The following is a 486,070-nucleotide window of genomic DNA, read 5'->3' as shown; positions in this document are numbered from 1 at the left end:
ACAATCAGAGATTTTGTTTCTGTTCCTCATTAAATCATGAGCTTTTGTGCTCAGACTATGAACGACTGTTCTTTAAGAAATTAACAGAATGGGAAGTTTTAAACTATGCACCAACCTTTTCATGACCTACACAGCAGCAATGCTGCTGCACTTAGACAAACACCGCGGGGAAGGCTGTTCTGTTTATTTAAAATTGTAAATAGAAAACAGTTGTTTTTTAGTTTCATTTCTCACTGCCTCCATGGCTTTTCACGTATGGAGCCACAGTGCTTTATTCCTCCCCTTTCCTCGCTTAGTGTGTTTCCCGTCCGTCTCCGAGCGGCGATTTCACTTATTTCGGGTTATTTTTGGTTTAATTAAGGGGAGAGGAAAAGAGGGGAGGAAGAACCCCACCATCCGGCCCGCGTGCAAGCAGTGAGGAAAGGGAGAGCGGGGGCGGCGGGAGCGCCTCTCCGCGGCTCCCCCTGGAACGGCGGAGACACGGCGGGGCCCGGCCCGGGAGCGGCCAAGGAGCGGGGCAGGGGGCAGGGGGCGGCCCCCCGGAGACGGCGGGGACGCGGCGGGGCCCGGCGCAGGGAGCGGGAGAGCCGCTCACCTCCGTCCTTCTCCGCCGGGGCGGCTCCGAGACCGCGGGGCGGGCGGGGGCGGGCGGGGGCCGGCGGCAGAGCCCCCCCGCATCCCCTCCGCGGAGTTTGGGGATGAGCAGCGAGGGCCGACCCCCCTCTCTCCCCCTCCGCCACCCGGGTCCCGTCCGAGGCGCTGCGCCGGGGGATCCCTGACAGCGCGGGGACCTCCGGGCTAATCTGATTAATTAAAGACTACCTGCTTATATTGCAGCTCCCCCTCATCCCCGCGCGTTTCAGGACACCCTCCGTTATTAATTCCAGGCTGACTAAATTATGGGCAGCACTATTAAAACATTATCAGAACTAATGAGAAACAATTACTTAGGAGATGAGCTGGGACGAGCCGTAGCCGGGCACGCGTGTCTCTCTCCCCGCAGATTGCGTTAATAAATCATCAGGTGCACGGCAAGGCGGCGGCGAGGCCTGGCGCGGGGCACGGAGAATAAGATATATGAGATAAGGGTTGTTTGGGGTTGTTTTTTTGTTGTGGCCTGGGAGTTTTTTTCTCTTTTTTTGGCATAATTTTTACATTAATCTCAATAGGACGCGTGTGGTGTAGATGGTTTTATTCCCTTAATACAGCACAGGAAGAGGGAGCGGGGGGGCGAGGGGGGGGGGGGGAGGAGTAGGATGAGGACGATTTCAAAAACTAATGTCTTCATTGTTTTACTGAAGTCTTAATGGCCAGGCGTGACAAGCCCGCGGGAGCTGCGGAAGGCAGCGCGGGGGGCGGAGGGGGCGCCCCCGAACCCGCACCCACAGCTCGCCCGGGCTCGGCGCCTCCCCTCCCTCGGCAAACTGAAGGGATGGGAATACACTCTCCTGAGGTGTTTACGCGCCCCCTCCCTTCTCCGCAGCTGACTGCTGAAGGAACTTCGTGACCCGTACGCGAATAAATCGAATATGCAAATAAAATGCTGGATATATTTCGATTTTTCCTTAAATTTCCCTGACACCTACCCCTCCAGCGGAAAATCCTGCTTCCTTTTAACAGCCTTAACGATTTTTGCTTTATCAAAAATAAAATCCGATTTATTTGGCTTTTCCGTTTACTTTCCGAAGCTTTCCGTGATTTTCCGGCTTTATTCTTCTCCTCTTTCTTTCTTTTTCTTTCTCTCTTTTTCTTTCCCGCCTGGTGCTAGGCAAGCAATTGATGAAACAAAACAGATTATAAGATTAGCAGCAGGATTTTGTGCATATTAATGATAGGGAAGGGCACCGAATGGGTTTGTAATTGCAGATCTTGCGCTTGGGATTGGGAACTGTAGCCCTGCTACAGCAAAGACCCCCCTGTGAGGTTTTCACATTGGAACTTAGGGGAAAAGTGAAAAAGTAATTACCAGAGCACAACACTGAAATGTTAAAGCACTTATTCTTTCTTTCAGCGTTCTGTTTTAAAGGGGGAAAACGGGCAAAATGGAAAATAAATTGCTTTCAAATAAGTAGGTTAGCACCTGAATGCTGGTGCGCATTTTCCCGTTTTTTTTTTTTTTTTCCCTTTTTTTTTTCGAATTCTAGCAATTATTTAGCCGGGCATTGCCGACCATCCAAGCAGCAGAAAAGGGGGAAGGGAGGGCAGGGAGACCTCGGGAACACAGGGGTACTGCGCCTGTGAGGTTTGAAGCAAATATCTCCAGGAAAACTGTTCAAAGCTGCGGTTGGAAATTTAGTCGGATTTTTCTGAGGTGTTTTTTTTTTCTTTTGTTTGGTTTTTGGAGGTTTTTTTGGTTTGTTTTTTTTTGTTTGTTTGTTGGGTTTTTTGAAATCGGGATTTAAGAGGAAAAAAGATTGGTTTGGTTTTCTTTTCGACACGAACATCAAACGGTATTTTAGCAAGGGATGCATTTCACAACCACAAATCCCTTACAGGAACGGCATATTCTTCGCAATATCGACAAGTAACTTGACACTGAATTTTAACTCTTATTAAAGGTTTCTCCTTGTTTCTTAAGCTGATTCAGCCCCCTCTGAGCTTACTTCTCCTAAACTCCGGATTTTTGCGTTTCAAACCCAGTGCTCCTTCACTGACTTTTCTAATCCTTCTCTCCCGTGATTAACAGCCAGGGATGGTTTAGCTTTAATGGCACCTACTCGCGCTTATTGTTTTAATTCTGTTTTCAACGGAAAATCAATGTATCTGGTGGAAATTAGGCTTTGAAAACTTTTTTTTTTTTTTTTTTTTTTTTTACGAGCCAATAAAACGGAGTATCTGCTCCTCAGGCAGTAATTCCTGATTTTGAATTGGAAGAGGAGGGGGAGGTCGGGGGGGAAACCAACTTTGCATTTCATCCATCCCATCCCTCCAACCCTCTTCTCCCACTTTCACCTCCCTCGGGTTCAGAGCATGGCAGAGTCCCGAGGCAGGGCTAGTTTATAACAACTGTTATAAAGATTAAAAAGTGGGAAGAAGGGAATAAAAGCTCGTGCGGCCAAGTCCATGATCTTGTGTTTTTCTCCATTGCTGCGGCTGGGGAGCCGCGCACTCCGCGGAGGGGAGCCCCAGGGAGCAGCAGCCGGCGGGGCGGGGGGAGCACTGCGGGTGGCTTTGGGGTGCTGGTACTTGCACGAGGTGCCCCGCAGACGGGAGGGGTGTCCTTCCCACCGGGAGCTGAGAAGCGGTGCCCGGGCGGCGGCAGGAAAGTCCCAGAGCACTCCGCACTGCCGCGAGACCGCTGGGCTGCAGCCGCGAGACCGAGCGTGGGATGAATGGACGGACGGACGGACGGACGGATGGATGGATGGATGGATGGATGGATGGATGGATGGATGGATGGATGGCAGCTCCTGGCCTCGCAGGGACTGAGACTGTCCCAAGACTTCCTGGGCTGCTGCCAGGAGCCCTGGACACGCAGGAGAAAGGGAATGGGGGAAAGGAAAGGGGAAGGAAGGCAGAAGGAGGAAGAGGTGATTTAATCACATTCATTACCCTGTAAAAAAAACAGTCTCCTCTAGCCACCTTCAGGCCCACAGTATCCCTTCAGTCGGGGCCAGAGTGCCCATGGAAAGGCTACCTGCAGAGTGGTACACACACACACTCCTGCAAGGGACAGCACAGAAATCAGAAATTCATGCTCTCTATTTCCATCACACCTTCCCTACCCCTCACCATCCCCATGTGGTCTTGTCCTCGTGGTGCTCCTCAAACCTCCCTTTGCCTCCCAGCACTGGGGGTCCCTCCGTGGGAACAGAATGGGGACTTTCCTGCTCACACTGAGGTGCAGGGAATGGGATGCACAGTGGAAATGTCCTGCATGTGCCTCCACAGCAAGCAGGGGAGAGATCACTTTGTTTAGGGTTATTGCTTCTCCAATTAATTCTGAAGCTCCCAATATGTGATATCAAAGCCAGTACCATAAGGTGATGCTCAGAATGATGTCTTCAGAAGCGCAAGAGACCCTGTTTCTAAAGCTGTTGTAGGTGCCCACTGCCTGCTGGCATCATTTGAAACTGATCATTCTGATGAGAATGAGAAGTAATAAATGCCTATGCTACCTCCTTGGGCCTCTGTAATTTACAGTGTGACTCCATGTAGCTTTGGATCTCATGTTTAGAATTTTATTCCTACTTCTTCTAGTGCTGCTAATGTTATTAAAGCTGTGCTATCAAGCACAAACACCAGTTAAGAATTTTCTGAACTGAAGCTTCCTGAAGGTAAAAGCCTTGTCTCTGTGTGACACATGCCTGCAATAACCTAGAATTTGTGGCAGGTGTTCATGCTGCTGGGAAGACCTAGTCTAGGCTTCTAGATACCTGACTTCCTTCCTGGCCTGCTTTTGCAGTAGTCCCTAATATATTAAGTAGTGTTTGTGCTTGTCTGTTACTCTATGGGATGCCACTGGAAGTGCTTTATGTTAACTCTTCATATCCTGCTCTTCCTCAAAATGTAGCTCAGATACAGTCAGTAGTGCAAGTATCTCTGCACAAATCTGACCATCACTGACAGTCCTGCCTCCAGACTGGTCACCAAGAGGCCTCTGCTTGTACAATACAGAATTAAATACTTGCAAAATGAGAGAGAAGCCAGTGGCAGTGGACATGAAAGGGCTGTCTGATTACATCTTTGATATTACTGAGTGAGAGCGCAGGCCAGGGAAAAAAATAATTTCCACCCTCTTCAATCATCAGCATGGGTCACCAGCAAAGAGTTTGTGTTTTACTGTAAACTACTGGAGGAAGGTCCCCCTTCCCCCCAAGGTACTTGGTGGGAGTGCAGGGAAAAGCCGAGGTCTCTGCCCATGAGATGCCTCAAGAGGAGCTTGCCCTGCAGAGGCTGCCCATTCCTGCCTGCCCTGTGTGACTTCTGGGGCACTTGGAAAAGCCACCTGCTCATTTGAAAGCATTCAGGCACTTTCAACTCTACATCATGACTCTGCTCAGAGACCACTTAAAATATGTAGTAGGGAGAGACATCTGTTGCTTTCTTTTCAATCAGTTTTGCAAGAAACAGTTCCTCCTGAAAGAAAAGGCCAGTCCTGTACTAATGGCAAACCCTCTATTGGTGCACTTCTAAGGTTTTGCAAAGAGTTGCAAAATCCAGAGGGAAGCTGGGTTAACTTATTTCACCTTATGGACTAGTTGGTGTCTAACACTTTGTTGAATATTAAGAATGTGCCATAATTTACAGAAAAAAAAAAGGGCACAGTAAGTTCAGTAATAAAAGGTAAATATGTCTCTACATTGTGGCTATATTAGGAATTCTTTCTTTAATGTTTAACAAGCATTTTTTAAGTGGGTATGTGAGGGCGATGTGTACAGAATGCATTTACTGACAAAGCCTAAGGAAATAAGTGTGTCTTTGTGCCTAGGTTTTCCTAAAGCATGCACATTCCTGAGTATAGGCAGACAGAGAAAATTGGAAGGCTGTCCCATTTCATGTGGAGGGAAGATGTAAAGACCTGTGCTTGGTTCCTGGCCCTGCTCCCCCGTCACAGACATCAGTTTGTGTCGAGTTTACCAAAAACCCTGCTGCTGTAACATTCCATTTGAGAGGCAGGGGGGAGAGGATAATAAACTTTTTTTTTTAATTGCTTCCCTGGCTATAAATTAGCATGCATTGGGATAATTTTTTTTTCAGTGAACAAAAGCACAATTGACTACAATTGCCTAAGCCTTGCTTAGGCAAAAGTAGGGAGTTCTGAGCCTCGAGGCTCCCCTGTGTATTGAACCTGAGCAGGGGGAGGTCTTGTCTGTGCCCAGAAGTTGAAGGGCACCAAGAGCTACAACAAAACAATAGGGATTTTTATGTTTCACTGACTGTTTTTGCAGCTGCATCTTCCCCCCTCCTCCTCTCCCCACATGATTTCATATGAGAACCAAGTATGGAAATAAAAGCCACGGCTTTCCCTCCGGATACAGTCAATATGCATAAAACCAGTCAGACATCAGCAGAGAGCTAAGGTTAGTTATAATTCAGCGTTATGGACAAAAGCTGTTTTTTGCTTCTACACCATATTTCATGTCTGTTACCACAGAAGTAAACGCAGGGCTGAAGCCCAACTGCATTGTGAGTTCAATGTGATCCTCTTTGCATCACTGGGGTTCCTGATGACATTTGAAGAGGAGCTGGCAGAACCCAATGAGTTCTGCCTTTACAGGTCCCCTTCCATGCTTGCCTCCCATTCAGTCCTAGAATATCTGGCAAACCGTCTTTTCCATGGCAAAAGCTCATCTGAGGTGATTTTTGTCCAGAGCTGTCTGTGGAAGCCCTTATGCTGCTTCTCCTCTGGTGCATCCAGTTAGCAGCCTAAACAAAAACCAATTCCAAGTAAAAAGTAGATGGGCATGTAAAACAACTTGCAAAGCAGATGTTAACAGAGATGTGGCCAAAGAGGTGGGGGAATTGCTGGTAGAGAGTGGCTGAGAAAGGGCAGAGGAATGGGGGTGGAGAGGACATAGGCATGCCTATTCCCTCATACCCTGGAGCAGAGTCACTTCTCGGCATCCATGAGCATCTTCACTATTTGTAAAACAAGAAAGAATCCAATTGAAGACCAATTGCACAATAAGGTGAGTTGCTAAAGAAAAGGGATGAAGTTTCTCTAGGAAAAGCAGGTAAGGTAGGCATTTGCCACAGGGTCTTCATGAGGGGGTAGACTAGATGCCTACCTGAGGTCTTTTCTAGGAATTTTTTATAATGTAGCAAATCTTTGATGCTATAAAATGTACTGGGATGGAACAAAAACAGGAGGATAAAGAGGAATCTTTTAAAATGAACAAGGGAGGAATAGGAAATTTACTTTCTCACCCTATATTTTTCAAGCTGTTCTTGCAACTTAGTTTGTTGCCTAGATAGCTTCACTAGTGAAGAGCTTCTCCCTTTGAAAAAAATGTCTTTCTTTCTTTCTTTCTTTCTTTCTTTTTCTTTCTTTCTTTCTTTCTTTCTTTCTTTCTTTCTTTCTTTCTTTCTTTCTTTCTTTCTTTCTTTCTTCTTTCTTTCTTTCTTTCTTTCTTTCTTTCTTTCTTTCTTTCTTTCTTTCTTTCTTTCTTTCTTTCTTTTTTCTTTCTTTCTTTCTTTCTTTCTTTCTTTCTTTCTTTCTTTCTTTCTTTCTTTCTTTCTTTCTTTCTTTCTTTCTTTCTTTCTTTCTTTCTTTCTTTCTTTCTTTCTTTCTTTCTTTCTTCTTTCTTTCTTTCTTTCTTTCTTCTTTCTTTTTCTTTTTCTTTCCCTTCCTTTTCTTTCTTTCTTTTCCTTCCCTCCTTCCGCAACTTCCGCAACTTCCGCAACTTCCTTCCACAACTTCTTTCCGCAACTTCCTTCCTTCCGCAACTTCCGCAACTTCCTTCCTTCCGCAACTTCCACACCTTCCGCAGCTTCCTTCCACACTACTATTTAGTGAAATAAAGAAGTCTCTGTATTTTTGCATGGGCCCTCCCTGATTTATCCTATGTTCTTCTTAACTGAGAGCACCTTTGCTTCAGGGCAAAGTGGTGGTGGGCTGGAAAACCCAGATTATGGTCTTCTGAAGGGCAGGTACCCTGCCTCATCCGCTATGCATTCACTTACGGAGATATCTGTCTCCTGAGGTAACTTCCCATTTCATTTATAAGGAGCCATGTGTGAAGGCCATTCTCACATGAGTGAGTCAAGCCTCCCACCACCCAGAAATCCAAGTAGATGCTGAAGGTGTGACCAGGCAGTTGTGACTTCCAGGGTGGGTTTTCTGTCAGGTATTGACTGCATTTCATGTATCAGTGGCACAGCAGTGACTCCAGAGCACCAAACCTTTCAAGTTAAAGTGCATTCCTACTGCTGGTCAGGTTCTGAAGATGTCTACGTGCTTTAAAATATGAGTTTTTTTTAGTTTGCATCTTATTTTAAAACAAATTTACCCCAGAGGTAAATAATTTTTCCTTTTTGTGTTATATAATGGAACATTTGCAAAAATCATTACAACCCTCATATTTGAATCAATTTCAGACTAATGTCCTGTTATCCAAAGTTGCCAGGGTTTTTTTTGGGGGGGGGGGGTTTTTTTTGTTTTGTTTTGTTTTGGTTTGGTTTTTTTGGCATTATTTTGGGTGATTTTAAAGTTGATGTGTTCTTCACTGTTGCCATTAGAATTATATAAAGCATGTTGTTTACAGAGCTGTGAAAATGCTTTAGAAGTTGCAATCGTCCAAATTGAAATTTATTTCATCCGAGAAATGTCCTGAACATCCGGGTGGTAATAAACATTTTTCAACTGCATACAAACTGTGAATTGTATTTGAAATTAAACCTCCCCATTAAAATCTGCATTCCTGAACCTCCCGCTGGCAGCCACTGTTCTTCCGAAAAGTGACATCTTCCCTGGCACTGGTGAGGCAGGAGCTCTCACACAGATGTTGCTGAATGGCTGCTTATCACTCTTCCCATTCTGGGACTTTACAGCTACATATGCTAAAAAAGTACAAAGGATGCAAGGTGTGTGAGGAATACAGGAGGGGGCCACCTCAGATTTAGTAGCTATAGATGTTTTTGTCCTAACACACAAGGGTGGGAACTGCTTTATAAACCCCTATTAAAGCAGCATATTGCTGATGTCACAAATTATGTCATTTTTCAGCAAGCTGTTAGGTAGCAGCAGGATACTTAGAGGTCCCAATCTGAGTGCACAGCTTGAAGCCTCATCATCCATTGAAGTCAAGGAAATACTCCAGTCCCCTGGCCCTCTGTTTACAAAAAATATATCAAGAATCAGGATGCCCACAAATAAACTTTCAGGCACTGAGCTAAAGGAAATATGTTTGTGAGTGTCTATTTCTAGACATATATACATCCATACTATATATTAGTCTATTTGTGTATGTGCATGTGTGCATTTGTGAGTAATGCAACTGAAGTCTGCAGTCTGATATGAGATTTTCCTTAAACCATCATTTTTCTTTATTCCTTGATGTATAGAGTGGATTCTTCATGACCAATTTTGCGCACGGAATCCCCACCAAAGTTAGAGTTATCGACATCAAAAAGAGGTATACCAAGTACTCCCATTATTTCTCCTCTTTAAAACAGTGAGAGTATAAAAGACCTCTGATTTAACAAAACTGCATAGGAAGAGATTTATCTATAATGGAGTTGTGCAAAATAAAATAACAGAAATGTTTGTACACTTACTCATTAGTACAGCAGAACAGCTTGTTGGAGGCTCTCCTCATCTCTTGGATAAATCATATTTACTCAAATACATGCTTCCCCCCCCCACTAGAATGGAATACATCATTGTGTTTTTCCAACAATTCACATGCACTTGGGAGAAAACAGCCTACATTAGAAGACGTGAAATACGTAGTATGTGGCCTGAGGTTGCAAAGCAGATGAAGAGAAGGAATTAAATCCAAATCTAGCTGTGCCAAACTCACCAGTGGATGCTTTAACCCTCCTCCCCATGTATTAGTGGAAGCTAAAGAAGCAGTGTCAAGGCACAGATTTGAATTGCCTGATTTTTGCCAGTGTGTTAACATCACTCCCCTGGCAGAATGAGGGTCCTGGCAGGGAGATGGATTAGATGGCCAAACATGGCATTTGAATCCCCACAACCTCTCCCTACACGGATTCCAGTATTTTGCTGCTTATTTACTGACGTAGTTGGCGGTAATTTCCTCTACTGGAAATATTACAGGGCTGGATTAGCTTTTCCTCTACGGCTATCCCTGATTTAATTACCACTGCAGCTATCCCCCACTATCTGCACCATAAATACTGTTGCTTACAGAAACATGATTACAGGATTAGAGTTATTGGGCCCCCGCCCAGACAAATGCAGTGACACAGCATAGCACTGGCACCTCTGAAAGCTACACTGACCTCAGGCATCTCTACATCAAAGGCCATGGCCACAATCTGAGCTTCATTAGCTTTCAAGGCTGAAGTTACAGGAGCACTACTTCCTCAGCCACTAATGGGAAACATTCTCCTCCATTTGCTGTTGAGGTGTTAAAAGTTTCTCTTAACATCAGTTACTGAGCTACAGCTTCACCGGTATCCCAGTAAAATAAAAATGAGTTGTGGAGTGGGAGCTGAGTTCAAATTGAAAAGCTATGTTGAACATCCCTTACTCAAGCAAATGGCAGTCACCAGCACAGGGATGCTTCGTGAGGGAGGACTACAGGGGGAGGTGCACCCCAAATCCCAGACTGGGAGCCACAGGGAAATTCCCACAGCTCCTGAAGGGTTTCATGTGGTTGTAACCAACTGTTTAATGATGGCAGTATGTGGAGGATGCTCTGGTTTTCATTTGTAGGATGTGAGGAGGGTGATTATGCAGCTAGCTGCAGCTCAGAGCATCATCGGGTCCATATCCACCCGAGAAATCTGTGATCTGTGGTGATAACTCCTCCAGCCCCCCCGGGTGGATATGAACCTGTGAAGAGCAAACCTGGGAGGTAACATTTAATTCCAGAGAGAAAAGCTACTCAGAGAGAGAACCACAAGGTGATGAAGCACTAAGTTGGACCAAACTGATTTTTTTTTCCTAGCATACATTCCCTATGTGGAAATTTCTCTGAAATTTCAGTGTACATCAGTTCCTCTTTGCACAGCTGGAACATTAGTGTTTCCTTTGTCTTGTCTATTTAGATGATGCATTCTGGCATACAGGTCACCTCTTACTGTGTTTGCACAGCTCTAGCAAAGTAGTTTGGGACTTGCAGTCTTTGCCATAATTGAAGAAACCAGGTAAGCGTCTAGATGATATGAAAGAAACCCCAAGATTTCATGACTCTCTATCCAGAAGGGGGACAAGGTATTTGTTCCATGAAAATATTTGAGAATGGTAGGACATAGTCCACCACAGTGAGCACAGAAAAGCAGGAACTGGATTTGTACAATAATTAAGAGGTTGAAATACATAATTTGCATTAAAATACCTCAATAAGAATATTTTTTTAAAATATCAAAAAAAAAAAAAAAAGTAAAGAAAAAGAAAAAGAAAAAAAGGAGAGTAGAATAGAACTAGAGGATTTACACTGAAGGGCCTGCTTTTCTTTCTTCAGTCCAGCTAACCTTCTCTGGTGCTCTACCTATGGGATTCTAATTTCTACTTTTTGAGCTGGTGCTGAATAAAGTGGCTTGCCCATGAGCCTCCCAGCTGGGCCAGCTGGATAAGGTGGGCTGGTTAGGTGCTGCCAGGGATAAGGCTCTGGAATTACAGGCTGGCCTCTGGAGCTAAGCTGCTCCTTCTCCTCAGGAGGCAGGAGACTTTCCCAGGCCTGAGAAGCTTCTTATGGCTGGAAGATTTCGTGGAAGATATTAGCAGGCTCTCATGCCGCCTTCAGAGTTTTCTCCAGCTTGTATGTTTGATAAAGCTTAGAAGCTTTCTTCAGCTGGCAATTTAACTTAATCTCTTGTGTTTGTTCTGCCCTAAGCGTTCTGTTTGTGTTATCAGAGCTCATTTCTCTTTTCCAATCTTAAGGCTGGGTTAGGAACTGAGGCATGTTTAGAAACCAGAGCAAGAAGAATTCTGCTGATTTTCAGCTAAGCAATTTTCACCACAGAGATTTACAAAAAGGCATTTATTTCCTAGGAAGTCGTCACTGGATTTCTTCTTAAATTAAATTATTATCATTCAAAGAAATAGGAAATTCCTTCTTATGTGTACATTTTTCATGAATTACTGATTCTTTCCAGGCTTTCCCTTTTCAGGGCAGTGACCTCCAGCTCAAACATTGCAACAGCTCTCTGACCAGTGACGGCGTAAGTATTGCAGCAGCAGCCACTGCTGTTACAGCAGAAATCCAAGCCCTTTGCTTTGCAAACCTGACAAGTATGTGATGTTAATTAGAAGCACTTGCTTTACTGAGTAAGATCAGGGGTGAAGTGAAGGCATAGGTTGACCCAGGGAGAGTAAAGAGAGCTCTTCTCCCTGTCATCACCAGGACCTGCAGCCCTTACTATCATTGCACAGGACACACATACAGCTCTGCAGTAATTTTCATTTTCATTATTTCAATTGCTTTCATTCATCATTTTTAAAATTTTCACTATTTACATTATTTTCTCACTTCGGTACAAGGCAGAGTGTGGAGTGTGGTATAGTTAAATGAACACAAAAAGGCTTAACAGTGGTAATGGGGTCCAAGTGAGAGAGTGGCTCTTTAGAGCTGGCACGTTCTTTAGAGGTGATGTATACCAGTTTTTGGTGTGTCACTAATGATTCTTGCTGTAATGATTTTAAGGTGCTCAAGGCTCCATGGAAGGGTCTAATCCAAAGCCTAGAAATGTGGATAGGAGTTTTGTATTGAGAGGAGCCAAAAAAAAGCAAAGTTTTAAAGATCCAGAAAAAATATTTCTAAGATTGTCTTTATATAAAAATTGGGGGAAGAAAACAGTTTCTGTCTTCCTCTGGCTTGCCAGCATGCTTTGATGGAAAACAGAGAGGTGATTTCAAGAACACTTGCTCCAGCCTCCTGTTCATAAGTAGCAGGAAGGCCTGTCAAACCTGTCAAACTCCTTGAGCTCCTGGGGTTTACAGACTTCTCTAAGCTACCCCAAGCTAAACCACAATCCCATAAAGAAGCCTTTTCAGTAAAACCTTCTACCATTTGCCTGAAGCCAACATATCACTCATTAAAAAAAAATTCTCATTTGGAAACATCCCTTCCCCCTGTGCTCGCTGTCTCCTGGTGAAGCCCTGAGCAATGCCCTTGCACCATCAGTTTTTTGCAGAAACCTGCCACCACAGGGTATGTCAGAGCCCAGAATCTGCAGTCCATACAGAGACCAAAACTTTGCTGGTCCAAGGAGAGTCTGATTTAGGTAAGGACTGCAGAAATGACCAGACTTCAATCAGAGTTCAACGTCAGGGTCAGATGGCTTGCATTCATTTCTGTGCCTTGCCTCTTGATGGACTTCTCTGAGCTCCATGACTCCAGCTAGCAGACAAGGTACATGGCCTACACTCTTTGCTAGAGATCTAGAATAAACCTCCTGGCAGCTTGGCCTTTGCCCTTCCTTTCACTCTGTATATTGCCTCATCCTTTCCCTTTTTTGTTGTGAATTTGTTGTGAAAACAAAAGCTCTCAGATAACCGCCACGAGTACCAGCCTTCATCTTCATGCTACACCCAATGGCTGCTAGTCTCCAAACTCTGCTCTCTAGCTGCCCTGCCAACATATGGAAACCTTCAGTGCCACAGATCCAAGACTTCAGCTGGCCATGGAACAAATCTCTGCAATTCTCAGGACCACTGCTCTGTTATGGTGTCTAATCCAGTGACAGAAATAAATAGTAGTCCCAAAAGAAGAGGGCAGACATAAAGCAACAGTCATTCTGGAGACATTTATGGATTTATTTGAAAGGAATTGCTGGGGCATATTCTGCCATGAGTGACCATGAGTTTGTCAGTTATTTTCCAAAATTATTTTGGGCTTGTCCCACCTGGCATATGTCTTTGGCAATTATCTGACTAGTTATATGTCAAATCATATTCTTTGATTCATAGGTGGCAGATCAAAGGACAAGACGCCATATTTTTTTTCATGTAGTTTTTTCATGAGAGCAACAGAATCACACTCAAAGTCCATCATGGCAGAACCATAGCAACACGATAATGAATAAAGCAATGATTCCTTAATTGGGAGTAAAATGTGGCAACTTCAAGCTGTAATTTATTCACAATATGGGAGACACGCTCTGGCAAGAGTTAAACACTCATCAATACATGTATCATAAGGGCAGAGGTAGAGCAGAAGTAAATCTGTTGACAACACAGTAAACAATGATACCATTAAACTAAAGCAAAACTTAAAACATACTCCAAGATACAGGTTTTGAAACCTGGCACTTAGTCTGTGCTATGAGCTGAAATCTTCTTTCATTTTACATCTGCTCTTACTTAGCAAACAGCTAAAAACTCTTCAGCAGAGGCTGCAATGTTCATATTGTGTGAAAAAGGATCAGTACATGGACAATATGGCAATTGTTGTTGTCCAGAATGCAAAATATGAAAACAAAGTTAAAAGGAGAGAGAACCAGCCTAACATACTTCCTTAGGACCTAGAGCTACTGACTCCATAATTAAGCCCCTTAATAGACACAACCAGACATATGACATAAAGCATTAATTAATCTCCAGTTCATTACCCAAGTTCCCATGGACTGGGACTTCTCCATGGCAAAGGGACACATGCATGTTTCATGGTAATACTCATCCATAACCATGAATTTTATCCAGAAGTGGTGCGTAGCCCTATTTATTAACAAACACATACAACTACTGTTGATGATAGCTGTTGATTTTATAAATGTACTTGCAGGAAAGAATACAAATGTAGCAAGAACAATGGACAGAAATCCTTAAGATACACTGACAAAAAACTCCTGCCTTGTCTTGAAGCTCTTTTCCCTTATGCTTCATGCTTTTGTTACTTAGGTGTAACCACTGTAGTTTAGGATGAATAATGGCCAGCAAGCCAGGAATCCCATCTCCAAGGGTGTGTGCTAGGTTCCCAATGAAAAGGGTGAGTGTATGCACAGACATTTCCAGTGCACTTCCACAGCCCACTCACCTCCTCCATCTGTAAAGGACAGCGAGAAACCCCAGCTCATTGCACTGCCTCAGACCCTGCACCAACACTGATCTGTGCTTTGTTAGGACTGGAGTCCTCCTTACAAAAAGTTCACATAATGAGCAACCAGAACAAACTATCTATTTATCTGGGACTTGAGCAACTAAGATGAGTAGTCACTCAGACCCAATCCTGTGGCAGTCTATGCATTGGGTGTTAGGTCACATTATTTAGTATAGCCAAGCTTGGAAAGGTATGGGGGAAAGTTGGAAAAAGTTTCATAGTTCTGATAAAACAAACAATGTCCTCAAAATTGTATTTACAAGAAAAGAAAGTAGCCAGTACTTTGCCTCAGTTTTATGCATGATGTGCTAAAACTGGGGACTGTCACACCAGTGGGCTAGCGGGAGGCAGAACAGATCTCAAGACTGTTTACTTTGTCTAGGAAAGAGTTGACAGGATACACAAAACCAATGCATGCTCAAGACAGCCATGTTGGCTTCTGCTCCACTGTAAAGAAAAATGTTTGCCACATGGAATCAGAAAACACTGGCAGAAAAATAACTTTAATTTCCAAACCTGAAAAAGAGTGTTGCAAGCATTAAAAAAAAAAAAATTTAAATGTTTAAAAGCAAGGAAGGAGGGGAATAACATTCGCCTGGACTCTCTGATCTCATCTTCAGATTCTGACCCTATGATGGGCATTTTTGAAAGAAATTAGTTTGTGAAAGAGATCTTAAAGGTGACTTCTGAATGCAAGATGGAGAAAAGCATGTGTACCCATCACCTGTGGGCTAGGACAAGGATGAACAAATACTTTTTGGAGGAAGGCAATGCAGCTCTCCCATACCGGTTACCAGCACAGAGACGTGGCTGGCGTTACAGATGTGTACATGTAGTTCTATACACACATACTGGAAAAGGCAGTGGAAGAAGTCCCAGCTATAACATGCACTCTGCAAACATCCAACCTTCAACATGTCTCCTAATTTCCACCTTGAATCAGCTTAGGACTCAGAAGAAAGATAGAAAGGCATATTTATTCTAGCCAGTGTCATCAGAGAGTGACAAAAACCTTATGAGACATTTTGTCTCATCTACAGCCTTCCATGTCTGTTGTCATCTGCCTCCTGAGCTTAATGGAAACCTGCCCTGGATGGTCTGTTCTTTGTTATTCTTTCAATTTCCTTGTCTTTTATTTATTTCCCTTGCCTCTCAAGAGTCGTTCAGAGGTCCCATTACTTCCTGCTGGCCAGGGAAGGCTATGAGAACAAATAGTTACATTGGATTAAAATACACACACTGTCACAAGAAAAACAGAGGGAAGGGGGCAAGGGACTTGCTTAGCAAAGGGTGGTGGAAGTCGTGGGACAGAGAGCTGCCAGAAATATTAAAGCAGGGGTTTATGTCAAGACTTGTTTCAGACATGATCTCTGCAAGGAACAGAGCATCTGAATTCTTACTGTGGCGGTGCTGCAATTTGAACCTGCATATATTGAATTAGTTCAATATTTCCTTTGAATTTTAAATGAAAGTGTGTTTGAAATAATGCAAATTACAGGTTCTGGCAGTGTGGATTCTCCTGGTACTGGAGGAGCAAGTCGCTGCTACAGCAGGAAGAAGAGAGCTCATGCACAGTGTGCTTCCCTTCTGCAGCAAAGAATTCACAGAAAGGTGCTACACCGACCATCATCCTAGAGGAACACAACATAATTGCCAGAACCATGGACATCATTAGCCCCCCATCTCCAGGGCAAATGAGCCCTGTGGTCCATGGTTGACCCAGGCAACAGCAGACTGTATCTGCTGCATTTGGAAGCTTTCTTTTCTATCATCTGTTTAAAAAAAATGTTAGCAGGTGCTGAAAATTGTGGCCTCCAACCTAGAGACCAAGAGCCAAAATACCAGAGGGGAAAAAGTCAGTTCTTGACAACCACCTGACTCCAGGGTTGGATGAGCCAGGGAGACAATCTGCTGCTATGGGAGATGCCACATCAGAGAAGGGAAGTAGTGGTAGCACCTCCTCCTGCAATTAGGTTTTTTGCGGGGGGTTGGGGTTTTTTTGTGGTGGTGGTGGTGGGTTTTTTTTTTTTTTTTGGGTTTTTTTGTTTGGTTGGTTGGTTGGATGGTTGGTTTGGTTTGGTTTTTTTGTTTGTTTGTTTGTTTGTTTGTTTGTTTTTTTAAGCTACAAGTGGCAAGGGCCAATTCCTTGCCTCTGTGAAGTTTAAGCCTGGTGATCCTTTCTGGTGCCATAAAAAAGTTAGACCAGCTTGCATCTGATCAAAAAAGTTTAGGCTACCTGTGCACACCCCAGAATAACAAACTAACATTAGCTGTGTAAATGGAACACTGCTATGTATGCATATCCCCGTGAACACAGGAGAATAAAATTCTTATGTGCCATGTAATCATACACACTGACACACTGACGTAAAAATGGGCTGATATAAAATAAATATGTATATAGCTATGCCTTTGCCTATTTCAGCCTCTGGGTTATAACATTGCCAATGTGTTGACATAAAAAATGCAGTTTTATGGATCACATCTCAATAGGAATGTGTGAAAAGGGATTTTGTTTTGGCTACAGCTCAGTCTCTTAATATAATTATAATTACAATTTTTACTACTACTACCACTACCACAGTGAATTGGGAGCCCCCTTGGTTCTATGTATGGTACAAATAACAAGAACAAGCCTGACGTAAAAAATAGGACAGCTGAAAGAGGGACACAACACAATTATCTCCAAGATGGAGTACAAGGACAGGATGTGGATGTAGGATTTGGCTCTCTTAAATTCCAGTCCCTGGTGTGGCCTGAGCTGTCTCTGCCACAACTTCATACATGGCTTTCTCAGGGAAGAAAAGGGGGGAAAATTACTTTATTGGTGCAATGGGGGGAGTGGCTTTTGTTACAGCTGCTGTGGCCTTGCTCGGCGCTCCTGGCGTTTTTGCAGCAGAGATGGAGTTAACCATTGGTAAGGGTTCTACCGTGTGTCCAGGGCTGGTGGCTGGTGGCCTTGGCCACGCCTGGCCAGTTTCCTTGTGATACTGTGGGCCACCATAGTGGCAGATGAGGGGCAGAGGTAGCAGCTTGCCCAGGTCACAGACACACTGACAAATATGTGGGGGCAAGAGTCAAGCAAGCGTTTCTTTCCTCCTTTCTTGTTTTACCTGCCTGCCTTTATTAAGGCCATAGTGCGAATCATTGTGCTTTGTTTCAGCCTGAAAACCAGAAATATCTCTCCTTGACAGTTTGTCAATATAGAAGAGTTTTTTAAAAATCTCTCCGAGGACAAAAAAATTCACTCTGAGTGCCATTTTGGCATTTACCAGATCTCTTGTTGCTCCATGCTGTGTTCTGCTGGGTGCTTTATGAAAAACCCTCTAAAAGTGCTGCTTTCTTTCTGACAGTGATCTTAATCATGGGCGCACAGCCCGTGCAGCCGGGAAGCATCCCCACCACAGCCACTGCTCTCTTTCTGCCAGCTCTGGGGCTCAAAAAATGAAATAAAAGAGAATAAGAGCACGCCCTCCCCTCCTCCCCTCCCCAAAAGGAACATTTCAGAAGAAAGGGGCAGAAAATGCAACATGAGCCTCTTCAGTAAACCGCAGTGGGCTCACGAGGATCAGAAAATCTGTCTGCCAGGAGGCCAAATGGTTTGCCTGCAGCTCCAGAAAAAAGAGATGTTATTTGGTTAAAATCATTTAAAGAAAACAAAGGATGATTGCTACATGCCTGCCCGTGATCGTCTGGAGCACTGTGCTGTTGTGGGGTATTTATGCCAACCAAATGGCAACAAAATGCCAGTGTGTGGAGCAGGGCTGTACACAGGCATGCCCACGGGAGCAGCCCCTGACAGCTCCGCACACGGCAGCTAACACACCGAACCCCAAGGAAGGCAGGATGTCCTGCTCATTATCTCCATTTTACAGGTGTTGAAAGGGAAGCTGGGGAGATTTGCCACCAAGAGGGTCTGTCAGAGCTGGGATTAGTGGTTGCGGGTCCCAGCTCCCAGCCCTTTGCACAGACTGTGCCTCTTGGAGCAGAACTGGGGGAAGATATTTATTTCTCTCACACAAGAGAGAAAAGAAACACCTTCCAGCTTCCACTAAGGGAATTCTTTTTTCCTGCCAATGCCGTGTTGATTTGTCTTAAGGGTAATGCTCATATTAGCTGAGTTAGAAATCCATATTTTCAATTAAAACTTTACATCATGCCAGAGAGACCCTAAAGAAGACAGGCTTTCAGAAGCAAGAATAATGATAATAATGCATAATGATGATCAACAAGAACCATCATTTAGGAAAACTTGTAAATGATCCTGCTCTGCTAGCTGTCGAAGTAGTCACAAATATCAAATTATTTGCATGCATGCCACTAAAAAAACCCTACACTACTCCAAAATACTTTCCTGTTTTGGCCTTTCTCTTTCCTTTTCCACTGCATCAGTCCTTCTCTGAAACTCTTCAATGCTAAAAAGAGTGTGAAGATTTCCTACCTCATTACTACTTTCAAAGGCAGCCACAACCACAAAAAATAGACCTCAGGGAAGTGAGAGAAAATCCCTGCATGCTCAAACAGAGCCCCACCTGCCAGTTATCCCCTCTCCTTTGTGCTTTGAAGAAGTATCTCACCTCTTACAAGGGCAACAAGTTTGTCATGGAGGGAGATGTGGTTAGCAATTCTGTCTGTGCTTCCCTCACCTCCTCTGAGCTGATGGTGCCGTGGGCCCAGCACTCCCTCCCGTGCTAAAAAAGAAAGAGTCAGTCTTGAACTAGACTGATTCCTTGGCACCCCAGATTCCTCCCATGTCATGTATTTCCCAAACTGTCCTTTAAAAATACAATGCTGGTGGCTGAAGAAATGGTTAGCTAGCAGCAACTGGACCATGACAGAAATGTGAGTTTATAACCTGGCAACACAATTTTGGCTCTGAAATATAATTGATCCCATTATGATCTCTGCACTCAAAGACTTGAGTTTTAAATAATCTTTCATTGAAAGAAAATGTCCTGAGTATATTTCAGCTTGAGTGAAGTTTAGTTTATTATCTGTTCCTGGCCCTTCTCAGCTATCAGTGATATTTTCCCAATGCCCCTCTTGCTCCTTTAATGCTGCCTCAGTTAATAATACCTGCTGGAGAGGCAACAGCATCTCTTGGCAAACTGAATGTGCACAGTCTCAGGAGTCAAAATCTGAATATGTATAGAGAACGTAAGTAATCATTAATGCATAGCACATCCCCTCTGGTCATTGAAATAAATTATTGACATCAGTATCAACAAGAAATAAACCAGGTGCCACCCCAATGGTTGAGACCCCATAGGTAAGCATAAATTATCAGAGTGCTTCAAAATTCCTAAACCTTCTGAAAATGAAATAATAATCAGGCAATGCTGATTGTAAAGATATGTGTGCGCACATACATGTATGTCTGTGTTAGTATATGAGCATGTATCACAGATGAATGTGTGCACACCATCATGTTGAAGCCTTAATTATTTAAAATTATTCAATTCTTAAATGGCTGGCAAGGGATCCCCATAGCATCTATATGTGCACAGCCAAGATTTACTTGCCATGCCAATTCTTATTGCCACACAGGCTACAAATTGCTTTGGAAAAGTGTAATCCTGGTTTTACCTCTACATTTTAAAAATCATTTCCCCACCTATTATCTCTTCACAGCTCTGTACATTTATGCTTTTACTCTCCAAATACCTTGACTAGAATGCTATATCCCTGAACAGAAATATATTTGCCCCTGCTATTTTTCTGCAGGAGCCTAGTTCATTCAGAAACAAGGGAAAAAATACGAATTATTGTTTTTAAATTCCCCAACATGCGGAGCTCAGACAAGCCACAGATGCAAATGTGGAAAGCAAATGTAGTGCTGGCATTAGGAAATGGCTGGGTTCACTGCGCTTGTAAGAAAGCACCTTTATTATTTAGGCATGGTTGTAAGCTGCCATTTTGATATAATCCCTGGGTTTCTGGACTGGGTACACAGAAGCTGGCACGACACATCTACTGTAGCCCCACAATACCCAGCCATCAATCAAGCACCTTCTGCCAGCGCTGAGCTACACTCATTCCCAGAGCTGGCAGCCACAGACAAGCCTGCATATCCATGTCACCAGCAACTCACGTATTGTCATGCTGCTCCCTTTTATCACTGGGGAGCACCAGGGCCTGTGCTAGCACAGCAAATGGTACTGCTGCCCTCCATGAGTCAGAAGTCCAGTGTTGCCATGGGGAATCCTGAGCTGGAAGGTGTCCTGCCATGTCAGAGCATGGGAGCCCCATGCAAGGGTAGAGGTGGGGTCCTTCCGTGGGAGCTGAAGGATTCCCTCCTCAAAGCAGTGGGCAGAGGCAGCCAACAAAATGTGCACGGCCCTCTCTCCTCGGGACCAGCTTGGGCTGTCTGCACATTCATTTCAGCAGTACCCTTTCCAGTCCCATATCTGGGCTGCCCAGCCAGAGAATGGGATACATGTTCCTCCCTACCCCTGTCCCTGCTGGCTTGTCAGACCCCCAGGTTCTTTGGGGAGAGGGGAAGCTGCAAGTGATGCTTCTGGTAGGTCAGCAGGTAAGATGGACTTGACAATGATTTGGCCCCATGTTTCCTGGCAGTCAGAACAATTTTTTTCAAATAAAATCCTCCACCCTGAGATTTTTAATTTGCTTTGGATACAATAAATGGGCTTTGTAAAATTCTTAGTTCTTCAACAGATAGGCAGCTGAGAAAGGGAGGGAGCAATACCATAATCCCTAGGAAAGATGAGACTCTGCTTCTTAAGTGGCAAAGTAATAAAATAAAAGAAAACACTACAAAACAGGCCATTAATATAAGGCCATATCTGCCATTAAAGGGGACCTTGCTGTCACTCTGTGCCCCATGCTCTTTGCGGTGGCAAGGTGTTGGTGGTGTCCTTGGAGAGCTCAGGGGAGAAGTGGATGCCAGCAGCATCATCTTCCTTTCAAGGTTGTTTTTGTTTCCCTTATAGTATGGGAAAATCCCTGTGGAATTTATTCTTCTAATGAACATGATCTGAGGATATTCGGGTGAGACTGGTGCCTGTGTGGAGGGGAGGGCTGGGAATCAGGTGTAGGTACGTGCACGTGTTATCTGTGTCTAGAGGGGTTTTAGCTGCAATTGCAGACATTGTTTCTTTTTGGGTAAAACAAAAAGCAGAATTGGAGAAGCCAAGAGGCAGAGAGATTTATGCTTTATGGTACCTTACAAAACACTGAACATAGCTCCATTTATATGGCTATAAAATGTTGCTAAATCCTTATCTTGCCAGCTCATTACCATCTTGGACAACCAGGACTATTGACCTCCCTGCTTCTCTACCTCACTGGAAGAGCTCAGTGCCCACAGTTCATTTTTGTATTTGAGCTTAAGTTCTTCCTATTTTCTCTACTTTTTACTTAAGAGCCACCTGGGGCAGAATTACATGCACCCAGCTCAAAAGTTACCTCTCCAAGGACTGCCTGACAGGTGTATACCCTTGAAAAGATCCCAGGTACCAGCTGCAAGCATCAAACCCCACAGGTATGCTCCCAGGTTAATCCCTTTCCTGAATTATATTTCTCTAACCCTGGCAGGATGCACTAAAAGGCAAATGCATCTGGCATATGAACATTGCCAACTAGAGAATAGAAATCTAAGTACTGATGAAGTAAATGTTGATAAAATCCTGGGCAGATTGCCCTGGGGCGGGTGATGGCATAAAGTAATTCAAGGTTTTCAGGCATTGCATGATGAACAGTTTCAAGGGAGAGTTTTTGGGGTTTTTTCTGTGCTAGAGAACAGGGGGAAAAAAATCCAAGGGCTGTCCCCAACAGTTAGGCACACTTGGGCACTTGGGCACGGCTGTTGAAGCCAGCGTCTGGTGCTGCCCTGGCTCGCCACCAGCAAACTTGGAATCTAAAAATCTGCTCTGGGCCAAGCCTGTTTCCCTGTCCTGCAAGAAATGAGAACAAAAAAGTCAAAGGAGGCCTCCCACAATGAGGGTATCTGAGCTGGGGTAGAATCAAAGCAGCAGGCCCCTGTCTTTGGCCTGCCCTGGCCCTTGGCCTGTGGGATCGAGACCCTTATGCCTAAGCTTGGTCTAAGCTGGGCTGGTTTGTATTTGGCTACAGTTTTAAAAGCAAAGTCTTATGCCACTGTGGAGAGTCTGCATTTTTGTGGAATTCAAATATTCCTTAATTAGATGTTGTCTTTTAGTAGAATGAAAGAAGAGTTTTTAATTTCGCTTTACTTTGCCATTTTAATTTACTCCCATTTGTGTTTAATAACTGGGTAGGAGACTATTAAACAGCTGCTGTAAAATATTTGGTACCTTGGCCCCAACTTTCAAACACGATCTGCCATCCGGGTTGGTGATGGCGGATGTCTGGGAAGCTGCTTCCAGGTTTGGGACAGGGGAGAGCTGACTGCCTTTGTCTTGTTGACCCTTCTCTCCTCACCCATTTCCCACAGGAAGCAGTTCTGTCCTCCTTAGCGCAGATGAAAGGGATGTACCCTGCAAGAGTGCACAGCCCCCCAGCAAATGTCCTTGAGCTCCCTGCCAGTGATGAAGAGCACCAGGGGCAGAGGCTGAGGGCTGCTGTTCCAGGCAACGCGGGCTGGGCAGGCAAGGACAGGCAGGATCCAACAGGACAGGCAGGGAGGATGGCACGGGCAGGACAAAAGTGGGACCGGCAGGCACGAGCAGGAACACTCGTGGCCAGGAAGGAGAGGCCGTGGGGAAGAAGGCACCGGAGCCAGAGGCCGGGGAGTGCTGAGCTGCCCCACACGGACACTGCCCGCGACTCCCCGAGGCTCCACCCGTGACATCCCTCCGGGGTGGGGGTCTCGGGACGGCACAGCGGCAGCGCCGCCACCCACCCAAACGGGGTTTAGTCTATAAAACACGTCTGGGCTGGGAATGTGTTCCCAGTTCCATAAAACTCAGGGGCAAGGGCAGGAGCCGCTCCTGGTCACGGCAGGTGTCTGTGCCGCAGGCCGCCTCCGCTCCTTGGAGCCGCGCACAGCGAGAGCACGCACCGCGACGGCTGTCCGGCAGATTCAGCCTCTGGGCTGGACGGGGAGGATGGATGGCCGGAGGTCGTTCTTTCCTTCTCCCTCCTCCCATGAGCAACTCGAGTCACCCACGGCTGACGCGCTGACTCGTCCGGCTGCAGCCAGCGCTGCCTTCCCCATCTACAGCTCTCTTGCTTTGCAAAGCCTAGGATTATCCTTCCATTTCCAGCCCTCTGCCCTAAAAATAGCACCCTTCAACATGAACCCGTTCCCGCGAATCTGCGTGAGCATTCCCCGTGGACTAAGTTGCGGGATTTGTAGATTTGGGAGGAGGAGAGGATGGCACTGGTTTTCTCCCCCACAGGAAACACTTTTTTCTTTTCAACGTTTAGGGTTTCGGGTCTGTCCCGGGCTCGGTCTCCTGCCCGGCAAGAAGAGAGCTTGCCACACTGGGATGCTCTCGGCCGCCGCGCAACCTCCGCGTCCGCGCAGTCTCTCTCGCCGCTTCCCCGCTGCCATCGCGGGGGAACTCCCATTTATCCCAATCCCGGCGACAAACGCGCCCCGCTCGGCTTCTCGGACGGTCGTTTTCGGACAGAAGAGATTGGATATGTTCGGTGTTTAAGCGATTTAATATTAAAAATACGTAGCAATTAAAATCACGTTCACGTCTCTGTTGCTCTGCTCAAATAAAGCCCCTCTCTCCTCTCCGACTCCCAGATTATATTTACGGGGCTTTTCCCTTCTATTTCCTTGAATTTGGGAACCTCTGGCCCTTGCACTAACGTCGAGTGGTGTATTCGGGGCAGAGGGGAGAGAGGGTTCGCCCCCCGCCCCCCGGCGTGTTTTATCACCCGTATCCAAACGGCCTCACAGCCGCCACGGCAGCCCTGCACAGCGACCTCTGCCCTGCCAGCACCACCGGCCTCCCACTTCGGCCCCTGCAGCTGGGGGCTCCCCTACGGCCCGGGCCAGGGGCCATGGAGACCCACCACCCTCGACGAGATGACCGACGGCACAGTGAAGGGCGGCTCCCTCACGGGTGACATCTGCACCCTCCCCTGCACTTGTCTTGCCTCGGACCCAGTCACTTGCCACGTCGAGGATGGAAATTAAGGATCGCCCCATCCCCTCAGCGGGTAGGATCTGACCCAGGCAAGTACCGGCGGGGCCGTTCGTCCCGTTCACCTCGACGGGTTTCCGTGGGAAAGGACCGGGCCGGCAGCGGGGCGAGAGAGCCCCTCTGCAGGTGAACTGCCAAAACGTGGGTAGCGCCTGAGTACCAAGAGTGGGGGTGTCGTCAGAGTTGAACACGGTACTACTCCCATACAGGGGTACATACAGCCCGACCCGCCCCCTTTTTCTTTTTCCCTTGGGTCGCTGCCTCGGTGCCTACCCGCGACTGGCTACGCGTGGGGTGCATAAGCCGAAGAGGTTGCGGGTGTGGGGCAGCCTCCAACGGGACATGAGCTCCCCTCCCTCCCTCGCGCTGAGAGGGAGTGAGGGAAGTGAGGGGGCGGCAGGCAGACAGCCCAAAAGAGCCCCCACTCCCCAAACCCCTTTCTGCCTGGAGAGCGTCTTTCTGGGAGCCCGTACAGCCCGAGGAGGGAAGGGGCTGCAAAGCCCTCCTCACCCCGGGGCGGCCCGGGATCCCTGCCCCTCACCGCGCCGGCGGGCCCGGCACAGGGCCCGAACCGGGGTACGCAGAGACGCGGCCGCGGCAGCTTCTGCGGTGGGAGAAAGGGGCTGGGGCTGTCGCCTGGGGGCAGCCGTGGGGCGGCCCACGCGTGGAACCGCCTCCCCGTGGGAAGCCGCGATGGCAATGCGCTGGCTGCGAGGAGAAGCAGAGGAGGACTGGCTGGTTATGTGGGGGAGTTTTTGCTCTTTTCCTCCTGCCCCAACACAGTCACGTCCACCCCATATCTGATGCGGCTTTCCCTGCCCCTACCCGTCCCCTTTCCTGCCCCGAAGCCCCCCAAACGAAAGCTTTCTTACTGCCCCCCCAGCGCTGAGCCCCGCTGGTTTCCCCTCAACACGCACACCGAGGGCCATGGGCAGCCGATTCGCAGCATTTTTTCATGCCCTTCAAGGCACCGAGCCTCTCTCTTTTGTCCTGGCTGCGGATGACCCATTTCCTCCCTTTTCCCCCCCTTCGGCCCCGGCGTCCGTCCCACCCTCCCGTCCCTCCGCCCTCCTCCCCGCCGCAAGGCCCGGGAGCCGCACCGCGCCCGGCTGCGCGCAGCGGGGCCGGCGGCCCGAGAAGGGGGGCACACGGAGACGGGGAACCGGTGCCTCGTCCGCTCCGTGTTTGTTTTCCTTTCCTCCCTGAACGCTAGATTAAGACGTGAAGATTACACTTTTATTGTGGCGGCCGAATAATACCACGAGTCAACACACAGAGCAAACAAAAGTGCTTGTAGTACATGGCCAACCCCGCTGGGAACCGGGCTGCGGGCTGCTGCAAAAATCAAGCTCTTCAGTGCTAATTACAAATAAATGATGATGTGCTCACTAAGTAATTGATTTAATGAAGTTCCTATGAAACTATTAAAACCGGGTAGAGGTCAGGCTGGAGACGCCCCAGAGCGCCCATTGTGGGATGTTTAACTCCGCCAGTCTCCTCGGAAAGACATCGGGGCTAATAGGTGAAGTCACAGCTGGGTCGGGCTGACTTTTGCAGCACCGGCACTGGCCTCCCCAGTTTCGCCTAGCGGCCCGCACCGCAAGTTCGGGGAAGCGAGTCCCCCTGGCACACCCCCGGCCCGCTATTCCCACCCTCATCCTTCCCTCCCACATCTCTCTCCGGGGTGCGGCTGCTCGCCTCCTCCCCCCTCAGCTCGGAGCCCCCCGGCGCGGCTCCCCCGGGGTGCCCATCCCCGTCCCGTCGGGGCCGCGTTGGGTACTCACTCGCTCGGCCCGGCCGCCTCGCTCGCGCCTCAACCAGGCGCCTCCGCGGCTCTCCCCAGCCTAATTAAAGAGGGGAGAAGTGGAGCTCTGAACTTGTGTCTACCACTACAGGACGGCTGTAATTCCACCCCCCCTCAGGCCGAACCCCCCCCACCCCCCCACCCCCCCGCATACTCAGACACACACATACTTCTTGAAGAAACTTAAGCTAGGATGCCAGGTAGGGTGCTTGGGAGATTTTGGCAAGGTGCCTGGAAGGGGATGTGTGCCCATTTTTCCTTGAAGGGTTTTCTTGTTTGAAAGGCCATTTGGAGCGCTTTAGACGGGCTTGCCGAGTGAAAGGAAGAGGAGGAGGAGAGGGGGAACATCGAGATTGAAAAAAAAAAAAAGTAGAAGAAGACGAACAGAATCTGGCTATTGGGTTTCCCAGCCTCACGCTCGGCTTTTCCCTCGTCACCACTCGGGCAGGACAGAACTGAAGTGAACCATTCTCCCCCCCAGCCCCATCCAATTAAGGGGTCCCCTAACCCGACCTCAGCTCTGAGTGCACTTTGGGGCAGTGGGTCCCCCCTGACCCCGGGGGAACGGGGCACACACCCCCACACACCTGCAAAGGATTCCTCTGCGCCCCCTTGCTTTCAACACCCGGTGCCTTTGGCAGATTGAAAAGGAGTCGTAAAGAAAAGAGGAGCCGCCCCCCAGTTTGCACCCCCACTGTTGTATTTGCTGAGCGCGTAGACGATGCCCCCCAGGGGCAAAGCCCCTCTCGGCTTCCAGCACTTTTAGGGAGGGAGGGACGAGGCGCCCCATTGGGGTTCGAGGAGCCCCCCAGGGCGGGGGCGCGGGGATGGGGCCTGGGAAGGGCTTCTCTCCGAAATGCGGGGTGCTTCGGTGCTCCCCGCAGAGGGGAGAGCAGCGAGTCCCTAAACACGAGAAGGTGAATGCAGGGCGAGGCGTCCCGCCGGATGTCCCCAAGACTGTGTGTCCCCCCTGCTCTCGCTGCCGCCCTCGCCCACCCCGCTGCCTGGTGCACACTGGGGGCTGCCCTACACTGAGGGTCGGCCTCATTTACGGGGCCGGCAAAGGTCAGTGCCAGCAGCTGCCTGCATGCGGCCGGGGCACGGCCGGAAAGGGGCACAGGCACACGCCACGGCTCCCCACGCAGCCGCGCGTGGGCTCCCGCACGGGGCTGCTGCGGGACCTGAGGCAGTTCCTCCTGTTCCCTTGCAGGATTTTGGGGAGGGCTGTTTGACGCGTGTTTTTTTGGTTTTTTTTTTTTTTTTTTGGTTTTTTTTTTTTCCCTTTCTTTCTTCTTCTCGTGGAAAACGATTAATTTGAAACAAATTAAGCTCGCCAGCCTCTTGTTTGCCAAACAGGCTGTTGGCAGTGTGCAAACAGGCTTTCACCCCGGCGCCGTTCCCCCGCTCCGCTCCCTGCTGCCCTGCTCCAGCCTTGGCCGCGCACCCTCCTCCTCCTGTCCCTGCCCCGCCGCGCCACCCCCCGCCCCAGCCCTACAACACCGCTTGATTACTATCTCCCTGTTGCCCTTAATGCACGATCCCGGTTTCTCTTCAGCCTCAAAATAAGAAGTGACACATGCACCACTAAACCAACTTGTGGGTAAAGCCCGCGGTTGAGAGGGGCTATTGATGGGAGCGCTGCAAAGAGACAAAGCTGGGGGCTAGTGGAATCAGATGCAGCCCTTAATTAACACCATCTTAAATAGTCCAACAGGCACTGAAGACAAAGTTGAAGAAAGACTTTAAGGCTGAGTGCCCCTCGACAAGTTCTTTTTTTTTTCCTCGTGTCATTCAATATTTAATGCACTGCGCTTGTAATGCTACTACTGGTGCTCCTTTCTCAGCAAGTACATTATTTTTTCACGGTGCCCATGGCCAGGGAAAACCCTTTAGGCAAAGAAAATCAAAATGTTTGTTGTTTTGGATGACTTATAACTCTTGTTTAACACAAGCACTTTCAAGAAAGTATAACAGGCGCAGCCTCTAAAGCAAACAACGAAATCCTTGTGACAGAGTCGGACACAAAAAGCACATTGTGTTATGGACTATCCCTTTTCTCTCCTGCTAGATGGGTGCCTGTCTGAGGCTGAACACCACGATGCCATTTTACTTTTGAACTATTGTTTTTGAGTTATGCCATGTGGTCAAAAGGAGAAGAAGGGAGGTTGTTTCCAAGCTCATAAGACAAACGAGTTGCCTTTCATTGAACTACCCCAGAGCTCCTTTAAAACGAGGTTTAAATGTCACCTCCATGTTTTTAATGGACACGGGGCTTCAGGGGCGACCCTTCAAAGCGCCTTCGTAATAAACGACCCTTATTAAATATGTCTCTGCCTGGGAAAATCACTTGGCAGAAGAGAAAAAAGGGGGAGCAGGGGTGGGGGAAGGAGAGACACGGTGCTGCCGGAGGAGCTCCGCCACCCCCCTGCTCCCTCCGGGGCCGGGACGGAGCGGAGGACGGTCCCGCTCCGGGTCCCTGCCGCCGGGCGGGGCGGGCCGGGGGGGGCGGGGGCTGGGGACTGGGGGGGGGGGGTTGCTACACGGATACACTCGCCTCCCCCCCTCGTCCCAGACCCCCTTTTCTCCCTCCGCCCCCCTTCACCCCCCAAAATAAGAGGCTGAATGAAAGGTTGGGGTGTTTTCCTCCTGACTTCTTTTTGTCCTTAGAAGAGCGGCGTCTGCGAGTCTGAGCTGCGAAGTTACTGATTTGCAGGCTGCATGTTAAGGCAGCCCATGTAAGTAATTTCTGCGGGCATCCCGGCAAAGGAGAACAAATCGTTGACAAAGGCGAGCCCTTTCAATTCAGCAGCGTCGTTAGGGAAACCAAAAAGTATTCTTCCTATAATAAGTTCCACTTCAAAGGATTTCTCATTCAACGGTGACTGCTTCGCACTTTTATTAAGTCCGGGCTTTTTCACTTGGCGGAATCATCTGTTTGGTTATTTTTCATCGTGTTTATTTTTCACCATTCACACAGTACTTGTATTAAATAAACAAAGAACAATCGCTCTGCAAATAAAAGTACTTAGGTGGGAAAAAAAAAAAAAGGGAAGCAGAAGAGGGGAAGAGCGGGAGATGGATCTTCTTTCTCACTTATTTGTTTATCTGCTGAAGTTGGGAAGGGGGGGTCCTAAAAAAAGGGGAGGGGAAGGGTCGCTGGGAGAGAGGCCAAAAAATATGAGACGTTCTGATGAAGTGAAAATTGACTGCGCTAACACGGCATGAAACTAAAGGTCAATGCAACTGTATCTTAATAGAGTGTCTCGAATCGAGGTGGACTATTTTAAATGCAGCTTGCTTTTGCTGCGCTCATTGCCATAGCAATCCTAACGCTCCATGTTGATGTACCATAAAAGCAGTAGTTTGAATTTCAAAGAACCTGCCTTTGAACTTCTCCCTGCCTGATTAGGCACTTGCGTGGTGTGTGTGTGAATGCGGGAGCGTGGTTGTGTGTGCTGAGGGTACGCGGGATGCGGGGGGGAGCGGTGGCAGCGCCCCGCCGGCGTTTGGGTGTCCGAGCCAGGGGGGAGCGTGTGTGTCTGCGTGTGAGTGTGAGTGTGTATCCCAGCACACTCCCTGATCCGTCCTGGTCTGCTCTACCTGAAAATATTTTTCCGGGATGATGGAGGGGGAAGGGGCGGGGGGGGGGGGGGGGTAGAAATGTGTGACAATCCATCCTTGCCAGCACTTCACAACTCCCTGGCGACATCTCTAGAAGCACGAAACACGCGAAGAAAACCCCTGAAAATCCTTGGTTCTCCCCACCACCCATCCTTTGAAAGACAAAGAAGCAGCCTATCCCGGCTCCCCAGCGTCCCACACCCTGCCCGTAGCGGGTGCGTTGGGGGCGCAGCCCCGCGACTCTCCGCCGAGAACTTCCCGCTTATCCATATCCACAGCCCCCCTCCCCGCAATGCCATTTCCCACACTCCCGAAATTTCTTATTCCCTTCAAACTTCGCTACCGCCGCTCTCGCCTTTAAAGGGCCGAGCGCCAGCAATAGTGTGTGGCGAGATGTCTCCCAGCCGCGACTACAAAGGTAGATGATTTAAACAGTGTTTGCTAGTACCACGTTTCGCCTAGGAAAAGATGAAGTCTTTGATGATGGCCAACTCGGTGTCAATAAGTGGCTTTCTTTGAGCCATATTCAGATGGGAACGTCTTGCTTGCCAATTGCCATAGAAATCCTAACACACCATGAAGATTGTCCAAGCGCCAAGCCTTCCGTTCTGGGCTAAATTACTTTGAAGTGGGGCAGGACGTGCACTGGTCAATGTTAACTCTATAGGGCGGGCAGGGAACACTAGGAAAGGGAGGTTGGAGAGGGGGGAAGCAGAAAATAAGAAGGGGAAACTTGTTTTAGACACTCTATACAAGGTTCTGCTCATTGTCAGATATCTTTTATCTTTTATATTTCCCATGAATGATTCATGTCTCGGTGGCTTTGTGTCGCCCTCCTTTTCACAAGAAACTTCATTAGGGAGCTATAAGTTTTCCCATTGATTGGAGCCCTCATTTATGAGTGTTTTTCTGCTTCGTATGTTGGTTATTGTCATTCTGCTTGAAACAACTCTTTGCAACCTGTTTCACCTTTACCACATTTAACAAAACTGACTTAAAAAACACTCTAACCTTTTGGTGAAACTGTTCTTGACATTTTGACCAGTCATTTTCGAGCACTGATAAATTACGGGGCGGGGATGCAATCACTCTGGGCTAGTTTTATTTAATTTATTTTATTTTAAAAGAAAATTAAAAGAGAAAATAACCCTGAAGGATGCCGACACACGATTCTGTCCAGATTTTTTCACGGATTTTATTCAGTTTTCCCCTCTCGAAACAAGAAACCTGTCCTCACTCAGCTTCTGAAAACTTGGAGGTTTTTCTTCTCCTTTATTCCAGTGATTTCCTGGCGTTATTTCTTGTCTGACCTCACTCTGTGTTTCAGAATCATCTTCTGGCATACGGTTTCACTTATATGGCTACTACCGAAGAGTAATGCTATTTAACTCATGAGTATCCTCAAGAGAATACTGCCAGGAAAATGTCCCTCTTTTGTTGTTGTTGTTGTTGTTGTTGTTGTTTTGTATTTTCCCCATCAGAAATAAGCATTTTAATTTATTAGATTGTATATTCCAATTAGCTGTCCTTGAGAGATGAAGAATGTCATGTGTATAAATAACTGACCTATGCCTGTGTCGTATCTCTCTGCCTGTCCTTCCCTCTCTTCCCTCTGTGCACGGGATGCCAGCAGCAGAGCACCCAGCTGCTCCATCATGACCAGGCACCCCGAAATCCTCTGCCCGCCCCCGCCCTTAGCCCGGTTCACGGGCAAACACCTCCAGGAGCAAGGCCCGCAGCCTCGGGGGAGGCAGGGCTGGCTCTGCCGGGAGCATCCCTCCTCTGCCTGGCTGCAAACCCAGAGGTAAATCTGAAGGAGAACCCTATTTACTCACACGTTCCTCTGGGCAAAGCTGGAGCATCTCAGCCACTCCCAACAGCTCACGGTGCTGCTCCTGCCGAGCTGTGAGGCTAAGGCTCCTGAATCTACCTGCTGACCCTCGGGGGGAAAAGGGGGTGTTTGCTCTGGCTCTGCCCCTTGTCTGTTAGTAAGGCACATGCAATCCATAGGAATAATATTTTTATTCATTTGCATGATTTTTTTTTTCTTTTTATGGGGTTTACAGAGATGAAAAGTTTTAAATTAGCATTTTTTTATTATTATTTAGGAGGTATCATGTGTCATAAAACTGTTGGGCAAGTGTGTGACCCTACGTGTAGCAAATACATAAAAATAGTGATATATCCCCCCGAGCCATAGTTTATAAACCCTGACATGTCGTAATGTATAGTGCAATCTGTTGTTGAAAAAATGCATAAATTAAAAAGTTCGTTTATAAATCAGCACCAATATATCTCTAATAAGATTACATTACATAAATTATTTTTTAAAAAGTTCATACCTCACTTTATTATTTTCTATGTATTCAAATGGGCTTTGAAAAACGAATAAAAAGCAAATTGAATGAACTTTAAAAAATTATTTTCTATTCAAGTTTTTTGTTTGTTTTCAAAGTAACGCCTGCTTCTTTAGATCCAACACAACAATATGAAGACAACGTTTCAAGGCTTCCAGAGTGACAGCACCATGCACTGTACTAATAATATAATATCTCTATGAACTATACATATATTTATATATTATCAGCACCAACACACCGCACGGAGGACATGCAGGAAAAGTCTGTTTCACATTACATCGTTCATTCAAGTAAGCTGAAAAATATAATGATTTCTTTTTTTGTACAAACCACGTCATCATAAACAACAATCTATCACCAAAATTAATAAGATAATTCTTTGGTGTGCTCTGTACTGTTACAGGGGAGTAAAAAAAAAAAAAAAAAAAAAAAGGAAAAAAAAGGGTGATGTCAGAAAATAAATTAATTTGACTGTACAAAATAATCGCGTTCACATACACGTTATTAACAATGACAAGACGACATCCACCATTCACGGCACACAAAACACAGTTCCACAAGCCCTGGGGGAGGGGAAGGAGGCTGCCGCTTCTTCTCTCAGGGTCTCTGAGGAGGAATTAGTGCTCTTTACTTCATTTGCGCCCCGCTCCTGACTGAAGGGCTCTAGGCCGGGGTGTCCCCCGTGCCCCGCAGCCCTCGGCTGCAGAGCTGGGTTGTTGGGAGGTTGTTTGGGGAGGTTGGCACCCCGAGCACAGCCTGTGTCCCACCCCTGGCTTCCTTCCCAGCAGCTCTGGTCCCCACTTCCCAGGTGACTCTGCCGGGCCACTTCAGGGGGATGGTGAAAAGCACGCAGGCATCAGCTCGGTTGGAGAGATGAAATAATATACATAAAAATAATAATTAAAAGATAATCTCTCTATGCCTGCCCCCTACTTCGGGACTCGTCAGGCCCAGGGGGCTGCTCCCTCTCCCAGCCCCCCAGGGGGCTGGAGGGAGCATGAGGCAAAGTCTTGGTCTGAGAGACGAACTTTAAAAAATATAATAATCAGAGTAATAATAACACCAACCCCAAGGAAAGGAAAATTCGCAGAGTTTTCGTGTGGGTTTTTAGGGGGAAAAAATCAAAAACGTATCACAGTATCACAGTTGTCAAATAGCAGCGTGTTTCTTTTATTCTCTGGCTAGGTTCTAGGAGCCATACAAGTATAAATGATGGAGGAGTGAAAAAGGAGTCCTGCATCTTTTGTCTTTCCTTTCGTAAATCGTTTGCACAATGATACGGCTAAGGATGAAAGAAAGGCTGGAGAGAAAATGCCGGGTGCATGTGGGACCCCCCGACTTGGGAGAGAAAACATCAATTACAAAGGAGCTGAACTGCAAGAGGGGTGGGGAAATGCATTTATTTAATTTTATTTTAAGGGATGTGCAACCTGTCCTTGACTAGCCAGAGCTCTAGCAGGTGCTGCTTTACAGTCAAGAGGCTGCTGCTGACCTGGGGCTTTACCCAGGCCAAAGAGGAGGCGCTGGGGTGGCAGCTAAGGTACTTAAGAGCCATTCCAGAGATCTTCTGGGTTCTGCCTGTTTGCAGCCTTTGCCAGCTTAATGTTGTTAAGAGCAATGGGCATGGGCAGAGTGGAAGATGGGCATCTCCATTGGCACTGTCCCTCTGCAAAATTGTGCAGCTCGGGCGACTGGGATGGCCCAGCTTGGCGTTATTAATGCTTTTATTTACCAAAAAAACAAAAACCAAAAAAAACAAACAAAACAAAACAAAAAAAAAAAAAAAAAAAAAAAAAAAAAAAAGAAACAACCAAAACCCAAAAAAAAAAAAACAACCACAAGGAAAAAAACTAACAAACAAACAAAAAAACCTCCGAGTCTCTTTAATTAAATTAGTTACCATACAAACACCATAGGGTTTTGTACATGGAATAAATAGCACAAGTCAAACCTGATGGCACTTCCACAGCAGCCCCCCGTGCCAGGTGGCTGCCTCTGCGGCCTGGGCCAGTGCAGTGGGGCCCGGGCCACCGGCAGCTTGGCACGGCTCGGCACGGCCCTAGGGAGCAGTTCTGCCTCCCGAGGTCCTGTGGGGCTCATCCTCCTCGGATGCCGGGGAGGTGTCGCGGCTAGAGGGGCTGCGGGGCCGGCGGGGAGCCCCCCCGGCCTGGCAGACGTACCACTCGCTGAGGTTGGTGACCGGCGGGGAGAGCGCGGCGGCGCGGCCGCGGGGCGGCTCGGCGGCCGGGTCGGCCTCGGAGGGCAGCGGGCCGTCGGGGGGTCCCGCTGCCGCGTAGCCCTGGGAGCCCGGCGGCGGGGAGGGCGGCGGGGACTTGCAGTGGATCTTCATGTGCTTCCGCAGGGAGCTGGGGTGGGTGTAGGACTTGTCGCAGCCGCGGATCTTGCAGTAGTAGGGCTTGTCCGAGGTGTGGACGTGGGAATGCTTCTTGCGGTCGCTGCTGTTGGCGAACTTCCTCTCGCAGCCGTCGAACTCGCACTTGAAGGGCTTCTCCCCTGCGGGGACACAGGGGACACACGGCACCGTTACCGGCCCTGCCCGCAGCCCGCCCGCCGCACCGCAGCCCCTCCGCAGCGCGGCCTCCGAGGGCGAGCGGCAAGGGCAAACCTTCCCCTTCCCTTCTTTTCCTCCCCTTTCCCTTTTTTCCTCCCCCTTCGCGACAGTCGTGACATGCCCGAGGTTTCCGACTTTTTCCCCGTGTTTTGCTGCCCGTCACACGTCGCTGGCAGCCCTCAGGCCCCGAGTCCCGGGCTGGCGGCGGCAGGGCCCCCCCGGCCTTGTTTGCCCTCTGCGGCGCTCCCCTCGCACACGAGAAACCTTCATTACCGCTCTAATGACCGAGCCCAAACAAAACCTCTCAATGTCTTTGCCTGCGAGGGCTGGCGTTTGCCGGCAGCCTGGCTCGCCTGGCACATCTCCTGCGTAATCCTTTCCCAATGGGCACTGCGCTGGAGGAATAATTAGTTTGGGGGAAATAAAAGTAACACCTGTTTAAGCATCCCGGCACAAAGGAGGGAGCACCCCGCAGCCCGGATTGGGAACCTGCAAGTTGGAGGGACCAACCCAGACACCGGAGATGAGGGCAGCGTAGCTGGTTAGCCTGGGAAAATTTGGGTCTAAACGTGTGCGGATGATCTACTTTTAAGGTTTTTTTCACACTGCTTAACAGTTAAAGGGGTTGTGAAAATCAGCACGGGGCGGTTAGCCTGGCGTACCTTTCTCACACACGCTTTCTCCTGTAGCATACCCTGGAATCCATATGTTATGGTACTTATAGCCATGTCCTTTCCCATAGTTCCCGAGCCGACCCTTCCTTATAGCTCCCGAATAGGGCTGGGTAAATGCCTCTCGCTGAGACACCAGAGGAAAAAGAAAAAAGTGCCAGATCCCCGTACCGAAGCTTCTTACAGCGAGTTTTTCTCACTCTGCCATGCTACTCGTGAGTTCAACACAGATAGATCTGCACTGATAATCTTTGTCATTACTATCGCGACTCTTGAGTCGCTTTAGACGTGGCTGATGCGCATTTTCAGATGTGATTTGCTCTGAGGGCTCAGAAATAACAACCTAGCAGCTCTCTCGGTGGACATTTTCTCTTTACCAGCAAGGGATTTTTACTGCTTCTCCCCTCTGTAAGATCGTATCGCGTTTATTATTTATCGAAGTAATAATGGAAATGAGAAAAATATTTTTATTTTTAGAAGCAATTTCTAGGCTGCTACTATAGAAACATACACCTCCACAGCCTATTTATGCATCAATTTGTTCCATTAAAATTGACTCACCTAGCACCAATGTAGTAGCGCTAGAAAGTGCAAAGTTTATCTTGAAAAAAATAAAGGGAGAAAAAAAAATTTAATTGTGCCTCGTGGGTTTTACGCGTGCCTTGTGTGCATGAAAACCTCTGCACACCCCCGAGACAAGCTTCCAGTCACTTCGTTTGTTCATTAATTACTATTAATTTTTCTGGGAAAACAAAACAAATCTACGGGAGGTTTTGGACAGTTTCTGTCTGTGTTACCCCAAGGATGAAGGTTCATACATTCTGCTGCTGACCATGACCTGCAGAGCCCGAGGCGCAGCCCCCTGAGAAATGCTCCAACCAGCTGGACCAAACCGTGTCCACTCCGTCAGGGTTTTAGGGAAGTGTCTTTCCTCTTGGGTTCACGCGTGGGCACCCTCGCCAGACTCCAGATCGCAACGATCAAATTCTCCATAAGTCCAGGACTGGCGAAGGTCCCGGTGTGTCCCCGTTATGCTGACGAGGGCATCACGTCAGAGTTTAACCATTTGTAGGTGGTTTCAACCCACGGAAGGGGGCGAGATGCCGGGCGCCGTCCCCTAACTCCTCCTGGCAGTAGCAGTGCCGGCGGCGGGGAGGGGCACAGATGAGGCTTGGGATCACTTTTTTTGGAGGGTCTAGGAATCGTTGGAAGGAAACCTGACCATCCTGAGCATCGTCTTTGGCGAGGGAAAAGTAAAATTGCAGAAGGGACTAGGTCCCCATTCCCCCTAGAATGCACCGGGTTTGGGAACAGTGATTTGTTCCCAAAATAGAGCAGTAGCTGCAGAGCATGGCATGCAGCCCCCGAGGGGATGCTTCTGGGGGAAAAAAAAAAAAGAAAAAAAAAAGAAGAAAAAAAAGAAAATAAAAAGGCCCCAAACAACAAACGCTTCCTGAATTACGGAAATACTCTTCTTCTTCCTGAGGGATTACCAGAAACATTCAAAATCGCCCAATGATACGATTATGGTGTTATTATTCTCCCCCTCCCCCCCCCCCCGCCCCCTCCGGGCGCCAAATGCCCATAAAAAAACGAATAGTTTGTAAATCTCTCCTGCTCCCAGGCTGCACATGACAAAGTTAAAGCTGAAGTGGCAAAATGACAGTAATTAATCTGGTAGGAACGGACAGAAAGTTTAGGATCCCTTGTCCACTCGAAGGCGTGGGGAGAAATACGTTGAAAAACGTATTTGCCCTCCCATGGGCCGAGCTGTCATTCGAGGTGAGCTATTGCCCCCCACCCTGAGGGCTGCTTTGGTGCAACGACCCCTTCTGCGTGGATAGAGCCTTTCTTTGTGGGCTCATGCACAGACACCCTCCCGGAGACTACGAGTAGCCCCAAGCTAAAAACTTCTCCAAATTTTCATTGCAAGAAGCCACGTCCCACACATTGCCTCGGGACAATGCTCGACTTCATTAAGAGCTGCGAACTGTGCCTCGTACGTATTTGGGTTTTGGTGGGGGGATCTTTTTTTTGGCTGAATCTCTGCCTCCACGCAAGCCTCTCCGGACTTCTTCCCACCTCCCTCTCGCCTGCCCCTTGGAGCTGAGATGGGTAAGGAGTTTGAGGAGCCCAGAAGAGTCCGCGGTGAATTTTAGTTTTTCAAATAGATAACAAAACCGCGGGCCTCCAGCTAACTCATTCCACGGTGTCGTTAACAACAAAAAGTGTCAGACATTACCCCCTCCTCTCCCCCAGAGAAATGTCCCCCACACACACCATCCCTAGCTCGGGGTGTAGAGCACTAGGCACCCCCAGGGCTCCGCTGCTACATATGGGCTCGTGCCTGACATATACTGGAGATAAAAATCTATAATCCTTTCAGCCATGGGCCATTTGGTTTTACATCGGAACAACACGTTGTACGGTCGCCGCTTTTCTCTTCCCAAGCAGCAAACAATAAATCAAGAAAGCAATTACGGCAACTCCACTTCCTTAAGTATCCTCCAAGGAATAATATTTGTCTGCCACTATAAATCCCGGCTTCGTTCGTTTTGGGCAGTGTTTTACACCCAGATGGAAATGCGTATTTCGGGAGTAGCGAGGAATGAGGAGAAAGTGGGGGAAAAAACCCAAACCAAACCAAAAAAAACCACCAAAACCAAACCCAGAAAAATAAAACACTAAAAGGCTCAAAGACACCCCAAGCCCTTCCAGGGGCCCCCGCCTGCCCCCGAGGCATTCTCCGAGGGTGCCGCTCCCTCCTCCCGTACCCCGCCGAGCAGTCGGGGAGACTTTGAAGTTTGCTTCTCAGATCCTCAAAGGGAGGGAAGCGTCCTCCGGTGAGAGCCTTCCCCCGCCTCGCTCCCTGCTTCCCTACTCCGCGGGTACTGCCGCAGGCGGGAGCAACCCAGGCAGCACCAGAAGCCTCGGGACCGGAGTCAGTCCGGTAGCCCAGCGGCACGGGCAGCCCCGGCAGTGCCCTCAGCATCCCCGGTAGTTCCGCAATATCGGTAGCCCAGGCCGGGGGGTACACCCAGCAGCATCGTTGGTCCCGGTAGTAGGGACAGTCCCGGAACGAGGGTAGCCCCAGGAGCGCTGGTCACAGGGGCAGTCCGGTAGTCCCGGTAGTACCGGCAGACCCGAGCACCGCCACTGCCGCCCGCAGCGCAGGGGAACTGCGCCCCCAAGAGCCCCCGCAGCCCCATCTCCGCCGGGCCAAGCGTCACCCGCCCGGCTCCGTCCCCGCCGACAGAAGTGGCAGGAAGAGCAGAACCGCCGTCCTTCGGCGTGGCGGGGGGAAGTGGCAAAGCGCAGCGCTTTCCAGACGCGGGGTGAGCCCCGCAGGGTGCCCCGGACAAGGGCGGCGGGAGTAGGGACGGGCGAGTGCTCATCCTCTCCTAGCTCTTCCGCAGGGGCTGCTGCTCGTCTTCCCCCGGCTCTGCGTTATTTATTAATCAGTGTATTTATCCGGTGGTGCCGGGATGCGGGGAGGTGGGTAGCGGAGGGGGTGGGGAGGGAGCTGCCCAAGGTGAAGGGGGGGGTTGAAGGGGGGGGACGGGACACGTGTGTGCAGGGCAGAGGGGCCGGGTGCGTGTACGTAGCTGTGTGTGCGTGGCCCGTGTGCAGCCGAATTACTTATTCATGAAAAAGTCACATGTTCGGCGGTGCGTAGGAGAGGAGGAAAAGAGGAGGAAAAGGGAGAAAAAAAAAAAAAAAAAAGGAAGGAAACCCTTGCGGGTGTGTGTGTGTGTGTGTGTGTGTGAAGAACAACCCACCTGTATGAGTCCGCTTGTGGATCTTGAGGTTTTCGGAGCGAGCGAAGACCTTCCCGCAGCCGGGGAAGGGGCAAGGGAAGGGTTTCTCTCCCGTATGTACTCGGATGTGGTTGATGAGTTTGTATTTCGCTTTGAAGGGCTTGCCTTCACGGGGACACTCCTCCCAGTAGCACACGTGGCTGCTCTGCTCGGGCCCACCGACGTGCTCCACGGTGACATGGCTCACCAGCTCCTGCATCGTGCTAAAAGTTTTGGAGCAAGGCTTCCTACCGCCCGGTGGCGGCGGCGGAGGTGGAGGAGGCGGCTCCCGGTCGATCCACTTGCAAATCAGCTCTTGCTTGATGGGCTGTCGCATGTATCGCAGGAAGGCCCCAGCCGCTGCCGCCGCCGCCGCGGCCCCGACGTGGGCATGGTGGTGGTGGTGGTGGTGGTGGTGGTGGTGGTGGGGATGGGGGTGGTGCGGGTGCCCGTGGCCGGCCGCCGCCAGGTTGAGGTTGACGGAGCCGTAGCCTTGCAACGCCGAGGAGGTGGAGGCGGCGGCGGCGGCCCCGTAGTGCGCCTCGGCGCGCCCGTAGAGCTCCCCGCCGGCGGCCGCCAGCCCCAGACGCATCTGCCCGTTGAGCGGCGGGTGGCGGCCGGCGGGCGCGCCCTGCTCGCCGGGCGGCGGGAAGGCGGCGTGCGCCCCGTCGGTCGCGCCGTAGGTGCCGGCGGCCGAGATGAAGACGCCGTGCGGTGGCGGGTGCGGAAGGTGTGGGGAGCCGGCGGGCGGGTGCTGCTCGCCCAGCGTCCCGTGCACGGCGGCGGCGGCGGCGGGCAGCTCCCGCCGCAGGAGAAAGTCCCGGCCCGCCGCCTCCCCCGACGGGTATCCCGGGAGGGCGGCGGAGGGCGGCGCGTAGGCGGCGGCGGTGGTGGCGGCGGTGGCGGTGGCGGCGGCGGCGGTGGTAGTGGTGGCGGCGGGCGCGGCGAAGGCGGCGGCGGTGAGCGCCTCGGGCGTGAGCTTGAGGGCGGCGGGCTGCGCCATGTGCTCGGGTCCGAGCGGCGTGAGGGCGCCACCGGGGTCGCCGCCCGCGTCCCCGGGGTGGAGGTGGGCCGCGTGGTGGGGGTGGACGTGGTGGTTCCCCAGCCCCGGGAAGCCTGTCATGTTCTGGTGAGGATGGGGCTGAGCCGCTGCCAAATCCGCTAATCTCAGTGTCGGGTTCCTCTTGCTCAAAGGGGGCTCCATAACGACACAGCCAAGCCCATCTACGCTCGCTGTTGTTATTTTTTTCCCTTTACCCGCCTTCAAAAACATGTATATATTAAGCGGCTCTTTAACTTCTTTTGTCTGCGCTCCGAGCCCCGCGCATCCCTGGCCCCGCTCTGCCCGCCCGCGATTGGCAGAGCCCTCACCACACTTCGGCGGCGCGCTGGGGAATACGGCTCGGACACCGCGCCGGAGGGATTGGACGGATGGCGATGATTGGCAGCGGCCGGGGCCGCGCGATTGGCTCCCTTTCAGGCCGCCGGCGCAGCGGGGATCCGCCCCCGCCGCCCCCCCGGGCCCCCCCGCGCCGCCCCCCGAAGTTGCACTTGTAAAACTTCGCGCGGGGCCCGACGGGGCGCCCCGGCGCCTCCCCCGCCGCCCCCCGCCGGCAGCACCGGGCAGCACCGGGCAGCAGCTGCCTCTACTCCCCAGGCACCGGACGGGGCGCCCTGCTCAGGTGCTCCACCGTGTTTACGTTTGCGGGGCCGTGGGGTTTTTGTCCTCGCCTGGCGGCAGCCCACTCGCGCGTCTGATGCCCGGGTCTGTGCTCAGTTTCCTTTTTTTTTTTTTTTTTTCTTTCTTTCTTGAGGGCCACGTTCATTCATGGATGAGGCGGGAAAGCACTCCCTCATGCAACAATGTGTGCAACCCCACACCCACGCGAGGCCGAGCCTGTGTGTACTCATGCCCAAGGCACCACTAGGGGAAGGCGGCCAAAGTTTCCCTAAAAAGAAGACGGCGGGGGTTGGGATTCCTTTCCTTTAGAAAATAAACGAGCAAGCCGGGAGGGGAGGAGGAGGGGGGCAAGTGGCACATGTTAGAGCCAAGTTTTGGGAGCCTGCGCTTGCTGCCGCTTTAGGGCTTCCTCCTCCTGCAGCGGCTTCCCGGGGCATCCCGTGGGGAGAGCCACCCCACGCCCCTCGGCGGCCCGCCAGCCGTAGTCCAGGCAGCTGCATCCACTTCAGCCCTAATTCAGCAGCGGCGAAATAGAGATGAAACCCCCGCAGTGATACTAGCCCCGAGCATAAATGCTCCTCGACTCTTTAGGGTGTCGGAACGGTAGGTTGGGAAATGGGGGAGTCTCCGGCTGGTGGGTGTCGGCCCTGAGCTGTTGCCCCAGACGAAAAGGCAGGAAAAGTAGGAGCTCTTCTGAAAGGGGGCAGAGGTAGAGGACGGGCGGGGACAGCAATAGGACCGCCCCTGGGGTGCGGGGTGTGCTGGTCCTCGAAGGTGAAGCTCTTTGTGGAGCGACGAAACTGGCCCTTTGGTACAAAGGATGCTGCTCTTTGAGGGGGTTGACTAGGCAAGGCCGGGATTTCCCTGCGAGCCAAAAGGGGAAAGGAGCATTGTCGTGACTTTTCTGTGGGAGGAGAAGTAGCTTTGACTGATATGTCATCTGCTTTCTTTAGGCTGTTGGTCCCCCTGGGAATGCCTTGAGCTCCCGCGCTCCTGGAAATTGAGGCAAGCTGGCTGCCCTTCCCTGTCTGCGGGGCAGCCAGGGACTCTTCTCCGCCTCTCCAGGAGAGGAAACGGGGCGGGGGACGCCAGCGGACCCACACGCACCTCCGGCTCTCCCCGGCCACCTAATCCCCTTGACGAAACTACATCTGTGCGTCTTGGCCACTTCCCTGTGCCAAGCCACGTTCAAAGGAAGCCCCGTGCTGGTCCGGCATTTCCTGGGCCAGGCTCCAGGCTCCTCTTCCTCTGCCTCTCCTGCCGCTACTCGTGGAGGGAAAACTCGCAGGATTTGGCCCACGGCTGCCAAAAGCGAGGCGAGAGGCTCCAGGGGGAGCTCAAGGGGGAGAGAGACCCAGCAGTTCCCTCCCTTCCCTCCCCCCACTGGAGACGAGCCAATGCTCCCGGCTCGTGTGGCCGCCGTGGGGGTTTCAGTGATGCTGCAAGGCAAGGAATGGGAATAAATGATCCCCGGGTTTTAAAACCGGCTGCTCGATGGTTTTATTGCACAGTAAAAACTTCACGCAAAGTAGCCATACGTCTGTACAGGTATTTATATACATGTATTTTCTACACGTCCATCCAAATAGCGCCCTCCCTCCTCCCCAAATTCTGGGTGCCTTGATGGAGCAAGGTCCAGAGATGGAATGGTTTGATGAGAGATGCTGTGGAGGTGAACAGCAAGTATCACAGCTCCATGGAACCTTCTGCATGCCTCCTTGTCCCTCTCCTGTTAAATGCAGGTGATGTGTATCTGTCATCGATTTAATATGTCTTAATTCAAATATATACCCCGATCAATTTCTTTTTATGAGAGGCTATAAAAAATTGAATTATTTTATAGCTGGCTAATAGGCAGCTGACCTGTGACTGTGGGAAGGGAGGGGTTGATGGAGATTCACGTGGAAATTCGCTCATTTTTAGGACTGGCTGCAAACGCCAGAAAGAGAAGGTGGCTGCCCGCGCAGGGACGATTTTGGACGCTGACAGCTCCAAAAGAGCTATGAAGATTGTAAAGCCCATTAACTCACCGACACCAGCTCAGGCCCAGGCTGCCGCTGTCCTCGGGTTGCAGCAGAGGGGAGGCGTGCTGTGCTACCCCCACAGCCCCCTACAACCCCGACAGCACCCGTCGGGGGTCGGAACGCGCCCTGCTCCCGCGGCGGAGCCGGCTGCAGAGCCCTCCCGCAGTGCTCCGCTCGCCGGCAAACCTGCCAAGGGACATCGCGGGAGGCTGCAGAGGCGGGGTGAAAGCCTGGAAGCCTTCAAATTTATTTCGTAAAGCTTCCTCTATAAACTGAGCTCGGGCTATCGGCTTTAGGAGGTGTTTAACCGTAAAACGCTGTGCTGTGAGCTGCATTATGTAAATGTATGCTAATGATCATGAGCACCATTTACAAACAATCGTCTTTAATGCACGTCTTATTGATAGTTGGGGAGCAATATTTTATAAGGTGTAAAACATTCTTCTGGGGAGCCGTTAGAAAGGATTGCCGCTTTCTCCGGGAAGACTTGCAATACTCCTCAGATATGCTAGAAAAGCCTACCCTCCTCCCGACCCGTCGCGGGTGGCTTTCTACGCTCGTGGGGCCGCTCTGCGGCGCGGGGGAGCCTGTGGCGCGGTTCCCTCCCCAAACATGCGCCATCGGAGGTGGAGTTCCCCCGAGTTACAGCCCCGCGGAGACCTACACGGGCAGGACGTACCCACGGTACCCTGCTCACTGTCCCGTCAGGGGGACAGCACGGAGGCGCCGGGACCTCGGCCGAGAGCAGGAGGCTTCCCAGAGGCACGAAAGGGAAAGAGAGTAGCGAGCGATATGACAGTGAGACTCCCCACCCCTTCTTTACGGAGGGGCTCAGCGGATAGATAACTTATACTCTTAAAAATTTAACTTCTGTGCTAAATGTCGTCGCTCCGTGTGTCCAGGCGGGAACCTGAAGGTGACACCCGGGGCTAGGGGTTGTCGGAGCGGGGACCCGCCGCACCTTTGGGACCGGGATTTACGAGCATAAGTTTCGGAGCTATCGTGTTCAGTGCGCGCATCGCCAGGGAAAGAGGGGCCATCCCCTTTGGTGTTTGCTCAGTTAGGGACAAAATAAGGAAAAAAAAAATCTTTCTTTCTTTCTTTCTTTCTTTCTTTCTTTCTTTCTTTCTTTCTTTCTTTCTTTCTTTCTTTCTTTCTTTCTTTCTTTCTTTCTTTCTTTCTTTCTTTCTTTCTTTCTTTCTTTCTTTCTTTCTTTCTTTCTTTCTTTCTTTCTTTCTTTCTTTCTTTCTTTCTTTCTTTCTTTCTTTCTTTCTTTCTTTCTTTCTTTCTTTCTTTCTTTCTTTCTTTCTTTCTTTCTTTCTTTCTTTCTTTCTTTCTTTCTTTCTTTCTTTCTTTCTTTCTTTCTTTCTTTCTTTCTTTCTTTCTTTCTTTCTTTCTTTCTTTCTTTCTTTCTTTCTTTCTTTCTTTCTTTCTTTCATCTGTCTATCCATATATAGAAAGAAAGAGATAAAAGAGATAGGCAGTGTCAGGAAACACAGGCCAAATTTTGCTCTGCTCTCTCTCTCTTTCCCACTTCCCTTCTCTCTGAACGTCACCGTTGGAAGAAGCTGTTGAGATAAATCAAATAGTGACACTTTGACGGCTTTACTTGTATAAGCAATATGGTTACCATATGGCATTGTTATTTATGAATGACAGCATAAATTGTATTACAAAGTCCATCGCGCTTTATTGGGACGCTTCTCCCTTGCCTCTAACGTTTATATGGGCATCTCCAGATGGAAAAAGGTGCATCTAATAAAACCCGGCAGTGCTGCGGCAGACCCATTTTGGGGGGCGTTGCGCCGGGTCTGTGCTGGCTGCAGAATGAGCGGCGCAGTGGGGCAGGGCGCACAAAATACGCGGCGCTGCGCGTCCCTCAGCCGCAGCTGGGCAGTGCAGAGGCACCGGCTGCCGCTCGGCCGAGGTTCCCGTCCTGGAAAAAAGTGCTACACTGCTCCTGGCCCCCGCCGTCTCACGGCATTACCGCCGAGAGCAGGGTTCTATACATACATAAGTGCAACTGAAGGAACAATAAATATTAATGGCACGAAAGCGAGGTGATCCTTCCTTCTGTCCCTGTCCCTGCCCTGCCTAGTATATTTTTCTTTTTTTCCTTTTTCTTTCTTTCTTTCTTTTTTTTTTTTTTTTTAATTTAAAAAAAAAAGCGTTTAAAAGTTACAGCTTTGGCTGAGATTTTCATTATTTCCCGTATTTCTTTTACCTTACTCTGCCGGTAGAGCCTGACAAAGAACTTTTGTCTCGAAGTGTGTGTTTTACAGAGGGAGGCTAGAAGACAACACATGTGGTCTTCACGGGTCATAGGTCGAATGGCCTAGAAGTGGCTCGGATCGGCACCATCAAAGGTAACCTGCAACTTAATATCCTGTTGATGAGCTTGTTGAATTTATGAGTGTCTGTGATACAGACAACGGTGCAAGTGATGCCGCTCAACTAGCCTCTTCTCACCAGGCTACGGGCCGGCCACACTTGCCCTCCTCGCCCCGCACCTCGTCCCCTTACTGCGTTGGAAGGCTGAATTTTGGGGTAGGACACCCTCTTTCCCCTTTCCCCTCTCTCTCCCACATGCACACACAGCCGTCTCCGGTGGGTCCTTCCGCCTCTTTTTCCCGACGAGGCCGTCGCCAGCCGCATCCTCCCATAGGCAAAGCCCCCGGCCCCACCGCAGCCTGCACCCCCACTGCGGCACCCATGGCTGCCAGGGAGGGGGGGATGGAGAAAGGGGGCGCGGAGCCTCCCCAGAGGGCGGTGACATCTCTCGGGAAAAGGGTTAGAAGGACAAGGCGATATATACAGTTCAGGGGAAACAAGAAATTTCTCTCCCCTCGTCCCGCCTCCCCCCCTCCACACCCCTCTCCGGCTCCCTTCGCATCATCATCCCGTAAGAACAAGAGAAGAACAGTTTTAAAGCGAATTTTGGAAAACTTACGAAGACGGGAAAGCTTTCTCGGGGGAGCTGACGTTTGCTCTGTAGGTCTGGCACCTCCAGAAACCTGTTGAAAAACTTCTTTCAATAAAAGAGTTTACCACCGACTTCGGGTGACCGTTTGCTTTCCTCCCCGAAAGCTGCCGTGAGACGCAGGCTGTGCTCGTGGCGGTGGCCCGACGAGAGAGTGTGGGGCTGGCTGCCGGTGCCTCTGCCCCCCTCCCTTCTTCCCTTCCTCCCTCGCTCCCTTCCTATGTTACCCTGTGACATGGGGGAAAGGGGTTTTGCGGTTCAGAGGCAAATAAAGCGCTTCTTAGGAGGGACGGCGACGTGACTTTGAACTTGGATCAGCTCCTCTGTTTCCTGCAGAGAGAGTAGGGCTGGAGCCCTGAAATAATAGCAGAGAGCGGCCAGCCAGCGGGGGCTCCGGATGGAATTCACTGTGTCCCCCCGAAAGCGCCCCTATGCCGGCACCGCTGAACAGGCAGAGTGAGGGGCGAGGGGAGGGAAGGCAGGAAATGGAGAAAAATAAGGTAAGGAGAAGAAAGAAGAAGGAGACAAAATGGTAAAGGAAGGGAAAACATTTATAACAGAGAAAGGAAAAGAAGGAGAGGGAAGGAAGGAAGGAAGGAAGGAAGGAAGGAAGGAAGGAAGGAAGGAAGGAAGGAAGGAAGGAAGGAAGGAAGGAAGGAAGGAAGGAAGGAAGGAAGGAAGGAAGGAAGGAAGGAAGGAAGGAAAAGGAAAAGGAAAAGGAAAAGGAAAAGGAAAAGGAAAAGGAAAAGGAAAAGGAAAAGGAAAAGGAAAAGGAAAAGGAAAAGGAAAAGGAAAAGGAAAAGGAAAAGGAAAAGGAAAAGGAAAAGGAAAAGGAAAAGGAAAAGGAAAAGGAAAAGGAAAAGGAAAAGGAAAAGGAAAAGGAAAAAAGGAAAAGGAAAAGGAAAAGGAAAAGGAAAAGGAAAAGGAAAGTAGGGGGAAATCCAGAAGGTGTATGAATCTGTATGAATATTCACCTCTGTTGTTTTTTTGTTTTTTTTTTTAACTGTTTTGAACTGCCGATTTTCTTGCACATATTTGTTCTTTTTCTAATCTCAGATGTAGTAAATTCTTTTAAATTGGGGTTGCAGTGGTGGTTGGGGGAAGTGTATTCGAACGTCTAGTTTTCTGCGTGATTTTTTTCACTAATCTGGAGGCAGACGATGCGGGAGACCAAGCTTTCCTCTTCAGCTTGGGCTTTCGAAATCCCCAGCAACGGTGAAGGACTCCGCTCAGACCTCCGCCTCGAAATCTTTTCAGAGAAGGAAAATAGAATTTGTTCGCGGTCTGTTCCTGGGAGCCTGGCGGGTCAGGACAAGGACAGCATATGCTCCCAAGCTATAGCCTGGAAAGACAAGATCTGCGAAGCAGACACTCCTGCCTGCAAAGGCAGGACCAAATGACAGCGAGCAAAGAGAAAAAGGCTGTTGGTATCAGAGGTGCAGCTCTGCATTAATATTCGGTTTATCTTCTATTGCCCATTTCCGATTAGAAGGAATCTCACTTCTTCCCAATTTAAATCCTCGCCTTGTTCAAAGACTAATGTCCGGTACGGCACATTTCAAACACCTTCGGACAGTCTTGGAAATATTTTAACCATTTAGTGACAGTGATGGGAAAGACCTTAGTTGGAAGGCAGTGTTACCTTTGCCTTCCTTCCTTCCTTCCTTCCTTCCTTCCTGCTTTCCATCCTTTCATCCATCCATCCATCCATCCATCCATCCATCCATCCATCCATCCATCCATCCATCCATCCATCTCTCCTTGTAAAACGCCTGCTTGGACGCTGTGGGTCCAGATTTGAGCCTGCCTGTGTCTGATGTGAGATTTAATGCCATGAGGAGTCATAGGAGGAATGTCGAAGGGAGAATTTCAAAAAGACTCCCAGAAGCACACAAACCCTTATATTTTGGGTTGCTTCTCCGCCAAGCAGAGAACTGATGGGTATGGAGGTGCAAGGTTTCGTCCAGGGTGGTTAAGACGGCAAATGTTATGCCAGGCTTTGATTTTTACAAAGCCTTATTTATTGGTGAGCTGCTGGCCTCGAGATGATTATTTTTCAGCCACTACAAAACAAACCGAATCAGGGGCCAGACGTGTATTTACTGGAGGGGGAGGGGAGGGGGACTTGTTTGCTCTGTGTGTGTGCGGGTGCGTGTGTGTGTGCCGGCTTTACGCTTTTTATTCCTGCCATGTAAGAATCCGGTTTCCAAATAACAATGGCAGGGTGGGGTTTTCGGTAGGAATTTTTTTTCGGGTTTGTTTTTGTTTCTTTTTTCAAGAAAGAGAAAAGACAAGGAAAAGTCCAAAAGCATCTGCTCTTAGATACACATTCACAACACATGCAGATTGCAGATCGACTTCTCTGCTCCCACATAAGTGGTTTAAAAGCCCAAACAGCCAGGACGACCGTTCCGTCTTATATTTTCATTTTTATTTGATTTGAGTTTTTTAGTCCCAGCCACCCTCGCCCCGTCAACGTGACTTTTATTTGATTCCCTCCTCGCTCCCTTTATCGATCACGGGCTTCATCTGCTTTAGCCGAAATGGGGAAAGGGGCTGCGGGGGTTATATTTTAAGCCCCTCGCTTTGTTTGTTTGCCTCCCGAGGCAGGATCACATGCCAAAGCGTACATCGATATTTTCCGAGATCGGCGCGCCTCTCCCCGCGCCACCCCTTCCCCTCGCCGCGGGGGAGACGGGCGGGGGGGGGGGGAGGGGGTGACTCCCCCAAAAAATCAAGAAGCCACCGGCAGTGAGGGACTGAAGGCGGCCACCGGCGCCGAGCGGGCCCGTGCGGTGCGGGGCCGGGCGGCCGCGAGGCGATCGGCGGTGGCACGGCGGGGCGCGGGGCGGGCGGTGGGGCGGGCAGGGCTCGGGGCGGCCGCTCCGCCATTAGCCGGTGGCCGGGGGCGCCCGGATGGACGGGGCGGCTTGGGCCAATGAGCGGGAGCCGGGAGAGCGGCCGGGCGGCGGGTGAAGGCGGCGTTGGGAGAGGAGCCGCCAGTGCGGGCGGGGAGAAGGAGAGAGGCCGGGGGAGGGAGGGAAGAAAAAGAGGGGGAGGGGGGGAAATAAAAAGCCGCCGCCTCGGCAGCGCCCACCGAAATAAACAGAAGAGCGAAAGGCAGCGAGGGCCCGGGCGGAGCGGGGCTGCAACTCCGCCGCCGCGGCGCTCCGGCACTCCCCTGCCCCTTCCCGCCCCCAGCCTCCCCTCCCCACCCCCACCGCCGCCCTTATTGTTTTTAATCCGCCTCCGGCACCCCCCTCCTCGCCCCCCTCCGCCGCGGCGGGCGGGGGCTGCACGGCGCGGGGCACCCCCCGGGTCCCTTCGCTCCGTGGGAACCCGCGGCTGCAAGTTTTTCTCCGTGAGAGACACCGCTAATGCCCGGCGGAGGATAAAACGAGAAGCGGAGGCCCCCGGGTGCGGCGGGGTGCTCGGGGCGGCGGGGAGGGCCGCGGCCCACGCAGGGAGCGGCGCGGGGCCGGGCGGGCGGGGGTCGGCGGCGCTGACATCCCGGTGGCGGCGGAGGAAGCGGGGGGGCGGCGGCGGCGTGTGCGCGGGTCTGTGTGTGTGAGTGTGTGTGTGCGTGCGTGTGTGTCGCAGAGAACGGCGAGGCGAGCCTTGCCCCCCCCCCCCGCCCCCCCGTCCCCAGCCCCGTCCCTCCCCTGCTCCCCCTCCCCTCCCCTGCCCGCCCCCGCCTCAGCTCCTTTAATACACTTTGGTTCTCCGCTCGCCTTTGGACTCTGCTCTGCCTGGCTCCGGATACGACTCCGCCGGCGGCGGCAGCGGCGGCATCGGGCCGAAGCGGGCACGGGCGGCGGCGGGGGGACGCGGCGGCTACCGGGGGGAAGCGGAGCGGACCGGCGGCGGCCCCGCGCCCGGCCGGGCGGGCGGCGGCAGCCCGGAGGCGGAGGCTGTAGCGGGGAGGCGGCAGCGGCGGCAGCGGCTGCGTCCCCGGAGCGGCGCGGAACATGCTGCTGGACGCCGGCCCGCAGTTCCCGGCCCTCGGAGTGGGCACCTTCGCCCGGCACCACCACTCGGCCGCGGCGGAGATGCAGGACCGGGAGCTGAGCCTGGCGGCGCAGAACAGCTTCGTGGACTCGGCGGCGGCGCACATGGGCGCCTTCAAGCTCAACGCCGGCGCCCACGACCTCTCCCCCGGGCAGAGCTCGGCGTTCACCTCGCAGGCGCCCGGTTACCCTGCCGCCGCCCTGGGCCCCCACGCCGCTCATGTCGGTTCCTACTCCGGGGCGCCCTTCAACTCTACCCGGGACTTCTTGTTTCGCAGCCGGGGCTTCGGGGACTCTTCGCCGGCCGGCGGACAGCACGGTATCTTCGGCCCTGCGGCCGGCAGCCTGCACCACCCGCACACGGACGCTCAGAGCCACCTCCTCTTCCCGGGCATCCACGACCAGCACGGCCCCCACGCCTCTCAAAATGTTCTCAACGGGCAGATGCGACTGGGCTTGCCGGGGGAGGTATTTGCCCGGTCGGATCAGTACCGCCAGGTTTCCAGCCCCAGGACTGACCCCTACTCGGCGGCTCAGCTGCACAACCAGTACGGCCCCATGAATATGAATATGGGCATGAACATGGCAGCCCACCACCACCACCACCCAGGTGCCTTTTTCCGCTACATGCGGCAGCAGTGCATCAAGCAAGAGCTCATCTGCAAGTGGATCGATCCCGAACAGCTGAACAACCCCAAAAAAAGTTGCAATAAAACTTTCAGCACCATGCACGAGTTGGTCACCCATGTCTCGGTGGAGCACGTTGGGGGACCCGAGCAGAGCAACCATGTCTGCTACTGGGAGGAGTGTCCCCGCGAAGGCAAACCTTTCAAAGCGAAATACAAACTGGTCAATCACATCCGAGTGCACACGGGAGAAAAACCCTTCCCCTGCCCCTTCCCTGGCTGCGGAAAAGTTTTCGCCAGATCAGAAAATCTCAAAATTCACAAAAGGACGCACACAGGTAATTCGGGTTTCTTTCGCCAGATTTCCTCCTCCCTCTGCCCGTGCCTATATATATGTGTATATATATATGTAAACTGATAGATACTCAGACAGAGTGATGTTAAATTAGGAGGGTGATAAAATAAGCTTCCAGTTTATTTTTTTTAACCCTCTCCATCACATGGCTGCGTTTGTTTTGGTTTCTTCCCCAGCAGCATACACCCACCTCCATTCCAGATTTCGAAAGGATATTTTACTGATTTGTTTTAGTTTGGGAGTGAGAGCTGTAGATTCGTGCTGAGGTTCAGCGGAGTCTTTCCGCAGAAACGCGGACTACAGCGTGAACCAAATTTTGCCGTCTTGCTAAAATACGGGAAGACATCCGTCCGTCCATCCATCCATGCATCTGAAACGCCTTAGTCATTTGCTCTATGCAACATATTTGCATACAACTTCATCGCTTGTGAGCATGGCTTTTATTTATGGATACTGAGAGAACCTATATAAATAGGTGCAAAATCAATCATTAGTCCTAAATCCCGTTAGAAGTGGCAAAAAGTCCCTTTCTGGGAATGTTTTCCATTAAATTTAAATGGTGTGAGCAAGGCAATAAAATTTTCTCATTTAACAAAACCCTGTTTTTAAAGTCTCACTCGATGTGATTGAAGGTGTTTTTGCAACAGTTTATTAAATTATGTAATAGGGAGCAGAGGATTTGAAGTTCGGAAACTTCCACCCAAATCAGGTGGAAGAGGGTCGAGGGAGCTCAGGCTTTCCTGATGGAAAATCGCCTGAGCCGAAGGGTAACAAAAATAAACGCATCCTCCCGCCTCATCTATTATTCATTTACTACTCCTGCCGGCTCAAACCGTGCCAGACTATTTCATAAAAGACGGCCAAATATTTTAGCGACTTCCACTCCAAATATTTACCCGGAGAAAGGCTAAAAATCTCGAGGCCTATTGTTTTCTCAAGTGCTAAGCCCGATGCGAGGTGCGAGACGAGCTTTAACAAGGTTTAAAATTTGAGAAATGTATTTGCATGAGATGCCCGCGCTGAAGTCATTGTGTCTGAGCGGATGTCTTTAAGAAACAATTTAGGTGCTAATGGAATCTAATGTTAAATGCTTCCCCTTCCAAAGGCGGGGGAATGTGGAGTTCTCACCTCCAAAGTACTCCCCGGCATTTGGAGTCCTGGCAGCCGGGCGAGAGGAATCCCTATGAAAATTAAATGAAGTATTTTACAGACGTTTAGTTTTCCCAGCGGATGTGCGTTTATCTTGAATATCCATACATGAAACAATATACCCAGCCTTAAATCTGTCGGTAATGGTTTCCAGTTTAACAGGATAGCGGATTTGGCACCGAGGCGAAACGGCTCGGTGATGCTTACTTGCTTTTTTTTTTTTTTTTTTTTTTAATCGTCTTTCTTCTTCACTCTCTTTCGGGGCTGGCTATGTGTGTCGGCACCGGTTGAAATAAAATCAGGCAATATGCCGGGACGGGGATATCCCCGGGGTTTTAGTAGGAAAACCAGGTGGGGAACGGGGGTTGCCTCGCTTCAGGGCAACGCGTGAGCGACGCGGCCCTCCGGCATTGCGGGTACCGGGACACAGCCGCCCGGCCCCTTGTTTTGGGAAAGTGCTGTACTAAGCGACTGGGAGAGGAGGGCGAGGGCGGGGAAACTAGGCGCGGAGCTGTGCGAGGTTTGCGCGGGGGCGGCCGCGCTCACCCCGCTGCTGCGGCCGCTCTCTTGCAGGGGAGAAGCCCTTCCAGTGCGAGTTCGAAGGCTGCGACCGGCGCTTCGCCAACAGCAGCGACCGCAAGAAGCACATGCACGTCCACACCTCGGATAAGCCCTACCTGTGCAAGATGTGCGACAAGTCCTACACCCACCCCAGCTCCCTGCGGAAACACATGAAGGTACCCGGCCCCGCAGCCGGCGGCGGGAGGCGGGAGGGCGGCCGCCCCGCGCCGGGCGCCCCGCCGGGGCGGCGGGCGGCGGGCGCAGGGCCCAGGGGCGGCGGAGGGCCGGGCCGGCGGCGGGGGGCGCGCCCGGGGGGCGGCCGCGGCCTCGGCATCCCCCCTCCACCCGGCCGTGTTGCCTTTGCCCCCCAGGTGCACGAGTCGTCCCCGCAAGGCTCCGAATCCTCCCCGGCCGCCAGCTCCGGCTACGAGTCCTCCACCCCCCCGGGGCTGGTGTCCCCTAGCGCCGAGTCGCAGAGCACCAACAACCTCTCCCCTGCGGCGGCGGCGGCGGCGGCGGCAGCGGCGGCGGCCGTGTCCGCCGTGCACCGGGGCGGCGGCGGCGGCGGCAGTGGCGGCGGCGGCGGCGGCCACAGCGGCCTTTCCTCCAACTTCAACGAGTGGTACGTGTAGGGCCCCGCCGGACTGCTCTGTACGGCCCCGCCGCGCCCTCCCCGCCCCGGCGGCGGCGGTGGCGGTGGCGGCGGGCAGGAGGGACCGAGCGAGCCCGCCGGAGACGCGCCGGGAGATGCCGCCGCACCCGCCGTCAGCGAAATGACGGCCGAGCAGGATGGGGACAGGGGGCCTTCATCTCCCCACACCCTCCCGCCTTCGCGTCTTTTTTTCTTTTTATTTTTTTTTTTTTTTGGTTGGATTTTTTTCTTTTTGAAAACATTTTGAACCAGCAAAAAAAAATTTCGAAAAACTATGTGCTGAAAAAACATGAGAGAATGAGTAAATCAACGGAGGAACGGAAAGGGGAGAGAGAGAGAGAGAGAGAAACAACCCCATGCGCCACCAACACATCACCCAGCTAAAAGCTTCTCAAGCCGGTGGAAAGAAACTCTCCCTCCGGAGTCTTCAGACAAAAGATCAGAGACTCAAACTCCTCTGGTCCCCGCGCCTCCCCGCCCGGAGCAGCCTGCGCCCTCCCGTCCCACGAACTGTGTATATAGCGGCCTTCTCCTTCCTCCGGCGAGGTGGGGAACGAGGTTTTCCTGGATTGTCGGTGTATAGAAGATCGTCCCGTTTGTAAACCAAGGATTGGTCCCTTTCTTCTGCTTCTTTTTTTTTTTTTTTTTTTTTTTTTTTAATCTTTCTTCCCCCTCACCCTTTCTCCCTCCCCGAGAAAGTTACGGACTTGTTTTCTTTTCTCCTGCTCTCCCTCCCCACTTCCTTCTCTTCTCCTGTTTTAGTTCATCCCTTTAAAAAAAAAGTAACGTGGAAGAAAAAAAATGGTTTCTTTTGTAATTGTGATATCTTGAATATTGTGTTCCTTTTTAAGAAGCAACTTGATTGTAAACTGCATTTCAGCTATAGACTGGGGAAGAAATACCGTGCCAAAGTCTCCATTCTGTTACTCACAGACACACACACGAACAACAACGCTTGTGAATGTATTTTTCTGTTAGCTGGGTTTACATGTGATGTTTTAGTGCTTTTGCAAGTTCAATTTGTTAGTTCCTGTTCGGAAGATTGTGAGGAAAAATAAACGTCGTGCCGTTAGCTTTTCCGTAATAACGCCCTTCCTCCTGTAAATACCTGTTACCATATTTATCCATTTGTAATTAAATTATGGTATTAACTTGCTACAGAGGAAACAGTATTTATAAAGAATGTTTCTTAACTATAAATATGTACAATTGTGAGCATAAACTGTTTCAGATTTTTTATTTGAAGGTTTAAGTGGTTTCATCATTTCTTGTGATATGTTTTGAGAGTAATGCATACAGAAATATAATAAAACGTGTTGAAACTACACGAGCTGTTTCCTTTTTATGCCAAAGGTCTCTGAAACCTGCTATAAGGTATGTGATGAGCGGCGACTGCAAAACAAATGCTTTAAAACTTCCGCTGGTTACTGGAAGAGGAGGATTCCTTCCAGCTGGGCTCTCCCGACCAGAAGGAAAAAAAAGGAGAAAGAAAAAAAGGGGGAAAAAAGCCACAAAAGCCCCTAAAACTTTATGAAGCTTCTGAGCTGAAAGAAAATGGTGAGGGAGGGTATGCATATTCTCCAAATTACTTTCACGGCAAGATCTCCTTTAGTAAGATATTTAGCAGCGAGAGCGCATCTTCCTCCGGCTCCTGCCTTCCTCGGGCTCACCCCTCTCTCCCCGATGCTTGTCTGGCTGGGGAGATCATTGCCCCACAGGCTGAGAAAGGGGGGGGCGTTTCGGGACGGAGGTGGAGGGGCAATGACAAGGCTCTGAGCTCGACTGCTTTGAGCCGTAGATGGTCCTTGCCTCTCGTGTTGTCATATTTTTGGCAGCTTCCATACAGCCCGGGAGAGAAGAAAGTTGTGATGACCGAGAGCTCACATTTCCCTTTCGAGTTTTTTCTCTCTCTCTCTTTTTTTTTTTTTTTTTAATTATATTTATATATATATATATATTTTAATTTTAGCCCAGAGAGCGGTTTGGGTTGTCAGATGTGTTCAGGGAAGGACGGAGAGCAGCCGGGCGATGACTTTCCCTGGATGCTGGCCCGGCGTTTGGTTCCACGTGAGACGTCGGGGCCCGGCCGGTGGAGCAGCCCGTGCAGGGCAGCCGGACAGCAGCTCTCCGGGCACAGCCCGCCGCATCGGGACAGACAAGGCGAGCGTGACAGCGGCAGGGAAATCGTGGAAAAAGTTCGGCCTTGTCAAGCCACCGAAATACGCCCTGCGAAGAGGCAGTGCTGTGAGCCAGGCTCCGAGCGCCCTGCGGTGGCTGCGCTGCCTTCAGCGGCAGCTGGGAAAAGCCCTCTGCTCCTCGCACCCGGCCGAGCCCATCGCTCACGCCCCCCCCCCCGGGCCAGTCGTCGTTTTGGGTTTTTCGGGCTTTTTCCCGTGTGTTCAAATATCAATAGAGCTGTCTCCGGCCGGTGTGAGGGAGTTAGGTGAGGAGATGAGGGTACACGGGGTCCTGCTCACTTCTGGGGTGAGATGAGAGTTACCTACACCCAAGGCAAGGGGAGGAGGGAGGGAAAGACACCCCCTCCTCCCTGTCCCGCCGCTGACAAGGAAGTTTAGATGTGGAGCGGATCCGGAGCTTCCTCGGCGGCCGTGCTCCTCCCAGAGCGGCCATCCCCGCGAACCCGGCAGCTCCCCGGGTAATCAAACTGTTATTAAAACCTAATTTATGTTCGGTAATAATATTACGTAAAAAATATATTTATTAAAATCACTGGCATATGCCGCCTGCCCCTTGGAGACATCCGTGGGAAATGCAGCTGAGAGGATCCCTGCTTGTACTGCCGGCCTTCCCACGGATGAAAAACCATACGGGGGTCCCGCTTCAGAGCCAATCCCTGCCAAACACCATCTGCCCAAATCCCCTCCCGGGCCCAGGGGCACACGAGCAGCCCTGCCCAAGGGTCACCAACCCCGCTCCACCGTCCCCTGCCCCGGTGGGCTCCGCTCCGACCGGAGAGAAGCGCTCGGGAACTGGGCTCCCCTTGTCCCTCCCCTCGGATCGTTCTGTCTTCGGAGGAGCCCAGGGATGATCCTTGAGGGGGGTAAGCGGCCTCCCTCTGGCCAAAGCGCAGGTCGTGTGGCAGCAGGGACAGCCCCAGTCCCTCCGGCAGGGATGCCTCTCCTCCAGCAGGCCCAGGGATGCGGCCGTGGCGGCTGTGGCAGTGAGTAAGCTCCCCCTCCTTCCCTGTCCTACTCAGGCTGGCCTTGAACTTGACCCTCGCCTTGGCGCATCCCGCCCGCAGCCCCTCTCCACCCACCTCCCTCGTGCCTTGACCCTGGCCCGGCCCTGCCACGCTTAAAGGAGAGCGGGAAGTTATCAGGTTCAGGGCTTGGGGCTTTTCAGGGGGGTAGAGGAGCCAAGATCCCTCTCACAGCCTTGTGCGAGGGTGGCCCGCTGGCCCCGAAGTCCTCCTCTTCGCCCCTCTCCTTTGTCCACCTCGACACCGTCAACCCCAAACCCCTCCCTCTCCCCAGCTTTGTCTCCTACACTGAACCTGCGCTTGCCAAATCTCCTTGCCCTGGCCCTGAAGACAGCTTGGGAACCAATCTGGAGGGAGGCCTGAGGCTTCCCCAGCAGTCCCGAGCCTGCCCTGGCATTCCACAATCCCCTCATGCCCAGCCACAGCGAGCGGGTGTCCCGGCCGGTGGCCCGCACTCCCCGACGACTCTGCCCCGACGGCTCCCGGGTCGCCTCGGCCCCACGGCCCCCGCCGTCGGTGAGCAGCGGGAGGTACGACGCTGCCCCGCTGTCGGCATCCCGTGCCCAGCTGTGGCAGCCCCACTTGGCCGGCTGTCCTGCGGTGGTGTGATTCTTCCTTTATACCGGGAAAAGCAGCATGGAGGGGTGGGTTTAGTTTTTATCGTTATTATTAATAATGAAATCCTCTCCTAACTCTTCCTGTGGACGCCCTGAAAAGACAGGTTGATTTCCCTGGGAATTACTCTCTCTTCTCAAGCCAAAAAATTTGAGGGTCCGTCTATAAAACAGGCTGTGCTTTGTCCCTCACACCCGCAATTGGAGGGCAGTTCAGGGCTCTGCCTTCACCTGCCCCCGCTCTGCTTCACCTGGCTTGGCTCAGTGGCTTTGGGTTGCAGCCGGTAGCGGCAGAAAAAAACCCGAACCCAAACCCAAAGGTAAACCTACCTCCCAACGAGCAAACAGACATGACAACAGCACAGACCGAAATAGAATAAAATGCAGGAGCTCTAGCCCGAACCCGAGCGTGGAGCGGCTCCTGAGCCTGGCGGTGCCGCTGGCGCTGCCGGTGCCGGCGGGGCTCCGCGGCGGGCAAGGGGCTGCCCCTGCACGGCCAACCCCCGCCGCCGGTGCCGGGGGGCAGCAGCCCGGGCTGCAGCCGCTCCGTTTGGCTCTGGCCAGATCTCCTCAAACTCGTATGAGCCTTTTAAGTTTCCTCTTTGTTTTCAGAAACTCGTACACATTTCCTGCCCGCTATGAAGACATAGCAGGCTCCCCCAAACCTCTCCCCAGCCACAAGTCACGCTAAATGTGCTCCCGGGCACAGCGAGGTATGTATATTTTTCTATTTGTCATCTTCACGCATGGTTTTGAGGGTTGTTTTTTTTTATTGGTGTTTTTTAATTTCGTGGGTCGCTTTTATTTTCCTTCCTCTTTATTTCCTCCCCTCATTTTTTTTTTTTTTTTGATTCCTCTTAGGTTTTGGATTTTTAATCCCTATTGTTTTTGTCTTTTTTTTTTTTTTCCTCTTTTCCCTGAGCCAGACGACCAGGGATGGAGCTGCATATTAGCAGCAGAGCAAGCAAGAACTATTGTCCCACCCTGCAGGGCACGGTGCCCCCCTCTGTCCCAAAGTGCAAGTCTTCCCCAGTGCTTGGGGTTTCCTCATCTTTCTTTCTTTCTTTCTTTCTTTCTTTCTTTCTTTCTTTCTTTCTTTCTTTCTTTCTTTCTTTCTTAATTTATTTTCTGGGCAGTTTCTCTGTCTTTAATACTTTTGGGAGAGAGAAAAGAAAAAAGAAAAAGAGAAGAAGGACAAGACGACCGGGTGAGGGAAGACCTTCACTAGAGATTTCATGTCTTTAATAAACATTTCAAAGTGGCTGCCTAACTGCTGTCCCGAGAAAACGAAGCGCGGCACCAAACGGACCGCGTATCCCACTTCCTCACAGCGCGGGAAATATGAGCAGGATCCCCCGCGTCCCTCGCCCGTGGTCCCAAACGCGGGGATGAGGAGGTTTTCAATAAGGAGCTCCTCCTTTTCAGAGAGGAGCGCGGGGGAACTGGCAGGAACAAGCGGCTGGACCCGGAGTGGAGCGAGGACTCCTCCAGCGGCCCCCTCGCCGCACCGGAGCCCCACGCGCGGGATCAGCTCTTGCGTGCCGGAGGGAGAAGGACGCTCTTTTGGTGTTAAAAAGAAAATAATCGGCAACTAAAGCAGGGGAGGGGGGTGGGGAGTAATTCAAGCGCCAGTAAGTGATTGAGCGGGTGTTTTACACGCGCGGCATCGCACCTCGCAGGGGGCTGGGGGGGCCGTGGGGTCCGCGGGGGGCACCCGGCGTGACCCAGCCCGAGGCGGGCAGGGTTTGTCTCCGTGGGACGGGATCTCCCCGACACCTGTCCGCGGGGGTCCGCCGAGCGCGGATGTTGTGGGGCTCGGCACAGCGCCCCAGCCTCCGCAGGTCCGTGGGTGGCGGCGGCCGGGGCGTCCCGGGGGCAGCAGGGACGGGGCTTGGCCCGACCCGCCGCCCGGCCCGCGTTCCTGGCCGCGGAGCCCCCGCAGGAGACGGGGGTTGTGCGGGTGTGCTCGGGTTCGGGCTGGATCTCGGTGTACAGCAGTTTGCGGTGAAAAAAAAAAAAAAAAAAAAAAAAAAAAAAAAAAAAGAAAAGAAAAGAAAAAAAAAGAGCAATTTTCATTCCAACTTTTTTTTTTTTTTTTTTTTTTTTTTTTTTTCTTCTTCTTCTTCCTAGACTGCTAATTCCTCTGTGTGGGCAAACACCCCTTCTCCTTTGATTCTTAGCCACAGCGCCTAGATTAAATACCGGTTTTAATGAGAGCCGTGGCTGTGGCCGCATAAGGTGATGATAGTTATGAAGACGATCTGACCTGTTTTGATGAAGACGATGTGACCTGTAGGGAGAGAGGGAAAGGTCAGCCACATGCAGTGGCCAGATTTCTGCTTGTTCCCGGCACATGCTGCTACAATATTGATCCGCGGAGAAAGATAAACATAAAAGATAGATCGTATGTGCTGAATACTAATGAACGTGGCTTCCAGATTTTAATTGTTGTTGACTTTTTATTTCCACCGTAAACATTTGTTGACGTCCGTAGGGCATTTCCCCCATTTTTTTTAAATTTTATTTTGTCTTCTTTTTTCTTATTTTGCTTATTTTAATTTTTCCCCCATCTCTCAATGTGTCTGTTGATGGAAATCTTCCCAGCAAGTTATTTTCCCTATCAGCCGAGGTGCAACCACCCGAATGTCACGGCCAACATCTCCTTTCCAGCGAAGGAGACTGCTCCTGGAAACGGGGAAAGCTCCTCTGAAAGGCAGCATCTCGACTTGGGATACTCCTTTCGGATTTCTGCTACATTACTCGCTCCATTCCTTTGCAGCAAAACGCTGCAGATGACACTGGAGTTGAGTGTTAATTTTTTCCCCCCTTCTCTCCCTGACTGGAGTCCTGCAAACCCAGTTCTTACGCTAGAAGAGAGCTCTTCTTTCAAAGCCTCCCCAGTTTCCCAACTGTTACCAGACTAATACAACTACGCGAGGCAAGGAGATGGAAACACGCCGTGTCTCGGGGAGGGAGGCATGTCAGAGGCGCTTTCCCCTCGGCTGTGCAGAGCCAGTAGGCTCTTTTCCGAGGGTTTTTGCTACGATACAAAATTGTTAAGATCTTTCACTGCCCTGACTGTCTCTTTAATTTTTTTTTTCTCTTCGAGATGGTCAAAATTAGCTGTAAACCGTGTAAAGCAGTCAATGAAACAGCTATCCCTAAACACGCGTTTCAAGTTTCTGCTGCTTCGAGAACGACCGAGAGTAAGCACCATCGGCTATATAGTGGCAATTAACTATATCAGCCTCACATATAAGAAAATGAGGGAGATATTAAACTCTTAATTCCCATCATTACAAATAATTTTCATGAAGGGAACTTCTAAAAGATTTTTCCCCCTCCCTTACACTTTCCAGTCTATTTTTTAACTCCAGAGTGATTTACTACGTAAGTAATTTTAGAGGATACAGTTTACAGCTTGAGTTATTAGACTGAACACCTCTGGCTGACACCACAACACCTTTTTTTTCTGCCTGCAGCTGTGAGTCACAACCCCATTTTCATACCAAACTGCTGCACATTCCTTTACAATATAGGCTTCCTTCTTGCAAAGATCAAACACTCTGCAGCCAATGTGTTTATTTTAAAATACAGGAAAATTAAAACTAAACATGGACTTAAAAGAAAAAACCCAAATGCATCATTTCTTTCCCTGCTGTCTCTCCCACTAAAATAAATTAAAATAAAATTAGGAGGGAACAGCGTAGACTTCTCCAGTAAAATAATACACTGACACAGCCAAAACAGTTGTTTTCGACAGGAACGGTCCCTTCTGTTTGCTGTTATTTATTTATGCATTATTGTGGCTATGGTTTTAATTATATGTGGGAATATTAGGCCAAGATGCTGTAACCGTAGCCTCCCTTTAACACACTTTTCTTATTTGTTTAGTACCAGCGCTACAAGGCAAGAACAGGCACCATAAGGAAAATGTTTTCAATATTCTGTTTAAGAGCTTACAACAGGGAATCCCGGAATTACAGGAAAACCTGCAGGCCTGCTCCGTGGAGGTGCCCGGCAGGACCAGGCAGATTTCGTGCTCCTCGGCAGGTTTCGGGGTGTGCAGAGGGGGAGGAATTGCGGGAGAGGTGCCCGGAGTAATTTTTACCTAGCAAAGCGGCGTTTTGAAAGCCTCCTTGCTGTTCAGCAGCACAGACACTAGGATGCTTCTTAATTTTGAGCATGGTAAAGGTAGACTTAATCTCTGCTCCTTCCGGTAACCTACTGCCTACTCCTCCCCTGGGGCTTGAGAGGGGGGGCTTTGCTGCAAGTCCTTTTTCTTCCATCCCCTATTTATGGGTTTTGTTGTTCTGTTCTTTTTTCCGTAGAGGAGCGTACTCGATGGTGTTAGCGTTGCCCATAATTTCCTCCTGCTTCTTCGCAAGTCTTTCCCCACGTCACTGGAGTGATAGGTGAGGCGGGGGGAGCAGGGCGTACTTGCCCGCATTTATTTATCTTTGGTACTCATATCGAAAAAGAAATTACTTTAGAGAAGAAGAAAAAAAAAAAAAGGAAGGAAAAGGATCATTCGCTTTAGGAAACGGATAAAACTACTTCTCCTCTCATCCTTCCAAATTATCCCTGATCAAAGTAGCTCCCAAGAGCTGAGCGAAGCAAGCGACGAGCCCGCAGTGCGCTCTGGGCTGTCTTTGCGCAGGGAGGGGAAGCAGGACCGGCCCTTGCCAAGCGGGGCCACAGCACGTCCTCCACGACGCCAAGGTCGCTCCCGGGCCGAGAGCTCTCTGACCGCTCGCCGTCGCGGCCCGACGTCGCCCAACCGCAAAGAGGAGCGGCAGGGGCTTTTCCCGCTGGAAGCCCTCCTGTACCGCAGGCATCGTTGCTGCCGTTCCTGGGGCCTCGCCATTCGCGCTGTCCGCACCCGCCCAAGCGCTCTCCGACCCGCGCTCCCGTCGCCGCGGCCGCTTTCCTCTCGCTACCTGCGCGCTCGCTGCGCGCACCGCGGGGGCGGCAGCGCCGGGCAGCAGCGGGGCGCGGAGGCTTTCCCGTCTGGGACAAACGACACCTGCTAAGGCAGACGGCTGCGGCCACCAAGCCTCCTCCCCACACTCTCACCCCTCCCCCGCCACCCCCACAAAAAAAAAAAAAAAAAAAAAAGAGAATGAGAGAGAGAAAGGGAGGCGAGTTTCTCGATTCCAGCTCTTAAATTAAGTTCTGGGACTATCTACGGATGGCTCGTTCCGCCTGCGGAGGCTGCCGGAGTCTCACGGGGGCGTTTGGTAGCGCGGTTCCCCCCGCAGGGTATCCCCTCCACCCGCGCCCCTCAGCTCAGAGGGCGATGTCGTTGTGATTCCTGACGGGACATGCCTGGGGCAGCGGCCCACCTGGCCTCACACACCCCGGCCCCCCGTGAGCGCCTGCCCCGCTCTCCCGTCAGGGGTTGGCCCCTGCGCTCCTCTCTGCGCTTTCTGCCCAGCAGCCGCGCTGGTGCCCCGAGGTATTTGGGGTGTCTACAGCAGGTGGACTGTTGGTTCTGGAGAGGGGTCCACATCCTGCCTCCCGAGCCTTTCCTTTAATGGATTTGTAACAAACTGGCGCAGCAACCCCACGTCTCTCCCTGTCAAGGTACTTCGTGCATACAGAGCTGGCAGGGGTGCACTTAGCGACTGCCCCGCCCTGGTCGGAGAGTCCGATGCTCAGCAGCCAACACACGCCGTCTACCTCCCGAGAATTAGGAACCTAACCCTTCTCGGCGGGGTTTTAACAAAAAGGGGCAGTTACCTTTAATAAAGAGCATCGACTGAGGCCAGGGGAAGCCGGGTTCAGGAGGTGCTCTCGCGGCTGAGGGGGATTTGACTCGCAAGTCCTTCGGGGTGCTCTTGCCCTCTAGAAAGGTTCATGTTTCCGCGGCATTAGGGAGAATGAACTTGTAAAAGTCAATTTTGTAACGTGATAAAAAGTTTAATTTTGGTGGTTTTTTTTTTTTTTTTTTTGTTTGTCCTCCCCGAGGAAGCACCGAAAGGGGATCCCCTCGAAAGAATACAAAGGGGATGTGCGTCCTAGCGCTTCAGTCCCGCAGGCACGGGAACAGCTCCTCCAGAGAGCCCAGGCTCTACAGCGTCCTGTTCTCACTTCTCCCGCGGCGGTAATAGCGGGATGCCTCCGCCCCGCTGGGGCCGTGCATCCTGCTGCCCTGAATTTCACTGCCGGGAGAAACGCTGGGCTCCCACCCGCGGGGCCACCGAGTGATGGGTCCCTGAGTCCGCTCCGGTGCACCGGAGAGGCTTAGGGTTGCGTTTCCCCGTGCCCTTCATCTTGGCATTTCGGCATTTCGTGGTGACCTTTAGACGTCTGCCGCACTAGGCATGTAAGGTACTTTTGGGCTTTTGGGGAGGCGGTCCCCGCCTCCAGGGCGACTTGGGCAACGAGGGGCGAAGTCCTCGTGGAATGCCCCAGCGCCAGCCCTCGGGAGGTACACGCACACGCTGTGCCATCAGTTTGTGAAATGTGCCTGCCAGGTTCCCGAGCCTCCGAGTAACCTCCCACAGTTAATCCCAGCCCCTCGCCCCCTCTAGGCTCTTGCAGCAGGAGGGACGTGAACAAACAGGGCTGCGGCTCCCTCCCGGTTTCTGGCATCTCCCAGCTCCCCCTCTGCAGTGCCCCCGGTGCTGGGAGCTCCTGGGAGCGCCTGGTCCTCCCCGCACTGCCGGGCGGGACCGCGTACGCGCCTTCGGAATAAGCAGCGGACAAGAAATCTCGGGGAGGTTCGGGGCGGGTTCTGCGAGGCCGGCGCGGTGTCTCCCGCCTCGGGGTGTGTGTCTGTGTGTCCGTGTGTGTGTGTGTGTGTGTGTGTGTGTGTGTGTGTGTGTGTGTGTGTGTTTTGCGGCGTTTGCACACACCGCGCCGAGAAGCGGTGGCGGCGGCGGCTGTCGGGGCTCAGCTCCACTCCCGGGCACGGGCAGGTTGAGACGCCGTGGCAGTGCCTGGAGCCCGGTACCATTGGAAACTAGACAATTGATAGCATGCCTCTGAAGCAGCGGGAAAAGGGAAGGAGCAGTCTTTGCTACACTCGTTCTTATTTTCGTGGGATACACCCACATTCACGAGCCCTTTCACACTGATGCCCTTTATCTTACACTTTCAATGCTTTCTAAGGGTACCCACGTGGGCTCATCCCACACAGCGTGTGGGCTTCTCCACTGCCAGCCTGCCAACTCAGCAGATGCTGTGGCATCTCAGGCCCCCGGCTTGCTGGCCCTATCTGCACTCAAACACCCATGGAAACCCACACCTGCTTGGAGACACGAATAAGATAGAAAAAAGATGCTCCACGACACAGAAGGTAATGTAAAATGTAATGGTAACCTAGTACTGCAACAGTTACACGGGAAACACCCCTAATTTCCTTTGTCTATACAGCGGCAATGTGTTTTTTTTTTTTTTTTTTTTTTTTTTTTTTTTTTTTTTTTTTTTTTTTTTTTTTTTCCAGAAAGGAGAATAACAAGCAGAAGGCACACATGGAGGTGCAAAAAACCAGTTTTAGGGTTAGGTTCTTGCTTCCCAAGCAAAACCAACCAATCACCACTACCAGCCAAAAGAAATCTCATATGTTTTATTTGCCTTCCATGGACTTGTATATTTAGCACATCTTTTATTGCCCCACTGTGCTTCCAGAAAGTTGCCATACCTTCGCCGGAAATCACAGGCTATGGCATGAGCTTTTGGCAACAAAAAGCCCTCCTGCTACAGCTGTGAAAGGAGTTTGAGCCTCCAGCAGCACTCATTCATCTCACCACTCACGCCAGATATTAAGCAACTACATCAGCTATTGGGGTGGTTCGACGTGCAGCCAGAATTATTGGCTCCCACGTGCAGCACACTAGAGATATCACCACCTAATCCAGAATGACACTAACATACAAAACTCCCCCAGCCAATGGTTGGGTTTTAATAAACAGTGATTACATCATATACAGCTCATACCAGGTTTGCTATTATGAAAGAACAGCAGAAGATATGTGAGAGAATGTAGCAGCAAAAGTTCTCAGGTTAGCCCAAGTTAGGTACCTGAGCATTGAAATGAATGGGTATGTTAATCCTTCATCTTAATTTCTGCAGGAGATGAAGCAATAACAAATCACATAGGGATTTTTGTCTTTAAAATATGTTCCTTTAATACTCTCAAATAATAATCTCTAAATGCATGACTTCTTACCTTCATGGGGTTTAAGTGGATTTTAAATAATTCCTAGACCTTGCACAGTCCTTTTATAGATAAATACCTTTTATCCTCTGCATGTATTTTGCTAAGCAAGTATCATGGTGGGGTGTATCAGAAATATCCAGATGGGCAATGCCATCATCTGTGGTACTATCAGGAGTTGCTGAAGAGATAATTGAGGTGTCAAGAGGCTGCAGTGGGGATTGAGTAACAAGAACGTATGAACTTTAAGAGCAAACAGACCATTTTAATTCAATATTCTAGAATGGGAAAGACAAATAGAAACACCCCAGCAGAACTGTTTTCAAAGAATGTTTTCTATGAAATCTCAATGGTGTTATGGGCATATCCCATTTGCTTGAGAATATTTACTTTTCAGTTGGTTATTTGAGAGTCTTTGATGTTTACTCAGCTGACCCATCCTGGTTTCTTGCCCTCTGCTGCCCGTAGGCACCTTTTGTCACTGCATGCCTACATGCTTTATATTCAGTTCCCATACAGATCAGAGTTGTCTCTTGGGCAAGCCAGACAAAATGAACCCTCCAGGTTTATTTCAGCTGATTTGAACTGCTGCCAAGGCAAGGGCCATACTGTCTCGGGGACTGAGTTTTAAAAATCTAGTAAAGAACAGAACACTCAATTACTATTTATTTCCAGAAGGTATTTCTGTGTCTTCTTACAGTTGGATTTTATGAAGACTCACCCCATCAAATTCTAGCCCCAAGCTGTGGTTTGGTTTTACACATGTCAGTGAGCCAGTTTTCCTTCTACCAAAAAAAAAAAAAAAAAAAAAGCCCCTGATGGTTTTAAATCTAGCATGACTGAATGTTTGATTGTGATCATTGTGAAACCTGGAATTTAATAAATAAGTAGGCAATCAACTTTTTTTTTCTTTTCAGGATAGGTGTCAGTGAAATGGAAATATTTCTATAAAACAAGGACATTGCTACTCTACTTTAAAAATCAATATAAAAGACTGAACTTTTAAAAACTCTGTGCAAAATTATTCTTTGAGACATATCCTAATTCCTAGTGTGCTAAAGAAACTGAATTTTAGGCTTCTGCATCTATAGAATTAACAGATTAGCAAACAAAAAATTCTTCAACCAGATCCTCCACGTAGATGTCCAAACCACACTGCATACCCTGAGAAGTGGTCTTACTTGATAGTTTTGTGAGCAGTCTTCAGTGAAGAAGCCAGGTACCAGCAGGGGATGAAGAGTCACCATCTTTCTCTCCCCAGGAGGTGATTTCATCAGGTCAGGATTAAGGAAAATAGCAGGGTAGGTTGGAGTATCTTGCAGGACTGTCAATCTAACATCTTCCAAGAACAGTACATTCCAACAAAACTATAAATAAGAAAAAAATGTGTGCTAACTGCAGCATATGAGCAGAAAGCCTATTAGGAGCCTCTAGAAAAAGAAATCATCTATTTGGGAAAAGTAAAAAGCATATGCTTGAAGCTGTTATCCTATAAACACATGACTAGAACATGACCTTTTCCAGGATGCAAGTAAATTGACTAGTCACTCAACATAGTCTCTGAATACTGACATTTAAAGTAATTAGAGGAAAATTGCTGGGCTCCATTCACAAATATTTTATTTTAATAACAACTCAGGATATTTTCTGAATTTTCAGAGGTACTAGATTTCAGTTTGCTACAGTTAATGTAATAGAAAATTCTGTAGTCATTATTGACTGCAACTGCCAACATACAATTTGAGAATTAAAGTCCCATGTGGAAAACTGGTGATGGATATTGAAAGCAGTTTGTGCTCATACTCCACCTTATAACCAACAGTTAGAACGAGATGGTTTTTGAGGACATACAAGGGGATGTGGAATCTGATTTCAGGGAAAACCAAACACTTACAGACATAGCACTAAGTCTGTAATCAGTGGGTTGGTTTGTGAGTTCGGGCTGGTTTGGTCCGACAGGAACAGATAACTGGAACTGGAAGTTTATGACAGTGGATTTGACAGTATGTGATGATATTCAGTATATCCTCCTGCATTAGTGTGACTGCCCATTCCTCATTAGGGTCAGAATGTTCTCATTAGTAAATTGGTTGCACGATCCAAAGTGCTTTCCCTGTGGACTGAAATGAAGGGCTGCCCTGGGGAGAAGGAGCATGGGGGTTACTAAGTCCCAGCTCTCTCTGCTTAGTGCCCTTCAGCATTGTGCCAAGCACAGGCCAGTGAGATCTGAAGCACACCCCTGTCCCAGTGGCAGGCAGGAGTTTGGCCCTTCCACACAAAACAGCTTGGTGCTTTCTTTGCAGTTCAACATCCCTGTGATCTGTCTTTCTTTTCTTTTCTGCAAAGATACAGAGACTCAGTCTTACGACTCAAATTGTGGAGGATTCTAAAGAACCCTTGATGCAAGGGGAACCTGCCTGTTCCCATCACAGATGGTATCACCTGGTCATGGGGCTTAAAAGAGACCTAAACATCTGTGTTCCCAGTGACACTGTGACTAGATCCTTTTGTCCTTGATTAAATTTTACTTGAAATTGTAATTGGAAAAGCATTAAACTTTTTCTTGACAAGGAGATGGAGGCAGTGTCTGGCTGTATCCTGCTGGTAGCCAGAGCTTGGTACGTTCTCTGTCCACTTCCCAGGGACCTCTTGGTCCCTGGTTTGATTGTCCACTGACTAGCAGGATTTAATGAGGACTACTCCCCTGTCAACATTTCACTGTTCTGATCTCACATAAATTGCTGTGCTGTGACAGTTGATGGAAAAATTGTGAGGCTTTAGGAACAGAGTCAGGGTTCCCAAGCATGCAGTGCCATGAACCTGTTTTGCTGTGTGGGGCTTCCCTCTGGAAACCCAAAACCACCTGTACTGGAGAGGCACTCAGTCATCTCTCAAAAAGTGATCAGTCACTTACAAGATGGAGATCCCCTCTAATGAATTAATAGAGCCTTTCTCCTCTGACATCAGCAGATTATCCCTGTGAAGGCACTGGACCCATGGAGTTGGGTTAAATCTTCTGCTTTCAATGATACAGTTAACCTCAAAGGTATAATTTCTTTGGGAATATGAGCTTTTTTTTTTCTCCCAACATGTCTAAGGATTTTCGGTATTTCCTTCCTGTTATCTTTAAGGCAAACAGAATCCATTTTAATTTATAGAAATTCATTTAAAAATGAATGAAATGCTACCCTGCTACAGAACCAGCTATAGCTACACTCAGGGGTATGAGCAGAGAGCCAAAGCAGCAGCCAGGGACATAGGTTGCCTTTCTTGCTGCGCTTTAAGGCGTAAGCACTGCAGATAATCCAGACGCCCAATTCATGCAGAACAATTGTCAACCTTTGATAGAACTGACAAATAATACAATCCCCCTGATTTATTGCAGTGATATCTTCTCAGTCTGCTGCTTTGAGGTTGAATGAGAGACCCCAATATGGATTGCTGTATGACACTTCTCACAGGACATGAAATTATGAACAAGAGAGCAGCTGAACTGCTTTATTGATGAAATATTTAAGTTTTAAGGCCTGTAGTCTCAATCCTACAGTCTCCATATTCCACATGCTTTCAGGAACATTGTTGAGAAAACACACATTTCTGGGAATCATAAGGCAATGAACACATAACCTGGCTCACACCTGAAATCTGACATATTGTATATACTTAGTTTGTTCACGTGCAGCTTATACAGTAAACACATCAGCAAATGATTACTGGTGTCTATAATACTAAAGGTTGCCAAATATTTTCAATTTAATCATCTCCTTTCCTGTTTTCATGTGATCAGTTTTCCTAAAAAAAAAAAAATCTGTGGCTTTGAATTTCCTCTCTGTGGCTTTTGCCCCTAAATGATTTTCCTAAGTCTTTTTTTTTTACAGTGCTCTTTCATCCATTTATGAAGTGGTGACGGTTAAAAAAAAAAAAAAGAAAACAGAAAAAAAATGGTTTCCACATAGACTAAACCTCCCAGACTATGAGAGTCACAGCAAAGTTAATGTGGACATAACCTGCACTGAAGACCAGTGTCCTCCAGTCAGGTTTTGATTAATTTTCCACTAATTTTGACTGTATTGTAGTAGGAAACTTTCATTTTGGGAAATAAATTTAAGAGATTTGACTGGAAAGACAGATACTTCAATACTTCAACATAGGTTGTCCTCAGTCTGAAGCCTCCAGATATATTATGCTCATTAAGTGTCCCATTCCTTTGTCTGCATTTTTGTTTCTAAGAGGCAGAGCCTGTACCCTCTTTAGAATGAATAACTTGGAAAGAAAGAATTTACAAGCTCCACAAGTTTATTGGTTCCAGATTTCTTTCCTTTCCTTTTTTCCCCCTCCACACATAATTTGAGATGCCTTCTCCTTAAAAGTTTAGATAAATATGTTGAAAACATTAATACATCATAAAGGTCAAAAGATTAAGCATTCAAGAGTCAGCCAACCTCAAGAATTATTGTAGTGAGATTTACATGATCTACATCCATCTCAAAAGACATCATATCAAGGACAAAATTGTTCCAGCATTTCAATCTGTTTTCTGAGCTGCCTGTAAATTCATACCCTGTTTAATTCTTTGCTGAAACATAAACTAGAGAGAAAAGATATTACCACATTACCAAAAATTAACATGAAACTTCTCTGATCTTGGTAGGCAAGACGTGCATAACATTGAATAAACAGTGCATTGTCACTGCAACCCTTGCATTTTTCAAGTATGCTTTCAGCCATCTAGAGACTGAGTTCAGACAAAAAGTCTATTACTTTTTACAGTGGCATAAATAATTTCAGGAAAATAAATAGACTGCTCCATATACAGCAAACTAAATTCATTATGGTTCAGGGGAAAAAAAATCCAACCAAAACTTAACAAACCAATAATGATGCTACCTTATAACAGTGGCTGCTCAATATATATATCTAGCTAACATTGTGTCTACAGATTAGTTCTGTAAATCTGAAACTCTGCATCAGTTATATACACCAAGACAAGCTAGGAGGGAGTTTGTCATCTCTTTCAACTTACAAGGATGGCTACTCTGCATTCTTCTCCTTTTAGGGACTTCAGGACAGCAATGTTGGGCCAGTTGTGAGGAATTAATTACTTTTCCCTATTGCACTGCAACTGCAGAGTCAGGCTGTAATGTTGCTGTTTTAAAGTGCAATTAAGCTCAATCTTCTCTCTCTAATCCTTATTTTATAAGAAAGTCATGGTCAGGACTAATAAATGCTCAGTAGGGCTGTGGGTAAACCCTAAATCTAAACTAAACTTTGTTTTGGGATGAATCTGAAATTAAAATTGCTCCATGTTTTCCTCACCCCTAAACAGGACTAAATCCTGACTCCCAGTCTGCCTGAGAAAGCTCTGATGGAGAGCAGTAACAGCAGCAGGAGCCAGAAGCAGACCAAAAATCAGGAAGGCTGAAGAGTATTTATTTCCATGATAGACATCACCTGGCAGTTGTCATGGGTAGCACTATGAGAGATAGGTACTGGGATGTGATGGTAAAAACCTTCCTTTCCCTCTAAAAAAATAGCCTGAACTTATATTTTACAGCTTAGGGAAAAGCCTGTTTACTTTTTCCAAACACACCATGGAAGTTGATCTTACTGAACAAACTTGGCTCAGATCATTTATAGGCACATTGGCCTTGAAAACTTGCTTTAACCAACTCTGAGTATAAAAAATAGATTTTTGTCTTCTGTAGGACCTTTTGCTAGAATGTCCTGTTTTGAACAATGAGAAGCCAGTACAGCTTTTCAAGTTTTTGTATTTCCCAAATCCACAGCTGCAGTGCTAAGATAGTATTTAACTGCAGCTTTTTGCTTTTTCTAATGTCATCGTTTGGATCTTGCAAGAATCATCTAACACTTTTCCCATATCTATTAGGAAAACAATTGCAGACCAGGGAACATTGCAGTATTTGGGTGTATTTTCCAAGATACTCACATTACTCATGAGTAAGGGCTGAGAAAGGGGCATCTATCTCTTCCTCAACTCTGCTTATACCTGAATGGAAATACATTTCCTATCTGACTGTATGTTTTATTTCTAAATCGCTTTTCCTCCTTCTCAACAATTACAAAAAGACAAAGAAAAGGTGGAATAGCTTATGCAAAGCAAAAGCAGTGTAGCCTCTGTAGGAAAAAGACACACCTTTATATATAGCAGCTTTTAAAGAAAACTTAATGTAATGAAATAATTTACAAAATAATGAATGAAACATAATGCATAATGCAGCTTGGATGATATTACTGTTAGAGAGGTCAACTATTCTCCCTTACAAATTTTATCAACATCTTCATGCTACCTTAAGAGTGTTGAAACCCTTACATTCCATCTACAAAATCTACTGAAAGATGTAGTGAGGAAGTGAGGAAAACCAAAAAAAAAAAAAAAAAAAAAAGAGGTGAATAAAGAAAATCTATCCTTTGGGGCAATTTCTAAGGACGTAAGAGCTTCTTTCCTGCCAAGAACCAGTGTCTTCAAGGATCATGCAGCACTTGGTGCCAAATGTTTTATGGCACCACACTCCAGCTGGCAATGGGTTTTGGACCACAACTTTGGCAGTGGGAGCAGGGTGAGCTGACTGCTGTGTTTCTGAATGTAGCATGGTTCTGATTTGACAACCCTGGTGTGATACAGAAAGTCACCTTATTGCTTCCTAAGGAGGTTTCACAAGCAGATTAGGTGCCTGGCCACATGGGGTGAAATATCTAAAATTAAACACTTATATTCAAAAGACAACCTACCCAGCGCCCAATATTGGTCAGGGAGCTCCTCACAGCTGGGTGAGAAATTATGTGCTTTAGCCCTCACCCCTCGTTAGGCTTCAGCAGCCTGATTTGCCCTGGATTGGGAGATTGAGTTTGTTTTCAGAGACAGTCTGACTGATGAGGGAGAAGTTTTAAGTGAGGTGGGCTGAGAGCTGTTGAAGGGTCGAGAGGTACAGCATGACTTTCCTGGGGAGCCTTTTAAGTGGAGAGCAGCTGAGCGGGGGCCACATCCTCCACCCCTGGATTGTGGCAGAGACAGGAATGCAAGAGTTATGAGGCCAGGAGGAAGGCAGGCAAGAAGAAACATCAAATAAAAACCTATGGGGTAGGGCAGCCAGCCAGAAGAGAGAAGACACCTAGCCAAATATATAAATAATCCTGGGAAGCCAGAGTAGAAGTCAGTAATTGCCCAGTGCCTGAAAGCTTGTGGTTAAGGAGCTGAGACTGGATCTTCTGAGGCAAAGGAGTGCCTATAGCCATGCCCTGTAGAAGACAGCCCCCAGCCTCCCTGACCACCTTGCATAGGGACCTGGATGAAGAATAATTTTTTACTGAAATCACATTTCTGTGCGATTTTTATCCCCAGTGCAATGGCACAGTAAATAATTCCAGTCTGCCTTATTATACAGCCTACCTGACAAACAAAGGCAAACATATATTTGAAGAAGCAGAACCAAGAGAGTGAATTTAGTCTCCAATACTGAGAGTGTCCCAGGCTCAGCAAACTTGGTATTTTTAGTTTAACATGGTGTTATATACAGAACCTACTCAGTTAAGAACCTGGTGGATTAACATCTGAGGAGCTGTAAACCATTGATAGCATAGTTCTCAAAAAAGCCTTTTCATAGACACACTGACGTTTTTGGTAGGAATGCTAACATAACACAAAGTAATAATTCTGGAAATGAGGGTGAGGTTTATTCCTTCTTTTCTTAAAGTAATCTGGATAAATGCCAATTATTTCATATATACCTCTAATAAATGGGTGCACCTAAACAAAATTGTTCTTGGAAAGTTTGAAACCTCCACAGCCTGTAGCTCCAAAGAGTCAGTGGCTGTGGTCTTCATACCTTAGCCAGGTGTGTACTGAAAGACAACCAAATGTTTACTTTTGAGATATATTTCCACATATGCCAAGTTTCCTATCTCTTTTCTGTAATGACATTTTGTCACAAAACCCAAAGAATGTTCCTCTGAGAAAAAATGCTAAATGGCTGAAATGGCAATGAACTGATTCATCTGCTGCAAGAAGGTGATATATGTCTGAATATCTGTCCCAAAAAAGAAGTGGAGGCAAAATATTAAAATGGCAAGCCAATGCTCTGTAATTGGCAGGAATCTACTTTGTCACTGACTGTGACAGAGTTTGTAAAACATATTAAGACATCAGATGTGTAAAGAACTAAGAAAAACACATTGTAAGTGTATTTTATGGAACAAAGATCTTATTGCTGTAATACCTTCAAAAATTGCAATACTCTAAAAAGAAGAAATGTTGTAGATACACCTGTAAGTTTTGAAATAAATTCAGGGACTTAGGCAGACTACAAAAAAAAATCTGTGAAACAACAGAAATAAATGTACTGGAAAACAAAAAGCAAGCTGTAATTTTCCACAATAATCCACTGTTTCACGTGGGACACACTCTCTGAAGTTAATGGGAATTAAGGTGGATAAACAGAAGGATGTGGCCCAAATTTGATCTCCAGGGGGACCTACAAGAAGAAAAGGCCATTTGTAAAGGAATCAGGCTTGAGTCACACCCATGTAAAATGCTGCATAGTATACTTTTAAATTGATTTTTACGAAACAATAACGTATCGCAGCATAAAAGTCACGATCTAGTCCTGTGAGATGTCACAAAGAGATGTGGCCCTTCACTCACTTTCCAGCTGAGTCAGAGAGCTCAGTGGGGCAGGGCAGGTAACACAGCACTGCCCCACGGACGTGAGGACCTCATCAGTGTGGTCCTTAGGAGACACAGCCAGTCCCCACACAGGAGAGATCTGTGGCAGCCTGCCCTTTCTCAATGCAGATGAAGAACAACAATTCCCTCCTCTGCACAATTTTCAAGGATTGGCGGGTCAGTCATGCTACCCTTTTAACTTCCAGCCCTTTATTCCATAGAACAGGATAAAAAACTGTTTGCAATTTTTGTAGAGAGAAAAATGAGACTGTCTTGAGACTCAAAGATTTCTGCATTGTCTTGATGAAAAATCCCATAAAATTTCCTTTGAGGGGACTGCAAGAAAGCAGATCTTTGAGTGGAATAGATCAGGAAGCTGTATGGAATAAAAGATGGTGATAACATGGGCTACAGCTTTGCTACATCAGCTGTAATAACTAATTATTGACATTTGGTCTTTGAAAACATATTTTCTTCTCCACTGTAGGCTAGAAGAGTGGACTACAAACAAAGTTTAATCAAAACTGGAGACAGAATACTATTTCTAAGTAAAGCCAATAAGAACAGCTGAGGAAATAAAACATCCAGGTTTAGAGAAAAAGTGTGAACTCAATATTTTTTAAAATATGTTAAACTGATCTGTCAATTTCTCAGATTGAAGCCCTCAAGCCATCAGAATCCATATAAAATTTAGGGTTTAGGAATTGAAGTTAGGAGGTATGCAATTTTTGGCCCTTGTGAGGGTTTGATTCTCAGGTTATGAGCACCATGGCTTCAGATATAATGAAATGTGTATATCACACCAGTAGATGAAGTTTGGAGCAGAGAGTAAAAAAAAAGGTGGAAAAGAAAACAGACATCAAAGGAAACTTCAGTTCCATGTGGTAGAAAACTATTTGGACACACAGAAACTGTATAGCCATATCTGTGAATATAAAAACAGCAGTGAAAAGGACAAATTTTCCTTTTCTTTTTTTAACCCCCCCCTGACCAGAAGGTACAGTTTGCATGGGAAACTGCAGTTGTTCTGGGTTTGTTATGTTGAAGCGAGACTGATGCTTGCTATCGCTGCTCCTCATTCCAGGTTGTTGCCAAAACCAGGTGTTCTGGGCATGTCTGGTGGGGTGCAGCAGGAGTGGGGCTGTCCCATGGCTGGGGTGGGGTGCTGCACGGAGCCCAGGGCTGGCCATGACCCCTGATAGGTGCTGTCCCATGGGTGCCAAGAGCTCTTGACACTTTTGGGAACCAGTGAACCCAGGAGAAAAGCTCCCCATGGTGCTGGGCTGAAACAGTGCAGAGATGTGGCTGAGATGGGGCATGGCTGAGCCAGAAAAGAATCCTGTGCCTTGGGTGGAGGTGGTGTGCATGGAGGTCACTGGGAAGACTGTCAAGGAGAGTTGGGATTGAAGGTACCCTCAGGGAGCTGACACAGAAGTCACAAGCCAAACCAGAAGCATTAGTCTGCTCAGGAATTTGAAGCATCCTGGTAAAGACAATTTCATGGGAGGTTACTTGAGCAGAAATGTGCCATGCTGTTGTCCTCTCCACTCAAGCACTTGCTAGTGCAGCCCAGGAGATTATTTCTCATTATTTATTATTTCCCATGATTAGGAAAGCAGGACCTCTTACATCATCTCAAAGTAACAAATACACCACAGCACCATGGAAATAATGTAGGCAAATATTTCCTCACCAGCACAGCAATGCAGGCAAGCTCCAGTTTTTTGCCCGGTTGCTCCAGTTCCCGGTCAGAGGACAGTCCACTGCAGCTGTGCAACCCAACACCCAATTCTATGTGCAGATTCCCACTTTCCGCTTTTGAAAACTCAGTCCAGATTTCCTTTCACTCTGGCGCTTCATGAGCTGGGGATGTGTTTTCAAATACCAAACACACTGACTGCATTTTGGAAGGGTCTCACTGTAAACACTCAATGAGCTTTTCCTGCAAACTTCATTGTTACAAAATTACAAATGACATGGAAATGAAAACAGGTCAAACCAAATTACAAACATGCATTTTCTGTTAAGAATCCATTTCTCAATGTATGAACTCATTTTTTGGGAAGTATGCCAAAGCATTGTTTTGAATTTATGTCTATCTCTACCAACATGGGATTACAAATACGAAAAAGATGCCAGAACTTATTGTAGGCAGAAGAATGTGGAAATAAGGACAAACTTTTGCTTAAGTCTGCTATACAATATTTTGTATCTGTGTCTATTACTGGTTGTATGGGATACTCTGGACATTTTTAATTCAAATCCCTATGGGGTGTGATAAAATGGCTGGTATTATAAAATGCCAACAATCCAAGTAACACACATCCAACAGGTAAGAAAGATACCCTTCAATGGCACAGTCATTAGCAAGGAGCCCTCACTAGAGGCTGGTAATGTCCTGCTCCTTGTAGGCACACATTCATCATCTGATTCAGTGTTGCACCATATGTCTGTGAAGACCATGGCCTGATTACTTCCTTTCCTTCCTAGATTAAAAGTTTCTAATGTTCCATCTTCCAAACTGGACACTTAATGTTTGTTATGGAGCAGAACTCCCTCATTGGCTCTGGACTATTTGTGAGTTCTAAGTCCTTGTTATATATATACAGTCACTTATTCTAAAATGTCCCTAACTCCTAAAAAATATTTCACCTAAGTATTATATGTTGCCAGTAAAAGGACTAATATACTAAAAATATCTGCTTTCAGAAGCTGAAAACTACAAAAATACCTGCTGACACATTTTTCCTGGAGATGCCTTAAGCAACTCAAGAGCAAATTTAATTAGGGTATTGTAAATTGGAATGACTCTACTGATAACAGTGGAGTTCTTGTTTCAGTGTAATTGGTATAAAAACCTTTTTCTGCCTTCCAAATATTTTTTTTGAAAGTGGAACTATCATGACTACAAAAACTACCAGCAGAAGTAGAGAAGCAGGTGGAGTAATCAGACAGTCTAGACTATACATTATAAACTCCTGTGGAAGGAGAGGTTAGACTACAAGAGACTACTTGTGTGATGACATTATTTGCAGAAGGCTGGTGTTGACACCATAACATTAAGCATGGCTGAAGTAATCTTCCAAGTCTAATGTAAAAAGTTTCATTTCCCTTGAGATCTACTTCTAGAAGGGTGACACTGCAGGATGCCTTGGGGACAATATTACTATTACAGTATCAGTCTCACTAGCACCTTTCTCAGATAAAAAAATGCCTGCCCCTGTTGTTCAGAAAACTGATACTAGTAATCAATAAGTCACCAAATAGTAAATTTATTTAAGCAAAGCAACTGGTGCTGTGGTTTGAGACATAGAAGAGTTGTAAAACACATACCTGCCTCTTCCTACAGCTGTAAAAGGGCTCTGTGCTGGACAGAAATCTCTCAGAGGGTAATGGAGAGATGGATTTGAGCCATGCTGCAGCACGAAGGGATGGAGTGGCGGAGGGTGTGGTGGCTGGGCCATCATGACGCAGAGCTGTGTCCACTTCCAGGTGCATACCAAGGAGCTGTTCTGTCACCTGCCTCTGCAGTTTCCCTGCTGCTCAGGTCTTCAAGGTGTGTGGGATCCATCCTGCAGTCCTCAGTCCCAAGCAAGTCTGGGTGCAGGACTCACAGGATCACAGCATTTGGTCCTCTAAGTGGGGACATTTTAAGGAGGGAGGTGTTCTCTTGTGTTTATTGAAATACTGCTCTGCAGCATTTATTACACAGCTGCATGCACTATATCAAGCAAAATAATATAATAACTACTTTATGTTATACACAACAAGTAACAATTTGGTATTTCCTACAGCCTTTCTTGTCAAAACCTCTAGCTGATTTGTACTTTATACTCTCTGTTTGCAAAATAAAGCCACGGTACTGGCCTGAGCTGTTTCTTGTAAGGATAAAACAGCTAGCAATTATATTATATTTTTAAATGTTACATGCTGTTTTGGTTAATAAGTCATGATCTCTATTAAAGAGAGCATGACAAGAACTAGCCAATAGTCTACTGTACAAGAGTACTGCTCTGCACACCTGCTCAGCAAGCACCAATCATGTTTTATGTACTTCACAAAAGGATAATATTTTTCTTTTAGCAACATTTCTTGCTTTGGCCACAGTGAGTTTTACTTTATTATGCTGCTGGTATTTTGATACTCATAAACAAGTCTCAAAACAGTTTTAAAATCTGATTTAAAGGACTAGTTCAGCAGTAGAAAACAACAGAGCCTCTGTCTACATATATCTTCTGTAGCATTCAGCCTCTTCCCTGAGGTGTTGGACTTCAGACACATTTTATTAACATTCTGGAGTTGTACCCTCCTGACTAACCAGCCATTAGCTGGCTCACTGATCCTTAACTGCAGATCACTTTCTCTCTTATATAGGCTGCATTTCCCTTAGGTTCCAAAATAATTAGTCTCCCGGCTATGGATGTGATTTCTGTTTAAAGGAAAGCAGAAGAAGCACCTCAGCCACTGCTGGCAAGCATCTTTATTCATGCTAAGCTCCTTCTCTGGTTGATATTCACAGAGCACAAGATTCTAATTCTACTTAATAATTAGACTAATACCAGACATACTTACATTTGCCTTCCAGAGCAATTTTCGACACAGTAAGCATGCACAGAGCTCCCATAGCAACATGTTATTGTTAACCAAAGTTGTGTGCATAGCTCCATGTGCTAAAAATTCACCAAGGACCAATTCAGCTGTCAGATACACAGGGGCAACTCCCACGAGATGTCAGTGGAAGGCTCAGAGGGCAGAACAACCTTATAAAAATACAATATTGTGTTATGATAATAATCACCCAAAGCTCTGCTAGGTCAATAATGTGAGCTGACCTGTTCTGGATCACAGATATAAACCCCTGTGCTCTCTCTTTTGCCAGAGCTGAATATAAGGGTATTGTCATTATAAAATATTTGAATATCGTTTGTTAAAATATGCTCTAGGTGCGATACCTGTATGCTAAGGAAGTATTGGTGCATCCTGATGAATTGTGACTGCAAGCATCCCTTTGGAGAACTGAAATGGAAAAAAACTGCTCTTTATCTCAGACTACTGAAAAAATACTGGAAGTGATGTCAGAAGGAGACAAGATAAGCTCAATGCAAATATTCACCAAATAAAATAATAAAAATATTTTCTTGCACAGCATATATTGACCTCTTCCTTTAGGAAAGGGAAAAAAAAAACCAATAAAATTCCTGTGCCTGAGCAGTCACTTTTGCATAGAGCCACAAAAATCCAGTGGATTTTCCCTAAGCATTTAAGAGTCATTATTTGATTTGATTTGTTTTGATTACCTTTTAATCATATTATGCCTTCTGATTTGGCCTACTATTTTTGAATATGTCAAAAGCAATTGGAGTTGTAATAGACTAAAGAAATTTTACAAAAGAATAGATATCTAGTAAGTAACTTTTGCTTCTCATACTTCCCGCATTGCATAACTTTAGCGACTCCAGGAACATGTTTTAACTCAGGTCACTGGATATCATGAACCAATGAGAACAAACACAATAAGTGGTAGGTCCCCATAGAAAGTACTAAGAGAATTCAGCTCCCCTGCACCCGTACACAGAGGTATGAGAGCTATTCCTCTCCTCATGTTTGCATCTTCCTAAGGTAGGCAGGACTAGGCTCTCCCTGTCCCCCTGCCAAGACTCCTCTGACTGAGAGGCTCTGTGCTGCTGCAAGTCCAACTACCATTTCTAGCTGCCTTCTTGTATCACAGTCAATCATAACTGTAAATGCTAGACAGAGATGCAGATATCTTACCTTACTTGCAAATACAGCAATGTAATGCATAATAGCAGCCTGACTTTTGCAAAAGTAACCAGGAAAATAATATTTTCTTTTAGAGACAGACTCAGTCCTCTGTCTTTCTCTGTACATGCGCATATACCAAGTCTGACATATCTACTTCATAAAAAGATGACTGGTTTTTCAGTCAAGCACGTGAAGCCAAGGAGGGAGTCTTCTTAATTCCCTGGAAGGGGAATATTTGGGCAATCTGCATATTTACTTCCTTTCCCCCCTTGTTTTATTGGATTCCATCTTCCTTGATAAGTAATTTAAAAATGTACATTTCAGGCATTTACTTTGATCTGTTTTCCTGGTAATTAAATTGCCAGTCTTTAAGTTGACAATTAAAAATAATCTTAATTAAAACAACTTCCCCAAACTTCAAATACTGGTTTTGAATTCTAGTGTGAAGAGAATGAATAATGATTCTCTAAGTATTCACTTTAACACTGTCTACTTCTCCCACACAAGGAAATTGATTTTCTCACCTGTCATGTTAACTAAGGACACAATCCTGCAAATTCTTACTTCTTCAAGTGGGTCTTAGTCAGACAGCAATTCCCTGGAACTAATTATAAGATTTGCTCATGTGAATAAAGATGGCCTGGATAAGATCATTTGGATAAATGTGCAAGTGTGTAAGTGCACTGACTAAGCCTGTGCAATGAGCATTTCATACATACTGATGCTTAAGAAGCTCTCCCTTGTGAAACAGTAACTGCAGTTCAGATAGGAAGTGGAAATAAAGATTTTTACTGGTTGAAATAAAAATAATTATCATGGACACATAGATACATGCAGTGAATTGCTTTCAATCTGTATCTGAGTAATTTATGATTGGATGATCTGACTGTAAAACATATATAAAAACCTGCAGTACTTTATTTTAACTAACTATAAACATCATTGTGTATTGTGCTATTATGACACTTCCAATATTAAGACAGACAAGAGCTTATGAGCAACTATGACAGTCAGGAGAATATGAAAAATATGTAATTTGAATGCCCAACTACTAATAGTCTACAGAGGCTGTGAAACAATTTTACATTACTATGTTTACCTCAGCCTTTTATATTTACATATTGGAATGTATATTGGAGGGTTTAATTGTGAGGTTGTCAAAAGTAAAATCACTTTTAGAAAACCAAACCATGCCATATTACAGAGGGGAAAAAGATTTAAAAGTCTTTTGTTCAAATGGAAATACAGAAAGCAACATGTTGTTTAAGCAGAATTTTATTTTCTTCTACTCAAGTGATGAAGAGGCTATTGTAAAGAAAGGCTTTCATCTTATATATGCAGTACTCCATCACAACATAATTACCCTAATTTGTATTCCACTGTAGAAATGGGCTTTTTCAGCTTAAACAAATTAAGCAACAATCGCTAAGTGTACATGACTGGCATTCTTTCAAGTAACCTGTTATCAGCTCTGGCTACAGCTTCATCTTGATAAAATGGAAATCCTTTTTGATTTTCCTGCTTTCCCAGCACATCCCCCCCACCCCCCCAGGATTATGCCAGTCAGATTGCCTAGAGAGGCACCATGATTCACTAGCTGGAGAAGGGGATGGTGCATCCAGAGATTATTTCCTACAGCCTCACTAAATCATTATGTGATCTGGGTCAAATCCTGACTGCCTTTGGGCCCCTATTCAAGAGAGAGCCTAAGTACACACTTAACTCTGCACATGTCAATAACCTGGCCACCCTCAGAAGGTCTTTTAAACAGCTGCATGTGCTCCCTGCTGAATAGAGGCTGTTCTGCTGCTCTTTTCCTCTGGCTTTGGTTGATATTATGTGTCCTGAAGGATGACGGACAAGCTCCATCTGTATTTATATTGCTTGTCGTTTAGCTGTGTAACTATGGATATCTCTGCTGTTTGTACACATTCTTCTAAATATTAATCTCACTCTGACCCAGTGGATCACTTCAGTGAGACTTTGCCTTCATCACCTTCTCCTCCTCAGTTACTCCAGGGATGGCCAGGGTGTCTTCCCCACAGCTGGACATGGATGAGATAAAGGCTCACTGGTGCTTGCTTTACAAGGTATAGCTGTGGATATGGCATCTGGCTTCATGTGGGCTTGTTAAGATACTTTTATAAAAAAAAAAACCAAAAAACAACACCAAAAAAGAGGAGAAGTAAGGCCATTCCAGAGGTGGGGTAGGAGGATAGATGTACTTGTCTGCTCATGAGGCAGTAGTTACCAGAATTTGGACTTTTCCCCAGGGAATAAAATGATCTTCCGTCAGCCCTAAAGGAGGCTGATCTACCACACAGAGACCTTTTCAAAGTAGGTAGCTCTCAGCAGGAATGAGATGAATGGGAAGAGAATGTACCTAGCTCCAAAGAGTGGGAACTATCTCTGCTTCTCCTGAAGTGCTGGAGGAACAGCACATTCGTTGTGATCTTCTCTGACACAACTGAGATCAGCTGTCAGAAATACAAGAATTAGTGGTGGCAGCTAGGGAATGCTACCTTCCCCAGAGTTTTCCCATCTCCCTCTCTTTCCTAGCCATCCCTTGCAGACTTCCCTTCCTCCTGCAATCCCTACAGACTGTCAGAGCAATCTCAAGGCTGCTTCACAAGGGAAAGTGAGCTGAAGATGATCAGAGCACAGGCATGGCAGTGCCCTCACTGTTGGGTGAGCAGAGTAACAGTTTCAAAGGCAACAGGTCTCATCAGCAGTCCAGCAAGCTGAAATGGGGCTCGTGAACATGGGCAGAGGGTGTGGATTCATGAGGCTTCAGGGGAGGAGGCATGAAAAATGGGGTGAGTTTTCAGGGATCATGTCAACCAGGAGCTGAGGGCGGACACAGCCCAGGTGAGGCAGTCCCATAGCAGCCCAGTGGGGCCATGACAGCAATAGGTCCCACTGACAGTCATCATCAGGCAGAGACAAGGTCATGAGTTAGGTTCAAGGTCAACCCAGAAAATCTGAACAATAATTCAGAAACAGGCAGCTCAGAGCAGGCCTAATGAGTCAGACCTGAGCTAAAAAGAGGTAATTGAGCTGATGACATGGGTGCAGTGAGGCTGACCAGGACAATTAGGGCCACATCACAGCCTTACCCAGTCACCAGTCTGGACCATGGATTGAGTGGAGAAGGACCCTCTTTTTCTTAGAAAAGGCAGAGAGAGAGAGCAAGTAGTGGTTGTAGTGCTCCTGCCTCAGTGTTTAACAACTTATTTGTGCTCAGGAGTTCCTGAAATTAATACCTCAAAATCTGATCTTTGTTAACTCCACCACCCTTTGAACTACCAAAATCCAGCACTTCCTGTCCTCTAGTAACAACTTCCTAGCACCTTATGGTGAATGCATTGTCCTCCCTTGTCATCGGTGGATCCAAGGAGGAATATGAAACTGTGGTTATTGGGAAATTCATACCACAGAAAGTTGTAAAAACTTAGGGGGCTTAAACAGACTTCACAGGCAAAGTAAGGACCTGCCAGGAGTATCTTCATGCTTGACATTAGGATTATCACCCGTGTGTCATATGTTGTGCCATATACAGAAGATAGTACTCGTTCTGAGGAAAATGGGATGGGAAAATCCCACACAATAGAGACCCCTTTGTGTCAGAGAGCTGTGACTAAATGAATATGCTGTTTGACCTTGAGATTCAACCTTCTTGAACTCCTTTTTACAAGTCTGAAATTTCCAGTGCATCCACCAGAAATCGGAAGAGATGGGTAAGAACATATATCTTTGCTGCAATAGCAAGGCAAGTTGTAACCCACTGGAGATAGTTTCAATTGCCAGTTCTGGCTGCCACTATCAGGAACAGAGCTGAGCAAATACTTTCTCTCATGCCTGTTCCCCTTTCCTCCCTCAGTGTTTCATTTCCATCTCTGTAGTCAGGGGTATGGTTGCACTATGTACCTAAGAAGAAAGCTTATTTTCCCTTTGATCAAACCAACCTGCCTCTCTTGCTCCAAGCTTTCATGCCATGGCTGGAATCCAAATAAATGATGTAGCCCTGTTGAATTTATTCCCTCTTTTAAGGAATTCCATCATCTCCTTTAGCCTGTCCATGCCCATGAGTAGCAAATTATAAAAGCAATCTTAAATTTAAATGTACCATTCTGTTTACTGAGCAGTGAACCTTCAGGCAATAAATACTACAGCAGGAATTCACCAGGACTCTGTTAGGGCTTGACAGCCCCGACAGCCATTGCGCAAATCTTTGTTAGTACTGACAACATGTGTTTTTTTTCAACCAAATGAATTACAAATTTGTTTTTAATCTTTGGGGTTACTCCTAATGCCTTAGAAAGGATTCAAAGCTGTTTAAAACTGTATTCACATTACAAGCAAGCAGTAAATGTCAGACTACTAGGCTAGGCAAGCCCATTGTCACTCAATGTGAACAGAGAAGCACAGAGAACCACCAGACAAGCAACTCAGCAAAACTTTTGTCCATGAACTAGAGTTCTTTAATGCATTTCACACGCAACAAGTTCTCTGGATCTCTCTGGTTTTAAAAGTCACTTCCCTGGTTCCCAGACAGATGACCTGCCCATCCTGCAGAACCTCTAGAGGCATCAGGCAGGTGCTAAACAGCAATCCTAGCAATCATATGATTGTGTTAACTTTTCCTTGGTCCTACAAGTGTGACAGCTCCAGCAGTTGTTCAGCAAGGTTCCAAGCAAAAGCTAATTTCTATACAATGGAGTGAATAACTCTGAGCTCATATTTGCTCAGATTTGTAGAGCCATCATTGTTATCCTGGTTCTGTGACACCCTTGTCCCAAGGCTCCTGAAGAGGAAATAAGACCTTTACATTGGCACAGTCTGAGTTCTCCCCAGACTACGAGTCTCTTTCAGTATTTCATTACGATGGCATTTACTTCCAGGCCATACTGGAATACATTTTTTGGTTCTTTATGGCTTCTGTCGGTGAATTTCAGATTTTCATCCTTTTCCTCCTTAAAGAACTCTCTGGATCTCTGCTACTTTGATGCAGTCTTGCAGAGCCCTTCAGTCCACTAAATCAAAGGAAAAACACAATTCGCACGGAGACATCACTTCTCGGTGTCAAAGCAGTTGAGATTCCCGTGCTAATCTCGTAAGAAATTTCATTAAGTCTTATCACTTCATCACATCCAAGTGTGATGCCTTCCTGAAATGTGCCATTTAGGGCTGCACCTCACAATCTGCTTGGAATTATCTGATAGGTGCTCTGCTTCCCAGTCTTTGCCTGCCATCCCTGCTGCAGGCTCTGTGCAGACTCCAGCTAGGCATGAAGCTGGCGGAGCTTAACTCCTAGTTTTTACATCATGCTTCTGTCAATGGGCTTCTAAAATCCTGAGGATGTGAAAAAGTTAAAAGTTGTGTTTGATCCAAATCATTAGAGTGGAGCAAGCCAGACATGATCCCCAAGACAAAAGGACTCACTCTGCTAATGTGTGAGCTCCTTTCTGCATCTCTCCCCATCCAGCCCTGTGTTGCAGTGAGAAACTTTGAGAGGATGTTGGGGCACTGAATGAATGAATGACCTTTACGGTCCCTGACCAGCCTCACCTGGGGTGTTCATCCACATCCTGGGACATCCATTCCAGCTCAGGCCTGAGCTTTCAGCCTTGCTTCAAGCTATGTTGTTGGAGGTGTATTTGTCTCCAGTGTCTGTTCCTGTCTCCTGGCGGAACTTTGCTCTACTGTCACTGCTTTGTGTTCAGCCCTGCCTCTTGCTGCTCCACCTGACAGGAGTTCCAGGATAGACCTCCACCCAAGTCATCACCCTGCCTTCAGCAGTCTGGGACTGTTCATGGACCACGATACCAACTCCCAGGTCTGCCCACCCTGTTCAGATCCTACAGGACTGTGCCCTGAGTCACCCTTGCCTAGGCTTTGAGGCTCCTCTGGGGTGGCTGGGGTCGGTTCATGCTGCCCCCAAAGAGCTGTAGGGACTGAATGGCTGGTCTGGGTGGAATGGGTGTGGGGGTGTGTGACCAGCAGCAGGAAACTGGGATGCTGAAGCTGTCAGTGGGGTTGAGCAAGCGTTGGACAATCCAAATTTCCCTCTTAAACTGAACTCTCCTCTTAAGTTATGTGGTTGCAGAGGGTAAGGTTGTCCCTGGGGGCCAAGGGGATCACAGAACAAAGCAACCTGGCTTGGGGACGCCACCCCTGAAGCCAGGTAGAGGATGAGATCAAGGCCCTCTAAGAATGGACTAGTGGGGCTTGAATTGCCTCTGAGGAGCTTCTGAGGCCAGGGAGGTTCAGGACTTTCCTGAGGAGCCCTGAAGGCTGGGGAAGTTGAATGATGATGCCTAGGTGGTTTGTGCTCCTGGAGATAGAGAGACCACATGGCATTCAAAGCTTCAAGCTACCCCTGAGGCCAGGAGGCTAATTTAAGGATCAAGTCAGCTCTGAAGTGAGTGTTTATGTGGTAGGGTCAACCCTGAGGAGCCTTGGAAGGGGAAGGATGCTCCTGCCACCTCCAAAGAGCCACACCGTACTCCAAAGCCTGAGCAGCTGGGCATGAGGTTGAAATTAACGTGCCCTAGATTGGTAGGGAGCTCTTAGCTTGCACCCTCTCCTGACCTCCCCTGTCTGTGGCTGGGCTTTGGGGTTTCTCCGGGGTCCCTGAAAACCCTTCCAGCTCTTGACTCTCTTAGGTGAATCTGGCATGAGGGATCTTTCCTCCTAGTCAAGGATTTTCTGTAGGTACATAGCAGAGAGATGTAGGGAGATATTGACCACTCTGATTCTAAGGCTGAATTTCTGTCTCTTGCAGAGTGTTGAGCAGAATGCTGATAGAAGAAAAGGCTGTTTACAGAATATATAATAGATACTTCAAAGAGTTTTTCTAGCTTTGAGTTCTTCAGGCACAGGCTTTTGTGCATAAGGCATTTCATGTTCAGTAAACCTGATACAATATATTCCCTATTAGATGAAGGACTGCAATTGCTCCAGTTTTCTCCCTGGGCTGCAGCTTAAAATTTAGGCAATGATACAACAACTTATGATTTCTGTCTGAATTTGGGGTTATGTTAGAAGATGAAGGTAACTCTCTGCTCTAATGAAAGGATCAAAGAAATTCTCAGTACTTGAAGCTGCAGTTCTCTAGGACCCCCTCAAAATAATGAGATAAATTGCACAGCATTCCAGTGTCTTATAAACCTGCTTAACTTTCTGCATGTCAACAGCTTCACTAACTGAAACAGGAGTGTATATTGAGTTATGGCATTACAAATGTGCTTACAGGCATGCAGAACTAGGATCTTTGTTTTTATCCAGACTCATATACTCTTTAATTATTCTAGATATTTTAGTTTTGCAATTTAATTTCTACAATTTCTTTAGCAGTGATGATGTATGATAAATTCTCTTTTTTTTGAATGTTCAATAGTAATTGTGTATGATCTCGATCCATTACATATCTTCCTTTCCTACAGAAACTAAATTTTATATTTTGTGTGCACTACCCATTACAAAACAGAATAAACATAACACATAATACATAACAGAATAGTAGAAATATGTCAGTCAGAATCAAATCATACTGAAAGCAGAAAACTTCATGTGCAGAGAGATTAGCATTTTTTTTCTTTTTTGCCCCAGTCCCTTCAGCTCGTGAGGAGCCTTAGCTTCACTTGGAAACAGGCTTGCATTAGGCCATTTCTCATCAAGTTCTTTATGCACCCAGCTGGCGGTGTCTGTGTGTAATCCCAGACAGTTTCCCTTTGCAGCTGTGGGGGGCCTCCTTTGATGCGCCTCTGTAGGTGGCTGCCGATGATCCTTCAGCCGGGGCTGGCAAACAGAATCTCCTCTGTAGAGGAAAAGAAAACACCCTGGTGATGCCATGCGACTGTTTGCTTTATGTGTGCAGGAGGAACTGACGTCAGGTGCCTCAGGATATTGTTCTGAGGCAGCAACACCATGCTGTGGTGCGTATCTCTGTACATCTGATATACCTAATGTTGTGCCTCTGGTGAATGTGCTCAGTCCACCTCCCTTCTGCTCTTGGTCTCTTTTACTTTCAAGGCTTTTCATGTCTACTGAAAAAAAAAATCTGCAGGGTCTGCTTGTGACTATCAACTGAAAATACGGTGACCTGCTCTAGACATATTAAGAAGAGTTTTCTTGCATTGTTCCTACCTGTGTGGTTGTAGGCATTGTTAATGCAGCAGAGCAAATATGTAAGCATGCAACAGAGAGGAACAAATGCTGATTTCTTTTTTGCTACTTGCTTGGGAGGAAAGGGAGAGAAGTTATTTCACGAATCTTTGGTATGCAGCGGAGCTCACAGAATGGTTAAGGTTAGAAGGGACCACTGGATGTCTTCTAGTCCAAACTCCTTGCTAAGGCAGGGACCCCTACAGGATGTTATTCAGGATTGATTCCAGATGGATTTTGAGTAACTCCAGGGAAGGAGATTCTGCAGCCTCTCTGGGGATTCTCTTCCGAAGTTCAGTCACCCTCACAGTAAAGAAGGTCTTCTTCACGTTCAGGTGGAACTTTCTGTGTTTCAGCTTCTCCTTTTGCCTCTCATCTTATTGACCAGTACCACTGAGAAGATCCTAGCTTCATCCTCTTGACACTCTCCCTTCAGATACTAGTGTTCTCTTTTTTCTTTTCTTTTTTCTTTTTTTTTTCTTTTTGGTCACAACTTTCATATCGTTCAGTTTGAATGTAAATACTGACACAAGAGGTTTAAAAAGTGATGCCAAACAATAAAACTAGGCCAACATTTTCAATATTATGTATAAATGCAATCAGGGACTTGTGCTTTGCTGAGGGGGCCATGCAGCTAGTGTTCTATGAAAGTATCTATGTTTGGGTGAACCCAGTTGCCCAGGAGCTTCTACCCTCCTCTGGTGTCTCCTGCAGCATGGGAATATGCAGAATGTGATTGTACATATAGTATATATAGCCCGAGAGAATTTACTGAGGACTATAAAAGTAGAAAATGTAAGAGTTGTTATGTAATGATGTGTGAATTGAGGCAGTGACATAACCTGGTACAACTTGCACTTACATAATCATCTGGCTGTATGGGAAGCACCTTCTTGCCTGCCCAAGGACCTAGACTGTTCTAAAGTCTGAGGGGGTCATTCCTAATCTAAATGTGTTTATTGCTCATACACATTTTCCTTATGGATGTAATTTTTGTTTTTGCTGTCTTCTGACCCTGTCGGGAGGTGGTTGTAAAGCATGTCTTGGGTGAACTGCAAACTATGACCTACTCCCTTTTCTTAACTGAGAATAATTGTCTTTCAGCCTCAGAAAATATAGTCTTGATCTGCCACTGTCGTAAGGATGAAGAGGAAGTTCAGGTCTCTACCCTCATCTCTCACATCACCATTGTAGGGAAAAAAATCTTAGAAATAATGCTATTTAAAGGAAAAAAATCTCTTCTTCCTATGCTTTGTGAACACTCATTTGGGTATCTTGGATTGTCTTTTCTATGCTTCAGTGCTGTGGGCAGTTTATGCCTCTCTTGCATTTTAACAGAGGTCTGAGATGATAACAGTGGTACTTCTTAGGCACTCTCATAATGGTAAAACCTTTACAGCATTTCCTGGGATGACAATTTACTTGAGGCTCTGCACTGCTCTGTCGTGTCCATCAGCTGAGATCCAGCACACCCGCAGCAGAGAACCCAGACCCAGCTGCACAGGTCATTTCAGAAGGAGCTGACTCGGAGTTTCTCGCTTGCTAGGAAGCCAAGCAGCAAGTACTTCCCGCAGGTGATGTGAAGCAGAGGATGATCAGCATCTCTCTCATGCTTGTGCTTCTTAGGGCAGGTGCACAGGAGCAGGCAGCCCCATATGTTCAGGGTAACGGCACGAAGCTATGCCAGGGGAGGTTTAGGCTGGATATTAGGAAAAGGTTTTTCACCCAGAGGGTGGCTGGGCCCTGGAACAGGCTCCCCTGGGCAGAGGTCACGGCGCCAGGCTGAAAGGGTTCAAGAAGCGTTTGGACAACGCTCTCGGGCACATGGTGCGCCTCGGGGGCTGTCCTGTGCAGGGTCAGCAGCTGGCCTCGGATGACCCTCGCGGGTCCCTTCCAGCTGGGGATGTTTTGTGGCTCCGTGCGCGCTCACGGGGCGCGGTCCCGCCGCGGCCAGCCCCACGCGCCGGGCGCTCGCGGACGCAGCGCGAGCGCGGCGGGGGCGCGCGCGCAGCCGCCGCAGCCGCGCCCGGAGCGGCACGCGCAAGCGCGACCCCGAGGGGCACGTGCGGCGCGCGGCGGGCCCCTCGCGCCCCTCCCCGCCCCCGGCGGGCGGGCGCGCGCCGGGATTGGCTGCGCGCGGCCCGGCCCCGGCGGCGCGGGTGAAAGGGCGGCCGGGCAGCGGCGGCCGCGGACATGGCGGTGGCTCCGCTCCTGCGCTGCGGCGGCCGGCGGGCGCGGCTGCCGGGGGTGAGCGTCGCCTTCGGGGCCGGCACGAGAATGGCGGCAGCCTGGGGGCACCGAGCTGCGGGTGGTGGAGGAGGCTCCCCGGGGATGGAGTCGCCGGGAGGGGGCTGTTCTGTGTGCGGAAGGGCGGGGGCTGGTGGCGTCTCCCCCGAGGAGCTTCCCCGCGTGACCGGCGGGGACCCCCGGCTGGGCGAGCGGCTTCGGGGAGCTCTGTGTGTGCCGGGCCGCGGCCCCGGGTGGGCGCCGGGAGCGGCCGTGCGGCTGGGGGTGGTCGGCGAGTGCCGGCCGGGAGCGGGGGGCTGCGAAACCTGGCTCCTCGCTTCTGTGCCTGCGGGCTCCCAGCGTCCAAGAGGCCCTTCCTCGGTGTATCCCGTCGGCGTGTTGCCGGGAGACCGTGATTTTTTTTTTTTTTTTTAATTAATTTTCTGCTGATGAGCCGAGTTATGTGGTACTTCAGGATGGTGGAGTCAGCGTCCCCGGCGGCGTTCACTGAAAGACTGGACGTGTCGCTTAGTGCCGTGGTGTAGTTGATGTGATGGTGTTTGGTCATAGGTTTGACTCGATGATCTCAGTGGTGTTTTTTGACCTATTGATTCTGAGGTTCTGTGATGTCAGTTTCCTTCTGCCCTTTCCCTCTGCTAAACACAAGCTTATGAAAACTTTGGGATAGAGGGTAGTTTTTTTTGCTATTTTTAGTTGTAAAATGTTAGCTAGCAGAGAAAGGCGTTCTCTTCCCCTCCCATTCCCCCCACCTCCCCCTTTACCCCAGATACTTATAGTGTTTTCAGCTGTTACTTAAAGCTTCACTGTGATTTTCTCTTTTTCTTACTTTTCATGGAAAGGCAATAAAATCATTGCAGAACCATAGCAATGTTTTTGATGAAGACCTGAAATTATCTAGAGAACCTTATTCCATAGGCTGTAGATTAACTTTCCTGAGGCACCTGCTGTGTTTTCATCTCTGTTGCTTCTACAGATTATATTAAGAGAAAGATACAATTTTATATAAGAGCAAACAGGATTTGCACATTTTGTTGTGGAACAGTTGAATGACACTGAAGTTAGTTTCTTTATGGGAAAAGTAGTGCAAGGTACTTCTAATTGTTTACTGTAGAAAGAATTTACAGTTTTTTATTGTTTTCCTGAAAAGGAAAATTTGTATGGTGTTCCAGTGGAGAAGAGTGCAATGAATTATTACAGAAAATGTTTTGCCCAGTGCACCCCTGAGGGTGTGGGATGAGCTTCTCTCTAGAAATGTTGCCTCATATCAATACTTTAAGGAACTCCTCACCTGTTCCTAGGAATCATGTAAAAGAGGTGGTTTCTGTGGGCCGGGAATTATGAAAAGGGATTAAAGAGGAAAAGGGCATATGTTTTACCTAAGTATCTTTCCTTAGGAAATATATATATAGTAAACCTGTTTTCCTGTGAAGGTGTTTGTAAGAGAAGCTTTTTGAAAACTGAAGTTGTTTAACTGGAGATGACTTCACATTAACAGGGGGCCCCATCCTATTTGACATCTTTGTTTTTGGTAGCCACGAAGGTCTGTGTATAGATGGGGAAGGCTTCTGCTCTTCCTGCTAAGTAGTTCTAAGCTTGATATCAGTCCTTTGGAGACTGTAAAAGGCCTACTTTGTTTCCTTCTCTCTGGCATCTCAAGTGTCTTGTCTGACAGCACCAGTGCATGCAGTATTGAAAATGTTGTATTAGTGGGACCTCTGTAAAACAATCTTTTTATAGCTACTTAATAGCACTCATGAGTTATATCACTGAAGTGATTTCTAGCCCTGAAGGTCACCATCAAGACAACAATATATTGGGAAACTTCTAATAAAATGAATTTGCATGGAAATTGCTTTCATACATTCTTTTATGTTTTGCTAACATAGACAAATAATAAATTGACATCTTCAAACTTGACTATGCTTGGAACTCCAACAATTTTTGCAAGGGCTAGTAGCTACTGAGACATCCTTAACTTCTTGTGCTGCTTTCATGTGGGAATCAATAAAGGACCTGAGAAAGGTGCAGAAACACTAAGCTGGGGATTTGACTTTTCCCTCTGTTTCTAATGTAACCTATCACTTCTGTTTAGGTTTTATGCAGAATGGGTTCTGCTTAGAATATAACCAAAATTTCATTTTGAGTGCTTTGCACTTCTGGAGCTGTGAGAAAACCTCATGTTGGAAGAAGGTTGTAAATCAGAGAATGAGGGTGAGGCAAGGCTTTTGATATTTCAGTCTTGAAGCTCTTTTGAGAGAGTTGCTGGACTGTTTAAAATAATGTGAAATGAAGTGATAAATATTGTACATCATGACTTCAAGATTAAACTGCTGATATAGATTTTATCAGTGTAGGTAAGTTTTCTACTAATTGAATTAAATGTATGGAAAGTTTCTCTGCCATCCATGCACCCAACATTTTTAAGTCATGGAAGTTATCTGTATGGTGGGAGCTCCTTGCTCTCTTCTCTGATGTTATTTTTAGCATGCTGTTATTCCAGGGAAATATTTTTGCCCTTGTTCATAAGTGCAGAAGTATCAGGCTGATGGGATGGCAAGGTTGGATATCATTTGCCACTAGGGAAGAGAGTTCAAATGATTCAGTTTGTGGAGATGAATGTAAACTATGGATTTTAGTACTGGCAAGCACTCTTAAAGTGTAATTCAGGTAGAGATTTCTGGTTCCAGGAGTAGCTTTTTGGAATTTGTAGGGAAGGTATACTGTGCTATGTACTGTGGACAAAAAGTACAACAAAAAGTTTTGAAAGAAAAAAAAAATTGAAAGTCCATTAAAGTCTATGTTGGGTAAAAAATGTCACTCTTGTTCTGAAACACTCTTTGTGTTTTAATTTATTTTGTCTGTCCCCAGCTGGCATAGATTGTTACAGTACTGTGATCTATTTCATAAGTGCCAGCCAGCCTTACTGGACCTCTTAAGGCTGCTGCCATTAGAAGCTATTCCAACTTTCTGCAGCTGCTAGGTCTTGATCACAGGCTGCTCTTGCCTCCCTCCAACTTGTGCCAGCACTACTGCATGGATATCTTGGATAAGCCGAACTGAAATCTGGCTGAGAATATGCTTTTCCCACTCCTTGTGAGTAGCTGCTCAGCTGGTTGTATTCCCATGCCTGTTTCACTATACAGGCTTTAGGGACTGGCACAGAGGAGAAGCTACCTCGATATGGGAATGATTGAGCTTTAAAAAATAGCCTTAGGTGGATTAGGGTTTCCTTGTTTGTAGTTTGTATGCTATGTTGGCAAATATGAAAGATTTCCTGTTCTTAGGATCGTGGGTGTTTGTCAGTCTGGTCAGAGTGAAGGGACTGTGAAGTGCAGTGTGCATTACAGAACCTTGTACACAGTTGTGTTTGCAGATGGCTTCAGGAGAATCTGCTTGCAGTTACAGGGGCTTGGCTGTTCAGCACTCTGAAGGAAGGGAAAGTGCTTCCTTAGAGAAAAGAAATGTAGAAGTGTTATGTTTCCCTTCCTGTTTATGAGATTTATATAATACTGTATTATGAAGTGATGTTTTCAGCCTTACAGATTAAAAGTATTGCAGTCATGTGAAGGTGTCTCTTCCTATGTGCTTTATACCTGCTCCATCAGGTACTCTACACACAGGAAATTACATTGTCAAATGAGTTGAAATAAGGGTTTGGGAATCAAAACATGAAAAAAGAAATCATAATTTTAGTTAGTTTTATAACTGCTCAGGAATACTGATGACTAATACTAGATACACCACAAAGATAAAAGGGTTATTCTTATGGTATCTTGCATCCAAGTCTCTGGAAGTGTAGGGGCAGAAATCTTAGGAGAGGTAGAATTTGTCTGGTGAAAAGTGCTAGTCTGGCTGTTACTATTGGGTATTGCTTACTGTATTTTCTAGTAATGCTAAAATACACATTCCTTCCCATACTAGACTTCTTACAGCAAATATTGATATATGATGCTTTTTCTGCCAGAAATCTGGAACTCTGCATCTCTGTTTCAACACTGAGACCTTTTTCTGCCTGTAAAGCTCAGTATCAATAAGTTATTTACAAGCTGACCAGCATGGCAGGAAGATTTCCTTCCTCTATGAGGGCATGTAAACCCTTAAAAACACACATATAAGTCATATCTAAATAATAATTTTCTGTTTTGCTCTTGTATGCTGTGTCCTTAAAACACCTCAGGAGGTTTCCTAGGGTTGGGTGCCCAAGGGGAGGCAGTTTGTGAGGTCTCAAAGTGACAATGTGCAGTGGGCATACTACAAGGTACTCTGTAGTTTGATTTTTTTTATATGAAGTTATTTTATAACTGTTACAGCTGTTGTAGATCAGTTTGACTATTTTGCAATTAATAATAGACAAAGCAGGATGCTTTTCCAAAATACACCACTGATGCTATATGTTTTCAAAAAATTTGCTAGACATGGGAAACTCTAAGCCAAATGTAGAAGTCTGGAATTGAGTTCTCATAAATGAATAGCCTGCATTCTTGGGCTTTCAAGAGTTGAAAGCTTTATCAAATGGAAGTAGCAAATCTTGACAAAAGTCAGTTATACCAGATGACTCTACTGCCCTCTCCTAGTTTTACAAGGTACAAGAAGTCTTCAGGTCAAGCTGAGCTCTCTGGCTATGTTCTTAGAAGGTTCTGTGTAAGGTATAATAGCTGGGGCATGTGTGGTTTGGGGGAGGCAGCTGATTAAGAGTGTAGCTTGAGAGTTAGATTGGCTTTGCTGGGTTGTTGGTTTGAGAGGCCTTTAGGGGTTTGGTGTACCTGTTAAAGAAACTACCTATGGCAGGAGCTTGGGAGCCTAGGGGTTGATGATGATACCTGCATAGCTGTAGGGCTGGAGATGGCAATTTAGTAGCATGCCTTTGTGGCCTTAGATGTGCATTATTTACAAAATGCTTGTTTAAGTAATTATTCAATTGCTCATAGCTAGAAGCAGACCTCTAAAGAGATTTTTCTTAAGTAGATGCAAGCTCTTAAACATTAGTGTATATTGGTATAGATACATATAGAAACTCTTCTTTTAAAAGCTGTGAACTAGAGTTGAGATTTCACATCTGAGTTGAGCAGTATGCTTGATTTGTTTTAGGAAATTACCCCACAAGTACTCAATTCAGAGCTAAACCTGGCTTTCTCAGTGATTTGCTTGTGTGTATGAGAGGAGGCAGTTAAATTTTTAAACATAGGTACATAGTTAGGTTAGGCTATTACAAGATTTTTATATGGAATCTGTCCAATGCTGTAGTGTAAAACCAGAGCTGAGTGTGATTTAAAGTTTTTCCAAGTTTTTTTAGTTGCTTGGTAATTTTATTCTTTCTGCATAAAATGTTTTAACAGGGCTTTCCCCCCCCCCCCCCAAGATGACTAGTATTCTACAGCTTAATGCTAGCTAATTTTCCCCATCATAGCCTTTCTTCCCAGTCTCCTGGGCATAGCTCTTCTGGCTTCTCATAGGCATCCAAAACTAGTATTGTATCAAAGGCATTTACAAGAAAGTTCAGAAACTTTTTCTTCCTTGCCTGGTTGTTGCCTTTTCCCTGCTAACTGCAAGTATTTAGATTAACCCTACTGACCCTTAACAAGCACTTTCTCCAGTGAATAATATTAACTTGGTGGAGAGTTTTTGTGTGTCCTGTATGACCTTCTTTAGACTATTTGTGGTCTCTCAAGCACTTCTGTTAATAGTGTTTCTGAGGAGGAGGACTCAATCTGCTTAACCATGTGTATTCTGGGGCAGGAGACTGTACTCTGCTGCTTCTCTAGGTATCCTTCCTCTGCCCTCTGACAATATCTAGATCACAGTACAGTCACTGAAAGTGTAACAAGTGTGCTGTAAACTTGGGATACTGACCAGCTGGCAGGTGTGATTGCAGCTTGCAGAATTCTGTCCTTTGCTCCATCTCTTTAATGCCTGAAACAGATTGTACTGTTACACCCTCAGATGAATAATAATATACTCCTGCAAAAAAAAAAAAAAAAACAAAACAAAAACCCAAAAAAAAAACCCCAAAAACCACCAAAAACTAAAGAAACGTCTAGTGGATTTGATTCTGGCATGTGAAATGATTTGTGTTTCAGGCTGGTTTGGATTTTATCTTTGGGGAATGAAGTGAAAGAAATAAAAGAATCAAAACCCCCCACCAAAACAAACAAAACTGAATGGGAAACAACTTCATGAAACAAGGTGGAATGATTGCTTTCCACTAACCTTTTTTTAATTTCAGAAAAATTAAACATATGTGAATTGTTCAGAAGAATTAAGCATAGGGGGATTATCTCGGAATAGTGTATGCCATGTCTGCCACTAATGACTGGCAACTAAACAATTTGTGTAACTATAGTAGCTTTCTTCTCACAAAGCTTGGTTGGAGCTGGCAAGAGATGGTATGGCTCTAAGGCTTTCTTTACTTGTGTTGAAATATATTGTTTCTCCTTTATGACATTAAAGATCAACTGCATTTACGAATGTGATGGCCTTCTCAATCCTGGGCTGGTTTCTGCTTCCTGTGATGCAACATGAGACGTATTTTCAAACTTAATCAGGCTAGAGGGCTGTATAGGGAGTGTTCACATTCCAGTTACTGACAGCCACTGTTACTTCAAAATCAATGAGCTTACAGTACACTTTAAAATTTATCAATTTTTGAGCTGTCTTAAGTTCACTACTCTTGTGGAAGGTGAAACTGAATTCTCTAATTAAGCTCTTTATGTGAACATATGCTTCCTTATTTTTTGATCTTTTTTCTAGTGTAGTCCATATTTGTCCATATCTTTTTCCCCCAGTCTGTTCACAGGACAGCCTTTACTTTCTACTACTTCCTCAGATTTCTGCAACTTTTGAAAACTATTCTTTAAGACAGAATTGACAGATGGAGTTCTGGCAGTTCCTGTCACTGCTGTTTTGTGTTTCCTACTAGACAATGTCTATTATTAAGGCTTTTTATAGTCTTTTTGTTTCCAAGTGGGTGATTAAGTGTGACTTTGCCAGAGCTGTCTGTACTGATGCATCTTTGGTGTGGTATAATTTTATCTTTATGATTATTTTTTGTTTATGGCTAACTGCCATTACATTGTGAAATGACTTGCTTAAGTAATACCCATCTGAATCTCCTTTTTGATTCAGTTACAAATCTATGATATCATCTATTGTATTTTCTTTGAAATAGCACGTGTATACTGCTTTTTCCTGTGTTGTGCAAAAATTGTCTATGTAGAAGTTGGTTCAGAGCAGAAGTCTAAGGGAAAAAGACCTCTTTTCTTCAGACTGCTGTCAGGAGCCTGAGATAGGGAAGACTGAGAGCATCTAAAGTCTGCTCTACTTCTCCCTTCTGTATGGGCCCAGTTGACTGCCTGCTGTATACCCAACAGTTCCCCAGCATTGAAGGCCTCTCCCCATCACCACTGTATACAGACATATGCATGCATACTCTTTTGAGAGTTTCTTGTAGGTATTTCTTAGAACAAGAAGGAAAGCAGATGGTATAGTAGAGAGTATATTATAAAAAAAGTTATGCTTAAGCTAATGACCTCATATCTAGAGCTTCTGAATTTTTTCTGGTTACTCTTTGTGGGTCTTTGCTTGGAGAAGGGCAGTTCTCTATGAGCTTTATTCCACTTGGTGAGGGAATAAAAGGCTATGGAAGTTTTGTCAAGATGTCAGTGTATGAAATGTTTTTAATAGCATATTGTAACAGGCTTAACTCCCTGTTTCTTCTGTAGTGGGAAACACTGTATTCAAGATGGTGCCTTATAACTTCACATAAACTCTATTCGTCTGTGTATGATCCAAATGAAAAGGTAAGTAGTACATGTTTTCTTTTTGACATCTTACTGTAATACTGACATTTGGGTTTTTAAGCTGCCTTCATCTTTGTGCTGCTACTAGCAATGGTAGTTCTCTTGGTATAACCTATCACTATCACCAGTTTAATAGCTTGTTTTTCTTTCTGAACCAAAAAGGAAGTTGCTTTTGCAGGACACATGTCAAGCAAGATTGGAATACTACTTTGAGTGTATCCCAAAAGGCTTAATACGTGATAGCGAGCTTGGGAAAGCTACATACCAGCCTGAACATGTTATAATTATGAAACAACTGTTAATGTTTTTCATGGTGTGGGTGGTAATGGGCCTGTTAAAACATTTGGGAGCTAGACTAGCCAAAAGCTCTTTGTTGAAACAAAACTATGTAACAGTGGCAGCATGATTGTTAGGTGACCTGGCACGGGGGTGAGAACTTCAGACCTTGGAAAAAGGTGGCCCTTTAAGGCCTGCAGAGAATACCAAATCCTCATCTTGGGGATTGTGCAGTAGCAATCTCAATTTACAGCAATGAGCCAAGAAAAACTTTCCTTGTGGAAGATTGTCTTGGCATGGCCTCTGAAGTAACACACTTGGAAAAATAATGTGACTGAAGGTACTGTAATATTCAAGGGCAAGGATGCCAACAATTCAGGACACCAGTGTAGAAGCAATTAACTAGAAGTGAAACAATATTAGGAAATGGGGAAAACCAGTGTGTACCTAGAACTGTAGCTTTACAGTTTTTTTTCAGAAGCTTTCTTTTTCTTAAGGTTCTTGCTTAATTAAGATCCCCTTGCTTTTCTAAATACATAATTATATTTAGGCCATATAGTTGGGTATTTGGTTTCTCTCAAGTAGGAGCTGTCATTTCAATCAGTGACTACTACAGACAGCAGACGGGGCAGTGAAGAAAACAAACCAGAAAAGCACTTAAACTGTCTTTGTAATGAGAAGACATTCATGTGACACCTTTTCAGCCAATTAGTGGAAATGATATAAAAAAAACATTACTCTGAAGCAGTATGACTTTTTTTTTTTTTTGGTTGTGCTGGACTTGAGTCTAATCTGTATCTTTAGATAGAGACTAGAGTTAAAAAATTAAAATGTCAAATATTCTTATCTTGATATTGAAAGTCTTGTCTTGCACTGCAACCACAGCTGATTAATAAAACAGCTTTTATGTACCAAGAACCAGGTTGATGGTGAACTTGAGTCATGATGCTTTTCAGTACCAGGTATTTCAGAGTATTTTTAAAATTTCCCCTTCAAGTCTATATGCCTAAAAATCTTTAAGTACCTAGGATGCTGAAATTCAGACTCAGGAACAGTTTGTATGATTATGTTGATAACCTTTTCAGACCAGATCACCAGCTAAAAACTCTTCAAAAAAGTTGCTACCTCCTGTGGTGTTCTTAAAGTATTTGTACCTCTGAGCTTTTTTAAGATCTCTGAGTCAGGTGTGCCTGTGCACTGGGCAGTGGTATTCAGCAAATCTGGCTGAATTTACTGTAAAAACTTGCTGCAGCTCTCACCTGGATGGGTTTCTTATCACTTAATTTCCACATGGTGTTATCATGTGGTAGTATTTTTAAGCTGGTCATGTGATGCCAGCTCAGTCCTGACTTAGAAAAAGTAAATTTGGTCAAGGGTACCTTGAGTTTCTCTGGAGTGTAGAGCAAATAATATGTTCTAGTCTGTCACAGCAGGTCCTGTTGGCATTTTTCAGTGTTCCTTCCTCTCCTCTGGCACCTGTCTTCCTCTCCTCAAATTAGCTAATGAATGTGAGGCTAGTAAACTGTTTAGTTGTTGTGCAATACCTTCTCTTCCCCTAGTCCATATGAAAAGAAGCTGTTTGGTGAAGTGGAGGAAGAATAGCTGTCAAATGTCTTTGGGTATTGTTTGATAAACTTGATGTGGTATGACTGCAGACTGCCCTGAAGGAGACAGTCCTGCTGGCTCCCTATCCTAAGCTTTTCATTTGGAGCATGGGAGGCAGAGTAGGACTGTTCAATTACTGTTTTAAACTTGTGGTATGTCCTGGAGCTGCATCCCTGTGATCTGGGGTGTGGAAAGCAGTGGGGTAAGTGTGTCATTCAGGACGGTCCCTTTCAGTGGCAGTCTGTATTTATAACTGAGCAGGGGCAGTTCCAAAGTGCACCTGTGTGTTTAGTAGCAAGGCCCATGACAGCAATAACCCTCACTCCCAGCAATGAGATTATTATGCTGAGCAACTGTGCTGCTCTGCCACTCTTTTCTTAATGGGAAAGGGTGTAAGGCTTTTTGACTTACAGCAGCTTGTTATCCCTTCTTACAGGCGTGATTTAGAAGTGTTGAAGGTACATTTGCAGCATTAGTGCATTCCAGTGTGGAAGGTGACGGTGAATTTCAGGGAGTCTTAAGTTTGTTTTGCTATTCTGTTGCATTGCAGATGCTACTTAGTATTAAGTGTGTAACAATGTCCTGATGGCTGTGCAGCATTTTGCCAAGTTCCTCAGGTGAGGCTCAGACAGGAGAAGGGGCAAGGCTGGTACAACTCAGCAGGTATACCTGTTCAGGGTCAAACTGTTGGTCTTTTATCCTCCATGACCTAGGCATTGTGGAGCCTCTCTTCCTTATGTTTGGAATGCCTTTTAAAGGGCTCCTGTAATTGATGAGTATTGTGTTCCATGTCATCCATACTGATTATTAGCATTGACTACTGTACCTGTATAATACCAGCATGTATCTGTGCTGCTTCCAGGCAACATAAAACCTACTGCACTTCTTCCCTGGACTTGAGTGACTTCTAGAGCTGCTATAGGGCTCTAGTTGGCAAGGAGATCCAAGGAATGTTGGTGTAAATAGTCAAAGCCTTTTTCTTCTGGACCTGTGTGTGTGCTAGGTCATCATTTAAGTCAGGAGAACTCTTTTAATAAAGTAGATCTCAGAATTATAAGCTCATAGATTAACCATGGTTTTAATGGAAATGGAAGAGAAAAGAATGCATGTTTCTGGAGGGAGAAAAACTTGTATTCTGTTTGTCTCTCAAGACTCTTATTGTTCTTTTCCCTTCAGACTTTTGAAAAACTCCTTATTGCCAACAGAGGAGAGATTGCATGCCGAGTAAGTATGTAACATTTTAATTTTTTGATATTTAATTCTAAAACTACTGGTATTTAAATATTGGTAATTGTCACTTCTTATGTGGTAGGTCATCAAAACATGCAAGAAGATGGGGATTAAAACAGTTGCCATACACAGTGATGTCGACGCCAGTGCTGTGAGTACTACTTAATTCAAGTGGCAAATGAGGTTTTAGTAGTTCAGGAAGACTTGCAGCTGTTATGCAGGCTTGCTGGTTGTTGTAGTCATGCTGGCAATTCTGAAGAATCTTTGTATGTGTCCTTTTCCTCTATGTGCTTGAAGTGAATGGAGATAGCAAGGTAGAGGAAGGATTGGACAAGTATTTAGCATGTTTTTTCTGTGAACTCTTCTGTGTTCATAGTGAATGCTACCTTCCTCTTTGTGTGGGTTAAGCTAGATACATGTGCACATAGGTAGATGTGGGCAACAAGTGTGAGAGTAGCAGTGAAACCTAAATTTTGTTTTGCTAAAATGCACAAAAAGGCAATGAAGAGTGAATTCTAGAAGAAGGTATAGAGCTTAGTATAAATTTTTCCTGTGTCTGGTAAATCTTTTTCATTACTTCCCACTTTCCATAGAAATGTCCCCTTCTACCAGGTATGCTAAACAGGCTTAATGGAGCTGTTCCATTTGATGAGGATATAGATGTGCCTTCAATATTAAGCAGCATAGCAGGAAGGTGGTAAAATGGCTTTTTAGACAAGTAAGGTACCAGGATTGCCCATTTTCAGGTTTTGTAGTCTCTTCATTATCATTCATGACAACAATAACAGGATAATTTATTGTGTGGTGTAACAGCAAGTGTAGGCATACTTGCATATTCTTTCTGACTAGAGAGAACACTGTATTATTCCTTGCCTGCAAGAACTGCTACAGGAGAAATGACCAGGGGTACCTCCATGTCCCAGGAAAGTTTGTTGAAATCTGGAAGGGAGTTAAACCCCTGTATTATGATTTAATAAGAAGTCACTCAGACAAGCTACCAGAAAAAATTGTATTTTATGTAGGACAGGACTTGTGAAAATAAATGGCGAGTTACTCAATGTTAGAAAAACAGACATGGTTCATGGAATCTGAAAGTAGTTAGAGCTTAGTTTTAAAGGTTAAATGAAAGGTGGGAACTGTTGGGAGTTTTGGACTTTGACATAGCTTTTGTCTGAGTCCCTTTGTGGTTCTATTACTACATGACCAGCTCAGCTCATATGAATAGGCTGTAGATCGAGCAAGGGATTGAAGTGGAACTTTCTGAAATGATCTACTGATGGATTTTTATGCCAAGTATTTCTTTCTTTGAGGTGAATGGAAAGCTTGGTCTGGATTTCAACTGGTAGCCATAACTGGTAATGTAGTAGCTTGTGGGTGCTCAATGGGCTGTGAAATGAATTCTTAATGGGTGGATGTCAGACATCATGATAAATTCTAATTCTTTTGGAAGTCAAGGGTTATGTGAATATGAATACAAACTATTCTGTATGATCTGTGATTCCTCTTGTAAAACTGAAGCATGCTGATGGGTACTTGAATTCCATCTTATGTGTATAGTATCTGCTGTTAGGATAAATGGATTCACTGTTTAGCAGCACTGCATAGCCTTTTCACTGGCATGAATTCATCCTGAAAATAGACTTAAAAAGCTGTTTAGAAAACCCCACATGTTCTTTCACCAGTCCATAATAGACTTGAGAATATGAATTGGTCTTCTCTCCAGTGTGTCTGTTGATTGTGTGGATTCTGCTATGAACTGGAGACTGTGACAAGATCTGAAAGCAATAAGTAAAAACCAAGATTGTAGAACATAATAAGAGAGTAAGAATGGCATGAAAAAGTACAACTCATGACCTTAGGGGGAAGGGTGTACAAATAGTGCATTACAAAAAGGAAATTGAAAATATGTCTATGCTGCTTTGATCTACAGTGCTGTCTTAGCTTTAAAATACAAATAGGGTCTTTAATTTGTAATAGCTCCCAAGAGAAAGAAAATCCAAGCTGGTATCTCAGAAATGCATTTATATACTCATGGTAATTCATAAAGAAACCATTAAGTGTGTTAGAGGGGATGCTGCCATTTTGAGTTTGTGGACAAGAGATGAGGCTCTAACAAATGCTGTAAGGGTGATGTAGTGTCTGCTTAGCTCTTTGGAGCCTTACCTAAAGACTGACCAAGCTTATCTCTATGAGGTTAAGCATTAGCTGTGTGCATTGAAGAAGCTCCAGATATTTAAAGGAAAATGAGAGGAAGGCTACTTGAAAAACTATTCTGTGTACTCAAGGTAGCGGTATGAAGTCTAAGCTAGTTTTTTGGGTCTAATTATACATGTTGTTTATGTCTATCATAGATCCTTCAGTCACTACCCTGTGTGCTTGCACTGGGAAATAGTTTACTTAATGATGTCTGTTTTAATGACTTGGGTACTTCTAGTTATTCATAATGGGAATGACCTGGCCCATTGCAGTGATGTGTGATTGCCATTTTGGATGACCTTGATAGATGAGTCCACAGGCCAAATTCTTTGACTCTTCTGAAACTTACAATAAAGTCACCAACAATAGTTATCCATAATTCTGTCCAATGTTTCATCAGCAGCATCCTTCTTGGTTGTACCAGTCATAGCAAAATGTCAAATGTGCTGAAGTCATACTCAGGAGCTGATGCAACCTGCCAAAGGAACCTCTGTCCTCGTGGAGCTAGGAAAAATGTGTTTGCGTAGCGATGGGATGCTGCAAGAGAGTTGTTAGTGTTCTTTTGATTTTGTGCTTGACAGGATATGTCACTCCTTCATGACTTGTATTGCAGAAGCAATGTTAGGCAGCTACCCTGATCATGATGGTCATTGAACAAATGACAGAAATAGCTGTAAAGACATGCAGTTGAACTAGGTGCCCATCCCAACACTCTTTGTCTTTACTGGAAATAGTGGGACCTGGTTTTAAGTAACCAAAGTAGGTAGGGATATCTTACAAAAATAATTTATTTACATGTTTGGAAGTGGGTTGGAACTACAGTAGATAAAATTTATGCTTAGAACTAGGAGTAACCTTTGAGAAGTAGTTAGAGCCCCTTATTACATTACTTGTCATCTGTATAGCTACTTACTGAAAAGCAGGTACCCTGATACTCTTAATATGAATTAACTGTAACCAATATAACTGTAAAAGGAGGGCAGTCCAGTCAGTCTGTTACCGACTCTCTGGTTTTGTCATACTGTTTGAAAACACAATTGAAATTGCACAGAAGCAAAGTTCCTTCAGTGTGCTCACTAAAATATTTAAGGTGAGAAAGAAAACAGGTATCACAAGGTATTTAGCAATTCAGGCTCTTCAGTGATAGCTTCTAATTTATTCCTTCTCTAGTGATATGCATAACTGATTCAAGCAGGCATTTTCACTAATGTTTGTATAGGAATTGTATTCACAGTCTTAAAATAATGCTCTTTGAATAAAAGTACTGCAAGATTTCCAAGTGAGTTATCTTGTCCTAGAGCTTTATTTCTTTATTTTAGATTTCTTTTGGTTGAATATTCAACTTTTCTTTTTTTTTTGTGTTTTTTTTTTTTGTGGTTTTTTTTTTTTTTGTTTTTGTTTTGTTTTGTTTTTTTTTTGGGCTTTTTTTTTTTTTGGTTTTTTTTTTTGTTTTGTTTTCTGATTACTGAAATCCTTGTGGAATTTACAGTGCTGAATAGTGGTGGTGGGATTAGACAAAATGCATATAAGCTTTCCATGAAACAGCTTTTCCTTGTTCTTCATACTTAGTTTCTGTGGAGCACCATGACAAATGTCTTGAGTGTGCTGTTAAAGCAATATCAATCTGGACATACTTAACATTAATAGATAAAACTAGTAACTAGACTATAAGAGCACAAAGGAATTTTCATTGCAAGGAATTTAAACTTCCCTGTTACGAGGAGGAAGCAGCAGAGAGGACTGTTATAAACTGGGTATGTGGCAAAAATGGAACAACCTGGTGAGAACCAAATAAAGCTTATCTGAAGAGGGAAAATACAAAGAACAAAATATACTGTTTTGTGCTCTTAATTTTAAAGTTTACCTAAGATCTGAAAGATTTTTACAGGTGAAAATTTGTTATGGTGATAGGGAGGAGAATGTTAACAAAACTTAAAAGAAGATAGGTGACTTGAGAGACTTTTGGATGCTTCTGTGTTAATGCAAATTTACAGATAGCTGGAAATGGTGTTACATGGGATTGAATTAGGTGGGAGTCTGTGAACTGGAGGGAAAAACAGCCTGACAAAAAGGCTGCTGAGACCCCCATAAAGCATTACAGTTGCTCATGTGGTACTGAATAAAATAGATCATAATGGATGCTTTCAGGTTCTTGAAAATAGTGGCTAATACTCTTTGATTGCATCTGTTATTTTGGGGAAAGCAGAGAAAGAAGTTGTATACTGTTCAAAATGCTGAGTGTTGTTTTTTTTTAATTTCAGTGTTCAGCTTTCAAAACACTGATTCTTTAGACTTGAATGGCTAAAGTGGGGAAGAACCATTAAATTCAGATTTTTTTTTAATTAAAACATCTGGCAGAATTATTTTTGATATGAGAAAACAAGCTAAGAAGTTTCTTCTGAACAAGAGTAGTCATATGTACTTTTCTCCCTGAACTGATTGGAATAGAGGGTTAAGATGAAAGAGCCTCCTCAACCATAAATGTAACACTGATGGTGCAAACATTGTCAAGGAAAGCTAGAGAACTATTGTAATGCCTAACATAATCAGCTAAAAGTATGATAAATGAAGACAAGCTTTCACTAATTGGATCTGAACAAAAGAAGGTATAGCATAAAGCAGTGAATGAGATATAATTTTACTTGGCATTTTTTAACACAGCAGGGATTCTATAGCCATATGAAGCAATGAACTATAAATGACTGAAAAAATCCCATGGGAAAGTAATGTAAACTACTACAACTTATCAGAGTAGTGGGCAATGACTTAGACTTCTTTCATATAAGGTTTTTCCTATCAGTCACTTAAGACTGCAGGTGTTATATTAAACTGCCTGTTCTAAATCTTGTTCTGCCGCATAATATAAAATGAAAAATAATGCAAATGCTTTTAATGATGTAAAAGTAACTGCACAGAATTGAGCTGTTCTCCAGAAAGTGTAGTCTTTTGAGTGACAGAAAATAGAAAAAATAAATTAAGTAGAAATGGAAAATCTATATTCCTTTCCTAACTGTTTTTTTTTTTTAAGCTTGGAGTCTGAGACAGTATTTCAGAAGGAGGTTGAGGAAAAACCTGGTTTAGGGAAACTGCAAAGTTGGTAAGGGTTAGAAGTTTCTATACCATGTCTTTATTGAGCTGAATGAATTTGAGTGAGAGATTAATTTCTTTCCTGAAACGATGTAAACTTAGACTTTTGCTGAAGACTTCATTATAGCTTAATGGGATGCTGTAATTTTTTTTTCTTCAGAAATCTAGCTGGCAAAAAATAAGTATTGGAGGGCAATTTGGCATTTAAGTTTTAATGTAAAAAAAATTAGTTTGAAAAGTCAAAGTTTATCTAAAACTGAGGAGTTTTATTTACTTGTAACTAGCTTAGACGTTTTAACATTTGTCCAAACTCTCATTTACATTTTTTTTTCTGTTTTGTCTTTTAAAATGTGCAAAGCTTTCTTCCATCATCTGCTACAAAACTAGAAATTCAGTCATTTTGACAGCTTATTGTCTCCCAGTGGCATTTTAGGATTTGTACTCAGAAAACTCAGAGAGATCTGTTTTGAGTACCTATATGAAAATGAAACTAATATTTTAATGCCATTTTGAAATATGTGATTTTTGGGCTGTTGTCCAGAGTGTACAGAGTGGACTCTGCCTCCATGTACTGTCTGGAGAAATTCACTCTTCCTAAGTGGTGGTGTTTGCAAAGTGTGCAGAACAGGAGTGGGCCATAACAGTCACTGTTCTGCTCTTCCTTCAATGTATTTGCCTTTTGTTTCAAAAGCAAGACAGCATGTTGTTCATCTCTTCACGAGGGGGGATGGAGATGATGTTACTATCCTGTCCCTATGCTTTATTGAGTGAACTCCTGGACAGTTTTGTGAAGCATGAGAAATGCAGGTGGTGAGAATGCCATGAAGGGAAATAGCTCTGTGGAAGGAGTGTGCTTTTGTTCAGAATTGTAGCTTGCTTGCCAGTAACTTGCATTTTTTTAAAAAGTTTATCATTGCTTTGAAACTGAGTGGGTTGCTGGAGGAAGTAATTAAGTTTTCATTGGCTATAGTGAAAAATGCAAGCTTGATCTGCAATTTTAAAAGGTGGAGGGGCTCATCAGAGCTCTAGAATCCTAAAGTTTCAGTTTTTAGTGTGTTTTAATCAGTGATAAGATGATATGAAATGCATATATGACCTCTGAAACAAGTCAGACTCCTGTTGCATTGTTTGATGGTTAAGCTGAAATAAATTGAAATGTCAATTTTGTTGGATTCTTGTTGAAACTCTACCACTAAGAAGCAGAGGAAGGATGTAGGACAGGATGCTTTTAAGCATCACACTGCAGCCCAATTGGGGACATGGCCTTGGAAGTGGAAAGCATATGTTGTAAAGAAGCAATTGATACCAGATCTTTTGACCTTTTGGGGATGATTATTTAAATACCAAGCTGATTTATTTGAAGGATCAAATGGATTAAAAATAATCTGTCACAAAGCTCATTTAGAGAAAGTGACTGTTGTCAGAAGTACTGAACTACCCTTTGGAGAGGAAAATGTGGGAGCCCAGTCAGCAGAGTTAATTGCAGCTTAAAGGTGCAGGTACTCAGTGCTGTGGAGAGTCAAGTGGTTGTTCTGTGGTGCTATGACTGTCTATATCAGTAGGTAGTGGGGAGTAGCAGGAGAGTATCTGTGGAGTGAAATGGTTCATGCTGAAGACATAGTGTTCTTCCTTTCTGCCTTTCAGTATCTGTGTGCTTCAGTCTAGTCTGGTGCTGAGGGTTTGGTGTCTACTTGTGGTAGTTTGCTGTGCCCAGCAGGTATCTGGTTCATGTGCTTTGAGACAGCTGAGTGTTAGAGACAAATGCATTTTAAGTAGGGGTGACTGAGAGATTTACTTAGAAAAAAACCACAACCCAGTCCTGATTTGAGCTTGAGTACTGATGTGTACTGAAGTCACTCTAATTGCTTGCCTGGGACTGCCTTCCTGGTGCTCTAGCACTTCTCTAATCTTGTGCTGTGTTGTTTCTGTGCTCCGAACACACCAGACACCTTGATCAAGTTAGTTACAACTTTTTTCTACTGACCTTTTTATATTAAAATATGTCATTGGAATGTGTGACAGATGCTGTAGCCATTTATAGAAACAAACTGAGTTGCAGTAGGTCAGTAAAGTGACTTTTATTGCCTTGGCTGTCTGCAGGGCTCTGATGCTGTACCCAGAGGTATGGGGTTTGGAGAGATGTACAAGCATCTCTGTAATCAGGTTTTAAGCTTTAGGCTGAGCAGAGCTGAAGTCATTAAGCTTCACCTGTTCTAGAGATTTGCTGCTCTTGGGCAGCAGTGGCACACAGCAGGCAGTTCCTTCCTCTGAAGCCACAGGTGTGTGCTGAGGGCACTGCCATCAGCAGTTCTGATCAATGTCTCATGCTGCCATAATTCTGGCTCAAACTTGCTGTCCTTATTGTATTGGGTTTCCCCAAGAAACCAAGTTGGTGTACATCTATTATAGCCTGTTTGCTTTGTGCTGATCTCTAGACCTTTCTGGCAGTGGTGGAAAGTGCTGTGTGTAGTAATTTTAATGCAATTGAACATTGTCAATGTGATCAAAAGAAGATAGTTATACCATCTTCCTCTGTAAGAGAGGAGCTGCAGCAGCATGGTTTCCTGCTGCCTCACCTCCTTGGATACAGAACATAAGGTCCCTTGGATTCCTCTTTTGAGGCTTTGAGTGTCCTGTCTTTTTCCTGACTTCATCTGTCACCCATGTCCTCAGCAGCAGCTACTTCATTGTGCAGATTCATTCCTCCTGTGGTTCATATTGTCCCAGTTGTGCTATTTGCTATCAGCTGTGGTTGTAGTTATTCAAAGATGATCTGTTTTCAGGTACTGTAAGTGAACAATGCTATTTGGTAATACTATCTGTAGTTTCTTGTCTGTGTGGGTGTAAATACTGGTGAACAGGCCCTGGACTGGATTTCTTTTTAGTATTTGTATGAGCTCTAGACAGAGAGGGACTTAAGGCAGGTTTTCTATGAATAATGTTCACACGTACTTAGCACAGTCTTACATCAATTGTAAAAGTAATTTTCTGTCTACAAAGAGTAGTTCTCTTCCTTTCTCTCCTAAGAGTACTTCTCTTCCTTCCTGTGTTTTGTGTACCTGCCTACATGCGTAGCCTTTTGTTAAATGGATCCAAGCTGCTTATCTGTATGAGACCAGTGGGGGAAAGAAAAGAAAGAAATGTGGATCAGCAAGCTGATGTGGCTTTTTGCATAGGTTAATGAATACTAGAGCTGATGGCATCAGGACACATGGTTGGGGACAAGGAGAATAAATACCTGGTTAACCTTTTGAGAGGCAGTGTCTTGAGATATAGTGTCTTGAGTTAATGCCATCAGACATCCTAATAGTGGAGGATGTGGGGAAAAGAGCAGGGAAGAAATTATGTATCAGAAATGCAGCTTCACACTATGTGAAGAGCTGGATTGGTGAGCAGAGCCATCTTAACAGATCCTAGTAAGAAGCATTGTATTTAAAACCAGATACTTTCCTTGGTTCTTAGCTTTATTGCTCAACAAACAGTTGCCAGGCAGTTGTGGAGTCTGGGATTCCACAGATGAGGTCCTGGTACCATTTTTCTAGGGAAGAGTGTTAAACAAGGAACTGAATTGCATATGAGGTATCTGAAAGATTGAAAGATTGAAAAACTCAAGATGGGAGACAGGAAATGAAGACACAAGTTGTGAGGTATAAGGTATAGATGCATATGTCCTTTTATGGGTGTTGTGGTTTTAGGTTATATTCTTTTACCTTGTTCACAAAAAGCATCTATCACTTGTTTACTTTCATCAAGGAAACACTATATAAAGGATAACTATGAGATACTGTTTTACTTACTACTGCTGAGTTGTCTGTAGGCAGCAACTAGCATCCTTTGATAGCTCTTTGGAACCAATCACCCCCCCAACCCTTCATGTATCTTGCTTATTATATAGGAAGAATGGTAATCAGTGTTTATTAGCTTGCATCAACTAATCAGGTGTACTGAGTGGTGACTTGGATTTATAGAAATGCATGTGTTCTGTTTAGATACAGTACCTTCTGGTTTCTGCTTCTGTCTTGTTGTGCTAATTGGGCAGTGCTTCAAGTTTCATTCCTGGACTTTAATTTGATTTATAACATTGCATGAATTCTCACAGTTCCTTTGTAGCTGGTGTTTAATGTCAGCTCACCTGTTGACCTGTAATGTTACTGGCCTTGTAAAATAGGCTGCTGACAGTTCTGAAAGTGAAATTGTTTTTAATTGTTTTTAGCTGTTGACAAATTTGTGACAACGTATCCTCTCCCTTATCTGCTTTTTGTAGCAAAGGAGCATCCCTGTCCTGGAAGTGTATCTTCCTAGGCTGATCTCTTGTGATTTTATTTGTGTGGGGGCCTGCATCAAACTGGTATTCTATGCATTTAACAAGAAGCCAGGGCAGCTTAGTGCTTGTTTGTATAATGTGATTTCTTTCTTAAAACTTTTTAAATAGATATTTGTCAGTTCTTGGATGGTATCAACACAATTTTTCTAAAGTATGCTTTGAAAGTAACATGAGTCAAATATTGGGGTTTGGTATCTTACGATACTTCCTGCAAAAGTTTTCCCCTGACCTCATTAATTCCTATTGTACCATGTTGTAAGAGTAGAAGAAAAGCATCTTTGAGTAACTGAACATGTGTTAATCAGAAATCTCTCCAGCAGCCATAAGTTGGTATTAAAAAGTTTGTGGAAGGAGTAGGGCTGTGGTCTTTCATGACTTGGGCTGTAAAAATTGCCTGGTGCTTCCCTCTGAGAGTGAGAGTAGGAGCTAGGGGTCCTTATAAATGTGAATTGTGCTCTGGTTCAGGCACTGAACTGTAGGGGGAGGAGCTGCAGGGAGATGAGCTGACTTGCAGGATCAAGAAGGACAGACTGACAGGCACTTTCCAGAGAAGCTGCAGAGCCAACAAATTTGTGTGAGACAAATTTGAGTAAAGTGGAGGATAGAGAACTTCAGGGCAGGCTGCGATTCCTGCCATAGGCCAGGTGGTGTTGGATGCTGTAGACCTGATCATGAATAAGAAGCAGATAAAATCAGCTCTAGAAAACTGGAGGAAATGTCATCATTTCAAGACACTAGTACACATGTGGGACAGTGAAAACAACTGAGGAGTCTTCTTGAATGTGTGGAGAATGATTTCTTGACACAAGTGATTAAGTTAACTAGAGGAGGTGTTGTGCTGGACCTCTAACAAAAAGGGAAGAGGTAATCAGGGATGTGAAACCTGGGACTACTGTGAAATGTAAACCTAATGGTAGGCTTAAGTTTCCAAGAGGAGACAGACAAACAGCCGAATAGCAACCATGTATGTCAGAAATGCAACTATTTTTTTTCCCAAGCTAAGGATTTGCTTTCCTTAGCTGTCATGAAAGGCTATTTTGGAAGTCAAAGTGGCTCAGGAGAGCTTGTTTATACTCAATATAGTCTTCTCCAAGCAGAGGAACTTGGGCAGAGTTCAAATGTATAGAGCAAATGAAGGCAGGGGTAAGTTTCCTGGAGAGGCAGGGGCTTAATTAAGGAAACTAAAGCTCTGGTGGTGTTGACTATATATTGAAGGATGGGAAGGGATGGGAGGAAGTTTTTGTGTAGAAGCTGAATTTGTGAGGTAGTCAACTTAGGTAAACTACTATATGATTGAAAAAATTGATCAGCTCTGAGAGGTCCTGTCTCTTGCACATCCTGCTGTAATTGTTGTTCAGTTTTGTTCACTGTTTTTTTTAAAAAGCTCACATGGTGGGAGAAGAGCATGCAAAGCAGAACAGACTAAACTTTTTTCTAGTATGTTGACAAATGGGCAAATACATGATTAATCAATAGTCCTTGGTTATGCAATGTGAAAGAAAGATGCTATCTATTTGACCATTTATTGCATCATATTTGATGAGAAAAGGAAGCCTCTTCACAGATAATTTAAAAGCTTATTATGGAATTGTGACCTGTGGTGTTTATTTAGTTATTTATTTTTTTTACTTGGAGGATATTTTTTTAAATTGCTTATGTCCGGTAGCAGAAGTATCAGGTTCAGCTTTGGGGAAGCCTTTTTTCAGTGAAGATTTTCATTGGTATAATAAAATTACCAAAGTACTGAAGTGATTCTGAGAAGGTCTAAAAAGCTAATAATAAAAGTACATATAAAACCCCACTTGTATCTTAATTTTAATAAAAGTTGAGTGTAAAATTTCAAGAATAATATCCAGGGAAGTTTAATTATAGCTCGTGTTTATGGCAAACTTTCATTTATAATTTTGTTTATTTTGTGGTTAATGTTTTCCAATTTTGTATAAGGTGCTTTAGCAGTTTGAAAGCTCTTCAGTTCAACTTTTGGGGGATGGTTTCCTTCCAACATGCACAGCTATTGTGCTTAACTAGCACTTCTGGATGATGCTGCTGGTTTAAGTATTAGAACTGTCAGTCCCCTAGAAATGCTCCTGAACCCAAGAAAAAGTTAATTTGCTGACCCTGATTCAGATTTTTTTTTTTGTTGAAGGCCTTTCATGAATATAACAAAGGTAGTTATATTGCCTGACCAATATTTGTGCTCTGTGGTGGTGAGAAACCCTACTTGAAATGTGTTGGAGACTAACACAGGAAAAAAAAAGCAAGCTTAAAAGCCCAGAGAGGGAGTAGGCAGTAAAAAGAAGAAAGCTGTGAAAACAAGTTTTAGGTACTGTGACACTTGTGTAGCATTAGGGCTTTGGCAGGTCTGCCATGTGCTGCAGTGAAGGCTTGGTGCTGGAAGCCTGCCTGGCTTGGTGTGCCTATTGGCACTCTGAGGTCACTCACTTGTGCTGTGAGAAAGGATCCCCAGCGCCTTTGAGTGTGGATGACTTCGTACTGCTTGCTTGTATGCATCTAGCAGCTGCAAACCTTGTGTATGTGGGAGGGAAGGGACTGTGGTTGAGGGGCTGCCTTTGAGCGCCAGTGCCTGATAAAATCAGACCCTGGGTTTTGCGAACCTGTCTTTTTATAAAAGAGTGAAATGTAGAATGGTCGAGCTTGGGCAGCCTCACTGCCTGCCACAGTGAGTGGCTGTGAGGATTTGAAAACCCGTTGCTGTTCTTTTGTTTTTCTCTTATGCTTTCAGCTGGATCCTGCTTTGCTTGCTCTTAAATTTTAGGTAGACTAAACTATTTCTGTTTGCTTGTGTTATTTACCTCACTAACCATAGCAAAATTTTGAAGAACTGTGGAAACCACTGTTACATCTCTTGTAGTTTTAGTTTGAGAACTAAACTTTAGTTCTTTTGTGTTGGTTGTAATACTTGATGATAAATTCAGGAATTGGTGATTCTCTATGAAGTAATTAAATGATGAATTCAAAGCTTTGTTTTTGCAAGACTAGTACTAGTAAGGATTTTGCTCTTGGATTTTGTAATTTTAATGTTTTTACTTTTTTAGATGCTTTTATTTGATAAGAGTACGTAGAGGGTCTGTAGGTACTTAAAATAGATTACTGTTCTCTGTACATAAAATGTTATGACTAATGTAGGAGAGATTTTAGGTGCATGATTGATAGGGTTTTTTGATAATAACCTGAATTTGAATAGCAAGTGTAATTTTTGTTTTACTTGTTATAGTTAAAGTGTAATTTATATTTGATTTCTACTTGTTAAATGTTTAGAGGAGTTTTTAGTATCATTCTTGAATATTGGTTGAGCTGAGCCTGAAGTTTTGTTGCATGCTTCTTGTTCAGTATCTGTGGAGCTTAAAATTGGCAGATAAACTTAGACTGTGAACTCTGCAGTGCTGACACTTGTTGACAGCAGCTTCCCATTTACTCTTTTCTTTTTTCCTTTAGAGGAAGTACTGTAACTTGGCTGCAAGTTAACTTAATAACTTAAGAGAAAGGTGTAGGGATTTTTTATCGTAATGTGTCTAACTCAGTATTCATCTGATAATAAAGTTTGCTTCTCTACCATTTTTTTTCTTGTGCAGAGAATTTTCAATTTAACTGACAAAAACTATAATGATGTTTTCTGTCAATTAGTTCTGAAAGCTAATTTTTTTAATTAGGGAGCTGAGATTCAAGAAGTGGCATTGCTGTGTTAAGATTTTTTTTGTTTGTTTTTTGTAAAGCTCTAACATAAAGAAGCCTATCAACTGGACTAAAGCTTAGGATTATTATTACAATTTCCTGCCTTCAGATTTCTGTGAGTACAGCTAACATACTAACTTTGGTAAATTCACTTTGCAGGCATGCATGCCTGTATATTCTCTGCACCAATATTCTTTCTGCAGACGAAATTTCTGTTGTATGCCTTCAAGCAGTTAAGCACAAATAGATCATGTATTCTTTAAGAAACCAGAGCTGTGGAAAGTCTGGGATGAAGGTGGCTCTTTGCTTTTAAGTTAAGATGAAAATTCTACACATTCATAATCTAATGACACTTCTAAATTTTTTTTAACTTCCAAGCTTGTCTGGAGTGATACTTCCAATTTTGTAGCTATTATATTTATTCACAGCCCTTCTCTAAAGATAGGTAGGAAAGCACTGAAGTTGTGTTCAGTGGAAAAAGATTCTAGTTTTGCTCATAATTTTGCCTTGCTTCATATGCAAGACTGAAGAGGTTATATTTTATTTTCATGCTTTCTGGTTCTTTAGGGGAAAATGCTTTGAATTCCATTGTCCGAGCATGTGGTGGTTAACGTTTCTTGGACTAATTGCTGTAAAATCTGTTGTACTTACAGCATGGTTAGTAGGGTTGGTAAGGTATGTTTGCTAATCCAAAGAGGTGAGGGGTGTGGATCATAGTTTTGAGAGTGAGAAATGTGTGCATATGTGAACTAGAAACTTTTTAGGGAGAGTATTTTGATAGGAGGCTTGTGAAGAGCTCTTGGGTTTTGAACTTTGGTAGTGATCCACACTTGGTTTGAAAAGTACACTCTGAACAGTGTAACTCTCAGGTATGTGCATCCATACCTAAATGACTTCATTCAGGCTTTTTATGGAGCTTTGCTTTTGTGTTGTATTTGCATTTACATATATTTTAGAACACTTAGAACATTTGAAGGGGAAACCTCTGAGTTTCTCCTTGAAAATGTTATGTTAACATTATCTGAACAGGAGCCTGTAAGTTGCTGCCTGTCCTGTGTAGCCCCACAGGGGGAGAGTACTTTGAAATGGGACAAGGGTTTCATTGTGAGCCTGTGATCGTATTTCAAACAGTCTGGGGCAGCGGAGGTGCAAGGAAGTGTGTGTGAGGGTTCCTGCCAAGTTCAGGCACAGTGGTGTGGGCAGGCAGTCGCTGGATGCAGAACCAGTGTGCTGTAGCAGCAGTACCATCCACACCTGCAAGAGAGCGCCCTGCTGCTCTGGCTTCTATTGAGTGTTTAAAGTGTCTTCAGAATGTGCGTCTTTGTATTTTCTTCGTTCTTCTATTCTCTGCTCTTTGTTTTTTCTACAGCGTTCTCAATTTTTGGTCCTCAGTTTTGGCCATTTTTTTTGCTCCCTGACAATACTTAGCACAAGCAGGCATGGTTATGGAATTTCCTCACACTTTCCCTCATATTCTTTCAGTATTGTTTTCTTTTCTCCTTCTTCTGTTGCATGCATGATGCACCATAAAATTGAAGAATATGATCAGCCATTGTGCACGTTTAGTGATGGTGCATGATGATCTTGGGCAAGAAAATGGAGTGTATTACAGACATAGAAGATGGTGGTGTTTGTAGTTCTCTCTCTAGAACAACTTTTAGATTCTGTGCTAGATAGCAAGCTCTGGGCTTTACCATTAGAGGTTGCTAGAGGTTGCTTTAGTTATATATGTAATTGGACTGAGAGAAATGGAAGGATGATACTATTTTGGAAAAAGGGAAAGAAGTAATATTTTCTGAGAAAGCAGCTACTACTAAGTTCTTATTTTGCTTCTTGACTGATCACCCTACCCACCCCCATCAGCTATTTATTGACGCAAGAACATGAACTTGTATCTGCTTTCCATCATGGAAAGTGAACTTCGCACATGTCAATGAGTTTCACAGCTAGCATTTCTTCTTTCAGACCTCTGAATACATTTACATTGTTTCAGCAGGGAGGATGCTCAAATTGTGAAACTGACCTTTGAAACTTCAGGTTGGTTAATTTTCTTCTTAAATTAGGGAAATTTACCCGTCCTTCTCCTCCCCTTCGAAGAACCTAGATTTTTTTTTTCTCATTGAACCCTTGAGATGAATTGCCTTGCTTTCAGCATGTCCTTTTCTGCCAGCCTATATACACATGGTAAAATAGATGAATATTGGACATTTACCGTGTTAAAACAAAAAGCCAACAAAATTCATGAAAATCTCCAAGAGCTGCATCTTATCCAGGTGGCCTGCTGTTTGAAATATGACTCCTGGTGTGTATTGTACTCTTAGCCCTAGGATTCAGTAATGAGATTGAGTGGTATCTTGCGTGAGCACTTCTGGATGATTGACAGTGAGGTGATGTGAATCATCATTTATCAGGATATTATCATGCCTACCCTTGATAATTTCTCCCTGCTGTCTGGGGAGGTGGTGAAGACAGATAGGACTTTGTGATGTCAAAGTAATTAGTGTGTGTTGGTTTCCAGCTGAACAAACTGGAAACTAATGATCAGGTAAATGAAGATGAAGTGCATTAGTGTAAGGATAAAGGTGCAAGGACCTTGGGGAAGAGCTTATCAAAATTTCATGGGGGTTATTTGAATATCTTACAGTTTGTGCAGTTGCAAGCAATATTTTTAAACTGCTAAAGGATACTTCTGCAACAGTCTATTTACATGTCCTTTGTTGATAGCTCTTCTAGTGAGAGTGTCAGCACTAGGGTTAAGGACATTAGACTCTCTCCTGTAAGGACTGGGAACTCCTTATGATTTTCATAGAATCTAAATAGTCAATTTCCAGGTAATAGCAGCAATTTTGAGTTACATGTTAAGGAATTTCAGTGTATGCTGAAAAGGTTAGATTTTTCCAGTGACTCCACCCTTTTTCAAGTGGGGAGATTACTATTGTTTAGCGTTTTTGTTTTTAATTTGACTCATGATTAGATCTGTTGTATTATTCAAATATTTTACTGTTGCTTGGTCCATCTGTAAATATCTTTAAATATGCAGATTTCACTACATAATCTGTGCTACTGCAACAGGCTTTTAACAGGCATGGTAGTTTCTTGGTACAAGTTCTGAAAATTTTATGGATTTGTCATTAGTGAAATATTTTTATAGCCTGAAAAAACTTTGTATAGGTGTGTACAGCTATGCCAATGTTGCAAGTAATGCTTAATGCATGAGACTGGCTGAATATAATTGCTATACCAGCAGCAAGTGATGTGAGTTAATTTTATCTTATGTGATTAGATATTGCTAATTGTAATTAACTGATTGAAAAGTGATCTGTTTTACGTGCTGGCTTTTCAATTATTAAAATGGTAATTTACTCATTGCCATTTATCAGTAAACTTGTATTAATATGCCAGTTTCTCAGACATCTCCAAGAGTAACATACTTGTGACAGCAAAGTTTTGTAATTCAAGCACCATGGCAAAATTATTCTTTTGGCTAATTTTTATGCAAACAGCTTTTTTTCTTTTTGTTTCAGTTGCTTCTTTGGTGGAAGTGAGTGGGCTAGAATCTCTGGCAGGAATTTGTCTGTATTAATATGGCTCATCAGAGACATTATATTTAATTGGAGAGCCTGCGGTATAGTCGCAGGAGGCTGGAGGGAATTATTTAGCATTAGCAATGGCTCGTTTGGGAGTTGTGCACTAATCAAGGAGCTTGTGTGTTAACTGTAGGGATGAGGGGAGTTATGACGATTATGACATGTGAGCACATGTCTGAATGAGAACTGGACAGGCAATGAGTTAATCAAGAAATATATTAAATGGCTCCCACGATGCTTCATTATTACTCTGTACAGTGTCTGTCAGATTGTGTACTTTAACAAAAAATAAAATCCAACAAATGGATGTTTTTGCAGGTAAAGTTAATATCAAATTTTTAAACCAAGAACCTCTTTCCTCTCTCTGTTTTTGAAGCGAATGTGTGCTTTTAAGTGCTGTGTTGAAAAAGAGTGAGTGCTTGGCCTGCAAAATGTATTTAAACACTCCAATCTGTAAGCTTTTATATTTTGTCAAATGCTTTTTTTCAGTAAATATGAATTATTTCCCACTTTCAACTAGGCATCTTTAACATATTTAAGCTTTTACATAATTACTAGCTTGCTAAAATATAAAATTTATTGTTAGTAACTTACCTTCAAGGACATAGAAATGGTACTATTTTCAATTATCAGGATGCTCCAAACCTTGTAAAGTAAAGAAACCAAACACAGTACACTTCAACTTAATGCATGGGCTGTTTATATGCCAGGTAGACACATTCTGTGCTCAGCATGGTTAGAGGCATCCATTTCCTATCAGTCATGAAATTATCAGTTCTGCTGGAAAAATTCATGTTTAGAGGAAATGGAATTAATAAATTGAGTCCACTGTACCAAAAGTTAAACCAACTGAATTATATCAGTAGTCAAATTTATCCCAGAGCTGCTGGACAGGTGAACATGTGCATTTTTCCTGCTATTGTAAGCACTGCCAAATTTAATACAACTTTCTACCAAACTGTAACCTTCATGTATTAGCTTAATTAAAGCAGTATCATGGCTACTACCCAAAGTGTTAACCTGTAGGAGGTTGTTATTGAAATCCATTATCTGCAGAGTCAGTATTAGTGGTCAACAGCAGCAGAAGTAAAACTGCAAGTAAGACCCTCCCTTGGGTGCTGTGAGCTCAGCAGGTTAAACTGTCAAAGCTTCTTAAAGGATGGATAGTTAAACCCCCTGGAGTTCAAGGTAAACCAATCATTTGCTGTCAGTAGGAAATATGACTTTATTTAGCGGGTTGGAGGGGGAAAATACCCAAACCTAAATGCTAACAGTGAAGAGGATTTAGAAGGAACCATCTTGTAAGAGTGTGTGTTGCTGTGCTATGTAGATTCCATGCAACCTGGAAAGATTTTTTTTTTAAATTCCAGGCTTTTTTTTGAAATAGGAGTTTCTTTATATAGATATTTACTCCAATGGCTTACAAAACTATGGGTAAGGTTGGGTTAATTTACTAAACCTATGAATAATATCTATATGTTGTGAGGAATGCAAAATTTTGTGCCTCTTAAATGGAAACAGTTGTCAGTTTGCAGAAATAGGTTTTCTTTCCTTTGGTGTTGTGCAGGTGTTGCCTGTATTGCATGTAATTATCTCTTTAACCATATTAAATATATTTAGCATTGACCAAGTGTGCTATGTTCAAGAATTAAACATCTATTAATAGAATAGATGTATGTACAGGCCACATGTATTTATGATACTGTAACTAGGCTGATCCGATAGTGGTACCTCTCATTTTGTCTGGTTTTTACTTCATCTTCAAAGGTGAAGATCTGTAGCTTTTGTCTTAACACTTCTGAATTTCTTGACACAAGAAAGAGAATTTCAGAAGTGATAGCTTGTCATAGAAGGGTGGGAGCTAGGTGGTGAGAGAGCACTTTACTGTCATTCTGTTCATTGGAACAAGATCTGTGCTTGGGTGGGGAGTACTTTGTAGTGTCCAGCAAAGAATGCTCTTTTGTATATCAAGACCCATTTCCTCAATACATGCACTGTTTTTAGACTAAATCTGCTTGATGTGCTGAAATAATACTATCTAAGATTAATGGGATGCAATGGAGACTAAGATTCTGCTCACTATCCATGAGTTTACTTAAGTTAGGGAAGTGTGTATCATAGGAAATAAGCTAGGAGGTGGAAATGTTGTTAGGGAAAATACTCAATAAGCTAAAACCCTCCAAGCAAATAAAGGATTTTTCTAGAGTAACACTAAATTAATATTTTTACAATTTGAGTTGTAGCTATGGCAGAACTCTGAGGGCTATAAGGAAAAAAAAATGGTTGAAAATATTTTTGTCAGATTATCTGGAAAAGAATGGAACCACATAAAGTCTGTCATCTGCAACCATGAATGAATTGTCCAGTGTTGGTAGTAACTGTGTAAAGATTGTATCTGGACAGTGCAGGTTTGCTTGTCTATTCCTGCCTGTTTGTTAGACCATACACAGTCCTTACAGACTCGAGCTGGCTGCCTGTCTGTGCAGTCATTTTCGGGAGTGCTTGGTGCTTTTTCTCCATTGCACTATTTTTGTAGACTTTATCTTGATGTCTGCATCTTGAAATCTCAAAGCTGTGTTGTCATTCAAAAGAAGACTTTTGAGGGTAGAAAACTTTGAGGGTAGAGATGGTTTTTATAGAGAGAACTATCTTCTTCGAAGTTGTGCTATAACGAACAATTAGCATACACTGGCAGAGAAGTAATTTTCTTGCAAAACAATTTTATTTAAGAACTCAGCAAAGAATTTTTAAGAAATTGGAATGTTCACATTAGTGGAATTTTGAAGGAAAGCTGCTCTACTTTTGTAAATGTCATGTAATAACATAATAAGTATGAATATTTTGTAAGGCACTTTTAGGTATTTAATTCTCGTAAAAGCATAAGATTATGCTTGCCATGATGGTAATGTTCAGATTTTATGGTGTAATTTTTGTTAATTACATGTACTGCTTTAGTACTTAGCCTTAGTGGTAAAACCCCTCTCACTGGGTACCTAGAAGTGGTTAAGGGGTGTATGTATGCATGTATATACATACATACACGTGCATATATATTTTCTGTTGAGCATAAATGTATTGCACAGACATGAGGAAAATCTGTGTTTTAGGAAAACTGCTCTGGAATTTTGTCATCATTTAAGATATTTTGCATTCACTGACTACCTGTTTTTTCTGGTATTTTCTTTGGATTATTTGGCACTGTAGAATTTGCTTCATTTTATGTCTAAATTCCTCTAAGTCTGAACTACTTGTGAAAGGAGTGCTCTCCTGCCCCCTCTCATTCATTCACTGTATGGGATCTGATGGTCATGCAGCTGGGAGATGGTTTAACTTGCTGATCTGACAGAAGGTTAATTTCCCCTCCCCTCAGATTACTTTTCCACTGTGTCTGTTCAGTTCATTGATCTGTCTCAGCAGCACTGTAATTGCTGGAGCTGAGTGTGGAGGAGCATTTAGGGGTGGGATCATCCTTTGAGTGGCATTTTGTGTATGCCTAAACTGAGGCTTATTGTGAAACTTGATGTAACTCTCAATATATGGTTTATTTTGGGCCTGAAGATAGTCCACACTGGGAAGAACATAACTCAGTGTAGGTCTGCATCTTGTGTTTGATGTAGGTCTGCATCTTCCAGCTACTGATCCAGAATATGTTGCATTTAGTTGATATCCACATTTCCCTTTTCACCTTTCTGTTAAATACTGTTTTGTAGTTGAAATACCAGAACCTTGCTGTTGTTGTAAGCTATTCTCTCGACACTAGAACTGATTTTAGGAATCCCCGATCTTTGGATGCTGGAAGTAACTTCTGCAGTCCATCCATGTGTTGACATCTGAATGGCTGTGTACTGTGTTCATCTGTCTGAAAGGGGAACTCTATCCAAATTAGAGCTGAAAATGCTGAATAGGGGCATGTTACCAGTGCACATTGTGTTACTTTGTACTGTGGCTGAGTTTAACCCATTTTTTCTGAATCCCAAGTGTCTTTTGGAATACCTAGCTTAATTAAAAACTAAATCTCTACAACATGAGGTTCTGTAGTTGACTGCCCTTCCTACCATGTGATACTGTTTCCTAGACCTGCTTAACTACCAGTTTTCCCATTTCCTACATGTCTTAACCCCTTTAGAAGGCAAAACAAAGAAGCATGCATGAAATGCATTCCTTGGTGGGCTTGTTTTTGGGAGAGGCAGGAAAAAGAAAAACAGCATGAGAAAGATCTGTCCTATTGCTTTGCTAATGTGAGTAGAAGTTGAGATTCCATTAGGGAAAGGCTGACATGTGGGTGCAGATGTGTTTGAAATGCAGGGAGGCTACTAAAAGCACTGTAGGGCATCACTATTTTGTTAACATCACAAAAAACTTAATTCTTTTTCTAAAACACTGAAAGTGCAGAATCACATACACTGGAAAGATGAAACTCGAGCATCCTCACAGAGCATAGTGGACTGATCTAATAAATATGATGAATTGCTTAACTCACACAACAGATGGAGACTCTTTATTTGGTAAATACATTTATTGTCCTCCCAAATTGTTAGTGTATTCTCTGAACTAAAAATCTCCTGTTTATCCTGGAGACTTGCTGTAGATAATGTATTCCAAAGTAAAAATAGTCTGCAGACATATGAGTGCAGTTGCAAGCTTGCAGACTTTGTTCACAGGACTCCAGACATCAGCAAATGTTGTGTTGAGTGGCTGTGCTGCCTCCAATTTTCACTTGAGCAGAGGAACTTGGTAGCTCTTCCACCAAGGGAAACACCAGTGGAAGGAGGCAAGGGGAGTGCTTTTCCCTCAAGATCGTTAATGTGTTTTGCTACTGATGCAGTAGCTTGAAATTAAAGATTGGGATGTTCTGGTTTTCCCCTCCTGATTGCTCTACTTCTGTTAATTCAGTCTATCCAAAGGTAGATTAGTGAACAAGGTGACTATTGACCTACTTATTCAGTTATTCTACCAAAAAAATGTGTTTTTCCTGGTTGGTGTTGAATAAAACATGTTGGAGGTTGTGATACAAATTAACTATTTCATTCTGCTAAATTTTCAATAGCAAACTCTTGTGCTGGTTGGAGTGTTCAACACAGTAAACACTTGCAATAAAATTCTGATGGAGAAATCTTCTTTCTCACCTTTGTTCTAGAAGGTGCTTCACTGAAGCTGTGTATCAAACAATAAGCATATAGGAAAAGGTTTTTAGGAGCTAAGGCCATTTTGGAACTCCTCTCTAGAGTCTTATCTGTAATGTCTTCAGGACTCAGGAGGCATTTTCTTGCTTGTCCCACAAGCAGAACACAGTTCGAGAGTATCACTCCATGGCAGCTTTAGCATGGTCTGGTTTTCACAGTAGGAGTGATCAGGCTCTTAGGTACAATGGAGAGTCCTTTCCTCTTTATGATGCAAGTAAAATTGTGTGTCTTTTTAGCAGCAAACAATATCCCAGAGCTTCATCCATGGAAGAAAGAATAGAGATTCACTTTTTCTTTTTTTAAGGTTACAAAAATAAATTCACAAGTATAAGCAAGAATGCAACAGATGAAAATCTTGATGTGTTGAAATGTGCTTTCTCTTGGTGCTGGTTAAAAATGCAGTCTTCCTCACCTGATTCATGTTGCCTGTCTTTTAGTGATTGTTCAGTTCAACCTGGATCCATTAATCTTAATTTTAGTTGGAAAATGGATTTTTGAGGCCCTTGTTTACTGAGGTTGTTTACTGTCTTCATTTTTTGACCAGCTGGCAAACTTGAAGGGCAAGACTAGGAAGTAAAGGAAAGGGTGTTATATTTTAAAATTTTTCTCAGCTGGTGTCCATGAACCAGGGATCTAATCCTGCAGATGCTAATGGATGGGCTGTTTTGAGGGTCATTGTAGACTTGGAGGGGAATGTAAATAAATGCCCTTCACCAAAACTTATTCGGAGGCCACTGAATAATTGTTTTACAGGATCCTTGTATAACTATTTGTGGGCCATCAAATTAAAATAGTTTAAAATAGTCTTGCAGATAAATCTATTTATGTTGACTCTGCAGGTTGACCTGTTTATTTGCATGAACTTTTTTTAGGTTTTTGGAATGCTGAGTAAAATTAAATGTGGGAAATATAGGATAGTTATGGTATTTCTCTTTCACAGCTTTGTTTTTTGTGTGCTTTAGACATGTTTCCATTGTTTTGTTTTAGGGTCAAATGCTGTAATGGTGTGGCAGTATTTCTTTGCAGATAGCATTTTAAAGGCTATATGAATACTGCACACTGTGTGCTCATACTTACTGTATTACTGGTGTGTGTATTTTAATGTAAAGCTGCTAAAGACATTTAAGTCAGATGGAAGATGTGTTTTTTGGCAAAGCAGTGAATTTGAACCTCTTTTGCATCCGTTTGATTTTTTTTTTTTTAACTCAAGACTGTTCAATGCCACAGGCTTTTTGTTCTGTTTTGTCTGTCTCTTTTGGCGATGGTGCTGGCAAGATTTGAGGTGGTTGGTTTTTTTTAGCTAACTTACAAAGGATTTATTCATTAGCCCTATTTTATGGGTTGAGCTAATTGTGATTTGTCTTGCTGAGCGGTATTATGCAGTTTGGGCCAATTAAGTGAATCCACTTACACCAACGGATGTTGTTCCAATGTGTAATATTGATTTGAACTATAAAAGGAGAATGACTTGTTTGATTAGATTTCTTTGTCTGAACAATGCTCAATCTTATCTAGTGTACCAAACAAAAGTGTTCTCTTTGCTGAGGTTGTTTTAATTGCTTCTTAGGTTTGATTAGCACTGTATATGCAGCTATAACAGTTTCCCTATAAGTTCTGTAATAGCACAGAAGAATTAGGGGGAAAATGCAGCCTGCAACTCAGTATAACTGTCTCTGCTGTGTGAATATCAACTTGTGTTGAGACCTGGTGATGTGTAGGCTGACCTACTCTGAAAAACTGGGACACTGGGGAATCCCAGACATTTACCTCCTCAGAGATGGAGGAAAAGGGGAGTGTGTGTGTGTATGTGTTAATTAGACATTTACACTGAAGTAAATTACATCTGTCACATGATAAGCCTCAAACTGCTGAAGTATATGAAATCATCTGTGGAAACTATGCAGATGATATTAAACACTCCATTAGGAAATGCATGTAGATATATTTTTCTTTGTGGACAAAGTCAGTCTTTACTTTTTGGAGTTAGTAAATGAGAATGACTGATTGTGAAACAAACTGGGAAGAAAAGCACTTTTTGTCATGCACCAGATCCATAAGAAGGTAACAGACTTGAGCTACTGAATAATTATAATGCTAGAGATCTGTAAATTTTCTTGGTGTCTTTGGTTGTTTTATAGACTGTATATGCACTGAAAATGGTTTATTTCTTTGCCTTAAAATAATTTTTAATACATTCTACGTTCATACTGAGAACTTTTCTGTGTTTAAATGTTGAGAGAGGTGTATTTAAATGTAATTTGTTTAAAATGTAGATTCCAACTAGTGATCTGCAGTAGCTGATTGGCTCTGGAGGAGGTTACCTTGATACTGCTGTGTTAAACAGAATGCCTCTAGGAGACCTATGTATATTTTAGGCCTTTGATTTCTGGAAATTATTTGAGATACAGGTTTAGTTATGAGGATAATTCAGTAAATTCCGAGTATGGCTATGCAAGAGAGCATGCTACTCTCAAATGAACGTGTGTCACTCTCCAGGATAAAGGAGCGCTAACATAATTAAGGTAATTTGGGTATGTACTAGCTCTGATTCAGTGCAGTCCTTCTAAATTGGGTTGTCTGCAAGGAAGATACTATTTTTGTGGTGTTCATATCCAAAACTTCGGGTTATGGATGTATTTGTCTTCTGGAATATGATGCCAACCCCTGGCACCAAACCTGGCTTATAAATCCTCCTGAAATATTGAAATGTAGAAGGATCTCCAAACCCAGTTGCTGCTACTGTTATCACCTCTTACTGTACTCTGCACCCTGAGAGCTGCTGCAGCCTGGAGTGGTGCTTGAAACCAGTCCAGGCTGAGAATGACTGGCAAGTCATTCCCAAAGGACTCCTTGCTTTACTTGCCTATTTGCTGGAGAGGTGGTGAAGAAACATGAAGCTGTTCCTGTGTAAAGATGTGGCTCTATTTGCTGATATAGGTGCCTTGCCGTGAAGGTGGCTCCTGGACCTAAACTAATTTTGTAGCCAGAGATCATTTCTATGCTGTTTGCTTCTGAAAGAATAAGCTTGATGTTGTGTAATAAGATAATGGTTCTACTTCAGATTATTTCCAGTTGACTTTGTATCTTAATCCAAAAGTAGTTACACCATTTAATAGTATTCATTCTAATGTTGTTCTGCTCGGACTCCTTGTTAAATCTAGAGTTTTATTATTAGTAACTTATTTCTCATAGACACAGGAGTGTGATGCGCTGGTTGGCTGTTTGTGATTGGTTTGGATTTCCAAAGGTGACTGTATTTCGTCTTTGTTTTTGAATTAAATTGAGGTTCTATAAGATGATGATTCAGTAGAGTTTGGTTTTGTGGTTTTTGAAATATAATCAGCCTGAACTAGACTACTTAAAGTGTAAAACTTTTACAGAAATTAAACTTCTTTTACACACACGATGTCTTTCCATGATTTCCAGTTGTTTGTATTCTCTAACATAACAAGTCCTTGGTAGCTGCTTGAGACTTCTCTCTTGAGGCCCAGGTAGCCCAATATGATTAAAACCTGCAGTATAAACCATTAAGCACTTAGTTTTGACTGTTTTCCAGCCTTTGTTATCCATTGGTGCTTGAGATTGCAGGGTCAATTTAGATATTTATGAAGGAATTGCACTTTTTCAGGGACCTCCTGGGACTTGATTCTTTGTTTTTGTTGACATTGGTTTTTTTTTGTGAACTAAAACAGAAAAGGGATGAATTACACTTCTGAGATTTTAACTGTTAGGGACAGGTTTTGAATACCTAGGATTGTGTGATTTAAGTCAAGTACTTAAGCAATCCTTGAATTTGAAAATCAATATATTTGAAATTTGTGGTGGTTGAGGAAGGGGAGTTGCTGGATTCTTTGTACTGTCTAGGAAGATTGCATTATAAGTTAGCTTCTGCAGAGGTAAAGGTTTAGGGAATTACTGTGTGAAGTAGGCAGCACTTGGTAGTAGGCTGAAAGTTTCAGTTGTCATGTAGACTCAAATGATGCCTTTTGTTGTACTGTTTGCTAGTAAATGCATTTGTACTGTACTAAAAAATCTATGATATTTGTGTTGCAATATTTGTGATATTTTTAATGAACTACAGTGCAATGTCAAAGAAATCTAAATGCTAAGGGGAATTGTCATTATGAATTACTAAGTAGCAGATTTCCAGTTTGTGTGCTGGTTTACTCACAATAAAGTAGATATGAACTCATAATAAAAGTAGATATGAGAAGCCCCCTAAATGCGGCTGGATCCTGAAAATCTTCCCAGCTGTCATTGGATCCTGAAAACCTGGAGGTTTTAACTAGTGGAGGTGGAATGGAGACCTCTTTTTTTTGAGAGATTTGCCTGGTGCATTCAAGGCTGAACTGGCACTCAACTAGAGAAGGCATCAACAACATGCAGTGAGGTGAACAAGGAGAAATGGATTTACCAGGTTACAGGGTAATGTGGGAAAGGAAGAGTTGAAACTCCAGAGTTGAATAGCAATGAAACATTTCAGAAAGGAGTGGCAGAATACTGGGGAAAAGTGCACAAGACTGTTTATAAGTATAAAATCAATTGGTTTGCAGTATCTTCTATGGCTGCTTTTTGTGGGACTAGTGTTGGTTCTAGTGGGACTAGAGGGACTCTGTTGGTTTCTTAGTGCAGGAAGTGGGTGGGTGTGGGGTTTTCATCTTAATGCCTAGAAATAGCTTACAATATTTAGTTCTTTTCTTTAAGGAAGCTTTTGGTTTTGTAGAACATACATTCTTAATTAAGCTTAAGCTTGAATGACTTTGTTTAGAATGTGTTAAACCACATTGGGATTCAGAACAACTTTAAGCATATAAACTGATCATGGAGATAAAGGTGCTGTTTCTTCAACTTAGTGCTGCAGGAAGGATGACACAGGCTGATCTTGATAGCATTTGATCAAAATAGATTACTTAGTTGCTAAGGTGTGTGTACTAGAAAGCACAAAAACCTGCTGCATGATTGTCTGTGCTACTGCTCTAAGATTTTTTTTTTGTTTGCTCTGTTTATATTGTGAGACCAATGCTGTAGTGTTAAAACAAAACAGTTGTAACTTTACAGAAGCAGTATTTAAAATGTGAAATGTATGGTGATTCCAGGAGGTTGTGTGAACTCTCATATACTTGAGACTATAGCAAATTCAGAAGCTATTTGAGATGCCTCCAGAAAGAAACATGGAATTAGGTGGCAAGTTAATATGCTTCTTGTTGGTAGGTTTAACATTTCCCAAGTTCACAAAAGGTCAATAAAACTGAATAAAAAATGAAAATGCTTAGTAAGTTGTTCTTTTCCTTTTTATACATTTTTAATATTTACCTGCTATTTATTTCTCATTATATTGTTCAAAATATTATCTCACTGCTGCTTGTTTGTAGATTTTTTTTGTTTTTTTCTGGTCTTGTTTCTTCTGAATGAGCCAATAGCGTATCCAGACTATGTAACTTCTAACTTGACACACTTGACAGCCCTTATATTACTTGCAAATAAAATTCCTTTTCACAAGGAACAAAATTTCCTGATAATAAACCAAAAATATTGTGCAGAATCACAGAATATACCAAGTTGGAAGGGACCCACAAGGATTATTGGAGTCCAGCTCTTAAGTGAATGACCCATACAGGGACCAAAACCACAAGCTAGGTGTTATTTGCACCATGCTCTGGCCAGCTGAACTAATCTCAGGGTGTTATATTTCTCAAATGTTAATACTAATTTTCTAAAAGAGCACTGATTTTAGACAATATATTTTCAGTATCAATTAGTTTTAAAAATTGGTAAGCATTGGAAATGTCAAATTGTCATTCTAAATAAATCTTACTGACAGCTAACAATCTTACATAGTTTAAACAATGGCATGCTTTCTTAAATAAATACTGAAAGGGAGCTTACAAAAAGCAGAATGAGGAACAACTGGTTGTTTGGTTTCATGGTTATATGTGTATCTTACTTGAAAGAAAAGTATTCTGAACTCTGAAAACATGTTAAAGGCCAATCTAATGAAACTTTTTAAACTTAAAGATAAGCATTGTGAGATGTAAGAAGACTTCTAACTCCAAACCTAGCTATTTTAGTATTCTTGGTAAAATGTTGGAGATGTTTGTCCCTTTTTTGTTTGACTAAAAAATATTTGGCAAATGCATATAAATGAGGATACAATGGATTAGAAATCAAATGTGAGCCTGCTTAAATAATTCTCAAGATTTTCTGGTTCACGTGTAGTGATATTGAACTCTTTAGTCATAGGCTTTAATTTGTGCATGGTGCTGACCTGATGCTGTGCAGGGACACTCATTGCATCCCTTCATTCAATTCACTCTAATTATCCCCAACTTCCTGGGGAGCCTGCTTAGAACTGGTCATGAATGTTTGTTATTAAGTATTAAGATATTAGACTACCCTGGTTACAAGTAACAAAGTAGTTTTTAGTCTGAATTTACATATAGATCATCAGTATAGAAAGTTGAAACTATATTTGTCTTGATTTTATTTAATCAAATTCAAAATAATGTATTAGAACATTAGAATAAAACATTTTGACAGTGACTTAAGCTCAGAGTTAAATGAAATGAGATTTACTGTGCAAGTACTTGTATGCCAGTGTTGGTAATTTCAGTGTGTATTTTGGAGTGGCTATGGTATGTAAATGATCTTTGACACAATCAGATTTGTGTGCATGTAACTGGGTGATGTTAATTATTTTTGCTGGGAGCATCTGTTAATGCACAATATTGCCTCTTCAGGTTCACGTGAAAATGGCGGATGAAGCTGTCTGTGTTGGCCCAGCTCCCACCAGCAAAAGCTACCTCAACATGGATGCCATCATGGAAGTCATTAGGAAAACCAGGGCCCAAGCTGTGAGTCTGAATGTGTCTATCTGCTGCAGCTGTTTCATATATACAAAGCAGAAAAACCAGAGTTTGTATTTCTTTTTTTTTTTAAAGGTGTGTTGAGGGGGAGTGATTGAATATGCTGTTCCAGTTAGTTCATGTCACATGAGTTAAATGTGTCTGAAATCGCTACTGGAAATCAAAGGCTTTGTAGCATCTGGCAGCACTGGTCGCTGATCCTGCAGGTGGCTGCTGGATTCAGCTTTCACACCAGGGAGCAGCTTCAGTTCATTTCCAAATTTGTGGGGGGAAAAAAAAAAATTCCAATTAGTTTTGAGTGCTAACCCTTTATATGCCATAATGGCTTTTTTTGAATGCTTTACAAAGTGTGTCCAGAAGGGCTTTTGCTTAAACTTCACTTGAATCACTTCCTATATTCTGTAAATGTTACTTGCAGGAAGGTAAATGGTGCATCCCATAATTGCTTTTGTTTCAGAAGGTTTACAAAATGCACATTAGCTTATTTGTGTAAATGTGGGCATGTCTGCCTTTTTCCCCTCCAAGTTGGCCAGAGATTCAAAGCTTAATACAAATCAGTAAGAAAAACTAATATGTAGTCATGTTCACATTCCTAATGTTCTTTGTTCTGTCACTGAAGTAAATGTATTATTCAGAGCCACTGTACACGGAGCATTTATTAAAATGAAATTTGATGTGTATATATCAGCAACACTAACTACCCTTGAACAGTTGGATCAGCACTCTGATTTCTTTCTAACACGATGTTTTGGTACAGTGCCTTTAGGGGCCAGAAGCAAAACCAGTATTTTCTTCCCTTTGCGTTTCCTGAATATGAAACCCAGTTATTGGCTCTTTAAAAGAGGTGAATAAAATGGCTTATGCCTTATCTGTCAGAGTATATTAGATCAAGAATCTTGTGACTTGAAAAAGGAAAGTGGAAACTTTCTCATGCTCCTCTCAAGTCGTTAGGCTGAATGTATATTGGGGTGTGAGTAGCAAATGAGGCGCACAAGATACTTGACTTGGACTAATGAAGACAGTATATTGTGCTCTCTAACCAGGGTCACTACTGTGACTGTGAACCTGTGCATCATTGTTGTGGTTAGTGCTGGAAATACTTTGGGATACAGAGTACCTTACAGTGGTTACTGAGGAGAGTGTGGATGAGCATTTTTGAGGAAATCTGCAATGGGGCTGAAAAGAGCAAAAGGCAAATCACCAAAGGGAATGTCCATTTCCTCTGCAAACAGCTCCATTTGCTCTGCAAGCAACCCTGTTCTCCCTAGTTAAATAAGGAAAGTTTGTTTCAGAAATGAAAGCTCAACAACTTGAGTTAGGACAGAAAAATTGGTGTGTTAAGAGAGTTTAAGGTATTCAACCTATTTAAATGCTTAGTGATCTACTTCACCATCACCAGTATCTGAAAATATGCTAGTGACTTTGGTGTCTGGTTTCAGAACTTGATCAGCTTGAATTTTTTCTTTTGTCTTCCAAGGTACACCCAGGATATGGATTTCTTTCAGAAAATAAAGAATTTGCTAGACGTTTGGTAAGTTATTTTTATCTGTTTGTGACTGATGCACTAGATGGCACATATTCATTTCAAGGTATCTAAGGAATCAAGCTACCAACTCAAGGCAAATCCAGAAGATACTTGAATGTAGGGGATTTCAGTATGCTTTCTGTACATGTGAATTCCTTGCATTTTGAGGATGTAATTGCAGGCTGAGTTTTCTTTTGGGAGAAGTCTGTTCATAAGAACTTTACCCAGTATGTAAAAACCTTTCAGGATTTTTGCTTATGCCTGGACTATGAGGCAGTTTATGAGGCTGCTCTGTAAAACTGGGTCACTGAAATGATCTAGGTTAAAAGTATCTGGCTTTAAGTGATCATCTTGGTGATTCGTAGCACAGCTGGTGAACAGCTGTATCAGCAGCCCTGAGTAGGTGCTGAACTGCCCTTTGGGATGGGAATACGAAAGCTGTTTAAAAATTGGCTTCTCTGCTGGTGGTATTGTACTGTGGAGCTGCATTCTCTGAAAGGACCAAAGAGTCAAGAGGGTGCTGTTTTCACTTTGTCTGAATTTATAAAATTACTGCTCAAAACCTCTTTACTTCAGTAAGGTTTTTGTATATCATGGTCTGATGTTATTTTTTTTCCAAAAGCTTTCATGCAGCTGCTTAAAAGTGTGGGGAGTGCTAGGAGGAAGTTGCATGCACAAGGTTTGAACAAAGTCCTGGGTGAATGCTGTATGTGTAGTCCCTGCAGATCATGTGTTATTGTCTACTGGTTTTGCTCAGAATAAGGACAAGCACATACTACATTGAAGTTCAAAGTAAAAAGCCATTGTAGCTACCAACTTTGTTATGGGGTAAATGAACCATGTAGCTGAAGAAATACCTTGTTTTACAGGCAGCAAGAGGAAATTGTTTCTGCTTTTGAGAAAAATCTGCACCTTTTTGATTCAGGATAAAAAACTTAGATGAAGCATGTGATTCTTAAATGGTGCTTCTTTTTCCTTAGCATTTGTGGAACAGGTATTCCACATACCTTCCTTGACTCTGCTCCTTTAGGTTTAAGTTCTAGTTGTAATATAGACCCTTACTATTTAGTTGATTATTTGGTGTTAGAGAATGCCACCTGCTTATTAAGGAGACTATTTGAGAATGAAATCTAAAAATTTCATACTTGAGTTGCTGTGATTTCTTTTTTTTTTAAGCTCCCAGACGAAAACAAGTGCAGGTTCTGTGGGATGCTGAGTACACCCTGCTGGGTGCTGGTGATGTTAAAGTTGAAAGGAATTCTAAACACTTGGTGTTTGCCAGGATTTACCAAATCTGGGGTAATCTCTTACATGTTATTTTCATGCAGTTTAGCAGCTTTCTTTTATCACTGTTCTGCTTCGTGTACCAGAGGTTCTTTTTACAGGGAAGATTTCTGGCTTAATTTATAACAAACTCTGTTCTCAGTGGTTTAGACCAGCAGGATAACTGGCTTTAGTAGGCAGTTCCTGGTTTTTTAGTAACAAAAAAAAAAATTAATGAAATTGAAGTGTTCACTTATGCTATTTTGCTTTGTTTTGCTGCTGAGCTTGGAAATTTGGTAGCTATTACTCTGAACCAGACACATTCTGCAGTGGTGTGGTTGTTATTAACAATAAAACGTAAATAGTGTGGTAATGTTAGTTACAATGTTGGTAATGTGACAGGAACAATTTTTTTTTTGCAGGATTAAGCAGAAATGGAGAAAGTACAGACATTCTTGTAGATCCTCTCCACCCTCCTATTTCTCATCTTTTCACTCAGATCCTAGGAAAGTTTCTGAACAATTTCCTGAAATAATGTGGTGACTAAAAACATGTTTGAGTTTTTGGTTGGTGCTGCAGTCTCAGAATAGCTTTAATTATGTTTCAGAAACCTGGTGTGTTCAGTTCTCTAAAAATATAATAAAACAAGGTAATGTAATTTTGCTTTCTGAAATGCACTATTTAAAGGCTCAATTAAGACATAATCATGCTTCCCTTGATGTCAGTGGCTCTAGAAGATCAAACCCCTAGTGAGAACTGGTGAAATGATCTATCTTTTTATCCCTAGGGCAGCTTACATTTTTTTCAAGACACTGTGATTAATATAGTTAGGCGGAAAACTTGCCTGCTGTTTCTTTTCTTTATTGAAGACTGTAACTGTTATGTTGTTAAACTGTTATGAAGTTGCAGAAGACATTTTTCTTCTGTTTTTTTTCTTTCTATCCTGTTCTTTATATATACACACTATTTTGTTCTTTTGCACTGAAAGTAGTGATGGAACTTATGAAACTTGGGCTTATTTCCTAGTATGCATCTGTACTTTTAAAACAAACTTCTTAAATTGGGAACCTGAGAAGGACATTAAACTTTTTAAACTTGCCAGTCTATCTGTAAGAACAGTAATGAGTTCAAAGCAAAGCTTTGTCTTCAATTAACGCATGGAGGGTCAGTTCACATGTAATCTCACTGTGTGTGATTTGAACAAAAGCATGTCTTTTTGTTCATTATTGTCTGAATGACTCATGGAGTAGGATACAGCTGTAGACAGTACTTTTGAAGAATTTGGTAGATACTTAGAGTATTGAAAATTGCTGATCTTTATTTTTTTTCCAGAAACTTAATTTTGTTCTCCATTAAAATGGGCAAGGGAGACACAATAAATGATCCTTTGTTTCCAAAACAAAATTTCCAAAAAACAATCAGTGGGTGAATATCTGGCATATTGTTCATTGTGATTCAGTAAACAAATTGGTGCATTCAGTCCTGTCTTTGTGTATCTACTTGGTTGCTGTTGTTGGCTGATAGAAAAGAGATCCATAGCATTTATAGTGAGTGAGTCTGTCAAAGGTTTTATAAATATTAAGGTCTATTTCTTAAAGACTGGTATTTGAACATGGAATCTTTTGATGATTTTATGATAATGCTGATAATATTATGTAGAATAACAAAATATGGGTTTATGTAAGTGGATGTATTTCCTTAGAATCAGCAAATAAGTTGGTACTTTTAGTTTATGCATTTGAATATATTTTCAATATATTTTCAAAGAATAATTGCATAATATTCAGTATTGTCATAAATGTTAAGGTGAAGTTAAAATCTATTGCTGCATTAAAAAGAAAATTGCTAGTATCCTTTGCCAGATGCTGTGCAGAATTGCAAGAGCAGTTTGTTCCTGTCCTGCTTTAGAAGTTTGCTAGTGACCTCTGTGTTTAGGTTAGCTTGCTTAATGTTTCCTATTTTTTAAAATTAATACAGACCTTTTCTGAGAAGCTCTGTCACCTCTGTTACCTAAAGCAGGTCTTTGGACTTTGGGAAGGAGATAGGCCCGAGACTAAGATGAGCCTTTTGGTTGACCTGTAATTGAAAGATACACTTTTCTGAAATTGCCATTTTTCTTTCCTTGCTTGTAGACCTCCAGAGCAGCTGTTTTGGTGGGGGGATGGGAGCACTGAGTTGGGTCTCTTAATATGCTGAGTAGTTTGGGAGGATTGGCCCATGGTCCCAGTGACTCTGTTGTGGTTTTGGTTGTTTGGTTTTTTTTTTTTGGTGTGTGGTTTGTTTGTTTGTGTTTTTTTGGGGTCTGGATGAAAAAAAGAGTGAGAAGAAAGCAAGTGTGTGATTGGTTTGCACAGTCATTATTCCAGAGTCAGTGTGACTGCTTATCTATCTGATGTTAATAGCAAGTAGGAGTCTTACTCCTGCAGTTGAGGTTATGATCCTTTCCTGCTTCCTGGAAAGGAGCATAACCTTGATGCATGGTGACTCTGTGTTGCAGTTAGTCATAATGGGATCAATTTTCTTCTTAATTTAAAGAAACACAAATGAACTTCCACTGTACTGACTGCCATGAAAGTCCCTTGTGATGCTACTGTAAAAAACGAAATAAACAAAAAATCAGCCGAATTATTATTTTGCAAACCTAGTATGAAAAATATCAGTTTGCAAGATTATAAATTTTCAGTGTATTTTGATGTCTTGTATGTATGTGATAGAATTTGTGCTTTCATTAAAGGTTGTGGATTGTGGTGTATTTCCTCCAAGAAAATGATTTGATATGTGCATAAAATTATCTGAAAACGATAAAAGCAGCCTTTATCTGGAATATTCTTTTCTGAATGCAGCCTTGACAGTATTCTGATGCTCTGTTGACACAAAAATAGCCAGCCACTACCTTCTGCCAAAATCCACTCCTTGGGATAGAAGCCATAAACATGGTGAGAAAAAAGCATTCAATTTTGAAATAAGATATAAATCTTTTTGGAGTTTCTAGTGAAACCTGGTTGTATACATCTTTTGTGCCTTTTTAACAGCTACTGTTTGACGTGACTGGGGGAGAACAAAGCACCCAGTGCTATTTTTCTTTACCTTTGAAGCTAGATTAACATTCTTGGTGGAATTAAAAATCCCAACAATGTATTGTCTGAAATAAATGGGCAAACAATGTATATGGAAATGGTTGATCACATGTTTGTAAATGGCTCCTAAGTTTGAGAAGGAAAAGGTAAACCAAAGAACAGCTTGTCACCTTCTGTCTGACCTGTGAAGAGCTTTGTGCAGGTAGATCTACAGACCTATGCACAGCTAATTATTGGATTTTCACAATTTAAAATGTAAACTTACTGGCAGGAGTGTTTCTTTACCATTGTTGTGCATGGTTTATTACTTGTAAGCAAATTGTGAGGTTCCTTCATTGTGGTTCAGTGGATGTTAAATTTTTGAGAAACATTTGGTATGATTCTCATGCTGTTCCCACATGCATTAGCTTTTTACCTGACAACTCTTGTGACTGGTTAGCATTTGTGCTTCCCAAATAGTGAAAAGGTGGTCCAAAGAAGGCAGTGGAAGTTGGTATCAAGAAGCTGCTTATGGCAGAGATTGTATACTTCAAGGAGTGGGGAAAACAGAGCTTTTAATGTGTGTTCTGCACTCTGCAGGCCAGAGTTTCATTGCCTACCAAAGCCAGCAGTGTGTTTGCTACCAGTGCCTGTGGTGGCTTAAGGTGCTTTGTCTATTGGAGTCTGGAGGTTTTGTCTGTACAGGGTAATAAAGGTTAGGCAATGTACTGGCCTAAGTGAACAGGTCACCACTTTGCTGCCCAGAAGAGCTCTGCCTGTGAACCTATAATTTTGATGTTTATTTTATTTTGAGGCAGAATACTTGTGAGTGTTACTTTTATTCTTGTATTTAATTCTGAGCAAACCTTATTTCATAGAAAAAGAATCTAAATCCGCTGTATCTGGTTGGGTGAAATCCATGGGAGAAACAAATAGTGTGTGTATTAAATCATGGGCAGTGTTTGTCAGACATTACTAGTCCATATGAGCTAGAAAAATGAAATGGAGTCATCTGAACTGTCTGCTTAGCACTTACTAGGGTGGAAGTAGGAAGGCTGTGTTACTCTTTTACTGTAGAAAACTTCAAATACCTTTGCTAAAAGCCTTTGGTGGCTTATGGTACATCATCAGTGTCCTGTTTAAGATTGCTATGCAACAAAACAAATTGATGCCAGTTCTACCCTGTTGCAAATTTCAAATAAGTATCTTGAGAACTGCTGTATATAGCTAGAGCATTTCTTTCAAGGGCAGGTGTATGCCTAAACTTAAGTCTCAGGATGCATTTCTATGGGTCTTGTGGGTACATGTGTATAACCTATATGCATGTATTTAATAATGCAGGGTAGTGTTTTGTCAAAGGTTCATGTAATTTGACAAAAGTACTCTCCTCCCTTTTGATTCTTTTGTCTAGACTTCATAATATTAATACTTTTTCTCTTAATCTCTTTTGTGATTAGGCAGCTTCCTATGCCATGGCAGTCTTGACCTATTTTTTTTAACTTGTGTTTTTTAAAGCTATGTCTTTTCTTCAAGTGGCTTAGTTTGAAAGCTTTAACATGTGCAACTGTCCTTAGGAAAAATGCAAGCACAAAACCTTTTGATTTGAATAGTAGTGCCTAGCAACTTGAGACTCTTGGTGGATGAACTGTGGACTTGCATGGCTTCTGGACCAATGTTTTACTGCTGTGCATGTGATTAAAGAAGATATTAGAGATATTTTTGCCTATACGGGCTATTGTAAGTAATTTAATGTTTCTCATGAGATGCCTTTCAACAGCAGTACTTTGGCATGCTTATTTGGGTGTGTAGTTCTGCAGATGAATGGATATATGGACTCCTGATTTGTAAAAATTCATTATTTCCTGATGTGCAGTGTCACTGCAATAGTACTTAGTTCCAGACTTACAGGAATCCTTCCTGTTTTTCAAAAATACTTTGTTCTGTCCTCTTTTTTTCACTGTTGCTGTCTGGTTGTGAGAATGAAAATGTTTCCACAACTGCAATTATATTAACTGTGTGTACTTGTGTTTTTCCTCATTGCAATAATAGAAGACATGCAAATGAAATGCTATGTAATCTTCTTCTTACACAGGTAATATTATTTCCTTTCACTTTTCTGCCTCTTTACTATTGATTTGCAGTCATGCAGAAAAGCTTGTCTGGTTATGATAAATTCTGACCATTTTGATCTATGGTGATTTGTTAATTTGTCCTGCTCTGTAAAATTGATATAAGCTTGTGTGATAACCTTGAAAATGTGATGTCTTTCTCTGTTTCTAAAATCAGTTTTAAATGTCCCATTAATAACAGTGGAGTTGGATTTAACATGAATAATTAAGAGATATGTCTTTGAAATAAGAACGTCTGTTGCTCTGTGGATTCTAATTCACGTTTGTGGCAAGGCAGATGAAGCTTCAGCTTGGAATTCAACAATGTTTCCTTAATAATTGCTTCTGTTTTCTGCCTGCATTTTAAGAAGATATGTATTTTATAGTGATTGATGATCTGTGTTCAGTACATCTACATTACAGATTGAATACTTGAGTTTATATGTATTCTTCATAAAATATGCATATCAAGAAAATTAATTCTGACTTTAAAGAAGAATGCAACTTAGTAAAGGGTTTTTTTACATTGAAGCAATAATGTGTGTGGTAGAATAATTTTCTGTATCACAATATGACTTTTCTGTTCTCTACTGTTGCTGAAAACTAATTGCAATGGGACCAAAATCAGTCTACTGAACATATACTTTATAAGCTAAGATGTCTTACTGCAGGATGCTGTATTTTTGTACACAAGGGCTTTTGTTATTGACAGTGGTGTGTTACATGGGGAAAGATATGAACATGCTATGTCTGTTTCATCCCAAGGCTAGGAGGTGGTTACTTTTGTGGGGAGTTCTTAAATTTAATACTTGAAGCTTGTTTAGCTTGGGTTGACTGGCTGAAAAGTAGCTCTGAGAAGGAGGTCCTGGTGGACAGCAAGCTGTCTGAGCCAGCACTGCCCTTGCAGCCAAGAGGATCAATGGTATCCTGGGGTGCATCAGGAAGAGCATGGACAGCAGGATGAGGGAGGTGATCCTGCTCCTCTGCTCAGCCCTGGTGTGGTCACATCTGGAGTGCTGGGTCCAATTCTGGTCTCCTCAGCACAAGAGAGATAGGAAGTCCTGGAGAGGGTCCAGTGGAGAGTGACAAAGATGATCAAGGGACTGGAGCATCTCTCTGGGAGCTGTTCAGCCTTGGGAAGAGATGACTGAGAGAAGACCTCATCAATGCCTGTAATCCCATCAGAAGGGAGGGTGCCAAGAGAATGGAGCCAGGTTCTTGGTGGTACAAAAAGTAGGACAAGAGGAAATGGGCTGAAACTGATGGATGGGAAGTTTTATGTGAACATGAAGATGATCTTTACTGTCAGGGTGATTGAGTACTGGTGAAGGTTGCTGAGAGAAGTGGAGTCTTCTTCCCTGCAGATATTCAAAGACTGTGTGGAAGTAATCCTGAGTAATATGCTCTAGGAGTCCCTTCTTGAGCAAGGAGGTCGCACTAGTGTCGGGGTTTGCTTGCTTGCAATGACCCCGAAATCGTAAAAGTCCTTGTTCCCCTAGCCCGGCAGCCGAAGAGGAGGTCTGGAACGCGTGAAGTTGAGTTTTCAAGGTTGTTTATTTTTTCTTATCTAAAACTTTCTCTCTCTGACCTGCCGAGGTCCGCCTAGTACAGAAGCCGTAGCAGTTGCTCCTTCGCCTTGGGCGACTCCCACATTATATACTCAAAATTACGTGTTGCGTGTTTACAGATTTGTGCCAATGCCCACCACCTATGTTAGACAGTGAATCTCTACCTTAAACCAATAGAAAATTGTTACCATCACACCAAGACATGGAGGAAGAGAAGGAGGAGAAAAAGGCTAGGACATGCCCAGATTCCTCCCCTGAATCACATTCTAAAAACCCCAAAATTCTACTTTTCCACCTGGTGTCAATTCACCTATTACACTACTCAAACCCTTTTGGTTTGTAATTCCTCATATAGAGTTGGCAGCCTCTCCCACGGGCTAAAATTGAAGCCACAGGTGTTTTTGACTTCTTGCCAAGGTCCCCAAGCCCCCTGCCAGGGTCTCGAGACAGCCAGGACAGCCAGAGGAATGTCCTGGACTCCAGCACACTCAAGACCTCCAGTGGTCCCCTTCCTAGCTCAGTCTGTGTTTGTTGTGGTGGTAGAATGTGTTTGTGTCTTTTGGTTTAGTGACTTAAAAATGACAACACCCTGCTGAGTCTTCATTCCTAATTGACGCCCTATAGTTGGCTCTTCCTGATTTCAATTTTAGTGAATTCTGAAATTTTAGTGACTTCTACACTAGCTGTGGAAAAGGATGCTAGCTGAAAGGTTTTTAGTTAATGTGTTTCTAAAGATGACCTATTATCCTGGAGTGGGCAGATTTTTTTTGTGGGGGACTTGTTTTTCATAGTACATATTTGATTGTAATCTTCAGGAACTATTTTCTTGAAATTAGCGATTAACATCATGTTGAATGATTAGAACTTAGATTTATAAACATAATTTATTTTATACATCTGTTTGGTTTCTTTTATATTTTTGTATTTGTCTTGATTAAAACTTTTGTGCTTAATATCTGTACAGTATGTAATGTTGGTGCTGAACTGTAAAGTTTTCAAATATTTTGAATATTTTCTACAGCTATGAGACTTAACCTACTTCTTTGTTTAGTATACTATAGGATTCCCTTGTTCCAGTATTGCTTCCTGGGCAGGAGACTGTCATGTAACCTCTCTGGGCTGGTTATTCTCTGTGGTGTGAGACCTACTCCAGTTACCTCTGCATGTTGAGAGAATCACTGCTAATATGCCAGATGCAGTTGGTTGCTGAAAGTGAATTAAGACACTGTATTCAGGCATGTCAGTGTTAAATCAGGTTTTTCAGTCTTTAACCTGTTTAATGACACTTTAACTTCTTAGTCATTCAGTTACTATCCTCTAGATTGTTACAATATCTTCCAGCTGGTTGCACATTTTTATTGTATGGCTGTGGAATGCATAATTCAGTTGGACCTGGTTTCTACTTTAGCTATCAAATACAGTCTTTATTTCACAGAATGGTTGAGACTCTGGGGATCAGCTGGTTGAACCCCTCTGCTCAAGTAGGAATACTCAGAGCTGGTTGGCAGGACCATGTCTTGTGGGCTTTTGACTGTCCAAGGGTGGAGACTCTACAACTTCTCTGGGCAACCTGTGCCAGTGTTTGGCCACCCTCACAGTCAAAAAAAAAAATGTTTCCAGATAGTCAGAGGGAACTTCCAGTGTTTCAGCTTGTGCTTCTTGCCTCTGATTCTGTCACTGGACACCACTAAGCAGAGCCTGGCTCTGTTCTGTTGGCATTCTTCCTTCAGGCATTTATATACATTGAGCTCCCCTTTAGCCTCCTTCAGGATGAACAGTCCCACCTCCCTCAGCCTTTCCTCATAGGAGAGTTGCTTAAACAAAAAACCCTATGAATGTATCGACATAAGCGCTACTTTAATAGTAGCTTACCTCGTTTGTCAGATTTTGTCAATGAAAGCTTTTACTGAGTGCAGCAGGAATCATGACCCCCAGGTAAGAGTAAGAATTTAATAGATTGCTTGCAGCCACCTTATCATGTTTAGTGGTTCATTTTGCAAATATTTTAAAGAATTCCCTGGAATTCTTTAAAATTCCTTTAAAATACTTCCTGCTCATTCTTATGCATGTATCTGCCTTTTCACAGCCTTCAGGTTTGCTTACAAATAAGCTTTGTCCATTTTCACAGTATATTTCATTCATTTCTATTTCAGACTGAATGAAAGCCATCAATAACATTGGTAGCTTAAAGTACTGCATCCACTGCACAATTCCTGCTAGAGTTATGGGGAAAGTCGCTAAAATACTTAGCAGTTGGAATGCTCTAGCAATGAAGTTTTGAGTTAACACAAGTGTAAAAGTTAATTTCCTAAAGTTAGGCGATGTGTTTTGTGTAGAACATAGCAAGTGCTTCTTGTTCCATGAAGGCCAGCTGGTGTTCTGCTCCAAAGGATCAGGTTACTAAGCTGTGGTCAGACCTCAGTTCTGACTGTGACCAAGAGATGGCTGCTCCCAGTGTCTTGTTACTGCCTGTCCCTGTGAGGGGTTATTGCCTTCCTTGAATGTGCTGGGATGACAGTGACACCTAGTCACTTTGTAAACTTGTCCTGTTAAAATGATCTGTGTTTAAACAAATCATATATCCCCTGCTTCTAACTCCCCTATGAAAGTCTTTAGGCTAGTTCAGCTGATTCTAGCAGAAACAAGTTAACAAGTTTCTGCCTTACTCAGAATGAAGGCAGACTCAAAGGGATGGTAGCTTGGGATTGGGTAAAGGATATGAAAAAAAATAAGCAACCAAAATTGATAAACTTTTAACTTACTTATAGCTGAACTAGTATTAGACAGAAACCTTACTGAGAGGGATTTAGGTACTTAATTTAGGCTGATTCAGGTACCTAATTTAGCTTTTGAAAGTCAGTGCTGAGTGCGATCTGTTTGTGTGTCCCTATCAAAAATGTTATTTAGTAAAGCATTTGAAGAACTTGCTTAACCAAATAGTCTTTAAATAATTTCTTTCATACACAAAATTTGAAGATCCCCTTTGTATGGGTGTGGTTTTTCACAAAAAATTGTCTCCCCCTTCTCCATCATGTAAGTTTACAGTAGCTTCTTGCAACATTGATACTGTGAATTATTAAAAGCTTTGAAACTTGGAGTGAATATAGTTGGTAGGGCTTTTACTGCACTATGGAGTTGCATCACTGTTAGATGCTGTGGAGGCAAAGGTGTTTTTTTCTGTGACTCTGCAGGCCATTGCTGTTTGGACAAGATTATTTTCAGGGTCTTTACCTCCCTGTGTGCATAATAGGAAGGGAGAAGTTGCTACAAGTTGACTCCCTAACCTTGGGGCTTATTGGCAGCTAATCCTGTTCTATTTGATCACCTAAGATCTGACACTGCTAATATTGTAAACCTGGAAATTTATGTATGTTGTCAAGTTTATGATTTTTTTTTACTGATATCTTGAAAAGTTTAATGGAAGATTAAAAATAAGACTCTTATCAGTGTGCGCACATTTGTCCATCATCCTGATTTTTGTATCAGAACTGCGTAGGAAGCATACACCTGCTGAACAGTGTCTCACTGTTTAGAGATGAGTTTAATTGATACTCAGTTATGGCTCTCAGTACACACAGGGTTAAGTGAAAAGGTTGCAGTAATATCTAGTAAGCTTTTTTCCCTTTAATGTGCTCATTAGCAGTGGCAAGTGCAGGTTTTAGCACATGTCAGTAATTTACATTTCATTGCTGAGTGGCTGCTCTTGTTCAAGAGTTGTTTTTAAGCCTGATGAATATACTTGTGTTGGGAATTAACTGAGTAGAAGAATTGAAAGCCAAATACCCTGCCAGGCTTTTCAAATGGTGCTGAAGTTTCTAGTGGGCCACTGATTAGTAATGCATGAAGCAGCAGAAAAATGCAAAGATGATGTCTAGAAAGGTTACTTCAGGTAGATATACCCTCAAACTGCTCTTCTACAATAATTTTCCTCAATTTCTCCTTTAGCAGGCCTTATCTTAATACAAGGGTGTGGTACATTAGATGGATATCCCAACAAGGTTAGCTATTTAGAAGTGCTACAGAGAAGTAATGCTTGTGCGGTGAGTCCTAGAAAAAGATGATCTTACAGGCTGTGCAGGTTCCTGCTCTCAGGTCATGAGGACAGGGATCTCAGTGAATATATGCTCTTGTACTTTCTTCTTTCCTCTTCCTCTGCCTCATCTCCTACTGACTGGCTTGAAGATGTGTGTGGTTCACTGCAGTAACGGCAAATATATGTGTGTTAGGATGCAGTAACTTTGTGGTTGACAATTCAGATGCAAAATAAAGGTTGCTTTTGGAGGAAAATTGATGCTTTCATGTAGCAACAGCTTAGTTTGGTAATAAAACCATATGATTAGCTAAATGTATTCTTGATGGAGTGATATTCTTGCTATTTTCCAAGCTACTCTATTTTCAGAGCACTATGTGGAAACTTATACTGTGAAATTATACTTTTCTTTGTAGAGAGGCCTGCATATATTTTCTGTCTGAAAAGATAGATGTTGCTGAATTTACATATGTACATGGACAACGAAGCATTTTTATTCCAGATGCCTGTTAGGATCATACTGAGATGTTCTTCAGAGCTCTTGCAAAAGAGTACTGGTGCTTACTCTTTCCCACTGTCACTCTTAGGTATTGTGCACACTGTTTATATTCAAGTTACTTACAGTTTAGGGATGGGGAATGCATTAAACATTTAGAATGGGGGGAAAACCAGCACAAGATATTCCAGAACATTCTTGTGATTAAAATCTGCCAATTTATTATGTGTAATCTGTGAACACTTTTATTACTCTATCTGAACATTGGGTGCACATATTTAAATGAGAATGTTTGTAGAAAGTAGAGCCATTTGAATATTTTTCATATGCTGAAAGTATTTTCATAGCTGCCTTGGTCAGGTTTGGAATTCTTATTGATAATTTGCAAAGTAGCTCTTTGGGTTGTCTGGGAAGGCTGAGTCCTTTACCTTTCCTGTGTCAGCGTGGAGCTATCTACAGTGGTAATTCAATGATTGAAATCGTGATTAGACAACAAATACTAGTTTGAGTTAACAAGTAGTAAAGTATCTATGTATCTTACTGGAAGTACCTTTTTGGTTGTGAGCCACAATTTTTTTCATGGCTTGTTATAAAAAAACTTGAGGAAAATTGTGCTTTTTTTCTTGAAAAAAACTTGTGTGAGGTATTTTGCCTTGTGGTTAGGACACTTGTATGTTCTTTGCTGTCTAAGAAATCTGGAGATACTTGCCTGACAAAGTCATTGAGAATAGCAAACAGTTGAGGTTGCCTCAATAGAGCTTGCACTAAAGTGGGGACAACATTTTATCCTTTAAACTTAAAACGGTTTTAGTTTCTTTTTCAGTTACAACTGAAGTCATAAAGTATTTGCAGATGTCTTAGAACTGGACTGTGGTTCTGAATGGATCAAATGGAGGCAGGGCTAAGAGGTCTTTCAATGAAGGTTTCTTCTTGGAGGTTTATGGTAGGGCAGGCTTCTGGGCTGGGGGCTTAGTCTCTACTGGATAGGTCCTCTGGCTGTCACCTACTCCTGCCTGGCTGAATGTGCTTCCTGATGGCTAACAAAGCACATCCTGTGTCTCTTGTGGGTGCCACTGCCATCCCTAGGCATTCAAGTAACATGGAGTTGTGTCCTAAGGCATTGTTTATTATGTATATTTGTGTGCAGGTTTGTGCAGTTCTTAAAGGTAGGGGAACTGTTTGCTTTCTGGATCTTATAACTTTTTGGATTGATCCACATCTTGATTGAGCATCTTGTACCTTCCTATATGTGCTCTTGTAGGAATAGATTATAACTGTGAATGCTGGGGAAAAGCTATTACTACACGAAAGGTGATTCTGAGTAGATGAATGATGCTTTGGTCTTTGGAACAGGATCTGATCTTAAAATGTAGGATGTTCCTACAGGTTAGTCAATTAGCTATTTTTTGGGGGAGGGAGTAATTTGTTCTTAGTTTAAATTTAGAAATGGCTTTCTATGGAGCAAGAGGCAGATTCTGGTTGGCCAACTTGGTATAGTCCATAATCATGTTTGTCTTCAAGGACGTTTTTGGTAGAAGGCATCTAGGGAGTTCAACACCCACGCAGGTCATACTGCAATGTTCAAAGGATAATTTTCAAGTTGCTTGATTTAAGTAGTTCGTATTGTGACATATATCATACTTCAGGCATTAATTGTTGTATCCCAAACTGTGATTAGAAAATTTTAGTCTTTGGGAAGATAAGTATACATAAGTTAGGAATGAGTTTAGGAAGCCAGAGAATAATATATATATGGAATATGGCAATCTCTTATTCTCAGTGTATATTATTATTCTGCTTGCAGGAAGAACATGTTATTTTAAGGTGGTACCAAACTAAAACACATGAGTTTTGTAAGACTGGTACTTTTATTCATGGGTTCTGTTTTAATATTGTAGATAAATAATTCCCATAGCAGCCATATTATAAAGCTGTGACTTCTTTTGGTAAATGACTGTAGTGGACTATGCAAATACTGTGTGAGCTGTTGCATGTACAAAAGCTGAAAGTACATGATGTCTGTATATGGAGAACATGCCTCTTAGCACAAAAGGGCTGCTCAGGAATTCCATGTGTAAATTTGCTTTTCAAAGGCAGGCAGCAGGTGTGCTGCAGAGTGGTGCTTCTGCCTATCCCACCAAGAGAAGTTGTTTAATTTGCTCAGGCTGGAATTCAGAACAAATTCCCTGCCTGGACTTTTGCGCAAGGCATCTTGCTAGCAAGCTGTGCTTAATTTTAAATTCAAAGCTACCATACTAAAATAATATCAGGCTATTTATAAACAGGTTACTCAAAAGGTAAAAAATGCCTGAACGAAGACATTCATCTGAGTCTTGTGTGTGTGTGCAGGCATTGACACAGTTCTGTATTACATAGTTGCTTGCTTGTTTACATGGGACTCTCACCTTGCTTGGAGACTTGAGTGTTTCTTGTGTTTTTATTTTAGTGTTTGGCTTCAGACAGTATTGTAACCTTGCACTGGACGTGTGTATATTTAATTTATCTGGGAAACTTTGTCAATTTCTGTCATACAAATTTATACGTGTTAATGTATTTATTCTCAAAATACCTTGTTGCTCTCGAACTGAGCAGGAGAGGATCCTGTCCTGCTACTTCCTTGCATGTTTTTTTGTCTTTCTGTGTTCAAGAATGTCATGGCTTTTCATCTAGAAGGCACAATAAGCTCAGGAGATAAGTGGCCTTATTTGCAGTTATTTCCAGCTCCAAGGAGCAATTTTGGATAGTCTGGGCATCTCGTGGGGGAGTGTGCTCTGATTGTAATGAGTTTTCATATTATCTGGCAGATAGACTTTCTCTAGAAGATGGTGCAAATTGAGGTTTTCCATGGCTTATGAACTGAAATATGTTAACTTTTCTCATGAGAATAGTAATGGCTTCATTTATACTATACCATGCTTAGCATGGTACAGTGTGGCTTCCATTCTGCTTTCATAGCTGTTACCTGAAGCCTCCCAGCTGCTGTATGAAACTCCTTTTCACCTTATTGTGAATAACAGTTTAAACAGTATTACCACTGTTCTTTCTGAACTCTTCTTATTGAAAGGTCTAGCCTTTTGCAAATGCTGAGGGAAATTCTTGTGCAAGAAATCTTTGGAGTGGAAGACTTGAGTCCAGTGAGATTTAGAATTTGACAAATGCATATTCAAATAAGAGTTTCCAAAGAGTAAATAAAGGGCACTCTGGGTTCTGCTCTTGTATACACAGACAGTCTCTGTCTTTCTTCTGCACCTTATACCAAAATGTCTGCGTGATGAGAAATTAATAGTTTATCTACAAGATGTTGTGTCAGGTATGTTAGGTTGTGTAGTAGATTATAATTGTATCTTCTTTTGTTTTACAAAAGGTTTTTTTTTTAATTTAGTTGCTTCCAACTATACAAAACACTTTTCCAGTTATTTCAGTGCTTGATAACTTTAGGCTTCATTACCTCTGTACACTTTTCGAATTATTAGTTTCCTAATGCTTATGGCTTTAATTTACTCCCTACTGGTATCTATAAATGGATTTTCAGGATTTTGAAAGTGGGCTACTATAGTTGTATTTCAGTATTGGTCCTGACTGATACAGAATTTCTTAAGTAGCCTCCACGATTAAAGGGATGGGAGGTTCAGACAACTCCTAGAGCAAGAAGCCGAAGATTCTCTTAAATAAATTTGTATTTGGTTTCTTAGAATGTTTTTGCTTAGATTATTTATGGTAATTTGCCTGTTGCTTTTGCAAGTGCTTTTCTCTCCGATGTAACTTTAATATGTTAATTTCAGTATCTCTTCTTCTAATGCAATATACTTAATGTTGAAACATTTGCCTTATTTAAAAAATAAGACACAAATCTGACAGTGCATGCCTTACATCACCAAAATATCCATAAAGGATGACTTGAAGAACTGAGTACACACTGTATCTATGGATGAGTGTATTAATGCATGTTTGCACATTATGTTCCAAATATAATTCAGGCTATTGTTTTAGCTCCAAGTGCCAGAAAACTTCAGAACTGTTTTTCTTTGAATTTACAGTTTGAATTTTCCATTACAACCTAAAATTGAAGAAGCAGTGATAAAATATCTGCAGTATGTTCATGCATGGACTGTAGTCTATATAACTTTGAATCGTTTAGCATTGTGCCACATTTCTGTGGAAAAAGTATCATTCATGAGGACTGGCAAAATCAGGTATTCTTCTTGCAGTTAAACCCCAATGTTATCTGTCCCTCTCCCTCTTGAATCTGTTTTCTGGTAGGCTTTATTTTTTCAGTTTCTGACTACTGTATGATTTAGGGGAAATACACCAATCTGTTTTAATATTTCCACAGTACAGGAGACTAGGGAACTTGTGACCAAAGTTTAAAATCAATTAAAGAGCAGCAGAAGAAAGGGAGATGGAAAAACCCTACCAACCCAATCTCCCAGAAGTTCTTGTCTTTATATAAAGATTCCAGTTCAGCTAATAATCAAAAAGCCTGCATTATCATTCAGTGCTGGAATGGTTTCCTGAATCTGTGACTCTGAATGAAATACTTATATTGCCATGTATCCTCAGTGTCATGTAATGGCACATCGGTCTTGATAGACAGTAGTATAAAAGTGCAACTTTTAATTGCAACTGCCTTTGAAAAACAGTGAAAGAAAACAGAGCCTTTAGGAATAAGAAAATGTTATTCCCTTTTAAGGAGTTTCTGGTGTAGCATGTTTATATCTTGGTCTGGTGGAATGAAGTAAAATCTGATTATTGGATTCCATTCTAGCAATGACAAATCTTCCTAAAATATTTGGACTGAAAAGCTACTGCAGGAATAACTTAGAGCTGAAATGGAGATGGAGCTTGCCTGATGAAAAGCCTAGGTAATGATGAGTTTCATGATGGAAAAATAAAATTTTGTAGCCTGTGTTCCTGTGATAGTTGAATGCCAGTGATATGAGTGATGTAAAATAATTAATGTTACTATTAAGAGTTTAAATTTAACTTCTGGTTGCTTACTCTTACTTGAATATAAGACTCCTAGTTTGATCTTGCATTTCCCTATATAAGATATCTGGCGTTTGGCCTTTGTAACTGTCTTGCAACAAAATTATAAGCCTGAAGTTTCTCATTCACGTTGGACTATATTTTGAGGATTGCAGTGAAAGCTACAGGTATCATTATAATGTAGTAGCTTATGCTAATTATTCCAAAACAGAGATTGGTCAGGATGCTGTACTGTTGTAAAGTACAAAAACTTGAACCTCAGTCTTAAAATTGTCACAAAACAACCATAGAAAACAACTGTGATGCTTTGGTGGGCAGCAAAGGAAATGCGTCAAGAAGTTGGTATGTCTTGCAGCTTTTTTGAATTGTGTGTTTTAAAGGAATTTAGCATTCAGCTACATTATCTGCATTGTAATAGCTGGTAATGGAGATAGTTCCTTAAAAAAAGGATCCAATGTGATCTTCCAGGGATTTTGAAACTGCTCAGATGTCATGGTGATGTTTAAAAAAAACCCCAGTTGAACTTTTTATATATTATAACTTTCCTTTACTAAGGCAGCTGACATATACTGGATAATAATGTTTATGTATTATAGTGAAGGGTCTTAATTCTTCATGCCTTTCTAAAAATTAAACTGGCTATAAGACAATATGTGAGGTGATGTATAGATTCCTTTCTGGATTACAAAAGCATATCATAATATGAATAAATGGTATTTGTATTTGGATAGAGAGAAGAATGTTTAATATATTGAGCATTGTCAAAATAATTTTTCTTCAGAGATTAAAATAATGGGGTTCAGATTTGCTGTGGAATTGGAGCTCCATAGGAGTGAGTAAAACAGAAGCTTCCTTTCACCCATGTGTTCAGCCTTTTCATGAAAAGATAGGTTAATGGACCATGAGAGAATCATTATTAGATAGCAGAAGTGTAAAACACCTTTAAAATATGTAGGCTTACATAAACTAGTTGAGAGATAATACATTGAAAGTAGACCTTGAGATTATAGAGTGAATGTAGTTTTAATTTTGTGAATGTCAAGAACTCTTGCATGAACTGTTCATATATCTGCAATCAAGAGATTTGCTCCTTGCACAAATGACACTGTTTTCTGATCTAATGTTGAAGGATAAATAGCAGTGAAGATATAGTCCTGGAGTTGAAGAAAATTTGCTTGAAAGATCAAAGATAAAAACAACTTCAATCACATTTTTGACTGTTTAACACTTAAATGACTCAGTTTTTTAGGTGTAATGATGGATATTGCAAATTATAATAAATATAATTACCTTACAGTATCACTGTCTGTTGTTGACTTCATCTGTATTTCAGCAAAATCCAAAGAAACTAATTATGCTCACCACATCCCTGTTGTGCTCGATGTCATGTGCATATATGTAGTGAAAAGCTGGTTTATGCCTTTTCCCCTTCCTCCAATTCTGTTTGCATCTGAAGAAAGATAAAAAGGGGTAAGCTAAAAAAATAAACAGGGAAGAAAAACCTGGGGCTCCAAAAGCCTTAGTGCCTGCAACCACAAAAAGGTCTTAGTCCCCACCATTCTTTAAGAAATGGAGACAAGCAAGCAGTCCTTGTGGCTGGGGAAATGCCCATAATCAAATGACCATATTTAAAGGTGTGGGCATTTCTCTCCTCTTTCAGTTACCTTTCAAGCTTCTGTAGTGGGAATAGCTTTCCATTAATAGCAGCTTTTGAACATAAAACTTGTTTAAAATGTGACCAGCAAAGGCCAATAATTATGATGCAATAAAATGCAATATGATTCTTGTGATGCACTGTAAGCTTAAGAGACTACTTAATGTAACTTTTGTTTTATTTTCTTAAAGAATAAACTCTTTATATTAATTCATATAACCCTACAGGTTTAAGGACCTGGTATCTGTACTGTAGTCCTTAAAATTAGAAGGCATGGTTGCCTGGAAAAGTGACAATATTGGTCTTGGTTTCTATATTTTTGGAGCTTTCCCTTCCTATACATAATATTTTTGAATTCTTTTGGAATGTATATCTATTCAGAGTGGAAAACTTTATTTATTCCAGACATGAGTTAATGAGTTCCTTATTTTCCCATTTCTTTCCTGTATTGAAATCTTAGGAGCCAGGATCTTTGTTTGTTCTTCTAAAAGTCAGTCCCAACCACCAGCTCTAGTTCTAAGTACTTTTCTGTAGGTGAATATCTTCTGTCAAATTACCTCCTTTTTTTTTCCATGGCTAGCTCCATAGTCAGTTCTCATTTAGGTTTTTTTAAAATTTTTTTAATTTCCAATTTGTTGGAGAGATGAGCATAAATTTTACATGCAAGCTTCAGATTGTGTTTTTGTTCAAAAATATACACAGACTGAAACGTGGACGTAGAGAAGGAGTTAATTTGTCTCCAAGCAGTTAATGAAATCTTTTATTACAATAAACATAGATCATTGTGACACCATATTTAAAATAATGACTTATTTCTCACTGGAAGTGGTGCTTTTTAGTTATTTTAACACTTTGCCAGCCAATCCTTTTATGTTCACAGAATCATGCTTACTTTGTATCCACTTGAGATTGTTTGTGATGATTCAGGTAGAGCCTGAAGTATGAGACTTGGAGAAGGGTTTCTGCTGATGCAGAGCTGTTTTTCAGCAATAGCTCTGCAACTTGTTAAAATTTTTAATTTGGAGCAGATCTTTCCCATCTTTCAGCTGATTAAAGGCATACTTGCTTTAGAATTGAGAAAGATAGTTCTTTTAACAAGTGATTAATAGGCAGTGGTAATTTTTTTAGAAGTTCCAATGATGGGACAGTTACTGTTTAGGAAGATGCTATAGTGCTTGCATGGTAAATTCCTTTGTCTTGGCCTTTCCTTCTCCTGGGATTCCAGAGTGAATGTTTCAAGTCCTGCTCTAGCTCCTGCTGCTAATGGTAAAGCAAGGAATGGGAACCACAATACCACCTTACATCTTTTGCACATTTGTGCAAAGATGCATTTTAATAATCTCTGTAAATGATAGTTTTCCTGCTGTTGTAAGGAGGTGTTGGCTGTGGTCACATGTTCCTGCCATCTCCCTTGTGCTGGGACTACTATTTATGTAGTTATCTAGAGCAAACTTAAAAGTAATCTGGAAAGAGAAGTTATCAAAATGCAATGGCTGAGGTGTGAAAAATGAAAAGCCTAGAGGTCAGGACCCCATTTTTTTTTGTGGCAGAATGTCACTACATTCTGACTTTGTTACCATGGTAGAGCACTTCTCACTGTTGACAACTAAATTTCTTCTTGGGCTGAGCCCATCAGAACAAGCCTTTTGCTGCTACCTGGTATGTTGTTAGCAGGTGACCACAAGGATGATGAAGGAACTTTTAGACTGTAAAATCGGCCTTTCAAGGGTTAGAGCATGTTGGGGTTAGAGTTGCTCTGCCATGCTGTGCTTGCTTTCTGGATACATTTGTGCTGTGATGCAGTTGTGGTCTCTCCTTTGTCTCTTTGCCTCTCTTCTTTGGTGCAGGAGGTAAAATGTAGCCTTTTGTATATACTTACGGATGCTTTTTTACTGCTTATGTTTCAGAGTATGTTCTACCTTTAAGGATTTTTTTCTGTATCTTTGAGGAACATGTAGGTGCACACACATGTCAGCATTCAATTTGCAAGTGAAAACCCAGTTACTAAGAATTTTGAGATAATCCTAGCTCAACTCCTAGCAGATTTATCCTAAGAGATAAACTGTAGGTTGGACTTCTGGAACTTGTTGCATTTCACCATTTTTATGTAACTTAGCTGAATTATTAAATTAGAAAAATTTTCTAGGGTACTGTGGTCTTATTTACTATCTTATGCACTTCTGAGACATCTGTTTGCATCAAAATGAAATATATGAAAAATTTGATACTTTCCTAGTCTCTGCTTACCCTAGTTTCACTCCTCTCTTGCCTTTGAAAAGAAATAAATACCAACTTTTCCAGAAAGATTGGCTTAATTTAACAGGCTGATTCCCTCTACAGGCTAAAATTTTGAAATTTAGGGCCTGTAACTGTTTAAGCATGCTTAATTTCAAGCACATGCTTATTTACAGGATCCAGATTTGTTTGTCTAATTACTTTATAGCATGAGTGAAGCCAGACTGTCCAACTCTCAGGCCCATCTGTTGGGAAGGGGAAGGAGGAACTCGACTGTGTCTGTTCCAAAAAGCTGTTTCACTCATAGACACCAGATAAAATCTGTTTCAGATTCAGAATTGGTGGTATTCAGAATACATGGTAGATACTTTTGTCATAATATATTATCCTGAGCTCAGAATAGTTGTGGTTCATAGGAGCAGGACCACAAGGGCATCTCATGGATTGCTTCGAGTGCCTGTAAATTCTCTGGTGCTACATAGCAAAACAGTTTATTGACTTGTTTTATTTATGACACTGAGCTAGTGTTGTTCCAACGCTGTAGCATTCTGAGTGATGTAATATTGCCTGTCCATCAGGCTTTGTTCCACAGGTTTAAATGTGCCACATTCCATTGTTACTTCCTCATGCTAGCCAAGAAGTATAACGTACACATACGTTGAAAATAATTTGAAACTTTTATAATATTCAGTGGTGTTTATTATCACATGTAATTCTTTGCCTTCAGTGGAAAAATAAAATTGAATGGCCCAATCTGCAGTTTCATTCTTGTAAGAATATGTGTGAGTAAAAACAGAGCTTGGTGGAAAACTCCAAATTTGTATATATGACTATACAAGTACTATTCCTTAAAAGAAAAATACTATTCCTAATTTTATTATCTTTTACTTTAGCTACAAAAGCACCTGAATGTTTTTTCTTAATTTTATTTGAACATCCACATTTAAGAGGACAACATAATCACACACATCTCTGCCCATAATATCTAATGTAAACTTCATATAAGTAGAGCAAAAATACAACTGTAAAAAATTGACTGTTAGAACATACAGAAAAAGAAATATTTCTGGGAGTGATTTCCAAAGGGAAAAAAATAATTTTTCATTTACTTAAATGTAGTGTATCAGGCCTCTCTTGGTGGGCAGCTGTAAGAGCTAGTTATTTTTCATTACAGGCTAATTAATCCACAGTTTTCTCCAAGGAGCTGCGTGTAAGATTTAAATAAGAACATCTTCCATTAATAACACTACTACATGCATCTTTTTGCAAAGAAGCAGTGAAGGAGACAAGACAGGATTCCATGGAATGGAATCTTTGCTGTGACTGTGTTGCCTGATGTTATCCCATATGTGCACTAGTGCTTGCTCAGCTGATGAGAGGGCATCACACAAGTGCTCCTCTACCATCCTCTCTGACTGTAGCTGCTTCTCCCAACTTCTTCCATGCCTGTGCTGGTGTAGGGAGTTTCCTTTTGTCCCTGCTTGCCCCCCAGCTGTGTTTTCCTAACACTGTGCTGTATCCTGTGTTGACCTAAGACAATTGGTTAAGCTTGCCTTTCATAGATGGGAACCTTTAGTGGTTTTTTTTAACAATTGATCTAATGGTTATCACATGTCTGCAAAGCTAAAGGAACAGCATACTTTGGTACAGATGTAGAAATAAATGGCTAGAGACATCAGTACCAGCAGTTATTAGAGAAGAAAGATCAGTATGACAAGGCTCTGCTTTCTCTTAGGGAAATGGATGTTGTGAGATTCAGTAGGAAGATACATATCCCTTTATCTCAGACAAAATATGTGGGTCTTGTCTATTTTGTGACAAGAATTATGCCAGGCTCTCTCTACTTTCAGTTGCTGTCCCTGTCCAGAGATTATTATCTTCTTGATATTCTTCACCTAGCTCTGTGGAGTAAATAACTTTTAAAGGGAACTCCAGAGACTAGTCCCTTTCTTGAAGTGGCATCAGCTGGAATGGGTTGCTTAGGTTCATATCCAGTTGAGTTTGGAATATCTCTAAGGATGGCAACTCCACAGCCTCTCTCAGCTATGGATTCCTGTGTTTGAACAACATCTTGCAATATTCCTTGCCTTTCTAGATTGCAGCTATCTCACATGTGACTTGTCTCACTACCATTGCTATGACAGTACCTCTGTAACTCCCGGTTTTTCCCTGCTATTGACTGCCATAGACATCTTTGGTCACAATGTAGTTTTCAGTCAGCCTCCCTCTACCTTTCTTGCATGCTTTCGCCCATGTACCCTGTTAAATGTCTGGTGACAGTGTATTTGTCAGCAGTTGTCCCTTCTCCTCTTAACTCTTCTGGGGACTATCCCTCAATATCCTTGAAACACTCCCTGCCTCTTTAGCTATTTTTAGCTCATATGGTTCCCAAACTGATGACTGCACAGCTGCTGCGAGAGTCAGGAGGAATTGGGCCCTGGGGTGGAGGTACTGACTTTGTGGGTCACTGCTCTGTGACAGTTACTGTGACCTATGGGACAGCATCCCATCCTTGGGTTTTATAATGGCTTTATGCTTGAGCAGCTATTGCCCCAGTCCTATCCTTCCCTTACTTATGTGATGCTTTGTGTTTTTTTAGTAATTGCAGTGTCAGTATATTCTGGCTTTGGTGGAAGACAGTCTGTTGGTTCAGTGAATTAAACCTGGTTTGGTGTGGTGATGACAAATAAACAAAACTGCAAACAAATGTGTGCCCATGCACATTTTGTTACTGATATTTACTGCTTCTTTGGTTCTTAAATAATTATGATTAATGTAATTGACAAAGTGATAGTAATTTTTTTCATTAATGTGTCTGTTTATAATTTAATGTTGGTTTTTGAGTGTGAGAAATTTTAATTTAATGCTGTTTTATAGCTTTCTTCTTGTGGGAAAATAACTTCAGTTTACTAACAACACGTAGATGCTTCCACTTTTTTGAAGTGGACTTGATGGTTTGCTCTGCATCTTCCAATGTAGTTTAGGGAGTCTTAATAAACTCTCTGGAGGTCTTCAAAACAATCTTTATCAAATGTTTGATGATGACTATTTCTATGGAGACAGTAACACTTGTCTAAATATCAGCAATTGCAGCTATTTGGCAGGAAGTAAATTAGTAACCTTGTGAGGACAGTGGAGAGGATTTTTAAGTCCACTGGCCAGCTGAGAAAAGGGCACTGAGGGTCAGAATGGCATTATCCATGTTAGAATTTGGTTAGAACAGTGGGCTTTTAACAGTCTTGTTTTTATCCAGAATGTTGCTTATTCAATGTCTTTGTCTGTTTATAATGTTTGAGAAATGACTCTTTTTCATTGTAGTTATTAGAGAAGATAATTCTAGAGTCACTTACCTTCCTGACTGTCAACACCAGTGTTCCTTATGTTTAAATCATCAGTAAATTCAGGGTCACATGAGCTTGGACAGTCATCATGCGTTTTAATTTGGTTTCTGAATGTACAGTATAAATATAATTATAGTCACCTAACTTTGAAAGCATTTTAGAGTGTCTGGAAAAATACCAGACAGATTTTTTTCAATACACAGGCATACAATAAATACCCTTTGACTGCAAGCTCAATGTAACATCTCAGTAACACAGTGCTAATTTTTCATTACCCATTCACTTCTAAATATATTTTCATGTTTTGATTATTAATTTGGCCTCCCCTTTGAAAAACACAAGGTATGGTGTTGCAAAGTTCACTTAGTGATCAAGCTATATATTTGTGTTCTCTATTAATTTGCAAAGCTTCACGTGCAGCTTTAGGACAGGAGAAATAGTATGGCTGTATTAAGAGTATGCCTTGTGTCCATGCATACTCTTCATTTGCTCTAACATTGGAGTTTTTGAACTGTTTGTTATTGAACTTGTTTTCCCTACTGAACTTTCAGTTTGGTACAGAAAATTTTGTATTTGCTATAAACTTGGGTCCTTGGTAATGTGAGGTATTGCTTTGACTAGAATGATGCTCCTCTCATTTTTCCCTCTTATCATTGTCCTGTTTTATTCTCCATGAGTCCCTGGTTTTAATTTAGACTAATGTATATTTTTTGTTAAACATCTCATTGAATATTTTCTGCCAAGCTGAAAGCTTTTTCCAGACCAAAAGCCAAATGGCCTAGAAAATAAAGTTCTGCTAACTTTCTTTGCTGAATTCAGTACAGTAATTCCAAGTACTTTCCCCCCTTCAAAACAAAAATATGTAGCTTGAATCCTAATTTTCAAAAAAGTAAAGAGCTAATATGGTCCAAGAGTAAATAGTACTTGATTGTGTTTTGAAACAAAGTAGTTAATAGGTTTGGCTAGTTGTGGCTCAAATGTATTCTTTAATCAATAAGATGAAGTACTTACCAATCGATAAGCAAGGACACTTTCTTACCTTGCTAGCATATTCAGGCTGGCTTTGTGCAACACTGGCATATTACATTTTAAACTAAGTTTTAATTAATGATTAAGCAAATGCTGCTTTTACATCAGGCAAAATCTTGTGTGGTCATGCAACTGGTAGAACTATTTTGTATTGCATGAAAAATGAAATGATCTTCCTGAGGCTGGATGATCGGGAAGACTAAGATTACACTTGGGTTTGCCATTTCCTTTGTGCATACCTGATTTCTTCTCTTTATCTTCCCGTAATCAGCAGCTATATCCATTGCCAGGATCTAATTGAACTTAATGAAGAAAGAGGTTCTGCTGTTAAGCTTCTGCATTTTCTGCTCTTTGTGCTGCTCTCGGTGCTAAAAAGAGATGAGTTAACATAAACCTGAGTAGGCTGTTTAACCTTCTTTCTCTTCTGGAAATGTAGATGCAATAACATTTGCAGCTGAAAAGGCTCATTCGCAGTTTCTAATGTTTAAGGATGCAAATGAAGCATTTTGTCTTCTCTGTCGCCTGGAGGTGTTAAGCAAGGAAACAGAAAGAGGTTTCTAGGATTAGTTCCACAGATTTCTTTTATCATGTAAAAATCAAGGGTGGTTTCAATGCCATGAAGTGAAGAAAAGCAATATGGAAACCATCCAGGGAAAATTCTTAAGTTTAGTTTGTTTCTCCCTAAATTTTCTGGGCATTCCTTACTACTGATATAGGTGACTACTCAAAACTCTTTCTAGCATACCAGGGCTAAGTTCCTGTGCCTCGGGGGGTGTCTGTGTAGTGTTTCATATATGATGATGTCATTAATCACTTACAGTGGCATGTCATGCAAACTCCTGTATGTTCAAATTTTATAGTCTGTATGTGAGAAATGCTTTTGAACTCAGTTAATTGAATATTGCTTTTAGGTTCTGGACAAACATAATATATAGATCATCTAAATCCTTAAATAGTTTCAAAGTGAAATTACCAAGTAAGACTTCAGGTTGCTGATCAGATCCAAAGTGAAAACGTGTAAGTATAGAGCCACAGAGGTAGTACTTGTTCTCAGTGTCTTGTGCTTTGAACCCTTGGAAAAAGCTGACTACCTCTTTTCGCTTGGAAAGGTATGACTGGAAGCTATGTCTTCCACTTAGAAGTTACAATATACACTATGAACTTTTAGTAAAGGAGAGTTTTTAATTTCAAAATGCAGAATTACATAAATGTAAGCACACTTACCATTTGTGCGTATAATCTGTGATAATAATAGTTCACAACTTAGATGTTGTTAAGGTCGTTGTCTACAGATCAGTCTGGTTCTTAGTTTTGACTTTGTAAATTTACCACTTCTGTGGAATTAGAGGAGGTGACTTTAAAATTTTATTTTAAAAACGATTTTCCATGCAGCATTAGTGCTTAAGGTGGTGCTGACCATTTGGAGTTATTCTGGCCACTCCCTGGTGTTTATGCAGAAGGTTGTGTACCTTTTCTGTAGTGTACACCTTTTTTGAACACTGGAGTTTAGTTGCTTTAGATTGTTTATACTGGCTTGGCAACTGTGCCTTTTGTTTAAGCTGAGCTTTAGAGTGGTCTAACAAATTAAGTCCTCTCTTTCCACATCCAGTATTTGAATATACATATACTACATTTAAAAAAACATAATTATGCCTATCTCTCTATATATTATATATAGCTATATGCTGTCCCTGCATTCTTTTCCTAGCCTGCTTTAAAGAAGGCATGTTTGGGACCTGGATAAGACTTATTTTCATTTGGCCCTGCAGAAGTTTGTCTGGCCCTACTGGTAATTGATTAATGAATTTTCATGCCTCTGCATATTTAAAAATATGGAGACAGGCATTAACAGATTCATACCAGGGTTAAATAAATCAGTTAATATTTCTTAGAATGATAGTTTAAAGGGAGTATATAAACACGTTTCTTTCCCCGTGGTAAAGGTTAAACATGGAAACTGGCATCGATTAGCTTATTTTCAAGTAAATGAGTGTATTCTAGTTTTCTTTCTTTTTTTTTTTTTTTTTTTTTTTTTTTTTTTTTTTTTTTTTTTTTTTTTTGGGTACTGCTGCCCATTGATTTTCTTCTTTTCTTAAGGTGTGGTTGGAAAATACTTTAGTGTTCTTTAAATTCAGTTTTAATAAGTAAGACAAACTTCTTGCAGCTGTGTTCAATTTTAGGTAAAGTCTTTTTTTTCCTGCTAGCTTTTTCTTTGCAAAGGTAACACTTCAAATGTATGAATTTCTCTTACAGTATGTACTCTGGTTTGAGACAGTGAGTACAGATTTTTAAGGTGGCACAGTATAGTGTCACAGGTAGTGGCATACCTTGTCTGGGGATTTCTGACTTCTACATTGTAGTGTGTTTTGGAGCCAAGTAACAGTTCTGATTTTGAAGGAGAATTTGGAAGAAGCCATGAGGTCTGACAGGCTGGTCAGCACAGTTCCTTATTACCAACTTCCTCTGCAAGTTGCCTCAGGCACTGTTACTATTCCAACTGCCAATTTATATGTTGTCTTTGAGGCTACTTCTTGTCACAGTGTACCTGCCTTGTGCTTCGGCAGCTCAAGGTGATTGTAGTAATCCATCTCCTTCCAAAAACCTCTTACAATACACAAGACAAACCTCTGCAGAAATAACTCCAATAGTCAAAGGCAGGTGTAGTCAGAGAGCAGTAGGATGCTACAGCCCTTCCCTCTTGCATATCTATGCTTTTGTTTACATCACATACCGTCTTCACTCGGCCATAAGCCTGTACAGAAGGCTTTAATTTACTTCAGCATGGCTCATTTTGTAAAAATATTTGTTCTAATGAAGGATGCTACTTATATGTGTTGTCTTTTCTTTCATGTGTGTTTGTGTAAATGTGTGTGCATTGTAAAGATCCTTTGTCTTCAGAAGTTCTGCTTATTTCATTGTAAACAAGATTGGAAGAAACTTTTCTTCACTGAAGTGCTGAAGAGTTACTGCTCTTGGTAATCCATGACAATACCTAGGCTTTTTACTGATTCAGGCCCTTTGCAGCTTAAAATTGAACAGCAGAGGATGAAATTTTCTATTTTTTGGTACTGAATTTGCAGGTTGATGCCTGCACAAATCACTGGCCACTCCTGCGTATGCTCTTAATTCTGAGCCTTCAAGACAGCAGCACCAGGGCCCAAACATTTGAGCTGATAGGTCATTTCTGTGCATCTAGCAGAAAGCTTCAGCATGTTTTTTCCTGTCCACCACATTGTATTGTAGAGCATTTTACCAGTTCAGTATTTCTTAAATTATTGAATGTATGCTTCTTATTATATATTCTTATAGTAGATTTCATTGAGGAATTCCTTCCCAATGTTGAATGGACAGTTCCTGAATTCTGAAGTGTTTTATGTACCTGCCTTTTCCAGTTGATGTCAGTGTGTTGTGTTGGTGGTGGTGTTTGTGGGTTTCCCCCCTGCTTTTTCCTTGGTAGTACTCCTGAATCTTATCTGTCTTTGGATGTTTCATCTGGATTTTTCTGTTCTGCTTGGTTTCTTCCTTGGTTGTTTGTACCTCTGTTGAACCTTCCTTTTGCTGCCAGCTCAACTTTTCAGCCCTGCATTTAGCTCATGTGACTTAGAGGCTTTTTAGCCCAGCTGTCTATTCCAGTCATCTTTGAGGTGTGCTGCTTATCTGCTCTGCTTTGTATGTGTCTGCAGGCAGCTGCATGTTCAGGTTTGTGTCTTTCTGGTGATCTATGAACTGTACGTGGGAGGTTGTATTTGTTGATGACCCCAATTTTTCTGGAATGCTGTGGATACCTGACTACTTGTGCCTATTCCCTTCTCCCTTGGGCCTGCCTCCTTGACTGGTTGTGTAGCAAGAGGGAATACAATGATGAAAGAAGTAATCAGCTGCATGTAAGGATTTCATGGAAACCTTTTCTAGTTTCTCCTGTGAAGAAAACTTGAGGGTTAAAACAGAACTCCTTTGAAAACCAGACCTATGATAAAGTTTCTACAGAAGTTCTTGTCTGTGAACCCTCCTTCATAATCTTACCACACTTACTGAGGAATTTATTTGCGAGTAACTTGTGCTGCCCACACTACCTGATTTTGCTGTTACCTCACTGCCACAGAATCTTGTTTCTGTTTCTCTTCTGCCCTTAAGTTGTTGAAATACTTGAAACCAATATCAGAGTTGTTTTTAGCAGTGGCTTTGATGCTTCAAACTTCAACCATTCTGTGACTCAGTGTTCCTCAGAGAAGCAGCATGTTTGATTTTTAAAACAAACCTTAAAACAGTAATGCAGATTTGACAAGAGGAGCAGGTCAGTATGGCAGCATGCAGCCACCCTCTGGAGCACTTCGGAGTTTGAGGATGTGCCATCCTCCCAAAGAAAGTTCCTGTTCCCAGTTTCATGCACCAACAGCTTGTGGTCCTTCCTTTAGTGTCCATTAAGCTTCTCTGTTTAGCTCATTTTGTCTCATGAAAGTGATGGAAGACATTTCTTACACAAAAAAATAGCCATTGTCTGCCATGTTGATCAGCTAAGTCAGCTGAGGAGTGTTTAAGCGTGCCTTTAGAGAAGGGGGATAGATAGGATTGTGGGCAGGCATGTGTAGGAGGGGAAGGAGAGAAGATGAGGGAAGAGGAACTTGGTCAGTTGCCTGAGTCACTTGAGGGCTGTTACTATCTTCCCTAGGTGTCCCCTTGAGTTGAAAATGTCATATGTAAGTCTGAATTTGAGAACCTATGATTCAATGGCAGCATGCAATAGATTGTTTGGGTTCTCCTGTAAGTTTAATGAACTTGTTTAAAACCAGCTCTGTGTTTACATAGAAAAGCTTATTTTCAATAAAGCAGAACAGCTACAAATGCTTCTCAGATTGCTCTAGCCTTTCATCCATTTCTTCCTCAGAGATGGGAAATACTTCCTTAAAACTAGTCATTTCAGGTACTAGGGAATGAATACGCACAAAGCCTGCATTATTGTCACTGCTTTTGTGTGGTAAGATAAAAATGGGGCTCTTGCACCTGGAAGCAGCTGGGCACTTAGAGTATGTTTTCCCACATCAGCATGCTGTGAGTGGAGAAATCCCCTCATCAAATGATCCTGAAAGAGAAAACACAAGATTCTTGATAGGACTGTTTTTGTACATGGCATATCTCCTTATTGGTTGAAGCTGCTCCTCTTAAGGTGATACTACATGCAGATTCAAGTATCTTGGCTTAAATGAAGACACCAAAATCTGTGTTTAATTGTTCATAACTAACATAGTAAAAGGCAGAGAATAAGTTTTAGTATCACTTGTTTTGTCTAAAGCTGAGATGGAACTGTTCAATCATTTCCTGCAGCTCCAGGAGGCCTGGCAGTGAGTTGGCTGCTTTGCCACATATTCATAAGCCCACAGAAGTGTATATGTTGCCAAGTATATGTGTGTAAAAGTTGCTTATGCAGTTTTCCCTCCTTCATGCTTTCTATCTTTAGTTCTGCTTAGGCTGTCACTGAGACTTAATCCTCTACTGACTATATAATACAGTAATTGTGAATATCTACATTCATAATTTCCAGGAGGAGGTACAAAGGAAACTCCCCTTCTAGGCTGTCTCCTCAATTACTGCAGGTCCACAGGAGTTTGTCACATGGGCAGGTCATTTCCAGATGTTGAGGGTAGGATAACTTACACTAACATAGGTCGGTTTGGCCCACTCTGTTCCCAGAGCAGCCAGATGTTTGACAGACTGTGATGGTCACAAAATCAATCATGAATTTCTCAAAAGTATTTTCCAAATCTTGCTTTTGCTTGTTGTACTTTGACACTGTGTTTAGTTTTTGCTATATTAGCTGCATTCTCTGAGGGCAGATTAAGGCTTTTGTCTGGCTTAAAAAGAGCCAACCACCAAACCAAAAGGGAGGGAGAATAAACTGCTCACGGTTCTTATGGCATGACTGTTAGACCTGTTGTTACTGCTTTCAAAAATAGTGGGCTGTTGGGTAAAACTCTTCAATATCTGCTACTTAAGACAACTAAAAATTAACTTTATTGTTTGAATTTATTATGAACTTGTTCCTCTATAAAATATTCCTTATTATTTGCCTGTACCTTTGATTGTTCAAAGTAGAGCAGTGATACACAGATATCACAGGTATGTTTCTAAACAAAGTGCTGGTGCATGTTTATGGTGAAACTTTGGATGTATTTTTTGCAGCCAGATAATTAGTCTTCAAGGCTGAAATATGCTGCTGGATGTGTGGAGGAGTAACAAAAGTTTGGGAAGAACTTGTTTGATATGCAGTGTGTAAGCTTGTGTATGTACCACAGAGGTTTTGGTACTTGCTGCCGCACTGACAAATCTGTGTGTGAACAAACTGGTAAATCTTTGTGTGAGTTGAAGATGTTGCCACTGCATTCTTTTTTATGGTCTGTTTTTGGCATTTTCAGTATTGGGCAGTAGACTTTTGAACGGATTGTTTAATACATTTATGGGAGTGTGAGCAATGAAGAAGCTGGGGCACTTTTCTGGTGATGAGCAGAGGAGCTTTGGCAGAGGGCTTGAGCAAGTATCTTTGAGTGATGGGGTAGTAAATTACTGTAGCAAGACTTCCAAGACTTTATTTAGTAGCGCCTTAAGCTGACAAAGTCTTTTTTTTATGTGCTTAGCTAAAGTTAGTTGCGAGTCATGTCAGAGAATGCACACCTTTCCTGTGTAAGAGATCGTTAGACACACTGCCTGGAAACCAGCAGAACCTCTTAGGTTTGTTAACTTATTTTTAATTTATGGATGTTGTAGAATCACATGGTTTTAGGTGTCCTTTGATATCATATTGAGTTAAGCTATTTAGTTTCAGATTGTTGATGGGGAAATAATTGGCTGTGGTGACTGCCCCAGCTGACTGATGCTATCCGGGAATAGCTGGTTGTACTGTGCTGCTGCTTGTTCACCATGGAAGAGCTGATCTGTGTAAGGTACAAAGGTTTGAAGCAATTAAATCCAAAAGCTGCATATGTAGACAAGCACAGTTTGTAAATTCTGACCTATGAAAAGTATACATTAAAAAAAGACAGATATAGGTTGCAGCAGGTGGTATTTGCATAAGAGTAATGTGAATCTGCTGTACATCATCTGGTACTTAATTTTTAGTAAGTAGTATGGGCTGTATCCATGTGGAATATTACAGCTCTACAGGATTAATGTAAGAAACATATTGGATGCAGAGATTAATTTCTTGAAATGGCCTGCAGTGTTCCTTCTCAGGTGGTTCATGAATCTTTCCTGAATGGTACTGTTCTCTTCTTATCCAGCTATCTGGACAGGAGCAGGGAATGAACTGGGCACTATGGAAGTCCATGCCACAAATCAATGAGATGAGACAGTAGGTCAAGCATGATGTCCTCTATGGCATTTAGCTGGAAAGATGCATGCTTGCTGATGCCATCAACGTAATTTTTATCCTTCCCTGTGACCTCCAGTTTGAATGAAGATTTTTCATTTTCTGTCAGAACTATGAGGAGAGAAGAGAAATACTATGAGAGTATGGAAGTAGACTGCAAGCTACAAGTCTGGGAATATCTATTATGGCAGCAAAAGTTTTGAACCCACTATCTTGACCTCTGGAGATCTCATGTTTTTGATAGCAAACTCTGAGAAGAAAGTGAGGAGAAGAAGCAATACATGGTGAAATTTGAAATAGTGTTGGTCAGAATGCAAATGCCAGTATTGTGGCAGAAACTGTGGAAATAAGGTGTTTCCAGGTTAGAAGTGATACAAGTGGGACAGTGTCATCTCTGCTTGTCAAGTATGTAAGTGATCCTTTTGCACAAGGTTTTTTGAGACTAGGTTACAGTCTGATGAGAGAACTCTGCCCTGCCTCTAGGTGTACGCAGGTACCTATTTCTGCCATTATTAAGAGAGAAGTATGAGTTTTCAGGTTCTTTCTGAAACAGTCAGCCAAACTTTGTATCACTGTGGTTTCATGCATCAACTCCTTGCTTTGTTTCCCTTCTCCTTTAAAAAGTGAATTTCTTCAAGTACCAAAGGATCTGAGCAGTACATAATTATGGATCTGCACCCTTGTTCTGGTCTTCCCGTATCTTCCTTTGTATTACAGTCTTCCCAACTTTCTAACACAGCTATTAATCAAGTTGTTAATTCCTGAGTTGCTAAGCTAAGAAGCCCAATGCTGTAGAGAAGAGGTGGGCAGAGATAAACCCCCCAGATGGTTCATTGTGAGTCAAAGCTAACAATCCTTTGTAGTAGAACTGATGCTCTGCATTTGGTTTGGGTGTCCTTGCACTGAGCTTCCTCGTGTGTCTGTAATGCTCACCTGATCTTTTCTGGATGATCTCTAGCACCCTGTTAGCTAGGATGGTATGAAATAATCTACACAGAGCTGCTGCTGCTACGCTGGTCCTGCTGGAAGCTGCTGACAGTGCAAACACTGACTCCCCGAGTATGTTGAGGTCCCTTGACTCTTATAAGATCACAAATAGGAAGATGTTTCCCAATTTAAACATATTTTTCCTATGTTCTGGGATTGGCTCATGTAGTACCATCACATAAATACGCAAAGCTTCAACAAGTGACTTTTTATCATTAATGATGGTAACTATATGGTTTGTGTAGCATGTGTCAGAAAGACAAAATACTAAGGCATAAATTGTGATATAAGAAACTGCTGTTTGCCATTTTGTTAGTATTGGTATTAAGTTAGTTGCCCATTGGCTAGAAACAAGTTGTTTTTAGACATTTTAAAGATAGCTTAGAACTGAGGAGAAGAAAATAACTGTAACTTGGAAAAATCGTGCAAGGCTTGATTTTTAAAAAAAAATTAATTTTTTTTTCATCCTTACCCCTCTTTCATCTTCTCTTTCCCTGTCCAGTACAAAAGATATAAAGTCACCTGAAACACATGTGTACTTGCTATTGCATCAGTAACTTTCAGGGAACAGTTCTGATAGAATTGTCTTTAACTTAATGTAGTACTGACCTGAAGAAGTTTGAAAAAATGCCTCTATCTGAATAACCTCACTGAAGCCTATTGTTGGTACAGAGAAAAAGGAGGAAGAAACTTGCAGTTCAATGTTTTACCTACATATTGATGTTGAAGTATTAAAACATTTTATGTTAACCTCTTTCCACATTATTAGAGAAGAATTGCCTGAAAGAATCAGGAAATGTTATTTCACTTATTGCTTTATTTTCAAGGTCTTATATATGTTAAGTTAAAGACTGCATTTTCATTGTGATGTTTCATTGAGGTTTGGTTTTAGGAATGCCTACTGAATAGAATTTTAAACTGTTATCATTTGGCAAGTGCATCTTTGTAAATCACTTTTGGTTATTTCAATGGTGAATTAACAAGTGTCTGTTTTCTGAAGGGATATTTTTAACTTTCAGTCTGGAGTGCTTCCACTTGCAGCTATTTTTCTCTGGCCTGGCTTTTGATTTATACAAATGCTAATTATAGGGCTTTGAATCTGTGTGTATACATAGTTTCACAAGGTCATACACATTTTTAATGAACTGTCTGAAATATTTATATATTGCGCTGTTGTTATGTAAAGAGATCACTGCCTTATAAGTCTTGTTGCATTAGTCAGCTCAAAAAGAGAAAAAAGTTAATAGTAATATCTGTGTATGGAAAAGCTGATTTTTATTTTTGTCTCCTAAAGTTTTGTCTTCATTGTCTTTGCAGGCATCAGAAGGTGTCACCTTCATTGGACCTGACACACATGCTATTCAAGCTATGGGAGACAAGATTGAAAGCAAATTGTTAGCCAAGAATGCAAAGGTCAACACGATCCCTGGCTTTGATGGAGTAGTTAAGGTGAGAAATCATTTAATTACTGTCTGCCCACTGTAGGAACAGTGTCTAAATCAAAGTACACCTATTGAAGGTCTGATGCAGAATCTAATTATAACTTCATCTTCTTTTTCAGTAAAATGTAATTAAAAATGAAGTACAGATTTTTACTAACAAGAGAACTTTGGAGAAGAGGAGAAAGTCCTTGATAATAAATGATGTATTAGGAGTTCTTCAGTGGAGTTTCTAAAAATACTTTGCTTTAAATTTAACATGAAGGCAGGTAGATGTGTAAAATGTCAGGTGTGAATTTGACTTATTTGCACATCTTTACATTTCTCAGGTCTTCTTGTTGGCCAAGATCTTGACAGCTCTGAGTTAAGTGAAGTTTGTTAAACTGTGAAGTTTCCATTTTATGGTCTGGTCTGATGGTGCATATTTCCATGTTGCAAAATTCAGGAGGAGGATGGGATGGGGAGGAATTTGACGGCTCTTTATCAGAATCTACAGCTAATGCTCTTTGTGTGGTTTTAGAAGGACTGTCTTCCAACAGTTTCATAAAAAAACCTTATTTCTTTATAGTCTATAAGATTAAATAAGGTATATCTTAATTTTTGTTTATTTTCTGTGATAGTGATTGTGTTGGACTCCTACAAGCTTTCCTCTGTCTTAATATATTGTATATGTTAATGTAGTTAAGCTTTTCTCTTCTAAAACCTTCATTGGATAAAACTAAAATTTGTTATGTTATAAAATATTGACCTCCTGGGTTGAAAATTTTTATGCTTTACATGTTAAATCAGATTTTTTTCAAATGAAGTTTGAGTAAAATTTGAAGTTGCATGGAAAAGAGTGTATAGCTAAGCTGGATTTTAAACTCTGTTAAAGAGACAAATCACCCCCCAAAACCCGACTAAAAGTGAAAGGTAAATAGAGTACAAAGGGGCTCAGGCTCTGCAAAATGACCTGGTCCAGTGAGGCTGCCTGGAGGACTTGACTAGTGAGAGGGAATGATAAAATCACAAAATAGCTGAGGTCAAAATGCCCAAGAGAGTTTTTCAGTACTTTGTGATGGAAGTGCATGATGTTTGTAATGTCTGGTAGAGAATAATGCTGCAACAGGTAGAAGTGCAAAGACTCCTTTTTCTTCTGGAGGACTCCATATGAGTTTTGGACTGGCATTCATGGCCATGCTGAAGTCTGGAAGTGGCAAATTGGCAAGTTTCAGGTTTTTGTTGTATGTTCTAGCAGTCCGTTGTGTATGTGGTCCTTTAGCACTCGTAAGATTTAACAGCAGCCAAGCTATTGGGCATAACATTCTCTGTTCTGATATCCTGTATGTTCTTCTAGGAATCTTGAAAATAATTTCCAGAAAAGCATCTAGCTAGGATATAACTTTTGAATGAATTTTTGAACTTTTGAATAACTTTTGAACTCAAATGAATGAATCATTTGAACACCACAAAGCGTTCTCTAATGCAGAATTAAATACTCAAAATGCGGTTTTCTCATTGTATCAAGTTAAATTATGTAAGGGTCTGTTATTCTGCTAATAAAAAAACCAAATCTGACAAAGTACGATAATGGTTAATGAACAGACCTATAACCAGTGCAGCTAAGCTGCTTTCCTGTATGCGCTTGTTTTGTAGACCTTGAGTTGCACTGTTTTTGACAATTATCTGAAGTTCCTGATACAAAAAGGAAACCTAAGTGGTGTGGTTGGCAATGGGCTATATGCAACAATATCCTTAAAACCAAATGAACTGGAATGTAGGCCTGAGTTGACAACTCCAGTCCTCTGCTATTGAATGGAACTATATGGTAGTTGCTTAATCCCGAAGTGTCCGTGTCATACCAGTTTCACATACCTCAGCCCTGCACGAGTTCTGATTATCTGAAGAGTGTTGATGAAAAAGAGTACATATCTAAAAAAAAACCCCAAACCCAAACCTGCAATGTGCCCACCAAATAAGAAAAAAGAAAGTCCACAGACATTACCACATTGCAGTCTCCATCAAAAAGTGGAGTTGCAAATTCTAGGCTAACCAGTGCTTTGATTACCAATTACAGGAAATAAAGCTTCTGATAATTGATAGTGTCATTCTTGCTATGGATCTAAATATGTGCCTGTGTTTGTTCTCTGATTTCCTTCCTGTGACAATGTCTTTTGCTCAAATGAATACCCAAATAATTAGGTCATACAGGATGCCTGATCTTTGGTTAGAGCTTGATATACTACTTTGCAAATTCAGACTAAGATAGGAAGGGTAAAGCTACATGATACCAGCTCTAATCAGAACAGCAACACGCAAGGAACTGGAGACTGTTCAGATGTCTGCCATTCTGTGGGAGACCTATTTTAGTCACAGTTATAAAGCTTTCAAAATCATTGAGGGCTTCTTTTCCTAAGAAATAAAAAATTTAAAGGCCGTAGGAAGGAGCTGAGTGTCTGCTTGATGCTTAGGGTGGTTAGAGGTGGCTTCAACTTTAAAGTGGACTTCAGTAAAGCTAGAGGAAAACTACATTTATGCCTCTGACGATGCTAGAAATTAAGACAGATCCGTTGCATGTATTCTTTGTGGATGAATAGTTAAAGCAAACACAGAGCAACAACTTCTAGTACTTCATTATTCAACTCAGGACTGCACTGAAAATCTTTGTTACTAGAAGAGTTGTCTTTATCCTTGTTAAATAGTGCTGCAGATACTTAGGTCCTTCACGAATAAAGGATATTTTTCCTCTGTTATGTTGCTTAATACTTACACATAGGAGACACTGCTAAGGTTTTGTAATAACATCTTGGAGAAGTTGCATGCAGAAAAATTCCCAGTGAGTAGTAATTAAATTGAAAAGAAAATAAAGAAGCCCTTCAACAGTATACTTAAAGCTGGAAGGATTGAAGAGGAGGATGCTTGGCATCAGACACAGCTAACTGTTGTACTGGCAAATGCTCTAGCAAATATGAAACTGAGAGTGGAAAGATGGAATGGAGAGAGCAGTTTGACAAAGTGATTTTCTTCTCATCCCTGGTTCAGTTTCTCAATTGGCTGGGACAATTGAGAAATCCAGTTTGAACATATAAGGAACTGGAGTCTTGTGCTGTCAGCTAGAGAGCCAACAAAAGCATTAAAAAGTAATCAATTTCAAAATGTGTAATTAGAATTAGTTTTATAAAACCCAGTTGGGAGATGTAGTCGTAAACAGTTTTACTCAAAAGAATTAGCATTAATCCATGTGAGCGATGGCTATACTAAAGTTAGGGCTGAGATGATGTATAGACTGTAAACAACTAAAGGGGAGTAAGAGACTAGAAAATGGAGGCTTAGTAATGAGCATAAGAACATGCTGTGGTGAAAAACTGGCAAAGGAATGGCAAGGAATGTATTGTTTCACCATATACAGCCAGTTTGATTTTATGGCTGGTAGAACACAGCTGGACGTAGACACAGAAGAATAATGTCTGTGTCTACTTAGTTTCACTGATGTCAGTAAACACATTAGAGGTCTTCAGCAAGGCTCTGAATTTACTGTAGTTAAGTTTTGGGTAGCTGTTTTAGATGCATTTTTGCACTGAGATATTGACATTAGGATTGACTGATCACTGTTGGAGAAGTTGTTAGAGACTGGATATGAACTGGAGGTTCTTGAAGGTTAACACCCTCAGCCATGAAACCATCATGCAGTTCTTCATAATTAATACAATGTTTCACAGTTCTAGGAGTTACTTAATCTGTTTTACCCTGGCATTCCCCTACATCAAGACAGTTTTGTTTTTCTGTCTCCACCTGCTGGTACCTGGTTGAGAGGCATGTAAATGGAAGTAGGAGGTTAGGAATTCTTATGCTAAAGGAGTATTTTATGTCTCTTTAACTTAATGGAATCACCTATTTGTGAAAACACTGTGACATAATTTTATAACTCTTAGGACTTTTATTAACTTCTACCATTACTTGAACATTTTTATTTGTACAATAAAAGGTGGTGCTAAAATTATATATTTCTTTACAGTTTCCAGTTTATTTTGGGGAAAATAGTAGTGTAGCTAATGTGCTTTTGGAAGAAATAGCAGTAAATCATTGAGGACTTTTGCTTTTAAAAAATAATTTAGTGTTTTTAATACCAGTGTGGTTTTGTATATTTTGCACATATGGACATGTGTGTTAGGCAGTATCATAACATTCACTTTTTTTCCCCTCTTGTGCAAATATTGTGTATCTGTCATAAGTTTTATGTACCAAAAAGCTAAAATAACTGTCCTAACTTTTCTCGATTACTCAAACTGCTTCTGTATTTATGTAATCAGCAAGTGAAATTCACGATATTTTAAACTTATATTCAATAAACCTTCTTATGGAAAAAAATCGAAAGACTTACCAGAGATTGCAATATGTAAATTTCTTGGGTTTTTGTTAGTTTTCCTCTTTAAATCACAGCATATTTTTGTTTTCTGGTTCAGAAATGCTCTTTGAAAGCGAAAATTGGAGTATGCATGGATTTTAATTTTTTTTCTCATATCTTAGCGTTTGGGTTCTAATATGCTAGAACTGTAGAAGAAACAGATGTTGACACAGTCTAAATTAATAACTGTGCTGGGCAGATGACTAAAGTCTTTTCAAGCCAGAACTAAGACAATTAGTGCTGCTGATACCAGTCAGTTGTTACTTAAAGTTGTTGTATGCATGTGTAAAACTTCAGTGGCGGTGAAAAGTTCCTCTATAATGATTTGCAGCTTGTCTTCCTGTGGACTACACTGTATCAGCTAGCCACTTGTTTGCAGGTAACTAAGTGAAAAAAGATTACCCTGTTTGCTTCCCCCCCCTTAATTCTATTTTGCAAATATGTGGGGGAATTTGCAAGAGAAAAGAAATGTAAAAGTTTCCTTCTCAACTATAATCGTGGCTCTTCATCAGTCATCACTCTTCCTGCATTTTGTTCAAGAGGCTCTAATTGTCTGCATTTGGCAGGTTTAACACTTCCTGACAGAGAGGCTATTAAGGGGAAGTATTCTCGCATAACTGTCACAGGCAGGAACAAAGAACCTTCAAACTCAATGTGTGGAAACCACTAACATTCTTAAATGACCCTTTTCATGCATTTTATCCCTTTAAGCTAAAATTTGGAGGGTGCAGGGTCATGGAAAGCAGCAAGGTGTAATAAAACAGTAAACTCTTGAGGTTTTTTTTTTGGGGGGGTGTGAGGGGCAGGGTTTTTTTTTTTTTTTTGGCTAGATTTATCTCTTGAGTTAAAAACAATTGTTATTTGGAAAAATCTCATTAACAGATGTGACTGGAGTAAAAAGACTTAAAACTGATGTTGCTTTCAGGACTGCTTTGAACTTAACAAGCACCGATTTGTGGAGCAGACTAGCTAATGAAAGGAAATTAAATTTTCTGACAACTTCCCCTGCCAGCCCTCTTATTCTTCATGGGGCTGTTACTAGGTACTGAAGACTTTTAAAGAGGATTTTGTTTTATTATCGGACATAAATGAACCAGGTATGAACATTTCTTATGTATTTTTTTTAAAAGTTCTGACCTGGGTACTTTTAAAATGGATTGCCTTGAAAGCTTTAAAAATATCAGGTTTCAGTTTAATGTTCATAAGTTAGCCCCCATAGTTTCAGACACACTTAGCAGCTGGTGGTTTCCAGACATTACTGCCTTCTATACAAATTTTATAATGTATGTCATGGGATAGTATAAATATTAGCAAATTTGGATGGAATTTTCAAGCTTAACAGGTACGACTATATTTTAACCCTTTTTCTTTCTAATTTTGTATAATGGAAATATACTGCTATCAGTAGAAATAACAAGAATTAACTACTGCAGGAGAAGTGATTTGGTTATTGAAATGTAAGTAATTCAAGTATTCTGGTTTTTATTCTATGAGTTTCCCAGGACTTTTCTCTGTACCAGGCTACAGTAGTATGAGGCAGCTGAAGCAATAGGTGGCATCAACAAAAGGATTTGTAAAGTTGGCTTATGCAGCTCTTAAATGAAAACAATTATGGGAATCTTCCCCTTTCAGATACAGTTTAAAATGATGCTTTTAAGGTTTATTTTGTCTTCAGAATGCAGAACTTTCAAAACTGAAGTGCTTGTGTTCTTTCTTGAGTAAACAAAACTCATTTGTCTTTGAAGAAGTTCTACAAGGTTTTTTTTCCTGAACTTGAATTACTCGCAAACAATAGAGAATCAACTCCCCCTACTGACGGCAGTCAGGAAAACACAAGGAATACCTGTGAAGACAGAAACAAGCTGGTAGTGGACAAACTTTAACGATCTGATTTATGGTCCATTATTGATTGTAAACTTCTAAATTCTAGCATTAAATTCCTACAACTGCAGAAAATAATTTTGCGATCCTGGTTGTGTTTCCTGTCAGCTGATTCCTCATTGCTTTGAGTTTCTCAGTGCACTAATGATGAGGTAGAATTTACATTCCACTTATGGTATTAATTTTACATTCCTCTGGCTGAAAAGGGTCAGGAGGTTGTAAAATCAAACATTAAATGAATCGGAGGAGACAGTAGTGCAATATATGACTGCCCTCAGGACATAATGCAATGGCTGATGGGATTAACGTTGGGTCTCATTTCCTGCTTTTACAGGATGCAGATGAAGCTGTCAGAATTGCAAGGGAAATTGGTAAGTTCTTAAATTAGCTATGGTGGGATTTGTGTGCCTCTCAGCAGACATGGTTGACTAAATTGAATGTGTAATAAGTAATCCCTATAGAACAAATAATGTTTTAATAGTTTTTAAGTTCCCTGTTGCCCATGGGGTGGAGGAATCTAGGCATTAACGCCCTGTCTCTTAAATCATCACATTTGAGCTTTTCAAACTGGACTTTACAGAACAAGTGCAGCCATGATTTGTGGAATGAATATAATATGCGGTAATGAGTACTTCACTAAAGGAGTTACCTGAAAGTATATCTGCAATTGGACATGATAGTCAAAAGTTAGACGTGGTACGCTTCTCTTTATGTGCAGACTGACACCAGTGATGTTATGGTCTTCATTCTTCATCACTGTGTGGACTGCAGCTAGCTTGAATATGATCCAGAGCACCAGCCTTCTGTGCTTACTGGAATAAAGTCACTATTCAGCTTCTGAGTATCTTACAGAATGGTGAAAAGAGCAACCAGCAAATGAGTCTGGGACTAATTTTGATGAAGGTTAAGTGTAATATGTGTTTAATGAGTTTTGGCTTTTATTTACTAAAGCTTGATATTAGTGAAAATGCTAAACCATATGCTTGAAATAACACATGTTTTTAAATGCTTCTAGAAAAAGAATCTAATGCATTAAGATATATGACTTTTCTTGGGATTTTTCTTTAATTTTCCCTTTGAGACTGCAACCATGAGAAGCTATTAAGGTTCATCACAGGTAGATAAACAGCTTTTCACCTGTGTCAAGAGCTATTGCTGTGCCTTTATGTGCCAGATAGAAAGTGGGAGTTGCACTGCTACAGATAACTTCTAAGCAGTGTAAGATCCTTCCGCTTTCAGTTTAAGTTGGGGCTTTTAGCCTGCACTCGTTAACTGCCCTGAAACCCAACCTAGGCTTGTCTGACTTTTAGGCTGATACAATTGAAGTCAGCCTTTCTGTGAGTAGTCAGGCTTTGTGTCCTGTTGTGAAATCCAGTGATAACTGATCACTGTCATGGGAGCTTTACCAAAAGAAAGAGTCTATTAACAAACTGGAACATTCAGAAGAGAATGGTAAATAAAATTTGGTTTAGTCCTGCATAAAGACATAGTAATGTGACATTATTTCAGTTCACTTTCTCTTCAATAATCTTTCTTGTTCTTGTGTTTTAAAGATTTCCTGCAGGTATTTTCTTAAACACTTTTGATGAATGTAAGTTAGAAGGCATGCAGTGGCTTTCTAGACACCCTTTAAAATACATTCTTTTTTAATTTTCTTCTGAGTTCTTCTGGTGTTCTGTTGACTGGTTCCTGTCTTTGATATTAGTAGCACTTTGGAGGTCATTATATCAAGGCAGTCTTAAATCTATGATAATAAAGTCAATTACAGACAGCTGGGTGGTGCTTTATTTAGATGGAAAATTCTTAAACTGTTTTGATACAAGAAGGGTTTGTACTATGATGCCATGTAGTGAAAGAAAAATATCCCTTCTAGATTTTTCCCTACTCATGGTTTGACAAGTTGATCACTCTGTGGTTAATCTTCTAATTGTAACCACAGACCAGAATTAAACATAGTGTTTTTAATTTCAAAGGATCTAAGATAGAGTGAAATTATAGTCTCTTGTGTGTATATATATAATGTATTTGTCCTTGTATATAAAACACTTGATATGCAGTGAAATACTTTCAGATTGTTTCTAATTTCACTAATCTAGTGTTTCAGTCTTCTAAGAAAGCTTAAGTAATTCTTAAAAAAAATGTCTGTGGGTCAGCACGGAAAACAGTAGAACTGTGTGTGATGCTCTCTTGCTGCCTGTGTTTTTTTCTGCTTTTCCTGTTGTGTTTTGGCCAAAGATCCAGTAGTAGTGGACCATGGCACCTCAGGGTTGAGAACACAGCCTTTACCTGTTTCAGTGACTATTATCTATGGATACACATTTTCTAGGTGTGGGAGTGAAACCTTCTTTTTGCCCCTGATTTGAGATGTTTTCCTGTATTTTATAGAGAATGTGACAGGGAAACTAGGTTAAATCAGAAATTGGAAGAAGGTCAGGCACAAATTGCTGTATTGGCTCCTTTCTACTGTCTCCTCTATTTGTTGGTGTGGGCTGTTGTGCTCTTCTGATCCTTTCTGAATTACATTGGCCCTTTTCCCATGCTGCTTTTAGGTCTGTTTGTAGGATTGTACATGAAGAAGTGTTGGCTTCTTAATTCTGAAGCATCAGTGAAACTCCAGTAAGTTTGACTTCTCTATTTGAAAGGATTGAGCAGTTATGAAGTGCAGTCAGTTAAAACAAAATGAAAGTCTGTACAAAACTGAAGAGATGAACAAGATGTTTTTTTGTCATGTTTCATTTGATGTGGGTTTAGTTAGTGCTAGCATTTAATAATGGATATTGAAAAGAATCTTGTATCGCCACATGCAACATTGCTCAAACTGATATTGCACAATATGTTCTGTGATCTAGTACCTGCAACTTTATAAAAATGGTTAAATGACATCTAAAAACTGTGGTGGCAAAGGGTGGGAGCGAACAGTTGTGGAACATCAGAAGTTTACTCCTTTTATCATTCAGATTCTCAGAACAGTATCTGTCCTGGAAACAAAGCAGTTCTAATTTATGAGTACCTATTTAGCAGCAAAAGTAGGTGCAGTGATTTTCAAGTCTGACTGCTTTTTGCTTTCTTGCCTCCTAAGATCTTTAACTCTATCCTTAAGAGGCGTCACAAGATTGGAAAACTATAAAACAAGAGTAGTTTTTAATCTCACGTGCAATTTTAATTTCACATAAAGTGGCATCTAATTTGAGGGAGGGATTGAAAACATCTACTCAGAAATGTGTCTGCTTTGTGAGTCTTTCATTGCTTTTGTTGTGGGTAGTTACAAATGGTGTAAGAAATTGTTTGCATGCCTCTCCCCACAACTAATCCAACCAATCAATGTGAACATACTTTAGCAATTTTGATTGCTACAAAAGTGGAGAGTGTTGAGTAATGCATTCTGATTCCGGTATCCTATACCTAATATGTATGCAAAACTTAAATTTTACAAGGCCTTCCTTTCAATCTTGGTATTGGCTAAAGAGCTGTTCTATAGCTTAGTTCAGCTTAGGTCCCCAAGAGCGAGCAGTGTATAACCTTATGTTTGAGCAAAAGCTCCAGTACCCTGGCTAATTTACATGCTAACATGTAGAGGTCTGTTGCAATTTTTCCTTCTCAACCAGAAAAGCTGTATGTATTTTTTCAAAACAGACCTTACTTGTAGGTCTTTAACTGCCTTGCCTACAAGCATGGCTGACATATAATCACTATATATAAAAGGTGGGAGGGAGTGGAAGCAAAGTGGTGCTACACTTGGTGAATGATACTAGTGACCCATGTATACTGATAACTTAACCATGTGAGTTGTGATAGATGAATTACATTTTGAAGCATACAAAGACTTAAGAAGGCTCATTTTCGATATGCCTGTTTTGCTTTGGAAAGTAAAGAACAGTAAATTAGGACTAGATTCTGCTTACAGAATTAAAATCAGCAAACCATTCAAAAGATTGGTATTGTTAGACTGAAATTGGTAGCATAATTAATGATGATTTTTTCAAGTACATGTAACACTGAATAACATAGATTAAGTGATGGAAATTGCCTTAGTGCCTTTGCCATTGTAAGGCTTAAAACAATGCTTGTTTTAAAATTTCACTCCTGCAGCTTTTTGGGTTGGACAGGGTCTCCAGATGGTGATAGTATTGCCAGAGATTCACTGGTGTTGCCCAGTAAAATTTCATTTCTTGCATGGAAGTTATACAAGATGTACTTTTAGCTTTATTTGAAGATATTCAGTGACTTGTGTAGGAGCCTGGCAGCTGCCAGGGATCTGGAGATGCACCTACAGCATCAATAAAATGCTCTTGTCTAGGTGTTGCATATACTGCATTTCATGAAAATTCAACTTCACTGTTGCTGCATGTAATCTAGAATTATTTTGACTTTACCCTTTAATATCTGGGATTGTAGAGGCCTGGATCAGGGTCATTGTTACTCTGTGGCTTATTCTGTATCCTTCTATGGGCAGTATTCAATATTTCATAAGAAAACCTAAGAGAGACTCTAGAAAGGTTATTTGCATGTCTCTGTTTGGTTTTAACCTTATATGTTGTAACAAGAGACTACTTTAGACTCCAAGGCATGGAGATTTATAGCCTTTTGGTAATCCATGCCTATAGGAGCTTGGTTTGTGCTTTATGTATGCTTAACTATGACCTCTCTACAGCTTTCAGCCACGTGAATGCTTTACAGCCTGGGGTTTCACAGTCTAATAATGTGTTAAGTTGGAAACTATTTTATTGATTTTTTTTTTGTTTCCTGTCTCTTTGTTAATTTAATGTTCTTGTGTATTGTTGCTGCTTTTCTGCCTTCCAGTCAACACTACTGTTTCTTATGCTTGTCTCATGCCTTTTTTTTTTTTTTTTTTTGCTATCCATTTCAGACTTTTTAAGAAAACCAAGGTTTTCCAGATCTTGCTGGTTTTAATTTTCTTCTCCTGAACCTTCTTTCAGTTAGATCACTATGAGGAGGAGGTGGGAATATTGTATTGCTGTCACTTGACAGAGCAAGAGTAGATCTACATTCCAGAAAGAAACTGTAAATATCAATAACACATATGACAGTAGACTGGACCACTTCTAGGAACCATATTCAAATGTCTCTTTCTGTCCCTAGATCAAAGCTTTTTATAGAATATATCTTCAGTTCTCAAGGACTGATAGATGCTTCTTGGCAGATAATATCAGCTGGTCTCATATTTGCCTAATGTTGTGATTTTCATTAAACATCCTGGAGACCAAAGGCATTAAGAATTTTCTGTTATCCTAGAACTGTCAAAAGCCTTTTAATCAGATCATCGATTTTTAGTTTTCTGCATGTTCACGTAGAGAAAGGTGAAGTTCTCTGGTATGACAGAATTGTTTCAGGAAGTTGTTTTGAATGAAATGATTAGTATTAAAAGATAAACAATCATTACTAAATCTGCATTTAAACTGTGTTCTTTGTTACTGTAATTTTCTAGCTTTCAGAAAAGGAAGATCCTGCCTCATATACTTATTACAGTATCTTGCTCTATGAGTAAGATATTGCCGGTTATGTATAATGCTGACAGATTTATGCTCCTTGTTTTTTTTTTTTTTTTTTTTTTTTTTTTACTACATGTTGGTTTGGTAAGAATACTTTTTTTAAATTGTGAACAAAAGTAATCTGTGTTCTGATACTATTACATTTTATCTAAGCAGCACATTTTATCTTGAGCTGCTCTATTATTATTTAAAATGTGCTGTACTAGAAGTGTTGATATTATGCATATTTGTTTACTTAATCTTTAGACTTAATTTATGAATATCTACTAATTTTTGTTTTTAATTAAAAATATTATTTAAGCAGCAACAAAGGGAAAAAATTGTTCCTAAGGAAATGTGAGCTTAAGAAGGTCAAATGCCTTATTCATAAATCACTTCATTATTTGGGAATAATTCATTCAGTGGTTTTTTTTGGTATAAATGAATTGGGGAAGACAGCCTTTCTTGGCTGTAGAAATTACTGCACTGACAGCTAAGTTCTGAAAAGAAAAAATTCTCCTCTGTTCTCCCTGCAAACAAAGTGTTTTAATAAACGAAGTTATTGTCTACTGGCTTTATTGGACATGTGGTCAGTTGTCATGTTCCTCTGACCAACTGAACAAAGTTTGAACTTCTGTCTAATTGTTCCCTGCTGTTAGGCTACCCTGTCATGATCAAGGCCTCAGCAGGTGGTGGTGGGAAAGGCATGAGAATCGCTTGGGATGATGAAGAGACCAGGTGAGATGCTGTCCAAAAGCTTGCCTTGATGAATGCTGCAGTTACTGAAGTCCCATTAAACCATTGTAAGCTGACAGTTGAGCAGATATGAAATGTTAGACAGAGAAATTGGATATTATTTGGTTTTCTCCCTTTAGCATAGTGAGAAATATACTTTGGAAGTTTACAAGTGCCTATTTCTAATTAATTATTGCATAAATCTTACAGAACATCATCCATTAATTTAGGTAAAAAGCCAACATTTACAACTACTGTTAGTCCAATGTCAGACTGTAAATAACATTTTGCTGTATGCCTTTCAGAATGCTGATTTATTAATTCTCTGTGTTAGGTAGAATATTTATTGGCTCTGATTCACAAACATTAATGTATGCCATTAGTTCTGTTAAAGTTGATGAGATTGATAATTCATATGTGGGAGCACATACGGTGTTACCAGAATGTGCTCTAATAAATTGCATACTTCTGTGTTTAAAGTATTTGTATCAGCAAGCTATTGTACTTTTGTCTGTTTTGAAACAACACATGTTTCAACACAGAGATGTTTTTATGTCTCCTGTTGGTTGTCTGAATCCTGAACATTGCATGATGTTTTGTTATTGACTTGGAATTTTACAATCCATTCTCTGCTGATCTTCTGGCAGCGAGGGAGCCTGATCAGAGCTCCATGTGCTACTGATCTTATAGAAAAAAGTATTTTCTGATTTTTCTAAACTTGTAATGAAAAGCCTATTTTATCCAAAATAACCTGAATGTTTTCCTTTCTGCATGGAGGGAGCAGCACATGTGCTGGAGTAAACTCAAAGTACAACTGAAATTTTCATTAGTTTAATTTAGCCACCTGCAAGACTTCCCTGTCATTTTTCTGTCCCCTGTTAAATTTTTGTTTGTCAAAACCTAAATTGGGATGAAAGAATAATGAATGTCTAGCAGTTAAATTTTAGATTTAAAGAAAACATGGTGGGTTTATTTGTACCATTCTCTGTGTAGTCCATTTGTATTCAAATCTAAATAGGAAAATAATGTTCTGTGCATTAGAATGAAGATCTAGAATAACCTTCTTTTTTAAAAGGATACTTTGTTCCTACTGCTTTAGAATCCAAAATTACTACGTTGATCTTGTGCAGGCAGCAGTTCATCTGTTGGACTTGAAAGGAAGGTGTTCATTTCTTGTTTAATTCAGAAAGGAGCAAAGGAGCTTGATTAAAGTAACTGTTTTAAAGTAAAAGTAGATCTAAAATCATGATTGCTAACTTATTTTGGAGAAAGGCTGTGGTTATGGAAACCACAGCTAGTGCCCAACCACCTTCTGGGTGAAAAATCTTCTTGTTTGAAACATATTTTGGATTTTCAGGCTTGTTGAAAATTTTTCTTGTTTCAACTGGCTATGTGTATAATAAGAAGCCTAAAATGAATACGTAGCATAATGTAGAAATAGCCACTGGAAGTAGAAAAGACTGATCTGAGGAACTTAATTGCTACTGCAACAGAATTATTCTCTGTGGTAACTTACTGCTTCATCTTTCACATCCCTTAAATATGCCAAATGATGACAATTGTTTTAGATCCTCTGTAATTATTATGTTATTCCAGCTATAGCTAAGATTTCTATTAATTTTCAGCTAGTATTTCTTAAAGAAATACTGGTACAGTTTTGTCAATGTTACAGTTTGTTTTTTGAAATAGCTGTTCACATGCCTTTCACTGCGGAAAGCTTAAGTGTTGACCCCCTCTCTGGGTAGGGCTGCTGTTGTGTTTTTTAAGATCTGAGTCCCTCCCATTTCTCACTTCTATTGCTTTTTTCCAAATTTTGGTCAAGTTCTAGAGTTGAATTTTGTGTATATTTCAAGCCACTGACCCACTGAAATTAAAATAGTCCTGTGTTCACTCTAATGTAATCCCTAGCTACTTTTCTTGGTTTGGAGAAGTATAATTTAGCAGAAGTATAATTTAGAAATTTATGATTTCTTGACCTAATAGATGCACACTTGAAATTATATGGAAAATGAAGGACAGATTTCAGAAAAGCAGTTTATCTTTAGTTCAGGGTGGTAGATTTTTTTGCAGCCTGAGAAAGTTCTGCTGTGATCTGTAATTAAAAGTATTTTTAACGTAGTCACTGATCATCCCAGCTCTGGTTTTGTATATTAAGAGCCTCTGCGCTTGCACCCCAGCAAACTGAAATCTGAAAACTGATCTGAAAATGCTTTCGAGGTACAGGCAATGTGAAGTTCATGGTGCAGTACAGCAGAACATGACCAGGGCATGTGTCTGAGTATCTGCACCTCATCTGTATCATTCCCTCTTTGTGGAGAAACTGACAGAACTGCTTCCAGTATGCTCATAACAATTGATCATCTAATTAAATCTTTAGGCTTCATGGCTCCAAATGGTGGCCTGTCAGCTCTGAAAAGGAATTAAATTCAGGACTCTGTCTTTTCCAAAGAACAGATTGAAATTTTCTGGCAGAACTTGTGATGGATCTTTGCACTTGCTTGTAGGTTGAGTGTCAGAGGTCATCATACAGGAGCTATTGGCCCATGTTTTAACCTCTGTGGATTTGCACGAAATTAGTTTCTTTATCTAGTAGCTTCAGCTGCAGATGTGATACCCTCCAAGTTGGAAATTCGTACTAAGTTATTTTTTTAAGAGTTACCTTTGAAAAATTTTGAGCTTTATGTTAGTAATTCCCCCCTATTGTCTCACCTTCTGTAACTTTTTCTAGATATTGAAGTTTTGCATGCTTAATGGGTATCTGTTTTGAAAGTTTTACCAAGGCAGCTTCCAGCAACAGATGTTTAGAGATATTTTGTTTTTTAACATAATAATAGGAAAATGTAAATTGTCCTGTTTCTGAAATTCTTGGTGCTTATGCCAATTTTGTGAATGGAAATCAAACATCTGCTCTCAGATTCCAAGAACCCCTTGTAATTTCTCTTCTGTGGCCTTGTGCTTGGAATGAGCAATGGGACTGGAAGAAGTTAATGTGGAATAATAAGTAGCAAAATCATTCTGAATCCTCCACCTCCTAAAGCAAAGGATATATGAAGTGTGCAGTATAAGAGGACAAGGCTTTAAAAACAGAACAGCATTACCTGTTACGAGCCTGTGCATTAAGTTTATTATCTTCCCAAAGCATTGCATTTGGCCTTTCAAAGTACTATGCAAAACCAGGAGTGTATGGGCTTGACATCTTTGGTCTGTCCTGTACAGGTATGTGCTGTTCAGGTAAGGGGAAGGTATCTATTGGATGAGTAAAGAACAGTGTTTCCTAAACCCCTATTTTTAAAAAAACCCACACATTTGCATATTCATGCCATCTACATGTGTAAACATGTAAAATGCTGTGACTAGATAATTTTAATTGATTTTTAAAAAATTTGGAGTTAAGCTGAAGCAATTTATATTGGTTCTGTATGTGAAGTCAACAGCATTTGAATGTCTCTTGGCTACTTCTCAGGGTTTTAGAGGGCTTCTACTATACTAATGGCTATCAAACATCTACTTTTTAACTAGATGGCCCTTCTAATGCTGGCCTCAACAAGAAAAAAATATTCTTTTACTATTTCCTGTTTCTGAAAACTGAAGTTTTACATAATGAATACAGTCTTTTGTTAGTGTCTGACTGCCTCAAAAGAAAATTGTTTTAATTAAAGCAGCACTGCTGATCTCAGAGCAGGAGGCAGAAAGTTGGCATGGCTGTTTCACTTCAGACTACCACAGCAAGGCTTGTGGCAACATCAGTAATGCTTTTGTACAACTTAAACTTCAGTGTGAGTAAATGTACTGTAGGGAAAGAGGTGAACCTTAGAGAGATCCTGTTTTTCCTCTCTGTAACTGTGCATGTTTGAAGGGATCTAGAGACAGCATCTCATCCAGCTTCATCCTCTGAATAGCATCAGCTCTCAGTTTAAATTGATTGCTTAGAGCTTTGCCTGATTGGATTTTACACTGAGATTACACAGCCTTCCTAAAAAGCCTGCTCTGCTTTTATTTTAATTTTTTTTCCCTCACATCTATTTGGAAGTATTTTTTGTCACTGGCCAATTGCAACTGCACAGTGTTGTAAGATAAAACAAGGTCAGAATATCTGAGATAGTCATTCCTATTATATATAATTTAAAAAGATTTACAGATGTATGGATGAGATGATTAGGCACCTGTCCTTTTTTAACAAGTATTGCAGTTTAGATTTCTAATTAGCACTCTTCCTTCAGTGAAAGAAAAAGTCAATTGTGAATAATTGTGAATAAACTATGTGACACAAAAATGTTTACAAAACAAAACAGAGCCTTTGATATAGGAGTTAAAATAGCTGTAAATCAGTTTCAATAAGAAACACTATGTATGGCTGTTTGTTACAGCACTTCGTTTTATTTTTGGACACATCAGGTAGTGCACAGAATCACTAATTTTGATGTCCCTCTTTTATCTTTACTAGGTAATTAAATATATTGAAATTGAGTATGAATTTAGGAAAGTTGTACATTAGGTATAATCTCTCAAAACTACAACATGTATTATCCCACAGCGCTGAAAAAATGTGAAGATATACTTTTAAATATACACATTTCTCTACTGTAAATTTATCTATCTTGTGAATCTGTGGTCTGGGTTAACTACATCCAAGACATGGAAACCATGAAAACTTCAAGTCAATTGTATTGTAGTTCTTACTCTGGACACAAAAGTCAGGGATGCTGTTTCAGTAGTCAGTGACGCCGAAACTTAACCCAGCTTTCCATATGTATCACCATGAATGGCACTAATGTGTGACTTACAGAGCCTGTAGAAAATTTCAGTGAAGCCTTTGGGTTCCTGCCTTATGCTCTGTCTCACCCTGAGAAGGCTGTTCATGAACTTGTTTGTCAGAGCTTATGACCCAAGGAATATTCTTTCTGCAATTTAGGAAAAAAAACCGTTAATAAATAAAGTACCTTGCAAACTTTAATTTGTTTAGCTACATATCTAAGAGAAGAAACAGAGGGAAGCATACAGAGTGCTCTGTATAACACTCACTTGAACTTTAAGGCAGGAAAAATCTACTAGTACAGCTGGTGTGTTCTGTGAGGTCAAGTATTGCATCTTTAGGTTGTGTTTGGTGGTGGAATTTGCAATGACTGTAATATTATATTTGCAGTTTTTAATGCAGAATTAACCAGCCTCTGCTGTTCTTGAGTATTAAGAGGGCTGTGTGCTGTAAATAATGGTGAGCTTCACCTTTACTTCTGCATAGCAAGTACTTGGTAATCACTGGGTCTTAAATTTCAATTACTTTATTAGTTTTGCAGAAGAAAATGAATACATAATTGTAGTAAATTCTTCTTAATTGTAGTTAATTGTAGTTAACCATTTGAGAATGGTTTGGTTTGTGGTTGGTTGGGATTTTTTTTGACTTTGTAAAAAAGCATGAAAAAAAAGATTAATTGCAGAATCAACTGCAAATGGTATAACATGGTTTTCGGATGTGTGTGTTGATTAATGAAGATTGACTGTTTAGTGAAATCAGTAAGTGTTCTTTCTTGTATGCTTCAGGATTTCTTAAATACAGGCTATTCTTTTTGTTTTCTTTATTTAAGGGAAGGTTTTAGGTTTTCATCTCAAGAAGCTGCTTCAAGTTTTGGTGATGATCGCTTACTGATAGAAAAGTTCATTGATAACCCTCGTCACATAGAAATCCAGGTTTGTACTATTATTATTATTATTACTCCTATTATTGTGTATTTATTTAGTGAGGTTTGAACTCATAAATAAATCAAACTTCAAAATGTTTCAAACACTCCACTAGAAAAGGCCTAGAGTCTTGTGTTTTTCCGGTGTCTTGGGTCATTGCTCAAACTACATGGCTATCATGTACAATACAGCCTTCCTGTTTTTATTCCCTAGCCTTTCTTTAGCAGGAAGACTGTGAACTGTGCTCAGTTTGTTGGGGGAGAAAAAAAAAAGTTGTAGGCATCTGTCCTGAAGGCTGGAGGTTTGAACTCTGGATCCTGTTAGAGTGCTTGAGTGCAGCAGGGGATGTAAGGGTTCAGGAACTGCCATGCCAATGATTGGTTGCAAGGGCTGTGTGGTTTTGTCAGTATTTTGGAATTCTGTTCTGAAGTATCTAATTCTACTTGGGAACTCAGGACAGTTTGTGTCCCATTTTGGGCAGTTTGTGGTTCAAAATCAGGTGTATTCTCTTTAACTTCTGCATTATTTCCATTTCTGTCTTTTATTGGATTTAGAGTTCAGTCAGGTCTCCTGATGCAGAACAAAAGTTGTTTCTTTTAGGCACTTGTTCACAAAGTTATGATTTCAAAATTTGTGATAGCTGATCTTATGTAGGTAGCTGAATTGTGTTTTTGTCAATAGCCTTGAGGTATTTCCTGACAAGAAATCTATACGGAGCATCTTCATTTCCTCAACAGAAATTTCATTCTTTTACAAAGAAATGTCATTTCTTTTTGTGCAAAATCTAAACCTTTTCTGTGTTGTGGCACATGGTGTTTTGTTTTTTTTTTTTTTTTTTTTTTTTTTAAGTAGTGAGAGGCTGAAGTAGCTCAATAACTGAATGAAACAACAGTAAACTTGATAGTGTGGAATGATTTCTAAGAGAGAAATACTTAACGTTTTTCACTCTGCCAGATGTGTGCTCACAGCTTGATGCTTCCTATGGGGCTAACTTGCAGATCATAGAATCTTAGAATGGTTTGAGTTGGAAGGGACCTTGAAAGGCCATCTAGTCCAACCCCCTGCAATGAGCAAGGACATCTTCAACCAGATCAGGCTGCCCAGAGCTCTGTCCAACCTGATCTTGAACGTTTCTGGGGATGGGGCATCCACCACCTCTCTGGGCAACCTGTTCTGTTGTTTCACCACTCCCATAATGAAAAATTTCTCCCTTATATCTATTATTTTGTAGTTTAAAGTCATTTCCCCTTTTCCTGTCGCTATAGGCCCTGCCAAAAAGTTTGTCTCCATCTTTATCAGCCCCTCTCTAAGTACTGAAAAGCTGCAATTAGGTCTCCCCAGAGCCTTCTTTTGTCCAGGCTGAACTACCCCAAATCTCTCAGCCTTTCCTCACAGGAGAGGTGTTCAGACCCTCTGATCATTTTTGTGGCTCTACTCTGGACCTGTTCCAACAGACCCATGTCTTTCTTGTACTGAGAACTCCAGAGCTGGATCTTGTGCTCCTGGTATGGTCTCAGCAGAGAGGAGTAGAAGGGAGAAGGAAGAGTGAAATGAAGAAATGGTCTGTAAACAGTCAAACAGCAAAATGAAGAAACAGTGTAAAAATGAAACCTTATTCTCTATTGAAAAGTCATGGAAAGGTACATAGTGAACTTGATTTCAGCACTGATCTTAGGGTTCAAAGAGGTCAGATTGCTAGAGCATCTTTCTGTATTCTCTTGCTATGGCTAATAATTTTTGGCTATATATGTCTTTTTATTTCTTTTTGTCTGTGCAGATCAGTACACCTTAAAGATCTCTTTCAGTGCTTGCAGATTTGGGAGACTGACCAGGTTCCCACTGATTCTTCAATGACAAAAGTTAGATGAGACTGGTTCTTCCATATACTTCTATGAGTTTGGGGCAGTATTTACATTGTCTTGATTCCTTTGGGTTTAAAAAAAGGATTACCCCAAAAAAATAAGCAGTGCTGTATTTAGGAATGGTTGAATAAGTTCAATAAAACGGCTTTGCTATTAATAATTTATAGTTTTATTTATAATGGGTATACAGTAAATGTTGTTTTCCTTATACAAGCACTTTGATGGTAGCTTTTAACAATATCATAGCATTTCATTTTAACTTCATGTTCTAATCAGCTTTAGGACGTTGACCTTGGTTCATTTTCAAACTGCTGAATATACAAACAATTTGAGACCAGATGCCAAATATTTATTAATTTAGCAGTGACTTTTAAATAGAACTTTTTTTAGCTTTCTTATACTTCTCCAAAGCACTGGTACTTAAAATTGTTAAATAAGAAGTTTCCTGTGTCTAGCTATAAAACAATCACTTTGTAAAACATGAGAAAAAACTAAAACAATTAACAGGAAAATAGAGTCCAAATACACTTTATGCTTGAACTGATTTGAAGTCCTGTTCTCCTGAAGTATCTGATAAAAAGTTTAAAGGAAGAGTACGTGAACAGTCCTACAACTGGAAACAGAATTTAGCTGAATCATGTAGGAGGGATTCCACTACATAATATTTAATTATTTTTATTATTGCAAATGCATGTAGATGTGCATAGCATGTGCTAATGTCCTAATCATCTAATCCTGCAAAATGGGGCATTTTCTGTTATGAATGTTTAGGTAATAGAAACAAAAGCTGTAGCTGGGACATGCATTTTTTTAGTGAGATGTGTACTGGAATTTCACAACATCTCAGATATGATGATTTTGGAATGCTGCAAATGTCTTCTGAAATACAATTGTTTTATGGTTAGTTTCTTCTACTGGAAACAGTGGACACATAATAAAAAAAAGCCTAATGCTGGATTTTGTTGGCTTATTCTATTTGTAATTACTTTCTCATAGTAGATGTTTATCTGTGTCTCTTTTTTCCAGTAACTAAGAATAGAAACACATTTCTTTTAAGATCCAGGTTGCTGAAATTTACTAGGATATGAGAAAAGTCCAGAAGTGGAAAAAAGTTACTGCTTGGATTGAAAAAATGTATTATCCTCTTCTGAAAAATACAGAGAGAGAGAGGAGAAAAGCACAATGACCAATTTTTATTGTAATGTTCCAATATCTTTTGTTTTTTTTGTTTTGATGAGACAGAATTCTGTGGAAAGTTGTAGGCTTTCTAACAGTGAAGCAGAAGTGTTCACAAGGAATCATTCTGCTTACGGCACAGTGATTTTTTTCATCAAGTACCATGCTATGTTCTAGAGGTACTGCTTTAATACTAAAATAACCCTCACAAAAAATTAGTCCAAAAATCTTTGGACCTTCCAAATGATTTCTTTTAGGGCCCCATTAATTTATAGAGCTCCACTACAAATTCTGGATTGGATGGGTGAGCACTTAGGTAGGAAGTACCTGTTTTTATTCCCCTCTCTCCTCTCCCTTCTCCTCTCTCCCCTCTTTGTGTTGAGTCCCTTGCTAGGAGAGCTAGCAGTTGGCTGGAGCATCTTGGTGCTACTACTGCTGCTAAACCTCCCCCTGGACAGGAAGGAAGATTCTGGGAGATGCTGTAGTTTAAAAAATCCTTAAATTGTCAGTCTTCTAGACCCCTTTTTCCACTAGAGAGCTCCATAAATTTGTGGGAGCACAACAGAACTTTTTAGGAGGGAAAACATCTGATCTTACAGGGCACAGAACACCTGGATCTGATGCTGCACAATGCACATAAGTTGTCTTCATGAGTTCACTGCCTCGTTTTCAGTCACATCTACCCAGATTTTTCACGCCTTAGCAACCATTGGTGTCATAGATGCAGAAATTCATATTGCCTAGTGCCATACTTGCTCTGTGGTGCTAAAAGGAATAATAAATAATACAGATACGTTGTCACAAATGTGAGTAGATATGGTTGAGTTCACACAGTTTGAGGAAGATTGTCTCCTTGCTTTATCTTGTCGGTTTTCAGTGTAGGAGTGAGCTATTAAAGAATGAAGCATGAATATTGGCATGGGTTCCCGCAGATCAGAGCAGGAAGATAGATGGAAAAAAAATGGGTTCGAAGAAAAATTTTATATGGAAGAAAGGGAGCAGGTGTGGTCTGTATTAAGAGAAATTGTTCTAAGAATAAGTGTAGAGTTATCATCATAAGATGGGAAGAAGTCTACTTGAATCTTCAAATCTAGTATTTGGTATTGGAAATGGCTGCGTCATACCATCAATTTCATAAAGGGACAGAGTTCCCTTTCTTACTTGCACCTCTAGTTTAAAGTTGAATCAATTAAGAGTTCTGTTATGCTCAACTTATGGGCTTTTTTCTAGCTTGTAATTTATGTAGTTGAATCTAGATATTTGATACCCCTTCCATGAACTAAGCTGCAGCCAAGAACTGTAGTTACTGATTTTTAAAAAATTTCTTAAAACTACTGCTTTTATTTCCTTTGAAAGTACTGAGGGAGGTGCAAATTTTATTCTCCTTAATGAAGGATAAGAAAGTTTCTGAATTTTTTTTTCTTCATTAAAGACAAGGCACTGTGGTTTGCCTACTAAGAAAGCTCCATTAGATATTTTTTCTGATAGCTTTTGTGTGTAATTCAGGAGCAAAATTTGGCATCCTTTGAGATTTTTTTGTTGATGCAATATTTTGCTTTTGTGTAATTTTGTAATGCAGTGCAATTTAAAATGCTTGCAAATGTAGTTTTAATCTTATTTCAGCCTTTTGTAAGAAGATCCCTAATATTCAGAAATCAAATTGTGAAGTGAGAGGGTGTTTTGCTGTGTACGGACTCTACATAGATGCTTTAGAATAGTCCTACTCAGAATTTGAAGGAATGTTCAATTAGTATTTCATATACAATTAATTTCCTACATGAGATTTTTCCCCCAAGCTTTATTTTTAGATGGGAAAAAAACCCCAAACCCTAAATGCTGCATAACAGTATTATGTCAAAAGACCATGTGCTTATGTCTGTTTGTTAATAGCAGTATGTTATTGTTTCAGATTTTGGCAGATAAACATGGCAATGCCTTGTGGTTGAATGAAAGAGAATGCTCCATTCAGAGGAGAAACCAGAAGGTTGTGGAGGAAGCACCAAGGTGTGTATACTGGATTCTTGATGCAGCTTCGTAGTAACTGAAAGCACTTTTGGAAGCCTGCTGCTTTTATTTATTGTACAAATGCAAGAAAAATTTATTATATTAAAAAGCACAAAGAAAATAAATGCTTGTTACAGTCATTTGACTGTACTGCAATTTTGATGTTGTTCTTGAGGGTGTTTTGATTTTGCTTTACAGTGTCTTTCTGTAAGAAAACTAGTGTTGTGTAGTTAATTTTAAAAATGATCTTGTATAAAATGGATTTGGATCTTACCAATCCAATGTGTGTGGTATGGCTTTGTGTGTATATATATGGTATTTTCCTTTGATATTTACTTTTGGATATAAAAGTCAAGTAAAATATGAAACAAGTATGAATTTTACCATGGATACAGGTATTTGACTGTTAGAATAATTGTGTAGAGGCCTTATAATACTGTATATTTCCATTTGAATTGGAATATGAAGTACAAAATACTCTGCAGCACTTTTAGTACCATTCATGGTAGTGAACTAGAGATCTAGATGCAAAAGTACAAAATTGTTTTAATCTTACTGATTTAATGTGAAGCTGAAATTCCTTGCTGCTATGCAAGATATGGACTTGCTGTATTTTCTGTTGCATAGCAGTCATCAGAGAATACGTGTGTAAAGAGGGCAGCAAGAAATTCTGATTCAGAAAGGCAGACACAGGTATATCACTGCCTGTGGGAATTACCAGTGTAATATGTTCACCAGCTGGGATGGGTTTGCCATATTTTTTTATAGCACGGAACTATGTTATGCAACAATTTGGGATGTGAGGAAAAGCACATCACCCAAATGACATTTCTTTAGAGGTTCCTTATTAGTTAATGTTGAATCATAATTTCAGGACTGCCACTGTTAGGCCTATATTTTAAATAAAAGAACAAAGTTTAAATCTGAAGATACAAATCCACTTCTAAGTGCTTCCTGCTAGTGCTTGTGGATTTCTCGGAACCTTAATGCTGCTTATGCCTAAAGATCTTCCTGTGTTGTTGTGGAAAGTGAATATTTCAGGTCCTGATATAATGCACATGTGTGTGTATGTGTACCTAAGCACTAAAATGATCTTCTGCCTCATGAATATATGTAAGGCAGTGCCTGTTATTCCTGCTCCTTCTCCATGCCTGTGGTCAATTAAAGTGGCATGATATGTCTTTCTCTCACCAGCCAGCTGTGATCAGAGTGTTTTCTTTCATCAGAAATACCAAATTTTAACTTTCTTGGGCTTCTCTGTTGGAGTTGCCATTAAGTTTTCTCATCCCCCTCCTATGACCCTACTAGAGTGTGAGCAACTCAATAACTTCCAAAATTTGGCATGAAAACCTTTCTTCCTTTTTGTTGTTGAATGTTTTAGACTCTGCCAGACTTCTGTTGGCAGCTTTGGAAGCGTTACCTGCCTTACAGCCGCTTGCACTTGGCTGCAGAATCCATTAATTCTCAAAGGGTTACAAGATAAGTAGGGCATTAACTTCTGTGAGACACCAGAGAGACCCTAAAGCCTCAACTTAACCCTTCTTGTAAATGCTGTTTCAGTTTGATAGCTTGAGGACTCCTGGACACACCTCTTCTGGTACTGCTGGATGTAGGAAATAGACTGTCCTCTTTTCTCCTGTTTTAAATGGTGGCTGCTATTAAGAACTCTGAGATAGGTCAACCCTTTTTATTTTCTCTCATGAGGCCTGGGAGAGAGGGATGTTATAGGCTAAATTTTTTTTTTTTTTTTTGGACAATTTAGGGCTTTTGGCATTGGCCTCGTCTCGTGCCTTTTTTTATTTACTCTTATTATGATGGCATTTTCCTACGTGTCTAAGTTAAGAGACTGAGGGCCTTTTGGCTTGGAGAGTAACCTATGATTTTCTTAAAGATAAGTCTGCAGCTGCTGAACTTATCCATATGAAGTCATTTTGTGTTTGTATCTCCAGTTTTCCTAGGGAAGTTTAGGCTTTTGTTAAAAAAAAACAAGCAAGCAAAACACCCTCTCTGTTTTGAGAAGAGAAACCCATTTAGCTTACACACTGAGGTTACAATATTCAAGGGACTCCTAGTGTTCATGGTGCTCAATCCCCCAGATTCAAATAGGAGACCAAAAACTTTGCTTGTACCCTTTTCACATAGTGAGTTTCACATGTGAGTTGTTGTTCCCTCTGTTTTAGGAACCACAGACAATAAGATGCATCCAATCAGCTCTAGTTTTTTAATTTGTGCTCTGCAAAGTTAGTGATGCACAAAGCTTCCAGTGATGTACCATAATTTTATCTGCTTCTACTTTTACACGTTTTTGGATGTGCTGTTGTCTTCTCATTTCACAGAGGCTAACATTTAAAGAGATGAGTGACATGAGTGACGTTTAATAGTCTTAGTGTAGTTCCTTAGTTGAGGTTTTTGTTCCTAACTGCCCAAGCTCTTCTCTGTTCATTTTCGCAGGCAGTTGCCATGAGACACTGTACTTTGGCAAGGAAAAATACGAAGGTGTGGTTGTATTTTCCTGTCTGCTGGAGTGGTTAATAAGAGATTATTTCCCATGTGGAGAAACAAGACCTATGAGTTTATCAGAAAAGCCATGGATTCTTTGGGGTTAATTAAAATTAAATGGACAAGAGTATTAACTGACATCCTGTTCAATAATTGGAGTAGTAACTTAGAGGAACGCTCTAAAACTTCACTTTGGTGAGCACATGTGTCCTATCTAACAATTTCTGAACCTATTAGAAGCTTCTTAAAGCATTGCAAATTTGCCTCACCACTTGTGTGAAGGAATGGTCATCTGTTCAGAGGCACTGACAATTTGAATGAATGTATATAGGCAGGAGCTTAGAAGGTGCATTATTGAACTAGACTCTATCTACAGGTTCTCCTTAGAGTTGTTCTGCATATATGTGTGTCAGACTCTACATTTCCGCTCACTGTCTAGAGTCCTTGAAGGATTTTGGGTTATGAGAAATGGGAGCCTGTTCTCCTTGTGCCTGTGCGTGTGATTCATAGGTGGGCGCCATTCAGATGTGGGGGCAGAACTGTGTACTCAAATCCTTTAGGCTATTTATGCCCATGGTCTGGTAGTACATAGTGAATATCTCAAACGATAATGTTTTGTGTAGATAAGTAATTTTTTTAAACAAGCAATATGCTTGGAGCAGGGAAGCTGACCTTGACATTTAGAAAACTGAGGTTCACCACCCCGGTGGTGGAATCTTCAAATGAAGGGTAAGTGTTATTGATCATTTGTTTTTTTGTCCAAACTGAGCAGTAAATTTCCACTGATGGTGTAACTGTTTGTATTTTTCAAAACCTCAACTTTGTCTGCGAGTGAAGGTGATAGGGATATTTTGGGAACCCTTATCTGACTTCCTAGAAGTGGAGAGGTAACATCTTGCCCATGTGGCCCATTTGTAGAAACAAAGTGACAAGCCAATTGTATTCCCTTTGATAAACTTTACAGTAACTTGATGAAGGTCTTATGAATAAAGTGTCATGTCTGATTTATGTTTTCTTTTTGATGCTTTTATTTTGTGAATACTTCAAAAATTTTTATGGTAGCTTTTGTGCTGCCATAGGAGCTCTTTGGTCTAAAGAAAAACAGGTGTATGTGTGAGAAAAAGATTTGAAGTCAGGTTTAAAATGCTGTGTTTTCAAGTGATGCCTAATTAGACTGGAGAACAGTTTTCTTGTTTATATAAGGTGCATTGTTAAAAAAGGGAGAAACAATGTATTTGAAAGGTAAAGCAGTAGAGGGGAATATGAAAACTTTGGTTAATTAACCTAGCCAATGGTAGGGATGATCCAGTCATTTCAGAGTGTAAAGCTTAACTGTGTGGCAGAGATCAAGTTTAGCCATGTGACACCTGTGTTCCATTCTGTGGCTACCAGAGGAGGTGAGCAGTGAGAACTCAGACCTACATTTAAAAAGTACAGGGAAGATGCCACTGTAATGAAGGGGACTAACTCTTTCATCTATATGAGAAGTAATAATGGTTATTCTAAAAAGAGTATGAAGCTGATACTGAGAACATTTTGTTCTTCGTAAGCTACTCATTGACCTTTCATGATAAAAGTCCTGCAGAAATTACTGATTTATGAAATGTTGATTTCATGTAATGTATTATCCTCTTTTACGGAATCAAAATAAGAAGTGTTATGAAACTATTTTACATTTACCAGTGCCTGTTCTTAGAAGTATGACAGTTTTTGTCTTCTAGTCTTCCCTTTCATCTGATGTAGGAGCTTATACAGCTTTCTTGAATGAGACTTGACTTCCTTTTCCTGTTGGTCCCATTGTTTGCTAAGAAAGAAATTTTTTCCTAAATTCTGAAAATGCCTGCCTTATGGTCCATCAGAATCTGCCTGTGTGGGCACTGGAAGGACAGATATGCACTTTCACAGTAAAGAAAATCATTCCACTGTCTCCTACTTTGCCTAGATATTTACTCACTTCTTGTGTCATGTCAAATATGGTTTGTTGTGGCAGAAGTCTCTAGCTGTTCTGCGAGTTCAGGTCTCAGTGAAAAACACCACAGTAAGTGCTGAAAGATAAGTCCTGACCCAGCACTGGCTTCTGAGTGCAGTCTGGGGCTCCACATGGAGCTTCACTGGCTTTGAGGCCACTTTAGATAGGTGAGGGCCCCTAATTGCTCCTCTGCAGAATTAGGGGCCACTGTTGAAGCCATCTCAAGACATATGTAACACTTGGTGGTTCTGTTTTAAAGAGTAACTTAAAGGCAAGGTAAAAGTGACTGTCTATTCCCTTGCAAAAGTAATTTTAAAATGATAGCTGAGTTATGTGCTGAAATAAAAGTAATAAGTATATTTACAAGATGAATAACTACATGTTCTTTCATTGAAAAATTAATGTATCAGATTGAGGGCAACTGGTTTCAAGGCTTTGGTGGAATACCACAGAAATATATATAATTAATCTGCGTAGGTTAATCTAAATCTGAATTTATGGTACAGATGAGAGTAACAAGCAAAATATGTTACTTCCAGAAAGACTTCCAGGGTCTTTTGATTCACTGGCCCAGTGGAAGTTGTGGAGTGCTCTCCTAAAACAAGAGACCTTGGCATTTGGGCAGTGTTCACAGTGGCTCCCAGAGTGGTAGCTGAGCTGCTCTTTGGATGCCCTTGAGTGTGTCCAAGATTCATGGAAAAGAATGTATTGCAATTAACGTGGATAATAAGTATGTCTTCTAAGATTGCACTGCTTTATATGTCCTTTTTTCATTTAATTTGCATTATTTTAGATATCACTGTTTTAAGAGTGTTGTGTTATTTTATATTTTAGAGACTATGGTTATTAATCCTGAATTTCCTGTATGTTAGCAGTACTTGTAAAGCATGCAGTGTATCTACTTAGGGGCAATATAAGTGTAAAGACATACATTTGACAGTCCTGACATGTTTTCATAACTTTAATAATGGTGCTGTCCTATTTTGACCATAGTTTAAACAGAAAAGTAAATGATAGAATAATAATTTTTTAACTAAAAAAGTAATTGTTTCTATATTGTAGCACTTTTCTAGACCCCGAAACTCGAAGAGCAATGGGAGAACAAGCAGTAGCTCTTGCCAAAGCAGTAAAGTATTCCTCTGCTGGAACAGTAGAATTCCTTGTAGACTCCAGTAAGAATTTCTACTTCTTGGAAATGAATACTAGACTTCAGGTAAGAAAAACAACTCTTCAGATTCAGAAAAGTGTTATTTAAATAAACAGACCATAACCTTCTCCTATATTTAAGGGTCTGTTCCTACAAAGATTTAAACATAAGTATCTTGATGCACGTGAGCACTTCCCACTGAACTTAAAAGATCTACTCACATAAGCCTGCCTATGCAAGACTTTGCAGCAGTGAGCCCTTGCGCAGCACTTAACTAAATGTTCAGAGCTTTTTCTCTTTGTTACACTTGACCTAAAGACCTTGCAAAAGGTCACTGCTAAGTGCCACTGTGAGTTCACAGCAAGTGGCTAGCCACTGTGCTCTGAGGTTTTCCTGAAGCCTACTGGTCCCTGAAGTTTCTTTCTTATTTTTTATACTTTGATGATCACTTGCTAAGTTTCTCTAGGAATGTGATTGAAACAGTATGTGTATATGAGCAATAAAACACTAGCCAATCTGCATATGATTGAAATTGTGACTCGAATGCAACTGTGTAAAAATGCAACTTGACAAGATGACGGATTTTTGTGACAATTCATGTAGTCAGTTCTAATGTACACTGCAAGTGAAGAGATGAACCCCTCTAACACTTTTTTGACTGCTTGATGGATTTCTGGCCATAAGCTAAGAAAGCAAGTATATAACTTGAAGTCTGGATATGTTTCTAGAAGACCAGAAGAGCGTTCAACTTGTGAGTCCATTCTATTGCCTTTATCCTCTTTTTCTCACTTTGTTAAATAACAGCAGGAAGACTGAAATGTGGAATCAAGCACCAGTTTGATAAGCTTCCCATTCTGTCTTAGCTACATTTCATTAAGGTTATGTCCTGTGTGCTGCAATGTGGGCAATGATAGAACATAAAGAGATCCTCATAATCTGACATTGCATGACCTTATGCAATAACTGGGTAAACTTATGATTTAGGTATGTTTATGCTTTGGGTAAAGAAGTTAAAGAGAATTTGGGAGGGGATGTTACAATCTTTTGTGCCAGGGTAAGACTGCTGGTAATTTTTTTCTTGCCTTACAGGACAGCAGTGGTTTTGGAAGTAGCCATGACAGTCACTTCGCATGCCTTTGCTAGGCACTATCAGGTCCACCTTAGATTCAGTTAGAGGGGAGTGGTGCTTAATGACAATGTGTAGTTCATTGAACTATTATGAAGAATTCTCTCACTTTGATCATATTCTTTACACTTCTCCCATCTTGTCGTTTTTGAGCCAATGTTCTCCAGTGACTCTATGTTCTTGTTTACATAGAGGAAAATGAATTTATGGTTTTCTGCATAACCCACCAGAACTTGAAAACCATTTCCTTGCTGTAGTATTATTGACCATAAGTTCCTAAACGGGATTAGTGACAGACTATCCTTTGACTCCTTTTTGTGGGTTGTTTTTAAGACATTATCTTTGCTGTTTTGCAGTGTCTTCCCCCTGCAATACTCATTGGTAGGTGTTTGTAGTCCCATATTTCTAAGGTCTCCACATAGGCAGGAAGAAAGCTTTCACAACTCTTTGGACTCCTTTTGAAATATAGCCTAAGCAGTTTGACAATCTCCATAATAGCAAACTCATTCTTTCCAACTCTTAAAGCAATTTACTAAATTAGACTACTTGTTTAGATATTCTCTACTGCCTCTATCCTGACTTTGTATTGTCTCTAATTAGCATTTTAGCTTGAGTCTGGAGTAGTAATTTTATCTGATTTTTCCCCCAGTCTTATCCAATTGATCTCTCACTTCTCCCAAGTCTCAGCTAACAGTTATGCAACTAATGTATTGTACTTGCTCCCTACTGTTAAGAGCCAAGCCTAGAAGCTCTACTGAAGCTTGTCCAGCTTTAACTTCAGGACCAGGATAGTCTCCAGATCTTCCTGTATTGCTTCAGTCTTTTTTTTTCCCTTTTGCATCTCCTAACTGGGATCAGTGACTAACAGATTCACTTGCCTTGTTCTTGCTGAACACTCCACAGCTGGAAGAGCTTTCCAAAATGATGGATGTCTGATCCATAAATGATCCTCTTAAGATATTTGTCAGCGTGCATTAGACACAGCTACCTGTCACCATCATCAGAACATTTCTACTAAATTATGCATTATCTGCTTTAATGTTTCAGCAATCTCTGATCAGATCGCTGTCGCATTTTTATTTTAGACACAAACTTCAGAATATACTTGCTAACTGAACTGTGTCCAGTATTTTGCACTGCCTGTTGACATCTCCCCTCCCTCCCTCTGGTGTATCTTTTGGATGCCTTTCAGTCTTTCTGGTAAATTATTTTCCAGTAATCAGAGTTGTATTGTTTCTTTGCTGTTTTTTTGGAGGACTCTTTGGGAATATACCTTTTCTGTTGTATAGTTAGGTGAAAGAAGTGTAAATAGCACCTTGATGGAAGTTTGTTTTATTTAGTTTTTGTTTTAAGTCTTGCTGCAATACTATACAAGACTGGGAAGCAAAAGAAAATTGGTGAATCAGCTCCATTGTGTCTTTTGTATGCTACACAAATTTGTTACAGATGTTTTACTGCCTCTAAGTGATTCAGCTAGAATGGCTTATTATTTGCTGTTGGCAATGTTCTTTTTGTTGTATCGGCTTTTCTTCCATCTTTGAGGCTAGCTGGTAAGTATGAGATAGAAGACTGATGATTGCATAGTAAAACTAGTTCTTACTTTCCACAAGAGGACATAGAGATGTCTGTCCTAGCAACTAGAAGAGAACTTGTACAGTGTCATTTAGGGCACTTTTGCAGTGGTTTTCAGGCAGTTACCACTGTCAAAGTTGAGGCAGACCACATATTGAATATCTGATTCTTTATAGCGCTCATGGTGTGGTGTGTTTTCTGTTGCCTAGTTGTCATCAGCCTAATCAAGGGCAGTCCTGGTTCAAAACAACTTCTCAAGAGCTTTGCAATCACTACAAAGTTTCTGACCCCTTAGAGTGATAACCTTTCTGGCTTCCAAGTTATGTTAAAATCTCCTAAGGTACTTCAGAAGTGCTGGCTTTCACCAGAAAGTTTTCTTCTTTTCTTCACTGGAAGAATAGATGATGTTTCTCTTGGACTTGGAAGTCTGTGGTCTGTACTTAAAAAATATCTGTTAATAAATGTGTGTGTGGTGTAGCTAAGCTTCATACATGTGAAACAGTGACAGCAAAGGGAAAATTTCCCATATTTTAGATGTTTGTAGTACCTTGAAATGAGAAGCATCCCTTGTTGGCTAGAGAAACACTGAGAAATGTACAATGAGTGATGTGAATAGAGCACTTACCATCAATACAATTGGTATGTTTGTGTCTCAGGCCTGTTCCCAACCTTCTGCATCCCTCATGAGTTGTGAGATTTAAATAACATGTGAGTATTCCTTTCCTCCTCACAATGTGACTGAATTTGCTTAATGTAATTGAAAAGATAGTATGTGTAGACTGGAGTTGAGAAATATGGTAATTTCAGTAGTAGTGGGTTTTTTCTTCATGTGTCAGTTTGAGTATTTTTGTCACAACCTTTTAGGAAATAAAAATTAATTTTGTAGAATAATCTGATGTGTTTGTGAGAGATTCGCTAAGAGCAAATGGCATACCTATATTTTTAGTTTACAGCTGTCACAAGAGTATTTTTTGTAAATGTTTCTAAGATCCTTTAAAGTAACTTGATTCTAAGGCATAAAGTGAAGATAAGTAACCTTCCATGGACCTATAAAACATTACTCAATGCTAAGACTTTTGTGTATCACTTTCTGGGTTTTCATCAGATTTTACTGACCTTTGGAAAAATATATATTCCGGAGATTTGTCTTTTTGCAAAACTGGCTGTGACTAGTGTAAAACACGGGAAGAATTTTTACATGCAACATACTGCCAGAGCCAACATGTCTTTCCTTCTCGTGTTTGTCCACCCATGAAAATATAAAAAGCATGGTAGGAAAATGTCTAAAAGTAGGTAGAAATCCTGTTGCAGATGGTTTGGAGCTCCACTGCTTATAAACTCCTGGTTCTAACAGTCTCTTAATTGTGTCTCTATTCTGTTGCTCATCACTAGCTGGCACCTGCTACATGTTTACTTAGTGAAGGATATTAGTGCTGGAAAATATTGCAGCTGCACTACATGTAGCAGTAACAACAAAATACAAATAGCAAAGTGATGAGCTGAGTCCAGATTGCCACCTAAAGCCACAGAGAGGTGGTGACTTCGTTATCTACAGCAGAGCCATGGGATGGCAAGTGGTGATCTTGCTGTCTTGGTTGCACATAGCTGCCTGGAGGATGACTTGTGATAGGTGGGCAGGAGAATGGGAGCAGAGAAAGGGGCTGTCAGGAGTTAGAGGAGTAGATTTCTGTGAAGTCAGAATGGTGGGATTTCAAAATAAAGTCTCAAGCTACTGTTTCTACTGTTTCTGCTGTTTGCTGAGACTACATATTTCTTAATACTGGAATCTTGTTTTACTGTGACAACACTTTGCTTCAGTCATTTTAAATAGTCTAACAAACAGTGTCAGATGGTAAAGACTTTCAATCGCTGCTAACCTGGGCTGAATTTGAACTACTGACCTAAAGGTGAAAGGTCTCTTATCCCATTACCAATCTGCTAAGCCCACCAGAATCCATTCTGCACACAGTTTATACCAGCCGTTCATGGCCATTTTTAGAACTGAAAGAAAAGGTGATTTTGCTGCCATATAACACTTCGTCACACAAGAGGGTCAGCCGACAACAGTTAACCAAATTTTTGCCACATTCTTGCCTCCTAATGCAACTTCCATTATGTATCTACTGGTTGTCTGCTTTTCAGGCTTCCCAAAAGAGCTACAGAAAAGCATTGCTAATTGTTGTTGACAGAAGAGAACAACATTGTTTGTGTAAGTCATTGAATCTGAAAGATGCCATTAACAGTGCTGCCAAGGCATGGAGTGATATCTTAGAGACGATATTCCCATGTAACTCTCATAAAATACTATTTAAAAAGAGAGAAAGAGGAGACTACTTAATAAGTAGAGAAACAAAAGGTCATTCTTCAAAGGGTACATTATTTTCTTTGCTTTGGTGAATTTGATGTAAAGTAAACCAAAGAATAGCTGTGATGTGACCAGGGCCATCAAGTGTTCTGAGAAAGCTTTAATACCACAGCTAAATACAGTAAAAGCAGGAATTACATCTTTAGGAAAGAAAGTATTGGTTTTGTGGATACTAGTTTGTTTATTTTCTTACATGGAGTATGTAGTGGAAAGGAAATTGTGTAGAATCACTGAATTCTGAGAAATTTTTTTTGAAGTGCAGGATGTTAATTGAGAAAGTAATGTTGAAATTGTGACCTAATTGACTTGTTGACCTAAAGTGTGTGCTATTTGTCTAAAACACAGAAAAGATTCAGAATTCATAGGCCACATAAGATGTCTGTCCCATACAATGTAGAAAAAATCCTTGCAAAAGAAAATTGAGAACTGTGTCAATGATTATTGGAATATAGCTTCCTATGAGGAAGTAAATTAAATACTTTTTCAAAGTTATATGCTACGATTAAAACATTAGTTTGAACCGAATGTCTGTGCATTAGTTTTTATTTCTACATAAAAACTGGGAAGCAATAAAAGAAGTCTACCCAAACATCTTAGCTGATGGAAATTTTTGTAGTACTGATTGCCTTCAGTTCTTCAATTGTATACTAATAATTCAGAAAACAAACAGCAAGTGTTGTTATATAGGATGCCTATAGTTAGCCAGTTATGTATTCCTGCTTTCCATTCCTTCTGTACACTAATTCAACCATTGTCTTTTTTTCAGTAGCCTTTATGAAAAGCTGTTTTTTGCTGTGTGCTCCCAAACCCCAGGTACATGTGAACTATTTTGCAGAAAGATGTGACCCCAGTGTGCTCCTGCTCATAGTAGTCAGGAAGCTTGCATGCCTAAAGAGCAGAACACGTGTGCACCTCTGTTGCTGTTCAGTTCTCCAAAATAGAAACCAGGCTTACTGAAATACAGGGGGTTGAGAGGCATCTGTAAGTTGGTGAGTTTGGGTCAATTGATACTGGATTTGACTGCAGCAGCAAAGCCTGTTGGGACTCCAGGTGAATCACATTTCCTGGAAACTGAGGTGTATGTTGAAAGTTAGTTTTGAGATTATTTATATGAATGTAAAGGGGTATATGACACCAACTAGGGACTTACAGTAGTAGGAATGACATAGGCTGTAGTTTTAAGTCTACTGAAATTTAGATTTTCTTGGCTGATGTGGGGTACTTGAATGTTCCAACTGGTGTGTGAGTAATTTAATGCCTTATACACACAGGGACAAGAGCAGTCTGTGAGTGTCCTAAGGTATTTGCTGTTAGATCTGAGTACCTTGATAGTCTTGAGAAAAATGTGTCCCAGAATTATTCCCCTGAATAGAGGGGAGCAGTCATCACTAATTTAATTTGTTGCTCTGACTGTCCATAAAAATTGCATGACTGTTTTTGTAGCTGTGGATGAACCCCAGTATGGTAAAGCTTTAAAACCACTGGCAGTCACAGAATAGGAGGAGAATTAAGAGCCTTTCCATACTGTTCTGGTAGTGGATGTTAACTGGGCTGTGATGTTGGTAGGTTCCCCAATCTTATATACCTGCTTTACCATCTATAAACTGGGACATAATTATTATTTTCTGACAGGCTTTGCCACTAGTTTATCTTGCTGTATAAATGGGAAGGGGTTAGTGAAGCAAAAACACTTGCAGTGCTCATGGGAAATCTGGTTGCTGTGATATGTCTTAAGAGCACTAGATCCAGTATGAAGGGGAAGCACTTTACTCTGTATAGCTATTGCTGGTCATAGCAGGTATAGCTTTGTGGACTTGAAAGCAGGAATATAAGTGGCATCTTACAGAGACTTAAGACTTTTTAAAGGAGGTATATATCATTCTTAAGTGCATTGAAATTATAATTTGTTATCAACTGTTTATGAACAGACTTGGTATGAGTAAAGGAACTGATAGTGAAGGGGTTACTTATGGCAGCTAATTAATTGAGAGTTCTTGCTGATCAATTTTTTCTGCCTGTCCTATTGAGAATAAGGTACAGCTGCCTTGATACAGCTGTGATCTGTAGACTACTTGCTGCAGACATGTCTGGTTTTGCCCTTTGTGTTGAAGACAACAATAACGTGTGAATGTAGCCACTATCATATAACCCTATCAACACTGGCTCTTTAATGGCTGGGCTTCACTGGCAACATCTTGGATCAGTCGACTGCAAAACTGAGTATGGCCTAAAGCTAGGGGAGTTGATCAATTGAGTGAGATTCACCTCCATTTGTGAGCAAACTTGCATTCATCGTGTCAAAAATTTAGTACTTGACTTAGTCTCCATATGTTGGCAAGTAAAAGCTGTTGATGGAGAAGGGATATAGCATAAAATGAATAGAAGAAAATGCAACAGGCAGCCAGGAAAAAGACGGCACCTGAAGTAGAAAGTGAAAAAGAGGGAAGTGATTGACGTCTAGCTTTTAAGAGTGATTTTACAACAGATACAATTACTTTAGGCAATTGTTAGTTATAGTTGTTGTAGAGATTTCAAGATTAAAGTTCTTTTATACCATATTTCATTTGATGGTCTTAATGAATTTGAAAATGCATTAAAATGTATTTTGTGCCCCAAATTAATGCTATGATTGGAATTGTCTGTGTTATGCCTAAATAGTAGTAGTTGAAGCAGAGTCCTAACATAAAGTAGGACTTCTCCCTACTCTGAAAAAAAACCCTCAACATTTTTTCCTATACATATTTTCTGAATGCTGTTTTGTGTGGAGACACAAAGGGAGTATTTTGAAGAAACAGAAGAAAATATTGACCAAGTCAAAGATCTGTATTGAAGAATGGATTAAATAAATGTTTGTGAGTCTTAAGAACCAAACAACAAAAATATTTTTCTTTTCAGAGACATTCCATCTTATTTTGATCATCAACAATAAAACTGAAAACAACAATGAAGCTATTGAATCTGGAATGCCAGTTGCTATCCAAGAAAAATGGCAGTATAACTAAATAATGCAAATGTCTTTGGAAAAAGAAAAAGTATTTTAATTATCTGGAATGTTAAAATTCCAAACATGTTCCCAGCTCAAAGGTAATCTTTTAAAACTTAAATTCCAAAGTAGGAAAATAAGTTCTGTTGTCCAAATATGAAGGTGTGATAAGTAACTTTCTATTAAAACTTAGGGGGTTTTAATAGAAACTTCAAGTCTTAATAGAAATTGAATTGCTTCAATTTAACACTGCAGGATAGACATTGAGATGTTTCATAGTTTCTCAAAATACTGTTATTAAGCTTGACATGCTGGAGAGTATCATGTGTTAGGTGGAATCAAGATTGAATCCCAAAGGTACATCCTTAAACTGTATAATCAGATTCCCATTTCAATGTCACTTTTGTCCTTCAAAGAATAGATGCTTGTTTCAGTGATGATTTGTCATTAAAATTATGTCAAAACGTCTTAAAATGTTGTTGAAACTCTAAACAAACTCACAGCACACTCAGGGCTAATTATGGATGCCATCTGTTTATTTTTACAAAGCTTTTTTTCTTAAAGACCAAAGCATCTACTTGTTCTGGTAAGCCACAATGTTTTTATGATGGAATGTTTTACTTAATACTATATACTTGACGGAAGAAAGACAAGTGGTTTGGTCAGTGACCTTTTCCTGTGTCAGAAAAGGTACATAGTATGACATCTCACGATAAACAGTTGCAAAGTGCATTTTCTTGAGGTATTTTTCCCCTTGGAGCACAAACATTTTATGACAAAAATGGCAGTTCTGTCATGGTTTCTATATGGAAGGTGGTATAGCTGTTTCTGTGGGAAGAACATGCTTTTAGCATGCCTACCTTTTACTTGATCAGTGTGGTGGCGATCAGAAGAATCACCCTGGTTGCCTTTTACTGACCTATGCCTAGTTAAAGGCTTTTTAAAGTTAATCAACATGCTTGTTTCTCTGCCCATTTGAAGGCAGAAGTGTGTCTGCATGTGCGCGCCCATGTGTGCATGCTTGTACGCACAATCCCGCGTGAGCGCGAACGATGGCAATTCCCAGGGCAGCGTCTTCCAAAGCCGTTAGCGGCAATTTGCTGAGCGCGCAGAGCCACTCTGCTGGTCCAGGCCAGCTATTGTGCATGCTAAGCACTAAACAGATAAGTCTGGAGGTGGGGGTGAAAAAAAATTGAAGGATCCATCTGCTCATTTCTGCTACACTGCGCTAATGCAAGATTACGCTAATCTGGTTGCTTGTCAGGACAGGTTAGTGAAAGAAGGCGAATGGGTGAGATATAGGCTACGCTGGTTCTGTGGAAAATTGGTTAGTGGCTCCTGTACGTGCCATGTTAAGTGTAGCAGAATGGGTTGATTATCAGTTACTTGGAGATTTTCAGTTAAAAGATAGTTATGGCCACAGTGTGAGTTTCTTCAAAACAGAGTTGAATAGGAAAAGCTTCCAAACAAAGGAAAATTAACTCATTGTCACCGAATACATTTGAATTTGTAAAATAAGTGGAAAAAAAACGCCAACCAAACAAAAAATCCCTACACACTCCCAGATCTTCCCAGGTCACCTCTCTAGTTTTCCTTTTGTATGCTGCTCTGAGTTATTGTAATCTGCTAATTTTTTTTTTTTTTTTTTTTTTTTTTTTTATGTTTTCCATGCAAAGACAGCAGTTGCTGGAGTTAAAGTAGGGTTTTTTTTTTGTGGAAAAAGACCAGAATAGAAACGTAGTCTTTCTCTGCTCTTTGGCATGTCAAATTTCTTGTTTATCTGTGTTTGTTTATCTGTGCTTTTTTTTTTTTGGTTGCTTTTTGTTACCTACTGACTGACAGTTCTTGACCTTGCAGGTTGAACATCCCGTCACAGAATGCATTACCGGCCTGGACTTAGTCCAAGAAATGATCCGTGTTGCTAAGGGTTACCCTCTCAGGCACAAACAGGCTGATATTCCCATCAATGGCTGGGCGGTTGAATGTCGAGTTTATGCTGAGGTAAATGAGTGGTAATGGGGAGGAGGGGGTAGGTGGTTGAACTGTAGCGTAATAATACCCAGGTGTGGATGGATGCCAAGGTGAAATCAAGGAATATCATATGAAAGTCATGATGTAGAGCATGTCACACGAATGGTTAATGAGGTTTTGTAGAATTGTCAAGTTCTTATTTTGTAATTTAAAAAATGGTGTGTGTTTCAACACTGCTTTTTCCTGAAAGCTGAAAGTAAAGATGATAAGAGAGGTAAGCAAATATCATTAGAAATAAGACTGTATGTTCAGCTCACATTTAATGATGCTGGAGTTACTAATCAGAGTTAACTACTCTTTCCAGATTTCTGAGATGTGTAGTTGAAACTTGTTGGCTTAAAAAGACAGGTGAAATTCAATGTCTTTCAGAATTTTTGTAGTTTTAATTAAACTTTTGAAAAGGTAGTTGAAAAACCAAGTTGCACATTTTGTGAAACCATAGTTTATAGGATAAACTTTCAAAGCACATTCCAAAACAATAACTATAATTATGGTGTGAGTCTCCATCTCACCTTAAAGAAGCTTACGAATATTTAAATCCCATTTTCAAGCGCCTTCAAGACATTTTGATGTAATGTCTTTTTGGTGTCACTTTTGGTATGTGAAAGTGAAAACTTGTTAAGTAAAAAAAAAAAAAAAAGTCATAGAATCACAGAGTGGTTTGGGTTGGAGGGGTCCTTGAAGGTCATGTAGTCTCAATCCCCCTCTGCCATGGGTACGGACACCTTCCGCTAGACCAGGTTGCTCGGAGCCTCATCCAGTTTGGCCTCGAACATTTTCAGGGATGGGGGCTGGGAAAAGAATGCCTATCTTCCTTCATTTAGTTTCAGGAAAATTTTAGGTAACTCTGCATTTCAAAACTAATTCAGCACCTTAAGACATTTTCTTCCCTTGCTTAACTTTTGGGAATTTTGTTACCTAGACCATCTTAGTTGATGTTGTTTTTTTTTTTTTTTCTTTCATGACATGCACATAACCTCCAAATTGCTCTACGGATTCCAAGTTGTACAGACCTATTTTGATAAAGAATAAATATTTGCCCTGTGACTGGCATGGAAACTATTCTGAGTTTTAGTAGGCTTTACACTGGTATAACTGATGCTTAGGCTTTTTATTTTATTCATCTTAAACCCCTCACATTTACAAGTAATGAATCCAACTACTTTGCCATGAATTAGGTTATTCTGTAGGCTGTATATTCATTTGTTTTCCTATTAAGTTTATATTAGTATTGCATTATGTACATTAATGTAGGATGTTTCCAGTGCCATAAAGATCGGCTTGACTTCTTAAGATATCTGAAATTCTGACTGCCCCTTTTTATTTCTGAAAATTTTTTCTTGTACTCTCTTTTTAAGCCTGGCCTCTTGAATACTTTCCCATCCTTCTTTCAAGTGTAGCTAATGAAAATGTCATCTTTGTATATTTTATTTTGGTATATTGTAACTGGGTGCAGAATACTTTTACTTATTTCCTTTTTTTTTTAACTGATGCAAGAGATTTTATATACTTCCATTTCTTTATTTGGAGTTGTGGGGGCAGATGGATAAAGAAATGTTCTTTGACACAAGTAATTCTGGGCAAAAAATCAGAGTCGTTCCAGTAGCAGATTCTGTTATACTTAATGCTTTTAAACATTATCTGCTCCACATCTGCAAAAGCTTAATGCTTTCTCATGTTGAATTTTTTTCCAGGACCCCTACAAATCTTTTGGCCTGCCATCCATTGGTAAACTGTCTCAGTATCAGGAACCATTGCATGTGCCAAGTGTAAGTAACTCTGTTCTGGTTTTCGTAGGTGTTGAATGTCTCTTATATAAAGACTAGAAATACTCAGCAGCTTTGTAAACCAAGCCTTTTTTCCAGCTTTTTACCAGAGCGGACACAGGACATGGCAGTACTGATTTGTGCAACCTGAAAAACTGCTTAAAAGTGAACAGTTCCAAACTGGGTTAAAAATGTTCAGATTAGGTATAACAGGAAACCAATACATGTTGAAATAGTTTGTTCTATAACTTTCAGGTTAAGTTTTTGAAATACAGCTTTAGTAAATGTGGTTATTAGAAATGACAGTGAACTGTTGAGTCAGCTTTTTAAGCATGGAGAACTGGGGACACTGGTGAGAAACTGCCAGTGCTTTTTGTTTAGATTTGTGGACTTTAAAGAGGAGTTTCTTACAGTGGTTGTTACGTGTTCCAGGATACAACCTAACCATATGGAATAGGTGTTTAGCAAACAGTGTTTTCTGCTGGGTGTAAAGAGCAAATACACGGCCTTTCTGTAAAATCAAGGTAGTCTTAAATTGTAAGTGCACATATACATGAGTGACACTGTGTCAGTGCAATGATGAGACTGTACCATCTGTGAATACAATTATTCAGTCTGATTGCTTGCATGGAAAATACTGAGAGATTGCAGGAGGAATCTTAAATGTGGAGTTGTTATTAGATATATGATTTATTTGGCTTTTAAAATTGTTTTTGCCCGTGTACTTTCCAAAGGGACCTGACCCTTTCTGGTCTTTAAGGCTTCATGCTGTGTTCAAAGCCTCAAAGCAGAAAAAAAACTATGAAGATCTAAAAGGCATTATGTGCTCTTAAAGAGGAGATGAGGGAAAAAGGTATCACTGGATGTATCTAAACTTCTTTTTAATGAAACAAAGAGTGTATTTAATAAGAATTTATAATGAGTACTCCAGTGGTTGTTAGAAGTTTTCACCATGTTGTAATAGCTAACACGATGTCAAACATTTTGCCCTTGCAAGTTTTTGCAATTTGCAATTTTCCAAACGTGAGACCTGTTGAAAGTACAAGTGATAATGGACAAACTATACCCCCTACAGTCTTTGTCCCACCAAATCTTTCTTCAATTAATGCTGCAGCAGGAGTTTTATGTAATAACATTTGCGCTTGTGAGCCATCCATACAAAGAAAAAACAATTAAAATGCCTTAAATGTTCTGCTTACTGCTGTTATTTGCTTGTGTGAATGTTGCATGTCAGCTAAATGGACCACGGAATAGATAAAGTGATTGGGTGTAGGAGAGTGCACACTAAGCTTTGTCTATCATTATTGCTGGGAGCAATCAAATTGATGCCAGCAGGACAGTAGACGCGTTGACAGCTGTAATTATGTATCTCCATGGTGATCACTTTTGGCCTGTCATGGAGGCCCATGAGTCCCCTCCCTTGCAAGCATTTAATCAGATTGGGCTGTCACTTGTCAGGTAGATGGGGTGGGCTGGGAGTTGTGCTTAGAGGGAGAGGTGAATTGAAAATGAAGGGTGGGAGACGCCTGATTGCTTCACGTAGTCCGTTGTGGTACCAAAGAAAGAGATTTTAATTACACTGGAGGCTTCAGAGCAATGGTTTGAGGAGCTCATATGGAGTCTCTAGGCTTTCTCTTCCTGTTTACTTCCACTGTCATATTAAAAAATAGAAAAACTATTTTTATGTAGACACTCATGATTTGGTGTCTTAATACATATATTTCTGCTAGCATGAAACTAATTTCTCTCGTGAGAATGTCATGCTGCTAAGAACAAAATTAATATGGCTAAAAAGGTACAGCGTTACAGGCCCATTGTGCCGTGGTGTTTGTTTTCTGCATTTTAGGTTTTAGAATTGTCAACAATTTGGCTTGAGAAAAATTACCAGAGACTTGTAGTGTGTCACAGCAAGTTCAGCTTGTGTGTATGGCCAAATGCATTTGCAATTCATTTCTTCTGTCTCAAGTTAGCTCTGATTGCCTACCATGCCTGTGTGTCAGCTGCCCATGCTGATGGAACTGGTGAGCATGGCTGTGTGAGAGCCATGCTTTGCTTAGCCATAGGGAAAAATATGATGGCTAATTTTGTGTCACGTAGTTTGTAATTTCCTTAGAACATGGTGGTCATAAATGCCACATTTTTTTTGTCCTTGATAATGAAACTTAGCACAAGTGACTACAAACCAGCCCCTTATGTGTGACACTGAGCTTTGATGTTTGATGCTCCTACACAACATGTTCTGCTACATCTGGAGAGCTCCAGCGTTGCTCTCTGTCAGTGTGAGCAGCAGTCTGGTATTTTAATGACTCTTACCAGGAAAAGAAAATTCTTAGACTCGGATATTGCAAAGAGTTGAGAAATACTAGAAACTGTTTGTGTTCCTAATGGAATTTGATGCATTTCATTGCAGGACTGAGACACAGATTGTGCTGCCCACTGCCCCCTGCCCCCCACTTAAGCATTTTTCATTCCTTTTGCTGTTGTCCTAATGTAATAACACATGAGGTTAGTACAACAGCAATAAAGTGTTAGGGCTGTAATATGAATGAGCTCTAGGCTACAGCAGGACATTTAACCCTAGCTTTTCCTAAAGATCTTAAATACTGAGTAAAAGAAAGGAACTATATTAAACAGAAGTAAATGCTGGAGGTCTAATAAATATTGCTATTACGTATCAAGTTCAGCACATTATAGTGAGTGTCTGCTGAATTAGGGTTTCTTGTTCATCCAATATTCATTAAATTCTGTCACACCATATAGTTTATAAAATCACCTACTGTTACCAGGCTCTGAAAATGTAAGCGCCACAGGGAGAATTGAAGAAAGTATAAATGTATTTCTTTTTTGCTGTCATTTTTTCGATCATTTTGAGTTTATTTTATAAAAATTAACTTCCATAGAGGACTCCAGATTGTTTTTCTTTTAAAGGAAGTTATGCAAGTACTTTATAATCACTGTAGCCTTTTCAAGATATTGTAGTTAGGGAAAAATGTGAGTTTTGTAGTGGTCATGTACATGTGTTGTATATGAACAGAAACATAGAGCCAGGCAGAGCATATAGTTGGTAGCCTCAGAAGTCTTAGTTAAATTTAAGGTCTGACTAACCTGCTTATTGTGGGTCTGAATTATTCACCTTTCATATGTTTTTTCTTTGTCAAAAGATGACATGCATGTGTCAACACTTACCTATATATATGTAAGGCACTCCTGAATACTTATGTGCAATCACTTTTAGGTGCTGCTTCAGGGACAAGTCACAGTACAGTTCAAGTATGTGTGGAGTATGTATGTCATACCTTGTCTTATGTATGTATTTATTGAGTGTTACAAAAAAATGTCAAGGGCAGGGGATTTATCTGGAACTGAGTAGGTAAATTAATTCTTTCTGATTTAAATGTGAGAACATGTGCATTGACTTTATACACGGACAGCCATTCTGTGAGAAAGCATGGTTTAGCAGCTGGAAGAAAGGCAGCTGAGAAATACACTGCATGTTTTTTCTGTAATCATGACATGTCTGAACTACCTTCTCATCAGTAGCTAATGTTAAATGTACCTGATGTGAGTAGTGGGGAGCCCAGTTAAGCACAGATAAAGCACATTCAGATAAGAATCTATTACAGTGGTACAGAAGCAATACTGCCTTTACATGTGAATAAGTATAGAAAAAATAATATGTAAATATGTAAATATAAACATATGAATGCAAACATATGAATAAGTATATTTCTTAAAATAATGTCCTAAAGACTAGTCAGACAATGTTTCTGACTGGAGAAAGTGAATGCACCTGCTAGGGTATCTTTTTATGTCATTTGGATAATAAAGTCATCATCGTGCCCTCATGTGGATTCTCTAGACAAGAGGTTCTACATGTGGTCCCTTGATAATTGCCTAAATTAAAATATTAAAGGCCTAACAGCCGTTGCGTTGACCTTTTTCTGCCTTGCTGCAGACAGATGAGCTGCTGTTTATTACAAAGGTTCCTTCCCACAGGTGAAGATTTAAGTGAGATTCCAGGACCCTCTTTCCCACCCCTTTACAATGCAGTATATCAGAGTCCTGCTGTTTCAACAGCTTTGATTAGAGCCCTTCATCCTTATGATCCCCAGAATGCATTTATCAGTCGAGTTATTTTGATTAGTTTTAAAAAAAATATTTCGGATTCCAATGCTGAAAACCAGCAATTTAATAAATATTTATCCCCCAGAAATTGCTCATTTGAAAAGTTTTATATGGCTAACCTCATTGTTACAGTGATGAAATCAAACTGAGAGATGAAAACAAGAATCAGCAATATACAAACTAACTTGTTGGCTGGTTAACAGCAATCAGCCTCTTCAAAAGAAATATTTGAACTCGTGTTATTTTTTTCCATGAATGTTGCAGAATCAGAGCTTTAATTTGGGCTGTGTCCTTACAAAGCAAAGCCATGGGAAAAGCTGTGTAAACATTAAAGCCTTGGGGGAAGAGCAGCAATAGAAAAAAAAATGCTTAACAGTTGAGAGGGTGAGACAGAGAAAGAAAGTGTTACAGACATGAAAATCATAGGCTCAGTATTCCTATGGAGCTGATAAGCAGAGCTCCAAAGTTCCTGCTGAATGCTCCCTACTTCTATTCTACTGAAGCCCTTGGAAGGGCTGTAGCAGAACATGAGGGATGTGATTACAGATAGATGCAGAAAGGCTGTGATTATAAGGGTCATCCCTCATGCCAGGTGTCAGTCAGAAAAATAATTACAACTGTATTTTATTGCAGGGATTAAATCAGAATTGAATGTGTTTAGAGTTGAAGCGAGTGTAACACAGCTGAAATTCTTAGATTGGGTTTACTGTGTTTACTGTGCCTCCTAGAGAACAAAAGAGAATTTTGACTATGAACTCAAGATTGCAGTCAAGTTTCCCATAAAGGAGAGACTAATTTGCAAGTGGTTTTGCTGGTGAAGAAAAAAGCTTCCCTTCCCTCCTCCCAGGTTCTCTGAAAACAAATAATTATTCTAGTCTTTCCAGAGGGGAAAATGTGTGCGATAAGCTTTGTGGGGGTTATGGTTTAAGGCTGATGGGTAGATTTGATCCTCATGATGAATTTTTTTTTCCCCTAGTAATATAGAATTACTTTCACTTCTTCTTTTTGAAGGTACGTGTTGACAGTGGTATACAACAAGGAAGTGACATTAGCATTTATTATGATCCCATGATCTCAAAAGTGAGTTGATTATTATTTCTCAATATTCTAAAGGTATGAAGTACTGATTTTATACATAGCTCTTTTATGAGAGAGAGCATATCAAAGGATATGTATTTTAAAGATGCCAGGCATAACATGCCTCAAGGGAATACAAAAGAAGTGAAGGAAGATGTCAAATAGAGGAAATCTATTGTCACTTATAAATAAAATTATTTTTACCTTTTGACACTGTAGTTGTTTGTCTTGCAGTTTGTAATTATTAAGAAGATTCTGATTTAAACACCAACCTTTATTGTCTGACTTAGATACTGCCAATCTATCTTTTACAATATAGTCTATCTTGGATGTAAATGTCAATAATCCTGGCTTCTAAAAAGAAGCATTGAAAGAAATGCTTGATAGTGTCTCTTAGTATTAGTTCTTATTCATTTGGAATATATTGGTAAAATTAAAATATGACATGATAGGGTTCGGTCATCAAAAAAATGATATCTTAGGAGTTTGATTGGTAAAATTAAAATATGACATGATAGGGTTCGGTCATCAAAAAAATGATATCTTAGGAGTTTGTTAGGCATTAGGAATCTAGGGAGTCAGCTGGGATATTGAACCTCTCATCTGATTTTCTGAGAGCTTGTTTATGAAGTTTTATGAAGGAAAAAGTGATTTGCCTTCTTTCATTGAATGGCTTAAGAGATCTTAGCTTTTTCTTCATGTTTCAGGGAGCACAAATACAGTAATGGTATTTGTAGCACAAATACAGTAATGGTCAAGAAATGATTTTTTAATGACTGTAGAAGTTCTACAAACCTATTTAATTTTTAAATGCTATTCAAATTCTAGACACAAACATCTAATTTCTAGGTAATGTAAATACCTTTTTTCTTCTTTAGCTGATTACCTATGGCTCTAATAGAGCTGAAGCACTGAAAAGAATGGAAGAGGCTTTGGACAACTACGTAATTCGAGGTAACTAGAGAAATTTGGATTCCTAGTGTGATAGATTGTCATCTATTTCAAGAAAACAGCTTGAAAATGTAGTAATTAGCAAATTGAGTAAAGTTCCCACTTCTTAAGTGCAAATTAAAAAAGGAAAAGCTTGTGTTAATTAAGCTGAGAAGATACATCAACTCTAAAGAGACTTTTCTTCTCCATTTTTCTCTTGAATATTGTAAGATAAATATTTAAATAAGTTTCTTAAAACTCATAGTTCTCACTGAATGGTGGCATGTAACTGATTTATTCTTTTGTAGAGGGGAAAAAAAAGGCCATTGCACTGTAAGAAATTTAAAGTAATTGCCATTTTTTAGGAATTTAATACATTGCAATTAAATATTATCACAATGCAGTGGGTGATTGTGTGTGTGTATATATATATATATTTCTCTAATTTTCAAGGTAATTTTTTAGGTTTGGGCAGATACAGATGTAAGCTGTATGGTCAGCATGTGTTTCAGGTCTTGCTCACTGATTGCATAGGAGATGCAGCCATTCTTCCAGGCTTTCCAGGCAGCAGGGGTAAATCAGCTCCGACCACTTGTATCTTTTTAAGTTTTGGTGAGGGAAGCTGTGTTTTGTGTGGGAGAAATCTTTAGGTCTTCCTCTGTGTCTTATGGGAAATAGAAAGGACAGCTCAGGATAAGAGAGGTAAAAACGTCTGTGAAGTTTCTGTAAAACTTGGTTTGGCTTTAATGCTGGGCTGCTTAATGGTACAGTTGTCCTGTCAAACTCAAAAGTTTTGTCTGTCTAGGGGAAAATGAACATCCCTCTACCACAGAGTACATACATGGTAGGATTAGCCATTGTAAATGAACTGCTAACTCTAAAATAGATTTATATTGGTGCAACTTGAGCCATTAGACTATTGCAGTAAAATGTGCTGATGTAAACCCCTGCTGTAAAACAGCTGAGTAAATTTATATGAGAGAAATTTATACTGCTAGAGTTAGATTGATGTGAGGTGGGATTTGTTGGTGTTGTTATTAATGGAGACAAGCTCTGGATTCACACTCTGTTGTATTAATACCAAGAGATGCTAAGAGTATTTTATTTGATGAGGATATTGCAAATGTCTGTGGAGCATTGTTTTTTATTGTGTGCTATAATATGGGATGGAAACTCTTTGTGCTTAGGTGTTTTACACAGATGTACCTAATAACAGTTTCACAGATTATAAAGATTAGCGAAGTATATGAGACCTTACATCTGAGAAGTACTGATTTCTAGAGGTTTTTACAGTCTTTTTATTAGTATGCATGTATTCATCATATCTAAAGTCTCTGTAGTATTTCTATCTAAGAAAACTTTTAGACTATTAAAAACATTTAAAGAGGTAATTAGTGAACTACAGGGGGAATTTTTTTCTAAAGTACTGCAAACCACAAGATTTCATGTACTACAGGTTTCAAAAGTAGATGAATTTTCAGAACACATTTTTCATTGCAGTGGCCAGTGGTTTCCATTTGAAAACCACCAAGATTTTTGTGTAGTTTTACACAGCTGGTAGTTTCTTCTCAGTGTTTATTTAAAACGGAACATTTGTGGATATTAAAGTCTCTTGCCTAGTGTGAATGATTCTTGGTAGGGTAGTTAGTCGAAACTGTCTAATCTGTAATGTTCTAAACTGCATTGACATGAGCAGGACTCCTTTTTTTGGCATTTTTTGGTTTGGGTGTGTTGGTGTTTTTTGTTTTTTTTTTCCCTAAAATGATGGTGCATATTTTTGCTTTGCAAAATTTGGTTTCTATGTAACAAAGTATTAAACTACCTGGACCTTTTGTGAAGTGCCTCACATGAAGTCTTTTCTGAATTGAGTTTTTGTTAGTAGTAAAATATACATAATATTTTTTTTACCTAGTTTTGAAGTTACTTGTTTTTTGCTTGAATAGTGAACTTGTACACAGAGATTACCAGTCTTCCTGAATAGTATGCTCCAGATCCCTATTTCTCAGCACAGCCTCCTTGTGCCTCTGATTTCCTGGGAAGCAGCATTTATGTCTGCATGGTGTTTTAGAGACACTGTGTTTTTCCCTGAAGGTAACTCTTCTAGGGCATTTTAGATAAGCAATACTGGCTGAAGTCAGTGTCAGTTGTAGTGATGATGTGCACTGGGAGAATTTCAGATTTAAAATCCCAAGGATTGCAGTTTCTGTAAACAAAGATCCTTGTTTACTGACATAGGGTGGGAATGGGATGTAGGGTGGCTGGGTAACAGGTCAAGGACCATCTAATGCATAGCTTAGGGACTGCTAATGGAGGATGGAGTCTTTCCAATCACTTCTGTGTCACCAGTTCAAAGCAAACAAAAGTTGGTAAGGAATTTTAGTCACTACTATTTTGATGGTTGCTTGCTGACCTGTGTGAAATCAGTGGTTTTTATCCAGTTCCTAGAGGACAAATGTCTTCTTGGAGCAAATGCCACTATACAATGCCATTCGTGGCAGTCCCGGCAGAGAATCTAGGACTGAAGTAGCACAGTGACCTTTCAGGAGGTGACTCATCTAGGCTGGATTGAGGCATGTTGGCAGTGTGAAGGGCAATGACTTATTCTGCTGCTCCTTGTCTACTGACTCTGTGAGAAATCATTCAGTTTCTATTGCTGTGGCTTTGTGGTATTCACAAGTTACCCCATTACTTTTTAGCTCTGTTCCATTTACAGGAAACAAGTCCCCGGACAAGTCTTTATTGACTTGTTTTCTTAGACTGGATACTACCTGGCCTTGAATTCATGATTCAGCTGTCCTTCCCAGTTAAATCTGCCTGACAAGATCATGAAGGGAATTAAAATAATTAAATTTTACAAGTAGTCTAATGCTTGGAAAGAAAGCAGACAAGCAAAATTTGAGTAAGTAATGCCTAAAGCAACCAAGGCTGCATTATATAGTGCCTGTAATAGCAGTATCTTCATTAAAAATAGAGAATTAAGCAAATAAGGATATTTGCAACAATGCTGTGCTCTGAAAATGCCTGATGCATTAATATTTTATTACAGTTTGGGCGGATGACAGTTTGTACACAGTGAAGAAAGAAATTCTGCAGTCTGTTCATTGGTAGATGCTAAGAAGTATGACTAAGTCAAGGTTGAGTCAAGATAGAGTCAATGTGATCGTGGGAATGTAATCTCAATCTTTTTTCCTGTGTAATATCTCCATTGTTGTTAATGGGAGCAGATGAAAGTCTAGGATAGCATTTCTTTGAGTTGTGGATTAGATTAAATGATCTCTTGAGGTTCTTTTCAGTCTAAATTATTCTAACAGGAACTGACTTCTCCACTGAGAACTGATCTGAATTCAAATCTCAGCTGACACTCCGGAATGACGAAGGGTCTAATTAGGTAACATTTTTATCTCAGTCTTGCAGTATAATTCAAGGGGTGATTAAAGTTGAGGGTCCAACTCAGATTTCTCTCAAGAAGAGGCACTTCTTGTTTTGTGCAGTGATTACTGGAAAATTTGTGAATAGTGAAAAGTTCAAGATTCCAGTCAAGCAGTGAGGCACTGTTGCTCATTGGGAAGGGGCATGATTTACACTGTTATTAGTAGTTCATCTCTGTCTCTTATGGTACTTTTTTCAGAAACTTTTTGTTTTGTTTATTTTGGGGGGTTTAATTTGAACAACAGAAATAGGGTATTGAAAGAATGCCTTTCAGTGTATATCCTGTGTGTGTAAACATGGTGTGGTGTGCTTGCTTTCTTGGTTTTTCTAAAGTTTTAATATGCTTTTGTCATTTCTGGTGCTGGATAATCTGTTCACTTGAAGGCATGTATAAATCCCAGTATGAAGTTTGGGAAAGTTTGTGTATGAAAGTTATTTTTATCTTTTTAAAGAAAAGAAATGGTTATATTTATGCATCAAGTAGAACACATTATCAATTCACTAGAAGGTCTGATTGGACAGATAACTCATATCCTTGAGTGCAGATTGCTGTAATCTTTCCTTTGACCTCTGTCTGGTTTTTATCTTCCCTGAGCATTCAAAAGTAAAGTAATAATATGAAGTTTAAGTCTTTGTATGAAGTCAACCCTTCTCTGTTGAGATCCTTCTTGATCTGTGTAGAGAAGAATGTATTAGACCATTAGGCAGAAAGAGGAGTTGAAGATGCTGCTGAGGAAAAGAGTAAGCAGCAGATAGAGCAAGAAGGAGTAGAAATGAGGAGAGAATAAAGGAGGCTACTAGCTGGGGGTGGGGGAATTTTCCAGCATGAGGTGAAAGAGCAAACATAAAATAGAAAACAGCAAAGTGTTAAACGTTTGAGGGGAAGAGAAATGTAGAAGTTAACTCTGAGTGGAGACTTGCCAGAATAGTGGCAGCAGAAACTTGACTTGAGCTTTTGCAGCTGTAAACACACTAATTGTGGGGGAAAAAAAGGAGAGCTGTACTTAGTGTTGTGAGAAGGCGTTGGCTTTCCAAGAATCACAGAATGAGTAGGATTGGAAGGGGACACAGTGGATCATGTGGTCCAACCTTTCTGCTCAAGCAGGATCATCCTAGAGCACAAGAAAAAATACCCAACTTCCATTTTAGTATTTTATCATTTATTTCAAATAAATTAATTTCGGGTACAAAGCTTTTCACAATAAACTTTAATTTAGATCCAAACATCATAAATTACTGAATTATTTTGTTTTAATTTAGAAGATACTTCTCAATGGCAGTATACATGTAAGTTTTAGACTCTCCTGTATTCTGAGCCCCTGCAAATGCTCTCACTGGTATTGTAAGTGAAACAATCTTTTGTGTAAAAAACCTGTTTGCTTGCAAAAGCAGTCTGCTCTTAAAAAATGAAATGAGGTTTTGTTTTTTTGGCTATGCTTTAAAAAAATGCTTCAACAGGTCATACAACTTTTGCCTAGCAGAGGTAACAGATGGGTACTTCTTCAAGAGTATTTGTGTTCTCACCCCTTGCAGATTCCCCAGTGTATTGATGTGGAAACCAAAACTGGAGAAGGGAAGGAAACAAACTTAGTTCAAAATTACTAGAAAGGACCATTTCAGAATACTTAGTAGCATCAGCTTGGAACTCAGATGCTGCTCCTGGTCTCTCTTTTTCTTAAGCCAGTCACAAGGGAGGGAGTGGGAATGGGAGCTTGTCAGCAAAATGTTGTGGGATGTAGTTTAGAAAGGGTTACAGATTACGAGTGTCCTGTGGAGAAGGAGGAGGGAAAGGCAATTGAAGTACAGGCTGATCAGGTAAAAGAGGAAGGCAGTGTTATTGGTGCACAAGGGGAAATTAAAATAAGGTACCTTTTTTTTTTTTTTTTTTTGCCAGATAAGTTTTTTGCTTGTATGGGTTTTTTTCTCTCCCTTTTATTAAGGAGGAAGAACTGGACTGGGGCAGTGAAAAACAACAAACTAATGTTATTATTTCTCTAGATATTTCACTAGGAAAGTTGTCCTAGTGTTGTATTCCCTATCTTTAGAGTAAAAGGATATCTAAGGAGAGGATGGTGAAAGAATGCCCATTTATTTTCTTTCCCTTTTCTTGACAAAGCCTGCTTAACTTCTACTTCCAATTATTCTACTGATTCAGTTGTTCATTTGTATTTGTTAACACTGTAAATAATGTTCCTCTTACTAAGAAGTTCAGAACTACACACAGTTACAAAAATCTGTGTTTACGATTTTTTGGTACGATATTACCATATATTATCTCCTTTTACCTCCCTTCTTCTCCCCCTTTATCCTGGTGTGTCAGTTCAGCAAGCTCCAGACTTTTGTATCGGAAAGAATTATTCTTTTTAATTGGAATACGTGTTCAACTCTGAGGGTCAGTGGTGTAGTGATCCCATGTGAGAATTTTATGTGGATGTTTGTGTATTAAAATTAAAACCTAAAAGGCCCATTTTTCCTTGCTTTTGGGATGGGACTTTGTACATAGATAGCCAGCTCTGAAATGAGTTGTAGCAAAACGCAAGCTTTGAAAGACAGTTAAGCAGTTGAATGTTGAGGGTTTTAGGGAAGATTATGAAAACTTTTGTAATTACTAACATGGAGGCTTGCTGGGTGGTAATTGTGAACTTGGAAAGTTCATGTGTTGAAAAGTGGTGTTTTCTTAGTCTGTGAAAATCCGATAATATTCTTAAGTGAACAGTAGCGTAATCAGTGTTTCATAATGCTCAGTGCTGTGCTTAGTTAATATTTTTAAATATTTTCTTTAGAGAAATAACTGAGATACCTCCTAAGCTTCATCACACTTATTCATCCTTTAAATTGTTGGGTGATAGTTTAGCTTTGCTGGCTTGTTAAAAAGAGAAATTTCTAGTCCTGTGCTCCACATGTTGGTTTTGCAGTCAGTAAGTGTGCAGATAAAGTTCTTTCTGTTCCACTTAGCACCATTTGAAATTATCAGCAAGTTAAGTCTATTCAACTGCTTATCTACACAGGGGCATGTAGGACTCCAATTAAGTTTACATGGATAAATGCAGATTTGTGTTTGCAGGCATCAAGATGACAGAAGCTTAATACTGTAAAAAGGCTAATCAACACTGAATATGTTTAGTGTCAGTAAATATTTATAGTGAAAACATTGCCTATGATTTTGTGCCTTGGCATTCCAAGTTCTGATTTTTAGTGAGTAAAAATGTGGTGTGATAGCCTCTTCATAAACCTGTTACAAAATTGTTTTCTATAAAATGCATTTTATTGTTGTCTTTGGGGTTTTTTTGCAAGGACAGGGTTGGAGTTAGCCTACAGTATATAGTGAAGTTAATGAAAAGTCTGGTGTAGCAGAGTTTTTAAGGCAGAGAATGAAGAAGGGAGGGAGGCAAGATAAAGACAGGCAGTATGGGGAGTAATTTCTTCTGATTATAATTTAATTTTTTTTTAATGAGGGTGTTGCTTATAAGCTCTGGTGAACAGTGTGATTATTTAGTGTGTTCCTGTATTCATTAGACAATAATGATAATTTAACTGGAAAATTAATGGAACATCAGCAATTTGTGTTTGATATAAAACATATGAATATGTAGTTTTTAAAAATTTCATTAGCTCTCCATGATTTAAATGCTAGTCTGCTTTCTTTTACAAATATATTCTGGAAAATAGTGTGTAAAAATAGAAACCAAATAAGCTGATGATGTAATATTGTATAAAAACTAAAGCCTAGCAAAATGAAAATTAGAGGTACAAAACCAGTGATTATTATATTTTATTACATTTTGACTTAGAGGAAAGAAGAATATAACTGTAACTACAGTTCTGCATCAGCCTTAACAATGTAAAAATCATGAAGCTGAAGTGAAATTTTGTTTTCTGGAGGAGAAATAAATTTATATAGTTTAGGATTTTGTTTGTTGAAAATGTCATGGCTTGTCAGGCTAACAAATGTGATTTTGTTCCTGGCAGTCTACAGAGCTGGTCAAGAAAAAGAAAAATTCTCTGAAAACCACTGCAATATAAATACAATATACTTCAGTTTAGTGTCTAACTTTGCATGAAATAAGCACTGCCTGTTAGCCTCTGTTTGATCCTGTGAGAGTGTGAGGCTAATGTCTGGCCAGTGTTTTGGAAGCAGCAGGTAGTCAGGAGCAAGCTGCTCTAGGGGTCCATATTTCTGTAGCCTAGTAGTTACTCACACACAGATGGAGACCTTATGAACTTTGACAGAGGTCACACTAAATTGCAAATCTGAAACTTGTAGACTTCTGAAGGATTACACTGGAAATTTTTTTTAAAGCCATATGATTTGGTACATCACTAAAAGTATCAACTCAGTCTTGAGAAGCAGATCAACCATGCAGTCATTGCTCACATAATGATCATGGGGACTGATGGACATAGCCTTTCATGATACTTTAAAGGGAAGCATGTTTATTAAACTTTTAAGTCATGTATGTAAAATGCATTTTATATTGCTTCTCAAGCTTGTCTGCTCTTTTGAACTTATTAAAGGAATTTTGGAGCTTAAGACATTGCAGAAACCTCATATTTTTCAGATGCAGATGAGTTAGAAATAATCAAGAATACTCATAGTATTTTTTTGATTTTAGGTCTTTCGGGGCAGTCAGTTGAGACACCAAGCTCTGTCATCAGCCATCACCTCACCAGGGATCTTATAGCAGTTTACAAAAGAAAAATGTGAGATGATCTGGTTACACGTTGTAGCATGTTTAAATCCTGCATTCAAAGTTGGGCAGCATTGAAGGACTCCTTCTTCTCTTGATTTTGTAATAGATGAAGTCTCTGGGATATTTCAATACTTACTATTCAAACTGGAAATTTTGGGGGGAGTTTGTAGCAGCCAAAGACAGACATTATTTGTTTCCAAGTTAAGGTCATTTAGTGTAGGATTTTAAATTATTTTGTTCAGTGGAGATGCAGTATGACTTTCATTCAGTGTTTATGAAATCAGGGTCTGTGAACAATTATTTAGGTTGCAGGCAGCAAGGATCTTCTTTTAATCAAATGGACAAATTTCTATCATGTCATCATTGAACTGCTTGTGTCATGTGCTATTTAATGGCTCATGAACAAGTCTCTAAAGCTGTGACTTCATGATTCAATGAGACTGAGTCTGACTCGTTGTGTTTAAAGTGGTTTCAGTGACGGCCACACAGAGAGCTTGAAAATTCACACCAGCAGCAGACTAGTAGGGGAAGAAAGCTTTGAAAGTGTTTGAACTGGTCTGCATATAAAATAACAAGGATATTGTTCATGCTTCTAAACTGGAAAAACACAAAAGAAAAAGGAGTGCAAAAGAATCTCCTGTAGCCTCAGCAATTTGCATGCTCTGTAATGCTAGTGTCTGTGCTTTGGTGAGATCTCAACAAGGGAAAAAATCCAAATAACCTAATTTACAGCTGAAATACCTGAGTTTTCAATTAATTCTTTTTCAATATTATTTTAAGCTAGAGCTATTAGAAAAATGTGCAAATAATTGAGTCATGTCATCTCCAATTGTGATCATATCATCACAATCATAATAACTTGTGAGTAAACATGTGAAGTACAGAATTTTGTGCTTTGCAAGAGATGTGGATGCCCAGACAAATTTTTGCCATAAAAATTTTTGTTGTTTTGTGAAGTGTTCTGCATTTTATACTTAATGGTGTGCAGTTAGAGCCAAAGTTAATGTGATATGTCAAATGCAATGTGATTTGGAGTTACCTGTTCCTCTGACAATGATGAAAAAATCTGATTCCTTTGTATTTCCAGAGGGGTGAGAATGTGCACAGCTGAGGTTGGATAAACTCTTTCCTATAGTAGCTCCTCATTTATCCATACCTGGAATAAATCAACACCTGTAATGCTTGTGAACTGCATGTCTATTCAGCTTTTCTTAAGAAATATTAATGTTTATGAGCCAGTGTTATTTTATGTAGTTATATTAAGATGGAACACTTCTGGCTCATCAGAATTTGTTAGATCTCTTTTTAAAATTGAGAAGAGAATGGAGATAAAGATGGTGGTTTTCTGACCTGTAGTCTTAAACTTTCCAGAGATGACCTGTATGCTACTCTCAAAAGAGAGAATACCTTCTTTTTGAAAATTGTTTGCAGTAAGGAGAAGATAATTTAAATGATCTAGACATTTTTTTCTCAAGGATTTTTTTTTTGTACCACATTTTCTCTCCCACCTTCTCTAAGTACTTTCTTGTATTTAATATTTCAATGAAATGACTTTTAGTGACCATCATATTCAGTGCTAAACTGCGAGTATTCAGGCAAAGTGCAGTTTAGCATTAATTCACTACCTTAGTTACACAGAAGTTATTAAATTAAAAATAGATTCCTTTAGGAGATGGAGGACACAAGCTGAGGAGTAGAATAAGAAATAGCTGAAGAAATGCAGAAAATATGAAGTTGCATAATATTCAAAGAAATTAAAGGATAAAGGTGTCTCTAAAGCTTCTATGATAAGTAATTTTAAAATAAAGTAAATAATTTTTGTGGGCTATATGCCTAACAGAGTCACAGAGTGCTGCTAAAGGGGAACCAGGGTATGCAACAAAAGAATTGACCAGGCAAGGCTGGATGAAAGTACATGTGGAGGAAGCAATACATTTCTTTGTTTTTTAAGTTACACAGGAGTCTATTATGCATTACAAATGATAAAAATGGTGTAAAATGATACGTTAAGTGGTAAAAATTTTTACTGTATTTCATTACTGTGATTGGGGTGTAACATGGTGCATATTTTCCATTCAGGGTTCAGTGGAATTGAGCTAATATTTACTGTCATGACTAATTTATTTCCAAGGAGATGGCTCTGGTCTTGCCTACATCTTCTAGAACTGAACCAAAGGTCTCTTGGTTGTGCTTGCTGTCCTTAACTAGGTGTTTGAATTGGGCTTGATGAGGTGACAATTTAGATTGTTTACTGTATAATTAAACTGAGTGTTTAAAAGGGTCTTGGGGCAGGAGCAAAATAAAAGTGGTAAATCTGCATTTGTGATTAATATTACCTGAAATTTGTGGTTAATATAACCTGATTTTGTATTGATTTGTTTTTTGTTTTCAGGTGTAGCTCACAATATTTCTTTACTCCGAGAAGTGATCGTCCATCCACGCTTTGTTCAGGGAGACATCAGCACTAAATTCCTTCCTGAAGTCTATCCTGATGGTTTTAAAGGTTTGTTCCATTTGGAAATGTTTCTTTTCTTAAGTGGTGTTGTTTTGATTATTGCTCCTTTATATTTTTAGGCTGACATGCTCCCGAGTCTTTATTTTTTCTTCAAATGTATTTGTGCATCCACACAACTAGAGTTTTTAAATAATGCACAAAGTTTGAATAGTCAACTTTTTTATTTTCAAGAAGGCAAAATACATACTTCTAGTGATAAAGTAGTAAATGAAACAGACCCAAAGTCAAGAAAAACCATTTGTAGGTCATATGAAATATGTAATATAAACATCAGTTCAATTCTGCTATTCTATCGTGCTTCATTACTTCTACTGTTAACTATAGTTGGATAAGTTTTCACTCAGCACTGTTGCTTCTTCATTAAGTTGGTGTATCACCTTTAGAATTGCCTTTTGGCACCCTATGTTTTCTCTGTAGGCTTCTCTGGAGGATCTGGCATTTTCTCAGGGCATTTCAGTACCCTGGTCTTAATAGTCATTACACACAGTAATGAGCATCATTTTGAAATTGTTAACTCATACACTAGGTTAACATAAACACAAATGCAATTATTTCTTTACAGCCTCTCAAACTACTAAATTTCAAAAATGCTTACCAATTGTTTCTAGAAAAATGTGAGAAAACAAATAGATTGGTTTCCTTTCACAAGGATCAGGTTTTAAAAGCTTGTCTTCTCTCTTAGCCAATCTGCTGTAGATGCTTTCTTGACCTGTGTGATCAGAGACTCAGTTCTTCCATATAGGTCTCTCACCTCAGCTGGCATTCATCAGGCAGAACATCTTTCTTATTAAAAAAAAGACAGTATTTATAGTTCATCATTCATGGGTCCTTCATGAATCCTGCGGAGATTCCTTTTCCCCCATTCATCATTAATCCAATGTGGCAGAATCCTCATCTCACTTTGGAGGCAGCACTGCCAGATTGGCAGTCACTGGACATGACTGGCACCTTGCCAAATTCTAGTCTCATTAAGGAGCAGAACAGATTTTTCTTACCTCAGGACTCAGTGTGTGAGTGTGTGGATGACTATTCTTTGCACCAGAACTACTTGATATCGTGATGTAATTGACAACTCTGTGTGTGATACAGTCCTACATGTGGGATTAATGCATCCTGCTTGTTCCTGGCTCCGACTGAGACTACAGGAACAGGTGTTAGCCACCTTGAGTGGCAGTGGGCTTGTGGTGCTTTGAGCTGAAAAGTTCCTTTGTTGTTTTTGCTAGGGGGTACTTAGCTAATCTTCGGGTAACTCAATTGGCTTTCATCCAGCAGAAATTCCAGGGTACTCTGCTCATCTGCTCTTGAAAGCTTGGTGCTGCTCCTTGTCTTCCTCCTCCCTTCCCTGAAATTTGAATAAAGAATCTCCTGTCTTGTCTCTCTGATGTTTCTGGGACTATTCAGTCATTTTCCTGAGTAGATCCAGATCTCTAAACCACCATGAAACTTGCAATTTTTTACTGTTGCTGCTTTTGTTGGGGTAATTTTTTTATAAGTTCCAGGGTTGACTTAGCTCTTGAAGGAATCTGGTGAACTTCAGCACATGTGCAAAGTGACTGGCAGACTGGGAATGGAGGAGGAAGGCAAGGAAGCAAGATGTTAGAATCCCAGTACCATATTGTGAGAAGGTCGCCTCCCCTGGCACATAACTGGGAACAATAAAAACATAAATCAAGCAGCAGTATTGTATTGACAGATTCTTGAAGATATGCTTTTGTTCTGGACACCAGAAGACACAAGAACAAATACTGTGACACATCATAATAGAAACTAATGATTGGCATGTGTGAAATTCCTAGTCTTTTTTCCTGCTGTATGAAAAGTCGTGCTCATCTCCTTCCACGTATCTAACACAAGCACACATTAGCCTTCTTAATTACAGATAAAGAAATACATGATGGCATTGAACTTCAGTTCAAGAATAGTTACTTGTGAGTAGTGATTAAAAGCTCACCAAAGAAACTGAGATCCCTTTTAATGATGTAGCTTGCACTGGATCAAATCCCTCACGCTTAAAAAAAATTGATGACTTGAACTTGAGGATAATTTTTTAAGTGCCCAGTAAAAAATATTTCTATAAATCCAAGGTCTCAAATGGGAACTGTTGAAGGCATGCAAGGATGGTGGGCAGATGACAAGTAGAAGCTCAACAAGAGAAGCAAAGACAAAAATTAATGTATATGTAATTTCTTTAATCACTTAAATTAACTTTTTAATATAAATACGCAGAATAAATTTGCTAGGAGGATTTGAAAATTAAGTAGCTTCATATATCTTACAATTGCTTATAGAAGATGAATAGCTGTAAAAAAAGCACTGTGACAATCTGAAAAATTAGAGCAATGTGTAGCCAACACAGATCTGGAAATACGTAAAATTGTGTGCTGCTGTTAACAGTAGGAGTCCATACTAGAAGTGTTTTAAACTTGGGAAACTTAAGGAATAAAACCATTTCAATAGAGATGTGTGTAATATTAATGTTCAAGCACAATCCATTGTGTTTCTTTTGTAACCTGCACAATTGCCACTACAGTTGTAGTGATCTACACTGGTGATAAGTAATGAACCTCAGCTGTGTTCTCTCTGGTGACTGCATGAAGTACTGGCCCATTTTGTAAGTGCATTTTTCTTCAAGTATAAATATTGAGTCTTAATAGTAAAGGTATTCTTTGTTTTCCAGTCTGATTTTTATGAGTTCCATTATAATCCTTTATTAGAAGACCTTTAAGTTAAGAAAAAATGAATTACTAGATGTATATTGGCTACTTTTCTATTAACCTAGGTGATGCTCTCTTCAAATTACGTGTAGAATAGGCATGTTTAGTAATTTTCATAATTAGAGTTTAACTCTTTCTTCCCATCTTTAAGTAAACATTGACTACCAGAAGTGGTTTGTTTATTGCAAGTTATTTTAAAATACTAGCTGTGCTGAAAGTAACCTTGTGCAGAGTATGATTAGTGTGGGAAAGCAGCTGCTGTCATGCCCTCCATGTGAGGGATGACTGGCTGGAATGCTGGCTTGGCAGTAGGTGAGCTGGAGTGGGTTGTTTCTCTGAGCACCCATGCGTGTTTTGGGAGGTGTGGATCTGAGCGTGGGTGCAGGAACACTGATCAGGTCAGGTGGCACCTGTCTTAGAGTGGCCTCCAAGAATAAAATGTCTGCCAAGCATGCAGGAGTCAGATGCACTGGTCTTCTACAGCCTCCAAACAACCTGGAGCCTCTGTACTTTCTAGTCTGCCTGATGAGAAGGAAATTTACTGTGTATTATCCCTATTTTATAGGAACAGACAGTGTATCTCTGTTTTCACAAAGGTCCAAGAAGTGTCTTGGACAAAAGATAAGGGATCTTTAGGTTAGTACCCTGTTAATGGGATTAGTCATTGTGGTTCAGTCTGTTTCACAGTTTATATTTTCCTAGTTTTTTATTTAAATATTGAGATTTTCTTCTTCTTTGTGTTCCACTCTTTCTGGTTATTAAAGGATGTCTGAAATCAGTCACTCTCTTTGGGAGATACATCCTGTGCCAATGAAAGATGGGCATTTTCCAAGAGATTATCACAGAAGTCATCCCAAAATGCATGAGAAAAAAAAAGAAAAGGAATAATTTACTTTCCCTCTTCTAGCATGTTTACCTCATCTGAATGGCGAGGAAGAACAGAATTTCTTTATATTTCTAATACATAAAGGAATAAAGAGGAAACACTTCTCTTCTGAAATGGCATATTGACTCCAGAGACTCTGTATGAGGTGAAGACTTTTAGATATATTGTGTTTATCATAATTATGTGGGTTGGATGAAATGATTACCCTGCTTAACACTTATTAAACCATCTCTGGAATACTGTGTCCAGTTTTAACCCCCTCATGCATGTCAGAAACATGGCAATAAACATGAGTAAGTCTAGTGAAGAGCCATAATGGTGGTGATGGGGTTGGAGCAGATGACCTGTAGGGAGAAGCTGGGAGAACCAGTCTTGTTTTGCCTGGAACGCAGGAAAGCTTAGGGTGGACCTAAGGACAGCCTTCTAGAACCTCGGAGTGGGGTCCCAAGCATATGAAGCCAGGCTCTTCAATGAGTTGCACAGCTGCACAGCAAGAGCCAGGGGTCATGAACTGGGGATTTTAAAGGTGTCACTGCACAAATCTCTGAGCAACCTATTCTGAACTTAATGTTGAGGTTGCTTCTGGGGAGAGGGACATGCTGAATAAACTCGGGGCCTTTCAAGGTCCCTTCAGCCTCAGTCATTCCATGATTCTGAGTGAAAGTGCTTTGTAGGTGAATTGGGACTACAAATAGGAGTTTTAAATTTAAGTCTGGAGGCTTTTGCCATTAGTAGGAGGGAGAATGCAGCTTCCCCTGTCTGTCAGTAGTAGAACATAGGAGGTGCTTACTGCTAATTCCATTAATCTCCTTTGCATTGGAATCTAATATTTATAACATTGAACTTTGTTTTCTGCCTCAGCCTACTTGGTATATGTGCCATCTGTAACGACTAACTTCAAAATCCAACAGGAAAAACTTAAGATAAAACAGAACCTAGGAATGTTGTAAATGTTGCCTACATTGGTGTTGATCTGAATTATGCATTGCACTTTTAATCTTTCCCATTATGCTTTTAATTTTTATTCTTCCCACTCAGAAAACAGTCACTCTTCAAGTATTAAGTAACTTACTGGGACACATAACCAGGGTTTGTTTGTTTTGTTTTGTTTTTTCCCCTGTAATTGATAGTAGGAAACACATTTCTAGGACAAAATGCAAATGAGACTGTTATGGGAAAAATGACCTTTATGTAATTTAATTTGAAGTTGGTTATGTAAAGTAATTGCATGAACCTTTTTGACTCAGCTTGGGGGATACTGGGATAATATTGATTTAAGCAATCATAACATCAGGGAAATGAGAGAGAAATACTTTTTTTCTTCTCTTCCTTCCGACCAGGGTTCTGCCATTTGGTAATAATAGATGTATAATTAATATGTAAGATGTATAATAATAGTCTAGTTTTAAATAATATGAACAACACTGCTTCCGCCCCTTTAGCTGTGACTTAATTTTATAATCATTCTTCCTGTTTTGCATTTGCCTTATCTAATTCAGCTGATAATTCAGTGATAATGCAGAAGTTTACCCCAGGTTAAACAGAAAGACTCGGGAGCTGCCAGTTTCACGTTTTATTGTGGAGCTGAAGTTTCTGTGTAAGCCAGGAGTCTGCAATGATGAGAGCAGGAAGGAGCAATGGTGTAACTTCCTATGTTGGAAGTTGGGGGACCTTGGCTACTTTCTCATTTCACTCTCTTTAAAGGAAGCACTTGGACAACTGCTCCAGAGGTAGCTTTGTTACTTTTCAAATCAATCTGTATTGTGAATGTGAAGGACTGTGTTGTTACATCTTTATTGATGGTGAATATTAACTTATTCCTCAAGACACCCCACTGAAATCCTGAGGAGTAGCTTCTGAAGGGAAATACTTGATGGAAAACAAAGGTGTTACTATCTGGAATATTTGTGTATTTCCAAATATAGTAATGTAATTGTAAGTTTGACTTCAAAACTGTTCAGAATTGATCTGAGCTAGCAGCAGAGCAAAAGCCAACAGCAAGGGAAATGGGACTGGAGTTCAGGGCAGTATTGACAGCAGTCTGTCCTGTGTAATAAAAGTAAATTGCCATCCTTAGGAAGCTGCCTTTAATCAAACTTCTGAGGTATGCCTCCAAACTTATGCTAAGGACATTCTGTGGTAGGGTTGTATGTTTATTGCCAGACACCAAAACCTAATTTTGCTATGTTCCTGTTAAGTTTCTATTCTCTCCCAGAAATCCTACACTGGATACTACAGTCACAACTGGTTTTCTCCTTGCCACAGCTGGCATAAATAGTGACAAAGGAATAAATATTTTTTTAATGTTGACAGTGATGAAACGAATGTTAACCTGTTTCAACTTATTGACCTTTGTTTGGAGTTTGATTTTTATTGAAGATACAGGAAGAAAGTAGTTTTTGTGGCACAGCAAGCTCAAAATCAGTTACTTCATCTAAGATGGAGGCCGTGCAATAAAACCTTTGAAATGGGACCTTTCTAGCTTTACCTTGTTCCTTTATTTAAGTTGGTTCTAACAGTATGTGTTGGAGCAGGTGGGAACATGCAGTTTTGGTCACACAGTATTGTCATGAGTGTTGGGCAGGGGGACTGAAAGGCAAAGGCTTTAGGGCAGATTCCTGATGTGCCTTTACCTGGGGCATATAAACAAATCATCAGTTTTAGATTCAGTGTTTTGAAAAAGTGATCTCAGTTTCTTCACTGTGTGTAAGCAATGGGAAAATTGGCACATTTCAGATCCAGATAATTGGTGTTATTGCAATGTATAATTACATAAGGCTTATATATACACGCATATGTGTGTGTATATGTACAAATAGTACAAAAGTTCAGTGCTTTTTGAGTTTTGCCTTGCAATCAGTTTTTCTAGTAACTGGCAAAGGAAAGATCGAGTTTGTTTCTGAAGCCAGGTTCTAAACCTTTCAGCATTTGTATTTCTGCATGTGTTTGTTGAAGTGAAGACAGTTTCCATTTCAAGGCAGAAAAAAAAATAAACACTGAGCAAAGGAACTTGCAGCAATATTCAGCCAGAATATGCTAATGTGGACTAAATTAAAAGAGATTGATGCAGATTTTCTGAGTTTTGTTATTTTTAAATTTACATTTTTTGGCCTGTGACAACTTCTTTGTACTGTTAGCTGGACTTTAATGAATGTATTCCCATCATTGTGGCATGGTTACATTTCTGAGGTGGACTTTAACTAGCCTCTTTACCTAACCTTGTTTGATATGCCCAGTGGAACAATGGGTTCTGTGCAGAAGACATCCTGTTTTGAAATTGTGGCTTTGTTGCTATAGAGTCTTCTCCAGTCCTTTACAGCAGTCTCCATTCTGGATTTTCTTCAGGATCTCATTAGTCTTATTTTATTCTGCTGATAGAAATTGTCACTGGCTAGTAACCAGTACTGGGCAATGTGAATTTACATTACATAGCACTGAGGCCATGGGAGGGTGGAGGTGTAGAAGGGATCTGTGCAACTGTTTGTCTGCTGCAGGACTGGAAGCAATGTGTCCCCCTGGGCAGAGTTCCTCAGGGAGATAGAGCCTTCTGAAGCTCCTCCCCCATCCTTTCATGTAAAAGCTGTACTTTTTCTGGATGATGGCATTTGCTGTGATAGGTACACATAAAGCACTTTTTGAGAGCTGTATTGTAACTGAGTTCATCAAAGTCTTTCAGTTCTTTAACTTTGTGTAATCCTCCTCTCTTCCCTGTGAAACACTCTTGCTTTCACTTGTGTAAAATCTTTCTCATGGATAAAGTTTGCCTCTTCATGGCAATTCAGCTTTGCAGTTCTTATCCTGTTTTATATCAATTTTAACTTCCTGCCTTATAGACTGACTACTTTGTCTTTTTGTTCTCTCTCACAGAATTATATAGTGGCTTGGGTTTCAAGGGACCCTAAAAATCACCTGGTTCCAATCCCCTGCCATGGGCAGGAATACCTTCTGCTAGACCAGATTGCTCAGTGCTCCATCCATCTTGGCCTTAGGACTTCCAGGGATGGGGCATTCATGCCCAGACAACCTGTTTCAGTGCCTCACCACTAAAGGATTTCTTCCTAATGTCTAATCTAAACTCTTTTTGTTTGAATTAAATAATGTTAATTAGTTGTCCTTGTCCTTTAACTACCGGCTCTTGTAAATATTCTCTCTCCATCTTTCTGGCAGGCACCTTTCAGGTACTGGACAGCTGCAGTTAGGTCACCCTGAAGCCTTCTCTTTTCCAGGCTGAACAATCTGACTTCTCTTAGCTGTTCCTCATAGGAGAGGTGCTCCATTTCTCTACTCATCTTGGTGGCCCTTCTCTGGAATCTCACATCATTCTTGGTCACCTATTTGCCATCTTTTCATACCAAATCTGTGTTGTGTGATTTCTGACCTAAAGATGGGGAGGGCAGAGTTCTGTTACTGTACTCTTTTAGCCTGTTGAATGGACAATTTAATCTCTATTTAACCTTCACTTTCTGGAGCAAGACCAGACTGGGAGAAAACCTGCTTCCTGTCACTCTGGTTGTGTCTTTTTGCCAGATATTTTCTAGGTTGCCTGCCTTTAGGATTATAGACTGCTTTGAGCCACTTTCTGCTTCTGAAGTGTCGAACATGACTTTGACTCCATTATTTGTGAACTAATGATTACATAAATAACACTAAATAACCCAGGGCTGACAAGAAGCCTTATCCCCATTTATTTTTTGGGTTTATACTGTTGTGCTGTCCCTTTTGTTTGAAAGATCTGTAGCCTTTGCCTCAGATAAAGTACTGAGAGTGTTCTATATTTTGAGTAAGTTCTAATGTACAGATGGATTCCTTACCAGCGTGAGGCACAATATGTCAACCAGTGACATTTCAGTAACGAAAACAAGATGCTGCAGCATCATTCAGTTTCTTTTCTTTCAGTTGTCAAATTGTTTTTAACAGAGATACCAGTGTTAGCAGTTGGGCTGATTTGTATGAAAACATGCAATTTAAACTCTGAAACTCAGAGCGTCTGCTATGCTATGCCTCATCCTAATTTAGAGGGGAAAAAAAAGTAGCTTTCATGTGTAAGGGCTCAGCAATGTCTTTACTGGTAGTTGTTAATTTTTGTGTCTGTGTTGGTCTGTGGTATCAAATTTTTTTTTTAAACTTCTTTCTGAAAACTAGGACACGAGTTGACAGATCTTGAAAGAAGACAACTACTGGCAACAGCAGCATCTTTGTACGTGGCTGAACAACTGAGATCACAGCGATTTTTAGGGACTCCAAGGTAAGTTCATTTCTAGGAATTCAGATGTGCTGATGCATTTCATTAGTGACATCTTCTCATGCACAAGGATAACTGGTGAGAAACTGCATGGTTTCTTAATATAGTCTGTTTTTTCTAAATTCAAATGAGTTGTGGCCTACATTTCCCTACTCACACAAGTCATACATGATTATTTTTATTCTAAGTATTAGCAAACTAATAGGCACAAAAATATGTTACAAGCCAGTCCAGTAATTAATGCACATCAGGAGTTTCATTAATGCAAAATGTTGCTGCATTAGTAACTAACCACAAATTGAGCATCACAAATTTCCCATGTGCCCATTTGACGCAATCTAAGCACTTTGGCATAATATGAATATTCAGCTACAGAGCTTTAAAATATTGTAGATGTGTGAGTAATTTGCTACCTTGATGAAGAACCTTAATAGCTTAAAGTCTTAATTCTGAAAATGCTTTCAGACTGTAAAGGTGGAAGGTAATTGATGGAAGAGTCAACACCTTGCTTTAAGTATGGGGATTTTTGTGCTTTTATTCCCCCACTCCTCCATTTTTTTTTTTTAAATTGTAGCTGCCAGTAACCTAGGCAGTACTGTTAATTGTTCAGCCATTGCAGTAGCCCATGTCAAAATGCTAATTCACTGCTTTGGCTTTTTTGAACGGTATGCTTTTTTCCTCTCGGATATCTAGCTTTTCTTGTCTTCTGGCCCATCCCTGTCAGTGCCTTGAGACCTTCTGTTAGAATTAACTGAATTTATGAAGCTTGCTTGTGTAGTTGGTGTTAGCAATGGTTGCATTGGGAATCCTGACTTCAGCATAACTCTCCTTGCCTCATGTTTTGTAATGTAGTTGCATATATGTTTGTATGTGAGGGAAGTCCTAGTGCAGGACAGACATTATTCACGTTCCATGCCAGTGGTTTGACAGTGTATTCTATTACTGATTTTTCAGTGGTCAGGAATAAATCAAATGTGGTTTCAAGAAGTCTTTATTTTTATTTGTACCCACAAAGATAATTAGTACCATATGGTATTAAAGAAAAAGAAAGAGACACTTAGGGCAAGCATAACAGCTTTGTAATGTATAGCATATGCAGGGCTGGGTCATTGCTTGCCTTATGCATCTATAGGGGAAAGTAAAGCACCTTTTTATTTCCTTCCACAAGTTATATCCTCCATAGTGAATGGCATAAGGAGAAGAACAGACACTCAAACACCGCTCTTACCTAAAAAAAGATGCATCAGGGAAAATGAGGAGGAGCCTTGGTTGTAGTTTTTTACTGGCCAGCATGGGAAGTTAAGTAGTCTGGTACTGCTACAGAGAAGTGATGGATTACTTTGTACTTAAGGATAGGAATTGTTAATTTAAGCAGTGATGATCAAACTGCAATTGCATTCTTTGCTCTGATTTGTGATTTTTTTTTTCTCTTCCCTGTAAAATGCTCTAACTAGCTGAAAAGAAAAGAAAGGAATCCATTTTTTGAACAGTCTTTTAATGTTTTGTTTCTTTTGCAAGTACTTTTTTAGTACTAGGTGTCTGTGTATCTTAATAGAAAAGACACATATGACTATTTTAACTGAGATAACAGAGATGTAAATGCAGTATGACATTCAGCAATCGGACATGGTCACCCATTTCTTTTCTCTGCACTGTTAGGGAAACAAATACACTCTTGCTTTGAAAAAAAGTTAGCTCATTTTTGGAGTGCTAGCCAAACTCAGTCACAGATATTCTTCCATCATGGGAAGAGAAGGCAGCAGTGTCTGGTCACGTGAAAAAAACACACATCTGTAAAAATCGATTAAGGTAAGATTTTTCAGATTTTAAATGGTGAAGCTAAGAAATCTTTTCAGTGCAGAAGAATCACTTTGTCTTGCCATGATGGCATGTACTTATGAATCCTTCAGAAGTCAAGCCTTACCATTTTCTCCAAGTGGAGGCTGAGTGTGGTTCTTATTGAATGTCTCATGGTTTCAATACATACTGTTAGATCTACTTGCTTTAATGATAGCAAAGCTGCCTGTTTGAGGCCAAGTAAGGATGAGCTAATGCAAAAATGCTTACTTGTGAGTAACTTCTGAAGAAACCAAACCTGATAATGAAACCCTATCCCCAAAATCATACAGCTTGTTCTAAGGAAAAAGGAAAGAAGCAAAGGCAGAATGAGGTTGAAGGATTGTGCAGTGTCTTGGACATTGTTCTCCATTCCTTAGAGCAGTTAGTGGACTCCCTCTAGAGGGGACTGAGCACTGTGGAGCATATGAGTTACTATAGTCCCATCAAGGATTCTTCACCATGTCCTTAACTTAACCAAACTGCATCTGACTTGTTTTTGAAGGTGTTCCATATTGTGTGTATTTTTTAATGAGTAGGGGTGTGGCCAGAGAAAAAGCACAACTTTATTCATAAGACTGCGCTCTGTTTGAAAAATAGTTGTAAACAAAAAGTTCAGACTAGGAACCTATGCTATAACAAATGCAAAAGGCCAGTTGTGATATTGGGTGCAATCTTCACTATGGCAGATTTGGGCATTTGGAGTCTGTGTGTTTTAAATCCGTGTTGGAGGATGTGAGCAGACTAGACAGACTGCATGCTCCAAAGCTGATCTTTGACGTTTGGACAAGTGGTTGGTTTGGACAAGTACATTGATACGTTGATCATCGCCTATGGAATTTCAGCTCTCTGGCACTATTTATGTCGACAGCATTTTTTTTTCATCTGCACTGAAAGCAATTGAGCAAGTCTTGTGCAAAAAACTACTGAAGAGCAGTATTTTGAAATCATACATTATTTCTTTTAAAATTGTCACAGCTGTCAAACAGATAGTTTTCTGCTAAACTAGAGTTATATGCTTATCTTTGCTCTTAATTTGTTTTCTTTTCCGTTTTGGGAGTCATAATATGCATTTTTTCACAACTGCAGGGGTATTTTATTTTCCATTTTTCCCTATGATTTATTCAGCCCATGATCAGGATTGTTATTCTGGTCAGATAGACAGAAAGTACCATGCTTGGAGCTCTTCACAGAATCTCCAGCTTTCACTCTCTGGGTTACCAGGACTGTAATCACATGAAGTGCATCTGAGCCAGATTAAAGAACCTTGTTCCAAGCTGCTCCTCCCTTGCCCTCCGTCTTTCCTTCTCCTCCCCAGGTATGGAGCTGTGATTTTGTGTGTAGTTGCATTCCACTCTGGTTATGCAAAAATGACCTGTGTTAGCATAGAAACTAATAATAGTTTACTTCAGATCTTTGTCAGAAGCAGGTTACTTCTGACAGGTGAAATTATTCTGGAAGAGCTACAAGAGTGGGAATGTGTAGCAAGGAGGAAGATGTGAACTCATAAAAGAGAGTCAGAGGTGAGCCTTAGCTCTTTTCCACAGGTCAAACTAGTAGCAGCCTCATAAGAGAGATTTCACTATAACTGATGATTTTTTCTGGGGTGTGACTGGAAAATATGTATTTTGTAGTCCCCTGAGTGACTAAATAATCAGCTGTAAGATTCTTGCTGAAACATATTCTGATGACCAGCAAGCTGTTTCCACCTTTGGCACCCAACTTCCTTCAGCTAGTTTCAGCCAACCTGACCTCTGTAGTGGCAGTTTTCATTGCAGTAGGTTGGCTGGTGGTGAGGTTAGTGCAGGTCACAGGCCCAAGGCTGGTTTGCCTTTCCTGTGCCCGAATAAATGGTGTTATGATTTGGGTGGAGCACCCAGAGGTGAATTTCCACTGTCTGTGTTGTTATATAGTGCCCCATGCCTCATCAACAGTCTCCTAGAACTAACTTCCCAGGCTTTAGCTAGAACAGCTGTTGGAGATCCATGCATGCTCAGAGTTATAGGAATATAGGCATTTACTTTTGTGATGCAATCAAGTATTTAGAGCATTTTATGTGTGTGTGTTTTTTTAAAGTTTAGTTTAACTGTTTTTTATTGAACCCATTTTCTTGGGAAAAATTTGATGTGGGATGGTTTTGTTTTTTGGGATTCTTCCTGGTTGGGGTGTTTTTTCAAGTATTTTTTTAAAGATGATTTGCTAATGAAAGTGTTCTGTATTTTGTGAGCCACATACTAATGTGAATATTTCACTGTGATATCCAGATAATAGGGGCACATATTTCCTACAGGAAAGAGCCATAGATGATTAATGATTGTTTCATTGTTCAGCTTTTAGTTATTTTACCTAGGACTTTTCCTACTTACTCCATAGTCCACTTTATTGTGAAACTGGTGCCACCCACAGCTGCTGAACAGATTTACAGCATCTAGTAAAACCCCAAGGTCTTCTAGACAGAACTTGATCTTGTTTCAAGTGGAAACATATTTTGGCTGAAGTGAATCCAGCTTATTTTATGTCTGTTTGATGTAGTTAGCCTTTGAGACCAGAAATGATGTTGTACAGTTGAATCTTCACATTTTGGCTTCAGACTTGTTTTCATTAGTGGGTTGGGAGGGGAATAGGAGAGTGTCTCTCCAGGTGTGGCTACATCATGCTATCTCATGGGTCTACTAATGTGATGTTTATACTTCTAAACCCAATTGCCTACAGCACTTCCTATGTGTTGCTTGTGTTGGCTGCTAAGTGTATTTTCCTAATTTTTCTATGGGTTTTACCCTTTCATCATTTATGACTTGGAAAAAAACCAGTGAGGCTGCATGCCCATATTACCTGATACTACATACAAAAAGATGGTAACACATTGGAAAATGTTTTAAATTGCTAGCAAGAAAAAGAAAAAACAAAACACTAAAGGGTTTTCTTGCTTATATGTTTAATATAGAAGACTGGATTGGGAGTCTTGAGTTAAACTGTTCTTGTGGGACCTTAGAGGAGTCAGTTGAATTTGGCCTCAGTTTACAAAAAGACAAAGTGGCCTTAATACTTTGCTGCCCTATTGAGGTTTTGTAAATATCTGTTTATCAACATGCATGAAGTATTTTGAGACCTAAAATGGATTATGCTTTCTAAGCATAAAATAATATTTTCCCAGGAAGGAAAGTGTATAGTGAAAAGTTAAAATGCAAACAAGTTTTTGTCAAGTTCTGAAATAGCTGGGCTAAATTTTTGTTTTAATATTCTGAAATGCAGGGGTCCAGTGCAGTGACCATAAAATGCTTGGTGCACGGCAAGAACAAAAATCAATTTATTTAGCTTTATGTTTAATGAATTATTCTAGGTTCCTGTCTGGGTTGATTCAGTACAGCTATATTGATGTTTGCCTTTCCATTGCTTGCTTATAGGGCAGCGAGGGAACTGTTCAGAGAGCAGTAGAGTCCCACACCTCTCAGGCATCCTTGCTCTCACAGAGACTGCACCTATTACCCTGCTGGAATCTGGGACAGAGCCAGCTCTTTGCCAGCCTAGGGTTTCCCCATATGGAAGGATGGTCAGCTGCCCAATAGCAGAGCTTTCTGGCTCTCCTGCACTGCTGGAGCAGCACAAAATAAGGTTATGTTACATTAATTTTAAAAAGAAGGGAGATGATGTCAGGAAAATTCACTGGAGTCATCTGAACCGGCCTTTTGGAAAGGGAAAGAGTTCTTACTTTCAGCACAGGCACTACTGAACTATATAAATTGTATTATGTTAATTTAATTTTTATTTCTTCCCTGTAACTGTAGTATTAACATGAACAGTTATTGCAAGTGCAGCTAAACATGTATGCTTCCCTCTGTCCTACAGATACTTTCTATATAGAGATAAACTGCTTTGTTTTCACTGGTATGATTGATCAAGTCCACCCTACTTGTGGCTTTCTTCATTCCCCCACTTTGGACTTATGCAGTCATCCTTAGCTCATAAAAACAACACTGCCTTATCCTTACTGTTCTGTCCCCTGCTCAACAAGTCGAGCATTCTTCCCATGGTTTACTGTTAGGCCTTTGAAAGTCTTTGGTATGTTTGTGTAACTACTGCAGCTTCACACCATTATTCACTGTGTGGTCCTTTCTTTTGCCACAGACTCACAAGGCACTAAGACCCTGTTCTCCTCTTTTTCATGTGAATTCCTTGTTTATCGTGAGCTTTTCTGGTTGTGGCAACCCTCTTGTCTCTCTAGCTGTTATCTAATGTTGTTCTTTTGACCTCTCATAAGTCATTACTGTATTTTTTTTTTTGTAATCTTGCTTAATAACTGCAAAACCAGATGCCCTATATAATATTTTAGATGTCTTTAAATTTGGTATTGTTTACCCTTCTCAGTTGTTCAGTTGCTTATGACAGAAAGAGGATTATATGTGCTAGAAAAAAAAAAAAGTAGCTGCAAATATATGAAACATGCCTTTTTTTTTTTTTTTCCTTTTTTTTTTGCCAGTTGGGAATGAACTTCTGTGGAAAATATAAAAGTTGGAATGGGATGTTAAGGTAGCATTTATGACTCTACAGAGTGTATGTATAGTATTTTTTTTTCTTTGATTTGATTAAATTAATGCAATCAGATTGAAAACACAGGTGATATAAGGTATTTCTGTGGTTGTTGGAAAGCACAGGCATTGTTCAATACGATTGCTAAGCATCTATTCCAGGAACAGAGCAGTCTGTCATGGGAAGTTTTCATAGCTTGTCATCCCTGTCATTTGTAGGGAAAAATGTGTTCTAGGCACTCAGGAATCCACACTTGCTCAACCTTTAGAGTTGCTAACCATTATGAAATCATTATGAAGATAATAATTACTTAAAGTTTGAATCTCAGTGAACATCTCTTGGGAAGATCCCCACATGTTGCTGAGGTGATTGCTGGTGGGAAAGGCTTTCACTGAAGTAAATGGACCTGGCTAAGTCCCTATGTTTATTTTTTATTTTCACCATGTCTTCTGGGAAAACAGCATCTGCTGTAATAGCTTTATAGCTTCTGTAGCTACTGTTCACTTGATGCTGAAACTTGAATTTGCATAATACAGACATGTGAATGTTTTCTATTGTGCTGCCAAATTCCTGTTCCTTTTTTAGTTGTTCATCTGGCCCTTTTCTCATCTGTGCTTTGCTTATGACCTCTTCTGCAAGATCCTCTCTTTACAAGACTTCTCTCTATTTAATTTACTTTGATCCCATCTATAAGCCCAACGATTATTTCCTCTCATGCAGGTTTACACCTCCTAAACCTGTTCTTTAATATTTGTCTGTGTGTAAAATGTGTATGCATGAAACTGTAAAACTGACAAGGTGTGTGCTAATTGCCATGTGCTCCCTGGTAATTTCACAGGTATTTTTAGGATATGCTTTTGTCTTCCTCTGTGTATTTTACTTGGAGTTTCCAGGGGCAGAAATGAAGTTGTGTAGGATAATTTTATGGAAGGGCAGCATTTTTCTTGACTTCTGGAGTCTCTAAGCTCAGTAAATACATCTGTAATTGCATTCGCATGAGAAGTTTTGCTGATATTTAATTTCCAGGATTATTAGAGATAAGCATGACCATCAGCACCTGACGTTGTGTAGTTCTTTGAGGCACTGGTTGTGTCCTGCTGTTTGTTTGTGTAATGTACAGCTTATTCTGGATGCTGTTGCTGTAGAAATGTTGTCAACAAAATATATGGGAAGTAAATCTCTCATTCAATATTATCTGCATACTTTCACATGTATGTGTCTGGATTTGTCCATTCTTTAGCATACTTACTTCATTCATGTTCACAGAAGCTGTAGTTAAATACAAGATACTGATTGAAGGGATAGGTAATTCATTTATACCTTTGTTGTTGAGTATTACAATTTTCAACCGTTTCTTTTCCCTTTGATTCAGCTGCAAAAGTGGGATGGGACACAGAATAGCCTCATTATTGTAGGAGTATTTCTCTGTTCCCTGCAATGATTCCAAAAGCTCTTGCACACTTCATCAGTATTATTGTAATTCTTTGGCTGCAGGATATTTGGCAGCTGTTGCACCCCACTGGCAAATCCTATTCAGACTTCACTTCCATTCACCATTGCCATTGGAGAATTGATTTCTCTCTCCTCTGCTCTAACCTTTCCCAATTCATTTTGGATTGTTCAATGTGAAACATTTTAATTTCATATCATACAGCCATTCAGCTCACAATCCTTTTTTAACCTGTCACCAGGGTAACAGCATAGCATGCTTGCTTTAGGCAATCAAGTTTTTATTTCACATGCTTAATGTTGCATTAAATGTTTGCATTTTGTTTAACCCTCTTAAATACTTTAAAATGTGGATATATTTTGCAGGGTAATGAAGTCTCTGATTTCAGTGTGAAGTCTTCACAGAAATTGTCTTACTTAAAATAAAAAATAAGAAATCAGAAGATGAATACAGTAATGAGAAGATTATTAATAAAATCCCAAATGGCTGAATGAGGCAAACATCCATAGATGGTAAAAAATATTTTTCCTCTCGTAAAACCTTCCAGAGGCTTGTTATTATAATCTTTAGACCTATATTTTGGGATTATTTTTACCTGTAAGTGCTCGTATCCAATTAATGCAAATATAGGATTAACCATGCAATAACATGACTTTAAGAAGTGAAATGTCTGGCCTTTACGTGTCAACCTACTTCACACTGCTTCCCAGATGTGTGTGGAACTGTAAGCTAAATAACAAGCATTTTTTAATACATCAAAATTAAAATTTATTGGAATGATGCTGTTGATTAAAGAAATATAGGATTTTCAAGTATCTGTTTTTCCTCTACATGCCAACCATCATGGCATGAAGAACAGGCTATAACCATTTTATTGGAAATAAGAATAATAAGGAATGTGTTATCATAGATGATTACAAAAATAAAATGGGCATTTTCATATCTTTGAAAACATAGATTTCCTATAACTGATGCTACAGAGCAAGTCCTGCCTGTCTTGGTAAAGGAATAGGACCAGCCAGGTTTGCCCTCACTTTTTTTGTTGGTATTGAAAATATGTCTGTAATAGATGTCCTGAAAATACCCAGTCTTTAAGTACAATTAGAGGTGTAGTGTTAAAGGCTTTTCATCTGTCACAATCTAGTTTCAATTACATAGGTATAAAAGATATGGGGGAAAGGGGTAGGAAGTATTTAATTTTAGGATAAGTAAAATCTTAAGAACATTGCATTGCAAATAAGCCAGACTTTCTCATTTGTAATGAAATAAACCCATAATGAAAGCACTGATAATATACATGTTAACACTTAAGAATACTAATTTTGCAAACCTTCCTGTTTTCAAAATAGGTCATACATATCTATTGTTGTTTAGAAAAACCAAATGTGGAATATTTGATTAGTGTACTCTAGCCGGCATGTAAGTTTCTTGAGAAGACAACTGTTTGCTATAGATCAGATCGAAAAAGTTGACTTAGAATTTTTCTTCCAACAGCATGTAGCTAACTATAGAAGGATAGAAATTAAGTTTCTTCTATTATTTTCCAAGCTTTCTGTCCAATTTTCTATTTTCCCAAGTTGTGCTATAAGCTACCAAATGTTATTGCTCGCCTAAAGAGGTTTGGCAGTGTTTTGTTACTGAATTTTGCCAAAAGGAGCCAAACATATGGTAACAGTTAATTTATTGGTTCTTCTAACCTCCAGGGAACTCTTTACAGAGAGCATATTACCTTTTTATCTAACATATTTTAAATAAAAGAGCTGTTGACTTGAAATTTGATATGCCAGTGTAGAAGCTAAACCTTCAGTGTGGTTATGCTCAATTCAGTCTTGTTTAAGGGTAAGACTAAAAGTGTAAACATACAAGATTGAGCTAAGACTTCTTTCTTTTCATCTTTCAGAGGAGTGGGTCTCTTCTGTATAATTTTAGTGTGTGTGGGTTCAAATAAAAATACTGAAAAGACATTTTCTTGAGGAAAAAAATTATCCCTACCTTTGTCTCAGAAGTCTTGCAGATCTTTCTTAACTTTTGTTTAAAGATATTCCAGGTATGTGCATTACCAAGGAATGCTAAAAGAAAGGAATATTTTTCATTTCTTTGTATGCAAGACCACAGACCTATTTGTTGGTTTGTGACAATGTACAATTCTAGTGGAAGAATTATTTGAGAGGTAACATTGCTAATAGTGTTGCTATGTGCTATCTTGGAGTTGAATCTCATCCCTGATATTTGCAAACTCAAAATCAATCATCTACTACCTGCATTAGAGGTAGCCTTAGGTACTGTATATTTTTGGTTTTGTGACTGGGAGGTATTGTGAATCTTAAAAGGAAAGCTACATGGATATGCCATTGTATTTTCAATGGGATACTTGGGATAGATGGTGCCTTAAGTAAAAAATATTTAATACTGATTTCTGTTGTTTCTTCATAAGTATTCAAAGACCTGGATATTTTCCCCTAGATCTGTGTTGAGACTGCTCATATGACTTTTTCTTTTATGATTATGGATGATTCTTTAATATCTTTCACAGTCCATTCTTTTCTGTGTAATTAGATGTAGTGCTTGGAGTTTGTTTTGGCTGTGGCTTCCCTTTAGCATATATCTTCAAAGCCAGTAGTGTGAGAAAGACTGGGCAGGAAAGAACAGCACAGGACCTTGTTCTTTTGAAACCAGGGATGTTTACCCATGGACTTAGAAAGGAGATGACAGGTCTTTATCCTGTCTCTCTGTGGTGCTTAGTAAAATTAGCCTTTCTACAGATGGTAGTGAGATGATACAAATAAATTATTAGCATATTAATTCCAGTTAAAAAAAATACTTCAAAAATATCTGGGTTCCTAGGCTTTAACCTTTTGTCCCTGTGTGTTTTGATATGTGTTTCTGAATCTCCTCTCTCTGGCATGATGGTGGAAGAGATGGTGACATACCTTGTTGACAGTAATGATTTTCTCTAGGCCCTGCTGCCCATTTTTCTACCAGACACTGAAATTTAAAGCAGGTGCTCATCTGGCTGCAGCTAACTGTTAATGTCCACAGACAACTTTATCCTGTTTGTCTCCCTGAGCTAGTGAGAGCACTTTTCTTTAAACTCTTTCTTGCCTGCCCTGCTCCTCCCCCTGCAGCAAAGCCTTTATTCTTGTTACTTGTATCCTCAAATCACAATAATTTAAAGATGCTTACTAATATTAAGTCCTCTATTCACTGTGATTTTTTCCTATTCTTTGATCTCGGACATTGCACACCTGCCTCTACTAAAGGCTGCCTTTTCCCAAGACTTAACACTAGTATTTGAATGAACCCTTTTGAGTAAATAGGCTGCAACTCTGTTTCAGTGATTTCCAAATTCTGGCAGTCTGACAGCCATTTAAGCTTATGTTGGGTGTTGTAGTACCTTTCCACAGCCCACTTTTCTTCAGTTTCCTCAGCTTTCTCATTCATATATGTCTTTCCAGAAGCAAGGGGGAGTGAGAGCTGATATCATTTTGCTGTTTCACAGTTTTAGAAAGTGGATTGCAATGAGAAATTGTTGTGTTCAAGGCCTTGTAGAGGGTGGAGCATAACTCTTCAGAGATAAGGACTTCTGTGATTTAACCCCAGCCACCAACTATGAAGAGAATTACCTCTACCCTAGCCAAAATCAGCACACAAGGCTAGTTTGTCTCCCCTAGGAAGGTCCAGAGGGGCTGCAGTAATTTGGATTTTAGAGAAATTATGTTGGGTATAAACAAAGGAACTTTGGGCTGAGGGAGAGCATGGATATTGTGTATGAATTCCCTCAGCAGGTGAGTGCACAGGAAGGATTAGGGCTAAAAGCAAAGTTGTGAGAACCAGTTCTGAACATCTTCTTTGGTATCCTCTTTCAGCTGCCATGCGCTACAGTTGAAAGCGTATTTCAAAAATATTTTGGATCTTCCTCATGTTTGTACAACAGTTTTACTTCACGTTTTAGCATTTCGGTTCAAAATGAGTCTGTTTTTTGAGTCAGAAAAATCCTAATGTTCTTTTTAGCATCCTTTTGATCACATACAATTTGTTTATGGAATAGAAACAGTCACAGAAAAATGTGTATTGGGTTAGTAAGAGTTACAGTATCATCTATGTGTATTTGTGTTCATTAAATAAAAATTGGATGTGTAAAAGGTAATGTTTAAAGAAAATAGTTTTTTCCATAGCATTTAAAAATGTACTTTTATAGTACATTTTAATATATTATGTTATTCATACATTTAGCACATTTATTCTTTGCCTTGTGAATTACTGAACTGCACTGATTAGTGCTAATTGTCTGGGCAAAAAGGAAAGGAAGGAGATGGAACTTACAGTTAAGTACATTATAGAAGTGTAACTATATTCTTATGTTCTTCCTAGACCTTATTTAACTTTCTGCTGTTTATCATTGAATATTAGACTAGATGGATATTTAGGCCAGTCAGTACAGCCATTTTTATGTCCCCATCCTGTATTGATCATGATTATGCTAAAAGAACCATTATCAACGAGGTTCATCCCACCTACACAGCCTGGCTTCTTTAATTCTGACTTTAGTCAGCAGAAAGCTTAGTGGGTGTCACCCTGATTATCAAGAGTTTTCTAAAGCCTTCTGAGTTTACATTCTTGTAGAGAACTTTCCCACACAACTTTCTGTAAACAACCTATTGTTTTGCATTCTTTCATAGAGGTGGAGAAATTTGATGTACAGGTAGTTTGTCCAGTGTCGTTGGAGAGGTGGCACGTTCACCCTCCAATCCACTGGCACCTTTTGAGAACTATAAAAGATTGGAGTCAGAGAAAATAAATTAGTCTCTTCATCGTGACCAAAGCTGTGGTGTGTCATTTTTCCTTGTGTTATCTGGTGACAAGTGGGCAAAATTTTTCATATTACTACTGAGAATGAGGCACTAGCTGTTACAAATTTTTTGTCCTTCACATTCAACCCTAGTTTAATAATTCTCAAATTCTATAATCCAGGTTTGATGTATATAACTTTAGCAAAGTTGGAAGTCTATGCACAGTTTTTTCTTACTGTCTTTCTTCTCTTTACTTGTGAGACCATACTATGAACAATGGCAGATGTCTTATTAAAAGCATGAAAATACATAGAGGGCAATAGATATTTATCATCTTTTGAATATGTATCACTCTTAAATTATTAGGTGCCTGTATTTCTGTGGCCAGGAGTTGCAGTGCCTAAGTAATGTAAAAAATATAGCTAAGCATTACCTAAAAGTAGTTCAGCCAATTTCAGGTCTAACTCATTGTGAGAGGTACCTTTCTCTTTCCATTAGTTAAGAAGGGAAAAGATGGTTAATATTAGGTGCTGAAAGCTCAGTGCTGTGAGTGCCGGATGTAAGCTGGAAGTGCAGGGGGTGATGCATGGAAGGCAATGGGAGTCACTGAGCTCTATGTGCTGTAGTTGTCTAGACAAGACATACGAGTGCTCGTTTGAGATAGGCATTTTTATGTTATCTAATATAATTTTTAATGGACTTTTGGGGGTTTTCTCATCTGCCATGATTTTTTTTTTCTTCAACTGAACAGAATTAGTGGCATTAATCTGTTTCATGGGAGTCTAGGGCAGAAGAAACTGAGAACAAAGCTTTAGAATCCGTGAAATATGACACATTCCTTACATGTGGGAAGTAGCTGTGACATTGCCTGTTGAAACTGGCTTGAGTCCTTCTAGCCAAATGCTGTAATCACATTTACCTGTGGTTTGGTAGATATATTGTTGATACTTGTGTTGTCACCCGGCACTAGTTCTTGTGCATGTAGTTTGAAAAGCTAGGCACTGTCTAGAAAACCAGAGTTCCAAATGAATCACAGCTGTTGGCCAGCTTCTGTTTCTTACACTATGGCATGTAGGATGGCTAGCAAGGAAAATCTGGTTATCCTTCTGCAGGACTGTGGGCCGTCCTGAATGTACATTCTATGTATTGCCTGAATTAAGTCTCTTATAGAGGAGAAAGCACAGCAGAAAAACATGTTCAATACAGCTGTATTCCCAAATTGATTTCATTGGCTTGAGATGGTTAAGCTCTTGGATGGACTCTTGGTTCTGCTGAAGCAAGTTTGTGGGACGTGATAAGCTCTGTGTGATAGATGAGCTCTTACAAGACTCTGGAACTCTACTGAAATCTGGTGCAAGCATTATGTCTTCCAAGATGCACAAAAAAAGAGAGTGTAATTCTATTTTAAACAATTGCCTTTGGGTTATTGCATATCTGACAGGCTTTAGAGAGACCAGGTCAACTCGTGAGTCCTACAAAATGTGGCAGAAATTCCATACTTCTGGCAATACAATCTGGTTAGTTCCAAGGGGACCGCAGATCAAAAGGGTGAGAGTCCTAAATGAAACTAAATCGTAGGAAAGACAGCATTCAATACACAGCTCTTAACAAAAAACTCAAAGATTTTTGGAGGTGGTGTTCTCTAAAAAGGTGTTTTCAGTTTGACCTGAGACAGGTTGGGAGTTTTATTTTAGTTAGCTAGTATAATTTAAAATTATTCCTTAGTTTGCACACTGTGTTCCTTGTGGGCCTTAAAAGAAGGCCCAGTGTTCTTGCTCTCTGTGCTGTTGCCAAAGTTCCTCAGAGATAGCTTTATTCTGATGTCTTTCCTTTTCCCTTGGGTGTTGTAGTTGTCTCTCACTCCTGATAGTGTGCTTCTTTAGTAAGTTCAGCAGGTACTGGAAAGTTTCACTCTATTGGGTTTTAAAAAGTTTATTCCTTAAAGAAACACTGTATTTCAGTTTGTTGTTAGTGCCTTTGGGTCAAATGTGTATCTCTGAATAAGAAAGAGATAGGTTAATGTGTTTTTTTTGGATTAAGTTTGTAAATCAGTGATAGTTGGGGAAATGGCAATCTGTTCAAGGAGATATTATCTTACAAGATAGAGGCAGCTCAGGCCATGACTTTTTCAAAATGGAATTCTAAAATTTGATTCTAAAATACGCATTTTCTCCTCCACAATTGCAGAACAATTTTTCAAATATGCTGCGCTTTACAGTATTTTCTTTGCTTTGAGCTGGCAGGAGCTGGTAGGTATTAAGCACTTCATAACATAACTTTTACTAGGGCAACTAAGAAAGAGGGGTTGAGCTTGAATTTAAATGTCAGAGATGGTTTTTTTTTTTCTTTTTTTTTTTTTCCCCCCCCCTGAATATCTAGGCTAAACACTAAACTTAGAATTTTGTGGGAATGCAATTGCAGAAATTGTCATTAAGATCAAAATCTCTTCATGTGAATAAAGAATTCTTCAAAAACTAATCTAGCTGTCATTAGAGAGTGTACCAGTACAAGTGTACCATCTTGTTCATGGTGAGGATCTCTTACTCTCACTGTATGTATTTGACTTCTGATTAGATTTAGTCTAGTTTTGTGACCTGAATGCCCATTTGTGACTGGAGTCAAGATTAGTCGGCAGATTTCACTACTGTGATGAGTACAGCAAACCTATCACAAAGTTTGCCTGGATGTTTCAAAAAAAGAGAGTATGAAAAGTAGTCTTATATGTAGAAGTAAAATTGGATTATTTCCTTGTCAAACTGAGACATCAGCTCATTTTTGTATTAGTAGATTAGCATTTCCTTCTGCCTATTTTTTATGTGGACAGCAAACCTATAGTATTCTAAACTTAATACAAAATGAAAAATAGCACATTATTAGTGGGAACAGCCCTTCTTTGAATGGAGGTGTAGGAAACAGACTGCTCAACAGGCAGCTACATCCCAATGCCACCATGTTATATGAAAGTACATAACTGCTACTGGATGATGTTAACAGAAGAGCTTTAGTCCTCCCTAGTGCATCACAGTAGCCTGTTCTGAAGCTCGTTACACATAAAAAAGTGAGATAATTATTGTAAGACTATTCTTAAATATCTGCACAATAAGTTTCTTTGCTTAAGGATATAAGGGAAAATTTGTATAGGAAAGGGCGTTTAATGTTTTCCTTTTACGGAATAAAGTATTATTATTAGTTTTGCCAACTGCCCAAAGTTATCTCTTAATAAAAATAAAAAAAAGTTATGAAATTTGATACTTTAATTGGAGGAAAAACAGCCCCAAATTTTTTGATGACAAACAGATTTTTAGATTTTTCTCTCCATAGCAGTTGTTAGCATGCACAGGTCAATATTGTTGACTGATCTGATTAAAAACACCTGCTTGCAAGTGGTTCCATCTTTGGTAAATAAAAGATGGTTAAAAAAACAGATTAGAAGAACAAACTTGTAAATTATACTAAAAATAAATGTCTTTTCTCTGTACTTTTGAACAGTTGATTTGAGTGTTCCTTGCTTCTTATTTCACAAATGCTTGCAACGAGACAAATAGCAGGATCGCTTATCCAGCATCGATGCTTGTGATGTTTGCTTTTTCCAACAGAAACCAAATACTAAAGTAGGCCCTAACATGTCATAGGAGAGGAAATCAGTTTCAGATATATTTTACATTTATTTATTTGAAATTTTCAAGCTATGCGGTTGCCTGATGGAGGACTGGGCAGTGTGACCCTTTTCTGAAACTGAGAGGTCTTAGGCTCTACTGGCAGCTCCCAGGGTTACTGTGTTTCATACAGTTTACCGCTGCAAAGTGCATAGAAATGTCCTGTCATTAGAATCAAGTGCCAAAACTTTGTGTCCCGAAGAATGCATCATCAGGCTGCAAACCTGAGTCTCCATGTATTCTCTCAGCCTCCATGAATCTCTCATTCCTTCCTACCATCAGCAGGGTAGGCTGGTGAGTTCCCCAGATAGATACCCGATAGATTTAAATCTAAAAGAGCCACGAAAGATCTTTCAAGAGGCTTAGAATTGTTGTTTGCCTGCATGTTTGGAGGATAATTTCTTGTTAAGACTGTGGAGACAGCTTTGGCAGAGGAGCCCCTAGTTCCTTGCCCCTGCCAGGCTGCTGAGGATGCTGGCTGTAAAACACTGGGGTTAGGGTGTCTCTCTTTGCAGGACCCAAGCCCTGCACCTTTAGAGATCTCCACAGTGGAAGCGGGTCAGCCAGGGTGAGCTCAGGTTCTTTGCAAGGTTATTTCTCAGTTAAATGGAGATGAATGACATTGAGCCATACTCCTAGGTCTGGGCAGCCAAATTCACCCTAGATTTATAACTGTTTCTTTGGCCCTCATCCAGGTTTCACTACTGGAGGTTTTTGTTGATCACTGGATTGCAGGCTCTTATGTCAATGCAAATTGCTCGAAAAGCTTCTGTTGAAGGAAAAGGGAACATCCAGATGTATGCTGTACACAATACACTCCATGGCATCATTTTAAAGCATCGATTTTATTTTATAGTTTACCTTCCATGTAATTTCATTTTTTCCTGTGGTCACTATTCAAATAGAGTATAGGCTATAAATATACGTATTTGTTATTGATCTCAATGTGATATGTAAGAAAATGTAATGTAAAACCTTTTTGATATAACTGTTGAGTAATTCTTTCAGCCTTTGTCTGATCAGCTGGCATACAGGCTAGTAGAGGTTATTATTTTGTATGACATATGAAGAACTATAATTTAGTCTAATGATGGTATATTTTCATATTCACAGTGAAAGGGGTACACGTATATGTATGCACATATAAAACAGGAAGAAGGAAAACCTATTTTAATGTAAAAGGGCACATGATATGTATAGATGGACCAGTCTGAATATATGTAAAAAATGTGTGTGAATAGATATAGAAAATACTTCAAATTGCTGAATAAAATATTCCCAGATTCTTAGGTTCCTTGCACATAATTTTTGGTTCTTAAAATAATTCTGTGAAAGTGCTGCTTTTATCTTTTCTGTGTGATGATGAACTTTTATGTTGGAAAGTGTTGAAAGTACTCAGATACTAAAGCTTAGATTTGTGTTTTGTTTGGCAGTACACTTCTGTTTAGAATTCTTTTAATCTATCCATTCCCTGCTTTTATATTCATCTGATAGTTGAAGGTTCTCTGAAGGATATTTTTTTTGCATATGAACTTATTAAACCAATAATGCTCAAAAGTGTGAGATTTACTTCCCTTTTTTCATTTTTTTTTTTTTTTTGGGGGGGGTGGTGGTTTGTGGGGTTTTTTAACGGTTTGGTTTTTTTTTCATTGCAAGATAGGCTCTTGTTTGAGTTGTTAAATTTCTATTTGCCTTTCTTGATTTTTTTTTTTTTTTGGAGGGGTGGGGGGAGGGCAGGGAAAATAAGAAACAATTTATATGGTAGATCTAAAGTTTCATTAAAATTGCTTATGCCCTGTCCCAGGCATTTTAAGTGGGCCATCTGTCTAAACATCTCTGCATTTTTTTCTGATCATTTCCTCGACTTATTCATGAGCCATGGGAGGGCTCCTTTGTAGTCTCCATGTAGCTGGTTCAGTCTACCCCCACTGAATACATCTATGTGCTTGCATAACATATCTTTTCACAGTGCTGGAAATTCTCTGAACTTGGTTCAGATGAATGGCCCACTTTCTGAAGGTCTTTTTTTCTCCCTTTGCAAGATTTGTATGCAGAAACTGACCTTGGTGGCTACAGAATCCAGCACATTATTCTTGATCATTTTACAGGCCACCTGCTGTGAAAGTTATGATGAAGGATTTCTTAATGATTCTTTGACCATTAACATTGTTTTAAGTCAATATTTCACTTTTATTTAACTGCTGAATAGGTAATTGCACAATTGAAAAACAGCTTTATGGAGTGTCATATAATGTGGTTTTCAAACGCTTGTAATCTTTCAAACAGGAGGATTTGTTATGATAGTTTGGGATTTCTCTGTTTACATAAAGTATTATGCAGCAAAAATATCAGAAATGAAGAGGAATTTGTGTTTTCCCCCACAGCATTAGAATACATATTTTGAATTGGGAGTAAAAAAATCTGTACTCAATTTTCTGATCCTTTAGAAGCTGGTGACATCCTAACTCATTTGCATCATCAGTGGTAATAGGGAGAGGGAAGTTTATTTGCCACAAACTGCAGAAAATTGTAGTTTTTATTGAGTTCCTTCTATCTGATTGATTGGTGACAATCAAAATGGCCAGGGCAGAGTTATTACTTGATTTGCTTTTGTGAGTGTCTGTTTTCTTTCATTACTCGTTTTTGACTAGACTACATAATAGTTTAATGAATGTGTTCCATGAGCACAGTAAGTATGTATTGACCTAAAATTTTTTAGCAGTTGTCTGCTTTCCTCACTGAAAACTTGCAAAGAAACCAGGAGCTTTGGTTGCTGTCTTATTCTCAAGTGTCTTCCTCTCCCACACACGGCATTTGGGAGTAAAAGGGACATAATACATTTCTACACAGACATCATCTCTAGTTGAACAAACAGCAGTAGAACTTGAAAATAAATAAGCAGGCAAATGGTGCTGTTTTTCTTGTTGAATTGCTTGCATGTTTTTGTAATTGGTGCTTTGGAGTAAAGCCTTTATGACTTAAAGCCAGGCCATCACTCTTCAGCTGTGTTCCTATGCTTGTGATGCTTCCCCTTAGAAGACAATTTGGAGTGGAGAGATTGAGTACTGCCCTTTTTAGTGTGGAAGGAGTTTCTAACCCCCTTCTCCACCTATCTCCTGTTGTTGTGGCTGCGGTGCTGCCTTTGCTCTCTGTCCCTTTGTGTGTGTAATGCTCCTGGCAAGGATCAGCAGCACACAGTTCTCCATGGCCCTGCTCCCCATCCACCTGGCACTTTCATCTTGCTGTGAATCTTGTGTTTCTTCCTGCAGCCAGTGATCTTTATATGCAAATGAAGTAATTTTATTGGATGATATGTCATTTGCCAAAACTGGGAGAAAAAAGGGAGGGCGTGTTGAACCCTAGGAAAGATATACTGTGTGGACTCTGAATCTAGGGTTGGAAGGGAAGTGCCTTGTGTTTTCTTTGGTTCTTTTATGATGGCAAAAATTGCACTATTTTAATTTTCAGTGGGATATTTTTTTTCTTTGAATACAATGTTGGATTTCAGCCCATTATGTAGAATTTTTAAAGTTCTACATTTTTTCTATATTTTGAGAGTAGCCAGAAGTTTGGGGAGTTTTCTGTGAACTAGTGTGAAATATATGCAGAGTTCAGGTGCTTTCTTTGGGAGGACTTAAAAGTCTTCTCATCTCAGCTAAGGGAGCAGCCTTGGCCAAGAACAAAAATAACTTCCCATGCACTGGGACATTTCAGATTAAAAAAAACCCCAAACACCACAAAACAACAGAAAACCCCTCAACAAATCTAATTTCCTAGCCTGGTAGAAACTTCTGCATTTCTAAAGTAGTTCATGGATGTGAGCAACTTCGTTTTCATATTCAACTAACTTTTAGAGTTTGATCCTTACTTTTGGACTTCGTAATCCTCATTTATGTAAACGTTCCCTACCCGCAAATCCTATCAAAATGGAGTCTACTACAAGATAATTTCTTTGAAAGGAATTTGGTTTAATGAAGAAGTAGGATTGTCATGAGCTAATGTAAGTATATGTCCTAGCCAGTGTCAGTTATAGTTACAAAACCACAGGCAAAGCTGAAAAATGTCCCTGTGCAAAGGGATCTAGTAATTCCAGGAGGGACGTACAACTTGCTGTATACTTGATGCAGTTCTGGACTTTGCCTTCCTGGCCATTGGTGTTGCAAAGAGAGGAATTATGTGGCTGTTTGAAACCCAGGCAAAGCAGTGATGATAGTTGTGCCTTTCAAGAGGCATGCATCCTGTTTGGAGATACACTTGACAAAGCTCAGCAAGACAGGACTGAACAAAAATAATCCCTGCTGGAGAACAAGACTGTCTTTCCTTTGATGGCTAGCAGCCAGATTCATGAGGTCACTTCCAGTCAAATGCAATATGAAGCAGGGCTGTGCCAGCAAGGCTGTAAGGAATCTCATGACACCAGTGAAACAGATCTACTAAGCTGAGTTTGTGATACGGTCCTAGTTCCAGTATAAGAAATATGATATTGCTGTAAACCACTACATCCTGTTGGTTACACTGCAGTGGAATATCATGGAGAACCTAACCAGCTGCTGCCTGTATTCCTCCTTACTGGTGCTCTGATACGAGGAAGTGCAATGAAAACATCTCTTAGCTTGCTGCCTGCTACCTGTGCAGGAAATTCCTCTTCCTCTTCTTCAGGAACTCCTGTGTCTGTCACATTTCCTATCAGCCAGTCTAAATGTTTGGTGACATACAGGAATTTCAATATGAGTTGCTGAGAAATAACATTGCACCCAATGAACCATAGATAATTCCTCAGATTTATTGTTTGACAATTGTCACTGTATTAAATGTGACACGTGGCATCGTTAGTACAGGAGCAGGTTATTTAAAATATATATAATATGTCTTGTGAACTTTTCGGGTAGTGATGGAGGTGAGCTAAGGTGTTTGGTGAAATATGAGGTAGGTCTTACTTGGCTTGCATCCAGAAGTAACTAAGGATTAGTATAATCTATTTGTGTCTGCCATATTTAGCATTTCCATTTTCCCTTTTCAGGCACATGGCAAGGCACAATTTTTGGAAGCTCCTTGCCTCATTAAGTATTTGAACTTCTGCTTTCTTAAGTTCCAGGTATCTAAAAACCTGATGCTCTAAAATAATTGTTGAAATTCTTAGCCAGTCAGTGTATTATCCTTGGCTTGGACAGATAATTTCTCCTCCTGTGGCCTCTAGAGGCCTCACAGGTGCATCTCCCTGTTGATTCCACAGGAAACCTGAGCACTCTCTTTGGAGAGATGTGGTTCACTGGTCACTTGAATCCTCTGGAGGATGCATGTGGCATAACGTGTTTACAGGTTTTAAGACTCTGAAGGCTGCAATAAAAGGCGTAGTAAGCGCTATAATGTACAATAGATTAATGTTATAGCAGAAATGATCCTTAAAAGAGATGTAAAGGTGATAAAATTATTATCTCTACAGATTTCTTACAGAAAAATCTAAACAGTGTGGAAGAAAAGCTCTACCAAAATGTGTTTTTGTTTAATGGAGTTTAAATCACACCTTCCTGTCTTCCCTTTAGGCCATGTGGTGCCTGCTTGTGGTAATATATGGTGACCACTCATTAGAAAAGATGTAGCATAGTTGTGGACACCAGTTGTTACGGCAGAGTGGAAGAGACTCGACAAGTTAGAATGAGGAAACTGAAAATGAATATACATTCAAATAAAATAGCTGAAAATTGCATGTTTCACTCTGAACTTTGAAGAATGGAGGCTCAGTTCTCATTTCCTTGCTGCCAGGTGTATGCTTTTTTAAGTTGAAAAGATTCAGGTTTCCTGTGTTACTTGATAAATGGTGCAGTCACAAAATGCTGCAGGAATAATCCTCCATGTGGGCTGTGATGATACATCATTATTTTTTCAGTATGCTTGAAGGGCTCTGTGGATGAGATACTTAAAAATGTATATTAGTTATCAAATTACTTGTATTACTTGTTTGGCTGAATCTTTTGTCTGTAATTGGCTTTTAGTTAAGGTTTACTGAGAATGAGATTAAAGAAATAATGATTGTATTTTGCCCTTGAAAAGACTGCTCCAGTTATCAGTGTTGCTATTCTCCTGCCAACCCATTTTCTCATCTGCTTTTCATCCTGTTTGAGTTAATTCTGCAGCAAGTGCTGGCTGCATTCAAGGGCCTCCTATAACTTTATCAGCATACCCAGTGTGTCAAGGCAAATCTAGAAAGAAAATAAGAGTGTATTTTCTCCTTATATGCTGTTTGACAGAAAAATGTATTTAGTATATATTTTTTTCAAGTATGCTCTCCAACTGTGTCTATAGATTAATGATATTTTATATCCTTCAGGACCATCCTATGAGGCAAGTGCTTCTGGTTAACTTGGGAGAAGCATGAAATCTCTGTTAAAAATTTTTCTTCTGTCTGTTTCTTTTTTAGAATTCCTATTGCTAAATCAAAGAGAAGTAGCTGGGAGCTCTCTGTGCATCTAGGAGATGGAATTTACCCAGTTGCAGTTTCAAAGCATGGCTCATCATTTTCTGTAAGTTCTGCTCATTTTCTAAGAAATTCAGTGTATTGAGTGAACATATATATTATCCTTGAAACCTGCTAAAATTCTCCATCTTTTCGTTGACTAAGGATAGATGTGTGGTTTTTCTTTAGGTAGGCATTGATGTGAATTACCAAACAAGACTCTGACAGTTAAATAGTGCTAGTGTACTGAGATTTTTCTCAGGGCTCATGCCTGTGGAACATTTTTGTATGTAATTGTTTATAAATTAGTTTCTAAATTATTCTGTTTAGTGTCTTGTTTGCAAGTAGCATCTTATACTCCATTGTAGATACACGAGAGGAAGAAAATAAATGCAATGTTGACAAAAATTGCATTACCTTAAGCTAGTGTTGAGAAAAACAAATCAAAGATCCAAACAAATTGAATAAGCAATTGTACTGGAATGGGATTATTCAGCACTCTGTGGTGGAACTGTATGTGGTCATAGTAAAATGCCAGTGTTTCAGGATGTGCTTATTCACTTCAGATGAATGTGTAAAAACTTTTATTTTTTACAAATGTTCTAAGGTAATTGCTTAAGCACTTAATGTTGTCAGCATGAAAGGCAGAAGGACAGACCATGACAGTAGAGGAACAGTAATGCTGGGTTTGGTAATTCAGCCATTCAGCGGAATAAGGCCAAGACACAGTCTGGTTGAAGTATTAAGAAGATAAATTTGTAGGGAGAACTACTTTTTATGTCTGTTAATGGTGATTCCACAACCAAAATGAGACTCTTATTTTTTTAAAATAGGCAGTTGACTTGTATAGTGTTTGTTGACTCTTAGACAAAAGATTTCAAAAGGGCCTTAATAAGGCAAATTTTCTTAAAATGGCAATGACACACCCTACTTGTTGAATTGTTGTTTCAGAAGCAAAGGCCAAGTCTGCACGCAGTTTTTAAAATCTCCTAACAGGCATCCTGTGAACTTGGATACAGTCCATTCAAACAATAGAACACCTGTGTCAGATACTGTGCATACTAAAACCGTATACCTATAAAGATATAGTGTATTAAAAATTGCACCTGAGCTTGGGTATGTAAAAAGCAGGCAACTCTTTTTTAATAGCAGGGTTGAGTAGAATTAAACTTATTTTTATTGTTATTGGATAAATAGCAGAGGACATGTTATTCTGCATCAGTAATTTTCTTTTTCCTGGTGTTCTCCTGTGACTGTGCTGCAGATAAGAGTATATAGTAAATACAACACTGTCAAACTTTACAATGGAAAACCAGCTGCCTTAAAACTTCAAAGAAGAGAAGTCAAGACTAGGAATGAGAAATCTTGTTTCTGATCAGGAGGTATAACATACAATCAGGAAAAAACCGGGGAAATTCAAAGCTTCCTTTATTAACTTTGCTGTCAGAAACACAAGCCTCACTTTTTGAACTTCTGCATTTAGTTTTTGCTATTAAGTTGGTGTGACACGGGCTCCTGCCTTTGTGGGTTGTGTCTCCTCATGGCTTGTGACAAAGATAGCTGAATCTGTGGTGCAGTTAGATAGCCCAGTGGGAGGGCCACCTTCACATTCCCCTTCAGAAGTTTACTCGCGCCGCAAACTGTGCTTTGCACCGCGGCATTTGCATCCTGATTTAGTTTGTTTACCAGAGGGACCCTTCCAGCAGTAACTCTTTTTTTTCCCCCTGTAACTCTGCTGCTCTCAGCAGCCCAAAGCTCCTGTGTCGCAGTGAGCAGCACTGTGCACAGGGAGTGTGAGCAGCAGGCTGCTCCGTGGTTCCTGCTGTTCCAGAGGATCGTTCCTCAGCATTTTGGGCTACGGGTCATCTGTCGTTTTCTTCGTTTAGCAGGAGATTCTTGTTGAATTGTGCAATGTGAACTGCTCTTCGCTGCTCTTATTTTTCAGAATTTTGAGTTTTGAAACCATCTGTTTTTAACTATTTTGTTTGTAACAAAGGTATTTGATGGGGGCTGGCTTTAGGCCACTTCAGCAGCCTTGCTTCCCAAAACTGAAGGATAAGTGGTCAAGTGTGAGCGATGCTCTTTGCCTGAAGCGCTGCAAAATAAAATATTAATTTTTGTTATTCCAGTAGAGGTTAAAAACTTCTGTGAATCCTAATTTGATATATTTTGTTTTAAAATAGAAGTAACTTGTTTTTTTTTTTTTTTCTGAAGCCAGCAACATATATGCTAGTACTTAAATCTATATAAAATTATTGTACTAGAATTTTCAGTACCAGACAGTTGTTTCTGGTGATACCCTATCAACATAGTAAATGTTTTTGCAATTAAAAGATTCCAATGACCCAACTTGAGAATTAAAATTTAGCAGCTTTGGTAGGACCTGCTTGCTTGTGTACAAAGAACTTGCCAACTAAATTGATGTAAATGTAATTTATTCTTTTTTTCTTCCATATATTAATTGCTAGAACAATCTTTAAACTAACTGCTTGTCATGTATACCACTCAGTTCTTTAGAGGACAGATGGTCAGATTCTTAGCTTTGATTAGTGTTCTTCTTATGCTTAAAATTTTTTCTCTTGTCAATTGAATTAAAGATCTTACAATCAAGATTGCTGCTAAAATAGAAGTTGAAGGAAGAATACCTTCCTTTACATGAGACAGTAACAAGCAATGCAAAACAGCAACAAGCAGCCCAGAAGCATCCCATTACCAGACTCTGGAATCTTTTGTTTACTTCAGTTACAAACAGGAGGTTTTCCCATCTTGCCATTTTCAATTGCTAGTCTGGGTATCAAATACATTTGTTTATGATTCCATTGATTGAGTTTGCTATTAAAGGTTGGAGTCTGTTCTTCCTTTATAAAACTTGACTGTTCTGTAGGGTATTGAAGGGTGGGAGAGACAAAATCAAATGGGAACCTACATATATTGAGGAAACCTGGTTAGCTGTGTGGTTTCCCTGCAGTGAATCTGGCCCTTCAAAACCAGATGTCAGCCACCAAGGATGGTCTAATTCCACGTGATGGTGGCATTGTTTATTCATAGGATGGTTTGAGTTGGAAGGGACCTTAAAGGTCATTTAATTCTAACCTTCCTCCCAACCTAATTTTAGGTCAATAGGAATTTGTAACTATATTCTACGCAATTAACTTAATTCTTGAAAATCTTTTTGCCATTACCCATTTTCTGATTATTTGCTACAGTGTAGGAATACTCTGTCTTGAGAATTCTTTATTGATAATTTGCATGTTTTCTCTGCAAGTAGTTGTTATTCTCCTTTTTCATGTTTGCAAACAGTCATTCCTGTTAGGGTTCTTCATCTCTGTAGTAAATGCATACCTTCCCAGACTGCTTAGCCGCATCTTCTCATCAGTTTAGTTGTCAAAGAATTTCCAGATGTTTTCAGTTATAAAGTAGCTTCTTATCATTGAAGTTGTTTATTTTTTTTTTTTTTTTAAGCATAAGGTGTCATAGTTCAGAAGTTACTTTGGGCAAATGGAAATTCGATATATTTCCGAGGGACCTGTATAGGTCAAATGCTGAATAAGAGGAATAGAGAAAGCTAAATTCCTTAATTCAGGTTGTTACTAGAATGGGCTACCATTTTCACAAAACATTGGATCACTTCCTAAATCCAAAGTTAAGGACAGATAAATGTAGTACAGGTATGAAATATCTAGAAAAAAATTTTGAAGCTTGTTCAGTCCAGTGGGAAATGAATGTTTTTAAATATTTTTTCGGAAAAACTCCAGTGTTTTTCCTCTATCTTTTGCTTGAGAAGTAAAGAATTTATTAGATACCTGTGTGGGTGGAAAATCAGCCTGTGTACCTCTTAACATTTCTAAGAGAAAACCTATTGTATAGTACAAAATGCCAGCATAAAAATAAAATCTAAAGCATTACTGTCATCATTATTTGAGTACATCCTATATGATCAATATAGAGTAGGTGCATGTTTATGTGAATGCTTTATTTTAGTTAGTGAATTCATGTTTATTGAATTATGGTTAAGCTTTGACTTCAAATTCAAATATAATAAGCATTTTATTTGGAGAACTTTGGTGTATTCATTTACTGTAAATTTCATGACTGATGGGTAAATTTATTTGAAAACTACTTCAGGAAGTATTTTCATTGTGTTGTAAATTCTCTTTTTGGGGGAGGAAAAAATACTACCCAAAAATCAAATGGAAGTATGCAAACCATCAAGTGGAACAAGGAATAGTATAATGGAAAATCAGAGCAATGATACAGAAAGTTGCTGTAAGCAAACTTAGTTCACATTTAATTCCTTAAACACAAATATATGGAGTGGGATAGTAATTCAGTGCATATTAAGTTCTGGCTTTCCAGTAGTCCATGTAGAAGAATAACATTGCCCATCTATCACAATGAAAGTATTAACCTTGTTAAGAGAATCAATAAAATGCCAGAATTATTATTACTAGTATTTTACATTTCTGATATGCTTCAGGCACATAATGACTAATTAGTCACATGAAAGAAATATGAGTGCTGTATTAATAGGGATGAAAAGCAAATACTTGTAGGAATTAATAAGAGGGGCAGCCAGTTGTAATACAAATTAACATATATCCATATAGAAGTGGTAGATGAAGACTTTCTGCTTAGACTAGTTCTAAGAATATATTGTGGCATGTTATATATTTGAAAGAAACTGTATTGTTGTTCCCATGTCCAATATTAGTTTGAATGAAAAGGACGTGCATGTCTAAAAGCACTAGTAGGTGGAGTAAGATCTGTTAGATAATCCTTACAGCTGTAAGCAAAGAACTTTCCCTGCCTTTTTCCACATGGTTTGCGTTTTACTTGCAGCATAGCAAAGTTCTTCATTGCAGTACATGTACAAAGTTCTACATTGCAGTACAGTTGTTCAAACAAAATTTTGTTACAGAGTTCTGTGGGTTGTATATGTATAGAAACTATTATTGTAAAGGTTGTGTACCTACTTTCAATCTCTTAGTTCAGATTCAAATCTGGAGCATTTTCTGTTTGCAAGACCTGTGTATTGTGTATAATGTCACTTCAATGCAGTATGCATAATCTAGTGCTGTGGTGAGAGCAAAACCCCCAGTTTCCACGCTTGCAAAGCACTGGTTATAGTAGACATGCTCCTGCTTATTGATGGCCTCTGGCTTTACAGATCCTGCATTCCTTTTTCTGTAGTGACAGATTTATTCTAAGGGTAGAGCTTGCCCCATCCTATCCTGGTGGGGTGGAGACAGGTGCTCCTGGGAGGAAAGCACTCTGCACTTGAATCTTTCAATCTGAGGAGAGCACTGATCCCTGAGTTTTGACTCTGTGGCAACTGCTTTAATTGCTACATTTCTGTGACTGCTGACATCGTGGGTTTTTAATGAAAGTGGCCTTGGCCTCAGTATCTTGTTGTGAACTCAGTGTTTCTGGTATGCATTTCCACTCTGCCTTATTGAATGTCTTAGAAAGTTTAAGTGCTGGGATCCTTTACATGAAATAGAGGTAAATATTGAGTATACTCATCTAATATTTGTATGTACTTTGGTGTGCTTTTGTACTAAGCCAGAGGAGAAACAGAGTGTGTCTGGATTGTACAGTTTTTTAAAAATACCATGCCAGTTTAGCACGACGTATGTGATGGTACATATTTGCTTTGTAAAGAGGGATTTCTGGCGTGGATTTGTATGTCTCAAATTAGTTTGTTCACACAGTATTCCATAAGCATATAGAGAAAATACCTACAGGGTTGAGAATTAAAATTACTTGACTAATGCATTCACGGTGTGGCTTTAAATATGCTCTTCCCTCTGTGTCACAGCAGTGTAATAGCTTAGTTATAGTAGTTTTTGGAGATTTGTAGTTGTGCTGAAAAACTCACAATAACATGGTCTGGCACTGGTATGTAGCCTACAAGACATTTCTAAAAAGAAAATGCAATGAAAAGTCTGAAATGTTAAAATGCAAAATGTTTTAAAAGCAGGCATGGCCAATTTGGATGTATATTTTCCTTGTCTTAGAATACGACTTTACTGATTTAAAATATATTCCTTAGTAGGCAGAGGAGGAATTAGGTTTTTACAATGATTAACTTTAAATTACCTGATGAAGAGTTTTACCCCCACAGGTGGCTTCAGAGCATGAATTCCTGTGGTATGAAAATAGAGACTATGTTCTTTCATGGGTAATGATCCAGTGGTTCCAGGAATTCCAGTGAACAGTAAACTAAAATATAAATTGAAGCTCTGTAACAATACAGAGCCATAACATACCATTTTCCTTCTTCAGAAAGTCATGTTTCTGGCATACAGCATTTAATGTGTCCTGTCATCCTTTAGTCTTCCTGTGGTCTTTTGGTGTAAGACTGGAAACACCTTGAGGAGTGGGTGTTGCTTCAATCTATTTTTGTGCCATGCGCACTTGACATCCTGCAGTACAATATTCATATAATGATTTTCTGATTTCTAAAAGCAGTGCTTACATGAACATTACTTGGATGCTTTTCTTAACACTGATTTCTCATCCAACAAAACTGGAAATAAAATACCCAATCAACTCCTTCCTGCACCCAGAAACGCCTCCAACATCCCAACCCCTCTTCCCAAATTCTGTAGAATGAATAGATTAAAAAATGTTGTGAGCTCCTCCTGCTGGTTCAGCAGAAGCAATAGTTGCATTTAAAAGAGTGCTAATATAGTGTTAAGAGCCTGGCTTATTACCACAAAAGCCATAGTTAACTCTGAGGCTCCTGGATGCTGCTTCAGCTTTAATTCCGTTCTCTGAGCAAATTTTAGCACATTTAACATTCAGTATAAGACTCTTTTTTTGGGATCTCTTGATGCTTTGGTATAAGGAGGAACTATAAAGTTGTTGCTGTTTTGAGTTCCTTTCTTAGCTCTAAATGTCTTTGCTGCCTTTTTTTCCCCCCCCCCCTTTAATTTTTAAGTAAGCCAGAGTATTAAAATTACTTAAATGTAGCTTTTATGGCTTAGGAAAAATAGTGCTCCTGTCGTGGATAGATGTGCGTCAGCTGTGACTAAATGTTTTGATGTAGTCTTCTCAAAAGATAGACTAGAAGAGCTTTCCTTTGAAATATGTGAAGCAGTTTTAGACACAGCTTCTCAGATGGATCTAATTAGTCTTTCATACAGACTGGATGTCCGTTTGTTGCAGCTCAATTCTCATTTCATTCACCCATAACTAGAAACACCTCGCTTCAAACGTGTTTCTTCAAAGAAAGAAGGGTTTAGGGTTCCGTGTTTTACTGCTTTTTGATGTTGGTTTCCCTTTAACTGAGAAGACCTTATGTTTATACAACTGTTATTATTAAGAAAACATAGCTTTGTTCATGCGAGTTCATTCCGTATCCATGTTGGCTATTGGTGGCAGTCAGAGATCTGTGGAATAGATCTTGCTATACAAGACTAGTGGGACAGCTGTACAGCAGGCTATTAAGCTTGTTGTAACAAAGATTTGAATGCAAGCAGGATATTCTAATAAGACCATGGAACCTGGTTTGTGGGAAGATGAAAATAAAGATTAGAGTACAAATGATCAGGCCCATCGACAGATAGCAGTCCTGTTTGTTATTTATACACAGTATAATGTCACCCAAGAGACACTGTGCTCTGTTCCCCATTTAGGATATGTTTACATGGAGCAGTTTAGTGCAGCACAAAGGAGCCTGTGCTGACTAACTTAGTTTGGGCAGTGCTGCATTAATGATGCTGTACTGCTCCTAGTTGGAATAACTTGTTAAGAGCTGGCAACTCTGTGCAACAGTGCATTGTGCCGTGTTGTGACACTGCAATATAATTAAAACTGTAGTGGAAGGTGTCTGATCAGTGTTAAATAATCAGTGTGATACTGGGATACAGCTGTGGTTGATGTTTAAGGAAAATGAGTGGAAGGAAGGCAAAATGGTCTCCCATGCTCATTTTTTCCTCCATAGACATGCTCTGTCCATGTCTATCCTCCTGCTTTGGCTGCTTTGTGGTCATGATGTCATTTAGTCTAAGTGGAGTTTGCAGGAACAGGCTGGTGGGTGCTGGCTTTTCTTCTTTGCTTTCCGGAAGTGTAGCTGAGCTGGTTTTGCCACTGGACATTGCTATCCACCTCTGATATTCCCTGTGAAGGGAAGGGCAGTCCAACCTCAGATGGGTGGCACCTAGGACAGTTGATAAGAGGTGGAGTGGGCTGCAAGCAGACTCACATTGGTAGAAGTGGCTGGTCTGCAAGGCTGTCCCTTGGATCCCTGTTAGTTGTGCACATCAGTAACTCCATCACACTTTTGTGTTTGCTGGGAACCACTTACTGTAATGCCTCTTCCTGCCCTGTGCTTCACCCAGTCATTTCCTCCATTTGCCTCTCATCATGTCACCCTCCTTTTTTTCTTCTGTCCATGGAGGCTTCACATTCCCCATTTGTCCTGCCAGAAAGCAGGACTGGGTCTGCTATTCACTCACAGGTTGACCAGTCCAGCTGTTGGGTGACCACCAAATTGTCCTTGTCTGTTCAAGAGCTGAATGGAAGCACTCATTTTGTCCACAGTGCAGCTTTTCATTTTCAAAAAACTTAAAGGGATTTTAATACTGGTTTATACTGACCAGTCAGTGGGTTCAGAAGTTGAGTGTTTGCAGGGAATTTTGAGGAGGGACATGCAAATAAATAGTTATTAGTAATAAACAGCATTTTGTTAGCCTCTTTTTCCTTTTGAGATCAGGCTAAAGGTAGTGTTACTGAAAGGGTTAACAGAGAAAACAAGGCTGTTTGGAATGCAGGAGGAGGGAAATTATTTTAAATTATTAACAATGACTTGCATCTCTGTCTGTGGCTTATCAAGAGTAGAAAAAGGAATCAGATTTAAGTAGTCATAATGTATTGCCAATATTTGCTGTTCTGGAGAAAATCTACGTATCTCAAGGACATACAAGAAATTTAAATCAATTGGAAACAAAATAGACCTATAGCTCCATAATTCTAGAATTACTTCAAGTCATGTTGTGTGCACCAGTGTGGTGGATTGACCTTGGCTGAACACCAGATATTCACCAAGCTGCCCTATCACTTCCCCAGGACAGGGCAAAGAGAATAAGATGGAAAACAACTCATAGGTTGAAATAAGGCAGTTAGGTAAAAAAAGAGAAAAGTTGCACACATGCAAACAAAGGAAAAGACAAAAGTGTTATTCTCTGCCTTCCATCAGCAAGTGATATATGGCTACTTCCTGGGAAGAATCCATTCCTAAAAGGTGATCATGCATTCAAAAGCTATAATTTCTGCCTGTTAACATGTTTTCCTTACTGCTACTAATATGTCATTTTTCAAGTCCTGCCTCTTTTGAGTTTCTTTGTTCTGGTTTCATTCTTCTGATTAGTCCTAGTTTCCATTCCTCAGTTGTCTTGACTGGTTCATGCTCATTGTCTGGCTAGTCTGGGTGTCCCCTTTGGACTTCCACATCAATTAGCAATTAGTCTTGGTTCTCTTCTATAGAACCCTCTCTTACGTAGCTGTGCCCTGCTCCACAGGCCTACAGACTTTCATCCATGTATTGGTCCTTACTTTCCAGGGTCTCAGTGTTGGTTTTGCTTATCCCATTTCTTCCATACAGTCTGTTTGGTAGTTCTGTTTCTAATATCACTCTCTCACTCTTTAGGTAGTTCCCTCTTTACCCTCATCCTGTACTTCTAGCTCCTTCTTCCCGAACAATCAGTGCATGCTTCCCTTGCTCCCATTTGCTGAGATAGGTTTCATGTGTTTCTATTACCACTTCCATTTCTTTCCTCCATTTTTAGTCATCTTGCTCAGTGAGTTTCCCCCTGCCTCCTTACTTTCTTGCTCCAAATTTTCCTCTCCATCTTTTCTGCACCTCCCTCCCAGACATATCTAATCTTTGTCCCAGGCTGCTTTCTCCAGTTATGGGGCCCTCAGTGTCCAGTTTTGTTGTGTGTGGGTTGTTTATGTTGCTGCTTCTTCCTTTGCTGCTCAGCCCTAGCAGGTGATAGTCTTATTAGTTTTATGCTTGACCTGGTATTCTACAATCCAAACTCACAGTTTCATTGGGAACCTGTGTTCCTCCCCAGGCTAGTATATGTTAAATGCAAGGAAGAATCTTTTAGATCTGTGGCTGTGAAGTGTGGTGACCTACAGATATAGATAGGATTTGCCTTTTGAAATGCATAGAACTTGCCCAAAATTATGCAGGTTGTAGGAGAATGGTAGAGGTGCATTCTAACTGTTTCACTTTCCAGGCAGATTTTCAAGCCTCCATTCTAAATCATAAAGGTATTTCAGCCTTGCATAGAAAAGTCAATAAAATTTAGTAATTTGGCCAAAAATGAACTCTTATTCTGTGTCAGAAATAGCTGCATATTTCTCTCTGAAATTTCTCCTCTCTTAAATCACTCCTGAGTGACTGTTCAGTCTAAATAGAATCCATCTAAGTTATAAGAAACTGAAAATGCAGTGTGATAATGGACAACTTTGGTACTAATGCTCTTCCCTTCCCCCTCATTCTATAGCTGTATCCCAGCCCCACGCCTTTTGGCAGGCTCTTCCTCTGCCTCTCTCATGATCCTGTCTTCATTCCAACCTTGTCTTTCTGTTGTGGCTGCCCTCTTGTTTCCACCACCTAACCTCTATCAGCTGTTTCCTTTATTGCTGTAATCGCTGTGTATTTTCACACAGTGACCTCTTTGTCACTGTTGGAGCAGCCCAGCTGTTTGATGGCAACAGACTAGTTTGTATGCGTAGTTTACCCTGTTTTAATTTAATATTTTTTCCTAGCTGATAGAGGAGGAGGGAAATAACCATACACCCTTTATATTAAGCCAAACTGGCATCTTGATTTTGATGATGGTGAGGTTAGCATACTGTTAATTTATAACAAATATAATTTTTAATAACTTAGCTTCTTTTGTAGTAGTTTTACCAACTAAACAGTCAAAGGAAAGCTGCATTGGTGGCAAATCATCATAATAAAAACACAGAATGGTTTGGGTTGGAAAGGGCCTTTAAAGATCTAGTTACACACAAACTCACCTGTGCCACAGGCAAGGACATGTTCCACTAGATCAGGTTGCTCAAAGCCCCATCGAGCCTGGCTTTGAGCAATTAATATGCAATAAACAAGAATGAAGACTGATTTTGTTGTCTAAAGTTAAACAGCAATAAATGAAGAGAAGGGTAGAGATAGATAGGTAGTATATCCAAATCTCAGAAAACTGGAAACCTGAGCTTCCTTTGTTTAACGGTTAAACAGACAAGAGCAAAACTAGCCAGAATAAGATAGCAGCAACTTTAAAGATAAAAAAGAAATAGATCCTCTCCTTTACACAGCTAATGGTTTTTTCCTCTCCTTGGCAAAGGAAAACTTGCAGAAATAGATGAGTTAATAGGAGCAGAGGGGAAAGGGCCAAGGGATGGTCATTGTCAGTCACAATCAATCAATCGGTCTGCACAGCCAAAGTCTGTGGTGAGATCAAGTTGTACTGGTTCCTTATGTGGCCTACATCTGCAATCCAAAGTGTACCACTGGTGATGTAGAATTACTCAGGCTCACTGTGCAGAGTACGAATCTTCATTACTTTTTTTATTGCAATTTATATAATAAATCCCAATTCAAGAGACGTGGTTTTGCTTTGTAAAAATGTGCTTGAAAAAAATGAAGTGCCATATGTCTGTAAGGATGAGTGCTTTGCGAGTATTAGAGTGGGATCTTTTGAACCTGTTGAACAATTCACATTTCCCAACAGAAGCTGGTTCAATAGCTATGGGTGTGTCCCAGAAAATGCAACATTAGTAATGCTTTCCAGAATAGGTGGGAAATTGTTTTGAAAATGGCAGTGGGAAGTATGTTCAATGTTGCACAAAACTGTTATTTTTCAGTCATTTGAGACTATGAATGTGCTTTACTAGATCTGCCTGGCTTTCTGTGGATGTTCTTCAGATGGAATTTTTTAATGGTCTCCATTAGTTTATTATTTTAGCAAGTATACAGATAGCTGGAGTGATTAGCAGATGAAATGACTTCAGAGTATAAATTCTCATTTGGTCTTTGAGGTTGTATTTCATCTCTGTTGTATGCCTTCCTAATTACAAGCATACTTCAATACTTACTGTTAGAATTTTAAAGATGTGTTATTCAACTTCTCCAGATCAGGATTAAAAACAACGTGAGCTGACATGTTGTATTATTTCTTCAAAATCTGATAATGTATTTTCTTTCTCATTTAAGCTTAATTATATTTTAAAATAATAAAGCAATAATTGTTTTAAGCTGCATGGCAAAGTTTGGTGTATTTTTCAATTAAACTATTGGTGCTTAGATTGTTTTGCTTTGTTTTTTTCTTTTCTGGTTAAAACAACACTATCCTCTGTTGCACTTTCAGTGGAACATAGCAGTTCATCTCTGAACCTGCATCAGCGTGTCCTGTCATTGGTGGCAGCACTGACGAAAGCTCAGTGCAAATTTTGCAATTTTGTCTTGTTCTCAAGAAATGTCTGTGCAAATTTTGCAATTTTGTCTTGTTCTCAAGAAATGTCTGAAGACTAAATAAAAAGTGCAGAAAAATTTTGGAACAATATGAATTAGATACAACTTTGTGACTTCAGATAATCTGAGTATATCTTAACTGTGTTGGATTTTTTTCCTTGTGAGGTAGTGCCATTAAAACCCAATCTGTGCAAAGCACATAAAAGATTAATTAACACTGGGGAAAAAGAGATGTCTGAGCCTTTCACCTGTAAGGTACCCTTTATCTCCAGCTGAGTTTGCCAGCCTTTAATGCTATTTATCACCTTCCCCAACAGGTATCTTGATATTTTTTCCATGGTACCTTTTGTACTTTGAATGGCTTCTGTAATGCCAATACCATGTATTAGAATATTATCCTCTTACACTGGAGGCTTTAAATATTTTTTTGGCTTACAAAACAAGACACATTCATTTAACTGGTGTATACTCTCTTTTAGAAACAATTAATTTAAGGGAGCATTGAGAAAGGTAAAATGTCTATTCCCAGTTTAAGGATGTTGTATATACAGATTTAAGGCCTGTCTGTTATGATGATTTTTATATAACTGTTCTTTACAATAAGGGTGTTTCTTATTATTTTCTGCTAAATCAAACACATACAAGGATAATTCTACATACAGCTTTGCTGTGGTGTTATGGTGCACACTCGTGGGTGGTCTTTACCTATGCAAGGAGGCATCTTGGCTTCTGCTGTTGGATTGTAAGGAATGAAATTAATTATGTAGACAAGGACTCCTTTAATGAATGGTGATCATTTGGGCAGGATGGGCCTGTCTGGCTGCTTCTAAATGTAAAGTAATTTAATTTTTTGTTAATGGTGAAGCTGTTATATGATTTGCAATAAAGGAATGGTGGGGCCATTCTCTTTGTGCTTATATTTTACATTGATGCTTCTTTTGTAATATTTACATGAATATTCACACTTCTGTCTTTACATTTCTGGTATATGTGTTTAAGTGCATACTTATGTAAGTGTATGCATCATATTTAATGATATTTTAGCACACTATTGAAAAAGCATAGCATTATCAAGATACTTTTTCATGGTATCTTAAATCTCTCAATCAGAGAGAACTGATTTTCTTGGTATGCCTTTTGTTCTTTTTTCCCTGTTTGCACCTTTTGGCCTTCCTTAAGGAAATACATTTTGTCTGAGCAATCTCTTGGGTTTTGATAACCTTGAGCTTCAATGCTTGCATGACTCCTACCCTGAGCTGATGCTGTCCTTTAACTTCTTATCATAAGTACAGTCTGCTGCTTCTCCCTGTTCTGCTGTAAGGCATCTGTATTTAAAATAGTAGTGATAATCTCCATTTTGATTGCATGCATTCAAGGCTAAAAAAGTTGTGGTTGCAGTATATCTTACTTTAAAAAAAGTGATTTTTGCAAGTCTCAGGATGGGATAAGACATAACAATTTTTATTTTTCTGGGACTGAGGTTTTTGTTTCTGTGAATTTAATGGTAATACAGTTTTATTAGATCATTCTGCATTATGTTGCATTACAGAGGAAATGGGGCTTTTACAGATGTGACTTATTGACAGTTTAGGTATCAGATCTAACACAATGAAGTGGCTTATTAGGATCATGGAAAGCTCTAAAATTCTTGTATGAATCTTCATAGTACATGCAACTTTATAATGTTGTCAGTTTTAATGGAAATAGGTGATCGATGGTTTTCATTGTGTGAGAAAGTATTTAAATCTTCTTTTAACTGGTCATTAGTTGCTGATAGGTAGAAGGATTCTAATGATACCAAAGTGTCTCTTCACTGAGGGACTGCTGATTATCTGGCACTGGTTACTTCATGGATCATGTTTGTCTTACAGAAAAACCCTGCCCTAAATTTCTCTCCACAGAAATGAACTGTTCTTTTTTTCCCCCAAAGTGTTTCAATTTGCAAGGTCTTGTAGGAACTGTGCAATTCCATATGAAAAAGTACATAGAATGTCTACTTTAGTTACAGTATATGTGAATTACCTTTTTTTTTTTTTTTTTTTTTTTTTTTTTTTTTTTTGTTCTTGGATTCCTAAGTGACAATGGAGAAGTCAATTATGAGATTTAAAATTATTTGTAGTGGGTATACTTTGCTGTCTTGGTGCCAAGGATGATATCCATCCTAATGACTGAAGGAGCTTGTGTGGTGGCTGCCTGTCCAGGGTCAGCATCCACACATCTCTGTATGTATTTAGACAAAGACCCCACTGAGTGTAAAGAGCACATCCCACTCAACACCCCATACTCTGGTCTGGCTTGAGTCCAGTGAGCAGGAAGAAATAGGCTCTGTCAGAGTAAGTGTAACCTGGAAACTTCTCCTTTTTCTCTCTCAACTTTCTTAGTAGTGAGTTGATTGCAGTTTTCTTTTCATCGTCGAGGGCTAAAACCATAGTGAACATGTAACAAGAGCTGCCAGCTTTTTATGTTAGGAAGGCAGACAGCTCTATGAAGAGAACATGGTTTGACCTGGTTCAGAAATGCAGCTTGATCTGGTTTGGGTTGAAGGATACTACACTATCATTATCTAAGTCTCAGAAACGTTTTTTTTTTTTGTGGAAAAGTAGGCTCTTATCATGATCGACAACTCAGCAGCAGCAAGCAGCACCTATGTAAATGGCACAGTCATAATTTCAAGAAAAGGCAAAACATACCTTTTCATGGAGAGAAATCTGACCATGAACTATTTATACCAGAAGCTGGCAAATGGATGTTGCACTGAGAAACTGAATTAAGGAGACTGTAAAAGTGTTGTGGCCTCATTCAGGCAAACCTTAAGCCTTTGGATGCTTAACAAGATGGAAAATGTTTTAAAGTTGCCTGGGGCAAGGAGGACTGGGAGACTCCACCACTGCAAATGATCATGTAACTGTCAGAGTTACACTTGAAGCATTGACTGCCAAAATAAAAGAAGTGTATTTTTAGGAAATCTGGGAGTAAAGATATACTCTGAGTAGGAACACTGTCTTTTACTATCCCTGTAATTGTTGCAATTCTGTCAAGAACTTGTAAGACCTTCAAATATTTTCTCCTAAAACTACCACTATGGCTTTGTGATTGACTAAACTTAAAAGGAAAACTTATCATACCTTATGTCCCATTAGGCACCTGTTGTTCCAAGTCTCAATTCAAGCATGTTTGGCTGCACTGGTCCTACAATGAATAAAATGTAGATTTCATTTTTAGGGCTGTTATAAAGCAGGAATCACTGCAGGGGAAAAGAAAAAAAAAACATGAATAAATAGGTGTGGAATTACACCAATTTGGAATCACATAAAAAGATTAATTCTATAAAGTCCACATTTCCTTACGTGTCAAAGTCACAGCAACTGATAAAATAAAAGCAGTTAAACCAGGGTTCTATTGATATGATTCCATCTTGACATTCTCCTAATCCATGACTAGGTTAACTAGGTGAGCAAAGTACTTCCAATCTCTTTTCTGTTCAGTTGAGCTGCTTTATTCAGTATATCTCTGCTTCTGAAGATGTAAGGTTCCTTTCTAGATAACATAATGGTAAGGAGGCTTTTGCAATTTTGAGCTTTATTAACTGAATTAATGCCTTCAGCAAGAGTACAGATACAGAATGTGTGCCTTTACTGAAAGTACATTTAATTTTTATTACTTTTATGACAGTTCTGCTGTCTTTTGTGTGAAAACAAAATGGATGAAGATAAAAAAATTGGCACATAGTTGATATGAAATTTAATGCTAATGTATCTATATTGTGATTTTTTTTTTCTAAGTAGCAAGTAGTGTAATGGCGTGATATCTTGAAAGAATTGGAGGATTTGAAAAGAGATATCCCTCCTTTGTTTTACATTATCTGGCTGTGCTGAGGAAAAATGTCTGAAAAGTTTTCATTGTGAGGTGGGTGGAATTCTTTCTATCAGAGAATATCGGTGCCCACGGCCTCACTCTTAATGGCATCAAAGCTAATTCAACCTGAACAATCCCGAGTCCATGGGTAGGAAGAGAGTAGATTTCTGTCAAAAGATTTGCAAAGCTACAAAATAATCAGATGTTGCAGTTATTAACAAAGAGCAGACCTGTAAACTTAATGCAATAACTGGCGCTTTCTTGGACAGAAAGTTGACCAAGCTCCAGGTATTTTGAGAAATTCTTTTTGCTAGTCCTGAATATTAATTTTTCCCAATCCTACTTGCCATTATTATCATTAGACATCACCTTTGTTGTGGTTATAACAAGAAAACTCCCCACGGTGAAGATCAATGCAGAGTCAGGTAATTATAGTTTATATCTACGTTAACAAGCTTTGATTATTTTGTAGTCAGCTGGTTCTGTAATGCAACATAGAAGTCTTCCACAACTTTAAAAAAAATTCTTATATTTTAAGCTATTTTTGTAGAAAATGTAGAGATCATTCATTGTAGGGAGCAGGAGTTAGCAGTAAAACCAAATGATGGGTGCTCCAGCTATTGGAGTCTGTTGTTGCAGAATGAACTTGTCTAAATTCAGTTTTCCTAGAATGATTATTCAGGAATGCACCAAAAATTTTTTGAGACTGCTCAGAAAATAAATGCATAAAATATACCCGGTTTTCTTATTGTCATCTTTAGGTAGTTATAAAAATTCAGTGTTAGAATTTTAGCATTTCATTATGCATTTAGGGCTTTGACAGCTGATCTTGTTGTTCTAGGTATTTTGACCTTTCCTAGACACTTCACCTGTGAACTGTCAGAGGTGTGTCTGTGTGTCAGACTTCATAGCTGGCAGTCATGAGTGTGATTGCTTTGAAAATTGGTATAGATAGGTAGACAGGTTTTGTTTCCTGGATCATTTTAAGAACAGAAAAATAGGCTTTTTTGTCAACCTCAGTCGTCTGCGCTGAAGGATTTTTACTGTTATTTTTTCCTAAGTATCCCTGAGCTTACTGGTTAAGTTTTACACTCTACCATCCATTGACTAGAAAGACAACAGACATGGTTTAGGTTTACCCATTGAAGTTACTATTTCTCCAGTCCTTCACCAAAGCTTTCCTGTTAGGATGCCTGCAAAACACTGAACCAGAGGTTGAGCAACAACCATGCTGTGGCCAATTTTATCTTGACAAATGGTGCCATTGCCAAGTCCTCATCAGGCAGACATGAAGTGTTAATTTTATGGGGAGAGGTGATGTGTATGGCTAAGAGCAAAGGCTCTGTTTTCAGGAAAATAACCCTTGCAGGTAAAAGAGAAGGAAGGAGACCTGAACCCTGTGTTTTGGATATTTTTCCCTTGTAGAAGTATGCTTCAGTTTTCCTTAAAGAAGGAGTGTTTGACTGTCCCTAGCCAGTAGTTGGGGTAGGATGGTAGAAGGAGGATGGTGTAGCTTAGTTCTCTAAATTTGTCCAGTATTGCCTTAATATTGGCTGACCGTGTGATGATGAACATGACAAATGATTCACTGTGAAAACCAAAGAACCAGTGTAGTTCTTCTGTAGAAGAAATCAGTTGTTCCAACAACAAAAGTTCTTCATGCACCTCTGTTGTATGCAGATGGTATGTTGATCTTTCATTCCTGGGGGGGGGGGGTCTTCATGAATATCCAGGATTAACCTTCAGTATATCTGAGTTTCCAATATCATGCCTGGGCTGAAGTGCTGGAATCCCTCTCCCACTCTCTATTGCTGTAGACAAACAATGGCTTGGCTGTTCCTGTACAAGCCTCCTTCAGACTAACAAACACAACCAGTGATGAGTTCAGCATGAGAGCCAGCAGCCACTCACCCATCTGCCAGTTTTGTGTAATGGGAGGTAATTAAAGCCTCCCCTTTTGTTGAGGCTTTACTGGTGCAGGGAGGAATACCAGATTCTTGAGGCCAGAGTCCGAATGCCCGAGGAGGAGCGTGTTGCAGGACAGCCGTGGGGCTGCGAGGCTGGAACAAAGGAAGCCTTGGCCTGGCTTCTGCTCCTGGGACTGCTCAGAGATTTTTGCCCAGTGACTGGTTTTGACACAACTGAGTAAACACAAAATTTAGCTTAGGTTTTGTGGTCTTGCAGTAAGTACAGTGCGGCGTGGGTTTTCGCTCTCCCCGGCTGCACGCAGCTCTTGGGAGCCCGGCTGTGGCGTAGCTTCCACGTGCTGCCGGGGTTTGCTGCTGCGGGTTCCCAGACACGTCTCCATGTCTCGGGCGCGTGGGCTGGCCAGCCTCTGTTATCGTGCGCTAGGGACCTGGCAAAGAGGAAGGAATTTGTCCATTTACTCCGTGCTTGGCAGGAACGGTTTATTGGTCACGTGGTGCGGTTCGATGGAAAGACGCGACCGCTCCCGGCACTCGCATGGGAGAAAATGGCGCCTGGGTGCCGGTGGGATAGGGTTTTATGGAGGGATGGGGCGAGAGGATCCACGGCCTGCCGGCCAATAGGGGCAGCTGCCAGCAACAGCGACCAACCAGAGAACCCCGCAGGGGCGGGCACCGAGCCTTGGGCTGAGCGGGATCGTGTGGATTGGGGTGGCTGGCACGGGGTTTCCCGGGGCCGGACAGCGGGGTGGTTACAGGAGCGGCAGAGGGGGAAGATCCGGCAGTAGGCAGCGTGGGGCCAGAAACCGCGGGGGGGGAACCACATGGGGGGTCCGCGGGATTACAGAACTTGACTTATTTTAACATAAACTAAAAACCCTAATCTAAACCCAAACTCCGGGATGCAACAGTACAGTGTGCTAAGTAAAATAATTTTTGAGTGTTTTCTATACTTGGGTATTGCTGTTAATCTATGAACATGAAACACTTGTTCAGCATTAAGTTTTAAGAGTCGCCTGAAATAAATGCCATTTTTTCCCCTTAAAAATTGAATATAGTATCTATTTAAAATATAACTTATGGTTTATATCAGCTAAAATCAGCTGTTTCACTTCTTGATGGCTTTCCAGTTCTAAAAAGACCATCCTTTCTGTAGGGGAATGAATAATGTAGGTTAGCTTGTTTCTGTGGGCATTTATTACAGCCACGCAGAACAGTTCCTGGAGAGGTTTTGCTATTTCTTATTTAGCAGCAATGAAAATCACGATTATTCTATTTACTTGGCTTACCTCTATGGTAAAGAGTAACTCCTTGCACTGTGAGGAGGAAATGTTTGTTTACTCTGGCTGCTCCTTGCATATGCTGATCCAATTATAATTAAATATTAATATTTACTGAGAAAATGGGACATTTCTCAAGTTTAGTTAAATTGATTTTTTAAATCCAAGATATAGGTGAAGGCAACCCATCTTGTGTTTTGTGTAATGCTATTCATTATACAGAACTAATAGACAGTGTAGCGAATCAATAAAATATCACCATACATGTCAGATGAACATTAGGGCTGTAAATTCTTCATCAGGCAGAATCAGTAGGGGAAAAAAGGAAACAAAAAGCGAGATCAAAAGCGATGTAGGGAATTAATGTGGAGAAGATGAAAGGGAAGGAAACGAACAATAGGGTTGATGTAAGTGGAGGATTAGGTAAAGCAGAAGCAATCATTTTTTATGGAACAGATGAAAATAAATTGAGAATAATTGTTATGGGAGGTGCAAGTGGTGGCAAGTTGAAAATGACGTGTATTTAATGGCCTGATGAAAACGAGAGCTTGTTTGTGAATTGTACCTATCATTAATTTCCAAGGAGCAGACTTCTAATACTTCTTGTAATATCGAGTGTTGTTCTGTCTGTGGCATTCACACAAGCTTGTTGGATTCTTTCGAAAGTTAAAATACTGTGCTAGCATCATTCAGTGTTGTTTAGCTCCAGATAACAATTTTGTTTAAAATATTTGAAGTCAAGCAAACCTTCCATTCACATCTGCTGTGTATACACAATGCTAGGTTAACTGGCTTGCTTGAAGGAGTGTTTACAGACACAGTTCATTACTTGGGTCTGTAACTTAACTCTGAAAGTTCCTAGAATACAGGATAAACTGAAATTATTATTGGGGCAAAATTTTACCTGTTTGTAAGCACACTGAATTAGTTAATAATGTCTTAGGAATAAGGGAAGCCTGTTTTCCAGAACTGTGCATTTGGCTGATGTATGGTTCTGTTATGAAGAGTACATTGAGAATAATCAGGACCTGGTGTTATTGTGTTCCCTGACTGTCCTCTGCTGTATCCCACTCCATGCAAAAGGTAAAGGAGTCAGATCTCATGGTCATCCCATTCTCTCACCGAGCAGCAGTAGTTCTGTAAACTATCAGTGTTCTTATGCTCAAGAAAGACCACTGAGAAAAATCTGAAGGGACAGTGCTACCTTCTTTCTTGAGTCTTTTTCACACAACTACTAGGGAAACTCTGAGCAGGGGGTGGAGGAGGCATTTGTTCTAGAGGAAAATTTGTTGTTCATTGGCTTAAAAGATTCTTCCTAGTGAATCCAAATTTTTTCCCCATAATTCTGCCATACTACTCACAGCAGTCAAGAGCTATGGTGATTACACCTATAGGAGATTTTGGAACTTGTTATTCCTGACTGTCCTTTGTTTGCCAAAGTTCATCTATAAGTCAAAGCATTGGACATGGTGGTGCCTGAGGGAAGCAAGTGTGATGTTGTGATATTATGTAGGTCTGTCACTTACAATTTGGAGACTGTCTCTTTCAACATTTTGCTGTTTTTCATAGCAGTATATTCAAGCTCACTTCAGTCTTTGTTGCTCTGTTCTGTCTCTGCTGTTCTTGATTCCTCAACACTTTTTGAATAATGAGGCCTTGAATTATAGACACACGATGGTACCAAGCTCTTTATAGCCCTCTCCCTACCATTTATGATGTTTGATTTTTCTCATGTGTGAAGTTAGCTTTGTTAAGATGATTTTCTTAGTAGGGCCTCTGTATAGAGAGGAACTATGATTTCCCTGCTCTGAAATTGTGTCCCTTGCCTTTTTTGACCTTGTTATAAAGTAGTTATTTTATTGAATCCAAAATGAATTTTTCATTTGCTGGTGTTTTCTTTTAATGTTACTGAGCATTTTCCCCAAAGTTTGCAACTTGCTTTTGGATTTTTTTAAAATGTTGTTTAGCTTTTAAATGCTTTTTGTCTTCTACTTAATTTTTTCATTTTGCCTTCTATTTGCACTATATTATATTTCCTGCTGATATACTTGCATCTAACCTTTCAAGGTATTAAGAAATATTAGGATGGTCTTTTTGCTTTATTTCATTGATAATTTCCTAAATTTTCAATTTCCAGCTACATTGATTCTCTGTATTTTAGATGCAGCCTTCTGAAGGTCTGGATCTCAAAGAATGCCATGTGCAGTTTTATTTTTTCTTATTTTCTGGGTTAAAGCTTGAATGGGGCAAAATCTTTAATGTGGTCTGTTCAGTCTCTGTGGTGCTTCCAACTATTTGCTGTTATACTGTCAAAGTTAAATCTTGTTTCTTAGTGAGAATGAGTTTCACACTTCTTGAAATAAATTGAGATCAGCTGATTGCTCCCCCATACCCTGTCATTGGAGGTAAACTGCAATTGCTTCTACATTGTATGGATATACTGTCCTCGTGTAGTATGAGGTGAGTGATTTGGACTGACTTATCCCTTTAAAAGCAGGAATGCCCCTGGCAAAGTTTAGTATGAATAAGGGAGCAAAATTAGTTCAGAATCATTGCATTCCTTGCATTGAGCTCTTCTCTAGTTTTTTAACAGAAGGAGGAATTTCTCTTACGGAGATTTTCTTGGTTCTTTCATCCCTGAATGGAGCATCTCTGTGTTCTTGTGCAAGGACCACTTTAAATGACTGGGATAGTGGAGTCTATACGAGTGTATGAGGATCTGCGTCTCTTACACAGGATGTTTTCTGCAATGTGTGTTAGAACCCAGACAGATTTACTGGGCCCTCATTTTAAAGTGCTGGGAGAAAGTGGGAAAGTGTTGTGACTTCTAGCATTTTAAATATGGAAGTGTGAGGATCCACCAATAAACCTCCCACATTTTCCCATCTCATTGATATTTTACAGCTACACTGGAGGATATGAAATGATGGCTGCTAGAATGAAAGATTCTGTCTTGTCTTCTAAGTTTTTAGAAAAAGTTGATAGAAAATCAGGTTAAGAAATATTAATAGAGCTTCTGAAATGTCCCAAAATGTTTTTAGAGATAGCACCATAGTACAATTCTATGAAAGAGAAGCCTTTTGCAACAAAACAAAACCAAAAACAAAACAAACAAACAAAAATTTATACATTTTTCATGGTATTTAAACCAGCAAAGGCGACTGTAGTGTCAGGAAGCCCCTTCTGTTGCTGCCTGAGAAGCAGAGTCATGATTGTTGGGTATTTTCTGTGCATTTTCTTCCAATCTGACATCTAATTGATATCTAAATCATATCCCCATAATACCAGTGTTGTAGTAAATATGTAGCTTAATGTATGGTGATTGAATGTTTTATTTTGGACAGTGTAAAACTTGCTCTGTTCTTTTTGACAGCTGTTTAAAAGATGTGTATTTTTGATTTGTCCAAAGTCTGAATATTTATAAGGGATTAAAATAAAGAGGTTGTTTAGCAGGTGCTGACTGCAATTTTGTAGCTGCAGTATCATAATCACTTCATGAGGTTTCTCTGTTAAGGAAATTGTCTTTGTTTAATGTTAAAGGATGTAGGTAATCTGTCTCTAATGCCAAATTATTTCAGGGTGTGCACTTCACTTTTTCCCCTACATTTACGTAGATCGGAAAACTGAATGTTCCAAACAACTTGTGGAACAGTTTCCATATCAACTTTTATGTACTAAAAATGTAATCAAAATTGTTCAACCTAAAATGTAAAAAAGAAGTCAAATTGAATTTATATGGCTTTTAAAAAGAAAATATTGTTTCTTATTTAACTGTTTTTGTTAGCATTATGGATTTGAATTTACCCCAGTAAAAGTCAGTGGCAAGCCACTGTTGCCTATTTAAATGTAAGTAGCTGGAACCATGAGGAAATACTGAATGTGAAGAGGTATCTGTTCACACACATTACTTTTATGCCTTTTGAGTGAATTCATGGTAATCAGTTTGTTAACATAAACAATGCAATCCCATTAACTTCTAAGGTAAATAGCATTAGATGCAAACATCTTTTTTACCTTGCTACATGGCTTGATTTGTTCTGCATATGGAAACACTTTGAAACTTTTTTGCATTTCCTCTTTTGTGTAAGTGGCTTATGACTCTTGTGATGTCTCATCTTTTACCTGCTGTGTCAGCTTTGTATCCCTATCCCCTGTGCAGTGGCCTGTGTTCTTCCCTTTCCTATTTATCACTGACATATCTGGAGTGCTGACATTCTTATTCTTATTCCCTATTCTGTGTTTATTTTAAAAGCTAAAGGAGGGGTTTCTGAAGAGGGAATATGATTACTTACTGTTACTACTAATATACTAACTTACTGCTACTACTAATTCCTTACAGTTTTCCCTGCAAGATGGCTGGTGTGTTTTGATAAAAATTAGTATTTTTGTTTTGCTATTGGTTAAATATGCCCAAGAGAGATGATTCAAGTGTGTGGTTGGGGACCAGGAAATAATGGAATGGATTTCATAAGGATTCATGATGCTATTACTTCTCAGCAGCTTCTGAAAAGTTATCAGATAAAAACACTTGCTTTGGTTTTGAAGTCATTAAACCTTGAAAGTAACCAAACAATGGGAATGGATTTATAGGTATTTTTATTGCATCTAGACTCTTCTTCCTCAATGCTTATTTTTATTTCTAAAATGAAAGTCCGCTTATATCTCCTGGCTCAAAGAAAAGGTCTCCTATAAACACTTTTTCTTATACTTGAGAAACATTGGGGCTAGTCTAGCTGTTACAATTTTATTGTTTACCTTAATCCAAATGCTTGGTAGAGCATACAGAAGTGATCTCTTTGGCTGTTTGATCAAAGGACATTGCAGATGAGATCAAAGAGATTTGGCTTTTATAAGAATCAGGTTTGATTCTATGATATGCTTATTGTTCTGAGCCATCTGGGGCAGTTTGGGGAAGATATGCAATAACAAATATTTTGCATATGAAGCTTTTAGTTGAAGTGGTGAATAACCTTGGAGTGGGTATATTCAAAGGACTGGTGTTGACCTATATATCCTGTTGTGACAGCTGAGAGCAGCAGGTTGGAACTGCTGGATGAAATCCATACTCAGTTGCCCACTGTACTTTCTTCTTGTCACTACACAATGTCAAATTAAAGACACTTTTTAATTTTATTTTTTTAACTGTTGCTTATTCTAGCTATTTACTAATTCAAAGAGAATATGGACTTGCTGCCATGGTAGTACAATGGGAAAAGTAATTTAATTTAGTGTCAGACTGTCCAGTCTGAGCATCCACCCTCTATAACTAGGCCGTGGTGGAATACAACTTCGAAAAATAATAAAGTGGTGCTTTTCTTTCTCATTAGCTATTTTGGTGCCTGCTGATTTTGTTGGATCTCTGTATCAAGTTTTAAATGGTGTGTGAAATAAAACACTTCTCAGCTGACGGATATGATCCTCATGATTACAAATGCTCTTCAGATTGCTGTGTTATGTTTTGTTTAGATCAGACATGGAAGTCTACCTAATGCATAATGTTCAGTATAGAAAGGAGATAGAAAAAAGACCAGTAGGAACCAGTTTTTGATATCTGGGTGGTAGTACTGGGAGTTCCTCACTGGCCAGTATTAATTCCCACCCCTCTTCTAATTATGAAACAAAAATTAGAGACTTGAGACTTACACTTGACTTGTCAGCAGCACATTGGCAATCAATGCAGTAATTCATTAATTCTTGACTCTAAGCTTGAGATCCAGCTTCTGGTGATACAGTCTATTTAAAAAAAAAAAGTAAAATCTGTCTTAGCTTGCATATCCTTATTACATAGCTTTCACTGAATCAAATGAATATTCACTAAATGAATATATGTATTAGGTGAATACTTAAAAAAAAAAAGAAATGTATTCCAAAATGTGGTTTTTCTGAAAGGGTAGTATGAATTTTAGTCTGTCGTGTTTTATAGTGGCACTTTGGTATGATAATGTCATTCTACTCTTTGAAAGTTTATACTGTCAAGTGGGATAGGGCTTGGGAATCTCTGGTGCCTCTGAAGTGAAAGAATGGAAACTTGGCAGCTCAGAGTCATTTTGGAATGAGGCTTGCTTAATGATTTCAGTATATAGACATGAATCATGACTCAATAGCTACTAAATCAGCTCTATCTTATCACAATCTGTTAATCTATGTGTTTTTACCTCCCAGCATAATGCTCCTAGTCACTCAGATCCTGTCACTGGTCCCTATGCTAAACTCCTTTTCAAGAGAGAAAACAAGAATATCCTCAACAGATTATCCTATCAAACAAGGAAAGCTGAGTGCAGTGCAGCTTTCAAAGTGCCCAGTATGCACATGATAGCAATACTGTTTGAACCACCTGCACGATTTTCCAGCCACCTAGGAGCAATATCTGTAGCCAGATTGGAGCATATTTAGCTGCAGAGCTGCAGCGCCAGGGCATTTGTCTCTGTAGAGCAAAGTGAAAAGGAAAGCAAGTCATGTTCTTTCTTCTTTTCCACACTGATCCAATAACAATAGACATCCATATTCCCCAAACCAGCTGTACTTTTTGTGTCTGAAGCTGTTGCCAGCAGATGTTAATTACTGTTAAATGTTGTTTTATTTTTGTCATGTATTTTTAACTTCTGCCCCCCCCCCCCCACACTCCTTTTTGTAGCCTTAGTGGACTCAGGCAGGTTACAAGTACAAGATGTCATTTTAATAATGACTCTGCAAGGAAACCTGAAGGAGTAAAACAAAGCATTTGCTGCAGTGAAGTGTTTTTGTTGCATACAGCCTCTCTGCTAGGTTTTGCAGAGAGGATCACTTCCCTGGTGAATGCTTGAAGAAAGCCCTTGCTGATTAGAGGTGATGAAGGCCATCACTTCTCCCTCTCCTTTTGTTTTGATTCTGTTGTTGTTAAGCTGAGGAGCCGATGCCTGTTGTGTGCTCTTTTCCTCGGTCTCTATGCTGGCATGCTCCCATTTCTAAAGTGAGATCTACCAAAGCAGCTAATGGTAATTTGCATCTATAAGTGCTACTTTAAAGAAAAGAGAGATAATTTCAATGTGTGCACATGTGTTTGATTTATTCTAGTGGTTATGTGCTATTTGCTGCTCTTGTGATTGAGGACTGCCCATTCTGTGAATGTGCTTAATACTTTGAAAACTTGAAAGTTATGATGGCACCCCACACAATGTCAAAATGTGCATTTGAAGTAAAAGCCCAGCAATTCAGCTCATCTGGTCTTGTTCATAGCAGGTAAAAGGCTGCCTTGATGACACTTAGAGCAAATGAATTTCTCTCCTGCAGTCATGCACTGAATAAATTGCTTGATCTAGTTCGGTACAAAAGGACATGATCTATAAATAGTTAACAGAGCTTTCTTCAGGACAAGTGATCTATAGACTGGAACTCTCTCTTGGGGTCTTTTAAAAAAGTAAGTGCTGATATGAACAAAAGGAAAGTTTGTTTAAAAAAAAGGGCCTTTTTAATGAGATTGAAACTCACATACTTTAACTTCCTTTTGAAAGCATCTGGCCAACCACTTCAAAAGTCCAAAAGGCTAACCTTACAGTCACTTGAAGAAAAGAAAAAAGGTCAGTCTGCTAATCTGATGTGAATATATTGTCAATAACTGAAAATACGAGATAAAACAGCTGGTTAATTTGAATCAAAGAAATTGCTGTCATATAAGCATCAGTGGATTCAATTTTTACCGTTTTAGGCTTAAAGGAACTTCTTTTTATGACACTTTTATACATTTGTCTATCTACCACACTGTTGGCCACAGGGTCTCTCTCTGTCCTCTATGCTCTTTCATGCACTTTTTTTGGCAGCTAATATTGCAGGTTTTTAGACTGTTGGTATTTGTAATAAGCAAAACTTCTAAGACATGTATGTGTGCTAAAGGAAGTGTCCATCTACCAAATTTCATCATGTGGCATTTTCAAGAAGGAAGAAAAATTCTATAAAATCATAGATTAGTTAACGTTGGAAAAGATCTCCAGGATCAATGAGTCCAACCTTTAATCAAACACATCTTGTCAGCTAAACCATAGCACAAAGCCAGCTTTTCCAGGAGTATGCTGTGGGAAACAGTACCAAAGGCTTTACTGTAGTTCAGGTAGGCAATATCCACAACCTTTCCCTCATCCACTAGATGGGTCACCTGCTCATAAAAGGAGACCAGGTTGGTCAAGCAGGACCTGCCTTTTGTAAACCCATGCTGGCTGGGGCTGATCCCTGGTTGTCCTGTATATGCTGTGTGATTGCACTCAAGACAATCTGTTCCATAACCTTCCCCAGCACCAAGGTCAGGTTGACAGGTCTGTAGTTGCCCAAATCCTCCTTCTGACCCTTTCTGTAAATGAGTGTCACACTGGCCAACCTCCAGTCACCTGGGACAGCCTCAGTTTAACCATGACTGATGATAAATGGTTGGGAGTGGCTCGTTGAGCTCTTGCAGCAGCTCCCTCAGTGCCCCCGGTGGATCCCATCAGCCCCACGGAGCTGTGAGTGTCTCAGTGGCACAGCAGGTCACAAACTGCTTCCTCCTGGATTGCAGGGGCTCTGTTCTGCTCCCTGTCCCTGACTACCAGCTCAGGGGCTGGTTGTCCTGAGGAAAACCAGTCCTTCTGTTAAAGACTGAGGAAAAGAAGGTATTAAGTACCTCAGCCTTTTCCTCAGCCTTGGTTACAATGTTCCCCTCAGCATCCAATAAAGGATGGAGATTTTCCTTGGCCTTCCTTTTTGTTGTTAATGTATTTATAAAAACACTTTTTATTATATTTCACAGCAGTTGCCAGATTGAGTTCTAGCTGAGCTTTCGCCTTTCTAATTTTCTCTCTACATGATTCATGTACTCTTCCTGAGTTTGCTGCCCCTTCTTCCAAAGGTCATAAACTCTCATTTTTTCCCCTGAGTTCCAGCAAAAGCTTCCTGTTCAGCCAGGCTGATCTTCCCTGCCAGCTTGTCTTTCAGTATGTAGTGATGGCCTGCTCCCACACCTTTAAGATTTCCATCTTAAAAGTATGTCCAGCCTTTCTGGACCCTTTGTTAATAAGGGTGGTTTCCCAAGGGACTCTGAATCATTAAGTTCTCTTTCACTGAGTTGGGAGCAGTCATCTTGAAAGTGCTCTCAATATGGATTTCCCTGCCTGTATGACCTGTGCATGTAAAGCTGGGGTTTTGGTGGCAGTGTGCTTGCAGAACTGGATGGTGATGGTGACAAAGTGGCAGGCTGGTGTGAATGTCAATTCTGTCAGTGTCTCCAGGACACATCTTGCACCAGGACTGGCTGGCGCAAGCACAGTGTGTGCACATATTACTGGACAGAGCTTTAGAAGCAGATATATGACTGTAAGTGCTTGGAGGCCAGAAGGCCTCTCTCTTAACTAGAGAGAAGAGAAAGCCATCCATTTAGAAATTTGCCATCTATTTAGAAAGTTTTTGGGAGAGCAAATTATTCTGTGCCTACAGAGAAACTGAAAGCTAAGTGTCCATACTAGGAAATCACTTGAGCAGGTGAAGGTCACTGGATTGATCAATTGAAAAAAAATTAAAATAGCATAGTGTAGTTGCCTGATCTAGGTGAGGAAGTCGACTAAGACTTCTCTAAACAACTGAAGGAAATATCTGTCACAGGATGTGCTGGTCATGTGGAACCTGGCATCTTCTGGAAGGGCAACATATGGGATGAATGGTGGAAGGTTTTTGAATGGTGTATGGGATAACTATTTGATACTGGTACTGGATAGATGAACTGGTGTTGACACACCCAGATCTGCAACTCACTTCCAAGGAAGAACTGGCTGAAGAGGTGATGCCAAAGATAGTCTTGGCTATGACAGCCATGAAATAAATGGCTGTTGTTTAGGATCCTGAAGGAAATGAAGAAAAAGATTAGCAGGGCATAGATCCTGGACACCAGGCTAGTGGATGTCAGTGCATTCTTTATTTGTGCAAGGTGCTCCACTTGTGTTGGGACAACTTCAGGTATCAGTACAGGTTGGGGGATAAATGGATTGAAAGCAGCCATGCTGAGAAGGATTTGGGGGTGCTGCTGGATGAGAGGCTTCATGGGAGCCAGTAGTATTGTGGGCTGCATCAAAAACAGCATGGCCAGCAGGTGAGGAAGGTGATGCTGTCTCTCTCCTCCACTCTGGTGACATCCCATGTGAAGTGGTATCAACTTGACAGACTTCTATGATAAATTGACAGGATCTGTGGTCTAGGGGAGAGCAGTGAATATCATTTACCTTGACTTTAACAAGTCTTTGTCATGATCTCACCCAGCAAGATAAAAAGCCATTTGAGTGGTCAGACTCAGTGGGCCATGGTTAATGGGTTGTACTCTGCTCGGAGATCACCAAGGGACTGTCAGGGATTGTATTATGACCAGTTGTGTTCAACAACCTTATCAGTACCTGGAGGTGGCAGTGGGAGTGCACAGTCCTTAGATCTACAGAAGACAGAATTGGAGAAAGTGCTCAATGCAGTCAAGGGCAATGCTGCCACCCAGTGGGACCTTGGCAAGCAAGAGGAATGGGCTAATGGGAACTTTGTTAAACTGACCAAAGTCAATGTCTGTCTTGTAGACGCAGTATTTGATGTGGTCTGAGTTTTGAGTAGCAGGATCTAATGACTTCCCTTTATCTGCAGACTACACCTCTGTTAACAGCACAGGGCACTGATAGCAACTTTTGGTGCCAGGGCATGCTGCTGACTCAGTCACGTCCTGCTGACATGTCCACCCATATGTCCAAGTCCTTCTCCATAGAGCTGCTCCCTAGCCCGTCAGGTAGCAATGTATCTTTGCGATGGGTTCACCCTTCTCACATGTTGGACTTAACTTTGAAATTCAAGACTAATTTTTTTCATTATCCCTTTCCTCTTGCCTGCCTAGGCCCCCCTGATGGCAGCCCTGCTCTCGAGTGTTTCACCCAATTTTGTACCATCTGTAAACTCGATGAGAGTATACTGTCACCTCTTCCAGGATATGGTCCTGGAAAACGTCAAACACTTTGGGAGTAATCAGACCCTGGGTTACTATCAAATACAGTCCAAAGAACAGCAGATAAAGCATATATAAGAAGAAGCTTAACTAATAAGAATTGCCCACATGGGGAATCTTACTTTCTTTGCATTTATGCATAATTAATTTGCATTTATGAATGACAACATGTGAAGCACTATTTGGTTGCTGCTATTTCCTAATGTGGCAAATATGACTTTGATTTTGTTTAAGGTTTTTAAAGGCAATGTGGGGAAGTTAGAGCAAATTGTATAAGACCCAATAGTTTCCAAGACAGCTCTGCAAATTACCACATGTTCTTACAGGCTCCAGGTAGCCAGTAATTTTCATTATAAGGAAGTGTGTTGTGATTATTTGCAATGGTAATATATAGATGCAAGACAGTGTTTGAACTCTTCTGCTAACTGTGAATTTTTTTACATTAAAAACTAGCAAAATATTTTACAAATTGCCTGGGGTTTCATGCATCATGCTTCTAAAGGAAGTCTTGGGCTCATCACCCCCATAAAGACTTTCCTCACATTCTTGAGGTTGCATGGGACTGCAAAAGGTAACCATTGCAAGGGGACAGTTTTCACTTGCCTTTTCTCTTCCATTCCCATGTGCTTCTCTGTTGGCTAGACAGTAAATTAGATGAGAATTTCATGCATTTTGTGAAAACTGGGAACCAAAAACTGCTTTATCCAGCTCAATTTGGCTCAGTCTGAGGTCACTGCAGGCTTTTACTGAATACTGCTGCCTGTGGCTGGATCTTCTATTGCCACACTGTGCTACAAGTTCTCTGGTCACGCCCTCTTCTGCACAAGAAACAATACCTATCCTTTACCTGATTTGTAAAAATGTGAAGAATCTCCTTGCTGTTTTGGCAAGCACGGTGTGGTTAGCAGTGATGGAGGTAAGGAGTCTTCTCCTTGAGACAGTTACTTTTTCCATAGAAGAGGAGAGCTTTATGTAGGTTTTGTAGCCTCAAACATATAAGCTACCTCAAGTTTACAAGAGTTATGCTTGCTGTTATTGTTCCTTCCTTGCAGGAATGATTTTAAGGTTCACTTTGTAGAGCCCTTGCTGCCCACTGGTGCCTTAGATTAATGCCAGTTGAAGGGAGTGCAAGCTATGACAGTAAATATTCATATATATTCTGTGAAGAGTAATGTCAGTTTTCCTGAAAAGTGCCTCTTCATGGGCAGCTGTCTTGATTAGAGAAAGACTTCAGCAAGGCAGGTCTACAGAGGGTGATTTTTCATTTTGTGGATCTGATTGAAGAATGTCATCACTTCTGTTACAGTAAGAGGTAGAATTAAGGGCTGTAAGTCCTATGGCTGAGGGTGGCATAGCCAAGTCATTAGGGCCAGGACTCTTGAGTTAAACACCATACTGAGAGGCAGAATTGAAACCATGGGATTAAATCAGCAGACTTAAGTTAGTCAGACTCAAGGCTGGCATGAGGAACTTCAGGCATAATGTTTTGAAGGATCAGGCAGGAAACAAATGCTTTAGCTGCCCTCTAGTCTCCTGGAAAACCACCTTCATTTCCAGGAGAAAAGAAGTGACATGTGCCAGATGTACGCGAGACTTTGCATTAGTAAATTAACAGGGCTATAACACTCAGGCTTGTGCTGCCTTCTTTAATTGCCTGACATGCACACAGAATGCCAAATTATGTTCTCTAAAGGAAACTGAATGCAGATTATGCTTTGCAGCTCTTTGCACTATTGGTTAGCTGGTACATATCATGCTGAACATCAGGAACTCACTCCACAAGAGGTGAAGGGGCTGCTACTTGTGTAGTTCAGGTGCATGCCAGCGAAAGTCTGCAAAGTTGTGACAGTGGGGTAAGCTGTTGACCTTTTTCTAGCATTGTGTCTTGGACTTGTCACTCTTCTTTCTGAGACCTCATTTACAGTAGCTTTTGAATTGGAAATAATTGTGAAGGACTGTGGCTGCTTTCATCTTTTATGTCCTCACATACGAACAAACAAACCTTTAAAAAAAGGAATAATTCACTACCACCATGTCACATGGGTGTAGTGCAACAATGCAAACATAGTTACTGTAGATGCACAGACACACATGTGCATACTTGGAACTGAGTAGTTAAGGATAAAGCTACACTATATAGGTGTGCTAAAGCACAATGTGATCCACTGCAAGAGTGAATTGACTGGGATCTTTTCCCTGCAGTTCAAGTGTTAGCATCCATCGAATGGTGATTTGTTCTTGGCTGTCTTAGAAGCAAAGAAACAAAGCAACATGGGAAGTAGTCAATGTAATGTCATTAGTTAATCCCCATGTCCCCCCCCCCCCCCCCCTAAACCCCCACCCCCAACCCCCCAAGCCTAAAGCAAAAAGGTCCTGGGTTTATTGCAGTATTTATTAGGTTCAGTTATGATATCCATTGCTAGAGGAGGAATGAAGGCAAATGCAAACTTCTGACAGGTTCTTCTACCATCTTCTCTCTTCCCTTATTTCTACCTGCTAGCCATGCTAGGCTGTTCAGTTGCAGAAAGAAGGTTTGCTCTATTAGATAAAGTATTGGCTTGATTTCAATCCCCATCTGGTTTTGGCCCACTGTGTCCCATCTTCCCCTCCACCCCTGCCTTTTCCCTCATTTATAGTAAAAGAAACGTGATCACTACATGGTAAATATCTTATCCTCAGTCCTTGTTCATTTTCTCTGATATCTTGATGTCCTGTCTTTGTCATCCTACCTATCAGAGCATAGGTAGCCACATTTCCTTGGGATTCTCTTGGCTTCGCATCATCAGTTGGTTACACATTGTGCTAATAATGCACAGGTAGTGTATAGGCCATTAATTTAAGAGTTAAACTCAATGATCCTTGTGGATCCCTTCCAACTGGGAATATTCTGTGCTTTCTGTCATCTTCCTCAGTTGCACATACCATAGTGAGCTGCAGGTGAAGGCAGCTAAGACCCTGTAGCTCCATTCTGTGAGAAGTCTTCTGCAGTTTATGGGATAAGCATTAGTTCATATAACCCTTCCCCTGACCCTCTTATTCTTTCTTGAATAGAGAAACCATAATAGTGGCAATATATTATCTGCTGGTTTCTCTATTGCACATAAACAGCCTGGAGTGTCATGGATTGTTTAGACTTAGCATCTGCTTGCTCTCTCCTTTCAGGGTGGTTTCCACCAGAAATGTTTGATATTAACTTAATCTGTAATCAAGAATGGAAAGACTTGTATAGATCCTTGTGAGGGATTTTGGACAGGTCATTTACCACTGTGACAAAGAGGCTTACTCCTCTTTTGCTCATCTGTACAGTGACAAAAGAGCTAATGATTAGTGTGAGTTTGTTGTGGAGGTATTGACTTGCATCCTGCCCCTGAAACACCCTTTTCTAGAACTGTAGATATCAGCTATAGATTTTCTCTGAGGCTTCATGTAAATCCTACACTGCTACAAGCAGTATGGTGTATACTTGAAGGATGTTTTGGTGACCAGTAGCCTGGTCTGCTTTGGTGGTGCCTCACTTCTATCCCTGGAGACACATGGTAAACGATGTTTTCAGACCCAGGCTCCTGTGCAGACAGTCTTTCTCTGGTTTTAGCAATAGCAACATTTAAAGAATTTAAATAATTGCCTCTGAAGTTCAGTTGGTAATCACAGAGTGCTCAGTAGTCAGAGCACTGGATTTGCTTTTCTCCATTTGGAAAAGTCTTTTTGAGATGTTTCTCTTGTTCTCAATAAAGGCAGTATTTGCTGATGCACGTTTGCTGAGAGTGGACTGGGTTCACCAGAGTGTTCCAGCTGCTCTGCAGTGCTCTGGAAATGCAAACCAGCTGCAGGTCTGTCCTAACTCAAGCCAGGTTTGTGGCTGGTTCGCATCACTGGAGCAGTGTAAAATACCTGAAGCGTGCCAGCTAATCTGGCCTATTGGTGAACCATTATAAATGACTTGTTTTTCTTCTTGTTCTTTACATGTAACTTTATTTGTAGTAAAAGCCCATGAAAATTGCATAGATTGTATCACTAAGGCAAACTTGGTGTTCTAAACTAAAGTCTATAAAATTAGAGTGTTATTTAAGGCAGAACTGTTTCTTCTTAACTGAAATAAATTTATCAAATTACACACTGCTCTTCTGCACTTCTCTGTTATGGATTTCTTTTAAGATACTTCTTCTTATTATTAGATCAAATAATGATAAGTCCGACACCTAAAAGAGTAGGCTTTATAAGTTTTATTTTGCAAAAGGTGTGCTCAGCTTTTATTCTAAATGCATTGAATTTTTTTCTAGTTTATTGAGAATGTATGCAATAGTTATGTCATTATCGCTATTGTTTGAAATTTACTGATTAGAAAATACTTTGGAGATTTTGAGAGAGGAAGAAAATTGACCATCCATGATTTTTCTTGTGTTTATAGTAAATAATAGTTATCTACCTTCAATAGAATGATGAGCGTTCAAATCATGCCATAAATAGTAATCACCAATTACATTAGTCCATATGTAATATTTTTTTCATAGCCATCTCTTTCTCTGAGACTGTTATAGTGTTGAATGTGTAATGTGTGTTTTTAAACAGTATAATACAAAGAAGAATGACAGAAGTGTCATTACAGATACTCTGATGTACACTTTTTTTCAGAACCCAGAATTTTTGCTCTTCACCTAGGAATATTTTTGCATAATGAATATGGTATGATTTAAAATAAAACCTACTTTCTGCATAAGCATATTGGCATTCAAGTCGGAAATTGTATTTCTCTGATCAGCTGTATATTGAAAGAAAGCATGTCAGAATTTGCGAAGTTTTTCTAGACTTTGAGGCAAAAGGCTGAAGAATTAATTACTGCCTCATATTAATTAAGATAACAATGCAAAGCCCTTCATTAGAAGCATAGGAAAAGTTCTTCCTTGGTCCTTGGAGAGAATATTATATGCAAGCCCTGTTGTGTGGGTTGCAAGGTGTCACTGGAATTTATATGCATTACTTGTCTAATTGCAGTAAATGTAGCATGTCCAGATAGGTTTAAAAGTTGGATGGCTGTTTGTTACTTGCTGGAAATCACTTGAAACCTTGCTACTCAGAGGCAGCTGTTCACAGGTCCTTCACCTCTCCCCAGAGATAGCTGGAAGACTCTGTTGTTGGACCCTGTCTTTTATGGCAGAAGCAGTAAACATGACAGGTTGTTTGGGAGCCATCTGTTTTAAAATGGTTGCTGCTTTGTATGCAGTAATGAACTTGAGATCAGTTTTCTGTCTGTCTTCATAGTAACAGCCTTGTTTGGTGTCACAACAGGTGGAAGTTGATGGGATGAAACTAAATGTGACCAGCGAGTGGAACCTGGCTTCACCCTTGTTGTCTGTCACCATTGATGGCACTCAGAGGACTATACAGGTAATCTCACCAAAGCCTCTTTGGGCATGCAAATAATACTGAAACATGGGGTCTAGACTTGCTGCATCATAAAAAATTTGTGATGTTGTACGAACAGCAGAATATTTCTACTTTGAGACAAATACACTCCACTAAAGCTCTGAATGCACTCAAAGTTACTTACCTAGAGTTTTTAATATCTTGCTTTTAATGAGAAGCTCATTATTTAGACAGATGTTTACCCCAGCTTATAGGCTGTCTTTATTTAGTGGCTTGTGAGGAGACAGAGTTTCTTAATCATGTAAAAATAAGAAATGGTTTACTGAAAAAAACCAACCAACCAAAAAAACTGATCAACTGAAACAAAATAAAAAAACTCCCTCCTAACCTAATCCACAACAAAATCCCACATGGGGACCTACAGTAAAATGAGTCTCTCTCTCATGTTTGGATTGTGTGATTATTACACTTCTGGACCTTTGCAGTTTGAAAGTCACAGGGCAGTGCATCTCCCATGTAACATGTTTTTTTATGTGCTTATAAGGAATATGATTAGTTCCATGATTTGAGAAGATAAACATAGAAAACATCCCAAACCAGTGTGCCTCTAAGAAAAGAGGACTGAAAAGCTTAAAGTGGTTGTATTTTCTTTTCTTCTGAACACTTATGTCTTTGAAACCAACTCCACACACCCGAGAATGCTTTTCTAAATGTAACCTCAGTCAGGATTTATATATTTGTTGACAAATTATTTATTTACAAATATCTATTGATCCTGGCAATAATGAAAAACAAATAAAAACTTACTGAAAATATTTTCTACATACAACAGTATCTATTTCTTATACATTTAACAGTGATGGTCAGATTTCTCATAATTTACAATGAAATGCATGAATTTAGTTTTTCATTTTTGCCCCAGGTAAATTACCCAACAGGAAAATACTATTTTTGCTGTGATTGAATTTGACTGCAACTTGAAAATAAAAAAAAATATTGTATCTTTCAAGGTTAGTATTGCCTGAGAGTGAAATTTTCATTATGTTCCCAAGTAAATTCTGGACTTAAGTTCTGTAGATTTCTTGGGAGGTTTATGCCAGCTTCAAGGAGTGTGTATGTCTAAAATAATTTTCTATTTTTAGGTGTGTATTTTTTTTTATTATTATTTTAATACTGTTCCATTTTGGTGCCATTTTATAAAATACATTCCTAATTTTGAACAGGAAAAAATACCAGTGTATGAATCTATAAAACCTGCCTAGGTGAAAAGCATTTAGAATGGATAACTGTGTTCTCAAGACCTCATTGCAAAATATATTACTATATGACTGGATCTATAACTAATAGTAGTAACACCATTTAGCTAATACGAGTTGAATTGGCAAAAATTATTTTCAAAATTAATGATCATGTGATCTGAAGAAGCTTTCTTCTAGGAGCTGAGCCAGCAGTAGTGTTACTTGCACTCCCTGAGTATGACCAAACCCTATGAAATACTGCAGATCTAGCCACAGCAACATGCAACGAGCTGACTGCATGGTATCTAGCCAACAGAATGTGGAATACACACATATGTTGTTTCCTTCTCAGATTTTATCTGCCTTTGCTTTTAGCAAAGAAACTCAGTAGCTTGAGAAGTTATTAATCTTTTAATGTATATATGTAAATTTATGGGAACCTTAAACTTGACCTCTCATAGTCGCTCACTGGAACCAAAATTGGTTTTTTGGTTATATATTTCTGTAGACTTGCCCCACTGCAAGAACCAAATTAGACAAGTGTATTCCTGTAGGTCAGTTTGTCTCCAAAAGCAATTGACCCCTGAGTCTTGAAATATCTTCTTTCTGCAAAACTTAGCCCTAGAGCCATTTAAGCAACAAATATGGATGAATCAAATAATTCCAGCTGTGCTTTATTAATTTTTCAGCCAATCTATTTTTTCCTCATAGTTGATTTCATTCTTCTAAATATGCTCAACCAAATACAATCTTTGTGAATGTTGTATTCCTTTGAAGGTGGGATTTTTGCACCTTTGACTCAATCCTGCAGTCTGGCCACAATCTAGCAAAGCACTTAAACATAGAAACAGGGAATAAAGTATTTTAAAATGTTTTGGTTTGAAATATATTTATGTTCTTATAGTCTAGACATTCAAATTTTTGCGTATGTGTTGCATGTTTAAAAATAAGTAGTTAGCATGCTTCTGTATTTTCACTCCTCTGCTAAAGGCTCAATGAGAATTACAGCAAAGCAGAACACCAACTCTGCTGCAGAGCTATGAAGGGCCTTTGAGTTTAAAACCCACATTTTCTAGGACAGTTTCTAGAGAATGGGACCCAAGTGCCTGTGGAGAAGTATATGCCCTGGTCACAGTCTGTCTAGGGCATACCAGGGCACAAGAAGGATATGTGGCAGCCCCCCTCCTCCTGCTTTTGTTTCCTGTGTGAGGAAGCCCATCTGTGTGCAGCAGATGGGAGCTGCAGAGTGCCTGGCCAGGTCCCCAGATGAGATTGGGACCAGAACCCTGGGGTGTACTGCAGGTCCTGTGGCTGCAGCATAAGGGCTCTGAAATCATTGTGCTGCTTTGGGTTACTGTGAAATCCATAGGATGTTATACAAAGTGGCGAAGTGGTGAAAACTTGGGATCATTTGAGCAAGAGACTTCTGAGATACAGTTTCCAGGGGGGATGGGAATGTGAGCAGACCCCATGGCATTTCTTGTAGTACTCAGATTTCATCATGGGGGATTTTTTTTGTGGCTGTTTTTAGTAGTTTCTCAGCATTTTCTTTACTTATGACTAAACTGTACCTCTCATTTGGTGAGGCTGAATTTTAACACATCCTGAAGTGTAGGATTTTGTTCAGCAAGCAAATGACATTTTCTTGTACAGAAATACTTCACCAAAATGGTTTTCCATACTTGTTTCAAAAGATTTTAGTGACTCAGAATTTGACTTACACCTAGCTATTACGAATTTGGACTTTGCTGAAAATCAAAGAACTGTAGGAATATAGTTCCAATACACCTTCCTCACATTTGAAGGGATTGGGTTTTATTTAATTGCAAATGCATGTTTTAAATACTCATATAGATAAAACAGGATTTGAATATGATATTACCTTTTAGGAAATATTTAGAATATAAATGAATGAGTAAATGAGGGTCTTAATGATTCCTGTGAAGAGTGGAAAAGTGAAGGTTGATTTGAGTTGTGGAAAAGACAAATAAAATAATTCCAGTGGAAACTGGAAGAATGGTGGCTCGGTATGGTATCCTGGAAAGTAACAAGTTGGAATAAAGACAACAGGCATATTTCGGGACAATTAGGGCATTTTTACTTCTCTGTCTCTCCTCCCATATACAAGTGAGCTAGATTTCAGTAAGCCCTATGCCCACAGAAGTTTTCTATGACCTCTTCTGTCTCCCAGCATGAGCTGGGGAGCAGGTGGAAGGAAGGAATAAGCTGTCTTTTTCCATTGAGTTTGAACATCTTCTATTCCTCATGGGAACTAGAATCTAAAGGGACCTCAAGATAAATCAAAGAATCCATGGAGTCCAGCAGATGGGCTTGAACCTTAACTGCAGCTCTGTCATTACTAGTCAGGTTGCAAGGGACAACCTTCTGCTGGGACACTGCACAGAAACACCAGGTATCAGCAGGGTGGGCAGGTTGTTCAAGATAAAAATGAGTCTGAGAAGAGATCCTCAAAGCAACAAGTGCTTGTGTTTGGGCAAGTTCTCAAAAACCACCCTGCCAACCACTCAGATTTTGAGGCTGCTCTATGGTAATGCTACATGGACAATACAACGGCTTGGTGCTGTTGAATGCTGTACCTTCATTGAGCCCACTATCAAACACTCAACTCATCCTTCAATACCTTTTACTTGCAGGTGGTTCCCTGTAGCAAAAGGATGCTGAGCCAGAACCATAGAATTGTTTCACTTGAATTATTTGTCACCATCTTTGCCAAAGTTTTTGTACCCCTTAGTTCCATCTTATGCACCCAGCCTTTTCACTGCCAAGCTGTTGGGCCCACAGCTCTGCTATCTTGCTGTTATGAAACCTTCTACCCTGTAGAGGTAGTGTAAGTATTCTGCCAAGACCCTAGAAAACTTTTGTGGCTTTTGGCACCTTCAGCAAAGCAATTCTACACTAGCACTGATGATACCTCCTTTTTGTATTTCCTGGCTTTCAGAGAATTAGTCTCAGGTGAACTGAAGCTCTGTAGGATGTAGTGAGAACTCAACTGGACAAGGTCCTGAGCAGTTCAGTATCACTTTGACATTAGCCTTGTTTTGAACAGGGAATATGACTACGTGATTTCCAGAGGTCCCTTCCAGCATAACTGTTCTGTGTCTCTTGGGCATCCCAAACTCTACAGTAAAGACGTCTTTAGCAGTCACAGCAAGGCGTAATTAAAAGAGTAATGGAGTTGCTAAACAAGAACATGATTCTGTAAAGCTGAAATCATCAGTCTCAAGCTTCAAGTGTTTTTGTGAATGAAATAGATGAAGATTTATCAGGGGAGCTTTCTCTACTTAGTGTTGAAGGGAATTCAGTGGTAGCATCACTTATTTTTTTCATTTAATTTATTTATTGCATCAACAGTTGCAGCAGGAGTAGTATATTCTGCATCCTGGGGTATGACAAATATAAGTGCTTCTCTGATACAATGCTTTTTTAGATTATTATTTTGGTCTATAATAACAGAAGAAATGAGTATGCTGTAAGTTATGAAGTCTTTGTTCCAGGGAAATGTCTGACAGGAGAACAAAGCCTTTGCCCAAGTATTCATTTCCTACAACTCTTTAGAGACCTTTTTCATATGTGTAATTTTTTTACTTTTGTAAGAAAAATTACCTTTTTTTCATTTTGCTGTTTTGAGATCTCAGATGTAATCTGTGATAATGATATGATACATTATATAGGTTTTCAATCTAAAGTGCCATTACCTCAGAACATTCATTTTCTTAACCCCTGAAAATTATTTTGGGAAGGTTTAGTGAGCAGTGTTCATGACTGCTTGACAGTCCATTTTTTAGTGCTGTGCAATTACTGCACATACTCTGCTCTTGTCCTTTAACCATGACTTCAAAATTAGTCTTGCTATGTTGTCTCCAGAAGGGGGACTCAGAATGATCTGCAGACATTTGTTTATCCTATACCCACATAGCTGTACTTTTGGGTAGGGAAAAGCCAGTGTGAGCCCCAGCACTGAATTCCTGATGGCCCACATTGATTAACCTCTATATTCAGGATGAATATAAGGATTCTGTATGTGTCCAAGGAACAAAGCATTGTGTTCAGTCACTGACAGACATTGTTAGTTTTATGATATCTAAACCCTGAAAGATGAGAAATGGTTCTCTTGAACACAGAGCACATCAGAGAGCAGAGGGGAAGGAAGAGGAGGAGCATAAGAGTGAGAAAGGACTCTGGATCCTGTCAAGAATTTTTCTCAGGGCAGTCACAGACATTATCAGATCTGGAATCACATGGCAGCATTTTGACTGCATGATTCCCCCCTTATAGGAGCAGGATGTATCATGGCATGCCAAAACAAGGGTAAAGCTTCCAGAAGTTCTAGTCACATTATGATTCAGTGTAGTAACAGCAAAAATTTAGAAGTTCACAGAGAAGACTAAATGCCTAATGATTGTATTGTTGTAAATCTCGGGTTTAAGTAAATGTCCTTTAGATTAATTCTTTACTAACACCAAATAAACAGCATTTCCTGTGGAGGCGGGTGGGGGGCTGGATTGTGTGGGGTTTTTCGGTTTGTTTGTTTTGATTGTTTCTTTTTTTTGTTAGTTTTAAAACCTGTCATCTGCTTTTTTGTAACACCTACCTGTCTCAGAGGATTAAAGAAACACTTGAACATACTTAGAAGGCACTCTCTGTATATGTAATAGCATACCTGCAGTGGTTTTAATATTAAAACAAACTTTGCAAAAAAGAAGTTACAAGTAAGTCACATTAGATATCCCATAAAGAAATTTTGGGAAGGATCTGTGTTTCTATTTTTCTGTTCATGGGAGGACAGATATTCCCAAGTCATCTACTGCTGAATCCCAGGCATTAAGAGAACTCTTAAAAAGTAGTGATATGGTGCCTCAGCCTCTTAGAAACTGCACCTGCGCAATTATCTGTGTGGACTGATGCCCTATAAGCCACTCACCCTGTATTTAACATCTGTATTTGTACTGTTTGGGAACAGATTCCTTTTAGTCCTTGGAAAGGGACTGAGGTAGCTTGCAACAGGTGCCAGGGGAGGCCAGTATTTCAGCATTCTGGCAGGATTCCTTTTAATGGGAAAGACTGCTTCAGCACAGTGCCACTAACATCAGTCTCAGACATCTCTCACAAGTCAAAACACTTCACATACAGCACTTGATCATCTCTTTCCCCACTGGATGACTGCTGCCCTTGTAAGAACCTGGGAAATGTGGACATGCCCTGATGAAGAACAACTGACTGAGGCTTCTTTTACTATAAAGTGTGAACTGAAACTGGTAATGGCTAAGGGTAGAGCAGTGCACAAAATCAGGCTAACTTCCCATCTGTAGTTTAATGTTCTAAGGGGAGACAATGATGGCACCACCAGTGCAGAATGTTAAATTGTGAAAAAGTGGGGTGATTCCCAAAGTGGAAAGGCTTGTGAGGGTGAACAAGTCTGAATGTGCAGTGCAATATAGACAGACTCCAGCATACTACAAATCTTGGTCACATTGCTAGGCTGGGATTACATCCTTCCACTGGGATTTTGCACAGTGCAAAGGCAATGCTGAAATGAAGTTCTGCTTGCTAGAATGAGAGGGAAAATGAGACTGGTAAGGTCAAATCAATCACCCCTTTTTTGCTGAGAGGATGACTTAAAGGTTTCACAGCTATTTCTGCAGCTTTTTCCTCCTTTCTCACCCAACCATGGGACTCCAAAGATAGGAGTGACATGGGTGTGGAAGATGGAACTTTGCAGATGTCCAAGCACCCTCATGTGTACAAAATCTCATAGATTAAGTACTAGCAAATGAATCTGTTAGAACTTTACAAGGTAAAATAGTGTGGGTTTTTTCCTGACTTCCCTGTGGTGGGAGTAATTTGTTTTTTAATTAAACCTCTCTGGGGATGATTCTGGCCTGTATTTTGTTAGGTGGAATTTTCAAGAATTTATAAGTATTGACCAAAAGATAGCATCCTCCATTTGAAATTCCTGGCATAAGATGTTCAGAATTTTTGTTAGTGAGCAGCTGAAATGAAGCAATAGGGGCTGGGCTGCAAGAAATTCTGCATTCTGAAAAACAGCACAATGCTGAGAAACTACCAGTATTTTGCTCAAAATTTAATCTGTAGCCTATCCATACATTTTCTGGGTTTATAATTTTGGTTTTGGTTTGGTAGTTTGTTACATGTTGTTCAACTGGGAATGTAGTCATGCCATAACTTGAAAAAACTGCAAAAAATGTTGGCTGAGTGACAATCTGTCTCTAGAAAAAAAAAGAAATGGTCTCCATTTACTTTCAGCAAATAAAGCAGTATATAGTAGTTCAGGATAATTGTGTTTGAGAAGGTTGTGTATCTATTTATCTTATTGCCTTTGCCAGTTAAAATTAATTCTGACTTTGGGGGATATCATTATTTTTTCACTTGTAAGCAAAGGAAAAAAAATGCTTTTGGTCTGTTGGAGTTTCTTTGTTTTTGTATCATTCCTTCTCTGCAGCTGCTGCCTTCCAGTAGATTGGAGAGTCTTAAAGACCATAAGATTTGTGGAAAATATTCTAAGATCTTATTGTTGTCTAATAATGTCAGTTAAGAATATCTTTCAGTAATATATATTTTATGTCTTCTTGAGCTGCTTTATTCTTCTTCATGTAAAGGTGGTTATCATTTTTATCTGCTAGTACTCATCCTATGCAGGTTTAATGCAAAGCTGATTGTAACCCTACTGCATCTTACAATGAATACATCATTGATACCCAACTAAATGGAAATAATTTTCTATGGCAAAGCAGAAGAATTTGAAGTCATAACTCACTACCCTCTTGTCACTTACTGGGATTTACAGATTAAAATGATTATTTATGAAATAACTGTGGTATAGCATACACGAGATAGAGGAGGAGAATCAAACATATTTTGTATGATTGTATACACTTTTCTATTTTTACATGTGTGCATAAGCATTTTGTTTGTATATACAGAGCATATGCAGTATAACATACTGTAACTTATGTATGTAAAAATACATATAATATTTATGTAACACTCACACCCATTTGACAGCTTTGAGACTGCAGATGGATTTTTTTAAGTTGTGATTTTTTTTTTCAGATTTGAGTTAGCTTGTTACTTTTTCATAAGGAGAAAAATACACTTTTAACTCACATGATACTAATTAGGTTACTCTGAAGCTCTGTGCACTGAATCAACCAGAAAAGAAATTGGTTATATCTAAGATTGCACAATTTATGTCAACAATGTAATTTTACTGTATTGGCAGGTAAACACATGGGGGTGTTTTGTCTTTGAACAAATGATAAATTTCCTTTGCCTTTTTGCTGTAAACCTCCTAGCAAATAATTTGCAATTTATTAGGAGAGCAATGACAATGCATATAATTAGCTATTCTCTATTGTTACCTCTATTTGATTACTTTCCTGCTATCACATGCAATATGAAACCATCTATTATGAGGTATAGAATATGTAAATAACTAACTTTACAAGAGAAACTGGAGATTGGTCCTTTTTCTAAAGAGGTGGGAAATAAAAGAATAATTGTTAACCATGTCCTTTCATTTTCTTGAAAACATCAATTACACTTACAAAGCCCAGAAACACAAGCCTGCCAGTGGAACAGAAATAACTCTTTTCAGAAAAATCTAATCACATCTAATAGCTGAAATTTATTTACTGTAATTTGAAACATTAATTATGATAATGTTCTGACTTCTTTTGTAACACAGTTCTCAAAGCCTGGTAGTTCTCTTTTTGCTGTAACACATGTTTTGTGGCTTGGAGAATTTCTCTTTCTTCTTTTTGTTTTTTTTTACATAAACCTCTGAGGGAAATTTCTTCTTCCCCTCTGTTTCTTAACTATTTTCTTCACCTTCCCCATTATTTTCCCCCCACCCTTGTCCCCTCAGATGTTGATTTAAGAGATGGATTTTAGTGCTTATACTGACTGTAAATGCAATTGACACTGAATGTAATGCTTTTTTGGACACAGCAAACAGTTGCAGTGGGAAACTGCTGTAGAGGGATACCAGTATGCTCCAACAGTGTCAGGGCAGTAAAAATGCTGCTGATATATTTGTCTTGTCTTGAGGCAGAGGCTTTAGAAGGTGCCTTCTTTATATACATATTTATTTGGCTTTATTAAAGTAGTTATTAAATTATTTTTGCAAGGGCTTGGTTTTTGCTATGGTAGCTTATTTGGCAGCAAGTAAAGAATATCTGTGTGAGGAAATACTTTAATGATTTGCTTTTCAGTTGTGAAAAGTAAGTCAAGTTGTCAAGATACCTGTCTTTACTCTGAAAGCCTTTAAAGAAAATGACAAAAGGGCCTCTACTTTTCTTTCTGTTTTGTTTTGTTTTTTAAGTTGTGTTTTTCTGTGTGACAGGGAGATTAGCCAAAAAAATGGAATTTTTATTAGGACATGAAAAGGTCTCTAATGACCCTTGAAAGCGGACAAAAGGGTAGCACAATAAGTGACAGAACTCTAACGAGGGTGGAGGGCATTCCAGGAAAAAAAGAAATTAAATCCTTTAATTTTTTTCGGCTTGCCATTTTCTGACAGCTTATCAAATGGTTGGGACTTGTTTGTTTTGGCATGTGGTTCATTCATTGTAGGCAGCCGGTACTTTGTTCTTCTTTGTGGTTTCCAAAACCTGATTGTGTTTATCCTCGACTGTGGGAAAAGTGTATATTCCTGTTTCCTTTATAAAAGTAAACGTCAGGTTTTGTATGAAATTTTATTTCCCATATTTTCCATTCCATTAATCATTATTGTTGAAATATTTCAGGCTCTGGCACATCACCCTTTGTTTTCATATGATTGTACAGATTGCAATGTCAGTGTGTGACCTGTTAAGTCAAAAAATAAGCATGTTTGGACTATAGTAATTATTACTTCACAAAGTGTGGCTGAGGAACATGCTCCATTAGTGAAAAGGGACCAGGATTTAATTTATTGCTATTAAAATTGTTTTGGGGGAATATCTAGTTATTGTTGTGCAGTGCCTTCTCATTTGGTCAAGACAAGACTTAGGGGAACTGTGATTAGGGCTCGTCATATCCCTGCAGGTAGCTGTAGAAAGGAGGGGAATGATCTGTGTTTCCTGTGTGTAATGAAAAAGACTTAATATGAGAGATTTAATATGAGTAATACAGTTTGAAGTAAGGGTTATTTTAATCAAATATTAGGAAAAAACTTCCCAGTAAAGATGCAGAGCACTGGGATAAATTGCTTATGGAGACTGTGATATTTTTGCAATTGAAAGATTTTGAGAATGAGTTAGAAACGCATCATTTGGGAGTGACACTGGTGTGTTTTGATTCTGCTGGGAGTCTTAGGCTAGATCTCTCAAGATTATTTGCAGCCCTGTTCTTATGATTTTTTGTCTTTAAAATGCCGAAGGCTTCTGTGTAGTTCTTTGCAGTAATACTCATCTTCTCAGATCAGTGCTTCAGTACTTTTATGTACACTTGGCATTGTGCAAAATGAGGGCTGTGTTCCTTCAGTTGGGACCTATGTGGGCCAAAGCTTAGACAGAAGGAACAAAATGTGAGGAAAAACCTTTTGACACTGAAGGAGAAAATGATTCACAGGAAGAAAGAATTCTTGATACATCTTGCATATTTAAATTATGTTTAATACTGTGTGAAACCAATAATATATTTTCTCTTGCATTGTCTTGCGGCTTACTGACAATGTAATATTTGAAGACTCTTTAATAACTTCAATCAACTCCTGAACCACAGTAGGTGACCAGACATTTCATAAGGTCATTTTTTTTTCTGTTTTCAAAGTAGCATCATTGGAGGTTTGCATTTTAAAAAGAGATTAAAATGTCTCTCATTAGGAGAGAATGAAGATTATACAAAATGTGAGTAACAGGAATACAGAATCACAGAGATGGCAGAAGCCTCATTATTCATGACATTCGAGCACAAGGTTGCTCTGTGTTGTACTTGGCCATATTTGCCTTCATTGTCCTTCAAAAATAATTTTTATTGAGTTGACTGAACTAAAACCAAAATCTGAGATGAAGTTTGATTTAGACTTCCAGTACTTCTGTTGAAGGAAATTATTTTATCTGCTTAATATATAGATTTATGTATTAAATTATTTTTGGTTACTTTATAGTGATGTGACAAAGAAAATGGAATGGTTACAAATCTTGAGTTGCTTTAATCAATTCTTACATTTGTGTTTTTCAGCGGATTTTTCGGAATGCCTCTGGAGAGACAAGCATTCAGTTTCTAGGCACAGTGGTAAGCATGTAATAACTGTGTATTGAAAAGAGTTTAATTGGTAGAAGAGTATAATGTAAACAGAAAGTAGCTAAATTACACTTCTAGTACATTTGCTTGTAGTTCTGGGGGTCAGTATTATGTGTAAATATTCTGAGTTTAGCAGGTGAATATAGGCCAGCTGAAGCTAACTACCAAGGCACAATATCTGTGTTCTACCTTTCTGTTGATGCAAGACTGCATCTATTTCACTTAGAAGGGATCCAAAAGTAACTGCTTGTAGATTTGTAAGCTTATTGTAATATAATGAGGTTAGGTGCACATCAAGACAAGTCTCACTCTTCCTCACCACATCAACTTTCTGATCTCTATTGCTTCACCATATCACATACCCCTATATCTCAGAGTGGATATCCCAGTAACTGTATTAGGAAAACTGTTCAGTAATGCAAAGTACTCTGTTCTTTTCTGACTCTAACCAGATTTCATAGCGCTGTAATTCTCTCAGATGTTGCTTGCTGGATAGAAGTATGCATAAAATCCTAATCAGATTTTATATCATTAGACAGAATTTACTCTATAAAATTGTTCTGTGGAACAGTCTTGTATAATTACAAGTTTTGTGTTAGGTCATGGATGTTTATATACTTACATGTGATTGAAGCAACTTCCAGTTTTGTGATGTGCATGGTTAAAATGCAGCCATTGAATTTTACCAAGTTCTATATGCATCTGAAAATAGTTCTGAAAATGAAATAAAATTGAAGTATCCTCTAAAGTAAGTTGTCCTGCTTGCTGCCAGTATATTTCACTGTAGTGATATTAACAGTGAAAAGCCTAGGAATGAAACATTCAATTTAGAATTTAGTCCTAACATCTTTGTGCACTATTTGTTTTGGACACAAGTGGATTAGGATTGCATATGATCATGCTTTCATTCTACTTGTGATTAGTTCTTCTGCAAATCCTATGAAGCCACTGTTGGTAAGGTGTAACATGGTAAGGGTAAACTTAACAAGAATACCTTGCATTTATGTTTTTACCTTACATGTTTATTTCTAGAAATGAAAAATGCCCCTAATAATTTTTACGTTTATAAATACATCTATGTCTATGCATATTTATTTATTTGTCTTAATCACAAGCAGAATAGCAGTAGCATAAAGACATAAAAATGAAGTTTTGTTCTGCATTATTGTATTTATGATGATGCTTCAGCTCTGGAGTTGCAACCTGTGTATGTGAGATTGCTGCTAGGAGGCTGATCAGATAGTCTTTGTGTGAGAAGAAAATAGTTACTCCAGGTAGATAAGATATAAACACAAATGCAACTTAATTACACTGGCTAGATTATAGTTAATTTCTCTCTAAGTGGGTGCTGTAGTAGGGAAAATGCTGACTGTGTATTTAGTGACATTAAATATTAAAATTGTTGTTCAAATTAGATATGAAAATATTTTGTATTCTTTTGTATGAAGTGCCCAGCAGTCTCACTTACAGACCAGAACTCATGTTCTGGGCCTTGTGCAACAGGAAAAGATTATAAAAGAGGGAATAGAATTGATGTGCTTTTAGCATTAAGAAAAATGATGATGAAACAGCTAATGGATTGTAATATATGTTGGATCTTACTGACTAGCTCATATGTGTTTATTGAATCATAGTTATTTGGGGAAATCAAGTTTGTGATTACAACTAAAATTCTCAGGAGGACTAAACAGAAAAGCCTTGAGTGCTCTGAGATTTTTTTATTTAATATAAATTATGCATGTCTTGCTGATCAAATCCAGAGAGAGAACTTCAGCAATCAGGGTAGAGAAACAGTAATGAAGTCTGCTTCCCAGGGTTTGTTCCAATACCAGTTTTCCCATAGAATCCAATCTGTGCCTGTGCTTCTCTCAGTTCTTCTAGCCCGCTGTCCTCCTTTTCCTCTAAGTCGTGCTTTTTCATTTGTCTTTTGCTCATTCAACATCCTTGTACTGTTCTGATTTAAACTTAATATGCTCAGTTTAGGTAATGATAGGAAAGATACAATAATATCCACTACAAATTGCTGCACATATAGATACACAGTCTGTATGCATGTACATGAGCACACACAAAATGTAAATGTTCAAACAAAGAAAATGTTGTTTTAATGAAGGCCCTAGAAATACATTTTGAGTTCACCATTACTTATCTCTTATTAAGCCCTTGCTAAGTGCAGTTGACTTAGGAAGGGTTTGAAAGGAAAATTTAGCAGAAAAAGACTCTTGATTGCTCATTATTATTTTTATTATAATGCATTGTTATCAACATAATAAACAGCTTGCAAAGTTACTTCTCTACTCTATTTGTTTTTTTAATTTTTTTTTTAGTAGCAAACATAAAGGACAACTCTGAGCATTCTGTGTTCCTTTTGATCAGGGCAAATGTTGATGGCACTCCAGTGGTACCAGGCAGCACTGTGCTATGGAGTGTACAGACCACTGACCTGTCCAGCAGAATATATTTTTAGCACCAGCTTGTAAGGAGCACAGCTTGCTTGGCTTGTCAGGAAGGCATCAGCTTCAATAAATGGCTTCACTTGATTTTTTGACATTGGGCTGTAGAAACAGCTCTGCTGCTGGATTTTGACAAAACACAAGCCCCTGCTTCAGGAAGGCAACTGACACTCTGAGGGGAAGTGAAAGCTGTGCTTCTCTAGTAGAAATATCCTGGCTGTTCCAGTTAGTTAGGTGGAGGACAGAGAAGACTGCATTGCAGATGAAAGACAACAGTATAATATGAATTTTGCTGCATAACATATGGCAAACATCTGGACAGTAAGATGAATGTTTCTGTTAGTGTAGCAGCATATTTCTGTTATTTTAGAGGAGAACAGGAAAAATCATGTTGCTTTCTCCAGTGATATCATAGCTTTGAGTGCATATTGTTAGCATCACTTGGGGGTCTACATGGATTTGTAATAATGCTTTTGTTTGTTTCTGACCATGTGTAGAAATTCATTGCTACTTGAGCATTTCTCTTCTCTCCAAATTGTAGTGCCATTAGATAGCTTATTTTCTCCAAATTGTTTTTTGATAGAGGGTTGTGAATCTCAGATATGATAGGGACTCATGCTTTTGGAAGATGTACGAGGATGTTTCTGCCTGAGGAGCAAGCAAGTTGTAACTGTAAGAAATAGTGGTTGAATGGGAAATTGCACTGGTTTGGTTTAATTTTCTTGTGAGGATAGCATTTTGAGTCCTCACTAAATTAATGCAGAGGAGATCCTGGGTTATTGCTGTAATTGAGATTTTACACGAGTTTTTGCTCATTTGTCCCCTCTGATGAATGTCACTAGATGTGGTGTGCTGATGGAGTCCTGCTATTTTGCCACTTCATACTAGATTTATTTGGATAGTGTATTTATTTATAGCATTGCCATAACAACAAGTAATCTGGTTATGCTATATATTGTACAATGAAAAAGGAAGCAAGATTGTACATGATTCAGATTAATGTCCAAAACTGTGCCCAAAAGCAAGAGTGCAGGAAATAAGGAAGCAATCCTTTATGGGGGGTCTCCTGTGTTTATGCAGCTCACAGAAGTAGGTTTGTCAAACACGTAGAATCACATAAACATAGAATTGTTTAGATTTTAAAAAGATCCTCCAGGATGATCAGTTCCAACCATTAACCCAGCATTGTCAAATCCACCACTAAGAAGTGTTGTCACCAAGTGCTACGTCTACACATCTTTTAAATACCTTCAGAGACAGTGAATGCACCCCTTTCCTGGGCAGCCTGTTCAATGTTTGACTCCTTTTTCCATGAAGAAGTTTTCTCAAATATCTGATCTAAACATCCCCTGGTGCAGCGTGAGGCAGTTTTCTGTCATCACTTGTTACCTGAGAGAAGAGACCAATCCCCACTTGGCTACAACCTCCTTTCAGGCATTTGTAGGGAGTGTGAAAGTCCCCCTGAGCCTCCTTTTATCCAGGCTAAACAACCCCAGCTCCTTCAGCTGCTCCTCACAGGTCTTGTTCTCTAGATGTAAAGATCATCTAAAATAGATACATAAAATCTATAGAAAATCACTAAGATGTATACACAGAGCTTCTGCTTCAGCCTCTTGCAATTCAAAAAAACTGGATGTTTGAGTACTCAGAAGACCAAAGTCCACCCTTCATTCCTGTCTTTCTAATTACCCTCCATTTTCTGTTGCGTCTTTTGTCTTTTCGTTCCACCTTCTGTTCTCTTACGTGAGAGGAATGTTTTTGGCTGGCCCACTGCTGGCCCCCGTCATTTGTTGGTTATTCAGGCCTCTCAGCGGGACTTCAGCAATGAAATACGTCTGGGCAGGCAGCCTTTAACACTAAGAAAGCTGCGAATATATAGAGAACTGCAGATTATTGTGCAAGTGTTAAATGTATTCTAGACTGTGTGTAGAATTTGAAATAAAGAAGTTGTGTATGTTCAGATAATGAGCAGCCTGGCTCCATCACGTCCCTAATGCCACTGTCAGCTTTGGGCTGCAGGCCATGCTTGACAGTCATGCTCTGCTGACCCAATGGATCACTTTCCTCAAAAGAGATGGTCCTATCCTCTTCTCATCGTTCGTGCTGTTTCTTTGATCTTCTCTAATATCACGACAGAAATATAAGCAGTTATTCTTTTTCCTCTGAGGAGCAATGGAAGAACATATACATGACATACTGCTCAGTAATAGGGGAACACAATATAGGAACCCACATGGAATGAGTTGGAATTACTCAGGCTTAAGAGTCAAGCCATCTTTAGGTGCTTTCTGAGTTTCCTAGCACTGTTTTCTTGATTCATGCATCTCACTGGAGGTTTCTCCATTGCTGATCGCCAATGGAGTGCTTTTTGCCACCTTTGATTTACAACATATTTGAAGTTTTGCTGTGGTAGCTTATGCTCACTTATGATTACTATTAGCCTGTTGATACTACAATCCTTTTCTTCAGCCTTTTTGCAGACCAATTAAAAATAATCCTGAGATCCACCACTGCAGCCAGATCTACAAATTCCAGGTTGAGAATACTGTATTTAGGAAAAGTAGTCTCTGTCAAGCCCTTGCCATACATTTTAGCATAGCTGGCATATATTCTAGTGCAGTAGTAATCACAGTCAGTATTAATGAGTTTTGGGTTTTAACTACTTCCAGATAGATTGACAAAGGGAAATTCCATATGCAATCAGGGTTATTAGTTCTGTTAATGGCAGTCAGAAATGGAGAGCTTTATGTAAAGGCAATCCTCAAAATCTTTGCCCTTGCTCCTGTCTTACTCTATTTTCTTATTTAAATTATGTATCTAAAGTAATCTTAGGAGCTACAGGCCCATATACTAACTTGCTGCTGATCCCACCTTTTGCTCCCTATTGCCATGTCTTACCTGCTTTTGCTTCAACAGCAAACTTCCAACTTTTTGTCCCATTACTGAGGCTTACAAATTGTCCCGAAACCCTGCAGTCTCTGTATAATCTCATCAGCAGACAGCTTCCTCCTTCTTTTCTCCTTCTCCCTGTGTTCTTATAAAGCTTTGGCTGTATGAGTCTGATTCAGCTCACAATAGGAAATGTTTAACAACCTGCTTCTTTCACCCTTAGAAATCACTGCAGTTCTTAACAAGTTCTTTTCTTTCTTTATGCTTTTCTTTCTATATGCGACACTTCTGAAATTAGATACTGAAGATTTATGCAGCCTTTCAAACACTGGTTGAAGACCTGCAGAGGTTACAAAGGTGGTATTTATTGGAATATATAGAGTACTAACCACAAGAAAATAAATATAGGCCAGTAGGTGTTTATTTTGCAAGCTAATGTCTTTTTTTAAATATTTTTTTACTCTTCCTATTCACAAGCCTTAAAATTAGGGTCCCTGCTGATCTAAAGGGAATCGTACTGTTGTATAGGTTTTATTTTCTTTTCATCCATTTTCCGAGGCACTGTGAACCACAGTGCTTCTAGTAGTAGAACTATCATCAGTGGCATTTCAGTAGTGCAAAAGGTGTCAACAGAAAAAGCATGCAGTTTTCCTGAAAACAATAACTTCCTTTTGAATGTGGATGATGAGAATCCTAAGACTGGCAGCAGAGTATTCTGTGGAAAGTGCGTAACTCACACAACAAGGATTTCACTTGGGAAAGTAGCAACCATCATTAGGACTTAGTAGTGAGAATTGTTCCAGTTCATGAGGTGTGAGTGATCAGGTGCAGTCACACAGCTGCATATGCTGTTCACATTTTGATTCTCTTATATATTATTTGCATGTTTTAAAGCAGAAGGTATAGTGAATATATTAAAACTGTCCGCTGTGTTTTTGAGCAAACTCAAAAACACCTGAGCGATCTAGAAACAGCAGTGTTACCAAAAGCCATGTTCCTAAAATCAGAATAATCAGACTATTTTGGAAATCTTGCGCTGGATTCCTTTGGAAAGAGAAATAAGAAGGTACTTGGAGTTCTTTCTGAATTTTGCTCCTGTGACTTAAAAGAAACCAGAAGTGACACAAGTTCCAACAGAACAGCTTGTAGTCTTTGCCTGACATCTCTGTGAACAAGAGGCGGTGGTGCTAAGGTGAAGCTGAAGATGCATAGGTGCTTGTTGGAGACCTAATTGGCTGCTGCCAAATCTCCCTCAACTGGACTATGGATTTTGGATTTTTTTTCTGTAACAGAGCCAGTGGTCTTCAGAAGACTTGTGAAAACATAGCTATGGTACATGTGGGTAGATGAACTTAGCTTTCCTTTGAATTAATTTGGCTGAAACTGATCAGCAGTTTAAATAGTGCAAATTGGATAAGGAGCTGGGAATGGGGATTGAGAGGCAGAAATCTGCATTGCAAGCATTGTGTTCTTACAAAACCAGGATGAAAATAGGCTATTGCATTTAGATTCTGGTGTTTTGCTTTTTGCTTATTCATTTTTTATCTTGGTATTTTATCTGTTGTTAATTGGATTTTTAATTTGCAGGGAAAAAAAGATGTCATAAGGATTTCCATGAACGTCCTTAATGTTGGTGGATTCTACAGTGTGTGTGCTATCTATAGTATAGTGGTCTTTGTTTATAATAAATGAGGCCCTTCATCCCTCAGAAATAAGCAATGGAAAAGTTAGGATTTTTGATTTTCCATACTTCTTTTGGCAAGTTTCTTTCTTACTGAGCTCAGTAACATTTTAAGGACAAGGACTGAACTTGGTTGGTTAGCCTGTTACTTCTTGGAAGAGAAGTGGACAGGTTGCCCAAAGGTGTAACTCAGGTGATTTACTTTGGTAGACTATGATTTACCACTGAAATAATTATTAATTGCTTAATTTGGCCAAAGAAGTGTTGGTAGATTTTTTTAAAGCTGTATCAAGACTGTTACCTCATAGTGAAGATGAACATTTTCTTATGAAGATGTTTACTGAACATACATGTAGCCCGTGTTTTTGAACAGCCTTTTGATGTCTGCACCTTTGGCATATACCCAAGAACTGTTTAGGAGGTATTAATTTATATGACTTCAATGCTTAACCAGGAATCTTAATGAAACAAAGGCATAATGAAGTTAGTAAAGCTAATTTAAGTCTCTGAATGTAAATTTTAAATGAAGTTTTTATTGATAATAAATATGCTTTGTTTCTCATTAGTCTTCTAGGCTTCAGTGGTAATATCAGTAAAATAAACATGTTTTACAAAGATTTAACATTAAAAATGCTATTAATATGACCCTTGGTACACCAGCACAATTAGATTTCAAAGTGAGCATTTAGGATGTAACAGCGATTAATGACAACCATCGAAAACAATTTTGAACTCCATCAGTTTAACTCAGGAGGGTAAACTTAATATGATAATTTATCTAGTTGAATTGTATCAGCTTAGCAGGAAAGTATGCAAATATGTGACCCTTACCTAGAATCTAAATGGATGCTGTGCTGATAGATTTATCAGTTCCATTAAAGAACTTTAGGGAACTTTGGAATTTCAGCAATTGTTCCCTTGGAGGTTGAAAACCAAACCTGATCTCATACTGGGACCATTCTGGTCTGCATATTTCCATAATTTGCCTTTGCTACTAATATGACAGCAAGACGCAAATAACTGTTTCTAATAATATCAAATGGAGTTGTGGAGGACAGCATTTTAATGTAGTAAAAGACCTCCCCGTGGGGTTGTTATTGCCACTATAGAACAGCAGTTACACAGTTGCAACAATAGTCTCTTAATTGATTCGTTTAATTAGCAAGAGATGAAGCTTGTGCTGCATCTTGTCATCTGTTATCATGGGGGCGGCTACAGAGAGAATCTCTGCATTTGTCACTCTATACAGTCAGATTTAAGCAGAGTAAAAGGCATTGCACCTATGGATGTGAGCCTTGGTGGCAATGTTTTGTGAGTGTGCTTTCACTCGCGCTTTCAGTGTGTGGACATGTCTGCTTTAAGAATCTGCATGGTCTCTGGGGGAGAATTTATGACAAAGCATTGTTTTACTGGGGGAAAATCTTAATCTAGCCATGCCAGGCATTTCTAACCTAAATATGCAAATCTAAGTATTATAGGAATGGTGGATTATTTGGGGCATCACTGTTGTAGACTAGATTTACTTGGAAGAAATAGGGTCAGATTAGTGAAACCAGCCATCTGCCTTGTGATTGCTTTTTCATGGCATTTTTGTCTCCAGACTAGATAAACAGTTATATGAGCACATGGTCCATGGTAGGGAGCATGTGTAAAAGGGGGAGTTTTTTTGTGGTCGGTTTTCCGCAGAGTAGTTATGAATACAGATACAATGCTTTGCTTGTTTCTGGGAGATGAAGTAATTTTTCTGAGATCTACTTTATTTACATTTTAAGGGTATGTAAATAAATGTATTAGAAAGACATATTTGGAGCTTCAGTTTCATTTTTCTCTTCTCCTTGGCTTAGCTTTGTCTTCTGTTCAAGGTTATTCTTCCTTATGGAAGGAAATATTTCTAGAGGAGGACAAGCTTCTTGTTAAATGCTAATTAAGAAAATGAAGGTTAAGTTGGCATGCTTCCATTGTCATAACACTGACCTAAAATAAGAGATCTCGTACTAATCTGAAATAAATTAAAGGGGGAAGCAAATAATTCTGTGCACGTGAAACACATGAGATGTCTTCTCATGGTTTGCTTTTTAAATGCCTGTGCTTTGGGGTTTTTTTTGGTTTGTTTTTGATTTTCCACTTCTGTGCTGTAGTGTTGGACATGCCATCTAATTTTGGAATACAATGGTCCTGTCACTCTGTAGCAATATGCTGTCAGAGAAGGCATGCTTTTTAGGACAATTTAAGTGAAGATTTAGCCCACTTATCATTAAAGATCCCATGGTAATTTCCACAAGGTTCTGAGATTGCTTCATATTCTGAGAGTCTTGGCCAAAGTCCACTTTGTGTAATTACCTTCTGTCTGCACAAATCCCTATTGCAATTTTAGATGTGTCTGGTATTTTTCACTTCCTGTCCTAAATAGTGAAAATATTGCTACATACTGCTCATAATTACTGTGGGTTATAGCCTAGGTTCAGATAAAGAGATTACTTAGTGAATTTTGCGTTCCTATTGTTAAAACAAGGGAATATGTAACAAAAGATGAGTAAACAGCAGGATATAAATTAAATCCACAAACTGATGGAATAACTCTAATTTTTTGACTGTTTCACTGCATTTTGTCTGTCTCTGAGCTTAAGTATCTCTACTGCTAGGACCATCATTGAGGAAAAGACTAACTCTCAGACCATGTCAAAGGTCAAACTTAACAGACTGCATGGTTCTTTGAAGCAGGTTAGAAACCAGTGTGGGGCTCTAAGTGCTGTTGTCATGCGCTCAGTTGACTTTTACATGGATTTCATACGTTTTTGTTCCCATAGCTGAAACCCTTGGTTGTGTTAAGATTTGTCTCTTAAATTGGTTTCAGTTCCTCTTTCTGCATGCTTTCATGAACTCCAGAATGTATTTTCAACCATGCTGTCTTTAAAATGGTCCACTTCTGCGTTGCCTTGTTTGATAGAATTTATCGCCTTCTACTTGAAGTTAGTGTTTTCATCACTAAAGCCGTCTATGACTTTGTTGTATGCCTTGTCAAATCCTTTTACTGATATTTCATTTTCTCTTTCTAGTAATCCTTTCTTTGTCTCTTCTGCCATATTTATCTTCTCCACCTTTGCTCAGATTGCTTCTCTTGTGTATTTCCTGTGTCAATTCTTCTAGACATACTTGTATTTTGGGTTTTTTCCCCTCTAGAGAGATACATGGGGTGAGAAGAGACATAATAGTATTAATCTGACATCAGCTTTCATATCTTTCTCTAACTAGCATTTAGGAGAAGAATAAACTTATTGCTATGCATCAGCAAGTCATATAGCTACTGGAGTTAACATATAAATATTAGAGATGGAGGGGGAATACCAGGGACTCTTGTAACACAAAAATTGTTCCTTTGTTCATTAATTTTCTTCATAGCATGTAAAATCTAAACTTTGAAGCACTTAAAATTTTTCCCAGTGTTCATTTAAAGCTCTTGGCAAATAACAGGGAAATTTATCATGCAGGAAAACGCAGTTTATTTCACTTTCTTATGCAACTAAAGTTTCACATAAATTCTCTTCTGTGTAAAGTACATTGCAAATGATGTGAATGATGTTTTAAGAAAGATTCTGTGCATCCCTAGTTATCTGAAGGACAGCAATCCATGCTGCTGCAAGCACTCACCTGGTACAAGCAGGCAGTCTCCATCTTTGTTTCATTCATGCTATTTGATATTTATAGTCCTTACCCACAGCAAGGCAAAGGAAGGTGAAGGACAGAGCAGTGGTAGTAGGAAGTATCATGCTTTGTGTGACCATCTCCCAAACACCAGTCTTATGGCTTGGAGAGGTGCCATGTTGGCAGGGTGCACAGGAAGTATTCGCATAGCAAATTGTGTTATGAGCAGCAGAACCACAACAAGGTTCTTCCTGCATCTAATGGTGCTTGATCGGGGGAAGGGAGAGAGAAAGGGGAGGTCAGGGCGATGTGGATGAAAAGGAATGGCCCACACTATTGTAAGGACAGTGAAAACAAACTGCCCCTGTGCCAAAGACCTTCAGTGTATGTGGCAGAGTAGTGCTGAGTGGGCCACGGGAATGTTCAATCAAGGCTAAAAAGCCCTGTGGGTAGGAAAGCTGTGGTAATGTCCTGTGTTTCCACTGTAACTCCTACTCCTCCCTGCCTTAGAGCAACTTCTCTTGCTCAGAAGCAATTTTCACTTGCTGCTTTCTTTGACATCAGCTTTTATATGAGGAAAAACAAAGATGTTTGAGTTTTAAAATACTTACATTAGTATTCTGTTACAAGTCTTTAGGCGTTCCTTGTTTTTTTATGAGAGTTTTCTGTTGTTTTGTTGTTTTTTTCTCCCTAGGTTTGTCTTTTAGTTATAAAGGAGCTGCAGGGAAGCCCCCCCCTTAGCTTTGCAAGTTCCAAGCCCACTGTTAACATTTAACAAATACTCAGCAAGCAGAACAACCCAATGTGCTCGCTGTACCTAAGCCAGATCTGGACACTTCATCAAGAAGATCCCAGCTATGTTCTGACAGGCATTTGTTCCACAGCCTGACTTCGATGCATTGACTGAGAACAAGAATACATGATAATGGAAATAGCCTTGTTTATGGTATCAAATGGTGGCTTTTGTCAGGCACAAACTGTACTCAGGTGTCCTGTAAAGCAAAATATAACTTCTGCGAAGTTACGAAGCATCTCAAGATGCTAGAGAGACAGTGAATTTCTCCACCCTTAAAGTCATGCTGAAGGCAAGATGAAAACACAGAACATTAACGTTTCCTAATTTATCTTCAGTAACCAAATAGAATTGCAGTGTTACATGTGGAGTAACTGTACAAACATGCTTCCACTCAGAGTGGCCAGAGATGGCTCTTACAGAATGTTTGAGGTTGAAGCAAACCCCCCACTCTTTCAAAGCAGGGCCAGTGAGAGCAGGCTCATCAGGGCTGTGTCCAATTGGCTTTTGAATATCTCAATAAATTCCATATCCTGACAATGTGTTCAGCAATTTGCAAATTCTTGGCTGTCCCCAGGGCACCGGGCAGTGACACAGAAGTGATGTAGATGAAGAAAAAGTCAGGACAAGCAATTTCAGGTCTGTGGTAATGCTGAGTGTAGAAGACAATAATCATTCTTTGCCAGAGCTTGTGTGACTGCACTGGGAAGTATCCAGTTGAGGAGAGGTCAGAAGCTCCATTTCTAATCTGAAAAAGACTGAACACTTAAGGTGGAGACAGGTATATAGCAGAATTCAGGAGTGGTATTATATTCCGGAGGCATTTTCAAAAGCCCATCACTGAATGATCCACCCTCAGTGGTTCATCTGCTGAGACCCTGCAATAGCAGTGGTGAATTTTGAGTCTAAGACTGATCCATTTGTATTCTTTTCAGGTGTCTCTCAGCGCTGCAGAAGTCCCTTCACCTTTGCACCAGTTTTTCAAACCCATTTTTCATGTGGTGTTTGGGATGTTTCAGTTTTGGTCATGTGGCAGTTGGCACTAATTGGTTCCAAAACAATTTTCAGCATCATGAGACTGCTGGGAGGCCCCTCCAGCTGTAGAGAAAACCAACTGCTATTCTAGTTCTGATTTTCTTCTTGCTGGCTTGGTTTGTGGTTCACAAAGTCCTCTCCCATTCGACTAGAAATATATTTGAACTGGCATCCGTAACATGAGAGATGTAACAATTTACCTGAAACACCTCGTTTGGAAAAGGATTATTCTCACTTGACAGATGATCTTGTGTCGTTTGTGCAGCTTGTGTGCCTATGCTGGGTGGAGCAGTTAGCCTCAAATTACTGACAACTATGTTGAAACTGGACACTGGCTGCCAAAGAATTTGGATGTGCTAGGGCTGGAGAATAGGCACCCCAACAGCTAGTTGTAGTGGAGGTAGGGCAGTCTGAGCCAAGCTCACTTCCTTGGGCTTGAAGGAAGCAGGGTGGACTCTTGTTACCATAGATTCCCTGCAGTGTCTTTCTGGGTAGTGAGGGAGGGAGGGACTGTGACAAGACGTATTAAGGCAACTACTTGAGGTTGCAGTGGAGATATCAGGTTGTTGGAACTCATTTTCTGTATATAAATTTTGATGAGCAGAGTAAAAAAGCATCTGAGATGGAAGTCAGGCTGAAGGCTGTGATTTCCACCAATTTTCATGTATGACAGTGTGAGGTGTCTAGCATGAGCACGTCAGATGCTTGGTTTTATGTGCAGACTGTAAACTGAATGGCATATATTAGTTTTTGGCTTCACTACAGACTGTAATACTCTCCAGGCCATTGTGGCTTCTCAACAGCAGGAGACAGCAGCAGAGAAGTTCCCCTGCAGAAAAACTTTGTACAAATGCAGCTGCTTCCTAGGAAACTCACTGCCACAGGCATGCTCAGCGTTGGCCTAAAAACCTTTGCAGTTATTGGAGTGAACATCGCTCTCTGTCCGAACTAGAGCCACCTCTCAGTACCTAAAGGATTTGCCTGTGCCTGATAGCTCAGAGCTAGACTTCCAGGGCAGAGTAAGGCAGCGCTGCGCAGCCCTCCTGAGCTCAGCCTGGAAGTGCTCGTGTTTTGGTTTTGATCTATTTTTCATTTCGTGTCAGAATTTCCTTATGTAATATACAGCTAAAAGTGATTTTCAAGCACTTTGGCTTCATTGTGTTTTTGTTCCCCACCCCCATGCTTTTATGTTTGAAGGCTCCATTAGTGTCCATAACAAAGAGAGAGTAACACAGATGGTAAACATTTTTACCACAGAACACCAACAGTGAACACCATATCACTGATTTAGGAGTCTCTGTACTGTGCTTGCTCAGCTGTACATAATCACTCTCATTTCCTTCCCTTGGGTTTCTGGCCAACTTGAGGAGACTTTCCTGATGTGCTCAGTGAAGTCTCCCTGGCACTGCAGGGCTATTGCTCAGTTCTCATATGTGCCTCTTTGTGGTGCAAGAAGCTCCACAGTGAAGCTGGTGTGAGCTTTTCTCTGGCATGTTCTCTGGTTTTCAGAAATGTAATTTCACCAAATGTACAAGGCTAAAATTAAAATTCTTTTGGGTGAGGACAATATCTGCCTTAGCTGCCAGGCAGCCTTAGTGCATTTGAATGCCTCCCTGATACAAAAGATAATAAACCTTTGGGGACTGTGATTAGCCCTGCTAGGTTTTGTGGGATAGTTGCCATGGTAGAAGCTAGTGAACATTTGGTACAAAGCAATAACATTCTTAAAGTTTCAATTTTCATTCTGGGAATGCTGATAGAAAGATGAATGCTATGAATAAGAGTAGTTGGTTCTCTGTAGTAGTTCAAATAAAACTGTAAAAAAGTAATTTGGTTTGGTGCAGCATTTTACCAAGCCAACTAGCTGTGAGGTTCTTATGTTCTCTTCCTTTTTACTTTTCTTTGTACAAACAAAATAGCAACCGTAGGCTCTGTCTATCAAAAATGCATGTAGCTTTTCTTTTGTACTTAGATGAGAGAGAGAAAGTCAAATTAAAATTTCACATTAGCATTCTGCTTGTAAAATAAAACAGTGTCCTTTGGGCCAGAGGAGGTTTATTTTTCAAAACAAGCATGCACTACAGTCTGCGTAGTGGTGGCCCGTTTTGGTGACTTGTTTACTGGTGTGCCTTTCATATCCAAATTCTTGGCTACAGACAAAGCATTCAAATACTTTTTGTCAGAAACAGAAGATGAAAATTGTCTGAAATTGGAGCCAAGTTCACATTCTCTGGAGTTGCATTTCAGCCTTTGGGAGGACCATCTAGTGCAGAGTGACTGAAAACTCGAGCTAGGTTTGTTTGAAAAATCTAAACTTAAAGAAGAGACAGCAAAACAAATACTTTTTAATTCTTTTGCTTTTTTATATTTACACTGGCAGTGGTGTCTTCCTCAGATAAAACGTTTTGATATGAAACAGTTCCTCTAATTTTACTGGGCTGTTTCTTTTTATGGTAACACACACTGTGCAGGAAGGTCATTATATGGGAGAAAAAAGCTGTCAGCATAAAAGAGAAAGTTAACATTGCACATGTCTTTGTTTATGGGGTTCTTGGAATGTGCTGTGACTTGAGCCAAATGATGGTTTAAACTGTTCTTTTTAATATGCTGGAACGGCCCCTCCCTATGTTCTGCCGCTAACAGGTACTCCACCTTGCAAATCCGAATTGTAAAGTTATCTGTAAACTCATCTCAAATGTTTCCTTTGAATGTTGCTAGTACTTGCTTTAGAGACCATTTAAATTTTTTTGTAAAGGTTGGAATGTGGTCGTGGTTGCATTTAATTAATCCAACTGTGTGTGATGAGAACATTGACATAAATAATTGAAACATGTATTGGTTGCATATGCAAAATCAGTTGAGGTTTGTGCCAGTCTCTGTTGCCTGATGACCGTACATCACAGCGAGCCTTGCAAACTTCGTTGGTGATTTTTGTCTCATTTAGTATTGCATTAACATCTGTGGCACAAATGGCCATTTATCACATGGTAGTTTTGTTCGAGTTCCAGAAGAAAGATGAAAGCAAATTCAGCTACTCAATTTTTTTTTTACTTCCATCCCCAGCAAGTTTCATGTCTAAGGTTAAATGGGGCAAAGGGGTAAAAACACTGAATAACTTTCAGGTTACACAAGCAGCAATAAATTTTTCAATTTTGTACCTTAATAAAAGAATAATAAAACCTTGTCTTTCCTAAGCCAAAACTACTGCCTTTGGTTTCATCTTGAAATGAAGTTTCCTCATAAAATGACATGAGGCTGATCAGATGTTAACCATCTTAGGGATTCCTGTTGAACCAGTCCTGCACAGGAGTGAAGAAGGAGCCCTGATGACTTGGAACATGAGAGATCAAATCAACAATTAAAGGATAATAGTGAGTTGGGAAGGAAAGGGAAGATGACTAGCCAGGAAGGATTAGCCTGAGTCAGGAACAAATTTCCTGAAATTACTCAAGCAGGTGCTTAAAGTGAGGTGCGTTATTCTCTTAAGGAGTGATTTTTTAGGAGTGTTAACCAGCTGCAAGCAGGTCTGAGAGGCCATCGAGGAAAAAACTCCATTGGGGAGGGGAAGGATACTGCTTCATAGGGTCAGAGAGAAAGCATAAAGAAAGATAATAAGATTTCTGCTCTTCCTTGTGAGATGCAATGTGCATTGTTCCATGAAGGAGGTTAATGTGCTAGCCCACTGGCCTTTGCCAGTGAGGAAAAAGGAGTGTTTAAAGAGGTAATATATATATTTTCAGTGTGATTTTTTGGTATAATATCAGTAGATATTAAAAGCAAGACTCACTGAAAGGAAAACAACTGGTATAAACTCTGGCAAGTTTCACAGGGAAAACCAGCATCTTTTATTAGACCAGCCAATGAGGTTGTGAGGAAAAAAGGCAGCACCTAAGTTCATAGCCTGTTCCTTGCTGCAGTTTCAGAAGGGAAGGGGGGGTAAAGGTTTATTTCTGAGAAGTTTTCACAGGCTCCATTTGTGGACTTTGATGTTGGGAAGCTGGAACCAGTGAAAGGGACAAATCAAACATGGGCATGGGTGAGGACTTTCAGTTTCTGCTCTGAACAGTTGGTGTACCAACTGTCAGTCAGTGTGAGCGTTGTTTCATGAAATGGCCCAGCATTAACAGATATTATAACTATATATATATATGTATATATATTAGATAGTACAGCTACCTGTTTTTTTTTTTTATTAAAATAGTCTCAGATCAATTTTGTGTGCTCAACTGTATGCGTGCCTGCCTAGTGAAAAAAAACGAGGATTTGGTTTTCTCATTTTCAATGTGTTTCATTACTCTGGATTCCTTTACAAGCCAAGCTGGTATTTGTTTGGCTGAATTCATCTTGGAGATGTATGAGAATGGACACCTCAAATGCTAATAGCTGATTTTTATACACACTGTAACATCTGCACTAGGTTTTGTGGGGATTAGGATTCTATGGGCAATGGTTTTGTTACGGAGCAATTACATTAGTGTTCAGTAAATCTGAGACTGTATATTTTACTGTTTATAAAATATTTGTCAATCTGGCCAGACTGCTATCTTCTGGCCTCTAGAAAAGGAGGGAGACCTGCAAATACCAACACTTAAAATCCTAGTGTATTTTATTGGACAAGGAAACTTTATGTTAAAAAAACATGTACTTTGCATTATTTCCATAATATATTGTTGGATTAAAAGTTGTGAAATATAATTGTTTTTACATCCTGATAGAGCCACAGGATCTGGAGTGGCTTAAGAATAGTGAAGACTGAAGGCCAGAGTTTCAGAGGCAGCTTAGTCCCACTAAAATTAATGCATGTTAGGCACCTAAATGCCTTTGAAATCTGATTCTGAGCCTATAGTTTTTGTTGCTTTTAATACTTTGGACATTTCTTTATGCCAGCCCTTCGGTTCAACTCAAGGAACAGGAGAGGGATTTCCTGTGTCGGTCAGCAACGTGCTGTTTAGCACTGGAACTAACCCCAAGCACAGGGCTGGGCAGTGCTGCTCTGGGACTCACTCTACATCAATATTACCCTAGCGCAAGTCAAAGTTTAATTGCTGATACGACATTTGACTTCATTCTACAAATAAGTTCTGAAGTAAGGAGGATGTCAAAGAACAATTTTCCCTTCCCCCCCCCCCCCCCCCTTTTCCTTTTTCTCCTGAGTTTCAGTGTTCCTCCCAGGACTTATTCTGAGATGGTAATATATATCCCAGCAACACGGACATCACTGTTTAGAGCTCTTTGTGTAGTCAAAGTTTTATGGGTAATAATACTATGCTGTCTTTAAAGGAAGGAGCAGCCTTAGAGAATCGGGTTGGAAATAGCTAAAAAGTATAATTTTTTCCCTGTCAAATTATAAACCTGTACTGTGCTTGCTGAAAGCACATAATGAGTAGAAAGTGAGCGCTAATCTATTTGGCTCTGTCTGAACCTTCATGTTTCTATTTATCTCAGTGGGAGTTTTTAATATTCTATGATGTTATTTTATGTTTTGCTGACTTTCAGGTTGAGATATTGTCACTTAGAATCATGTTGACTGCCTGAATGCAAAATCAGACTATGTGAGAATTAATAAAATCATGCTATTATGGGCCTTGGAGATGGCAGCAGCTGATATAAATGGTGTCCGAAAATGATGTAATGAGCTGGTTTTGCTGTTATTTCAAGGTTCTTTTTCATACACTTGAAAGGGTTTTGCAAAAGTATATGCATATTAAGGATCAGATTCTGCTTACATTACTGGGAGAGTATCTCTACTTGAGCTAAGCAACAATGCTAAATGTATGAATGAAACTTCTTTCCAGTTGCTACTTCATTAATTGCAAATTGCTTTTGCCTGCTCCCCAATTTGCCCTCTGTTTTTCCCTGGGTGCCTGCCTTCTCCCTGCCACAGTTCCAGACTGTGGTTGTTGAACATGAATTGGCTTTGCAGCTGATTCAGTGAGAACTGCAAAAAAAGTTGTAAAGAGCAGCAAAACTTGATGTAGAGTTTTGACACATGAGGACACATAAACTGCTGATTGTGGTGTTGAAGTATAGAATGTGCAGTGGTGAGGGATACAATGCATGAACTAAGTCAACTGCAGCTTATTGGCAGTTCCATGCATGGCTGGAAAATGCTTTTTAAAGTAATAGTAAAAAATGTTTTGTTTATAACAAAACTGGAAATAAAAAAAGGTAAAAATTAATTCAGCATTGCAAATTAAAAATACATTGAAATCTGCTATGTAAATACAACATTTAGTTATTTTGTAGTGGAACATAACTGAATGATTTTGGAGAAATAATGGAAACCTTTTATTAATACCTACATCTTATCCATCAAGTTCCTTATTCACTTTGTGCCTGTGCTGCCAGATGGTGAGTTGAAATTCAGGCTCAGATTTAAACGCTTGGTATAAATGAGGCATATTATGGGGGGGCTCGTGAATGAGATTCAGTTCTACTTGGAGGTGTGAAGACAAACAGTGGAAAGACTTTCAGATAGGAAGAGTCCTGGGGAAACAACAGCCTACAACCACCTCCTTCTCCCTTTGAATCAGTCTTAAGTGAATTTTGAAGTGAAGCCATTTCAGGGGAACTGCAGAGTTTTATTATGGCTGTTTTTGAGATCACTGAAATCTGTAATTTCTCCAAATAACTTACGAGGCTTTTAAAAATATTTAGGAATGGAACTACTGAAGTTGTCCATTCTGAAGAGTGACCCCCAAACTATCAGCCTCTCCTGAGAGCTGGTAGAGAGTTTGCTGACACATGTAAGGCCCTAAGGAAAGTGCTACAGTGAATGAGTCATCATGGCCTTATCCTCGAAAGCACCTAAAATACTGACATGCTTTTATGAACTGACATCTGTATAGACATTTTTACCTTGGTCCATCATTTAGCTCCATTCATTATTGCTTTTTTGCCTACTCAAAGCCTCTTTGAATGAACTCATGTAAAGGAAAAGAAGACAAGCCCTCCAGTTCATGTACTGCTTTTCTCAGTAGTTTCTGTGGGACTAAAAATTCATAAGTAATAAAATTATGAATGCCCAAGGAATCTTTCTTCATTTGTAACAGTTTATATTCAGAGCACTTGAATTCCATAGAAAGTCTGTATAATCTCCAGCAAATGATGAGTTTACACTCTGGTTTTCTTACCAGAGAGAATCCTTCTTCAAGTTCTCCAGTACTTCAGTGATTGCCACAGGTACAAATTTTACAAGTGTGTCATTTTCCTGTGTTCTTGTTGCTATGTCCTTGTGGTAGAGGCAGTAACATGGCTAAAGGCAAGTTGATATCTCCCAATAGTAAGAAAAATTATTAAAGAATGGATTCTTTATTCTACAAAAGTCAGGACTGTGGCATTGAATAAGTCCACCAAATTTCAGCTTAGGATGGCGGGAATACAAATTATTTATAGGCAGCACAGATAAATTAAGGCTGATTGGTGGTGGCAGACTTCAAGTGGGAGGCATCTAGCCCACTTCTAGAGACAAGAAAGCATTTCATTGGAGGCTAAAAATACCCACTGAAAGTTATAATATGTGCTTTAAAAATTCTTTATAGGTGTTTCTGGAGGGTGAAGCTGGTTAAAGCATGGTGCTACTAACACCAAGGTCATGGGTTCAATCACCATGTGAGGATTGGACTTAATGATCCCTGTGAGCTCCTTCCAACTCAGAATATTCTGTGATTCTGTGAAATGCAAAAATATGATATGTAATAGTTATATATTGTCAGATGGACAAATGTCTAAGAGATGGAGAAGAAGATTATTCAATATTCTTAGTGCTTGGTCATCGCTGCTACGTGTGCCAGGTTGTACTTGAAATCACAAGGCAGAACAAATTGAGAAAATGTGCCTACTCAAAAGTGGCTTGTTTTGCATGAAAAAAGGCTGGGTCTGCTCCTTAGGTAAGAAATTAGTCAGGAATCTTGTATTGTATTTTTGTGATTACATTTTCAGATGTGATAGATTCCTCTTGCATGCATGCAAATCAGTGGAAATTGCAAATTCTTCCATCTTTAAGGAATCAGGGTATCGATGGTTCTCCACTGTCTCTTAGTTGGAGTAAATAATTTCTCTCAGAGAACTCTTAAAACCTTTTCTAATATGATTTTTTTCTACAGCTTGCCAGTGACATCTTTACTATGCAGGCATGCATGGTGGCCCAGTGGGAGTTTCAATTCACTTCTGATTGTTTCCCAGGCTTTGGCCAGGGAATTTCTCAGGCTCAGACAGTTCTGAGCCGTCGTTTCAGAGCACTCCTCTTCTTCATTGCACATCAGTGCCAGATTTTCAAAGATGCAAATACAGCACAGTGTGTGATAACTCTCTGCAGCCCAAATACATGTATTTGAAAAGGCAATTCTCTGTGTCTGGTTTTGAAACTTCCAATGATACTACAGTGATGCTGTAGAGACAAATTAGTTCTTTCAATAACTGAGAGGGAGAGAGATTAATGTTTTAATCAGAAGAACAAAGGAAAAAACACATGTATTCATCAGTAACAGGGTTAATGGGGAGAATTTACTTTTTTAATTAAAAAAGTGAAAAATTAAGCCTTACTGTTAGCTTGTTTCTGTTTCAGAGGATCTGTTTGCATCATTACTTATTAATCAATACTGTTTTTCTGTGCACAAGGAACTTATTTATTGTATCTATATAACATTGCCTGATGAACAGAGTGGCTGCTTACAGTGCAGTGATATTGAAGTAGTTTGAGTTATAAATATTTTTAATGATCCTGTTGTTGATGGATGGATTATTCCTCTCGACAAAGGTGAAGGCTTACCCAAGTAGCTTAAGAGAACAATTTGAGTGTCAGTTTCACAAGTGAAAGAAATCCAAAAAGGAAAAGGAAGCAATTCATTCACAACGGGACATGGTGCAGAGGAGGATAACCTGCCTTCAAAGATTTTTGTTTCGAGTATTATAATGTTTAATAAATAGTTTACTTCAAAGGGCTTTGCTGGAGAAAAAAAAATAAAATAAGCAGCTTTCCTGCTATTCTTGTTCACTGGTCCAGTGTTGCTATAAGTAGCTCATATCCTGTCCTCTGTGGTCTCAGGTGGTTAGCTTTTGTTTGAGAAACTGAAGCTTCAACCAAAAGAGCTGTGCCTACCAGTTAAATTATTAGGTAGTTGACAATATGTCTTGAAAATCAATGGAACTCATTGTGGAACTTGGCGGGGTGACTTTGGCAGAGGGGGAGGGGTCTTAGTATTATTTTGGGTGATGAGCAAAGGCAACAGGTCAGATCATGTAAAAATAGAAGTTGCTAAGAAAGGCATCCAAAGTAGGTTCATCACTTTCATCTGCCTCCACTACACACTTTTTTTTTTGAGCGTTGTTAAACTTTTGTAGAGTACAAGATATACTGGGAGGTCATTTGATCTGTTTTCAGTGTCACGATTAGCTATAACAAAACCCATTCTTATTTGAAGATTTTTTTGGACATGTTTGGTATCCATTTCAGTATTTCTGTATTGTTTTTATTTCTGCTAAATGTTGTACTTTGTGTTTTTGTTCCATCAAGTAAAGAAATGACTCAAGGTTTAAAGGAAAAGGCTTGAATGTTTCCCAAATAATATTAATAATAAATATACATAATAACAATCATCTTAGGTTTTCTAGTTCTGGGCATATGAACTGCTGTTTTCTTCCATTGTTTTTAATTCTGAGTTGTTTTAAATCATTTCAGGGAGTACTAGTATGTTGCTATCATTGTTCTAAAGACTCATGGGGATGAGGCATTTGGCTGGGGACATTTCAGAGACATTTTCTCTGGCCCAGATTTCAATGTCTTCCCTATGAAATATCCTGTATTTCCAGCCATGACAACTCCAAGCCAATGAAACAAGAAATACTCTCCTCATGTGGTTTTTGAGGAAGAAGTTTTTGTCACTAAGGATTGATGGGGTAAGGAGGAGAACTCTGAGTGCAAGAACAAACAAATTCTCCAGGAACAAGATATCATAATCACTTGTAAGGAGAGTTTCAGACAGGCAAAACACAGCCTTTCTCCAAGACCGAGTATGTAAGGTATAACACTGAGCTGTCTTAAAGTCTGTTTTTCTATTCAGTAATGTATGATCTACAGTAACATCCTTAGTTACTCTGTCTGGAGGAAAGTTGGTTTTATCAAATAATCCACACAGAAAATAGAAGTGATTCTGAGGATATTTTAGAATTTCACCCCTGATTCTTTTGGATCTTTATTATTGTCTGTCATCAGCTGATGACTGTGAAATAATTAGTCCTCAGAACATGTTGAGTAAATGTAATTGCTTCAAATCAGCCCTTGTTCAACTTATAGCTAATGAATAACTATTACAGACTAATCAGTGCTATAATGGTAATTAGTGAAGCGGGTAAAATAACTGGAAATTCAAAAAATGATTGAACTTGCCTGTTTGGTAATCCATGTTGATCAGTGAGTAAATGATAAATCAGAAGTCATATAGGGTTCACTTGTGTATTTATGCCACTTGGACAAATCCTCTGCACTTCAGGCAGTAGTTTGAAGGGAGAGGATGTGCACTGTAGTGGTGTCCAGGCCTGCCAGAAAGTTCAAGGATTGTGCCTTATATCACCAGGGGCCCTTTCAGCCCTGTTCTCCTTCACCACCTGTGCACACGCTCACATTCTGCCAAGTTCCTGTCCCACTCCTGCAGGCTCTTCCTCACTCAAAAGCTATGTTGAAGTTTTTTGGTGTGTGCCATGTGGATGAACCCTTATCTGCTGCCTCCACAGTCCTGGGTCCTTTCCACATCTCCAGGTCCAGTAATGGCTTTATCTAGATAAACTGCCTGTAGAAAATTAAGAAACTATTTGTCTTTTGTCTTAAGTGAACTCAACTGCCATGGAGGGAAGACATGAAACTCCTTCCCAACCACCCACCAGCAAATTTATGACTTGTCTCATTTTAATTTTTTTACAGAAGGGCCTTTTGTGAATGTTTTTCCCATTATCCCACTATGAAAAAAACTGTATACCTGTGCTCTCTTTTCAAGTAGAGTGTAGTTCTGTTTTTTTATCATGTGATCTTTTGCTACTGTTTCCTGACTAAGGGACAACATTTTTCAGAACTGAAAAAAATAATAGTCTGAGGTTTTCTAGAGCAACATGCAGAAGCCAGGTGGGACACCTTAAAGCATCCCAAATGGCAATGGCACTTGAACTTCACCCTTAAAGCTGAGATGTTACAGAAAGTTTCTCTTCAAGTCTGGAATTTACTGGGAGCATTATCAGCAGAAGTTCTTTTTACTGTGTGGTGCACTATCTAATACTTTGACTGAATAACAAAACTTCCTTTAGAATGCCTTTCAAATGTATGAGAACAAGAGAAAGCCTTGTTTTGTTCCATGTTTCATGTTGCTGATCATAATAAACTACCTTCCACTTAACCCTTCCTACTCAATACATTCTTTCCTGTGCAAGAGGAAGACTCACAGCTGTAAGATAAAAGGTTTTATAACCTTGAAACAGAAATAAATTCTTACATGTATATCTACTTATGTAAATGTATAATTAATTTGTACATACAGACTGTGTATGTACTGTCTATGCTTATGCTATAAATAATGGTGTTTATACAGATTGAATTTAGGTAAAAAGGAAACAGTTTAATGTAGATTTAAATGAATCAGATGATGTTTGTACTTTGTGTGTTCAGGTAATATGATTCTACATGTGATAAAGAAGCTTAATTAGTTTCCCTCCACACCCGTGCCCCCCCTCCCCCATCTGTAACTTTGTTAATGTGAATGTTAAATGAATTAGTGAAATTATGAAGCCAATTAATAACTGGTATTTCAAATTTAAAAGTCAAAGTTGGGAAGATGAGGCTGGGAGGAATGGAAACAAAAAGAAAAGCCAGCAAAGATAAAATATTCTTTGGTGGTGTTTGACTCCTACACTAAATTGCCTTACTGCCCCATTGTCAAACCTTCAGTTTGGTGGACTCCAGCAGTTGCAGTGGCTTTCTGCATTTTACATACTCTATATTGAGTATTGTTCATCATCATGGGCACCTGAAAGTGAATGATGGACATTTCTCTTCTGCTTGTGATTTAACATTACACGGGAAATAATATCAAGCATAGATTGTTAATTGCAGTTAAGTTTTATATGTATTCTGTCAAGCTAGATATAGCATTTGTTCTGGTTTTGTGAGAATTGTGGGAGATTATGGTTGTCATAAAGATGTTTTTGTGAAACACAGGTAAAAGGGAGGAAGTATGGATTACACATACTGGCTTGCTGTATTTTTTGCAAGCAAATAGCAAAACAATTATGGATGTAATATATTTTCTTTTTAAGGAGAAAAAGAGCTACTCTAGATTTTTAGGAATTCACAGTTTTTTTCAAGGAAGGTAACTTAAGTCTTAGAACGGATGTTTAAAAAAGGCTGTGAAGTTGTAGTTAATTTCTGAAAGATGTGAGCAGTAAAGATTGTTTGTATTTTAAATCAGTGTTCTTTCTCTTTCTCCCTAAATATATATAAATATTCCACTGTTATTCTAGAGCATGCTGTTTTGTTTTCCTGGCTCTTATGCAAAGAATATCTGAATATTAAAATTGGTAGTAGAGCATGTGCTCAAGTGTGCTATGAAAGTAAGCTTTTCTTCAGTGTACTTCCTAGAATTTTCTATAAGTAGAAGCAGGATTGCTCAATATGTATAAAGGCTGAGGAAGTAGCTAGAAAAAAGTGATACCTTGGTAGCTGGGAAAATGACTGCTGCATCACGATTTCAGAGTGGGGCAAGTTTTTCTTTACTCTTAAGAAAAATGGGAACTGCCTTAAAAAGATTAAAAGCTGAAAGATTGTGGGAGTTCAAAGATATGGTCTGTAAGGGAGAAAGAGCAACCAGAAGACCAGCTCCAACTGAAAGGGGAGCTTATCCCACCCTTATCTCTAATGTCTTCTAAAATCTTCTTACATTTTACTTTAAGTAGCTGTAAACAAAATGACTTTGCCAAAGTCTCTATTTTTACTTGATTTTGAAGTTAACAGAGTTGTTTTGTCACTCTCATTGACATTAGCATTGTTTTCAATGTATGTAATACAACTTAAAATGAATCTTAGCTTATATTAACTGATACTACATTCATACATTCTTTTCTAATTGAAAAATACTGTCTTTGGATGTCCTCCCTAGAACTAAACTTTTCTTTCTTACTCTGTTTTGAACAAAACAAATTGAAATTTTTGCGGTATGCCGTTCAAAATACAGTTGTCTTTCACATTATACTCATATGATGCTCAAGAGTTCAAACATAAATATTTTTCAAGAAATGCTGAGAATTTTTAACATTTCTTTCTTGAGTTTTCCTTTTTTTCTGTTGGCTACCTCATGTGGCATAACCTTGTCAGCTGTTCAGTGTGAGGTGGTGTTGCCTGGTAATTTTTCAGATTGTTACTGTACTGGTGCTGCCTATTAAATTCAGATTCTCCTTACATAAAATCTAAAAGAAGAAGTAAAAAAGACAAGACTCAGATTTCACTTCAGTTACAGTTCAGTCACACACCAGAAAACTCACATTTCTGGGTATTGATTGTGTTCATTTACCACAGCAAAGTGCATTCATTGATAACTACCTGCTGGTATTGAATCAATTGTATGTGAAACACGGGGCATTATTGTCAGGTAGGGTAAATAATATTGATTCTATTTTAAAAAGAATACATCATAGGAGAAATTAATTTTATTCTATGGAGTCATTAAATTATGTTCTATCAAATATATAAACAGTGAAGATTATGTGATATGATATCATGAGGCAAGTTAGAGTTGCAAGTTTTAGCAAGATTTCTCCTCCATAACTGCAGCAGAGACATTTTATTTTTGTTTTGTATTAAAGGGCAAAGAGAAATTCAATGCCTATAATCAGTCTTAAGGTAGGATCTCAACTGGTACCAAGTCCTCTGACACTCCTTAAGTGGAACTACAGTCTTAACTGACTGCAGTAAACTAGGCCCTTGTTCATGCTGTAGGTCAGCAGGCTTTGAAGCTTCAAATATCATTGTGACTATGGACTCTGCAGTCAAAAGTCCTTATCTTCCAAAATTAGCAAATAATCAGAAAGAGGAAAAGGGAGTTGTATTGATTGATCATCTTTGAAGCCATTGGCTCCATGAAAGAATAGTAAGGAAGGACAAGTGCAGTAAGCTCACCTACCACAAACATGAGTCAACCATGAAGATGGCTTTGGATTGCTCTTGCATGTATTCCCTTATAATGGCAGTGAGCTATCTTACAGAAAACGTGTTAAACAGCAGCAGCTAAAGCACTGAAACTGTGAAACACAGAACCCTTTTTTGGATTACAGGTGACCATACAACTGAGGCTTAGTCACTCATCATGTACCTCAAACATTGTCTTCATAATCTGCACTGTGATCTTGAAGTCTTCGTATATGAATAAATAAATTACCAATTATCACTTACCATATGAAGAGAGCAGGAGACACTGAGAATTCTGCCTTGTCTCATTTCAGATATTTAGTAACAAATAACTTACAACCAAGCTATAGCTGGTTGAACAGGTATCTAGAATTCCATGTTTGGAAACAGTAGTAAATCAAAAGAGCTGGAGGAATAAAAGAAGTTGTCTGTATATGAAAAAGGGGTGGAAGATATGAGCCATGTGACTGTAATTGGTGGATACAATTTCATAATGAGTGAAAATTGTCTGTAGAAAGTAATCCATAGAGAAATGAAGGTAGATAGATAATTGTCACTAATCAGTGTTACAAAAATCAAGAAAAACATCTGTGTGACACACTTCTTTGACAACAGTGTCTCAGTAAGATATATACAGATGTCTTTAAGCATCACGCTTAAAAGTTCAGAGCAGTTCAAATCCTTTTTTGCCACCTACAGCAAGATTCAAGTACAATTTATGTGTCTGAGTCCAAGAAAGTGATCCAGGAGGTTTAGGATACAGTAACCTTCTGAGTGCCCTCAGGATACCTGAAATAGTTTTCACAGCTGTCTAACTAAAGGTACCTGTGTCTTCTCAGCAGCCCTGCTCTGTAGAACTGGATGTCAAATCACTTATCCTCCCTGTGCTGAGAGAATAGTCTTTGGAAAACATCTAGCATGGGTGGGCAGAATTGAGTTCAACCCAAAGCCTAGCAGCTGTGGCCACACTGATGAAAATTAATAGCAGTACAAGGTAGAGGTGGTCACTTTTTGCAGCTCTCCTTGCTGCTGAGAGTGCTTGCCTACAAGACTGGGGGTGGGAATTCTGTGCTAAGTTCCACGTGACAGAATTCAAATTTACTCCATGCCTACAATATGTTGTAACTGCCAAGTCTTAGAGAGGTAGAGGGAGAAACCCTGTGCTTGAGACATTCTATGGGGAAAGCAAATTTTGATCTCCATTTTCAGAACCATTTCCCCGTGTCAGACTAGGTAGCTGGGCAGAATGCAGTTTTCTCCTCTTCCCAGTTGAATTCCTTAGCCTTTAATCCACATAACTAGTTTTGTTCTTCCCTTGTCCTGTTTTTCCACTCGTGAGTGCATAACTGCCTGCCTTACACAGCAGCAGTGGTCTTCTTTGAGAACCTTGTAGTCAAATTTGTAAGTATTTTAATTATTGAGTCCATTTTGAAGTATAGAGTGCTGAGCTGCTTGACTGCCCTTTCACCACTCTGCTTGGTGTGTTGCAGTTTTCATCTACTGATGAAAGCACCCCTTTATTAGCCAGACCAGTATTGCATTGTCAGCCAAATTTCAGCCATGTTGGATATAGTTAAAATTTAAAGAAAAGAAAAATTTTTGCAATGTGTGCCACTTAAAAAATTTATTAGTGAATAATATTAGAAGAGTGATCTGTTAAACTTTGATCTCATCCCACTGTGAAATGTCCTCAGTTCTATTTCTTTGCAGATTTGACAGACAAACTGGGAAGCTTTAAAACTTCCAGATAACCTGCATGTTTCTTCCTAACATTATACTGATGGATAAAACCAGTGCTAATTATTTCTAGTCCTAAAACCCTTTCCTTCTCTTCATCCTCACATTACTCTACACAGCAATACTCAGGAATTTGCCTTTCTCAGCAGCATTCTTTGTTCTGCATTCCTTTTCCTGTTCCCAGACTAGATTTATACAATTTTTTGATACGCAGACTCACTCCTGTTGCTATTTATGCTAAGTGTGATGAACTGGTATGTTGAAAATAGATATCTAACTCCATAGTTAGATATCCATATGTGTTGCCCTACCTATATTATTGCCACTAAAATTCTTTCAACTTGACTGGTTTTTACCTTGTGGTTAGTGGATCATTCCTAGTCTTCTCCCAGAGCAGAGAAATTCACTGATTAACAACAGACTTAAGAAGGAGTTCAAATGTTTTGTGAAGAGTGCTTTTGTGGGGGTTTTTTTTTTGTTTGTTTGGTTTTATTTTTTGGTGGTTTTTTTTGTTTGTTTTTGTTTGTTTGTTTTGTTTTCTTTGTTTTTTTTTTTTTTTTTGAGCAAAGAATGGCAGTTAAAAAAAAAAACCACAACAAAGTTTTCTACAGTTTTCTAGTGACTGAAATAAGTGCTCTGCAAGTTGCATTTCACCTTTTAAACCAGCAGAGATATTAACCTGGTGACCCTGGAAAACAGCTTTTGGATCTAAACAAGTGGTAGCTCCAAGTGCAATATTCCAGGTCTATTGTAGGTTGTTTGAGCAATCATTCTGTTGGATTACACTCAGAAAAATGCTGGTATGAGGAATAAACATAGTTTAGATACATAATAAGATAGGACAGAATGTGTAAAATCTGGGCACCCTGGTCTGGTGGGAGGAATCTCGGCCCATGGCAGGGGGCTGGAACAGGATGATCTTTAAGGTTCATTTTAAACCAAACCATTCTGTGATTCTGTGAAAATGAATCTCTAAAAGAAATCCTATAATGGCAATTGCAAATATATTTCCCATGGCCTTAAAAAGAAAGATTGTTCAGTGAAGTGGAGAACTGATAAAATATTTATTCAAAGTCCGTTATCTTTGAGTTTGATTTGCATTTAAAGAAATATTCCTAGCTTGCTTTCTGCACTGTTTTCATTAGGAGGATAGTCGGAGAGTTTCACATGATACTTTAATTGTTTTGTAAAGAATTGTGTCAGTAACAGAGATGAAATATGGAGATCAGTATACTCTGTGAATGCTTCACAAAGACTCAGTTTAATTAGAAAATTAAACACTAAATCACTTTAACCAAGAATTTCATAATATTTCTGTGAGGACAGAGGTTAAATAAATTGTGAAGTAATGGCCAAAGCTCACACAATAATAACTTTGGTAGGAGTGGCTATGAGTTACTAACTGAGATGCTCTAGTGTGATGATAGTTTGGGTGATTGCCTGTTACTGCCCTGTTAAGCATATTTCACAGGATCACAGAATCCCTAGTGTTGGATGGGACCTCTGGAGATCATTTGATCCAACCCCCCTGACAAGTCAGGGTTGCACGTAGCAGGTGACGCAGGAACGTGTCCAGGGGGATTTGCAATGTCTCCAGAGAGGGAGACCCCACGCCCCTCTGGGCAGTTTGTTCCAGTCCTCTGCCACCCTCAGGGGAAAGTTCTTCATGTCAGGATATTGCATACAGTATCATTCATCACTTCATCTCCACTCCCAAGTCCACTGGATAATATTGCTGCTCACTGATAAATGAGTCCCAGGACTCACTTCTTACAGGAGTGTTAAGGGTTTGGGCTAAGACAGCTCAGTCATAAGTTGTTTAATCATAGAATCACATAATAGTTTGGGTTGGAAGGAACCTTAAGCATCATCTCATTCTAACTCACCTGCTGTGGGCAGGGACATTTCCCACTAGACCATGTTGCTCAATGTCCTGTCTAACCTGGCCTTGAACCCTGCCAGGGATGGGGCATTTGCAGCCTTTCTGAGCAGCCTATTCCGGTGTCCCACCAACCTCACAGTCAAGAATTTCTTCCTAATATCTTATTTAAATTTACTCTCAGTTTAAAACCATCAATCACCCTTTCTCATGTCACTAGACAACCTTGTAAAAAGTCCCTTTCCAACTCTCTTGTAGACCCATTTATGTAGTGGAAGGCTGCTAGAAGGTAGAAGTGGCCCCTAGAGCAGAACTGGACCCTGTTCTCCTGACTTTTGTGGCACATTTGGACTTGAAGAAGGAAGTGTCTGTATTATGTGGTACTGAGGAGGTAAAGCTATAAATATGCAAAGCAGCAAAGCTCCAAATGTGTATTTTGAACCAGGAAGGAAGATAGAATACAAGTACCTTCACTGCTAAGTGACACATGATCAGGGATTTGTATTGCCAGATTGGATTTAGGTGCTTCAATATTGCTTAAGTGTCCTACTTCAGGTGTGCAAGTCCTTTTGAACCTAGCCCTTAGGTAGTAGCAAATGTTGTCATGGAAGGTTTGAATTACAAAAGCACTAGTCTGTGACATAAAAGAGCATTTTAAGTCCTACATGAATAGTTCTGCCAGTAATCATGGACGCAATAGCATGTATTTCTAAATCACAAAAGTTAGAGAATGTGCATCTATTGCTAATGTATATATCCTTCCTAATGCCACAAAACAATCATTGGAAATTTAATGGTAGGAAACAGGTATTACACCAGTACTGTGCTATGGCTAAGACTTTCATGATGATTTAGTATCCAGTGTAATTTAAAAAATATAACGAAACCCCATTTTATTACCTATAATAAAGTGTATATATTTTGTGTGGATTTTCATAGTCTTACTGTCACTCTTTTATTTTATTGTATCTGAAATAAAAATGTAATTTTTTTAAACTGTGGAATGAAAAAGTAGAGTACATTTAAGTGGTTTTTCACAGCCCCCTCCTGAAGAAGACAGTAAGAATGAGGGATTAATTTTTCAAACATTTTTTTCCAGGCAGATATGTCCTTATTTATGTGCAGTGTAGTAATTCACTTGGTTCTTACTGAATTCAAAGTTCTAACTAAAGTATCTTGGGTGATACTGTGAACCGAGTGAAATTAGTGGGACTACTGACAAAAACAAATCCAGAACAAGACCACATCCAGGATTTAAAGTCTCTCTATCTCTAACCTGGCCAGTAATGGTACTAAACCCCCTAAATCAGTAGTCAGGCTGTGTAATTGCCATGGTGAGAAGAGAATGTCTGTCAGGAAGACATATGGAAGAGATTATCACACCGTTTATATAAAACTGCACCATCTTGGATGACTTGAGTTCTCACACGTGTACTCCTTTTTCACAGCTTCATGACCATCTAGACCCCTGCTTGGAATTTTTGCAACAGCCTTACAAACGTATCTGGACTTGCCCAGGTTCTAAGGGGCTTCATATTTAAACTTTCCTAAATCTGTATTTCAATCCAGAGAGGATTAAAATATACTGAATCAAATGTCTGTAAAATGGCCTTGGCCTCCTACACACATTTTTCTCCAGTTGAAGATGTCATTGTGCTACCTGCTGTACAAAACAAAACAGAAAGATGCTGTGGCTTACCAAGTAGTATTTGGAAGTGTTCCAAGGCAAATTAACGGACCAAGTTCTAACCAGTGCTTGCCCAACCATTAGAAAACTTAGTAAGCTGTGAAAGAATGCAGTTTGCTCTGCAGTTTTCTCCCTATGAAATGTACCCACTAAAACCATTTTTGCAGTCAGTGGGAATTAAGGTCTATCTAAATGTTCTCTGTGGTTGTAAGTATCCTCACAGTGAATGAAAGACCTCTCTCTGCTCTGCTTTTTCCTTCATTTAAGTGAGTGCCAAAAGTAGCACTGAGCTTGAAGGGGAGTCAAACATTTATTATATCCTGGCCACCCAGAGAGGGAAAAAACATTGGCATCTACAAGTGAAGCAGCATTTTCTTAACCTTTCTGTAAATTAATTTCACTCAACAGGTTGTTTTTTTTTTCCTAGTTAGGCTATGTTATATCCCAAATCAGATAGTACTTTCCAAAAAGTACTTCCATACTAAACCTACTGAATAGCTTGCAAACTTGTAGTTAACCAAAAGGAATTGGGGTGAAAAGTAGTAATTACCCTACAGGTTTTGATTTCCTATGTAATTGGTACTTCAGTTTTACACATCTTTTTGGCTTTTCCCTTTTTATACGTAATTACCTTGGTTTCTAGTCAAACCAGACTCTACAGGTTGCTTTTGTGAGCCTTAAGCCATTTATTATCAATGGACTTGCTTCTTATTGTTGTGAAATCCCTTACTCCAACAAGTTACTGTGTCAAGACATACAACTGAGTTCATAGTCACCTGTGACCAGTGCAGCTCATGGCAGCCTTTATTAGTTGGGGGCATCTATGTAACTCCTCAGACAGTGAACTCCAGGACAGCTGAACAAAACTTCTTTCTGAAGTATTTCAAGATGTAGCCATAGATGATGGTATTACCTCTACAGCTGCTTTCCATGTGTAAGAACAGGAGCAGGGCAAGTGGCTACTTATGAGGCAGCATGTTTTCATTTTCAGAATACTGAGCCTTTCTAGCCATGCTGGCTGTGGTACAGCTGAAATCTCACAGCAAGCAAATATTATAGTTCCATGCAGGTAACTGTAATAGGTATAGTTACATGGGGGTTCAGACTATCAGCACACTTAATCTTGCCTGCTACCACTGGGTCTGCCCCTCACCTTTTTCTGCATGCGTCCCGTAACAGTGGCCACTTCAGTGGTTTGCTTGGTTTTTTGTTTGTTTGCTTTGGGGGGATTTATGCTTTGTTTGTTGGTTTTTTTTAGGGGGTGTATTTTTTTAAAAAATGAAACCAAGATCCTGTCCCATTTTGCAGCCATCTGGGTGTTCTCTGGTACACAATGCAGAATCAATTGTATGGTTCTTGTCAGTGGTTACATTTTTATTGTTATGTAAAATAAACAGGTCAAATGTTCTTGCCCATTTTTAATACTTGTAGAAATAAAATTTATTTTAAAATTAATACATGTTAAAACCCTCAGTATTATGTAATAGGGTTAGTCATGTTTAACCACACTGTCTGTACATAAGATATATTTTTTCCTACTCTAGATCATATTCCATTTTTAGAGAGTATGATTTTGTAAACACTTATGCACGTGATCTGCCTTATATTAAAAAGAAGTCCTGATGGCTCCTGTTGACCTGGTTACCTGTGAAAAGTTAGGCAAAAGTCTGCAAGGCTGGGACACATTTCAGAAAACAAGTAGTTGCTTTTTCTTGTGCCGATATTTTCCTTTTTCTTGTGCCGGTATTTTCATGCTCTTTTTCAACAGATTTTATCAGAGAAATGGAAATTATTACAGAAGGAACTTCGGGTGTTTTCAGACAAAAAACAAGTCACTAATAATGTAACCAAGTAATTTTCACAAAGTTGCAAGTGTTTTGGCAGAAACTCGTTTCTAACCAACCTGCAGATGAGTTGAGGCAATGTTGTGTGTTTTACCCATGTTCCACATGTGCTACTCAGGGCAGTTCTCCCCGGCTTTGTCATTAAATAGCAGATTTAAAGTAGATGTTTGAAGTATAAGTTGACCGTATTTGAAGCATAAGGGTGATGAAAGTGATGCATTATGTCACTGTAGTATATTGACATTATCAATTATGTGTTATTAAACAGCTTAGCTAACTGAATGATTTACCTTGTGTTTAACTGCCTCTTTCAATTAAAAGTAGCAAATGCTGTAGAACTGGGGCACAGTCATAGAAACCATATATTTTCTCCTGTTAACACCAGCACTGCTGACATGCAAGTGATGGGAGTGTTGGCATTTTGCTGCAGGCTCTAATGGGCTAGTTTAAATGGCCTAAAAAAAAAGTGATTAATGATTAGGAACAGGACTGTTACACAGCTTCACAGCTCTTTTCCTCAGTGCATTTCCATTTGCGTCAACCAGCTGCACACTTGGGAGGTGTTATTTCAAAGTAGTCAACACAGGAGCATTTTTCTACTACCATTTGTTTCTATTTCCTAGGTCCCTTTGCTTGTCCAGATATAGCTAGTGTTTCCTTAAAGTCGTAAGCTTTAGTGATAAAGGAGGATATCCTCAGACTAGTATGTTTGGTGACCAATATCTAAAACTGTGGAACTCTATTGTCATTTCAAAATATCTTTACCATCACTCTGCTTACTCCTGTTTGGTTTATTGTGTTGGAAATAATCTAAAGGTTCCTCTTGGAGTAACTGAATCACTTCATCAACCACTACATGATTCCCCTCTGCTATTCACTTGATTTTTGCAAGCAGTAATTTGTACATTAGTCCTGCTTGTTTGTAATGGGTAACTGTCCACCCTTAAGCCCTCCTTTTATATACAGGGATACATATATAAATGTATATCTGTTATGTGTATTTCTTTGGGAGCTGAGATCAATAGACACTGCTGCAACACCCCTACCCCAAGTAATAATTAGGTGCCATGAGTAGAAGAAACAAGTAATTCCAAAAGAAAATTAAAAACAAGGTTGAAAAATCTAGCATCTCACTCTTTTTAATGAACCTTAGGAGAGTGAGGTGTCTAGCAGACATAATGCATTCTCTTTGCTCTTTCAAGCTAAGGCAATATCAAACACTGGTGTAGAGGGGATTGAACACTCAAGGGGAAGGTATCTTGTACTTTTTGGAAGTTTATTTCACTGTACTGAGATCTTAGAGCTTGTGGCTGAAAGTCAGCACTTGCTCTCAGGTATCATGTTGCAAGAGAAGGAAATGCATTTTCTTAGAACAGGATGTTTGTGTAGTGTTTTAGTTGCTAGCATTTTTTAGTAATCAAAGTATGAAGCTAAGTCTTAGCTGTGTACAAGTTCAACCAAGTTTTCTGAACAAGAAACTTAAAAAAAAAAGTTCATACAATAATTTGGAAGGCAGAGGGGAAAGGGGGGGTGTAGGTTTAGAGTGCAGTGGTGTTGACTACAGCACATATACTAGATCCACTCTTTTGCAGAATAGAAATGATGCCAAACAGATTTGCAGTGTCTGTGGGGGCATAAGCATGCCTCAGAGGTGAGCACATCACCAAGTTGGCTTGTCCTTGAATGTGGTGTTCAAGGTGGTATTGTAGCTCATCTTCCTTTTTTAATGCTATTTTTAGGAAACTAAGGCTGAGGCAGGCGTGCTGAAGGCTCCATGTGTGTGTTTGTTCTGTGGCTTTGCAGTACCTTTGACTCAGCTGATGGACTTCAGCCAAACATATCAGAGAAGGAAGAATCATTATGGTCCAACCTGTTTCTTGAATAGAATGTGTCCAGGTGGAGGAGGAAGCTGTAACTGTGTGGTGGGGAGTGTGGTCAGAGGCTTTGGTTAAACTCGAGTTTTTTAAGATGAGAGAATGCAGACTGGGGAGTGCAGCTGGGAATACCCTCAAGGCTGTAATGGTGTTTTACATGGCAAACAACTACAAACCCCACCTGAGAAAAAACAGGCCTTGATAGTCCTGGTGCTGACACAGCTACTTGTTACTTCTGACAGATTCTCCTCTTCTTTGTGCAATACACAGACGAGGATTTATACTAGTTTTCTTGTCTGCATATGCACGGGCCAGAATATGAATAATTTTTTACTAAAGGTGTGAAAAGCTTCTTCCCTTCTTCCTCCTTATCCTTATTTGGACATTTAGCTTATCAGTAGCCACTTGAATGTCTTGGTTGGTTTTTATATTTTTTTTTAATTTATTTTATTATACTTTATTTTTTCACAGACATTTTCTGTTTGCAGAGCCTGCATTTCTAGTCCTTGGTTGGGCCAGGCGAACATCTGCTTTGCACAGTTTGCAAGTGTTACTTATTAACTCAGGCTCCCCAAATTTGGGCAGTGTGATGCCTGTTCCCAGGCCAGGCTCAGCCTGCTACTTGTCTTTTGGAAGCACGTGTTGAAGTTCATTACACACATTTATTCTTCAGTTTTCTGCTTGGCTTGGATTCACTTCTAAGATTCTGTTCTGAGACGATGATGTAAACTATATAATAATAATAATAAAAAAATTCCTTAGGCACCCGCGCAGCACTTTCCCCCTGTAGTTCATAGTAGTACTGCTTGTGGGCCGGTTTCAAAGGAATCTCATCTCCATATGGTTTTACCCGATAATCCTTTATCCACCATCTTCAGCTCTCATTCCGTTGCTTTCTTGCCTGTGGCTACGTTTCTATCTCTGCATCAATTAGCACAGTGATTTATACAACAAGCAAGCAGTTTAGAGGTAATGGTACACAATTAACATCTCATTCCACCATAAAGGGTATGCTAAATACCCCAGTCACTGCTTTCTCTGCCTGGAATTGAAATAAGTGTTTGTCCTAATTCATATGCTATCTGATGTGAAGTGGGCCTGCTTTGTACGGCACTACACCATTAATCTAATTATAGATAGCTGCAAATGAAGTGCTGTCTGAGCACGGAGACTGAAGAAAATAGCGCTTTTGTCATTTAGCATGACTCTGTGAAGCAAGATCGCACTTTACACAGCAGCATGGCAAAATGGGAATCTGAATAATATTGCTGCCTGTTGCATCTTTTCTAATTACAACAGCATTGTAAACACAACTGGGCGCTGATATAAATAGAGCTGTAGATACGCTGTCATGTGGGTTGTAGGAGAAAATCCTTAGTGTGCTGTTGTATTAAATGATGCATCCTGATTGACAGCTACCTTGAGACTGCGCTGATGGAGTTGTCAAAGCATTGTGCGACCGCGCTGCTCCGGCGGCGGCAGCTGCGGCCGCTGCCGGCTCCCTGCGCCGCCCGACCGGGAGGACATCGCCGGCTGTCCGTCTGTCCGTCTGTCCGCTCCGGCTCTGCCCGCCCTCGCTCTGCCCGCTCGGCCTCCGTCTGAAGCGGAGGGAAGCTGCTTTTTGCATGGCTTTAACCCTTGGTAGGTTTCTCTAGAGTGTTAATTGTGTATCACACAAGGAATGGAAAGTGGGAAGTGCGGCTGAATTACAAGTCTAATTAAGTTTCTGCTGCTGGAGTGTGTACTACGTGGTGGCGAGGCTCCTCTAGGTTTTCTCTCCCTTTTGCTGCTGCTAGAGGCTCATGATTTTTCTGACTGCTTTGGTATTTTTATTATTGTTATTTTTTTCATTAGCTGTCTCTGTAGCAGTTTGAGTGTTTGCTCCTCCATCAGAATAAAAGTGCTGTTATTTTGTACAGGTGTTAATGCCAATCCTCACCACCACCCTGTGGAAGCAAATTAGCTCTAGAACTCAGAGCTCGGGGAAAAAAGTGATTTGCAAAACCTTGCTCAGTAAGGAGTCCTTGACTCTGAAAGAAGGTGGTGTCTGACATCTTTGAGTAATATGGAATAAATACATCATTTTCCTGCTTAGATGCTGTGGTGGAAATCTAAGCAAGGGTATGGTCATGGTGTTGACGTGTATAATGGTTAATAAAATAGGCAGCATGCTCATTGTGTTTGGAACTGGAACATTGCTCGGTATTGCTTCCACTGAATACAGAATAATGTACTGGAGTGAATTGATGACGTCAAACCACAGGTGACAACAGTGAAGTGACTTGAGGCAGGACATGGATTAGGAATGCTGAAGGGAAATTATGTGACCACAGTTAATACATTTCACTGGTTCCAAACCCGAGACGGTGACGCTAGTGAAAATAATGAAGACGCAGAGCAGACAATTCTCTACTGAAATCTGAGCTACATAAGATTTTTCACCCTTCTGACCACAGGAATGACAGACATTTGAAAAACATGGTTGAACACTTAGGTAAAGCATGCTGAAAATCCACATCTGGTCAGCAGTCCAAACACTAACGTAAGTAACATATGGGTAGTGATTACTCTATAAAATCTCCAATGGAGTTTGAACATTTACAGCTTCTGGGGACATGAGTTTCAAGTGTACAGGGAAGATCATATTTAATAAACTAATGTGAGGTGTAACAGAATGTAATTTTGAACATTTTAGTGAAGATTTGCAATATACTGATGTATATGATAAGGGAACCGTATCTGTGCAAACTACATAACTTGTTTTTAAGCACAGATGGGGCAATATATGCCCTGGCCATCTTTTTTGTAGCAGTCAGTCTACTTGTCTACTGACTTGGGGGATCAGTAGGGAATGTACTGACAAACACCCATAAAACCCAAGGTATAATTTTCACTGTATTTGCTTTCTTTTCCCCCACCCCCACCCTGTATTTCTATTACTGCACCTTTTTGTGCTATTTTTGTCATGGAGATTTGGTTGTAAGAGGTAGTTTTGCATTTTACGTTAACATCTAATTCATTTAGTGAGAGAGGTAGGACAGGATGCTGTTACCCTTAGAAAACGATTTAGTAACACCACTTTCCCCTACTATAATTTTTGTCAGCTGACTGTGGACTCCAGTGGTCTGGTGGAAAAGAAACACCTGTTTTGTGCCATTAAAAGCTGTATGGCTTCTTTTGGTACTGCTTTATTGACTTTACTTTGGCTGGCAGAATTGGGCTTTGAAACCCTGTGGCTGGTGACAAGGACTCATCAGCACAGATCTGATGGCTAGCAGATTTCCCTGCTCTCAGAGTCCACCTGCAATCTATTTATGACTCCAACAAATGTTTCTTTTGGTTTAGGCCAGTGGAAACCTCCTGGTCTCTATTTATAACACAAACTTAACAACCTTCCCCAATTTACGCCTCCTCCTTTCTCCCATCTCCTCCTTCTTCTGAGCATAAAGGAAGAAAATCAGAACCTCATCCGCACTTGGTTAGCAGCATATCAAACTTCTGTTTCCTATGTTCAGCATTGTTCTTGCTAAATCAAAGGCATAGCAGCAGCGTTTGTCATGTAATGAAAATATGTGGTATTTTCTTAATTGTCTTTGTTGTGGCAGCACTGGTGGGCATTGTTTGACATGGTCTTCCAGAGAGTCCTGTGGCTCTCACCCAGCTGCACCCGAGTTGGGTGAACAGCACCCTGCACCCCACTCTACAATTCATCTCCAGGGATAAGTAGCAGCACTACAAAGGGATATTTATGCAGGTATTTAGTGGGGTCCAGCCAGCAGCAGAAATACATCAAAGGTAATCTTAGAGAAGGAACCTTTCTTTGCACTATGTCTTTTTATATTCTGAAAGGTCATTTCTGAACCAACTGTGCCAAAAAAGGCCTTTCCCCAGAAGTTTACTGTTGTTATTTTTTACTTTTTGATTACAGTAACTTGCTTATCCCCCAAACAGACTAAAGAACAATAAACAAATACAAAAGGAAAAGGAACAGCTCATCAATAACAAAGACCTGCGTTTTAAAGCTTTGAGAGTACTGACTCTTACATCTCACTCCAAGCAAAGCAGGAGTCCTGCAGAGAAAGGAATCTAAAAGATATGAAAATTATAAAGATAGTAAAAACAGTGTTTGGTAGGGATATTTTAGCTTGGTGAGGAGAACTGAGCTTTAAAGTGCAGCATACTGAGGAATGTGTTTTTCCCCCACTGCTGAATGTTGTGAAGTGCATAGGGAATTCTGTATTTCAACCCCTGTGAAATACTGTAACCTAGATGAATGCAGAAGGTCTGGCTTTCTCTTCAAGTTTAAATTTTGAAATTGGGCAGCTCAGGAGTGTTAATGTGGCTTAAAGAAACTAAATGGCATCTAAACCTAATCCTTTGAAATCATATCAAAATAGTCTCTTGCAAGAGGCAACAATACAGTCCACAAACATAACTTATTTATGCGTTCTTCCTTTTTTTTATTTATTTATTTTTAATTTATTTTCAAACTCTGAGTACAAAGAAGACACCAACCATGGATACTGAAACTGTGCAATTTGTTGTAATTATATTCCCCCCCATAGATTTAATGAAGGACTTTTAAGTATAATTTATCTTTGATAAATAGTCCCTCTACACAGAATGTTTATTAGATTGACAGCAGAATACACTCTGCAAGCTTTTTTTCCTTGCCACTTATGACTCAGATGAATTTTAATAGGAGTAAAAAGCTTTTATTTGCACAGTAATTTCACTTAAGGATCATATCCTTCAGAAACTGGCAGACACTTGTATGTCTTGATTGCAAAACAGACACTCAAGAGTAAAGAAACATGCATAAGATGTTATTATTTGACTTGTCACACTGCTGCAATTCTATTTGCAGCTTATGTCACCAATTCTCCTATGGGCATCGCCCGCCCTGTCCCTGCACACGGAGCGTGTGTCCGCGTGTGCTGGCAACGTGCACCTGGCAAAGGAGCTGCGACCAGCACAGCGCCCTGAACGCGGTGGTTCGGCGGGGAGAGGGCTGGCTGTGGTTTGGGGTGGAAATCGCGAGTGCCACAGTCTCAATTGCCATGATGATGCCTGCGGGAGGCCTGGGGTTAAAGCTGCTTTCTGCATACAAAATGGTGCTGGTTTCCCCGTGCCACGGCAATTGTGACCGAGGCACATGGCTGGGAACGCGTCCTCAAATCTTTGGGTGCCACTTAGAGCTTCAGGGAACATCGCTGTGGCGTTTTCTTACACTTACTGGGGTGTGGTGTCAGGATCGGCTCATGTAACTATTTGCCTCTGTTTCCGGTTAGAAGCGAGTATTTCTGAGTGAATGGCTGCACTGTTTATCTCACAAAATGTTGTGTGTCCACGCACCATTTATGGAGGATGATAATCCTCTGTTATTTTGTTTTAATTCGGCTTTGAAAGCCGCATTTTAAAGATGTCACTGCAGAGTTAATCACCTTTTGCATGCATTTCTAAATACCTTGTTCTGCTTCCTGCAGAAGCAGAAGGTAGAGTCCCCCTTTACCTTCACCATAAGGATATCGGATTTTTTCTGTCCATGTGAAAATGAAAAGTAAAGACATTTTTATTGTTAATAAAACAATAGCTAATTGTTTTGGAGGAAAACATACTGTTCCAAGCAAGGTGTTGAACTTTACATCAGCAAAATACGCATTTGAATTGTAAATACCGTCCGTCGGATGCTTATTATTAAAACCTTTGTTTAAATTATTGATGAAGTGCGGTGCTGGCCTTCGCTCGCTGTGCCCTGGCGAGGCGGGAGTGTCGCACAGAGACCTGCTGCCATCTACTGGCTCCGTGCGCTCCCTCCCGGGTGCCGTCCGTCCGTCCGTCTGTCTGGCTGAGGGCAGGGAGCTCGCCAAGTAATGGCAAGATTTTAAAAACTAAAAGCTCTGGGGCTGAAATCACTTTAGACAATATTTATATGCCTTCCGAATGGTTTCATTTAAAGGGATGCTCTCACCTGAGGGTCATCATATTCCCCTCTGATTTTAATTGCTGTAAAACATACTAGAGAAAACAACGCTGTCTCCAGATAGGTAATGGCTGCTGAATGGGTTTTATTGCAGATAAAGCATATTCAATACAACGACATTTGATTGTTCTGCTTATGCACGAAAAATCAGAATTGAAATTGAATTAATAGGATTTAATGGCAAAATCCGAGGAAATTACTAACTTCAAACATTAAATACATGGTAAATGCTTAAAAGGTAAATATAATGTTTAAGATCAGTCGTGTCATTGAAAGTCTGTCAGACTTTCCCAAAAGGTCGATTTCCAATTCATCACTGCACTGGAAAAGAATCCCTCAATATTCCTTATCCACCAAAGATAATGTGCAGCAAGCAGAAGCGCATTTTTGTTTTTAAATTTGAATCTCCCCTTTCTACCCCAGTTTTAAAATGAATCTGACATCTCTTTACTGTACTTGATTCTTTGGTTTTATGTGCACTTTGCTGCAGACTGGGGTTGCATATTTTTCTTTCTGCATCATGAAAGTGAAACTCTGAATAAAGATTTCAAACAGTGTTTTTTAGACACTCCCATGAAGAACAGCTAAGAGATGCATTACATAAAAAATATGCCATAAAATAATGCAGGTTATTGACTGGCATTCACCAAGGTACAGTTTTCTGAACCAGTCCTCTTCCTATTCTTTAGTACAAATTGCAAATACTGACGAAGGTTGCTGCGGAGCTGAGCAAGTACATGCCAGAGAAAGCAGCAGAGGACACCTCCAGCATTTTGAGATCTCCCATGCCTGGAACAGTGGTGGCAGTTTCTGTCAAGCCTGGGGACATGGTAAGAAATGTGATCTATATATCTGTGTTTTCATTATATATGCCACAGAAATTTCGCCTTGGTGCAACTGAAACTACAGGTCGCACGGTTTGGTGTGGGGTTTTTTTGTTGTCTTGGTTTTCTTTCTTTTTTTTTTTTTAATCACCTGTAGAATAAAGTGTGCTGAAAGATGTGTGCTGTTTTTAGTTTTAATTTTTAAAATTAATAAGGAAAACTAATTCAAATTAAACTGGCTTGAAAAGAACAATTTTCAGCCTGGTACAAGTTCACAGCAGAAACTCAAAGAAATAGCTTGGTTTTGTATCCCAAATACCTTGAAGGGCAGGACAGGTACAAGGGAGAAAATGGTGAGTAAATTCACATAAGTGTGTGTGTGTACCTGTCTGTCTGTCTGTCTATCTCTCTCTCTGTATATAAAAGCTGTTAGTGCTAGCAGGAGGAAATCATTGATTTTTCTGCCCTGAAGTCATGAAAATATTACTAGAAAAAAAGGGACATGAGACAGATATTTAACTTTACCATTTTTTTGTTTTTTAAAGAAGCCCTATGTTATCTTTTTGCAAGATACATCAGTTGGGAATTCTATGCTGGGAATTTCCAGGCTCATGTAGTAGTCTTCCTGTCTTGCAGAAGGAATAAACTTGCCATACAGAAGGGCAAGGGATTATGCTGTTGCTGGTCTGGGGATTTCCAATGCTTCTTATCTCACATTGCGTTGGAAACAAATTTTTGTTTTAAAGTTGTTAGACACTGACTTGAACTCAGCTTTATAGGAAATTCTACCACATTGTATCATATGTTATTTCTAAGGTCGAGGCCCTTATCTCTCATAACCATTGGAAACAAGGTAGTGAGAGCAGATACAGGAGGATTTGAATCAGATAGTGCAGATTAATTTTAAAGTACTGTCATCAGTTAAATGATGCCATAAACATGTATGTAGCACTTAGATACAAGCAGAAGCTTCAGTCACAAGGTTCATAATTTATGGCATTGAAACCTAGATTTTCTTGAAAGATGATTCAAAAATGGGATCAAGATCTGAAATTTAAAATCAGCATTGCACTTATTAGGTGGCAGTCATCAATCATGCTGGCAAAGTGGTATATTTGCTTACATTTTGCTATGATACCACCTTTGGTTTTAAAATATATGATTGTTTCTGTCTGTGTTCAGTGAAAACAGAGTCATCCTGTTAATACAGAAGATCTGTAGGTGCCAATGTTTGTAGTAACAAAATAAAGACATTTCAGAGGAAACAGATCTAAGTTAAGCTGGTAAAAAATCAGAAATTCTTTTAGCTTCTACATTTATCTTTCTTATCTATGATCTATACATGCACAGACACAGTTCAGATACTTTAAAACAAAAGAACAGTATTCAATTAAAATTATTCTTTATGTCATGACATAGACAGAGGAATCTGCTTTCTTTGTCAAAGGCAAAACAAGTGGCTGAATGAGGAAGATTGTAAGCAAATACTTTTTGTGAAGAATTAAGGGAAACGTTTTTAAGCCAAGGATTTTAAGACTTTAAAAATTTGTTAAATATTTATTTTTGAGAAGTTAATTCTAAATGTTACCAGCCTTCTTGCCATGAAGAATAGTTCTTGTTCTCTTGAACAAATACAATCAGTGGAGAAGGAGGCCAGAGCCTAAGGGATTTTAAGTAAATAAATAAATGAACCTCCCTCCACAAATCTACAAGTGGTGCTGTGCATCAGAGCACAAGTTGTTAAATAATGTGTGTGAGATTTCTTTTTTCCCTTCTTCTCTCCTGCAGCTTTTTGCTGGAGGCACTGAGTGGCAGAGCATTTGAACAGCATAATCTATGTTCTGCTGACCTGAGCTTGTCATTGCTAATTGTGTGGCTTTAATTGCAAAAAACACATTTGCGTTATTGAAAAGGGTTTAGCTTAAATCCTTCCTTTTCAGGACTAGTGTCAAAACGTTTAAAAAAAAAGCGAGCCAGCCAGCGAATGAGGGTAACATCAGCTATCGGCACTGAATAAGCAGTGGGATGGTGGGATTCAGATTACGCCTCTTGGCTGTCTGTCACAAACCAGCTCGCCCACTACAGCTGCTGAAGGCATGATGGGCAGGGAGCTGTAGCTCCTTGATAAATACAGCTCTTTTTGTTGCACTGCTTGGGAAAAGTCTAATTTCTTTAGTGCGCTGGAGAAATGGGAATTTAAGTAGCTCCTATTCTCTGTGCTTGCCACTGGGTTTGGCAGCTCAGATTTGCACGGTGTGTGAAAACAGCACAGCTGAAAAATGGGAGAACGCGAGGTAGTTGTCCATCCTTCTCCTCAGGTGTTGCTGCTGCTAGCAGTAAAGCTGTCAGGTTATAGCTACTCTGCGACTGCTTGCCCTAAGCTGTGAGCTGTGCACTACGGTGTTAGTGCAGCACAGTCCCTGTGCTCACAGAGACACTCTCAGAGCAGTCCATAGCACGGGGAGCTGAGCTGTCATCCCCCTCCTTCAGGTGTAACTTTACAAATGGTGACAAAGCACCGAGAGAGGGTCACCTCATCTTTGTCTGACTGGCCGCGCTTGCAAACTCGTGGTTATTGCCTACGGTTCAGCTCCAGGGCATCGCGCCCGGCCAGGTAAAGCATATGGCGTTTGTTAGTCCCTCTCTATGTTTCCGTAGCCAAATGAGGGGGCAGTGCTGATCTCTGGGTTAGTTCCCCCCACTCCATGTGTCATTGTTTTTACTTGAAGCATAGTGTTCTCTTTCGGTTGCTGTTGCTGAGAAATACTTTGGTCTGGTGAAGCCTGATAGAAGATTGCGTGAGCATCCTCTATCCAGCTGGTCTGATAAGCAGTTTTCAATTCATTTTTTGCCAAAAGATATTGCATATGCAAGGAATTTATTTTCTTTTGTCTGTAAGATGATCTGTAGATTTTAGTAACACAGTGGGGAAGTGCTGTTTGTCATTTAAAGAGAAGCAGAACTTGTGATCCTGCCAATTTCTTTAGGTTTTTAGTTACTTTCTACTTTCTTTATTTTCCTTCATGTGATCTGAAGACTGTAATTAGTTGTCACTCAGTTATTCCTGGAAGCACAATGAAGGCACTCAGAAGCAGAAAGCAACATAAACAATGAAACAGAAATCTGGCTGAGTACAAAGAAGGTTAATATTATTTAGGGAAAGAAGATTTAAATTTAGATTACATTCCTCATAACACAGTCCCATTAGTATAGGAAATATATCCCTTACTGGGGAATGAGGGTGTTTGTGTATTTGTTTGCTAAGTAGTTGTTAATGATTGTGTGCCTTAGGATGAAATTTGGTTTTGGGAGAATTAATTACTTTTTGGCTCCTCATGGTGCTGTGGGCCAGAGAAACCACTGGACCTCAAGAGTCCAGGCAAGTAATTCACTCTGGTTTTGCTAACCCTGGGGGAGCACGAGCCAGCCTTGGTAGCACACAGCAGGATTTTTATGCCAGAGTATGGAGATGGCACTGCATGTGGTTCTTATCTCACCACAGCTACCACAAAGACAGCACCACAAAAACTACTACAGCTGCACTAATTCCTTTATGTACTGAGAGGACAGGACACGGGCAGGTAGTTGAAAATACTTCTTCTTTGTGTCGTTTGGCATGGTTTTTGTACATGTAGGATTCTGTGCACTGAAAGTGCAGGAGTGGGGAAAGCTCTAGATCCTAATGGTTGCACAGGTAAAAAGCAGTGGTGTTGTTCCTAAAGCAAACACATCCAAAGTGTTCCCACTACTGATTCCAAATTTGGTCGTCTGAACTGTCCACAGCAACAAAGAAAGATCTTAGCTGGCCTGATTGCCTTGCAGCCTTTCCTGTATTTTCACCTATGAACATAGTTTTTGCTGTTTCATTTTTCTGTCTGTCAGGAATGCGAAGGTGTTTTTCTTTTAGCTGTATGTTTCTGTTTGTTGTTTTTCCTTTTTAGTAACATTAGCCAGGACAGCTATGCATTGGTCAATAAGCTAATGCCTAATACCTGGCAGCCTAAACCACTTCAATGATCCCCCCCAAAATTAAATATGTAAAAGGAAAGCACCTCTGGGTAAACACCCCAGTGTAACTGAGTCTATTAGGACTACAGCCAAAAGAAGAGGACGATTAATTATTTTCACTGAAGTTTCTAAATTGCCTCTTTTTCCAGGAGATTAAGATTACTCCAGGAAGTTAGCACCATTCACGCCATTTTAAAATGTACTTTTCTCATATAAAAATTCCTTATGATTTCAGCTAGTGTAGCTATGGGCATTAATACTGCATGGGATTAATATTTTCCTACCAAAATGTCAGCTGTAAAATGTAGATGCTAATCGTCTCAGTAATTTCAAAATTGGGTAACTTGAAGGCTGCTTTTTTAGTTGTGTAACTTACAAAAGACACTACTGTGTTTCCACCTTTTAAAAGTAATTAAAGAAAAAAGTTTTAAACTGCATTCATCTTTCAGTTCAGCTGCATGCATTTTATTTCAATTTCTCTTGTTATTCTTTAGAAGAATAGTTTTTAAGAAAATCTTTATGCACAATTTTTCATCTCACAAGCCTTGGGAAATTTTTGCTATGGGAAAATATGTTTTGTTTGACCCCTACTGCTGAAATGCTCACTACTAAAAAGCAAACCAAAAGAGCTTTCTAAATTCTGTTTGTCACTACTCCATTGATTCGTGTGAAAGAAAAGGTGAAGTTTTAACCTTACCTGTTGCCATCAGGCAGTTGTGTGTTGTTTAAAGTTGTATTTGCCATTCAGACCTGAAAATCTTAAAAAAAAAAATTCTCTTTTTTAATCTTATGCTAATTGGAATTTATAGCAGAGAAACAACATCCAGGTTAAAGCAGTAAAAATGTGTTTACTTAAGTTTCACATTCCATTTGGATAAATATGGTATCAGTAATGTAGTAAGATATTATTAAATCAAATACTACTTTTCTCTTGTGTATGAACATTTTTTCTTTTGTTGTCTTTCCTTTTTCTTTCCCTTTCCCTCTTTCCTTGTTCCTGTTCTTCAGAGCATATATAAACTCCACTTGTCAGTTGAAGGAAATTTGCAAATTTGACAAAATATGGTCACAGACCTTACATAGTTTTTATGATTCTATGTATTTGACAATTTTCTTGGGGTTTATCTTTTTGGGGAAAAAACCCTGTTGGTAAACAGGAAATGTTCATGGTTGTATAATATCCAGAGTAAAAGTATTAAATATTACACCATTCTTATTACATAGGGTCACGAGTAATAATTGTAGTCACATTGAAAAAAAAATAATAATATTTCATAATGTTTTTTTTTTATTTGACTTGAAAAAAAATTTACTATATATTTTATGCAGTTGCACAGTCTGAGATTTGTGTTCCAGTATGGTGTAATTAAGAAGGAAATCCTATTATGAGAAGTTAGAAATAGTCAATATTATTAGAGTTTCCATCTAGGAGAAAAAATGTTACTAATCCTTTGAGATGAATTCATACAAATTTTTTATTATTTTTGTGGTGTACTTTGCCTTTTCAAGTAATAAACAACTTTTTAGCAGTTACTAAAAAAGTTGATTGATACAGATTAGGTTGAGTTAGCAGAAGAATAGCCTCAGAAGTGCTCTGCCTGAATATCACTTGCCCAGCACCCTGGGATGGCAGAGGCAGTTGGGGCAGTGTGTTTTGGATAAGTGGGAGTGCAATGACCAGTGCTGATTGCTGTCAGGGGGACATCAGTGACCTTTAGTCAGAGGTCAGAAGATGTGGGATGTGCTATGTTCAGCTTCATTCATTAAAGGAGTGTGGCAAAAAAAGTTTTGTAATGATTTGTCAAGTACTATTAATTGCTGCTAATTATATTTGCAGTTCTGTAGCTCTGGTTTAAAAGTTAATTTGGAAAGAAGAGAAAACTTGCACTAATTATTTTACATGGTAATGGACAATGCCAAGGAATTGCAATTGTTGCTTATCCAAATTCCTCTTGATTTGTTTTCTTGTTGGATGCTGGCTGCCAGGTTGCCAATAAGTCAGAGAGAAAAGAAATCTGGGGAGGGAATGATACCAGCATGGACTAAGTTTAAACAACAAATAAACAAACAAAATTCCCAGTATCTTCATAAAGAGTGAATGCATACTTAATTCACTGCTCAGAGATTTTGCACAAGCATAAAGAAGGTGCATGTTTGCAGTTATTTTGCAGAAGGCTGCAAGAGAGGATAAGTCTCTTTCATATGGCACTATCTTGCATTGTCCCTTTTCACTTAAAAGGCTCAACAGGGACTTAAGCTGCAGAAGAGTGGAAATTGTGAATGATGTTTACTGGTGTCTTCCCAAAGATGAGGAAGGAGATACCAATAAAATACAACTCTCACTTCACTTCTAACCAAATCTAAGCTCGTATTCGCTTCAGGCTGTCATTGTTTTTTTCCACTTCAGCTCCAAGAGCCTTAAAAATGTTCCGCATCAGAGCACCTGTGTTCTAAATATAATGGTCTTAAAAATGTAATTGAGGGATTTTCACTTTTGTAGGCAAATCAGCAGGGTTGATATTGATCCGTCTTTTTAGGGAGCCACAGTGCACCAGAAGGTGATACTGTAGAGGGCCCCGTAAACCCTCAGAGCCTTCTGTCTAATTTGGCAGAAAAACACAGAATGTCGGACAACAAAAGAACGATCCGATTCCGTAAGAAATCTTCATCCCTCCCACCTCCTTTTCACAAGATAAAAAAAGAGACTTAATTTTTTCAGCTGCACACAATGATTTGGTGCTCACTCTTGCATTGAAACAGTTGCTGTCAAAACAGGCAGGAAACAGTTTTCTTTTAATTGCTGAAATCATTCGGAAGTGCTTCATGCACGGCTTCTATACAGCAGATGCTGTGCATTAATTGGCCTGTGTAGGGCTGACCCAGGGTTCCTTGCAGCGGGCCCAATTTTAGGCAGAGGGTTTAAATAGCTTATTTCTTATTTTGTATAACCTGGCGAACATTATGAGCGCGCCTGCATGTGGGGTATTTCATGGTCTGCAGTTTCTAATGTCATGTGGGTTTCAAAACCTGTGCTTCTCTGGTAATGTACTAGCAGCAGGTAAGCTCTAAATACCATCCATCAGGAGCTAATTTTTTATCCAGATACTCCAATGACTGATGAACCTGTCTTTTGTATGAATGTTCAGCACAGGAGAAAGCCATATGCCCCTGGCACTGGTTCCTATGCATTCTTTACAGTTTGTAGGGAGGAGATTAAGGAAAAAACAAACAACAAACCTTTACATTTACATGTCTTTCATTTATTTAGCAGTTAGGACTTTCTAAAATAGCGCCTTTTTTTGCTTTTTTTTTTTTTTTTTTTTTTTTTTTTTAACAGTGAAAAGAGATTTAGGTCTTTTAAACAATCTGACTACCGCTACTCATTTTCTTTATCAGGAATATTACTGCACACCCTTAATAGGGAACCTTGTTTTGCTACTCCCCGTCTGTTCAAAACAGACCTTAGCCCATTAGAAGGTCCTCCCTTGTGTGGGAAGACCACAGCTGTTACTGTAAATCTCATCCAGTAACTGTATCACCCCCATTTTGTGGCTCTGAAGGATGAAATTGAGAAATGGAATACTGTGCAGTCATCCTTTACATCTCCAATTTTAGGCCTTTGCACATCATTTTCATGCTTTTATTCCAAATCAAACAACATTAGTGAGCAACACCAGTCTGTGCTAAATGCCTGGTGTCTAAGCAGCACCTACGATCTTTGTTTTTGGAGAATTTAGGATTGGGAGTCAAGTTGGGGTTTTGTTGTGGGTGGGTATTTTTAATTTTATTTTTTTTAATAAATAAACTCTTCTCTCCTTTCTCCCCCACTGAATCTTTCCCAGTCCCCAGAGTTTGTCAGAAGCAGAAATCCAGATGGTAGTGAGGTGCCTAAGATGGAGGATGCTCTATTACGCCTCCGAAGAGGAAGTGGGAGCTCAGCATGGCTTACAAACACAACTTTAAAAAGGCTTCTGTTTCTTTAAATCTGTCTGAATAAAGTGGATCTAACTTCTTGTGAAGGATATTGGGGGCTTTAATCAGAAATAAGAAGTGGTTTAAATCATTAGCACAACAAAGCAAACTATAAGCTTGAAGATAAAAGTCTCAGGGGAAAGAGTCCTCTGAAAATAAATGGGACTTGATAGATTTCCATATCATTTATAACTTCCCTTAATTACACTTGGAAGACTTGCCAGTAAAACTGGAAAATTGGCAGCCTATATCCATTATAGTAATTTTGCCGACCATGGCAAGCAGCTGGCTTTACTGGATTTTATTTCCCATCACTCACAATTAATCATCAGCTGGAGATGTCTGAAACTCCTCAAAACGTAGCAATACTGTGTGACATTCAGGCCTCCTTAAAATGCTGAAATCTGCTGAGTAAATGGGCCGAGTTCCCCTTCCAGCGAACTCATTTTGGTGCGAGGCAGGCTGCCGGTTAATGAGTGCCACTTCGATAATCGGATGCGAATGTGAACCCTGACCTCATGTCAAAGGAGAGGACGCAGCAAGCTGGATAAAAGATCGGTGATTCAGATCTGCAAACTTTACACCAATTAGACAGAGAGCGGGGAAATACATCAGCGCCCATTGGGTTTATCAGAAAGACTTGTGGGGCTTGTGACCATTTTGTAAGCCTAACATGGGAGACGTCCTGTCACAATCATTAAGTCTTTATCCGATGACGCCCCAAAGTCTGCAGAAAGTGTACCATATTCACAAAGATCCTGTGGTAGCGGTGCCCTCGGGTGTGAGCCATCTTTTCGTGGTCCTGAGCTTTAAAGAGCCCTATCTCTGAGTGCGGATAGTCTTTGTGGTCCTCACATAGGTGCAATGGGAGCGGGTCGGCGTTGCTGCTTCTCACATTCTGCTTCCACGCTGTGGTGTGAGTTGCTTGGTTGGGAAATGACCAGAGACAGTTCCCTGTCCTGTGTGTAACCTTTTGGCCAGCGGAGAGAGCAACCACCGTGCAGTCCCGGAGTGACTCAAACAGCACCACTGACTGGTCCCAAATTCACATTACAATTGTTAGCAGCATTGAGATGTTAAGTACCCTCTTCTTCAATGATATTTTTTCTTCTTTTTTTTCCCTTTCTTTCTGTTTTCTGTTTACTTTTCCTTTTCACTCTTTGAACTGCACCATGCAGAAATAAACTGCTAAAACACAGACTGCAGGTCTAGCAGTTAATCACTCATTTATTTTGACATATCAAGAAATGTAAATGTCGATTTGTCTGTAGTGTAACTCTGTGGAAAAGATACCTGAGATTAATTTATTTTAAGAAAAGGAACCCTTTTACTTTACTTGGTTCAAAGAAATGAGATTTTTTTTGTTTGATTTTAGTTGCCTGTATTGACAGATTTGGGTCATCACTGAGACCTCTCTAAATGGAAATGTAAAGATGGTGGTTTTCACTGGTTTACCATCCACTGAAAGAAATAAATTATATGATGAAAATACAGCATTAAAAATGGTCCAGATAAATCCTTAAATAAGTTAGACAGCAAGAACTTGTACACATCTCTGCGGTTTTCATTTGCAGGCTAAATAACAGGCAAAATGAAATATGCAATTATAGAATGAAAGAAATTGGACAATGCCCAAAAGACTGAAAAAGAGGAAAGAGAGATACAAGTGCCTAATTTCAGGATTTGTCGTTTTTCAACACAATGATTGGAGCTGTAAAGGTTTAATGTAAGAACAGTAATTAAACTTATGTGCTTAAGTGACACTTGCGCCAAGATAATTTTCAACAAATTGCACATCATCAGAAGTACTGACACGGCTTTTCACACGTGGTACCTGCTGAAAGTGCCTCCTTCCTTTCAAATTAGTAAGACTAGATGTTAGCTGGATACTTCAACTATAAGTTTTGTGGGTTGAGGGGGTTATTTCCTTCCCAGACACTGTGTCCTTTGTCATCAATCCCAACATGCATTATATAAACCACAAAAACTTTAATTTTGGGAAAGAGAAGAAACTGAGAAGAAATTCAGATTAAGGGATATATCCATCCCACAATCACTAACACTTCCTGCCATTTTAGCATCATACTTTAGATGTACTGCGACAGTTCCTTACTTTTCCCATCAATGTGTTTCCAGAACTCTGTTTAGATAATTGCTGACTGGTTCAGTTGCACACCATCCTCCTGATGAAGCCATGTTACAGTTAAATGTAACTGCTCTAGGAGAGAGTTTCTTGTGGCCTTGTAATTAGGCCACTGAATTCAGATCTGCTGTCCTTAGCATCTCAATCTGCAGCAACCTCTAGAAACCTGTGTTATCGGCTCTCTGATAGCAGAGCTTAACCAGAGGGTGGCAAAGTTGTTTCTGAAATGCATATTTTAATAATAGCATTATTTAAAAAAACATCTCTTCCAACAAACTTCCTTGCCTGTTTTTTTTCCTTCTCTTTGAATCCAAAGTAGATATTCATTGCTTCCTCATAACCTCAGAAATGTTTGGGAAGTTCAGAGCAGAGGGAAGAAAAGTAATGAGGTAGGGAAAAGGAGAGGAGCAGAAGAAAGGAAAGGAAGAGTGAGCTGCTGGGACAAGGCTATGGGCAGAGCAGCAGGTGTGGAAGGAAGGAGACAAAAGACAGGGAAACGGAATAGAGGGGAAATAACAAGTCCTTGATACTATTCACCAAATTGGACACCTGCTAATGACTTAACTGCTTGCCTGAAGCTCAGGATGGAATTTCTGCAGGGTAAGTGTTGGGTTTTAGTTATTCTGTGTATCCAGTTAGTACACCCTATTCCCATAGCAAATGCTTTCCATATTTACCCTCCAAAACCTCTCATACTGTTGTTGCCAATCTCTTGGAGAAAGGGTGTGCAAGCACCTTTTAATGTAATGGTTTTTGTTTTGTTTTGCTCAGAATCCACAGGCAGATATCAGCGCTTTTTAGTCACTTAGTGAAAAAATAGCTTTACTTAAATTTTTGGAATGTTCTTCATGCAATATACATTTGATCTCTGACTTCACATCTGCCTGTTAGTATATTCCTCCAAAGTGGTACACACTTGTTCTTAAATATGTATTATTCATTTTATATATAATTAGAGAAATATATCTAAGTATATATATGTGTATATATAAACAAACATTTTGTTGGCACCGGCACATATAACAGTGCATAAACCAGATTTCTGCAGGTTTCAGATTATGCTGTTTCCTGAAACTTGGACATCAGAGCAAAAGCTCCCCAAACTTGCTGAGATAATGTGGGAATAGCAGACTCCATCTGCAAAAGAGCCCAATGAAAAGACTTGCAGTGGGCACTCGGAACCAGGCATCCTATAGGAGTGTACAGATCCTAGATCCTGGCATGTAGGTCCTGGCGCCCTTCCTCTCTGGCATGCAACATCTTTGGGGAATGACCAGCTAATTGCTGGGTTACACTGGGTAAATTCCAAATCCCTTGTTTTGCCTCTCATGTTTAGGCAGCCTCCACAGCCACTGTCAAGCCTTGTTTCCTCTGTGCAAGGTGGTCCAAGACAGTGGTGGGAGGATCTGACTGGGAGGCACAGGGAGCCCAGCAGAGCAGCCCAGTGGGGTCCTAGTGACCTTGAGCTTGCACATGCCCGCTAGCAGGACACAAACAAACAGAAAGAGGAAACCTCAGGGTTTCCTATGAGGAGCTCTGAGCTGTGGTGAATGTGATGCGTTTGTCTCCACGGTGCCTCCCCTGTGGATGACAGCTTGTGGCTCCTCACTGATGTGCTCCTTTCTGTCAGTCCAAAGTCATCAGCCACCATCAGAGGCTGCCAAGTGCAGATGTGTCACATTCTCCTCAGCATCAACCCACTGGGTACTGCTGGACCTTCCAGCCCAAGCTCCCCCGGACACCTGCCAAGGAGCTTTTGGCTTCTGAATCAGTATGAGTATTTGTGGGCCCTGCGCCAGGCAAGCAAAGCAGAAGTTCCCTGGCCAAAAATGCACAGATTAGATTTTGCTCTGCATTTAATTGATGTTGAACTGTGGTTGTGTGAACTGTGGAATCTGGAGCTGAATGGATGGGATGGGAGAGGAGCCTTTCAGGTTTGCCTGGGGTAATAGTTTTAAGTAGCTGATTTTTTCCCCTTATTTTGTTGCCAGTTTTTTTGATTATCATTTGTGTTGTGACTGTGTAACTGGCTGACTTGACTTGTGTTATGAAAGTCTTTATAGCATTTAATGAAATAATCCTTTTATTTTCCATAAGAATCATCATACTTAGAACATTTCAAATCCTCTATTCTCATTTTGTACTGCTTGAATTTCATCAGGTTTCGGAAGGTCAAGAGATTTGTGTAATTGAAGCAATGAAAATGCAGAACAGTATGATTGCTGCTAAAACAGGCAAGGTAAGCCACCTTAAGTCACTTAAAACCATATGCAACATGTCAACAGGATAGAATTTAAAAAGGAAGAAAGGAGGATTCTGATTGTTAAGGAATTAAGTCTGATTGTTGTAAGTCTTTCAAAGTGAGGTGTCTTTAATTTTGTAACATTTGCATCTGCTGTGAATGCTGTTAAGTAGTTCGGAACCTTAGATAGCACAGCAGGAAATAGTTTTACTGGCTTCAGAAATTCATATAACTCTTTCTCCTAAATGATTTGTTTTCTGTGATGCTACAATGCTGAGTTGAATTGAAAGGTGTTGCAGACCATTTCTCCAAATTTCACCTTTCCAGAGAAGAGCGATCTCTTTGCCAGTTAATTATTTAATGGCAAATAATTTGTCATTAAAAAAAAAAACCTACCGAGAACAAGGCATAGAAAGTGCTTTTGCAGGTGGGAGAAAACAGCAATTTTAAAATTATTGTGACTGTTAAGTATGAAGCCTAGATCTGCACATTTGTTAACCTTTGCAAGGCTATGCATTAGCCTATCCTGCTTCTGAGGGATCAGCATTGCAGCCCTGGAGCTGGGACTTTGCTGCAGTGTAGGATGTGCTAAAACCAGCACTCTGGGCAAGGAACTGGTTAAGCTTATGTGACAAGAGCATGCACTAAACCCAAGTTGGTCTGAGGACTGCCAGACCTCGAGCTGGGACTTCAGAGCATCCCTGTGCCAGATTATAATTTACAGCCTGAAACCATCACCTAGTCATGGGCCCCAGATCCATCCTTTCCAATCGGAGAGCATAGTGTGGTTCTGGATGATACATTCTTCTCTACTGCTGATTTCCTAACCTGTCCTAGCCCATCTCTGCGTGGGGTCAAGCCCCTCTGCTCTCTCTGAGGCACAAACCCCAGGGCAGGAGCCTTCAGCCCGCATGGAGGCAGCAGGGAGCCTGACTGTGGGCAGGGATGGGGTTTGCCACTGGCAAGGTTCGCTGAGATCTCAGGATGGCTCTCAATGCCAAGGACTGTTTGTGTGTTTACAAGAAAGGCCTTTTTGGCACAGCTCTAATATTATCACCCAGGCTGGGTCCCAGACTTGCCTCTTCCAGTGCATCCAGTGCAAAATTGGGTCTCAAGAGAAAAAAATACTGAGAGGAGTATGTTCCCATTCCTTTTGCTCTAACATTGCCACTTTATTATTTTATTTAATGCATTAATTTATTTATAATTTATTTTTCTCACTTGATTAATATTTCCAAGCATTTGGTTTTTCATCTGCTGTTATTTAACCCCTTATTGCTGCTCTTTGCATCCACTGGTTTAAACTAGTATTTGTAATTAAAATGCCATTCCCTCTCCCACCCACCCCATTTATTTTTCACTTTAACCTTCCCTTTCCCAGCACGGTGTTCTGCAATCCATGGGTCTGTTCCTTACCATCCTGCTTGTACTTCTACTGATAATAAATGTTTCCCACTCACTCAGTACAGATGCCACATAAAATCTGTTTTTGGTTTATTAATCCTCCAAAGTAGGATGTGAAAGGTGCACAGGCCATTCAGGGCCTCCTGGGTACCTTGCAATGTCCCCTTGGTGCACCCATTTTAATAGCAAGTGCATTTTTTGACCGTTAGAATGTTAAGAATTTGAATAAGCACAAAGGTTTTGGGCTGTGTGGAAATGAAGCTACTAAACAGAATTCTTCCTTTTCTGCAGTGCAAAGTCATGGCTCTGAGTGCTAAGATAACTTGGCTTCTCCACAGGAATGGGATGTTTGGCACAGGCTGTTAGTCCATGTTTTGATGCTTTGAAACTGTGTTTTGAAACTCAGTTCATTTGTCTTCAGCTGGAAGACATTCCCATTTTCATTCCTGACTTGAATTCCTTTTCTGTAGCAAACCCCATCTTCCTGTTTGTAATTGTGAGAAAAGTGGCTTGTTTTTATCTACTTTGAGTTTACTCCAGCTGCAGGTGGTTTAAAAATGAGAGAAAGCTGGAGATGAACTGGGGAGCCTCCTGTCTTCTCCAGGACAGCTGAGCCTGGGTCAGCACAAGGAGCCGGCCCCGCTGCACGGCAGAAATTGTTGGGGAGTTTGAAGCACTGGTTAGCTCCGATGTTTGCTGAACCCTGGCTTTGTAGAAAAAGAAAAGCAAGGGGTGGAATGTTTTTCATACTGCTTTCATCTCCTAGAAGATTGAGGCTCAGCAATTGGGTACGCTGCCCAGCTACTGATTTAGAATTAAAGCCCTTGTTTGTACGTATCATGCTGTCTTTGCCTGTGCTCAGCATCATTTCTGGAGCAGTGCTGTGAGTGTGCCTGTGCTACAGAGATCTGCTTACAGCTCACATGGCTTCAGACTGTCAAACATGGATGTGGGCAACAGTGTGTCCATCATAGCCTGGCACTTGGGGTATGCTGTGCATTTCCTTCAGGAGGCCTGGGTAGTGTTTAGACGATTAAAATGAGCTATCTGCTGAACAAGGATTTGGGCATGTCAGTGTGAGCTCTGAATTAATACTGGAAACAAATTCTATACAGCTTCCAATGTTTTCTATTGCTTCATGTGTTGAAAGGGAATTCAAACATGTTGCAGCCTTTTATAGAGGAAATGAGGGACTAGTGTAAGATGTTTGTGTTTTAAAATTCAGGAATCTTCATGGGAGTATGTAATTCATCTACAGATATAGTTGCACTTAATTGACAGTGGTAGCCCTTTGCCTAGTGCAGTTATGTTAAAGGATCCCAATTCAGATTTGAATCATCTATCCCAACTCTCTGTAGATTGAGAGAAACCTACTTCATGGCTGCAGTTCCAAAATTCTGCTGTATTTGAAAACTGTAATTAAAGAAATGGTGGAATATTTCATTGCAACATCCCAACATGAATATTGAAAAATCAGCCTGTCCTCTATTTAAAACAAATAAACAGCAGTTCAACCAGATGGAAAAAAAGTGCATTTTAATTTTAAAAAGTGGCATCTCTAGCTGACGTTCAGGTCTTCAAGCATCTCTGCTGCAAGCAAACCAGCTAATGGTAGGTGCCTGAATACCCTGATGGGGTTGGACACCATTTGTCAAGCACTGGTACTCAAAACTCACCTGGGCTCTGAGCACTGGAGGTCGAGCACTCAGCATCTCTTGGTCCTTGCAGCACAGGTGGATCTGTGTCCCTGGGTGACTTCAGGCCGCACAGTGGCCATCACCCTGTGCATCCAGACAGGAGCGCTCTGTGCAATACAAACCATGTCAGCCAAGCCATTTATTTTATCGAGGAAGGATTTAAATTCTGCTGTTTCTGTACCCTAGGTAAAAGCTGTGCACTGCAAAGCTGGTGACACTGTTGGAGAAGAAGAGCTGCTGGTGGAACTGGAATGAAAGGTTGCCTCCACACTGTTGAATTAACTAAGCCTTTATTATTTTTATCTGTAAAGTAACATTAAGACAATTCAACACAGAAAACAGACAGTACTACGCACAGGATTTTATACAAGCATATTTACTGTATCAGTGGTTAAGACAGCAAACACAGATGTTAAATCTTGGCAACAGATCCCAGATTTTTACTTCCAGAAATACTTGTACATAACCTTTGTAATGCTTTGATTTTTCAGGATCAAATAAAATCAATAAAATACCATTTCTGCTTTGAAACAGGAAAAGCCTCTTTAAAAAAAAAAAAAAAAAAGAAAACACAACAAAAGCCAAAATCTGATTTGTCTTCTCCACAGCAATGTCCCTGGTTTGAGGCCCCAGCCAGGCTGTACTGAATGGCTGGCAAGAATGAAAAATTAACCACTGAGCAAACTGAGCAGTTCTCCTTTACTCTGTATAAGTGCTGCACAAGTACAACCAATGGCTTAAATTCTGATCAGATTTATTTTGAATTAGGATATATATTTATTGAATTATTACTTATTAACTAATAATAAATTATTACAGAATTACTTCTATTTTAAGTACTTATATATTATTGTATTTTTAATGCTTTGTATAAATTAGATTTAAATTACCGCTTAGAAGCTTTATTTTGCTAGTGCAGATATTTGTCATGTATTTTCATTCAAAGTTGTAAGGGAATTGTCTTCTTTTATTCAAACTCCATACTCAATTTCCCCACCTGTATCTTCTCTGTACTGATTACTGGATGCCTTTACAGAAGGAGCTGGCACTGCTCTCAGAGGTCTTTAGCTGCCCCAAGGTACTGCTAAGAGCATGTGGTGTCCCTCAGACCAGGCCTCCTCCTGAATGCTTACAGGAAAGGGAGACAAAGGGACCTTGACCACTGCTCCAGAGTGGAGCAGGCCTGCTCTCATTTTCTTGCCCAGGATGTGCAGAGTCCTGCTACTTCCCAGAAAGAAACCCTGTGGCCAGAAGTGCCTGGGCCCTTTACTGGAAGGTGAAGGATGAGAATAGTTGGTAACAGGGCTGGTGACTCATGTTCAACCAGGAAAGTTCGATTCTGCCTGAAACTTCTGACTGAAGAGGCATTCTTCCTGTTATTGAGACACTGCTAATTAACTACATCACATGGCTGAGGGGGAATATGTAGTCCAGGGATCTGCTTAGGGAACTAGTTTATAAAATTCATCAAGATGAGTAAGGAAAGTGTTTGGATAGTACCTGCCTTCCAGGAAAATTAATGCTTTTGCAGTTGGAGAAACTGAGGCAGAGACCCTGCAGATCTCCTTACAAGTCTCCTTACTGCCATCTTACCCCTTCCCAAAGGAGCACAGTTCAGTCTCTGCAGGTTGCCCTAAACAGACAAACACTATAAAGAGACACAAGTATTCTACTAGCAAGTTGCTTGTTTTGCTTATTGCAGCAACATAAAAGCTTTTCTAAATGAGATACAGCAGTGCCTAACTACTACTTCGAAAGTTTAGGCTGATTCCCTACCCCAGATCTCCTCTGGCCATCACAGGACTACTGGCAGTGAAGCAAAAGTACAATATTGTTCTTAATTGTATCCTTGCTGCATCTGATGGTACTTTGGCTCACTGCGTGGCATACAATGCCTGCTCCCATCCCTTCATCAGCTTTACAATCTATCTGTACCAAACACTGCAGCTGAAGGAAATTATAAGGCACAGGAGTGTAACAACAGAAAGCCACATTTTCCCAGATTGTACAGAAACCAGCACAGTTGGTTGGGTCAGGGGGACAACAGTCTTCTTTACATATTTTTTTACCAATTTAAATGTTGCAATGATCACAATACAGGTCCTTTGGATATTTTTATAATGTATATAATTTTTTTCCCCCATTAGGAAACTCAGTTTGCATATGGTTGCAAGTTCTGCATTAAAATGCTTGACAAAAAGTCACCTTGACAGTAAGTGCTCACAACGGCTCCAGTGCAGATTTGCTTTTCCTGGTCCCCAACAACCCCCAAAACAGATACATACACACACACCGGCACACAAACACACCCACCCCCCACCAAATCCTACAGTCACACAGTGAACAGAAGCAGAACCCAAAATGCTTAGAATGTAAAATTCAAAATACAGTTTTAAATGTAACTCTCTTAAATTCTCTCAGTATTTCTTGACAGTGCCTTTTAAAACCAAACATAGTTTAAAAATACACCTTTCCAGTTCAGAAAAAAACCCATTGCAATGCAGAATAAGAATAATCTTTTTATTTTCTCCAGCAATTTCCTATTTGTCTAGAAGCACCAAGTTATCTGATCAGCTTTCCCTGTTTACATGCAGTAGCCTACTAAACCCATTACAAGTCAATATTCAGTAGGAGTTGTGCTTTACTTTCAGACGTTTAAATCAGTTTCAGATTAGTGCAAGAAAATTTGTCAATTCAGGGAAAAAAAATTAATCTGTTCCTCTGCCTTTCACTGACCTCCATTATTATGAAATTATTATGAAATGGTCCAATTTCACTGGACCATTTTTATACACCAAGGCAAAGGGGGAAGTTGAGGGAATAATCAGACCCCAGACCCGATGTGCACATACAGTTATTTTAACCTGGTGCAAACCCAGCTACCTGCAGCAGGCTGGAGGGGCCAGGACGACACTGACTGCCTTGGGAGGAGTCTGCAGCTCTGGGCCTACAGGACTTCAAAGCTAGCACCGAGGTTCCTGGGTTGGGAAGGTTACAAGAGCTCCTGCATTTTAATAACAAGGTATTACAGCTTTCCTGGAAAGGTTACCGAGCAACACCTGCTTAGCACTAAGTCTTCGGCCAGGCCGCGTCACCTCCCGCTTCTATTCCCGGCTTTCCCGTAGGACGTAGGAGAGGCCGTGCTTCCCCGAGGAGTCGTAACTGTCATAGTAGGGGAGCCCGACCCACTCGGGCGGGTACGTGGCTGTGCTGTACACGAAGCACTCCAGGACGCCGTCGGCCGCTGCCCGCGCCTCTCCTGCGCCGCCCTTCCCTTCCCACTCCACCACTTGGATCCTCATCAGGGTGCGCTGGTACATGTCTGGGCAGCCTTCGAACTCATCCAGGAACTGCAGCATCTGCTCATCGACAGAGTAAATCTCCCCAGCAATGTGGTGGCCTGTCCCCGGGATGTTCAGCATGTAAGGAATATTGTATTTCCCTGCAATCACCAGCGGGTACTTCTCCACCGTGTGGCCCCTTCCTTGGAATTTCGCTAGGCCTTTGGCTGTGTTGATCATGTGCTTGTAGTTGGGCTGGCCCTTCTTGAGTGTGCCGTAGACAAAGACACGGGCCATTGTACTTGCAAAAGCAGCTGAAAGACAAAGAGGTACGTTACCCACAGGGCCAGTGCCCTGGAGAGCCAAGGCCCTGCCAAGGCATCTCCACAAAAGGCACATGCAAAAGTGGTCTCATAGTCCTATACCACATTTAAGTATCATACTCAATTCAAGTATCTTGAAACTTTTCAGACAACTGCATCAGTCAAAAACAGAGACCAGGAGAAAGTCAGCCTTTTGTAGTTCTTTGCTGTAACCAAATTACATTCTCTAAGGAATCCCAAACATCAGCCAACACATCCCTAACCCTGAGAAAAAGCTCTAAATCTTTCTAATTTTTCTCTCTCTCACCATTATGGGAGCTGTGCTGCAGCAAGTATGTGGTGTCGTGCTCAGTGACTCCCCAAAAAGCAAGTGTAACCTGGTGTGGAGTCATCTCATGGATGTGCTGGTGGATTTGCAATAATGCCAGCACCAAGGTCCTGCTTGCTGAGTGACAGACAAATGCTGAACAGCAAGCTGTGGGGCCAAGGGAGAAACTGGAAGCCAGGGCTGCTGGCAGAGAAACCAGGTAAAGCTGTGTTCTTCCTCTCTTCCCCAGATAGACAGCCCGAAGTGTTAAATCACCTCAAGTACAGTTTGAGGTGGCAGCTGGTCTGCACCTGTGAGCCCCGTCTTGAAAACAGACCCTGAATGACCATTTGTTGTATCTGTGAGCATGAAAGACTCAAAATTGGTTTAAATGGGATAAAAGACTGGCTTTACTGAGACATAACAGGGGGGAAAGGTACCTTCATAGTTCCTGCATTATTTTTTCACACTGTGCTCTGTTTGTCCTCCATCATTTCTGTAGGGTAGAAGCAGTTCTTGCACTGTGATGTTTTCCCACATTTTACCTGTGGTCACTGACTGGGCAGAGCCTGCCTCATCCACAGTCATCTGGCTGGCCAGACACTCAACATCAGAGGAACCTGTGCAGCTCCTCCTGGAAAGAGTGTCATTAAATAATGTATTTCAAGTTTGAGAAATATTTTAAAAAAGACTGTAAATTGAAATTCAATCTATTTTCTGCAATCTACTCTTATTTTAGTAAACTGTTAGCTTTGGTTAGTTATCCAAAAGGGTGTGTTGCTGGCCGAGAACAGTGTCATTTAAAAATCCTCAGTATCCAGGCAATTTCCCCTTTGGTGAAGCAAACAGTTTTTCTCTGTATCAAAGTACAGCTTTCCAAGCAAAAACAGTGTGTGCCTTCATTTACTGGCAAACTGCTTTCACTTAGGGGAATAAGAACACACTGATTTTTTCCCTGTATTTTATCAGATATACTTCAGAGTAATTTATCCTTCCTTACATAAACGAGCTTTTTTCTTGGATGCAGCTCATTCCCTCACAATAAAAAGAGCATTAATATTCAGTCGGCCCGAGTCTCTTTTATAAGAAAAAATCATTACCTTTCAGATTGTGTTTTGAATAACAAACACAGATCCTTCAGGAAGAAACTTGTCCCAGTGGGGATTGAGAAAGGATCAGAGTTAAGCATTGAAACATGCAATTAATTCCCATTACGGGATTAGGGCACTCGTGTTCACTTTGAATCAGAAAAATGAATTGTGAATTAAATTGTTCACAACCAAGAGGTTACTTGTCAGAGTTAATAAGTTAAAAAATAAAAAGGGAAACCTAAAACGCACATAAAAAGCTAGAGCTAGTGAGTGGTGCATCTGTAAGAAAAAGGCATGCTTCATTTCCATTAAACAAAAGCCCTGTCCCTACTGTACAGCTGGAGATAAGCTTCAAAAAAGTTCAGAGAAGTGTGTCACCATTTCCTGAAACTGGTGAAAACAACTTTCCTGTTTCTGATGGCACAGCAGCTGGCTGTTGGGAAACATCACCCATTTAAAGAAAAGCACCCATCATCCCAGTGAAGAATTCAACAGCAACAAAGGAACTTGCTAATCCAGGTCTGGGCAAGTGTTTCTGATTTAGCCTTTGAGCAGACTGATTCAGCAGGTAGTACAAATGAAGATGGAGTGGGAAGCTGAAGTTTCAGCCACAGCTCCCCATGGCACTTCTGTGCCCCACAGCGGCCCTGTCGCTCACGCTGGATGGGCTGGATGGGCTGAGCACAATGACTTCTCTTTCTATTAAAAAAAAAAAAAAAAACAACAAAGCAAAGCCCAGCCCTCCAGCCAAGGAGGGATTGAAATAAACTTGGTAATAACATTTCCTGATCACTGCTCCATATAAATAAGACATGCACAATTTTCTGTGCAATAAATCTGCTCTCCAGTGTGCCATGTGTTGCGCTGCAGAAAGGCTGCAGATGTATTAGCATCACTTAAAGCACTCGCAAATCCTGGGCTTTTAAAAGCGTTTTAGCCACCTTGTGGCAGGAGAGCACAGAGCAGAATTGTATTTGAGGGTCATTTCACAGGCTTCCACTATGCAGCTGAAAAGAGTTATACATGGCACCCCCTTGCTGAATCACCAACAAGAAGTTGCATTTTCTCACTTAATCCAGTTTGACACTTCTTACCTTCACTAAACCACCTGAGAGGAAAAGAAAACCCACCAAATACCAAACAAAACCCGCCCAGACTTACACTGAATATTAGCTGCCAGGACAAAACAAACCCATTCAGAAAGTACTTTCATGAAATATTCATACCAGAATCATTAAAATTTAATGGCATGGAGAAACATGAGTGAAATTTGTACGTCATCTTGGCAAACTATTTCTTTTAGCTATGAAAGATGACCTGCCAGATCACTTGTGGGTTCTGTAACTAGTTGCTTCATCGGGCAAGATGCAAAGATCATAAAACAGAGGAACTGTTTCAGCATCACACAGGTAGGTGTTGTTGGCTCACAACTGGTGCTAGCTAGGAGCCTGGGTTGCTATTCACCATTAGTGCTAGTAGGGCTGCAGCACTGTATCCACATCCACCCTCACCCACCAGTGGAGTTCTGGGTCAGGGCTTTGGCCCAACAGCTCCAGCAGGATGAGAGAAGAGTGGGTGGCCATGAGGCCAGTCGCTGGCTCACTCACCCTGCAATGGCAGATGAAGCTGCAACCAAGCTCTTTGTTCCCAGGTTGTGCCCAAAACAAGACCTTGCTCCCCAAGTGACAGCAGCAGCTTTGGCAAAACCCACCTTTTTTTTAAGCACAATTCAGACAATTACAGGACCCTACCAGCTTCTTTTAAAAATGAAGCATGGCCCCAGAGCGGTGCATTACACTAGCTCCAGGGCTGTTTGCAATCATGCTCTCAGTGGGTTTGGGAGAAGAAGTTTCACCAAAATAAAACCTAACTCAGAAAGTATCCATTTCTCTCACTCCATACAGTAACATTATTTTCCCTTGAGAAAAATTCTCTGCATTGGCTCTGTGACCAGATATAGTTACACATTAATTCTTCAGAAGTTTCTTAAAAACTGTAGGAAACAGGTGAAAAAACAAAATCCCTTGAACTTTAAACTTGAGCCCAGTCTGTTTGAATGAAGGGAGTTTTAAGGTCACTCTTCACTCAATGCTAACTTTCAAGAAGGACTAACATGCCAGAGAGGACTCCTGGGACCGCATCCTGTTGGTCCTTTGATGCTTTCATTTTGTTGCTTGCTATTTTCTTTATAGCACAGACAAGGGCTTCCTGCCTGGGCCGACCCCTTCCCAACCTTGCTGAATACCTCGGAAAAAGTTTATGGCAAGACACCTTTCTTACATTAACCACAGAGGCACCAGTGAAACGATGGCTCCTTTGAAATCAAGAGGTTATGGTCTCCTCGCAGCAGTCACCCGTTCCAAAACCATGAGGCACTGGTTTGTGAAAACAAACAAGAGTATTGGAGTAACCAGGGCCATGCTGGATGCTACTGGACACTACCTGAAACTCCACTTCTTTGCAGATTCTTTTAATTTCTTCCTTGGATAAACCACATCCCCAAACCAACACTTCTGTGCTTAAACTGAAGTATCTTCTGAGTCTCTGCCAGGAGGTAGAGTGAGGATGCCCTTCCTTTGGACACGCATCAATCACAGCACTGCTCACGTGCTTTGTACCCCTTTGTCATAAAAAACATTTGCCTTTTGTCTGTTTGAAAACATTCCAAATCACTTTCAACTGTACTGCACAGAGAAAATGCGTTAGATTAATTTTTATTGCTTACAGAAAGAGTTTAATTCCCAAAGTGACTTTTAGAAGGTCTCAAAGTGACACATATAGAAAACCACCACATGCAAAAAGATGATGGGGATTGAATGCAGAACACACGCTGGACACAACATTAGACTGATTAACAGGCTAAATTTCTGGAGAGTGCAGAGACAGGAGGGGATTGCCAGCACATCAGGACAAGAAAAGGCGGATTAAAAAACCAGAAGCTCAGTGGATGTGGACAAACTGAGCTGAGAGGAAGGAGGGGAAAGTTGTCACCGCAAAAGAAAATTATGTAAGTATTGACTGTTTTGTCCTAATATTAAGTCATGTTGTTCAAGTTTCACTAAAGTCCTGGGACCTCATTTCAGAAACCTGTGGACTACAAAACTATTTAGAAAGCGCTCAGGGCAGAGCACTGAGTCCAGAATTGTTTTACTTTGACCAAGAATGAACCAGCAGGAGGTTAAATAGGAGCTGATGAGATGGGGCATAATCACCCACAAATATGGGTAAAGGTTTAAAGAAGAGACAGTTGGTTCTCTGCATACATGAACACATAGCCAGCCAAAATTTTTTGCACAGAATCATTAATGTGGATAGGAACAGCTTTCTAATTGTAAAAACAGAAAGTCATAAGGACAACCATAACAAATGACCCCAAAAAAGCTTGAGGGCCCAGTGCCCTCTATCTTAGGGTGGTCAACAACAGATACCTCAGCATCACAGCACAAAAACAGGACAAGACAACACTGATGCAGTTCCAGAGTTGGGTCCAGACCCCCCCCCCCCCCACCCAAGTCAAAGTGATGAGCGTTGTGCTGTGTAAAGGCCTTTTCTTCCTGTGAGCTCTCATGACTGTTTTTGAGTCAGCAATGGCAGCAGCAGCACAGAAGGCAGACCCAGGCAGCAACTGCATGCGTGTGCACAAGGCCAGATTACTGTGGGGTCTTTCCCTGATGCCTGCTCGCTTCATCTTCCTGAGTCAGGGGGCTCTGTGCACCTCCTCAGTGGCACCAGGTACTTTTCCAGTGCTTACTCTCTTGATGGCTGACAAGTCTACATATATTTAACAAACCAAGCAGCATTCTTTACTGATTCTCCTATGGTTTTGTGACATAGGGAAACTAACCCTAAAATATTTAAGAATAGACAAACCATGAATTTATACAGGGAGAGAAACCATGTCTCCTCCTTTGTTCACATTCCATTCTCCCCGTGCCTATCTGAGTGTTACTGAGCAACACACTTATGTTTCAGAAGAACACAGCAATACCTCAAGCATCTTAGTCTTGAGTGCCAACTGAGGTGTGCTTACTGAAAATCAATAAACAGTGTGGAAGCCTTGAAAACTGGAACTCTTGAAAACGTTCAAACTATCATGGATGCTACAGTTATTCTTGTCTTAGAGAAAGGCAAGAGACTAGATGGCTTCCCAAAATCCCACTCAAGCATGGTGGGTCCTTACAATGAAGTTTTGAGTACACTACAATTAATTTAAATTATATACACAAAAACATGTCATCTTTGCACTTTTAGCATAGGTGCTTACACTGTTGTATCTACACAAAAGGAAGGAAAAAAAAAAACAACCCACAAGAATGGAGCTTTAAATGCCAGACTGCTGTTACAGGAAAAAAGTAGAAAAACAACTTTTGATAGGGCAGGCCTGCTATGCCATGGTGAATTTGAAGTGGTTTCCATCATTGAGATGCAGAACAGAGCCCAGAGTTTCAAACCGCCGACATCCTGAAACTCGGGACAGAGCCTGCAGCTTGGATGGGTTCCCTGCGAGGTCAGCACATTAATTTACATGCCAATACCCGGAGCTGTCAGTTTGCTGTTTTGAGAAGATCATCCCGGCCTGTGGAACACGGCAAACACTTTGAGTACCTAAGCATGGGAATGTATTTTCCTACACTGAAAGGATGGCGAGAGAGAGAACGGGAAGCGAAAAAAGATGGGGTCTTGTGTGGGATCATGAGGTGCCTTTCCACAAAGGAAATGAGGGAACAGCTGCACAATGATCCTCTGTGAGGAGGGGAGAGGTGCCCAGGTCATGGCCCAGCACCGTCCCTTGGGAGTGTGACTGAGCCTGGAAAGGAGATGTTTATAAAGCCCCATTGGTGAGCAAAAGCATCCTCCCACTGGCAGGGGCCTGTGGCTCGGGAAGCCACGTTATGCTTTTGCTCCTGCTCTGTGGAGGTGCCATGGTAGGGGCTGGAGGCAGGACAAGCTCTGCCAAGGAGAGACCCAGTGGTGCCTCTTGGGCTTCACTGTGTGGCTCGTTGGGAGGGCCAGCAGCTGGACATCCTGATAGAAGAGAGGTGGCCACTCCAGCCAGCAGCTCCACAGGCGGTAGCAGGATGTCTCCCTGGGATAAGTCAAGGTGCCTGAGCCCTGCAGCACCATGTGGAAAGGTCACTGCAACACGATGCTCCTCAAACCTTGGTAAAAACCAAATGAGAGCACAGATGTTCAGGGAACAAAATGTGCTCTGCTAAATGAACCAAACAGAAAAACCCACATGTGTATCTGGGAACAGTATACATTACACTGTAGTATTTTTCCTCCAGAAATGGCTACATACTCCAGTCCAGCATGGACTAGCTACTAAAACACAAACCTTTGACCGATGTGGCAGAAATTAAACATCAGAAAAACTCAAAAGACTGTTTTTTTTCAACACATGATTCCTGGGAAACTATGGGCTGCTTTAAAGGGTCAAATAAAGGCAATTCACATGCATTTGCTGCAACCACATATACACATGCAAGGATTTTCTACACAGAGGCATGCTTTGCTTGTGAAGTGTTAGTGGCCACCAGAAAAGGAGAGAGGAAGGTTAAAACCAGCTGTACTGGAGGAGCCACCAGATCTAAATGCAAACACAATTTTAAATGTTCCTCCAGAAAGGGTACAGATAGTGTGGGATAGCAGCCAAGGACATTTGCTCTGAAGCAGGGTCATAGAAATTTTGTGAGGTTCAGAAGGAGTAGTGGATAATAAAGTATATCTATACACACAGAAGTTACACTAACAGTAATGCTTTTTTATTTGTATGAATGGCACTAGGTAGCAATGGAAGGAGGAGAGGCCTTCCTTGACATTTAGAGGATGAGAGCTGATGTTACTAAAGGTACATAGCTTTTTTTTTTAAGAAGGAAGACATACCATTCTTTCAGTCTGTGAATCAAATTTGTGTAAGAGCATAATATTTAACATGGGATACTGGTACAAAATAAAACAGATCAACAGGCTGCCCAGGGAACTGGTGGAGTCACCATCCCTGGAGGTATTTAAAAGATGTGTGGATGTGGTGCTCAGGGACACGGTTTAGTGATGGAATTGGCAGTGCTGGGTTAACAATTGGACTCAAATCTTAAAGGTCTTTTTCCAAACTAAATGATTCTTTGATTCTGTTCTAATTCACTACAGTTATTTTAGTTGTCTTACCAATTAAATGTATATGCAGGTCTTACATTGGTAAGCTATCTGGGTAGTTTTATTTAATAAAAATATTCTTAAAGTAAATTTCAGCTTGTAACTTAATAAAAGTCAGAAATAAAAACCCAATCCGTATCTCAGCAACATACCTCTTTCACCATTTTCTAATATAATAAAAGGCAAGAAAATACAAACCAAAACAGGACATCAAATCAAAACTACAAAGAACCACAAACAGATGTTCAGAATTCACTTCAATCCCACCGAGGCATATCACTTCTCTTTAGAAATTAGTAATAAGTTTACTACAGAACAAGTAAGTCACAGATCATAATGAAAAGAGAATTAATGAGTTATTTAAACTGTCCTGCTCTTGATTTTTACTCTCTAAGAATGACTTGCAAATTCCTGCAATAAAGTCTGAAACATACCCATGTCCTTCTTCAATAGGGAATGCATCCTTATCCCAAAGTAAATGCATTTACTGGCCTCCTACCTTCTACACAGAAGAAATGAATATATATTCTGGGGACATCCAAAATAGCCTGAAATTGCACTTAGCAAGGCACTGGAGTATTTACTTTCAAATCCATAAAATGTACTGACCAAACTCAAACATCTTCCTGCCTGGTAGAGTCAAAGCAAGACAAGAAATCTCCAATCTGTATGTGTCCTATAAAATTAATTGTTTATTTTCTGGTAAGGAGTGGTTTGGTCTCTGATGCAGAAACAGGTTCTATAGTCTAAGCAAAATGTAACATAGGTCTGTAAGATCTGTATTTACTGGAAAATAAGGAAAACCAGCTACACAACCCCTTAAATCTTCTCATGGAGCCACAAGAGTCTCACAAGAATTACTGATGGAAATTATTCCCTATCCCTACATATATATTTGCAATTGCAGATAAAAGCTATTTTGGTTTTATGATGACACATAGAATTTACTCTAATTCAAGGTCTCCTTTCCAGTTCTCCTTCCAGAATGCTTGGAAGGAAGCTTTAGTGAAGGGCATCTTATAGCAGGGGTAAGACTGTTACAGGATTACATAATATTCATCTTAATTTATATGAGCCAATTATTTACAAATAAAATATTTACATAAATGAAAACAGCTTTATACGTGATTTGCAGCCTCTCTTCAGTGACCTTTGAGAAGGAATTTCTGATAGTAACTTGCTACAGAAAGAAGAACAGAATTAAGTACTGGAAGTAAATGAGAAGGGGATTAATATGCAATGTGGTTCTGAATGCAAGAAAGCCAGGCCAGGGTCATTAAACAACCTACACTGACAAGGATAACACAGTGAACTAGGAGTTCATTATTTAATAATCAGTGAAAACATCTCCAGACCAAGTCACAGGGAAGAACTGTCTATGAACAAGTTAAGGGAAGATTATAATGGACTATATTAAAATAAGAAGCAATAAGCACAGACAAAAGTTACCAGTCATATTCCTCAGGAATCGGTGTTGTTTTATTTCTTAGAGATCTTATTACAGAAATTACCTGTGTGCCTACCACATCTGTATGTGATGCATCCAGAAGAGCATAATTTCATGCTACAGCCACAGGAGATGGCCTAAGAACTGTGTAATTGATGTAAAATGGCTTTTAATGATACAAAGTACAAGACCATATGCTTGGGGACCACATACAAGAGCTCATCATTTGAAGTCAATAAAGGAATCAGGATCTTTCAAGCTGGAAGGGATACATAAGAATGATGGAGTCCCTGCTCCTCACAGGACTGCCTAAAGCTAACCCATATGACAAAGAGCATTGCCCAGACTCTCCTCAATCTCTGACAGGCTTGGAGCCATGACCACTTCCCTGGGGTGCCTGTTCCAGTGGCCAGTCACTCTCTCAGTGAAGAACCTCTTCCTAATGTCCAATCTGGACTCCCCCTGCTTCATCCCATTTCCTTGTGTCCTGTCACTGATCAGCAGAGAGATCAGCACCTGCCCTCCACTATCCCCCTTGAGGAAGCTGCTGGCTGTGATGAGGTCCCCCCTCAGCCTTCTCTTCTCCAAGCTTAATGTGCCGAGTGACCTCAGCCACTCCTTGTGAGTCTTGCCCTTGAGGCCTTCCACCACCCTGGTCACCCTGCTCTGGACACACTCTAATGGCTTTTGTGAAGGATTTTACTTTTACAAACCAGGTGGTTTCCATCTGTGATATATTTCTGCATCATGACAACATATAAAGCACCTTTTAAATTTTTAAAAATAAAATTAGCATTCTAGAGACATAAGTCTTCCAAGTTACTTTGTGGGCACATCAGAAGAAACTCACATACCTTAAGGCACTGAAATCTAGGAGAGTGTCCAACTACACCTATCCATCAATCTAGAGTTTGTGCTAAGGAAACTGGCATGAATTAGGCAATATTACAATATAAAATGTTCTGAATAACTCAAGCTACATCTTAAGATGCAACCAATTTAGGACTGGAGCAGGTCCCACGCAAAGGATATTAAGCCACCTTTTTAAATTAGCATATCCTCTCAGCTTTAGTATCTCCCCACAACAGCCTCCTTGCATACCCCAAATATGGGCCAAAATTATGAGAAAAGAGGATGGCTAAACTGGCTACATTAGTTGTCCACAGAGCAGACCAAAGGGGATGCACAGAACTCACCACAGAAAGGGAAACTCCCACTGTCCCCTGTCCATACCATGGGACATGAGGCAGTAGTGACAATGGATCACTATATTCCTGCTTTCTCAGGGTATGCTGTGGAAATAAGGAAACAATTCATCCATGCTGCTATTTTATTGGGATCCCACCTTTCCAAATAGATCCCAAATATCCAGTAGTATGTAGAGTATCCTCCAATTCACTTCCTCATGATTTTTCAAATTTCAGTATGAGTGAACAGGATAAGCAGGTCAGGGAACAGCAAATCCTAAGACTTCTCTATCCTTCTAAGTGAAAGGTTTCCTCTTGCACTGGGATCAGCAGACATTTTCAACATACACCTCTCAGCACAAACTGATACACAACATAAAAACCAACAAACAGCTCTTCCTGTCAGCAACTTTGCTCCTACTAAAATAAATTGACAAGCACCACTTATAATTTATTTTTATGCTACAAATAAAGAGAACAGCCTCCAGTAAATACAAGCAGCACCACATTTTTAAAAACAGACTGCTTGCACTGAAAGGTCTTGGCTCATAGCATATACAGCCTGGGAGTTTCAAGAAGTAGTTCGGGATGAACACTGGTACACTCTCATACCAAATGCATCTGACAATGAAAAACTGGAATAAGAAGGGACGATTTTACAGATTAACCAAAAAGTGTATTTTTGGAGTTAAAGTGATGCTACCTGAAAAATATTAAAGATAAGCATTATTCACAGGATACTGAAAATGCACAAAACATTATTAAATAACTTCCTAGTCCAACGTGGCCATAGGAAGTTACATTTCAGTTCTTGAACAAATCAAGCTGTGCCACTCTCCCCACCCAAATACTGTGCAGTACAGCAGACTCGGGCAACTCCCAATGCCCACAAACAGGAATAATGTTATTATTCTGAACAGCATTTCTCCTAGACTTGACAGTATCTAGGGACATCTGGAAATCTCAGTTAATTTCACTTCTGCATTCCTTAAGCAAACACTCACTTAGTGATGCTAATTAACTGAGGAAAAATTAAATAATATAATTACAGAGCCAGATGAAAATCAAGAAACAGCGTAATACTTAAAACACACAAAGAAGAAAAATTATACATTTTGTCTTTTTGATAGGACTTAAAAAGACAGGTAATGATCAAATAACTTCTGACATTCAGCTCATGAACATTTTTTCCGAAACAGATAAATGATTGGCAAATTACAAACCCTCACTAGCTCACCGTTTACCCCACAATAACTATCAATTAGTAAAGGCATGGTTCTGAATGCACAATGCATTACATTTTTTACTTTCAACACCTGGTGTCACCAGAATAACACCATATATTTCTAAAATGCTCTGCAGTGGTGTGTGTGTATGTGCTTTGATTTTAGGGCAGTAATACTTCAAAAGAAGTGGAATTGCAGAAAATTATGGCAAGTAATGCAGACAGATTAATTTTTTTTGTTGACCGATACATTATCAGTTAACTGACCATGGCAGGTCATTTTAAAAATGAGGCTCAAGGTATCTAAAAGCCTTCATCCCTTAGACATGGTCAAAAAAGGCCTGAACAAAGTGAAAATTTTGCTGTATTTCAGTATTTTGAGCAAGCTAAATCCTAAACCTGTTTTTTGTAAAAATGCTTTACCTGGTGATTTCCGCTACACTAGAATTTTGCTAATTGCAATAAATTTTTGTAGGGGCTAATCAAGACCTTTCTGTCCAGTCTTGGGCTGCATTAATTGGTTATTATTACAGTTCCCCTGAGAATAGACAGAGGGTGGCGATTTTCATTGATTATTGCTTGGAGCTCCCCAAGACACTAAATAAAAAGTTAAATATCAAAGAAGATTTAATTAATTTTAGTGTCTCCTTCTTTCCACTCTATCAGCAAAATAGAGCTGATAAAAAATTGACAAATTAAAGGGAAAAGAAAAGAGTCAGAACTGGTGACCCTGTATTTTTTTTAATGAGAAAGTACACGCATTTATTTGCTTTAATCTTTAGATAATGGGCACAAGAAAATGAAAAGTTTCTCAGCTTTTGATGCTTATTCCAAAGCCCAAATGGAATTATGGCTGGCAGTTAGATTAACTGGTATAAGATTTAAGTTGTATTATATTTTTCTTCTAACATAGCATTTCAAATAAATCAGTGAGAGAATCCTGAACTCCTGGGGAAAAAAAAAAGTCATAAGCTTGTTACACAAGAAAGATAGAAAATACTGTATTATAACATACAAATGCAGGATTTCAGAATTAAAAGGTTTAGGAGTCTCTATTTTGGCAGAAAATTCTGTATCAGCAAACAAAGGAAGATGTGATCAAGATATTTATAATTAATTTTGTAAAAACTTAAGACTGACGCGTCCCTTCCACTAATTATGCATGGGTTTCCTGCAGCGGACTTTCCAGAAGTCATATTGTCTTTCAGGACTTTTTCAGTTAAGACAGAAGCACTTCCATAATCACAAGTTTTCAGGTTTTAGTACAGTCACTGTAGATTTTAAAGCTAGAACAGAAACCCTGATACAGGAATTATTTTCAGGTGAGTGCATTTCTAGGATCCATAGACAATGTTTGGGGGAGATCCCTATGTGTCTGCAAGGCATTTACTACCTCTAAGCTGATCTGTGGGGCTAGCTTTCTGATGACAGGCTTCCAAATCTCCTAAAAGGAAGACAGGCAAGCAGTACAATCTTGAATACTGGTATCAAATAACATCAACCCATATAAAGAACAAAGTAGTCATGAAAAGCAGGAAAAAAGCTTAAGCCTGGGAAAAGAGATGCAAGTCATTAAGGAAAAGCAGCTCTTCTCCTCAATGCTTGATTTAAACAGATGTTAACATAAATTAGTAATTTATGTTAAGAGACAGCCTAAGTCTGGTAGGTTAACCAAGTTAGACAGGTTTTACAGGCAGGTTTTGTTTATTACAACACCACCACTTGTTCGCTTCAGCATTTCAGAACACAAACCCCTCCCCCCCAAAAAAACAAAAAACAAAACAAAACAAAAAAAAAACCAAAACAAAAAAAACCCACAAAAAAAACCAAAAAACAAACCAAAAAAACAAAACCCCCTAAAACCAAACACCAGTAGTTTTCTGCAAAACAAGGTGTTAATTATTTTAGGACTCCGTAGGCTGTTATTCCTTTTTAAAAGGGAAAAATAATAATAATAATAAAAAAGACCTTACAGGACCCTTTTCTCCCAAAAGATACAAGTATTCAGGGGTCACTGACTCAGAATGTGCTTATATGCACAGGAGCAGAACGATAACTGGTAAAGTAATACTCATGTCACAGAGGTTTATCTGGAGCTGCTCAGCAGCGTGGCCTGATGTGTCCTCTACCACAAAAGACTGCCCAGGCAGACCTAGGGGACACCACTTGAATGGAGATACACACTATTTCCAATGTCAGTTCCTACTGAAGAAAGAAGGAATGAAGACCTTTTAGTAATAAAACCTAATATTTAGAATGCACAGAGGCAGTTTCCCATCTCTACCACTGGTAAGATGTGCAGATGCTGAAAAGAAATCATCTGTCTTGATCCATACTATTTTGTCTTGACCTTGGTAGAACTTTTGACACTGACAATGCTCACGATACTTGCACAAGCAAGCTAGAAAAACATGATTTAACAAGAACTGTTGGTATTTAGACAAAAACAAAAAAAACCCTTCCCCAAAAAAAAAACCAAACTCCAAAACTGTTTAGAAAGACTAGTTAATATTTATCAGAGGTTAATCTCAAACTGGACATATGCTCAGGATTTGTTATGTTCATTCCCGTAGCAGGGAAGCACCAGTAATGAAAATACTGAATGATGCGCATAAGACTAATGAGACAGTCACAAGTCCCTGCATGATTGCTGCTCTGCAGCAGCTGTTCAGGTAAGGCTAGAACAAAGTTCTAAGATTAAGCCAGGAATAATCAACCACATAAACAAAATCTAGGGAAAGATTGGTGTAACAGCATTTCCACAAAAAGAAATTTGGCATTTACAATGATCAGGAAGTCAACATGAGACAACAACGTGGTAGGGCTGGAAAAAATATCCTGCTCTAATGCAGCCACAAATTGAGTAGTATGCCCAGCTTTGAGCACTACATGTAAAGAACCATGATCAGCTGGACAGAGAGAGCAATCACAGGTCAGGAAACCAAAACTTACAGAAGAAAACAACAAAAATAAAAAACTTGTACTGTGATCACTTATCTTAGAGAAAACAGCATCCTGCCTTTAAGAATATGAAATCATACTGGAAGAGAAAGAGGCTGTAATCTTCTTTCCACATCTGCTTTAACAGAAGATCCAATAAGCTCAAATTCTGAAGACGGACATTAGAAAGACTATCCACCTCCTGATAAGCAGGGTGCCTAGGAAGAGTGTAGATAACTAGCAAAGTTAGGAATCCTTCACTACTATCTATCCTCAACAGTAAGACAGCAAACCTCTATCAGAAATAACACTACTGCTGCAAAACTTGCCTTTTGCCAAGGAACTGGATGAGACAATCTCTTAGCCCTTCTTTAAAAGTAAACAGAAGAGGCAGTTTGAATCATACGCTATACATGGAAAGGAACACTACATTCATGAAGACTGCATGAGGCCAATTCTGAGGTCTAGTCAGTAGATTCATGCTACATCAAGGACAGGTTTCTAGTATAGATCCCACTCCCTGCCTCTTTATAGATGGGACATTTTCCAATTACTTGATTTTTTAGATTTACTTTGCCAAATAGCAATCACCCTGAAAAGCAAATGAAATGTTGGATTCCCACCCCTTCTTACTCCATGCAATGCCTCCTAAATACACTCAGAGACACAATCGTGAGGTGCTAAACTGAATGCTTTCTGACCCCATGAATCTTGCATTGCTTTCTGCACTGTGATCAAGCTTCAAAAGGCCAAATCAAATGGAACAAGGGTTAGAGCCCTTGGGACAAAGCACATGAATCTAATTTTTCTACTTCCTAGGAGACCACAGAATCATAAAATATGCTAAGTTGGAAGGTACTAATCAGGTTCCTCAAGTAGAAATCCTGGCCCTGCACAGGACACCCCAACAATCACACCACGTGCCTGAGAGCTTTGTCCAAATGCTTCTTGAATTCAGACAGGCTGAATACTGTTGTTAGTCCTGCAGCTGGCTTTGGTTGGATCTGGTACAGGGAGAGTATGACTGTCTCAAAAGCAGAGCAGTGCCAGCCCAGCTGTACATCTTTGGCTGATAAAAGCACTGAAAGAAAGCAAAGTGCATGTACAACCAAAGCCTTTGACACCACAGCCTCAGGAACAGATGCACAGCTCCCCGGTACCATTCCCAATCTGAAACTTCTGCTCCCCAGGTAGGAAGCTACAAACACTTGTGCCTTGAGGCTTCCAAGACAGCCATCCTGGCTTACATATTATACATAAAGGCCACTATAAATCTGAGTTCACAAAATAACCCTTCTCCTGGTTGTATCTACTTTTCGTCTCAAAACCTGTTTTTAGATCACAGATATGACAGATTTTGACAAAACACTAAACAGTTTTGAAATAACTTCTGTTTAATAAAGATTTGGAAAATAGAACTTATATTTTGTTTATAGGCATATAGGTTTTATTTGTACTATTGATAGCATGCTGGTGAGATACATCACTTTGATATGGTACCATTAAAAATCTATACCCTCACATAGTTTTCCTCTAAACTGCTGATGTGACAACTGTAGATAAGAGACACTGCTGTTTTTCTAGACATACAATAAACAATCTTACACACACATTTGTTTACCCACTGCATATGTGATTCACAGGTAAACTACTGCACGTACATATGAGTGTAATCCACAGCAGTGTCACAGGTTTCATCAAAAAGAACAATGTAAGCTAGTACATATTTCTTAGACAGCTAAGTGATTGTATCGTGACAGCTCAGAAAACATGCTACAAAAGCTGCATCTGCAGCAGCTTTGCCCACAAGACAGAAATAATGAGAGTTGGGATCCAACCAGAGCTGTCAAAGTAAACCCTAAATTGTGCGTGTTGTTAGTACTGCAGAGTGTTTAGAGCTCACAAAAGTAGATGATTACTGGGGAGTTTATTCCCATTAAGAGATAAAAATCATCAAGCTTAAGAAAGACTGTTCCACTGTAACTGAAAATATTTCCTAATGCTCTTCCCTCATTAAACTCCCAAAGCATCACTACTACCTAATGTAAAAACTCAATTGATAATGCAGCTGTGCTGATGGTTTAATGGGCTGGCACAGAGAACCACAGAGGGGTGGGGCAGATGTCATATAAATAATCCATTCCATATAGAATCTCAAAAAATTAGCCCAATACATTAAGTTTTGACCTATCTAATGTCAAACCAAACTACCTGATGTGGCAGGAGGGTCATGAAAGACAAATTATCCTAAAGGCAATGTCATCTGTTCCTTCCTTCTAGTATTGTATCTACCAGCTCTGGTGTCTGCTGCATCACTCTCCAGACTCTGCTTTAAATCTGGTTGCAACAACACTGATGGTCAATCTCAAAATCTCCACAGAAAAAGTGCCCCCAAAACCAATCAAAATGTTTGACAAACCTAGAACTGAAAGGTCAGTCATGGACTTGATAATTTTCTCAGTCCGTCATAAGATTGAGAGCACAAAGTTATTATTTCGAAAGAATAACTACACTTAACAAAATTCAAAACTGAACTGGATCTGCATGTCAATGAATAAACACATCCTGCATTCACAGTAAGACTGCAATGATAAAAAACCTCTGCTAAAGACAGATAAAATACAGAGTCTGATTTGAATTTCCACCTAAACCAATACTGCAACAGAAGTTACAGGTTAAGACATATAGACTACATTATGACAAATTAAAGAGATTATTTTGTTATACAGAAATTACGAAGAAAATTTTTAAGTTCCTCCTGTACAAAATTAAAGATACTTGATGCTCTCCATTACTATAGTAAACTGTCACTAAGCCTACTTAATTAAAAGATATAATAACTACTAGCAGTAAAAGAACAGACTAGATGAACAGATGGATCCAGATATATTTTGACCTAAATTTCTCAGTATTTTGACAAGATAAATAAAGGTAAATATAAACAAGAAGAGGAGGGAGAGGAATAACCAGCCAGTCACTATATCTCAGTAAGAAGTCTCATACTAGAAAGATGGAAAAACCACTATCAAATCCTTTTCTTTCTCTGCTCACCTGCCTGTCTTCTCAAAGATGTTTTGTTTCTGTTAAACGGGTTTCCCGCAACCACTTACATATTCACCTTACTGAGACATTAATTATGCCTGGAACCCAAATAATGAAGTAAGGCCCACTACCTTAGGACAGTTGAATCAAAAGAAATAAATAATTAACCTGTAATATAACTTAAATCTCTTAAAGGTTGATTTTCCTTTATGCTCACTCTCTCTTGAATCTGACCCCTGCTAGAGGTAACAGTTAAGAGAACTGTTTCTATCTACAGAGTCCACAGAAGGCAGAGATTCTTCTTTCTGAGCCCTTCCTATCACATTCCCTTTGGGCACTCTCCCCAGCCAGACAGTTCCTAAGTATGTAACTTTGTGTTACTTACCACGTTTGAAATGAGCTTCAGAAAGCTTCAGTAAGATTTGGCCTGTGGCTGTATTCATATCCTGTAAGTTTTCATAGCAGGTATATTTGAACTACATCACAGCAAGGACTGCAGCCTTGGAGCAGGTTAGTGGTTTCATGTGTGAAATGTCTATGTGCATGGTAAGCATCCTGCTGGGATTTACTCCCTACGTAATTTTCAGCTAAGGCAAAATCAAGCCTGGGGCTCCATTCCATAAACTATGTTGAAACATTCCTCTCCACTCATATAGCTTCTCAGTTATTTATACATTTTAGTAATATAATGCAGGGTCAGCGCAATCTCACCAAAATTAAATTCAGTTGTTCTCCTATACCCACATCCCATCCCAATACTCACCAAACTTGATCTCTGCACCTCACAAGCAGCACCTGACTTTTGGAACACTGCTTCACAGTACATGAAGCCACACTCCATACATGCACTGTACTCCATCTCCTCTTAGTGAAAATATTCTGGAACACTGAGCTCAGATTCCGACTTACTCATTCCACAGAAAATCTTAAGTTTTGATGGCTTCACTAAAAACTGTCTCAAAGAAGATCAACAGCAATTGATATACACTCAAACATACCTGAAAGATGACATTCATTCCGAGATTATGTTTTCTACACAGTAATTTTTAGTAATCTTTTCCCCTCTATTTCCTAGCCTCTGTAGGCTTGTCCCATCCTCTTCAGAGTTCTTATTTTGCCAGAATTAAGTTTGGGCCTAAGATGTTCTTCAAGCCATAGTTTCCCTTGAGCACCTGTGCAGGTATGCAATCAGGGGAATAAAGAAATTAATACCTATTATCCTCCTTCTACTCCTGTCAATAGATCCAAGACCATCACATCTCAGCTGACAATCATGGCAAGTATATTTTTGTTCATCCCTCATCTGATCATCTATACAAAACTACTATAGCTGAAAATTCTTTTGTTCTTCTACTCACATATTGTGGTGAGTTTCTCTCTCAACTAGTCCTGTCTTCTGATCTGAGATAAAAAATCTGAATCTAGTAATTTTCTCTTGAATTTGTTACTATGGATGCTTATGTTACTAAGCTCCTTCTCTAGACTCCTAACATTTCCCCTTTTTTTCCATGAGCTTTTCACAAAACCCATGAAGGAATTTCCTTTTTTCCTCCAGTTAAAACACTAACAAGAACCATTGTAGAATAATGTCCTCGCAGTCCAGGTGAGGAGCGTTAGCTAAATCCCCCCAATGACTACATATTCCAGCACTCATTCCACATATTGCCATCATACAGTTTTTGTTATCCCTTAAGCAGAGGAAAATACATAAAAACAGAGGCCAAAAGAATGTCATCACAAAGTTAGGCAGGAGGTCTACCTGTCATTCAAAACCACTGCAAACACCATCCCTTCAACTGAAAACCAGAACACGAAAACCCTTAATTCTCACTCACTACTTACAGTCTCACTTCCAAGGTAATTTTTCTGAGCAATGTTTTGAAGAAAATTGGTTTGTTTCTATTTTTCTTCAAGCTTTCAGTACTACCATATATGCAGACTGAGCCTCTCCTGATGGAAATTGATCTAACTTTTTACCTTTGATTTCTAGAGAAATTCACACATTCTGAGATCCAACCAAGAATAAAACTTGTTTACAGAACTTGCAGTGCACAGAATCCGTAGGCTATTAAAATGACAAACTGGTTTTAGTGGTAAAATTCAGTGTCCATACCCTAGCCTAGTTTAATTAAACAACAAACACTTGGGTTCAATTAAATGGACTCAGAAAGAACATTATTAATAGCCTCCAATGAGCCAGAGGGTAGCATTCACCTTGATTTAATTTCCTGCAGCTCAGAATCGAGGCTTGTCACTCAGGCTTCACCATTTGGTATAAAGATATGTGAGGTGCATCTCTTGTCAGCAACTACAAATGAAACTCAACATTTCAGTCATCAAGTCTGTCATCTTGGGAAGCAGACTAAAGAAGGGGGCAGTGCTGAGGTACAAACTCATGATTCTTATCAGTACCATGTGTCAGCAGAAACAATAAAACCTTAGTTATTGAAAGTCCTGCACACAAACCTGCCTGCCCACCAGAAGGCAAAATGTACAAACTTGACATATTTCACAAGATGCATAGACAACATTTAGTACTTGAGATGCAAAGAGGTACAGGATGAAATCCAGGATATCACCGCATGAGTAAGTTGGAAGGGACCACAGTGGGTTACAGGTCTCATCTCCCTGCTCAAGTAGGCTTATCCTAGGTTTTCAAGTACCCACAGTAGGGAGACTCCACAACCTCTCTGGTCAATCTGTTCCAGTGCTTGGTCACCTGTAATGAAGTTCATCCTTATATTTGGGTGAAATTTCCTGTTTATCAGCCTCCACCCATTTCCTCTCATCCTATTGCTCAGCACCACTGAGCAGAACCTGGCTCTATCCTTTTGGCACCCTCCCTTCTAAACCTACAGACACTGATGAGGTCTTCTCTTCTAGATGTCTCTTCTCCAGGCTAAACAGGGCCAGATATGGAGAGATACAGAAAAGAAACTATACAAGATTTGAGTCCAGATCAGGTGTAAAAAACATATTTTGGAGAAAAGAGAAGTCTTTTATACTAACATTCCAAAACACTACTGAAACTGTGTATGATTTTTTTTACCAGGAAGTAACATAATACCAACAAATATTCATAACACTTCTGGAATACTAAGTAAAGAGCAAAACTTCTAGAGACATGATGAGAAATGACTATCTGCATCTACTTCCTCACTAAAAGGAGGGCTACAACCCTGACTGCTGTTGGAGCCAAGACTCAGCCAGAAGTGCAGTACAGCAGTCAAGATGATACTGTTTGGGATCCCTGCTTCCTCTGACATCTCAGTGATTTATCTTTCACATCCTTACCTTAGGACTCCTCGCTGAACAAAGCAAACAGCCAAGGCAGCAAGCACCCTGCACTGTATTAATGGGAACACAACCAGCAGATTATGGGGAGTGACAATCTCCCTTAACTTGACACTCACTAGAGCACACCAACAATACTGCATCCGCTTTGGGGCCCAAAACAAAAAAAAAAAAAACAAAAAGTGGACAAACTGCAGTGCATTCAGTCAGTCATGGGGCAAGAGTACTTGCCTTGTGAAAAGCAGGTCAGGAAGAAGCCTTTTCAACTTGAGAAGCCATGGCTTTTGATTGACCTAATAGCAGTCTTCCCATACCTGTGGTTATCCAGCAAACACAGCCAGGGTCTTCACAGCAGTGCATGTCAGAGTTGACAAGCAATAGGTATAAATCAAAATAAGAGAGGCCCCATCTTGATGCAAGGAAAAGGGTTCTCATGATACAGACAAAAATTGAAGCAAGCTGCCCAGAGGTGTTGTGTAGTCTCTATCCCTATAGGTTGTCAGGACACGTTGGATAAAACATTGAGTAACCTGGTCTGGCCACATAAATAACCTTGCACTGAGTAAAGAGGCTGGATGAATGACTCCCCATGTCCCTTCCAACCTGAATTTTGTTGTGATAAAAGTTGTGGGCTGCATCAGGCTAGACAAAATGAGGTGAGAGAAAGAACGAAAGACGATAAAGAGACTTGCAGTTACTCTGGTATTATTTCATAGTACAAACTTTTTAAATTGCAGCATTGTTCTAATACAGCTACTCTCATACAGCTGAAGCCTGGCACAGGAGGGGTGATCCCTCTTGCATTTAGTAGCAACCCACAGCACTGGAAAAAAAGGAGTGCTTGAGGGAAAGGATGAGACAAAGCAATTCTACGTGACCAAGAAGTTCTGTCAGAATGTCAGCAATACAGTGGTAACTCTGGCTGTTAGTAAAGGTCATGAGCAATTACAGTCAAAACACTGCAGAGAGAGGTGGTTATGTAGGTAATTTCAAAGGAAAAGAGGTGTCTTGTAAAAGACAGAGAAATCAGGAGTGACAGTGATATTGAATGTTTTCTCAAGATGTTAAGAGCGAATAGCTGACACACTTACAGAAATCACAGTGGCCAAGAATCTTAATGTAAAGGCCATTCTTCAACAATACCATAATGGTAAATCAATAGGACATGATATTATCCTGGTACAGCCCGTCCTTCTTTAACATTAATTGGAAGTGGGGAAAAGAGAGCAGTATCTGACATGGTCCATAAAATGTAATTAAAACTTTGCAATGAAAAAGAACAGAAAATTCTGGATAGCTACAGATTCTCGGTTAAGAACAGTGATTTACTACTGCCTGAATAGGTCAATTTCTAAAGAAAAAATGTATTAACCATCCTCTTTGGAGACACAGAATGAAAAGGGGTATTACATTTGCTAACTCAATGACATGACTGGGTCCATCCATTTCCCCTGCCTCTTACTCAATTATCTATGTAATACTTACCCTTTCTGTCAGAATACTGCAAAAAATCTATGGAAGATGAGAAAACAAAAGGTAGCATCAGTTCATAGAGAAAATGTGTTCTGTTACAGCACATGCTCTCTGCTTAAGCAGTTCACATCACTTAAAATGTCATTTAAGTTTCACATTAAATTCTACTTAAATCAAAAGCATTATGAAAATTATTTGACCAGGTTCAAGTTCAAAGAACTTTTAGAGTATGAGAAACATACAAGAAGACTTGAATAGGAATAGAAAAGTGCATTGCTCCAAAAATGAAATGACAAAAACTACAGTGAAATGTAGTGTCTTTTTCTTCTACCAACAGTAACTATTAATAGCATTCATGATTACACAGAAAAATAATTTGGGAGTAAAAGCGTACCAGAGCTAGCAGCAGAAGGCAAATGCCACAATGTACCCCTGGAATTTACTCTCTTATTTCACTCCATGACACCCCCGTGACTATACCTTTTTGCCTGTACTTACACTTGAACATTCACAATGTAGATCAGGCAGTCACATAACCTCATTTCCCTGAAGTTCCCCAAGAACAAACACAACCATATAAACAAGAGAAGCAGAACCGGCAAAACCCATGGTTACATGAGCAGTCAGATGAAAGTAATTTTCAAGAGGAAACTTCCTTTAAAATAGACAGTTGGGTTACTATTGGGAGTTATGTAGACAATGTATGTTATGGGACAATGTAGAGACAGACTTGGAGGAATGTTGCTTGGATGGGACCTTTGAAGGTCACCTAGCCCAGCCTCCCACTCAGAGCAGGGCTAAAGCCAATGCTAGATGACACCTTCCAAGGGAAGAGGCTGTGCTTAGCAGAACAGTGGGTGGCAGAGACAGCAGGACATCTGCTGCAAACCAGGCCTTGCTTGTGCCCTCTGCTCTCCAGAGGCACCTAGATTTCCATGTCAAACATCAGCCAAGGAAAGCATGAACTGACATGGGAAGCCTTTCTAAAGGATAAAAAGGATACTCTGCAGTCACTAAAGCACTCCAAGCAATATTTCTACTCTGAGTGATAGGAATAAATGAGCAACAGAAAACTCTAATCACACATATAAAGTCACCAAAAACTATAAGGAGTAGATGACATGACACGTACCAAAAACATGACACACTTTCTTCCATGATGGAGCGAAGCTGTGTTCAGTATTCCAGTGGTCTCAAAACAAACTCGCGAACAAACTCAAAGAAACTTGCTTGCAAAGCTGATGGCAGAAAACCACACTAATTTGGAAAGTGAGGAGCAAACAGGCTGCAAGAACCCAAGGAAAATGAAATGTGATGCACATATCAAGTAGTTACTATTTGTCAGCAGTTGAGTGCAGATTTAAAAACATTAGCAATGCATGGAAAGGCCATTTTTAATTTTGTTTAACATGTAGCCTCTTTGAAAATTCAGGTTCTGAGACAGACAGTAAAAGAGACATCTGTTCTGTTTAGCATTTATTTAATCATGGCAGGAGAAAGCTGTTCTACATTTAGGTAACAAGACATGTTAGTGTTCATATGACTTTGGCAGCTGTGATAGAGTGAGGACAGCAGACGAGTGCAAGTTAAATATACTGTAGAGACAGTCTAAGTTTTTAAGACTTCTCTCAAGAGGAAGGGAGAAGAATGATGAAAATTTGCCCATGTTTTGTTCAGGGATATGAAATTTAAGGCTTCTCTTAATGGCCTTTGTCACACAATGAACATCTTTAATTGCCAAGAAATTGCTTTTCCAGGTTGACTGCTCACTTAAGCTAGAGAGTATATAAAAGAAGTCCATTCCTTAAAGTTCTACATGAAACAACTTGGTCATGGAGATATTTACAGTTGTGCCACTGTATGTTCAGCTCTATAGAAATTGCTACCTTGATATTTTCAAAGTATAGCAAAAATTACAGAAGCAGCAAATTAAAAAATACCTGAAGCAAAAAATGAGGAAGTTAATTGTCTGGAATTAACTCAGACATAATTAAATGAACCTTAACTCAAACCCAAAATGACTTCTGTAACTTTATAATGGAAAAGGATACAGAACAGGTGGGGGACAAACATATAGCAAAATGAATAGCCAAGGCGGATTGAAACAAAAAAAAAAAGACCCTCCCAAACATTCTGGTCCAAGCAATGCAGGCAAAAAAATAAGTGCTCTGAAATGTTATCTCGTAAGGATATACAGTCATGGAATGGTCTGGGTTGGAAGGAACCTTAAACCATCTATCTTCAAGCCCCACCGTGGGCAGAGGCACCTTCTGCTAGACTCTGCATCTATGATACCTGATCTCTTTTCTTTCTCTTTTCCCTCTAGTTTAGGTATTGGCTCCTCAAACACACATCACTAACCCATTACAAGGGCAAAGGTATGTTACTAAAAGGAGTTTTTGTATCATAATGAACACTTCTGTTTGAAGGATGTGCCCGACCACCTTGACTGGTCCAGCGCCAGAGACAGCGCTCCCTGCACTCGGCTGTATCACCGACGGGCCGCCCCTCGCACACTGACGCGCTGCTGCGCCCTTGTCCCACGGGCACCCGTGTCCCGGCCGGGAGGAGCCCTGAGCCGCCCGCCGAGCCCCGCACCGCCGGCAGGGCCGGGCCGGGCCGGCTCCCACGTGGCTTTCGGAGCGCGGCCCGGGCCGCAGGGCGCTCCCGGCAGGGCTCTCCCCGCAGTGCCGCACGGCCGGCAGAGCCCCCGGCCGCCACTGCCGGCCCTCCCACAGCCCGAGCCGGCACCTCCGCCTCCCCTCAGCGCTTCCCCGCGCCATCACGTGTGGCGAGGGCGGACCGGCCCCGGCCCAGCCGCCCCGCCCCGCTCTGCCCGGCGCTCTTCGGGGCACTCACTCGCCAGCGCTGCCTGCACACCTCCGCTCCCGCCGGCAGCTTCGGCCTTCTGCCCGTCCCGGGGCGCCTCTCCGGGGAATAGACGGCGGGGCGGAGCGGGGCGTGGGGCGGTGCCTGCCCGCTCTCCCTCCCCTGCGGACGGGGCAGCGCAGGGAGCCGGGGCGCGGGGGTGAGCCGGGGTTGCTGGCCGGAGCCGCCCCTGCTGCCAGAGGGACGGATCGTGCTTGGCGGGAGCGCGGACAGGGCGGCCAGCCGGGTGTGGGGCCGGGAGAGCCGGACACCCCGCGCCCGCTGCCAAAGCCGGAGGAGCGCCCGGCGCTCTCGGGAAGGGCCGCTCCCGGAACCCGCGCCGGGACCTCGCCTGCTGGAGGCCGTAATAAATGTGCGTCAAGCAGTGCAACGTTTGGCAGCCAATCTGGCCTTTAGAGAACCTTTAAAAAAAAACTTTTTATTTTACAAACGCTGTTAACTCCTCTGTAGGAGAGGATTTTGGCTGCAGGCACAGAGGTCTTGAGCCTGCTGAAACAGGAGTTTTAAACTTCGAGGCTGCTAAGTGCCTTTCTGTTGAACACCTTTGCAGGCAGCCTCTAGTTACCAGCCAGACTCCCTCGAGGTGGCTCCGTAGGGATTAGTCTGCTCTCTAGCAAAGCATGAGAAAACCTTCACAAAAATGTGAAGGTTCCACACAGTAAATCACTTTAACTTGAATGCATTGATAGGAGGAATAAGAGTGAGATACCTTTTTTATTGGTGCTGTAGAAAGGGCCGCGGGGGTCCTGGCCGATGGCAAATTGAACATGAGTCAGCAGTGCCCTGGCAGCCAGGAGAGCCAAGCATATCCTGGGGGACATCCGGCACAGCAGCACCAGCGGCATCGTCCTGCTCTGTTCTGCACTGGGGTGGCCTCACCTTGAATACTGTGTGCAGTTTTGGGTGCCACAATACAAGGAAGACAGTTTATCAGAGAGTGTCTAAAGGAAGATTTTGAAGATGGTGAGGAGTCTAGAGGAGAAGCCGTATGAGGAGCAGTCTGTTCAACCTGGAGGAGACTGAGGGGAGACATTGCAGTCTGCAACTTCCTCAGGAAACAGAAGGCCACTGATCTCTTCTCTGGTGAGCAGTGATATAATCCAAGGGAATGGCCTAAAGCTGTGAAGTTGTGTCAGGGAAGGTTTAAGCTGGATGTCAGAAACAAGGTTTCTCAATCAAAGGATGGCTGAGCTCTAGAACAGGCTCCCCAGAGAAGTGGTCACAGCATCAGCCTGATGAAGTTTAAGAAGTGTTTCAGACAACACTCTTGGGCACACGGTGTGACTCTTGGGGATGGCCCTGTGCATGCAGAGCCAGGAGTTGGACCTGGATGAGCCCTATGGGGCCCTTCCAACACAGGATATTCTATGATTCTCTCTGGAGCATACAGGTACCATTCTGTAGCCTGGTTATTGGGACAGCAGGTGATATTTTGGTGTTAGTGCCTCCTCCTTGACTAGTTACTGAGTGGGAGCCAGGTTGTATCTTTTATAGATCATTCACTTTCACACCCAATTACCATTCAATAATTCTATTCCACCTATAACACTGGGTAGGATTGTTGCAAAACAACATATATAAATATGTATATGTAAATATATATAAAATTTTTCTTAAGAAAAGATGTTCTTTGATGTTTGCTCTTTGCTTTTAAGCCTAATAAAAGAAGGGATATTCAATCTGTGAGCAGGTAACAGCTAACAAGAAAGCTCTAAGTGATGTCCAGGTGTTAGAAAAACAAATTACTTGGTAGAATTGCCTTGTTAGGGTTTAGGGCTTGAAATGCTTCAGTGATCTCAGACCTAGGGGAAGGTTAACAAAGCTTGGGAAAAGGGATGTACCACTGATAGTGGACACAAAGAATGCAGAATTTACAGGCCACAGAGACATCTGGCAGAACTCCCAAGATAAAGTAGGAACTAATAAACCCAACCCAGTGATTGTACTGCAATAAACTCTGACTGGGTAAATTATAATTCCAACAGGGGGAGGTTGTGACCACTGGCTCACAGACCCCAAAGAAGAGAAAGACTGAGCATAGGACTAATTAGCATGAGAAGCAAGAGAATCATTAACCAAAAAAAGAATACCAATTAATAAGAGAACTATGTAACTTGTAGCCAATGAACACTAATTCCTTTGCTAAATTCTATAAATAGTAAAATGTTCTGATAATTAGTGTATCATTTGTGCAATACCACTGATTGTGCAACTCTGAAATAAATAATCAATGTCTCTCTTAAGTGTGTCATTATTGGCTTGTTGCACACTGGGTAAAAAATCTGATTTTGGCAGAGAAGATTGCTCAGCATTTGAGATAGTAGCTCCTGCTTTCTATAAGTTATCATTTTAGAGACTGAATTAATTAGTTAAGTATTCCATTGCTTTCTTCAGGTTCTGCTTTTTGTTTATTTGTTTAGGCACACACATTCAACATCAATAGACTCATGCTGAATCAAGATTTTGAACTGTTACTCTAAGAGGAAGAATGTCTTCCTGTATGTCCCAGTCATAGTCTGCCAGGCCCATTAGGTTTTTTTCCTAGCTTACTAGGAAAATTTTGATTCAAAACCCTGAATCAAAAACTTACTACAAAAATAAACATTGTCACAATTAAAATGTAGGCAAAAAGAGATAGCAAAATGCAGATTTATTTCATAGCTTCATTGCAAATGTATTTACTTACTGCTCAGCTGAAAATAAATTGGAACATACCATTGGCAATCTAAATGATTAATACTACATAAAAAAAAGTTCAGCTCAGAAATCACAAGCTACAAGTTTCAGTACCTGTAGGAATTTTTCCTAACAAAAATACTTACTTTAAAAAGCCCTGAACCACTTGACATGTATCATCACTGACACACACGGAACACCCATGCCACAACACGGCAGTGCAACTTTCTAACACAAGGTAATCAGTCCTCCAATGCTCAATAGTCCATGCAACTGTGCACATCCTCTTCCTTGGAGAGAGATAAAGTCCTTTTTCTTTAAAGCACAGGGTTCAAGTTGCTGTGTTTATAACATTACACCTATGTACAATCACGTTATTGTGGAGCCCAGCACAGTCTGAAGGGCCCTTTACTAGTGGCACCTGCTACTTTGGGTGTTCCATGACACAAATGTGGCTCCCTCAGCTTTTATGTCGCAGAAATCCAGCCATGTGATCTCACTTTTGCTCCTAGCAAAATTTAGTCTTTTTGAGTTAAACGTGCCCTCAATTTAGACACATCTGGTAGAGACACACCAAGAGTTGTGGAAGGGAGCACTATTCAGTGAAAGGGCCAAGTTGAGAAGCACATGGGAATCTACATGTAATGACAGGTACGTGAATGTACCAATATTCATGTGAAATATGGGACACAGGCAGGAACCAGCAAATAAATATCAAAAGATATCAAAACAAAAAAACCTCACCATACCGAAACACACGGTGCTATCACATTTAACATTCTAACACCTACAGCTTGAAATAGCAACTGGAACTTACAGGAAAAAATACAAATCTCACTGTTGAGAATTTAAGGAAAAAATATAAATCTCACTCTTGCAAATGTACAGTTGCTTTAGAATTGCTTTTTAAAATAGGAGTGAAGGACACTAAAATTTAATTCAATAAGAAGTTGTTACTGTTCATTACAGAAACATAAGCTAGCAATGAATTAAACGGGACATGAATGTTCTGTTTTCATACACAGGGATTTGTTGTTCAATTCTTTATCAGTCATGTAAATTTATCAAAATTAATTTGTTTTCTCCCACTCCCTCATCCAGCTACTCTCTGTCTCTCAAGGCAAGTACCTGCCAGTTTGCTTTAATGCCAGTCTTTTAACATTCTTGGTGTCAATAATGTATGAGAATGCTAGAGGGACCCGATTACTTCATGTATGGGATCAGATTACTTAAACTGAAAGCAGCAGTGAGATTTTTCTTCATGTATATGAGCTGATCACCTTAGTTACCCTTTGAAGTTAGTGAAGATGAATATCTCCTTCAAGTATGACTTCTCACATCCTAAAAATGTTTTTTTCCCCCCAGTGACTTATGGAGAAACTAGGATGAACAGCTTAGATACAGGTATCTGAAATATGAAGGAAAAGGTTCCCAGTGAATAAGCCAAATATTTTTAACAAACCATTCAAAAGTATTCTAGATTTTTATTTCTTAGTGCCCATAAACACACACACAACCCACATCTCTAAAGTTTAAATACTATGAAATTAAGTAACAGGAAACTTCATGTTCATGTCATTGATCTAGACACAATAAAGACATACAATTAGGAAACTCCACTGGAAGTTTTTGGTGAAAAGAGACTAACATCCACAGCAGTCATTGTGACTATTTTCTTGACTCCAGTCTGTGCATTAAATCATTCTGTTTCTCTTCTCTGAACTGTATTTGAGCAAGTAATCATTCTCAAAGAAAAAAAAAAAAAAAAAAAAAAAAAAAAGGAAGAAAAAAGGCTTTGTAATTTCCCTAGAGAATCAAATAGGCCAACTGATAAGGAAACTTTAATCTTCTGGAATTAGCAATGGGAAAAAAAAATTCAGCATGCTGGAAAGATATGCAATATTTGTAACTACAGTTATGTACAAGCCCACTTTTTCTTCATCCTTTTCTCTTTGAAGTGTTCTGCACTGTTCCAGGAGTCAGTTATGAGGTAAGAAAAAACAATAAAAAGGTTAACATTATAACCATTTTAATAAAAGCCACTGCACTGTTTGCACTTTCAAAATATTTCTGAAAATAAAGTAAAAAATATTTAGTATTCTTAAAAGTCTTAAGGAAGTTTTTATTACAAAAGCAGTCATCTTTGTGGCTTCTTCTGAACACAATTCTGCCTCAACATTAAACTCAGACATATGGGTATGCTTCATATTGCCATCATACAAGTAATGACATTGAATTTCTATAGCAGTAAATATTATATAAAACAAATAAACCCTCACAAAAATATATACAGGTAGCCAGCAAGCTAATCAAAAAGAAATTATGTTGTCTGTACTGAAAAGTAAACACTATTTTCAAATACTAACAAAATATCCAACTTGTTTGTCTGCCTCTTCTGTCTTAAGACTCTTGAATAGAAGGACTTCCACAGAAGAATTTCTACAACTTTGGTTTATAATGACCTAGAAAAAATTCATCTCTCATACATAATACTGATCTAGTGGATGTCTTTAAAGCTGATATGGAAAGCAACAGGGAAAACTACACATGTGGACTTTATGAGGAGAATAATAATTTAAACTCAGGATGTCATATTCCAAATATACAGAAAGGACCAGATTATAGTAAACATATTTATCTTCTTCTATAAATTAGCTCATCCAGCCAGAACCCTACTCTTTAATTCCTCATGACTGAAAAAGCTACGTGTTTTGTCTATCTGATGAATAGTAGGCTATGTATGGAAATCCTTAAGAACCTGCTGCTTGTACTGAAAGGTGTATCTCTTTCAGCACCTTTCAGATACAAAAGTTGGTACTAAGCTATGCTGGTCATTGGAAGATGATTAGCCATACTGGTGCAGTGTTCTGCTTGCCAGATACTTATCAAAGAGCATGCTTGGATCATATTAAAAAAAAAATTTCTGAAAACTTTGTCCAGAAACCAGAAGAAATGGAAACAATTGCCATGGCTTTGTACCCTATGTGAACTAATTAGTCCCGCTGAGAAACAGGCTATATTTGCAGGAGAGGAGTACACATACATGCCTCTGGCACCACAACTAAAACCAGTATGTAGCCATGTTAGTTCGTTCAAAGCCAAACTGGTGGACAGCACCACACTGCCACAGCCTTGCTGGCTAGATCTACACTTAGTGTGGCAAAAATAATACACTAAAGTACCTGCATGACTTGTAGTACCTGAGCTAGCTTTGATCATACTGTGCTGATCAATTTCTTCCAGGGGACATGGATGGCAAGAATAAAGGAATACGAAAAGAAAGGTAAAGTTCCCCAGCTTTCATGTCCAATAGCAAACTTCCAATCTTAAACAAACAAAACTAAACATCTCAAAAAAACCCAAAGAAACAGGAAAAAATAACCACCAGCAAATAAACAGACATGTTACTACTTCCTGAAGCAGGAATGTAAATATATAGTACATGACAACTCTGGACAGCCAGAGTTCAAATGTGTATTAAAGCATAGCCACTTTTGAGAGGTAACATGGTATCAACATAAACCACCTCTGAATCATCCCACATCAATGTGCTCAGTTTATGCATTAACAGCTATGCTTATTTATCTGCCCCTTCAGCAAACACATGAGCCATGGGAGACAAAGGTGAAGCCAGGTAACAGATCAACAGCCAAGGTCAGGTCTTCTGCACAGTGACTGTTCCACAGAAATTCTCTCTTTATTCCCCAGCAATATTGGAGCTGAAAGGTGTAATGTCCTTAGCCAGAAAGCACTGAATTGCCTGAGAACACAGCAATTAGCCCCTACAGATACCATACTGATTTTAAACCACTGACCTGCCATAGGAACTAAAGCAACTCTGACTTGTTGTCCATGTTGTCTGTGGTAGATGAGGCTGCCTGCAAGAACAGAAACCCTACCTGACTCCTCTGTTGCCTCACCTTCTTTTCATTAGCTGCTTGCTAAAATCTCCATCTAACAGTATTTTCTGTACTCAAGCATACCTGAGCAGTACACTGGCTGACAGACATTTATGGTCAAATCCTTGCCCTTATTTACTCCTGTACAAATCTTGACACTTCACAGGCTGGTGACAGAAATGAGCATAAGGGCTTAACTCAAATTATATGAGTACATGTGCTGATGTGCTCCAGCACTCATGTGAGAATTCATTCTTCCACTGGCTCTGCAGGACTGCCACTGGAAGGCAGTAATAAAACTGAAGTGGACAGATATTTTTCATACTTGAAAAGATCAGGATTTAAACAGGAAATAGCACTTTTAAGTATCACTTTCAGAAATAAAACTGCCTCCTGCTATTCATCCCACTACTAAAAAGTCAGATGAAGATATCAAATTACATGTGTATGCTGTGAAATTCCATCTGCATTGCTTTCATATACCTATAAAAATCTTCTAATGGACTTTAAAAGCAGTTCAAGTGAAAATAAAATGATCCCTCAAGCTGAAATGTTAGGATCTGTAGAAGGGCAAGACAGGACATTCAAGTGTGCGGTGCTGGTGGTGTTGTTTTTGAGAAATGATGACTGAAGCCTGTACATGGTCAAAAGTACCCATGTAACAGTAGTCATAAACAGCATGCACGGGCAACCTGAAAAGGGAACATCAGCCACTGCCTTTCTTTTGCAACTGCTCCAGTTTTCTTCTTAAGAGGTTGTAGTTTTCCTTGGTTCCTGGTGCCGTGGGATCAAGCTTCAGAGAGACTTCATAGTGCTTCTTCGCCAAGTCAAGGTTTCCCCAGCGATGATAAAGCACAGCTGGAACATCAGTGGGGAATTTCATTAGCAATATTGTTGAATAACGTACAGTCTTGCCAATCACTTGGAGAACAACATTGAGGTATTTGTTTCCACTGAGGGTCTGTCACTGGCTGGTGGCACAGTAGCTGCTTGTTCTGTTGCCAAATGCAGGAGCAAAGCCTGGGAGCAGAACTGGCATGGGAATGATGAAGGAATGAATTACAATGGAGCCATAAATGGCAGCTCTTATCTGGTGAGCTCATTGCGGGTTACAAGCATAGCATAAATGAACCAATTTGCAGACACTAAAGTGCAGCTACCTCTGGGCTGGATTTTGCAGCCCTCTTGATCTGTCATATCATGTGACAGCTTTTCTGGCTTTAGTGCCCTGTTCTGGCTGGCAGTTCTTCTAGAAAGTAAAATAGAAATCTGCCCAGCAAGAAGAAGGCTCAAAAGATTGCTTTTTCTTTTTACACACAATGAATATGAAGCAAATAAACAATACAGCTGATAAGATTTAGAAAGGCTCTTACCCAAATTACCGTGATAACTGGCAGCATTTGGATTGGCTTTAATTGCCTTGAGGAACAAAGCTTCAGATTCCTGAATAATTTAAAATAACAAGTCATCAGGAAAGTCCATTTTCATATACATATTTTACCCACCACTGTAATTACAAACCCTCCGAAACGATGCCATATCTATATGATACTACCATATAAATATCCTGATCCTGCCTGATCCTGTAGCTCAGGTAGCTACAGCCCCCTGAAACCAGGAATAATGCTGCAAATAAATGTCATGTTTCCATAGGCTGCTGTTATTTTAGCAGAAATTTATTAAGCACTAGTAAAGTGTGCTCTTTATCTAAAGCACCTTTTTTAAAATAGTTATAGTATTTTCAAACGTTACCTACTGAAGTTTTCCCTACTTATGCAATCAAATTAAGGAAATGTAATTTGGTATCTAAGCAAACTGCTTATAGATACATTTCCTTTTACAATAGTTTTAGCATTAAAAATACGGGCATTCCAGTAAATCCCTTTCAAACAGATGTTTCAGTTTGGTTCCCCATGAAGAGTAGCTGAGTACCTTTTACTTAAAAAATCATGCCAAATCATATCATGCCATGCAACATCCTTTAGATTTTCCTCACCAGTTGTCTTCTCTGTTTTACTGCTTGCAATGTGTGCTCTTAAGACTCTTGATATCTGAGTACTTCTTAGAAAACCTCAGCTCTCTCACCTAATATTCAGAGAATAATTTACCACTAAATTTATTCTCTAATTAAAACAATTCTATTTTTCTGAACTAGCTGCTAATATTGGTACTTTTTTAACCAGAGCATATTTCCCGCAGAAGTTTAAAAAGTCACATCCTGCCCAATCCAAATAGAGCATATTTACTCACTAGCATGCAAGTTTAGATACTTGAGAGCAAATTTTACATAGATTTCTATGCTGTGCTGTGCTTTAGGGAAAGTTGTTAATTCAGTTTCAATGCAAATGACCTGAAGATAAAATTACCTCAATGTGGTAGGCTTCCATCTGAATGCACATACTTGCTGTCTGAGGTATGTGAGAACAGTAACATGGAGAAAAGTCCTTTCCTTTGTGCTAAGCTTTCACTGCTTAAAATAAAACACAGGCTCTACTGAAAAAGAAAACCTGTCAGCCAGATTTTTGGTTCCACCATCTTCTCATGTCAAGCATGAAATAACTCTCTGTAAGGGTCCCTTCAGGGGAAAAGAAATTTCTGATGTCAAGATTGAGTCACTCAGCTCTGAGTGACTTAAGAGCCTCCCCATATGTCCAAATTCAAGCCCAAACTAAAAGCATTGCTGAGCACAGCTGAGACTGCCATTCTCAAGCCAGGAGAGACTCATGCAGAAAGTGCCTTCATCTCCATGGGTCAAGGAAATTACAAACCCCAGGGTTCTCTGAACTAGTCCAGTGGAGGGCTATGAAGATGATGAGGGGTCTGGAGGATCTCTTATGAGGAAAGGCAGAAGGAGCTGGGCCTGCTTAGCCTCATGAAGAGATGACTGAGAGACGACCTCAGTCCTCAGTATCCAAGTATCTGAAGGGAGGGTGCCAAATGGATGAATCCAGGCTCTTCTCATTCATGCCATGCAACACCACAAGAGGCAACAAGCAGCAACTGATGCACGGGAAGTTCCACCTGAGCATGGGGAAGAACTTCTTTACTGTTCAGGTGACAGACTACTGGAACAGACTGACCAAAGAAGTTGTGCAGTGTCCTTCCCTGGAGATATTCAAAACTTGCTTGAACACGATTCTGTGCAACCTGCTCTAGGTGAACCTGCTTTAGCAGGGGGTTGGATGAAACAATCTCCAGAAGTCCCTTCCAATCTCAACTATTCTGTGATTCTGATTTTGTTTCAGGACAAGGAATATTTGGATAGGAGTTAACATGGGGAACCAGATATCTGCAAATTTACGTCCATAGTGCAAATTTTAGCATTGCTTTCTTGTGGCATGTGCAGTTGCTCCAGCATTCTCATATCCAGACTATTAACATTCCTGGATCCATTGGTCTTTTTGAAACCCATACTGTTTGTGATTTCATTCATATTTTGGATGATGGGACTGAATGCAGTTTCAAAACTTTACAGATAGCACCTAAGAGGAGGGAGAAATACGTTGGAAGGGAGAACAGCCATTTTGAGGGACCTGGGCAGGGCAGAGAAACAGACTAGCAGGAATCACAGAATGGTTGAAGATGGAATGGATCTCTGGTGGCCATGTGGTTTTGATAAGTACTTCCAAGACCACACCTGGAGTATGTGTTAAGGCTGAGGGTCTCCATTACAAAAAAGACACAGACATACTCCAGTGAGTTTTGCAGAGAGCCACCAAAATGGAACAGGGCTGAAGCACAAGACGTGTGCAAAGACCAGCTGAGAGAACTGGATCTTTTCAGCCTTCAGGAGAGATGAAGGTGCTGCCTACAACTACCTGATGAGATAATACGGAGAAGACGGAAACAGACTCTTCTCACATGTCTGTGAGATGGGATGAGACATAATGGATGCAAACTGGCATACAAGAAATTCCAGTTAAAGGAAACATCAATTTGTTTTAATAATAAAGTTGATCATGCATTGAAAGATGCTGTCCAGAGAGGTTATAGAATCTCTATTGACAGAGATATTCAGGATTCAACTGGAACTGGCACTGGTTTGTGTTAGGGGTTGGACTAGATGACCTCTAGATGTCATTTCCAGGCAAAATTATTCCATGATTTCCATGTTTCTCAGTCACCTGAGAAACATACTGAGACTCAAAAATTTGGCAAGTGGTGCAAGATAACCTCCTCTTTCCATGCAACTCTCAAGCCCTAAAAATCAACAGCGGATTGGCACTTGAAAGCATGCAGTAACTTCAAGTCCCACAAAGTTGTGTTTTTTCCCACTCCAGATTTTACTATTTTGATCTAGTAAATCTCTTTTTTCATCACTAGTCAGGTTAACGGCAGTCAAAATGAAAGATATGCTGACCATTTAAATCAACCTTATGCCTAAAAGTTGCCACCTACACAGAGGAGGAGCACCTAATTTACAGACTTGCATCCTTTCACTGCTGAAGGACAGTGGGGCAACACGTGCAATGTGCTTCCAGGTAATTTAATGAAATAGATATTCAAGAGCTGGCTGCCATTACCATACATCTTCAACTCCATGCTGAGAATATTTTTATCACTACTGCTTTGCTCAGCAACTAGTAGAAGCATAGTGGTTGTTTAAAGGCTATTTAAGGTGCATTATATTCATATTACTGTGGATATATGGAGTAAATATACATTCCAGTATATCAGTGGTATTTCAAATTGCTGCATCTTGCCAAATCTTCAAGTGTTGCCAAGAAACTTGCAGCTTGCATATAGCAAAGGCTTGGGGTAAGCACACCGCATTCCATCTGCTGCCAAGGCCACAAAATTGTAGTCTGGCTTTATTTCAAATACAAAAAATGCTGAATGGTTTCAATTTATTGCACTTTTAACAGAAAAAGCATAGATGTATATGTAACAAAAATATAGCACACATCTTTTTCAAAGAACTAAAGATAGCTTGGTTCTTCATCAATTGAGATAAGAACAAGCATTCAAAGGAGAGTCTAACTTGGTATAACAGATGTTAATTAAAAAACCCAAACAAAAAGCCACAGAAACAGCTCATCCTTTATATGCTTTTCTCTCTGGAACAATAAATCATTCATCACTAGATACAAACAAAAAATAAAGGGCTGTGGGTTTTTTTTTTGGTGACGTAGGAAACCTATCTTCTGCTGAAAATGAAAATGCATTTGAAACTGAAGGAGAATGTTGTATGCTTATTGGAAGGAAATCTCTCACAACCTAATAAAACCTTTTTGACTCAGTGTCTTTTAAAATAAAAGATAACAAAAACCCCCAGAACAAATCTTCTTGCATGACAACATAGTAGAGCCAGCATAGTAGCAACTTTTATACAGACACATAACGAGTGACCTAATAAATTAAATGCCTGAGGTTATACAACACATCAGACACAGCCAGGCAGCACTCTGAAAATTACCTCCATCACCTTGACAGTCTCCATCCCCCATTCCTCCCCTCCAATTCCATTCAATAAAAATTCTCGAAGAGCCGTCCATTTTTCTGTTTTTACATGGTGAGGGGGTGGACAAGAAATCTGAATTTTTCATGCTTTTTTTCTTTTGTCAGTAAGCATTCTCTCATTACAAACAAATCTGTATCTCCTCTTTCCAGGCAATGCCAAATACAGCTGCTGAGATCATAACCTTTGTAAGTGAGCCCACTTTCCAATTCCCTTAATTTGCTCTCCCTGTTATAACCCATCACTTTTTAGTGACTAGTTAAGCTCTGCACAAATCTACTACTCCATATTGAACTATTAAAACACTCACTGGCGCCCTGTTTTTTTTCCTAGGCTCCACTACTCCTTTTGCTTTTTTCAGAATATGGACTTAAAAGCTGCACTTTCCCCTACTCTTACTTCTACATTGTCTCCAACACATTCTCCTGCAGCATAATAATCTTTCAGGGCTGGCAATCAAAACCATTATCTTCTTTTTTATTTTTTAAATGCACTAAGAGATACTTGTCTCTCCTACAACTGGAAAAATTTTTTAGCTTGTTTTCAACTTATTTTTTTCCACTTTATTTCATCATAAATGCTCTTTATTCTGCCATGCTACATATTCTTCCTGATGAATGACTATAAAATCCTCTATTCTTCCACAGGCCTGACTCACCAAAATAATTCTAGCAATTACCTCCTCCATAATCTTATACCTTATGTGTTCTGGATGTTAATTTGTATTCTTCTGGAACTTTACTAAACCAACCTAAAATACGTATTTTATAACAGTCTCAGGTGGAGAGAGAAAATAATTAGTGTCAAGGAAAAAAACCCAGCCAGTATAGAAAACCAGTAACAGGCTGTTTAAAAGCATTACTAACACAAACAAAAGCCAGAGCAGGGTTGTCACAGGCCCTGGCCTCACATGTGGACAGGTCAGGATTCCACAGCTGAACAATACTGTAGAAATATAAGTGGTCACAGTAACTACAGGAAAAATGTACCTGTTTTGAGAATCATGGACTTACTAAAGTTGGAAAAGACCTTTAAGATCATGAGGTTAACTGTAAACCCTGCACCACCATTAACCGTGTCCTCAAGTGCCATATCCATACATTTTTTGAACACTTCCAGGGACGGTGACTCCATCACTTCCCTGGGCAATCAGGTGCAATTTTTTACAACCCCTTTTGTGAAAAAAAATTCCTAATATCTAATTTAAACCTTTCCTGGTGCAACTTAGGCCATTTCCTCCTGTCAAGTTTCATATCATAGAATCTTCTTACTTTGTATATAAATGAGGATGTTCCTGCAGTGCTGTTAACATTATCGCTATCAAAAAGACATCAAACCCCTTAAAAGCCTAAAAAAACTTTAAAAAGGTTCAGTAAATGATGTTTTGCTAAGGAACACCAAGGACTTATTATTAATTTGTCCCTATCATACACCTAAATCACTGATTATAGAGTCAGTTTAAACAACTAACTATATTATATGTATATGATTTATTCTCTGTCATATAAGCTTATCATCTGATACAATTCCCTTTGGAAAACAAGTCATTCTCATCAGTTTCATTACATTTACTACTTGCAAATGAAGGTAGTGAAATGCTGAGGTACCACTCACATGCAGGTCCACTGCAACCAAGAAAAAGTTAAATACATTAAGCAATGTATGTACTTTCTCTCATAGCATTCTGAGATCACCCAACCACACTCTGTGATTAACAAACTCATATTACTATATTTTAGATCGTGTCTGAGGCAAAAAGGCTAGCATTCTTATCTATAGATATGTATTCACAGAATACATAGCAAAAGCACAAGGACTAGCCTGTCCCATCTAATTTGAGTTCCTGAAACAAGGTCTCTAATTCAATGCAGGCTCTCTCCCTCAGCAGTGAAGCAACACAAGACCCTAAGTGCCCTCTAGCGTGCTTAAGAGCCTATTTCTCTCCACTGACCACTGACATAGTGTAGGGCAGCAACATTTGTAACCCAGGCATCTAAAATAAGGAGAGATAAGCTCAAGACAGAATCACACACCAATTCTATGGCAGAAAAGGGCACTGAAACATTTTAAACAGATTATGTAAGTCATAGTCCACAATGATCTCCTCAAATGGTTTCTACAAAAAACGTAGATGGAGTTTAATTAAGGGAAAAAACCCAACTAAACCAACCCAAAGCCCTAGAGTCAAAAAGCTCTAGTTACCTACCTTATATTTTTGTGACTTCCCCAGTACATTAGCCAAGGAAAACATAAGAGAATGATCATTAGGTATTAATTCCAGGGCTTCTCTTCCAACTGCTTCTGCTTGAGCTAGATTGCCTGGGAGCCCAGGTAGCAGAAAAAGAGAAGGCACGTTTTAACACAGCCTTATTAGTTCATGCTGCAAGCACACATATTTTACAAATAACTGACTGCATAATTTTTTAGAGAAAACCAGGTATCACACACACACACACAAATGTAAAATCCTGTAGACTAGGCAACAGAATATCTCCATCTTGTTTTCAACAAATAACACCTTCAGAAGAACAACAAAGCAAAGTTCAGGAATTTAATTTATAATACAAACATGCTTGCATAATGATGGCATTTTAAGTAAGTATCAGAAATTCAATTTATGGGCTGGATTTCAAGTGATGCTTTAAAGTCACTGAGTCAGAAGGCATTCTTATAGTATTAGAGGGTGTCTGGTAGCCAAAGAGGTAGAGATTCTTTTAGATAAAACCAGATAAAGGTTTAAATTTTTCTAGACACTGAATTATTCATTAAAACATTCAAATAGACCTTTACCCGTGTTATCAAGCAATATTATCATATTGTTCCAGGCCAAACTGTGCTCTGGTTTCAGGACTGTAGCATTCCTCCATGCATTCAATGCATCTATATGGCGATTCAAATCTGCATACTAAAACAAAAGAAAAATCCAGTAATTTTGCTATTGCTTGCTTTACTTTCCTATTATTCACTAAAGACACTAAAAAGTCATTAATGTCTTGTCCCTTCTAGTAGGATTTCTTTCTATAGACAAAAATAAATGTAAAAGGAATACTCTTGTATTATGGAAGATAAGAATGCTATATACTATTTTTCCTTTTCTGTTCTCTGGAAGTGAGGCTTGTTTTCAAATATGCATGTACCAATAGAATAAGTAGAAGAAACAGCATACAATTTCTCTCTACACAAGAGTTTTAGTAAATATTTAATGTACATATTTCCAAAAATCTAATTTGAATTTTTTTGCATAGTTCTACTAGCTAAGAATATAATAATGAATGCAAAACATTGGGAAATTATTAATAACACCTTTGGAAAAAAGAATTTTAAATCTGTATTTTTGTTTATACTTCTTTATATGATAAAGTAGGATTACCAAAGGTTGTATGGAAGGAAGTATACTGGGAAAGCAATAGGAAAAGCTACAAAAGTATGAAATCACCATAAAATGCAATATAAGCAAACTGGGATAACTATCAGCTTTTAACATTACAGCAGAATTATATAAATCTATCTATATATACATACAGAAATACACACAGATTCCAGTCATAGCTATCATTTATTCAAAAGCACTTACCAACCGCCCTAAATTGTAGTAACAATCTGGGTATTTTTTTCTGTGTTTAATTGCTGTCCAATAGCTTTGCTCTGCCTCTTCAAACCTTCTTAAACTGTTCTGCACTATTCCTAGATTCATCCATGCAGCAGCAAAATCAGGTCTGGGCAAATTGGGAAAAAAAAAACAGCAAGAGAGAGACAATTAAGCATTTGAAACACAAAATCCTATTGTATCATTTTGGTTCAGTTGGTGCAAAACACTGCTTAGCATTGGTCTAAACATACTGTATTTGCACAGCTAAGGACAGCAACTCCTCTGCTTCATGGAGCTCATTTCTTTCTTTCAGAATATTTCCAAGGTTGTTCATGGCATGCACATATTTTGGATTCAACCTAAAATTTAAAATTCAAGAGATTATTATTATGTACGGCCATGTATTAATATATGCAAATTGCTAGCTTTGCAATGCTGCAGAACATGAAAATGAATACCTAAGCATTTTCTTCATGTTAAACATGAAAGCAATTTTAGGAAAGATCATTAAAGAGTAAAATTTCTAATACCTTACAGCTTCTCTGTAGTATTTGATTGCAGCACTTTGATTTCCTTTGTCAGCCAGGTTTTTGCCAACATTGTAGTGCACCTGAAAACACAGATGGATATTCCACCAGATGCCACACAGTCAGATATTTTGTGGAATCAAGTAGCTAAAAATTCTTTCTCTAAAAAGAAACAGTCAGCACTTGTGTCATTCATTACTGGCTTTTGGTGTAGGTTGATACTTAGGATTGGATAATTCATACAATGAAGACAGTAAGACAAAATCTGAGGTACAGATCAGCTTACCTATTCCAGCTATTTAAGAAAGATTATTAATTTCCTAGTTTTAAAAATGAGGCCACCACACCTTTCACAAGGCATTTTGTATGGAGACCTCCTGCTCTTAATTTCATTTGTTTGCCAGGTAAGAGAAAGTTTGACTCAAATCAAATCTATCTAATCCTTCAAAGCAGAAGGAACACTACAGCAATGTGTCAAACATTGTTTTCATTATAGCATAAACTAGAAGAAACTCAACATTCACAAAAAAACCCCCCAAAAAAGGTAACAGGCACAATTATTATCTAAGGATAAAAATGTATCAAAGAACATTTCTGAAATAATATGTATAGGAACATGTTGAAGACTTTGCCTGTTAAAAACTGAAGAATGAAGGAAAGATCTAGAGCTACAGGGAGAAGATGCGTCATCTTAATTTATGGCAAGAATAAATAGGAATAAATATATTTCAAGACAAATCTGAGTTGGAAGACAACTCAAATCCCACTTTAAGACAAATCTCAGAAGACTATGTTACCTGGTTGAAAAGTACTGTGAGTACTGACTCTTGAAAAGAGATGTCTCAGCACCCAGATCAGGACTCATTATTTAGATTACTTTACTATTTGAAATCGAATTGTATGTACTTCCTCTAAAACAAACACATACACTATTTTTTCCCAAACTTTGAAAATCTAATTTCAAAACAGTATACAGATTGAAGATTGAAGTCCAAAAAGATAGGTTCAAAATGCACTTAGATAAGTCTAATTCACCTTCTACATTCAAAAAAGGATTTATCTGACATGTCCATTAACTGAAAAACCCTAATTGCCATTGGCACAGTATCTGGGACATACTGATCCAGCACACATGAGTGTTGGAGCCTAGTTGTTATGGTATTTAATTGTTGAATTTCATCTCTATATGATTGTAACATGCAGTAACATACCATCAACAAATAAAGTAAAGCTTTCTCAAATGGGAGAAAAAGTATTTTCACTGATTTTAAGGAGAGCAGAGATGCTATAAAGCTTACGAAGCATGCACAGAGGCAGCTCCTCACAATGGAAGATATAAAATAGCACACATATTCAGCATCCCATAAAAGCAGTTCTAGCACAGCTTCCACAAAGAAAAAAATCCTGCCACTGTACTCTACATTCATATAATATGACAAGGCCCATGGCAAAGAAGCAGCAGAATGGTACATTTAGATCGAGAAATAACCAAACAAAGATCCATTGACAGTGTCAAAAAATACAAAAAGATAGAGCAGCATTTTCCCAGGAATCATTAAAGTAAAATGAAACCCTGAAAGAAGTTTCTCAGGACTGAATTCTATTTATATATCTCTTTCAGATATTATCGAGAACACTGAGACTCTTACCAAATTAGATTGCTCTGATTATCTATGTTGAAGTTCACATATTCAAATTTTACCCAGTTAAAAGACAAATTGTGGGAACACAAAATACTTAAAGATTTCACTGAACACTGGATGTTAGCCCTTGAAGTACATAACTTTACACTTCAGTATCAGCAAACAAAATTATGTTTAACTTGATTGAATTTCATTCTTTCAGAAGCTTTACAAAATGAAATTTGACTAAAGACTGGGACAGAGAAGATGAGAAAAATCTTGGTGTACACCAACCACTCAGTCTTTCACATATCAGCTGTCTTGTGTTAGGAAACAGCACTTCACTTTCTATTTTTTCACAGGTTTTTTAAAACATGTAATATCTTCACATCCATTTTTTCCCAAAAGTACCAGCAGCAAGAATATTTTTCTCATGTAAACAGAATTGTGCAGTCTGAAGAAAACTGAGAGATATCAATTCTCCCAAGTCAAAACATCAAATGAAGTATTAAGTGCACATATGCCTTTTGTGAACTGAACTAAAAAGATGTACTATACTCTATTAAACTGATTGTATAACTATTTAAATAAACTACTACCATTTTCAATGGTGTATTTCTTTTGCCCTCAGCTATAGCTCCTGTGTGAAAGGAATTGATGTTTCTATACAATACCCCCAGAAATGAAGGGCTCTTTGCTGTATGTAAGTTTTCTAATTTCCCTTCAAGTGGAATTGCAGCTTTAGTTCCTCTTAATACGGTGGCGACAAAGAAAGGAAGAGGAAAAAAGCCCGAAACCAAACATATCAAAAGAAGTGCCCAGCCTACCATCAACATCCAGTGACAAAACCAGTTGTTTTATAAATGGGTTATACGATGCAGTAACATCCTGCTCTGAAGAGCAGAAGCAGCAAAGCGTTCCCAGGCACATCCAGTCATCTGAGAGGTGTGGGTTACTTCTGCCATCCAGCTGTGTCTCTCACTTCAGTGGCCATGGCAGAGAGATGCCAAGGTCAGCCTTTAACTCACTCAAAGCAGGCCTGCAGTAACCACTGCTGTCTGCTGAGCACAGGGCTGTGACTCTCCTGCACAACACGGGGACACAAGTGCTTTCTATGTACCATGGGTGGGAAGAATCTGGTCTTTAATAATGAGAGGCCGGTGAGTTGTTTAAAATTTCATTTCTAGAGGTGTGGTTCTTCTGTTTTTGACAGATATTGTGCATGCCAGCCTTGGAGGGAAGATTTTCCTTTCCTGGTTAAACATTTAAGAGCTCTTTATTATTAAATGATTAAATATTAACTGGAAATGACGTATTACATTGTACTCAGACGATCCTTTATCAATCTTAATCAGGCAATTACTTTACAGTAATAGCTCTAAAAGGAGCATTTTTCAGGGATGCATAGCAACACATTATTCTCAGAAATCTAAGAGATCAGGTAAAAACACCCTAGGGTAGAACCTACTTTCTCTCAACAGGCATGTGCTGTTTAAGTTAACCATAGCACCAGAGCCTAGCCAAGATTTGGCTCTATGTATTTGTCTGTTCAATACCTCAATCAACCGAAGAAGCCAGTATAAAAAAGCACTGCATATTATTCTGTGCCAGATATACATAGTACTTGAACTCTTATTTAAATGTTAAATTTAAACAAGGAGAGGAAAAAAAAAATTTTCCTATGCAAAAATGAAATGATTGCCAGACTGATTTTTTGATTTTGTTTTCCCTCAAAGCAGAACAGGAAGAAATTGAAATGTAATATAATCTTTTAGGAGGTACATCCCCTCAGTTGGAGCACTACTATTACCACCAATTTTACTCTCTCTTCCTAGCTGCTGATAATCTCTTTTTCAGCAAATATGAACATTTACTGAGAAGGATGAAAGCAAAGCACAGATGTCAAAATTTCTCCAGGAACATGCAGATGCCTCTGTTCAATGCCAGCTTGTGTCATCAATCTTCTCTTTCTTCTACTACTAAAACTCTGCTTTCTAAATAATAATAAAACAAAGCTTTTTTGATATTCACATCTTGTTTGTGTATCTAATGTTGTCTAAAGATTCTTCTGCATAACTGTGCTTGTATAAGCAAAAATTGACATCTAAAATGGTGGCAAAACACTGCAAATAACCCATATAAACACAGCCCACAGCACTTAAGTTAAATTCCTCAGAAGATAATCCCGTTTTAATATATAGCATAAAGAAAAAAATCTCAATATCGAAAGGAAATGCCCTCTAGATCCGCTTCCTTAAGGATCAAAGATCAGATCCTCAGGCAGCATTAAATCTTGTTCTGTAACAAAGAGGTTTTACAAGACCTTTTAAGAAAGTATAGAAACCAATCTCACAAACTTATTGTACCTTTTCAGTATTAGCATAGCTTGTCTCTGACAAACTTGTATCAGTAATGACTGCAGTTTGCATAAAGCATAAATTTCAAAGTTACTTACTCGGTATGTCAAGGCAGTTAGTAACATTGTGTTGGGAGTATTTTAACTTCCTTGCTTATTTTTGCATAAAAGTTGCTACTGAAATGGCTTTTCAAAAATTATGTTTATTAATTTCTATCCTTTAAAGAAAAGCCAGTAGCAAGGAGAATGTAGAGATTATGTACAAAATCACAACAATTTACAGTCATTTAAATTCAGTTATTTCAAATCCAGGAAAAGAAAAATGCTGGCTATTTCCCATGTGTGCAACAATGTAACTGCAATTATTTATTTAGATAATCAATGAGAGGAAGTCATCCAGGGATAAAGACCATCTCTGGATTAACTACTATTTTTTGTCAGCTTTTAGAAAAGCCATAACTCAGTTCTTCCAACAATGCAAACATTTCCATTAGCAAAAAAAAAAAAAAAAAAAAAAAGGCAGTAAGATAAGCATTTTTGGGAATAATCTTTAAAATTAAAAGAAACAATGTGTAATGACTTCAGAAGGTGAGGAGCAATCCAGCAATGTCTATAAATAGTGAAATGCAGTAGGAGAGGGTCAAAATTTCACATAATCTTATGTATCCACATATGCTCTAGTTGTCAGGACTTCTTTTATCATCAGTGGAGAGAAAGACAAATCTAGGATACTTTCCTTCTGACTTATGTCTCTCATTTAGTCCAAGGAGAGGAACAAATGCTAAAAGAAACAGCTTCTTCTCCCCAGGAGAAGAATCCAACCCATACAGTATGAAAAAAGGTGGTAGGAAAAATGGAATCAATACAGAGGCACCTCCTGTTCAGCTAAGGAAAATACTGCCAAATATATTAAAGATTTGTAGTGTTTCAGTCTCATGGCCTTTGAAACCAACCTGAGTGCAGGGCCACACAAGTTCAAATGTGTGACATGCTCCTGGACATGTTTAACCAAGATCTGTAACATACTTGCTTCTCTGTCTTAAAAAATCCTACCCACCCACCACGTATTTTATATATATATATATATATATAACACATATATAAAACATATATTTTTAAATATTGTAAATAAATAACATTTAAAATAAATTAACAAATATTCAAAACATTTAAAAATCTGTATTGGGAACTTTTTTAGAGGTCAAAATATTTGTAGCTTCATTATGGTACCTGATTATTTCCAATAAATTTTAAAGTCAGTGGGCAACATTTATTAGAGTTGATCTTAAATGTCATCCTCTTGAGCCAGATGTGTCAAGGCACCAGATTCACTACTGTGCCACACTACCGTGTTTAAAGAAATGAGTCTTGAAATTAGACAAGGCAGTGCTGTTACAACTTGTTATTCAGAATTAGGGTAAGTTTACTCTATACTTCCCACACAGACAATTTGGAATTGAAAAGAGCTGTACAACAAAACATGAACAGCATTTTCTGCTACTGAGGATTTGAGATTTTGAGATCCCGATACATAATGGAAGTAAAGCATGACCACATTACACATATTTAATATGTTCCAAGAACAACAAGAAAAAGCTATTATCTGTGTGCCATTCTTTGGTCTGTACCAGCCTCCCACTGAAATAAATGGGTCACTGAAAGAAGGTCCTGTGGAGTCATTTTTAAAGGAAGCCTGCAATTTCAAGACAACTGAAGATCAAAACAAAACCTAGTTCAAATTTTTACATTTACCTTTGTCAAAATTAAATAAATATAGCTGAGTTCATGAAGAAAACAAGACATAGGCTGTCATACATGGACTCTTTAATGTTCCTGCTTAGAAAAGTTCCCTACTATTGTGATTTCAAAGTTACATCCTTCAGCAAAATTGGAATGCGAGCCTACAATCCTTTCCCGGTTCACATCTCCATGCTTTCCACTTGCACAAGCTGTCACCAGCAGAAATACAGCTCAGGCATGTCTACAGTGCCCAGTGTTGACAAACACAAGCTCGTTTTGCCTGTACATTCATTGGCTTTAAACCAGCTGCATTAGTTCGGTAGCTTGTGCGCAGCTTATCGGCTCAAGCACAGTACTGTGGGAGCACAGCTACACAGCTTCCCAGCCAGGCATGGCTGGAGTCCAAGGAGCTTGGAGCACAGGCAGAGAGTGTGGATCTGTCTAAAGCACTCTCACCATGGCAGATGGATGGAGTTACACACAAAGAAAACAGATTGCATTTGCTCCATTTATAGCATGTGCTTGTCATCCAGAAGACAAGATATACTGAGGTCATCATTAAAAAGAAGATGGTTGCCTACCACTGCCACACAATAAAATACAAAATCTCTTTCCTATGTATTAAAATCTCAGACTACTGAAAAATGCCACCATGTTGCAAATATTGGCCATAAATGTTTTTTATAGCTCACTGTTGCATATTTGTATTCCAGTAAATGCTAAGTTTATAATTCTCTTTGTGAAGTTGAGCATTCACAGGTTCCCTTTAAAACTCTGTGTCTTGATTGTTATTTTCTAGATACCACTCTAGATTACAGGAATCTAATCTTTTAAAACATCAATGTGTTTTTATTGACAAGCTGCACATTCGCACTCCCAGGCTCTTCAAAGAGTCTCTTTACTAAAATTCAGACAACATCAGGGCTCAGTGGTACGCTCCAACAGATCACACTCTTGGCTGTCAAAGGACTGCTGTGGAGGTCCCCTCTGTTGGAGGCTGGAGTCAGTCTCTGATGCTGAACACTGCTGCTCAGCTCAGTGAAACATCCTATTCAGTCCCACCATCTTACTTGTTCCCTCACTAAGCCTGCGGGGAAAACTGCAGCTTTCCTCAGTGCCCAAGTCTGAAGAGTCTAGCATGCTCAGCTGCTGTATAAAAGCAGAAGTGGGAGCAGGATTTTACTCCCACATCCCACAATTGCATTGATGATATGCTGCTTTGTCCCTCAGCTGTGCTGGCTTTATATACCACTGAAAGGTACACAGAAAGGATTCTAAAAACAGCATAGACATTTTTCAGTTGAATCCATTGCTACAACTTACTAACCTTGTTTTGATATTTTTGTTGCAATAACTTGAAATTATGCACACAATTCTTCTAAATAGATTTTATTAGCAATACATCCAATTTGACTTGATGCCTTTCTTGAAGTGCATTCTCTCCTCTCCCTCACCTCCCCACTCCCACCTCCAAGTTCTGAATATTGTAATTTGCACTTTCTGGTATTTTGACTATGCTGCCACTGTAATTTAGATGTCTGACATGTCAATGTCATTCCTGAACTCAGCAAGACTGTGAATAACACTGTAGCACAATATATTAACTATGCATAATACCTCCTTGACCTCAAATTTCAAAACACTTAAAAAAAAAAAAAAGAAAAGAAAAAAAAATATTAGAAGACAATGAGTGACTTACTTTTGCATTCAGAGGGCACACAGACAATGCACTCCTAAAAAGCTGTTCTTCTGACCTCCACTGACTGCTGCGGAGCGCACAGCGCATAACATTTATCAACAAGATTCCAAGTACTGCCACAGCCAGAATTTTCTTAAGGAAAGAGAGCCAAGTTAAGAAACAAATCATGCAATTGAACTGCTTCATCACCAACTGACTGATGTTGAACAACATCTTTACTGATTATTTTGATGGTACCTTTTTCTTGGCTTGCTTACTCAGGAGACTAAATCCATATGTAAAAAGAATACAATATCCAATACTGGGGAGGTAGATGACTCTCTCTGCAACAACAAATCCTACTCGGAAGAAGAGATTACTTGCAGGAAGAAAAGGGATAATAAGAAATCCAAGTCCCAGTGTAAGGATTCTGCAAACAAGAAACATTCTCAGGTTAACTACAAATCTTAACTAAAGTACCTTTTTCACTTAACATATAAACTTTATTTAAACATTGTAGAAGGATGTGCAGATAGGACAGGGCATTCAAACACAGCCTTTGAGAGCCACTAGGATCAAATTTCAGTGAGGCACTTTAAAAATCATTGCTATAATTTCCAGAAAAGCAATAATCATGCTTCCAGGCCAGAAAATAGCCCCATTACATATTAATTATATAACTCCTATTTAAAACACACAGGCAGGAAAAGTAATGGTAAAAGCTACCTGTCTATTTTTGGACCTAGTAAGACAGTAATGGGGGCAAAAACATAAGTCACTGTTAAAGAAGAAACTTAGGTGCACATTCAACCGAGAGGGTGGTTTTTCTCCTAACAAACACATCAATAGTAGAATCCATTGTAGTTAACCACTTGAAAGTTAGTAATCTACTCTCCTTCTACAGACAGAAGAGACACACAGTTTTTGAGAGCAGTTTGTCTTCCCTTTTTTTGACACCAAGGTTAGCATTCTCAGCAGGTAGCTCTTTACGGACTATACAGAGCTCAGACAAAAGAATCTAGGTACCTCACTTTTGCAGAACTGACATAAGGGAATAAGAACCTCAGGTCCATGTCAGGTGTTTCTTACGAAGGCCACGGGCATGGTAATTTTCTATTCTAATTTATTACAAATGAATCTCTACACTGTAAGGTAGATGGGTCCTCCTGGTCTTTTCTCATCCCCACAAGTCTAGGCCTTTGCTATACTTTTTGAATAAAACTATTTAGTAATAAAAGCTTAGTCAGTGCATTTTTTACTAGAAAATATGACATCACTAGTAGCAAGAGTTCCATCCCCTCTCCAAAATGATTTATCTATGCAAATAAATATGGGAACAGCAGAAAGGCAGGCAGGTACAGTGTTAACATTTGAAGGGATGCGAAGGAATAGAAGAGTAAGAAAAGATTTTGCACTCTGAACAATAGAATTACCTATGTTGGTGATAAAATGAAGACTGTGGAAAATGTGGAAGCATTTGGGAAGCCTGGCTACCCAGGACATGGAGAAGGCTGAGGTATTCAATAACATTTTTGTCTCAGACTTCACCAGCAAGTGCTCCAACCACATTGCTCAAGTCACATAAGGCAAAGGCAGAGACTGGGAGAACGAAGAACTGCCCGCTGTAGGAAAAGGTCAGGTTCAAGAACACTTAAGGTGTACAACTCCATATCTGGTAAGGTGCACTTGCAGATCCCGAGGGAACTGATGGATGAAGTTGCTAAGATAGTGCTGAGCTCCTACCCATCATACTTGAGAAGTCATAACAGTGTGCTGAAGTTCCCACTGACTAGAAAAGGGGAGACGTAACCCTCATGCTTTAAACAGGGAAAAAGGCAGACTCAGGAAACGAGGTCAGTAGGTCACCTCTGTGCCTGACAAGATCATGGAGCAGATTCTCCTGGAAAATATGCTAAGGCACCTGGAAAATAAGGAGATGATTGGTGAAAGCCAATCTGGCTTCACTAAGGGAAAAATCTGCCTGACAAATTTTATAGCCTTCTACAATGGAGTACAACATTGCTGGATAAAGGAAGAGCAGGTGATATAAATCATCTACCTGGACTTGTGCAAAGCATTTGACACTGTCCAGCATGACATCCTTGTCTCTAAACTGGAGAAACAGATTTGACAGCTGGACCTCTTGGTTGCTAAGGAAGTGGCTGGACAGTTGCACACAAAGAGTTGCAGTCAATGGCCCAGTGTCCAGTGTCCAGTGGCAAGTGGTGTTCCTCAAGGGCTGGTATTGGGACTGGCACTGTTTAACATCTTTGTCGGTGCCGTGGATGGTGGGATTGAGTGCACCCTCAGCAGGTTTGCCCAAGACATCCAGCCGTGCAGTAGAGGGAAAGGATGCCATCCAGGGAGACCTGGAAAGGATAGGTGGGCTGATGCAAACCTCATGAAACCCAAGTGCAAGGCCTAGTACCTGGGTCAGGGCAATCCCAAGAACAAAGATGGGCTGGACAGAAAATGGCATGAGAGCAGCCCTGAGAAGGACCTGGGGGAGTTCAGTGATGAGAAGCTGAACATGACCCAGCAATGTGCACGTGGAGTGCAGAAAGCCAACCATATCCTGGCTTGCATCAAAGTGGCATGTCCAGCAGGGCCAGGAAGGTGGTCCTGCCCCTCCTACTCTGCTCTGGTGAGATCCCAGCTTGGAGTGCTGCATCCAGCTCTGGGGCTCCCAAGATAAAGAGGACATGGACCTGTTGGAGGAAGTCCAGAGGTGGGTGATGAAGATGAGGAGAAGGCTGGAGCACATCTCCTATGAAGACAGGCTGAGAGAGTTGGAGTTGTGTATCCTGGAGAAGAGAAGCCTCCAGGGAGACCTTCTAACAACCTTCCAATACCTTAAGAGGGCAACAAGAGAGCTAGAGAGCTTTTCAAAAGGACACATAGTGATAGTGCCCCATTCCTGGAAGTGTTCAAGGCCAGGATAAACAGGGCTTTGAGAAACCTGATCTCATGAAAGGTGTCCCTGCCTGTGGCAAGGGGACTGGAACTACCTGACCTTTAAAGTCTCTTCCAACTCAAACCATTCTATGACTGAACAGTTGAAAATTTTTAAGGAACTGAGAAATTAAGTCTACATAAAATCCATAGTAACAGAACCTGCACAGTTAAACAGAAGCCCTTAGTGAGAAAGAGCAGTTTACAATAAATTTTTTAGTTCCTTTGGGTAAAGTACAAGTTGTTTTCTGAGTACATACTATGGGTCAAGCATTTTACTTTTTAACTGTATGACCATGGCCAGTATTTCTACCTGCTTTCAAAGCACATCTCCTCTCTTCCATTATTAGGAGGAAATTAAAGGAAATGATGACTTGTAAGAAGTACGGGCAACAACAAACAACTTCCTACTGCGTTTTGAGCACATATTACTTTTTACCACCTACAGTGTTAAGGATCTCAAAATACCATTTCAGAAGAAAAAATAAAGCAACCATCCATGCCTCCTCCTCCAACTCTGTTTCCTACTAGTTGGTGTGCAGTGATGGACCTAAATTGGGATAAAACTGTAATGACAGCTATAAATATTTATTTGAACTGCATTTGCTAGACACTGGTTCCACTGAATTGTTAAAATTATCAGTAGTGGATTTAACAAAATAATACTGTACTCAAGTTGGCCAGGCATTTAAAATTCATCACTGTCTCTTACCTTCTCTTATGGCTGTCTTCTGAGCACAGAGCTTGGCATATCAGACCAATTAGGCAGAACCAAAGTGCTGCTAGTGCAATTATCCTCCAGTCGCTGACGGATTTAATGAGGGGTATGCAGCCCATTGACCAATCAAAACACAGCCACCAGGGACACAACAGCAACCATGCATTCAGTGAATAGTAGTAATTATAGTTTATAGCCTGTCAATCAAAGAGAAAACAAACATTTATTTGATACTAAACTTGAGTGGGGGGAGAAGTGGGCAACTTTAGTCCATCTCTCTTCCCTCATTTCCCTTGTAACACAATAAAGAGGCCATGAATACTTTTAGACTACAACTATTTACATATCCATTACAATTACAGCTGTGAAATTAATTTTAAATTTTCTTTTAAACATAGCTAGGTGGCTCTCTAGTTCAGAGCAGGGAAATGCAATTCTGTGTTTTCCAACCAATATTCATATGTAAAAAGAACAATCTTGTACAACAGGAGAAAACATCAGAAGACATCATCCACTGTCTTCATCTTTCATTCTCCATCTCCAGAAAGATCCTTAATGCTGCCAGAGGTATATAGTCAAGACCTACTCCAAATACACCAGATTAGAACTTCATGCTATTTTCTTAAGTTTTGAAAGAAGATGAAAAGTCAAGCACAGTATGTGGAAAAGGGATGAAAATCAGCAAAAGTTAATTTCTTACATGCATGGGAAAATAGTGAGTAAATGGAAAAGTACTTCAATGTGTACAGTGCATGCTAAATTGAATGTAGAGAATATACACGGTATATTCTATGATATATATATATATACACACACTATATATATATGGTATATATACTATATATATATAGAATATACACGGTATATTCTATTATATATATATACACTATATAAATATATATATATATATATATATATACTATTTTTAAAAAATTGTAGAGAATCATCACAGCAGCACAAGTGAAGGTGACTCATCACATATATCTTGAAACATAAAAACTGCCCACTTTACTGTTTCTTCGAAGCACAGAAAACTTAATTTTATGACAAAAAACAAATATTCTGAGCTGGCCAGAAAAAAAGCAACTTTGTAACTTACTCTTACAAACAGACTGTCAGCGAATGAAGCTGGGTTGTCTACTTCAGTGAAAGCTGGTGGACCTGTGCCCATAATCCTCCAGCGGATATAAAGTATTCCGGCCCCTCCACACATTAAAAGAGTTATCCTGAAAAGCAGCCCCTTCCTTAGTAGCCCAGCATTCTACAGGAAAGAAAGAAGGAAAAAAACCCCACCTCATATAGAAACAGTATCTGTTCTCTTACCCAACACATTCACATCTTTTTCACCTCTATCTCAGAAAGAAAAAGCTATTCCTGTGTATTTTTGCTATTAGAGATGACATTTTAATAGGAAAGTATTTTTTGCAAATATTTTAATTTCCTTCTCAATCAGTTAACAAAACTTGTTACATCAAGAAGACTCTCTTCTACAAATCCTCTGTAATTCTATAGCTGATGTAGTTTTACATGGCAATTTCTGATAGGGAATTTGAGCACAATACAGCCTTTAGTATACAGCATATTAAATTAATTTATCTTTTCTTTCTAAAATGGAGGATGAGTACTTTGGGGACTTAGTTTTAAATAGCTATTTTCAGCTGTCTGCTTGTCATGGAAAAATTTTGTCCACTTAGGTATCTTTAGAGGTAAAATTACAGGTATTTACCAAGAAAACTGCTCAGTTAGGAGCTGGCAGGAATTAGAAACTGAATTAGAAATTTTCACAGTCAAAAATTTGATTAAAAAGCTAATGACAGAGAGGCGTCCAAAATACTTACTTCAGGGTAAATGACCCAAGATCAGAAAAAGTATAAAATTGTGTTTGATCTATATTAACTCAGTTGGTTTACACCATGCATTTTATAATATACCCTTCAGGCTGTAAAGAAGGCAAGTCACATAAAACATAAAGTAGTGATGGTGCAGACAGTAAATCTGACAGACTTTTATATCTTTTTCTCCAGAACGTATAACACTTTTCTCCAAGCACACATCATTTTCATAAAAAAAAAAAAACTCAAACAAAAAACCAAAACAAAAAAAAAAACAAAAAACAAACAAAAACAAACAAACAAACAACCCCCCCCCAAAAAACCCCAAAACAGTGTATACTGTAGAGATTCTTCAAGCTTCACCAGTGGAGACTGGAAACAGAATCATCAGTAAGTATAACAATACACCAGTCAAAGCTTTAAGATGGTGCAATAATTATGATTACTTCTTAGTGGAATATGCCCTTTAGCAAGGACAACCATAGCTGTTTAGGATATCAATATCAACTATGTCTGAAGTTTAAAAAAAAAAAAAAAAAAAGGTAGGCTTCCTGAACAAAGAGAGACATCAGTGCACTGGCTGAAGATACTTATTTTCTAAAAGGATGGAAAAGTTAAAACAATTTTCAGATTGCTTTTTAGTATTTGTAATTGACAATGAAGTCATGATAAAATATTTAGTTGAATACCTATGGATAAAGCAGTTTGTAATTTTGATTTTACATAAGCTAGGCTTTGTGCTCAAATGATTGCTCCCAACCTGGACATCTCAGTAACCAAAGTTACTACAAGGAGGATTTAAGAATGGTTTTCCTATAAAATAACTTCTGTAGAAAATTGTACTACGAAAAAAACCCCACATATAGTGAATATTTATAACTGCTTTATGACAGATTAACAACAAAATCTCTTAGCACAGGACTTAATTTCATTTAACAGTACATGCAGCCTCTTTAAGGCCAGATTCCACAATTGCCACAAAATCTCTCAGTAGGCAGAATGTGAAAGTGGAAGAAGTATTACTGTATCCTCTTTGATTCAGAACTGAAATCTGGCATGAAACTGAAACTTGTCTCAATCAAGAAGAAAAAAGGTTCTTGAAGAGTTTTTAGAATCTGCCTAAAAAAAGCAGACAATCAAACAAAGCAAAACAATCTTAGATATGCTTCCTTGAAAAGAGCAGAACAGATTTTTGCTGGTAACAGGAGCTAAAATTGATTACTTCTACCAAAAGAATAAGAGGGAAAAGGCACATCTGATGTTTTCTTCACTGAAACAGAAACATTTAAAAGTTCTTCTTTTAAACAGAAGCACCACACTCTGAGCTCTTCATGCTTAAAGAATAACCCTCCAAAAAGGTTTGACTCTGACATTTCCTAGAATCATAGAATGGTTTGGGCTGGAAGGGATGCCATGGATATCTTTTGCTAGATCAGTTTGACCAAAGCCCTGTCAAGTCTGGCCAAGAACACTTCCAGGAATGGGGTATCCACAACTTCTCTGGGTAACCTGTTCCAGTGCCTCATTGTCCTCATTGTAAAGAATTTATTACTGGTCAAACACTGGAACAGGCTTCCTAGAGAGGTGGTCTCCCTGGAGCCTTCTCTTCTCCATTGCAGAAGGCCATTAGATTAGTCAGGCACAATCTGCACGTGGTGAAGCTGGGTTGGCTGTCTCCAGTCACCTCCCTGTCATTCATACGTTTTGACATAACTTCCAGGAGAATCTGTTCCGTGATCTTACCAGGCACTGTCGTGAGGTTGACTGGCCACTTATTCCTGAGGTTCTACTTAATACCTTTTGTTTCAGCACTTAATTCTGAACTAGCTCTGCTTTAGATCCCTACAGCTCTAGATGCTTCCCTTGTCATATTCTAGTTGACATTAGTCTCCTTATACAGCAAAACTCCCCAGCATTCCTGTTTGCTGCCTGAAACACTCCTGTAGTCCTCACTTAGCCCTTCTTGGTCAATTCTATTATTTCATTTCTAGAGAACCTACTTCCCCTGATTTCCCCTGCAGCTCCTCATTTCACTCCTTGCAAAGGAATTTAAAAGCCACACAGGACTTGAGCCACTCAGAAACATTAGTGAGACTCCTCTGCAGTGAAACCAGACTGAAGCAAAGTACAAGGAATATTCTTTTGCTTTGTTAGATGAGAATCTTAGCTGTTCAACAGCAGTGATGCTCTAGTAGGCTGTAGGTCTACTTGGCTGTTATCCATCATTGATCTGAGGCTGATTGTTTCTGTTACTTGCTTGCCAGTGCCAATACTAGGTGCCAGACTCCACTTTAGACAATACCAGATAAATTGACATCAATGAAAGTCAGAAAAATCAATCCCTAGCAACTATCAGTGCTTACATAGCTTCTTCTTTTGAACTACAAAGCTACTAGGACCCATTAACTTAATATATTTTTAATGTACTTGTCTAATATGTCATTGAGAATCTGAATAAATCTCTCCCTCTCTTTATTTTGACCAAACCATTCCAAGTATCATTTCAGGTATATAGTTACTGACCCTGGAGAACTTGTTGCATCAAGCAGTCAGCTGTTCCATACAACATTTTTAACGTACTATTGAGAAAACTGTGGATGGGATTTCACTATCCAATGCAATTCTAACAATACCCCATTACCACTCATGTTGCTGCAAAGGTGCCTTACTAGGCTTACTAACAATACCTTTTCTTGGTTGGTTGGTTTAGGTTTTTTTTTCCTAATTCTCAATAACAACAAAACTGCCAGAAGCTGAATCTTTGTCTTTTAGGACATAACTGTCTGAATGGCCAGAATAAACAAAATCTGTAAGAATGAACAAAACATCCAAGGACTCACCTCCAATGACTTGCCCTTATACAGTAACTTTCGAATGAGCTCCAAAAGATTTATCTTGTTAATCACCAGTGCATCAAACACTGCATTCAAACCCTAAAGAAAATAATAACAGCATAAGATGAAGCAGCTAACCACAAATATTTTCTTTTAAATACATCTTGAATTGACTTACTGTACATCTTAATTCTGATTCCAAACAAATAAGAGACATACATTGGTAGTAATGATGGCAGAATGGTAAATGGAGCTCAGATTAGTAGAATAAATTTTACTGTAATGGGAATTCTCCTGCTACATGGAATAACCCTTCAGGGAATACCATGCACCAGCAAGTCAGATAACATATGCATGGTCACAACAGAATTCTGCTCTCCATCTTCCCCAAATGTTCTGCAGTGTAAATGCTGCAGTCAAAAGGTAAGGCTTCTATCAGTAAGGTGGAGTTTCTTTAAGCCTTCTACTTATTTTTTGTTCTATGGCATCCTTGAATTTCCAGGTTTCAGAAATACTGTTTTTAAAAGGTACAGACAAAGGCTGAGAAAGATTTAACAGAGGTATCCAGGTTTGCTTTTTTGCTTTTCTTGCAATTACAGCAATAAACACAGTGCAAGTTGCCGGGGAAAAACAAAAAAAAAAAAAAAAAAACAAAAAAAAAAAAACAAAAAAAAAAAAAAAAAAAAAGAGTTCTATATGACATCAGCCACTACACATAAAACTAGAACATATTCAGTGTTTTGCAGGGCTACATTTACACATAAGTACCTCCAAGGAGGCAAACAAAATGTTTAAATGTGTCCGGGGTAATTCTACTGAGGTTATTGGCAAAATCAAACCTTAGTATTTCTGCTTCAAAGTTTCAGCATATTGCCATGATAATTCTTGAGTATTGAATATTCTAATAATTTCAGAAATTACCTCACTGTTCTAATGACTAAATAGAAAAAAAACCCAGTAAATCTAGTTCTAGGTGAGGCAAAGTGCTGGTACACTGGGAGGCCACAAGCCCCTCACTAGAGTGTGGCTTGTAGAAAGGCCACTTGCCAATTAAAAGGCTTTTGGCTCACTCAGATGGAGATAGAAAGGTAAGAATTCTACTGAAAATCACATTCAGCCTCCAAGTAATCTTTTTAATGGGTGATTTAGCTCTTTATCCCTCTGACCTGTGCCCCTTAGCACAACAATAAATATAATCATTCTAGCAGTGCAACAGCAAACAAATAAAATCCAAAATCCAATAATTGTTCTGCATCTGATAGCTCAAACAGATACTTCATACTGCTAGAGTAAACAATTACACATTTTAAAACAATTCCTTATATTTTCCTTACAGACATCTTTGAAAAACACATCACTCTATAAACATCTATTAAAAAAATGTCCTAAATCAAGAAGTTTTCTGTAATTTCTTTTCCCTTTTCTTCTAGCAAGGACAAGAGGGTTGTTGCTGCAAAGCATTTTCTGACTCTGTCGCTTATCTATGTCAGCTAAAGCTATAAACTGGATTTATTAATAAAGATATATGGCTATATAAAAGGTAAAAATCACAGATACAGCATTTCAGGTGGCCATTTTGGTCACCCAAAACAGCATTGTCTTCACTGAAGTTTTAAAAAGCCAGACCACAACAAACACGAACAATAACTACATCTGTTTCCACAGACAGATCCTTAAATAAGGGACAAAAGGAAGAGATGCAGTACTAGAAGTGCTAATTAGGCCATACTATAATTATAATTAGGGCCATAAACAATGGCCCTAATTATAATTACACTGTTCACAAAAGTAAGGGAATGGAGCTTTTAAAAATGCTCGCCTCCAATTATGTCTTTGTTCATGAGCCTTGAACTTCTCTTCATGAGAAGTGTGTAGTCCTGCTATCTCAAGAATTTCATTCAAAAACAAGGGCAACAAAAATGAAACTAATGGTGTAAAACCTTTCTACTTTGCAAAAATATATGCAACCTGCTTACACAGTTAAAGGGAAAAGCTCTAACAGATTGGCATAGATACAGTTAAGACAGATCTACAAGAATACTGCTTTTTGTCAACATTAATTAGTTTTCTGAACAGAATAAAAAGGTGTGCATGTCATTAGCTGTGGAGAAGATTGATTTCTGTAGACTTTACAACTATACCTGACAGATGTTGAGGTGAAAATTCAGTTAATAAGAGAATTCTTACCAGTATTGTAATTCCTTGTTCTTTGCACAGCATGGCTATTGCACCTAGGACAACACTCACCAGCACCCAGAATACAGAAAACGTATGTCCTTCCTTATCTGTTAAAATATAGAATGCCATATCTTTAGGCATTTTATATATTTAAAGGTAAATTAAAATAAAAATTTAAAAAATAAACACCATTTAGTATCGCAGTCTTTTCTACCCGTCAAGATCTGGTCACACAGACTTAAAAAGCATAGGGCACCTCCTGCAATATGCTGGCATTTGTCCCTTTATTGCAGTAATTTTCTGTTCTTGGAGACATTAGAAATGTCCCTATTTGCTCAATGTTTTAGCCAGATTAATTAGAATGGCAGAAGCTTCACATAATTTTCACAATTTGTCATTTGCAAAGGTTAATTCCCAATATTTAGAGACATTTATCATCCTTAGCTAGAGCTCTGTCATTACTGGCCGCTCTCTTCCAAGCTACCACAAGAACAAGAAATTCTTTATAATAGTTACTCATGAAGTGTCACATACACAAACTGTTTTAACTGCAGTCTAGTCTACAAAGGCACAATGAGCTGCTTCTCCAGAGCTGCTGCATTTAGCGAGTGCCTCATGTCATTTTATTATCACCGCAATAGAATGCCATAGAGCTCAAAAATGTCAGCAGCTGAGCAGAAACAGTTAGTCCTTGCACTCAGGAAGCAGTTTTACAGCAGGGTGAGGAAATCTGGGGTTAAGAGATCAAGAGCCACTACAGCTTCTACTCAAAGAAAAGGTTTTTAAAGACTGTACCATGTAGCTGATTTTGGGTACTACAGGCAGGCATATCTGAGACGAATATAACCATCAAGCCTACTTCAGCCAAGGTACTATCACACACAGAATACACAGGTACTTCACATAAAAAACATATCTGTCACAACCTCAACTCCATAGGTGCAAGCAACAGAGGAAAGCACTCTGCTCATTCAGAGGCAGCTTCTTGATTCAAGTAACAGGGGCTCTATAGGCATCACAAGAATCAATCTTTGACTTGGAATGTGAAAAAACAAAGTTGAACTCTGCATTCATTGACTGAATCCCTTTCCTACTTTCCTTGATCTCTAGAGCAGTTCTTCTCCACTGCTAATGCAGGTTTGACCCTCAGTGCTTACAAAGAACTAAAATAATGGTCTGTGGAAAGGGTAAAGGCAAGATTAAGATATTTCAACAGAAGTAGACACCTACACTTAAGCTAGTACACTAGGCTTCCTTTATAACTGTCCATGAGAAGAGGACATCTTTAGGGATTAAGTTACCGAATTAAATGCAGCTGAACACCCTTCAGAGATTTAACTCTGCACTGATGATACAGTGAAACCAGTACACTTCCTCAAGTGTTGTTGGGGTCAGATACAAATCATAACCATTAGTGTGAAAAGGATCTACTGATGTTGGCCTCCTCTTTCATTTTGAACCAGGTTACTTCTTTTGTAGCAGAGGGCTCCAAACTTTTATACAAATATGTTCAAGAACAGGTTTTGAGGTTACTTCTAACCTAAAAAAACCTTACCTAAGACTTCTAAAACTTCAGCAGAGTGAATACTAAGATATTTGAGATTAATTGTTGCAATACATAGAGGGCATTTGATCCTTCTCCCTCTGCTCCAAATTATGTCTCCAGAGGTGAGGTAAAACTTAACATTAGAGGTGCAAATGTTATAAAGATAAAATAAAGTCTTCTTTTAGGAAAGAAGTTATACACATCTGAATAATGCAAAAAAAAAAAAAAAAAAAGAAAAAAGGAAAGAAAATACAAAATACATAATTACTAAAGAGACATTAGAAGTAGAAAAATTGAAATGCAATGGGAAACTCCAGCCCACATCAATTATACAGAAGAACAGCTGAGGGTTGTAACTCATGGAGGAAAGAGCTTCAACGTTCCTTCTATGAGTACTGCTAAGACAGAAAGAATTCTGTCAAAATACATCCCTTCAAGGAGCTTTTCAGACTTTGCAGTACAACAGACTGTTCAGCCAGTTCTTGAAAACCAGTTTTGGTGGGGTTTTTGTTTGTTTGTTTTGGTGTTTTTTTTTTTTTTTTTTTAATGTAGAAATCAACTAGCACAGAGAATGCAAGGATAGAAGGCAAAGTAATTGACTGTGTTCACAAAATTACCATAAATCATCCTTAGTAAGTGTAAAAAGAAAAATAGTGAAGACAACCAATGGACTTTTACTGTATTTATGGAAGATTTTGTCCATTGAGAGGTGTCTTGTCAGAATCAAATTCTAGTGGAAAGAAGTCAGGGCAACTAAGCACTTCTCAGAGAAGCAGTATTCAGTACACAAATACAAATTATCTTAACACAGAAGACAGTAGGAAGTATATATAGTAAAAGACCAGCTGGCAATTCAGAAATGCTTTGATGATTCAGAATATAAGAGTAATAGTAAAAAGGGAACTAGGTCAAATCATCAAGGACAAATGTAAAAGCAGCACATTCATACAGAAAATCTAACACAGAAAGGTCACATTGCAAAATGAGAAAGGGCAATGTATGTAAAGAACAAATCCCCACAATTCCACAGATATATTAGTAAGAAGAGTAGTGAGGAAGGAGTTACTCCAATATTAATTGAGAAATAAAATGGACAATGCCAAGAAAACAGAAGTGTTCTGTGACTTTTTCCTTCATTTTTTCCCAAAAAGGTCAGTTGCAATCAGATGACAAGTACAGCATCAGCGGAAAGGGATGAAGAACAAAAGCAAAAATAGTGAACTACAAGACAGAATTCATAGAGAAGTTAAATTAAATTACAATTGTTTTAAATTACAATTGGTTATGCTCACTCAGTTGGTCCCATACAACCCAGATTAACCTCAACTGTTACCTCTCAGAAATCATGAAAAAAGCATGAGAATCCAGGAATCTCAAATAAAATAAAACAATGCCTACAGATCTACTTTTTAAAAGGAACAAAAATACAAAAGGATAGACTACAGATAAAAAGCTAAGCTGACTGGTCAAAATTACAAAAAAATCGCTACACCTAGGAAAAATATTTTCTAGATGACACTCTAAAACATAAAAGAATATGATTAAATGTTCACCAAATATTTTAGTCATTTATATAGAACTATGTATAAGTTTTGACTTGGACAGAAAAAAAAAATCTTCCTAATAAAAGAAAATCTGTAAACATCCTATACCTTGACTTTGCAAAGGCATGAGAATAACACTGGAAGCAGTGTGAAATATGCCACAAAAAATACGGGATGCATGAAGTTCTTATAGAATAGGTACCAATAACAGCTGGAAAATTACAGTAAGATACTAGCTTGCTGTGAAAAAAAGTAAAGATAACATTCTGTATTGCATTCTTCCTTTGTCCTTACTCCATTTGGATGTTGGAATAAGAAATATGCTTATTAATACCAGAAGTACTGCCAGGCTGCAATGGCCAGGAATCATACAAAGGAGAAGTCAGAATTCCATTGACAAACTGGAAAAAACACAGAATCATATAATAGCTTGGTTTGGAAGGGACATTATGGGTCATCTGATTCCAAACCCCCTGCCATGGGCAGGGACACCTTCCTCTATACCAGAGCACCATCCAATCTGGCCTGGAGAAATGCTCCAGCCAAATGAAAAAAACACTGAAGACACTCAATAGGCACATGCTTTAACTTGTGCATAAACAAGTTTGTCTTCTTGTGAACATCCCAAGTCTCAGATGCAAGAAATATCTCAGCTTGCCCAGCAAAGTCAAGCTTAAGCATGGACTTGCAAAGATGATAAAAACACACAGCAAAAAAGAAACAATGAAGGTCCTAAAAATTGAGCATCAAAGACCTGGACTTCAGTAAGGCCTTTGACACAGTCTCCCATAAGATCCTCACAGAGAAGCTGTTGCTGAATAGGCTGGATGTGCAGGCAGTGAGGTGGACTGAAAACTTGGCTTGTTTTTGGCTTGTCCAGAGGGTGGTGGTCAGTGGCACAAAATCTAATCGAAGGTCAGTGTACTCAGGGGTCAATATTTGGTCCAGTCCTACTCAACATCTTCATTAATAACATGGATGATGGGGCAGAGTGCACCCTCAGCACATTTGTTGCGGACACCAAGCTGGGAGGAGTGGCCAATACACCAAAGGGTTGTGCTGCCATACAGAAGGACCTTGTCAGGCTGGACAAACAGTCTGGCAGGAACCTCATATGGTTTAATGAGGGGAACTGCAAAATGCTGCAGTAAAGCCTCCTGGACAATTGGCTCTAGGTGACCCTCTGTGGGCAGGTCAGGTCAGGTGACATCAAGACCCCTCCAACTTCAAACACTCTGTGATTCTGTAAAGAAGATCTCCTGAAAAGCACAATCTCTGTTCCTTTGTTTTCTTTTGCAGGCTCAAAAAATCAACAGTTACACAGAGAACTGTAATATTATCAAAATTCATCAGTGACTACACTTCAAAGAGAAAGAATTTCAATTAAGAAACATTTCATTTCATTCTTGTTCCTGGGTCAATATGCACAACACCCCTTCATCCCCACCATCCCCTGTCTCAACTGCAGAAATCTCAGTAAACTCAGCTGGCAAAATAGATACACAAGACCATCATTCAGCAATGCCTTCAATTTTATCTTTTTTTTTTTAAACAGTGAGTTGAAAATGTAAAGCACTGCATAAGTGCTTATTACGAGATATACACATGCCAACAGAAGTAATCAGTCTAACAAAGCATATTCCCCTAATATGGCGCTGCTTCCCACCAGAAAAATCTTGTGTCAGAAAACGAAACCGATCTCTCATTGGCACCTGTGCCTGGTTGAAACTGGTATGCCATATTGTGAGTGGGCATTTTGCCACTCTAACAGATGGACATAATTGTAAGCATGCCAAAGAAATAGAGTACTTGCTTATTTTTCTTTTAAGCTGGAAAAATATAGTGTTTCTACACAAACCCAAAAAGCGTTGTTCAGATGGTCCCTCTTTAGGAGTACATGATGTCTGAAAGTTGAGGGGATTCAATAAAATACCTTTGTAAACCATAAACAAGCCATGAGAGCTCCTCCATTTAGACCGCTAGACTTGAGTATAAGCATTTCTAGGGCAAGGATGCATACACAAAGTGTTGTATAGTGTAGAATTGACTGATCCTAAATTTACGAGCAACACATTGACAGTGCACTTAAATACTAATCCTATTTCAAGAGACCTTATTTTCTGGTGTCCTAAATCACAGGTCAATGAAAACAAACTCCTTAGAAGCATGTGAAGAAAATGCCACATTTAAACTACCAAGCTTATTTTTATTGTAAAGCCAAACTAACAATATCTAAAGCAATTACTATCAATTCAGACACTTAGGCCTTCAGCATTTCCTTCTTCCAACCCAGATGAGCAACTTAAGAGTCAGCCAGATGACAGCTTGGAGCAGTTTATAGAGTCACCATCTTCAGGTGAAACACAGCAACTGATTCTGTGAAAGCGCCTACTCTGAAGGTTGAAGCAAAGTAAGTTATGTTGAGCTCCTGCAGGAAGTTTTAATTTTTAAATGAAATAGATCACAAACACTCATATATTCCATTAATGTGCCTTGTCTGTGGGGATGGTGTCTTCCAGCTAAACTGTTACAGATATTCTTCTAATCAAGCTCTAAGAGTTCCCTGCTCATGAATTGCTAAGCAAAGGAGGAAGAATTATCTATTTTTAAAAGATCACATAAGAACCCACTGTTAGAATTAAGTCCAAGACCTCCTTGAGTGTCTCCAAATGTACATACTACTGCAGTTCAGCTCAGTGTTTCACTTAATAATGATATTACAGTAGGAAGTGCCATTCCTAAACATATCCAGCCATCACAAACTCATTTCCTAGAGGCCACACTGAAGGAAGCATCTATTCCCTGAATTACAACATCTCAGAGAAGCGAGAGGTAGCATTAATTCTACCAGAAAAAAGGTCATAGTGTTTCCTCAGCCAACTAAAATCACAAAATTATTAGGTTTTTCACTTACAACCATTCCCTCCAAATGTGTTCAAATATGAATGGTAGGGCACACAGTTGAAAAATCAGGACTCATATGTTTAACAATAGTAAATATCTCTTGACCAATTGCACAATAGCTAACAAATTCCCCATATCTTTGCAATGATCTCTTTCACACAGGAGACTTAAATGTTTCCAATCTGTAGGAAAACTTCCATAATATAAACCTCCAATATTCACAAAACTCATCGCTACTTTGCATGCTTTATTAAATTAGCAATGAACTAGTAGATGATTGATTGACATCTACACAGAAGAAAACAAAACAGAAACACACAATCAGAACAAAGTAATATTTAGATGTCATAGCATATGAGCAAAGAGCTGATCCTGTATTTAATATCTACAACAATATTATTCACCTGGACCAAGTCATGAACTCCTCATTTTACCTTACTGAGAGATTGCCAATGCAGATGGCAAATACATGCAACTGGATCACTGTCAAAACTGAAGACAAAGGAAGGCAAAAAATGAACACCACAGCAGTTTTAAATTGCCTTATGAATTCCCAGAGAAGCTGCATTAAAATTCAACAAAGTTAATAACCCACAATTCCCTTCAGAACATACCTAAACAGTTGTCAGCTCTTGCTGTCTCCAAAGCCTATGCAGTGGATTTGTCCCCACAGCTGTGTTTAAAACAGCAGGACAGAATGAGAACAACAGATTAGTTCCTTGCAATTATAAATGTTATCCTTTCAAAGATGCTAACTTCAAAAATGGTATACTGGGAAAAAGTAACAGAATTGTAGAACTTCAGTAAGACATAATTATAGCCCACATAATTAAATGCCTAGACTTAAAAAAAAAAAAAAAAAAAAAAAAAAAAAGCAGCAAAAAAAGCTTCAGATTCTGGCTAAAAGAAACTGCCTACCCAAAAATCCACTGAAACCACAAATAAATTAAGTAAACAAGCTGCAGTATATCTTGAGCTTTACAAAAACCATTATTTTCCTTTGGAAATTTTCCAGCCTAACATTGCTATTTTCCTGATCTCCTGACTGTTTTCACTATTACATATACTTTCCCCATAGTACTTCCAAATCCTCCTCAGACATTTCATGAGTTCCTACTCCCACGCAAAAAAAATTATAAATCTTTATATTAATTTTCTCAAGTGAAAATAAGCACTAACCAGTCTCCCACATATGATTTTTGACCCCTTTTCTTTAAAGAATGACAATTCATTAGCTGTGTCTAAACTATGGAAACATATACAGATTTTTTTAATTCAGTCATACATAAATTTCACATTGCCTTGCTGCAAGAATAGTCAGGTTCTTTATTAAAAACTTAGATAATTTGTCTGCTAACAGCACTGGGATGCTGCTGGTAACCAAACAATATTTGTTACTGACCCAACCATATCAGTAATATCACATCAGGTTTTCAATATTTGTTTTACTCAGATGCTCACTTAAAGTTCATTAAATAAAAGCAAACTGGCATCAAATATGTTTTGGTAACTATATTCAAAAGACAATACAAATTTAGTCCACAAATCTTGATGGTCTTAAAGGTTGTAACCTCTTTTAAGTGCTCCAAAAGAGTCACACTACAATGTGTCTATTCAAAACAATTAAACAAGAAAAAACAAAATCAACCTTTGATAATTCTTCTCCCACTCTTTGTAAAAATTTGGTGAGCTAAGCTCTATATAAATGTGACAGCCAAATCCAGGAACAAAGACACACATAGTTGACCTACAGTTTAGGCCATGCTTGCCTTTAATATACAAAAAGCCCAGCAGGACAAAAGGAAAAAAGCATGTTAGAACAAACTTGTACAATCCACTTTTGTGTAGGATCACCATAAAGCATCTCTATTTGATTAGGAACACAAATTCGATACAAAGGGGTTTTTGGTTATTTTCTCCCTCTTTTTCTCACAAAGACTATTTCACAAAAATAAATTACCTTCTTGGCCTGACCTAGAAAATGATGTAATAACAGCTCTTAACTTGCTCTAAAACTAGCAACATGCATTGGCAGTATCACAGGCATTCTGGATCTTGAGGATTTGACATCAAAAGGACAATATTCTAAGAGAAGTAAAAGGACTTTTTCTTTGCTGCTTAGGAGACATCGTCTAAGTCTGCTTTTTAAATGATTTTGTGCATATTTTTTAAATGCATCTTCTTATATTCACAGTGAGATTAGCTTACATTTGGGATTGACTCCCTCAATCTATGCAGAATCAAGATCAGCTAAAGTCAGATAAAAGTTCTTTACTCGTTATTTGATCTATCATTTGAGAGTACCTAGAAGAATTGTTCACAAAAGAAGGAAATTCATACCAAGGGTAAAATTTTTTATTTACTTTACAAACCCTCTGAAGAGTCATATTCTGCCACAGCCACTTCCCCATATTTGGTTACCTTTTCCTAAAACCTTTCATACAAAGAATCACAGGAACAGCTCAGTTTGGAAGGGGCCTTCAGAGATCACCAGATCCAATCTTTGCAGGAAAGGGAGCCTAGACAAGATCATCTAAAACCCTGACCAAATGCATCTTGAAAACCTCCAGTCATGGGGACTCTGCCATGGCGAGATTGTTGCAGTGATTGATTGTTCTTGCTGTAAAAAGATTCTTCCTTACATCAGGGTGAAATCTCTCCCAGTGCAACTGCACCCATTGCCCCTTGTCTTTGTCATGTAGCTCCTTGTGTTAAAAGAGCCTCCTTTCTCTTTGTGGCTGCCCTTTCCAATACAGACATTCCCCTTTCCTGCACAAGCACTCATGTTCAAACATGTTCAAGCTGCAGGTTGGACAAACCTCCCCTCCACAAAAGGGAAAAAATATAATAAGGGCAGCAAGTAAAACTGCTTAGGTGGGGTTCAGCTAGAGAACAGATGGATACAATGGTAGACAGGACTGTTGTTTGGAGGGGCTATGACAAGCTGGAGGAATGGGTCTCATGAAAATCAAACACAACACCATGCAACAATTAAGGCCTGGGCAGCAGCTGTGCAGAAAAAGGTCTGGAGTGCCTGGGTGATAAGCTCCTGGCTGATGAGCCAGTAGTGTGCCTTTGCAACAATCAAGGTGAAAGACTCAAGTATGTAACTTGGATACAAATTCTTGTGTACAGAGAAAGTCTAAACTTCTTCAAGAAGTGCTGAGGGAAAAGCAGGCAGTGAAGGTGACAGCAAACATTGAAAACTGACCTGAAAGGCAATGCTGGCAGACTGTAATTTTCCTTGGCAAAATTGCTTAAAAGACATCTGCTTGCCTATTATCATGTAATGCCCCATAAAAATCAGTAAGGGCTGCTTAGTATCTTGTCTTTGCAACATTTTCCTTCTTCTGTATCAATGACACAAATTTCAGTCCAAGAATATTATTACAATGACACTGATTTCTAAAAGATATTAAGCTGGCCTTCACAAGTTGAAGAGCATAACCTTAACCAGCATATGCGTCCTTAGTCATTCCCAAGATGTTCTCTATAGCAAAATAATTAGAGGGTCCTATATAATTGTCTCCAGTGGTCATCCTAAGAATTTGGCTCTTGAGTTCTTCAAGCAAAGATCATTTGCCACAGGCAGTGCATTACCCCTGCCATATAAGCCTATCTGTCTGACAGAGACACTGGGAAACAGGTAAGGCAATATTTTAATTGGTCTATCTTACTCTACCACTAATAAAAGAAACATCATAAGCACAATCATATCCAATAATATAGGTGAGAAAAGAATAAACAAACAAGCAAGAGCCCAAAGCAAATTTTCATCAAGAAATCATTAGCTCAGTTGAAAGAAATTAAGCCTACTCCAAGGGAAGGAAAATATAAAGTAAACAGGAATCATCCTAAGTAACATTTGAAATGGCAAGATAAACTTATTATATCAGTAACAGAAATATGTACAATAGTTCCAAAGAATCTGAACTGAATCAGCAGGAGCTGCTCACAGCATCAGACAGCTCACTGTGGACTAACTCACGTCCTTCAGCCCACACTGAGGTCTCTGTGATGCCATAACTATGCTGTTAAGCCAGATGACAGAGTCAGCTGAGGTACCTCTGAAATACCCTGCCAGCTCTGGGTCATCATTCCAGGCCATGCCTATGGAACAACAGACAAGCTCCTCACAACACAGCTCCTTGTGGCTTCACCAAATGAGTCCCATATTTCGTGTGGTAGAGCACAATCAGATACCAGACTGCACGTCCTGCAAAGCTTTCCACAGTCATGAACTCGTGCTTTCTTGTGTGTTTATTTAACAGAGCCCCCAAGATAATTTCTCCACAACTGTATTTGAACTGCCAACCTGCATTCAGATCAAACAGTACCAGAGATCTGAAAGCTCACTTGAAAAAACATCTACCAAGGAATTGTTCATGTTAAACACAGCTGTCTTACAAAAACTATGAGTAACACTATATTCAGCATTATATACCAGCAGTTGCATATTGCAGGAATCTAGAAGGCTTAGTCATAGGAATAATTCTTTGCAATTCATTAAAAATACAAATAATGTTCCAAGAAGCTGACTCCCATTTGAGACATCCCAACATAATGGCATAAAGAGTAGTTAAATATTTAAGCATACACATTTGTAGGTTTGATTTATTTCTAAAATACTTATTAAAATACTTCATTAAACATCTAAACAATAAAACATTTAGCAAATAAGCCTATCATAAAGTGGACTTTGCTTAAGTCAAATTCTGTGTTTAACAAGAATTACAGAAAGCAACTTTTTCAGAATTTCTAACAATAAATAGCTGCTAAAGCAGGTTTTATAAAAAAAATATTTTGTGAGGGTAAATAAACCAATTTGACATTTTAAATTTTGCTATACTTCACTGAAATGTACAAATGATGAAAATATACACAATAGGAAATTAAAGGGCCAAACAGAATGCTTACTTTCTTTAAATGCTTTACAGTAGCCAAGGAATGACAACAAGAAGAACAGGGCACACAGTAGGTCTGCTCTACCAACAATCCCAGCAACCTTAAAAAAAAAAAAAGTAGTTTCAAATCATCAGATTTTTATTCTTCTTATTCTTTATTCTAAAACCCGAAGTAAAGGAACGCATACAAAGTGAAATATATAATAGAATATAACTCTATCACTTTTTTTCTTTAAGGGTCTAGTGGATTAGTTATATACAGTTTTTTTAGATGCATCCTATTTTTTATTGGTATTGCTTAGTATCAACTACATAAATGGTTTGGCTTTGGTTTATGAAAATTTTAGTTTATGGAAATTTTTTTTAAGAAATGAAGGAGGACTTCACTGCATAAAATTTAGAATCTACACAATTCCATCTTTTTTTTTGATCCAACTGCATTTCAGCAGAACACTTAGAAAACATCAAAATATAAACCAGTTTGGGTTGGAAGCGACTTTAAATATCATCTCCTTCCAACCCCCCTGCCTTTCAGTAGACCAGGTTTCTCAGAGCTCCATCCAACCTGGCCACGAACACTTCCAGGGATGGAGCACCTACAGCTTTTCTGGGCAACCTGTGCCAGTGCCTCACTACCCTCACACTGAAGAATTTCCTCCTAATATCTAATCTAAATCTACTCTCTTTCAATTTGAAGCCATTATACGACTTGGAAGCCAAACATCCTGAACGACACTTAAATTGGCAGCTCTGCCGAAACACAAATCAAAACTGTTCACTTTCAGAAGACAAGCCAGCCTTCAAATTGCAATCTGAACACTCAGATGGACAAATACCTTCCAGCTTGCAGATTCAGGGAAAAAAAAAAAAAAGATTCCCCCTCTGGCAGTCTTTTGTGTTACATTAACTGACTGCATTAGAGCTATCTCCAACTGAATCTTGAAACAGAAGTTGTACTAACGCAAAAGAAAATGAGAAGCACATCCTGGGACCTCTGTACTTGAGATCTGTGCCAACCTATTTAAATCAAGTGCAATCTCAGGGCTATCTGTAAGCTTTGGTTTAAGCCCCTAAATTGTATTTACAATAACTTGCTGAAACAGAGCAAGACACTTTTGGATCTTCAATTCTCAATTACACAAGTGTCAGGATAATACCACTAATTTTTTGTGAAAATCATGACATGGAGCTGGTAGGGGACTGTATAAGCCCTGATGTTGGAACCTCACTAGAACGTACATCCAGAGCAAGGATCATGGAAATACCCCTTATTTTTCAGTCTAGCTCTGCTTCCTGGAGTGCTGAGTTCCGTGTTTTTAGGAGATGTACAGAAGCAGGGCAGAACAGCTACAGATTTTCTTTTTAAATTCTTTTTTCGTGATCATATTTAAGGGACAAAAGCAGAAACTTCAGTTCTCATGTAGTATACCAGTTGTCCCATTTTGTGTGTGGAACAGAAAGAGGAAAGCAAAAAGGAAATGGGCATTTTTTGTGTCAGGGAAATATGATGGAACAACTATTTCCAAATAACATCAGAGAAAGATAAGTGTAGAGGTATAAGAGTTTGACTGATTCCCCTGCAGAGACTCTCTCCCACTTTTACCCTCAGCTTTACCTGAACATTGCGAAAGAAGAAACTGTTGGACTCCTAAATTCAGTTCAGAAGAACTTCTTGATTTATCTACAGCTGTGCACCTAACTTCTCTGCTGCTGCTTCTTCTATCATACAAAGGAATTATGAGAATTAACTCAATAGCTGTGGAGTGCTTTGAAAGGTGAAGATAATTAAGTGTCATTCTGCTTCAGGAGCCACTCTTCCTAATGATATAAAAGTTAAGGTGAGCAGACACAATTTTGAAAATAAATGTCCACTTGTTACAGCAAAGAGATTAAGGGGCTAATAACACACATAGCTTCAGATGACTCCAACAGCAAAATGTTACCTAAAATGCAAAATAAGGCATACAGATTCTGGAAAGAAGGGAAACAATGGAAAAAAAACAAACCAATTTTAAATTAGTATCAGATATATTCTTACTTCTATGATTCATTTAGCATTTCACCACTGAAGTGTTACAAAGAATAGGCCTTTTCTAGAGCAGAGAACTATAGCACAAGAGTATTGTAGGTAGAAAAATTACAGTGTTTTCCTCACACAGGTACTGAAAGCATTACACTTTTCAATATCTGTTTTACATGACAGTTTGTTTCGCTGTATAAACCAAAAACCCAAAGCAGCAAACAGACAGATTCTTCACAATTTATGTCAAAATATGTCATCTCATTTCAAACCAGGATGTCGGATACTTAAAACTCACAGGTTTAAAATCATAAGGAATGCTTTTTAAGAGATGCTGCCAGACACACACTCATCCTAGAACTGTAGCAGTATAAATGACTTCTTCACTGCAGCAAAATTTATTATTCACCATGTGAATGATTAGAGGCTTTTGTTCATTCCTGAATTTTAGAAGAGGCCTGATACATAAGCATGCTACTTTTCCCCCCTCTTCTTCCCCTGTTTGCCTGAAACATTTGCAAGTCTTCAAATATGCAAGCAGACCACATCACTTGTAATTTATTTGACATGACAAAGGGCTTAATAATATTCTCATGCTGATCTAAATAGATTTTTAGAGTCAAATGGAATGCAGAATAAATTTATGGATATTGATAAAGGGGTCAATAGTAGGTCTACTACAAAGTTAAGACTCAAGTGAGACTTCTCTTTACATATCAAAACATCAAAAGCACTGAAGACTTGCTTTACTTTACTCTGACATCTAAAACTGGTTTTGGAGAAAAAATATGAGGGGCCCTTCTGACACAGTGCACTCTCACAAAGAAGTTATTGTGCAGGCGAGTGAACATCAGAGAATGATTGTCAAGATGTTTTAGCCACACTGCCAGAAAAGGGGGCAAATTACTAATGCATAACTTTGCACCATCTCTAGGTCTTCAATACATGCAAGGTCTCCAGTCAGCTGAGAGCACAGCTTTCAATAACTTTTTCCACCAATCGTGTGCAGAGCAAATGCAAGAAGCCAAAACCATGGCATATTGTGAATAAATAAAAAATCAGTGCCACATATGTAGAATGTGCACTGAAGGATTGCTAGGACAAAATCAAAAATAAAGCTAGTACTTTTTCTGTAGCTCAGACATTCAAAATTCTAACAAAATCCCAAAAAATTTTCCCTTATTGTGATAATTTTGTATTTGGTCAAGAGATCAGTGATGACATTCAGCAAGCCCACTAGCATAAGGCCATAAGGTTTTCTTAACTATGAGCACAAAAGAGCTTTTTAAGAACACCATCTTCTTTTCACATAATTCCAACACAAGGACTTTCTGTTTTGGTCAGATATTTGAACTGATTGCTATATATGTCCCATGTTTCTATTCTGCATCTTTACATCTTTGCTTTTGCCTGCACTATTAAAGGGCCCTTTACTGTCAAATTTGTGTTCCCCATGTACATAATTACAGACTGTGATTTAAAAAAAAACTCTTTAATCTTCTCCTTCATATTAAAGATATAAACCCAGTTTGATCTCTCAGAAGAGAGGATGATTTCCAGACCTTTAATGACCTTCATGGCTCTTCTGAGTACTCTCCAATTTTTCCAGTGTTGTCCTTGCAGCATGGATGCAAAACTGAATGCAGTATTCTACTAGTCACATACAAAGTTCATAGAGTGCCCCATCTCCGATTTTAAAACTCTTTGCTTTTTTTACCAATGCAAATGGAAATGAAAAGTAATTGGGGAAATCCAGGGGGTAGGGAAACTGTAGCACAGTGCTATCCTCCTTTAGTTATTGTACTTGAATGATTTGTGTTCCTTAATAAGGTCTAGCTCGGTGGAATTACAGGCCTTGGACGTACAAACCATAATATTTGATTGTTCTATTAAGACATGTGCCAAGAGAAGTGTTAAGAATATATAAAAGCAATCTGTGGAGTATAAGGCTATGCCAGAATTAATTAGTTAAGATGGTCAAGAACTTCTAAAATAAAAATCTCTGGAGATAATTATTCAATACTTACACACTCGGTGTGCACTGGATGTACAGCAAAGAGCAAAGCAGCAAGAAGAGAGGACTTTGGAGCCAGGTTTAGCCGTCTTCCTTTATTGCTGAATTGCAATCCACCCAATAATATGGAGAACACATCAACCATCAACACTGAGATAGTACAGTGCAGTATTATATTGATGACATGGAAACCAACTGGGTAGAAGCCTCCAGCAAAAAGGTAATTAATTCTATAGAGAAACAAAAATATTAAGGGTAGGAATTAAAACAATGTTTTAGAATGTTGTTTAGAAAAAACACAAATAGAAAAACTGAACAACCCCATAGAGGACACATGCACACAAAAATAAAGTGGACATCTCAGTACACCTACAGTTACCATTTGGCCACCACAAGAAGATAGAAACAATATCCCAGTCTTTAGACCAAGTATTCACAGGAAATATCACATGGACACAGTATCTATCCTCTCCAAACATATACCTCAGCACCATTGTTTTAATCATTCCTATAGTTACTTAGAACTGGCTTTTGGTCAACAATGTAACTTCAGTGTTGCAACACAGGAGTATCCTGGGGATAAATAACCCAGCCCACTGAGGGATACCCCTGGGTTTAAGAGCAGCCAACTTGATGAAATTTCGTTAATTAAATCCACACAGTGAGGAAACTAATATGCACTGGTGCTATGATTTCCACTGACATACCCTCTGAAAGAGGGTACACATGTGGGTACAATCAATATCCACCCAGAAAACAGCAAATCTTGATAACTGATTTGTGAGACTGGTTAAAGAGACATTTCATGCAAGTATTAGAATCAGAAGGAAGTGTAAGTGAAAATACAGTCTAAATCCCTATTCAAGACAGGAACAATGCAGTAAAATGGAGGCTGAGAAGAAAAAGGGGAAACATCGTGCTATTATCCACATGCTTTTATCAGTAGGCAAGATACACAGAAACTTAGTTAGAATAGGGGATTTTATACAGTTGTTTTGGTCAATGTGCACCTGGCATAAATGAAACCTAGTTAAAAACTTAACCTATTATAAATACAATGCACATAAAGGTTAGAGCTTAGGGAAATAAAGGAAACCCATTTTTTTTTCTTTGAAAATAGCATTTTATGAACCTCTCCACAGGCTCATCTGTATTTTCAGATATAGTAATGATTGTATCCCAGTTCACTCTTGAAACAAACCAGAATATTATTAGAGATGGAATATACCACAGAGACAAGGAAAAAAAAAAAAAAGGAAAGCATGTTCTGTGTAATGCACTGAAAGCTTTAATAGGTTTACGACTCTGACATGTTTTATTCAGTTGCTTGTTTTACTTGATGAAAATGCTTAGAAAGCCCAATAGACAGTGAAACCCACAGTGCAAGGTACTTAAAACACTGACACTACCCTAAAGGTCAAAGCTTTTTCTTGAATATGGGGACTAAGGGTGGGAACACTTCTTCTGCACTTAGTCCATGGTTTGGAATGGGCAGAACAAGCACCAAGTCCCCACTGACACCATTGAGTCACAAGGGGAAAATAAAGAAATTAAGCCTAAGTCCTCAAATATTCTCTGCATTACTGTGCCAGATTTCTACATGGTCTACTGTTTACTCGAATCTTTGTGCAAAAAACATGAGCTAAGCATCTACAAAAGTAAGCCTGTTAAACCATTAGTTATTTGACAAAACCAGCAAGTTATAGATAGGCAGACATTTCACTAGATTCTCAGACACTCGAGTTAGAATATTGGAGTGAAGAGGTGGGAAGACTATACAGTGTGCTGATGGAAAAAGGCCACAGTACCCTGATGCTATTTATAAAATAAACAATTTGACAGGTCAGCAGGAAAGCAGAGAACAAAAACTACAATAGCAATATAAGTGGCAGCATGGCTAAGTGAAGGGAGCATACACTTCCTAGTTCTTTGATGATGTGACATACTAAACCACACCGCCCCTAGTACCAGGTACAGAAGACCATTAAGACAAGATCTCTGAAAAGTAGATAGAAATACAGAATGTCAAAATAATGAATGTTTTGGGAGAGAAACCATTGGAAAATTAAAGCACCATTTGAGATTAAGGTAGTGAATTCAAAAATCGTATTCTGGAAAGGTATCCATCTACCCTCCAGCTACTTTGTTCTTGCCGTTTTTGTTGCCTCCCCCCTAAATTCAATTGAGTCAATATAGGTTAAAAAATATTCAGACCTCATGCAAAAATACAAGTCTCACCTGAAAGTTAAGACAGTTAGCGGTCGATATGACTTATGACTGGTATTGCTGCTGAGTTTGCTACCCCAAAAGTCATGATACCACAGGTCACCAAGTGGGGTTTCTGCCCTGAGGTCCTAAAAGAAAACAAATTATCAGATTCTTAAATTTTTTCCTTTGTTCAAAGCAGCTAAACCACAAACAAATTCTAACTAATACAAGCTCACACTAAGGTGGACATAGCAGGAGTTTTGTTGGCTCACTACTGACATCTGACCCACAGTACCTAAGTTTGCAATGAAGGTCAAATGAATGCCTGTCATTGTACAGGTCATGATCCTGGATTGTGTAAGCAGGCATAACTACATGAAATTTAGAGCTGTATTTGCATCTGTTTATAATCTGAGACATGAAACACATAAATCTCCTTCCCACATAATTTTGTAAAAAGCCTTTGATTTTTAGGTGTAGGCTGCAAAGAAGGCCAACTACAAACTGCTGCAAAATAGCCATTTTTTACTAGTGCAGTAGCATACCTACTAACAAAAGCATGAAATCAAGAAGACTAAAAGTAGGAAACAAGAATTAGCTGCTTTTGAAGCCTTGCTTTGCACAGGACTATTCAAATAGTTGAGGTTGTTTTAACATTTAATACATGAAATCAAGAATCAACATATCTATATACTTGCTCTAAAAGAGTAAAAGACAGAAAGGTAATGAATTATTTTAATTTGGGGTGCAATAGGGGCCTATAAAAAAACCACTGCAAAGAAAAAGTCTTGCTTGCTTGCTCTTCCCTTTTATCTCAAAGCCATGCTGATATGAAAAATTCAAATAATGTAAGCTATTAAATGGAAAACATACACCTTGGAGGAAAAATACGGATCTTGCTAGCATCTGCCTCAGTTTTCTATGAAGACAAGCTTGGAAGTTCAAACTAACATACTTGCCCTTCTTCTGTTTCCCCAGTACAATTAAATACCAATTTATGCTACAGCAAGGCACATGCAGGTTAAAGACACTTGAGACGGAGCCTAAGAACAAAACTGTACCAGTCAGTACTACTCCTGCAATCAACAAGTTACTCCACCCCCACCTTCTGTCCTGAAATTATTTGACACCAATGAACCAAAGGAGGTGAACAAGACACTGCAAACACAAGTACACAAACAGGCTTGCTAATCCCATGAAAGGTCTTGTAAACCGTGGTGCCCCTGTCTTATTATTCCTACAACTCCATCTACTTACAAGATTCTCACGTTGCAATTCCCTTGGTTTTATTAATTACAGTTTCTCTCCAATGCTGCTACCACCTCACTTGCTTCTACAGTATCTTGAGCATTTCTGTGGTCTCCAGTACCTTCCATCTCACTCTTAGCTAGTATTTTTGGCTCGCACATACTCCCAAACTGCAGCCAAACGGCTGGACCCTGATGACTGGCTGCTGCTAAACTGAATTTAAAATAACTAATTTTTTCTTGCTTCTTTAACAAGAATATTCTTGACATATTCTGATGTTCATCCATCCAAAAATATAAATTTAAAAAAAAAATCCAAGAAGAGATTTCTTTCTATCATTTGATCAAATTTGGCCAGTATTAGTCAAATGAACAGAAGTATTCTCTAATAGGATACTAATCAATACACAGAAAGGAGAGCAGGTCTAAAACTGCAGTCTGAAAAAGCTTGACTGCAGCTGTCAATTAAGGCACTCTCAGGGAAATCCTTAAGAAATCAAGACTCACAGGGGATCCTACTTGGGCTTAAGAATTACCAAGGTGAAAATTTTCTTCACGCTCTCATACATGTTTCTACTGCCAAGATATAGATAGAAATTTCTTCTCCCAGGACTGCAATTTTAGCCTTAGGCACCTAAATTCCTAAATTCCTTATTGGTATGCACAAACCCTAAAGGTCATAATTTAGCCCTCAGAGCAGGAACACACTCAACCAACAACTCACTAAATCAATACAGCCAGCTTTTCTGGGGTAAGCTGGGACAGGGATGTACACCAACATCTATTGAAGTCTTTGTACTCGGCAGGGGACAGTTGCCAGAGGGTGGTGTGGCCCTCAGACTGTTTTTTCAACCAGCAGCACTGCTCCTTATGTACATAAGGTTTATGAGAGACATACTTTTATAAATGTTAGTACTGATAAAGAAAAGTATGTCCTCCATGTCACAGATGTCTTCAATGACTTGAGATGGGAAATGTACAAGGCTTGATTTCCCATTCTGCTATAATCAGCCTTCTTTTGTCTTCCATCGGAAGAAGGCAGGAAAAGCTGAATGCATAGAATTACTTAGTGATTAGATTACACTTCCATATGACCTAAAAAATCTTCAATCATGTATCTTGCCCTTGTATCCAAGTTCTGTGAGGAAGTTTCTTACATTAATTTTCCTACTTAGTGAACTTACCCTAAAATAGGAATGGTTTTCTTCAAGGGACAGAGCTGCTTAAAAGCTACATATGATTTTCTCTTTAAAAACCAAAAGTAGCTATCAAATAATCTCTAAATATTTGATTAGCAGCAGCTTACAGACAGCAGAGTTCAAGATTTGAAGAAAGGTCAGTTTTTCTATATAAAGGCTTATGGAAATGACATACTGTGTCTGAAGCTCTGCTTAATCCAACTGTTTGTCTTGCCAAGCTAGTAAATAAATAAAGACAAAAGCCACCACTGTGTGCCAGTTAAAATGCTGCTTAAAATGATAAGAAAGCATCTGGAAAACAGCCTTAAAAACTCCAATAAAATCTAATAATGGAGTGTTCCATACGATTGGGATGGGGTCAACTAAATGTGTATCTTTTGCTAAAAAGACAATAAAAGAAAGGAAAGATTGGGATGATGGCAGCTAGCAATTAACAGAAAGGGCACTGTGTGGTGCCCAAGAAAATACTACAGTAGCAATATATAAAATTACTTCAACTGCTGTCTTTCCTATTAAATAGGAATAAAATATGGTATGCTTCAATAAACTGTGCCATTGCTAGATAATCTCCCTCCCCATTAAACTGGTAAACTCATTGTCTCTGCATTTTTCTTGTGGATTTTGAATTTCCATATATCCATATGACCCCTGTGTTAAAATGATATTGTCACAAAATCCTCATTTAATTTCTAGGGAATAACTGAGGATTTTTTATGTGAGAAATAGAATCAGCCTCCCAGTTTTTCAAACATACAGACTACATATGAATTAATTTATTTAAGCAGTTGGTTGAATGTCTCAGCATTGCCAACAGCTAGAATCCTGGTGCAAATTGTTGGGTTGCATAGATAAATTGAAACATTTTTAGAGTAAAGACTAAAAGAAATGGAGAGAAATTATAAGTGTGGAAATTACACATTACCAAATCAACCTGCTTTGTTTCAACATCAGTCTTTTGTTCATTCTTTCAGGAAATGAAAATATTATAAACAGGTCCCAAATAAAACTTTGCGGAATGAAACATTACCAGGAGCTGTGCTATTTAAAATACAATACTACTTAAAAAAACCCCAAAACAAGAATGCTATAGGTTCTTAATTTGTCTACAGTATTCTATTGAAAGCTTTGAGATGTATTTCCACGTTGACAGATGTGTTTTCCCCCCATACATTTATAACTGAAGGTATGGTGACTTGCACATGCATAATAGAAATTTGTCTAAGGAAACAGTAATTCTGCATAATTCTAAAAGGCACATTGTGATAAGTTGCCTCTAAATCTTGTGCAAGGAAAAAAAAAAAAAGTGAATTGTGTTCTTCTAGCAGTATGAGTCTCCAGATTATCCTCTTTATGGGGTTCCATGGCTTCAGGAAGACGGAACCAACAGATGAATGTGATTATCCTGTGCTTTTCTTTCTAAATGCTTAACAAGTACCTTCCAGAACAGCATAAAAGTTGTAACACCAATACCCATCCATGGGCATGGGCTTGCTCACTGCTACATGTGATCCTGTGAAGTGTCTCAGCAATTGAAGACACTCCACTGCTCAAAGTCAAAAGACTCTCAGTTATAGGTTTATTGGAATCACATGTTAATTTCTAAGCATTTCAAGGTCTGTTCATTGCATGTATGGTCAGCTTTAGAATGGAACACAAGAATACTCCACCTCTATCTCAGAAAGTACTGTTGTCACAGGAACTTCAAGGGAGAAAGGAGGGAAAAGGGAGCTTTGCTTGCTCCTGTAACATTTTTACAGTATAAATTGCACCTGAAAACCCCCTGCACCCTACATGATGCCTTAATGATGCCTTATGTACCTGCAACCAGACTAAGTGTATTCACTGGTCTCATTCTGTGACCCCAAGAAGATAATGAACAAAATCTCCTATTAACATCCACAGGTATCAGAAAAGTTTATTGTACACTCTCACTGACTTAGGAATGAGCGTAAAATTAGACATACTGGCAGTCTTGATGTACAGGTACCCTTAAATGAGGCTTAACTTTAAAAAACACCCAATAAAACAAAATGGAAAAATGAAGTTTAAAAATAAAAAGTAATATCCAAAGGAAGCTCTTTACCAGGCGGAAACTTTTGGGCCTATTTAGATCAACTGTTGCATTATTTCTTTTCCTATGACCTTGTATGCCAAAGGGTGCAAGGAAAAGAAGAGAGACTAACCTTATTATTGATGATGGCTTCAGAATCATCAAAGACAAAATCTCCATCATAGCTGTTAGCAAAACACAGGAAGGAAATTAATGCCACAACCATTTTAGACCAGTATGACGGAAGGAGGAACCATGATACGTCATGGTCCAGATTAGGTTCCATTTGTGCCATTCTGTGAAATGCTGGTTGCAAGTTGGGAGCTTCAGCATTATGTTGGTTGAAAATCTGGAAGAAACACATACAAGTGCATGGTTACAGCTCTAATTCACTAAAAAAAGAATTTTAAAGGAAAGATGGCTTGGGAGAGGAGATGAAGTTTCATATAACCTTACATTTTTTTTCCTCAGAGCCTCTCATAATTACTGGGACATACCTAAACATAATTTTGTACTTCAAATGAGGAAGTAAAGGCAGAATTTATCATGGTTGGAGCACAGAGATAAATACAAGAAATTCTTAGATGCTAAGGTAAAACTTCGGCACAGACAAATTCTAAAACCTAGAACAAATCACTGTTTTTCTGTTTCTTACTGTTCTTTTCAAGCAATACAAACAGATGCATCACAGGGATTGTGAAATATTTATAAAGCCCTGTAGAAAATGATAAACATTATAATTTCCTTCCACCTTTGAAAAGCAAACATTGTCAATTGCTAGAAGAGCTAAACTCCCTTCAGTTAATCAGATTAAACCAGATTACACATTCCCCCATGCAAGGAATTCATACAAACATCACAGATAGACACATGGAGGTATCAGTTAATGGACTAGGCCCTAAATCTCAACAATTCAAGCAATGAGACAGCAAGATCCATAGAACTGAGATGAGACTAATGTTCATGAGATCACTCTGCACACCTCAAGTGCAGTTGAAGTTCCACTGCTGCATGGGCTCATGAAGTTGATGAAAAAGACCCTGCAATCCAAGCACACTGAGTGATACATCAGTGTGGAGGTAACTAAGGCTGGAGGTTTACACCCATGAGCCACCTTTACTCGGATGGGTCTCTCTGGATGCTCCAGAGCCAGCCTTCTGCCTGGACTACAACTCTGCCTCCACTTCTCGGGTGCTCAGACACGACTGTGAGAGGTCTCATTATCAAGTGCTGGTACAAACGGCAAGCGAAGGAAGCTATGAACAGAAAACTGCAGTAGAAACCAGGCAGAATATGAATTTTTTATTTCGTAAACCCAAAGAACGATAGGCACATATAGTAGCCTATCTTAAGTTTCTTCTTATTTATTTGCTTATTAAATCAACTGTTGCACTTCTGAAAATATTACATTTAATACCTTCATACAGAAAAAGAGAGACTCTAGAAAAATAGCTCTAGTGCACCCCTGCAAACATTGCATTCAATGTTTTTGCACGGTCTAGGAAAACAGCTCCAAGCATCTGGCTTCTGGAACAGAGCTGACCATTAGAGCTGCTGCAGCAGTTGCTTTGTAGCTTTCTCTTTTTGCAGGACTACATTGCGGTCCCCGCATATTCCCAGTTCCTGCACACACACGTACGCAGGGACAGGCAGTACACCCTGCCACACCGGTGCCCCTCCTCGCTTTGGAGACCATATGGCGCTGCTCCCAAATTCAGATAAAGTCAGTAACCTGGAGCTGTGCAACCTGAGAGGCTGGAGCTCCCTGGTTGAGGAAAGCAGCTGCTTTAAGAGAAAAACCTTTTCTCGTAGTAGTTCACCCCTGTGCTCGTAGTTTGACGGAAACAAAGAGAGAAAGCGTGGCTGTTAACTGAGGGAAGTGCACGGCGTTACTCCCAACAGAACGGATACAGCATCAACACGCACCATGCAATTAAAATATTTAATCTACTCAAAATTTATTTCGCCCTGAAAGTTTCTTCCATTACGCTTGCTCTATTTATCCGGGGCACAGCTACTGCCAGCCCTCTTCACCGCGGTCCAGGAGGCCGGTCCATGGGGGGGTCCCTTCCCCGGCCAGCGCGGTGGCCGCACGGGCGGTGCGGGCACCCACGAGGATCCGCCACCTCCCCGGAGAGGCGCACACGCCACTGCCCGGCGGCCGGGGACAGGGAGGGCGCCTCCCCGCCGCCCTCTCCAGGGAAAGGCGAGCCCGAGCCGACCCGGAGAGCACCCGCCGCACACCGCAGGCACCCCCGCGGCGGAGCGGGCACGGTGCCTCCCGCCGAAGAGCGGCGGCGCCGCGGGGGTGGCTCGCACCCAGGGTGGCGCTGGCCGCGCGCGGAGCCCCGCAAACTTGGGGGCGTCCCGGGCACCCGGCGGGCGGTCCCGGGGAAGGAGCCCGCCCGGCAAGGCAGCGGCGGCTTCGGGGTAAGGGTCAAGGCTGGGGGGCAGGCGAACCCCGCCGGGAGTTTGGCGGTGGCCCTGCCCCGCTCGCCGCTCCCCTTTTGTCCTGGCGGCGACGGCTCCGCCGTAGGAGGTGGCCCGTCCCGTCCGGCCCTCACCCCCCCGGGCCGGTCCCGCCAGCGGACGGGGCACCGGCGAGACCCCCGTTCCCCCGCGCGGCGTTACCTGCGAGGACACGGAGCCCGCGCGGCATCTCCCACCCGGGAGCGAAACTCTCCCGCCCGGCGAGCCCCGAGCCGGAGCGGCCGGCGGGGGAGGGGCCGCGGCGGCTGCGCCTCCGGGAACATCCCCGCAGCCCATTGGCCGCCGTCCCGCCCCGCCCCTCCCTGGCCCCGCCCCCCGGAGCAGCCCCGCCTGCCCATTGGCTGCGCCCGCGCTGACGCTCGTGGGCGGGCCCGGGCGGGCGGAGTCCAGAGCTCACTCGCGGTGGGCGCGGGGCCGGTGCGGGTCGCTCCCCCTTCACCCCAAACTCCGCACCCCGCGCACAGGCGGGGCCGGGCGGGCTCCCGGCAGTGCCCTCCATCGCCTGCGCCGCGTTCCCGGTGCGCGCCCGCCCTGCCCCGGCGGTGGTCGTAGTCCCGCGCATCTGGCTGGCCGCGGGGTGGGGGGCGGCTCGGCTGAGCCGGGGAGAGCGGGGTCCGCCCGGCACGGGGGCGGGAGAACCGCGAGCACCGCGTCCGCCACTCCTCTCGCAAAGGCGAGGTTCCTGCGGCGGCGGGCGTGCGCGGAGCGAGAATCCCCCCGGGAAGAGGATACAGAGCCGGTGGGGCGGTGGCGGAGATGGGTGTCGGGGTCTCGTCGCCTGGGACGGGTAGCGGGGTGAGCTGGCAGAGCGTTCCAGCCTTTCTCTAAGAGGCTCTCGTCCTACTGGGGTTGTTGCGGATGCTATCCGCAGGACAGGTACTGTAAGGAGAAAAAGGCTGTATCAGGTGCAGTTAATTCCTACGTTTAAACATCACCGCGATTTCCTTCTAAGAAGGTGTGATTGGGCATTGAACTGGTAGCACCAAATGTTCGGTAGAAGCTTCTCTAAAAAGCCCCCATTAAAGCCTTAATATGCTGAAATTGGATGAGAACTCCTGGCTGGGTGCCAGGGAGGGACATACAATTTGGAGTGGGATTTTTAAGATGTTTGCATTATCAAGCGTCAAATTAACACGGTTATTTCATGTCTCCTTTGAGGCTTTAACTCTCGAGTGGAAGCACTGCTTTGGGAGGGCTTTGGTGGTTGCCACCCATAACTGTCTGCTGACACCTGCTTTGGAACATCTGCTCTGCAACACGGGCAGCTCAGCTGCGTGTGAGGCAGCAGCTGAGCCAGCACAATTGCCAGGCTCGTATATTATTCGGCTGTATATGTGGAGCTCCTGCTTTTAAGATGGAAGTCTGTAACTTGTGCCTGTTAAACAGCTACTACAAAGTGTCTGAGGTGCTTCTCAGTGGTGAAGCTGTGGAAAGCCGGCGACCTGCTGTCATCAAGCATGCAAAGCTCTGCCAACTGATTGCAGACTTCTGGTCCCTGTGGTACAAGAGCTAAAATAGATATGCAAAGACCTGCAAACCACTAAATTGAGCCTTGTACTTTAGAATGATCTTGTCTGTTCTGGCTTTGCCTATTTAGTGATCTAAATAGGCACAATGAGGAAGCTTTGTGTTTCATAATTTGCCATTGTGAAATGGTAAAAGTGATAGATGTCTTTTTGACTTTTGGGTCATTTTGCCTTTTACCTTTACAAGGTAAAACATGAGATAATCGACAAAAGCGTGTTTTCTAGGTTTCTGCTTCTACAATCCAAAGCATTAAGATTTATATTTCTTCCTAAAAATAGCTGATTTACCATATTATTTCATGATTAGGAAGTGCTGGTTGATGTTTCCTGACATTTCCTTACTGTTTCAGTTTCCACCCCCCAAACTACCACACCATACATATTATCAAGTCAAATTCTTCTCAACAAGAATGTTCAAATTCAACAATCTTCCTGAGATTACAGTATGTATAGAATTTTTAATTAGTGTTTGCTAATAGAAGGGCCCTGACTCAGAAGAGAGGGGCCCAATTTAGAAAGAAATTCCTTAGTTAGAAAAGAATGTATTCAATCTTATCTTCCATAACTTCTAATGAAGTAAATGAAATTTCAGTTCATGCTTAAGTTTGCCCATATGTAAGAATTTATTTTAATTTAAGCATATGTAAATATATGTAAGGTTCTGTGAATCAAGGTTGAGATTTGCTTTGCCAGACTCACTGTGACAATTGCCAGACTTGTACTATTTGACTCACTTTCACTTTTCTGTGTTTTGTTTCATAGCTAGTTTGACTTTCTCACATGTGCTGATGTATTTATTTCTACTAATGGCCCATTCAAATCACATATTCTTCTTAGTAGCTCCTTTGCTCACATTTCTTGGACATGTGCACATCCTTGATCTGTGCTTTATAACTGGAGTTTCATTTGTTCAGTGTGTCTGCTGGTATCATCAGTTCTGGTCAAATATATATATTTCCACACAGCCAGATGCACAGATGGTATAAATCATCTCATCACCATTTATGTCAATACAATAATAGTGATTAACATTTCCATATGAACTAGTTACCACAGGCAGAAGGCTCTGCTTCCCATTATTTTCCATTTAGAAATAACCATTTTTTTTCCTTAGGGCTTTTTTATTTTGCTTTTTATAATATGGCAGCTTTTATGATGACCTTCTGTTCTGCTTTAATTAACATGAAGAACTGCAGAGCAAATACCTGTTCTGGAGAGTTCCCTAGTTCCCTCAAAATCTGATTTAAATCAGCTACAGTTCCATAATTTATCTTCAGTCTGCTTCTTTGGAGGGTTATTATAGCATTTCAACTTGAAATTTTTTTTTTTTTTTTTTTATCTGCAGTTTCTGGGAGGGTTCTGTGTATGAAGTCAGTATCTCCTTGCTCTGTAGTTTTCTCAGCATGCTAAATTGATCTGCCTAAGTGGCTATTGCATCCTTATTTTTAGCAGCCTGCCATTGCAGATCTGCACAAAGGCCAGCCTTGCTCTTGTAAGAAAGGAGTGTGCAAAACCCGTCATATTTCAAGGGATCAACACTTGACAGTGCCACAGTGATTTTGCAGACAAGGGAATAAAATGTCAGGGACTGTGGTAATGCAGGATTCAAGCAAAACAGTTCAGAAGCTTAAAAAGGCTGTCAGTTGCTACTGCAGCTCTTTTTGGAACAGCTGTATCTTTTCCATTGCCTAGATTTTGCCATCATAAATGTGGCTATGACCATTGAGAGCCACAGCTTGTGCCTGCAGGTAACCAGCTGGTCCCTACCTGTTTCCTATGGTTGGGGCGTGCACAGGCATTTCTCTACTGTTGTTAATAGTATTCCAATGGTCTCTTCCTCTAGACAGCTGGTGTCCCAGTTAAGTACACTGAATGAGGCATTTTAGGTAGCCGGGCTTAGGCAGCTTGTTTTGTATTGTACATATGTGTGTGTCTGTAAGTGCACATACATATGTAGGGACAAGCAAACTTGTATGCCTGGTGCAGTTGCAGTGTTGATCAACTGTAAGTCATAAAAACAAAATAGAAATGAAACAGAAGTTAAATGAGATTGTTGCAAGAGGAGTGCAATGAATGGAGTCTTGTTTCCTGTTTTTTCTGTCTCTTATCTTCCTACACCTCCTTGCTTTACTAACTGTGGTTCCCCTTGTGACCCATGTAAGTCATCCTCATTAAGATTCCTCACTTTGCTTTTTGGCTTGCCACCTGTTCCAGGTTCACTTTATTCTGTGACTGACCAGAGCTATGAGTGTGTTTGCTGCCCAGACTTCCTGGCCAGGCAGTCACCATGCAGAATTGGTGACAGCTGGGTCTCTCTGTGGAAGTGTCTATCAGGTTGCTGCCATTTACACAGCCATTATGGGCTTTTTTATGAAACACGCAGGAACTAAACATGAGGCTCCTGTGCTTTGATAACTCTGGATTAAACGGAACAGAAGTCATTAGAAGACGACAGAAAGACACTACAATTCTAATTTTCTTTCGAATTGAGGCTTCCAGTGAAGTACTGAATCCTTTAGTCCTGCTGCTGTATACATATCCCTGCTCACTTGTTGAGAATAAGCAGGTCCACTGAAGACTTGTTGCTACTATATTTTGCTGCTACTAAAATGTTTAGGGTAGAGTTGAAGGATTATGGCTCACAGTCTTAAATTGTGTTACAAGTATATACTTAATAATGCATTCTGCTTCCTCTAAATAAGTAGATAAGAAATACATTTTTAGAACAGTTAATTCTGAATGTGAGAATTATGGTCTGTAGGATGTGTTCTTTTCAATAAAAAATGAAAATGTAGTAGGTCAAAGACCTGTAGATAACAAAGATTCCACTATTCTGTTGTTCTCTCAACCGTAAGAATAGTCAGCACTGCTTCTCATTGTAGTACTTTAGACTTAGTGCAAGCTATACTTCAGCTTTTATGGGAAAAATAAAGAACTGTCTATCAGTAATCAAACTAAACCTTTCAAGGAAAGCACCAATGTAGTTATGCCAGCTTGTTACAAATTCACCATTAATACTGAACTACTTCACTCTGTGCATCTGCCTAGCTTTTTGTTAGAGAAAATACACCTCTCTTTGCCAGACATTGAAATTAAAATAACTATCTGTTCTTGACACAAAGAAGCGGAAGATAAAAAAAGAAAATTTAAATGGAAAGTGGAACTCTTAAATAATTTTCAAAGGTTCTCAAATTTCCTTCCTAAAATTATTTAAAGCTGTATGAGGAATAGACTGGAGACACAGTCTGAATGATTGCATGTGCTAACATTATGATTTAAGAATGTTTCCAAGTTTTACATTTTAAAATTGTATTGTCCTCATCAAGAGGCTGTACAAGCATCTCTGCTGTCAGAATCAATTTGTAATTCATTACTTTTGTCCTCCAGTTTAATAGTGTTTAAACTACACACACTTACAACACAAATGTAAATAAAAATAGGCACTTTTAAAGACTGCTGTATCTATCTTAAGTTTATTAGAACTTTAATGTACACTTTATAAAATCTATTAAAAGATTAGGAAAATTATAATCTACTGCAAAAACCTTCCAGCATCTAAAGAAGCTTCTCATGAAAACCATCTGAAACCCTGGTCAGAGCACCAGAAAAATTATTTGCCTTTCCTTGTAGTACCTATTGTTAGCACACTGGACCTTCATTTTACACTCACATAGCAATTTGCCTGAATAAAATATAGTGCTGAATGTGGTAAATCAGTCAGATGATGTAATTTTGTTCTGAGTAGTATGAAATTATGATGATGTGAAGTAGAAGAAAGAATGAACTGGCGCCTCTACCTTTTCCTGCTATTTTAAAATTTTCAACCATGAGTCTAACCTTGTCTTTTATTTCATTTACACACACACACACACCAGCTTACCTAACAATGGGTTCCATGAAATCCTGGAAGTTCATCTGCATGTAAAGAACTCCATATCCGAGGCCTATATTTAAAAAGTAGGAGGGAAAAATGAATTTTTGATCTCTAAAAGTGAGAACTCTAGGGAGATACATACAATTAAATACTATAACACAATGAAAAAAAGAGAAGTTAATAGTGCATGATTTACATGAACCCAGTTTATAACTCCTAAGTCAAAATCTTTATTGAAAGGTCTTAAAAACTGCATCTGTGTTTGGGGTGAAGAGCAGTGTGATCCAATAGGCAACCATTAGACACCATCAGACAGCAGGCCAGGATATCAGAGTAACACTGACATTAACCACAGAAATTATTTTAAACTTTTCTTGTTGCTTTTATTTGTGAAATCAAATTATTATTTTTACTAATATAATTTTGTTTCATATAATTGTGGTTATAAGCATGAGATCATACAGTAATGCTTGCATTTTTAGTGTCTACCCAAGAAAGCACTGAGATATTTAAGACCTATGAGTTACTGTAGAGTGTAGTTAGAGTGGCTGCTTTTAGATAATTTCCAGCTGTGATTTGTAAATAGCATTTTTTCTTTCTTTCCTTTCTTGCTCCGTGGTAATTATGACTATATAACAAATTTAAGAAGGAATACTTCATCTATATCTATACAATCTATCATTGTTTTCATCTAGAGTGTGTGGCAAAGGAAAGCATCTTGCTTTAGAGGTGGAAAACCTGAAGAATAATGAGATAAAGTTGCTTATCCATGATTGACAGTAATTCAAGGCAAGAATAAGAAACAGAACCCAACAGAGCTGTTAATAACATAATGTTTTCCTTCTAGTGAGGAATTCTGAGGTTTCACAAAAACAAGCTAAGCTAGAAGGATATTAAAACCCCAACAGTTTCATAGGGAATAAACTGCACCCTTCTTCTTCCACTCATCAAGAGAGCTCCATCTCAGGAGAAATGTGACTGAGTTTTTCGACTACTCAATTATCTTCTGGAAGACTTCTTGTTGATGGAAAGTGGATTTGATAGGACACCTCTGAGCAGGCTACCATGCACTGAATTCTGCACCTCTCTCTCTGACCCTCTAAGATGGGAGAAAAAGGATCATTCTTTTCTCTCTCCCCACCCTGACTTCAGTTTTATGCCTCCCAGTCTTGAATTTTTGCCTGTTATTTTGACTGTCTTTTGTGAGGAAGTTATTCAGAAAGATTTTACAACCAGCTTTGTAAGCCTGTGTATGTAGCTTGTAAAAGAGACCCTTTTTCATAAGTTGGCCTGAACAACACGTGGTCTGTTGAGCACCTGGCTCTCTACAGAGCCTGTAACATTTTTTCTTGTTCTTCTAGTTCCTACTGAAATGCAATTATTCTTTCCCCCCCCACAGTTATCTAAGGCCTGTGGGTGAGACTCCCGTAGTGATAGATATTACAAAAATATATAGCAAAGACAGAATTCCTGCCCCAAAGAGATAATTTGTGCCCCAGAATTTTGCTACATTTAAATGGGTAGAGCAGCATTTTTCTAACATTTAGTAGATCTGGTAAGGAGTAAGGCAGGGCCATCCTTCTATTGGTGGTGTTCCTTTGCATGGACAGAGGCAAACTATTGATGTGCTTTTCTGTTCTGATACTGCTACAGAGCTCATTAAATCTCCTTTTTGCAAGGAAGGCCTAAGGCCTATTAATTAATCTGATTTTCCATATATAAAATGTGAAGAATGCTACTAATCTGTTGACAAGTCTGCATGAAGCTGTCCTACTGTGAAATAATGTTGGAAATTTCATTTTCTCAGAGATACTGTCATCTCCTTTTGGTTTTTTTTCCCCCTAAATGAGTTAGTAAAGCACTTCTCATTACCATGGAGACTAATATTTTATTGCAAAAATTGTAATTGCAAGCAAGTTTCAAGGTTGCAAGTAGATTTTCCAGAAATCAGGTCAATTGATGAAGTACCTGCACTCAGTGTTGGCTGCTGCAGTGTACATCACTTTCATTCTGAGTCTTATTTACATTCCAAGCCTCAGGGCTCAGCTGCCAGCAAATCAATTGTTGAATTGTTGGGCTGTGATAGATTTTGCAATAGGATAATAAAGGAAAAATAACTTCACTGAAGGGTAAACTTGCTTGCATTTACCCCAGGGTATGTCAGAATAGCAATGTGTATGTGTAGGCAGTGACTGCAAAAGAGTTGATGCCCCACAAGACATATATGGGTTGGCTTACCTCTTGTAACCGCAGGAAAAGATAGATGGCTCAGTGCATGACAAATCAAGGCCTGCCTAATTATAAACATCTCTTGCAATTATTACCTTTGATTTACTAAGAAAGAAAAGCCTTACTGGCTATTTTCTCACTATTTTTTTAACGCATTAAAAAAAAAAGTGAATACTTTTTTTTTAAAAGTCAAAAAGAAAAAGAAATGCGTCCAGTCTGCACACTGGAAGTAAAAATATCAACCATACACTCCAGTCCCACTCCTTGAGGCAAATATACGAGGAGCTTCCAGCAAGTCTGTTTCTTTGAACTTTGTGTAGAAACCTTCAGGCAGAATCCAAAGACATAAGAGATTTCTTGACCGCATCTTGATGGAAGAACTTTTCTACTCATGTTTCTTACTCTTGTATTTATTCCTTTCCAAGTGAGTCAGAACTATCAAGAAATTGTTCCATGGATGCAGTGGCCTGTGGAACATGATCAAACACAAGCCAGGCATTAGTTATTTTCATGAAAGATACCTGGCTTTAAAGAACCCTTAGCAACCCACATGCATTTGCAGCACTTACAGAGGACCCAGTTCTGAAAAGTGTCAAGTGCTCCTAACGTCTGTGTGTTGACTTCAGTGGCAGTAGTTGTATGAAAGGATCAATGCTTGGGCGGGGAAGGCTGGAGCCAGGCAGAACTATAGCCCTAGCTGGTATGTACAGACATTCACATTAGCTTTTAAGTGTTCCTTTTCCAATCATATTTAGTTTGAAATCCATTTTGCAAGATATCAGCGATATCAGCTGCCTCTGAGAAAGTTCGCTTCTTCAGGATCAAGTCCTGGTGGTGCCATGTCCCTCACCTCAAATGCCAACACTTTGGTGTGCTGCACAAATTTTGTCTTGTACTGTTCTGTACTCTCTTGCCTAAATTATCCCTTGATACATCACTGCAGAGAATACAGGAAATACAGCTGTGTAGCTTTAGCAAACAAACATTCATGAAGGACCAGATTAATCCAAAAGGAGAAATCTGTTCCTACAAGGCTACTATGGTGCTCACTAACAGCAGAACTAAATGCAAAGTCTAGTACTAGACCACTAATCACATTAGATGTAAAATAAAAAGACTGAGGTTTAACTGTATTACTACTCTTAAATTCTGGATATCATGAGAACTGATACTGGAACTCCATATTCTGAAAATGTATTATAAAATACTTTATTTGTGCGTTTTTTTAGCATATCACGTTGTCTGAAACACTGGGCAGTACTCAAGAAATGGTGCACTGATACATGAAGAGGAATTTTATCTCCTCTATTTAGTGGAATGAGAGAGAAGGGAAAAATAGAAGAAGGAGAAAAAAAATTAAGACTGAAGGCAATAATTATAGCAGGCAATAATTCCAATTATGTTGTCCCAGAAAGTTCTATAGCATGAATTTTTAAACATTTGCTTTCATGCAGTTGTGTTCCCTTAAATATGTGGCAAAAGATTAATATCTCTTGACAGCAATAATAACAAAATTTTTTTTGCAACTGACTTGTGCTCATGTTGTTGATTTTATTATTCCCTCAGGAACCGTTATTTTGTGTTTAGCTTCACCATTCTGAAGTCTCATTCTGAAACGGTGCACCATGATCCTTTAAGTAGTATGATGGAGCTGGTTCATAGATTTTGGGATTTATTTTAAGTATTTATCAATTTTGTAAATAAGAAAAAAACAACCAAACTGAAAACTTTGAGAAAGACTTTCTAAAATATTTTCTTAGAGGCTGCAGTCTTCTTTGGAATGGTATAAAAAAAAATATTTATTAAGATTTTATACGGTCCAAACATAATGATATATTCTTCTCAGTGGCTGTCCGTGCTCTTGTACACTCAATAGTTTTGGAAAAGCTTCTGGCACCATTCATGTGCACTACCTTCACACATCGTTGCTTCCTCCTTAAAGCTGAGAGATGAGCAATAGCCTTGCCAATTTCAGCTTGATTTTTATCAGTTCAGGACTAGCCTTTCCCACTTAAGATCTTGATTGTCCAATGAGAAAATGAAAAGGAACATGTGGGGAAGGAAGGAGTTTTTTCTAATAGCTAAATTTCCTGTTGCTCTAAATTCCTTTGTGTGGCCCCACTGGTTACCAGTAGAGATTAATAAGACTAACCTTATGAGGCTACTGTAAATTCCTGCCACAAACTGAAAACTAATTTTCTGAATCCCATGCAAATAACATACCTCTAGGCCATCCACTTTTATTACCACCTTTATTTCTTTTATTTTGCTGTTGAAGGTATATTGAGATCTCACATTAAGCCATTTGTCAAATTCAAAAGGTGTTTCTCGTAAGAAAGGATATTGTCTGTGTGTCACATCTAACTAGTATTTTTTATCTTTTGGCTTAAGTTATTTTACTACCTAAATAAACCAGCTGCCATATGAAGTGTTCTTGAATATGTCTTATACTTCTTTCTCTCATAAGCAGCAAATAAAACAAACACTTATGATTATTATTGTTATGAGCATTATTCTAACTCTTTAAACACAGAAGCAGCTCTAACAGTTTGTTTGAAAAACAGTTACTTGAGGACCTGCTTTCTACAGGTAAATCTAGAACTTGTAGGCAGACCTTGTAGGTCCTTTTAGGCATTCTAGGCTCTTCCCAAGGGGACACTGCTAGACCAGGTTTAATGGGGCTTTAATCTGGTCTTGTGGAAGGTGTCTCTGCCCATGGGGTTGAAACTAGACCGTCCTTAAGGTGTCTTCCAACTCAAACCATTCTATGATTTTATGAATCTATGATTCTATGAAAATTGCCTGCTTTAGATGTGTACACTAGCTTCATTTTGGTTGTTGGCAATTCTCAAGATTCAAGATGAAACAAGATTCCCTTCTTCCAAGGTTTTGGAAGAAGGGAATCTTGTTTTGCCTGTTGAAACTGTAGCAAATTTTGAATTACTGTTTTTTAAACATGAGAAAGTGTACTCATTGTAAATTCATTCAGTATTGTTTTACCAGTAATAATTAAGTCATATGTAAGCAAGAAAAGAGTCCTCATAGCAGGTCCCAAAGTGCCATTTAAACTGGTGATGGTGTGTACTCACTGGAGAAAGACTATCAAGGTCCACTGGAAGACTTAAGGAAATCCTTATCACTGTGAATAAGAATGGATAAGGAATCATCAGTAAGTCACAACAGGTGAAGTGCAGGAAAATAAATATATGTATGTAGACATAGGTATACATAGACATATACAGACACATCTATTTGTCTGTCTGTCTGTCTATCTATCTATCTATCTATCTATCTATCTATGTAACTGTCATTACTGCTGAAAATAGCTCTGGAAACATGCTTGGGAGGGAATAAGAGCAGCTTTTTAAGTATCTCCTAAAAACTTCATTGTTAGTTTGGAGCATTCGCCATACTGCTGTTCCTTTCTGTTGTACACTGCAGTTTTTGTGACTTTGGCAGTAGAGGTTTTAAGCTTCTTCATTGCAACAGAGTGGAAGTTTTGTGACTCCCAAAACTCAATGTCTATTACACAAATGACTGCGATTTCAGAGGATTGAATTTGTATTGATACATCCAGCTGAAGAGTGCTTGTTAGTGTAATAACAAGCACTCCTGTTAGTGCAGGAGGTTGGGACTGTGGCTGGACAACACAGCAAAACACTTTTTTGAACAGTAAGTGCATTCTTAAGACTCCATCTGTACTTCCTCTGCCTTGTTAAGCTTTCAGTTTAGTGGGAGTCTGAAGGGCTGGAGGGGAACTTATACACAAGTGTATGTATGAAAAGCCAGATAATAGTTTTAACTGACTGAGGTCAGAAGTAAATTTCAGTAAGTCATCTTGACTTGGTTTCTCTTTGTATATACACTTTTGGTCCATATTCAGTGTGTTCTGTTATAAAAGGCAAAGTTGAAGCAAGTAGTGGCTCCATCTGAGAACAGTAATATGTTCCTAAGGGCTTTCAGAGGTTTTCAAAGACAGCTTTTATGAACTAAATACAGAGCAAAGATTTGCCATATTTGACTTTTAGCTGTATTTTTCTGATGAAAACATGTAGCAGATAAAACAGATACAGTAATTATTGAACCAGCTAGCAGAGAAGCTATTTTTGACAAACACATTTAAGTATGGTACATATGCAAAGTATTTCTGTGCCTTCTCCAAAAGATAACCCAGTCATTTTTAGGGATTAACAAAATGTCTAGCCACCCACTAGATGGTGGCAAGGAGCATAGTTAGGTAAAATTGTATGTACAGCAGTGTATGAAGTTTCTTCTCAGCAGCAGAATCAGACTAATCTGCCACCAGATTCTTCCTCATAGGTAGACATAGAGCCAATCCTGCTGAATAGTAGGAAAGTCTTTGTAATTAATAGTGGTCTGGGATAATAGATTTTCCCAGTTAACCATGCTGTAGAGCACCAAGAAAAAGAATAGTTGGTGGGTGTGGGTGTGGGATGCTAAATGGTACAAACAGTTCTGCTGTTGAGATAACTCCAGCAACAGAATTATTTCCCAGTGGTAGCTGTTTCATAGAGCTCCAAAAGTGCACTGATATGTTCAGAAAAACAAAAGAGAAGTGACAGCAAATGGTTTTCTTCCTAAGACAGAATAGCCATCCTGGTGAGTTAGAATATCAAAACAAAGGCTATGTGACAGCTGAAGGGCCTGCCTGTGCTTTTCCTCTCTCTGATCTGTGCTGCATCTCATTAGTTGCCTTCAGCAGTGGGAGGTAAGTACCCCTCACAGGCACACAGTCAGAACCACCAGCAGCCAGTCCAAACTCTTTCCCAGAAGGCATTATCCACAGTATATCTAGAACACCACCTTCCTCTTTTGTTGCCATAGGGGTGGTGAAGTTAAGGGAAGTAGTAAGCAGGAAAGAATCAGTACCTGACTCTGGAGAGATGAAGCTGAGCACAGAAGGCACCTTTACTGTCTGCATGCCCTGTTATAAAAATGAGATAGCTCCCCCAGAAGGATTCCCATGTTCCCTATCATCTGCAAAGGGCTAGTTTGTGTACCTCACTGACAGACTTGATTGTTTGGGAACACAGCTGTGGAACTGCTAAGGCATCAGCAGAATTCAACACTAGAATTTTGCTTGCGCTTTTAAATTGAGTAGGGGTGCCCTCCCCCAATCCTGCCCCGCATGGTAGGTGGGTCATAAATAATAAAACAGCATAACAAAGCTGCCTGAAAGTCAGAGTATGTGCTACTGCATTTGGTGAGGATTGGCTGCTGCAGCCACTGTCAGAGGCTGAATATAAGCCAAGTCAGCCTCACACAGTTTAAGGGGAAGGATGTGTATTGGTGGAAGTTTTTTTGCTATAGTCTACAGGAGGAATAAAATACATAATAATAAATTCATAAATTCAATAAATAATAAATTCATATAAAATTCATAATAAATGAATATAAGAAAAGATATTGTGCATGGAAGTACTTAACCCTAAACCAAATGTTTGCTGAAGGTTCCCAGATTTTGGTTCAGTAGAAATGACCACAGTAAACTTTATAGACATGCAAAATTTCCTCATCACTCCAAGAAGTGTGGAAAAGCAAGCTGTCTGAGAATGGTACTTTCTCACTACCAAGTGATTAATTGAATAGGTGAGTTTAATAATGAAAGAAAGGGGAGCACATTGAACAGAGTAAAAGCAACAGGGAGGCTGTAACAAAGAGGGGAAGATTCTTTTGATTCCACTTTAGGTTTCTACATTGCAGCCTGAGTCCTCATCCCTCCAGTGAGTGACTAATAGAAAAGCTGGGTTCTACCTTCCCGCCATCAGCATATTTTGGCAAGGGTGGAGCTGAGTGTGATTTCACCACTTACCCATATAATTATAGGGTGTTGAGTAGAGCACTGTCCTGTCTTCTTCAATCCCATGTTGCAAGCTGCATCTTTACTCTGGATGATTGCCATGTAACCTTGTGCATCCTGACCTTCTTGCTAGAGTTGCAATCCCGTATTTATCCCAGATTTACAGAATGGTTATTTTTTTTAGTAGAATCCTTTCAACATTGCACAATAGCTGCTGTAAACTTAGTCTACTGCAGTCTGTCTGCTTAGTGATTTCTTCCCCTTAAATACCTTGCTAAACCATAGATAATAATAGAGTATCTTCTGTTACAGGGCTTATTAGCACCAAGCGTAGCCAGAAATAACCTAGTTTGATTGAAAAAAAATCCTATTTTACTTTGTATAGTTTTTAAACCACCAGTGATGCACAGGGAAAGCAAATAAAAGGCTCTATAGATTGTCTGTCTGGGAATCCGCATGTTCAAAGCTCTTGTGATGTTTTTTCCTAGCACACAATTCAAGCACATTAAGAAAGGCTGACACCTGCAGTCACAGATAATTAGATCAAACAAAAACAACTACAGGATGATGAAGAATGAATTAGGAAGGTCTCTGCTTCAATCACAATGGCTAGTTAAAGTCACAAAGGCTACAAATAGTCCTCAATTCCACAATTCCACTCTGCATTAACAGCAATCTAGAAAATGTTGCCCAGGCCCTTTATCTTGAGCTAAATTTAAGATTAAGGCACCTCAGCTCTAAAAAAAACCAAAACCAAAAAACAAAACAAAACAAAACAAAAAAAAAAAAAAACCCAAAAAAACCAAAAACAAAACAAAACAAAAAAAAAAACCAAAAAAGGAGAAAAGAACAGAAATGTGACTTTGACAGTGCTGCCCACTGCACTGAGTAAACAAGTACTGTGTTGGACTTTCAACCAGACTGTGTATTCTGAATGACCCTCCAGATAAATTTATGCTGCTGACTGAAGTGTATAACATCTTAAGCAAGTCACACTGCTAAATATGCTGAAAATTTCAAAAGAGACTAAGGTGTAGATTTGCTATTGCTCTTTGAGTTTGGGTCTGATTTAGATCTAAAGTTTTGGGTCATAATCATTTGTTTCCACACAACTCCTAAAAAGGCTAGGGATTTTCTCTCTGCAGCAGGAATGCTGCCAAGGCAGAATACTTTGAACAGTCATTCATTTTCAGATTATGACCAAGTGTGTCCAAGTGATGCATTGGAAGCAAATCAGTGACTTGAGGGCTAGCTATCAAGACTAAATTTATGAGTCAGGCAAGACCAGTCTGTCAGTGTGAACTTGGTGGAACATGCCCTGCAGATCATTTAAAAGCCTACATTTTATCTCACATTTGCTTGATCAGTGTACCTGGGGACACATGAGCACAGGAAGCTGTTGTGTACACTGTAAATGAATGGAAGGCAGAACACACTGTGCTCACAAGTGTTCTTACACAGCATTAGAGACAAATTTTTCTTTTCTTGGTTAACTACCACACAAACTCTTTGTTTCACAGTTAGCTGCTGGATATTCCTTTTGTACCCGTTCTCAAGTTCCAGAGAGGTTTCTGGTTATCAACAGGCTATGTAGAGTAAATACCTGTTTTAATGTGCCCAATCTTTGGCAAAGATTGCACCCCCTAAGGAATTTAATGCTTAAATATGTTATCCTAATTGTCTCAGAATTTACAAATTCTCAAGGGAAGCAATGTCACCCTGAAAATTTTAGTACCTCATCAGACTGGTAGAATTGCAAACTCTTGCAGAACACAAAATGTCCTGTTCATTCCTCTTCCTCTCTGCTGGAACTGCTCCTGAAGATGTGGAGTAAAGTTTTGAATAGGATTTATATTTCCCCTTCTAAGAAGACCTCTAGACAACAGACAGAGGTAAATTTACATCACTTGAAGTGAGGTTGGTGTAACTGATCTCACGTAGGAAGAAAAAAAGCACCCATAGATCCCCAGTCTTATTTTAGGGGTTTGCATTGGCAGAAGCTAAAACGTAATATAACAAAGCCCGTCTCCTTTGACACTAGAAACTGTGAGCCATTTTTTGGTCTCATGATCCTTCCAAAGAGCATTCCAGGAGCCAGCCCCTGATGAAAATCTTTCAGTGTAACAAATATTTTTAATTTTTACTAAAGACCTTAAATACAATAATGCAGAAGAATTCAATACAGATAGCACATTAAGAATTCATATCTTCAATAATATGAAATATATTAAAAATTATTATTACAATAATAACCAAGGGATAAAAACAAATGTAAAGGAGAGATTATAAGTTTGAATTCAAAATTTACATTTTACCCAAAATAGGTAAAAAAGGTAGTTAACCTATTTTGGATGAATCTAATTTACCCAAGTTTAAAGATGAAGAACAGCTTGAGATAATCTGCAGATGGCAACCCCAGCATGAGCACTGACTCAATAGCAAAGTATTCCTGCAAAGCATAACTCTTCTATTGTTTTAACTCTGATATAAACCAGCTTAATATATGTAATAATTTATTATGAATACTAAATGATATTAATCTATAAAAGATAGATGAGTGAATTACTGATAATACAACACTGACTGACTCTTACATGAGGTAAATGTTAAAAATCCCATTTGTGAATGAGCTGGCTTCTCTAGCTTTTCTCATAGGAGGCTCTGACGCATTTCTTGAATGTGAATGTTTTCACTAGCAGTATTTTCTGGTCATTTGATTTACCATAAAAAGTTTCATCCATGTATTTTTTAAAGGGCTCCTTATGTTATTAACCCACAGTATTTAATAAATCAGACTCTGATATGTGAATTAAGATTTATTGGTAGGTCTGTAGAAGCCTCTACATTCTACACTTCATACCTGCCACCTATTTCTGTAGTGCTTCTGGATAAAACCACAGATCCAAAGCCTTGAGGGCCATTGGGGTTGGTCAGATACAAAAAAAAAAATCCAGAACAACTCCACATTGTTTTCAAATTTGCAGGTTAGTCTCATCTCTCATTTTATCACCAGTTATGTACATTATCTTGAACATAACTTTTCATCTCAAGTCCAAACCTCTGTGGATAATTTCAGCTACCTTATTTTTGCAATCCAGCATTGGTCCAAAATCCATTGGCTTCAGCAAGAGCTTTTCAACTGACTCTCAAATGAGCTTTGGATCAGTTCCTCACTAAACACAGACCAAATACAGGGAAAAACAGTTTCCTAGGATGCTCTCTGTCAGGATTCTCTGTTTATCATTGCATTTTATAATGATAGTCTCTTCAGATTTTTACACAGAAATTGCTTTAGATCCGTTGAAAGACCTTTTTCTCTTGTTAATAAAAACACATTTTAAATATCTCTTGAAATCTGGTCTGCTGACACCAGCTGAAAAATATGCTAATACATTATGCATGATTCTTGACTGTTCAGAGTATGAAAACCCCCTCCCTACTATAGTCTTTTAATCATTGGAATGTTATGCTAAATGTTTGCGGTTTATTATTTCTTATAAATATGGCAATCAAGTGATGAATATGTGTTGTTAATAGGAATACCTATTTGGTATTAATAAAGTCAAATTGAAATTAATTTACTAAGCGTCAGAGAGATCATTTTCAAGTGCATCAGTTTGCAAAGAGGCTTCACAATAAAGAGGATTTAGGGAGTGGAAGTTGTTTACTGCTCTGGTGTTATGTATTTCTAAGTAATTTTACATTCTCCTCCTCCCATGTTTTCAGATTTTGATAGCTATTGTGATTCACATGAATGTTTAACTGCATTTATTGCCTTTACTAGTTATTTCAAAGTTAGGACTAAAGACACACAACTGAAGAGTTACAAAGGGGCAGCATATCCTTTCGAACCATATCTAGGAAGGAATCTCCTGTGTTCCAAGCTTCTGGCATTGCTTGGGCTTAACTTTCAGAATATCCAGCACTTTACTAGAAAATGTAAAACATAAGCATAAAGAAAAGAAGATCAATATTATGTAGTATATAATAATGTATAAATAAACACATAATATTAAATAAAAATTAATGAAGTAGAAATTGGAATAATGCAGAAAAAATCTGCTTTGCAGATTGGAGCAAAACACCTTGAGGTTAATTTATTTAGGGTGAAAGTATTGAGCAACAACAGACCTCAAGTAACATCAAGTATAACACCAAGAGTATGAAAGATAAAATTATGATGGAAAGAATATTATATGACATAAAGGTAAAAGAAAATTGTATAAATTAGAATAAATTTTGTCAAGTGAGGTTTATGCCTGAAAAACTGAATTCATTTTTTTGAACAGGTTTTATAAAGCAGAAAGACATGAGACATCAAATTTGTTTAGTAATGAACGATGGGGTTGATCTGACTAAATGCATGTGTCCAGTCTGGTGACCTCTATTTCTGAACTACACACCTAATGCTCCCTTTTTTTAGCAGTGCCAAAAAATAGTTCCTTTTAGGGTATGATTCATCCCATCCTGAAAAAAATATCTAAAATAAGCCAGATGAATCACACCTACAAGTGCTTATTTCTCTCCATTGACTGTAAAGTTAGTCAGGGGTGACTAGCTCAGACGTAGCTGACCACTCTAAAGACATGTGAAGTTAAATGGAAGTAGCTCCATTGAGCCAGACTAATCTACCAGTAAAGCATCTGAAATGATGCCTGTAGGGAAGCGCTCATTAATAACACAGAGGTACAAACTTTGAGATAGTTAAGGAGTTGTTTAAAGTGGAGATGAAAATAAGCAATATTGAGAAAAATATATAATGGGCTGAAGGGAACTACTACAACCATTTTTCATGGATCAGCCTTGGAGTGCAGCTGCGAATTTTCTTTAATGATTTTGGCATGAGAAGTAGGATCGAACTAATGATATATAGTATGGAACTGGGTCACACTGTTGATATGGAAGACAGTGAGGATATATGAAAAATTAGATGAGCTTGAAAACAGTAAAGTGGGAAAGAGATGAAATTTAATAAAAGAAAAGTCAAATGTTTTTGAAAAATCTGAAAATATTGCCTAGGTGCCTAAAGTGTATTTTGAAAAGCAGAGATACCTAATTATGCAGGAAAATTAAAAAAAATAATCTGTTCAACCATCTCTGTAACTAAAAAGCAATGGAACCTCCAGAGTTTTTCTATTCTGCATAGTTAAGAATACTGCTACTGTGGCTGAACCGAACATTTGGGAACTTGTTCTCTGCCTGGGCTTCTTTAGGGAGTTGAAGGTCCCTGAAGACTGCAGTGTCTTTAAGTTATTTCTAATTATACCTAACAAATTAACAGTCAGTATTGGCACATTTCAAAGTCAGCAGATAGAAGCAGAATGGACAAGCCTATTTTCTGGTCAATGGCGTAGCTGCTCACATGCCTGAGAGGTATGCAATGCAACCAGTGCAGAACTTAACCATCTGGTTGTGAGAAAGGTACTCTTTATTCTTCAGGGGCAGCAAAGAATTTAAAAATCAGAGAGGTTAAAAGGGTGTGCTAAGAATGTCTTTCTTGCCAGCAGTGTTTTTTAACAAGGACCAGAGGACCTAGCTCTAGCTTTAATAATGATTGTTTCACCAGGGAAGTGCTGACAGGAACCCGGATGACCGTAATTCCATTTCAGGTGTGTTGCCACTGGCTTGCTCCTATTATTTGCTTGAACTGTGGCCCACCTGTACTAAGAGATGAGAGATTAAAGTTCCCTTCTCTCAGTAGGTTACAAACCCAAACACTGGTCACTGGGGGAAAAATCACTTTCAAGTCTCCTACTGATCAGGTAAATGCTGTAATAATTAATCTGTTCCTGATCTCAGGCAAATTGTTTCATGACCATCTTTTCAACCTAATGGGACAATGAGAATCATCTTTTGAAATGTTGCCCAGAGGCTGCAGATGCCCCATCCTTAGAAATATTCAAGGTCAGTTTGGATGGGGCTCAAAGTAACTTGGTCTAGTTGAAGATGTCACTGCTCTCTGCAGGGGGATTGGAACTAGATGACTTTTAAAGGTCTTTTCCATCCCAAACTGATCTATAATTTTATGGATACAAAATTCAATATCTGAACAGTTACACAGAATCACAGAATATTCTGAGTTGGAAGGGACCCACAAGGATCAACGAGTCCAGCTCTTAAGTGAATGGCCCTAATGAGGATCAAACCAGTGAGCTTGGCATTATTAGCACTATGCTCTAACCAACTGAGCTAATCTGTTATCTAGAAACTATCTATAGGAGAGCTGATAATGTGATTTGTGACTTGGTTTATCTCAAGATCAATGCCAAAAAGTAGACAAATTAATCTTTCTGGGAGTGCTCACATCTCTCCCTTGAGAGTAAATGGAGCCTGGCTATCTCATCAACATGTAGATTTTACAGGTAAGACATTACAGGTCTGTATATGTGTAACTTAGGTACTTCAGTCACAAGATGTTTTTTCTCTCTGAATCCCTTTCACATTCATTCAATGATTTCATTCCAAATCCAAGTTCTGCAAAATTCCCCGCTCCTCTCACTTGGCACTGCTCATGGTGCAGTTTACATATTGTTCCTTTCAGTGGTTTGGCTATTGCAAAGCTTGTCTAGACCATATACCTTTTCTACAGACTGCAGGCACCTGACTCAGCTTTTTGGAGCTCACTCTTGATGGATAATTTCCAGGTTCTGCAGTGCTGAATATTCCTGTTGCTCATAGACAAATGAGCTATCAGGGTGTCTCAGCACTTTTGAAATGCAGGGATCTAGAAACTCAGTCCTGGTGAGAGTTCGGCCAAGAGCAGACGGTGAACATTCTGTACCACTCTGACACAGCATCCTGCTCTGTATATGGCACAGAGGAAAAAGTGAAGACATCTGAAACTCAACTCCATTGTAAAACTCTCATTCCTGCCTCTCAGAAGAGTGGAATCCTGCTTTAATGTACAGACTTTTGACACAAAGCATCAGTTTGAAATTGATGCGTTAGAATTCTGTGCCCCAGAAGTTAGCGGGGAGGAAGTTAACCTTTTATTTTTCCACATAAGACTCTGTTTTCTTAAGCCCTGTTCTTCGTCATAATCTCTTCCATGTCAGAAATTGTTTTTTCCAATCAGTCACCTGCAGGCAGCAGGGCAATGATTTTGCTGTGTGATGATTTATGAGGGTGAACAAAGAATGACTTGTTTTTTACGGCTTGTATTTCAGAAAATTTTGAAGGTTGAAAGTAACCCAAGTGAGCATACGGAAAACAATGGCTCTGGGTTTAAAACAAAACAAAGCAATTTTTCAACAAATTTAAAAGCAAGTGAAACAAAACTAGCATAGAGTGGCTGATAATTTCTGTGCCTTTCTGAATGATGATTCATACTCATCTGTGCTGGGTATATATTTTGGAGAAAAATTTAGAATACCTCAGGCTATTTTCCTTTTTTTGCTCACTTCTCATCTACTTTCACCAAACATCCCTACTGTGTGTTTGGTTTTCAGGAGGAGGGAATTGTGTAGCTCTATGTAAATGCCTTGATGGGGTTCAGCTATCATACCAAGAATAGGAACAGATGCTATTTAATGCCATTTTCTTGTTCTTTTGAACTCCACATCACTCCTGACATTGTTACATTAGAGTTCAGAAAAGATGTCTGTCTTTTATGTGATGTTAGAATGGAAGTTCCGTTAAACTTTTTCTTCTCCACTGTAATTTGCCATTTGCTTTCCTTCTCAAAACTCATCAGTTTTTCAACAAGGCTTAGGTAAAAATTTTAACATATACCAATACTCCTATCATGCCTTTTGCAATGCCAGCTATTCTCATGAATTCTGAAAATCTGGACTGTCTCCAGGAGAATGGACTGAAGCTTTGGAGAAAGTCACTGAAGCATCCTTTTATGCTGCTGCACTGGCCACAGCAGCTCTGCTCTCACCTTTTCTGTGGTAGCTGCTCTTCGCTGCCCCAAGCCATAGACCTCAAGCTGACAGAGGAACTGAACTTGCAGAAGAAGGTGAAGACACGAGCTGCCTGCTGCTACCAGCAGCTGTGGGGGCAGGCAGGTTGCTCCTAACTGAGGGCAGCAGATGCTCATGAAGTAACTGCCAAAACAGTGTTTGGGGAAACAGTACATGTGTTATGTGGCACCAGAGTATTAGTGCAGCCAAGAGGCTGCCCACTTTTTCACTCAACACACTGACATAAAGTGAAGTAGAAGGTGAGCTTGTGCAGTCCCAAAGTCCAGAAGAGGATAAAGACCTAGGAATGATTTCCCAGTCCTGTCAGTTGTGTATCCTGTGCAAAAGATGAGTGGAAATCATTCCAAAATAGTGTACTGCATGTATAATGCATGGGAAAAATCCTAAAGTCGTAGAGTATATGTATGAATTACCATTTATCCTCTTGTTAAAAAGAATGCCCTTTATCCCTGTCCCTAGGCTGCCTATATAATTTCTTGCTCTTAAGAACACTTGGCAATCTCAAATGTGTTTTATCCAGGTAGTGAGAAAATTGCTCTGGCTCTGTTCTTTTATTCACACGTGGCATGTCAGAATAGAAAGTTGTAACTTGTTTAAGATCTTCTTCTATCAAAATGCGTTTAAAGTGCACTTGTAAGTAAAAGGTTCCATTTGGCTTCACTTTTTTAACACCATAATTAAACATAAATACAAATCAGTTGGGCCATAATATTTAAAGTGCTAATAAAAGCTGGAAATTTCAGAACTAGGATTTAATGCCCAGGGTGAATGCTCCAGAAGTTTTCAAGCACCATCTAACCTTATATAATAGCTCTGGGGATTTGCTTTATCTCCTAAAGGTAATAAACCCTTCTCATTAAAAACTGCATAAATACAAATAAATAAAATTTGGAATGGACAGTATATTTTGTTAATACCAAGGAAGGTCTAGTTTCATAGTGACACTAAAGGAGATTCACCATTCATTCTTTCTTTTGTCTCTCTACTGGAATGACTTCAAGTCCCTTCTAAACACAGCCTTGAGAGGGCATTGGATGTACTTTTTTAACTAAGCAGTCAGTTTAGACTTCAGTCAAAGGATTTTTAATTAATTTTTGCAGCTTTTTCCTGGCAGCATTTGACCAATGGCAATCATTATCAGAGTGATGGCAACAAAATAAGTGTCATCCCAGGGAAGCCCACATGCCTACCTGACAAACCACAACCTTTCTGAAACTACCACAGGATATTTCTTTTAAAATTCCCATTGCATTTCTTGCAGCTGTGGTCACTTGGAACTGTACCAGAACCCCAGCATTCCCTCAGTAGTGTAAAATATCTGAATTCTCCTTTAGTAACTATTTGGGGTTTCATAAATGGTGAAAACAGAAAAATATATTCAAAACAAAATAATGTGCTTTGTTTTAATTTTGAGATGTCACATGTAAGCATGGAGAGAGGAAGTGTCTGCATTAATTCAGAAGAAAGGTGTAATTTATTTTGCCCAATTTAAGCCATGGGAAAGAAGGACAATCCAAGGAACTGCAGGCTGGATGACCTCATCCAATCCCTGGAAAGGTGTTGGAGCAGCTAATCCTGGAAAGCTTTGCCTAATGTAATAAGGACAAGAAAGTGATTTGGTTTAGATAGCAAGGATTTATGAAGTGGAAATCATACATCATAATCCTAAAAGCCTTCTGTGATTCCATGACTGGCTTGGAGGGCAAGGAGAAGAGTAGCAGATCTTGTGGTTAGCAAGGCTTTCAAGCCTGTCTTCTATAAAAGCCTTGCAGAAAAAAAAAATGAAATACAGAGTAGATAAAGGAAAAATAAGGTGGGCTGAAACCTGGCTTAAATATCAGTCTTCAAGGGTTGTGGTCAGCAGTACAATGCCTGCCTTGAGAAGGGCCATGTACCACCATGGGTACTGGGACCAGTATTGTTTAACATTAACATTGATAGCCTGGATGTGGGACAGAGTGCAGCCTCAGTAGATTTGCAGATGATAAAAAGCTTGGAGGATTGGTTAGTAGATGTGGTGGTTGTGCTACTGGTTCATAGGGACCTCAACAGGCAGAAGAGTCAGGAATCTCATGAAATTCAGCAAAGGTAAATGCAAAGTTCTTTGCAGAAAAGGACTTGGGGATCTTCACAGACAATATGTTCTTGCAGCAAAGAAAACCAAATTTCCCTGGGCTGCATTAGGAAAAGCATTGCCAGCATATCAGAGTAGGCAATCTTTCCCCTCTAGTCAGCATCTGGAGCATGGGTCCAGTTCTGCGCTCCTCTGTACAAGAGACATATGGACACGCTGGAGTTAGTCCAGCAAAAGAACTCAAAGAGGATTATGGAGTTGGAGCATCTGACATGTGAAAAGGAGCTGAGAGAACTGTGATTGTTCCACCTGGAAGATTCAGGTGGGGGTCTTATCAACATACATAAATACTTGGAGGGTGCAAGGAAAGGAGCTCCAGGCTCTTTAATGTGGTGCCCAGTGACTATGGACACAAATTGAAACAGAGCAAATTCCATTTAGGCACAAGAAAGCACTAATTTCCTGGGTGGTAAGACTTGTAAAACATAGGGACAGTGCCCAAGTAGTCTGTGGGGTACCCATTCTTGCAGGCATTAAAAACCTGACTGGGCCTGCTGAAGGGCTTCTACAAGTGGTCACGCATCATAACTTCTTATTCCACCAGTGCCATCTGCTGTATAGGAACTAGAAACAAACACCTCAGGAAAAATGTTAATTTTCAGAATTACGGCTCTTTGCATATTTACTAAATCATCGGATTCTGACTGGAGGAATTACAAAGAACAGATGCTTACTGATACAGCAACTCACACCCTACTGAGAGAATAATGTAGCAGTCCTTGCTCTACTTGCTAAAATATATTTAAATTTAAAATGGTCTTGCATTGTTTCATTTCTCTGTGTTATAATGAACATTCATTTCAGTGAATGATCCAATAGAAAAATTGGCTTTAGTTTTTACCCAAATTTCCTGAGGGCTTCAAAACAATAAATGCTTTGGCTACATGTATTGGCATTTACTGCACACCAGGGATATGTTCCTCCCATTCTGCTACATTGAGGAGGAAGAATATTATCACCCACATATCTCATTGTTACTTCCATTACAATTGCTCTCCGGTGATGCAAGTCAGAAATGAGGCATTTTTCATTAATTTAGTTTACCATGGAAACCCATGCGAGATAATCTACTTTTGCTGCGTCTGTTGGTAGTTGAGAGGACGTTTTTTTCTGAGATAAGGCTTCCAATGAAGGAAGAATTTATTCCAATTGCCTTTCCCTTCCCTTCCCTTCCCTTCCCTTCCCTTCCCTTCCCTTCCCTTCCCTTCCCTTCCCTTCCCTTCCCTTCCCTTCCCTTCCCTTCCCTTCCCTTCCCTTCCCCTGTTTTGCCAAGTGTTATTTTCGGGCTTTTAAACTACCTGCAATAAGGCTTAATTTTGAATGACATTGACCTGGATCAGACTTGGCTAATAACGGTCTAATGTAATGTAGCCTCCACTTTAACTATGCTGTGGTTTGCAGGCAAGGTAACTTAGATGAATTAATCCTATTGGATCTCATTGATTATATTTCACTTCAGGCAAGTTCTTATGCTATCATGTTTTCCTCCGTCTACACCAGGGAAAAGGTGAAATTTAAACTAATTCCTCACTAGAGAAGCTTGGGCTGCTTCTTTACTGGAAACAAAATCAGTGGTGCAGCAGCTGGGAATTTAAACATGGGGTTAGTGCATTTATTGAATGGCAAACTCATCCTTTTCATGTAACAACTGATATAAGAAGATATCTGAATTTAAAGTAAAATAGATATAAAAGAGCATTGATGTCATATTTCACCTGCTAATGGATAGCAGACAATTTCTGAGAAAACTTCTAAATCTGTCTTTGCTGGTTACAGACAAAGTTTTTCACTGAGTAGTTGGACAAATTAAAAATTAAATCTTTGGTATAGCTTTGCACCCTTCATCCCTTCCACTTGGAGCATGCATATCTCTGCAAGTTCCTGTGCCATTCCCTGTGGGGTGTTGCCCTTCTCCTTTCTGGTTCTCACATTCACAGTACTAAAAATATCCTCGGTATCTCCTTTTATGTTCCCCACAGTACTTTATTGTCACTAATAAAAGAAGTATTTATGAAAATTGTGACAAAATGATAATTTTTGATAATAAAGGATGTCTTAAAAATATGACCTATCTGTGGTCTGATACAAAAGGGCTTGAAACTGTTGCTCAGAAAGGCTGTTCAGAAATGCTGCTTTGTATCTCAGTGGCTGCCTGATGCTGAGACTTGGAAGCCATGACTTCAAATGTACATCTACTTAAATATTTACTTATTGACTTCTTACATTATATTAATCAGGAAACATACTTCTGTATTTCCTAAAATAGAAGCTTAGGAAAACTGGATATAACATATTTTTTTGCAATGTTTTATTCAATCAAACTACAGTTGTCAGGACTTGGAACATTCTCTCTCTCCACTTCCCACAGAAAAATCATGATCCTTGCTCTGGATCAGAGGTTCAGTCCTCCTCACAATAGGCTCTTGCCAATAAATCGTGCCTAAATGATTTGTAACACATTTGTTTACTTGTCTCTCCACTTCTTGATTATGAAAAAAAGGAGGTTGTATTTACTTTTAGTTGGTGAAAAGGTCCCCCACCAAAAAAGACAGAATGATTTTTCTTATTTCTTGGGTTTTTCTTTCCTTAGGGAACGAGTAGTTTCCTATGCTTTAATTTTGGTTTATTTTAGGTTTTCTGTGTCCTCACAATGGTCCTTGTGGTGCTAATTCACAAACCTTGTGGGTGAGAATTTGTCCTGGATAACTTGAAATACAAGAACATTATTCTGCCCTCTCCCTTTCATTCTGGTAAGAATCAGCCCCTGGCTGAGCCCCCACACTACATGTGTGGTAAGGTATTTCCTTCATTGCTGTGCTGGTACCTTGCCATTTCAGTCTCATAAAAGAAGGCTAACGCTGCAGTTAAAAGGGGAGTAGAAAAAGAGGCAAAATACAGGTTGTTGCATCCAGCCAATTAAAATATATTGCTTCATGTAGCTACAGGATGATGAAAAGAATTAATTTTTCACAAATCACTTTTTCCGGTCCCCTTTTGTGGCCTACATCTTATGCACTCTTGTAATTTCTTTTAATAAAATGATAGTTTAAGTGTCTGGCTTTGCACTGTTTCATTTTTTTCCTTTTTGGCATACAACACAAGGGTGTTCTCTGGAATCAGAAGAAAGTGGTTTCCTAATTCTGTTCTCAAGATTACTCATGTTTGCAAGGCAATTTATAAAAAACACTTATATTCCTATTCTAATTATCCCATCTCTGGCTGGCAATGAATGTCCACATTGAACATAATTATTGATCAAAAAGATGGTAAACAAAACTAAACAATGACCTTATTAATTTGTCTTGTCAGAATAATACATTTAACAAAGTAGATAAGTGGTGAAGGCCCTTGAGTCTATGTGACCCTGACAGAGTTTTGAGCCAAACTAAGGCTGTAATATGGGTCTTGAGGTCTTGGTTTTGACAAGATAGGCAGGGTTTTTGTTAATCTTTACAATAGAAAGGCTGTAAATAATTGAGACAGCAAAGGGTAAGCAAAATATCAGGGAAAGAGATTTCTAGAAGATAGCAGGGCAATCTCCTGCCTGTGTTCCAGACCAGTAGATAAATCAAACACAGATATTATGCATAACAATTTTTTTTTCAGGAAGCCAATAAACATGCCATGTTAAAGTCTTGTTTCAACCCCTTACAGGAAAAAAAAAAAAAAAAGAATATAGGATTTAGGAAAGGAAAGATTAAACAGGTCATCTTGTCTCTCTTATTATAATGAAAACCTTCTTTCTGGTGTCCATGCCCTTCTTTGGGCCAATGACTACTCAAGCTTTTGCTGGTTCCTCCTAAAATCTTGGTCATCTTGGCCTATACTAAGGGTACCTCTAACAATAAAACACTTACATGTATATAAGCTTGTTGATGAAAATTAGTGTTAGGATTTCCATAATTTTCTATATGTAAATTTTCATTATAGATATGGCATTAACAAGGCTAAAAAAAGAAAAGAAGCTGGCCAGGTGTCTCTAATTTATCAGACTTTGCAAGAACACATGAGCTGGAGTCTGTTTTTAATTTTTATGCTTTGCATATATCTCCTATTAGTACATTGTCCTTTTGGCAAGAAACTGCAGAAAACTGGAAACTACCAAGGAAATTTATTTTTCTCAAAGTCACAACTCCAGTAACTCTGGGGATGGTTCTGAAAGGACCTAACTGTCCTGAGCATCCACACCTGAAATCTCCACCTATGCATCCTCCTTCCCATGGTCCAGGAGCCCTATTTTAACTCAGCTGTGGGCACTTAGCCCTGACCTTAAGCTACACTGTGAGTTCTGGCTTATTGTTTACTTTGTCTGTCCATGGGCCCTGTTCCTGGTCCCTGGCTCTGGCCTGTACTGAGACCTGTGGGATGGTGCTCACTGCCCCCACCTGTGCTTCTGCTCCCTGACTGCACCTCTCAGAAGAGTGGCTTTAGGGCTGATCCTCTCATCCTTATTTATGGCATTGTGTGTGGACCCTTTGTTTAGGTCTTTTTTCCATCAGTGATGCTGGCCATAGGAACAGATTATTATCTCAGTGAGCACTCCAGTGAAGGCAACATACAGCTTGTGAATATGTTCTGAGAATTATGAGCAACCAAGTAAGGTGCTTGCCATGTGTTTCTAAATACCTTCCGGTTTTTATTGATTTCTGTGTTTGTGCCTGGGTCATCAAATGAACACACAGCATCTAGACAGGTTATGGCGACTTCCTCAAATCAGTACCTTGATTTTCAAGAGAAAATCTTTTCATCTCTTTAGAGAATGTTTCTGTGAAGATGACTGTTATTAGCTCTGTGCCAGGTTTTCTTTGATGTAACTGAAAAGTAACATAAATTAGTTTTCTAGACTGAGCTGATTTCTTAGGAACTGTTTTTCCTAAACATCACCTTTATCTTATAATGTTAATCAGAGAGATCAAACAGTAGACAAGCAGCTCAGAGATTTATTGCTCTTTGTCCAACACTCTGTGCACTTGGCTAAAACTGGATCAGCTCTCACAGAACCCAAGTGGTTCTGTATGAAAAAGCACAGCAGAACCTACAGGTTAAATGATGGCCCAGATTTTCAAGAACCAGTGTGACAGCAATAGAGGAAGCAAAAAAATGTAGTTCTCCAGGCATAATTTCTCTGGCTGAAAATAGTCTTTTACTTGCACTGCCAAATTTCATTTTGTGTAGCTTTGTATGTATGGGAGGAATTACCTTCCAAAAAAATAGTATTTTGCAGATTATTATCACTTCAAACTCCCAAAGATGTTGGCTGATTTAAAGAAAATAGCAACTGTCTATAGGGTTTTACTTTCTTCTCTTATATTTTCAGGTTTTTCTTTTGTTTATTTTTAGTCCAAGAAGGTGGCTATTATTTTTTTTTTCATTGTACTATTTTAAGAATGTGTTTTTGTTTGTCTGTTTGTTTTGTTTTCTCATGTGGTAAGTGTACCAAGACAGAACAAAACATAAAAATGATGGAATCGTGGAATCAGTAAGCACACCTCTTCAGATTACAAGTTTATTTCAAAGGAGGAGAGGTAGGAGGGAGAGAGGGAGAGAGAAGGTAGTGATGTGTTCTCATCTTCCTGCTACCTGGTGTTCCCATTTCCCATCTAAGTGATCTGAATTTGGGGATGTGACGTTGGGGCACTAGCAGGAAGAGTACCAGCTGTTTTGTCTGCCTAATATGATCAAGCAAGGTAGGTGGGTGGTAAACATGGATAGGCTGAGTTTGTCCTCAAGGTCACACCTTGTGTGGCAGTGTAGAGACAGCATTCAGCTTCTTCTGTTGTAGCTGCTCCAGTTTATAAATTGCATCTAAATTCAAGCTCTTGCTCCAATTTATATTTAGAATATTGCTGAGAATGCTTAGGTTCATTATCCTCTTCAGCATCTCTTGTAAGTAATTTGGATTGCAATGTCTAATCCTGTTTGTTTCTTGTTTTGAGGCAGCTTGCCCTTGTAGTAGAGCTCCTGTGAAGGCAGAGTAGCTCCTCCTGGGCAGACACACTGCCTCAAGGCTGTCCTGGCCTTGTGGAATGTGTGTGTTACAGCCTTTCATATTTCAGTGTTCCAGTCCCTTTGTAAGTTTGTTTCTTAAGCATATAGTTCTTGTTGAACAAGTTTTTAATGCAATAGGCACTGCCTTATGACAAACCTGAATAATGACATATTTTGGAAAGATGTGTATGGCCGAAAATGAATCTTCTCATCTTTCATGATCATTAATTACTTGCTAAATTCTCAAGGGTCTAACTAAGAAAATACCTAACTGACTGCTAATGCAGAGGCCAGCAGAAAATTCATCATTACTTAAGCATAACACATTGGTCTCTGGAGTATTCTATGAATAGTGTACGTCTTCACCATGTTTTTCAAAGAGTCACAATGTCTTGGTGAAGCAATTAATTTACCATTTATGTTTTGTACCAGAACAGAATGCTTTTATACCATATTTTTGCAAATGGAAGTACATAATTTAATCTTGTCCATTTTGTTAGAATTTAATGATCAAAACAAAGAACAAACTCCAGAGCCCTAGACACCTGTTTCTTTTAATGTTTTATATGTCTTAACAACAATGCATCAATGTATATAATGAATAGACGAATGAATAAATTAAGAAAACATACTGTCTGTTCTTCTTTAGCTCATATTCATTGCAATGATTTATCTGATCTCCATAAAGTGCTGGTTACCATTGCTGAAAGTATTAATTCTTCACAGAATGAAACATTCAGTTGTTATCATGGCTCCAGGCAGTTTTTTCACATCTGAATGCTAGGAAGATGCACATGATTTATTTTATGTATGGGAACACATACCAGAGTCCAGTCACAAGAATAATTTTTGCACCCTGTTATTTTTGCACACATTATATTGCACCTTTTGTATTGAAATTTTTGCTTCTGCACCAAAACATTATTTTTCTTATTTGCTACTTATCTAATATACTGCTGATTAATTAATTTCTTTTTTCCATTCACATTACTGATTTTAATTGCCAGTAGTTAGCTGGTAAACTATCTCAGCCTGCTAAAAAAGTCCTAGGAGTGTACTTCAATTACCAGGACTATTGAGCATGTCAGAAATTACAAGGGGAAATGAGATTTTTATGGCTCTGGATCTCAAGATGACAGGTAATAAAGTTGTTTCTGGGACAGTATCACCTTTCACAACAAGTCAAGTGTGCTGGTTTTCCCTAATTCCTGTAATGGAGGAACTTTTATTGTCTCTTTCTTTTGTACTGCTCTGAATATGTAAGCTATTAGTTTTCTGTTGTGAATACTCACATACCATCAAGTATTTGACCTAAAATATACATTGCACAGCTGCTCAAGGGCATGGAATATTACCCATTTTTAATATTGTATGATAAATGGGAAAATGCTTATAATAATGTACAGAAATCATTACTTTCTCTGTCATGAATCAATAAGCCTGGAAACAGAGAAAACCTAAGAGAGAACTTACTCCTGATATTGTTGGAACCAACAGGATATTTCATTAGAGAATGCTTCAAAGTTCTTATCTATTAAGGTGACTTAAATTACATGGCACGAGCTACTAACCAGCTGTGCTATAATATTATGCAAGGTTTTTGATTGCTCAGAGAAGCAACGCTGTACATCATATTTACTTATTTGTGATTTTATGCTAAGTTTTGCAATCTGGGACTGTCACTTGTGTTAACGCATTAACAATTTGAATATTCATGTTGGCTCATGCAGCTGCAATTTTTGTTTTTCAGATATGACAAATAAAACTTACTCCCATAAAACTGCATTAACTGTGAGGTAGTGATACTTTGTGCACTGCTGAATATCTACCCCTGGCACTGACATTAACTTAAGAACTCTCTTCTACTATGTGTAATTTAATAGGTGGTATCAGGCAACCTTCTCCAAGAGGAACAGAGGAACAGAATTAGTTGCTAATTATTCATTAGTCTAATGGATAATTGGGATAAGCTTTATGTATTTCATTACAAATAGAAAGCTATTTAAACACTGCAGTCATCACTTGGGCCCTATACATAGATAGTGTGTGTCTCTCTCTTTTATTTTTGATTCCAAGTTTTGCCAAAAGAAGTTGAGGATGATCTTGTACTGGTTTTGTATCTGTAAGATTTTGGTAGCATAAGCTGGTATTACAAGTAATCACCAAATCTTTTCTGCAGCTCAAGCTACAGCACAGATTACTTTGGCCATTATCCTTTCCTTACCACTATTTGCCTCACTACCAGGTCACCCTTTGTTAGAGTGCATGAGTGAGATCTGGACAGAGCTGCTGACAAAAGCTGCATCACCAAGAAATAATTTCCATTTGCAGAAATATAAATAGATGTTTTATAGAGCTCTTCTACATTCACATCTTCGGAGGAACACAGGCCATGATTAACACCATGAGTTTCTGTGTATAATCTTTCATCCTTTTCTTTTCCTCTGTGGAGGAAAAGATTGGATGGATTGGAGCTTTCCATGCTGACACTCAGGCATCAGTACTAACTTTCTGACACCTTACCTTTCTTTCCTGAAACCAGGTCACTGTGCTGTTATCTCTGATCTTGAAGTGGGAAAGTTTGATTGTTTGACCCAACCAAATAAGATTGCAGTGAATAAACAGAGTTCTCCTATGGAGATACCAACAAGGTCAGATGAAGGCAAGCACAATGTAGATTAAATCAGATCCCTTAGTCTCAAAGAATGCTTCAATCTTAAAACTTCCTTGTTCACCTACTTCTTTGCCCTCACAGAACAACTGCTTGCTGAGGTATTTGGATAAGAACTTAGTACTTGCATGTGTATGCCACAGGGAGCTATAATCTTGGTGGTTTATTTCTATTAAACTGGATGTGAGAATCTTTGAATTTAATTTCTAGCATAGAAGAAGGAAGAGTGATTTATTTCCTGCATTTGTATTAGAGCCTTTACTGTTTTTTTTCTTACTCTTAGTTTTATGCAGCATCTCTTTCCCCTATAAATTATTGATTTTTAGACAAATAACTGTTCCACTGCCAGACGTTGTGTCTTTTTCTGCCAGGCATATGAGTTGGCCCTCAGCTTGAGCTCTGAGATTCAGTCAAGTAGAATTTATGCACAATAGAATTGATAGGCTCTCTTTGCATGACTACTTGCCCATGTGGGTTAAATACCCAGAGAGTAAACTTTGAAATACATGTGTGTGTTGAAACAAAAAAAAATATAAATCATCCAAATGCCTTAGCAACTGCCTTTTCCATTAAAACCCCTGCTCCCTGTTGGAGGCTTGGCTGCCTCACTTGAAGTTTCCTGGGGAGCATGCAGATCTCTGAGCAGAGCCTGCTCTTTGCTGTCAGTGTCGCAGGTCGAATAGCAGTGGTTTGGAGAAGTAAAAAACCCAGAGGGAAAATGAAAAGCAAGGAACCATTAGGGTTAGAGTGACAGGTGGACAAAACCACAGTGACTCCTCTCATATTGCTCCTGTATTTCAGTAGGATATTGGGCACATTTCAGCTTTCAGTGTGGGTGAATCTGGGTCAGGTGGAAAGGAAAGTGCTCTGTTCAGAATAAGGCTCCTCACTCAAAGAGAAAGGAAACAGTATTAAAAGCACAGGCTCACTCACACGTGTGACAGCTGTGGGTAACTGGGAAGATTTCTGATAAGATAGTTTTATTTTACAGCTCACCTTTTGAGGTGTATGTGTAGAGTGAGTAATGCTAGTTGCAGAGTTTTCAGTGCTCTAAAACTAGAGGAGGTGATGTAGAATAAATGTGGATACAGATGAGTGAAATGAGGAGAGGAGAGGAGAGGAGAGGAGAGGAGAGGAGAGGAGAGGAGAGGAGAGGAGAGGAGAGGAGAGGAGAGGAGAGGAGAGGAGAGGAGAGGAGAGGAGAGGAGAGGAGAGGAGAGGAGAGGAGAGGAGAGGAGAGGAGAGGAGAGGAGAGGAGAGGAGAGGAGAGGAGAGGAGAGGAGAGGAGAGGAGAGGAGAGGAGAGGAGAGGAGAGGAGAGGAGAGGAGAGGAGAGGAGAGGAGAGGAGAGGAGAGGAGAGGAGAGGAGAGGAGAGGAGAGGAGAACCCACAGACTGGGCTGCCTACAGCCAATTCTTCAGTGGAAATATGTTAAGGAGTAGAGGAGGGTGTTAAAATCCACCCCCACTTTAGATAAATTGGAGGAGTTTCTATCTACTACAATTTTTCCTTTCAATGGTTTGAATGTGAGAATTTTCTTCAACTCTTGATCACTTCCAAATTTAAAGTTTCATTTTACCTGCTTTCAGAGATGTTGCTTTCTCAAGGTTTTTGTGGCAGCAGCCTCATTTGCAAAGTCCTTCTCCATCTCTCTTGTATATCCATTTAAACTCTTCTTTGGAATTAATCGCTAACAATTTTCCTATCTTTCCTGGTTGTGGTAGTACTGAGAACCTGTATCATATTTGGTGTTCCAGGTATGTCCCAGAGTATGGCTCCACAGATGCTGTGCTGATGCTGTTGAGCAGGACGGGAACAGAGAACTCCAGATCAGAAGGCTAAGAAAATGAACTCTCTCTTTATTTCAAATGCACCACTCTATATATAGAGAACATCGTGCAGATTAATTTCATTGGTCTTAGAGTAAAAACATCCCACACCATTGGTGGGCAGTGAATGACGCACAGTAGCAGAACATATCTATAAACAATGTGAATAACAAGATAGATTAGAGAATTATTTACATTCTTTCCCAACTGTTTCCCAGGCTCTTGCCTGGTTAGAAAATCTTTCTCTTTCTCTCTGACTGAGCTGAGAATACCCACCCCTCTGATGCACCATGTATGCCTTCACCATTTCAAAGAGCGAAATTCACTTCTGTTTTGAGGTTCTGTTGCAATAATTTGTATTAGCTCAGAGTCCTGTTCATGAGACATTATCCAAATACTGCAGTTGTGTTTGAGTAGTTTCTCTCAGATCAGGTTGTCAGGGAATTCAGAGGGTGGGTGTCATGAATGAGTGAATGAAAATAACTTGAAATCCATTTTCTGCCTTATTTTCCAGTTATTTCATCATGTGCCATTTTAGAGAGTAAATTGGCTCAAACTTGGAATTTATTTGTGTACATGATTCCTATTTATATTCAGTTTTCCATGGCATTTTTCTCTTCCTTTTCTAAATTACTGATCTTGTTGACAACAGACTGTTATCTTGAGAGATATTAAATCTCTGCAGCTGCCAAAGACTTGAGTTGGGTATCAGCATGTGCTCAAAGGGTCATGGGGATAAAAAAATATTTTTCATCTTGGAAAGCCTACTGAACCACTGGCAGGAGAGAATAGGAACTCATTTTCTTATTCCTGTGGAAATATCAGCATTCCTGCTGCGGAGGGAAAAGAGATCTCAGTTAGTTTTGGTGCTAAATTTTTATTTCTTAAATACTGCTGATAAGCAATGGCGATACAGTCGTCTGTGATCAGCACCTTGATATCTTTGGTTAACATTTCCTCCCACGATATTGCTGGACCCTTTGTCTTCATCCACGTGGTGATGCTTGTGACCTTGTAACAAAAAAAGAGGAAAGCTGTGCTATCTTCATCTCCAGGAGGATAATTGCCAGCTGACTTTCAACTCTTTCATCAGCTTTCATCATCAATGTTAATTTGATGTGCTCCATACACAGCCCCTGAAACTGCCCATTACTCTCTCATATGTTTGGTAACACTTTCCTAAGCAACTTCCAACACAGCCGTCACTTGAGAGTTCTGCTAAACACACTTGGTAGAATTGCTTGCATTTTATCTGCTGTATATTGTGAGAGAATTTGTGACTGTATTTGTTACAGTTCAAGGAAATGGAGTCCAAGAATGGTTCTTAGCAGAGATGGAATTAATCTCATCTAATGATGGCCTTCTAAAACCAGGCATGTGCTAGACCTAATTATATGAATTATATATATATATATATATATATATATATATAATATATATATATATTATATATATATATATATATCTCCTGTACCTTCACTGGCAAGGTCTGGGATTAAGTTTATGTTATCTACCTTCCTACAAGCCTACCTCTTTCCATGCTTGAGTTCTTCTAATCACATAATGATTTTTTTCTATGTTGCTTTACTGTGAATACGCAAACACCTCAATTGTCTATTAGTAACTACAAGTTAAGGTTAAAAACTATAACTCTCTGGGTTTTCAAAGTATTTTTCACTTTGAAAGATACAGTCTAAACTCCTTTTTCAGCTGTCACCAAAGTCTGTGGAAATAAAAGAAAACTGCACATAAAAGATCAGAAGGTAATGTAAAATGGATATGGTATAAAAAGAAGGAAGTGCATAAAGAGACTAAAGGGCATGGCTGAAGGAGGGTAAAGGAAGAAAGCAAACTTCCTCCCACATCTGTCTTTTAAGATTTCAATATTTAATTAAACATTGAGTATAATAACCTGTAATAACCATATCTTGGGCTAATAAAGTCCTTGTCCTTCAGCCATGGAATCTATTAGCCAGATTATGCATATTACCTTATAAATAAAAGGTACCCTCAAGTTATTATTATAATTGGGTTCTTGAGTTGTTAATTTCCACTATGGAAAAATGAACAGCAGTTTGTTCAGCTAAGTCCAAAAGCTACAAAGTAAGCCAGAATGAGTGAGATGATTAGGACTTTTCAGTATGAAAATGTCCAGGTGGATGTTGTGTCTGTGTATGATGCTTTCAGATGTTCAGAGTCAAGCATCTCTTTTCAAAGATACTGGAGAACATTTATTCCAGTTGAAATGTTGATCTAATGAGTGTGGTTTGTTTTGGCCCTATTTCTCTGAAAACCCTCCAGGTACTTCTGTGTGTTTGGATTGGCATAGTCCTAGGTTTTAGGGCTTAAGTGTACGGCGTGAAATAAGCAAAATGGACACTTAAAGTCTCTTTTCTAGTTTCTCTGTCTAGTTTGCCTATCTCATTGTTTAATGTGGGTGTGGAAGCGTGATAAAACACCTTCTCTTAAAATGATGCATTTCTTGTATATATATCAATGTTGCTGAGGTCATATATTAACTATAATCAACATCCTTCCTCAATGTCATGTCTGTGTAGAGCAAAGGAATTTTGGTATCCTTTATTCAAGTGGTTTGCAGCATATTTTCAAATAATAAATATACATTTAATGCCCACTATCCAGGAGGAATATTGACTTCCAGCAATTTAGTGTCGTAAGTACTGAGTGCCGTGAAATTATTTCTTCTCTGTGGTGCTATTTTTTCTGGCTTTAAAAATGTAAAAAAGACAAGAAACCTAAAATTTCAAACATAATTAAACTATAATAGAAAGTAATTCTTTGTTTGATTGCATGACAAGATGTAATCTCACTTCTTTTTGACCCAAGATTGCTACTCTTAACCAGGAGTCCCAGCACTGCGAGAAGTATGTTGATTCCTTTTCAAATTATGATACTGGGGATGTGTGGTTTTATGTTTCTTTTATATGCTTAAGTGTTTGAGATTGAAGCTGTCGAGGTTATTAATTTACTTTGCCCATAATATAGCACAGTATAGCTGAGAAAAACCAAATTCTTAAAAGCATGAAAACCTCAGTTAATTCCATAAATAATAATTTGGTTGAACAAACAATGAATATATAAGAAACATCCCCTAGATACAATACTTAAATACAGTAAATGAAGATTGTGTTCCACTGAGATCATTCTATTGCCAACATTAAAGTGACTTTGGATATAACTTTTCAGGCACATGAAAGAGGATCATCCCTTCACTCAGACTTACCTGAATATGAACAATTGCACACAATATCCTTTGTCTTAATCTTCAAAACTTTTCCATGCACATGTGCACTATCCATAATTTTTTCCAGGTCAGAAATCTGTCTCTTGAGGCTGTAGGAACTCGCACAGATACTGTGCTCAGTTGTGGAAATATCATCAGCTACTCTCATGGTTACTCAAAGATTGTTTGCTAATTATTGAACATGAACAGTAAATGTAGCATGAGTAATTTAAATTCCTTCTTACAGTCAAAGGCAGTAAAT

At 40.1% G+C, this 486,070-nt stretch overlaps 6 protein-coding genes across 12 annotated transcripts; 2 read left to right on the top strand and 4 right to left on the bottom strand.

Moving 5' to 3' along the window:
- Positions 1-34,423: 34,423 nt before the first annotated feature.
- ZIC5 (Zic family member 5) lies at positions 34,424-40,867 on the bottom strand. The gene is given in 4 exon segments (XM_053934969.1): positions 34,424-35,068; positions 39,577-40,452; positions 40,455-40,534; positions 40,536-40,867. Coding segments are annotated over 4 exon segments (1,743 nt in total). The 3' UTR covers positions 34,424-34,613.
- A 9,307-nt stretch (positions 40,868-50,174) lies between these two features.
- Positions 50,175-54,956, top strand: ZIC2 (Zic family member 2). Its single transcript, XM_053934933.1, has 3 exons — positions 50,175-51,250; positions 52,990-53,153; positions 53,349-54,956. Exons 1-3 carry the CDS (start codon positions 50,248-50,250, stop codon positions 53,607-53,609), a joined length of 1,428 nt encoding a protein of 475 aa, XP_053790908.1. The 5' UTR covers positions 50,175-50,247; the 3' UTR covers positions 53,610-54,956.
- A 3,406-nt stretch (positions 54,957-58,362) lies between these two features.
- LOC128783708 (translation initiation factor IF-2-like) lies at positions 58,363-59,818 on the bottom strand. Its single transcript, XM_053934728.1, has 3 exons — positions 59,730-59,818; positions 59,136-59,446; positions 58,363-59,023 (listed from the first exon to the last, which is right to left on the bottom strand). The coding sequence occupies exons 1-3, from the start codon at positions 59,816-59,818 to the stop codon at positions 58,611-58,613; spliced, it is 813 nt and encodes a 270-aa protein (XP_053790703.1). The 3' UTR covers positions 58,363-58,610.
- A 30,603-nt stretch (positions 59,819-90,421) lies between these two features.
- Positions 90,422-362,308, top strand: PCCA (propionyl-CoA carboxylase subunit alpha). Of its 3 annotated transcripts, XM_053933606.1 has the most exons (24): positions 90,422-90,483; positions 98,202-98,279; positions 101,337-101,384; positions 101,473-101,541; positions 130,198-130,311; positions 131,801-131,854; positions 167,279-167,410; positions 174,000-174,036; positions 179,814-179,892; positions 185,472-185,574; positions 190,513-190,607; positions 196,138-196,288; positions 206,126-206,269; positions 207,994-208,068; positions 213,202-213,270; positions 214,146-214,221; positions 224,710-224,820; positions 233,575-233,677; positions 256,352-256,454; positions 292,196-292,294; positions 303,715-303,768; positions 346,128-346,268; positions 358,547-358,624; positions 361,915-362,308. In XM_053933606.1, the coding sequence occupies exons 1-24, from the start codon at positions 90,430-90,432 to the stop codon at positions 361,981-361,983; spliced, it is 2,136 nt and encodes a 711-aa protein (XP_053789581.1). In that variant the 5' UTR covers positions 90,422-90,429; the 3' UTR covers positions 361,984-362,308. The 3 variants fall into 3 exon arrangements, 2 of the variants coding, with proteins under 2 accessions (XP_053789581.1, XP_053789596.1); XR_008428960.1 differs by lacking the exons at positions 358,547-358,624; positions 361,915-362,308 and adding an exon at positions 340,871-341,096 and having other exon boundaries at positions 346,128-346,215; XM_053933621.1 differs by lacking the exons at positions 90,422-90,483; positions 98,202-98,279; positions 101,337-101,384; ... (3 more) ...; positions 179,814-179,892; positions 185,472-185,574 and having other exon boundaries at positions 167,320-167,410.
- On the bottom strand, positions 362,002-390,748 carry GGACT (gamma-glutamylamine cyclotransferase). Of its 5 annotated transcripts, XM_053933654.1 has the most exons (5): positions 390,354-390,406; positions 388,627-388,779; positions 387,507-387,533; positions 369,011-369,105; positions 362,002-365,323 (listed from the first exon to the last, which is right to left on the bottom strand). In XM_053933654.1, the coding sequence occupies exon 5, from the start codon at positions 365,304-365,306 to the stop codon at positions 364,833-364,835; it is 474 nt and encodes a 157-aa protein (XP_053789629.1). In that variant the 5' UTR covers positions 365,307-365,323; positions 369,011-369,105; positions 387,507-387,533; positions 388,627-388,779; positions 390,354-390,406; the 3' UTR covers positions 362,002-364,832. The 5 variants fall into 5 exon arrangements, with proteins under 5 accessions (XP_053789629.1, XP_053789622.1, XP_053789637.1 ...); XM_053933647.1 differs by lacking the exon at positions 369,011-369,105; XM_053933662.1 differs by lacking the exons at positions 369,011-369,105; positions 387,507-387,533; positions 388,627-388,779 and having other exon boundaries at positions 390,354-390,748.
- On the bottom strand, positions 365,313-448,742 carry TMTC4 (transmembrane O-mannosyltransferase targeting cadherins 4). The gene is made up of 19 exons (XM_053933600.1): positions 448,710-448,742; positions 446,212-446,427; positions 441,613-441,728; positions 439,388-439,604; positions 435,354-435,441; positions 424,452-424,549; positions 422,271-422,363; positions 418,698-418,859; positions 417,593-417,795; positions 414,187-414,358; positions 413,950-414,081; positions 406,536-406,615; positions 406,257-406,364; positions 405,991-406,132; positions 405,207-405,321; positions 404,623-404,735; positions 398,332-398,401; positions 397,651-397,816; positions 365,313-365,323 (listed from the first exon to the last, which is right to left on the bottom strand). The coding sequence occupies exons 2-18, from the start codon at positions 446,371-446,373 to the stop codon at positions 397,665-397,667; spliced, it is 2,223 nt and encodes a 740-aa protein (XP_053789575.1). The 5' UTR covers positions 446,374-446,427; positions 448,710-448,742; the 3' UTR covers positions 365,313-365,323; positions 397,651-397,664.
- Positions 448,743-486,070: the final 37,328 nt, after the last annotated feature.

The sequence above is a fragment of the Vidua chalybeata genome, chromosome 2 (assembly GCF_026979565.1).
Source record: "Vidua chalybeata isolate OUT-0048 chromosome 2, bVidCha1 merged haplotype, whole genome shotgun sequence".
Lineage (NCBI taxonomy): Eukaryota > Metazoa > Chordata > Aves > Passeriformes > Viduidae > Vidua > Vidua chalybeata.
The sequence above is the reverse complement of the archived record's forward strand: the minus strand, read 5'-3'. Positions and strand labels throughout refer to the sequence as shown.

What these genes read in the sequence shown, in the direction of transcription:
- PCCA (XM_053933606.1), top strand. Translation starts at nt 90,430, where the DNA reads ATGGCGGTGGCTCCGCTCCTGCGCTGCGGCGGCCGGCGGGCGCGGCTG. An exon ending in CTATCCTGATGGTTTTAAAG is followed by an intron (nt 224,821 to 233,574) that starts GTTTGTTCCATT and finishes TCTGAAAACTAG; the next exon opens with GACACGAGTTGACAGATCTT. An exon ending in CTGTCAAGCCTGGGGACATG is followed by an intron (nt 346,269 to 358,546) that starts GTAAGAAATGTG and finishes GAATTTCATCAG; the next exon opens with GTTTCGGAAGGTCAAGAGAT.
- LOC128783708 (XM_053934728.1), bottom strand. Translation starts at nt 59,818, where the DNA reads ATGTGCCGGGAACAAGCAGAAATCTGGCCACTGCATGTGGCTGACCTT. An exon ending in CATCGTCTTCATCAAAACAG is followed by an intron (nt 59,447 to 59,729) that starts GTCAGATCGTCT and finishes CTGTACACCGAG; the next exon opens with ATCCAGCCCGAACCCGAGCA. An exon ending in CCCCCCCAGCCCCCTGCGAG is followed by an intron (nt 59,024 to 59,135) that starts GTGCGATGCCGC and finishes TAACACCAAAAG; the next exon opens with AGCGTCCTTCTCCCTCCGGC.
- GGACT (XM_053933632.1), bottom strand. Translation starts at nt 366,227, where the DNA reads ATGACTGTGGATGAGGCAGGCTCTGCCCAGTCAGTGACCACAG. An exon ending in TGCCCAGTCAGTGACCACAG is followed by an intron (nt 365,324 to 366,184) that starts GTAAAATGTGGG and finishes TTTGTCTTTCAG; the next exon opens with CTGCTTTTGCAAGTACAATG.
- TMTC4 (XM_053933600.1), bottom strand. Translation starts at nt 446,373, where the DNA reads ATGGCACAAATGGAACCTAATCTGGACCATGACGTATCATGGTTCCTC. An exon ending in AAGCCATCATCAATAATAAG is followed by an intron (nt 441,729 to 446,211) that starts GTTAGTCTCTCT and finishes GTTTTCTTTTAG; the next exon opens with GACCTCAGGGCAGAAACCCC. An exon ending in ATAAGGGCAAGTCATTGGAG is followed by an intron (nt 418,860 to 422,270) that starts GTGAGTCCTTGG and finishes TCTTTCCTGTAG; the next exon opens with AATGCTGGGCTACTAAGGAA.
- ZIC2 (XM_053934933.1), top strand. Translation starts at nt 50,248, where the DNA reads ATGCTGCTGGACGCCGGCCCGCAGTTCCCGGCCCTCGGAGTGGGCACC. An exon ending in TCACAAAAGGACGCACACAG is followed by an intron (nt 51,251 to 52,989) that starts GTAATTCGGGTT and finishes GCTCTCTTGCAG; the next exon opens with GGGAGAAGCCCTTCCAGTGC. An exon ending in CCCTGCGGAAACACATGAAG is followed by an intron (nt 53,154 to 53,348) that starts GTACCCGGCCCC and finishes TTTGCCCCCCAG; the next exon opens with GTGCACGAGTCGTCCCCGCA.